Source organism: Drosophila miranda, chromosome 3 (genome assembly GCF_003369915.1).
Source record: "Drosophila miranda strain MSH22 chromosome 3, D.miranda_PacBio2.1, whole genome shotgun sequence".
Lineage (NCBI taxonomy): Eukaryota > Metazoa > Arthropoda > Insecta > Diptera > Drosophilidae > Drosophila > Drosophila miranda.
The window spans coordinates 506181-1082896 of NC_046676.1; the positions used below are offsets into that span (position 1 = coordinate 506181).

Genomic DNA, 576716 nt, shown 5'->3' on the forward strand with positions numbered 1-576716 from the left:
GGGCGCTGCGTAGCCAGTGCAAATTGATTTGTTTCTTTTGGCTATAAAAATGATCTGATCTGATCCAGATTCAGCAATCTGATAGATATGGTCATTATCTATGATTCTGCGTTTTTAGTTTTCTCGAATGTGCAATATTGTGGATGCAACAGATTTTCGTCCTTTGTGGGGGCGGAAAAGGGTGGGGCGAAATTCTGAGATATAAGTTTTATAGTGAGATCTAACAGAAGTGCGGATACCAAATTTGGTTACTGTAGCCTTAATAGTCTCTGAGATTTGTGGATGCCCCAGATTTTCGTCCTTTGCGGGGGCGGAAGGGGGTGTTTCGAAATTTGGACAGGAAACGGTCAAGGTCGGATATCACAGGAGTGTGGATACCAAATTTGGTTGCTCTGGCTCTTATAGGTTCTGAGATCCTTGAACTCATATTTTGCAATTGACAAAACCGACCATGAAACCTGTGTGTTAGAGAGAGACAGAGCGAGAAAGAATGAAATTGTTTTCTTGATTCTGGCTATAATAATTATACGATCTGGTTGAGATCTTACACTCTAGAACATATAGTCATCCTCTACGATTCTGCGTTTTTGGTTTTATCGTATCTTTAAAAATGTGGATGCCACAGATTTTCGTCCTTTGTGGGGGCGGAAGTGGGCGGGGCGAAGTTTTGAAATATTTTTGTAGCAGTGACATATCACAGAAGTCTGGATACAAAACATCGTTGCTCTAGCTCTTATAGTCTTTGAGCACTAGGCGCTGAAGGGGACGGACGGACGGACGGACGGACGGACGGACGGACGGACGGACGGACGGACAGACGGACAGACAGACAGGGCTCAATCGACTCGGCTATTGATGCTGATCAAGAATATATATACTTTATGGGGTCGGAAACGATTCCTTCTGGACGTTACACACATCCACTTTTACCACAAATCTAATATACCCCAATACTCATTTTGAGTATCGGGTATAAAAATATAGAATAGATAACATATATGTATATATAATCTCCCTTTTCTGCCAATGTAAGGCAACCATAATGTTTCCCCTTAGTCGATAATTTAAATTTAAACTTAATTTATAGTCAAGAGTATTATGCTTTAGCTCTACCCACTTCCTCTCCCCCCTCTGGCAAACGGACTGTTGCCAAAGTGGAGAGATTTCCCCATATGGACGATTGCGCCGGCAGCACTGCCGGCAATGGAGATTTCGTGCTGTTTAAAGCATCGTATTTGCTGCCTACGGCTGCTGTTAGCAACCGTAGACAGCTATTTACATACATTTATATTAAGTAACAGCCTCAACAAATTGTACCTAAAATGCTATATTAAGTATTGGTATAAATAAAGTCCCCATAGCGTAACGTAACTCTGGCTCCCCTAACCTGCTGGATCAGGCCAAGGCGCGAGCTGGGTTACGTTACGTTATGCTAGTTACGTATCGCCACCGCTGCATACGACACACAAAAGAGCTCCTGCTCCTCCAGCTCAGATGAGCAGCTATGCCGATGCACTCCGCACAAGGCAGCCAGCGAGTCATTCCCAGCCTCTTCCAGGGAGGCAGGTATGGCAGTCGGTTCCACCCACAGCGACCACAGCTGGATTCCAGCCCACAGCGAGTAATCAGAGCGTCCATCCTAGCGATGAACTCAGCCAGAAGCTGGACTACCTCATCACACTGCTGACACAGGAGCGGATCCAGCATGCGGCCGCCGCTGCTGAGGCCACTCAGAAACTGGAAGAGAAAATGGATCTACTAATCGCACAAATGACCAAGCTGACAGATTGTCTATATGCTGGCATTCAGGCGAATTCTCATGCCAGGAATGTATAGTGCTGGTACTAGGTGCTCTACCCGCCATAGCACTCTCGCGGCAGAGCGAGGTCAGCCAAGCCAACGAAAGCGCACACAGACAGAAACAAACAAGCAAAAGCTCTGGCTGCCCCGGACCAGTGGGCAGAAGAGAATTGAAAACAAGTCAAAAACAAATAGAAACGAGGGGGAACGTTGTGAGTTTCTGCGGAGACCGCAACTCTACAGTTATACCCGATACTAAGTCAGTATGGCTCTCCTCCGGCAGACGCCGCTAATATTAAACGACACGACAAGGAGTGCGTGCGAGAGAGACAGAAAATCAGTCTGAGCGTGACGTCGGGCGCTGCGTAGCCAGTGCAAATTGATTTGTTTCTTTTGGCTATAAAAATGATCTGATCTGATCCAGATTCAGCAATCTGATAGATATGGTCATTATCTATGATTCTGCGTTTTTAGTTTTCTCGAATGTGCAATATTGTGGATGCAACAGATTTTCGTCCTTTGTGGGGGCGGAAAAGGGTGGGGCGAAATTCTGAGATATAAGTTTTATAGTGAGATCTAACAGAAGTGCGGATACCAAATTTGGTTACTGTAGCCTTAATAGTCTCTGAGATTTGTGGATGCCCCAGATTTTCGTCCTTTGCGGGGGCGGAAGGGGGTGTTTCGAAATTTGGACAGGAAACGGTCAAGGTCGGATATCACAGGAGTGTGGATACCAAATTTGGTTGCTCTGGCTCTTATAGGTTCTGAGATCCTTGAACTCATATTTTGCAATTGACAAAACCGACCATGAAACCTGTGTGTTAGAGAGAGACAGAGCGAGAAAGAATGAAATTGTTTTCTTGATTCTGGCTATAATAATTATACGATCTGGTTGAGATCTTACACTCTAGAACATATAGTCATCCTCTACGATTCTGCGTTTTTGGTCTTATCGTATCTTTAAAAATGTGGCTGCCACAGGTTTTCGTCCTTTGTGGGGGCGGAAGTGGGCGGGGCGAAGTTTTGAAATATTTTTGTAGCAGTGACATATCACAGAAGTCTGGATCCAAAACATCGTTGCTCTAGATCTTATAGTCTTTGAGCACTAGGCGCTGAAGGGGACGGACGGACGGACGGACGGACAGACGGACAGACAGACAGGGCTCAATCGACTCGGCTATTGATGCTGATCAAGAATATATAAACCTTATGGGGTCGGAAACGATTCCTTCTGGACGTTACACACATCCACTTTTACCACAAATCTAATATACCCCAATACTCATTTTGAGTATCGGGTATAATTACGATATGTTCTTTAATGCGTGACATCCAAATTGCAAGTGTGGCTTGCCTGCCCTTTACATTGCCGCTCCGATCGCTAAGCGCAGCTTCGCTCGGCCGACGTCGGTAGGCAGACGCAAAGCGGAGATAGCGAAGAGCGAGCTGGCAGAGAGCGTTTAGCAGGGCAAGCAAGCGCAAAGCTTTAACAAACAAATGAGTGACATAGACATAAGTAACAAACAAAATAAGCGGCTGAGGGCCAAGAATTAGGTGATATTTGGCAAACAGCTAATCGGCTGGGTTCTGCTCCGAACATTCACCCCCCGTTGGAAGGCAAAGGCTTTCAACAGATCCATCCTGAAGGGGCAGAACCGCTATATTTCCAACGGCCCTCTTGAAGATGCTTGCTTGGGCGCAGCTGGCGGCTACGCTGGGATGATCGTCGAACGCAGCAATCGGCGCTTCTTTACGAAGGCGGCTTGTCGTGATTACGTCTTGATCATCGGGAACCTCTGTAATTGCATAGAATGGCAGGAAATTTGGCAATGTAGAAACTGTTGAAAGTTGAATTTCATTTGGCGTGGATATGTAAGTTTTTAATATATGGAAAAGTTCGCGCTGCAGTTCCTGATTCTCCGATCGCAGTTTTTCCACTTGCACCTGGCACTCGAGCAGCTGCTTCCTGCATTGCTGCTCTAAGTTTTGGTACTCCAGCGTTGTGGGTCGAAAATCGTCAATAGAGATGCACGAGGAATTTTCAAAAGCGGCTAAAGCTGCACGCTTATTCTCCGAGCTATCAATGCTTCCTGATACTATCCAACCAAGTTTTGTCTCCTGCAATGTTGGCAATTGGGCTGATAGTCGAATCTGTCCGACGCACATTAAATCGAAGAACAAACCAGAACCTATCAACAGATCGATACGTTGGGGCTTGGAGAAATTAGGATCAGCTAGTTTTAGATTATTCGGCATTGGCCAATCCTTTGCGTCTACGCCGAAGTTAGGCTGCATTTCCGTAATTGAGTTGGTGACAATTGCAGCGAAGGAAGCTCGATAGCTTGCGTCCTGGGATTGTACAACTATATGTACAGACTTGCTCGAAGGTAGAATGGAATCTCCGATTCCAGAGATGTGAACATAAGACGAGCGATGATCCAACTGCAACTGATCAGCAAGTCTAGATGTTACAAAGTTTGCCTGTGATGCAGAATCCAAAATGGCACGACATGGGATAAGTGCTCCATAACGATCTGTTACATAGACGACGGCAGTAGGTAGCAACACGTTCTGGCTAGGCTGAGATTTCTGGATCGAGGGGGGAGGGCTAGAACACCCGCTTGCTAGAAGCACAGTCGCGGCCTCTTGCTGGATCGATTCCTCGGCCGGTGGAGAGGAAGATGAAGCACCAGTTCCCGATGGAATGTGAAGTAGCGTGTGATGTTTGGCCTGGCAATGCCTGCAAAGTCCTGACCTGCACCTCTGCAATTCATGGCCTTTGTTGAGGCAGTTCAAACACAAGCGGCTCTTCTTTGCTTCTTTGTATCGTTCAAACGCAGAGAGATTCAGGAATTCCTGACATCTAGATATGTAATGCTCGGAGGAATTGCAATGGTTACACATGGGGTTAGGATGGTCGTTACTGGAGGTGATAAGGGTGACAGGTTTGTCTTCTCCCACCTGCTGGCTAGGAATTGTTACCATAGCCGATCCCAAATTTTCCAGCATCCGACATCTTGCTTCCAAGAATGAGGCCATGCTTGACCACCGAGGCAATCCTGACGTCGGCAAGTTCTCTTCCCATTTCTCCTTGGTCTTGTGGTCCAATTTCGTGCCTATGATGAAGATCAGCAACCCATCGGATATCTCCTGCGGGGTCGCCAAGGTCTGAAGTGCACGCAAGTGCGAATTGATTTTGTCGCTGAGCGCGCGCAAGCCGATAGCCGAGTCCTTCTCCACCCCTTGCAGCCCGAAAATAGCCTTGACGTGTGCCTGAAAATGTAACAGTTTATTATCGAATCGCAACATTAGTAAATTCAACGCCTTGTCGTAATTCTCCTCAGAAAGTTCCAAGGAACGAATCGTATCCAGCGCAGCACCATCTAGACATCCACGAAGATATTGGAATTTTTCGATGATTGGTATACGATGGTCTTTGTGCACCATTGTCGAGAACATCGAGTGGAATTCTGGCCAATCCATGTAGTTCCCACCGAATCGCGGAAGCTGCAACTCGGGCATTCGAGAACGGCCTATACTATTATAGGCGAACAACGACGAATTTCCCTCGAGAGTATGCCGAGCCGTTGAATTGGCAACATTTACCGTGCGAGCAGCCATCAACTCCCGCGACAGCCTGGACCTAACCTTGACATAAACATTCGAAAAGTCCAGCCGGGCATCATGGGCTAACTGCAGGAAATCCAGCCTTTCAAGGCTCGTTTGAGCGGCATCGAAATCCGCATTCATTCGCTCGATTTGCTCTAAGCGAGCTTGAAGTTCTGCCTCATCTAACTCGGCAAGCTCTTCCTTGGTGAGAAAGCGATCCATGGCCTTTAGTTGGCGCGCGATGGACTCGGCCTTGTGCTTGTAGAAATCTACATCACTCGGCATTGCTGCGTTCGCGACATTGGTAGGCTCAGGTGCTGCCATGTTGAGGTTTTAAAAGAGTCACTCAGCACGACCGAAAAATACACCCTGTATACGTATAAACGTGGGAACCGCAAGCAAAGGGATTACAGCTAATGCCTTTAGCTGTGCGGCTGTGCGAGCTGTCCGATTCCGCTTTGTACTCCGCTTGTGTGTATTAGTGAGTTCGCTGCACTGCCTACCGCACTGCACTGACCGAATTGTCGCGACAGAGAAATTAAAAGCCAGCAATGCGTGTATGTAAGTATGTTTTAGCACCGAATTGTGCTTAACCGCCGAAAATTTGCTAAGGCTAACGAATGTCGATTGCGAATGATTATTAATTGACACTGCAACTCAGATATCACGTCGGGGTCACCAAATTGTATGTGGAGATAATGTTTTTTATCCCCAATCGGCCGACTAATTATTTGGAATTAAATAAAACTCGGCGCAGAAATAAAATTACGATATGTTCTTTAATGCGTGACATCCAAATTGCAAGTGTGGCTTGCCTGCCCTTTACATTGCCGCTCCGATCGCTAAGCGCAGCTTCGCTCGGCCGACGTCGGTAGGCAGACGCAAAGCGGAGATAGCGAAGAGCAAGCTGGCAGAGAGCGTTTAGCAGGGCAAGCAAGCGCAAAGCTTTAACAAACAAATGAGTGACATAGACATAAGTAACAAACAAAATAAGCGGCTGAGGGCCAAGAATTAGGTGATATTTGGCAAACAGCTAATCGGCTGGGTTCTGCTCCGAACATTCACCCCCCGTTGGAAGGCAAAGGCTTTCAACAGATCCATCCTGAAGGGGCAGAACCGCTATATTTCCAACGGCCCTCTTGAAGATGCTTGCTTGGGCGCAGCTGGCGGCTACGCTGGGATGATCGTCGAACGCAGCAATCGGCGCTTCTTTACGAAGGCGGCTTGTCGTGATTACGTCTTGATCATCGGGAACCTCTGTAATTGCATAGAATGGCAGGAAATTTGGCAATGTAGAAACTGTTGAAAGTTGAATTTCATTTGGCGTGGATATGTAAGTTTTTAATATATGGAAAAGTTCGCGCTGCAGTTCCTGATTCTCCGATCGCAGTTTTTCCACTTGCACCTGGCACTCGAGCAGCTGCTTCCTGCATTGCTGCTCTAAGTTTTGGTACTCCAGCGTTGTGGGTCGAAAATCGTCAATAGAGATGCACGAGGAATTTTCAAAAGCGGCTAAAGCTGCACGCTTATTCTCCGAGCTATCAATGCTTCCTGATACTATCCAACCAAGTTTTGTCTCCTGCAATGTTGGCAATTGGGCTGATAGTCGAATCTGTCCGACGCACATTAAATCGAAGAACAAACCAGAACCTATCAACAGATCGATACGTTGGGGCTTGGAGAAATTAGGATCAGCTAGTTTTAGATTATTCGGCATTGGCCAATCCTTTGCGTCTACGCCGAAGTTAGGCTGCATTTCCGTAATTGAGTTGGTGACAATTGCAGCGAAGGAAGCTCGATAGCTTGCGTCCTGGGATTGTACAACTATATGTACAGACTTGCTCGAAGGTAGAATGGAATCTCCGATTCCAGAGATGTGAACATAAGACGAGCGATGATCCAACTGCAACTGATCAGCAAGTCTAGATGTTACAAAGTTTGCCTGTGATGCAGAATCCAAAATGGCACGACATGGGATAAGTGCTCCATAACGATCTGTTACATAGACGAGGGCAGTAGGTAGCAACACGTTCTGGCTAGGCTGAGATTTCTGGATCGAGGGGGGAGGGCTAGAACACCCGCTTGCTAGAAGCACAGTCGCGGCCTCTTGCTGGATCGATTCCTCGGCCGGTGGAGAGGAAGATGAAGCACCAGTTTCCGATGGAATGTGGAGTAGCGTGTGATGTTTGGCCTGGCAATGCCTGCAAAGTCCTGACCTGCACCTCTGCAATTCATGGCCTTTGTTGAGGCAGTTCAAACACAATCGGCTCTTCTTTGCTTCTTTGTATCGTTCAAACGCAGAGAGATTCAGGAATTCCTGACATCTAGATATGTAATGCTCGGAGGAATTGCAATGCTTACACATGGGGTTAGGATGGTCGTTACTGGAGGTGATAAGGGTGACAGGTTTGTCTTCTCCCACCTGCTGGCTAGGAATTGTTACCATAGCCGATCCCAAATTTTCCAGCATCCGACATCTTGCTTCCAAGAATGAGGCCATGCTTGACCACCGAGGCAATCCTGACGTCGGCAAGTTCTCTTCCCATTTCTCCTTGGTCTTGTGGTCCAATTTCGTGCCTATGATGAAGATCAGCAACCCATCGGATATCTCCTGCGGGGTCGCCAAGGTCTGAAGTGCACGCAAGTGCGAATTGATTTTGTCGCTGAGCGCGCGCAAGCCGATAGCCGAGCCCTTCTCCACCCCTTGCAGCCCGAAAATAGCCTTGACGTGTGCCTGAAAATGTAACAGTTTATTATCGAATCGCAACATTAGTAAATTCAACGCCTTGTCGTAATTCTCCTCAGAAAGTTCCAAGGAACGAATCGTATCCAGCGCAGCACCATCTAGACATCCACGAAGATATTGGAATTTTTCGATGATTGGTATACGATGGTCTTTGTGCACCATTGTCGAGAACATCGAGTGGAATTCTGGCCAATCCATGTAGTTCCCACCGAATTGCGGAAGCTGCAACTCGGGCATTCGAGAACGGCCTATACTATTATAGGCGAACAACGACGAATTCCCCTCGAGAGTATGCCGAGCCGTTGAATTGGCAACATTTACCGTGCGAGCAGCCATCAACTCCCGCGACAGCCTGGACCTAACCTTGACATAAACATTCGAAAAGTCCAGCCGGGCATCATGGGCTAACTGCAGGAAATCCAGCCTTTCAAGGCTCGTTTGAGCGGCATCGAAATCCGCATTCATTCGCTCGATTTTCTCTAAGCGAGCTTGAAGTTCTGCCTCATCTAACTCGGCAAGCTCTTCCTTGGTGAGAAAGCGATCCATGGCCTTTAGTTGGCGCGCGATGGACTCGGCCTTGTGCTTGTAGAAATCTACATCACTCGGCATTGCTGCGTTCGCGACATTGGTAGGCTCAGGTGCTGCCATGTTGAGGTTTTAAAAGAGTCACTCAGCACGACCGAAAAATACACCCTGTATACGTATAAACGTGGGAACCGAAAGCAAAGGGATTACAGCTAATGCCTTTAGCTGTGCGGCTGTGCGAGCTGTCCGATTCCGCTTTGTACTCCGCTTGTGTGTATTAGTGAGTTCGCTGCACTGCCTACCGCACTGCACTGACCGAATTGTCGCGACAGAGAAATTAAAAGCCAGCAATGCGTGTATGTAAGTATGTTTTAGCACCGAATTGTGCTTAACCGCCGAAAATTTGCTAAGGCTAACGAATGTCGATTGCGAATGATTATTAATTGATTATTAATCCCAACGTTCCCCCTCGTTTTGTATATATCTTGTATGTTGATTATCTCTTTTTTTTATTAATTAAAAATATTTTTTTTTGTTATTATTATCAATAGTTGATCAGACCGTTTCATGAGGTACTTCAAATTTTACCTGTATTTTTAGCCTATCTTTATGAACTGTTTTTCTCTTATTTTTACTATCTTTAATTGTAATGTTATCTTTATCATCTATGCATATGACCTCAAATGGTCCTATATACCTAGGGTCCAACTTGTGTCCTACCTAATTTTTTAATAGTACATTGTTTCCTATTTCTATGCTTACATCTGATGCTTTGTTATCATAATATTTCCTATTTCTGGCTTTATTATTTTCTAGCGATATTCTTGCTCGTTGATATGCTTTTTCTAGTCTAAACTTTAATTCTTTTGCATAGTCATCTATGTTATATAATGGATCTATTCTGGATACTTTATTAAAATCTATGAACTGTCTTGGTAATCTGCCAAAGACTAGTTCATATTGACAATATTCATGCGATGCCGAGGGTGTTGTGTTGAAACAAGAAGTAAAATATTGTATCCAAAAACATCCCAATCGGTTTTGTCCGCAGATATGTATGAACGAACGTATTCATTGAATGTTCTATGACTTCATTCTATTGTCCCTAAGGTCTGGTGGTGGTGTGCAGTGGACGTCTTAAGATCTATTGTCTATCTTAAGATATTTGTACAAATCATTTATGATTGAATTCTTATATTCTGTTCCCATGTCCGTAATGAAAATCTTCATCGGACCGTACTTCAGAAGAAAGTTTTCAAATATTGCTTTGGCAACGGTTGTTGCGCTTTTATTTGGAATTGGAATGGATACTAAATACTTTGTTTAATCGCATATTAGCGTAACTGCATATTCATTGCCATTCTCTGAGCATGGTAGTGGACCTATAGTATCCACTATCACTCTATCAAAAGCCATGGTTGGTTTTTCCGTTAGTGTCATTGGGGTCTTAACATGAGTTGTTATTTTAGATCATTGGCATTTTTGACATTTACGAATGTATTCTTTGACATGACGAGTCATGTTTTTCCAATAGTAATCTTTTTATTTTCGCTAGCATGCCATTATGCCATTATGACCTCCTTGAGTTAGATCGTCGTGAAATTTAGACAGTATCGCCTTCTTGATCTTTTTCATTTTCTATTTTCTATTTCTATTTCTTAAAAGATTCAGTTGAACTTAATTCAAAGATCTCTTCGCTCGGTGCCATTTTAAGCTGGCTGATCGCAAGTATACCGGCTTGCATTTCAAACCTTTGGAAGAACTGACCTAAGTCAAGGGTTCCATTGGTATACAGATCGCTAACATCAATTCAATGCTACAACTTTTCTTCCATGTTTCAAAAAACATATCTGATTTTGTATGTGCAAGGCCACTACTTTCGTACTTCGTCATTGGAAATGACTTTATATACGTTGAGCTCAGAAGCGTTGTAGGCAAATCTTCTTGTACATTTCCTGCGCAGGAATTTTTCTGTCTATTTTGTTGCCTGGTAGTGACTTTCAGGACTTTGTTGTGCATGTCTTTTAGGTCGGATATTGTAGTCCTGGATAGGGCGTCTGCCACGAAATTGTCTTTACGTTTGAGATATTCGACTGTAAAATCATATTCTTCTTGATCTAATCTCATTCTGGTTAGTTTTGAACTGAGATTTGTCATTGAAAACAAATAAGTTAGTAGCCTGGGGTCTGTCTTTACTGTAAAATGTTTTCCATAAATATATGGTCTGTAATGTGTAATTTCCCAGTGAATTTCTGCTAACTCTTGTTCTGTAGTAGTTTTGTTGCTTTCACCTTTGGTGAATGAGCGTGAAGCATATGCAACTGGGAGATGTTTATCTCCATATTTTTGTGTTAGAACAGCTCCATATGCGTGTTTACTTGCATCTGTAATTATGCAAAATTCTTTATTGAAATCTGGATATTTCAATAATGTGGGTTTAATTAAAGCCTTTTTTAAGTAATCGAATGCATTTTGGCATTCATCGGTCCATTGAAAGGTAACATTCTTTTTACATAATCGAGTCATGTGCCGTGAATAGTCGGCGAAATTTTTTATGAAACGTCTATAGTTGATAAGACCTTAAAAGAAAAGTCTAGACATTTGCGTGTTGAGTTGTAAATTCAAACTGTTCAGGCCAGTAGTAAACAATTTCCGCGCACTGTGCCAGCTCCGTGCGCCCCGGTCCCAACTCGCTCTCGCGCGCTCGGAGGGGCGCTCGGATCCACAATCCACGATCCACACGGCGCTCACGGCAGCAAAAGCATCATAAGGCATAGAGTTAGTTAGTTAAGTTTCCACCCCCGATTCAAACGGTCGAACTACCGCGCCCCAGAACCAATAAACCCCCACTTATCACGAAACACAGCTGCTTTTTATTTCTCGCGACGGCTTCTAAGAGGTACACTGGATCAACGATTTTGACGTTTGGAGAATTGATCTTCGATCCGCCCCACTACAAACACAAACTAAATTTTATTCTTAAAATCAGAGCCTTATATGTGATTTGACAATGAGGTAGGAGGTACAATTTGGTAGTCTATAATTATCGTTACACCTACGCAGAGGATACACTTTACTGATGGTGTCTATTTGAGTACATGCTTACATTAGTTTTATTTTAGGACCGCATTTGTTAAGTTTTTTCTCTACTTATGTTTTGTTGTCGTATTAATGGGTTACAGATCTCTGTTTACACCCGTGCAGTCATAACTTGTCTACTTTATGAGATTTCTTTAGAGATCGGTTTTGTTACATGAGTTTATGTGTACAATAATCTATTTATATTTAAACATTCTGCAAGGGGCCGAAAGTGGCAATAATAAAGTGACGATAATATGTTCATGTTTGAACATTCTGCAAAGGTCCGAAAGTGGCATTGTTTTGGTTTTGTATTTCTTAACAATGACTGTTGCTGTATTTGTATACACATCAAAAATGCTTGGCTGCAAAAGAGCAGCATAATGTACATAAGTTTTTACATATGTATATACGTACAAGGCATCGAAAATAGAGTATGTAAAGGTCATTCGAGTATATAAATTGTATATAGTGTTTGTAGGTAGGTATGCTTGTAAAAGCAGAAAGAGATATTCAAATGCTTTGTTCCGTCAAGTTTGTTCATGCAATTGAAAATGCTTTTCAGACTTCAGCCGGACGCTGAGGTATTTCAGCTTTCAGTAAATATAGGTGTAAACATGTAGGTAAATATAAATATGTGCGTATGCGGTATATGTTGGTGTAAGTATGTGTATGGGCCTTCTTCTTGGCAAGCAATGGCGTTTAGGCACAAGCATTTGAGCCACTGAGATTACTTGGTGGTCGCTACTCGTCCCCATATTCGAGTAGATTATTTGAGGTCCATTTAGGATTGCTTCCTGCTGCCTTTCCTAGTACAGCATTATGGCGGCCTGATGCTTGTCCTTGCTTTCCGGCTCTAAGCGAAGACGGCGATCGCGGCTCTCCCGACGTCTGGCATAAAGGAGAATCGTTATGTTGAGCAGCACCACAATGGTGGAAATCACGACCAAGTAGAAGCAATAGCCCAGAGAAGCCAGCCCAGTGCTATACCAGTGTTGCTGCTGGTGCTCGGTGAGAAGCACGTTGTGTATGAGATAGTGGTAGAACTGCACTAGCCATGCAACAAAGGCCACAACCTGCGCTCCTGCGGCTGATATATTGGCAGTTAAAAGCAGAACCATGGTGCCGCCTCTTTTGGCTGCCGAGGCAGACTTTAGGACGGCAGCAATGGCAGCCACGGCACACGCTAAGAGGCCAAATCCAGTGCCCAAAGTCGTAAGAAGCCAAAGCCAAAAGCTTGTGTCGCCGTTCTCAGTTCGAATAAAGGTGTAAACATCAACTGGATATGTCCGTACTCCAAATCCGAGGTTTATGTGCTGGTTTCCATAGAAAAGGCCAAAATTGACATCGCCCTTAGCTTCTGATGAAGTGTGTCTTCGCGGGTTGGCTCGTACCCAGTGTTTTGTGGTCATGCTAACAAGTAGCAGGCCAATGGCCAGGCAACTACCAAAAAATGTAGAAAAGACTAACGCACGTGTGCGCATGCTCATCTTGATAAAACTTGTGATTACCGGGGGCAAGAGCAAGGTTTTCACCATTTAGAAATCTTCAACACGAAAGACTTGAACCTTTCCGGCTTACGGGCCGAACATAAGAGTAGTCAGACTCTTTGTTGAATTTTCCTTGATTTATTTTGAGAAATTGATATCTTCGTTATTTGTCTTCTTACTTGTTAAAATACGGTAACATCTTTTCTGTATTTCTTTGTATTTTGATTCTTGTAAACCTTTTTGTGTACATTTTCTTTATAGCTATAATTACAAGTACAGATAATCATTTACAGTAAATTACAGTGGGTAGGGAAGTGCTATCGTTTGCAGTCTTCGTGCTACTTTAATTCTTGTTATGGCATAGATAATTAATATTATTATTATTATGATTCCGATAATCAAGGCCGCATGTCCAGATACATGATGGAACTTAAGTCCTTTTAACTCATGATGACCTTCTTTTAACAATTTTAATTCGTTTCTTAACTTATCCATTTCTTCTGTGTGGTTAATTAATGTATTCCGAACAATTTTTGGTATTTTACTTATATTACTTGTATAAAAGGATGAAATGGGCTCGTAGCTTTCTGTTTGAATACTGTGATGAGGTACTAGTATTTTATCATCGGTTCGCTCAGTACAACCATGTATTGTTGTTAAAATTCCTTGTTGTGGAAGATCAATTAGTTCTTGATTTGAGTTACTACATTGAATTCTAGCATTAGTGTTTACTGGAACTTTGAAGATCCAACTACCCTGCCTTTCCAATTCGACACAAAATGACCTTGTCTCTGCTATCTTCCTATAAACGCAATTTGAATTACCCTTTGGTTTGAACGGAGCTATCTCAGAAGCATTATCATTGGCACTGCTCCAAGGCCAATTACCTTCGCATACTCTTCTATTCGTTTGCCATTTTTGGCATTTATTCAAGGTAGCTTCAGTCATCGAATGATAGGAATCAATTTCGAAATAATATACTAAATACTTGGAGCTCAAATCTACCTTGACCATTTCTTTTTCATTCTCAACCGGCATCGGAATTATTCTAAACAAATGGGATGCGTGTCTACCAAACAGGGGAATCTTCACGTTCAGAATTAATTTGCTATCAACAAAAATTCCAACAAAAATTAAATCATCTAGGTTATGTTGGTTTTCTAATAAATTTTTCATATTTCCTTCCAACGTTTCCCTATCTTCGACGTCCATTATCCCAAATAATATATGATAAAGTGAGACCATAAACTCAAATGGTGCTCGCTTCTTTCTTTTATTATCCTGAGTCATGAAAAGTTTATTATTTTACTCCAGGTCAGCAATTTGTCTTTCCATATTATCTAAGACATTATTGCATTGATCTTCAAAAGTATAAAGTTTACCACACACAACTCTCATTTTCCCAATCAATTCTCTCCCCTTTTTTATCATTTGGAAATATGTTATAATAAACAATTAAATCGCAGGATGAGGCGACTATTTAAACGTCCCCCATCGGGTCCAAATATATCGAAGTGGAACTATTCATTTTTTCAATTGACCACTTCGCCTTTCCTCTGGCAGCAATGTTTGCACTTGATACTTGGCAACATAACACAAGCACTAACAATGCTGCCATTAGTCCCAGCTTGGACATTTGAGGTCTACTACGAGTACTTCTGGTCTCTTTTGGAGTCATTCCTGAGTCTTGCTCTTCTGACTCAATTCCAATTCTGTCTCAATTCCAGCTAATGGACATATTTTAGTTATAGGTCGTTTTATCAACCCGTCTTGATGTTTTATGGTTACTACTCTGACTCTATCGTCCTTACCTTTATGTATTTCTTTTATTTTTCCCAAGGGCCATCTAGCTGGTTGACAGGTTTCATCTTTTATTAATACAACCTCTCCTTTTTTAATATTCGGCATTCCTATTTTCCATTTATTTCTTAGTTGCAGTGTGTGCAAGTAATCTTCTTTCCATTTAATCCAAAATTCTCTTTAAATTTTCTGAATTAATCTCAACCTATCCAGATTCCCGATTTGTTCCTCTGAAATGTTTTCAATCGGGCCAAATAGTGAATTTAGTGCCGCTTCAATTTGACATACTAGAGTTGCCATTTCCTCATAGGTTAAATTATTGTCCCCAATTACCCTTTTTAAGTGATATTTCACTGATTTTACCCCAGCTTCCCAAATACCTCCGAAGTGAGGTCCTGCCGGGGGAATAAAATGCCACTCCATCTGTTCTCTTTCTAATATTGGAATTACTTTTATGTTGTCTCTGAGGGCTCTGTGGTATTCCTCGTCTAATTTGCGCGAAGCTCCCACAAAGTTGTTTCCATTATCGGAAAAAATTGTTTCACATTTTCCTCTTCTTCAGAAAAATCTTCTAAGTGCAGCTAGAAATGCATCTGAAGTAAGATCGCTGACTACTTCCAAACGAATAGCCTTTGTCGCCATGCTTACGAATACGGCAATATATCCCTTATAGGATTTCTGCCCCCGGTTTTTAGAGCATCGGATTTGGTAAGGCCCGGCGAAGTCTACCCCTGTATTTGTAAACGGGTGTGACATTGTAGCTCTGTGTTTCGGCAGATTTCCCATAATTTGTTCTGCAGTATTCTGTCGATACCTAGCACAGGTGACACACTCTTTAAGTTTTTTCTTTAAGCAATTGCTTAATCGCTACATTGGATAGCTTGTTATACCCGATACTCAAAATGAGTATTGGGGTATATTAAATTTGTGGTAAAAGTGGATGTGTGTAACGTCCAGAAGGAATCGTTTCCGACCCCATAAAGTATATATATTCTTGATCAGCATCAATAGCCGAGTCGATTGAGCCCTGTCTGTCTGTCCGTCTGTCCGTCTGTCCGTCCGTCCGTCCGTCCGTCCGTCTGTCCGTCCCCTTCAGCGCCTAGTGCTCAAAGACTATAAGAGCTAGAGCAATGATGTTTTGGATCCAGACTTCTGTGATATGTCACTGCTACAAAAATATTTCAAAACTTCGCCCCGCCCACTTCCGCCCCCACAAAGAGCGAAAATGTATGGCATCCACAATTTCCACGATACGAGAAAACTAAAAGCGCAGCATCGTAGAAGATGACTATATCTTTTAGAGTGCCAAATCTGAACCAGATCGTATAATTATTATAGCCAGAATCAAGAAAACAATTTCATTCTTTCTCGCTCTGTCTCTCTCTAACACACAGGTTTCATGGTCGGTTTTGCCAATTGCAAAATATGAGTTCAAGGATCTCAGAACCTATAAGAGCCAGAGCAACCAAATTTGGTATCCACACTCCTGTGATATCGGACCTTGACCGTTTCGTGTCAAAATTTCGTCACACCCCCTTCCGCCCCCGCAAAGGACGAAAATCTGGGGCATCCACAAATCTCAGAGACTATTAAGGCTAGAGTAACCAAATTTGGTATCCGCACTTTTGTTAAATCTCAATATAAAACGTATATCTCAGAATTTCGCCCCACCCCCTTCCGCCCCCACAAAGGACGAAAATCTGTTGCATCCACAATATTGCACATTCGAGAAAACTAAAAACGCAGAATCATAGATAATGACCATATCTATCAGGATCAGATCGGATCATTTTTGTAGCCAAAAGCAAGAAACCAATTTGCAGTGGCCACGCAGCGTCCGACGTCACGCTCAGACTGATTTTCTGTCTCTCTCGCACGCACTCTTTTTCGTGTCGTTTAATATTAGCGGCGTCTGCCGGAGGAGAGCCATACTGACTAAGTATCGGGTATAAATGTAGAGTTGCAATCTCCGCAGCAACTCACAACTTTCCTCCTCGTTGTTGTTTTACTATTAATACTTTAGCACTCTTAATCCCCTTCACTGTCAAAAATGGAGGAAATTCTTTCTTTTTGGTTTTTATTTGAATAAACCTCAATACATATGCAATGACTCTTTCTAGTTTATGCATACACGAATATTTTTGTAATAATTCATAAAAAATGTTATTTTTTGCTATTGGCCAATGTTTCTTAGATTTCGCCAACCATTGAGGGCCTTTCCACCAAATCTTAAAATCTTATAGCTTATCTGCACTAATGCCCCTTGATGCTACATCTGCTGGATTGTCTTCAGTTGTAACATGTCCCTATTTAATTTCTTTAATTTTTATTACTTCGTCAGCCGTCAGCCATCGGGTGCTACAGGGGGACAAACGGATGACGGGTCGGCTCGCACAACTGTGAACTCGGAACTGAGGCGCAGCCGCTCCGGTTAGTAATACCCGGTGCGGCCTGCGTCCCACACCCCCTAGGACACAGAGGGTTGCGAGCGAACCGTCACCCGCCGTAACTGTACACACCGGTGGAAGTGCGACTACACTCTCCCCGTGAGGGCGGCTGGAATTAGTCCTGGCACGGTCATGTCTCTGCCATGATGCTGGCGAATGGTAGTCGGGCGGAGAGAAGAAAACTCTCAGTGAAATTACCCCAATCCAAGGTGAGACTGTTATATGCCGAGGGATGCATGGCCGGGGGGGGTGCCCGGTCACTAATATGCGGACTCTGGATACCTGCCGACGTCCAGTTTAAATTAGGCTTCCCGGGGCAAGCGGGCTATGCCTCGGGTGACCAACCCCTTCCCGCCTACTCGTGGGAACAAAAATGCCAAACAAATCAAAAATAACAAATAAAAACACCGCAAAGGAGCTCGGTACTCCTCTTAAAGTACCGGAGGGACAAGCCAATCCCTCTGTACCAGCGCTTGGGAAACCAGGTCCAAAGAAGACGGGGAAGGAGACTGAGTCGGTCCACCGTCTTCAGGCAGCGGCCGCAGCGAGGAGGGGCCCGAAAAGCCAATCGGGTCCTTCCAAGTCGGGTGGCTCCAAGGGCGAATCGGAGACCGGGGTGGCTGCCAAGCAGTGCGTAATCGCGGCTGGTAAGCGCACCAGGACGGAGGAACCCATGGGGGCCCCGGCGAGCAGCGTCTCTGCACCACGGGGAGGAAAGCCGCCGTACCAGGACAGGAGACGAGCGGCTTTCATCCTGTCCAACGAGGACCCGAACTTTAGGGCGTCGGCAGAAGGAAAGGAGCAGAGGCTGTGGGCCTCCTCAATCCTGCCACTCTTCCAGCCAGCCAAAGCCGGAAAGGGCGCAGCCAAGGCCCCCAACAAGCGGCAACGCTCAGCGGAGGACCCCGCTAACCAGCCAGGCCAAGCCCAGCAAGCCAAGCGGGTGAAGACCCACCTCACGAGCCGGTCGTTCGCTGAGGTAGCGAGGGGCAAGACCCTGATCGATGTCCTGGACAGAGACGCCGAGGACGGCCATGTCCCTCGCGATAAGTGGCACCTGGTGGAGAACGAGCTCCAGGACCGGTTCCTACAGGAACTGGAGGAGAACGGTGGACCACCGCCAAAGTGTGAGGACGCAGGGTGGCATCAAGGCAAGGTGAAAGCCATCGCCTGCCAAGACGCTCGCTCTGCGGCCCTCTACATGAAGGCGGTGGCTGCTCTGAAAGAGGTCTACCCAGGGGCGAAACTGGAGGCCGTGAGATGGGAGGATGTTTCTAGCCGCCCGAGAGCCAGAGCATGGGTCTCGGCAAAACCTGCAGAACCTGAGAAAATCCTCAGGCTACTGCAGGTCTGCAACCCCCACCTTCCCACAGCCGATTGGAAGGTGGCGAAGGTAGAGGACATCCAGGGGCAGAGGCGCCAGATTATCCTCGTCCTAAATGAGGAGTCGCTAGAGCCCCTCGCCAAAACGGACGGTGTGGTCGACTATGGGTACAAAAAGGTCACCATAACCACCTATAAGTCGGATCGCAAGGGCAGGCAAGCGGAGGTCGAGCCAGACCCGGAGCTGCCGAAGATCCCGAAAGAGGGGGCCTCGTGCGAGGAAGACAACCCGGCGTCGGATGCGGCGTTCGACGAGAGCGACCTAGCCAGAGGTCTCAGCCATATCGTTGTCGGGGAGGAGCCGGATTCCCCCGATAGCGATCTAGAAGCAACAATGGTGGAGGTGAGACTCAGGAATGTCACTGACGATCCTGCAGATAAACCTCCACCATTGTAATGCAGCATGCGCTGCTCTACTGCTCCACCTGGCCAAGGATGGAGCCGACATAGTCCTCATTTAGGAGCCCTGGATCCTCGGAAACAGGGTCTCCGGTCTGAGGACTTCTGACTACAAGCAATACGTAGCTGAAACCGCAGGTAAAAGTCGTACCTGCATTCTTGCAAAAAGAGAGTTGCACTTATTTTTGCTCCCAAATTTCAGCAATGAAGACCACACCGCAGTGAGCCTCGAAGGCCAGGAGCGCTCACTGAGGATCTGCTTCGCATACATGGGGCATGATCAACCAGACCCCCCTCCACACGCACCTCTCCGGGCTCTAATCGCAGAATGTTCGGCCAAGGACATCGGCCTAATTGTGGGGTGCGACGCCAATGCACATCACTGTCAGTGGGGAAGCACTGACACAAACGAAAGGGGTGAGTACCTTTTCAGTTACTTACTGACCACTCAGATGGTCTTATTAAGCCGGGGTAGTGATCCCACCTTTATTATTAAAAACCGCAAGGAGGTCCTGGACCTCACGCTTGCCTCTCATGAGATACAGAGTAACATTGTATCCTGGAGGGTCCTGGAAGAGCACTCCTTCTCGGACCACAGGTACGTGAAAACTGTTTTCTCCTTCTTAGTACCGAAGCCAGTTCGTTTCCGGAACATCAGGCGGACAAACTGAACTCGGTACTCTGATTACCTCTGTCGTGTTCTCCCCGAGCCCCCATCTGAGGAGGAGTTCTCCACGGAGGCAACGACCCGTCTACTTAAGATCTTTACCGACGCCTGCAATAAGGCGCTCGACAAAGCATGCCCCTCTGGCAAGAACAGAAGCCGGAGGAAGCCTGAATGGTGGAATCCGAAACTGGATGAACTCCGGAAAGCCTCCCGGAGACTCTTCAATAAAGCTAAGGCTGAGAACGTTGAGCAAAACAAGGCCAGTCTGTCAACCTACAACAAAGAACTTAGAAAAGCCAAACGCGTCTCCTGGCGTAAGTTCTGCAGCGAAATCGAGAGCAACTCAGAAGCCTCGCGCTTGCGCAGAGTTCTCTCGAAGACAACACCCACCCTGGGCTACTTGAAGAACACCGACCAGTCGTGGACTACGTCCAGCGATGAATCGCTAAATCTTCTCCTAAATACTCACTTCCCTGGCTGCGATGAAAACAGACCCAACTACTTCGCGCCTCCTTCTGTCGTCTCAAATGCCCTCCTGAGCCTGCTAAGCCAGGAGAACATCTCCTGGGCGATCAGAAGTTTTAAACCTTACAAGTCCGCGGGGCCAGACGGCATTTTCCCTGCCCAACTGATTCACGCGGGACTTTAAGCCATTAACTGGCTCAAAATAATTTACGAGGGAATCTTCTCCCACGGGTGCATTCCTGACACCTGGCTTCAGACCAAAGTCGTATTCATACCCAAGGCAGGCAAGCCCTCGCGCACTGCCCCAAAAGATTTCAGGCCCATTAGTCTATCGTCTTTTCTTCTAAAGGCAATGGAACGGCTTTTCTTCGTTTGCCATTTTTGGCATTTATTCAAGGTAGCTTCAGTCATCGAATGATAGGAATCAATTTCGAAATTATATACTAAATAGTTGGAGCTCAAATCTACCTTGACCAATTCTTTTTCATGCTCAACCGGCATCGGAATTATTCTAAACAAATGGGATGCGTGTCTACCAAACAGGGGAATCTTCACGTTCAGAATTAATTTGCTATCAACAAAAATTCCAACAAAAATTAAATCATCTAGGTTATGTTGGTTTTCTAATAAATTTTTCATATTTCCTTCCAACGTTTCCCTATCTTCGGCGTCCATTATCCCAAATAATATATGATAAAGTGAGACCATAAACTCAAATGGTGCTCGCTTCTTTCTTTTATTATCCTGAGTCATGAAAAGTTTATTATTTTACTCCAGGTCAGCAATTTGTCTTTCCATATTATCTAAGACATTATTGCATTGATCTTCAAAAGTATAAAGTTTACCACACACAACTCTCATTTTCCCAATCAATTCTCTCCCCTTTTTTATCATTTGGAAATATGTTATAATAAACAATTAAATCGAAGGATGAGGCGACTATTTAAACGTCCCCCATCGGGTCCAAATATATCGAAGAGGAACTATTCATTTTTTCAATTGACCACTTCGCCTTTCCTCTGGCAGCAATGTTTGCACTTGATACTTGGCAACATAACACAAGCACTAACAATGCTGCCATTAGTCCCAGCTTGGACATTTGAGTTCTACTACGAGTACTTCTGGTCTCTTTTGGAGTCATTCCTGAGTCTTGCTCTTCTGACTCAATTCCAATTCTGTCTCAATTCCAGCTAATGGACATATTTTAGTTATAGGTCGTTTTATCAACCCGTCTTGATGTTTTATGGTTACTACTCTGACTCTATCGTCCTTACCTTTATGTATTTCTTTTATTTTTCCCAAGGGCCATCTAGCTGGTTGACAGGTTTCATCTTTTATTAATACAACCACTCCTTTTTTAATATTCGGCATTCCTATTTTCCATTTATTTCTTAGTTGCAGTGTGTGCAAGTAATCTTCTTTCCATTTAATCCAAAATTCTCTTTAAATTTTCTGAATTAATCTCAACCTATCCAGATTCCCGATTTGTTCCTCTGAAATGTTTTCAATCGGGCCAAATAGTGAATTTAGTGCCGCTTCAATTTGACATACTAGAGTTGCCATTTCCTCATAGGTTAAATTATTGTCCCCAATTACCCTTTTTAAGTGATTTTCACTGATTTTACCACAGCTTCCCAAATACCTCCGAAGTGAGGTCCTGCCGGGGGAATAAAATGCCACTCCATCTGTTCTCTTTCTAATATTGGAATTACTTTTATGTTGTCTCTGAGGGCTCTGTGGTATTCCTCGTCTAATTTGCGCGAAGCTCCCACAAAGTTGTTTCCATTATCGGAAAAAATTGTTTCACATTTTCCTCTTCTTCAGAAAAATCTTCTAAGTGCAGCTAGAAATGCATCTGAAGTAAGATCGCTGACTACTTCCAAACGAATAGCCTTTGTCGCCATGCTTACGAATACGGCAATATATCCCTTATAGGATTTCTGCCCCCGGTTTTTAGAGCATCGGATTTGGTAAGGCCCGGCGAAGTCTACCCCTGTATTTGTAAACGGGTGTGACATTGTAGCTCTGTGTTTCGGCAGATTTCCCATAATTTGTTATGCAGTATTCTGTCGATACCTAGCACAGGTGACACACTCTTTAAGTTTTTTCTTTAAGCAATTGCTTAATCGCTACATTGGATAGCTGTTATACCCGATACTCAAAATGAGTATTGGGGTATATTAAATTTGTGGTAAAAGTGGATGTGTGTAACGTCCAGAAGGAATCGTTTCCGACCCCATAAAAAAATATATATATTCTTGATCAGCATCAATAGCCGAGTCGATTGAGCCCTGTCTGTCTGTCCGTCAGTCCGTCTGTCCGTCCGTCCGTCCGTCCGTCCGTCTGTCCGTCCCCTTCAGCACCTAGTGCTCAAAGACTATAAGAGCTAGAGCAATGATGTTTTGGATCCAGACTTCTGTGATATGTCACTGCTACAAAAATATTTCAAAACTTCGCCCCGCCCACTTCCGCCCCCACAAAGAGCGAAAATGTATGGCATCCACAATTTCCACGATACGAGAAAACTAAAAACGCAGCATCGTAGAAGATGACTATATCTTCTAGAGTGCCAAATCTGAACCAGATCGTATAATTATTATAGCCAGAATCAAGAAAACAATTTCATTCTTTCTCGCTCTGTCTCTCTCTAACACACAGGTTTCATGGTCGGTTTTGCCAATTGCAAAATATGAGTTCAAGGATCTCAGAACCTATAAGAGCCAGAGCAACCAAATTTGGTATCCATACTCCTGTGATATCGGACCTTGACCGTTTCGTGTCAAAATTTCGTCACACTCCCTTCCGCCCCCGCAAAGGACGAAAATCTGGGGCATCCACAAATCTCAGAGACTATTAAGGCTAGAGTAACCAAATTTGGTATCCGCACTTTTGTTAAATCTCAATATAAAACGTATATCTCAGAATTTCGCCCCACCCCCTTCCGCCCCCACAAAGGACGAAAATCTGTTGCATCCACAATATTGCACATTCGAGAAAACTAAAAACGCAGAATCATAGATAATGACCATATCTATCAGGATCAGATCGGATCATTTTTGTAGCCAAAAGCAAGAAATCAATTTGCAGTGGCCACGCAGCGTCCGACGTCACGCTCAGACTGATTTTCTGTCTCTCTCGCACGCACTCTTTTTCGTGTCGTTTAATATTAGCGGCGTCTGCCGGAGGAGAGCCATACTGACTAAGTATCGGGTATAAATGTAGAGTTGCAATCTCCGCAGCAACTCACAACTTTCCTCCTCGTTGTTGTTTTACTATTAATACTTTGGCACTCTTAATCCCCTTCACTGTCAAAAATGGAGGAAATTCTTTCTTTTTGGTTTTTATTTGAATAAACCTCAATACATATGCAATGACTCTTTCTAGTTTATGCATACACGAATATTTTTGTAATAATTCATAAAAAATGTTATTTTTTGCTATTGGCCAATGTTTCTTAGATTTCGCCAACCATTGAGGGCCTTTCCACCAAATCTTAAAATCTTATAGCTTATCTGCACTAATGCCCCTTGATGCTACATCTGCTGGATTGTCTTCAGTTGTAACATGTTCCCATTTAATTTCTTTAATTTTTATTACTTCGTCAGCCGTCAGCCATCGGGTGCTACAGGGGGACAAACGGATGACGGGTCGGCTCGCACAACTGTGAACTCGGAACTGAGGCGCAGCCGCTCCGGTTAGTAATACCCGGTGCGGCCTGCGTCCCACACCCCCTAGGACACAGAGGGTTGCGAGCGAACCGTCACCCGCCGTAACTGTACACACCGGTGGAAGTGCGACTACACTCTCCCCGTGAGGGCGGCTGGAATTAGTCCTGGCACGGTCATGTCTCTGCCATGATGCTGGCGAATGGTAGTCGGGCGGAGAGAAGAAAACTCTCAGTGAAATTACCCCAATCCAAGGTGAGACTGTTATATGCCGAGGGATGCATGGCCGGGGGGGGTGCCCGGTCACTAATATGCGGACTCTGGATACCTGCCGACGTCCAGTTTAAATTAGGCTTCCCGGGGCAAGCGGGCTATGCCTCGGGTGACCAACCCCTTCCCGCCTACTCGTGGGAACAAAAATGCCAAACAAATCAAAAATAACAAATAAAAACACCGCAAAGGAGCTCGGTACTCCTCTTAAAGTACCGGAGGGACAAGCCAATCCCTCTGTACCAGCGCCTGGGAAACCAGGTCCAAAGAAGACGGGGAAGGAGACTGAGTCGGTCACCGTCTTCAGGCAGCGGCCGCAGCGAGGAGGGGCCCGAAAAGCCAATCGGGTCCTTCCAAGTCGGGTGGCTCCAAGGGCGAATCGGAGACCGGGGTGGCTGCCAAGCAGTGCGTAATCGCGGCTGGTAAGCGCACCAGGACGGAGGAACCCATGGGGGCCCCGGCGAGCAGCGTCTCTGCACCACGGGGAGGAAAGCCGCCGTACCAGGACAGGAGACGAGCGGCTTTCATCCTGTCCAACGAGGACCCGAACTTTAGGGCGTCGGCAGAAGGAAAGGAGCAGAGGCTGTGGGCCTCCTCAATCCTGCCACTCTTCCAGCCAGCCAAAGCCGGAAAGGGCGCAGCCAAGGCCCCCAACAAGCGGCAACGCTCAGCGGAGGACCCCGCTAACCAGCCAGGCCAAGCCCAGCAAGCCAAGCGGGTGAAGACCCACCTCACGAGCCGGTCGTTCGCTGAGGTAGCGAGGGGCAAGACCCTGATCGATGTCCTGGACAGAGACGCCGAGGACGGCCATGTCCCTCGCGATAAGTGGCACCTGGTGGAGAACGAGCTCCAGGACCGGTTCCTACAGGAACTGGAGGAGAACGGTGGACCACCGCCAAAGTGTGAGGACGCAGGGTGGCATCAAGGCAAGGTGAAAGCCATCGCCTGCCAAGACGCTCGCTCTGCGGCCCTCTACATGAAGGCGGTGGCTGCTCTGAAAGAGGTCTACCCAGGGGCGAAACTGGAGGCCGTGAGATGGGAGGATGTTTCTAGCCGCCCGAGAGCCAGAGCATGGGTCTCGGCAAAACCTGCAGAACCTGAGAAAATCCTCAGGCTACTGCAGGTCTGCAACCCCCACCTTCCCATAGCCGATTGGAAGGTGGCGAAGGTAGAGGACATCCAGGGGCAGAGGCGCCAGATTATCCTCGTCCTAAATGAGGAGTCGCTAGAGCCCCTCGCCAAAACGGACGGTGTGGTCGACTATGGGTACAAAAAGGTCACCATAACCACCTATAAGTCGGATCGCAAGGGCAGGCAAGCGGAGGTCGAGCCAGACCCGGAGCTGCCGAAGATCCCGAAAGAGGGGGCCTCGTGCGAGGAAGACAACCCGGCGTCGGATGCGGCGTTCGACGAGAGCGACCTAGCCAGAGGTCTCAGCCATATCGTTGTCGGGGAGGAGCCGGATTCCCCCGATAGCGATCTAGAAGCAACAATGGTGGAGGTGAGACTCAGGAATGTCACTGACGATCCTGCAGATAAACCTCCACCATTGTAATGCAGCATGCGCTGCTCTACTGCTCCACCTGGCCAAGGATGGAGCCGACATAGTCCTCATTTAGGAGCCCTGGATCCTCGGAAACAGGGTCTCCGGTCTAAGGACTTCTGACTACAAGCAATACGTAGCTGAAACCGCAGGTAAAAGTCGTACCTGCATTCTTGCAAAAAGAGAGTTGCACTTATTTTTGCTCCCAAATTTCAGCAATGAAGACCACACCGCAGTGAGCCTCGAAGGCCAGGAGCGCTCACTGAGGATCTGCTCCGCATACATGGGGCATGATCAACCAGACCCCCCTCCACACGCGCCTCTCCGGGCTCTAATCGCAGAATGTTCGGCCAAAGACATCGGCCTAATTGTGGGGTGCGACGCCAATGCACAACACTGTCAGTGGGGAAGCACTGACACAAACGAAAGGGGTGAGTACCTTTTCAGTTACTTACTGACCACTCAGATGGTCTTATTAAGCCGGGGTAGTGATCTCACCTTTATTATTAAAAACCGCAAGGAGGTCCTGGACCTCACGCTTGCCTCTCATGAGATACAGAGTAACATTGTATCCTGGAGGGTCCTGGAAGAGCACTCCTTCTCGGACCACAGGTACGTGAAAACTGTTTTCTCCTTCTTAGTACCGAAGCCAGTTCGTTTCCGGAACATCAGGCGGACAAACTGAACTCGGTACTCTGATTACCTCTGTCGTGTTCTCCCCGAGCCCCCATCTGAGGAGGAGTTCTCCACGGAGGCAACGACCCGTCTACTTAAGATCTTTACCGACGCCTGCAATAAGGCGCTCGACAAAGCATGCCCCTCTGGCAAGAACAGAAGCCGGAGGAAGCCTGAATGGTGGAATCCGAAACTGGATGAACTCCGGAAAGCCTCCCGGAGACTCTTCAATAAAGCTAAGGCTGAGAACGTTGAGCAAATCGAGGCCAGTCTGTCAACCTACAACAAAGAACTTAGAAAAGTCAAACGCGCCTCCTGGCGTAAGTTCTGCAGCGAAATCGAGAGCAACTCAGAAGCCTCGCGCTTGCGCAGAGTTCTCTCGAAGACAACACCCACCCTGGGCTACTTGAAGAACACCGACCAGTCGTGGACTACGTCCAGCGATGAATCGCTAAATCTTCTCCTAAATACTCACTTCCCTGGCTGCGATGAAAACAGACCCAACTACTTCGCGCCTCCTTCTGTCGTCTCAAATGCCCTCCTGAGCCTGCTAAGCCAGGAGAACATCTCCTGGGCGATCAGAAGTTTTAAACCTTACAAGTCCGCGGGGCCAGACGGCATTTTCCCTGCCCAACTGATTCACGCGGGACTTTAAGCCATTAACTGGCTCAAAATAATTTACGAGGGAATCTTCTCCCACGGGTGCATTCCTGACACCTGGCTTCAGACCAAAGTCGTATTCATACCCAAGGCAGGCAAGCCCTCGCGCACTGCCCCAAAAGATTTCAGGCCCATTAGTCTATCGTCTTTTCTTCTAAAGGCGATGGAACGGCTTTTCTTCGTTTTCCATTTTTGGCATTTATTCAAGGTAGCTTCAGTCATCGAATGATAGGAATCAATTTCGAAATAATATACTAAATACTTGGAGCTCAAATCTACCTTGATCAATTCTTTTTCATGCTCAACCGGCATCGGAATTATTCTAAACAAATGGGATGCGTGTCTACCAAACAGGGGAATCTTCACGTTCAGAATTAATTTGCTATCAACAAAAATTCCAACAAAAATTAAATCATCTAGGTTATGTTGGTTTTCTAATAAATTTTTCATATTTCCTTCCAACGTTTCCCTATCTTCGACGTCCATTATCCCAAATAATATATGATAAAGTGAGACCATAAACTCAAATGGTGCTCGCTTCTTTCTTTTATTATCCTGAGTCATGAAAAGTTTATTATTTTACTCCAGGTCAGCAATTTGTCTTTCCATATTATCTAAGACATTATTGCATTGATCTTCAAAAGTATAAAGTTTACCACACACAACTCTCATTTTCCCAATCAATTCTCTCCCCTTTTTTATCATTTGGAAATATGTTATAATAAACAATTAAATCGCAGGATGAGGCGACTATTTAAACGTCCCCCATCGGGTCCAAATATATCGAAGTGGAACTATTCATTTTTTCAATTGACCACTTCGCCTTTCCTCTGGCAGCAATGTTTGCACTTGATACTTGGCAACATAACACAAGCACTAACAATGCTGCCATTAGTCCCAGCTTGGACATTTGAGGTCTACTACGAATACTTCTGGTCTCTTTTGGAGTCATTCCTGAGTCCTGCTCTTCTGACTCAATTCCAATTCTGTCTCAATTCCAGCTAATGGACATATTTTAGTTATAGGTCGTTTTATCAACCCGTCTTGATGTTTTATGGTTACTACTCTGACTCTATCGTCCTTACCTTTATGTATTTCTTTTATTTTTCCCAAGGGCCATCTAGCTGGTTGACAGGTTTCATCTTTTATTAATACAACCTCTCCTTTTTTAATATTCGGCATTCCTATTTTCCATTTATTTCTTAGTTGCAGTGTGTGCAAGTAATCTTCTTTCCATTTAATCCAAAATTCTCTTTAAATTTTCTGAATTAATCTCAACCTATCCAGATTCCCGATTTGTTCCTCTGAAATGTTTTCAATCGGGCCAAATAGTGAATTTAGTGCCGCTTCAATTTGACATACTAGAGCTGCCATTTCCTCATAGGTTAAATTATTGTCCCCAATTACCCTTTTTAAGTGATATTTCACTGATTTTACCCCAGCTTCCTAAATACCTCCGAAGTGAGGTCCTGCCGGGGGAATAAAATGCCACTCCATCTGTTCTCTTTCTAATATTGGAATTACTTTAATGTTGTCTCTGAGGGCTCTGTGGTATTCCTCGTCTAATTTGCGCGAAGCTCCCACAAAGTTGTTTCCATTATCGGAAAAAATTGTTTCACATTTTCCTCTTCTTCAGAAAAATCTTCTAAGTGCAGCTAGAAATGCATCTGAAGTAAGATCGCTGACTACTTCCAAACGAATAGCCTTTGTCGCCATGCTTACGAATACGGCAATATATCCCTTATAGGATTTCTGCCCCCGGTTTTTAGAGCATCGGATTTGGTAAGGCCCGGCGAAGTCTACCCCTGTATTTGTAAACGGGTGTGACATTGTAGCTCTGTGTTTCGGCAGATTTCCCATAATTTGTTATGCAGTATTCTGTCGATACCTAGCACAGGTGACACACTCTTTAAGTTTTTTCTTTAAGCAATTGCTTAATCGCTACATTGGATAGCTGTTATACCCGATACTCAAAATGAGTATTGGGGTATATTAAATTTGTGGTAAAAGTGGATGTGTGTAACGTCCAGAAGGAATCGTTTCCGACCCCATAAAAAAATATATATATTCTTGATCAGCATCAATAGCCGAGTCGATTGAGCCCTGTCTGTCTGTCCGTCAGTCCGTCTGTCCGTCCGTCCGTCCGTCCGTCCGTCCGTCCGTCTGTCCGTCCCCTTCAGCACCTAGTGCTCAAAGACTATAAGAGCTAGAGCAATGATGTTTTGGATCCAGACTTCTGTGATATGTCACTGCTACAAAAATATTTCAAAACTTCGCCCCGCCCACTTCCGCCCCCACAAAGAGCGAAAATGTATGGCATCCACAATTTCCACGATACGAGAAAACTAAAAGCGCAGCATCGTAGAAGATGACTATATCTTCTAGAGTGCCAAATCTGAACCAGATCGTATAATTATTATAGCCAGAATCAAGAAAACAATTTCATTCTTTCTCGCTCTGTCTCTCTCTAACACACAGGTTTCATGGTCGGTTTTGCCAATTGCAAAATATGAGTTCAAGGATCTCAGAACCTATAAGAGCCAGAGCAACCAAATTTGGTATCCATACTCCTGTGATATCGGACCTTGACCGTTTCGTGTCAAAATTTCGTCACACCCCCTTCCGCCCCCGCAAAGGACGAAAATCTGGGGCATCCACAAATCTCAGAGACTATTAAGGCTAGAGTAACCAAATTTGGTATCCGCACTTTTGTTAAATCTCAATATAAAACGTATATCTCAGAATTTCGCCCCACCCCCTTCCGCCCCCACAAAGGACGAAAATCTGTTGCATCCACAATATTGCACATTCGAGAAAACTAAAAACGCAGAATCATAGATAATGACCATATCTATCAGGATCAGATCGGATCATTTTTGTAGCCAAAAGCAAGAAATCAATTTGCAGTGGCCACGCAGCGTCCGACGTCACGCTCAGACTGATTTTCTGTCTCTCTCGCACGCACTCTTTTTCGTGTCGTTTAATATCAGCGGCGTCTGCCGGAGGAGAGCCATACTGACTAAGTATCGGGTATAAATGTAGAGTTGCAATCTCCGCAGCAACTCACAACTTTCCTCCTCGTTGTTGTTTTACTATTAATACTTTAGCACTCTTAATCCCCTTCACTGTCAAAAATGGAGGAAATTCTTTCTTTTTGGTTTTTATTTGAATAAACCTCAATACATATGCAATGACTCTTTCTAGTTTATGCATACACGAAAATTTTTGTAATAATTCATAAAAAATGTTATTTTTTGCTATTGGCCAATGTTTCTTAGATTTCGCCAACCATTGAGGGCCTTTCCACCAAATCTTAAAATCTTATAGCTTATCTGCACTAATGCCCCTTGATGCTACATCTGCTGGATTGTCTTCAGTTGTAACATGTCCCTATTTAATTTCTTTAATTTTTATTACTTCGTCAGCCGTCAGCCATCGGGTGCTACAGGGGGACAAACGGATGACGGGTCGGCTCGCACAACTGTGAACTCGGAACTGAGGCGCAGCCGCTCCGGTTAGTAATACCCGGTGCGGCCTGCGTCCCACACCCCCTAGGACACAGAGGGTTGCGAGCGAACCGTCACCCGCCGTAACTGTACACACCGGTGGAAGTGCGACTACACTCTCCCCGTGAGGGCGGCTGGAATTAGTCCTGGCACGGTCATGTCTCTGCCATGATGCTGGCGAATGGTATTCGGGCGGAGAGAAGAAAACTCTCAGTGAAATTACCCCAATCCAAGGTGAGACTGTTATATGCCGAGGGATGCATGGCCGGGGGGGGTGCCCGGTCACTAATATGCGGACTCTGGATACCTGCCGACGTCCAGTTTAAATGAGGTCTACCCAGGGGCGAAACTGGAGGCCGTGAGATGGGAGGATGTTTCCAGCCGCCCGAGAGCCAGAGCATGGGTCTCGGCAAAACCTGCAGAACCTGAGAAAATCCTCAGGCTACTGCAGGTCTGCAACCCCCACCTTCCCACAGCCGATTGGAAGGTGGCGAAGGTAGAGGACATCCAGGGGCAGAGGCGCCAGATTATCCTCGTCCTAAATGAGGAGTCGCTAGAGCCCCTCGCCAAAACGGACGGTGTGGTCGACTATGGGTACAAAAAGGTCACCATAACCACCTATAAGTCGGATCGCAAGGGCAGGCAAGCGGAGGTCGAGCCAGACCCGGAGCCGCCGAAGATCCCGAAAGAGGGGGCCTCGTGCGAGGAAGACAACCCAGCGTCGGATGCGGCGTTCGACGAGAGCGACCTAGCCAGAGGTCTCAGCCATATCGTTGTCGGGGAGGAGCCGGATTCCCCCGATAGCGATCTAGAAGCAACAATGGTGGAGGTGAGACTCAGGAATGTCACTGACGATCCTGCAGATAAACCTCCACCATTGTAATGCAGCATGCGCTGCTCTACTGCTCCACCTGGCCAAGGATGGAGCCGACATAGTCCTCATTTAGGAGCCCTGGATCCTCGGAAACAGGGTCTCCGGTCTGAGGACTTCTGACTACAAGCAATACGTAGCTGAAACCGCAGGTAAAAGTCGTACCTGCATTCTTGCAAAAAGAGAGTTGCACTTATTTTTGCTCCCAAATTTCAGCAATGAAGACCACACCGCAGTGAGCCTCGAAGGCCAGGAGCGCTCACTGAGGATCTGCTCCGCATACATGGGGCATGATCAACCAGACCCCCCTCCACACGCGCCTCTCCGGGCTCTAATCGCAGAATGTTCGGCCAAGGACATCGGCCTAATTGTGGGGTGCGACGCCAATGCACATCACTGTCAGTGGGGAAGCACTGACACAAACGAAAGGGGTGAGTACCTTTTCAGTTACTTACTGACCACTCAGATGGTCTTATTAAGCCGGGGTAGTGATCCCACCTTTATTATTAAAAACCGCAAGGAGGTCCTGGACCTCACGCTTGCCTCTCATGAGATACAGAGTAACATTGTATCCTGGAGGGTCCTGGAAGAGCACTCCTTCTCGGACCACAGGTACGTGAAAACTGTTTTCTCCTTCTTAGTACCGAAGCCAGTTCGTTTCCGGAACATCAGGCGGACAAACTGAACTCGGTACTCTGATTACCTCTGTCGTGTTCTCCCCGAGCCCCCATCTGAGGAGGAGTTCTCCACGGAGGCAACGACCCGTCTACTTAAGATCTTTACCGACGCCTGCAATAAGGCGCTCGACAAAGCATGCCCCTCTGGCAAGAACAGAAGCCGGAGGAAGCCTGAATGGTGGAATCCGAAACTGGATGAACTCCGGAAAGCCTCCCGGAGACTCTTCAATAAAGCTAAGGCTGAGAACGTTGAGCAAAACAAGGCCAGTCTGTCAACCTACAACAAAGAACTTAGAAAAGCCAAACGCGCCTCCTGGCGTAAGTTCTGCAGCGAAATCGAGAGCAACTCAGAAGCCTCGCGCTTGCGCAGAGTTCTCTCGAAGACAACACCCATCCCGGGCTACTTGAAGAACACCGACCAGTCGTGGACAACGTCCAGCGATGAATCGCTAAATCTTCTCCTAAATACTCACTTCCCTGGCTGCGATGAAAACAGACCCAACTACTTCGCGCCTCCTTCTGTCGTCTCAAATGCCCTCCTGAGCCTGCTAAGCCAGGAGAACATCTCCTGGGCGATCAGAAGTTTTAAACCTTACAAGTCCGCGGGGCCAGACGGCATTTTCCCTGCCCAACTGATTCACGCGGGACTTTAAGCCATTAACTGGCTCAAAATAATTTACGAGGGAATCTTCTCCCACGGGTGCATTCCTGACACCTGGCTTCAGACCAAAGTCGTATTCATACCCAAGGCAGGCAAGCCCTCGCGCACTGCCCCAAAAGATTTCAGTCCCATTAGTCTATCGTCTTTTCTTCTAAAGGCGATGGAACGGCTCCTGGGGCTGCATCTCACAGCGTGTATTCCGTCCAGTCTGATCTCAGACTCCCAGCATGCCTATCGGAAGGGAAGATCCACCGAAACGGCCCTACACTCGATCACATCGATCATCGAAGCGTCCCTTAACTTTAAGGAGAACACCCTTGTAGCCTTCCTCGACATAGAAGCCGCTTTTAACACCATCCTTCCGACCGCCATCACGGGCGCACTGACGGATTTGGGGGTTGACTGATCGATCAGATGCTGCAATGCAGGACGGTTGAGGCATCACTGGGAACATCAACATGCACCAGATTCGTCTGCAGAGGCACACCGCAGGGCGGAGTCCTCTCGCCCCTCCTATGGAACGTGGCAGTGAACACACTGCTGCGGGAGATAGAGGGGGGGGCTGCCGTGTGGTGGGTGTGTGAGTGCATGACAAGTACTCTCACGAAAATGTCGAAATGGGCAGACAAATGCGGGTTAGGCGTCAACCCGTCTAAAACGGAAGTGGTGCTTTTCACTAGGAAGTACAAAGTTCCGGTACTGATTCCCCGTAGACTATGTGGGGAAGCGCTCGTTTTCAGCAGCAACGCCAAGTATCTTGGCCTAATCCTCGACAGAAAGCTCGACTGGAAATTGAGCATAGAGGACAGAGTAAAGAAAGCCACAGTGGCCCTCTATACTTGCAGGAAAGCCATCGGACTAAAATGGGGAATGACCCCCTATATAGTCCGGTGGCTCTACACCGCCATCATACGACCGATCATGCTTTATGGAGTGGTGGTATGGTGGCCAGCCTTAGACAGAAGGACATGCCTCAATAAACTCAGCAGAGTTCAACGCATGGCAGAGCTATGCATCACTGGCGGGCTACGCACTACTCCAGGGGAAGCCCTGGATACTATGCTGGACCTCCTCCCTGTAGATCTCATGGGAAAGAAGGTGGCAACACTTTCTGCCCTCAGAATGAGAGAAGCCAGACTGTGGAAGGCGTCCGCGGTTGGGCACTCGGGACTCCTGATGAGACTCCCGCAATTACCAGAGAGGACAGATTACTGTATTCCTAGTGATCACCTCTCGACGCGCTTCCAGGTATCAATCCCACCTAGGGAGGACTGGGAGATGGGCGAACCAGGACCTGCAAATGCGGTTCACTTCTACACTGATGGCTCAAAGCTAGACGGCAGCATGGGAGGCGGCGCCTACTGCAGCGAGATGAACATCAGTCATTGCTTCAGGCTCCCGGACCACTGTAGTGTGTTCCAAGCGGAGATTGAAGCCATCAAGGAGGCCGTTTCTATCGTCTCCAAACTACGTCTAGACACGCACTTAGTGTGCGTCTTCTCGGACAGCCAAGCGGCGATTAAAGCTCTAGGCTCAATATCGTCGAACTCAGCGACTGTAAATGACTGCCGCAGGTCTCTGCACGAGATCGCAGAGCAGTTAGATCTCCTTATATGGGTCCCCGGCCACAGGGACATCGAGGGGAACGACGCCGCCGACGAGCTAGCCAGGCAGGGTACTACGATCCCTCTCCTATCGGAGAGGGAGCAGGTAGCAATGCCCTTGGTTACGTGCAGGCTCCTAACGCACGAATTGTTCGAGCAAAATGCCAATAGGAGATGGCAGCAAACCGTCTCCTGTAAAGTCTCAAGATTGATATGGCCATATCTATCGAAGAAGCGCTCAGCAGAGCTGTATAGACTCAGCAGAGCACAGTGCTCTGCAGTTACTCGAGCCATTACGGGACACTGGCAGATCGGCACTCAGGCCACCAGACTGTCAGTCCCTCATAACGACTTCTGCAGGAGTTGTCGCGACGAGGAGAAGGAGGAATCGGTCCCCCACTTCTTCTGCCACTGCCCAGCCCTTGGAAATCGTCGTCTTCGTATTCTCGGGGCCGCTTTGCTCACGGACATTTCGGACCTGTCCGAAATCAAACCAGGGACCTTGTCCAAATACATCCAAGCCACCGGATGGGACTGCCGTTAATCCTGCAGTAATCTGCTCTCACGGCTCAGGCAACGAGAAGGGGCACATGCCCATGTCCAAGTGAGCTCGGGGGCGGGAGGCTCACATCCCCCCCTCCCGGCTACCGCCTTAACCTAACCTAACCTATTACTTCGTCAGTTCGACGCCTGATAAACTTGTCTTTATTGTTTCCATTCATTATCCAGGCTAGAGTAATAGTAGAATCACTCCAGGCATAACACTCTACATTACTTCCAGCCACTATTTTCACCCGTTGAATTAATTTTGCCAGAAGATGTGCTGCACAAAGTTCGAATTTTGGAATAGTTTTCCGATTCTTCTTTGGATTAACTTTGGTTTTGCTGGCTATTATAATTGTAGAACTATCTACCTTGGCATACACTACGGCAGCATAAGCCTTTTCGGATGCATCGGCAAACCCATGAATTTGCATCGACTTATTGTGCTGAGAATTTAGCCATCTTGGTATTTGAATGCTCTCAAACTCTGTTAAACTATTTTTAAACGAATTCCATTCCCGAGTATCCTGTTCTGATAATTCTTCATCCCAATTTTTGTCTGCTAGCTAAAGTTTTTGAATAAATAATTTTCCGACAAGTGTCACTGGAGACAACCAGCCTAAGGGGTCATATTATTGGTCTTGTTATTTTTCTAAGTTGGTTCATAGTGGAAATTGATTCTAAACTCGTCTTTAACCGGTTCCCATTGTAGTCCTACGGTTTTGACGGATTCATTCTCCTCAATGGTTAATACTTTATTTTCTTGGTCATCTCTAATGCCTTCTATAATTTCTGGGATATTTGATATCCACTTTCTTAAGTTAAACCCAACCTTATTTAACTCCCGAGTAACTTCCTTTACATGCTTTTTAGCATCCAGTATCGTGTCGGCACCTGTCATCAGGTCGTCCATATAAAAATCATTCTATATGATTTCCCTAATTTCTTGATTTTTGCAATTATCTGCTATTGCAACAAGCACCCTGGTTGCTAAGTAGGGTGCTGAAGCTGTACCGTACGTAACGGTTGTAAGTTTATAATCTTTTAACTTTTCGTTTGGATTATCCCTCCAAATTATATGCAAATATTGTTGATCGTCTTTATCAACATTAATTTGCCGGTACATTTTTTCAATGTCCGCAGATATTACAAATGGCACTTTACGCCATTTCACCATAATATCGAAGATATCTTTTGGGACTCTTGGTCCAACCCACTTCATATCATTTAAACTTTTATTGTTTGTGGTTTTTGCTGAAGCATCGAAAACCACTTTTAGCTTTGTCGTTAGACTGGAATCTATTATGACTCCTTGGGGCAAATAATATTTCCCATTTTCTTTGGACTCTACCATATGTCCAATGTTTTTATATTCATGCATGAACTTTACATAATTTTCTTTTTTACTGAGGAACTCAATTTTTCCTTTTCTCATTCTACACTCTCCCAGTTTAGCCGGATCAAACCTCTGCAAATACGACTTCAGGTTTTCCACTATTCTGTCGATTTCCTCAGATACTTTTTCTATGCTATTGTCAATTTTGGGCTCTATGTTTCCTTCAAAGTTCCAGTCTCCACTGATTGTAACTTTGTTTTTTCAACCTTCTCTTTCGTTAGGGTTTCATTATTTTTTGACTCTACATACTTTTTATGTATGTCCTCTATATTTTTAATAATTTTTTCGTACTGCTGTCTCTTATAGTAGTCATGATAGACTACTCCATATGCTAACAGTGCAGAATTATTGCCTGCAACTTTGTTTTTAAGGTCTCCTAGCCTTTGGATTACATCGCTGGTCAAATGACCAGCTTCAATCTTTTTAATCTCCCTTGCTATCGCGGCTTGAGCCTCTAATAGCTTAATTATTTGATCCGACAACATCTTAGTTTAATTTTTTTTTTTACTTAATCAGACTTAAAAACGAGGGGGAACGTTGTGAGTTGCTGCGGACACCGCAACTCTACGGTTATACCCGATACTAAGTCAGTATGGCTCCCCTCCGGCAGACGCCGCTAATATTAAACGACACGACAAAGAGTGTGTGCGAGAGAGACAGAAAATCAGTCTGAGCGTGACGTCGGGCGCTGCGTAGCCACTGCAAATTGATTTGTTCCTATTGGCTATAAAAATGATCTGATATGATCCAGATTCAGCAATCTGATAGATATGGTCATAATCTATGATTCTGCGTTTTTAGTTTTCTCAAATGTGCAATATTGTGGATGCAACAGATTTTCGTCCTTTGTGTGGGCGGAAGGGGGTGGAGCGAAATTTTGAGATACACGTTTTATAGTAAGGTCTAACAGAAGTGCGGATACCAAATTTGGTTACTCTAGCCTTAATAGTCTCTGAGATTTTTGAATATCCCCAGATTTTCGTCCTTTGCGGGGGCGGAAGGGAGTGTGGCGAAATTTTGAAACAAACTCGTCTCGGTCCGATATATTAGGAGTGTGGATACCAAATTTGGTTGCTCCAGCTTTTATAGTCTCTGAGATATAGGCGCTAATGTTTTACTCTAAGCAAAGCCGCCTATGCTACGTGTGTGTTAGAGAGAGACAGGGCGAGAAAAAATGAAATTGTTTTCTTGATGCTGGCTATAATAATAATACTATCCAATTCAGATTCCGCAGTCTTAAAGATATGGTCATTCTCTACAATTCTACGTTTTTGGTTTTCTCATATCTTTAAAATTGTGGATGCCACAGATTTTCGTCTTTTGTGGGGGCGGAAGTGGGCGGGGCGAAGTTTTGAAATATTTTTGTAGCAGTGACATATCACAGAAGTCTGGATCCAAAACATCGTTGCTCTAGCTCTTATAGTCTTTGAGCACTAGGCGCTGAAGGGGACGGACAGACGGACGGACGGACAGACGGACAGACAGACATGGCTCAATCGACTCGGCTATTGATGCTGATCAAGAATATATATACTTTATGGGGTCGGAAACGATTCCTTTTGGACGTTACACACATCCACTTTTACCACAAATTTAATATACCCCAATACTCATTTTGAGTATCGGGTATAACAATTTGAGATATGAGACTTAGCTGATTAATTCTGCTTCTGTTGTTGTTGTTACTGCTGCCGCTGAAGTCGCTGCTGCTGATATCGTTCTCGCTGCTGCTGGTGTTGCCTCTGCTTATGTCGCTGCTGCTGGTGTTGCCTTTGCTTAAGTCGCTGCAGCTATTGTCACTGCCTCTGATGTCGCTGTCGCTGATCTTCCTGTCGCTGCAGTTATTGTTGCTGGCACAGTGGGCACACACAAGCCAATTTTTTTTTTTTTTTTCACAGTCACAGTTATTTGCCACCTTTTTTTTAAATTGCTAGCCATTAAGCACTTTCGATGTTTCGGATTATTATTTTTTTCTTTCGATGTTCAGGCCTCAAAAACGCCACTGTCGCGAAAAAATTTTTATTTTTCAATTACAATAGATATACATCTTTCGTTATCTATTAAAATACAGCCTGTCCAGCTCGTATTTTTCCAAATTATTAATTGAAACTTCTGTTTCATTAATTTATTTTATACTCTGTTCCTTCCTATAGGAGGGAAATCAGAATTTTGTATTTTGCTACCTTTAACTGTCAGTGAACTAGACACTTGTTCAGTCTCAAAGGAGCTGGTTTAACTCCGTGCTCTTACCACAGGGGGTAAACAACGGAGAGTCTCGAAGGACCAAAATGTTAAGACCTTAAAAGAAAAGTCTAGACATTTGCGAGTTGAGTTGTAAATTCAAACTAAATTTTATTCTTAAAATCAGAGCCTTATATGTGATTTGACAATGAGGTACAATTTGGTAGACTATAATTATCGTTAGACCTACGCAGAGGATACACTTTACTGAGGGTGTCTATTTGAGTACATGCTTACATTAGTTTTATTTTAGGACCGCATTTGTTAAGTGTTTTCTCCACTTGTGTTTTGTTGTCGTATTAATGGGCTACAGATCTCTGTTTACACCCGTGCAGTCATAATTTGTCTACTTTATGTGATTTCTTTAGAGATCGGTTTTGTTACATGAGTGAATGTGTACAATAATATATTTATGTTTAAACATTCTACAAGGGGCCGAAAGTGGCATTGTATTGACGATAATATGTTCATGTTTGAACAATAGTAATTGTAAAATGCAACGAATCTTCTAGCGCTATCTGCGTCTGTAGGGACTGGATATTTTTCGATGACGTCATATTTTTGTCATCGGGCAAAATGCCTTGATCAGTGCACTTGTGGCCTAGAAAAGTCACTTCGTGCATGAAGAAAGCGCATTTTTCTGGATGTAACTTAAGGTTGTTTTTCCTACACAAATCAAAAACGTCTGTTAGGTTTTTGATCATGTGGTTTTCGGAACAACCGATGACTATTAGGTTAGGTTAGGTTGACCCGGCCGGCCCTCAGCGGGGCCCCACATAGGCCATTATGGCCCTTAGTTGTCCGGATAGGGGGGTATGAACCGTCGCGGCAGTGTTTAGGGGATTTTGAAGTCCTCGAGAATCGAGGTATTTTTCGCATAGGCCAGTAGTTGCTGTGGCGTCCTCTTGGAGGCATCTTCCAGTGATGCCAGCACTGGCGCGCCCAGGTACTTCCTCCTTGCCCTTAAGAGAGCAGGACAGTTGCAGATGAGATGTTCCAGGGTTTCGGTTGCCCCAGGTTCGTCACATTTCCTACAACTGTCTCTGTTTGTGATGCCTACCTAGCTTTGTTGCATGCGCCGCAGCCAGACAATGGCCCGTTAATATTCCCACTAATAATCTGCAGTCCTTCCGTGGTAGGTGCAGCAGGTAGTGGCTGAGTTTATTCTTTCGGTTCTTGCACATGATTTTCGAGGTTCTGCAGGCGGTGGTACTCCTCCACCTACTTTCGGTTTGTGATCCGGCCTGCTTTTCTAGATCGCTTTGCAGCGTTCTAAGGGAGACAGGCACGTTCTCGGTTCTCGTATTCGCCAGCCCGACGCCTTCCTTAGCTAGTACGTCCGCCGCCTCGTTTCCTTCGATGCCCTGGTGGCTGGGAACCCAGTAGATCCGCACTGACTTTGTCGTGCTTAGGGTATCTAGTGCCTCCCTGCTCGCCAAGACACTTCTGGAACTGACCGCGGACGACTGCATGGATCTTATCGCCACTTGGCTGTCGACGAATAGGTTGTCCGCATCGTGTGCTCTTTCAGTGAGAAGAGCGACCTCTGCTGCTTTCCTGATGACAAAAACCTCTGCCTGGAATATGCTGCAATGGTCCGGCAGCTTATATGACAGCCTTATCTCAGGGTCTGTACAGTATAGGCCCGCTCCTACTCCTCCGTCCATCTTGGAGCCGTCCGTATATATATTGAGGTGCTCAGTTTGGTCTCTTCCGATTTTCCAGTCTTCAGGTCCCAAAGATGCGGTTGTTTTTAGGTCGAGGCATGTTTGGGGGGTCATGTAATCAGTTGATCTGGTCATTTCCCTTCCAATTGAACTATGCCCGTATCCTTGTGGCGACAGATTTCCTGAAGCGATGAGGCGTTGTGCTGCCTTTCCTGCAGTCAGACGAGCGTGGATGTCTAGGGGTTCGATTCCAAGTAGGGTTTCGAGTGCTTTTGTTGGGGTTGACCTCAGCGCCCCTGTAATACAGAGCAGAGCCTGTCGCTGAGTCTTTTCCATAAGCTTATGATACGTTTTCTTTTCAGTAGCTTGCCAACACACTAAGACTCCATACAGCAGAGTTGGTCGCACCACCGAGATGTAAATCCAATGCATCAGAGCCGGAGACAGGCCCCATGTGCTGCTGAACATCTTCTTGGATGCGTAAAGCGCAATGGTGGCCTTCTTCACCCTTTCCAATACATTGGGTTTCCATGCCAGTTTACTATCCAGTACTGTGCCCAGGTATTTGACTTGTGTTTTTGGGGTTAGCCTAGTTTGATTGATCTTCGGGGGGTCCATATCGGTACCTTGTACCTCTTGGTAAAGAGGATGAGGTCCGGCTTGTCCGCGTTGATACTGAGTCCTACTTCTTCCGCCCACTCGCCCATTAGTGAGCTGAGGGTCGATGGGCAAACACCCGTAATAAGTATGCTTATGTCGTCCGCATAAGCTGTTATTATTGGGGCCTTCCTTTCGTATCTCTTGATGAGGTCGTCGACCACCAGATTCCACAGGAGGGGCGACAGGACTCCACCCTGGGGTGCGCCTCTGTGTGCCTCTTTCACCATGGAAGCGGTGCCCCACTCTGATTGCACCCGTCTGCAACCTAGGAGGTTCCTTATCCACAGGTTGATTGCTGGGTGTGTATTGGTCGCTACCAGGCAATTTGTTATTGCTTTCGTAGCCACGTTGTTAAATGCTCCGGAGATGTCCACGAATAATCCCAGTGCATACTTTTTATTGTGAAGGGCTTTCTCAATGGTAGCTACTACCGAGTGTAGTGCGGTCTCCACCGATTTCCCTTTAGTATAGGCATGCTGGTTGGTTGACATCTGTCCCCCTACCTCATTCCTGATGTGTAAGTCCAGCAGCTTTTCTAGTGTTTTTAATATAAAGGAGGTAAGGCTTATCGGTCTATAGTCCTTGGGACTCGCATGGCTGCACTTTCCTGCCTTTGGGAGGAAGACAACTCTCGAGGTTCTCCATTGGATAGGGATATAGCCAGTACTTATACAAGCTGTGAATATTGCGGAGAGCCATGGGGTAATCGCCTCTTTGGTCACCTGCATCATGGCTGGGAATACCCCGTCAAGTCCTGGTGCTTTTGTCTATTGGCCAGTGGATTCGCTTAGTGGTTAACAGATCTGTTGGGGGGTGTTGTTCCTCGGTTGCTAGGTCCTGGTGCTCTTTGGCATCAGCGACTTCGGTGCAACCAGGGAAATGTTCCTCCATTAGTGCTTTTAGGGCTTCATCACTGCCCTCTGTCCACTGTCCGTCATCTAGCTTTAATTGGCTTTGTATGGTAGGCTGCTTAGAGAGCAGCTTCCGTAGCCGTGCGGTTTCTGGTACTTTCTCGATGTTGGAGCAGAAGGTCCTCCACGAGTTCCGTTGTGCTTTGCGTATTTCCTTCTTGTAGCTCCTGAGTAGGAGTCTGTATTCCTCATAGACGATCCCTTCGTTCGCTTGTTTGGCGATCTTAAAGAATTCCTTGAGGTTGTCCCTTTGAAGAGAGAGATCCCGGCTCCACCAGAGTGGCTTGGACCTCTTCTTCGTCCTCGAGGGTTTGCACGATGTGTGGTAGGCGTACAGTAACGCGTTGGATAGGGTCTCTAGAGACTTCTCTATGTCCTCCGCGGATTCCACTGTGCCCGGACTCGCGAGCTTCGAAGTAACTGTCTTTTTAAACTTTTCCCAGTTTGTATTCCAGGGGTTTCTATAGACTGTAACCTTCGAAGAATGTTTGAAGTCGCACTTAAACTGAATGTACTTGTGATCTGAGAAGGAGGGTCTTTCGAGGATCCTCCAGCTAGATACCGTAGTACTGTTTCCCGTTGCAAGTGTTAGGTCTAGCACGTTGGATGAGGTCGGACCTACGAAGGTGTGCTCCTCCCCAACGTTTGCTATATATAGATTAGTTGCTAGTAGAACGTCTAAGAGTGACTCACCTCCGTCATTGATGTCGGCGTCCGTCCCGATGACGAGTTGATAGTTTTTGGTGCTGGCTTCTCTCACCAGGCTCCTGAGTTCGTCGGGTGGTGCGGGTCTGTCGTGAGCCATGTAGCAGGAAGCCACCAGAAGGCGCTTTTCCTCACTTTCCAGCATCACAACCGTCAGGTCATCCGTGCTGTAATGAGACATAAGGTAAGCATGGATTCCCTTTCGTACGAGTACGACGGTTCTGTTCCTGCTTACCGATGTTGAGTAGAACAGGTTGTGATTTGAGAACTTTAGTCCGGCCACTGAATTGTCTGTCGCAATCCAGGGCTCCTGGACTAGAGCTATGTCGGCGAGCCCTTGCTTCATGGCAATGAGGAGCTCCGCCGACGCTACCTTACTTTTATGCAAGTTGAGCTGCAGCACACTCAGCATGGGTGGCTGGCTCACTTGCACCTGACGGGTTGACTACTAGCGTCAGGTCACCGTCCTCCTCGTCTTCGTCTTCAAGTGCAAGACCCTGGGCGGCCTCCACGATGGACTCGAGACCTAAGTCCTTTTCCAACTCGCCTTCCTGCAGGGTATGCGCGTCCTTGTCCTCAGGGTGGCGCTTTTTGAGGCGCAGGTAGACGCTACCCATGCCCCACGCCATCTTCCCGAACTTGGGATACAGCAGATCCTCTGCCTCCTTGTTTATTTGGAGGATCACACATTGGCCCCCCTCGTTGGGTAGTGGGCTACCAATGTGTAGGATCCTCCAATCGGTCGTTGGCACGTCCGCGTTTTGCCGCTGAAGGAGCTTCAGCTCTCGGTCCCCCTGGATTGTGATGGGGAAGAGTACCTTCGCCTTAGGCTTGGACGGGATAAGCTCCCGGTCCACAGCCTCCAGCTTGGCCCCCTCCCACATCGCCTCCAGTTGGCAGACCGTACGCGTCAGCCACCTTAGGGTTGGATCGTCGTTGCACTTTAGGATCTTAACCCCATTTAGCCACCCAGCACCATCGAACTTGGGCATTGGGGCCGCGGGGTCTTCCTCCATATGTGCAAACAGTGCGTCGACGAGACGCGCGTGCACCAGCTTCCACTGTGCCGCTGACATCTTGCCGTTTTCCTCGCTCCGGTCGATGAGTGCAACGATTAAATGCCGTTTGGTCACATCGCTGACCTTCGCTTTCGGTTTCGCTGGCTTCTTGGCCGCTTTCGGTGGAGGGGCTGCACTCTTGGGCCCGCGTTGCCGCTCGCTCGCTGGAGTGTCTTTAATGGCACTCTCAGTCGAGCGTTGCCTCTTGGTGGCCATCATCTCCTCCACCTTATTGGCATATTCGCCATTCGACGCCCTCATCTGTGGCATCTGAGCGTAATGTAGCCGGCCCTCCTCTACTCGCTGCTCGGCCCAGGCTAGCTTGACCTTCTCCTCCTGGGAGATGTCTGCTTTACCTTGCAGCCGGCTTTTGATGCTGAGGGCCGCTTTGTATTGCGCTTTGGCCTTCATCCCCTCCTTGGAACGCTTCGGCCTTCCCTACGCAGGGAGCTGGTGCCTGGTTCCGGCGAGCGGAGAAGGCTCTATTACTCCGTCCTGCTTAGAGATAGCACGCTCTCCAGACCCGTGTCTGTGTCGACTACGGCATCTGTGCGGCTCAACTTGCAGGCTGCGGAGTGAGTTGTTTTTGTTGTTGTTGTTGTGGCAGTAGCTTTACAACTGACCTGGCCTGCTCCCGCCAAGTCTGAGGTGTGACCGCTGGCGACACGCAGAGAGGATTGCTCCTCCCCGTGCCCGCCGGTGGTAGCAGTCACGCTTCCCACCGACGTTTGGGTTGACATCCCAACCCGTGCTTCATCCATCTTCGCCTCCATATTTGGCCCGAGGGTCCATACTGGTTAATATTTTTCGGGGGGACCACCCCCTAGCGTTTTAGGCGTGACCGCCAGGCACCTCTAGCCATGGCCCTGGTTCGGTTCCCCCGACTTTGAATCGGGAAGACGCTGGACCATAGCCTTAGCTAGACACTGCCTTACCCCGGACAGAGCAAGCGATAGTGCATTACCCTTGTTACCCTTGTTACCATAAGGTAGTCTAGTGAATTGGTACGAGCCATTGCTCGTTGAAAAGGACGTTAAATCTCTAGAGTGTTGCTTCAGCTCTATTTGATGAACTCCAGACATTAAGTCTAGACATGAAAAATATTTGGCTCTACCCAACAGATCAAGAATATCATCTATTCTTGGAAGTGGAAATTTATCGGACAGTAATTTTTTGTTTATTTGACGATAGTCAATGACTAAACGCCATCTTTTATTTTCAGATCCTGGGAGACCTTTTTTGGGTACAAGTAGTATTGGGCTATTGTACTCAGAAACTAATGGTTCTACTATTTTGTCCAGAATGAGTTTTTCGTCTTTGTGTGCGTGTGGAATTCTATAATTTCTTGTGTATACAGAGTTGTTATCCTACAATCTTAGCTCTTGCATATACAAATTATTAGTTGTTATCGATTCGGTTTCAAGTCCGAAGATGTCTGTATACTGTGTGCATAAATATTTTAGTTTTGTTTTAAATAGTGGCGGAAAGTTTTTAGTTACCTTTTTCATGACATCTTCGTGTCTATCGTTGCTAATTTCTTGGACTATATCATAGTCACTTAGCATTTCGGTTTTTACTTTATTTATATTTAGGATTTTGGTTGAATTTGTTGTATTGAAAACTCGGACAAAAATGTTGTTTTTATTGGAAATTGTATTTCCAATGAATATTCCGTCCTCAATTTCTTGATTCGGGATTATAACAGTATGTTCTGTTGACGTAAATTTAATTTGTCGGACAACTTCAGCGCGTGCTGGAAGAATTGTGGCATTATTATCACAAGTATGTGTGATAGGTATGTTTATTGAGAATTTAAGATTGTTTGGCCGTAGTATTAGAGTGTCACTAGTATGTGTACAATCTAATAGGCAATTTAATTTTTTAATGAAGTCTATACATATAATGCCATCGCTAGGGATTGGAAAGTTTTGTTTAACTAAAAGATAATCGTGTGGGATTATATACTTTCCTGTAGATAATTCTACGAATGCCAAACCTTTTGAAAAAACTGAACCTTCGCCGATTCCTGATATTTTGGTTGATATGTTAACATTAACATTATCAAAAATATCGACATTTTCTTTTAGTATTGAAATATCTGCATCAGTATCTATTAATAAGGTAAATGTATTACCTGTTTTAAAATTTTTAAGTTTTATAAATATTCCTAAACTAAGATTGATGTTGTATACTATCGCACAATTTGAATATCTTAAGGGGTCTATTGGTTTTCCGAACTACTTTCAGTAGCTCGTACATTTACATTGTTGGCATTGTTTTGGCCTCTGTTTGAGTTGCCATGGCCTCTGGAGTTTCCTCTATTTTCGCCTCTTAATTACTTCTGTAATTATTTTGATTATTGTTACTATAGTAATTACCTCTTTTCTGGTAGTTACCTCTGTTCGATCTATTATTGCCGCGGTTGTTGTAACTTCTTCGATAACCGCGACCACTGTTGCCTCTGTAATGAAATACTGTGCTGGCATTTCCAGTTATTTCTGTGCTGCAATGGATGTATTTACCCATTGCATCGTTAAAAGTACTGAAGTTGCCTGTCGGCGTTGTCTGGGACTAGCCCTTCATCAATATATGATGCTTCGAGCTGCTTGCGCAGATTGTCAATATCGGTGGTATATTGAGGTGTCGTTTTTCCTTTTTGTTTAATATTCAATATTTTTTCTTTAATAACGTCAGAGTATTCTCCTTTGACATTATCATTGAGCTTTTGGATTATGCCTTTGATTTTTTTTTCACTTTGGACTTTGTAAAGGATAGAGCCCGTTATCTTTGATTTAATAACTTCAATGGCTAGATCTTCTTGATCTCCTTAAGTCCTATCAGTGATTTTTACAGTTTACAGTTTACAGTTTACTGCCGTCAAACTCTGGGCTAGAGGATGAGACTTGGACATGGTCCATTTTATCTGATATTGCTATTTCGGTTTTTATTCATCTATATTGTCTAGTTGACTTTCATCAAAATGAGCTAACGAACCTAGACTTTTTGGGACATCTATATCAATACCTCTTCTTTCTGCAATAGTTATCAACCTTGTATTTAAAGATCGTAATAGCTTTTGAACCTGGTTGAATGCTGAATGCTGGTTTTCACTAGTTAGCCTGTTATCGCGAGAACTTACAAATTGTGTGATTCTATTATATTGTGCTACTTTGTTATTGACATGGTGTATTAGCGTTTCTGTTTTTATACCCGATACTCAAAATGAGTATTGGGGTATAATAGATTTGTGGTAAAAGTGGATGTGTGTAACGTCCAAAAGGAATCGTTTCCGACCCCATAAAGTATATATATTCTTCATCAGCATCAATAGCCGAGTCGATTGTGCCCTGTCTGTCTGTCCGTCCGTCCGTCTGTCCGTCCGTCCGTCCCTATCAGCGCCTAGTGCTCAAAGACTATAAGAGCTAGAGCAACGACATTTTATATCCAGCCACACCCCCTTTCGCCCCCGCAAAGGACGAAAATCTGGGGCATCCACAAATCTCAGAGACTATTAAGGCTAGAGTAACCAAATTTGGTATCAGCTTTATCAAGGTCCATAGCCCTATTAAGGAACCTCTTTTTCAAAGTCTTTTTATATAGGATGTAAAGTTTTAGGAGCAAATTCAATGCTGCTATTATTGTTAGAATGGTCAGAAGTACTATTTGGGACTTTAGATGTGGTGTGTTGTCTACTACATTGACAACATTAATCAGATTTGCTGTGCTATCCTGAACCTTCGAGTCATGGTTACCCATCTTGATATCTAAATTGAAATCTACTTCTGAAATGGATCTATTTGGTTCTTTCTTTATTATTTTTTTTCGCATGTATGTATATATACAAAAATGTTTTTTGTTTGTTTTTGTTTTAAGGATTTGTTACCCTATTCTGAGAAATAAAATGTGAGTAGTTAGTGAACGGCTGTTAGCTTACTTAATTGTTTACAATCTTAAAAAAAAAAATGCTAACAGCACGTTTGTTAGTTAGTTATTATTTCGCAAGCTGCATTTTCATGCATCAGCTTGCTTCGTGGTAGAGCTTATAGTAAGGCAAGTTAAGGCTTGCGCATTTCTGCGGCCCCCTTGCGTTTCTTCGCTCTTTGGCGAAGTGTTGCTTTAATATTAGCAATACGCTCTATGCAGCGTTGTCGGTCCTCTTCTTCTGTTGATGATTTCAGGATGTCCTCTTCTAAATGTTTTTGGGTAAGAAGTTTTCTTACTTCTCCTCCTCGTTGGGTTTTAGGTTTCGGCTTCTTTTGCTGGCGCGCCCTGTACTCAGCTATTGTGAGTGGGCGAGGTCCCGCGGTTGGATCCACCTCCAGGTATTCCTGAAGAGAGGGTGGATCCCTTTGCACAATAGGAGCAGAATCGTTTATCAGTTGGCTGGATCCAGCTTGATGCATTGGCCGTGGCCGGTGCTGGTCCGCTGCCAGGCCTGCTGGTTTTTCCTTGTTGTCGCTGCTCTGCATTCTGCTCGTTCTTAGTTGACGTATATCATTGTGTTTTCTGCTCTGCTGCTCTGCATTCGGCTCGTTCTTAGTTGACGTATATCATTGTGTTTTCTTAGATGTTTTTAAAACTGAGCGGCAACTTTACTTTGTTACTTGCAAAGTTGTTATTTTTCCACATTATATATGACTTTTAATAATTATCTTGTTTTGTACATGCTAGGTGCATGGACAAAGTCACATGTCACGGTCGCCATGTAAAAATAGAATCGAAACAGAGAAACACTTCTGTTCGGTCTTTAGGTTTTGTTCGCAATGAATCCAATTTATTCTTCATAAACTTCTTTAGCCTAAAGTACACAATATTTTAAATTGAGTTCTGTCGCTAAGAGTAGCGGCCATAAATCAACATGGAAAAATCCATTAATTTCAGTGACGCCGACTCGACCAAAGCCTTAGAAATGCGGTGGAGCCCGCAAGCAGACACATTTGGATACAAGTTTTACGGAAGTGACCCCTGCAAAGCGCACAATTCTCTCAGTGAGTGCGCGATTATTCGATCTGTTTGGATTGCTATGCCCCATTGGCATAACGTCAAAAATTCTCCTCCAAGGACTTTGGCAATTCTAGTTGGAATGGGATGAAGCGATTCCGATGGAATTCAGGTTGGAAAGTGACGCAGTGACCATTCCAAGGTAAACTTTTGCCAGTGGATGCTCAGCTGTTCAAGTTCACGGTTTCGCAAACGCTTCTAGTTATATTCGAGCAATCGAAGTGGTCAAGTCTGTTGTCGATTTCTGGCAGCAAAAGCTAGAGTTGCTCCACTAAAGAGGAAAACCATACCAAGGCTTGAACGCCACTCTCTTGGCTCTATTTTGGTCCTACGTCAAACAAGTTCTTGACAACTGCAGAATCGAGAGCGTTTACTTCTGGACGGACTCCTAAATTGTTGTTGTTGGCCAAAGAACTCGCATTTTAACATCCTAGGCGATGTAAGGGACTCTGGGATTAAAAAGTCTGCCCAAGCTTTAATTGGTGTTGAGGACTCATTTCCCAATCAGATATTTGCTCGTTTTTCGTCTTAAACTAAATTAGTTCGAGTATTTGCCTATGTGTACATACAAATTTAGAACAGGTCAAAAGAGCGACTGTAAAGGAGTTGCAGCAATCGTCCCTCAAATTGAGGGAGCTGGATCAACGAACTGTCTTTCCGCAAGAGCTTAAACAGTTGACAGAGGACAGGCTCTGCCGACAAGCTTGCAAATGATGATTGTCCAAAAGATGTCCGAAAAAGGGAGAACGTTTTCGCTTATCAGGGTGGGAGGCAGGCTGTTGCATGCGCCTGTGCCACTTGAGGTCAAGTTTCCAATTCTACTGCCCGCCAAGAGTCAATTAGTCGAACTGTTTTTGAGTAATTTGCACTTAAAAATTGTCATGCCAATGCAAAGACACTGGTTAGTCTGCTGAGACAGGAGATTTGGCTCGTAAATGCACGTCGGGAATGCACTCGGTTAGTGAGGAGATGCATCCCTTGTTTTCGCTACAAACCGAAATTGTGGACGTTCGTAGCGGAGCAAGGGGTGTAGGTGAAATTCATCCCCCCACGAGCACTGCGCTTCGGCGGCTTGTGAGTTTGTGCGGCGGTCAAGTCAGCGAAACAAATCGGCGGTTCTGGCACGCCTGGTCGAAGGACTACGTCCACAGCCTCCAGCGTCGCAGCAAGTGGCAAACGCCAGAGCCCAACATCGAGGTCGGGGCCATGGTAGTGGTCCACAAAGACCGCCGCCGCAGCGGTGGATCACCGGCAGGGTAACCAGAGTCGTCGAAGGAGCGGATGGAAGGGTTAGAGTGGCCGAGGTGCGGACAGGAGAGGGCATTAGTATCAAGGCGAACGGAATGTCGGTACAGCGGTCGATGCAGCCGCAAATTTGAAATAAATTAGTTTAGATTGTAAAGGAAATTAATGAAGTCGCTACCTTTTAAGATCTACCGCCTAACATAGTTACATACGCCCAAATAATGAAGCAACATAACGGTGTTGAGTAACATTTGCTGCAGCATAGTCTATTGTAATAAACTGAGAGGCAGTCGCAATCACACATTGATGGAAAAGGTCGTGCCTATTTGACTTCTCGTCTCCGCCGCAAGTAGTTCTGGTCCACTCCGCTAGTCCCCATGTCCGACGCCTGACTAAAGGCAATTAACAATATTTTATCGCAAAATTCTACAGCATTTTTAACAAATTGAAGTTTGATTGGCCTACAAAATCTAATAGTCTGATGAGTACTATTGTTGTCGTGAAAAGTGATTGGTCAAAACCATTGGATCGCTGATAAAAAAGCTTTTTAGTAAGCTGGAAGAAGATCACACGATTTCCTATTGCTGAGATCGCGAAAGTTGTTATATGGGCTTTTAGTTAATGAATTTTCAAACAGATATGCTAAAGCCTCATCCGCCGTTAGCGATACCCACTCATTCTTTATAGTAAAAAGATTTTTCTTTACCGTATTGGGGTTTCTCTGGGTAAGAAATGTGTATTTGAACAATGGAGCGGTGTCTTTTTCGTTGGATTTTTTGGCCGAAAGAGCAGCAGCATGCACAAAAAGAGATTTGTTGTGACCTTGATCGCCAGATAAATCTGATGCTAATTTTCTCTTCAAACGGGGTCCAGTATTTATATATTCGATTGGAGCGCGTCCAACTGATCTTGATGTTGAAGTCATGGAATTTGATGACGACGTTCTTTCAACTTTGATAACCATCTTGGACAAAAGCCATGAGTTATGCTTTTTCTTAAATTTAGACACCATCTTGGACAAAAGCCATGAGTTATGCTTTTTCTTCAATTTACAAATGATTCTCCTGCATTTTGCCAAATACTTTTGGATGTGTAGATAAAAGCTCTTTACTTTATTATTTCTTTCCTCCCTTTTCACCGTGATTATTTTGTATGCCTTCTGTTCTTTGAAAATCCAACTCGAAAGCGCTGCGGCGCTTCGAATGTTCTCAATGTAAATACTGAGCAGATTTTCGTAAGTGAACTCCACCTCACCTATAAATAAATAGAAGTGCACCGGCTCAAAATGGCGCTGTTTGAGATGCCAAGCTTTTTTGGCACCTATGTGTTTCAAAAATGAAAAGAGAATTTGGTTTAAACTTTATAATTCGTATTGTATTTTGGTGGCTTAGCGGAAACCGATTGCTTGCTATGGCCAGATAAAATTTATGCGAGATCGATATGCAACCAATACGCAGCGGGGTTAGCATAGAACTAAAATAGACGACGGCGTCAGATCAAAGTGATTGCCGAAGTGGCGGCGGCAGATCAAGGTAATTGCCGAAGTGGCGGCGGCAGAGAGCCCATTTAGCGGGAGAGCGCAGCAACTCTGCAGAAAGTCAACGCTTTACAACATAGGCGGCTCTCTCTACTCATACAATAATAATGCTTAAAGTTACGGTTATTCTTCGGCGGCTGGCCCGAAAATACTTTCCCCGTTGGGAGCTAGTCCCTCAACAGATTCCTTAAGGGGCAGTAAACATAGCCGAGTGACGGCCCTCCTGATGTTTCCTGAGGATGTCTTCAGGTCAGCGACGCGACACACTCCGTCCTTGCCCATAACGACATCGACCACTCTAGCCAGTGGCCAACGCATTAGAGGAAGATTTTCGTCCTTCACCAGAACGAGATCGTTCTTGCAGATGTTTTGCGCGGAGGTATGCCACTTAGCGCGCTCTTGCAAAAGAGTGAGATACTCTTCGCGCCAACGGCTCCAAAATATTTGTTGTAGTTGGGTGACCCGCTGCCAGCCATCCAGACGATTGTAGTTCAGCTTCGTTAGGTCAGGCTCGAGGATTTGCTCAGCTGAGCACAGATGGTCCAACTGAGCGGTACAGGTGATATTTTGCGGTCTTCACCGCCGCTTCTCACAACCCGCCAAAATGCGGAGAGCGTGGTGGGATGAAACGCCAGTCGATCAAGTCAGCCAAGCAGGATTCATGGACCTCCTTCATGTGCGGTTCGCTCAGACAAAGCTTCGTTAGCTCCAAAAGCTCGTTCTTGGCCCCAACGAAGTTTGTCGCATTGTCCGACCAAATTTGACTTGGCCTTCCTCGAGTGGAAGTAAAACGCATTAGTGCGCCTAGAAACGATGCGGTGGTCAAATCCTTTACGAGCTCCATGTGTGTAGCCTTAGAAGTGAAGCAGATGAATACGCTTATGAAGCACTTGATCGGAGGCCTCGTGCGGATTTCTGATCGGTAGAAAAAAGGTCCACAGTAATCTACTCCAGTGACTTCAAAAGCTCGAGATCCTTCCAAACGTTCCTTAGGTAGGTCTCCCATGATGTGTTCAACCATGCGCGGTCTAGTCCTGAAGCATCTCACACACTTTCTGACGACACTTGACACTGCTTTAATACCAATATGGGCCAATATTCCAGCCGAATTTTGGATAGCAAGGCGTGATAATATCTTATCAGCGCAAAGGTAATGGAATGTCCCTTTGGCAGAATGAGCGGGTGCTGAGCGTCAGATCATAGCGATGAGTTGCCAAGACGACCTCCAACTCTAAGTAGTCCAGAATGATCGATGAACGGGTTGAGTGAACTAATAGAACTGGATTTCATGACTTGACCATTGCGCCGAATCTCCTTTATGTCCATCCACAAATTTGCCAGCTGAATGTGTCGAATTAGAAGATGCGTTCCTTGCCGAATATCAGAAACGGTGAGTCCTAGATGCCTAAGACGATGTATAAATTTATGCATGTAGGCGAATGTGCGCTGCATGCGAAAGAATGAATTCGCAAATTTGCATCCGGACGTGAGATCGGCATGTGGAGACGTGATTAGCAATACTCTCTTGCGAAGCTCCAAAGTTGCTATGTCGTTAGCAGGAGATACAGGTCACTTATCCTTGGAGCCTAGCAAAAAGGATGGGCCGTGAAACCATAGCTCTGACTGGATAAGATGGCTGGGAAGCGAGCCCCTCGAGAGAATATCAGCAGGATTTAAAGATGTGAGAACATAGCGCCATTCCATGGCTGCCGTCAACTCCTGAATTGATGCCACTCGATTTGCCACGAAAACTTGAAATTTGGCTGGCTCGTCCCTAATCCAAGATAATGCTGTTGACGAATCCGTACAGCAATAGAACCGACCTGTAATGATTCCCATGTCCTTTACATTCTGCATGACTTTCGCAAGCAAATGGGCTCCACTTAATTCCAGCTTAGGAATCGATATAGTCTTTAGTGGCGCCACTCGCGACTTTGAGCACAAAACGTGGCTCGAAGACTGGGCTTCCCTGGACACGACATACACGCAAGCGCCATATGCTTCTAAGCTGGCATCACAGAATCCGTGAACTTCTGTAGCCACACTAGAACGAAGAACCAAGCGAGGAAATGAGATCCGAGAAATGCTTGCCAAACTATTTCTCAAGTCCAACCAAGTTGAATGCAACGCTGAGGGTAGGCTTTCATCCCAATCCAAATTTTCTCTCCAAAGCTGCTGAAGGAAGATTTTGCACTTGACAATGACAGGATTTATCAATCCAAGAGGGTCGTAGAACCGCGCAATCGTAGATAAAACCGACCGCTTTGATGGCTTTGAGTTTGTGTCCAGTGCGGACAAGGCAAAAAGCAGCTGATCCGAAGCAGGGTCCCACGCTAAGCCGAGCGTTTTGGCTATGTCGCTTCCATCATTAAACTTTAGGAACTTCTCTATCTCATCTTCAGGGGTTCCCTCAAGTACTTCCTGGTGACTGGAGCACCATTTCCTAAGTCTAAAATTACCACGGGACAGTAAAGCTGATGTTTGGTGCATCTTGTCCATGACCTGTGCGACCGAATTACCGCCCGAAATAAGGTCATCCACGTAAAACTCCTGCCGCAGAGCAGCTGAGAGGGTAGGACTTACCCTCGTCGATGGCCAGCTGGTGCATTGCGCGGACCGCTAAAAATGTGTATGTGACGGTGTCTAATGTGTAGACTTGAACCTCGGACTCGATGGAATCTCGCCATAGGATGCACTGATACAAATTGTCGGGTGGAGACACTCATACGCAGCGGTACATTTTACAAATGTCCCCAGTGAGAGCGACATGATATGTTCGAAAGCGAATCAATATGTTAAACAATGCAGGCTGAATAACAGGGCCTGTCATCATCACATCATTTAGAGAATATCCAGTTGATGTAGCTGCGGATCCATCGAAAACGCCACGGAGTTTTGTCATCGTACTGTCCTCCTTTAGGACACAGTGATGAGGCAAGAAATATTTGCAGAGGCTACGGGAATCAGGGTTGACTTGGTGCATATGATGTAAATCAATGTACTCCCTCATAAAGGCGGAATACCGCTTCTTGAGTGTAGGATTACGCTCCAGTTTTCGCTCCAGACTGATGAACCGCCGATAAGCCTGAGCATAAGATTCTCCTAAGCGATCAGTATTGTTATTTAGTGGCAGACGAACTGCATACTCCCCGGATGGCAACCGTGAAAGGTGGCTTACGAAATGTGCTCCACAATGGTCTTCTTCTTTGGTATTCAACCCAGCCTCCACACAATTCTTAACTTCCCAAAACATACGAAGAGTTTTATCCAACCTTGCTTCCATCTCAGCTATCGAATCTAGACAATTGTGCGTGGCCAAAAGCGCCGAGCTCGATACCTTCTGTCCACCGCCAGATACGATCCACCTAAGCCGGGTCTTCTGCAGAAGAGGTAGGCCATCGGTGAGTTTGATTTGCCCTACGCAGAGGAGATCATAAAAAACGCTCGCACCAATGAGGAGATCAACCCGTTGAGGATTGAAAAATGCAGGATCAGCGAGCTGAATGTTAGATGGAATACTCCAATCGGGTACATTTACTGTCATACTTGGTTGAGAATCGGTAATCGTGGGGGCGATGAGTGCAGTAAGCGTAGTTGTGTAAGCAGAGGTGCGAGAATGCATACAAATGCTTATGGTGGATCCCTCAGTAGAAACGCTGGTATCGCCCAGCCCAGACACAAGTGCTGACGATTGAGTTCTCCTAAGCTGAAGCTGCTTGGCGAACCTGGATGTGACGAGATGCAGCTGCGATCCTGAATCTAAGATGGCACGACAAGGAACTAAAACGCCAGACCGATTCTTCACGAGAACCACGGCTGTAGCCAGAAGCACGACATCAGACTGAAGACCTTGGGCAGCAAGAGAGGTAGACGAAGGTAGAGGCAAGCTGCTAGCAGAATTTTGAGCAATGGAAAGAGTTTCTGGTTGAACGGCCAGATCGGGAGCAGTAATACCTGGGCAGCTTTGTGTTGTGGGCTGTATACTATCGAAGTGCAACAAACTATGATGCCTACCGCCGCATACTCGGTTTTAGGCAATTGAAGCATAGGGAAAGCTTATTCACTTCTTTGTGGCGCAGCAACGGTGAGAGATTTCCGAATATCTTGCACGAGTATATTCCATGGCCCGCTGAGTGGCAAAAGACGCATACAGACGGGTCGGCGGAAGAGTTAGAAGCTAGAAACGTTTTCTTAACCTGCGTATAGGAATGGTTTTTTCCCACCTGATCGCTACTAGCGTGTGTCGCTGTAGCATATTCCAATCGCTACATTTTCTGGCAGCGTTGCTGCAAGAATTCGAAGAATTCCTCTGCGGTAGGTATAGCATCCGACGATGTGTGCTCCTCCCACTTGGTTTGCGTCCTCGAATCCAACTTCTGCAGCAGAATGTTGATGACCATGAATCCTGAAATCTCCTCAGCAGTTCCCAATGTCTGCAACGCTCGCATGTGTAAATGGACTGCATCCGAAAACTCCCGAAGCCTTTTAGCAGAAGGCGAGTCTACCCTCTTTAGCCCAAGAATCTTCTTGATGTGTGCCTGGAAAACAAGTCTTTTATTATTAAAGCGTTTATTAAGTATATCCAGAGCCGCACGATAATTGGCACTGGAGAGCTCCAACGATCGAACCGAATCCAAAGCCGCATCAGCAAGGCAAGAGCGAAGGTGCTGGAATTCCTCAATGTCACTGAGATCCGCATCCGCTTCAATCACCGATTTAAACATTGCCATAAAATCCGAAAACTCGACGTATCCACCAGAAAAAAAGCTTTGTAGAAAGCTGGAGGAAGATCACACGATATCCTATTGCTGAGATCGCGAAAGTTGTTATATGGGCTTTTAGTTAATGAATTTTCAAACAGATATGCTAAAGCCTCATCCGCCGTTAGCGATACCCACTCATTCTTTATAGTAAAAAGATTTTTCTTTACCGTATTGGGGTTTCTCTGGGTAAGAAATGTGTATTTGAACAATGGAGCGGTGTCTTTTTCGTTGGATTTTTTGGCCGAAAGAGCAGCAGCATGCACAAAAAGAGATTTGTTGTGACCTTGATCGCCAGATAAATCTGATGCTAATTTTCTCTTCAAACGGGGTCCAGTATTTATATATTCGATTGGAGCGCGTCCAACTGATCTTGATGTTGAAGTCATGGAATTTGATGACGACGTTCTTTCAACTTTGATAACCATCTTGGACAAAAGCCATGAGTTATGCTTTTTCTTAAATTTAGACACCATCTTGGACAAAAGCCATGAGTTATGCTTTTTCTTCAATTTACAAATGATTCTCCTGCCTTTTGCCAAATACTTTTGGATGTGTAGATAAAAGCTCCTTACTTTATTATTTCTTTCATCCCTTTTCACCGTGATTATTTTGTATGCCTTCTGTTCTTTGAAAATCCAACTCGAAAGCGCTGCGGCGCTTCGAATGTTCTCAATGTAAATACTGAGCAGATTTTCGTAAGTGAACTCCACCTCACCTATAAATAAATAGAAGTGCACCGGCTCAAAATGGCGCTGTTTGAGATGCCAAGCTTTTTTGGCACCTATGTGTTTCAAAAATGAAAAGAGAATTTGGTTTAAACTTTATAATTCGTATTGTATTTTGGTGGCTTAGCGGAAACCGATTGCTTGCTATGGCCAGATAAAATTTATGCGAGATCGATATGCAACAAATACGCAGCGGGGTTAGCATAGAACTTTTTTTTTTTTTTTTTATTTTATTTTATTAGAAATCAGCTTTACTTAAACTATGATCTAATATTAGTGATATTTACATTGGCTTACTACATATTATAAGAGTTTAATGATTAGGTTTATATATACATTTTAATGATGTGTTATTCAGCAAATTTTTCTATTTTTTATGTTCAATGGGTGGAGACGTTTGAGTCTGCGTGGGATTTGGGGGTGCAGTAATCCTCTAGCTGTTTCATTTGGATGGTTAATGAGCCTATCGTTGTATCGACTGCTATGATGGTTTATTTGATCTCCAATTTTTGGGATGAGGAGATCTCTTTCCAGCATTGTGGTCCGAACAAACCATGGGCACCTGTCATCGCCCTTAGAGCCTTCGCTTGCATGACTCTGATTTTATTCAGATGCGTCTTCGCTGCACATCCCCAGACTTGAATGGCATATGTCCATATAGGGATTATAGTTGCCTTGTACAATATGACTTTATTGCGTAGGGGAAGCTTACTTTTTGAGTTCATGAGCCAGTGCAACTTTTTGAGTTTGTTTTGACATTTGATGACTGTAGCTCTGATATGCGGTCCCCAAGTTAGGCTTTTATCGAAGTGGACACCGAGGTAGCAGTGACTGCTCTTGCGCGGAATTATATTTCCGTTGAAGGTTAGGTCTGGTGGGTGCTTGCTTCTTAGAGTAAAATTTACGTTAACTGACTTTGTTTCGTTAATTGTGATGTTCCATTTTTTTGCCCATTTTTCCACGGATTCGAGGTAGATTTGAAGTTGTTCAGCAACGGCTCTGTAGCAGGTGGATGACGAAAGAATAGCAGTATCGTCAGCGTAAGTGGCGACCAGGAAGTTGCTTGGGTTGACGTGCGGTAGCGGCATGTCGCGTGTAAGCAATGTGTACAGGATTGGCCCAAGGACGCTGCCTTGTGGAACTCCAGCTCTGATAATTTTTATGTCTGAAATAGCGTCCTTGATTGTGACAATAAACGTTCTTTCTCCCAAAAATGACTTTATGACTGAATACTGGGGGGCGGGTAGTAGAATCTTTAATTTATATAAAAGTCCCTTGTGCCAGACTTTGTCGAAAGCTTGTTTCACGTCGAGAAACACCCCTGAGCAGTATTGCTTAGTTTCATAAACGTTGAGGATGTGTTGAGCCACTCTGTGTACTTGTTCCGGAGTCCCGTGCTGTCTTCTGAAACCGAATTGGTGCTGTGGAATAGCTTCCTTGACGCAGCTTTCAGCCACCATTCTGCTCAAGAATATTCTTTCGAATATCTTGGAGAAAACTGGCAGTAGGCTTATTGGTCTGTATGACTCTAGGGCTGACGTTGGTTTACCTGGCTTTAGTATCATCACAATCATTGCACACTTCCATTGGGTGGGGAAGTGGCCGATGCGAAGGATGGCGTTGTAGAGTGCAACTAGAAACATAACTCCCTTGCGTGGAAGCAGTTTTGCGATGCGGGCATCTATTAAATCGTGCCCAGGAGCTTTGTTGTTCACAAGAGCTTTTATTTCCGCTTGGACTTCAGAAGGTGAAACTGGCTTGGTTGGTATCGACATCTGTAGGGGCGCTTCTAAGTACCAGGAGAGTGCTCGCGTGTGATCTTCTGCTCCTGCTTTTTCCAAGTCAGACTTCACCCAGGTACCGTTGTCGTTTCTTAATGGAAAGCTGCACAGTGGCTGCCTCTTGATGCCACGGGTGAGTTTCCAGAGATTGACCTGGCTACTTTCGGTTGTATCGGCTCTTTTTAGCATTTCGTCGAAGTGTTTGCTGCTTTTCTCAGCGAGGGCCTTTTTTAAGTTTCTGCCCGCTCTGTGCATCTGAGCTTTAGTGTCTGGGTCGTGAGTTCTTATGAAAGATTTCCTTAGTCTTCTCTTGATACGCACAAGGTTTTCGATGTGAGGGTCAGGTGATGCAGCAGGTCGGGTCGAGCGCTCCTCGGACGTGGGTGGTTCTGCGGAGAGAGCTGCTTCCTGGATAAGGCTATTAAGCGAGCGTACAGCCGCGTCAATGTCTTCTGGAGACTCGAATCTCTCGTTAAGTCGGATGTGATCTTCCAAATGGGTTTGAAAAATCTCAATGTTTACTCGACTGTGCAGGAGCTTCTGTTTAGTGGGGTAGTTGACAGGGGATAAGTGCATTTCTATGAGAAGCGGTAGGTGATCGGAGGGAAGGTCGAAGTTCGCTTGTATGTGCAGGAATCTATGGGGAACGCCTTTGTAGATAGCGAAATCCAAGGCACTAGGCGATCTGTTGGAGTCGTATGGGTAGTGGGTTGCAGAGCCAGTGGCAAGAATGTTGGCTCCACTTGAGACTATATAGTCGTGGATTTCGCGACCTCTAGGGCAGGAGCGAGGGTTTCCCCACCATTGGTGCTTCGCATTCCAGTCCCCAGCTGCAATGTATTTTGGCCCAAAACTAGATAATAAAGAGCGGAACTGAGAACTTGTCCATAAGGTAGCAGGAGGACAGTAGATAGCCGAGATAGTTGTTTCTCCTAGAGAGGTGCTTAGCACCATGTTAGCGGCTTGAATTTGGCCATCTGTAATGGGGTTGATTGGGAAGTGCTTGAGGCTGCTGCGGATGAGGATAGCAGATCCTCCTCTGAAACTATCGGAGGGATGATTTGCAGTGTAGAGTTCGTATCCTATTAGTTTGAATGTTGTTCTGCTGCAGAAGTGCGTTTCCGAGAGAAGCATTATGTCGATTTGATTCGATGCAATGAAGTTTTTGAGTTCTAGGCTTTTGTTGGCTATGCCCGACGCATTCCAAATACCTATACGGTAAGGCATTTTGAGAGGCTAGTGGCTGAGAGAATGTTGAGGATCTGCTCTTGCATTTTCATAAGCCTGTTTTGCATTAGCATGAATTGGTCTAGCTTATCTGCAAGATTCATTAGCTTGTTCTCAAGAGGCGTGTTGTGAGGTGATTCTGGTTGGGTACGAGTACGGGATGGGTTCCGGTTTCCTGGTTCTCTTGCTATACTCCTTGATCGGTGCTGGGCTCCTCTAGCGACTTCAGCATAGGATATATGTTTTTCCTGACTTTTTGGCTGGGAAATGGACATATCGTTGCGTGGCATGTCCCTCTGTCTGCTGCTTCTCGAGAGCGAGCGAGAGTTTTTCTGGGTGCGCCCGGAAGTATTCTTTCCCCTAGGTTGCGCCTGATGAGTGTTTTCCCAATTTGACTGTGGTGGTTGTGGGTACAATTTCAATAGAAGCTGTTGGTAGACCCTACAACCTCTATAATTGGCAGTGTGGGAGCCAAGACAGTTGGCACACTTGGGCTCGACGTCTTGTGGCTTGGAGCATTCTATGGTGGCATGCGGACCCCCGCATTTAACACAAACTAATTTTTTGTTGCAATATCTTTTGGTGTGTTCGTATTCTTGACAACGGTGACACTGTGATATCTCCTGTTTGCGTTGTGGCTGCTCAACAGTTATCTTTTGTCTGCAAAGGTCTGATACCTTGAAAATCTCTTTATTATTTTCATTTGGCTCTAAGTCCACGAAAAATAAGCTGAGCTGCTTCTTGGTCGCTCTGTTAAGAGGATTGTGGATGAATCGGGCTAGATGCCCCTTGGCCATGAGATCTTGCTTAATATAATCAGTTGGGGTGGAGTGGTGAAGATTTTTGATTACTACTCTATATGACCGTTCTTCTTTCAACTGGTAGCTATGACAGAGAACGCCTTTAGCCATCAACGCGGAGGCGATTTTGCGGTAAGTGGTTGAGTCGTTGCATAGGAGTCTAATTTGTCCTCCAGTGCTTGTTTTTATACGGTAATTTTCGGGGCTTGCCAACGTATCCAGCATTGACCAGAACATTGTGATGTCGTTTACCCCGGGTATGATGATTGGAGGAGGCAGAGGGTTGCGTTTGGTTATAGGGGATTCATTACACTCCTTGTGAGGGCTGAGGTCCATATCTTCGGTACCGTCGGCAGTTGGGTCGTCAGTGTCCGCGAGTGGCGCATAGTAGTTTGCGAAAGAAGGAATTCGACTACTTGGGAGACTGCGTTCACTTGAGTGGGGTTTTCTTTTTGGAGGAGGGAGAGCTCCTCTGTCCTGCCAAGAAACATGAGGGTCGTCAGCTGGCTGTGGGGCATGGTAATGGGGAATGTTATTGGGACCATCCGTAGCACGTTGGTCGTTAACTTGCTTTTGCGTAGAATTAAGTATTGTCAGTTCTGAAGTGAGCTGGGCTTTACGAGCTGAGGCAGTAGCAGAACTCATTGGATCAGCAGTTGACGGTTTGTTAATGCTACGAGAGACTTTAGTAAGGGACTTAGATGAACGTAGTTCCATTTTTAAGTTAGGTAGATTTGGGCGTTTAACCCAGACGAAGTTGAGGTCTAGTCTGTAGGCGCGTGCACTGACCGTAGGTCGCGCCCGCTTTGGGGGCCCGCGAGCGACGGGGCCCACACGAGTACCGCGCGCTAAAGAACCCGAGCGGCGCTTAGTAACACTGGTACCGCGCGCTTAGATTCACAAGCGGCACTTAGTTTCACGAGTACCGCGCGCTTAAACGTTTTCGCACAAGTAAGTTGTTTGTTGTTGCCACTGTAGTGGGCTTGTCCGTTTTTATTGCTTTTGCAAAGTCTTTCACAGCGATGTTGGAACGCGTCCGTATTCAACGAGAGCATGATCGAGACTCTATTAATCTCCTTAATCTTTTTTTATGCTTACTTTTTTTTTGGGTTAGGGTTAGTTTTAGTTTAGAAATTTGTTTCTTTAGATAGGAACGCAGAGGGGTTAATCCATAAAAATTGCGACCTAGGAATGGCCAAGGTAGGGAGGGTCAATCCGCCCTCAACGAGATCTGAGGCGAGGAAAAGCGTTCGGAGACAGGTCGGAGAAAGGGCCAATTATGTGTTCATGCAAATTTTAGGTCCTCCTTAACTATCGTCGTAGCACGAACAAATTATAACTTCGTAATAATGAGGATAGGCATTAAGTGAGAGGAGGGCAAGATCACCACGCCAATCAGCCGACGAGCATCCCAGCCGGGAATAACTGCGTGCCCCCTTCTCCCACTACCCAACACCTGCCTAGTTCGTTACAACCGCCATCGTCTAGCCATCATCTAATCGGAAGCGCCGCCGCTGTGACTTCAATTCGATACGAATCGTTGGGATCATTGGACTGTTGTCTTATCACTATTACACATATTAATTCAACTCAATTCAATTCAATTTCCAAATACCTATCGGAGTCGAGGTCGGAAGGATACGCTACGGGGACCTGACGGAGTTTCTTAATATTTTATATTATTATATTAATATATTAATTTTTAGTTTTCTATACTTTGACGTCAACCTGAAGTCGAGAGTGTGCGACCGAGTGTGCGGAAAGATACCATACCCAAATATCACCTAAAATATCAAAGTGTGGGAAGGGATTGAGGCTGAGTGTTTCCATAAAAGCTAATTTTTATTAATACATGTTCATACTAAACTTATGTTCATAGTATGCATAAGTAAAAAAAAAACCCGCCTGCACGCAAGCTGTCATTATAGTTAGATTCAAGGAAAATTAAATTAATAAGTTAATTGGATTTGCTTGAATATGACGACAATGGTATCCAATCTCATTGATGATCACAACGACTTTCTGTGAGAAGTTTCCTTTGTCTCGATCATGCTCTCGTTGAATACGGACGCGTTCCAACATCGCTGTGAAAGACTTTGCAAAAGCAATAAAAACGGACAAGCCCACTACAGTGGCAACAACAAACAACTTACTTGTGTGAAAACGTTAAGCATAGAACTAAAATAGACGACGGCGTCAGATCAAAGTGATTGCCGAAGTGGCGGCGGCAGATCAAGGTAATTGCCGAAGTGGCGGCGGCAGAGAGCCCATTTAGCGGGAGAGCGCAGCAACTCTGCAGAAAGTCAACGCTTTACAACATAGGCGGCTCTCTCTGCTCATACAATAATAATGCTTAAAGTTACGGTTATTCTTCGGCGGCTGGCCCGAAAATACTTCCCCCGTTGGGAGCTAGTCTCTCAACAGATTCCTTAAGGGGCAGTAAACATAGCCGAGTGACGGCCCTCCTGATGTTTCCTGAGGATGTCTTCAGGTCAGCGACGCGACACACTCCGTCCTTGCCCATAACGACATCGACCACTCTAGCCAGTGGCCAACGCATTAGAGGAAGATTTTCGTCCTTCACCAGAACGAGATCGTTCTTGCAGATGTTTTGCGCGGAGGTATGCCACTTAGCGCGCTCTTGCAAAAGAGTGAGATACTCTTCGCGCCAACGGCTCCAAAATATTTGTTGTAGTTGGGTGACCCGCTGCCAGCCATCCAGACGATTGTAGTTCAGCTTCGTTAGGTCACCTCGAGGATTTGCTCAGCTGAGCACAGATGGTCCAACTGAGCGGTACAGGTGATATTTTGCGGTCTTCACCGCCGCTTCTCACAACCCGCCAAAATGCGGAGAGCGTGGTGGGATGAAACGCCAGTCGATCAAGTCAGCCAAGCAGGATTCATGGACCTCCTTCATGTGCGGTTCGCTCAGATAAAGCTTCGTTAGCTCCAAAAGCTCGTTCTTGGCCCCAACGAAGTTTGTCGCATTGTCCGACCAAATTTGACTTGGCCTTCCTCGAGTGGAAGTAAAACGCATTAGCACTTGATCGGAGGCCTCGTGCGGATTTCTGATCGGTAGAAAAAAGGTCCACAGTAATCTACTCCAGTGACTTCAAAAGCTCGAGATCCTTCCAAACGTTCCTTAGGTAGGTCTCCCATGATGTGTTCAACCATGCGCGGTCTAGTCCTGAAGCATCTCACACACTTTCTGACGACACTTGACACTGCTTTAATACCAATATGGGCCAATATTCCAGCCGAATTTTGGATAGCAAGGCGTGATAATATCTTATCAGCGCAAAGGTAATGGAATGTCCCTTTGGCAGAATGAGCGGGTGCTGAGCGTCAGATCATAGCGATGAGTTGCCAAGACGACCTCCAACTCTAAGTAGTCCAGAATGATCGATGAACGGGTTGAGTGAACTAATAGAACTGGATTTCATGACTTGACCATTGCGCCGTATCTCCTTTATGTCCATCCACAAATTTGCCAGCTGAATGTGTCGAATTAGAAGATGCGTTCCTTGCCAAATATCAGAAACGGTGAGTCCTAGATGCCTAAGATGATGTATAAATTTATGCATGTAGGCGAATGTGCGCTGCATGCGAAAGAATGAATTCGCAAATTTGCATCCGGACGTGAGATCGGCATGTGGAGACGTGATTAGCAATAGTCTCTTGCGAAGCTCCAAAGTTGCTATGTCGTTAGCAGGAGATACAGGTCACTTATCCTTGGAGCCTAGCAAAAAGGATGGGCCGTGAAACCATAGCTCTGACTGGATAAGATGGCTGGGAAGCGAGCCCCTCGAGAGAATATCAGCAGGATTTAAAGATGTGAGAACATAGCGCCATTCCATGGCTGCCGTCAACTCCTGAATTGATGCCACTCGATTTGCCACGAAAACTTGAAATTTGGCTGGCTCGTCCCTAATCCAAGATAATGCTGTTGAAGAATCCGACCAGCAATTGAACCGACCTGTAAAGATTCCCATGTCCTTTACATTTTGCATGACTTTCGCAAGCAAATGGGCTCCACTTAATTCCATCTTAGGAATCGATATAGTCTTTAGTGGCGCCACTCGCGACTTTGAGAACAAAACGTGGCTCGAAGACTGGGCTTCCCTGGACACGACATACACGCAAGCGCCATATGCTTCTAAGCTGTCATCACAGAATCCGTGAACTTCTGTAGCCACACTAGAACGAAGAACCAAGCGAGGAAATGAGATCCGAGAAATGCTTGCCAAACTATTTCTCAAGTCCAACCAAGTTGAATGCAACGCTGAGGGTAGGCTTTCATCCCAATCCAAATTTTCTCTCCAAAGCTGCTGAAGGAAGATTTTGCACTTGACAATGACAGGATTTATCAATCCAAGAGGGTCGTAGAACCGCGCAATCGTAGATAAAACCGACCGCTTTGATGGCTTTGAGTTTGTGTCCAGTGCGGACAAGGCAAAAAGCAGCTGATCCGAAGCAGGGTCCCACGCTAAGCCGAGCGTTTTGGCTATGTCGCTTCCATCATTAAACTTTAGGAACTTCTCTATCTCATCTTCAGGGGTTCCCTCAAGTACTTCCTGGTGACTGGAGCACCATTTCCTAAGTCTAAAATTACCACGGGACAGTAAAGCTGATGTTTGGTGCATCTTGTCCATGACCTGTGCGACCGAATTACCGCCCGAAATAAGGTCATCCACGTAAAACTCCTGCCGCAGAGCAGCTGAGCCAAGAGGGTAGGACTCACCCTCGTCGTTGGCCAGCTGGTGCATTGCGCGGACCGCTAAAAATGTGTATGTGACGGTGTCTAATGTGTAGACTTGAACCTCGGACTCGATGGAATCTCGCCATAGGATGCACTGATACAAATTGTCGGGTGGAGACACTCATACGCAGCGGTACATTTTACAAATGTCCCCAGTGAGAGCGACATGATATGTTCGAAAGCGAATCAATATGTTAAACAATGCAGGCTGAATAACAGGGCCTGTCATCATCACATCATTTAGAGAATATCCAGTTGATGTAGCTGCGGATCCATCGAAAACGCCACGGAGTTTTGTCATCGTACTGTCCTCCTTTAGGACACAGTGATGAGGCAAGAAATATTTGCAGAGGCTACGGGAATCAGGGTTGACTTGGTGCATATAATGTAAATCAATGTACTCCCTCATAAAGGCGGAATACCGCTCCTTGAGTGTAGGATTACGCTCCAGTTTTCGCTCCAGACTGATGAACCGCCGATAAGCCTGAGCATAAGATTCTCCTAAGCGCTCAGTATTGTTATTTAGTCGCAGATGAACTGCATACTCCCCGGATGGCAACCGTGAAAGGTGGCTTACGAAATGTGCTCCACAATGGTCTTCTTCTTTGGTATTCAACCCAGCCTCCACACAATTCTTAACTTCCCAAAACATACGAAGAGTTTTATCCAACCTTGCTTCCATCTCAGCTATCGAATCTGGACAATTGTGCGTGGCCAAAAGCGCCGAGCTCGATACCTTCTGTCCACCGCCAGATACGATCCACCTAAGCCGGGTTTTCTGCAGAAGAGGTAGGCCATCGGTGAGTTTGATTTGCCCTACGCAGAGGAGATCATAAAAAACGCTCGCACCAATGAGGAGATCAACCCGTTGAGGATTGAAAAATGCAGGATCAGCGAGCTGAATGTTAGATGGAATACTCCAATCGGGTACATTTACTGTCATACTTGGTTGAGAATCGGTAATCGTGGGGGCGATGAGTGCAGTAAGCGTAGTTGTGTAAGCAGAGGTGCGAGAATGCATACAAATGCTTATGGTGGATCCCTCAGTAGAAACGCTGGTATCGCCCAGCCCAGACACAAGTGCTGACGATTGAGTTCTCCTAAGCTGAAGCTGCTTGGCGAACCTGGATGTGACGAGATGCAGCTGCGATCCTGAATCTAAGATGGCACGACAAGGAACTAAAACGCCAGACCGATTCTTCACGAGAACCACGGCTGTAGCCAGAAGCACGACATCAGACTGAAGACCTTGGGCAGCAAGAGATGTAGACGAAGGTAGAGGCGAGCTGCTAGCAGAATTTTGAGCAATGGAAAGAGTTTCTGGTTGAACGGCCAGATCGGGAGCAGTAATACCTGGGCAGCTTTGTGTTGTGGGCTGTATACTATCGAAGTGCAACAAACTATGATGCCTACCGCCGAATACTCGATATTTTCCACTATTGCACGCGCGGGTCCGGTGCCCCGGTTTTAGGCAATTGAAGCATAGGGAAAGCTTATTCACTTCTTTGTGGCGCAGCAACGGTGAGAGATTTCCGAATATCTTGCACGAGTATATTCCATGGCCCGCTGAGTGGCAAAAGACGCATACAGACGGGTCGGCGGAAGAGTTGGAAGCTAGAAACGTGCAAAGTTTTCCGCGTGCATTCTTTTAATTTATTTAAAAAATGTACGTAAAACTTAAGTTGGAGACTGAGGGAAACTCAACGCTACCGCTACTTTTGGCAATAGATGACGATGCGACAGTTTATGAGCTGAAGCAGCTACTGGAGCCGTCCATAGGCATCCCAGCAGATCTGCAGCAGATTTACTCGCTTGGAAAAACCATTGGCGACCAATGCAAGTTGTCTGCAGTCCTGGATTGTCAAGTGGCTGAAATCAACGGGACGGCTGTCTCGCTGTACAAAACGAAGGAATTCGTCTGCTTTCTGCAATTCCAGTGCTACAATCAGAAGAAAGGAGAACCGGAGACTAGAAATTTGACCATAGAGAAAGAAAAAAGGGCGCGTCTTTCCAAGGAGAATTTGGACTTGCATCGTATGCGATCCAGTAAATATGACAATTGTACCAGAGACAGAGAAAGCTACATGTTCTTCTGGGTGTATTAGAATCGAGCCTCACGGGTCTCATATAACCCAACCTGGAGTTGCTAAGGACACCGCAGGTGTGAAGGATACAGCCGAAACAGTAGTTGCATGTAGCGCAAAAAAAGCCTAAGCGAAGATGACGAACTTATATATGCCGGTGTAATGCCAGAAAAGCGTAAATTTGTTTTGGTGATCAATGAAACCGACTCAACGTCTGGATTCGACTCTCTTATGGACCATTTTCATGGGCTCTTTGGCAAATTCGAGGACTGCGATATCCTCCAGTTCAGCGAGAGCGACTCTGTAAATGTATTTGGTAATAATTTAATGATTATATCTGAGGATAAGAAAACCTGTGAGTGGATAGCCAATGGTACAAGCACCATTTATCCCCGTTACAAATGCTTCAGCATTTTCGAGTTTTTTGGCTTGATAAAGTGCTCTTTTATACTGCCTGTTAAGCTATTAAGCGTTTTTAACAACTGTTGCAATTTGAAGTTAATGAAAGTCGAGAGGCTGTTTATAATTCACAATTTATTTGTATATGTAAACCAACTTATCGCGTATGTACATATGGGGATGATTGGGGCGAACGATTGATGCGAGGATGTTAGTCTAATAGCTGCGACGATTAGCTCAAGACTGCCCATGCAAGGGCTGACGGGCCAAATTGCCGGGCCCTATGCAGCAAGCTTAGACGCGAGCGAGAGCGTACGAGAGCGTTAGAGCTGCTCGGGGACGCTGTTAAGCCGAGTCCGAGAGATTGCGACATAAGGAGACGAAAGAATTCCGCTGCATGCGCATATGCGGTAGCAAATGATCTTTGCAGTGGGGGCATTGGAAACGACAACACCAAAATGCATTTCCTTTGGGCCGCACCACTGGCAATAATTTAAATATTTAAGCTGCTTGACCCGACATACTCCCCCCGTTGGAAGCCTGACTTTCAACAGCATCTTTAAGGGGCAGCAGGCACAGCTTGTTGACGGCGCGCTTGGTGATTCCAGATGACGTCTTCAGCACAGCAACTCGGGCAACGCCATCTCGTCCAGGCAAAAGCTCGACCACTCTCACCAGTGGCAACTTCATGGGAGGAAGATTCTCATCCTTGACAAGAACCAAATCTGCGACTGCTAAACTAGGCTTCGCAGTGCGCCACTTTGAGCGCTGCTGCAGTGACGTTATGTACTCCTCCTTCCACCGGGACCAAAAGAGCTGCTGCAGGTACGAAACGCGCTGCCAGCCGTCCAGGCGATCGAAGTTTAGCTGCGTGACGTCAGGCTCAGCGAACGAAGCAGGAGGGCCACCATTCAAGAAATGCGCTGGAGTTAGAACATCTAGATCGGCAGGGCTCTCTGAAATTGAAACTAAAGGTCTTGAATTAATCAATGCCGTGATGTGGCACAACAGCGTCCGCAGCTCGTCAAATCCAAGAACCGAGTTGCCTATCGCACGGTAGAAGTGGTACTTGGCCGTCTTCACTGCAGCCTCCCATAGACCACCAAAATGAGGGGAGCGCGGAGGAATGAAATGCCAGTCTATAGCCTCGACCAAGCAAAAATCCAGCAGCGCCTTCTGATGGTCATCGCTGAGGACCAGGCGCTTTAATTCCATCAGCTCATTCTTAGCGCCGACAAAATTGGTTGCGTTGTCTGACCAAATTTGCCGCGGCTTCCGTCTGGTACATATGAAGCGCTTTAGTCCATGTAGAAAAGCAACTGTGGATAAGTCCTTTATAAGCTCCAGATGAACAGCCTTGGTAGCGAAACAAATGAAGACGCAGACGTAGCACTTGATTGGAGCCTTGTTGCGTGCCTCCGGTTTGTAGAAAAACGGCCCACAGAAGTCCACGCCTGTGATCTCAAAGGCATGAGAACCATCGAGCCGCTCCTTTGGAAGATCCGCCATAATATGCTCCAATACCCTGGGCTTCAGTCGAAAGCATCTTACGCACTTGTTTACTGCCTTGTTTACCGTCTTCCTCCCCCCAATAGGCCAATATTGGGATCGAATTAGTCCAAGCAAAGCTCGAGGACCAGGGTGCAGATTCCGCTCATGAAAATGGGAGATTATTGCAAGAGTCAGTGGATGGCTGCTGGGCAAGATGATGGGATGACGGCCATCAAAATCCAACGAAGAGTTTTTCAGTCGACCATCTACCCTGAGAAGTCCAAACTGATCCATGAATGGCGATAACGATGCGATTGAGCTCGATGAGGAGACTGCTCCCCTTGCCCGCAGTGACTTCATGTCCTCCCATAGCTGAGTACGCTGGACTAGTCGTAGCAATACCTGGGTTCCATGTTCAATGTCTGAGACAGTGAGTCCGGGGCGCCGAATTCGGTTGCAAAACTTGTGAATGTATCCGAAAACGCGTTGCAAAGAAGCAAATGAATTCGCATACTTGGAATCAGCAATAATGTCCATGTAGGGCGATTTGACCAGAAGAGCCTTCCGACGAAGTTCAAGGGCTGGCTTATCAGGTAGCACAGTGGTTGGCCAGTCATCTGAGGAGCCGCAAAGAAATGGAGGACCATGAGCCCAAAGAGGTGACTCATTCAGCTCAGTCGGATGAGCCCCTCGAGACAGAATGTCGGCTGGGTTTAAGGCTGTGGGAACATAGCGCCATTCCATTTTTTCGGTCATTTCCTGAATCGTTGACACTCTATTTGCAACAAAAATATTAAATCTTGACGGCTCGTCCCGAATCCAAGAGAGCGCAACGGCAGAATCACACCAACAGTAACACCTTCCCTTGAATACATTCATTCCAGCTATCTCAGATATGAGCCTAGCCAGCAACTCCGCTCCACTTTGGTACTGTAAGTGTCTTCAAAGGAGCCACACGAGATTTGGCACAAAGTAATTGACTGCTGAAATGCTGACCCTTGGACAAGACATAAATGCATGAACCATAAGCCTCGATGCTGGCATCGCAAAATCCGTGAATTTCCAGCGTAGAGTCTGGAAGGAGCACAAGCCGAGGAAATTCAAGTCGACGAATCTGACCAAAACTGGTGCATATTTCCTGCCACTCGGTGTTCAGTGCGACTGGAAGGCTTTCATCCCAGGACAACTTCTCTTGGCACAAGCGCTGGAGAAAGATTTTGGATTTAGTAATTACGGGACCAGCTAGTCCGAGAGGATCGTAGAATCGCGCTATGGATGACAAAACAGAGCGCCTGCAGGGATTCAAAGAAGATTGAAGGGCCGAGAACGAAAATAATAGTAGATCAGAAACCGGATCCCACGCAAGTCCTAAAGTTTTAGTCACATGGCTGCCATCGTCGAACTTCAAAAATGTTTCCTTGTCCTCTTCCGGAACTCCATCCAGCACAGCAGGGACGTTCGAACACCATTTCCTCAATCTGAACTGACCTCTAGACAAAATCTCAGTAGTTTGCTCCCGAATCCGGATAGCCTCCTCCTGCAAGCTGGCTCCAGATATCAAGTCATCCACGTAGAAGTCACGGCGAAGGATTTCAGCTCCAACTGGAAACGCCATCTGCTCGTCTATTGCTAACTGATGCATCGCTCGCACAGATAGATAGGAGGCAGGCTTCGTCCCATAAGTAACGGTGTCCAATTGAAACACACGCAAGTCTTCTTCCCTGGAGTTTCTCCACAGAATACACTGCAAGTTGCTATCCTCGGTCGAGACTCTTACACAACGATACATCTTACAGATATCTCCCGTAATCGCAACGGCGTATGACCGAAATCGAGCAAGAATATGAAACAGTTTGGGTTGGATTACGGGACCAGCCATTAAAACGTCGTTCAGGGAATATCCAGATGAGGTTGAAGCGGATCCATCAAAAACGACGCGAAGCTTGGTCGTAGAACTATCTTCCTTCATGACGCAATGGTGAGGCAAAAAATATCGGCAGTTGCTGATTGACTGGGTAGGAACCTGAGACATATGGCCTAAATCAAGGTACTCCTTTATAAATGCTGCATACTGAGATTTAACATCAGGGCGACGATCTAACTTTCTCTCAAGAGTCAGGAATCTACGAAGCGCTTGATTGTAAGATTCTCCAAGGAGATCCAAATTATATTTTGCTGGCAGCCGAACACAATAATCGCCTTTATGTAGTCGACGGAAATGCTGCACAAAGTGTGCTTCACAATCTAGCTCTTCTTTGGTAGACTTTATTATTGGTTCGATGCAATTTTCTACCTCCCAAAACCTCCGAAGAAGCACCTCAAGCCGATCCTCTGGACTATTATCCTCAGCAGCTACGGCCCGAGCGCGAGAGACCATCAACGAGGAACCTTTTAAACGCGAACAACTTCCAGACACGACCCATCCCAAGCGCGTTTTCTGAATTGAAGGCAATCCTGGCAGTAGCTTGACCTGACCAACACACAGGAGCTCGAAAAACAGACTTGCGCCAATTAGCAGATCGACGCGCTGCGGCTTATAAAACTCCGGATCAGCTAGTGGTATGTTAGATGGAATGTTCCAGTTTTGAGTGTCAATTCCAAAGCTTGGCTGTCGATCGGTTATGCTAGAGGCTACAATGGCAGTGATGAGAGTTGAGTAATCCGATGAGCGAGTGCAGGCTAACGTTGACCGAAAATCCATCCGTGACGAAGCTAGAGTCGCCTATTCCCGAGACTGCAGTCGATGATTTCATTTTTCGAAGCTGAAGCTGATTCGCGAAACGAGAAGTTATTAGATGCAACTGGGAGCCGGAATCCAGCAACGCTCGGCAGGGAACTAAAACTCCGGAACGATTTTTGACTAAGACCGTGGCCGTGGCAAGTAAAACAACACCATTCCTGAGATCTTGGGCAATAAGGGCAGACGAGGTAGCCGCTGAAGTAGAGGGCGCAGTGGTGTGCTCAGACGGCGTAGACTCAGACAGTGCAGACTGAGATGGAGTATACGGCGCTGATTTCCCTTGGACTGCGGTATCTTCAGGGCTACCAAAATGAAGGAGGGTATGGTGTCTACCCCCGCAGGTACGACAGTTGCTCGAGGTGCACTGAAGTAATCGATGCCCTGTTCTGAGACAATTTATACACAACGAAAGCCGCTTGGCTTCTTTATGGCGTTTTGTGGGGACAGCTCTTTAAACTTCTGGCAGTGCTGGACCTCGTGAGCACCATCGTTGCACAGCGCGCAGCGTGCTACGGTTTGGTTCGTTGTAACCAATGTGGACCTAGAATTATTATGCTTTCTACTTCTGCCCACCTGATTGCTCAACGCATAGCTTGCCATAGAAAAGTCCATCGTCTCCAATGATCTGCATCGCTGCTCCAAGAACGAGGCCATAGATTCCCACGACGGAATTAAGTTTGCGAATGCGGGGTCGTTGAATCGTTCCTCCCACTTCTCTTGGCTCGCTGGATCCAGTTTTCGGAGAACTTCCTGCACGACGATGCATCCTGCGATCTGCTCAGTGGTGCCCAAACCCTGGAGCGCGCGCATATGTGAATTGAACTTGTCTGAAAGCTCCCGAAGCATGACCACTGACCCAGGTTCCACAGCCTGGAGCGCCAAGATCTCATTGATGTGTGCCTGAAAGACCAATCGCCGATTATTGAATCTGTTTTCCAACAAATCTAATGCCACAGCATAATTGCCATCTGAGATTTCCAGCGACCGAACAGTCTCCAATGCCGAATCCCGCAGACAGGAACGCAAATGCTGGAGCTTTTCTATGTTTGTTAAGTCCGGATGGCTGTCGATGATGGTGGCAAACATTGAATAAAAGTCCGTCCAGTTCGCATACCCGCCGCTAAACGTCGGCAATTGTATAGGAGGCAGGGATGGTACTTGTCTACGGTGAGGTAGAAATTGCGAGCCGGCAAACTCAACCGTAGTATTTCCTCCAGCCAAGGTAGAATGAAACGGCATGCGGCCGCTACTCTTAGCCATTTCCCTCATAATCGCCGCCTTCAGCGAGCTTGCAAGTGACTCAAAAATGTCACACAAACCACTGTGAATTTCGCTTCGATCCAATTCCTCAAGCTCGCCGTGAAACATCTAAAATTTTCTGATCAACTTCTCGACTTGCTCTTGCTTTACCACGAGCATGTAGTAGTCACAGTCTGACGACTCATTCTGCCAAGCGGTAGCTAACCTTTTCATTTTCTCGCATAATTCCGTTGACTTAAGCTTCAAAAAAGACACCCTGTTTTGCTCACTGGTCATTGGAATTTCGTTAGCAGCATTAATTTTCATGGTAGCGGCAGCGTTAGCAGAAAGACCAACGTCTCTAGCGGGAAGATGATCGCAAAGAGTAACACGAGCAATAGACGACAAGAACCGAGCCCAGCAAGCGAACAGCTATGTACGAACTGTATATACAAAGGCGACCGGTGTAAGAAACGTTTCTTGCGGGAAGATGATCGCAAAGAGTAACACGAGCAATAGACGACAAGAACCGAGCCCAGCAAGCGAACAGCTATGTACGAACTGTATATACAAAGGCGACCGGTGTAAGAAACGTTTCTTGCGGGAAGATGACCGAAAAGAGAAGCGCAAGCCAACAGCTCCGTGCACTACAGAATATGCAGGGGTGGCCGGTGTATATATGTATGGATAACTTATGTGGTCGATGACACTGGTTGAGATGGCAATTAGTTAAGATCTTTGAATGCTATATTAGTTTGTGATTGCACTGATGGATTATTTATTGCACGATCACGTCGGGGTCACCAAATTTTAAGCTATTAAGCGTTTTTAACAACTGTTGCAATTTGAAGTTAATGAAAGTCGAGAGGCTGTTTATAATTCACAATTTATTTGTATATGTAAACCAACTTATCGCGTATGTACATATGGGGATGATTGGGGCGAACGATTGATGCGAGGATGTTAGTCTAATAGCTGCGACGATTAGCTCAAGACTGCCCATGCAAGGGCTGACGGGCCAAATTGCCGGGCCCTATGCAGCAAGCTTAGACGCGAGCGAGAGCGTATGATAGCCCGAGAGCGTTAGAGCTGCTCGGGGACGCTGTTAAGCCGAGTCCGAGAGATTGCGACATAAGGAGACGAAAGAATTCCGCTGCATGCGCATATGCGGTAGCAAATGATCTTTGCAGTGGGGGCATTGGAAACGACAACACCAAAATGCATTTCCTTTGGGCCGCACCACTGGCAATAATTTAAAATATTTAAGCTGCTTGACCCGACACTGCCCATCGTTGGAAAGGACAAGAAATTGGGCACTATTTTCAAACATTTCGAGCAGCAGAACGTTGGAATAGTGACAGATAAGTGGATTGTGACGGATCGGACTATGTTGGATCCCAAGAGCTATGATTTCGACGAAAAAGCTGCTTCAATCATATTGGATAACCAGGAAGTTGTGCTCTACGTTGATCGTGAGAGTAAAACATCTATTTCCGAGCAGGGCTTTAAGCTTAAATACTGCTTTTGGCGCCTACAATTTACATTCTTTTAAATGTATTTGTTTAAAACCTCCACTTCGTGGTTTAAAAAATTAAATCCGAAAAATAATTAAGGAACGAACAAAAAAAAATCTAACAAAAATACAACAATCTAACAATTTATGCAATTTATATTTTTGTAATTAATGCACTGCTTGCTACTTGTTAGTTGGACTACTTGCCTTGAAATGTTTTGACAGATCTTGTTTCTTTAAATCAATAAAACTTTTAAACTAACCTGCGTATAGGAATGGTTTTTTCCCACCTGATCGCTACTAGCGTGTGTCGCTGTAGCATATTCCAATCGCCACATTTTCTGGCAGCGTTGCTGCAAGAATTCGAAGAATTCCTCTGCGGTAGGTATAGCATCCGACGATGTGTGCTCCTCCCACTTGGTTTGCGTCTTCGAATCCAACTCCTGCAGCAGCATGTTGATGACCATGAATCCTGAAGTCTCCTCAGCAGTTCCCAATGTCTGCAACGCTCGCATGTGTAAATGGACTGCATCCGAAAACTCCCGAAGCCTTTTAGCAGAAGGCGAGTCTACCCTCTTTAGCCCAAGAATCTTCTTGATGTGTGCCTGGAAAACAAGTCTTTTGTTATTAAAGCGTTTATTAAGTATATCCAGAGCCGCACGATAATTGGCACTGGAGAGCTCCAACGATCGAACCGAATCCAAAGCCGCATCAGCAAGGCAAGAGCGAAGGTGCTGGAATTTCTCAATGTCACTGAGATCCGCATGTCGCTGCTTGTGAGCCATGATGATGGTACTATGTCCGGAATGGTTTGGCAGAGTCGTAGAACGATATGAAAAGAGTATCGAAGTTTTCGCGCAGCTCACTCCCAATCTCGATTTGATCGAGAGCCTCCAATTCATTATGGGCCTTATTGAATTCCTCTCGAATTTCTGCCAACATATCAAGGCGCACCTCGACTTCCGCGGCGGTCAACTTATCGATTTTATTCCCCGCGAAGGATTCGCCAAGCCTGTGCAATCGATCATATAATGACTGACTTTTACGCTTATACAGACTCAGTCTGGAATCAGCCACCACAATATTTCCGCCCGCGCCTGTAATCGGATCGTTGTCCATGTCAACCGTTGTGCAATTCGACACAACAACGGAAAATGAAATACCGCTTGAGCGACGATGTATAGACGCGAGAGCGAGAATGCAAGACACGAAAAGTCAAGAACCGCGGCTGCAGCTGCGCAGAGAATGAGAGATTCGACGCTTAAAGTACCGGAAATTGTAAATAAATATTCCAGCCGCACACTCACTGAATTTGCACTTTAAATTGTTTTTCAACGTGCACCCAAATGTATTTGTTGGTAGTTAAACTACCCAACAACAAAATATTGTATAAATAATAAGTATTTTTAACGGAACGCGATTAAGCAATGGTTTTATATCACGTCGGGGGGTCACCAATGTTTGAGATGCCAAGCTTTTTTGGCACCTATGTGTTTCAAAACTGAAAAGAGAATTTGGTTTAAACTTTATAATTCGTATTTAATTTTGGTGGCTTAGCGGAAACCGATTGCTTGCTATGGCCAGATAAAATTTATGCGAGATCGATATGCAACCAATGCGCAGAGGTGTTAGCATAGAACTAAAATAGACGACGGCGTCAGATCAAAGTGATTGCCGAAGTGGCGGCGGCAGATCAAGGTAATTGCCGAAGTGGCGGCGGCAGAGAGCCCATTTAGCGGGAGAGCGCAGCAGCTCTGCAGAAAGTCAACGTTTTACAACATAGGCGGCTCTCTCTGCTCATACAATAATAATGCTTAAAGTTACGGTTATTCTTCGGCGGCAAAAACGAGTTTTAGTTTATACACAGTTTGCACTACAATAATACATAGTTACTTTCTCGCAAAATTGCAGGCACATTGATTAAGTATTCTCTAGCTTCGGACGACAAAAATTAATAGACTCAAAAACATATTAACAAACATGAGCACAAATTTGTTTAATATAATCACTCTACATACCCTGGCCTTTCTTTTCCGTTACATTGATTCAACTTTTTGTACTTAGTTTCAATTTGGTAAGATCTCAAAGTAAACAAACAGTTTCCCGCGTATTTTACTATTGCTTGCAGCTTATCAAACAGCCAGGGATGCATTAAAACAAAAAAGATTTTTGATTTTTTTTTTTAAATTAATGTATGTATTAATTAAATTTGATATTAAAATTAAGTTTCAATAACATGTTTTTTCGAATTAACGTCGAAAAATGTTGCCGCTGGCCCAGTGTAAGGAAATATAATTCAGTTGACGAATAAATAAATTAATGAATAAATAATCAAAGCCATACTCGTCGGAAATAACCATACCTTAAAATCGTTCGCGCAGAATTTGGTGCGCCCTCTTTTATGTTGCCGTTAATCCTTATACGAAAATTTCGATTATCATTTCACCTCGATTTCAATAAGTTTTTATCGTTTAAGGCATATATTCAGCCAGGCTCCGTTTTTCACATTCACAAAAGTGTTCCGATTTACTTTTGAATACACATAAATTGGGGCTCCGTTTTCACATTCCCCAAGATTTATTCGTTTTCATAACATTTTCGTTGACGAAATGAAAAGTAAACGGCTTTTTATACAACGAAACGAACCTTAATTGCACAAGGAAAAAAATAGATCACCTATTGATGCATTAACATAAACTTGAAACCTATATCAGGGTAATTTAACTTTAGCTTTCTTTATAAATAATTTAATTTTACCTCAAACTCAAATTTGGTTCGGAAAAAATTGGCCAAAGGAAAACGAAACGTTTTGGCTGAAAACGTAATCCGCAAAAGTAAGTGAAAAACGGAGCCTGCCTGATTATTTTTTTAGCAGTGTAACATAATTATAAATTAAAAGTTTAAAGATGAGGTGGATTTATTAGGAATCTTTTCAAATGTATTTCCATTGTGTATACCTCTACATCGTTTTACATAGCAGTAATTTGGTTGTACATAAGTTATTAGAGAATTAATTAGACCCATTAGACGATTTCGTTGAACAATTACCCCCTAGAATATATATAGATTTGTTGGCATCTCGTTCACTACCATAAATTTTTCCTGCTTGTTTAGCCATTGATCCTAAGAGATCTTGCGACATTTTGTGTGCGGATCTCAAAGATGACGCCCATTCCTTTAATCCGATTTCATCCTGAAATAACATTATTGGTATTTTTACAATAGTATAACATATAATAATTTGGAATTTCTTACAGAGTTCGTTAAAACAATCCTACCATCTCGACTACCATCATTTATGCGTATTTGAATGCAATTTTCGTTTTTGTGCAAAATAAACTCAGATGAAATGTCCTCTACTTGGTCCATAAATATTAGTTCTGGTTTGTTATTTCCGCTCTCCGAATGAAGTTCCAATCTGATATATATATAAAGAAAACATATTAGAATCAGTTAAAATATAGGCTTGTTTCGTTTTCTCAAATTATGAAATAGATAAGCATTCCTTATGATTCTAATTTTTCGGAAATGTGGATAACACAAAATTTAATGAATTGTACGAGGCGTGGACAAAGTTTGAAATATTTTTGACACAGAGTGATATCACAGGACTTCGGACACAGTACGGTCCTGCAGCTTTTATAGTCTCAGAAATCTTGGCACTCATCAAGACGAACGGAGGGAAAGACGGCTCAAGATCGGGTGATCAAAAATATATACCCAAGCCCTCAAATCGCACAATACACCAATCGATTGATATCCGACATCACGGACAACAATCGAAACTACAAGAAAAAAAGGTGGCAATTCAAAATAACTGCTCTACTTGACAAACTAATTTCCGTCTTCTCCAACACAAATGTGGACTGAGGCTGAGGGGACGATGTCCTACCTCTGACGTACCCACCCTGCCTGAGATCCGGATCCAAGCATATGTATGTGATCTCCCTGCCACGTGCAACAGTCTCCTTGCTCACATTTATTCGTACTTATTCCTTACCCCCATTTTAAACACTTAGCCGTTCATTCTATTCTTTATATGTTTCATCTTAAACGTATTCATGGTTTCATGCGAGGAATAATTCGATCTACAAAGTGGAAGGAGCAACTGTTTACAATTTTTAGTGTGTCTAATGGGAATCGAGAAGTTTATGCGGCCCGACAGACCAGGGCTGTCTTTGTCACCCCTGATCAAGTTGTGCATAAAAATCACACCAATCATTTATCTACGGTTAACTAAGGAATTGAGGTTTACTGATAGCAGTCTACTAGAGTAAGATGGAAGTCTCACAACCGAATCCCAGTTAAGGCAGAGCTAAGAGTAAACAGTTTTCTGTACTGATTCTATACGGTCCTGGTGCACTTTGTACTAAGGGCACCATACGCAGGAGCCGTATTCTAAGATCGGACGAACAAGCGAGGTATAGAGAATCTTTGTTATATAGGGGTCGTCAAATTCCTTTGACCACCTCTTTATAATCCCAAGCACGCCCATGGCCTTGTTTACCATGGTAGAAATGTGTTCAGAAAACTTTAACTTGGGGTCTAACATAACACCCAGATCATCCACCAGACACAGAGTTTAACATCATCCGCATACATAAGTACTCGAAAGTATGTTAATACCGAAGGCAAGTCATTAATAAAGAGTGTGAAGAGTAAGGGGCCTAGATGTCTGCCCTGTCGTACTCCCGCAGAAACCTTTACTGGTAAAGAGAGGGAGTTTTTGAAGAGGACTCTTTGAGACCTGGAACAAAGATAGCTAGAAATCCATCTCAGGAGGTTGGGCGGAAACCCTAAAAGGTCAAGTTTATGTGCTAGAAGGGAATGGTTTACAGAGTCACATGCTTTCCAGAGCGATATGCCATAAAAAATATTGGAAAAAGCCTACCAAAATGGCTTCAAGCGCTGCCTGATCTGTTTGCAGATAAAGTTGTTGCCCGTAAAAATACTTGTGGAAGTGCTTTTTCTGGCTTCGCCAAAACTTTGCTTTGATAGGCAATCACTTTCTCTTGTCCCTCAATTATTTGGGACAACACTCCACCAATTCTTGTGTCACTCGCATCTGTATCCAACATGAACTTCTCTCCTGGTACCGGAAAGGTATCGGCGCAGAACAGAGGAGAACTTTTAATTCTTGACAAGATTTTTCTTCTTCTTCTGTCCATTTGTAGCATTGATTTTCATACCAAAAACCAAAAGAATCGTAGAGAATGACAATATAATCTAGACCTCAGAATCTGAACCAGATCGTATTATTATTATAGCCAAAATGAAGAAATCAATTTTATTCTCTCTCTGTTAAGCTATTAAGCGTTTTTTATAACTGTTGCATTTTTGAATTTAATGAAAGTAGAGAGGTTGAATATAATTCACAATTTATTTGCATATGTATGTAAACCAACTTATCGCGTATGTACATATGGGGGTAATTGGGCGAACGATTGATGCGAGGATGGTAATCTAATAGCTGCGACGATTAGCTCAAGACTGAAAATGCAAGGGCTGACGGGTCAAATTGCCGAGCCCTATGCAGCAAGCTTAGACGCGAGCGAGAGAGTAGGAAAGCCCGAGAGCGTTAGAGCTGCTCGGTGCCGCTGCTAAGCCGAGTACGAGAGATTGCGATATAAGGAGACGAAAGAATTCTGCTGCATATGCATATGCGGTAACAAATGATCTTTACAGTGGGCAATGGAAATGACAACAACAACAAAATGCATTTCCTTTGGGCCGTACCACTGTCAGTAATTTATAATATTTAAGCTGCTTGACCCGACACTCTCACTCTGTCTCTCTCTAACACACACGTTTCATGATCGGCGTTGCCTATTGCTAAAAGTGAGTTCATAGATCTCAGACACTATAAAAGCTAGAGCAACCAAATTTGGTATCCACATTTCTGTGATATCGAAACTGCCCAACTGTATTTCCGCCCTCGCAACGACGACACGTTTTGACTGATTTTCGGTCTCTCTCCCACGCATTCTTTGTCGCGTCGTTCAATATTAGCGCTGTCTGGCGGAGGAGACTATACTATACCATATATACATATATACTATACTGATTATGTATCGGGTATAAATATAGTGTTGCGGTCGCAGCAGTTACTCACAAAGTTCCCCCCGTTTCTTGTCAGTTCATGTAGGCTGCCTGCCACATTTGCAAACCTAGGAACAAATTAGCGATAACACTACTCAACATGACATTGACGCTATGAACCAAATCGATTTTTTTAAAATAAATTTTAGGCTTAAAAATTGTTTAATAATTTCATATATTTTTAAAAGTTAAGAATATAAAAAAAAAATATAATTTTTTATAATCGGGAAGGTTTTTTGGCGGTTTTTTTTCAGAGGCAGTGCTTTTTTTCCACATAGATTAAGTATCTTGCGCCTGGTTGTATTGAACTTTAAAATTCTGAAAAGATGATAAATGCAGCTATAAATCCTACCCGAATAATTTGTATCTTAAGCGTATCGTCTGGAAAAATTTAAGCTTTAAAATTAAAATTTAAAATTTTATATCGATATAAATTCTTTTCTTGTGTTGGAAGTTGCCGAGATTTTTTGGTAACTCTGACATGACATTTAAAAGTAAAAATTTCTCCGTTGTTAGGGTTTAAATTTAGCATTTATTATTCGATGTGGTTTGTGTTTTTTGTTTAGAAGCCGTGGCCGTCCACTTCGATGACGAAGAGGACTAACCGAAGAGAAGGTCAAAGCAATGGACAGTAGGAAAGTTCAATATTTTTTTGTGTGCCTGTATGCACTGAGAGCGTACATAGCATGAGCGCGATAACAGCAAACTTAAGAGAGAGGTTATTGAAGTGTATTGACGGCTGGTGCTCCGAACATACTCCCCCCGTTGAAAGACCAGGGCTTTAAACAGAATCCTCAACTGGAAGGACGCACAGCTTGTTGACGTCTCTATGAGTGGTTCCAAATGGAGTCTTCAACGGTGGCAAGTTTTCATCCTTGATGCAAACGACATCGTTGACCTGGATCGAGGGTTGTGGTGTGCGCCATTTGGCACGTTGTTGAAGCAGAGTCACTCCTCACTCCAACGCTTCCAAAAGATCTGCTAGGCACAGGATACTCGCTGCCAGCGATCAAGTCGATTGAAGTTGAGACCCGTAACGTCTGGCTCAGGGAACTCCATCGGCGGACGACCAATTAAAAAATTTCCGGGTGTAAGGACGCCAAGATCTTCAGGGTTTTCTGAACTTCTGAACCAAAAATGCGTATCATGACTCTGCCTATCTTCCTTGGGCACCAGAGAAATATAATCGAGGGACAGGTACTCCTTCATAAATGCCGAATATTTTGCATAAAGTGCTGGATTACTCACGATCTTGCGCTCCAAATTTTCCAAGCGCCGCTGTGCTTGCAAGTAGGAATCGCCCAACGACTGCAAACTTGACTTCATACGCAAGCGAAAAGATATTCGCCTGAGGGTAAGCGAGCGTGATGGCTGACGAAGTGTTCGTCGCAGTGAAGTTCCTCCTTTATTGCCCTAGCGATTGACTGAAAGATGCTCCACTTCCCAAAATCGACGAACCAAGTCATCGAGCAGAGTGCTGTTTTTGGTGTCATCCGAAGATAAGTTGCGATAAACGACGAGAAGTTGGGGGCCGAGTGCCCGCCACCAGATAGAATCCATCCGAGATGCGTCTTTTGAAGCAAAGGCAATCCAGGCCCAGCTGAATTTGTCCCACACACAGCAACTCAAAGAAAAGTCCGGCTTCGATGAGCAGATCAATCCGCTGCGGCTTATGGAACGGAGGGTAAGCACGCTGGATATTCAAAGGTATAGGCCAATTAGCAGTGCTAATTGAGACGCAAGGTTGACTGTCCGTAATCTTCTTGCAACGAGGGCTGAAGCTAGTGGTGAAATCTGAAATCCGCGATTTCAGAACGAGATCCACCGAGATACCTTCAGTTGAGAAGCTAGCAGCTAGTATTGCGCATTCGAAGCTGATTTGCTAGACGAGTAATTACGAAGTACCATTTCGATCCCAAGTCCAATAGTGACGATAACGACGACGGTGGCTAATAGAACAGGCTCAGGCAGACTCTGGGATACAAGAGCTTACGGTAAGGAGGACGACAATGCAACCATGGCGGTATGACTTGGTTGCGGCTCAATTTAAGAAACAGTATGGAAAATCTCTGTTGGACGAAGGAAATGCAGAAGAGTGCACGAAAGCCTCTTTGCTTCCTTGTGACGATCATTTGGCGATAAACTTTTGCACCGTTGACAATTGGCAATCATATGGTTCGTGTCCATACACAACACACAGGAAACGGAAGCGCACGATACTACGACCGATTTTCTATGATGAGTACTCACGGTTTTTCCCGACTTGCCAACCTGACCATAGCACGGAGTGATAAATGCCTTCAAGGGTACGACTCGTTCATCTCCAACGAACTAATGGTGTCCAACTCCACTCAGCTCAAACAGGACCGAAAATTCTGTAACTTCTCGATAGCAGTCAGCTCAGCTTCACTGTCAATAACAGCTGTAAACATAGAATATAAGCTTGTCCACTCTGTAAAGGCTCGGCTGAGCTTGAATAGCTGCAGCTGTGGCAAGCGCGATCCATTGGATATGTACATAATGGATTGGGATTCACTTGGGTTCATTTGAAACGTAGAACAATGCGTGGGCTGCGAACGATTGCCCAACTCACGCTGTAGAATGGTCCTCAATGATAAGATGAACGAGTCGAATTTTCTAGGTATTTCACTGGACATGAACTCAAAATCCGCTTTCTCCAAACTGGTGTGTGCCACAAGAAAATTAGATTTCAGCTCCGTCAGTGATTCCAACAGTCCTAGCAAGTCACATTCATCCATTTGGCGAGCTTTTCATCAGCCTATCGAAAACTCGAACTCTAGCTTTTAGCCACATGAAGGAAATCATCGATGCACGGAATCGGGTGCTGGCTGCGTTCGCACTAACTTTTTGACTAGATGGAGCATCACCAACTATCACAGTATTACTATCATTGCCCAAGCCAATGATCCACTTTTTCTAACAGTTATGCACAAACGAATAATCGAGATGTTTGCTCTGTTTCGAATTCGAATTCCAGAACGAGATATGTGTAGCCGAGAGCTGGCTGAAGCAAACGACGAAAGAGAAAACGAATAGCGGATCACTAGAACTGGCACGGTCGGCCACAACGATAATATACGTTTTATAGTGAGATCTAACAGAAGTACGGATACCAAATTTGGTTACTCTAGCCTTAATAGTCTCTGAGATTTGTGGATGCCCCAGATTTTCGTCCTTTGCGGGGGCGGAAGGGGGTGTGGCGTAATTTGGACACGAAACGGTCAAGGTCCGATATCACAGGAGTGTGGATACCAAATTTGGTTGCTCTGGCTCTTATAGGTTCTGAGATCCTTGAACTCATATTTTGCAATTGGCAAAGCCGACCATGAAACCTGTGTGTTAGAGAGAGACAGAGCGAGAAAGAATGAAATTGTTTTCTTGATTCTGGCTATAATAATTATACGATCTGGTTGAGATTTTACACTCTAGAACATATAGTCATCCTCTACGATTCTGCGTTTTTGGTTTTATCGGATCTTTAAAAATGTGGATGCCACAGATTTTCGTCCTTTGTGGGGGCGGAAGTGGGCGGGGCAAAGTTTTGAAATATTTTTGTAGCAGTGACATTTCACAGATGTCTGGATCCGAAACATCGTTGCTCTAGCTCTTATAGTCTTTGAGCAATAGGCGCTGAAGGGGACGGACGGACGGACGGACGGACGGACGGACGGACGGACGGACGGACGGACGGACAGACGGACAGACAGACAGGGCTCAATCGACTCGGCTATTGATGCTGATCAAGAATATATATACTTTATGGGGTCGGAAACGATTCCTTCTGGACGTTACACACATCCACTTTTACCACAAATCTAATATACCCCAATACTCATTTTGAGTATCGGGTATAATAAGATTGTTTAACGGGTCGCTGTAGCTGGATGGACAGTTACCTAAACAGAATTGGGGCGCTCGATTCAAACGGTCGGACGGCGAATAACGTTTTGGCGATATATCTTTTCTCCATCCACGGCATGGAACTATCACTTTGCACTTGCAGGGATCTTTGACTTTGGTTTGACCTTTGGGAGGGGCACTGGGCCGGCTTTAGGCGAATATATTTTTCACTACCGGACACGCTGGCGGCCATGAGGAGAAAAAGAACGAGGCTTGGACTACTAAGTACAGAAACCGACGTTTTTTCCACTTTTTCTGGTCTGTTTCTGTTATTCAGAATGCAGGCACAGCAATTGTTGGGTTACGCAGCCCAATATTCCCAATAAGTCATATATTGTAGCCAGTGGTGCAGCAGTAAAGTAAATAACCTAAATGTTTTTTTTGCACTGCCCACTGTACCACACTGAAACACATACAGGTAAATGTGCTCCGTCAGGGCAGCAGCTTATACAGCCGTTCTCTTGCGTGTTTCTTCTTTCTTTCTTTTTTTCGGCTTCTCTATCGCTGTCTCAATCAGTCGCGCTCTTGTCGAAGCCTCGCTTGCATTAGGGAACGGGCAATTCGGCCGCCTGCCCTTGAATTCATTCTACACCTAGCAATCACTTGTCTCTTGTCGTAAACATAAATCGCACCATCGCTAACCTATAAACACAGTAGAACCCTCGCTATCCCTCAAACTCCGTATATACTATACCCAACAATAAATATATATTAAACAGAATAACTTTCGCCTTTTAAATTGATAGATCGCAACATACGCTGTTGAAGAAGCTCAGTAGCAACACTTAATAATATATAATGCAAGGCAAAAACATTGAATATCACTTAGTCTCAAAATTTATATTGATAAGCTTTATCAAAGCTCATCATCATTTTTTTTAAGGCCTTTTTTAGGCGGTATTTTGGGAATTAGCCGTTGAAAATTCAAATTAGAAAAGGTACGACAAGCGTCGAATATTACAGGGCAGCCGTTTGACCAAACCTCTGAATGCCACATTTTGCCGTTACATTACGTTCCTTCTAAATGCCGTTTTACCGGTAAAGACTGTTACAAATACAAATTTCTTTAATTTGTGTACATAAGGAAAGGGCTGTATTTTGGTTGTAATAAGTGAACGTCCAATTAATGTACCTATACAACAAAAACACAAGGAATTTCCGTAAAAAATATTACAAACGAGGGGGAACGTTGTGATTTGCTGCTGCGATCGATACATAGTCAGTATGGCTATATTGAGCGACAAAGAGTGCGTGCGGAAGAGACAGAAAACGTGTCTGAAGGTGTCGTCGGGCGCTGCGTAGCCACTGCAAATTGATTTGTTCCTTTTGGCTATAAAAATGATCCGATCTGCTCCATATTCGACAATCTGTTAGATATGGTCATTGTCTATGATTGTGCACTTTTAATTTTCTCGTATCTTATCTTACAGAAGTCTGGATACAAAATTTCGCTCTAGCTCTTATAGTCTCTGAGCACTAGGCGCTCATAGGGACGGACAGACGGACGGACAGACATGGCTCAATCGACTCGGCTATTGATGTTGATCAAGAATATATATACTTTATGGGGTCGGAAACGCTTCCTTCTGGACGTAACACACATCCACTTTCACCACAAATGTATTCTCATTTTGAGTATCGGGTATAAAAACCAAGTATGGTAGATGTAATAATTGGGATAGATCTGTTGTTTAAACATAAAAATATTATTGTACAGTCCTAAAATAACACTAATGTAACCATGCACTCAAATAGACACCCGAAGTAAAATGTATCCTTTGCGTAGGTCTAACGATAATTATAAAATACAAAATTTTACCTCCTACCTCATTGTCAAATCACATTCAAGGCTCTGATTTTAAGAATAAAATTTAGTTTGAATTTACAACTCAACTCGCAAATGTCTAGACTTTTCTTTTAAGATCTTAACATTTTGGTCCTTCGAGACTCTCCGTTGTTTCCCCACTGGGGTAAGAGCACGGAGTTAAGCCAGCTCCTTTGAGAATGAGCAGTGTTTAGTTCACTGACAGCTAAAGGTAGCAAAATAAAAAATTCTGATTTCGTTCCTGTAGGAGAGTATAAAATAAATTAATGAAACGTAAGTTTCAATCAATAATTTGGAAAAATACGAGCTAACGCTGTATTTTTAATAGATAACTTGGTATAACTATTGTGATAGGACAATACAAAAAAATTTATGAAACGGAAGTTTCAATTAATAATTTGGAAAAATACGAGCTGGACAGCCGTATTTTTAATAGATAAAAATCGAAAGAAAAAATATATAATCCGAAACATCCGAAAGTTTTTAATGGCCAGCAATTGAAAAAAATACAAGTGGCAAAATAACTGTGACTGTGAAAAAATAAATAAATAAATTTGTTTAAAACCACAAACAATAAAAGTTTAAATGATGTCATGTGGGTTGGACCAAGATCCAAAAAGATATCTTCGATATTATGGTGAAGTGGCGTAATGTGCCATTTATAATATCTGCGGACATTGAAAAAATGTACCGGCAAATTAATGTTGATAAAGACGATCAACAATATTTGCATATAATTTGGAGGGATAATCCAAACGAAAAGTTAAAAAATTATAAACTTACAACCGTTACGTACGGTACAGCTTCAGCACCCTACTTAGCAACCAGGGTGCTTGTTGCAATAGCAGGTAATTGCTTAATTCAAGCAATTTGGGAAATCATAAAGAATGATTTTTATATGGACGACCTGATGACATGTGCCGACACGATACTGGATGCTAAAAAGCATGTAAAGGTTACCCAGGAGATTAATAAGTTTGGGTTTAACTTAAGAAAGTGTATAAAAAATATCCCAGAAATTATAGAAGTCATTAGAGATGACCAAGAAAATAAAGTATTAACCATTTAGGAGAATGAATCCGTCAAAGACGGTTAAAGACGAGTTTAGGTTCAATTTCCACTATGAACCAATTAAGAAAAATAACAAGAGAATAGTATTATCTACCTTAGCCAAGATGTATGACCCCTTAGGCTGGTTGTCTCCAGTGACACTTGTCGGAAAATTATTTATTCAAAAACTTTAGCTAGCAGACACAAATTGGGATGAAGAATTATCAGAACAGGATACTCGGGAATGGAATTCGTTTAAAAATAGTTTTACTGAGTTAGAGAGCATTCGGATACCAAGATGGCTAAATAAAAAAATAAATGGCACAATAAGTCGATGCAAATTCATGGGTTGCCGATGCATCCGAAAAGGCTTATGCTGCCGTAGTGTATGCCAAGGTAGATAGTTCTACAATTATAATAGCCAGCAAAACCAAAGTTAATCGAAAGAAGAATCTGAAAACTATTCCAAAATTCGAACTTTGTGCAGCACATCTTCTGGCAAAATGAATTGAACGGGTGAAAATAGCGGTTGGAAGTAATGTAAAGTGTTATGCCTGGAGTGATTCTACTATTACTCTAGCTTGGATAAAGAATGGAGACAATAAAGACAAGTTTATCAGGCGTCGAACTGACGAAGTAAGAAAGATTAAAGAAATTAAATGGGGACACGTTAGAACTGAAGACAATCCAGCAGATGTAGCATCAAGGGGCATTAGTGCAGATAAGCTACAATATTTTAAGATTTGGTGGAAAGGGCCTCAATGGTTGGCGAAATCTAAGGAACATTGGCCAAAAGAGGAAATTGAAGAAACATTAGTTGTTGGCACAACAATTGTAATAGCAAAAAATAATATTTTTTATGAATTATTACAAAAATATTCGTGTATGCATAAACTAGAAAGAGTCATTGCATATGTATTGAGGTTTATTCAAGTCAAAACCAAAAAGAAAGAATTTCCTCCATTTTTGACAGAGAAGGAGATTAAGAGTTCCAAAGTATTAATAGTAGAACAACAACAAGCTATCCAATTCAGATCCGAGATAGCTAGCCTAATTAATAAGAAGGAAATATAAACAAAAAATAAACTATTAAGCTTAAATCCGTTCTTAGATAGAGTTGGATTGTTACGAGTTGGGGGTAGATGGCAAAACTCCAACTAGGAATTTGATGTTACAAATTCCTTTGTTTTAGATAAGTGTCACTAGACGTCTGTGTCAAGTTTTTTGCAAACGAATTAAAGTCTATATATGAAAGCGATAAGTCGATCGATCCAGTTGAGCATTAGGCAATAACTATTTATTACAAATCATAGTGCTTGAGCACTGGGCATAAGAGAGAGAATGAATTTAGTACAATAATGGTGAGAGTAAATAAAAAAAAGTGAGCGTAGGCTCTCTATTATACGAGGGTCATTTGAGTACTTTGTTCCTTAAGGGAGTTTCACCGAACATCCCGGCCCCGTTGAAAGGACTGCTTTCAAACCACCGGAAGAATTGCCAACTTGTGCATTTGCCTACAACATGTTCCATTTGCAGTGCGGAGGTGCACCACCCGTACAAGTCCATCCTTCCCAAGCACAGTAGACTGCACTCGGCCTAGTTTCCAGCGTAGCGGTGGCAGGTTGTCCTCATGGATGATGACCAACGTGCCTTTGTTGACGTAGTCAGCAGACCATTGCTTCCAAAACCGTTGCTTGACGGCCGTAATCGCATCGAAGTGGTCCATACTTGACAGCTTGATATTCTCGAGGGACCTCTCAGGTAATGATCGCAATGATTCGCCAACCAAGAGATGACCAGCCGTGAGAGTGCTATAGTCATTTGGGTCTGACGGCGATAGCGGGCGCGAGTTGAGGATCGATTCTATCTCAACAACGACAGTGCTCAACTCTTCAAAGGTGAACCTGGTGTTGGCCAGCGTACGATTCAACAGCCACTTTGCACTCTTGACTGCCGCTTCCCAAAGGCCTCCGAAATGAGGCGCCCTGGGGGGAAAATAGAAATTACTAAAGTCAGATGCGCAAAATTTATAGATTTCATCTAGGTTCTGCTTTAAGAACATACAATTTTTATACCCGATACTCAAAATGAGTATTGGGGTATATTAGATTTGTGGTAAAAGTGGATGTGTGTAACGTCCAGAAGGAATCGTTTCCGACCCCATAAAGTATATATATTCTTGATCAGCATCAATAGCCGAGTCGATTGAGCCCTGTCTGTCTGTCCGTCTGTCCGTCCGTCCGTCCGTCCGTCCGTCCGTCCGTCCGTCCGTCCGTCCCCTTCAGCGCCTATTGCTCAAAGACTATAAGAGCTAGAGCAACGATGTTTTGGATCCAGACTTCTGTGATATGTCACTGCTACAAAAATATTTCAAAACTTCGCCCCGCCCACTTCCGCCCCCACAAAGAACGAAAATCTGTGGCATCCACATTTTTAAAGATACGATAAAACCAAAAACGCAGAATCGGTGAGGATGACCATATCTTCTACAGTGCAAAATCTGAACCAGATCGTATAATGATTATAGCCAGAAGCAAGAAAACAATTTCATTCTTTCTCGCTCTGTCTCTCTCTAACACACAGGTTTCATGGTCGGTTTTGTCAATTGCAAAATATGAGTTCAAGGATCTCAGAACCTATAAGAGCCAGAGCAACCAAATTTGGTATCCACACTCCTGTGATATCGGACCTTGACCGTTTCGTGTCCAAATTTCGCCACACCCCCTTCCGCCCCCGCAAAGGACGAAAATCTGGGCATCCATAAATCTCAGAGACTATTAAAGCTAGAGTAACCAAATTTGATATCCGCACTTCTGTTAGATCTCACTATAAAACGTATATCTCAGAATATCGCCCCACCCCCTTCCGCCCACACAAAAGACGAAAATCTGTTGCATCCACAATATTGCACATTCGAGAAAACTAAAAACGCAGAATCATAGATAATTACCATATCTATCAGATTGCTGAATCTGAATCAGATCGGATCATTTTTGTAGCCAAAAGCAAGAAATCAATTTGCAGTGGCTACGCAGCGCCCGACGTCACGCTCAGACTGATTTTCTGTCTCTCTCGCACGCACTCTTTGTCGTGTGGTTCAATATTAGCGGCGTCTGCCGCAGGAGAGCCATACTGACTTAGTATCGGGTATAACTGTAGAGTTGCGGTGTCCGCAGCAACTCACAACGTTCCACCTCGTTTAGTTCCTGCAGTTGATTCGATGCCCCTACAAAGTTAGTGGCATTATCGAAGAAGATGTCTGCCGGCAACTTGCGACGACCTCCCATCCGTTTCAATGCATTTAAGAACCCCTTTGTTGACAAGTCAGAGACTACTTCGATGTGAACGGCCTTGGTGAGAAGGCAAACGAACACGGCTATGAGTGATTTTGTAGGTCCCTTTCCTCGAATGCGTAGATATGTGTTGATGGGTCCACAAAAGTCAACTCCGTTCACGACTTCTAAAAAGGGAGTAAGAAATTTTAAGCTGCTTTTTAATGGTTTTTGCTTCTGAAGTAAACGGATGTCCTCTAAAAAATGAGTTTGTTGAATGTTCCAAATAAGGCAATGTGAAGCAAAACGAAGTTCATCTGGCGTCGGTGAGGTTGTGGTAAACGTCGATTGCTTCCGACATCTCCTTATGAATCTAATCATCCAAGCAATGAGACGAAGACTGTGAGTGTACGAGCTGATATTATCGACGATGTTGAGGATATTATTTGTCTCCTGTACGGCAGCGAACAAACTTTTCCGTTTCTCCGAGTTAACCACGTCCATGTCAACATCAAGTTTTCCACCAGTGGCGGGATAGAATCCTTGACTAGAAACATAAGACCCGAAAACCATGGAGACTTGATCAACTCGCTCACGTTACAGCCTCGCGACAGAATATCAGCAGGGTTTTGATGTGTTGGCACATAGCGCCATTTTCCATCAGAAGTTAAATCCTGAATATCGGACACTCGATTTTCAACAAAGGTCGATAAGGTGACTGAGTGTTGTTGCAGCCAATGCAATACGAGCTGTGAGTCGCTCCCAAAATAAGATGTGATAGTGTGTTTGCTGAATATGGCCTTGACTTTGTTATACAACTGAAAAAGTACATGTGCACCGCATAGTTCAAGCTTCGGCAGAGACTGTTTCTTCACTGGTGCTACTCTTGACTTAGAAGTAAGCAATTTCACTGTGACCTGTCCAAGCGAATTCTCCGTGCGCACATAAACACAGCAGCCGTATGCCCGAATCGATGCGTCGTAAAATCCATGTATTTGAATGCTCCTTAACTTCTGGGGGACAGCCTCGTCGACTTTCAGTCGAGTTTCAAAAGCCACAACTCCTGAAGAATGATCTTAGAGACAATGACTAAAGGTGATAGCAGACCGATTGGATCGAATAGCGACGACGCAGTAGAACAAATTTTTCGTTTTGTGGTAGTGGGATAGACTTCCTTTGGATTGAATGTGAAACTAAATGCATCACTTCGTTAATGCCAAGTTACGCCGAGTATGCTGCTGACTGAGTATTCTGAAATGTTTATTTCCTTGGTAGATTCATCTTCATCACGCCTGGATGATTTGGATGCCACTTGCATAATGAGCATAATGACCATGAGCGAGAGTTGATGTGATTTCAGTTTTTAGTTTGAAGAGTGTATCTATATCATCAGACCCACACAAAAGGTCATCAACATAAAAGGCAGTTTTAACAGCAGCAGCTCCTAAGGGCCATGCATCCTTACAATCCTCAGCCACGTAATGCAAACTACGAGTTGCGAGAAATGGGGCGGACGCAGTCCCATATGTTACTGTATTGAGTTGGTAGGTTTGAAGATCCGTATTTGGAGATTCTCGCTACAACCGCAGCAATTGCAAGTACAACTCATTATGAACGGTAGGGCCGACTAAAAGTAGATCGTTAAGTGACCTTTGAGATGTTGTACGGTAAGACGCGTCAAAGACAACTCTGAGCTTCGTCGAGGTACTGCTTGCTTTCAGAACGAAATGGTGGGGTATATAATAATGCGGTTCCTCCAAGTTAGGATTCGGTACGAGGGACATATGGCCGAGACTTTCATATTCCTGCATGAACGAGATATACTGCGAGCCAATTTCCTGCGGACGAAAAATGGCAAAAAATCGAGTTCGAGCTGTATCGAAGGAACTTCCAAGACAACTTGGATCTTCTTGGAATGGCAAGCGAACGACAATCCGCCCACTGGCATCCTGATGTGTTGTGTCCCTAAAATGGTCCTCACAGCGAAGATGATTTGGGAGAACTCTAGCGCTTGGATCGACAAATGAGTCCACTTTCCATAATTGCTGCAAATTTTTGTCGATCGACTCTTCTACAGTCGCTAAGCACAACGGTGGCTGTCTGTTATGTTGGCGCTGGTACCTCCCAGCAACAACCCAGCCAAAAAGAGTCTTCTGCAAAGTGGGAAGATTTGGACCATTGCGAATCTGGCCAATAGCTAGAGCTCCATAGAAGGCTTCGGTTCCCAGTAGCAGATCAATACGTTTATTCCTATAGAATGATTCGTCAGCCAATGGAGTGTTGGCAGGTAGGTTCCAATTCGATATGTCGATCTCACTATCTGGCTGGTTGGCAATATGGGATGTAATTCCAAACTGGAGAGTGAGCTGATAGCCAGAAGTACGTGACTTAATAGAGGTAGTCTATTCAAAGCCTTCAAACTAGTAAGGGAGTCGCCTATACTGCGAATTCCAATGGTGTCTTTCACGACGAAGGCCAAGTTTGTTTCGGTTGTAAAATTAACCTGAGAACATGAATCAAGCAACGCTCTACCGAGTTTGTATTCACCTGTGGCATCCTTTACCAAAACCATAGCTGTTGCCAACAAAATTTGTTCATCTGCTGCGATCTCCATATAAGAGTGTGAAGCAGCTTGATGAGACTGAATGGCAGCCGTTTGCCAGGAGGGTTGCGCTGGTTGGAGTATCGGTTCAGTAGTTGAAGATTGTCCTGCTGATGATTGGGGTGGCTGTTGCGGCTGAGAGTGATGCAAAGATGAATGATGATTTGACTTATTGGCTTCAGCCTTTCGTTGTGGCGAAGTACCAGCCGAGTTTCCAGACGAATGTGGCGTTCCAAAAGCTGTGTGCATGCTAGCCTGGTTGGCAGAGTTTTGTAGTCCTGCGATTCCTTCCACTTGTTCCGAGTTTGCTGATCACACTTTTCCATTTTAATATATATAACCATAGCGTGAACAATATTATCAAATTTGCCGATGGACTCCGACGAGCTTAAGATAGCGGATGCCTTATCCACTAGGCTATGAAGCTGCTGACTGTTTGACTTTTCCACAGGTTGTAGTGCAAACAATGCCTCAATACCTTCTAAAAATATAAGAGTAGGATTATCAAAACGGCTTTTGAGTTTTTCTAGGGCCTCGGATAGTTTTCGCTTGTAATCTGGAATGCCTGAATTGTATCTAATGCCTAATGTATCTAATCTAATCTAATTGTATCTATTGGACAATCCAGACTCACGGACAACAATTTGCTCGAACGAGTGAATGAAATTCTTATAGTTTGCATATGTTCCGTCGAAAGTGGGCAGCGACAACCTTGGTAACCATAACTTCACTTTCGGTGGGTGGTAGTCCGGCGCAAGAATGCTACCGTTCAGGTCTCCTCCCATTTGTTCCTTTATGGATAGCTTGATTGCTATGTATGTATCCTCCAAATCTGCCCGTCCTTCGTCATTCGGATTAAGGTCTTCAATATTAGCTTCGACATTTAAAACATTCTTGAAATACGTTTCTAAGATGTTTAACCGATAGCGAAGCTCATCATTGCATATCGGGGTTCCCGATTTAGCATCTACCACAGATTAGACCAAAGCAGGTAGCTGCAAAGCGAACGAACCGAGAATGCAAGCGCCGTTGAATGCGTTGTGGGTGCCAAGCGAAAAATAAAATTAAGCGAAAACGGCGAGAGCAAAGCGAGTACTTTTGTTCCTTAAGGGAGTTTGACCGAACAACGTCTTTAATTATCAAGAATGCACATAAAGAAACATTGCACGGTGGAATTAACTCGATGCGAAACTATATCCAGCGAAAGTTTTTGATATTTGGGCTAAGAAATTGCTAAAAGAAAAATCTTGAAGAGTGTGTCACCTGTGCTAGGTATCGACAGAATACTGCAGAACAAATTATGGGAAATCTGCCGAAACACAGAGCTACAATGTCGCACCCGTTTACAAATATAGAGGTAGACTTCGCCGGGCCTTACCATATCCGATGCTCTAAAAACCGGGGGGCAGAAATCCTATAAGGGATATATTGCCGTATTCGTGTGCATAGCGACAAAGTTATTCATTTTGAAGTTGTTAAGACCTTAAAAGAAAAGTCTAGACATTTGCGAGTTGTAAATCTAACTAAATTTAACTAAATTTTATTCTTAAAATCAAAACCTTTTATGTGATTTGACAATGAGGTAGGAGGTACAATTTTGCATTCGTTTACAGTCTTCGTGCTACTTTAATTCTTCTTATTGCATAGATTATTATTATTATTATTCCAATAATCAAGGCCGCATGATACATGATGGAACTTAAGTCCTTTTAAATCATGATGACCTTCTTTGAACAATTCGAATTCGTTTCTTAACTTATACATTTCTTCAGCATAGTTACTTAATGGTACTGATAATGGATTCAAACAATTTTTGGTATTTTATTTATGTATATTACTAATATAAAAGGATGAGATTGGCTCGCAGGTTTCTGATGGAATACTGTGATGAGGTACTAGTATTTTATCATCGGTACGCACAGTAAAACCATGTATTATTGTTAAAATTCCTTGTTGGGGAAGATCAATTAGTGCTTGATTTGAGTTACTACATTGAATTCTAGCATTAGTGTTTACTGGAACTTCGAAGAACCAACTACCCAGCCTTTCCAATTCGACCCAAAATGACCTTGTCTCTGCTATTGTTCTGTAAACGCAATTTGAATGACCTTTTGGTTTCTTTTGGATTCATTTCTGAGTCTTGCTATTCTGACTTAATTCCAGCTAATGAACAGATTTTAGTTATAGGTCGTTTTATCAACCCGTCTTGATGTTTTATAGTTACTATTTTTTTCATTTTCTGAATTAATCTCATCCTATCAAGATTCCCGATTGGTTCTTCTGAAATTGTCTTAATCGGGCCAAATATTGGCCTTCCAATAATAAAATGACCTTGTATTAATACATCCAGATCGTCAATATCATTAGTAGCTGTACCGCTTCAGTTTGACATAATAGAGTTGCCATTTCCTCATAGGAATTACGCTCCTCCCCAATTACGCTTTTTAAGAGATATTTCACTGATTTTACCCCAGCTTCCCAAATACCTGCGAAGTGAGGTCCTGCCGGGGGAATTAAGTGCCACTCGATCTGTTCTCTTTCTAAAATTGGCATCAGTTTTATGTTTTCCTTGAAGGCTCTTTGGTATTCCTCGTCTAATTTGCGCGAAGCTCCCACAAAGTAGGTTCCATTATCGAAAAAAATTTGTTCCTCTTCTTGAGAAAAATATTTGAAGTGCAATCATCCCAGTGTGTCATGCTCCTCCTCATCTTCCCGCCCTGATTAACCCTTCCAAGAAACTAACTTATTTTTTAATAACATATCTGAATGTTGGGGGCTTAAGTAGTAAGCTCAGCATTCTTTTCCGGAATAGTGTTGCATTTGCTTCCCACGTTATTGTGTTTACTGAAACCTGGTTAAAGCCGGACATTCTTAGTTCCGAGGTTTTGGCAGGTCATTACACAACTTTTAGAAAGGACCGTTCGTCTTGACGTGCAGGAGGGGTTCTGATTGCAGTGGACTCTAACTTCACGTCGGAACACTTCACAGTCCAGGCTCAACCGGAACTGGAATTCCTGTGTGTAAAACTGATTCTTCCCGCTTTTGCTATATTCATTAATTGCTCGTATATTCCACCTTCTTCGGATATCTCTATTTATGAGCAGCACTTGTCCGATTTAACCGCTGTTTCTTCCTAGCTATCAGATAAAGATCATATGATAGTTCTTGGTGACTTAAACTTGCCAGGAACTGCTTGGTATTCGGTAAACGAGTCTAGTAACCTAGTGCCCATGTCACGACATGACTTTGTTGACGGCTTGCTTGACCTGTCCCTGTCTCAAGTCAACCATGTGAAAAATGTGCTTGGGTCGATTGCTTGATCTCTTGATCTGTGCTTTGTATCGGATCCGACCTTAGTGTTGTTAACCCGAGCCCTTCCGCTCACTATACCTGAAGACGCCTACCATCCTACCTTCGAGGTGTCGCTAAATAAAGGACCAACTGTATTGGATCGGTCGAGTAGGCTACCTGAACGTGTCCGCTGCTTTCGTAAAGCCGAGTTTGCGAAGCTTAATAGCCTCATTAGGGATTTTGATTGGTCCGCTTTGTACTTGTGCACTGATGTGATAAAAAGCACAAACATTTTTTACAATGCTCTTGGCACATTTTTTGATTCTTGTGTCCCGCTTTCTTGTCCGACTAGATCTGGAAAACCCCCTTGGTTTACCAAAGAGTTATCCAGGCTAAAAAACTTAAAATCAAGACTTTATAAAAAATTTCAAGAAGTGGGTTCTCCTACTTCTCACTCTCGCTATGTAATAGCTGGGTCAAACTTTTCAGTTCTTAATGCTCAATGCTATAAGAACTACCTATCTCGATGCAGGATACGTTTTTCTCAGGACCCTAAACAGTTTTACTGCTTCGTAAACAGTAAGCGTAGAACGTCCGCACACCCATCCCCGCTATCATTTTGTAATACGTCGGCAAATAATGATCAGGCAATTGCCGATCTTTTTGCCCAATTTTTCCAAACCACCTATTCTGAGGAAAGCTACTCTGGTCATCCGTACCCATACGGTTTACCGAGGTCGAACGGCATTTTCAGTCCCTTGTTAAATGAATGTTCCCTACTTCATGATCTTCGACTAGTTAAGCCGGTGTTTTCACCGGGTCCAGACGGGGTTCCAGGTTGTGTACTCAGGTACTGCGCCGAGGCTCTGTGTGGACCTTTGCTTAAACTATTCACCCTGTCCATTGATTCTTCTTGCTTCCCCCCGATCTGGAAGGATTCGTTTATAATTCCTCTCCATAAAAAAGGTAGCAAGTCTGATGCAAAAAATTATAGAGGTATAGCAAAGTTATCCGCTATTCCTAAAATGTTTGAGAAGGTTTTAACTCCGCACTTGCAACATCTCTGCAAGTCACTTATATCTCCAACTCAGCATGGATTTATAAGGCGGCGATCAACCACCACGAACTTGTTAGAGTTTACCTCTTTCATTATTAAAGGCTTTCAAGGTAACTTACAGACGGATGTTATTTACACCGACTTTAGTAAAGCATTCGACTCTGTTAACCATTCCCTTTTAGCACATAAACTTGACCTTTTAGGTCCAGGTCTCGAAGAGTCCTCTTCAAAAACTCCCTCTCTTCACCAGTAAAGGTTTTTTCGGGAGTACCACAGGGCAGCCATCTAGGGCCCATGCGATTCACACTCTTTATTAATGACTTGCCTTCGGTATTAACATACTCTCGAGTACTTATGTATGCGGATGATGTTAGACTGTGTGTCCAGTATAAGGACATTTAATTTCATTCTCGCTTGCAATCCGATCTCAATACCTTTCAGTCATGGTGTTGTGCAAACTTGTTACACCTTAATGCCTCGAAATGCAAAGTTATGACTGGACGGTTTTCTAAGGGTTAAAGTACAAAGAGAGTGTGAGCGCTCTAACTGCGATTGCCCACTCGGAGAACGGCGTCGTTTCATGCTAGGGCGGCGTAACGTCGTCTCCGATCACCAAGAAGAGTCTTCGTTTGCGTGTCGACGAAATCACAGCGACAATCAAGCAGTTGCAGCCGGCCGCGCTTAAACCCGTATTACCCATAAAATTGTACCCTATACGCGATTACGATTAAAGTTTAAGTTGATTGAAGTCCAAATGAATAAATCTCGAATTGTCTATATCGTGAAGTACATTATTAAACGCAAAGATTCCCTAGAGCATTTCTGCTCAGCATTGAAATCTCGTATCGAGGATTTCACAACATTTTTGGTGGCCCATGGGGGGAACCGCGTTTAATTCGTACTATCCGCATATGATTCTACCTCGTTCCGCGTTCAGTTAAATGTACAGATAAAATCATATTTTACCGGCTGCAACTGTAAACGGCAAACAACGCAAACCAACGGCTTATCCAGCGGCCGCTATCTCTCGCACGAAGCAGGGACAAAGAAGATCGGACGATAGCTCTGCGCCTGGACAGTAGCCTCACTGCAGCACATAAAGGGCAACGCAAGCCGACGGTTAGACAGCAGCTTCTCTCTCGTGCAAAGCAGAGACCAAGAAGACAACGAACGTTCTGTTGCTGCACATCATCGCTAGACACAAGGCCTCAACTCAACGCTCACATCAGCACATTTTCTGCTCTCCGCTCGGACAACACCAACAACGACTCGCAAGTTCTCTTAAGCTACGCTTTAAGCAAAGAGAAGCACTCCCGAGTACCAGAGTAAGTGTTTCGTTGTGTGTATTTTGTACAAGGTCAAAGAGATTGCAACTAAGGGTGAGAAAGGTACATACACATATAACAGCAACATGTCAACAGCCGAGTCCCACGACCTCGAAGCCGATCCTCAGGTGGAGATCGACAGTCGCAGTGTTATTCAGACAAATCTCATTGCGAGGGTTAATCAAACGGTGCGTAATTTCAGAAAGGATGGCGCAGATCGGAAAACAAAAGCTTATTTTCAAACGCGCTTACAAAATTTGCAACGGTTCTTAGGTGAATTTGAGCAAAATCACCACCGTTTACTAATACTTCGATGTCCAAGTACGCATAGTTGTGTCCAGCGAAGTGGCCTTTCGCTTTGATGAAGACTATACAACGGCATTCAGCATCATATCAGAGGCCTACGAAAATGTATGTCCAAGAGCACCACCGGTACAGCAGAATCCAGAGCCAGCAAATCCATCTCTATCATCAGTGCAATTGCCCAAGCTACCTGTACCGACATTTACAGGCAAGTTTGTGGATTGGCCGGCATTTCACGATGCATTTGTTCAACTCATCCATAACAACCAGAAACTGTCCGACGTCCAAAGGTTTCATTTTCTGAAGCAAGCTCTTCCCTCGGATCGCGACGAGGATATTCAGCAGATGGCGCTTGCGGGAAATACCTATGCAACAGCTTGGAGTCTCGTCCTCAAGCGATACGACAACAAACGGCTGCAGTTTATGTACCATATGAACGGTTTGTATGACTTGCCACAGTTGACAAAGGAGCAGTCTGCTGATATAAAACATATGCTTAATGTTGCGACGGTTTGTCTCAATGCTTTCAAGAATCTAAATGCTCAGCATTGGATGGCTCATCATCTCACTTCCAGACTGTCAAGCACGACACTGCAAGCTTGGGAGCTCCATCTCGGTAGCTTTTCCGAACTTGCCACATTTTCTCAGCTGCAATCATTTCTCAACGACCGTCTCGTCAGCATCGATGTGTTCGAAAATCGAGTCCACTCCACGACGCGGACACCTGTGCCGCAGCCTGTCAACCAAAGGCACCCGAAGAAGTCAGTTGGCAACGTAACATACAAGGGCAACAGTTTCCACGCCAAGACTGCGGTTGCCGAACACACCCGCTGCCCGCACTGTAGCGACAGTCACAATCTTCGGCATTGCCCGGACCTTCTGTCCAAGGACTGCTTTGCAAGGAAAGCCATCGTCGATCAGGCAAAGGCATGCCTCAACTGTCTGAGCCGTCCCCATGGACTTTCAAAATGTACCAGTAAAAGGAACTGCACGCAGTGTGGCCAAAGACACCATACACTTCCATAGCGCTCGTTCCGGTAACTCCTGGCAGTATACAACGAGCGACTCGTCTGGCAGGGCTACACCTACGCAACTCTACGATAGGACCCCACTTCCTACTCAGAGCACTGCACAGCCTCTCCCAGTGGTTCCCAACACTAGTTCCGGTGGTCATCCACAGTCTGCAGCGACCGACTCGTCTGTGAGAACACACTCTGCGCAACTAGTCTCCGCTACGGCAACGCATCACGGACCCAGCACTGTCCTTCTGGCCACTGCCCTGGTCACAATCCACAACCCCCACACTGGCCAATCAGCTGTGGTACGTGCGTTAGTGGATTCAGGCTCGGAAGGAACCCTCATTACAGAGCACACAGTGTAGGCTCTTAACCTCAAGCGGCATCCAATTTCGGCAGAAATTGCTGGAGTTGGGACCACCTCCAAGAACAGGTGTACCTACACTACAGAATTGTCATTAAGTTCTTGTACTTCACAGTTTTTTTACTACCATTGATACTGCGTTTATACTTAAAACGCTTACAACGCAATTAGCTTCACAATCCATCAAATTGCAGCAATGTCCTCATTTGAATGGAATAGAACTCGCCGATCCCAGGTTCTACAAATCACAACGGATTGATCTTCTGCTGGAGGCGGACGTAAGCCCACAGATCCTGCTTTCAGATATCCGCAGAGGAAAGGAGAATCAACCAATTGCACAGCACACCCAGCTTGGCTGGATAGTCTTTGGTCGAGCCACTTCCACACGCTCACACGCTGTCACGTCCAGAAATTCTTCGAAATGGAGCATCTCGGTTCTGCAAAATAGCTCACACCAGAAGAGCGATGGTGCATACAGTTCATACAGAACTTGCCATATGTCGAGCAAATTCAAGTACCACGATGGCTGCGCTTCAACATCCACGAGCTTGCTTCATTACAGCTACATGTTTTCTGCGATGGATCATCACTGGCGTATGCAGCATGTGCATATATTCGTGCAGAACTACCAAACGGAAAGATTCAAACTCATTTGCTAGCTGCACGCAGTCGAGTCACACCCACGAAACCGATCACAATTCCACGAGTCGAACTTTCGGGTGCGCTGCTGGCAGTTAAACTGGCAAAATGGATCCGGGACCAACTTCGCACAGCAGGACCACCTATGTCAACCTTCTATTGGTCAGATGCTACTATCGTTTTGTTTTGGATAAATGGAGATCCCCACCGATGGCAAACCTTTGTGTCAAAGCGCGTTGGACAGATTTTGGAGCATAGTACATCAACTCAGTGGAGACATGTACCTACTGCGGTAAACCCAGCGGACTGCGCAACTCGTGGCTTAACACCACAAGAGTTAGCAGTACATCCATTGTGATGGTCTGGACCATCATGGCTACAGCAGCTGGAAAGCCAATGGCCGGCAAACGGAGTTCCCAGTCAGGACATCGACAGGACTATAATCGAGGAGAAACCATCAGTTTTGTTCCAAAATGCTGTGCAAGTCTCGGAGGCTCCAGAAACCTTCATCCAAAACTCTTCCTCATACGACAGGTTAATATCAGTCATGGCATATGTTCTACGGTTTATACATAACATTCAAGCCAAAGGTGACAAACTGTCTGGACCACTGAGTGTGCAGGAGCTCGACAACGCTTTAATTCATCTCGTTCGCAGCATTCAACAGGAGGTCTACGCGACAGAAATATTGAGGTTGAAGGGAAACAAGGCACTATCGGGCACACACAAACTGTGTCAATTATCCCCATTTCTAGATGACCAACAAATTCTACGAGTCAGAGGTCGACTGCGAAATGCAATTCACCTTCCAATAAGCCAGCGACAACCAATGATCATTCCCAATCATCATCATTTTACCGATCTCGTCGTGCGTAATGCCCATCGTCTCGCACTCCACGGCGGCACCAAATTAACGCTGGCCACTATTCGACACAAATTCTGGATAGTCAACGGAAAACAAACTGTCAAACGCATTCTTCGACAATGTGTCCGATGTTTTCGTCACCGACCGAAACCATCAGCACAATTGATGGCCGATCTTCCCCTACATAGAGTCAATCCGTCAACTCGTGCATTCATCGCCACCGGAGTGGACTATACAGGCGCGTTCGAAATTCAAGAATCCAGATTCCGTGGACACACAAACTACAAGGCGTATATCGCAGTTTTCATCTGTTTGGCTACAAAGGCAATTCATCTGGAAGCGGTCACGGGCTTAACCACCGAACACTTTCTCATGGCTCTACAACGTTTCATCGCACGTCGGGGCTACTGTCAACACATGTATAGCGACTGCGGCACGAACTTCATTGGTGCCGACCGGGCTCTTCAAGCCTGGCAAATACATTTGAAACGAGAGCTACCCACAACTGTAATACCTGCTTTAGCGGCCCGAAACGTTCAATGGCATTTTAATCCACCGCATAGTCCTAATTTCGGAGGCCTTTGGGAGGCAAATGTAAAGTCTGTCAAAACACATCTCTATCGAGCCTTTTCAGGATATAAAATGACCTACGAACAACTTGCTACCGTGCTAACACAAATTGAAGCCTGTTTAAATTCCAGGCCATTATGTCCACTAAGCGGAGGACCTAGCTGTCCTCACCCCGGCACATTTTCTTATTGGAGATTCATTATTAGCTCCGCCGGATCTAACGACAAGTGATGTTCCACTCACAGTCCTATTTCTTTAAGGACAGAAAATGATCCGGCAATTTTTGAAGCGTTGGAATTCGGATTGGCTATCACATCTTCAAGCCCGTCCAAAGTGGCGACATGAAACCGACAATCTACAAGTCAGCGATCTAGTAATTGTCTAGGATGACCGACTGCCACCCAACGAGTGGAAACTGGGAATGATAATAGAATTTCACCCTGGAGCTGACAGTTTAGTCAGAGTGGCAACCGTGAAAACAGCATCAGGCGTATACAAACGATCGGTCTCTAAACTATGTCGGCTACCGTTGCCACAGATCTCAGAATAATCCTAACACGGTTGCTAGCTCCTTTCGACCATACATGTACCATAACGAACACTTTATTTATTCACAGAGCATTCACATGTGACATCCTTTGGTTTCTAATACTGGTCCCACTATTGGGGGCGGCATGGACGGTTTTCTAAGGGTTTTCATGCTAGGGCGGCGTAACGTCGTCTCCGATCACCAAGAAAAGTCTTCGTTTGCGTGTCGACGAAATCACAGCGACAATCAAGCAGCTGCAGCCGGCCGCGCTTAAACCCGTATTACCCCTTAAATTGTACCCTATACGCGATTACGATTAAAGTTTAAGTTGATTGAAGTCCAAATGAATAAATCTCGAATTGTCTATATCGTGTAGTACATTATTAAACGCAAAGATTCCCCAGAGCATTTCTGCTCAACATTGAAATCTCGTATTGAGGATTTCACAAGAATTTCACCGTTCTAGCCCCTTGTTGGCTCCCTATACCCTATTTGGTGGTTCTCTTGAGAGAATTACCCTGGTGAATGATCTTGGTATTTTATTAGACGCAAAGTTAAAGTTTTCCGAACACATTTCTACCATGGTTAATAAGGCCATGGGCGTGTTTGGGTTTATAAAGAGGTGGTCAAAGGAATTTGACGACCCCTATACCTCGCTTGTTCGTCCGATCTTAGAATACGGCTCCTGCGTATGGTGCCCTTAGTACAAAGTGCACCAGGACCGTATAGAATCAGTACAGAAAACTTTTTACTCTTAGCTCTGCCTTAACTGGGATTCGGTTGTGAGACTTCCATCTTACTCTAGTAGACTGCTATCAGTAAACCTCAATTCCTCAATTACCACGGGACAGTAAAGCTGATGTTTGGTGCATCTTGTCCATGACCTGTGCGACCGAATTACCGCCCGAAATAAGGTCATCCACGTAAAACTCCTGCCGCAGAGCAGCTGAGCCAAGAGGGTAGGACTCACCCTCGTCGTTGGCCAGCTGGTGCATTGCGCGGACCGCTAAAAATGTGTATGTGACGGTGTCTAATGTGTAGACTTGAACCTCGGACTCGATGGAATCTCGCCATAGGATGCACTGATACAAATTGTCGGGTGGAGACACTCATACGCAGCGGTACATTTTACAAATGTCCCCAGTGAGAGCGACATGATATGTTCGAAAGCGAATCAATATGTTAAACAATGCAGGCTGAATAACAGGGCCTGTCATCATCACATCATTTAGAGAATATCCAGTTGATGTAGCTGCGGATCCATCGAAAACGCCACGGAGTTTTGTCATCGTACTGTCCTCCTTTAGGACACAGTGATGAGGCAAGACATATTTGCAGAGGCTACGGGAATCAGGGTTGACTTGGTGCATATAATGTAAATCAATGTACTCCCTCATAAAGGCGGAATACCGCTCCTTGAGTGTAGGATTACGCTCCAGTTTTCGCTCCAGACTGATGAACCGCCGATAAGCCTGAGCATAAGATTCTCCTAAGCACTCAGTATTGTTATTTAGTGGCAGATGAACTGCATACTCCCCGGATGGCAACCGTGAAAGGCTTACGAAATGTGCTCCACAATCGTCTTCTTCTTTGGTATTCAACCCAGCCTCCACACAATTCTTAACTTCCCAAAACATACGAAGAGTTTTATCCAACCTTGCTTCCATCTCAGCTATCGAATCTGGACAATTGTGCGTGGCCAAAAGCGCCGAGCTCGATACCTTCTGTCCACCGCCAGATACGATCCACCTAAGCCGGGTCTTCTGCAGAAGAGGTAGGCCATCGGTGAGTTTGATTTGCCCTACGCAGAGGAGATCATAAAAAACGCTCGCACCAATGAGGAGATCAACCCGTTGAGGATTGAAAAATGCAGGATCAGCGAGCTGAATGTTAGATGGAATACTCCAATCGGGTACATTTACTGTCATACTTGGTTGAGAATCGGTAATCGTGGGGGCGATGAGTGCAGTAAGCGTAGTTGTGTAAGCAGAGGTGCGAGAATGCATACAAATGCTTATGGTGGATCCCTCAGTAGAAACGCTGGTATCGCCCAGCCCAGACACAAGTGCTGACGATTGAGTTCTCCTAAGCTGAAGCTGCTTGGCGAACCTGGATGTGACGAGATGCAGCTGCGATCCTGAATCTAAGATGGCACGACAAGGAACTAAAACGCCAGACCGATTCTTCACGAGAACCACGGCTGTAGCCAGAAGCACGACATCAGACTGAAGACCTTGGGCAGCAAGAGATGTAGACGAAGGTAGAGGCGAGCTGCTAGCAGAATTTTGAGCAATGGAAAGAGTTTCTGGTTGAACGGCCAGATCGGGAGCAGTAATACCTGGGCAGCTTTGTGTTGTGGGCTGTATACTATCGAAGTGCAACAAACTATGATGCCTACCGCCGCATACTCGATATTTTCCACTATTGCACGCGCGGGTCCGGTGCCCCGGTTTTAGGCAATTGAAGCATAGGGAAAGCTTATTCACTTCTTTGTGGCGCAGCAACGGTGAGAGATTTCCGAATATCTTGCACGAGTATATTCCATGGCCCGCTGAGTGGCAAAAGACGCATACAGACGGGTCGGCGGAAGAGTTGGAAGCTAGAAACGTGCAAAGTTTTCCGCGTGCATTCTTTTAATTTATTTAAAAAATGTACGTAAAACTTAAGTTGGAGACTGAGGGAAACTCAACGCTACCGCTACTTTTGGCAATAGATGACGATGCGACAGTTTATGAGCTGAAGCAGCTACTGGAGCCGTCCATAGGCATCCCAGCAGATCTGCAGCAGATTTACTCGCTTGGAAAAACCATTGGCGACCAATGCAAGTTGTCTGCAGTCCTGGATTGTCAAGTGGCTGAAATCAACGGGACGGCTGTCTCGCTGTACAAAACGAAGGAATTCGTCTGCTTTCTGCAATTCCAGTGCTACAATCAGAAGAAAGGAGAACCGGAGACTAGAAATTTGACCATAGAGAAAGAAAAAAGGGCGCGTCTTTCCAAGGAGAATTTGGACTTGCATCGTATGCGATCCAGTAAATATGACAATTGTACCAGAGACAGAGAAAGCTACATGTTCTTCTGGGTGTATTAGAATCGAGCCTCACGGGTCTCATATAACCCAACCTGGAGTTGCTAAGGACACCGCAGGTGTGAAGGATACAGCCGAAACAGTAGTTGCATGTAGCGCAAAAAAAAGCCTAAGCGAAGATGACGAACTTATATATGCCGGTGTAATGCCAGAAAAGCGTAAATTTGTTTTGGTGATCAATGAAACCGACTCAACGTCTGGATTCGACTCTCTTATGGACCATTTTCATGGGCTCTTTGGCAAATTCGAGGACTGCGATATCCTCCAGTTCAGCGAGAGCGACTCTGTAAATGTATTTGGTAATAATTTAATGATTATATCTGAGGATAAGAAAACCTGTAAGTGGATAGCCAATGGTACAAGCACCATTTATCCCCGTTACAAATGCTTCAGCATTTTCGAGTTTTTTGGCTTGATAAAGTGCTATTTTATACTGCCTGTTAAGCTATTAAGCGTTTTTAACAACTGTTGCAATTTGAAGTTAATGAAAGTCGAGAGGCTGTTTATAATTCACAATTTATTTGTATATGTAAACCAACTTATCGCGTATGTACATATGGGGATGATTGGGGCGAACGATTGATGCGAGGATGTTAGTCTAATAGCTGCGACGATTAGCTCAAGACTGCCCATGCAAGGGCTGACGGGCCAAATTGCCGGGCCCTATGCAGCAAGCTTAGACGCGAGCGAGAGCGTATGATAGCCCGAGAGCGTTAGAGCTGCTCGGGGACGCTGTTAAGCCGAGTCCGAGAGATTGCGACATAAGGAGACGAAAGAATACCGCTGCATGCGCATATGCGGTAGCAAATGATCTTTGCAGTGGGGGCATTGGAAACGACAACACCAAAATGCATTTCCTTTGGGCCGCACCACTGGCAATAATTTAAAATATTTAAGCTGCTTGACCCGACATACTCCCCCCGTTGGAAGCCTGACTTTCAACAGCATCTTTAAGGGGCAGCAGGCACAGCTTGTTGACGGCGCGCTTGGTGATTCCAGATGACGTCTTCAGCACAGCAACTCGGGCAACGCCATCTCGTCCAGGCAAAAGCTCGACCACTCTCACCAGTGGCAACTTCATGGGAGGAAGATTCTCATCCTTGACAAGAACCAAATCTGCGACTGCTAAACTAGGCTTCGCAGTGCGCCACTTTGAGCGCTGCTGCAGTGACGTTATGTACTCCTCCTTCCACCGGGACCAAAAGAGCTGCTGCAGGTACGAAACGCGCTGCCAGCCGTCCAGGCGATCGAAGTTTAGCTGCGTGACGTCAGGCTCAGCGAACGAAGCAGGAGGGCCACCATTCAAGAAATGCGCTGGAGTTAGAACATCTAGATCGGCAGGGCTCTCTAAAATTGAAACTAAAGGTCTTGAATTAATCACTGCCGTGATGTGGCACAACAGCGTCCGCAGCTCGTCAAATCCAAGAACTGAGTTGCCTATCGCACGGTAGAAGTGGTACTTGGCCGTCTTCACTGCAGCCTCCCATAGACCACCAAAATGAGGGGAGCGCGGAGGAATGAAATGCCAGTCTATAGCCTCGACCAAGCAAAAATCCAGCAGCGCCTTCTGATGGTCATCGCTGAGGACCAGGCGCTTTAATTCCATCAGCTCATTCTTAGCGCCGACAAAATTGGTTGCGTTGTCTGACCAAATTTGCCGCGGCTTCCGTCTGGTACATATGAAGCGCTTTAGTCCATGTAGAAAAGCAACTGTGGATAAGTCCTTTATAAGCTCCAGATGAACAGCCTTGGTAGCGAAACAAATGAAGACGCAGACGTAGCACTTGATTGGAGCCTTGTTGCGTGCCTCCGGTTTGTAGAAAAACGGCCCACAGAAGTCCACGCCTGTGATCTCAAAGGCATGAGAACCATCGAGCCGCTCCTTTGGAAGATCCGCCATAATATGCTCCAATACCCTGGGCTTCAGTCGAAAGCATCTTACGCACTTGTTTACTGCCTTGTTTACCGTCTTCCTCCCCCAATAGGCCAATATTGGGATCGAATTAGTCCAAGCAAAGCTCGAGGACCAGGGTGCAGATTCCGCTCATGAAAATGGGAGATTATTGCAAGAGTCAGTGGATGGCTGCTGGGCAAGATGATGGGATGACGGCCATCAAAATCCAACGAAGAGTTTTTCAGTCGACCATCTACCCTGAGAAGTCCAAACTGATCCATGAATGGCGATAACGATGCGATTGAGCTCGATGAGGAGACTGCTCCCCTTGCCCGCAGTGACTTCATGTCCTCCCATAGCTGAGTACGCTGGACTAGTCGTAGCAATACCTGGGTTCCATGTTCAATGTCTGAGACAGTGAGTCCGGGGCGCCGAATTCGGTTGCAAAACTTGTGAATGTATCCGAAAACGCGTTGCAAAGAAGCAAATGAATTCGCATACTTGGAATCAGCAATAATGTCCATGTAGGGCGATTTGAACAGAAGAGCCTTCCGACGAAGTTCAAGGGCTGGCTTATCAGGTAGCACAGTGGGTGGCCAGTCATCTGAGGAGCCGCAAAGAAATGGAGGACCATGAGCCCAAAGAGGTGACTCATTCAGCTCAGTCGGATGAGCCCCTCGAGACAGAATGTCGGCTGGGTTTAAAGCTGTGGGAACATAGCGCCATTCCATTTTTTCGGTCATTTCCTGAATCGTTGACACTCTATTTGCAACAAAAAGATTAAATCTTGACGGCTCGTCCCGAATCCAAGAGAGCGCAACGGCAGAATCACACCAACAGTAACACCTTCCCTTGAATACATTCATTCCAGCTATCTCAGATATGAGCCTAGCCAGCAACTCCGCTCCACTTTGGTACTGTAAGTGTCTTCAAAGGAGCCACACGAGATTTGGCACAAAGTAAGTGACTGCTGAAATGCTGACCCTTGGACACGACATAAATGCATGCACCATAAGCCTCGATGCTGGCATCGCAAAATCCGTGAATTTCCAGCGTAGAGTCTGGAAGGAGCACAAGCCGAGGAAATTCAAGTCGACGAATCTGACCAAAACTGGTGCATATTTCCTGCCACTCGGTGTTCAGTGCGACTGGAAGGCTTTCATCCCAGGACAACTTCTCTTGGCACAAACGCTGGAGAAAGATTTTGGATTTAGTAATTACGGGACCAGCTAGTCCGAGAGGATCGTAGAATCGCGCTATGGATGACAAAACAGAGCGCCTGCAGGGATTCAAAGAAGATTGAAGGGCCGAGAACGAAAATAATAGTAGATCAGAAACCGGATCCCACGCAAGTCCTAAAGTTTTAGTCACATGGCTGCCATCGTCGAACTTCAAAAATGTTTCCTTGTCCTCTTCCGGAACTCCATCCAGCACAGCAGGGACGTTCGAACACCATTTCCTCAATCTGAACTGACCTCTAGACAAAATCTCAGTAGTTTGCTCCCGAATCCGGATAGCCTCCTCCTGCAAGCTGGCTCCAGATATCAAGTCATCCACGTAGAAGTCACGGCGAAGGATTTCAGCTCCAACTGGAAACGCCATCTGCTCGTCTATTGCTAACTGATGCATCGCTCGCACAGATAGATAGGAGGCAGGCTTCGTCCCATAAGTAACGGTGTCCAATTGAAACACACGCAAGTCTTCTTCCCTGGAGTTTCTCCACAGAATACACTGCAAGTTGCTATCCTCGGTCGAGACTCTTACACAACGATACATCTTACAGATATCTCCCGTAATCGCAACGGCGTATGACCGAAATCGAGCAAGAATATGAAACAGTTTGGGTTGGATTACGGGACCAGCCATTAAAACGTCGTTCAGGGAATATCCAGATGAGGTTGAAGCGGATCCATCAAAAACGACGCGAAGCTTGGTCGTAGAACTATCTTCCTTCATGACGCAATGGTGAGGCAAAAAATATCGGCAGTTGCTGATTGACTGGGTAGGAACCTGAGACATATGGCCTAAATCAAGGTACTCCTTTATAAATGCTGCATACTGAGATTTAACATCAGGGCGACGATCTAACTTTCTCTCAAGAGTCAGGAATCTACGAAGCGCTTGATTGTAAGATTCTCCAAGGAGATCCAAATTATATTTTGCTGGCAGCCGAACACAATAATCGCCTTTATGTAGTCGACGGAAATGCTGCACAAAGTGTGCTTCACAATCTAGCTCTTCTTTGGTAGACTTTATTATTGGTTCGATGCAATTTTCTACCTCCCAAAACCTCCGAAGAAGCACCTCAAGCCGATCCTCTGGACTATTATCCTCAGCAGCTACGGCCCGAGCGCGAGAGACCATCAACGAGGAACCTTTTAAACGCGAACAACTTCCAGACACGACCCATCCCAAGCGCGTTTTCTGAATTGAAGGCAATCCTGGCAGTAGCTTGACCTGACCAACACACAGGAGCTCGAAAAACAGACTTGCGCCAATTAGCAGATCGACGCGCTGCGGCTTATAAAACTCCGGATCAGCTAGTGGTATGTTAGATGGAATGTTCCAGTTTTGAGTGTCAATTCCAAAGCTTGGCTGTCGATCGGTTATGCTAGAGGCTACAATGGCAGTGATGAGAGTTGAGTAATCCGATGAGCGAGTGCAGGCTAACGTTGACCGAAAATCCATCCGTGACGAAGCTAGAGTCGCCTATTCCCGAGACTGCAGTCGATGATTTCATTTTTCGAAGCTGAAGCTGATTCGCGAAACGAGAAGTTATTAGATGCAACTGGGAGCCGGAATCCAGCAACGCTCGGCAGGGAACTAAAACTCCGGAACGATTTTTGACTAAGACCGTGGCCGTGGCAAGTAAAACAACACCATTCCTGAGATCTTGGGCAATAAGGGCAGACGAGGTAGCCGCTGAAGTAGAGGGCGCAGTGGTGTGCTCAGACGGCGTAGACTCAGACAGTGCAGACTGAGATGGAGTATACGGCGCTGATTTCCCTTGGACTGCGGTATCTTCAGGGCTACCAAAATGAAGGAGGGTATGGTGTCTACCCCCGCAGGTACGACAGTTGCTCGAGGTGCACTGAAGTAATCGATGCCCTGTTCTGAGACAATTTATACACAACGAAAGCCGCTTGGCTTCTTTATGGCGTTTTGTGGGGGACAGCTCTTTAAACTTCTGGCAGTGCTGGACCTCGTGAGCACCATCGTTGCACAGCGCGCAGCGTGCTACGGTTTGGTTCGTTGTAACCAATGTGGACCTAGAATTATTATGCTTTCTACTTCTGCCCACCTGATTGCTCAACGCATAGCTTGCCATAGAAAAGTCCATCGTCTCCAATGATCTGCATCGCTGCTCCAAGAACGAGGCCATAGATTCCCACGACGGAATTAAGTTTGCGAATGCGGGGTCGTTGAATCGTTCCTCCCACTTCTCTTGGCTCGCTGGATCCAGTTTTCGGAGAATTTCCTGCACGACGATGCATCCTGCGATCTGCTCAGTGGTGCCCAAACCCTGGAGCGCGCGCATATGTGAATTGAACTTGTCTGAAAGCTCCCGAAGCATGACCACTGACCCAGGTTCCACAGCCTGGAGCGCCAAGATCTCATTGATGTGTGCCTGAAAGACCAATCGCCGATTATTGAATCTGTTTTCCAACAAATCTAATGCCACAGCATAATTGCCATCTGAGATTTCCAGCGACCGAACAGTCTCCAATGCCGAATCCCGCAGACAGGAACGCAAATGCTGGAGCTTTTCTATGTTTGTTAAGTCCGGATGGCTGTCGATGATGGTGGCAAACATTGAATAAAAGTCCGTCCAGTTCGCATACTCGCCGCTAAACGTCGGCAATTGTATAGGAGGCAGGGATGGTACTTGTCTACGGTGAGGTAGAAATTGCGAGCCGGCAAACTCAACCGTAGTATTTCCTCCAGCCAAGGTAGAATGAAACGGCATGCGGCCGCTACTCTTAGCCATTTCCCTCATAATCGCCGCCTTCAGCGAGCTTGCAAGTGACTCAAAAATGTCACACAAACCACTGTGAATTTCGCTTCGATCCAATTCCTCAAGCTCGCCGTGAAACATCTCAAATTTGCTGATCAACTTCTCGACTTGCTCTTGCCTTACCACGAGCATGTAGTAGTCACAGTCTGACGACTCATTCTGCCAAGCGGTAGCTAACCTTTTCATTTTCTCGCATAATTCCGTTGACTTAAGCTTCAAAAAAGACACCCTGTTTTGCTCACTGGTCATTGGAATTTCGTTAGCAGCATTAATTTCCATGGTAGCGGCAGCGTTAGCAGAAAGACCAACGTCTCTAGCGGGAAGATGATCGCAAAGAGTAACACGAGCAATAGACGACAAGAACCGAGCCCAGCAAGCGAACAGCTATGTACTAACTGTATATACAAAGGCGACCGGTGTAAGAAACGTTTCTTGCGGGAAGATGATCGCAAAGAGTAACACGAGCAATAGACGACAAGAACCGAGCCCAGCAAGCGAACAGCTATGTACGAACTGTATATACAAAGGCGACCGGTGTAAGAAACGTTTCTTGCGGGAAGATGACCGAAAAGAGAAGCGCAAGCCAACAGCTCCGTGCACTACAGAATATGCAGGGGAGGCCGGTGTATATATGTATGGATAACTTATGTGGTCGATGACACTGGTTGAGATGGCAATTAGTTAAGATCTTTGAATGCTATATTAGTTTGTGATTGCACTGATGGATTATTTATTGCACGATCACGTCGGGGTCACCAAATTTTAAGCTATTAAGCGTTTTTAACAACTGTTGCAATTTGAAGTTAATGAAAGTCGAGAGGCTGTTTATAATTCACAATTTATTTGTATATGTAAACCAACTTATCGCGTATGTACATATGGGGATGATTGGGGCGAACGATTGATGCGAGGATGTTAGTCTAATAGTTGCGACGATTAGCTCAAGACTGCCCATGCAAGGGCTGACGGGCCAAATTGCCGGGCCCTATGCAGCAAGCTTAGACGCGAGCGAGAGCGTATGATAGCCCGAGAGCGTTAGAGCTGCTCGGGGACGCTGTTAAGCCGAGTCCGAGAGATTGCGACATAAGGAGACGAAAGAATACCGCTGCATGCGCATATGCGGTAGCAAATGATCTTTGCAGTGGGGGCATTAGAAACGACAACACCAAAATGCATTTCCTTTGGGCCGCACCACTGGCAATAATTTAAAATATTTAAGCTGCTTGACCCGACACTGCCCATCGTTGGAAAGGAAAAGAAATTGGGCACTATTTTCAAACTTTTCGAGCAGCAGAACGTTGGAATAGTGACAGATAAGTGGATTGTGACGGATCGGACTATGTTGGATCCCAAGAGCTATGATTTCGACGAAAAAGCTGCTTCAATCATATTGGATAACCAGGAAATTGTGCTCTACGTTGATCGTGAGAGTAAAACATCTATTTCCGAGCAGGGCTTTAAGCTTAAATACTGCTTTTGGCGCCTACAATTTACATTCTTTTAAATGTATTTGTTTAAAACCTCCACTTCGTGGTTTAAAAAATTAAATCCGAAAAATAATTAAGGAACGAACAAAAAAAAATCTAATAAAAATACAAACAAGACAAATTTAAGAACAATGTTTTAATTAAATTTGCAATAATTTATGCAATTTATATTTTTGTAATTAATGCACTGCTTGCTACTTGTTAGTTGGACTACTTGCCTTGAAATGTTTTGACAGATCTTGTTTCTTTAAATCAATAAAACTTTTAAACTAACCTGCGTATAGGAATGGTTTTTTCCCACCTGATCGCTACTAGCGTGTGTCGCTGTAGCATATTCCAATCGCCACATTTTCTGGCAGCGTTGCTGCAAGAATTCGAAGAATTCCTCTGCGGTAGGTATAGCATCCGACGATGTGTGCTCCTCCCACTTGGTTTGCGTCTTCGAATCCAACTCCTGCAGCAGCATGTTGATGACCATGAATCCTGAAGTCTCCTCAGCAGTTCCCAATGTCTGCAACGCTCGCATGTGTAAATGGACTGCATCCGAAAACTCCCGAAGCCTTTTAGCAGAAGGCGAGTCTACCCTCTTTAGCCCAAGAATCTTCTTGATGTGTGCCTGGAAAACAAGTCTTTTGTTATTAAAGCGTTTATTAAGTATATCCAGAGCCGCACGATAATTGGCACTGGAGAGCTCCAACGATCGAACCGAATCCAAAGCCGCATCAGCAAGGCAAGAGCGAAGGTGCTGGAATTTCTCAATGTCACTGAGATCCGCATGTCGCTGCTTGTGAGCCATGATGATGGTACTATGTCCGGAATGGTTTGGCAGAGTCGTAGAACGATATGAAAAGAGTATCGAAGTTTTCGCGCAGCTCACTCCCAATCTCGATTTGATCGAGAGCCTCCAATTCATTATGGGCCTTATTGAATTCCTCTCGAATTTCTGCCAACATATCAAGACGCACCTCGACTTCCGCGGCGGTCAACTTATCGATTTTATTCCCCGCGAAGGATTCGCCAAGCCTGTGCAATCGATCATATAATGACTGACTTTTACGCTTATACAGACTCAGTCTGGAATCAGCCACCACAATATTTCCGCCCGCGCCTGTAATCGGATCGTTGTCCATGTCAACCGTTGTGCAATTCGACACAACAACGGAAAATGAAATACCGCTTGAGCGACGATGTATAGACGCGAGAGCGAGAATGCAAGACACGAAAAGTCAAGAACCGCGGCTGCAGCTGCGCAGAGAATGAGAGATTCGACGCTTAAAGTACCGGAAATTGTAAATAAATATTCCAGCCGCACACTCACTGAATTTGCACTTTAAATTGTTTTTCAACGTGCACCCAAATGTATTTGTTGGTAGTTAAACTACCCAACAACAAAATATTGTATAAATAATAAGTATTTTTAACGGAACGCGATTAAGCAATGGTTTTATATCACGTCGGGGGGTCACCAATGTTTGAGATGCCAAGCTTTTTTGGCACCTATGTGTTTCAAAACTGAAAAGAGAATTTGGTTTAAACTTTATAATTCGTATTTAATTTTGGTGGCTTAGCGGAAACCGATTGCTTGCTATGGCCAGATAAAATTTATGCGAGATCGATATGCAACCAATGCGCAGAGGTGTTAGCATAGAACTAAAATAGACGACGGCGTCAGATCAAAGTGATTGCCGAAGTGGCGGCGGCAGATCAAGGTAATTGCCGAAGTGGCGGCGGCAGAGAGCCCATTTAGCGGGAGAGCGCAGCAGCTCTGCAGAAAGTCAACGTTTTACAACATAGGCGGCTCTCTCTGCTCATACAATAATAATGCTTAAAGTTACGGTTATTCTTCGGCGGCAAAAACGAGTTTTAGTTTATACACAGTTTGCACTACAATAATACATAGTTACTTTCTCGCAAAATTGCAGGCACATTGATTAAGTATTCTCTAGCTTTGGACGACAAAAATTAATAGACTCAAAAACATATTAACAAACATGAGCACAAATTTGTTTAATATAATCACTCTACATACCCTGGCCTTTCTTTTCCGTTACATTGATTCAACTTTTTGTACTTAGTTTCAATTTGGTAAGATCTCAAAGTATGGATAACTTATGTGGTCGATGACACTGGTTGAGATGGCAATTAGTTAAGATCTTTGAATGCTATATTAGTTTGTGATTGCACTGATGGATTATTTATTGCACGATCACGTCGGGGTCACCAAATTTTAAGCTATTAAGCGTTTTTAACAACTGTTGCAATTTGAAGTTAATGAAAGTCGAGAGGCTGTTTATAATTCACAATTTATTTGTATATGTAAACCAACTTATCGCGTATGTACATATGGGGATGATTGGGGCGAACGATTGATGCGAGGATGTTAGTCTAATAGCTGCGACGATTAGCTCAAGACTGCCCATGCAAGGGCTGACGGGCCAAATTGCCGGGCCCTATGCAGCAAGCTTAGACGCGAGCGAGAGCGTATGATAGCCCGAGAGCGTTAGAGCTGCTCGGGGACGCTGTTAAGCCGAGTCCGAGAGATTGCGACATAAGGAGACGAAAGAATACCGCTGCATGCGCATATGCGGTAGCAAATGATCTTTGCAGTGGGGGCATTAGAAACGACAACACCAAAATGCATTTCCTTTGGGCCGCACCACTGGCAATAATTTAAAATATTTAAGCTGCTTGACCCGACACTGCCCATCGTTGGAAAGGACAAGAAATTGGGCACTATTTTCAAACTTTTCGAGCAGCAGAACGTTGGAATAGTGACAGATAAGTGGATTGTGACGGATCGGACTATGTTGGATCCCAAGAGCTATGATTTCGACGAAAAAGCTGCTTCAATCATATTGGATAACCAGGAAATTGTGCTCTACGTTGATCGTGAGAGTAAAACATCTATTTCCGAGCAGGGCTTTAAGCTTAAATACTGCTTTTGGCGCCTACAATTTACATTCTTTTAAATGTATTTGTTTAAAACCTCCACTTCGTGGTTTAAAAAATTAAATCCGAAAAATAATTAAGGAACGAACAAAAAAAAATCTAACAAAAATACAAACAAGACAAATTTAAGAACAATGTTTTAATTAAATTTGCAATAATTTATGCAATTTATATTTTTGTAATTAATGCACTGCTTGCTACTTGTTAGTTGGACTACTTGCCTTGAAATGTTTTGACAGATCTTGTTTCTTTAAATCAATAAAACTTTTAAACTAACCTGCGTATAGGAATGGTTTTTTCCCACCTGATCGCTACTAGCGTGTGTCGCTGTAGCATATTCCAATCGCCACATTTTCTGGCAGCGTTGCTGCAAGAATTCGAAGAATTCCTCTGCGGTAGGTATAGCATCCGACGATGTGTGCTCCTCCCACTTGGTTTGCGTCTTCGAATCCAACTCCTGCAGCAGCATGTTGATGACCATGAATCCTGAAGTCTCCTCAGCAGTTCCCAATGTCTGCAACGCTCGCATGTGTAAATGGACTGCATCCGAAAACTCCCGAAGCCTTTTAGCAGAAGGCGAGTCTACCCTCTTTAGCCCAAGAATCTTCTTGATGTGTGCCTGGAAAACAAGTCTTTTGTTATTAAAGCGTTTATTAAGTATATCCAGAGCCGCACGATAATTGGCACTGGAGAGCTCCAACGATCGAACCGAATCCAAAGCCGCATCAGCAAGGCAAGAGCGAAGGTGCTGGAATTTCTCAATGTCACTGAGATCCGCATGTCGCTGCTTGTGAGCCATGATGATGGTACTATGTCCGGAATGGTTTGGCAGAGTCGTAGAACGATATGAAAAGAGTATCGAAGTTTTCGCGCAGCTCACTCCCAATCTCGATTTGATCGAGAGCCTCCAATTCATTATGGGCCTTATTGAATTCCTCTCGAATTTCTGCCAACATATCAAGGCGCACCTCGACTTCCGCGGCGGTCAACTTATCGATTTTATTCCCCGCGAAGGATTCGCCAAGCCTGTGCAATCGATCATATAATGACTGACTTTTACGCTTATACAGACTCAGTCTGGAATCAGCCACCACAATATTTCCGCCCGCGCCTGTAATCGGATCGTTGTCCATGTCAACCGTTGTGCAATTCGACACAACAACGGAAAATGAAATACCGCTTGAGCGACGATGTATAGACGCGAGAGCGAGAATGCAAGACACGAAAAGTCAAGAACCGCGGCTGCAGCTGCGCAGAGAATGAGAGATTCGACGCTTAAAGTACCGGAAATTGTAAATAAATATTCCAGCCGCACACTCACTGAATTTGCACTTTAAATTGTTTTTCAACGTGCACCCAAATGTATTTGTTGGTAGTTAAACTACCCAACAACAAAATATTGTATAAATAATAAGTATTTTTAACGGAACGCGATTAAGCAATGGTTTTATATCACGTCGGGGGGTCACCAATGTTTGAGATGCCAAGCTTTTTTGGCACCTATGTGTTTCAAAACTGAAAAGAGAATTTGGTTTAAACTTTATAATTCGTATTTAATTTTGGTGGCTTAGCGGAAACCGATTGCTTGCTATGGCCAGATAAAATTTATGCGAGATCGATATGCAACCAATGCGCAGAGGTGTTAGCATAGAACTAAAATAGACGACGGCGTCAGATCAAAGTGATTGCCGAAGTGGCGGCGGCAGATCAAGGTAATTGCCGAAGTGGCGGCGGCAGAGAGCCCATTTAGCGGGAGAGCGCAGCAGCTCTGCAGAAAGTCAACGTTTTACAACATAGGCGGCTCTCTCTGCTCATACAATAATAATGCTTAAAGTTACGGTTATTCTTCGGCGGCAAAAACGAGTTTTAGTTTATACACAGTTTGCACTACAATAATACATAGTTACTTTCTCGCAAAATTGCAGGCACATTGATTAAGTATTCTCTAGCTTTGGACGACAAAAATTAATAGACTCAAAAACATATTAACAAACATGAGCACAAATTTGTTTAATATAATCACTCTACATACCCTGGCCTTTCTTTTCCGTTACATTGATTCAACTTTTTGTACTTAGTTTCAATTTGGTAAGATCTCAAAGTAAACAAACAGTTTCCCGCGTATTTTACTATTGCTTGCAGCTTATCAAACAGCCAGGGATGCATTAAAACAAAAAAGATTTTTGATTTTTTTTTTTAAATTAATGTATATATTAATTAAATTTGATATTAAAATTAAGTTTCAATAACATGTTTTTTTCGAATTAACGTCGAAAAATGTTGCCGCTGGCCCAGTGTAAGGAAATATAATTCAGTTGACGAATAAATAAATTAATGAATAAATAATCAAAGCCATATTCGTCGGAAATAACCATACCTTAAAATCGTTCGCGCAGAATTTGGTGCGCCCTCTTTTATGTTGCCGTTAATCCTTATACGAAAATTTCGATTATCATTTCACCTCGATTTCAATAAGTTTTTATCGTTTAAGGCATATATTCAGCCAGGCTCCGTTTTTCACATTCACAAAAGTGTTCCGATTTACTTTTGAATACACATAAATTGGGGCTCCGTTTTCACATTCCCCAAGATTTATTCGTTTTCATAACATTTTCGTTGACGAAATGAAAAGTAAACGGCTTTTTATACAACGAAACGAACCTTAATTGCACAAGGAAAAAAATAGATCACCTATTGATGCATTAACATAAACTTGAAACCTATATCAGGGTAATTTAACTTTAGCTTTCTTTATAAATAATTTAATTTTACCTCAAACTCAAATTTGGTTCGGAAAAAATTGGCCAAAGGAAAACGAAACGTTTTGGCTGAAAACGTAATCCGCAAAAGTAAGTGAAAAACGGAGCCTGCCTGATTATTTTTTTAGCAGTGTAACATAATTATAAATTAAAAGTTTAAAGATGAGGTGGATTTATTAGGAATCTTTTCAAATGTATTTCCATTGTGTATACCTCTACATCGTTTTACATAGCAGTAATTTGGTTGTACATAAGTTATTAGAGAATTAATTAGACCCATTAGACGATTTCGTTGAACAATTACCCCCTAGAATATATATAGATTTGTTGGCATCTCGTTCACTACCATAAATTTTTCCTGCTTTTTTAGCCATTGATCCTAAGAGATCTTGCGACATTTTGTGTGCGGATCTCAAAGATGACGCCCATTCCTTTAATCCGATTTCATCCTGAAATAACATTATTGGTATTTTTACAAAAGTATAACATATAATAATTTGGAATTTCTTACAGAGTTCGTTAAAACAATCCTACCATCTCGACTACCATCATTTATGCGTATTTGAATGCAATTTTCGTTTTTGTGTAAAATAAACTCAGATGAAATGTCCTCTACTTGGTCCATAAATATTAGTTCTGGTTTGTTATTTCCGCTCTCCGAATGAAGTTCCAATCTGATATATATATAAAGAAAACATATTAGAATCAGTTAAAATATAGGCTTGTTTCGTTTTCTCAAATTATGAAATAGATAAGCATTCCTTATGATAACACAAAATTTAATGAATTGTACGAGGCGTGGACAAAGTTTGAAATATTTTTGACACAGAGTGATATCACAGGACTTCGGACACAGTACGGTTCCTGCAGCTTTTATAGTCTCAGAAATCTTGGCACTCATCAAGACGAACGGAGGGAAAGACGGCTCAAGATCGGGTGATCAAAAATATATACCCAAGCCCTCAAATCGCACAATACACCAATCGATTGATATCCGACATCACGGACAACAATCGAAACTACAAGAAAAAAAGGTGGCAATTCAAAATAACTGCTCTACTTGACAAACTAATTTTTGTCTTCTCCAACACAAATGTGGACTGAGGCTGAGGGGACGATGTCCTACCTCTGACGTACCCACCCTGCCTGAGATCCGGATCCGAGCATATGTATGTGATCTCCCTGCCACGTGCAACAGTCTCCTTGCTCACATTTATTCGTACTTATTCCTTACCCCCATTTTAAACACTTAGCCGTTCATTCTATTCTTTATATGTTTCATCTTAAACGTATTCATGGTTTCATGCGAGGAATAATTCGATCTACAAAGTGGAAGGAGCAACTGTTTACAATTTTTAGTGTGTCTAATGGGAATCGAGAAGTTTATGCGACCCGCCAGACCAGGGCTGTCTTTGTCACCCCTGATCAAGTTGTGCATAAAAATCACACCAATCATTTATCTACGGTTAACTAAGGAATTGAGGTTTACTGATAGCAGTCTACTAGAGTAAGATGGAAGTCTCACAACCGAATCCCAGTTAAGGCAGAGCTAAGAGTAAAAAGTTTTCTGTACTGATTCTATACGGTCCTGGTGCACTTTGTACTAAGGGCACCATACGCAGGAGCCGTATTCTAAGATCAGACGAACAAGCGAGGTATAGAGAATCTTTGTTATATAGGCGTCGTCAAATTCCTTTGACCACCTCTTTATAATCCCAAGCACGCCCATGGCCTTGTTTACCATGGTAGAAATGTGTTCGGAAAACTTTAACTTGGGGTCTAACATAACACCCAGATCATCCACCAGACACAGAGTTTAACATCATCCGCATACATAAGTACTCGAAAGTATGTTAATACCGAAGGCAAGTCATTAATAAAGAGTGTGAAGAGTAAGGGGCCTAGATGGCTGCCCTGTCGTACTCCCGCAGAAACCTTTACTGGTAAAGAGAGGGAGTTTTTGAAGAGGACTCTTTGAGACCTGGAACAAAGATAGCTAGAAATCCATCTCAGGAGGTTGGGCGGAAACCCTAAAAGGCCAAGTTTATGTGCTAGAAGGGAATGGTTTACAGAGTCACATGCTTTCCAGAGCGATATGCCATAAAAAATATTGGAAAAAGCCTACCAAAATGGCTTCAAGCGCTGCCTGATCTGTTTGCAGATAAAGTTGTTGCCCGTAAAAATACTTGTGGAAGTGCTTTTTCTGGCTTCGCCAAAACTTTGCTTTGATAGGCAATCACTTTCTCTTGTCCCTCAATTATTTGGGACAACACTCCACCAATTCTTGTGTCACTCGCATCTGTATCCAACATGAACTTCTCTCCTGGTACCGGAAAGGTATCGGCGCAGAACAGAGGAGAACTTTTAATTCTTGACAAGATTTTTCTTCTTCTTCTGTCCATTTGTAGCATTGATTTTCATACCAAAAACCAAAAGAATCGTAGAGAATGACAATATAATCTAGACCTCAGAATCTGAACCAGATCGTATTATTATTATAGCCAAAATGAAGAAATCAATTTTATTCTCTCTCTGTTAAGCTATTAAGCGTTTTTTATAACTGTTGCAATTTTGAATTTAATGAAAGTAGAGAGGTTGAATATAATTCACAATTTATTTGCATATGTATGTAAACCAACTTATCGCGTATGTACATATGGGGGTAATTGGGCGAACGATTGATGCGAGGATGGTAATCTAATAGCTGCGACGATTAGCTCAAGACTGAAAATGCAAGGGCTGACGGGTCAAATTGCCGAGCCCTATGCAGCAAGCTTAGACGCGAGCGAGAGAGTAGGAAAGCCCGAGAGCGTTAGAGCTGCTCGGTGCCGCTGCTAAGCCGAGTACGAGAGATTGCGATATAAGGAGACGAAAGAATTCTGCTGCATATGCATATGCGGTAACAAATGATCTTTACAGTGGGCAATGGAAATGACAACAACAACAAAATGCATTTCCTTTGGGCCGTACCACTGTCAGTAATTTATAATATTTAAGCTGCTTGACCCGACACTCTCACTCTGTCTCTCTCTAACACACACGTTTCATGATCGGCGTTGCCTATTGCTAAAAGTGAGTTCATAGATCTCAGACACTATAAAAGCTAGAGCAACCAAATTTGGTATCCACATTTCTGTGATATCGAAACTGCCCAACTGTATTTCCGCCCTCGCAACGACGACACGTTTTGACTGATTTTCGGTCTCTCTCCCACGCATTCTTTGTCGCGTCGTTCAATATTAGCGCTGTCTGGCGGAGGAGACTATACTATACCATATATACATATATACTATACTGATTATGTATCGGGTATAAATATAGTGTTGCGGTCGCAGCAGTTACTCACAAAGTTCCCCCCGTTTCTTGTCAGTTCATGTAGGCTGCCTGCCACATTTGCAAACCTAGGAACAAATTAGCGATAACACTACTCAACATGACATTGACGCTATGAACCAAATCGATTTTTTTTAAATAAATTCTAGGCTTAAAAATTGTTTAATAATTTCATATATTTTTAAAAGTTAAGAATATAAAAAAAAAATTTTTTTATAATCGGGAAGGTTTTTTGGCGGTTTTTTTTCAGAGGCAGTGCTTTTTTTCCACATAGATTAAGTATCTTGCGCCTGGTTGTATTGAACTTTAAAATTCTGAAAAGATGATAAATGCAGCTATAAATCCTACCCGAATAATTTGTATCTTAAGCGTATCGTCTGGAAAAATTTAAGCTTTAAAATTAAAATTTAAAATTTTATATCGATATAAATTCTTTTCTTGTGTTGGAAGTTGCCGAGATTTTTTGGTAACTCTGACATGACATTTAAAAGTAAAAATTTCTCCGTTGTTAGGGTTTAAATTTAGCATTTATTATTCGATGTGGTTTGTGTTTTTTGTTTAGAAGCCGTGGCCGTCCACTTCGATGACGAAGAGGACTAACCGAAGAGAAGGTCAAAGCAATGGACAGTAGGAAAGTTCAATATTTTTTTGTGTGCCTGTATGCACTGAGAGCGTACATAGCATGAGCGCGATAACAGCAAACTTAAGAGAGAGGTTATTGAAGTGTATTGACGGCTGGTGCTCCGAACATACTCCCCCCGTTGAAAGACCAGGGCTTTAAACAGAATCCTCAACTGGAAGGACGCACAGCTTGTTGACGTCTCTATGAGTGGTTCCAAATGGAGTCTTCAACGGTGGCAAGTTTTCATCCTTGATGCAAACGACATCGTTGACCTGGATCGAGGGTTGTGGTGTGCGCCATTTGGCACGTTGTTGAAGCAGAGTCACTCCTCACTCCAACGCTTCCAAAAGATCTGCTAGGCACAGGATACTCGCTGCCAGCGATCAAGTCGATTGAAGTTGAGACCCGTAACGTCTGGCTAAGGGAACTCCATCGGCGGACGACCAATTAAAAAATTTCCGGGTGTAAGGACGCCAAGATCTTCAGGGTTTTCTGAACTTCTGAACCAAAAATGCGTATCATGACTCTGCCTATCTTCCTTGGGCACCAGAGAAATATAATCGAGGGACAGGTACTCCTTCATAAATGCCGAATATTTTGCATAAAGTGCTGGATTACTCACGATCTTGCGCTCCAAATTTTCCAAGCGCCGCTGTGCTTGCAAGTAGGAATCGCCCAACGACTGCAAACTTGACTTCATACGCAAGCGAAAAGATATTCGCCTGAGGGTAAGCGAGCGTGATGGCTGACGAAGTGTTCGTCGCAGTGAAGTTCCTCCTTTATTGCCCTAGCGATTGACTGAAAGATGCTCCACTTCCCAAAATCGACGAACCAAGTCATCGAGCAGAGTGCTGTTTTTGGTGTCATCCGAAGATAAGTTGCGATAAACGACGAGAAGTTGGGGGCCGAGTGCCCGCCACCAGATAGAATCCATCCGAGATGCGTCTTTTGAAGCAAAGGCAATCCAGGCCCAGCTGAATTTGTCCCACACACAGCAACTCAAAGAAAAGTCCGGCTTCGATGAGCAGATCAATCCGCTGCGGCTTATGGAACGGAGGGTAAGCACGCTGGATATTCAAAGGTATAGGCCAATTAGCAGTGCTAATTGAGACGCAAGGTTGACTGTCCGTAATCTTCTTGCAACGAGGGCTGAAGCTAGTGGTGAAATCTGAAATCCGCGATTTCAGAACGAGATCCACCGAGATACCTTCAGTTGAGAAGCTAGCAGCTAGTATTGCGCATTCGAAGCTGATTTGCTAGACGAGTAATTACGAAGTACCATTTCGATCCCAAGTCCAATAGTGACGATAACGACGACGGTGGCTAATAGAACAGGCTCAGGCAGACTCTGGGATACAAGAGCTTACGGTAAGGAGGACGACAATGCAACCATGGCGGTATGACTTGGTTGCGGCTCAATTTAAGAAACAGTATGGAAAATCTCTGTTGGACGAAGGAAATGCAGAAGAGTGCACGAAAGCCTCTTTGCTTCCTTGTGACGATCATTTGGCGATAAACTTTTGCACCGTTGACAATTGGCAATCATATGGTTCGTGTCCATACACAACACACAGGAAACGGAAGCGCACGATACTACGACCGATTTTCTATGATGAGTACTCACGGTTTTTCCCGACTTGCCAACCTGACCATAGCACGGAGTGATAAATGCCTTCAAGGGTACGACTCGTTCATCTCCAACGAACTAATGGTGTCCAACTCCACTCAGCTCAAACAGGACCGAAAATTCTGTAACTTCTCGATAGCAGTCAGCTCAGCTTCACTGTCAATAACAGCTGTAAACATAGAATATAAGCTTGTCCACTCTGTAAAGGCTCGGCTGAGCTTGAATAGCTGCAGCTGTGGCAAGCGCGATCCATTGGATATGTACATAATGGATTGGGATTCACTTGGGTTCATTTGAAACGTAGAACAATGCGTGGGCTGCGAACGATTGCCCAACTCACGCTGTAGAATGGTCCTCAATGATAAGATGAACGAGTCGAATTTTCTAGGTATTTCACTGGACATGAACTCAAAATCCGCTTTCTCCAAACTGGTGTGTGCCACAAGAAAATTAGATTTCAGCTCCGTCAGTGATTCCAACAGTCCTCGCAAGTCACATTCATCCATTTGGCGAGCTTTTCATCAGCCTATCGAAAACTCGAACTCTAGCTTTTAGCCACATGAAGGAAATCAGCGATGCACGGAATCGGGTGCTGGCTGCGTTCGCACTAACTTTTTGACTAGATGGAGCATCACCAACTATCACAGTATTACTATCATTGCCCAAGCCACTTTTTCTAACAGTTATGCACAAACGAATAATCGAGATGTTTGCTTTGTTTCGAATTCGAATTCCAGAACGAGATATGTGTAGCCGAGAGCTGGCTGAAGCAAACGACGAAAGAGAAAACGAATAGCGGGTCACTAGAACTGGAACGGTCGGCCACAACGATATTTCGAATTTGATTTAACTAACTGCTTGAAGTATCACCAAAATGTTGGAAGCTGCCGAGCTTTTTCGGCAACTCGGACTCCACATTTACTAGTAAAAAATGTCTCCGTTGTTGGAGTTGAAATTTAGCCTTAATTGTTCGATGTTCTTTTAATTTTTTGTTTAAAAGCGGTGGCTGACAGAAACGTGCGTGTATGCTGAGAGCGTACATAGGATTAGCACGATATTAGAAAACTTAAGAGAGAGGTTATTTAAGTTTCTTAACTCTAATGGAACATAGCACTTAAAGTCAAAATGTGAAATAATCTCTTTAGATATTCTTATAATTACTTCACGTTATTCCACGCTCGACGTACGCTGATGAAATCAACGCTTGTTGAAAATCATCGCGACTGTGCCATAATGTTGAAAAAGTACAGCTGACGGTGAACATGCGCGATAAAATGCTTCAGGATCCATCCGCCAAAACTTTCTCTAAAAAACTGTTAGATATTGGCGATGGGAAAGTTGCTGTACATGAAAATACTGGATGCATAAAATTACAGACGGACTTCTGCACAATCATCGATTCGGCCTTGGTGTCATACAAACCTATCGATGCAGTTTGCGATACCAACGAAACTGTGAAATATCCAATTGAGTTTTCAAATTCATTGGATTTGCCAGGCTTGCCATCACACCATTTACAATTGAAGGTTGGATCTCCGATCATTTTGCTACGTAACTAGAACCCACCACGGCTGTGTAATAACACACGATTCGCTATGCCGATCAATAAGTCACAAGAAATTGTCTGTATGTAGCTTAGATTTGTTCTCGCGTGGGAAAACCATCCAGTTTGTTTGTGTTGGCTAAAGACGGACTAGCCAAGAATATTGTTCAGTCTATTGAGCTGAGAGATTAATCTTTATTGTTAAGTAATCTTATAATTGATAAGTAAATCCCTGCATACTTATAGTAGATAGTTATTTTTATTGAGCTGAAAAAATGTTTCCTAGAAATAATATACATGGCAAAACAACGTTTGCCGGGTCACCTAGTATAATATAAGGGGAAAGAGTATAAAATTGGGAGAGGTAGGGTATTTACGTTTATACAAATGTGAAATAATGTATGATTAGAAATATTCAAAAATATTCATAGTGGCGGATATGTGCAAGAACTAGATTAAGTGTTTATAATGAAAAAACGAGGGGGAACGTTGTGAGTGGCTGCGGACACCGCAACTATACAGTTATACCCGATACTAAGTCAGTATGGCTCTCCTCCGGCAGACGCCGCTAATATTAAACGACACGACAAAGAGTGCGTGCGAGAGAGACAGAAAATCAGTCTGAGCGTGACGTCGGGGGCTGCGTAGCCACTGCAAATTGATTTGTTCCTTTTGGCTACAAAAATGATCCGATCTGATCCAGATTCAGCAATCTGATAGATATGGTCATTATCTATGATTCTGCGTTTTTAGTTTTCTCGAATGTGCAATATTGTGGATGCAACAGATTTTCGTCCTTTGTGGGGGCGGAAGGGTGTGTGGCGAAATTCTGAGAGATACGTTTTATAGTGAGATCTAACAGAAGTGCGGATACAAAATTTGGTTACTCTAGCCATAATAGTCTCTGAGATTTGTGGATGCCCCAGATTTTCGTCCTTTGCGGGGGCGGAAGGGGGTGTGGCGAAATTTGGACACGAAACGGTCAAGGTCCGATATCACAGGTGTGTGGATACCAAATTTGGTTGCTCTGGCTCTTATAGGTTCTGAGATCCTTGAACTCATATTTTGCAATTGGCAAAACCGACTATGAAACCTGTGTGTTAGAGAGAGACAGAGCGAGAAAGAATGAAATTGTTTTCTTGATTCTGGCTATAATAATTATACGATCTGGTTGAGATTTTACACTCTAGAACATATAGTCATCCTCTACGATTCTGCGTTTTTGGTTTTATCGTATCTTTAAAAATGTACATGCCACAGATTTTCGTCCTTTGTGGGGGCGGAAGTGGGCGGGGCGAAGTTTTGAAATATTTTTGTAGCAGTGACATATCACAGAAGTCTGGATCCAAAACATCGTTGCTCTAGCTCTTATAGTCTTTGAGCACTAGGCGCTGAAGGGGACGGACGGACGGACGGACGGACGGACAGACGGACAGACAGACAGGGCTCAATCGACTCGGCTATTGATGCTGATCAAGAATATATATACTTTATGAGGTCGGAAACGATTCCTTCTGGACGTTACACACATCCACTTTTACCACAAATCTAATATACCCCAATACTCATTTTGAGTATCGGGTATAAAAAAAAAATGTAAACTTCATTATTTCAACTTGGTCAATGCAAAACCGGACAAACGCTATACGATACGAGCCAAATATAATTTTGGCTCCGACGCAGAAAGATCTTTCGTTGTGTAGATGGCTGGATGATGTGATGATTGGATGATTTGGGTGATTTTTTTCTATGCTTATCTGCATAGATAATAATATGAATGCGTGGCAACCAAAATCAAAACTGTAAAAATTATCGGCTCTAATATAGTATTCATTTGCTTCATGTTCGATTTAGATATTCATTGTATTTGTGTATTTGGATATTCACTCCGATCATCCCCATGGGTCGGACATGTCCAGACGAAGATTACCGAGCACACCGATCTGGTTAACTAGGTGAATAATTCCATGCCGCGGCCACCGCCTCATCTTAATTTCGAACGGTGGGGTTCAAACTGTGGTACATTGCTACGGGCACGCGGCCGCCGCCTCATCCGAATTTCGAACGGTGGGGCTTAAACTGTGGTACAATAGAGGTCTCCGCGAATGCCCAACCAATAACTTTTAGATCAGCGTATCAATACGTAGGTAATAGTGGTGCTAGTCCTAAGCAAAAAATAAGATTGTTTAACGGGTCGGTGTAGCTGGATGGACAGTTACCTAAACAGAATTGGGGCGCTCGATTCAAACGGTCGGACGGCGAATAACGTTTTGGCGATATATCTTTTCTCCATCCACGGCATGGAACTATCACTTTGCACTTGCAGGGATCTTTGACTTTGGTTTGACCTTTGGGAGGGGCACTGGGCCGGCTTTAGGCGTATATATTTTTCACTACCGGACACGCTGGCGGCCATGAGGAGAAAAATAACGAGGCTTGGACTACTAAGTACAGAAACCCACGTTTTTTCCACTTTTTCTGGTCTGTTTCTGTTATTCAGAATGCAGGCACAGCAATTGTTGGGTTACGCAGCCCAATATTCCCAATAAGTCATATATTGTAGCCAGTGGTGCAGCAGTAAAGTAAATAACCTAAATGTTTTTTTTGCACTGCCCACTGTACCACACTGAAACACATACAGGTAAATGTGCTCCGTCAGGGCAGCAGCTTATACAGCCGTTCTCTTGCGTGTTTCTTCTTTCTTTCTTTTTTTCGACTTCTCTATCGCTGTCTCAATCAGTCGCGCTCTTGTCGAAGCCTCGCTTGCATTAGGGAACGGGCAATTCGGCCGCCTGCCCTTGAATTCATTCTACACCTAGCAATCACTTGTCTCTTGTCGTAAACATAAATCGCACCATCGCTAACCTATAAACACAGTAGAACCCTCGCTATCCCTCAAACTCCGTATATACTATACCCAACAATAAATATATATTAAACAGAATAACTTTCGCCTTTTAAATTGATAGATCGCAACATACGCTGTTGAAGAAGCTCAGTAGCAACACTTAATAATATATAATGCAAGGCAAAAACATTGATAATTGATAATTTATATTGATAAGCTTTATCAAAGCTCATCATCATTTTTTTTAAGGCCTTTTTTAGGCGGTATTTTGGGAATTAGCCGTTGAAAATTCAAATTAGAAAAGGTACGACAAGCGTCGAATATTACAGGGCAGCCGTTTGACCAAACCTCTGAATGCCACATTTTGCCGTTACATTACGTTCCTTCTAAATGCCGTTTTACCGGTAAAGACTGCTACAAATACAAATTTCTTGTATTTTTGTGTACATAAGGAAAGGGCTGTATTTTGGTTGTAATAAGTGAACGTCCAATTAATGTACCTATACAACAAAAACACAAGGAATTTCCGTAAAAAATATTACAAACGAGGGGGAACGTTGTGAGTTGCTGCTGCGATCGTAACTCTATATTTATACCCGATACATAGTCAGTATGGCTATATTGAGCGACAAAGAGTGCGTGCGGAAGAGACAGAAAACGTGTCTGAAGGTGTCGTCGGGCGCTGCGTAGCCACTGCAAATTGATTTGTTCCTTTTGGCTATAAAAATGATCCGATCTGCTCCATATTCGACAATCTGTTAGATATGGTCATTGTCTATGATTGTGCACTTTTAATTTTCTCGTATCTTATCTTACAGAAGTCTGGATACAAAATTTCGCTCTAGCTCTTATAGTCTCTGAGCACTAGGCGCTCATAGGGACGGACAGACGGACGGACAGACATGGCTCAATCGACTCGGCTATTGATGTTGATCAAGAATATATATACTTTATGGGGTCGGAAACGCTTCCTTCTGGACGTAACACACATCCACTTTCACCACAAATGTATTCTCATTTTGAGTATCGGGTATAAAAACCAAGTATGGTAGATGTAATAATTGGGATAGATCTGTTGTTTAAACATAAAAATATTATTGTACAGTCCTAAAATAACACTAATGTAACCATGCACTCAAATAGACACCCGAAGTAAAATGTATCCTTTGCGTAGGTCTAACGATAATTATAAAATACAAAATTTTACCTCCTACCTCATTGTCAAATCACATTCAAGGCTCTGATTTTAAGAATAAAATTTAGTTTGAATTTACAACTCAACTCGCAAATGTCTAGACTTTTCTTTTAAGATCTTAACATTTTGGTCCTTCGAGACTCTCCGTTGTTTCCCCACTGGGGTAAGAGCACGGAGTTAAGCCAGCTCCTTTGAGAATGAGCAGTGTTTAGTTCACTGACAGCTAAAGGTAGCAAAATAAAAAATTCTGATTTCGTTCCTGTAGGAGAGTATAAAATAAATTAATGAAACGTAAGTTTCAATCAATAATTTGGAAAAATACGAGCTAACGCTGTATTTTTAATAGATAACTTGGTATAACTATTGTGATAGGACAATACAAAAAAATTTATGAAACGGAAGTTTCAATTAATAATTTGGAAAAATACGAGCTGGACAGCCGTATTTTTAATAGATAAAAATCGAAAGAAAAAATATATAATCCGAAACATCCGAAAGTTTTTAATGGCCAGCAATTTAAAAAAATACAAGTGGCAAAATAACTGTGACTGTGAAAAAATAAATAAATAAATTTGTTTAAAACCACAAACAATAAAAGTTTAAATGATATCATGTGGGTTGGACCAAGATCCAAAAAGATATCTTCGATATTATGGTGAAGTGGCGTAATGTGCCATTTATAATATCTGCGGACATTGAAAAAATGTACCGGCAAATTAATGTTGATAAAGACGATCAACAATATTTGCATATAATTTGGAGGGATAATCCAAACGAAAAGTTAAAAAATTATAAACTTACAACCGTTACGTACGGTACAGCTTCAGCACCCTACTTAGCAACCAGGGTGCTTGTTGCAATAGCAGGTAATTGCTAAATTCAAGCAATTTGGGAAATCATAAAGAATGATTTTTATATGGACGACCTGATGACATGTGCCGACACGATACTGGATGCTAAAAAGCATGTAAAGGTTACCCGGGAGTTTAATAAGGTTGGGTTTAACTTAAGAAAGTGTATAAAAAATATCCCAGAAATTATAGAAGTCATTAGAGATGACCAAGAAAATAAAGTATTAACCATTTAGAAGAATGAATCCGTCAAAGACGGTTAAAGACGAGTTTAGGTTCAATTTACACTATGAACCAATTAAGAAAAATAACAAGAGAATAGTATTATCTACCTTAGCCAAGATGTATGACCCCTTAGGCTGGTTGTCTCCAGTGACACTTGTCGGAAAATTATTTATTCAAAAACTTTAGCTAGCAGACACAAATTGGGATGAAGAATTATCAGAACAGGATACTCGGGAATGGAATTCGTTTAAAAATAGTTTTACTGAGTTAGAGAGCATTCGGATACCAAGATGGCTAAATAAAAAAATAAATGGCACAATAAGTCGATGCAAATTCATGGGTTTGCCGATGCATCCGAAAAGGCTTATGCTGCCGTAGTGTATGCCAAGGTAGATAGTTCTACAATTATAATAGCCAGCAAAACCAAAGTTAATCCAAAGAAGAATCGGAAAACTATTCCAAAATTCGAACTTTGTGCAGCACATCTTCTGGCAAAATGAATTGAACGGGTGAAAATAGCGGTTGGAAGTAATGTAAAGTGTTATGCCTGGAGTGATTCTACTATTACTCTAGCTTGGATAAAGAATGGAGACAATAAAGACAAGTTTATCAGGCGTCGAACTGACGAAGTAAGAAAGATTAAAGAAATTAAATGGGGACACGTTAGAACTGAAGACAATCCAGCAGATGTAGCATCAAGGGGCATTAGTGCAGATAAGCTACAATATTTTAAGATTTGGTGGAAAGGGCCTCAATGGTTGGCGAAATCTAAGGAACATTGGCCAAAAGAGGAAATTGAAGAAAAATTAGTTGTTGGCACAACAATTGTAATAGCAAAAAATAATATTTTTTATGAATTATTACAAAAATATTCGTGTATGCATAAACTAGAAAGAGTCATTGCATATGTATTGAGGTTTATTCAAGTCAAAACCAAAAAGAAAGAATTTCCTCCATTTTTGACAGAGAAGGAGATTAAGAGTGCCAAAGTATTAATAGTAGAACAACAACAAGCTATCCAATTCAGATCCGAGATAGCTAGCCTAATTAATAAGAAGGAAATATAAACAAAAAATAAACTATTAAGCTTAAATCCGTTCTTAGATAGAGTTGGATTGTTACGAGTTGGAGGTAGATGGCAAAACTCCAACTAGGAATTTGATGTTACAAATTCCTTTATTTTAGATAAGTGTCACTAGACGTCTGTGTCAAGTTTTTTGCAAACGAATTAAAGTCTATATATGAAAGCGATAAGTCGATCGATCCAGTTGAGCATTAGGCAATAACTATTTATTACAAATCATAGTGCTTGAGCACTGGGCATAAGAGAGAGAATGAATTTAGTACAATAATGGTGAGAGTAAATAAAAAAAGTGAGCGTAGGCTCTCTATTATACGAGGGTCATTTGAGTACTTTGTTCCTTAAGGGAGTTTGACCGAACATCCCGGCCCCGTTGAAAGGACTGCTTTCAAACCACCGGAAGAATTGCCAACTTGTGCATTTGCCTACAACATGTTCCATTTGCAGTGCGGAGGTGCACCACCCGTACAAGTCCATCCTTCCCAAGCACAGTAGACTGCACTCGGCCTATTTTCCAGCGTAGCGGTGGCAGGTTGTCCTCATGGATGATGACCAACGTGCCTTTGTTGACGTAGTCAGCAGACCATTGCTTCCAAAACCGTTGCTTGACGGCCGTAATCGCATCGAAGTGGTCCATACTTGACAGCTTGATATTCTCGAGGGACCTCTCAGGTAATGATCGCAATGATTCGCCAACCAAGAGATGACCAGCCGTGAGAGTGCTATAGTCATTTGGGTCTGACGGCGATAGCGGGCGCGAGTTGAGGATCGATTCTATCTCAACAACGACAGTGCTCAACTCTTCAAAGGTGAACCTGGTGTTGGCCAGCGTACGATTCAACAGCCACTTTGCACTCTTGACTGCCGCTTCCCAAAGGCCTCCGAAATGAGGCGCCCTGGGGGGAAAATAGAAATTACTAAAGTCAGATGCGCAAAATTTATAGATTTCATCTAGGTTCTGCTTTAAGAACATACAATTTTTTAGTTCTTGCAGTTGATTCGATGCCCCTACAAAGTTAGTGGCATTATCGAAGAAGATGTCTGCCGGCAACTTGCGACGACCTCCCATCCGTTTCAATGCATTTAAGAACCCCTTTGTTGACAAGTCAGAGACTACTTCGATGTGAACGGCCTTGGTGAGAAGGCAAACGAACACGGCTATGAGTGATTTTGTAGGTCCCTTTCCTCGAATGCGTAGATATGTGTTGATGGGTCCACAAAAGTCAACTCCGTTCACGACTTCTAAAAAGGGAGTAAGAAATTTTAAGCTGCTTTTTAATGGTTTTTGCTTCTGAAGTAAACGGATGTCCTCTAAAAAATGAGTTTGTTGAATGTTCCAAATAAGGCAATGTGAAGCAAAACGAAGTTCATCTGGCGTCGGTGAGGTTGTGGTAAACGTCGATTGCTTCCGACATCTCCTTATGCATCTAATCATCCAAGCAATGAGACGAAGACTGTGAGTGTACGAGCTGATATTATCGACGATGTTGAGGATATTATTTGTCTCCTGTACGGCAGCGAACAAACTTTTCCGTTTCTCCGAGTTAACCACGTCCATGTCAACATCAAGTTTTCCACCAGTGGCGGGCTAGAATCCTTGACTAGAAACGTAAGACCCGAAAACCATGGAGACTTGATCAACTCGCTCACGTTACAGCCTCGCGACAGAATATCAGCAGGGTTTTGATGTGTTGGCACATAGCGCCATTTTCCATCAGAAGTTAAATCCTGAATATCGGACACTCGATTTTCAACAAAGGTCGATAAGGTGACTGAGTGTTGTTGCAGCCAATGCAATACGAGCTGTGAGTCGCTCCCAAAATAAGATGTGATAGTGTGTTTGCTGAATATGGCCTTGACTTTGTTATACAACTGAAAAAGTACATGTGCACCGCATAGTTCAAGCTTCGGCAGAGACTGTTTCTTCACTGGTGCTACTCTTGACTTAGAAGTAAGCAATTTCACTGTGACCTGTCCAAGCGAATTCTCCGTGCGCACATAAACACAGCAGCCGTATGCCCGAATCGATGCGTCGTAAAATCCATGTATTTGAATGCTCCTTAACTTCTGGGGGACAGCCTCGTCGACTTTCAGTCGAGTTTCAAAAGCCACAACTCCTGAAGAATGATCTTAGAGACAATGACTAAAGGTGATAGCAGACCGATTGGATCGAATAGCGACGACGCAGTAGAAAAAATTTTTCGTTTTAACAGTTTTAACAGCAGCAGCTCCTAAGGGCCATGCATCCTTACAATCCTCAGCCACGTAATGCAAACTACGAGTTGCGAGAAATGGGGCGGACGCAGTCCCATATGTTACTGTATTGAGTTGGTAGGTTTGAAGATCCGTATTTGGAGATTCTCGCTACAACCGCAGCAATTGCAAGTACAACTCATTATGAACGGTAGGGCCGACTAAAAGTAGATCGTTAAGTGACCTTTGAGATGTTGTACGGTAAGACGCGTCAAAGACAACTCTGAGCTTCGTCGAGGTACTGCTTGCTTTCAGAACGAAATGGTGGGGTATATAATAATGCGGTTCCTCCAAGTTAGGATTCGGTACGAGGGACATATGGCCGAGACTTTCATATTCCTGCATGAACGAGATATACTGCGAGCGAATTTCCTGCGGACGAAAAATGGCAAAAAATCGAGTTCGAGCTGTATCGAAGGAACTTCCAAGACAACTTGGATCTTCTTGGAATGGCAAGCGAACGACAATCCGCCCACTGGCATCCTGATGTGTTGTGTCCCTAAAATGGTCCTCACAGCGAAGATGATTTGGGAGAACTCTAGCGCTTGGATCGACAAATGAGTCCACTTTCCATAATTGCTGCAAATTTTTGTCGATCGACTCTTCTACAGTCGCTAAGCACAACGGTGGCTGTCTGTTATGTTGGCGCTGGTACCTCCCAGCAACAACCCAGCCAAAAAGAGTCTTCTGCAAAGTGGGAAGATTTGGACCATTGCGAATCTGGCCAATAGCTAGAGCTCCATAGAAGGCTTCGGTTCCCAGTAGCAGATCAATACGTTTATTCCTATAGAATGATTCGTCAGCCAATGGAGTGTTGGCAGGTAGGTTCCAATTCGATATGTCGATCTCACTATCTGGCTGGTTGGCAATATGGGATGTAATTCCAAACTGGAGAGTGAGCTGATAGCCAGAAGTACGTGACTTAATAGAGGTAGTCTATTCAAAGCCTTCAAACTAGTAAGGGAGTCGCCTATACTGCGAATTCCAATGGTGTCTTTCACGACGAAGGCCAAGTTTGTTTCGGTTGTAAAATTAACCTGAGAACATGAATCAAGCAACGCTCTACCGAGTTTGTATTCACCTGTGGCATCCTTTACCAAAACCATAGCTGTTGCCAACAAAATTTGTTCATCTGCTGCGATCTCCATATAAGAGTGTGAAGCAGCTTGATGAGACTGAATGGCAGCCGTTTGCCAGGAGGGTTGCGCTGGTTGGAGTATCGTTTCAGTAGTTGAAGATTGTCCTGCTGATGATTGGGTTGGCTGTTGCGGCTGAGAGTGATGCAAAGATGAATGATGATTTGACTTATTGGCTTCAGCCTTTCGTTGTGGCGAAGTACCAGCCGAGTTTCCAGACGAATGTGGCGTTCCAAAAGCTGTGTGCATGCTAGCCTAGTTGGCAGAGTTTTGTAGTCCTGCGATTCCTTCCACTTGTTCCGAGTTTGCTGATCACACTTTTCCCTTTTAATATATATAACCATAGCGTTAACAATATTATCAAATTTGCCGATGGACTCCGACGAGCTTAAGATAGCGGATGCCTTATCCACTAGGCTATGAAGCTGCTGACTGTTTGACTTTTCCACAGGTTGTAGTGCAAACAATGCCTCAATACCTTCTAAAAATATAAGAGTAGGATTATCAAAACGGCTTTTGAGTTTTTCTAGGGCCTTCGGATAGTTTTCGCTTGTAATCTGGAATGCCTGAATTGTATCTCATGCCTAATGTATCTAATCTAATCTAATTGTATCTATTGGACAATCCAGACTCACGGACAACAATTTGCTCGAACGAGTGAATGAAATTCTTATAGTTTGCATATGTTCCGTCGAAAGTGGGCAGCGACAACCTTGGTAACCATAACTTCACTTTCGGTGGGTGGTAGTCCGGCGCAAGAATGCTACCGTTCAGGTCTCCTCCCATTTGTTCCTTTATGGATAGCTTGATTGCTATGTATGTATCCTCCAAATCTGCCCGTCCTTCATCATTCGGATTAAGGTCTTCAATATTCTACATTCGACATTTAAAACATTCTTGAAATACGTTTCTAAGATGTTTAACCGATAGCGAAGCTCATCATTGCATATCGGGGTTCCCGATTTAGCATCTACCACAGATTTGATCCGAGTTATATTTTGTTTTATATTGCTACGTTTGCGATTTAAATTTTCCAGCGTCGTCATTTTGTTGTGTAGTGTAATTATGCTGACACAGAACTAAAGCTTCCAAAAATAACGCAGGAAACAACAACAAAAAACGCAGCAAAGCAGCAGCAGCTAAAGCACAAATCCAACGGTGAGAGCGAGAGCAGCAAAGATGAGCGCAGTTTCAAAGCGGAGAGTCAACGAAAGTTCCAGCATCGGCAACGAAAGCAAAACGAAAGTGAAGCGGTGGAATTCCAATAGAAAGAATGCGTTGATCGATGGACCAAAGCAGGTAGCTGCAAAGCGAACGAACCGAGAATGCAAGCGCCGTTGAATGCGTTGTGGGTGCCAAGCGAAAAATAAAATTAAGCGAAAACGGCGAGAGCAAAGCGAGTACTTTTGTTCCTTAAGGGAGTTTGACCGAACAACGTCTTTAATTATCAAGAATGCACATAAAGAAACATTGCACGGTGGAATTAACTCGATGCGAAACTATATCCAGCGAAAGTTTTTGATATTTGGGCTAAGAAATTGCTAAAAGAAAAATCTTAAAGAGTGTGCTTACCTGTGCTAGGTATCGACAGAATACTGCAGAACAAATTATGGGAAATCTGCCGAAACACAGAGCTACAATGTCGCACCCGTTTACAAATATAGAGGTAGACTTCGCCGGGCCTTACCATATCCGATGCTCTAAAAACCGGGGGGCAGAAATCCTATAAGGGATATATTGCCGTATTCGTGTGCATAGCGACAAAGTTATTCATTTTGAAGTTGTTAAGACCTTAAAAGAAAAGTCTAGACATTTGCGAGTTGTAAATCTAACTAAATTTAACTAAATTTTATTCTTAAAATCAAAACCTTTTATGTGATTTGACAATGAGGTAGGAGGTACAATTTTGCATTCGTTTACAGTCTTCGTGCTACTTTAATTCTTCTTATTGCATAGATTATTAAGATTATTATTATTATTATTCCAATAATCAAGGCCGCATGATACATGATGGAACTTAAGTCCTTTTAAATCATGATGACCTTCTTTGAACAATTCGAATTCGTTTCTTAACTTATACATTTCTTCAGCATAGTTACTTAATGGTACTGATAATGGATTCAAACAATTTTTGGTATTTTATTTATGTATATTACTAATATAAAAGGATGAGATTGGCTCGCAGGTTTCTGATGGAATACTGTGATGAGGTACTAGTATTTTATCATCGGTACGCACAGTAAAACCATGTATTATTGTTAAAATTCCTTGTTGGGGAAGATCAATTAGTGCTTGATTTGAGTTACTATATTGAATTCTAGCATTAGTGTTTACTGGAACTTCGAAGAACCAACAACCCAGCCTTTCCAATTCGACCCAAAATGACCTTGTCTTTGCTATTGTTCTGTAAACGCAATTTGAATGACCTTTTGGTTTCTTTTGGATTCATTTCTGAGTCTTGCTATTCTGACTCAATTCCAGCTAATGAACAGATTTTAGTTATAGGTCGTTTTATCAACCCGTCTTGATGTTTTATAGTTACTATTTTTTTCATTTTCTGAATTAATCTCATCCTATCAAGATTCCCGATTGGTTCTTCTGAAATTGTCTTAATCGGGCCAAATATTGGCCTTCCAATAATAAAATGACCTTGTATTAATACATCCAGATCGTCAATATCATTAGTAGCTGTACCGCTTCAGTTTGACATAATAGAGTTGCCATTTCCTCATAGGAATTACGCTCCTCCCCAATTACGCTTTTTAAGAGATATTTCACTGATTTTACCCCAGCTTCCCAAAACTGTTTACTGAAACCTGGTTAAAGCCGGACATTCTTAGTTCCGAGGTTTTGGCAGGTCATTACACAACTTTTAGAAAGGACCGTTCGTCTTGACGTGCAGGAGGGGTTCTGATTGCAGTGGACTCTAACTTCACGTCGGAACACTTCAAGGTCCAGGCTCAACCGGAACTGGAATTCCTGTGTGTAAAACTGATTCTTCCCGCTTTCGCTATATTCATTAATTGCTCGTATATTCCACCTTCTTCGGATATCTCTATTTATGAGCAGCACTTGTCCGATTTAACCGCTGTTTCTTCCTAGCTATCAGATAAAGATCATATGATAGTTCTTGGTGACTTAAACTTGCCAGGAACTGCTTGGTATTCGGTAAACGAGTCTAGTAACCTAGTGCCCATGTCACGACATGACTTTGTTGACGGCTTGCTTGACCTGTCCCTGTCTCAAGTCAACCATGTGAAAAATGTGCTTGGGTCGATTGCTTGATCTCTTGATCTGTGCTTTGTATCGGATCCGACCTTAGTGTTGTTAACCCGAGCCCTTCCGCTCACTATACCTGAAGACGCCTACCATCCTACCTTCGAGGTGTCGCTAAATAAAGGACCAACTGTATTGGATCGGTCGAGTAGGCTACCTGAACGTGTCCGCTGCTTTCGTAAAGCCGAGTTTGCGAAGCTTAATAGCCTCATTAGGGATTTTGATTGGTCCGCTTTGTACTTGTGCACTGATGTGATAAAAAGCACAAACATTTTTTACAATGCTCTTGGCACATTTTTTGATTCTTGTGTCCCGCTTTCTTGTCCGACTAGATCTGGAAAACCCCCTTGGTTTACCAAAGAGTTATCCAGGCTAAAAAACTTAAAATCAAGACTTTATAAAAAATTTCAAGAAGTGGGTTCTCCTACTTCTCACTCTCGCTATGTAATAGCTGGGTCAAACTTTTCAGTTCTTAATGCTCAATGCTATAAGAACTACCTATCTCGATGCAGGATACGTTTTTCTCAGGACCCTAAACAGTTTTACTGCTTCGTAAACAGTAAGCGTAGAACGTCCGCACACCCATCCCCGCTATCATTTTGTAATACGTCGGCAAATAATGATCAGGCAATTGCCGATCTTTTTGCCCAATTTTTCCAAACCACCTATTCTGAGGAAAGCTACTCTGGTCATCCGTACCCATACGGTTTACCGAGGTCGAACGGTATTTTCAGTCCCTTGTTAAATGAATGTTCTTTACTTCATGATCTTCGACTAGTTAAGCCGGTGTTTTCACCGGGTCCAGACGGGGTTCCAGGTTGTGTACTCAGGTACTGCGCCGAGGCTCTGTGTGGACCTTTGCTTAAACTATTCACCCTGTCCATTGATTCTTCTTGCTTCCCCCCGATCTGGAAGGATTCGTTTATAATTCCTCTCCATAAAAAAGGTAGCAAGTCTGATGCAAAAAATTATAGAGGTATAGCAAAGTTATCCGCTATTCCTAAAATGTTTGAGAAGGTTTTAACTCCGCACTTGCAACATCTCTGCAAGTCACTTATATCTCCAACTCAGCATGGATTTATAAGGCGGCGATCAACCACCACGAACTTGTTAGAGTTTACCTCTTTCATTATTAAAGGCTTTCAAGGTAACTTACAGACGGATGTTATTTACACCGACTTTAGTAAAGCATTCGACTCTGTTAACCATTCCCTTTTAGCACATAAACTTGACCTTTTAGGTCCAGGTCTCAAAGAGTCCTCTTCAAAAACTCCCTCTCTTCACCAGTAAAGGTTTTTTCGGGAGTACCACAGGGCAGCCATCTAGGGCCCATGCTCTTCACACTCTTTATTAATGACTTGCCTTCGGTATTAACATACTCTCGAGTACTTATGTATGCGGATGATGTTAGACTGTGTGTCCAGTATAAGGACATTTAATTTCATTCTCGCTTGCAATCCGATCTCAATACCTTTCAGTCATGGTGTTGTGCAAACTTGTTACACCTTAATGCCTCGAATCCGCATATGATTCTACCTCGTTCCGCGTTCAGTTAAATGTACAGATAAAATCATATTTTACCGGCTGCAACTGTAAACGGCAAACAACGCAAACCAACGGCTTATCCAGCGTCCGCTATCTCTCGCACTAAGCAGGGACAAAGAAGATCGGACGATAGCTCTGCGCCTGGACAGTAGCCTCACTGCAGCACATAAAGGGCAACGCAAGCCGACGGTTAGACAGCAGCTTCTCTCTCGTGCAAAGCAGAGACCAAGAAGACAACGAACGTTCTGTTGCTGCACATCATCGCTAGACACAAGGCCTCAACTCAACGCTCACATCAGCACATTTTCTGCTCTCCGCTCGGACAACACCAACAACGACTCGCAAGTTCTCTTAAGCTACGCTTTAAGCAAAGAGAAGCACTCCCGAGTACCAGAGTAAGTGTTTCGTTGTGTGTATTTTGTACAAGGTCAAAGAGATTGCAACTAAGGGTGAGAAAGGTACATACACATATAACAGCAACATGTCAACAGCCGAGTCCCACGACCTCGAAGCCGATCCTCAGGTGGAGATCGACAGTCGCAGTGTTATTCAGACAAATCTCATTGCGAGGGTTAATCAAACGGTGCGTAATTTCAGAAAGGATGGCGCAGATCGGAAAACAAAAGCTTATTTTCAAACGCGCTTACAAAATTTGCAACGGTTCTTAGGTGAATTTGAGCAAAATCACCACCGTTTACTAATACTTCGATGTCCAAGTACGCATAGTTGTGTCCAGCGAAGTGGCCTTTCGCTTTGATGAAGACTATACAACGGCATTCAGCATCATATCAGAGGCCTACGAAAATGTATGTCCAAGAGCACCACCGGTACAGCAGAATCCAGAGCCAGCAAATCCATCTCTATCATCAGTGCAATTGCCCAAGCTACCTGTACCGACATTTACAGGCAAGTTTGTGGATTGGCCGGCATTTCACGATGCATTTGTTCAACTCATCCATAACAACCAGAAACTGTCCGACGTCCAAAGGTTTCATTTTCTGAAGCAAGCTCTTCCCTCGGATCGCGACGAGGATATTCAGCAGATGGCGCTTGCGGGAAATACCTATGCAACAGCTTGGAGTCTCGTCCTCAAGCGATACGACAACAAACGGCTGCAGTTTATGTACCATATGAACGGTTTGTATGACTTGCCACAGTTGACAAAGGAGCAGTCTGCTGATATAAAACATATGCTTAATGTTGCGACGGTTTGTCTCAATGCTTTCAAGAATCTAAATGCTCAGCATTGGATGGCTCATCATCTCACTTCCAGACTGTCAAGCACGACACTGCAAGCTTGGGAGCTCCATCTCGGTAGCTTTTCCGAACTTGCCACATTTTCTCAGCTGCAATCATTTCTCAACGACCGTCTCGTCAGCATCGATGTGTTCGAAAATCGAGTCCACTCCACGACGCGGACACCTGTGCCGCAGCCTGTCAACCAAAGGCACCCGAAGAAGTCAGTTGGCAACGTAACATACAAGGGCAACAGTTTCCACGCCAAGACTGCGGTTGCCGAACACACCCGCTGCCCGCACTGTAGCGACAGTCACAATCTTCGGCATTGCCCGGACCTTCTGTCCAAGGACTGCTTTGCAAGGAAAGCCATCGTCGATCAGGCAAAGGCATGCCTCAACTGTCTGAGCCGTCCCCATGGACTTTCAAAATGTACCAGTAAAAGGAACTGCACGCAGTGTGGCCAAAGACACCATACACTGCTGCACTTCCCATCTCCTGCTCAGGTGGCTACACACCCTCACGCAGCCTTCCATAGCGCTCGTTCCGGTAACTCCTGGCAGTATACAACGAGCGACTCGTCTGGCAGGGCTACACCTACGCAACTCTACGATAGGACCCCACTTCCTACTCAGAGCACTGCACAGCCTCTCCCAGTGGTTCCCAACACTAGTTCCGGTGGTCATCCACAGTCTGCAGCGACCGACTCGTCTGTGAGAACACACTCTGCGCAACTAGTCTCCGCTACGGCAACGCATCACGGACCCAGCACTGTCCTTCTGGCCACTGCCCTGGTCACAATCCACAACCCCCCCACTGGCCAATCAGCTGTGGTACGTGCGTTAGTGGATTCAGGCTCGGAAGGAACCCTCATTACAGAGCACACAGTGTAGGCTCTTAACCTCAAGCGGCATCCAATTTCGGCAGAAATTGCTGGAGTTGGGACCACCTCCAAGAACAGGTGTACCTACACTACAGAATTGTCATTAAGTTCTTGTACTTCACAGTTTTTTTACTACCATTGATACTGCGTTTATACTTAAAACGCTTACAACGCAATTAGCTTCACAATCCATCAAATTGCAGCAATGTCCTCATTTGAATGGAATAGAACTCGCCGATCCCAGGTTCTACAAATCACAACGGATTGATCTTCTGCTGGAGGCGGACGTAATCCCACAGATCCTGCTTTCAGATATCCGCAGAGGAAAGGAGAATCAACCAATTGCACAGCACACCCAGCTTGGCTGGATAGTCTTTGGTCGAGCCACTTCCACACGCTCACACGCTGTCACGTCCAGAAATTCTTCGAAATGGAGCATCTCGGTTCTGCAAAATAGCTCACACCAGAAGAGCGATGGTGCATACAGTTCATACAGAACTTGCCATATGTCGAGCAAATTCAAGTACCACGATGGCTGCGCTTCAACATCCACGAGCTTGCTTCATTACAGCTACATGTTTTCTGCGATGGATCATCACTGGCGTATGCAGCATGTGCATATATTCGTGCAGAACTACCAAACGGAAAGATTCAAACTCATTTGCTAGCTGCTCGCAGTCGAGGCACACCCACGAAACCGATCACAATTCCACGAGTCGAACTTTCGGGTGCGCTGCTGGCAGTTAAACTGGCAAAATGGATCCGGGACCAACTTCGCACAGCAGGACCACCTATGTCAACCTTCTATTGGTCAGATGCTACTATCGTTTTGTTTTGGATAAATGGAGATCCCCACCGATGGCAAACCTTTGTGTCAAAGCGCGTTGGACAGATTTTGGAGCATAGTACATCAACTCAGTGGAGACATGTACCTACTGCGGTAAACCCAGCGGACTGCGCAACTCGTGGCTTAACACCACAAGAGTTAGCAGTACATCCATTGTGATGGTCTGGACCATCATGGCTACAGCAACTGGAAAGCCAATGGCCGGCAAACGGAGTTCCCAGTCAGGACATCGACAGGACTATAATCGAGGAGAAACCATCAGTTTTGTTCCAAATGCTGTGCAAGTCTCGGAGGCTCCAGAAACCTTCATCCAAAACTCTTCCTCATACGACAGGTTAATATCAGTCATGGCATATGTTCTACGGTTTATACATAACATTCAAGCCAAAGGTGACAAACTGTCTGGACCACTGAGTGTGCAGGAGCTCGACAACGCTTTAATTCATCTCGTTCGCAGCATTCAACAGGAGGTCTACGCGACAGAAATATTGAGGTTGAAGGGAAACAAGGCACTATCGGGCACACACAAACTGTGTCAATTATCCCCATTTCTAGATGACCAACAAATTCTACGAGTCAGAGGTCGACTGCGAAATGCAATTCACCTTCCAATAAGCCAGCGACAACCAATGATCATTCCCAATCATCATCATTTTACCGATCTCGTCGTGCGTAATGCCCATCGTCTCGCACTCCACGGCGGCACCGAATTAACGCTGGCCACTATTCGACACAAATTCTGGATAGTCAACGGAAAACAAACTGTCAAACGCATTCTTCGACAATGTGTCCGATGTTTTCGTCACCGACCGAAACCATCAGCACAATTGATGGCCGATCTTCCCCTACATAGAGTCAATCCGTCAACTCGTGCATTCATCGCCACCGGAGTGGACTATACAGGCGCGTTCGAAATTCAAGAATCCAGATTCCGTGGACACACAAACTACAAGGCGTATATCGCAGTTTTCATCTGTTTGGCTACAAAGGCAATTCATCTGGAAGCGGTCACGGGCTTAACCACCGAACACTTTCTCATGGCTCTACAACGTTTCATCGCACGTCGGGGCTACTGTCAACACATGTATAGCGACTGCGGCACGAACTTCATTGGTGCCGACCGGGCTACCAACAACTGTAATACCTGCTTTAGCGGCCCGAAACGTTCAATGGCATTTTAATCCACCGCATAGTCCTAATTTCGGAGGCCTTTGGGAGGCAAATGTAAAGTCTGTCAAAACACATCTCTATCGAGCCTTTTCAGGATATAAAATGACCTACGAACAACTTGCTACCGTGCTAACACAAATTGAAGCCTGTTTAAATTCCAGGCCATTATGTCCACTAAGCGCTGAGCCGGAGGACCTAGCTGTCCTCACCCCGGCACATTTTCTTATTGGAGATTCATTATTAGCTCCGCCGGATGTAACGACAAGGGATGTTCCACTCACAGTCCAATTTCTGGAAGGACAGAAAATGATCCGGCAATTTTTGAAATCTCGTATCAAGGATTTCACAAGAATTTCACCGTTCTAGCCCCTTGTTGGCTCCCTATACCCTATTTGGTGGTTCTCTTGAGAGAATTACCCTGGTGAATGATCTTGGTATTTTATTAGACGCAAAGTTAAAGTTTTCCGAACACATTTCTACCATGGTTAATAAGGCCATGGGCGTGTTTGGGTTTATAAAGAGGTGGTCAAAAGAATTTGACGACTATACCTCGCTAGTTTGTTCGATCTTAGAATACGGCTCTTGTGTATGATGACCTCAGTACAAAGTACACCAGGACCGTATAGAATCAGTACGGAACAACTTTTTACAACACTTTGTTCAGCGGGGCCTTAACTGGGATACGGGTGTGAGACTCCCAACTTACTCCTTAGTTAACTGTAGAAAAATGCTTGGTGTGATTTTCATGCACATCTTGATCAAAGGTGACATAGAAGGCCTTGATCTGTTGAGCCGCATAAGCTTCACGATACCTATTAGACTCACTAGAAATTGCTTATTATTCCTTGCATGAACCGTTTAGGGTCTTATGGTCTTATAATTTCTCACATACTTTTCTCGTAATTAGTAATTGTAGTGGTATTTGTATTTTGAATGCATGCTTAGTTCTCCTAGTAATATATTTATTTATTTAATTAACAATTATCTGTTAATAATGGTACTTAATTACAAAAGGAGGAAAGAAGAGAAGTTAAAAGTTAGGTAAATTAAGGGGATTATAAATATTGCATGCTCTTAGTTTAAAGGATAGTTCAGGGGATAAGGTATGACAGAAGGAGTTATAATTATGGCATTTAACCCTAAAAGGTTCATGTTCGGCATAATAAGACCCACATATGGGTAAGCGGATTGACCTAAAAGTACGGGTAGGTCTAGATTGGACGGCCAAATCAATCTGACCCAAGAGAGTTTGGGAGTCAACAATCCCGAGAAGGAGCTTGTGCACGAACATTACTATTCAGTTGCAGAAATATGCGTAATTAATAGTTTATAATATCCGTCGGCATAACACAGTGACACCGTGACACAGTTTTCTATTTAACATGTAATATAATACCTCACGACAACACACTAGCCACTGCAGTGAGTTCTGCTGACAATGCACTCTCTCCGAAGAGGGCGAAGACAGCGGTGCAATTGCTGACCATCAAAATGTCGCAATTGCCCACCAGACACTAAAATTATCCATAATACACAAAACATATATTTTACAGACTCAGCATTTTTGTACCTTTTGTTACCTATAAATAAGAATCATTTTTATCAATAAAATCAGTATCAGAAACAGTACCATAACTGCCTTTCACTCATCTTCCATCGCAATCATCAGAGGCTGTCGCCGTGTCTTCAGACCCTCCCTTGCGCACCAACTGGTTCAAGTTCTAGTTGCGACGTCCAAATTGTAGACGGTTTATGTACCGTATGCAACCCAGCTTCCTACACACACACACACATTAAAATTTGGTGACCCCGAACTTGGTCATCCTTTCAAGCTGTCAGACAAGCTACAGTGAAAGGATTCGATCTGGACATCAGATTGAAGCAGTCAACAGGACATCTTCAATAAAAATTTGGCATCAGGCCATACACTAACGGTAGCATCTCCTACCAATAAGTATCACTTTGGCAAATGTGACACATTCAGGTTATCAGCCAACAGAAAAACAGCTATAGAATTCGATTACCACCAAGGCAATCAATTTTTGTTGTTTCGTGCGTTCCATAGATTGGAAACAGCACAAATCCCTCCATCCAACACATCACCTGTACTATTACCTTTCTGACCGACAACGGTTGCGATTCGGAGCGTATCCAGCTGCGAAGCAAATGAAACACTCCCAACGGGTCAAAAGTAATAAGTACAAACAGATAGAATGGATACACATATGGAGGCAGAAGCTGCCGCTACAATGGCAATGGATGTGCAGCAATGCATTGATAAACTATCGCAGACGTCTAGTGCTCGTGGGGAACGTCAAATCGTTCCTAAAGAAAAGCATGAGAAACCTTCAGTAGGTCCCAAAGAAAGCGATCTGATCCAGCAGTCCTCGAAGGATTACAGCAAACTGCTTTCACTATGTCGCCGACAAAAGGCCATAGTAGAGTCCGTTAAACGCAATCTGAAACAACTTTTAGAGGCGGAAGGACGCACATCAAGTGATTTGATAAAATCACTATGGACTCAAGGACAGGAAGTCCACTTCACAATTCATGAGGAACACGAGGACCCAGTGGAAGGAGGATATGACATGGAATCCTACCTAACACTGGAAAGTAAGGTCCAAAGAGCATTGGCAAAATCAGCCACACCAAACACGGATAACGTGCAGCTTCCACGCATCAGCTTCCCAAAGTTTGATGGGGATCTATTAAAATGGACCCAGTTCTTCGATCTGTTCTCATGCATGGTGCATGAAACAAACATGCCTACGGTGAAAAAGATGTGGTATCTTAAAACCACCGTTACCGGCGAGGCAGAAAGATTGATTCGACACATCGATCTAAAGGAAGAAAATTATGAAGCCGCTTGGGAAATTCTGGTTGATGCATACAACAAACCCAGAGATGTTTCAAATACGGTACTGAACCGCTTCCTCAATCATCAAACAATTAATGACGATCCAAAGTCATTAAAAGAGTTGTATATAACAACCATAGAATCCCTTGCATCACTAAAGGGATTGGGCATCAATATATCTACATGGGATCCGATATTGATTGCCATTATCAGAAACAAACTGGATGTTACAAATAAGGCCTTGTATGAGCAATCATTGGGAAGCTCAAAGGACATTCAGGCGCTGGATACGATGCTTCAGTTCTTGGAGCAAAGAATTCGAGTTCTAGGAACCAGTAAGAAGCCACCAGCATCAAGGAGAGAGCCAAAAGGCACATGTGCATCAGCAAACACAGGGAGAGCGCGAGCACCCTTATGCACATTCTGCAAGAAAGCAAGCCATTGGCTCTACGGATGCGAAGAATTTCGCTCCAAATCTCCATCAGAACGACTAAATTGTTTTAGAACAAATCACAAAACAAACGCATGCCCAGGTCGAAACTGCTTCAAGTGTGACAAGAAGCACAACACGATGCTACATTTGGAAACAGCATCAGGCGCAGCTACAGAATCAAGAGGCCCGATGATTGGTGCAGCAAGTAACAATAGTTACAAACTACTAGCCACAGCAAAGGTGGCAGTAGAAGCCAACAACGGGCAGGTTGCTAATTTCAGAACACTGCTAGATTCAGGATCACAGATAAACTTGATCTCTGAACGAATGGCATCAATGTTGTCACTCAAACTAAAAGACACAACATTACGGATCGAAGGAATTGGAGACGAGCAGAGCACGAGTAAATGTGCTCATGAAATCCCTTCACAATGGTTTTACGCAAAGAATTGAAGCTTTCGTATTACCACAGATAATAGCTGATCAACCAGCTCAGGCACTCGATTCAGAGAGCTTAAACGTATCAAGCAAGATCTCACTGGCAGATCCAAACTTCCGTAAGCCAGGCAAAATCGACATGCTAATCGGAGCCGAGCATTACTACTCGCTGCTGCTACCAGATCAACAGCAGCTAAGGACAGGAGGCCCGTTGCTACAAAACACGAAACTAGGATGGATTGTGGCAGGAAAAGTCAAATCTGCCCACAATTCCTCACCCTTTTGTGCAACGGGAGTAAACGAGCTCATGGAAAGATTCTGGACTCTGGACAATCTAGAGACGGAAGACAAACCACGCACTCCAGTGGAAGCACAGTGCGAAGCTCATTTTATAGAAAATCTTCAGACAGCTTCAGACGGCCGTTTTATTGTAAAGCTCCCATTTTCCGAACACCCTTCAGCCCTGGGGGAGTCGTTGGAAACCGCAGCAAAAAGATTTCTAGCGTTGGAGCGGCGAAGCTCAACAGAAACTTAGAAGAGATATGTGGACTTCATGGAAGAGTATGAAGGACTAGGACATATGAAGATTGTGCCAGCATCAAAAGTTCCCAAAAAGCACTACTTCATTCCACATCATTGTGTACTCAAACCTGAGAGCACCACCACAAAGCTTCGGGTAGTATTCGATGCCTCATGCAAATCAACAAGCGGGAAATCTTTGAACGCCATTCTGCAGGCTGGACCCACAGATCAGAGCGAACTTATGTCCATTCTGCTACGATTTGGAATTCATAAGTACGTATTCACAGCGGACATAGAAAAGATGTACCGGCAAGTGTGGATGAATCCGGAGGATCAATTCCATCAGATGATAGTCTGGAGAAACAATCCGTTCGAAGAGATCAGGTACTATCGCCTGAAAACAGTAATATATGGGACAACAGCTGCTCCGTTCCTATCAACGAAATGTCTGGATCATCTGTCAATACAATACAAAGACAGACTACCAGTAGGATCATCAACATTAAAAACCGATTTCTACGTTGACGACTGTCTAACTGGAGCAAACACTATTCCAGAGGCAATTCATGTTCGACAATAACTAAATAAGATATTGCTACCGTCCGGATTCAAATTGCGCAAGTGGTGCTCCAACAATGAGCAACTTCTCCAAGGAATCCCCAAAGAGGATATTGTAAGCGATGTAAAACTAGGAGAGACACTAGAGCACAACAGCGTGAAAACTCTGGGTCTCATCTGGATGCCCAAGAAGGATACATTGTGTGGACGAACACAGAAAAGCCAGGCTACACGCTTCACCAAACGGGTGGTATGTTCCGAACTGGCCCAAATCTTTGACCTACTAGGACTCTTTGCACCGGTGGTAGTAAAGGCAAAAATCTTCATTCAACAACTTTGGGAGCTCAAACTGGATTGGGATGACGAATTACCATTACAACACCAAACCGAATGGAAAGAATACCGGGACGACTTACAAACATTGAACAAAATGCAAATTCCCCGGCATATCTACGATGGTAAAATTCCAGTTACCCAAGAACTCATTACGTTTGTAGATGCATCAGAACGAGCATATGGCGCAGCAGTATATGTACGCGCTACATACAAAAACAACCAAGTGTCAGTAAGACTGCTCTGTTCGAAATCACGTGTGGCGCCGACAGCCAAACAATCGCTACCACGTTTAGAGCTTTGTGCTGCAGTCCTCGGTGCCGAGCTCACAAACCGAGTCCGACAGGATCTGCACATGGACATTAAAACGGTTTCAGGCTGTTTTTGGAGTGATTCCACCGTTGTGTTATCCTGGATAAACGCATCGTCATCAACATACCATACCTTTATGGCAAACCGAATAGCCAAAATCCAGGCATTAACAAACCAGTCACAATGGGTTCGTTCTCTTTCGTAGTGATCAGACGCGTTTTTTTTTGCGCTCCGCATTTTTTCCTTTTGTTTTGAATAAACAGCCGGTGTTTTCCTAAATAAACTTTAATTAACTTCCTAACCAGCCAACAATCAGGAAATCTATCCGCGAGTGCATGCCTTTTGATTTGAGTTAAAACATTATTTAACTTTTTATTTTTCGGCGTCGGGGTGTCGTGTTTGTGTTGTTGCAGTGAGTGAGTACGCATTACATTGCATTGCAGTCCGCTCTCTTCTGGTAGCTTTTGTGTTATCACTTTTTCCCTATCACCCAAACTTAAATAACTGTTCTTTCTCTCTCGCTCTCGTAACTTTCTGTTCAGTAGCTCTCTCTCTCTCATTAGCTGCTGCTGCAACTGTTCTCCTCTCCTCCTATAAGCGTTTGTCTGGCACACTGGTTTGATAGCCATTTGTTTTGAAATATTATTTGATTCTAATTTTGTTCAATTTCTTATTATGGAGTTTTCTGTTGTATGTGCCAAAAAATCATGCAATAAGCAGATCACCCTTGTGAGTGATGTCATTTCAAAGCGTAATGGTTTGCACTACAGTTGCGAGGCATGCCGTGCGGTGGAGAAAGACATGGTGGCTTTCATGAGGCAGACGCGGAAGGGCTTTAAGGAGCTGACCGTTGGCTTTAAAAAGCAATACGATCGGCTCCTAGCCATGGAGTCTCAATTTTTCAGTCTGCAACTGCTGAATGAGTCTCCGAGGCGTAAAAAGGTCACTCCGCGGGATCTGCAAGTGCCAACCGTCACTCAGCCGTGCGCCGCCGAAAAACTGACTCCGACCACTCCAAGTGTGCAGCAGTTGATCTCGTTTGCCACTCCAAGGGCAACGACAGCTGCTGGCGATGCAGATTCGGTAGCCGAATTCATCGCCTCGGAGAATGTGCAGCCAAGTACGTCTGCAGCGTCCGTGTCCGTGGTGTCCGCAAGTTCGCTAGTTGTCCCGTCCATCCCACCAGTAAATAGGCGTTCCGGACCTCCGGATATTGCCACCACGGGTACTAGGCCTGTGGTGACCAAACCACTGGTGGGAGTCCCACCAAAACGACAAGTTTTTTTTTCACGGCTGGCCCCTGACCTCACATCTAATGATGTAATTGCTTTTATTCAAAGCAAAATAAAAGCCGTGGGTTTAAAGGTGGAGAAATTCAACTTCTCTTATGCCAGGGAGATAGCCTCGTTTAAGATAAGCATCTCCCCAACTCAATTTGACACCATTTGCTCCGCCAATTTTTGGCCGGAGCATTTGGTGGTGAAGGAGTTTAAGGCTAAGAAGAAGAATAGGCCCCCCATATCCCTTCCAAATCTTTCCAGTGTGCCACCCTCAACCTCAACTTCCTCTTCCACAACTTCCCGTCTTGCTTCCACCTTTCCAAAAAACTAACTTCTCTTTTAGTAACCTATCAGAATGTAAGAGGCTTGCGTAGTAATTTCAGCATTCTTTTCCGGGATAGTGTTGCATTTGCTTCCCACGTTATTGTGTTTACTGAATCCTGGTTAAAGCCGGACATTCTTAGTTCCGAGGTTTTGGCAGGTCGGTACACAACTTTTAGAAAGGACCGTACGTCTCGACGTGCAGGAGGGGTTCTAATTGCAGTGGACTCTTACTTCACGTCAGAACACTTCACAGTCCAAGTTCAACAGGAACTGGAATTCCTGTGTGTAAAACTGATTCTTCCCGCTTTCGCTATATTCATTACTTGCTCGTATATCCCACCTTCTTCGGATATTTCAATTTATGAGCAGCAATTGTCCGCTTTAACAGCTGTTTCTTCCTCGCTATCTGATAAAGATCGTATGATAGTTCTTGGTGACTTTAACTTGCCAGGAACTGTTTGGTCTTCGGTAAACGAGTCTAGTATCCTAGTGCCCATGTCACGACAGGACTTTATTGACGGCTTGCTTGACCTGTCCCTGTCTCAAGTTCATCATGTGAAAAATTCCTTGGGTCGATTGCTTGATCTGTGCTTTGTATCGGATTAGACCATAGTGTTGTTAACCCGAGCCCTTCCGCTCACTATACCTGAAGACGCCTACCATCCTACCTTCGAGGTGTCGCTAAATAAAGGACCAACTGTATTGGATCGGTCGAGTAGGCTACCTGAACGTGTCCGCTGCTTTCGTAAAGCCGAGTTTGCGAAGCTTAATAGCCTCATTAGGGATTTTGATTGGTCCGCTTTGTACTTGTGCACTGATGTCATGACAGGCACAAACATATTTTACAATGCTCTTGGCACATTTTTTGATTCTTGTGTCCCGCTTTCTTGTCCGACTAGATCTGGAAAACCCCCTTGGTTTACCAAAGAGTTATCCAGGCTAAAAAACTTAAAATCAAGACTTTATAAAAAATTTCAAGAAGTGGGTTCTCCTACTTCTCACTCTCGCTATGTAATAGCTCGGTCAAACTTTTCAGTGCTTAATGCTCAATGCTATAAGAACTACCTATCTCGATGCAGGATACGCTTTTCTCAGGACCCTAAACAGTTTTACTGCTTCGTAAACAGTAAGCGTAGAACGTCCGCACACCCATCCCCGCTATCATTTTGTAATACGTCGGCAAATAATGATCAGGCAATTGCCGATCTTTTTGCCCAATTTTTCCAAACCACCTATTCTGAGGAAAGCTACTCTGGTCATCCGTACCCATACGGTTTACCGAGGTCGAACGGTATTTTCAGTCCCTTGTTAAATGAATGTTCTTTACTTCATGATCTTCGACTAGTTAAGCCGGTGTTTTCACCGGGTCCAGACGGGGTTCCAGGTTGTGTACTCAGGTACTGCGCCGAGGCTCTGTGTGGACCTTTGCTTAAACTATTCACCCTGTCCATTGATTCTTCTTGCTTCCCCCCGATCTGGAAGGATTCGTTTATAATTCCTCTCCATAAAAAAGGTAGCAAGTCTCATGCAAAAAATTATAGAGGTATAGCAAAGTTATCCGCTATTCCTAAAATGTTTGAGAAGGTTTTAACTCCGCACTTGCAACATCTCTGCAAGTCACTTATATCTCCAACTCAGCATGGATTTATAAGGCGGCGATCAACCACCACGAACTTGTTAGAGTTTACCTCTTTCATTATTAAAGGCTTTCAAGGTAACTTACAGACGGATGTTATTTACACCGACTTTAGTAAAGCATTCGACTCTGTTAACCATTCCCTTTTAGCACATAAACTTGACCTTTTAGGGTTTCCGCCCAACCTCCTGAGATGGATTTCTAGCTATCTTTGTTCCAGGTCTCAAAGAGTCCTCTTCAAAAACTCCCTCTCTTTACCAGTAAAGGTTTCTTCGGGAGTACCACAGGGCAGCCATCTAGGCCCCTTACTCTTCACACTCTTTATTAATGACTTGCCTTCAGTATTAACATACTCTCGAGTACTTATGTATGCGGATGATGTTAAACTCTGTGTCCAGTACAAGGACATTTCATTTCATTCTCTCTTGCAATCCGATCTCAATAACTTTCAGTCATGGTGTTGTGCAAACTTGTTACACCTTAATGCCTCGAAATGCAAAGTTATGACAGTTCATCGTTCTAGCCCTTTGTTGGCTCCCTATACCCTATTTGGTGGTTCTCTTGAGAGAATTACCCTGGTGGATGATCTGGGTGTTATGTTAGACCCCAAGTTAAAGTTTTCCGAACACATTTCTACCATGGTAAATAAGGCCATGGGCGTGCTTGCGTTTATAAAGAGGTGGTCAAAGGAACTTGACGACCCCTATATAACAAAGACTCTCTATACCTCTCTTGTTCGTCCGATCTTAGAATACGGCTCCTGTGTATGGTGCCCTCAGTACAAAGTACACCAGGACCGTATAGAATCAGTACAGAAAAACTTTTTACTCTTTGCTCTGCGGGGCCTTAACTGGGATGCGGGTGTAAGACTCCCATCTTACTCTAGTAGACTACTATTAGTAAACCTCCCATCCTTAGTTAACCGTAGAAAAATGCTTGGTGTGATATTTATGCACAACTTGATCAGGGGTGACATAGACAGCCCTGATCTGTTGAGCCGCATAAACTTCACGATTCCTATTAGACTGACTAGAAATTTTATACCGTTGTTCCTTCCACTTTGTAGATCGAATTATTCCTTGCATGAACCGTTTAGGGTCTTATGCTCGGATTATAATTCCCTCTACCATATTATATCCACCACTAATTCTCTTCCTCTTATTAAATTATTAATCCTTACACACCTTTCTATTAATTAGTAACTGTAGTGATATTTGTACTTTGATTGCATGCTTAGTTTCTTAGTAAGTTTAGTACTAATTTTCCTCGAATGTTAGTCTAATAGCTATCTTTCTTGCATGTTCGCGTTTGGTTCGACTACGCACCGTGCGTCATGCGGCAGCGCCCCTCGGTCGGTTGGGCGGGAGGAGGGCTGCGTTTTGCCTTGGATCCGCGCGTAACAGCTATCTGCTGGTTTCACACGGGCCACTTGACGGTGCAGTAACTGCATCGCCTCTTGAAAGATGCAGTCATTGCATGTCAACGTCCAAGATGGCGTCACGTGTCATCGGCCAACAACGCAGCCGATGTCCTGTCGAGAGGAATCGCAGCAAGCAGACTGGCAGATCACAATCTGTGGTTATATGGACCAGTATTCCTGCACGGATCTCGAGACAACTGGACGAAGGCACCCAACATAGAACCCAGCAATCTTGAGAGAAAGGCTAAACATGTAAGCTGCCAATCACACCTAGCGCACTTGTGTACGAATTATATAGTTGCAGACATAGCAACTCGTTTCACAAACTGCAACGCATTGTGGCATATATGTTACGCTTCTGCTACAAAACCAACAGAGCGCACAGCACAACGCTCTGCGCAGAAGAACTGACTCATGCCCGTGCTATAATCCTGCGAACCATACAACTAGTCGAGTTTACAGCAGAGTTAAAACAGTTTCAACGCTATAGGACTGTGGATAGAAAGAGCTCGATCATATCGTTATCTCCCTTCCTAGGAGACGATGAGCTCATCCGAGTTGGTGGTAGACTTGAAGAAGCTCTACTTCCATACAACGCAAAACACCCAGTTTTGCTGCCTCACAATGACCCAATCGTCAAAATGATCTTGCGGGAACTACATGAGAACATGCATTGTGGTGCTCAAGCACTAAGGGCAATCGCAAGACAACAGTATTGGATTATCAATGACAAGACAATGGCTAGAAGCATCATTCACAGCTGTGTTAGATGCACCAAGGCTAGACCAAAGCTGATGCACCAGATCATGGGCAATCTCCCAGCACAACGAGTCACACAAGCACGCCCGTTTCTTAATGCAGGCGTCGACTACTGTGGACCAATCTCGATCCACCATAAGATCCGAGGCAAAAGACCAGATAAGACATACATCGCCGTGTTCTGCTGTTTTTCCACAAAGACAGCGCTCACCCCAGGACACTTCTTGATTGGTGAACCATTGACAACGCCACCTGACGTCAATACTGATCATCAAGGAAGTACATTGGTAAAGCGCTGGGAATTGGTATCGCGCCTAAAGCATTCATTCTGGAAACAATGGTCTACGGAATACCTCCAAGAATTGCAAGCTCGGCATAAATGGAAGACCGCTTCACCAAACGTACCTGAAGGATTATTAGTTTTGGTTAAGGAAGACAACCTTCCAGTAATGAAGTAGCCAATGGGTCGCATCATTAAGACATATCCTGGACAGGACAACCACGTACGAGTGGTTGACGTTAAAACATCATCTGGTGTATACAAGCGCCCGATCATTCGTCTAGCGCCGCTATTTCCAGAAGATGTGGCAATCAAACGTTCCCACAAGGTGATCAGTGACACCACGGAGATTGATGAGCGAACAACAAAATTGTCACCTACATTAACGTCAACATTATTGGCGCTGTTGCTCATGCTTCCATTAGCATTGTCACAGTCAATAAATGTGACACAATTCGCAAACAAGCCTGGAATATTCTATGAGAAGCTTGGAACATCACGAATAGCAACGTCTGAGTGGACCATGATCGTATACTATGACTTGGACCCATATTGGAAGGATATGCAACTAATGTCTGCTGGAATTTCAGAGTTACGATACATGTGCCCTGACTCCATAGTTCAACACTTTCAACATGTGTATAACGAGCTACAAACAGGAAGCGTTTTAATGAAAAACTCTCGAAAACGCAAATCGCCGCTGAATATCATAGGAAATGTAGCAAGCAGTCTTTTTTGTGTTCTCGACGCAAAATACGCAGAGGAGATGACTCAAGTAATTGAGAAAGTGAAAACCAATGAAGACTTTCTACTACATCTGCTCCAAAACCAAACATCAATTGTCGACGCGACAATAAACGTAGTCATAAAAGACAAAGTAACAACTGATAATCGCCTAAAAATTTTGGAACAGCATATGGCTACTATCAACCGAGAAAGAGGGTCATATCACAGCGATCATCTGACTCAAGCGTACTTAGGACTAATAGCAGAATTAACCCTGCTCACAACAACTCTCCAACGAATGCAGTCCGACATATGTGATGTCCTAATCGGTATTCATCATCGGAGAATAAGCCCCACGCTGGTGTCTCCCGAGCAACTAAGAGACCAACTAGACCAGATACGGGATCAGTTGCCACAAGATCAAATGCTGCCGGTCACAACGAAAGAGGTGATTCAACTATACAGAATCATGCGAGCCGAAGGAACCCCGACTGCAAAACACGTCATCTTCAAGTTGACGCTACCGCTGGTCTCAACAGCTTAGCTCGAAGTCTTCAGCATCATCCCAATTCCGTTTTGGGATTCAACAAGCTGGAGCCTATTTGACCTCAGAACCACCATAGTAACTGTGAACATCCACCGAGACCAGTTCATGGGCACTAGCCAAGAGGAATTCCGACGTTGTCTTAAAGTACACAACGAGGAGTTCATCTGCTTTGACCATCAGACGATCTTCAATGTGGACTGTGAGTTTCAACTGTTTAACAATAAAACAGAAACACTGTGTCAGGTAACACACACAAAGGTTGACATGGTGTGGATACGATGGCTCGGCGGGGCCAAAAAATACTGTCTGGTGGCAACAGTGGACGTGAAAAACGCCTTTAACTCGGCATCCTGGAGCAGGACAATGTCCTCCCTGCGCACACTCGAAGTCCCCGGATATCTACAGGCGATGGTCAGTGACTACCTGGACAACAGATGGCTGTTGTACGACACGGAAGATGGCCCTCGGTCATACTCCATCACGGGAGGAGTCCCACAAGGATCTGTACTGGGACCACTACTGTGGAATACCATGTACGATGGAATTCTTCGCCTCAACTTCCAGCAAGGAGTCGAAATCGTGGGATTCGCTGACGATGTCGCGGTGACCGAGAGCTGTATGAACGAGGCAATCGAGATCATAAGCGACTGGCTAGACCTGGCAGGGCTCAAGCTAGCCGAGCACAAGACGGAAGCGGTTCTCTTCAGTAGGAAACAGGTGGAGACGGCGAGGATAACCGTAGGAGGAGCCTAAATTACCTCAAAACGGGCGATAAGGTACCTGGGAGTTATGCTGGACACCCGACTGTCGTTTAGAGAGCACCTGCAGCAGACACACCAGAAGGCACACGGCGTAGTCATGGCGATTTCACGAATGATGCTGAACCACAGAGGCCCAAAATCAACGAGCAGGAGACTGTTATTTAACGTGGCCAAGTCATCCATACTATACGCAGCGCCAATATGGGCCCAGGCTACGAGGACCAAGAGCTACACTAAGGGCATTGAGTCGGACTTCATACTCGGTGCCCTGCGGGTCAGCTCGGCGTTCCGTACTGTCTCCACAGACGCAATAATGGTAATAAGCGGCATACCACCCGTAGAGCTTGCAGCGAAGGAAGCCAGCGAAATCCACAAAGGAAGAAAGGCCGCCAATACACAGGCAGACGCTAGAACGGCTAAGACCAGGGCGAGGGCTGAATGTCTCGAGAGCTGGCAACTCAGATGGGATAATGCTGTAACCGGCCGTTGGACCCACCGACTAATCCCCAACATTGCAGCATGGATGTATCGGCGGCATGGAGAACTTACGTTCGAACTGACACAAGTTCTCAGCGGCCACGGGTGCTTTAAGGAGTACCTTCACCGCTTTAGCCACGAGGAAGATGGGCTGTGCAGCTGCTGCGGAACAATAGAAAACGCTGAGCATGTCCTGACCGCATGCGCCAGATTCTCAGAGGCCCGCAGGCGAGCAGAAGGCACCCTAGGGGTGCCCATTACGGTGGAAGGTTTGGTGCCAAGGATGCTGGAAAACCAAGAAAATTGGACGGCGATATGCAGTCTTGCAACAGAAATCGCTTCGGAATTGAGGCGGCTTGAACGCACACGAAATGAGCGGCCGTAATAGGCTAGCCAGCCTTGTGAAGCAATGCGTCACGGCAGTCCCACAAGTCTGGTCCATATATATGTAAATATATGCTATATATTTTTATTCTTACTTTTATATTCTTATATTTTATATATATATATCCTGTTTCTACTATGAATAAAAAAAAAAAAAAAATGGTGTGGCTAAAAACTCAGAATCCAAATAAATTGATCTTCGCAACGCATTCTACAACTAAACTTCAAGCAGTATGCAACGGAGTTCCGTCAACCATAACACTGGAAGGAACTGGTCTACTCTCCATGTCCCCTGGTTGCACTGCTCGCAATACTGAAGTAAGCATCAGCTCCTTCAGCACCACAATCAGCGAAGTAAAATCGACCTACACTCGGTTTGGTGACGTGAGCCCACCGGAGACATCACCCTCGCCACCAATGTGGCAACTGAAGAACCAGACATCAGACTTTCTTCAAGAACTTGATGATCTACGCCAGCAACAATCAGCCATCAATCATCACGAGCTGGCACACCACCGTGCAGCACCATCAACTCGCTGCCTATGCAGCACTAGCAATATCAATTCTATTGATCATTGCCTACAGTTTCCGGAAGAAGTATCAACTATGGAAACCAAGACCATCAAATCCCGATCCAGACATGTCATCACCCCCTATACCCCTTGCACGCCGATTTGCAGTCGACTTGAACGATTCAGTTGCAGAAATATGCGTAATTAATAGTTTATAATACCCGTCGGCATAACACAGTGACACCGTGACACAGTTTTCTATTTAACATGTAATATAATACCTCACGACAACACACTAGCCACTGCAGTGAGTTCTGCTGACAATGAACTCTCTCCGCAGAGGGCGAAGACAGCGGTGCAATTGCTGACCATCAAAATGTCGCAATTGCCCACCAGACACTAAAATTATCCATAATACACAAAACATATATTTTACAAACTCAGCACTTTTGTACCTTTTGTTACCTATAAATAAGAATCATTTTTATCAATAAAATCAGTACCAGAAACAGTACCATAACTGCCTGTCACTCATCTTCCATCGCAATCATCAGAGGCTGTCGCCGTGTCTTCAGACCCTCCCTTGCGCACCGTAGGATAGCCACTCCGCAGTCCAACTGGTTCAAGTTCTAGTTGTGACGACCAAATTGTAGACGGTTTATGTACCGTATGCAACCCAGCTTCCTACACACACACACACATTAACAATTACACCATTACATATTCTGCGATGGTGCAACGACGGCAGGTCAATTAGATTTAGTCTAAACCGGTGGGGTGGAAAAATTAAGTTTAAGTTACGAAGGGCAAAAATTAAAAATTTCTTTTGCACGGATTCAATAACAACCTGCTGCTCTTTATACTGAGGGCTATACACGAAAAAACAATACTCCAATATCGGACGTACTAATGAGATATAAAGTTGTTTCGTCACGTGCGTCAAACTCCTTGGACCAGCGTTTGATGAATGCTTAAACACTGTTGGAAGCTGTTGAGCTTTTTCGGCAACTCTGACTTCACATTTCTTTACATTTGCTAATGCCAATCACGATCACTTCAAATATCGAGTGCGGAACGCATTTACTTATAAAAACATTCAGCTTACGCATTTTCCCCCCGCTCAGTTTAGGGAAGCCGATCCCAACAGAGAGCAAGCTTCGTTCTTTGTACCCACTGTTTGACGCCAAGGGACTCTTCCGCATCGGTGGGCGACTTCAGAATTCAGACTTGAAATATAAAGGAAATAATCTCTTATTGTTGCCTTAACCCAGGCAGCGCATCAATAATTACACATTATCATCATAAATTTTCTTAATGATGGTCCGTAATATCTTCTAACAACGCTTCGTCAGCGATAGTGGCTATTGGAGGTCTCAAGCCTGTACCGAATGTCATAAAGAAGTGCGTGCGCTGGTTTCGCATGTGACCTAAACTTCTGGAGCAAGTCAAGGCCCCACTACCAACTGAGAGTGTGCAGCCCAGACGGACGTTTCATATAAGAGGCAGCGATTTTTGCAGTCCATTTTATGTTAAATCGGATGTCTGGAATCGCTCTCCAACGCATTGCTATATCGTAATCTTTATATGCTTTGCAACGAAAGCAACTGATATAGAGTTGGTAAAAGACCTGTCTACATCATCGTCTATCGCTAACCCTTTTAGGGTTTCCGCCCAACCTCCTGAGAGGGATTTCTAGCTATCTTTGTTCCAGGTCTCAAAGAGTCCTCTTCAAAAACTCCCTCTCTTCACAAGTAAAGGTTTCTTCGGGAGTACCACAGGGAAGCCATCTAGGCCCCTTACTTTTCACACTCTTTATTAATGACTTGCCTTCGGTATTAACATACTCTCGAGTACTTATGTATACGTATGATGTTAAACCCTGCGTCCAGTATAAGGACATTTCATTTCATTCTCGCTTGCAATCCGATCTCAATAACTTTCAGGCATGGTGTTGTGCAAACTTTTTACACCTTAATGCCTCGAAATGCAAAGTTATGACATTTCATCGTTCTAGCCCCTTGTTGGCTCCTATGGCTATACTCTATGTGGTGGCTGTCCTGGTGGATGATCTTGGTGTTATGTTAGACCCCAAGTTAAAGTTTTCCGACACACATTTCTACCATGCTTAATAAGGCCATGGGCGTGTTTGGGTTTATAAAGAGGTGGTCAAAGGAATTTGACGATCCCTATATAACAAAGACTCTCTATACCTCGCTTGTTCGTCCGATCTTAGAATACGTCTCCTGCGTATCCTCAGTACAAAGTACACCAGGACCGTATAGAATCAGTACAGAAAAACTTTTTACTCTTTGCTCTGCCTGAACTGGGGGGCCTTAACTGGGATGCTCTAGTAGACTGCTATTAGCAAAACCTACCATACTTAGTTAACCGTAGAAAAATGCTTGGTGTGATTTTTATGGACAACTTGATCAGGGGTGACATAGACAACCCTTATCTGTTGAGCTGCATAAACTTCACGATTCCTATTAGACTTACTAGAAATTTTATACCGTTGTTCCTTCCCCTTTTTAAATCGAATTATTCCTTGCATTAACCGTTTAGGGTCTTATGCTCGGATTTTAACTCCCTCTACCACATTATATCCACCACTAATCCACTGCCAACCGTAAATAAAGCTAAGGGTGTTTTAGCGTTCATCAAGCGTTGGTCCAAGGAGTTTGACGACCCGTACGTTACGAAACAACTGTACATCTCGTTAGTACGTCCTATATTGGAGTATTGTTCTTGTGTGTGGAGCCCGCAGTAGAAAGAGCAATTTTTACTTGTTGCCCTTCGTAGCTTTAACTGGGACTCGAGTAGAATCTTGCCACCCTACCGGTCTAGGCTAAATCTTATTGACCTGTCGTCGTTGCACCATCGCAGAATATTCAATGGCATAATGTTCGTGCACAAGCTCCTTCTCGGGATTGTTGACTCCCAAACTCTCTTGGGTCAGATTGACTTGGCCGTCCCATCTAGACCTACCCGTACGTTTAGGCCTATCCGTTTACCCATATGTAGGTCTAATAATGCCGAACATGAACCTTTTCGGTTTTATGCCATAATTATAACTCCCTCTGCCTTACCCTATCCCCTGAACTGTCTCTTAAACTAATTGCATGCAATATTTATAATCACTTAAATTTAGCTAACTTTTAACTTCTCTTTTTGTAATTAAGTACCATTATTATCAGATAATTTGTTAATTTAATAAATAAAATAAAATAAAATAATTCTCTTCCTCCTATTAAATTACTAATACTTACACACTTTTCAAGTAATTGGTAATTGTAGTGGTATTTGTATTATGAATGCATGCTAGTTCTCTTAGTAAGTTTAGTGCTAATTTTCCTCGAATATTAGTCTAACAGCTATCTTTCCTGCATGCTCGCGTAACAGCCTTCTGCTGGTTTCAGACGGGCCACTTGACGGTTCAGTAATTGCATCGCCTCTTGGAAGATGCAGTCATTGCATGTCAACGTGCAAGGGAAAAGAGATTCATCAGCATATGGACATACAGTGCCACGAATTTAATCAGCCTCAGCATACAAACATTGTCGGCAACTATCTAGTGCTATCTACAATGCTTATTTTATTATTATTATTAATATTATAATCTTTTATTTTTATACCCGATACTCAAAATGAGTATTGGGGTATATTAGATTTGTGGCAAGGAAGGAATCGTTTCCGACCCCATAAAGTATATATATTTTTGATCAGCATCAATAGCCGAGTCGATTGAGCCCTGTCTGTCTGTCCGTCCGTCCGTCTGTCCGTCCCTATCAGCGCCTAGTGCTCAAAGACTATAAGAGCTAGAGCAACGATTTTTTGGATCCAGACTTCTGTGATATGTCACTGTTACGAAAATATTTCAAAACTTTGCCCCGTCCACTTCCGCCCCCACGAAGGGCGAAAATCTGTGGCATCCACAAATTCAAAGATACAAGAAAACTGAATCGCACCCCCTTCCGCCCCCGCAAAGGACGAAAATCTGGGGCATCCACAAATCTCAGAGACTATTAAGGCTAGAGTAACCTAATTTGATATTCACACTTCTGTTAGATCTCACATTAAAACGTATATCTCGAAATTTCGCCTCACCCCTTTCTGCCCCCACAAAGGACGAAAATCTGTTGCATCCACAATATTGCAGATTCGAGAAAACTAAAAACACACAATCATAGAAAATGACCATATCTATCCAGTTGCTGAATCTGGATCAGATCGGATCATTTTTATAGCCGAAAGGAACAAATCAATTTGCAGTGGCTACGCAGCTCCCGACGTCACGCTCAGACTGATTTTCTGTCTCTCTCGCACGCACTCTTTGTCGTGTCGTTTAATATTAGTGGCGTCTGCCGGAGGAGAGCCATACTGACCAAGTATCGGGTATAAATGTAGAGTTGCGGTCTCCGCAGCAACTCACAACGTTCCCCCTCGTTTTTATTACAGTTTATAACTTAAGCCAAGTACTTAAAGAGCTCCTCAAAACACTGTGTTTTATTATCACTTTGGAGTTTAACTGAAGGCGTTAAATTGGAGCAAGAAAACGTTCGACGGGTCCGTTAGTATTTTATAGATATTACATATATAATTTCCCTTTCTAATTTACTTTACAATGTTATAATTTTTGTTATATCTTATAATAAACTTGGCAAAACCCCTCTAGCTGAACCCTCCACGAGGGTGCCGGCTGGACAATGGACACTGCATTATCCCGGGCAAGGGTCTGTTCGGGGTAATGCAGTGTCTAAGGAGCTAAGGCAATGGTCCAGCGTCTTCCCGATCTAAAGTCGGTGGAACTGAACCAGGGCCATGGCAAGAGGTGCCTGCCGGTCAGGCATAAAACGCTAGGGGGTGGTCCATCCCAGGTGGTCCACCCGAAAAAAATTAAGCGGTGCGGACCTTCGGGCCAAACATGGAGGCTGGAAAGGAGAAAACAGGAGCAGGCTATATCAGTTGTAATACTACTGCCACAAAAACGGCGCGTTGCAGGGTGAGCCGCGTGGGTGCCGCTGTCGACACAGACTCGGACCCGGAGAGCGTGCTATCCATTAGCAAAACAGAAGAACAAAGCCTTCTCCGCTCGCCGGAACCAGGTACCAGCTCCCTGCGTAGGGAAGGGCCGATGCGTTCCAGGAAGGGGATGCAGGCAAAAGCTTAGAATAATACGGCCATCAAGTTACTGAGCCGCCTCCAAGGCAAGGCGGATATCTCCCAAGAGGAGAAATCCAAGCTAGCCAGGAGGGCCAATCGCAGTTTCTTGGGCTCAAACTCTTGAGCGAATCGCCTAGACGGAAAACTCCGCATAATGATACCAATCTCTTGCAACCTAATCCGATTGGTACGCCTGCCTCCCACCTTCATCCATCGGAAGCATTTGTTACTCCGTGTGGTCATGCCTCGCCGTTATCTGTAAATCCGCCAACGGTGGCTCCGGTGTTCTTTACACCGAGCAATGTGCTTCCTTCGAGCATCCAAGTTCCCAACAGCATCAATCCCATCCCTGCAGTTTCTGCTGCCGTCACTTCTGACGTGGTGAGTGCTCCTAGTGCGGGTGTGTTGGTTGCTGGTGATGTCTTGTCAATTCCTGCTCCAGCCGTTGCTGCCAATTCTTCTGCCCCAGGACCGAGATCTCTTTTAGGAGTGGCTCCACCATCTCGATCTCGCTCGGGACTTCAACTTAGAGCAGTGGTCCCTCGGAAAGCAATATTTGTTTCTCGTGTTATTCCTGAGGCTACAACGGAGGACGTTAAACAGCATCTTTCCTCTAAACTTAACGCTTCGCCTGATGATATAGTTGTGACTAAATTTACATTTAAACATAAGCGCAACATATCATTCTTTAAAATTCTTCTCCCTGATTCTTTACTATCCAATTTTCTAGAACCGTCAATATGGCCTGAGCATACAATTATGCATGAGTTCCTTCTCAAAGATTCGAGCTCGAATCCCAGAATTACCGAACCTGCTCCAAAAAACTGATGTACCATTTTTCCATGCATTATCAGAACGTTCGGAGTTTGCTGGGAAAATTGCGTCAAATTCATACTAATAGCGCGTCCTTTGATTTCGATGCCATCGCGTTTACCGAAACCTGGCTTAATTCCTCTGTCAATGATCATGAAATTTTCATTGATAGTTACACTATTTATAGAATGGACCGCCCATCTTTTGCAGGTGGGGTTCTGATTGCAGTCAAATCTGTTTTCTCATCTGAGTTATTCCCATTCAATAACATTCATGGAATTTAATTTGTTGCAGTCAAAGTTCATGTTGGCTCCGCAATTTTCTATTTAACCTGCTCTTACATTCCTCCCAGGTCTGATGCTGAGCTTTACTTACACCACCTCTCAGCAATTAATACTGTTGTTTCTGCATTAGGGTGCAATGATCGAATTATTGTCATGGGGGACTTTAACCCCCCATTTCATTCTTGGCTGCCTTGTGATGACGCTAACCTGTTGTTTCCCAATTGCCATAATGACTTTATCAATGGGCTAACGGATATTTCCCTTGTCCAAATTAATGCCGTTAAAAACATTAGGGGCAGACTTCTTGACCTCGTTTTTGTTAACGATGGTTCTCTTGCTACGGTATCCAGAGCAAGCCCAATATCACTCCCTGAAGATCCTTACCATCCAACTTTGTCGATATCCCTGGAGTATACACGATGTGGTGGTGCTGACAGTTCCATGGCTCCTTGTCACATAAATTGTTTTCGCAAAACAAACTTTATCGATTTAGATCTACATCTCTCGCGTGTTGATTGGTCGTTTCTTTATTCATTACCTAACATAGATGCAACTGTTAGCTCGTTTTATAGCTCTATTTACTCCGCCCTTAATACATTTGTTCCAGATATCACTGTACCCGTATCGTCCAAGCCTCCCTGGTTCTCAAAGTATTTGTCATACTTAAAAAACAATAAATCCCGGCTCTATAAAAAGTACCAGAAGTCGGGCTCCACGTCGGCCTTAGCTCTATACTCCTCCGCTCGCTCTCTGTTCCTTGCTGTTAATAGTCAGTGTTATAATCATTACCTTTCACAATGTAGTAGTAACTTTCGTAGTGATCCTAAAAAATTCTATTCGTTTGTTAACTCTAAGCGTAAGTCTTTTCCTCCGTCCCTTCATTACCAGAACAAAACAGAAGCTTCTGCTGTTGGTATTCCAAATTAATTCGCTACCTTTTTCCAAACAACGTACTCATCTCATATTTACAATGCATCCACTCCGTATCTATACCAGCTACCCCAAGCTAACAGCATTTTTCTGACCTTTTTCGAGGAAAGCGTTGTTCTGGAAGGTTTGTCATCTATGGACATATCGTTTTCTGCGGGTCCAGATAAGGTACCAAGTTGCATTTTAAAACACTGTGCCCAGTCCCTTTGCAAACCCTTGACCTTTCTCTTCAACCTCTCTTTGGAACAGTATTGTCTCCCTGTAATTTTGAATGAGTCCTACATCATTCCGCTTCACAAAAAAGGTTCAAGATCAAACATTGGAAACTATCGTGGTATCGCAAAGCTTTCCGCCATCCCGAAGCTTCTTGAGTTCCTGGTCACCCGGCAACCCGGCCAAGCTGGAGATGTTTCACAGGGTGCTCTTCCCCATTGTGCTGGACGACTCGGAAGAAGACCTGACCTGACAATTATAGTCAACCCGCCGTGTTAGGTGGAGTTAGCACCCTTGACACTAAGGGTGCAGCTCAACATACATAAGAGCATAGACAGAGCTTCTCATTGCCATGGAGCAAGGGCCCGCTGCCATAGCTTTAGTCCAGGAGCCGTGGATTGCGTCAGGAACTTCTGTGGCCGGACTAAAGTCCTCAAACTACAACCTTCTCTATTCAACATCGGTAAGCAGGAACAGAACCGCCTTACTCGTACGGATGGGAATCCATGCTCATACGGATGTCCTGACGGTAGTGATGCTGGAGAGTGAGGAAAAGCGCCTTATGGCAGCTTTCTGCTACATGGCACACGACAGGCCCGCAGCACCGGTAGAACTTAGGATTCTGGTGACAGAAGCCGGCACCAAAAATCTCCAACTTCTCATTGGCGCAGACGCCAACGCCCATCACAATGTGTGGGGAAGCCCCGTCAGCAATGACAAACGTGAGTCACTCCTAGACTTTATATTATCCACTAACTTAGACGTATCAAACGTGAGTCCGTTCTCTTTCGTAGTGATCAGACGCGTTTTTGTTTTGCGCTCCGCATTTTTCCCTTTTGTTTTGAATAAACAGTCGGTGTTTTCCTAAATAAATTCTAATTAAACTTCCTAACCAGACAACAATCTGGAAACCTATTCTATTACGCGAGTGCATGCCTTTTGATTTGTGTTAAAACATTATTTAACTTTTTATTTTTCGGCGTCGGCTTGTGCTTGTGCTTGTGTTTGTGTTGTTGCAGTGAGTGAGTACGCATTACATTGCATTGCAGTCCGCTCTCGTCTGGTAGCTTGTTGTTTTATCACTCTCTCGCTATCACCTCAACTTCAATAACTGTTCTTTCTCTCTCGCTCTTCAAACTTTCCGAGCAATAGCGCTCTCTGCTTAGTAGCTCTCGCTATAACCGCTCTCCACTCTGCTCTCTTTTTTTTTTACCAATTCCGCTTTGAGCGTTGTCTGGCACATTGGTCTGATACCAATTTGTTTTGCAAATAATAGTATATAAATAAATAATAAAATGGAATACGCTGTGGTCTGTGCCAAAAAAAGCTGTAAGAAGCAGATCACCCACGATCAGCCGAATGTCCCCTGCTGGCTCTGCGACAGCGTAGTGCACGCAAAATGCGCTGGATTTTCTGGCCTCGTGAGTGATGCTATAGCCAAACGTAATGGTCTAGTATCCTAGTGCCTATGTCACGACATGACTTTGTTGACGGCTTGCTTGACCTCATTGGGGATTTTGATTGGTCCGCTTTGTACTTGTGCACTGATGTCACAAAAGGCACAAACATTTTTTACAATGCTTGTTCGGAGCAGAACCCAGCCGATTAGCTGCTTGCCAAATAGCACCTAATTCTTGGCCCTCAGCCGCTTATTTTGTTTGTTACTTATGTCTATGTCACTCATTTGTTTGTTAAAGCTTTGCGCTTGCTTGCCCTGCTAAACGCTCTCTGCCAGCTCGCTCTTCGCTATCTCCGCTTTGCGTCTGCCTACCGACGTCGGCCGAGCGAAGCTGCGCTTAGCGATCGGAGCGGCAATGTAAAGGGCAGGCAAGCCACACTTGCAATTTGGATGTCACGCATTAAAGAACATATCGTAATTTTATTTCTGCGCCGAGTTTTATTTAATTCGAAATAATTAGTCGGCCGATTGGGGATAAAAAACATTATCTCCACAATGCTCTTGGCACATTTTTTGATTCTTGTGTCCCGCTTTCTTGTCCGATTAGATCTGGAAAACCCCCTTGGTTTACCAAAGAGTTATCCAGTCTAAAAAACTTAAAATCAAGACTTTATAAAAAATTTCAAGAAGTGGGCTCTCCTACTTCTTACTCTCGTTATGTAATACCTCGGTCAAACTTTTCAGTTCTTAATGCTCAATGCTATAAGAACTACCTATCTCGTTGCAGGATACGTTTTTCTCAGGACCCTAAACAGTTTTACTGCTTCGTAAACAGTAAGCGTAGAACGTCCGCACACCCATCTTCGCTATCATTTTGTAATACGTCGGCAAATAATGATCAGGCAATTGTCGATCTTTTTGCCCAGTTTTTCCAAACCACCTATTCTGAGGAAAGCTACTCTGGTCAACCGTACCCATACGGATTACCGAGGTCGAACGGCATTTTCAGTCCCTTGTTAAATGAATATTCCCTACTTCATGATCTTCGACTAGTTAAGCCGGTGTTTTCACCGGGTCCAGACGGGGTTCCAGGTTGTGTACTCAGGTACTGCGCCGAGGCTCTGTGTGGACCTTTGCTTAAACTATTCACCCTGTCCATTGATTCCTCTTGCTTCCCCCCAATCTGGAAGGAATCGTTTATAATTCCTCTCCATAAAAAAGGTAGCAAGTCTGAAGCAAAAAATTATAGAGGTATAGCAAAGTTATCCGCTATTCCCAAAATGTTTGAGAAGGTTTTAACTCCGCACTTGCAACATTTCTGCAAGTCACTTATATCTCCAACTCAGCATGGATTTATAAGGCGGCGATCAACCACCACGAGCTTGTTAGAGTTTACCTCTTTCATTATTAAAGGCTTTCAAGGTAACTTACAGACGGATGTTACTTACACCGACATTAGTAAAGCATTCGACTCTGTAAACCATTCCCTTTTAGCGCATAAACTTGACCTTTTAGGGCTTCCGCCCAACCTCCTGAGATGGATTTCTAGCTATCTTTGTTCTAGGTCTCAAAGAGTCCTCTTCAAAAACTCCCTCTCTTTACCAGTAAAGGTTTCTTCGGGAGTACCACAAGGCAGCCATCTAGGCCCCTTACTCTTCACACTCTTTATTAATGACTTGCCTTCAGTATTAACATACTCTCGAGTACTTATGTATGCGGATGATGTTAAACTCTGTGTCCAGTACAAGGACATCTCATTTCATTCTCGCTTGCAATCCGATCTCAATAACTTTCAGTCATGGTGTTGTGTAAACTTGTTACACCTTAATGCCTCGAAATGCAAAGTTATGACATTTCATCGTTCTAGCCCTTTGTTGGCTCCCTATACCCTATTTGGTGGTTCTCTTGAGAGAATTACCCTGGTGGATGATCTGGGTGTTATGTTAGACCCCAAGTTAAAGTTTTCCGAACACATTTCTACCATGGTAAATAAGGCCATGGGCGTGCTTGGGTTTATAAAGAGGTGGTCAAAGGAATTTGACGACCCCTATATAACAAAGACTCTCTATACCTCGCTTGTTCGTCCGATCTTAGAATACGGCTCCTGTGTATGGTGCCCTCAGTACAAAGTACACCAGGACCGTATAGAATCAGTACAGAAAAACTTTTTACTCTTTGCTCTGCGGGGCCTTAACTGGGATGCGGGTGTAAGACTCCCATCTTACTCTAGTAGACTACTATTAGTAAACCTCCCATCCTTAGTTGGTGTGATATTTATGCACAACTTGATCAGGGGTGACATAGACAGCCCTGATCTGTTGAGCCGCATAAACTTCACGATTCCTATTAGACTGACTAGAAATTTTATACCGTTGTTCCTTCCACTTTGTAGATCGAATTATTCCTTGCATGAACCGTTTAGGGTCTTATGCTCAGATTATAATTCCCTCTACCATATTATATCCAACACTTATTCTCTTCCTCTTATTAAATTATTAATCCTTACACACCTTTCTAGTAATTAGTAATTGTAGTGGTATTTGTATTTTGATTGCATGCTTAGTTTCTTAGTAAGTTTAGTGCTAATTTTCCTCGAATGTTAGTCTAATAGCTATCTTTCTTGCATGTTCGCGTTTGGTTTGGCTACGCACCGCGCGTCATGCGGCAGCGCCCCTCGGTCGGTTGGGCGGGAGGAGGGCTGCGTTTAGCCTGGGATCCGCGCGTAACAGCCTTCTGCTGGTGTCACACGGGCCACTTGACGGTGCAGTAACTGCATCGCCTCTTGAAAGATGCAGTCATTGCATGTCAACCTCCAAAGAAAACACACCTTCGTAGGTCCCACCTCGTCAAACGTGCTAGACCTAACTCTGGCTGGAGAGTACACGAAAGACCATCCTTCTCAGACCATAAGTACATTCAGTTCAAGTGCGAATTCAAACACTCTTCGAAGACAACAGTCTATAGAAACCTCCGGAAAACAAACTGGGTAAAGTTTAAAAAATCAGTTACTTCGAAGCTCGCGAGTCCGGTCTCGGTGAAATCTGCGGAGGATATAAAGAAGTCCGTAGAGACCCTATCCAAGGAGTTACTGGATGCCTACCACGTATCGTGCAACCCTTCAAGAACAAAGAAGAGGTCCAAACCACTCTGGGGGAACCGAGATCTTTCTCTCCAAAGGAACAACCTCAAGGAATTTTTTAAGATACAAACAAGCAAACGAAGGGATCGTCAATGAGGAATACAAAATCCTACTTAGGAGCTACAAGAAGGAAATACGTAAGGCACAAAGAAACTCGTGGAGCAACTTCTGCTCCAACATCGAGAAAGTACCTGAAACCGCAACTCCGGAAGCTGTTATCAAACAGCCCAAAGAGGTTATTACCCCATGGCTTTGTGCAATATACTCAGCATGTCTACGTACGGGCTATATCCCTATCCAATGGAGAACCTCGGGAGTTGTCTTCCTACCAAAGGCAGTGCAGCCGTGTTAGTCCCAAGGAGTTTAGAACGATAAGCCCTACATCCTTTCTTAAAAAAAAAATGGAAGAGATGTTGGATTTTCACTCGTTAGTTGTAGTCGAGTACAATCGAACGGGGCTCACTTAGGCACACCTCAGGGTGGTGTCCTGTCTCCCCACAGTGGAATATGGAAGTCGACGACCGCATCATGATGCAGGTGAAATAAGAGAGTGGGCGGAACAAGTAGGACCCAGTATCAACGCGGACAAAAGGACCTCATCCTCTTTACCAAGATGTACAAGGTGCCGATCCATTCTATCCAAAAATTGACCAAACTAGGCTGACCCCAAAAACACAGGTCAAACACATGAGCACAGTACTGGACAGAGAATTTTCGTGGAAAACCAGTGTAGTGGAAAGGGTGAAGAAGACCACCCTTGCAGTTTATGCATCTAAGAAAATGCTCAACCACATGGGGCCTGTCATTTAGATTCTATATATATTCTTGATCAGCATCAATAGCCGAGTCGATTGAGCCCTGTCTGTCTGTCCGTCTGTCCGTCCGTCCGTCTGTCCGTCCCTATCAGCGCCTAGTGCTCAAAGACTATAAAAGCTAGAGCAACGACGTTTTATGTCAGGACTTCTGTGATATGTCACTGCTACAAGTATATTTCAAAACTTTGCCCCGCCCCACTTCCGCCCCTATAAAGGGCGAAAATCTGTGGCATTGATGCTGATCAAGAATATATATACTTCCAATACCAATACTCATTTTGAGTATCGGGTATAATTAACTATAGCATGAGACACATCGTTCATATAAACGCATGGTGTGTCCAAGGCGATTGCATGAAACTGATTTGAGTCTTTCATAGTTATCTCAGAAAATGATTGAAAATCACGAGCTTTTATGGCGTTTTTTTAATTCGCGATCCTTTCCGGAACTAGTTTATCAACTCGATGCTTAATTAACTGCGATGTATTCACAAAACGTTGCATACCTTTAGTGGAGCTTGTTTTTTTTCGTTCATCGTTTACGACCAAAATGTGTACATGCATATCCGGCCAATGCTGGGCTGATGCAACTGGTTCAGCGACGGAGTCGCTGCCATCATCAAGAACTTCACGGTGCCATTGAACAAAACCACCAAATAAACTACGACATGCAGAACCACTACCTTGTCGAGCTAATGTCGTCAATTCTTCAGGAAGGGGAATACCATATAAACGTGCCAGGGAATATACTAGGCAAGCGTAATCAGCTGCGCTTGATGCAAGATCAGCAGCGGTAGGAAAATTGTTACGCGATGCAATATGTACTTTCCAAGAGAGTGAAGCTTCTTGAGAACCATTTACATGTGCTAGACGATGAACTCCTTTTAAACAGCGCATAAGACGAGAGTCGTCCTCGTAAAGCAATTCCTCATCATTAAGCCACATTCGATTGTGTTGAAATTTTTCTGAAGCAGTTGTTGTCTTCGCGCAAAGCTGCGGAAGCGCTATTTTAACTGTTTTTTTTTGTCGAGGTTGTGACACTGATCGCTCTAAGATGAAGTGTTTTGTAGAACTTTGGACACTTCATCCTCATCATATCTTCATCTATGGAAGGCGAACTATTTCTCGTTTGTGCCATACTAATTGAATCCTTAATGGGTAGAATTAATTCTTTATGACGTTTTCCCTAATATTTAATCCTTGCAATATTGACCGGAGCCTTACAAGTTACCGAACGCATTGTGATTATCTGAATATCTCATCTGAATTTGAATATCTCATCTCCAACTGTCCGGCTCTCTCAAGAGTTAGCGGGAAATAGCTGGGCGCCCCGGTGCTGGCATCTGGCTGCTGGCCTATGATAAAAACACCTCGATTCTCGAGGACTTTAAAACCACATAAACACTCCCGCGATGGTTCATACCCCCTATCCGGATAACTAAGGGCCATACTGGCCTATGCGTGGCCCCGTTGTGGGCCGTCCGGGTTAACCTAACCTAACCTAACATAAAAAACAGTTTATTAAACATACATAAAAGACCGTTCTAAAAAAACCGAAAAGAACAAATACATTTTTCATTACATTACAATTACAAAACACGTGTACGTTGCATCGGCGTCAAAAAGGTATTGAAGAAACAAAAAAAAACGAAAAAACGCGCATCCTTGCATATTTCTTGTTGCTTTTTTCGTGTTGCTTACCACTTTTTGTGGGACCGAAAAACTATTAAAACGTTTTTAATACTTACGTACTAACACGTTTCATACTATACCAGTATTAAGATTAATGGATTACACCTATTCGTTATAAATGACACCTGATACATGATGCAACATACATTGTGCTGGTGATTCAGATTTAAGAATATAATTTGGATTAATTTCTGCTTCTATGTGCATTCTTTAAAAGTAGCCACTTATCTGATACAAATTTCCTAATTTCCACGATCTATTGTAGAAAAATATAAAAATAACATACCGGTTTGGATATAATTTTGCATATTTTGTCTGCCATAATGATGCAAAAGATCCTCCTAGTTTTTTTATGTACCCGTGTAGAATGCAATCAGATTCTTTTTCGTCTGCATCAAAGTGCTGTTTTTGTTTAGCTTTCTTTTTTTGTTCGATCTTATCGGTCTCAATATTTACAGTTTCAAATACTGTTTCAGAGATTTCCTGCTGCCACCTAAAAATAAGAAGAAACGGAAACAAATAATCATTCAGATATATTTTGCAAATTTAATTTTAGTCCTCAGACCGACAAAATATTCTGCGAGTTGAAAGTATGTCAGGAGTTGTAAGCCCTTGTCAAAATATTTATTTATTTACTTTTATTTATTTATTAAATTAACAAATTATCTGTTAATAATGGTACTTAATTACAAAAGGCGGAAAAAGAGAAGTTAAAAGTCAGCTAAATTTAAGTGATTATAAATATTGCATGCAATTAGTTTAAGAGACAGTTCAGTGGATAGGGTATGGCAGAGGGAGTTATAATTATGGCATAAAACCCTAAAAGGTTCATGATCGGCATAATTAGACCTACATATGGGTAAACGGATAGGCCTAAAAGTACGGGTAGGTCAAGATGGAACGGCCAAGTCAATCTGACCCAAGAGAGTTTGGGAGTCAACAATCCCGAGAAGGAGCTTGTGCACGAACATTACGCCATTGCATATTCTGCGATGGTGCAACGATGGCTGGTCAATAAGATTTAGCCTAGACCGGTAGAGTGGCAAGATTCTACCCGAGTCCCAGTTAAAGTTACGAAGGGAAAAAATTAAAAATTGCTTTTGCACGGATTCAATAACAACCTGCTGCTCTTTATATTGGCTCCACACACAAGAACAATACTCCAATATATGACGTACTAACGAGATGTACAGCTGTTTCGTAACCTTGGACCAACGCTTGATGAACGCTAAAACACCCTAAGCTTTATTTACTGTTGCAGCTATATGGCTGTTAAAGCACATGCATCACGATGCATCTTATGATCAAAAAAGACTCCGAGGTCATTTGAACTCGAAATTCGCTCGAGGACATGATTTCCTAGAACATATGAGACAAAATGTTGAGCGCGACGGTAAAATGTCATAAGTTTGCATTTGGAAAGGTTCAGAAAAAGAAGATTAGTTGAACACCACAATAGTAGTTCACTTAGATCCAGTTGAAGGCGTGTGTGCAAATACCAATCAGAGTAAGACAGACAGATTTTAACTTCATCAGCATACATTAGTGTAGTTGAGTATGTCATAACTTGAGAAAGGTCATTCACAAATAAAATAAACAGAAGCGGACCCAGATGACTTCCCTGTGGCACACCTGAAGTAACATTAACAGTATTTGACAACACGTTAGAAAACAAAACACGTTGAGTACGGTTAGAGAGAAAGGACAAAATCCAATCTAGAAGGTTCGTTGGGAATCCTAATAAAGAGAGCTTGTGAATAAGCAGAGCATGGTTCACAGAATCGAATGCCTTGCTGAAGTCCGTAAAAACTACATCTGTAAACCAATTTGAAAACAACGGTGGATTAGGTTAGAAAACTCAAGAAGGTTAGTCGTTGAACGATGTCTGAAAAAACAGACAGATGTTTTGCAGCTTGTTGCGACAGATGTCAAGCTGCAACAAAGATGTTGCAGTTGCCGGGTGACCAGGAACTCGAGAAGCTTCGGGATGGCGGAAAGCTTTGCGATACCGCGATAGTTTTCAATGTTTGATCTTGAAGCGCAATGATGTAGGACTCATTCCAAATTACAGGGAGACAAGACTGTTCCAAAGAGAGGTTGAAGAGAAAGGTCAACGGTTTGCAAAGGGACTGGGCACAGTGTTTTAAAATGTAACTTGGTACCTTATCTGGACCCGCAGAAAACGATGTGTCCATAGATGACAAACCTTCCAGAACAACGCTTTCCTCGAAAATATGCAGAAAAATGCTGTTAGCGTGACGTAGCTGGTACGGATACGGAGTGGATGCGTTGTTAATATGAGACGAGTACGTTGTTTGGAAAAAGGTAGCGAATAAATTTGCAATACCAACAGCAGAAGCTTCTGTTTTGTTCTGGTAATAAATGGACGGAGGTAAAGCGTTTGACTTACGCTTAGAGTTAACGAACGAATAGAATTTTTGAGGATCAATACGAAAGTTACTACTACATTGTGAAAGGTAATGATTATAACACTGACTATTAACGGCAAGGAACAGAGAGCGAGCGGAGGAGTATAGAGCTAAGGCCGACGTGGAGCCCGACTTCTGGTACTTTTTATAGAGCCGGGATTTATTGTTTTTTAAGTATGACAAATACTTTGAGAACCAGGGAGGCTTGGACGATACGGGTACAGTGATATCTGGAACAAATGTATTAAGGGCGGAGTAAATAGAGCTATAAAACGAGCTAACAGTTGCATCTATGTTAGGTAATGAATAAAGAAACGACCAATCAACACGCGAGAGATGTAGATCTAAATCGATAAAGTTTGTTTTGCGAAAACAATTTATGTGACAAGGAGCCATGGTACTGTCAGCACCACCACATCGTGTACACTCCAGGGATATCGACAAAGTTGGATGGTAAGGATCTTCAGAGAATGATATTGGGCTTGATCTAGATACCGTAGCAAGAGAAGCATCGTTAACAAACATGAGGTCAAGAGGTCTGTCCCTAATGTTTTTAACGGCATTAATTTGGACAAGGGAAATATCCGTTAGCCCATTGATAAAGTTTTTATGGCACTTGGGAAACAACAGGTTAGCGTCATCGCTATGAATTGCTGAGTGGTGGTGTAAGTAAAGCTCAGCATCAGACCTGGGATGAATGTAAGAGCAAGTTAAATAGAAAAATGCCGAGCCAACACGAACTTTGACTGCAACAAATTCAATTCCATGGATTTTATTGAATGGGAATAACTCAGATGAGAAAACAGATTTGACTGCAATCAGAACCCCACCTGCAAAAGATGGGCGGTCGATTCTATAAATAGTGTAACTATCAATGAAAATTTCATGATCATTGATAGAAGAGTTAAGCCAGGTTTCGGTAAACGCGATGGCATCGAAGTTCGTTAGTTCTATTGTGCAAACCAGTCTTCAGATATCAGTACACATATTTGGAAAGCCCATAAATTGTTCAGATGAACACTGAGTACTTCTTGCATACTTCTTGACTCCAGTCAGAATATTCTTGGCCTTTTGCTTCAAAAAGATCGCCAGGCGCCTTACGGGCGCACTCAAAGGCGAAGATGAAAAAACTAGCAGCAACCACTCACGGAAAGTGAGTATAAAACTTTCCCAAAATCAAATTCAAACGTTTTCGAAATTGAAAAATATATTGTCCTCGAGGAAGTTTTATTAACGTACCCCGACTTAAAAAAACCATTCGACCTAACCACAGATGCTCTGGATATGGTTTAGGAGCCGTGTCCCAGAATGGCCGACCCATTTCTATGATTTCTGGTACATTACACGCTAATGAGCTAAATTGTGCAACAAACGAACGAAAGCTTTTCGCCATGGAATGGTCTTTAAAGAAACTTGATTGGGCTAAGAACTAAAAAATTTAACCGAAAACCAACCATTAAAGTTCTCAGTATGCGCCAAAAATCCTAACGCCAAGATAAAACGCTAGAGTGCAAACGTTGTAAGAGCATCTGGATAAGATAACTGCTGACACGATTTTTCACAACGCAGGTAAAGGAAAATCCCAAGCGGTGCCACAACGTGCCGTATCCGGCCTAAGTGCGACGGGCTCCTAGCGAGCTTGGTAGCCGCCTCTACCTAACCTAACCATTGACCAAACTAAGCTGACCGCAAAACCACCGGTCAAATACCTAGGCACAGTACTGGACAGCAAGCTGGCATGGAAACCCAAAGTAGTGGAAAGGGTGAAGAAGACCTGCTCTAATGCACTGGATTTTCATCTCGGTGGTGCGACAAACTCTGCTGTATGGAGCCTTAGTGTGGCAAGCTACCGAAATACCATACGCTTATGGAAAAGACTCAGCGACAGGCTATGTTCTGTATTACACGGGAGCTGAGGTCAACCCCAACAAAAGCACTCGAAACTGTACTTGGAATAGACTCCCTGGATATTCACACTCGACTGATTGCGGAAGAGGCAGCACAGCGCTTAATTGCATCAGGAAACATGTCGGCACAAGGATACGGGCATAGTTCAATCGGCAGGGATATGACAAGATCTATTAATTATATGACCCCCCCAAACTTTCAGCGACGTCAAAACAATTTCATCTCTGGGACCCGAAGACTAGAAAATGAGAAAGGGACCAAGCTGAGCGCCTCAACATATATACGGAGGGCTCCAAGATTGACGGAGTAGTCCTGAGATAAGGCTGTCGTATAAGCTACCAGACCGATGCAGCATATTCCAGGCAGAAGCTTTTGCCGATAGATAGATAGACAGATAAGCAGCAGAGGTCGCGAAGATTACAGACCGAGCACACGATGCGGTCAATCCGCCGACAGCCAATTAGATATGACCAATTCGCAATTAGATCCATGCAGGCGTCCGCGGTCAGTTCCAGAAGTATCTTGGCGAGCAGGGAGGCACTAGACACCCTAAGCACGACAGAGTCAGTGCGGATCTATTGGGGTCCCAGCCACCAAGGCATCGAAGGAAACGAGGCGGCGGACGTATTATCTAAGGAAGGCGTCGGGCTGGCGAATCGGAGAGCCGAGGATGGAGAAGTAGGCCAGATCACTAACCGAAAGTAGGTGGAGGAGTACCACCACCTGCAGAACCTCGAAAATCATGTGCAAAAAACGCAATGGGAAACTCAGCCACTACCTACTGCACCTACCACGAAAGGACTTCAGATTGTTATTGGGAATACTAACAGGTCACTGTCTGGCTGCGGCACATGCAACCAAGCTAGGCATCACCAAAAGAGGCAGTTGTAGGAAATGTGATGAACCTGGGTTATTCGAAACGAAACCCTGGAACATCTCATCTGCAACTGTTCGGCTCTCAAGGGAAAGGGGGAAATACCTGGGCGCCCAGTGCTGGCATCGCTGGAAGATGCTTCCAAGATGACGCCACAGGAACTGCTGGCCTATGATAAAAACACCTCAACTCTCGAGGCCTTTAAAACCGCATAAACACTCCCGCGATGGGTCAAACCCCCCCTATCCGGACAATTAAGGGCCCCGCTGAGCACCGTCCGGTTTAACCTAACCTAAGCTAATGTAGGTCTATCTTTCGTAGTGATCAGACGTGTTTTTGTTTTGCGCTCCGCATTTTTTCCTTTTGTTTTGAATAAACAGCCGGTGTTTTCCTAACTAAATTCTAAATTTACTTCCTAACCAGACAACAATCTGGAAACCTATTCTATTACGCGAGTGCATGCCTTTTGATTTGTGTTAAAACATTAATTAACTTTTTATTTTTCGGCGTCGGCTTGTGCTTGTGCTTGTGTTTGTGTTGTTGCAGTGAGTGAGTACGCATTACATTGCATTGCAGTCCGCTCTCGTCTGGTAGCTTTTGTTGTTTTATCACTCTCTCGCTATCACCTCAACTTCAATAACTGTTCTTTCTCTCTCGCTCTTTAAACTTTCTGAGCAATAGCGCTCTCTGCTTAGTAGCTCTCGCTATAACCGCTCTCCACTCTGCTCTCTTTTTTTTACCAATTCCGCTTTGAGCGTTGTCTGGCACATTGGTCTGATACCAATTTGTTTTGCAAATAATAGTATATATATAAATAAATAATAAAATAAAATGGAATACGCTGTGGTCTGTGCCAAAAAAAGCTGTAAGAAGCAGATCACCCACGATCAGCCGAATGTCCCCTGCTGGCTCTGCGACAGCGTAGTGCACGCAAAATGCGCTGGATTTTCTGGCCTCGTGAGTGATGCTATAGCCAAACGTAATGGCTTGCATTACAGTTGCGAGGCATGCCGTGCGGTGGAGAAAGACATGGTGGCTTTCATGAGGCAGACGCGGAGTGGCTTTAAGGAGCTGACCGTTGGTTTTAAAAACCAATACGATCGGCTCCTAGCCATGGAGGCTCAGTTTAGCGGTTTAAAACTGCTGAATGAGTCTCCGAGGCGCAAAAAGGTCACTCCGCGGGATCTGCAATTGCCAACCGTCACTCAGCCGTGCGCCGCCGAAAAACTGACTCCGACCACTCCAAGTGTGCAGCAGTTGATCTCGTTTGCCACTCCAAGGGCAACGACAGCTGCTGGCGACGCAGATTCGGTAGCCGAATTCATCGCCTCGGAGAATGTGCAGCCAAGTACGTCTGCAGCGTCCGTGTCCGTGGTGTCCGCAAGTTCGCTAGTTGTCCCGTCTATACCGATCCCACCAGTAAATAGACGTTCCGGACCTCCGGATATTGCCACCACAGGTACTAGGCCTGTGGTGACTAAACCACTGGTGGGAGTCCCACCAAAACGACAAGTTTTTGTTTCACGGCTGGCCCCTGACCTCACATCTAATGATGTAATTGCTTTTATTCAAAGCAAAATAAAAGCCGTGGGTTTAAAGGTGGAGAAATTTAACTTCTCTTATGCCAGGGAGATAGCCTCGTTTAAGATAAGCATCTCCCCAACTCAATTTGACACCATTTGCTCCGCCAAATTTTGGCCGGAGCATTTGGTGGTGAAGGAGTTTAAGGCTAAGAAGAAGAATAGGCCCCCCATATCCCTTCCAAACCTTTCCAGTGTGCCACCCTCAACCTCAACCTCAACTTCCTCTTCCTCAACTTCCCGTCTTGCTTCCACCTTTCCAAAAAACTAACTTCTCTTTTAGTAACCTATCAGAATGTAAGAGGCTTGCGTAGTAAGCTCAGCATTCTTTTCCGGGATAGTGTTGCATTTGCTTCCCACGTTATTGTGTTTACTGAAACCTGGTTAAAGCCGGACATTCTTAGTTCCGAGGTTTTGGCAGGTCGGTACACAACTTTTAGAAAGGACCGTTCGTCTCGACGGGCAGGGGGGGTTCTAATTGCAGTGGACTCTTACTTCACGTCGGAACACTTCACAGTCCAAGTTCAACAGGAACTGGAATTCCTGTGTGTAAAACTGATTCTTCCCGCTTTCGCTATATTCATTACTTGCTCGTATATCCCACCTTCTTCGGATATTTCAATTTATGAGCAGCACTTGTCCGCTTTAACCGCTGTTTCTTCCTCGCTATCTGATAAAGATCGTATGATAGTTCTTGGTGACTTCAACTTGCCAGGAACTGTTTGGTCTTCGGTAAACGAGTCTAGTATCCTAGTGCCCATGTCACGACATGACTTTGTTGACGGCTTGCTTGACCTATCCCTGTCTCAAGTCAACCATGTGAATAATTCCTTGGGTCGATTGCTTGATCTGTGCTTTGTATCGGATCCGACCATAGTGTTGTTAACCCGAGCCCTTCCGCTCACTATACCTGAAGACGCCTACCACCCTACTTTCGAGGTGTCGCTAGATATAGGACCAACTGTATTGGATCGGTCGAGTAGGCTGCCCGAACGTGTCCGCTGCTTTCGTAAAGCCGAGATTGCGAAGCTTAATAACCTCATTAGGGATTTTGATTGGTCCGCTTTGTACTTGTGCACTGATATCATAAAAGGCACAAACATTTTTTACAATGCTCTTGGCACATTTTTCGATTCTTGTGTCCCGCTTTCTTGTCCGACTAGATCTGGAAAACCCCCTTGTTTTACCAAAGAGTTATCCAGTCTAAAAAACTTAAAATCAAGACTTTATAAAAAATTTCAAGAAGTGGGTTCTCCTACTTCTCACTCTCGCTATGTATTAGCTCGGTCAAACTTTTCAGTTCTTAATGCTCAATGCTATAAGAACTACCTATCTCGAGTCAGGATACGTTTTTCTCAGGACCCTAAACAGTTTTACAGCTTCGTAAACAGTAAGCGTAGAACGTCCGCACACCCATCCTCGCTATCATTTTGTAATACGTCGGCAAATAATGATCAGGCAATTGCCGATCTTTTTGCCCAATTCTTCCAAACCACCTATTCTGACGAAAGCTACTCTGGTCATCCGTACCCATACGGTTTACCGAGGTCGAACGGCATTTTCAGTCCCTTGTTAAATGAATGTTCCCTACTTCATGATCTTCGACTAGTTAAGCCGGTGTTTTCACCGGGTCCAGACGGGGTTCCAGGTTGTGTACTCAGGTACTGCGCCGAGGCTCTGTGTGGACCTTTGCTTAAACTATTCACCCTATCCATTGATTCTTCTTGCTTCCCCCCGATCTGGAAGGAATCGTTTATAATTCCTCTCCATAAAAAAGGTAGCAAGTCTGATGCAAAAAATTATAGAGGTATAGCAAAGTTATCCGCTATTCCTAAAATGTTTGAGAGGGTTTTAACTCCGCACTTGCAACATCTCTGCAAGTCACTTATATCTCCAACTCAGCATGGATTTATAAGGCGGCGATCAACCACCACGAACTTGTTAGAGTTTACCTCTTTCATTATTAAAGGCTTTCAAGGTAACTTACAGACGGATGTTATTTACACCGACTTTAGTAAAGCATTCGACTCTGTAAACCATTCCCTTTTAGCGCATAAACTTGACCTTTTAGGGTTTCCGCCCAACCTCCTGAGATGGATTTCTAGCTATCTTTGTTCTAGGTCTCAAAGAGTCCTCTTCAAAAACTCCCTCTCTTTACCAGTAAAGGTTTCTTCGGGAGTACCACAAGGCAGCCATCTAGGCCCCTTACTCTTCACACTCTTTATTAATGACTTGCCTTCAGTATTAACATACTCTCGAGTACTTATGTATGCGGATGATGTTAAACTCTGTGTCCAGTACAAGGACATCTCATTTCATTCTCGCTTGCAATCCGATCTCAATAACTTTCAGTCATGGTGTTGTGCAAACCTGTTACACCTAATGCCTCGAAATGCAAAGTTATGACATTTCATCGTTCTAGCCCTTTGTTGGCTCCTTACACCCTATTTGGTGGTTCTCTTGAGAGAATTACCCTGGTGGATGATCTGGGTGTTATGTTAGACCCCAAGTTAAAGTTTTCCGAACACATTTCTACCATAGTAAATAAGGCCATGAGCGTGCTTGGGTTTATAAAGAGGTGGTCAAAGGAATTTGACGACCCCTATATAAAAAAGACTCTCTATACCTCGCTTGTTCGTCCGATCTTAGAATACGGCTCCTGTGTATGGTGCCCTCAGTACAAAGTACACCAGGACCGTATAGAATCAGTACAGAAAAACTTTTTACTCTTTGCTCTGCGGGGCCTTAACTGGGATGCGGGTGTAAGACTCCCATCTTACTCTAGTAGACTACTATTAGTAAACCTCCCATCCTTAGTTAACCGTAGAAAAATGCTTGGTGTGATATTTATGCACAACTTGATCAGGGGTGACATAGACAGCCCTGATCTGTTGAGCCGCATAAACTTCACGATTCCTATTAGACTGACTAGAAATTTTATACCGTTGTTCCTTCCACTTTGTAGATCGAATTATTCCTTGCATGAACCGTTTAGGGTCTTATGCTCGGATTATAATTCCCTCTACCATATTATATCCACCACTAATTCTCTTCCTCTTATTAAATTATTAATCCTTACACACCTTTCTATTAATCAGTAACTGTAGTGGTAGTTGTACTTTGATTGCATGCTTAGTTTCTTAGTAAGTTTAGTACTAATTTTCCTCGAATGTTAGTCTAATAGCTATCTTTCTTGCATGTTCGCGTTTGGTTCGGCTACGCACCGCGCGTCATGCGGCAGCGCCCCTCGGTCGGTTGGGCGGGAGGAGGGCTGCGTTTTGCCTGGGATCCGCGCGTAACAGCCTTCTGCTGGTGTCACACGGGCCACTTGACGGTGCAGTAACTGCATCGCCTCTTGAAAGATGCAGTCATTGCATGTCAACGTCCACACTATATAGACATCGGTGAAATGTCTGTTAAGAAGGGCGAACCCAAATTTTGTAACCTCCTTCTACTAAGAGCTGGACAGAAGCCGAACAGAATTTCCTTTGTCTTCTTCTCTGCTTCGTCTCTGCAGCTACGGAAAAAGTCAAGCCACCCATCCTGTTTGCTTGTGCATATTAGCCAAAGCCCTGTGAGGGTTGCGCGGCACCTTTTTTTGCCAAGTTTGCAGATCTCAGAGGTGCGCTTCCTGTCTATGGTCGGCCATGTTTGCCTAGATATGCGACATCGTGGCACTAATTGCCACCTATTGTCTATTAGTCGCTTGTCTTGCTCTTTTATGATAAGCTTACAGGTTTCCATTGGCATACGAATATACTTGGAGAAGGGGGATTGTAGTGCCAGATCGGGCCACCTCGAACGTTATACAGTTGCCTGGTTAAAGTACCAGATATGGCCAACTTGTCTGCTATACAGTTGGCCTCAATGTCCTAGTGGCCCGGGACCCATATAAGGCTAATAGCAAATTGCTGAGCCATCTCGTGAAGAGATTTGCTGCAGTCTATCACGTTGGCCAAGTTAAAGGACATGAACTGCTGCTCGGACCTCCTACGACAATTTTGACCAGCTCCGATTTATCAGTGAAGAGGTTTATTCCTCTGAAAGCATAACATGGCGCTTAGCGCATCATTTCATGTGGTGCGAAGAGCTCCACTGATGCAAGGGCGTCAGTTAGCTTAACTTTGCCCAGCTGATTGGTGATTGTCCTTTTCGATAGGGAAGGCCACCACACTGTAACTCCGTAAAGTAGTATAGGTCTGACTATAGCCAGATATATATTGGACTATGCTTGGGTTCGTGCCCCACTCTAAGCCAATAGCTTTTTTGTAAGTCTAGAGAGATGTCATTGCCTTTTTATACCCGATACTCAAAATGAGTATTGGGGTATATTAGATTTGTGGTGAAAATGGATGTGTGTAACGTCCAGAAGGAATCGTTTCCGACCCCATAAAGTATATATATTCTTGATCAGCATCAATAGCCGAGTCGACTGAGCCATGTCTGTCTGTCCGTCCGTCCGTCTGTCCGTCTGTCCGTCCCCTTCAGCGCCTATTGCTCAAAGACTATAAAAGCTAGTGCAACGATGTTTTGGATCCAGATTTCTGTGATATGTCACTGCTACAAGAATATTTCAAAACTTCGCCCTGCCCACTTCCGCCCCCACAAAGGACGAAAATCTGTGGCATCCACAATTTTAAAGATACGAGAAAACCAAAAACGCAGAATCGTAGAGAATGACCATATCTTTTAGAATTGCAGAATCTGAATTGGATCGTATTATTATTATAGCCAGCATCAAGAAAACAATTTCCTTTTTTCTCGCCCTGTGTCTCTCTAACACACACGTAGCATAGCCGGCTTTGCTTAGAGTAACACATTAGCGCCTAGATCTCAGAGACTATAAAAGCTAGAGCAACCAAATTTGGTATCCACACTCCTAATATATCGGACCGAGACGAGTTTGTTTCAAAATTTCACCACACCCCCTTCCGCCCGCGCAAAGGACGAAAATCTGGGGATATTCACAAATCTCAGAGACTATACACGATAGAGTAACCAAATTTGGTATCCGCACTCCTGTTAGCTCTCACCATAAAAAGTATTTCTCAAAATTTCGCCCCACCCCATTCCGCCCCCACAAAGGACGAAAATCTGTTGCATCCACAATATTGAGGATACGAGAAAACTAAAAACGCAGAATCATACATAATAACCATATCTATCAGATTGCTGAATCTGGATCAGATCGGATCATTTTTATAGCCAAAAGGAACAAATCAATTTGCAGTGGCTACGCAGTGCCCGACGTCACGCTCAGACTGATTTTCTGTCTCTCTCGCACACACTCTTTGTCGTGTCGTTTAATATTAGCGGCGTCTGCCGGAGAAGAGCCATACTGACTAAGTATCGGGTATAAATGTAGAGTTGCGGTATCCGCAGCAACTCACAACGTTCCCCCTCGTTCACTCTGTCTTTGACATTCAAGTTCCAATTAATCTTTTTGTCAATTACCAACCCTTAGTAACTGGCACTGTCGCTGAAGGAGAGCCTGCATCCATTTAGTATTGGGGTGTTGAGGGGCGGGACGTTGTATTTATTTGTGAATAACACGAGTTCCGTTTTCAAAGGATTTACTCACAGTCCGCGCGATTCTATGATTGCATCCGGACAATCGAGCAAGTTTTGCGATCATTAAGTCGCAGAGTGTTTTGGGGGCATTTCCCCGAGAAGATAATTGCAACGTCGTCCGCGTATGCCACTGCTTTACAGCCCCCCCCTTCCAGATCGCATAGAATCTTATTGACTACCGTGTTCCACAGAAAAGGAGAGGGAGGGTGCCACCTTGAGGGGTGCCTCTGTTCACATACCTTGTCTAGGCGAACGAGGATCAATAAGGATCATCAAGTGGCAGTCCACCCCCAGCTGAGTCAGGGCTTCCGTAATGGCTCCCTTGACGTTACTAAAGGCTCCCTCGATATCGAGAAAAGTTATTAATGTGTATTCTTTGAGATGCAGAGACTTTCCTACACTTGAGATTATTTTATGAAATGCCGTTTCCGTGGATTTTCCTTTCCGGTAGGCATGTTGTGCACTTGTATGCAGCTGAAGACTTATGGTTGTCCTCAGTTGTAACCCGATAAGTCTCTTAAAAGTTTTGATTAGAAAAGACGATAAACTGATTAGTCTAAAGTCTTTTGGGGTTGAGTGTGAGGCTTTCCCTGCTTTAGCGATGAAGACTATCCTAGCCTTAAGCCAAGCTTGTGGTATTGTACATACTGCCAGTATCTTCATGAAGATACATTGTAAGCGTAGAACGTCCGCACACCCATCCCCGCTATCATTTTGTAATACGTCGGCAAATAATGATCAGGCAATTGCCGATCTTTTTGCCCAATTCTTCCAAACCACCTATTCTGAGGAAAGCTACTCTGGTCATCCGTACCCATACGGTTTACCGAGGTCGAACGGCATTTTCAGTCCCTTGTTAAATGAATGTTCTTTACTTCATGATCTTCGACTAGTTAAGCCGGTGTTTTCACCGGGTCCAGACGGGGTTCCAGGTTGTGTACTCAGGTACTGCGCCGAGGCTCTGTGTGGACCTTTGCTTAAACTATTCACCCTGTCCATTGATTCTTCTTGTTTCCCCCCAATCTGGAAGGAATCGTTTATAATTCCTCTCCATAAAAAAGGTAGCAAGTCTGATGCAAAAAATTATAGAGGTATAGCAAAGTTATCCGCTATTCCCAAAATGTTTGAGAAGGTTTTAACTCCGCACTTGCAACATCTCTGCAAGTCACTTATATCTCCAACTCAGCATGGATTTATAAGGCGGCGATCAACCACCACGAACTTGTTAGAGTTTACCTCTTTCATTATTAAAGGCTTTCAATGTAACTTACAGACGGATGTTACTTACACCGACATTAGTAATTTGTTCCAGGTCTCAAAGAGTCCCCTTCAAAAACTCCCTCTCTTCACCAGTAAAGGTTTCTTCGGGAGTACCACAGGGCAGCCATCTAGGCCCCTTACTCTTCACACTCTTTATTAATGAATTGCCTTCGAAATTAACATACTCTCGAGTACTTATGTATGCGGATGATGTTAGACTGTGTGTCCAGTATAAGGACATTTTATTTCATTCTCGCTTGCAATCCAATCTCAATAACTTTCAGTCATGGTGTTGTGCAAACTTGTTACACCTTAATGCCTCGACTTGCAAAGTTATGACATTTCACCGTTCTAGCCCCTTGTTGGCTCCCTATACCCTATTTGGTGGTTCTCTTGAAAGAATTACCCTGGTGGATGATCTTGGTGTTATGTTAGACCCCAAGTTAAAGTTTTCCGAACACATTTCTACCATGGTAAATAAGGCCATGGGCGTGCTTGGGTTTATAAAGAGGTGGTCAAAAGAATTTGACGACCCCTATATAACAAAGACTCTCTATACCTCGCTTGTTCGTCCGATCTTAGAATACGGCTCCTGTGTATGGTGCCCTCGGTACAAAGTACACCAGGACCGTATAGAATCAGTACAGAAAAACTTTTTACTCTTTGCTCTGCGGGGCCTTAACTGGGATGCGGGTGTAAGACTCCCATCTTACTCTAGTAGACTACTATTAGTAAACCTCCCATCCTTAGTTAACCGTAGAAAAATGCTTGGAGTGATTTTTATGCACAACTTGATCAGGGGTGGCATAGACAGCTGTTGAGCTGCATAATTTTCACGATTCACTATTAGACTTACTAGAAATTTTATACCGTTGTTCCTTGTAGTGGTATTTGTTTTCTGAATGCATGCCTAGTTCTCTTAGTAAGTTTAGTGCTAATTTTCCTCGAATATTAGTCTAACAGCTAGCTTTCCTGCATGCTCGTGTAACAGCCTTCTGCTGGTTTCAGAAGGGCCACTTGACGGTGCAGTAATTGCACCTCCTCTTGCAAGATGCAGTCATTGCATGTCAACGTCCAGAAAGAGGTTAGACGAAACTGACCGACGTTTTACAAATCCGTGCTGTGATTCTGATAACAGGGAACTACAAAACTGTTGGAGCTAAGAAGTAATAGTTTTTTCGAAGAGTTTAGGAATGACAGATTATTTGGAGATACATTTTTTTTATAAACCTTTTAATGGTTGGAAATTATGGGTACCAAATCTGGACCAGTGGAGAAAGAAAATTTAAGCGATTTTAAATTAGTTAAAAGGTCATCATAATCAAGAAAGGAGGGATGGTCCGGCAGGATAGTCGTTCGTTGAAGCGAGAATAGAGAGCAGGTTATTAGAAGGAGTATGCATAAGTACCATTTAAGTGTAAAGAAGAGAGATATTGTGGTGAATTACGATTAGAGTTAACAAACTTAAAGAATTGTTTAGGATCTCGTTTCAAGTTGAGCTTCCATTTAACCAAGTTATTGTTATAGCAAAGTGTATTACAAATGGACAAGCCACAGACTAGCCACAGAGTCCGAAAGTGTCAGCACATTCCAATTCAACGGCAAACGATATCCGATCTAGCGGGTGCACAGAGAAGAGGGTGGCCGTGCAGAGAATCCGATCTCCCAGGCCCGCGCCTTTAGACCGTCGGAGGAATGGTCACTAGACGCTGAGCTCGCTTTCTGGTGGGAACGTTTTCTGTTTTCTCATCTGAGTTATTCCCATTCAATAACATTCAAGGAATTGAATTTGTTGCAGTCAAAGTTCGTGTTGGCTCCGCATTTTTCTATTTAACCTGCTCTTACATTCCTCCCAGGTCTGATGCTGAGCTTTACTTACACCACCTCTCAGCAATTAATACTGTTGTTTCTGCATTAGGGTGCAATGATCGAATTATTGTCATGGGGGACTTTAACCTCCCATTTCTTTCTTGGCTGCCTTGTGATGACGCTAACCTGTTGTTTCCCAATTGCCATAATGACTTTATCAATGGGCTAACGGATATTTCCCTTGTCCAAATTAATGCCGTTAAAAACATTAGGGACAGACTTCTTGACCTCATGTTTGGTAAAGATGCTTCTCTTGCTACGGTATCCATAGCAAGCCCAATATCACTCCCTGAAGATCCTTACCATCCAACTTTGTCGATATCCCTTGAGTGTACCCGATCTGGTGGTGCTGACAGTTCCATGGCTCCATGTCACATAAATTGTTTTCGCAAAACAAACTTTATCGATTTAGATCTACATCTCTCGCGTGTTGATTGGTGTTTCTTTATTCATTACCGAACATATATGCAACTGTTAGCTCGTTTTATAGCTCTATTTACTCCGCCCTTAATACATTTCTTCCAGATATCACTGTACCCGTATCGTCCAATCCTCCCTGGTTCTCAAAGTATTTGTCATACTTAAAAAATAATAAATCCCGGCTCTATAAAAAGTACCAGAAGTCGGGCTCCACGTCGGCCTTAGCTCTATACTCCTCCGCTCGTTCTCTGTTCCTTGCCGTTAATAGTCAGTTTTATAATCATTACCTTTCACAATGTAGTAGTAACTTTCGTATTGATCCTCAAAAATTCTATTCGTTCGTTAACTCTAAGCGTAAGTCAAACGCTTTACCTCCGTCCATTTATTACCAGAACAAAACAGAAGCTTCTGCTGTTGGTATTGCAAATTTATTCGCTACCTTTTTCCAAACAACGTACTCGTCTCATATTAACAACGCATCCACTCCGTATCCGTACCAGCTACGTCACGCTAACAGCATTTTTCTGCATATTTTCGAGGAAAGCGTTGTTCTGGAAGGTTTGTCATCTATGGACACATCGTTTTCTGCGGGTCCAGATAAGGTACCAAGTTACATTTTAAAACACTGTGCCCAGTCCCTTTGCAAACCGTTGACCTTTCTCTTCAACCTCTCTTTGGAACAGTCTTGTCTCCCTGTAATTTGGAATGAGTCCTACATCATTGCGCTTCAAGATCAAACATTGAAAACTATCGCGGTATCGCAAAGCTTTCCGCCATCCCGAAGCTTCTCGAGTTCCTGGTCACCCGGCAACTGCAACATCTTTGTTGCAGCTTGACATCTGTCGCAACAAGCTGCAAAACATCTGTCTGTTTTTTCAGACATCGTTCAACGACTAACCTTCTTGAGTTTTCTAACCTAATCCACCGTTGTTTTCAAATTGGTTTACAGATGTAGTTTTTACGGACTTCAGCAAGGCATTCGATTCTGTGAACCATGCTCTGCTTATTCACAAGCTCTCTTTATTAGGATTCCCAACGAACCTTCTAGATTGGATTTTGTCCTATCTCTCTAACCGTACTCAACGTGTTTTGTTTTCTAACGTGTTGTCAAATACTGTTAATGTTACTTCAGGTGTGCCACAGGGAAGTCATCTGGGTCCGCTTCTGTTTATTTTATTTGTGAATGACCTTTCTCAAGTTATGACATACTCAACTACACTAATGTATGCTGATGAAGTTAAAATCTGTCTGTCTTACTCTGATTGGTATTTGCACACACGCCTTCAACTGGATCTAAGTGAACTACTATTGTGGTGTTCAACTAATCTTCTTTTTCTGAACCTTTCCAAATGCAAACTTATGACATTTTACCGTCGCGCTCAACATTTTGTCTCATATGTTCTAGGAAATCATGTCCTCGAGCGAATTTCGAGTTCAAATGACCTCGGAGTCTTTTTTGATCATAAGATGCATCGTGATGCATGTGCTTTAACAGCCATATAGCTGCAACAGTAAATAAAGCTTAGGGTGTTTTAGCGTTCATCAAGCGTTGGTCCAAGGTTACGAAACAGCTGTACATCTCGTTAGTACGTCATATATTGGAGTATTGTTCTTGTGTGTGGAGCCAATATAAAGAGCAGCAGGTTGTTATTGAATCCGTGCAAAAGCAATTTTTAATTTTTTCCCTTCGTAACTTTAACTGGGACTCGGGTAGAATCTTGCCACCCTACCGGTCTAGGCTAAATCTTATTGACCAGCCATCGTTGCACCATCGCAGAATATGCAATGGCGTAATGTTCGTGCACAAGCTCCTTCTCGGGATTGTTGACTCCCAAACTCTCTTGGGTCAGATTGACTTGGCCGTTCCATCTTGACCTACCCGTACTTTTAGGCCTATCCGTTTACCCATATGTAGGTCTAATTATGCCGATCATGAACCTTTTAGGGTTTTATGCCATAATTATAACTACCTCTGCCATACCCTATCCACTGAACTGTCTCTTAAACTAATTGCATGCAATATTTATAATCACTTAAATTTAGCTAACTTTTAACTTCTCTTTTACCGCCTTTTGTAATTAAGTACCATTATTAACAAATAATTTGATAATTTAATTTAATAAATAATAAATAAATAAAAAACATCTCCTCTTTTAAAATTCTCGTCCCGGATAAGCATGTAAATAGTTTGCTTGACCCCTCTTCTGGCCGGTGCACACGATTTGTCACCTCTTTACAAATCGTCCCACTTGCCCTGAACATCGAGTTGGTATTCTTCCTACACCATCTCCGTCTGCCACATCCTCTGTAGCAAAAAACTATCTTCTCCTAATACGGCAAAGATTGCCTATCAGATCGTTCGTGGCTTGGACAGCAAGCTGAACAAGTTACATACTGATAGTGCAACTTTTGAGGCCGACATTATCATCGCTTTCTCCGAAACCTGGCTTCATTCCTGTTTCAAACTGTTTCGTCCCAACTTAATGAGTCCGATTGGCTTATCGTCCTCGGAGATTTCAATCTTCCAAATATTTCCTGGTCTCCATCCGAAGATGTTCCCATTCATGCAGCACGAAATTGATGATCACCTATATTTTGCTTCAAGAGGGCTGATTTTATCTCTTTGAATAGCGCACTTTCTCTGACAGATTGGTCATTCCTCGACGACTTTAATGAGATCGGAGCCGCCACTAACGCATTCTACAGCACTGTTTTTTCCATCTTTCCCACCTTTGTTCCATTGGTTTCCCCTCTCAGAAATCTTTGTGGCCCCATTTGGTTCACTCCGCGGCAAATAAACCAAAGGAAAAAAAAACGAGGGGGAACGTTGTGAGTTGCTGCGTACACCGAAACTCTACAGTTATACCCGATACTAAGTCAGTATGGCTCTCCTGCGGCAGACGCCGCTAATATTGAACCACACGACAAAGAGTGCGTGCGAGAGAGACAGAAAATCAGTCTGAGCGTGACGTCGGGTGCTGCGTGGCCACTGCAAATTGATTTCTTGCTTTTGGCTACAAAAATGATCCGATCTGATCCAGATTCAGCAATCTGATAGATATAGTCATTATCTATGATTCTGATGCAACAGATTTTCGTCCTTTGTGGGGGCGGAAGGGGGTGGGGCGAAATTCTGAGATATACGTTTTATAGTGAGATCTAACAGAAGTACGGATACCAAATTTGGTTACTCTAGCCTTAATAGTCTCTGAGATTTGTGGATGCCCCAGATTTTCGTCCTTTGCGGGGGCGGAAGGGGGTGTGGCGAAATTTGGACACGAAACGGTCAAGGTCCGATATCACAGGAGTGTGGATACCAAATTTGGTTGCTCTGGCTCTTATAGGTTCTGAGATCCTTGAACTCATATTTTGCAATTGGCAAAGCCGACCATGAAACCTGTGTGTTAGAGAGAGACAGAGCGAGAAAGAATGAAATTGTTTTCTTGATTCTGGCTATAATAATTATACGATCTGGTTGAGATTTTACACTCTAGAACATATAGTCATCTTCTACGATTCTGCATTTTTGGTTTTATCGTATCTTTAAAAATGTGGATGCCACAGATTTTCGTCCTTTGTGGGGGCGAAAGTGGGCGGGGCAAAGTTTTGAAATATTTTTGTAGCAGTGACATTTCACAGATGTCTGGATCCAAAACATCGTTGCTCTAGCTCTTATAGTCTTTGAGCAATAGGCGCTGAAGGGGACGGACGGACGGACGGACGGACGGACGGACGGACGGACGGACGGACGGACAGACGGACAGACAGACAGGGCTCAATCGACTCGGCTATTGATGCTGATCAAGAATATATATACTTTATGGGGTCGGAAACGATTCCTTCTGGACGTTACACACATCCACTTTTACCACAAATCTAATATACCCCAATACTCATTTTGAGTATCGGGTATAAAAATCTCGTTTATATAAGAAGTTTAAACTGTCTGGCTCGCAGTCAGATTTTTCTAAGTATTCAATTGCAAAATCTAATTTTTCCATTTGTAATACCCTATGCTATAACAGTTTATTTGGACGTTGACATGCAATGACTGCATCTTTCAAGAGGCGATGCAGTTACTGCACCGTCAAGTGGCCCGTGTGACACCAGCAGAAGGCTGTTACGCGCGGATCCCAGGCAAAACGCAGCCCTCCTCCCGCCCAACCGACCGAGGGGCGCTGCCGCATGACGCGCGGTGCGTAGCCGAACCAAACGCGAACATGCAAGAAAGATAGCTATTAGACTAACATTCGAGGAAAATTAGCACTAAACTTACTAAGAAACTAAGCATGCAATCAAAATACAAATACCACTATAGTTACTAATTAATAGAAAGGTGTGTAAGGATTAATAATTTAATAAGAGGAAGAGAATTAGTGTTGGATATAATATGGTAGAGGGAATTATAATCCGAGCATAAGACCTTAAACGGTTCATGCAAGGAATAATTCGATCTACAAAGTGGAAGGAACAACGGTATAAAATTTCTAGTCAGTCTAATAGGAATCGTGAAGTTTATGCGGCTCAACAGATCAGGGCTGTCTATGTCACCCCTGATCAAGTTGTGCATAAATATCACACCAAGCATTTTTCTACGGTTAACTAAGGATGGGAGGTTTACTAATAGTAGTCTACTAGAGTAAGATGGGAGTCTTACACCCGCATCCCAGTTAAGGCCCCGCAGAGCAAAGAGTAAAAAGTTTTTCTGTACTGATTCTATACGGTCCTGGTGTACTTTGTACTGAGGGCACCATACACAGGAGCCGTATTCTAAGATCGGACGAACAAGCGAGGTATAGAGAGTCTTTTTTATATAGGGGTCGTCAAATTCCTTTGACCACCTCTTTATAAACCCAAGCACGCTCATGGCCTTATTTACTATGGTAGAAATGTGTTCGGAAAACTTTAACTTGGGGTCTAACATAACACCCAGATCATCCACCAGGGTAATTCTCTCAAGAGAACCACCAAATAGGGTGTAAGGAGCCAACAAAGGGCTAGAACGATGAAATGTCATAACTTTGCATTTCGAGGCATTAAGGTGTAACAAGTTTGCACAACACCATGACTGAAAGTTATTGAGATCGGATTGCAAGCGAGAATGAAATGAAATGTCCTTGTACTGGACACAGAGTTTAACATCATCCGCATACATAAGTACTCGAGAGTATGTTAATACTGAAGGTAAGTCATTAATAAAGAGTGTGAAGAGTAAGGGGCCTAGATGGCTGCCTTGTGGTACTCCCGAAGAAACCTTTACTGGGAAAGAGAGGGAGTTTTTGAAGAGGACTCTTTGAGACCTAGAACAAAGATAGCTAGAAATCCATCTCAGGAGGTTGGGCGGAAACCCTAAAAGGTCAAGTTTATGTGCTAAAAGGGAATGGTTTACAGAGTCGAATGCTTTACTAAAGTCGGTGTAAATAACATCCGTCTGTAAGTTACATTGAAAGCCTTCAATAATGAAAGAGGTAAACTCTAACAAGTTCGTGGTGGTTGATCGCCGCCTTATAAATCCATGCTGAGTTGGAGATATAAGTGACTTGCAGAGATGTTGCAAGTGCGGAGTTAAAACCTTCTCAAACATTTTGGGAATAGCGGATAACTTTGCTATACCTCTATAATTTTTTGCATCAGACTTGCTACCTTTTTTATGGAGAGGAATTATAAACGATTCCTTCCAGATCGGGGGGAAGCAAGAAGAATCAATGGATAGGGTGAATAGTTTAAGCAAAGGTCCACACAGAGCCTCGGCGCAGTACCTGAGTACACAACCTGGAACCCCGTCTGGACCCGGTGAAAACACCGGCTTAACTAGTCGAAGATCATGAAGTAGGGAACATTCATTTAACAAGGGACTGAAAATGCCGTTCGACCTCGGTAAACCGTATGGGTACGGATGACCAGAGTAGCTTTCGTCAGAATAGGTGGTTTGGAAGAATTGGGCAAAAAGATCGGCAATTGCCTGATCATTATTTGCCGACGTATTACAAAATGATAGCGAGGATGGGTGTGCGGACGTTCTACGCTTACTGTTTACGAAGCTGTAAAACTGTTTAGGGTCCTGAGAAAAACGTATCCTGCATCGAGATAGGTAGTTCTTATAGCATTGAGCATTAAGAACTGAAAAGTTTGACCGAGCTAATACATAGCGAGAGTGAGAAGTAGGAGAACCCACTTCTTGAAATTTTTTATAAAGTCTTGATTTTAAGTTTTTTAGACTGGATAACTCTTTGGTAAAACAAGGGGGTTTTCCAGATCTAGTCGGACAAGAAAGCGGGACACAAGAATCGAAAAATGTGCCAAGAGCATTGTAAAAAATGTTTGTGCCTTTTATGATATCAGTGCACAAGTACAAAGCGGACCAATCAAAATCCCTAATGAGGTTATAAAGCTTCGCAAACTCGGCTTTACGAAAGCAGCGGACACGTTCGGGCAGCCTACTCGACCGATCCAATACAGTTGGTCCTATATCTAGCGACACCTCGAAAGTAGGGTGGTAGGCGTCTTCAGGTATAGTGAGCGGAAGGGCTCGGGTTAACAACACTATGGTCGGATCCGATACAAAGCACAGATCAAGCAATCGACCCAAGGAATTTTTCACATGGTTGACTTGAGACAGGGATAGGTCAAGCAAGCCGTCAACAAAGTCATGTCGTGACATGGGCACTAGGATACTAGACTCGTTTACCGAAGACCAAACAGTTCCTGGCAAGTTGAAGTCACCAAGAACTATCATACGATCTTTATCAGATAGCGAGGAAGAAACAGCGGTTAAAGCGGACAAGTGCTGCTCATAAAAGGAAATATCCGAAGAAGGTGGGATATACGAGCAAGTAATGAATATAGCGAAAGCGGGAAGAATCAGTTTTACACACAGGAATTCCAGTTCCTGTTGAACTTGGACTGTGAAGTGTTCCGACGTGAAGTAAGAGTCCACTGCAATTAGAACCCCCCCTGCACGTCGAGACGAACGGTCCTTTCTAAAAGTTGTGTACCGACCTGCCAAAACCTCGGAACTAAGAATGTCCGGCTTTAACCAGGTTTCAGTAAACACAATAACGTGGGAAGCAAATGCAACACTATCCCGGAAAAGAATGCTGAGCTTACTACGCAAGCCTCTTACATTCTGATAGGTTACTAAAAGAGAAGTTAGTTTTTTGGAAAGGTGGAAGCAAGACGGGAAGTTGTGGAAGAGGAAGTTGAGGTTGAGGGTGGCACACTGGAAAGATTTGGAAGGGATATGGGGGGCCTATTCTTCTTCTTAGCCTTAAACTCCTTCACCACCAAATGCTCCGGCCAAAATTTGGCGGAGCAAATGGTGCTATGGTGGTATGTTATTTGTCTAACCTTTGTGCGGATTCTGTTAAACCTCTCTCTCGAGCTTGGTGATTTTCCCACCGTCTGGAAGGAATCATACATAGTTCCTATTCATAAAAATGGGTCTAAATCAGACGTCTCAAACTACCGTTGTATCTCCAATTTATCTGCCATTCCTAAGCTCTTCAAAAAATTATTACTTCTCAGCTCCAACACTTTTGTAGTTCCCTGTTATCAGAATCACAGCACGGATTTGTAAAACGTCGCTTAGTTTCGTCTAACCTCCTTGAATTTTCCTCCTATGTAACTGCCGGATTTGCAAAGCAATGCCAAACTGACGTAGTTTATACTGATTTTAGTAAAGCTTTCGACTCAGTTAATCACAATCTACTCATCCACAAACTATCTTTACTAGGATTTCCGACCAAACTTCTTCTCTGCACTAATGCGTACCTTTGCAATCGTTCTCAGCGTGTCTGCTTCCAATCTTCTCTTTCTAAACCAGTTTTTGTCTCTTCGGGTGTGCCGCAAGGTAGCCATCTCGGGCCCTTATTATTTAACCTCTTTATCAATGATCTTCCCCAAGTTTTAACTAATTCTCGAGTCCTAATTTATGCTGATGATGTCAAGCTATGTTTTTCCTACAGCGACCCGGTGTCCCCGTTATTTCTTCAATCGGATCTCGACGCTCTCAACAATTGGTGTATTATTAACGCTCTTCCTCTAAACATTTCCAAATGTAACGTCATGACCTTCCATCGCAACAAGCCTTCCCTTTTTGACTTCACAATTAATAACATTTCCTTGGAACGCCTGTACAAAGTTAATGACTTAGGCATTATCTTCGTTCCTAACTTATGTTTTAATTCTCATACATCCGCTATTTCGAATAAAGCCGAATAAAGTGCTTGGCTTTATCAAAAGATGGTCGAAGTAATTTTTTGACCCCTATACGACTAAACTACTCTACGTGTCTCTTGTACGGCCCATCTTGGAATATGGTTCCTGTATCTGGTCTCCCCATTACCAAAAATATCAAGATATGCTTGAGTCCGTTCAAAAAAATTCCTTATCTTTGCCCTGCGCGGACTTAATTGGGACCCCTGTCGACATCTTCCTTCTTATGAAAGGTGGCTGCGTCTCATTAACTTGCACTCTCTTAAAAGCCGTAGGACTTGTCATGGAATTCTATTTCTCCACAAACTTATCCTAGGCGACGTTGAATCCTCGGCCCTCATTAGTTTTATCAGCATTGCTGTCCCATCCCGCCCGACTAGGCATTATTATCCTCTCCGTCATCCTCTCTGTCCTTCAAACTACTCTGACCATGAATCTTTCCGTAGCCTTTGCCGCGACCACAATAAATTTTTCCATCTTTTTTCCTTTGATACTTGCGCTCCTAAAGTAAAATCTTCTTTAATGAATAATTTAAGTTAACTTTCTTCTGCCTTGTATTGTGATAATTTTATAATTTGTACACTGTTTAACTGTGCATAGTTGAACTCTAAACATTAAACATAACAATTTTATGAATTTCGGATTCCCCAGATAATTTACGGAGAAGTTTTTTCAGGAGGGCAGAATCAGTATTGGGTAGACATTCTATCGAATCCGGCAGAATAAGTGCATAGCGTTGAGGCAAATTGCGGCCAGATGTAAGAGCGGCCTTGAAAAAAAAGCAAGTGCTTTAACTATGGTGGTACGCATGGTGGTATAGCTGCTCTTCAGAACTGTAATATTTTCAATAAAACCAGGTGTACAAAAGATAACCTCTATAAAAACGTTTTTAAAAATGTTTGGAAAAAATTATTTAACATTTTTAAAGCCCCAAATCTATTAATAAAAGTTGGCTTGGTTTACAGAGGAAAAACAAAATCAATTTTGTGGCCACGTGTAAGAGGAGTTAATAAAAGAAATAGCAGAAGATAAACGCAGCCGTTCCCCAGTTAGAATCACAGGCGACTTCAACGCATGGACGACCGAGTAGGGAAGCGCAGGCTATGAAGTGCTGCATAGATGTAGCCAAACGCCAAAGTGAAGTACGGAAGCATTGGACACACAGGGCTTGCTACTAATGATCGACCTAAACAATTCACAGGATTTCGCGGATTAGCGAAGAGAGCAGAAAGAAGTCGATACTGGATAGCTACGAAGGGGCAATGCAAAGTCAACAAGACTGTCGAATTTGGCAAGAGGCGGTAGAAGCTTTTCTTTTTCATCGATGCGTGCACGCCGGAAAATCATCTGAAATAGCTTTCGGTGATTTAAAGTTACCACAGTGGACCAACTTCCGGACCAACAGCAGCTACATCAGCGGCAACAAATCCACGAGGCCGATTTGTCTGTGTTCGATACAAGGCAGGCTTTAGCTAGAACTCCCACAGTGACTGCTCCGGCCAAGCCAGCTAAAACACGCTGAAAATCATATGCGTTATTGAGAACGAGAAGGTGTATAGCTCTTGTGCAGGAGAAGATTGGGGAGATCGAGGACATTGTGCCGTCCGTCGATATTACTGTCTTCAAGAAGATCTAAGCTGAGATTCTTACTATTTCGAATCGCCATCTACCATCAATAGCTTCTTACAAGCCGGTGATGGTTAAGCTAGCGCGCAAAGCATGCCCACCTGCCCGGATATACTACGCAATCGGTGCTAATCTATAAGCCCCCCACCCAAAACCTTCCCTAGCCACCAATTGACGCAAGATAACTCTTAAAGGCAGTTAAGAACTTGAAGACGGACCAAGCGCCAGGACCAGGAAGTCACTGCATTCCCGGAAACACATTCCACTATTGTATGCAGAAGTAAGTCTTTCCCTCGGGCTCGAAGCTATAAGTGGGAAGACCCCAAAGAATAAAGGGTGCAGTTCATGCTCAACCTCAGGTGGAAACTCTTCGAGCGCCTTATAGCGAGTCGCCTAGAAACAGAGATCGCTAGCCATCCGACCTCCAAGACAAAAGAACGACCCCAGCCTGGTAGCGCACAAAACCGAATCGGTCGTGTTGAGCTCCAGGAAAAAAGGGAGACAGAGCCGGCTATCTGACATAAAGGCTAACATTGGCGGGTTGCTCTCTTGTCAGGGCCATCATCATGTATTACGCATTACGCGTCTGCGCCTAACACACCGTCTGCGAGGATACAGCCCCGGTGCTGGCTGGCATGGACCTTGGTAATCTGCCCGCCGCTGCAACCAGAGCCGAAGACCAGGACAGGTGTGTGGCGGAAACCCACTGCAGGTATCAAGAGTGGTGGGTCAGTAGAACGTTCGGAGAAACTGAGCTTACGGTCACATATCTCTAAACAGAACATGGGTTTTTTAAATTCGAATTGAACAAGTACTTTGTATCTGTCCAATATTTACTGCTGATCGGGAAGAGGCAAGCTTAGGCACTCGTTTAAAACAAAACGATTGGGATGCCGTGATTTCGAATTCTTGCACCGCGCTGAAAGACAGCGCAATCGAATCATTCGTTTAATTAAATGACTGTAATATTGTATCAGTGAATCGATGAATCGATAACATACTTGAATCATGGCACCCTTATTAGAAAAAAAAGCATAAAGCATACAAGGTTCGATAGTTTACCGCGGTGTATTTTATAAATTACAACTTACCTTTCCGATATGGTCAACGAGAAAAGCTTGTAAAGATCTTGGTCGGTGTCATTTAACTTAATGCCTTTTGTGTCTTCCTCATCAAAAGATCCGATATCAAAGGCATCCGCGGCATTTACTTCTCCTCGTGGAGGTACTAATGGGGGAGTATATTTTTGAATATAAACTTGGTGCCAGTCGATTCCACAAAAAAAATTGTGCATTTTTACTTCATCAGCGCTTTTGAAATATATAAATCGATATATTGTAATTAATATTAAATATAATATTTTAACATCTCACCCATTTCCCATGCAACCGAGTCGTTTAGAAACCTCCCTTTGAAGTAACATTTCCAACAAATTCTTTAGCTCGACAGAAAATGATTCAGGAAGTTCAACATTCTGTCAAAGAAAACAATATATATATTATACTTATGCTGAAAACTATATAACATGAACAACAGTGGAAAAATTGTCTTCCAAGTTACTCAATTTATATGTTTTTTACCATTTGAAAATCCTTTTTGGGTTTTAACAATAGTATTTTTCGGGTTGAGAATATGAAAGCAGAGAGTATTTTACTATACAAAGAGACTTTATTTTCTGACGATTTTGCGTGTTGTTCCAAACTACTCCGAGCCAAGACTATACATATATTTCTAGTATAATCCGACATGACAACAATAGTCAGCCTAGTTAATCTGCGTTTTTTACAATATCTAATATATAAAATTCTCGTGTCACCAATTTCGTTGCTGATCTCCTCCGAAATGGGCCGACCGATTTTCGTTAAATTTTGTGTGTTTATCGGTTAAGTCTCCGCATCGGACAACATCTATTTTTCATCCCGATCAGACCCCTCCTTCGGGTACCTCCCAAAGACCTATGTCCTTTTTTTTTGGGAGGTACCTCATCAGTGGTCTGATCGGGCCAAGTTTTGGAATGCATAATTTTTTTAAACGCCCTTATATTTTGACAAAGTTTGATTCAGATTGATTAGTTTTAAGGCATAGTATCGTGGGAAGCGCCAAAGCCATTTGGAGCTGAAGCACCTGTAAAACCCAGAAAATTTGTACTACGATTACCAACGTAATTATCGCCAATCTGAGCCAATAGGAATTAGTGTAAATGTGGCGTCATGAAATTCAAAGAAAATTATATGAAAAATATTAAATTGAATAAAACTTTTTCATACACATATGAAATCTCAGTAGGCCGAAACATTATTCGTTTCATCTCGGAAGCGAAAACATCTAAAAAAAACTTATAATCGAAAGCACATCAAATTTCAAGAAAATCGGTCAAGCCATTTCGAAGAAGTTCAACTACAAACAGCCAGAGAATTTAATATATTTGAGCAATGCCAATAAGACGCAGAGGCTCCAATTTGAGTCGTCAAACGATCAAGTCTAGAACCATGCGAGATATAAGAGTACGAATTTTATGTGAACAAATCCAAGAAAACAATGCAGATCAGCGTGTGAGCATGGCGCAGTTACGTGAATCACAATCGCAAGAGGCCCGAGATGAATGAAATTAACAAAAGCAACTTGAACGGAGAGTAGCCCGAAGATACATAGTCGACTGACGTATCAAATCAATCATCAAGCATTTACATCAAATTTATTTCTTCGACTAGCATTCCAGTATGAGCCTGATGTGGAATATTATGCTCATTCATTATTGGTACTTTGGAAAAGGAATGCCCGCATTGTCATGCAGTCAAATTTAAAATGAGTCAGTGCACTCGCCAATCGCGTGCCCCCATCTCAATTCACATTTTGGCAGGCATATCGTCAGCGAGCTGGACGCTCTGTTAAATGAGCACAATGAATTATTGAAATTATTCAAATCACACATGCACAAACTACAATACCAGACTACAACTAGAACACCAGCTGGAATCATGGTTGGCGACCGTACAGCTACGCGACAAATCGTGATTCGAAGAAGAAATAATTATCTTCAGTTTATTAGTGATACCCATCTTTCATATGACGCTCTCCTATATCCACTAATTTTCTGGAAGGGACAAGACGGATATTGTGTAAACTTTAAACAACGAGATCCCGTAGCAGATAATTTATTCGTTATTAAGAACATAGTTAATTTGTTATTAAAGAATAAATTTTCAATAAATTTTAAATATATTTTTTCTAAACAGGAGCCGAAAAAAATAACGTTAGCTCGAAGGATTTTTATTCGAATAGTTTGATGATTAAACGCGGCCGAGACAACATCATTTTACGATGTCGTGAGCTTTGCCAACAATTTATGGTCGACATGTATGTGCGTGCGGAAGAATATATTTACTTGCGAGATGCTGTTGGTATATAACAATTTACCATGCACAAAAACAAACAACGCAGATGGTTTTCCGACCCGTGAACATACCACATAAAATTGGCCATGGGAAAAACATTGATTTTCAGATTCAGACCACATTTCAAATATTGGCCTTGTGATTAGTTAATAGTCATGGCAAATGCAAGACCTATCGGAAATTGGTAACCAGTGCTGCCAATGTTTTTTCAGAAAAAAAACAGGTCTTAACTTGAAGAAAACGAAGAAACACCTGCAAATTTTCAAAAACAAATCAAAAAAAAAAAGTATTAATAATGTTGTCAACAATTTTTTATTGATGTGATATTTAAATGTATTTTATATTATTTTCATTAACTTATCCAGCTCTGTGGAGCTAGCTTCTGATTCGCATTCGTACGACATGGTATTACCAATCATGCTTATGTAATTGTGTGGCACTTCATGTCTAAAACAGCATTTTCCAAGTCTTCGCAAGCCATACCTGTATATATATGTATGTAAATAACGAGGGAACGTTGTGAGTTGCTGCGGAGACCGCAACTCCACATTTATACCCGATACTTAGTCAGTATGGCTCTCCTCCGGCAGACGCCGCTAATATTGAACGACACGGCAAAGAGTGCGTACGAGAGAGACAGAAAATCAGTCTGAGCGTGACGTCGGGCGCTGCGTAGCCACTGCAAATTGATTTGTTCCTTTTGGCTATAAAAATGATCTGATCTGATCCAGATTCAGCAATCTGATAGATATGGTCATTCTCTATGATTGTGCGTTTTTAGTTTTCTCGAATCTTCAATATTGTGTATGCCACAGATTTTCCTTCTTTGTGGGGGCGGAAAGGGGTGGGGCCAAATTTTGAGATATACGTTTTAAAATGAAATCAAACAGGAGTGTGGATACCGAATTTGGTTACTCTAGCCTAAATAGTCTCTGAGATTTGTGGATGCCCCAAATTTTCGTCCTTTGCGGGGGCGGAAGGGGGTGTGGCGAAATTTTGAGACCAAACGGTCAAGGTCCGATATCACAAGAGTGTGGATCAAAAATTTGGTTGCTCTAGTTCTTATAGTCTCTGAGATCCATGAACTCACATTTTGCAATTGGCAAAATCGACCATGAAACCTGTGTGTTAGAGAGAGACAGAGCGAGAAGGAATGAAATTGTTTTCTTGATTTTGGCTATAATATTTATACGATCTGTTTCAGATTTTGCACTTTAGAAGATATAGTCATCTTCTACGATTCTGATTTCAGTTTTCTCGTATCTTTGAAATTGTGGATGCCACAGATTTTCGCCCTTTGTGGGGGCGGAAGTGGGCGGGGCAAAGTTTTTAAACATTCTTGTAACAGTGACATATCACAGAAGTCCGGATTTGCTCTAGCTCTTATAGTCTATGAGCACTAGGCACTGATAGGGACGGACAGACGGACAGGGCTCAATCGACTCGGCTATTGATATATTATAATGGATGATGAAGGTGTAGCAATTATTTGGGCTGTGGTTCAACAGAAAATTATGCGAACAGCCCGATAGCAGCAATAGTTCTGGTGACTTGAATCAGTCAGCAGAACAGATACGATCTGCAATCGCAAAATATTGTTTAGACCGTAATGCAAATTATAAACTTATTTATTTTTATTTTTCAGCACTTCCAATAAATCATTCTGTTGTCTTTTTTGGTTCGCTTTGGCGAGGGCCCTTGTTGCCAGAAAAGGTGGTGGAGCTACATGATCCGTCCAGATCCAACTCGATAATGTCCGAAAAAAACTCATTATTAAAGAATAAATTATGCATAAAATAAATCATTTACAGAGCATACAAATGTTGTTAGTCGTCTGCCATTTATTCGCCACACACTTGCAACTTCAGCCTGGCAGACTCGCCCATGCCGCATTCAATCTTATCGACAGCCTCGAATGTTTCCGAGCCATTATTTTTTTTTTTTTTTTTTAGGATTTAAGTTACCAAGCTACCCGTGAGTAGCGTGGGATTATTTGGCCGCCCGCCTTTTGAAGGTGGAAATTGCCAAGTCAAAGAATAGAAGATGTTGGAGTACTGTTTATAGCTTTACATCAATTTCGTCGATGAAGTCAATTAGTGTTTGGTACGCGCTGATGTTTTCTTTTTCAAAGAATTTGTAAATATCATTATATTTTCTTAGAGATGGGAAGTTTTGCCTTGTTGTGTTGTACTTTGTACAATTGAAAATTAAATGCGAGGCGTTATCGATACTATCGCATGTATCACATGCATTTTGGCGAGAGTGTGCCTATCGAATGCGTTACCACTAAGCAGTCTGTTGATTCTTTTAGCGTCAATGGCTTTAAGCTTAGTTTTATTTAGGAACCACGGTTTGGATGATGTTGAGGGGAAAAGCGAGCAGTAACCTCGGTGCTTGATACTAGCAAACTCGACGTATTCTCTCTCCCATTCTGCTTTTAAGATTCTGTGTATTTCGCACATAGCGTCTTTAAGGTTCCATTTAACCACTAAGTATTTTCCTCGTCTGTGGGCTTCTTTGGCTGCTGCGTCAACTGAAGTGTTCTGAGGGATGTTAGCGTGTCCGGGAATGTAGTGAACCTCTACAGTTCTTAGATGTGGATTGTTGGATCTTTTCTCTGATTTTGTAGGCGATAGAGTTATCCTGAATGTTCTTCGCCAGAATGAGGGCCCCGTTTCTGCTGTCTGTCAGGAGCGCGACACGAGGAAAATTGTACAAAATAGCATGGTCTAATGCCTTCTCGATAGCAAGGAGCTCGGCGGACAACGAGGAAAGGGTTTTGTGCGTGTAATAGCTATCTAAAAAACCTGTCCTATCGTGCAGGAAAGCGGCGCTGGAATGCCCATCTGCGACTGACCCATCCGTGTAATAGATTTCAAAACCACCCTTTGTCAGCTGATCCTTCTTTTCCCCGTGGAGCAGCATGATACATCCGAGCCATTAGGCATGATTGTTGTTGTTTTTTGTTAATTTTGTCACAATCATTGTTTACGTTTTCGCAGTGAATACCATTTTTTCGTTGTGATTGACAATTATTCAGAGTTGCATTTGAAAACCATCGTCTAACTATCGCGTAGAAACGAGCGGTTTAGGAACATCAAAAATGGATGGGGAACTAGCTGGGAAAATTTCGGAACGACAAAACCATACGGAGCATCCCCGAAATGGATGGTGGATGGAGCTCAGTGTGAATAGCCTTTAAGCGACAAAGAGTGCATGCGGGAGACACGTAGCCACTGCAAATTGATTTGTTCCTTTTGGCTATAAAATGATCCGATCTGATCCATATTCGGCAATCTGGTAGATATGGTCATTCTTTATGATTGTATCTTCATTATTGTGGATGCGACAGATTTTCGTCCTTTGTGGGGCAGAAGGGGGTGGGGAGAAATTTTGAAATATACGTTTTATAGTGAGATCTAACAGGAGTGTGGATACCAAATTTGATTACTCCAGCCTTGATAGTCTCTGAGATTTGTGGATGTCCCAGATTTTCGTCCTTGCGAGGGCGGAAGAGGATGTGGCGAAATTTTGAAACTAACTTGTCAAGGTCCGATATCACAGGAGTGTGGATACCAAATTTGGTTGCTATAGCTTTTATAGTCTCTGAGATCTAGTAACTCACATTTTGCAATAGGCAAAGCCGACCATGAAACCTGTGTGTTGGATCGAGACAGAGCGAGAGAGAATGAAATTGTTTTCTTGATTCTGACTATAATATTTAAACGATCTGGCTCCGATTTTGCACTCTAGAAAATAACGATTCTGCGTTTTCTGTTTTCTCGTATCTTTGAAATTGTGGATGCCATAGATTGATGCTATTGATGCTGATCAAGAATATATATACTTTATGGGGTGGGAAACGATTTCATCTGGACGTTACACACATCCATTTTCACCACAAACCTAATATACCCCTATACTCATTTTGAGTATCGGGTATAAAAAACCATTTTGTCTAGCATGAATGTTTCCAACGATATAGCCTTAGTTCAACTAAGTCCCACCGCCCGGTTGATACTGCTAATAGTTAAAATACATATGAGCCCTTTCAAAAATGGAAAAGATCAATTCAGAAACATTAAGATAGGGGCTCATGTTTCACATCTTGGACGTTGACATGCAATGACTGCATCTTGCAAGAGGCGATGCAATTACTGCACCGTCAAGTGGCCCGTCTGAAACCAGCAGAAGGCTGTTACGCGAGCATGCAGGAAAGATAGCTGTTAGACTAATATTCGAGGAAAATTATCACTAAACTTACTAAGAGAACTAGGTGTTTGAGATGCCAAGCTTTTTTGGCACCTATGTGTTTCAAAAATGAAAAGAGATTTTGGGTTAAACTTTATTTTATCTAGGTGGCTTAGCGGAAGCCGATTGCTTGCTATTGCCAGATAAACTTTATGCGAGATCGATATGCAACCAATGCGCAGAGGTGCTAGCATAGAACACAACTATAGACGACGGCGTTAGATCAAAGTGATTGCCGAAGTGGCGGCAGTAGATCAAAGTAGTTGCCGAAGTGGCGGCGGCAGAGAGCCCCTTTAGCGGGAGAGCGCAGCAGCTCTGCAGAACGTCAACGTTTTACAACATAGGCGGCTCTCTCTGCTCATTCAATAATAATGTTAAAGTTACGGTTATTCTTCAGCGGCTGGCCCGAACACTAGATTATAAATATTGCATGCAATTAGTTTAAGAGACAGTTCAGGGGATAGGGTAAGGCAGAGGGAGTTATAATTATGGCATAAAACCGAAAAGGTTCATGTTCGGCATAATTAGACCTACATATGGGTAAACGGATAGGCCTAAACGTACGGGTAGGTCTAGATGGGACGGCCAAGTCAATCTGACCCAAGAGAGAGAAGGAGCTTGTGCACGAACATTATGCCATTGCATATTCTGCGATGGTGCAACGACGACAGGTCAATAAGATTTAGCCTTGACCGGTAGTGTGGCAAGATTCTACTCGAGTCCCAGTTAAAGCTACGAATGGCAAAAATTAAAAATTGCTCTTTCTACTGCGGGCTCCACACACAAGAACAATACTCCAATATAGGACGTACTAACGAGATGTACAGTTTTTTCGTAACGTACGGGTCGTCAAACTCCTTGGACCAACGCTTGATGAACGCTAAAACACCCTTAGCTTTATTCACGGTTGGCAGTGGATTAGTGGTGGATATAATGTGGTAGAGGGAGTTATAATCCGATCATAAGACCCTAAACGGTTCATGCAAGGAATAATTCGATTTAAAAAGGGGAAGGAACAACGGTATAAAATTTCTAGTAAGTCTAATAGGAATCGTGAAGTTTATGCAGCTCAACAGATAAGGGCTGTCTATGTCACCCCTGATCAAGTTGTGCATAAAAATCACACCAAGCATTTTTCTACGGTTAACTAAGGATAGGAGGTTTACCAGTAGCAGTCTACTAGAGTAATATGGGAGTCTTACTCCCGCATCCCAGTTAAGGACCCGCAGAGCAAAGAGTAAAAAGTTTTTCTGTACTAATTCTATACGGTCCTGGTGTACTTTGTACTGAGGGCACCATACACAGGAGCCGTATTCTAAGATCGGACGAACAAGCGAGGTATAGAGAGTCTTTGTTATATACGGGTCGTCAACTTCCTTTGACCACCTCTTTATAAACACAAGAACGCCCATGGCCTTATTTACCATGGTAGAAATGTGTTCAGAAAACTTTAACTTGGGGTCCAACATAACACCAAGATCATCCACCAGGGTAATTCTCTCAAGAGAACCACCAAATAGGGTATAGGGAGCCAACAAGGGGCTAGAACGATGACATGTCATTAACAAGGTTTAACAAGCTTGCACAACATGGACAGTCCTATCAAGAGTTCGACACAAACAAACGACACTCTCACGTCTGGCTTACAAGGATGAGCCAGCTGATTTACTGGAGAGATTCCAGAATATTGATTTTATCGACGGTATCAGGGATATTGAAACACGGTAAGCAATGGTTTTGATGAAAGAGCTCTATTTTGGAATACCGAAAGCCCATCTTATATGAACTGATGGAATTATGGTTATCGATGGACAAGAAACCAGAGATGGAGTATTTATCGGAAGGGGCTGCATCTGCAACAAAACAAGCAATTTAGCGATTGACAAAAAGATACAAAATTACTACACCTACCAACTTAAAAGTAGCAAAAGATTATATTTTCAGTCAATGAGGTAATAGCTGGACTTAAAGATAAGTACTTTGAAGTTAAAATGGCTATGAAAATAATAAATAGAAATAAAATTCCGAAGCCAATTTTCAAGGTAGATCTGACTCCTGATGTACAGTGGCGAGCACATGTGGATACATGTTTATCACTTTTCACTTTAAGCGCCTGTAAAATCTTTAAAAATGAATCCATCCTTGTGATTTTTTATACCCGATACTCAAAATGAGTATTGGGGTATATTAGATTTGTGGTATAATTGGATGTGTGTAACGTCCAGAAGGAATCGTTTCCGACCCCATAAAGTATATATATTCTTGATCAGCATCAATAGCCGAGTCGATTGAGCCCTGTCTGTCTGTCCGTCTGTCCGTCTGTCCGTCCGTCCGTCCGTCCGTCCGTCCGTCCGTCCGTCCGTCCGTCTGTCCGTCCCCTTCAGCGCCTAGTGCTCAAAGACTATAAGAGCTAGAGCAACGATGTTTTGGATCCAGACGTATGTGATATGCCACTGCTACAAAAATAATTCAAAACTTCGCCCCGCCCACTTTCGCCCCCACAAAGGACGAAAATCTGTGGCATCCACATTTTTAAAGATACGATAAAACCAAAACGCAGAATCGTAGAGGATGAGTATATCTTCTAGAGTGATCTGAACCAGATCGTATAATTATTATAGCCAGAATCAAAAAAACAATTTCATTCTTTCTCGCTCTGTCTCTCTCTAACACACAGGTTTCATGGTCGGTTTTGCCAATTGCAAAATATGAGTTCAAGGATCTCAGAACCTATAAGAGCCAGGGCAACCAAATTTGGTATCCACACTCCTGTGATATCGGACCTTGACCGTTTGTGTCAAAATTTCGCCACACCCCCTTCCGCCCCCGCAAAGGACGAAAATCTGGGGCATCCACAAATCTCAGAGACTATTAACGCTAGAGTAACCAAATTTGGTATTCGCACCTCTGTTAGATCTCAATATAAAACGTATATCTCAAAATTTTGCCCCACCCACTTCCGCCCCCACAAAAGACGAAAAACTGTTGCATCCACAATATTGAGGATACGAGAAAACTAAAAACGCAGAATCATAGATAATGATCATATCTATCAGATTGCTGAATCTGGATCAAATCAATTTGCAGTGGCTACGCAGCGCCCGACGTCACGCTCAGACTGTCGTGTCGTAAAAAAATTTGAAACGTGCAAAAGTGGATAGCATGAATTTTTTTTTAGCAAATTAAAATCTCTTAAGGAAAAGGATCTCTTTGAATTGAAATTATTGTCTTTTTTCATTCTCACTAAATTAAAGAATCTTTAAAAAAAAAATCACAAGGATTGATTAATTTTTAAAGATTTTACAGGAGCTTAAAGTGAAAAGTGATAAACATAAATCCACATGTGCTCGCCACTGTATACCTATGGGTAAAAATGAAGTTCACCCGATCTACAAGCTCCAATATCAACTGCACCGTAGAATCACCGTTGAGGAACCACAAACACGAAATTAACCCGTCCAATGCACAAATTGTCACGAATATGGACAAACGAAAACTTATTGCACCCTACACGCAGTCTGCATTGCCTGCGGGGATATATGTACATCTCACTGAGCCTTGCCCCTTAAATAAGGAGGACCCATCTGCTGAGCAAAGTTATCCCACAAAACTTGCCGTATATACCATCAACTACAACCCCAGAAGTTTATTTTGCTAAGGCGTTAAGTTACACAAACGAGTCGAACACCTCAGTCTCGCTACGGGATTAATGCAGCATCACGCATCGCAACAGTGGCCAGAAATTACTAGCCAACCTACCCCTGCAAATCCATCCCGATTGCCTAGTGGAATTGAATCAATGCTGGTAACTATAACAAATACAATGGTAGCAATACAACAAACGATACAGGAACTTATGCGCAATCAAAATATCCTCTTGGAGCTCCTAATCAAACAGAAATCTACTTAAATGTTTTCTCTAAATATGTCTTTCTGGAATGAGAATGGCATTTCACAGCACAAATGCGAGCTCTGGCAGTTGATTGATCAACATGACATTGACGAGAAATTTTATATTGAGATCTAACAGAAGTGCGAATACCAAATTTGGTTACTCTAGCGTTAATAGTCTCTGAGATTTGTGGATGCCCCAGATTTTCGTCCTTTGCGGGGGCGGAAGGGGGTGTGGCGAAATTTTGACACAAAACGGTCAAGGTCCGATATCACAGGAGTGTGGATACCAAATTTGGTTGCTCTAGCTCTTATGGGTTCTGAGATCCTTGAACTCATATTTTGCAATTAGCAAAACCGACCATAAAACCTGTGTGTTAGAGAAAGACAGAGTGAGAAAGAATGAAATTGTTTTCTTGATTCTGGCTATAATAATTATACGATCTGGTTCAGATCACTCTAGAAGATATACTAATCCTCTACGATTCTGCGTTTTTGGTTTTATCGTATCTTTAAAAATGTGGATGCCACAGATTTTCGTCCTTTGTAGGGGCGGAAGTGGGCGGGGCGAAGTTTTGAAATATTTTTGTAGCAGTGACATATCACAGAAGTCTGGATCCAAAACATCATTGCTCTAGCTCTTATAGTCTTTGAGCACTAGGCGCTGAAGGGGACGGACAGACGGACGGACGGACGGACGGACAGACGGACAGACGGACAGACGGACAGACAGACAGGGCTCAATCGACTCGGCTATTGATGCTGATCAAGAATATATATACTTTATGGGGTCGGAAACGATTCCTTCTGGACGTTACACACATCCACTTTTACCACAAATCTAATATACACCAATACTCATTTTGAGTATCGGGTATAAAAATACAATTTTGTTGTTTGCTGTTACTGTTTAAGAACCTTAAAGAACGGTCAACCAAAAATTTAGTTATTTTTCAAAAAAATCCGGGGAATATGGGCATATGGGTAACAATTATATGTTCCTGTTGGGCAGGTCTGAAAGAATGTTACGAGCAGGTCTACGCCTGATCCTGCATCTTGATAGTCTTCGAGCCAGGAAATTCGGGTGATTTGATAATTTGATTTGGTACCAAGCTTGTGCGCTTATGACATCGCCAACTAGGAGGACATTGAGCTATCTGGCTATAGCCTAATTAGGATTAGCCTTATTTGTATTGCTGCTTCTCCCGCCCGACTTGGCATTACATTCCTCTCCGTATTCCCCTCTGTCCATCAAACTACTCTGACCATGAATCTTTCCGTAACCTTTGCCGCGATTACAATAAATGCTTCCATGTATTTTTCTGTGATACTTGTGATTCCAAAGACAAATCTTCATTAATTAATAATTTAGCGTACTTGCTAGTTGTTCCGGGCAGCAGCTGTAACAGGGCAACCGCGCTGTTAGCACCCCAAGCTAACAGCCTATTATCGCTGCTGGGTACCGCGCTGAGCTAACAGCCAGTGACATCGCCCTCTGCCTCGCTCTCGATCTCCCGGTTCTATGCGCTCTTCCGATCCGCACGTCGATCACCGTAGCAAGATTCAGCAATCTGGTAGATATGGCCATTCTCTATGATTGTGCGTTTTTAATTTTCTCCTATCTTCAAAATTTTGGTTGCCACAGATTTTCGTCTTTTGTGTGGGCGGAAGGATGTGGGGCGAAATTTTGAAACACACTTGTAGCAGTGAGCACCCTTCAGTGAGCAAAAATAAATACACTTGTAACAGTAGGTTCTGCAGTGAAAAGTTACAAATAGTTTTGTAACAGTGTGAGCTCTACAGTCAGGTCTAATAGTCTCTGAGATTTGTGGATGCCACAGATTTTCGTCCTTTGCGGGCGCGGAAGGGGGTGGGGCGAAGTTTTGAAATTTACTTGTGCAGGTTTGATATCATAGGAATGTGGATAAAATTTTGTTGCTCTAGCTCTTATAGTCTCTGAGATCTAGGCGCTAATGTTTTTCGCTAAGCAAAGCCGTCTATGATACGTGTCTGTTAAAGAGAGACAGGGCGAGAAAAATGAAATTGTTTTCTTCATTCTGGCTATAATAATGATACAATTCAATTCAGATTCTGCAGTCTAAAGGATGTGGTCATTCTCTACGATTCTGCGTTTTTGGTTTTCTCGTATCTTTACAATTGTGGATGCCTTTGTGGGGGCGGAAGTGGGCGGTGAAATATACTTGTAATAGTGACATATCACAGAAGTCCGGATATAAAATTTCGTTGCTCTAGCTCTTATAGTCTTTGAGCACTAGGCGCTAATAGGGACGCACAGACGGACAGACAGACAGGGCTCAATCGACTTGGCTATTGATGCTGATCAAGAATATATATACTTTATGGGGAACTTATGCGCAATCAAAATATCCTCTTGGAGCTCCTAATCAAACAGAAATCTACTTAAATGTTTTCTCTAAATATGTCTTTCTGGAATGAGAATGGCATTTCACAGCACAAATGCGAGCTCTTCCAGTTGCTTGATCAACATGACATTGACGCTATGCTCAAATCCGATACTCACCTAATAAAAAAAAATTATTTTTATCTCAATGGTTAAGAATTTGTAAAATTTTTCGACCTATTACATTCGACCATGTACAACGCAAATCCCTAGAAGATAAGGAAAACCGATCTCAAACATAATAAATGGAGCAACTCTCCCCGAACAGCAAACGATTCCCACTGTAGAAAACTAAAACAGGCGTATGTCCACCAATCGAGAGTGAATAACCGTTACGTACACAAACAGGGGAGAGGGCTCGCTGCGACTAACCACCAATAATCTTGAAGCCATATTCCAAGCAGGAGAACTTATAAGAGTCTTGAAGCACCAAGTCTCAAAAATATTTTCTCACCATAATATTCAGTAGGGCAAAAAATATATTCAATACTATCCGCAACAATGAAGGAAATGTATCATTCCAGTGATTATATAGATCTATCAGTCTCCTGCCGTGCCTATTAAAGATATTTGAATCTTTTGAATCATATCCTGAATCAACCCTACACGTCAACAGTAGATTCCCAATGCACCAATTTGGATTTCGCGAAAGACATGGAACCATTAAACAAGTAAACCGGATAACCTCTGAAATTCGAAATGCATTTGAAAGACGAGAGTATTGTACTGACACTATATATCATCCACACAGCAGATAAACCGACAAACAGTCTTACAACAACTTTGACATTTGCTGATGATACTACCATCGGAGCGACTGAGTGTCCTACAAGAGCAACTTAACACTTATGATCAAATTTCATGGCCTTGGAAAAATGGCAAGCAGACTGTCTAGCTAGCTAGCATATACATATGTAAACGAGCAAAGGTGTAAACATGTCCGTTTGGATACCCGGCTCTATTGGCGTAAACACATCGAAGCTAAGAGAAATATACTGAAATTTAATGCTTGTAACCTACATTGTCTTGTAAACGTCCGCTCGCCGACTAGTAATCTACAAATAAACCAGAGGTCTCAAAGTTCTGGCCCATCCCAAAAGACTTGCGTAGGCTTTAACTTACTACACTAGCCATACACGACTCCGGCGAAGAGACTTCTCTACCCAGCAATAATAGTTAGGGCCATACTCTAAATAATTTAATAAAACGAGGGGGAACGTTGTGAGTTGCAGCGGACACCGCAACTTTACAGTTATACCCGATACTAAGTCAGTATGGCTCTCCTCCGGCAGACGCCGCTAATATTAAACGACACGACAAAGAGTGCGTGCGAGAGAGACAGAAAATCAGTCGTAGCGTGACGTCGGGGGCTGTGTAGCCAGTGCAAATTGATTTGTTCCTTTTGGCTATAAAAATGATCTGATCTGATCCAGATTCAGCAATCTGATAGATATGATCATTATCTATGATTCTGCGTTTTTAGTTTTCTCGTATCCTCAATATTGTGGATGCAACAGATTTTCGTCCTTTGTGGGGGCGGAAGGGGGTGGGGCGAAATTTTGAGATATACGTTTTAAAGTGAGATCTAACAGGAGTGCGGATACCAAATTTGGTTACTCTAGCCTTAATAGTCTCTGAGATTTGTGAATATCCCCAGATTTTCATCCTTTGCGGGGGCGGAAGGGGGTGTGGCGAAATTTTGAAACAAACTCGTCTCGGTCCGATATATTAGGAGTGTGGATACCAAATTTGGTTGCTCTAGCTTTTATAGTCTCTGAGATCTAGGCGCTAATGTTTTACTCTAAGCAAAGCCGGCTATGCTACGTGTGTGTTAGAGAGAGACAGGGCGAGAAAAAATGAAATTGTTTTCTTGATGCTGGCTATAATAATAATACGATCTTAATTCAAATTCTGCAGTCTAAAGGATATGGTCATTCTCTACGATTCTGCGTTTTTGGTTTTCTCGTATCTTTAAAATTGTGGATGCCACAGATTTTCGTCCTTTGTGGGAGCGGAAGTGGGCGGGGCGAAGTTTTGAAATATTTTTGTAGCAGTGACATATCACAGAAGTCTGGATCCAAAACATCGTTGCTCTAGCTCTTATAGTCTTTGAGCACTAGGCGCTAATAGGGACGGACAGACGGACGGACGGACAGACGGACAGACGGACAGACTGACAGACAGACAGGGCTCAATCGACTCGGCTATTGAATATATATACTTTATGGGGTCGGAAACGATTCCTTCTGGACGTTACACACATCCACTTTTACCACAAATCTAATATTCCCCAATACTCATTTTGAGTATCGGGTATAAAAATATATTAAAAGTCCGTGGGGGTTAAATCAGACGATAGTCAGTCAATATCGCCTCTTTTTGACAGTAGACGTCCTGGCAATTTTCGTTGTCCAGTTTGGACTGTTTAGCCGCATTCCAAGCGACGTGGATGTTCGTGATGTCGCCAAAATGTTTGTGTTAATTGCACTTTATACGGAAAAAATGTAAGTCATGCTTCAAAATACGCAGCATTATGGTTTTAGTGACGCCAATATGCTGAGCGCGACGACGATACCACACGGTTGGGTCCTGAGCAACACTCTCTGTCACTGCTTCAACAAGTTTATTGGAACGTCTTGGTCGTTGCAGAAGGTCATATTGACGATCTCCTATTGTCTCTTGTTCAAAAAAATTGGACGCCAAACGACGAATAATCTTGTCTGTCGGTGCCTGTTTGCTGCGATATTTTTTTGCGATATGCGCGTTGAGTTAGAGCAATTGAAGGACTCGTTCTTTTGGTTTAAAGCGATGCACGGCTAAAACTGTAATGAATTGAAGTTTCGATAACATCTATGTTGAAATCTATCGATTGTTAAATGACAACTAAAACTGTAATGAATTGAAGTTTCGATAACATCTATGTTGAAATCTATCGATTGTTAAATGACAACTTTGTTCGATTTTTATACACCGTACTAGCAGGACGCTGCCTCGGAGATCGAAGCACCCGACGATCACACAGAGATAGACCCAGAGGGCTACTCCACCGATGGCACGCTGAGATGCGACTTCGAGGCGATGTGTTGCCACGAGGAAGTCGAGGACGATCCGGATGCCGACATTACAGTGGTGGAGAACACTAAGGATGTCCTTGAGGCTCCTTCAGATCAATCTCCACCACTGTAAAGCAGCATCCGCTGCTCTTATACTCCGCCTCGAAGAGAGCGGAGCAGACGTAGCCCTGATCCAGGAACCTTGGATAGTGGGAGACAAGGTTTGTGGACTAGGGTCGAAGGAGTACAAGATAATTGTAGCTCAACATGAAGGTAAAACCCGCACCTGCATTCTCGCCAGAAAGCACCTTAATATCTTTCTGCTCCATAACTATAGCGATAGCGACAACACGGCGGCAAGCCTAGAGCTGAAAGGGACACATCTAAGGCTGATGTCGTCCTACATGGCCCATGAGGGAAACGATCCTCCCAACGACCTGGTTCGCAAACTAGCCAGCGACAGCGAGAGGTCGGACATAGACCTATTAATAGGTTGCGATGCCAACGCTCACCACACTCAATGGGGGAGCTCGAACACAAATGTAAGGGGTGAGTCACTTTTCAGCTTCATCCTCAACTCAAATCTATTTATTTGTAATCGGGGCAACGACCCCACTTTTATAATTAAAAATCGACAGGAGGTTATTGACATCACCCTAGTGTCTTCCAACCTGTTAGACATAGTCAAGAGTTGGCAAGTCCTTGATGACCACTCTTTTTCTGACCACAGATACATCGAGACCACACTATCCCTCGAGTGTCCCACACCCAAGGACTATATTAATCCCAGGAAAGCCAACTGGGAAAAATATAGCTCAGCCCTGGAGGACTTACTCCCCTCCAAAGCACCATCATGCCCTGACACAAAAGACGACCTAGATCGCCTAGTGAACAGGTTCACAGAGGCATGCAACAAAGCCTTCGCGGCAGCGTGCCCCTCTAGCAAACCTAGGGGGAAAAAGAAACCCCCCTGGTGGTCAAAACAAATAGACATCCTACGTAAAAGCTGCAGGACCCTCTTCAACAGGGCCAAAAGCGCGAACGAGGAGAGCCACTGGGCAGACTACAAAATCAGTCTGTCACTATATAAAAAAAAAGGAAACAAGGAAAGCAAAAAGGGCCTCTTGGCAAAAATTTTGCTCGGAAATTGAGGAAACGTCAGAGGCCGCAAGGCTTCGCAAGATTCTCTCAAAAACTAACCCCTCGGTAGGGTATCTTAAAAGGAATGACGGCACGTGGACTAACTCCAGTGAGGAGTCCCTGCAGATTCTACTAGACACACATTTTCCAGGGTGCACAACCATCGAGACGGCACATCTTCCAGGAGAGGGACCGGTAACCTCGATGGATCACATCCTCACAAAACGTAACATAAGCTGGGCAATAAACAGCTTCAACCCGTTCAAATCGCCAGGCCCAGACCAGGTAATCCCGGCCCAACTTCAGAAGGCCGGGGATACGGCCATCAACTGGCTACAAGGTATCTTCAGGAAGATACTGGCTGTGGGTACAATCCCGCGAACATGGCTTAAGGCAAAGATAGTCTTCATTCCCAAAGCTGGGAAAGCCTCGCACTCAGCTGCAAAAGACTTTAGACCAATCAGCCTATCGTCCTTTCTCCTCAAAACCTTTGAGAGACTCGTCGGGCTGCAACTGAGGACAACTATACACCCTCTGTTGCTGTCAGGCGCACAGCATGCCTACCGGAAAGGAAAATCCACGGAAACGGCTCTTCATAAAGTGATCTCAGCGGTAGAGAAATCTCTGCATCACAAAGAGTACTCACTCATAGCCTTTCTCGATATTGAGGGAGCTTTCAACAACGTTGTACCGGGCGCCATTACAGAAGCCCTGACTGACCTGGGGGTGGACCGTCACTTGGTGATGCTCATTGATCAATTGCTCACATGCAGGACGGTGACATCATCGATGGGATCGTCCGCCCAGTCAAGGTATGTCAACAGAGGCACCCCGCAAGGTGGTGTCCTGTCTCCTCTTCTGTGGAACATAGCAGTCAACAAGATTCTATGTGACCTAGAAGGGGGGGGCTGCAATGTCGTGGCCTATGCGGACGACGTTGCGATTATCTTCTCGGGGAAATACCCCCAAACACTGTGCGACTTAATGTCCACAAAGCTAGCGCAACTGTCGGATTGGACAGAATCGCGCGGTCTGGGAGTAAATCCCTCAAAAACGGAACTCGTACTATTCACAAATAAATACAAGGTCCCGCCCCTCAACCCTCCAATACTACAAGGATGCAGGCTCTCCTTTAGCGACAGTGCCAGTTACTTAGGGTTGGTAATTGACAAGAAGCTTAGCTGGAACCTGAATGTCAAAGACAGAGTGAAGAAGGCAATGACTGCACTCTACACATGCAAAAAAGCTATTGGGCTAAGATGGGGTATGATCCCAAGCATAGTCCAATGGATATATCAAGCTATAGTTAGACCAATACTACTCTACGGAGTTACGGTGTGGTGGCCGGCCCTATCAAAAAGGGCGATCACCAAGCAACTGGGCAAAGTCCAGCGGACTGCCGCCCTATGCATCAGCGGAGCTCTTCGCACCACCCCAAATGATGCGCTAAATGCCATCCTATGCCTACAGAGCCTTGACCTCGCAGGAAAGAAACGGGCAGAAGCAGCAGCAATACGTCTAAGAGACTCAGATCAATGGGTGACACAGTGCATAGGTCACTCAGCCATATTAAATAATAGCAGTACCGTCCCCTCAAAAACAGACTACCAAGTTCCAAGAGAGTACACAGACACTCCCTTCGACACAATCATCCCTCACAGAGACGAATGGCTCGAGGGACTCCCAGGCTCAGATGGGGCCATAAACATCTTCACAGATGGATCAAAGCTGGACGACAGAGTCGGAGGGGGAATCTACTCTGAACAGCTAAGCATAAGGCATTCCTTCAGACTCCCAGATCATTGCAGTGTCTTTCAAGCGGAAGTCATAGCAATCAGGGAGGCTCTAGACTGCCTACAAGCGGCTGCCGTCACGGCAACCAAGCTAAACATTTATAGCGACAGCCAGGCTGCGATCAAATCGCTAAGCGCGATTTCCTCGAACTCGGCCACCGTGGCAGACTGCCGCAAATCTCTGCACGAGATGGCTCAGCAATTTGCTATTAGCCTGATTTGGGTCCCGGGCCACCGGGACATCGAGGGCAACTGTATAGCGGACGAGCTGGCCAGATCTGGCACTACAATCCCCCTTCTCCAAGACAAGGAGGATATCTGTATGCCAATGGCCACCTGTAAGCTCATTATAAGGGAGCAATACAAGCGACTAAACAACGATATGTGGCAAACAGTGCCACGATGTCGCACAACTCGGCAAACATGGCCGACCATGGACATGAAGCGCACCTCCGAGCTCCTCAAGTTAAGCAGGAAAAGGTGCAGCGTAGTCACACGTTCCCTCACGGGACACTGGCTAATAGGCACCCACGCTAACAGGCTGGGGGCCCCACATAACGATTTTTGTCGCAGCTGTAGAGACGAGGAAGAGGAGGAGACAGTGGAACATCTGTTCTGCTCCTGCCCAGCTCTCAGCAGAAGAAGGCTACAGCACCTGGGCTCAGCCTTTCTACACGACATCTCAGAGATGTCCAAACTATGTCCCAGGAGGATAGCGAACTTTGTGAGAGCATCTGGATGGGATAATTGCTGACAGGAAGTCTCACAACGCAGGAAGGAAATGATCCTATGCGGTATCACAACGGGCCGAAACCGGCCTAAGTGTGACGGGTTCCGAGCGAGCCCGGCAGCCGCCTCAACCTAACCTAACCTATACACCGTACTAAAAGATGGCGCACCCTGTACATACTATATAAAAATGATCACAGTTAGAACGAGGGGGAACGTTGTGAGTTGCTGCGGACACCGCAACTCTACAGTTATACCCGATACTAAGTCAGTATGGCTCTCCTCCGGCAGACGCCGCTAATATTAAACGACACGACAAAGAGTGCGTGCGAGAGAGACAGAAAATCAGTCTGAGCGTGACGTCGGGCGCTGCGTAGCCACTGCAAATTGATTGATCCAGATTCAGCAATCTGATAGATATGATCATTATCTATGATTCTGCGTTTTTAGTTTTCTCGTATCCTCAATATTGTGGATGCAACAGTTTTTCGTCCTTTGTGGGGGCGGAAGGGGGTGGGGCGAAATTTTGAGATATACGTTTTATATTGAGATCTAACAGAAGTGCGAATACCAAATTTGGTTACTCTAGCGTTAATAGTCTCTGAGATTTGTGGATGCCCCAGATTTTCGTCCTTTGCGGGGGCGGAAGGGGGTGTGGCGAAATTTTGACACAAAACGGTCAAGGTCCGATATCACAGGAGTGTGGATACCAAATTTGGTTGCTCTAGCTCTTATGGGTTCTGAGATCCTTGAACTCATATTTTGCAATTAGCAAAACCGACCATAAAACCTGTGTGTTAGAGAAAGACAGAGTGAGAAAGAATGAAATTGTTTTCTTGATTCTGGCTATAATAATTATACGATCTGGTTCAGATCACTCTAGAAGATATACTAATCCTCTACGATTCTGCGTTTTTGGTTTTATCGTATCTTTAAAAATGTGGATGCCACAGATTTTCGTCCTTTGTAGGGGCGGAAGTGGGCGGGGCGAAGTTTTGAAATATTTTTGTAGCAGTGACATATCACAGAAGTCTGGATCCAAAACATCATTGCTCTAGCTCTTATAGTCTTTGAGCACTAGGCGCTGAAGGGGACGGACGGACGGACGGACGGACAGACGGACAGACGGACAGACGGACAGACAGACAGGGCTCAATCGACTCGGCTATTGATGCTGATCAAGAATATATATACTTTATGGGGTCGGAAACGATTCCTTCTGGACGTTACACACATCCACTTTTACCACAAATCTAATATACACCAATACTCATTTTGAGTATCGGGTATAAAAATAAAATTTTGTTGTTTGCTGTTACTGTTTAAGAACCTTAAAGAACGGTCAACCAAAAATTTAGTTATTTTTCAAAAAAATCCGGGGAAAATGGGCATATGGGTAACAATTATATGTTCCTCTTGGGCAGGTCTGAAAGAATGTTACGAGCAAGTCTACGCCTGATCCTGCATCTTGATAGTCTTCGAGCCAGGAAATTCGGGTGATTTGATAATTTGATTTGGTACCAAGCTTGTGCGCTTATGACATCGCCAACTAGGAGGTCATTGAGGTATCTGAGCTGAGCTAACAGCCAGTGACATCGCCCTCTGCCTCGCTCTCGATCTCCCGGTTCTATGCGCTCTTCCGATCCGCACGTCGATCACCGTAGCAAGATTCAGCAATCTGGTAGATATGGCCATTCTCTATGATTGTGCGTTTTTAATTTTCTCCTATCTTCAAAATTGTGGTTGCCACAGATTTTCGTCTTTTGTGTGGGCGGAAGGAGGTGGGGCGAAATTTTGAAACACACTTGTAGCAGTGAGCACCCTTCAGTGAGCAAAAATAAATACACTTGTAACAGTAGGTTCTGCAGTGAAAAGTTACAAAAAGTTTTGTAACAGTGTGAGCTCTACAGTCAGGTCTAATCGATTCCGATTATCTTTCGTAGTGATCAGACGTGTTTTTGTTTTGCGCTCCGCATTTTTTCCTTTTGTTTTGAATAAACAGCCGGTGTTTTCCTAACTAAATTCTAATTATACTTCCTAACCAGACAACAATCTGGAAACCTATTCTATTACGCGAGTGCATGCCTTTTGATTTGTGTTAAAACATTATTTAACTTTTTATTTTTCGGCGTCGGCTTGTGCTTGTGCTTGTGTTTGTGTTGTTGTAGTGAGTGAGTACGCATTACATTGCATTGCAGTCCGCTCTCGTCTGGTAGCTTTTGTTGTTTTATCACTCTCTCGCTATCACCTCAACTTCAATAACTGTTCTTTCTCTCTCGCTCTTCAAACTTTCCGAGCAATAGCGCTCTCTGCTTAGTAGCTCTCGCTATAACCGCTCTCCACTCTGCTCTCTTTTTTTTACCAATTCCGCTTTGAGCGTTGTCTGGCACATTGGTCTGATACCAATTTGTTTTGCAAATAATAGTATATAAATAAATAATAAAATGGAATACGCTGTGGTCTGTGCCAAAAAAAGCTGTAAGAAGCAGATCACCCACGATCAGCCGAATGTCCCCTGCTGGCTCTGCGACAGCGTAGTGCACGCAAAATGCGCTGGATTTTCCGGCCTCGTGAGTGATGCTATAGCCAAACGTAATGGCTTGCATTACAGTTGCGAGGCATGCCGTGCGGTGGAGAAAGACATGGTGGCTTTCATGAGGCAGACGCGGAGTGGCTTTAAGGAGCTGACCGTTGGTTTTAAAAACCAATACGATCGGCTCCTAGCCATGGAGGCTCAGTTTAGCGGTTTAAAACTGCTGAATGAGTCTCCGAGGCGCAAAAAGGTCACTCCGCGGGATCTGCAATTGCCAACCGTCACTCAGCCGTGCGCCGCCGAAAAACTGACTCCGACCACTCCAAGTGTGCAGCAGTTGATCTCGTTTGCCACTCCAAGGGCAACGACAGCTGCTGGCGATGCAGATTCGGTAGCCGAATTCATCGCCTCGGAGAATGTGCAGCCAAGTACGTCTGCAGCGTCCGTGTCCGTGGTGTCCGCAAGTTCGCTAGTTGTCCCGTCTATCCCGATCCCACCAGTAAATAGACGTTCCGGACCTCCGGATATTGCCACCACAGGTACTAGGCCTGTGGTGACTAAACCACTGGTGGGAGTCCCAACAAAACGACAAGTTTTTGTTTCACGGCTGGCCCCTGACCTCACATCTAATGATGTAATTGCTTTTATTCAAAGCAAAATAAAAGCCGTGGGTTTAAAGGTGGAGAAATTTAACTTCTCTTATGCCAGGGAGATAGCCTCGTTTAAGATAAGCATCTCCCCAACTCAATTTGACACCATTTGCTCCGCCAAATTTTGGCCGGAGCATTTGGTGGTGAAGGAGTTTAAGGCTAAGAAGAAGAATAGGCCCCCCATATCCCTTCCAAACCTTTCCAGTGTGCCACCCTCAACCTCAACCTCAACTTCCTCTTCCTCAACTTCCCGTCTTGCTTCCACCTTTCCAAAAAACTAACTTCTCTTTTAGTAACCTATCAGAATGTAAGAGGCTTGCGTAGTAAGCTCAGCATTCTTTTCCGGGATAGTGTTGCATTTGCTTCCCACGTTATTGTGTTTACTGAAACCTGGTTAAAGCCGGACATTCTTAGTTCCGAGGTTTTGGCAGGTCGGTACACAACTTTTAGAAAGGACCGTTCGTCTCGACGGGCAGGGGGGGTTCTAATTGCAGTGGACTCTTACTTCACGTCGGAACACTTCACAGTCCAAGTTCAACAGGAACTGGAATTCCTGTGTGTAAAACTGATTCTTCCCGCTTTCGCTAAATTCATTACTTGCTCGTATATCCCACCTTCTTCGGATATTTCAATTTATGAGCAGCACTTGTCCGCTTTAACCGCTGTTTCTTCCTCGCTATCTGATAAAGATCGTATGATAGTTCTTGGTGACTTCAACTTGCCAGGAACTGTTTGGTCTTCGGTAAACGAGTCTAGTATCCTAGTGCCCATGTCACGACATGACTTTGTTGACGGCTTGCTTGACCTATCCCTGTCTCAAGTCAACCATGTGAAAAATTCCTTGAGTCGATTGCTTGATCTGTGCTTTGTATCGGATCCGACCATAGTGTTGTTAACCCGAGCCCTTCCGCTCACTATACCTGAAGACGCCTACCACCCTACTTTCGAGGTGTCGCTAGATATAGGACCAACTGTATTGGATCGGTCGAGTAGGCTGCCCGAACGTGTCCGCTGCTTTCGTAAAGCCGAGTTTGCGAAGCTTTATAACCTCATTAGGGATTTTGATTGGTCCGCTTTGTACTTGTGCACTGATATCATAAAAGGCACAAACATTTTTTACAATGCTCTTGGCACATTTTTCGATTCTTGTGTCCCGCTTTCTTGTCCGACTAGATCTGGAAAACCCCCTTGTTTTACCAAAGAGTTATCCAGTCTAAAAAACTTAAAATCAAGACTTTATAAAAAATTTCAAGAAGTGGGTTCTCCTACTTCTCACTCTCGCTATGTATTAGCTCGGTCAAACTTTTCAGTTCTTAATGCTCAATGCTATAAGAACTACCTATCTCGATGCAGGATACGTTTTTCTCAGGACCCTAAACAGTTTTACAGCTTTGTAAACAGTAAGCGTAGAACGTCCGCACACCCATCCTCGCTATCATTTTGTAATACGTCGGCAAATAATGATCAGGCAATTGCCGATCTTTTTGCCCAATTCTTCCAAACCACCTATTCTGAGGAAAGCTACTCTGGTCATCCGTACCCATACGGTTTACCGAGGTCGAACGGCATTTTCAGTCCCTTGTTAAATGAATGTTCCCTACTTCATGATCTTCGACTAGTTAAGCCGGTGTTTTCACCGGGTCCAGACGGGGTTCCAGGTTGTGTACTCAGGTACTGCGCCGAGGCTCTGTGTGGACCTTTGCTTAAACTATTCACCCTATCCATTGATTCTTCTTGCTTCCCCCCGATCTGAAAGGAATCGTTTATAATTCCTCTCCATAAAAAAGGTAGCAAGTCTGATGCAAAAAATTATAGAGGTATAGCAAAGTTATCCGCTATTCCTAAAATGTTTGAGAGGGTTTTAACTCCGCACTTGCAACATCTCTGCAAGTCACTTATATCTCCAATTCAGCATGGATTTATAAGGCGGCGATCAACCACCACGAACTTGTTAGAGTTTACCTCTTTCATTATTAAAGGCTTTCAATGTAACTTACAGACGGATGTTATTTACACCGACTTTAGTAAAGCATTCGACTCTGTAAACCATTCCCTTTTAGCACATAAACTTTACCTTTTAGGGTTTCCGCCCAACCTCCTGAGATGGATTTCTAGCTATCTTTGTTCTAGGTCTCAAAGAGTCCTCTTCAAAAACTCCCTCTCTTTACCAGTAAAGGTTTCTTCGGGAGTACCACAAGGCAGCCATCTAGGCCCCTTACTCTTCACACTCTTTATTAATTACTTGCCTTCAGTATTAACATACTCTCGAGTACTTATGTATGCGGATGATGTTAAACTCTGTGTCCAGTACAAGGACATCTCATTTCATTCTCGCTTGCAATCCGATCTCAATAACTTTCAGTCATGGTGTTGTGCAAACCTGTTACACCTTAATGCCTCGAAATGCAAAGTTATGACATTTCATCGTTCTAGCCCTTTGTTGGCTCCCTATACCCTATTTGGTGGTTCTCTTGAGAGAATTACCCTGGTGGATGATCTGGGTGTTATGTTAGACCCCAAGTTAAAGTTTTCCGAACACATTTCTACCATGGTAAATAAGGCCATGGGCGTGCTTGGGTTTATAAAGAGGTGGTCAAAAGAATTTGACGACCCCTATATAACAAAGACTCTCTATACCTCGCTTGTTCGTCCGATCTTAGAATACGGCTCCTGTGTATGGTGCCCTCGGTACAAAGTACACCAGGACCGTATAGAATCAGTACAGAAAAACTTTTTACTCTTTGCTCTGCGGGGCCTTAACTGGGATGCGGGTGTAAGACTCCCATCTTACTCTAGTAGACTACTATTAGTAAACCTCCCATCCTTAGTTAACCGTAGAAAAATGCTTGGTGTGATATTTATGCACAACTTGATCAGGGGTGACATAGACAGCCCTGATCTGTTGAGCCGCATAAACATCACGATTCCTATTAGACTGACTAGAAATTTTATACCGTTGTTCCTTCCACTTTGTAGATCGAATTATTCCTTGCATGAACCGTTTAGGGTCTTATGCTCGGATTATAATTCCCTCTACCATATTATATCCACCACTAATTCTCTTCCTCTTATTAAATTATTAATCCTTACACACCTTTCTATTAATTAGTAACTGTAGTGGTATTTGTACTTTGATTGCATGCTTAGTTTCTTAGTAAGTTTAGTACTAATTTTCCACGAATGTTAGTCTAATAGCTATCTTTCTTGCATGTTCGCGTTTGGTTCGGCTACGCACCGCGCGTCATGCGGCAGCGCCCCTCGGTCGGTTGGGCGGGAGGAGGGCTGCGTTTTGCCTGGGATCCGCGCGTAACAGCCTTCTGCTGGTGTCACACGGGCCACTTGACGGTGCAGTAACTGCATCGCCTCTTGAAAGATGCAGTCATTGCATGTCAACGTCCACAATATACAAAAATAATAGTCTCTGAGATTTGTGGATGCCACAGATTTTCGTCCTTTGTGGGCGCGGAAGGGGGTGGGGCGAAGTTTTGAAATTTACTTGTGCAGGTTTGATATCATAGGAATGTGGATAAAATTTTGCTGCTCTAGCTCTTATAGTCTCTGAGATCTAGGCGCTAATGTTTTTCGCTAAGCAAAGCCGTCTATGATACGTGTCTGTTAAAGAGAGACAGGGCGAGAAAAATGAAATTGTTTTCTTCATTCTGGCTATAATAATGATACAATTCAATTCAGATTCTGCAGTCTAAAGGATGTGGTCATTCTCTACGATTCTGCGTTTTTGGTTTTCTCGTATCTTTACAATTGTGGATGCCTTTGTGGGGGCGGAAGTGGGCGGTGAAATATACTTGTAATAGTGACATATCACAGAAGTCCGGATATAAAATTTCGTTGCTCTAGCTCTTATAGTCTTTGAGCACTAGGCGCTAATAGGGACGCACAGACGGACAGACAGACAGGGCTCAATCGACTCGGCTATTGATTCTGATCAAGAATATATATACTTTATGGGGAACTTATGCGCAATCAAAATATCCTCTTGGAGCTCCTAATCAAACAGAAATCTACTTAAATGTTTTCTCTAAATATGTCTTTCTGGAATGAGAATGGCATTTCACAGCACAAATGCGAGCTCTTCCAGTTGCTTGATCAACATGACATTGACGCTATGCTCAAATCCGATACTCACCTAATAAAAAAAAATTATTTTTATCTCAATGGTTAAGAATTTGTAAAATTTTTCGACCTATTACATTCGACCATGTACAACGCAAATCCCTAGAAGATAAGGAAAACCGATCTCAAACATAATGTATGGAGCAACTCTCCCCGAACAGCAAACGATTCCCACTGTAGAAAACTAAAACAGGCGTATGTCCACCAATCGAGAGTGAATAACCGTTACGTACACAAACAGGGGAGAGGGCTCGCTGCGACTAACCACCAATAATCTTGAAGCCATATTCCAAGCAGGAGAACTTATAAGAGTCTTGAAGCACCAAGTCTCAAAAATATTTTCTCACCATAATATTCAGCAGGGCAAAAAATATATTCAATACTATCCTCAACAATGAAGGAAATGTATCATTCCAGTGATTATATAGATCTATCAGTCTCCTGCCGTGCCTATTAAAGATATTTGAATCTTTTGAATCATATCCTGAATCAAGACCTACACGTCAACAGTAGATTCCCAATGCACCAATTTGGATTTCGCGAAAGACATGGAACCATTAAACAAGTAAACCGGATAACCTCTGAAATTCGAAATGCATTTGAAAGACGAGAGTATTGTACTGACACTATATATCATCCACACAGCAGATAAACCGACAAACAGTCTTACAACAACTTTGACATTTGCTGATGATACTACCATCGGAGCGACTGAGTGTCCTACAAGAGCAACTTAACACTTATGATCAAATTTCATGGCCTTGGAAAAATGGCAAGCAGACTGTCTAGCTAGCTAGCATATACATATGTAAACGAGCAAAGGTGTAAACATGTCCTTTTGGATACCCGGCTCTATTGGCGTAAACACATCGAAGCTAAGAGAAATATACTGAAATTTAATGCTTGTAACCTACATTGTCTTGTAAACGTCCGCTCGCCGACTAGTAATCTACAAATAAACCAGAGGTCTCAAAGTTCTGGCCCATCCCAAAAGACTTGCTTTAACTTACTACACTAGCCATACACGACTCCGGCGAAGAGACTTCTCTACCCAGCAATAATAGTTAGGGCCATACTCTAAATAATTTATTAAAACGAGGGGGAACGTTGTGAGTTGCAGCGGACACCGCAACTCTACAGTTATACCCGATACTAAGTCAGTATGGCTCTCCTCCGGCAGACGCCGCTAATATTAAACGACACGACAAACAGTGCGTGCGAGAGAGACAGAAAATCAGTCTGAGCGTGACGTCGGGGGCTGTGTAGCCAGTGCAAATTGATTTGTTCCTTTTGGCTATAAAAATGATCTGATCTGATCCAGATTCAGCAATCTGATAGATATGATCATTATCTATGATTCTACGTTTTTTAGTTTTGTCGTATCCTCAATATTGTGGATGCAACAGATTTTCGTCCTTTGTGGGGGCGGAAGGGGGTGGGCGAAATTTTGAGATATACGTTTTAAAGTGAGATCTAACAGGAGTGCGGATACCAAATTTGGTTACTCTAGCCTTAATAGTCTCTGAGATTTGTGAATATCCCCAGATTTTCATCCTTTGCGGGGGCGGAAGGGGGTGTGGCGAAATTTTGAAACAAACTCGTCTCGGTCCGATATATTAGGAGTGTGGATACCAAATTTGGTTGCTCTAGCTTTTATAGTCTCTGAGATCTAGGCGCTAATGTCTTACTCTAAGCAAAGCCGGCTATGCTACGTGTGTGTTAGAGAGAGACAGGGCGAGAAAAAATTAAATTGTTTTCTTGATGCTGGCTATAATAATAATACGATCTTAATTCAAATTCTGCAGTCTAAAAGATATGGTCATTCTCTACGATTCTGCGTTTTTGGTTTTCTCGTATCTTTAAAATTGTGGATGCCACAGATTTTCGTCCTTTGTGGGAGCGGAAGTGGGCGGGGCGAAGTTTTGAAATATTTTTGTAGCAGTGACATATCACAGAAGTCTGGATCCAAAACATCGTTGCTCTAGCTCTTATAGTCTTTGAGCACTAGGCGCTAATAGGGACGGACAGACGGACAGACAGACATGGCTCAATCGACTCGGCTATTGATGCTGATCAAGAATATATATACTTTATGGGGTCGGAAACGATTCCTTCTGGACGTTACACACATCCACTTTTACCACAAATCTAATATACCCCAATACTCATTTTGAGTATCGGGTATAAAAATATATTAAAAGTCCGTGGGGGTTAAATCAGACGATAGTCAGTCAATATCGCCTCTTTTTTATGTGTGGACGTTGACATGCAATGACTGCATCTTTCAAGAGGCGATGCAGTTACTGCACCGTCAAGTGGCCCGTGTGACACCAGCAGAAGGCTGTTGCGCGCGGATCCCAGGCAAAACGCAGCCCTCCTCCCGCCCAACCGACCGAGGGGCGCTGCCGCATGACGCGCGGTGCGTAGCCGAACCAAACGCGAACATGCAAGAAAGATAGCTATTAGACTAACATTCGAGGAAAATTAGTACTAAACTTACTAAGAAACTAAGCATGCAATCAAAGTACAAATACCACTACAGTTACTAATTAATAGAAAGGTGTGTAAGGATTAATAATTTAATAAGAGGAAGAGAATTAGTGGTGGATATAATATGGTAGAGGGAATTATAATCCGAGCATAAGACCCTAAACGGTTCATGCAAGGAATAATTCGATCTACAAAGTGGAAGGAACAACGGTATAAAATTTCTAGTCAGTCTAATAGGAATCGTGAAGTTTATGCGGCTCAACAGATCAGGGCTGTCTATGTCACCCCTGATCAAGTTGTGCATAAATATCACACCAAGCATTTTTCTACGGTTAACTAAGGATGGGAGGTTTACTAATAGTAGTCTACTAGAGTAAGATGGGAGTCTTACACCCGCATCCCAGTTAAGGCCCCGCAGAGCAAAGAGTAAAAAGTTTTTCTGTACTGATTCTATACGGTCCTGGTGTACTTTGTACCGAGGGCACCATACACAGGAGCCGTATTCTAAGATCGGACGAACAAGCGAGGTATAGAGAGTCTTTGTTATATAGGGGTCGTCAAATTCTTTTGACCACCTCTTTATAAACCCAAGCACGCCCATGGCCTTATATACCATGGTAGAAATGTGTTCGGAAAACTTTAACTCGGGGTCTAACATAACACCCAGATCATCCACCAGGGTAATTCTCTCAAGAGAACCACCAAATAGGGTATAGGGAGCCCACAAAGGGCTAGAACGATGAAATGTCATAACTTTGCATTTCGAGGCATTAGGTGTAACAGGTTTGCACAACACCATGACTGAAAGTTATTGAGATCGGATTGCAAGCGAGAATGAAATGAGATGTCCTTGTACTGGACACAGAGTTTAACATCATCCGCATACATAAGTACTCGAGAGTATGTTAATACTGAAGGCAAGTCATTAATAAAGAGTGTGAAGAGTAAGGGGCCTAGATGGCTGCCTTGTGGTACTCCCGAAGAAACCTTTACTGGTAAAGAGAGGGAGTTTTTGAAGAGGACTCTTTGAGACCTAGAACAAAGATAGCTAGAAATCCATCTCAGGAGGTTGGGCGGAAACCCTAAAAGGTCAAGTTTATGTGCTAAAAGGGAATGGTTTACAGAGTCGAATGCTTTACTAAAGTCGGTGTAAATAACATCCGTCTGTAAGTTACATTGAAAGCCTTCAATAATGAAAGAGGTAAACTCTAACAAGTTCGTGGTGGTTGATCGCCGCCTTATAAATCCATGCTGAGTTGGAGATATAAGTGACTTGCAGAGATGTTGCAAGTGCGGAGTTAAAACCTTCTCAAACATTTTGGGAATAGCGGATAACTTTGCTATACCTCTATAATTTTTTGCATCAGACTTGCTACCTTTTTTATGGAGAGGAATTATAAACGATTCCTTTCAGATCGGGGGAAGCAAGAAGAATCAATGGATAGGGTGAATAGTTTAAGCAAAGGTCCACACAGAGCCTCGGCGCAGTACCTGAGTACACAACCTGGAACCCCGTCTGGACCCGGTGAAAACACCGGCTTAACTAGTCGAAGATCATGAAGTAGGGAACATTCATTTAACAAGGGACTGAAAATGCCGTTCGACCTCGGTAAACAGTATGGGTACGGATGACCAGAGTAGCTTTCCTCAGAATAGGTGGTTTGGAAGAATTGGGCAAAAAGATCGGCAATTGCCTGATCATTATTTGCCGACGTATAACAAAATGATAGCAAGGATGGGTGTGCGGACGTTCTACGCTTACTGTTTACGAAGCTGTAAAACTGTTAAGGGTCCTGAGAAAAACGTATCCTGCATCGAGATAGGTAGTTCTTATAGCATTGAGCATTAAGAACTGAAAAGTTTGACCGAGCTAATACATAGCGAGAGTGAGAAGTAGGAGAACCCACTTCTTGAAATTTTTTATAAAGTCTTGATTTTAAGTTTTTTAGACTGGATAACTCTTTGGTAAACCAAGGGGGTTTTCCAGATCTAGTCGGACAAGAAAGCGGGACACAAGAATCGAAAAATGTGCCAAGAGCATTGTAAAAAATGTTTGTGCCTTTTATGATATCAGTGCACAAGTACAAAGCGGACCAATCAAAATCCCTAATGAGGTTATTAAGCTTCGCAAACTCGGCTTTACGAAAGCAGCGGACACGTTCGGGCAGCCTACTCGACCGATCCAATACAGTTGGTCCTATATCTAGCGACACCTCGAAAGTAGGGTGGTAGGCGTCTTCAGGTATAGTGAGCGGAAGGGCTCGGGTTAACAACACTATGGTCGGATCCGATACAAAGCACAGATCAAGCAATCGACCCAAGGAATTATTCACATGGTTGACTTGAGACAGGGATAGGTCAAGCAAGCCGTCAACAAAGTCATGTCGTGACATGGGCACTAGGATACTAGACTCGTTTACCGAAGATCAAACAGTTCCTGGCAAGTTGAAGTCACCAAGAACTATCATACGATCTTTATCAGATAGCGAGGAAGAAACAGCGGTTAAAGCGGACAAGTGCTGCTCATAAATTGAAATATCCGAAGAAGGTGGGATATACGAGCAAGTAATGAATATAGCGAAAGCGGGAAGAATCAGTTTTACACACAGGAATTCCAGTTCCTGTTGAACTTGGACTGTGAAGTGTTCCGACGTGAAGTAAGAGTCCACTGCAATTAGAACCCCCCCTGCCCGTCGAGACGAACGGTCCTTTCTAAAAGTTGTGTACCGACCTGCCAAAACCTCGGAACTAAGAATGTCCGGCTTTAACCAGGTTTCAGTAAACACAATAACGTGGGAAGCAAATGCAACACTATCCCGGAAAAGAATGCTGAGCTTACTACGCAAGCCTCTTACATTCTGATAGGTTACTAAAAGAGAAGTTAGTTTTTTGGAAAGGTGGAAGCAAGACGGGAAGTTGAGGAAGAGGAAGTTGAGGTTGAGGTTGAGGGTGGCACACTGGAAAGGTTTGGAAGGGATATGGGGGGCCTATTCTTCTTCTTAGCCTTAAACTCCTTCACCACCAAATGCTCCGGCCAAAATTTGGCGGAGCAAATGGTGTCAAATTGAGTTGGGGAGATGCTTATCTTAAACGAGGCTATCTCCCTGGCATAAGAGAAGTTAAATTTCTCCACCTTTAAACCCACGGCTTTTATTTTGCTTTGAATAAAAGCAATTACATCATTAGATGTGAGGTCAGGGGCCAGCCGTGAAACAGAAACTTGTCGTTTTGGTGGGACTCCCACCAGTGGTTTAGTCACCACAGGCCTAGTACCTGTGGTGGCAATATCCGGAGGTCCGGAACGTCTATTTACTGGTGGGATCGGTATAGACGGGACAACTAGCGAACTTGCGGACACCACGGACACGGACGCTGCAGACGTACTTGGCTGCACATTCTCCGAGGCGATGAATTCGGCTACCGAATCTGCGTCGCCAGCAGCTGTCGTTGCCCTTGGAGTGGCAAACGAGATCAACTGCTGCACACTTGGAGTGGTCGGAGTCAGTTTTTCGGCGGCGCACGGCTGAGTGACGGTTGGCAATTGCAGATCCCGCGGAGTGACCTTTTTGCGCCTCGGAGACTCATTCAGCAGTTTTAAACCGCTAAACTGAGCCTCCATGGCTAGGAGCCGATCGTATTGGTTTTTAAAACCAACGGTCAGCTCCTTAAAGCCACTCCGCGTCTGCCTCATGAAAGCCACCATGTCTTTCTCCACCGCACGGCATGCCTCGCAACTGTAATGCAAGCCATTACGTTTGGCTATAGCATCACTCACGAGGCCAGAAAATTCAGCGCATTTTGCGTGCACTACGCTGTCGCAGAGCCAGCAGGGGACATTCGGCTGATCGTGGGTGATCTGCTTCTTACAGCTTTTTTTGGCACAGACCACAGCGTATTCCATTTTATTTTATTATTTATTTATATATATACTATTGTTTGCAAAACAAATTGCTATCAGACCAATGTGCCAGACAACGCTCAAAGCGGAATTGGTAAAAAAAAGAGAGCAGAGTGGAGAGCGGTTATAGCGAGAGCTACTAAGCAGAGAGCGCTATTGCTCAGAAAGTTTAAAGAGCGTGAGAGAAAGAACAGTTATTGAAGTTGAGGTGATAGCGAGAGAGTGATAAAACAACAAAAGCTACCAGACGAGAGCGGACTGCAATGCAATGTAATGCGTACTCACTCACTGCAACAACACAAACACAAGCACAAGCACAAGCCGACGCCGAAAAATAAAAAGTTAAATAATGTTTTAACACAAATCAAAAGGCATGCACTCGCGTAATAGAATAGGTTTCCAGATTGTCGTCTGGTTAGGAAGTAAATTTAGAATTTAGTTAGGAAAACACCGGCTGTTTATTCAAAACAAAAGGAAAAAATGCGGAGCGCAAAACAAAAACACGTCTGATCACTACGAAAGATACGGAAAGAGTAGACGTCCTGGCAATTTTCGTTGGCCAGTTTGGACTGTTTAGCCGCATTCCAAGCGACGTGGATGTTCGTGATGTCGCCAAAATGTTTGTGTTAATTGCACTTTATACGGAAAAAATGTAAGTCATGCTTCAAAATACGCAGCATTATGGTTTTAGTGACGCCAATATGCTGAGCGCGACGACGATATCACACGGTTGGGTCCTGAGCAACACTCTCTGTCACTGCTTCAACAAGTTTATTGGAACGTCTTGGTCGTTGCAGAAGGTCATATTGACGATCTCCTATTGTCTTTTGTTCAAAAAAATTGGACGCCAAACGACGAATAATCTTGTCTGTCGGTGCCTGTTTGCTGCGATATTTTTTGCGATATGCGCGTTGAGTTAGAGCAATTAAAGGACTCGTTCTTTTGGTTTAAAGCGATGCACGGCTAAAACTGTAATGAATTGAAGTTTCGATAACATCTATGTTGAAATCTATCGATTGTTAAATTACGGCTAAAACTGTAATGAATTGAAGTTTCGATAACATCTATGTTGAAATCTATCGATTGTTAAATGACAACTTTGTTCGATTTTTATACACCGTACTAAAAGATGGCGCACCCTGTACATACTATATAAAAATGATCACAGTTAGAACGAGGGGGAACGTTGTGAGTTGCTGCGGACACCGCAACTCTACAGTTATACCCGATACTAAGTCAGTATGGCTCTCCTCCGGCAGACGCCGCTAATATTAAACGACACGACAAAGAGTGCGTGCGAGAGAGACAGAAAATCAGTCTGAGCGTGACGTCGGGCGCTGCGTAGCCACTGCAAATTGATTTGATCCAGATTCAGCAATCTGATAGATATGATCATTATCTATGATTCTGCGTTTTTAGTTTTCTCGTATCCTCAATATTGTGGATGCAACAGTTTTTCGTCTTTTGTGGGGGCGGAAGGGGGTGGGGCGAAATTTTGAGATATACGTTTTATATTGAGATCTAACAGAAGTGCGAATACCAAATTTGGTTACTCTAGCGTTAATAGTCTCTGAGATTTGTGGATGCCCCAGATTTTCGTCCTTTGCGGGGGCGGAAGGGGGTGTGGCGAAATTTTGACACAAAACGGTCAAGGTCCGATATCACAGGAGTGTGGATACCAAATTTGGTTGCTCTAGCTCTTATGGGTTCTGAGATCCTTGAACTCATATTTTGCAATTAGCAAAACCGACCATGAAACCTGTGTGTTAGAGAAAGACAGAGCGAGAAAGAATGAAATTGTTTTCTTGATTCTGGCTATAATAATTATACGATCTGGTTCAGATCACTCTAGAAGATATACTAATCCTCTACGATTCTGCGTTTTTGGTTTTATCGTATCTTTAAAAATGTGGATGCCACAGATTTTCGTCCTTTGTAGGGGCGGAAGTGGGCGGGGCGAAGTTTTGAAATATTTTTGTAGCAGTGACATATCACAGCAGTCTGGATCCAAAACATCGTTGCTCTAGCTCTTATAGTCTTTGAGCACTAGGCGCTAATAGGGACGGACAGACGGACAGACGGACGGACGGACGGACGGACGGACGGACAGACGGACAGACAGACAGGGCTCAATCGACTCGGCTATTGATGCTGATCAAGAATATATATACTTTATGGGGTCGGAAACGATTCCTTCTGGACGTTACACACATCCTTTTTTACCACAAATCTAATATACACCAATACTCATTTTGAGTATCGGGTATAAAAATACAATTTTGTTGTTTGCTGTTACTGTTTAAAAACCTTAAAGAACGGTCAACCAAAAATTTAGTTATTTTTCAAAAAAATCCGGGGAATATGGGCATATGGGTAACAATTATATGTTCCTGTTGGGCAGGTCTGAAAGAATGTTACTAGCAAGTCTACGCCTGATCCTGCATCTTGATAGTCTTCGAGCCAGGAAATTCGGGTGATTTGATAATTTGATTTGGTACCAAGCTTGTGCGCTTATGACATCGCCAACTAGGAGGACATTGAGGTATCTGGCTATAGCCTAATTAGGATTAGCCTTATTAGTATTGCTGCTTCTACCGCCCGACTTGGCATTACATTCCTCTCCGTATTCCCCTCTTTCCATCAAACTACTCTGACCATGAATCTTTCCGTAACCTTTGCCGCGATTACAATAAATGCTTCCATGTATTTTTCTGTGATACTTGTGATTCCAAAGACAAATCTTCATTAATTAATAATTTAGCGTACTTGCTAGTTGTTCCGGGCAGCAGCTGTAACAGGGCAACCGCGCTGTTAGCACCCCAAGCTAACAGCCTATTATCGCTGCTGGGTACCGCGCTGAGCTAACAGCCAGTGACATCGCCCTCTGCCTCGCTCTCGATCTCCCGGTTCTATGCGCTCTTCCGATCCGCACGTCGATCACCGTAGCAAGATTCAGCAATCTGGTAGATATGGCCATTCTCTATGATTGTGCGTTTTTAATTTTCTCCTATCTTCAAAATTGTGGTTGCCACAGATTTTCGTCTTTTGTGTGGGCGGAAGGAGGTGGGGCGAAATTTTGAAACACACTTGTAGCAGTGAGCACCCTTCAGTGAGCAAAAATAAATACACTTGTAACAGTAGGTTCTGCAGTGAAAAGTTACAAATAGTTTTGTAACAGTGTGAGCTCTACAGTCAGGTCTAATAGTCTCTGAGATTTGTGGATGCCACAGATTTTCGTCCTTTGCAGGTTTGATATCATAGGAATGTGGATAAAATTTTGTTGCTCTAGCTCTTATAGTCTCTGAGATCTAGGCGCTAATGTTTTTCGCTAAGCAAAGCCGTCTATGATACGTATCTGTTAAAGAGAGACAGGGCGAGAAAAATGAAATTGTTTTCTTCATTCTGGCTATAATAATGATACAATTCAATTCAGGTTCTGCAGTCTAAAGGATGTGGTCATTCTCTACGATTCTGCGTTTTTGGTTTTCTCGTATCTTTACAATTGTGGATGCCTTTGTGGGGGCGGAAGTGGGCGGTAAAATATACTTGTAATAGTGACATATCACAGAAGTCCGGATATAAAATTTCGTTGCTCTAGCTCTTATAGTCTTTGAGCACTAGGCGCTAATAGGGACGCACAGACGGACAGACAGACAGGGCTCAATCGACTCGGCTATTGATGCTGATCAAGAATATATATACTTTATGGGGAACTTATGCGCAATCAAAATATCCTCTTGGAGCTCCTAATCAAACAGAAATCTACTTAAATGTTTTCTCTAAATATGTCTTTCTGGAATGAGAATGTCATTTCACAGCACAAATGCGAGCTCTTCCAGTTGCTTGATCAACATGACATTGACGCTATGCTCAAATCCGATACTCACCTAATAAAAAAAAATTATTTTTATCTCAATGGTTAAGAATTTGTAAAATTTTTCGACCTATTACATTCGACCATGTACAACGCAAATCCCTAGAAGATAAGGAAAACCGATCTCAAACATAATGTATGGAGCAACTCTCCCCGAACAGCAAACGATTCCCACTGTAGAAAACTAAAACAGGCGTATGTCCACCAATCGAGAGTGAATAACCGTTACGTACACAAACAGGGGAGAGGGCTCGCTGCGACTAACCACCAATAATCTTGAAGCCATATTCCAAGCAGGAGAACTTATAAGAGTCTTGAAGCACCAAGTCTCAAAAATATTTTCTCACCATAATATTCAGCAGGGCAAAAAATATATTCAATACTATCCGCAACAATGAAGGAAATGTATCATTCCAGTGATTATATAGATCTATCAGTCTCCTGCCGTGCCTATTAAAGATATTTGAATCTTTTGAATCATATCCTGAATCAAGACCTACACGTCAACAGTAGATTCCCAATGCACCAATTTGGATTTCGCGAAAGACATGGAACCATTAAACAAGTAAACCGGATAACCTCTGAAATTCGAAATGCATTTGAAAGACGAGAGTATTGTACTGACACTATATATCATCCACACAGCAGATAAACCGACAAACAGTCTTACAACAACTTTGACATTTGCTGATGATACTACCATCGGAGCGACTGAGTGTCCTACAAGAGCAACTTAACACTTATGATCTCATTTCATGGCCTTGGAAAAATGGCAAGCAGACTGTCTAGCTAGCTAGCAAATACATAAACGAGCAAAGGTGTAAACATGTCCTTTTGAATACCCGGCTCTATTGGCGTAAACACATCGAAGCTAAGAGAAATATACTGAAATTTAAAGCTTGTAACCTACATTGTCTTGTAAACGTCCGCTCGCCGACTAGTAATCTACAAATAAAGCAGAGGTCTCAAAGTTCTGGCCCATCCTAAAAGACTTGCGTAGGCTTTAACTTACTACACTAGCCATACACGACTCCGGCGAAGAGACTTCTCTACCCAGCAATAATAGTTAGGGCCATACTCTAAATAATTTATTAAAACGAGGGGGAACGTTGTGAGTTGCAGCGGACACCGCAACTCTACAGTTATACCCGATACTAAGTCAGTATGGCTCTCCTCCGGCAGACGCCGCTAATATTAAACGACACGACAAAGAGTGCGTGCGAGAGAGACAGAAAATCAGTCTGAGCGTGACGTCGGGGGCTGTGTAGCCAGTGCAAATTGATTTGTTCCTTTTGGCTATAAAAATGATCTGATCTGATCCAGATTCAGCAATCTGATAGATATGATCATTATCTATGATTCTGCGTTTTTAGTTTTCTCGTATCCTCAATATTGTGGATGCAACAGATTTTCGTCCTTTGTGGGGGCGGAAGAGGGTGGGGCGAACTTTGAGATATACGTTTTAAAGTGAGATCTAACAGGAGTGCGGATACCAAATTTGGTTACTCTAGCCTTAATAGTCTCTGAGATTTGTGAATATCCCCAGATTTTCATCCTTTGCGGGGGCGGAAGGGAGTGTGGCGAAATTTTGAAACAAACTCGTCTCGGTCCGATATATTAGGAGTGTGGATACCAAATTTGGTTGCTCTAGCTTTTATAGTCTCTGAGATCTATGCGCTAATGTTTTACTCTAAGCAAAGCCGGCTATGCTACGTGTGTGTTAGAGAGAGACAGGGCGAGAAAAAATGAAATTGTTTTCTTGATGCTGGCTATAATAATAATACGATCTTAATTCAAATTCTGCAGTCTAAAAGATATGGTCATTCTCTACGATTCTGCGTTTTTGGTTTTCTCGTATCTTTAAAATTGTGGATGCCACAGATTTTCGTCCTTTGTGGGAGCGGAAGTGGGCGGGGCGAAGTTTTGAAATATTTTTGTAGCAGTGACATATCACAGAAGTCTGGATCCAAAACATCGTTGCTCTAGCTCTTATAGTCTTTGAGCACTAGGCGCTAATAGGGACGGACAGACGAATATATATACTTTATGGGGTCGGAAACGATTCCTTCTGGACGTTACACACATCCACTTTTACCACAAATCTAATATACCCCAATACTCATTTTGAGTATCGGGTATAAAAATATATTAAAAGTCCGTGGGGGTTAAATCAGACGATAGTCAGTCAATATCGCCTCTTTTTGACAGTAGACGTCCTGGCAATTTTCGTTGGCCAGTTTGGACTGTTTAGCCGCATTCCAAGCGACGTGGATGTTCGTGATGTCGCCAAAATGTTTGTGTTAATTGCACTTTATACGGAAAAAATGTAAGTCATGCTTCAAAATACACAGCATTATGGTTTTAGTGACGCCAATATGCTGAGCGCGACGACGATACCACACGGTTGGGTCCTGAGCAACACTCTCTGTCACTGCTTCAACAAGTTTATTGGAACGTCTTGGTCGTTGCAGAAGGTCATATTGACGATCTCCTATTGTCTCTTGTTCAAAAAAATTGGACGCCAAACGACGAATAATCTTGTCTGTCGGTGCCTGTTTGCTGCGATATTTTTTGCGATATGCGCGTTGAGTTAGAGCAATTGAAGGACTCGTTCTTTTGGTTTAAAGCGATGCACGGCTAAAACTGTAATGAATTGAAGTTTCGATAACATCTATGTTGAAATCTATCGATTGTTAAATGACGGCTAAAACTGTAATGAATTGAAGTTTCGATAACATCTATGTTGAAATCTATCGATTGTTAAATGACAACTTTGTTCGATTTTTATACACCGTACTAAAAGATGGCGCACCCTGTACATACTATATAAAAATGATCACAGTTAGAACGAGGGGGAACGTTGTGAGTTGCTGCGGACACAGCAACTCTACAGTTATACCCGATACTAAGTCAGTATGGCTCTCCTCCGGCAGACGCCGCTAATATTAAACGACACGACAAAGAGTGCGTGCGAGAGAGACAGAAAATCAGTCTGAGCGTGACGTCGGGCGCTGCGTAGCCACTGCAAATTGATTTGATCCAGATTCAGCAATCTGATAGATATGATCATTATCTATGATTCTGCGTTTTTAGTTTTCTCGTATCCTCAATATTGTGGATGCAACAGTTTTTCGTCTTTTGTGGGGGCGGAAGGGGGTGGGGCCAAATTTTGAGATATACGTTTTATATTGAGATCTAACAGAAGTGCGAATACCAAATTTGGTTACTCTAGCGTTAATAGTCTCTGAGATTTGTGGATGCCCCAGATTTTCGTCCTTTGCGGGGGCGGAAGGGGGTGTGGCGAAATTTTGACACAAACGGTCAAGGTCCGATATCACAGGAGTGTGGATACCAAATTTGGTTGCTCTAGCTCTTATGGGTTCTGAGATCCTTGAACTCATATTTTGCAATTAGCAAAACCGACCATGAAACCTGTGTGTTAGAGAAAGACAGAGCGAGAAAGAATGAAATTGTTTTCTTGATTCTGGCTATAATAATTATACGATCTGGTTCAGATCACTCTAGAAGATATACTAATCCTCTACGATTCTGCGTTTTTGGTTTTATCGTATCTTTAAAAATGTGGATGCTACAGATTTTCGTCCTTTGTAGGGGCGGAAGTGGGCGGGCGAAGTTTTGAAATATTTTTGTAGCAGTGACATATCACAGAAGTCTGGATCCAAAACATCATTGCTCTAGCTCTTATAGTCTTTGAGCACTAGGCGCTGAAGGGGACGGACAGACGGACGGACGGACGGACGGACAGACGGACAGACAGACAGGGCTCAATCGACTCGGCTATTGATGCTGATCAAGAATATATATACTTTATGGGGTCGGAAACGATTCCTTCTGGACGTTACACAAATTTCAAAACTTCGCCCCACCCCCTTCCGCGCCCGCAAAGGACGAAAATCTGTGGCATCCACAAATCTCAGAGACTATTAGACCTGACTGTAGAGCTCACACTGTTACAAAACTATTTGTAACTTTTCACTGCAGAACCTACTGTTACAAGTGTATTTATTTTTGCTCACTGAAGGGTGCTCACTGCTACAAGTGTGTTTCAAAATTTCGCCCCACCTCCTTCCGCCCACACAAAAGACGAAAATCTGTGGCAACCACAATTTTGAAGATAGGAGAAAATTAAAAACGCACAATCATAGAGAATGGCCATATCTACCAGATTGCTGAATCTTGCTACGGTGATCGACGCTCACTTTTACCACAAATCTAATATACACCAATACTCATTTTGAGTATCGGGTATAAAAATACAATTTTGTTGTTTGCTGTTACTGTTTACGAACCTTAAAGAACGGTCAACCAAAAATTTAGTTATTTTTCAAAAAAATCCGGGGAATATGGGCATATGGGTAACAATTATATGTTCCTGTTGGGCAGGTCTGAAAGAATGTTACGAGCAAGTCTACGCCTGATCCTGCATCTTGATAGTCTTCGAGCCAGGAAATTCGGGTGATTTGATAATTTGATTTGGTACCAAGCTTGTGCGCTTATGACATCGCCAACTAGGAGGACATTGAGGTATCTGGCTATAGCCTAATTAGGATTAGCCTTATTAGTATTGCTGCTTCTCCCGCCCGACTTGGCATTACATTCCTCTCCGTATTCCCCTCTGTCCATCAAACTACTCTGACCATGAATCTTTCCGTAACCTTTGCCGCGATTACAATAAATGCTTCCATGTATTTTTCTGTGATACTTGTGATTCCAAAGACAAATCTTCATTAATTAATAATTTAGCGTACTTGCTAGTTGTTCCGGGCAGCAGCTGTAACAGGGCAACCGCGCTGTTAGCACCCCAAGCTAACAGCCTATTATCGCTGCTGAGTACCGCGCTGAGCTAACAGCCAGTGACATCGCCCTCTGCCTCGCTCTCGATCTCCCGGTTCTATGCGCTCTTCCGATCCGCACGTCGATCACCGTAGCAAGATTCAGCAATCTGGTAGATATGGCCATTCTTTATGATTGTGCGTTTTTAATTTTCTCCTATCTTCAAAATTGTGGTTGCCACAGATTTTCGTCTTTTGTGTGGGCGGAAGGAGGTGGGGCGAAATTTTGAAACACACTTGTAGCAGTGAGCACCCTTCAGTGAGCAAAAATAAATACACTTGTAACAGTAGGTTCTGCAGTGAAAAGTTACAAATAGTTTTGTAACAGTGTGAGCTCTACAGTCAGGTCTAATAGTCTCTGAGATTTGTGGATGCCACAGATTTTCGTCCTTTGCGGGCGCGGAAGGGGGTGGGGCGAAGTTTTGAAATTTACTTGTGCAGGTTTGATATCATAGGAATGTGGATAAAATTTTGTTGCTCTAGCTCTTAAAGTCTCTGAGATCTAGGCGCTAATGTTTTTCGCTAAGCAAAGCCGTCTATGATACGTGTCTGTTAAAGAGAGACAGGGCGAGAAAAATGAAATTGTTTTCTTCATTCTGGCTATAATAATGATACAATTCAATTCAGATTCTGCAGTCTAAAGGATGTGGTCATTCTCTACGATTCTGCGTTTTTGGTTTTCTCGTATCTTTACAATTGTGGATGCCTTTGTGGGGGCGGAAGTGGGCGGTGAAATATACTTGTAATAGGGACATATCACAGAAGTCCGGATATAAAATTTCGTTGCTCTAGCTCTTATAGTCTTTGAGCACTAGGCGCTAATAGGGACGCACAGACGGACAGACAGACAGGGCTCAATCGACTCGGCTATTGATGCTGATCAAGAATATATATACTTTATGGGGTCGGAAACGCTTCCTTCTGGACGTTGCACACATCCACTTTTACCACAAATCTAATATACCCCTTTACTCATTTTGAGTATCGGGTATAATTGTAACATTTCCACAACCATTAATTTGTGAAATTATTGAACAATCAAAGTCAGAGAAAAAGCTAGTTGTCTTAACATTTGTTGAACCCGGGTGTGGTCGTTAATAAGAATTTGGATATAAACAATTATAATCTGTGAAAACTATCCACTAAACATTACTGTTATAACGCGAACCGATTAATTCTAATTTCGGAGCTTGCTTGCTCACAAGCACTAACACAACTACGTGCATTAGCGGCTTCGGGTTCGCTGCACTTGCGCTCGCATACCAAACATGTTTGGATGCACCTGCACTGGAGGCTTTTCGTTTTTTGGAAGTAGCGGAGAGCAATTATGATATTGCATTGGACATCGTACACAATCGTTTCAAGGCAAGAGAAGGTTGAAGATGGGTGAACTACAAAGCTACGTACATTATCGGACAAGCTGCATTCTCACGTGAGAGCGCTAAGGTCGATGGGTACTACGGAGGAAATAGCAGTATGCATCATCGTTCACTCCCCATACAAGTATCTCGACTCTGATACAGGACCAAATGCGAGGAGCTGTCGCCCCCAAACGTTATACCAACATGGAACCATTTTTCAGTCAGGTTGGAAAACATAAAACAATCATTCAAAACACAGTCTAGTTGCTACAAATACAATCGTATTGGAATGCGTATTCTGTGATAATAAAGGTCATAACATTTACAGCTGCACTCGCTTTGGAAACCTTTCGCCATCTTTGCGTCTTAGAGAGGCAAGGAAGCTTAAAGTTTGCTTCAACTGTTTAAAGAAGGGACAGTAGTGCTTCTAGCCACGACAGTCATTATGATAAAGAGTCAATTTGGTGATCTTCCTTGCCGGGCTCTTCTGGATTCAGGCTCTCAGATTAATTTAATAATCTCTCGTTTTACTCAGAAGCTTCAGCTGAAACGAGCCAAAGGGTCGGTATCAGTATCCGGTATCGGGGCTGATTCTGCATTTCACACGGAAGGTTTAGTTAATTTGGTCGGTCGATCCAGGACTTCCGATTCCTCCACGAGTCTCACAGCTTTTGTTGCCCCACGAATTACAGGAAACCAGCCTGTTTCTTCATTTGATGTATCCAAATGGAAAAGCCATCCCACACTTCAACAAATCTCAGTGGAGTCTCTTATCTCATATTGGAACCAGTTTTCCCATGGGCCTGTCTTGAAAAGCGGCGAGGTGAGGATCGGCTGTACCATCTGCAGGATTCGAGAAAGAGAAGGACTCCCAAGGTGTTACCGATGCCTGGAACCTGGGCATAGTGGACATGAGTGGCTGCTGCATCAAATGCGGCGAGAAAAGGCACAAAGTTGCTGAATGCAGCAAAGCAACAGCTGGCAAGAAGGTCAGGAACCAGGCAGGCCCCAAAAACTGCCCGCGCACACGCAGCGGGGTCGGCAAATCCAGGACGACATGCAGTTGATTCAACTCAACCTGAATCACTGCAGGGCCGCTCAGGATCTTCTTACGCAGACGGTGCGCGAACTTGGCTCTGAGGTGGCTATCCTCAGCGAGCCGTGCAAGAAGGAGAAGGCCACTGCCGACTGGGCCCGGACGCTGGAGGCACTGAGGTCCTTCAACATCCCAGGCTACCTGCTAAATATTGCGCGCAGCTATTTTATCAACAGGATGCTCACAATGGACACGTGTCAGTGCTCCAGGGCATACGAAGCTTCTGGACTCCTCAGGGCTCCGTTTTGGGGCCCCTGGTCTGGAACGCCGCCAGAGTGCATGTTGGTGGGACCACGATCGTCGCAGTCGCAGAGGTCTGGGAGTCCTCATCAACACGCGCCTCTCTTGCGAGGAGCACTTGGAGTACGTCCACATGAAGGCCGGCGGGACTTCGGGAGCGCTAGCCAGGATAATGCTGAGCACCAGAGGACCAAAGCAGACAACAAGGAAGCTGCTGACGAGCGTCGTCACGTCGCAGATGCTTTAAACCGCACCAGTGTGGGCGGAAGTCGCGAAGAGCTACATGCGAGGAGTGGAGGCAACATATAGACTGTACACCATCAGGCGTGCTCGTTCCGGACCATCTCGGACGAAGCAGCGCTAGTCATTGCCGGGCAAGTTCCTGCTCATAGAGCTGATACGAGAGAGGAAGGAGATCCACGACGCCACGCAGGAAGTGCAGCTGAGGTACGCTCCAAGTAGAAATAAAGGACGCCGCCAGAAGGACCAGCATGGACAGATGGCAGACTCGATGGGACCACTCACCCAAAGGCCGATGGAGCCACACTATCATCCCGAGCATAGCATGCTGGGTTGAAAGGAAGCACGGCACTGAGCGGACATGGCTGCTTCCGCGGCTACCTCAAGCGCTTCGGCCACGAGAAAGAGGACTGGTGCCCCGAGTGTGGCGCAGGCATAGAGGAGGACGCTCGGCACGTCCTCTTCGACTGCCACAGGTTTGAGGACGAGCGTCAGACACTGGAGGAGTAGCAAGGTCTGGGGTCAGCACCGAGGCAGACCCGAAGGTATGGGAAGCGGCTGCGGAGTTTGCCTCTAGCGTCATGCGAAAGCTTATGTCCCTGGAGAGAAGAAGACGGAGTAGGTGTTCACGCCACTGCAAACAATGCTTTGCGGCAGTACCGCTGTCCGCGGGGCCCCTAGCACCAACAGTTCACCTTTCCGTTAATTAATTAAATCTATTTGTATAGAATATCATAAGGAAATCAGTTCATCAGGAAGTAAACAAATAAATGAATACAAGAAAAAAAACCACAAAACTAATATATCCCTTATCTCATAAAGTTTCGATTCTTTTCATAGGTTAGAAATAGTTGTGACCTTTAGATTTAGTAAAAAGCTTTAGATTTGGAATAAAATTTAAAGAATCCAGGGAAAAGATGGAGTGGGTCTCACGTTGATTTAAAAAGTTTACATACCATAGTTAATGTCATTTTATCAATTTCATGTTTATCCTTTGTTTTATGTTGTCGAAATGGTGAATGGCCTTTAAGCAATTTGTATAGCATGCAGCCGAAACTAAACCAGTCCGCACAATAGTCATACGAAGTTCCCTTTGATAACACTTCTGGCGCCATATATCCGTGAGTTCCCACTGATGCATGTGGTTTTTTCCTTGAAAAGTCACAAGCCAAGCCCAAATCGGATATTCGTATATGTCCATTTTCATCTAGCAATATGTTAGCTGGCTTTAAATCACGGTAAACAATACAACGCTTATGCATATGCTCCAAGCCTAAAATCACCTGGTAAAACAATTTCTCATTAATCCAGAACACACTATCCATGTTCACTTATATATAGATTACCTCCGCAGCGTAAAATTTCATTTCGTCTTCGCTAAAAACTCCATGCTGCGATAGATGGTAATGCAGATCTCCACCATTCATTAGATCCAATATAAAACACAGTTTATCGGGCGTATGAAAGGCATATGTCATGCAGACAATAAACGGACAGTCAATCTGAAAAAAAGCATTTTGTAGTACTGTAAATTTTATAATTAAAATATAAAGCTTACTCCAGTGCTCACAGCTTGCAACATGTTCCGTTCATTAAGAGCCAGCATTTCACCTTGCTTCATTTTAATGCGTTTTTTGTCTAAGCATTTCATGGCGTACATTTTTCCAGTGTCAGCTTTTCGGCATCCATATACTTCCCCAAAGCCTCCACGTCCAATTATCCTATGTACGCTAAAATCGTTCATTGTCAGCTAAAATATTCGAGTTTAACGAAAATTAAGTCAGTGGAAAGGACAAGGACAAAAGAAAAAGTTGGATGCGAAGATCTTTAAAACACTTCGCAACAGAATAAGAATCAAGTAATCTGTTTAGGTAGTTAATGTGATCGCCTAATTCCCAATAGAGGGATGGGAATCGATTAATGCTTGATTAATTAATGTTGCAAGTTTTGTGGTTTGAGGTGATTTGTGCAGATTACATAATAAGGTCTCCCCAAATATTTAATTTTAGCGTTCATATGGTCTTATAACTGTTATCTCAAAGACAGAGATAGCGAAAGACAAATTTGTAGACTATTCTAAAACCTATCTCCAGAAACAAAAACTATGCCTTCTAACATTAGATAGATAATTAATTGTAAATTAGGATTTATCTTAGGCTTGAATTTTGTCAATAAAATTTAAATATTTGCAAATACATGTACATATACATACATTTCTGCCTCTGCGCTGACACCAAATCGACTAAAAATCCAAACTAACGCGTAGATTTCGTTTCCAAATCGAAAACTTTTTCCTCGACGAAATGAAAAGTAAACGGCTTTTAATACAACAAAACGAATCATAATTGCAAAACTGATTTTGTCCGATTTGGTTATCGGAACGAAGGAATGAAATAAATGTTTGCGCATAACAGCACAAATGTGCGGGTAACAGAAAATACTGTACTCGTAACATACGCGCAACAGAACAGCGGAGTGGGGACAGCTTTTCCCGCCATATTTAATTCAAAATGTTTATGTAACAAATTTAATCTTTGACCATTAGAAGTTAAATTTTCAATATGCAGCTCGTCAGACATGTCAAATATAAAGGTGTGGCATCTAAGATATCTTGGGCTAGCGACAATCCTCTAGCTGAACCCTTCACGAGGGTGCCGGCTGTGCAATAGGCACTGCATTATCCCGGACAAGAGTAATGCACTGTCGCTTGCTCTATCCAAGGTAATGCACTGTCTAGCTTAGGCAGTGGTCCGGTTTCTTCCCGATCTAAAGCTACTGCCACAACTACAACTCACTCCGCACCACACAAGCTGAGCCGCATAGATGCCGTGGTCGAAACAGACACGGATCTGGAGAGCGTGCTCTCAATAAGCAGGACAGAGGAAGATAGCCTTCTCCGCCAAAGAGGGGATGAATGCTAAATCTCAATACAAAGCGGCCGTCCAAATCAAAAACCGGCTTCAAGGAAACGCGGACATCTCCCAGGTGGAGAAAGTCAAGCTGGCCTGGCCGAGCAGCGAGTAGAGGAGGACCGGCTACACTACGCCCAAATGCCACAAATAGGGGCGTCGAACGGCGAATTCGCCAATAAGGTGAAGGAGATGATGGCCACCAAGGACACTCCGGCGAGCCAGCGGCATCGCGGGCCCAAGAGTGCAGCCACCGAAAGCGGCCAAGAAGCCAATACCAAAACTCAAAGCTAAGGTCAGTGACGTGACCAAACGACATTTGATCGTAGCAGTCGTTGACCGCAGCGATGAGAATGGCAGGATGACAGCGGCACAGTGGAAGCTGGTGCATGCGCATCTTGTTAACGTACTGTTCGTGCAGATGGAGGAATGATGCCATGGAGCAACGGCTCGCCCACATAGCTCTAGTCCAGGAGCCCTGGATAGCGTCAGTCAACTCCGTGGCCGGACTAAAGTTCTCAAGTCACAACTTGTTCTAGTTTGTAGAACTAAAAGCTAATGCAGCTATCAATCGGCATTAACAAATGTGTAGCTTAAGCTTGCTGCTTGGGAAATATTAAGTTTTTAAAATGTATACTTATTTATAGGTAACAAAAGGTACAAAAGTGCTGAGTCTGTAAAAATATATGTTTATTGTATAGTGGGCAATTATTGCGTTATTTTGATGGTCAGCAACTGCACCGATGTGTTCGCCCTCTGCATTGTTAGCAGAACTCGCTGAAGTGGCTTGTGTTTTGTCGTGAGGTATTATATTACATATTCAATTGAAAACTGCCACTGTGTGGTACCAACGGGTATTACAAAATACTACCTTTCGTTTAACCTGTTACATACACATCCTTCAACATCCTCTTCTCCCTCAAACTGGCTATTTGCCTGCACCCAACGACCTTTGCGCAGGCCTACACCAAATGCCTCACAGATGAATGCTTTTCTGGAAGATGGAAAAAGCAAAAGCTGGTGCTGATACCAAAACCTGGGAAAGAAGCGGAGGACCCATCGGCATACAGGCCTATCTGCCTCCTGGACGGTGCAGGCAAGATGAGGCAATTGAGGCCGCTGGATGCGCTAGACAAGGTGTGCGGCACTGCCAGAAAGGCCTTGGAAAGCACACGATGGCCAAAAAATACTGTCCGGTGGCAACACTGGACGTGAAAAATGCCTTTAACTCGGCATCGTTGTTCAGGATAGTGTCCTCCCTGCGCGTACTCGAAATCCCCGGATACCTGCAGATACCGTGCGGATACCGTGTACGACACGGATGATGGGCCTCGGGCATACTCCATCACGGGAGGAGTCCCACAAGGATATGTACTGGTCCCGCTATTGTGGAATACCATGTACGATGGAATTCTTCGCCTCAACTTCCAGCAAGGAGTCGAAATCGTGGGATTCGCTGACGATGTCGCGGTGACGGTCACGAAGAAAACCCTAGCGTAGACGGAGAGCTGCACGAACGAGGCAATCGAAAGCATAAGCGACTGGCTAAACCTGGCAGGGCTCAAACTTGCCGAGCACAAGACGGAAGCGGTCCCCATCAGTAGTAGGAAACAAGTGGAGACGGCGAGGACAACCATAGGAGGAGCCGCAATTACTTCAAAACGAGCGATAAGGTACTTGGGAGTTATGCTTGAAACCCGGCTGTCGTTTAGAGAGCACCTGCAGCAGACACATCAGAAGGCACACGGCGTAGTCATGGCGGTTTCACGAATGATGCTGAACCATAGAGGCCCAAAGACGGCGAGCAGGAGACTGCTGTTTAACGTGGCTAAGTCATCGATACTATACGCAGCGCAATATGGGCTCATGCTACGAGGACCAAGAGTTACTCTAAGGGCATTGAGTCGGACTTCAGACTGCGGGTCAGCTCGGCGTTCCGTAGAGTCTCCACAGAGGCCATAATAGTCATAAGCGGCATACCACCTGTCGAGCTTGCAGCGAAGGAAGCCAGCGAAGTCCACAAGAGAAGAAAGGTCGCCAACACACAGGCAGACGCTAGAACGGCTAAGACCAGGGTGAGGGCTGAATGTCTCGAGAGCTGTCAACTCAGATGGGATAATGCTGTAACTGGCCATTGGACCCACCGACTAATCCCCAACATTGCAGCATGGATGAATCGGCGTCAAGGAGAACTTACGTTCGAGCTGACACAAGTACTCAGCGGTCACGGGTGCTTTAAGGAGTACCTTCACCGCTTTGGCCACGGGGAAGATGGGCTGTGCAGCTGCTGCGGAACAACATGTCTTGACCAAATGCGCCAGATTCTCAGAGGCCCGCAGGCGAGCAGAAGGCATCCTAGGGGTGCCCATAACGGTGGAAGGTTTGGTACCAAGGATGTTGGAAAACCAAACAAAGTGGACGGCAATATGCAATCTTGCAACAGAGATCGCTTCGGAATTAAGGCGGCTGGAACGCACACGAAATGAGCGGCCGTAACAGCCTTATGAAGCAATGCTTCACGGCAGTCCCACAAGTCTGGTCCATATATGTATATGTTATGTATTTTATATATATATAGTGACATATGCATAATTCTCTACTCCACATACACATTATGTTTATGTCCAATTCACACACCCCATCCACAAAAGTAACAGGACACCACTCAAGAATCAATAACTGATTCTTCCCACACTCCAAGCTAGAGTCCACTAATATAAACAATGGACCCCATTGATTCATCAACGCCAGAATCACGCCACTCTCGAGAAATCGATTCTTTAGAATCATGCCACTCTTGAGGACCAATCAGAGCTAGTCATAAAGCCAAGGAGTATCACATTCCTAGCTCCCTCATGTAATGCAACACCGATCGCCACCAGCGGATGCCTTTCATCAAAGCCGACGCATCCCCAAATATTGGTCCATGCACGTACGCCACTGACACGAAGATGCAGCCGGAAAGTAACACCCGAAGCCAGAGTCGAGAGCTCCAAGAGAAGGGTTCATGGATACTAGCCAACAATAGATAAATCAGTTCCGTTTGAGACAAGCAGACAAACAGTCAAGTCGGGGAATTCATTATAATCTAGTGACATAAAGATATTAAGTTTGTAAAATAAAAATCATTTTAAAAAACTTAAAATCGAGTTACGGATATTTAACTGGCGCAGTCGGTAAGATTTCGTTTAAAATTAACTCCTATATTTCGGTAATGGTCAGCTTGCGTAATATTTAATTACTGTGATCACGTTATCCCGGAATCGTTAATATAAATTGTGAAATCCGCCAAAGAACCTATGTGCTACGAGCACATACGATTTGCAAATTTAAAATTAAGTGAACTGAAGTGAGCTGAAATATTGAATCACCAAGAACAGTGAAAAACTAAATACAAAACTCAAAAGCTTACAAGTAAACCAATCATCACAAACAACTACACCATGGCGTTACCACCACTAACATTGATTGAGATCCACTTGAACCAGGCAGTGCTGTCGATACGACAAATACTTGCCTTTGACGGTTCATCTGGACAACTGAGCTAGCTTATCAACCGAATCGAATATGTATGTAAAGGGCAGTGTATCAAGCAGTTAACACTATCCCATCTAAATTAATATTTGAACTTAAGATACCATCGACCTAACCGATATAACCAGACTTAACCGATGTTTAAAAGACCTAACCGATAAGGGGTTATCGATATGGGAGTCGGTTTTTGGAAGCAGAAGCGAAAAGTTGATTAAAAGTCGGGAGAAAACACTCAATAATTGTACCGTTGAAATTATACACTTTGTACTCTTTTTCGATCTCAACATTATTAATAAACGATACTTTAATATAAATCTTACATTTGGGAGCTCTTTCGCGTCGAATACAGAGCTCAGAGTGTGTGAAAAAGAAAAACAGAAGAAAGTAGAAGCTGATGCAAGAAGAGGATTGTTGAAAAGTTGTTAAAGTTGTTGTTTGTAGCTACATAAAGTTGTAAAGTTGTTGTTGGTGGCTATAAAACATTAGGGTGAACAATCAAAATTCTTTGAGCATAACAGTAGACACACAAACAGTAGTTTAATTAAAGAATCTGTCTTTTAATTCGGTTGAAAAGTTGTAAAATTAAAAGTCCCGCCGCAGCGTCGCCTTGTCCGTGCGCGGTACGTACATAAGCACAAAAAACACACACAGACACGTTGTTTCTTATAAACAGAAAAGACACGCACTCGTCGGGCACACAGACACCAGTCGAAAAAAACCGCAAAATGATGCAAACGCTGCCGCCGTTGCACTGGAAAGAGAGAGAGAAGGAAGTAGCTGTACCAGGAACATCGCTGCCGAGTTCAAACGAGATGGAAGATTTAGAAAATGCGGAAAACAATACTGATGACAAGATTGATCAAATGATAAAACTGCTAAGTTTGAAAGTGCTTTGCGATGAGCAACGAGAAATGAAGATCGCTCTAAATAATTTTACAAAAGTTGTGAGCGATTGTGATGGAAAATCGGTGCCCATAGAAAAATGGTTCGAGATTTTCGAAAAAAATGCCGACGCATATGAGCTTACTGAAAAGCATAAGTATGTGCAGGCCAGAGGAAAAATGACCGGTGCAGCTAAGCTTTTCCTTGAAGCTGAATGCGTGTGCACCTATGGGGAACTGAAGAACGTGTTATTGGATGAATTCACATGTAGCTATAACAGTGCGGACATTCATCAGCTGCTGCGTGAAAGAAAGAGGAAGAGTAGTGAGTCGATGCACGAGTACTTGCTGCAGATGAGAAAAATAGCAGCAAAGCCATATTGTGAACGGTCTGGACATAAGAAACGAATATAAGTATGCCATATATCGCTGTAAGACCTTCAGGGCGTTGAAAGAAGAGTTCGATATCTATCTATATATCGTTTGAACATATCGGAGAAGAAGGGCAATAAAGAACAGCATAAAACGAGTTTCAAACAGCAAAGTGGGCAAAGCGGCAAAAAAGAATATTGCTATAACTGTGGATCAGGAGAACATAAACGCAAAGACTGCAAAGCCGAAACGAAGTGTTTTAAGTGCAATCAGAATGGTCACATTTCGACTAACTGTCCTTATGAAGCCGATAAAGTTGATAAAGTACGCGTCATTTCTGGTCGCAGTCGTATGAAACAAATTCAAATAGACGGCATTGTAGTTGACTGTCTTGTAGATACAGGGTCAGATGTAACCATAATCAAAGAGAGTATGTTGAAGACCATGAAAAACGTTAAACTTTTTAAGTGCACAACTATGTTGCGCGGTCTGGGTCAGATATCAAAAAAGCCTGTTGGATACTTTAATGCAGAAGTTACTGTGGATAAGTTGCAGACCAAACATAAGTTTTTAGTCGTCCCTAGTAGCCAGATTGATTTCGACGCATTGTTGGGGCATGATTTCATTAAAAAGATCCGTTTCGTCGCTGATATGCAAGGATACACGTTTTTGAAGCTTGAAGTAGATCCTGTGCCAACAGATGAGTATGCTCTTATATATAATGTAACTGAAGAGTCATCCTTTGTAGCTCCGCCGCAATATCGAAAAGACGTTGAACAGATAATAAGAAACAGTTACAAAATGCCTACAGAAGTTGCAAAGAAGTCTCCAATCTATCTGAAGATAGTTCCCGACGGAGTAATCAAGCCGTTTCATCACTCACCGAGTCGTTTAGCACCAGACGAAGCCAACGCCGTAAAGAAGCAAGTCGAAGAATGGATCGAGAAAGGAATCGTGCGCAAGTCGTATTCAAATATGGCAAGCAGAGTTGTCGTCGTGAAGAAAAAAGATGGCACACTTAGAGTTTGCGTAGACTACAGGAAGTTAAACAGCATGGTATTGCTGGACTGCTTCCCAGTCCCGATCATGGAGGAAGTCTTGGAAAAGCTGCAGTCGGCTAAGTGGTTTACCATAATGGACCTTGAAAACGGATTTTTCCACGTACCTATGGAAAAGCAAAGCAAGTCGTATACGGCCTTCGTCACAAAGGAGGGATTATTCGAGTTTAATAAAGCGCCTTTCGGATTTAAGAACTCGCCAGCTGCATTCATTCGGTTCGTAAGCTATATTTTTCAAGAATTAATCATTTCTGACATTATGCAGCTTTATATGGACGACATAATTGTTTACGCCGCGTCGCCCGAGGTATGCATGAGGAAGACGGAGTTGGTTCTGGAGACAGCTGCACAGCTTGGCTTAAAGATCAAATGGAAGAAATGTAGCTTCATGCAGCAGCGCATTAGCCGGGAGATTTTACGATCCACGACTCACCGCAGCATCAAGCTTAGAGCATAAGACTTAGAGTTAGCTACGCTTCCATCCCCCATTCAAACGGCTGATCTACCGCGCGACCCCCGAACCAAATACTCAGCGACATATATCTACCACGAAACACAACGATCTTTTACATTTCTTGCGACGGCTTCTAGGAGGTTCACGAGGTTCACTGGATCAACGATCTTGATGTTGCAGAATTGATCTTCGATCCGCCCCACTACAAACACTATTAATAAAAGAATATTGAGGTGTATCGCTGATTCGGGATCATCGATCAACATCATGAAAGATAACTACACAGATTCCGAGATAAAATACGATAACCTTACAGTCCATACCATCAATGGACCTGTCCGTTTAACTAAAAGTATAATGAGGAATGTTAACAAAACATGTCCGTCCGAACAAAAGTTCTACATTCACAACTTTTCCGAAAATTATGATATTTTATTAGGAAGATAATACTTAATGGCAAGTAAAGCCGTCATCGATTACAGAAATGAATCTGTAACATTAAGAGCTAGGTCGTACCCAATCATTCAGAGAGGAGAAGCTATTGAAGCCGGCAAGACCTCTGAGAAGTGCACTGATCCATCTACAAAAGAAGAGAAGATCGCACATAAGTGCCTTGACCCATCTCCAGAGGGAGATCAATACTTCGCTTCTGCTCTAAACAGTGAATTAAGGGAATGTAATCAATTAAGATTAGATCATTTAAACGACGAAGAAAGGGAGGCATTGAAAAAGGTCTTATATGAGTTTAAAGATGTGCAGTACAGAGAAGGGGACAATTGGACTTTCACAAGTACAATCAAGCACGAAATCAAAACGCAACATGAAGACCCGGTCTACAGACGACCATACAAGTATTCCCAGATACATGATCAGGAGGTAAACCAGCAAATCAAAGACATGATCAGGCAGGGAATAATTCGAAAGTCGAATTCTCCTTACTGCTCGCCCATATCTATGATTCCGAAAAAGATAGACGCTTCAGGAAAGCAAAAATATCGATTGGTAGACTATAGAAGTCTAAATGAAATAACAGTTAAGGACAAGTTCCCAACTTCAAAAATGGATGAAATCCTAGACAAACTAGGTAAATGTCAGTATTTCACGACAATCGATTTAGCAAAAGGTTTTCATCGAATACCCATGGAACCTAGCTCAATCCCCAAAACTGCGTTCACCACTAAGCATGGATATTACGAGTTCACTCGTATGCCTTTTGGGCTAACCACTGCCCCCGCTACCTACCAAAGATGTATGAACAACCTGCTAGATGAGTTAATCTTCAAGGATTGCTTCGTATATTTAGATGACATCATTATATTTTCCACTTCATTGGAAGAACACTTGTTGTCACTAAGGAGAGTATTTGGAAAGTTGAGAGACGCCAACTTGAAGCTACAAATGGATAAATGAGAATTCATAAAAAAGGAAACTGAATTCCTAGGTCATGTAGTCTTTACTAAAGGAATAGTACCAAATACTGGCAAAATCTCTGCCATAGTCAAATTCCCAATTCCGGAAACGACTAAACAAATAAAGTCATTCTTAGGTCTGTGCGGGTTCTACAGGAAATTCATTCCTAACTTTGCAAACATAGCAAAGTCCATGACACTCAAACTAAAGAAAGCAGCTGTCATAGACACCAAGGAAGAAAAGTACGTCGAGGCATTTGAGAGACTAAAAGTACTCATCACCTCAGACCCTATCCTTGCGTTCCCAGACTTTGAGAAATTGTTCACGGTAACAACCGACGCTAGTAAAATAGCATTGTGAGCGGTTTTGTCACAAGAACACAAACCGATCTGCTACGCTAGCAGAACCCTAAATGATCATGAAATAAACTATTCAGCCATCGAAAAGGAATTATTAGCGATCGTATGGGCAACCAAGTATTTCCGTTCATACCTATTTGGCATAACATTCGAGATACAAAGCGATCATAAACCCTTGATTTGGTTAAAATTACAAAGGTGGAAAAAAAAACTTAATGAGTTTGATTTTAAAATGAAATATCTACCAGGCAAAGAAAATCACGTATCGGATGCCTTATCAAGGGTAAAGATTAATGAAAATCTCCTTGGAGAAGCTTCCGATAGCGTTGGTGCAACTGTACATAGCGCACAGGAAGACAATCTAAATCACATTGCTATCACGGAAAGACCAATTAACTATTACAATCGGCAAATTGAGTTAATAAAAGGCAATGAAGATAAGCTAGAAACAATTCGCTATTTCCACAATCTAATCATCAAGGTCACATATAAAGAAATGACTAACACTTTAGCGAAGGATATAATAAAGGAATATCTGTGCACCAAAAAGAGAGCATTATATTTCCATAACGAAAGAGATTTTTCCTCCATTCCAAAAGGCCTATTTAGAAATCATTAATTCTAACAATATAACTAACAATATAAGCACAAAACTTATAGATATTCAAAATTACTCTGAATTTAAAGAAACCATATTAAAGAATCATAAAGGTTTACTCCATCCAGGGATAGAGAAAACCGTCAATTGGTTTAGGGGAAAATTTATTACCCGAATTATCAGAAATTAATTCAAAATATCATAAACGAATGTCCTACTTGTAATATTGCCAAAACAGAGCATAGAAATACGAAGTTGACATTCGAAACCACACCGGAAATATTGAACATCAGAGAGAAATACGTAATGGATTTCTATATGGTTGGTAACCAACAGTTGCTATCGTGTATTGACGTATACTCTAAGTTTGCCACTCTTGTAGAAGTAAAAAGTCGTGATTGGTAAGAGACAAAAAGAGCCATCATGAAAGTTTTAAACGAGATGGGCAAACCAATTGAAATCAAAGCCGACAAAGATTCAGCTTTTATGTGCGCAGCATTGCAAGCATGGCTGAATACGGAAAACGTCAAAATTGAGATCACTTCCAGCTAGAATGGAATATCTGACGTTGAAAGATTTCATAAAACAAAAAATTAAAAATTAAGAATAATATCTAACGAGGATAATCCGGAAGATAAATTCACAAAGTTTGATTTAATCCTTTATACTTATAATAACAAAACTAAACATAATACAACGAATAGGACACCAGCCGATATATTCATTTATGCAGGCACACCCGACTATGACACACAATTGAACAAAGTGAATAAAATCACTCAATTGAACAAAAATATGGAGATAGATACAGTCACCTCTAGTTAAGTCGATAGTAACGAAAGAAAACTAATAATAGTAAATACAATAATTACAGAGAATCGGAAGATAATAACGGGAATAATAAACCGCAACCTAATTAGATCAATGATCATCCTCATGTTCGCGATTCTATTGACAAGTGGACAAAACGTCGAAATAAACCCAATAAAATCCCTGTATGGATATCTCATATTCAATACTGGAAAACTAAACATACCAATTAATTACGAAACTTATGCAAGACTTATAGAAAGGCTAACAATTTCAAAGAAGTAATTCAAATACAATATTTAGTAGACAAGCTCAGGGAAATAAACGGGCTGAAATAGCCAAACGCAGAAAAAGAGGACTAATAAACATAGTCGATACAGCTTATAAATACTGATTTGGAACATTGGACCAAGAAGATAGGAAAGGACTAGAAAACAAAATAGACAGTCTAGTCAAAAACAGTTTCCAAACCAATGAGTTAAACCTAGTAATAGAAACAATAAACAAAGGACTTGAGGCGATAAAAAATAAAAACCAACAATTAGATATTCTGATATTTAACCTCCAACACTTCACAGAATACATTGAGGTTATAGAGTTGGGTATGCAGCTATCTAGACTTGGTATATTCAACCCAAAATTATTAAAACAAGATAATCTGAAACATATAAATTCGCAGAAAATATTACACATCAAAACTTCAACATGGCTTAAAGTATATTCTAATGAAATATTAATAGTTTCCAATATTCCAAGCGAAAGCATTAACACCCCAATATACAAAATAATTCCCTATCCAGATGAGCACAATAATATTTTAACAGAAATAACATCTGAAGAATATTATGTTGCTAAAAATAATGTACTCAATAAAGACACTAGACAAATAATAAAAGACGATTGCATAAATGGCATCATACAACAAAAACCTGCAAAATTCCCTTATACAAAAACATATAAGAACATTCAAGTAAACTATATAGAACCAAACATTTTAGTAACATGGAACCTTCCAAGTACCAAATTAAACCAAAATACCTAAATAAAGAGATCATTATAGAAGGAAATAATATCTTCAAAATTTACAAATGCTCAATCCAATTAAACGGATTAATAGTAACCAATTCAATGCTTGATTTTACACAGAATGTCTACATTAGTAATAACTAGATTAAAACCATTGCCTTACGTACAGGCAAAAGAAATAATCATAGAACATACAAAATTGTACAATGTATTTACAAACAATAATTATAATTGCATTCATTATAACAATAATAATTATAATTGCACATGTAGCCATTAAATTTAAGAAACATCCTAAGACATTCACTGTTCAATGCATAATGCATAAACCCGACAATAGAAGAGAAAGAAGAACCGACCTCAACTGTCATACTTAACACCCCGTCACTATACCCGAGGGTAATCGCCTAGGGACAGGCTAGTAACAAACGTTGGGGGAGTGACATATCCATAATTCTCCACTTCACATACAAATTATTATGTTCACTAATATAAACAATGGACCCCATTGATTCATCAACGCCAGAATCACGCCACTCTCGAGAAATCGATTCTTTAGAATCATGCCACTCATGAGGACCAATCAGAGCTAGTCATAAAACCAAGGAGTATCACATTCCTAGCTCCCTCATGTAATGCAGCACCGATCGCCAGCAGCGGATGCCTTTCATCAAAGCCGACGCATCCCCAAATATCGGTCCAGGCACGTACGCCACCGACACGAAGATGCAACCGAGGAAAGCATTCGGGTGTTGCAGAGTCGAGAGCTCCAAAAGAAGGGCTCATGGAAACTAGCCAACAATAGATAAATCAGTTCCGTTTGAGACAAGCAGACATACAGTCGGCACATTTATTATAATCTAGTGACATATAGATATTAAGTTTGTAAAATAAAAACCTTTTTTTAAAACTTAAAATCGAGTTGCGGATATTTAACTATATATATATATATACCATGGGTATATATATCATCAACGATGGAAAACGAATCGAACGAATCTGCAGTTAGTATCTGCAGAACACAATCGGGCGCATAGAGCAGCCCAGGAGAATGTGAAGTAGGTGCTGCGCGATTATTACTTTCGCAGCAGAGGTAGTGAGTAAGTAAGCTGCATGTTATGCCAAAAAGCCAAATATGCTGGGCATACCAAACAGCAGGAACTGGGCGTAACACCATTACCAGTAAGGGTAGGCGAATTAATCCACATTGAAATAATTTCCAAATCAGGGAAATATTTCATTACTGCAGTTGAAAAACGAGGGGGAACGTTGTGAGTTGCTGCGGACACCGCAACTCTACGGTTATACCCGATACTAAGTCAGTATGGCTCTCCTCCGGCAGACGCCGCTAATATTAAACGACACGACAAAGAGTGCGTGCGAGAGAGACAGAAAATCAGTCTGAGCGTGACGTCGGGCGCTGCGTAGCCACTGCAAATTGATTTGTTCCTATTGGCTATAAAAATGATCTGATCTGATCCAGATTCAGCAATCTGATAGATATGGTCATTATCTATGATTCTGCGTTTTTAGTTTTCTCGAATGTGCAATATTGTGGATGCAACAGATTTTCGTCCTTTGTGTGGGCGGAAAGGGGTGGGGCGAAATTTTAAGATACACGTTTTATAGTAAGATCTAACAGGAGTGCGGATACCAAATTTGGTTACTCTAGCTTTAATAGTCTCTGAGATTTTTGAATATCCCCAGATTTTCGTCCTTTGCGGGGGCGGAAGGGGGTGTGGCGAAATTTTGAAACAAACTCGTCTCGGTCCGATATATTAGGAGTGTGGATACCAAATTTGGTTGCTCTAGCTTTTGTAGTCTCTGAGATCTAGGCGCTAATGTTTTACTCTAAGCAAAGCCGCCTATGCTACGTGTGTGTTAGAGAGAGACAGGGCGAGAAAGAATGAAATTGTTTTCTTGATGCTGGCTATAATAATAATACGATCCAATTCAGATTCCGCAGTCTTAAAGATATGGTCATTCTCTACAATTCTACGTTTTTGGTTTTCTCATATCTTTAAAATTGTGGATGCCACAGATTTTCGTCCTTTGTGGGGGCGGAAGTGGGCGGGGCGAAGTCCTGAGCAACACTCTCTGTCACTGCTTCAACAAGTTTATTGGAACGTCTTGGTCGTTGCAGAAGGTCATATTGACGATCTCCTATTGTCTCTTGTTCAAAAAAATTGGACGCCAAACGACGAATAATCTTGTCTGTCGGTGCCTGTTTGCTGCGATATTTTTTGCGATATGCGCGTTGAGTTAGAGCAATTGAAGGACTCGTTCTTTTGGTTTAAAGCGATGCACGGCTAAAACTGTAATGAATTGAAGTTTCGATAACATCTATGTTGAAATCTATCGATTGTTAAATGACGGCTAAAACTGTAATGAATTGAAGTTTCGATAACATCTATGTTGAAATCTATCGATTGTTAAATGACAACTTTGTTCGATTTTTATACACCGTACTAAAAGATGGCGCACCCTGTACATACTATATAAAAATGATCACAGTTAGAACGAGGGGGAACGTTGTGAGTTGCTGCGGACACAGCAACTCTACAGTTATACCCGATACTAAGTCAGTATGGCTCTCCTCCGGCAGACGCCGCTAATATTAAACGACACGACAAAGAGTGCGTGCGAGAGAGACAGAAAATCAGTCTGAGCGTGACGTCGGGCGCTGCGTAGCCACTGCAAATTGATTTGATCCAGATTCAGCAATCTGATAGATATGATCATTATCTATGATTCTGCGTTTTTAGTTTTCTCGTATCCTCAATATTGTGGATGCAACAGTTTTTCGTCTTTTGTGGGGGCGGAAGGGGGTGGGGCCAAATTTTGAGATATACGTTTTATATTGAGATCTAACAGAAGTGCGAATACCAAATTTGGTTACTCTAGCGTTAATAGTCTCTGAGATTTGTGGATGCCCCAGATTTTCGTCCTTTGCGGGGGCGGAAGGGGGTGTGGCGAAATTTTGACACAAAACGGTCAAGGTCCGATATCACAGGAGTGTGGATACCAAATTTGGTTGCTCTAGCTCTTATGGGTTCTGAGATCCTTGAACTCATATTTTGCAATTAGCAAAACCGACCATGAAACCTGTGTGTTAGAGAAAGACAGAGCGAGAAAGAATGAAATTGTTTTCTTGATTCTGGCTATAATAATAATACGATCTGGTTCAGATCACTCTAGAAGATATACTAATCCTCTACGATTCTGCGTTTTTGGTTTTATCGTATCTTTAAAAATGTGGATGCCACAGATTTTCGTCCTTTGTAGGGGCGGAAGTGGGCGGGGCGAAGTTTTGAAATATTTTTGTAGCAGTGACATATCACAGAAGTCTGGATCCAAAACATCATTGCTCTAGCTCTTATAGTCTTTGAGCACTAGGCGCTGAAGGGGACGGACAGACGGACAGACGGACGGACGGACAGACAGACAGGGCTCAATCGACTCGGCTATTGATGCTGATCAAGAATATATATACTTTATGGGGTCGGAAACGATTCCTTCTGGACGTTACACACATCCACTTTTACCACAAATCTAATATACCCCAATACTCATTTTGAGTATCGGGTATAATTATCCAAGTTGGCGATTACGCAGCAAGTTGCTTCACGCATAATCACTGACGTGAAGATGCGGATTCTAAAATTGGTAAACATTTTGTAACGAACCGTTTTGTTCCGTCTGATTCAGCTGGGCTGGCTCAGCGGTCAGTGGGCCTGCCGCAACAATTTTGTAACTTGCCCCCGCCGACAAGTAAGAATGCACAGCATGGCTACTGCTATAACAATTATTCATTATTGGTATCTTAAAGCTCTCTTACACTACTTTGCCTCCTGCGCTGGCTCGACTGTTGAACTCCCCAAGGCGTCTCCAAGCGTAGCTCCGCCGGATCTAACGACTGGGGCCAATGATACTTGGCTCGTAGCACAAATCCGTCTCTCAGTCGGCGCCTGACGCGTTCGATCTCACTAGACTCCCTTGGCTTGTCGGCCCGATCGTGGCTCGTAACCTGTGAGATGCTCTCCAAGCTCTTGGCTTTGGGCTCAAGTCCGCCTCTCAATCCTCACACAACGTGTTCGCTTTCTAAAGTATCTCACCGATAGGCGTGACCGCTTCGTTCTTGGTTTCACCGCTCGTTGCTTACTTTTCACTTGACACTTGATATCTCCCTCGGCTGACTGTCCTTCCTCACCGTCGCGACCTTCCTCTTAAAGGCTCGCTTCTGGGCACGCGGTGCCCATCGGCGTTTCCTTCATTCTCCACTTGCTTCGTAACGGGACCTGGCTGGTGGCGTTATCTCATGACCATATTTGGCCATGCGCTGGAGCTCTGCCGACCCGATCCTGTCGTCCCGCTGCACTCTCTCCGGGAGGGCTCCCCTCCGGAATTCGCCACCCCGGTTAACGGCCGCTAGCCCTTAGCCCCTGACAATGGGACAGCCTTTAATTCGGAGACTATTTGGACTTTGTTAAAGAACAAGTTCGACATTCATGTTGTAAATTCCTCACCGTTTCACAGGACAAAGCGGACGGATTTGTTGTGTTATAACTCTCTCCCTATCATCTTAACTTAAATAACTGCTCTTTCTCTCTCGCTCTCGAACTTTCTGTTCAGTAGCTGTCTCTCTCTCATTAGCTGCTTTCTGCAACAGCTCTACTCTCTTCCTATTAGCGTTTTTCTGGCACACTGGTCTGACAGCTATTTGTTCGAAAATGTTATTTAATTTAGTTTTTCTTCAAATTTTTTTAATTTTTCACCATATAAAGGAGTTTACTGTGGTCCGTGCCAAAAAAACATGTCGGAAAGAGATTACCCATGATCAGCCGAGTATCCCCTTCTTGCTCTGTGCGCTGGGTTCACGGGTCTCGTGGGTGATGCCATCTTCAAACGTAATGGCTTGCACTACAGTTGTGAGTCATGCCGTGCGGGTGAAACTGACATGGGAATATTTATGAGGCAGACGCGGAAGGGCTTTAAGGTGCTGGCCGTTGGCGTCTCAGTTCAGAAGTCTGCAACTGCTTGATGCATCTGCTAGGCGAAAAAGGGTCACTCCACGGGATCTGCAAGTGCCAACAGTCACTCAGCCGCTCGTTGCCAAAAAACTGACTGCTACTACTCCAAGTGTACAGCAGATGTCTCGTTTGCCACTCCAAGGGCGACGACAGCTGCTGGCGATGCAGATTCAGTACCTGAATTCATCGCCTCGGAGTACGTGCAGCGTACGTGTCCGTGATGTCCGCAAGCTTACTAGCTGTCCCGTCTATTCCGATCCCACCAGTGCACACTGGGCCAGCGACCCCATTTTTCGACGTTAATTCGAAAAAATGCATGTCAATGAAACTTTATTTTAATATAACATTTAATTAGTATATACATTAATTTTAAAAAAATCAATCTTTTTTGTTTTAATGCATCCCTGGCTTTTTTGCAACGTTTTAATGTCAGCTGTTTGATAAGCTGCAAGCGATAGTAAAAAACGCGGGAAACTGTTTTTTTACTTTGAGAGCTTACCAAATTGAAACTAAGTACAAAAACTGAAATCAAAGTAATGGAAAAGAAAGGCCAGGGTATGTAGAGTGATTATATTAAACAAATTTGTTCTCATGTTTTGGAATATGTTTTTGTGTGTTTTAATTTGTGTCGTCCAAAAGTTGAGAATACTTAACCAATGTGCACGTCTCTTATGTTCAATAACTAATTTTGTGCGCAATTGTGCGAGAAAGTAATTATGTAATATTGTAGTGCAAGCTGTGTATAAAATAATCCTAAAACTCGTTTTTGCGCCATTTTGCGCCGGTGTGCGCATTTTAATTTATTTGTAGGTGAGGTGGAGCTCACTTATGAAAAGCTGCTCAGTATTTACATTGAGAATAATCGAAGCGCCGCAGCACTTTCGAGTTGGATTTTCGAAGAACTGAAAGCATACAAAATAAGCACGGAGAAAAATGATGAAATAAATAATAAAGTAAGGAGCTTTTATCTACACATCCAAAAGTATTTGGCAAAATGCGGGAGAAGCATGTCTAAATTTAAGAAAAAGCATAACTCATGGCTTTTGTCCAAGATGGTTATCAAAGTTGAAAGAACGTCGTCATCGAATTCCATGACTTCAACATCAAGATCAGTTGGACGCCCACCAATTGAATATATAAATGGACCCCGTTTGAAGAGAAAATTAGCATCAGATTTATCTGGCGATCAAGGTCACAAAAAATCTCTTTTTGTGCATGCTGCTGCTCTTTCGGCCAAAAAATCCAACGAAAAAGACACCGCTCCATTGTTCAAATACACATTTCTTACTCCGAGAAACCCCAATACGGTAAAGAAAAATCTTTTTATCGTAAAGAATGAGTCGGTATCACTAACGGCGGATGAGGCTTTAGCATATCTGCTTGAAAATTCATTAACTAAAAGCCAATATAACAACTTTCGCGATCTCAGCAATAGCAAATCGTGTGATCTTCTTCCAGCTGACAACAAATTAAGAGAAGCTTAATCAAAATGTAGGCCTCTGGATTTTACTGTAACCGAAACAGTTGCTCAAGTCCCATTGCAAAGCCTTCTAGATCATACTAGTTGTCGGATAGTTTAAATGCAAGAAGATATATTCGAAAACTTTGGAAATACTTTAAGTGTCACTCTTATTGCAAGCTATGGATTTGACGGAACAACCGGACTAAGCCCTTATAAACAAAACTTTTTTGTCAGCGATCCAATTTTTTTTGACCAATTCCTTTTCGCGACAACAATTATTCCTCTCAAATTAATGGATGATATTGGAAATATATTGTGGCTAAATCGTACTCCTCAGTCTATTCGATTTTGTAGGCCAATCAAACTTGAATTTGTTAAAGAGACTAAAGACCATATTATCGAAGAAAACAAAAATTTTGACGATCAAATTAAAGATTTATCTTCATATGTCTGCACAGTTATAAATGGATGAAACATAATAGTAAAATATGATCTGCATATGACACTTTTAGACGTGGAAAGTGGAAATATGGATTAACGGAAATTTAAGCCTAAGTCCACTTCACGCATGGATTCGATTTTTTGAGTTTGTTCTTAAAATTGCTTATAGAACTGGACTCGAAAAATGGCAAATTAGAGATGAAAATGGAAAATAAGAAATGGCGAAAAAGAAAAAGCTCATACAGGAGAAGATGTGGAGTAATATGGCTCTACATATCGACAAGCCTAAGCAAAATGGAAGTGGAAACACTAACGACGGCAACACAGCAAGAAAAGCCTTTTCAAAACCTAAGCTATTGGCTCAAATCTTAGGTCTTGATGAGTCTCTCATCACATATTTTCAAAATATTTTATTTGCGATTTCCTGCCAGCTGTAAATTGATGCAAAACTATTTAAAAAATATTGTCAAGAAATAGTTACACTATATATGTCCTTGTACTCATGGTTTCCGATGATCAACAGTTCATAAAGTTTTAATTCACGGTTTTCAAATAATAGAAGCATCAGTACTGCCAGTAGGTGTTCTTGGAGAAAACGCTTCGGAAGCACGCAATAAATACTATAAGAGTGACAGATGATTACATGCTCGAAAGGATTCACGACGCAATAATATGACAGATGTTTTCCAAAGAGCAATGGATTTCTCTGATCCTCTTGTATCGAGCATCTATCTGACAAAAAGATTGGGTGGAAATAAAAAAGATCCATTGCCGAAAGCTGTTATTGAACTTTTAGAAACACCATGTTTTGAAAATATTTTGTATAACAATAATGCTTCCCTAGAAACTGATACTTATTCTGGTATTTGTGAAAGTGACGAATCGGATTCCGAAAATGAAAATTCATTTTCAATAGAAGTAGATGTAGAAGAAGATTAATAATAAGTTCGTTGTAATTTGAAAAACTTAAGCATTCATCCCCCTCTAAGTATTAAGTTGTAATAATATAATAATGTAAAAATATTAATTTGTAAGAATTTTAATAACATATTCTATCATAATGGACTACGTGTTAAAAATCAATATTAGCGAATCTTTTCTTTTATGGGCGTTTTGTGTGGGAGTGGTCGGATCGGTCTAAAATTTTGATATATATATACACGTCGATAATATTTTGTGTACAAAATTTGAAGTCTCTAGCTTTATTATTTGAATTTACGTCAAAAAAGTGGGATCGCTGGCCCACTGTGCAGTGATTAGAAGTTTTGGGCCTCCGCATATTGCCACCACAGGTACTAGGCTTGTGGTGCTTAAACCCTTGGTGGGAAACCCACCAAAACGACAAGTTTTTGTCTCACGGGTGGTCCCTGACCACACATCTAATGATGTAACTGCTGTTATACAAAGCAAAATAAAAGCCGTCGGTTTAATGGTGGAGAAGTTTAGTTTCTCTTATGCAAGGGCGATAGCATCATTTAAGATAAGTCTCTCCCCGACTTATTTTGACACCATTTGCTCTGCCAAATTTTGGCCGGAGAATTTGGTGGTGAAGGAGTGGTGAAGGAGTGGTGAAGGAGGCTAAGAAGAAGAATAGGCCCCCCTAACTCTTACAAATCATCCCAATGTGCCATCCTCATCTTCCCGTCCTGCTTCCACCCTTCGAAAAACTAACTTCTCGTTTAGTAACATATCAGAATGTTAGAGGCTTACGTAGTAAGCTCAGCATTCTTTTTCCGGGATAGTGTTGCATTTGCTTCCCACGTAATTGTGTTAACCGAAACCTGGTTAAAGCCGGACATTCTTAGTTCCGAGGTTTTGGGAGGTCGGTACACAACTTTTAGAAAGGACCGTTCGTCTCGACGTGCAGGAGGGGTTCTGATTACAGTGGACTCTAACTTCACGTCGGAACACTTCACAGTCCAAGGAACTGGAACTGGAATTCTAGTGTGTAAAACTGATTCTTCCCACTTTCGCTATATTCATTACTTGCTCGTATATTTAACATTCTTCGAATATCCCAATTTATGAGCAGCACTTGTCCGCTTTAACCGGTGTTTCTTCCTCTCTATCAGATAAAGATCATATGATAGTTCTTTGTGACTTCAACTTGCCAGGAACTGTTTGGTCTTCGGTAAACGAGTCTAGTATCCTAGTGCCCATGTCACGAAATGACCCTGTTGATGGCTTGCTTGACCTGTCCCTGTCTCGGATCCGACCATAGTGTTGTTAACCCAAGCCCTTCCGCTCACTAAACCTGAAGACGCCTAACATCGTACTTTTTTTTACATTTTTTACAATGCTCTTGGCACATTTTGTGATTCTTTTGTGCCGCATTCTTGTCCGATTAGATCTGGAAAGCTCCCTTGGTTTACCAAAGAGTTATCCAGCCTAATCTGGTCTGATGAGCTCGTGAGGTAGCTCAAAGGGGGCCTAGCTGAGGCCACCGGACGGGTCGCGGGTTGCGGATAGCGAACGGCCTACCTCGGTAGGTCAGCTGCGAATAAGCGGGTATCCCTCACGGGAGAGTACCGAAATAAGCAGTCCCGGACAGCCAGCGGGTGTTAGCTAGGTAGCAGCACTGACGATGCGCTTGTGGTGCCGCCTCAATAAGTAGCTCACACACTCCCATCCATACACAATACCTACCCACATCCCAACCCCCACACCCACCTCACACCGGGCCGGACTAAGTGTGTTACTCGACCCGTGCCGAGAGTCAGCCTGGCTGGGGGCCCGGTATGAAAACTAGCCCAGTCGCTAGCGGAGGGCTCAGGGACTTGGCAGCCCCCTGTTCTAATGATGCCTTACCCGGACAACGTGGATCTCTGCCCGGGCTGACCTTTCCCTTTCTCTGCATCTCGTGGGAACAGGATGTATAACAACAAGAACAAAAACCAAAAAACTAACAAAAAAACAAATGAGTGCGGCGCTCCCCAAATGCCAACTGGGAGCAATCCCAAGCTCGGAAAGGCAGCGGCCCAAAGGCCTGGCCCAACCTGCTCTATAGTAGGGAATACCTGCAAGGTGGAAGGTGCCTGTGCGAACCCGAGGGGGTCCCATCCCGAATCCGGTGTGGGTGGCAAGGTAACTCCCGAAGCTGACACCTTGGAAGGAAAGCTAAGCAATTTTGCGGCTGCCCGACCTTCTGGTAAAGCGGAGGGGGTTGACTTGCCGTCGACAAGCGCCCAAGCCAGACGCTACACATATGCCGAAAAGAGGAGTGCAGGGCACATACTCCGTCGGCAACACGCCAGCAGTGAAGCCAGCCCATCAGCCGACTGGCTGAAGAAGGTGGAATGGCCTTCGGTCGTGCTCCCGGAGTTCACCTTAGAACAGAAAAAGGTGGCTCCCCAAGCCAAGAGGCAGCGCTCGCAGGAGACACCGGGACCGGTAGCAAAGCGCTCCAGAGTGCTGCCAAATGTCTCCTTTGCGCAGATTGCCAGGAGAGGACGCTAATTGGTGTCCTCGACAGAGGCAGCGCAGAGGGTAGAATCCCAAGGAGTCAGTGGAAGTGGGTGGAAGCGGCACCCGCTGCTTCGAACTCCTCGACAAAGACCCTGGACCTCCGCCAGTCTGCAAGGACATGGGGTGGTTCCAGGGCAATGTTAAGATAATTGCCTGCGAAGACGAGCGCTCTGTAAAGCTTTATAAAGCGGCGGTAGCGCAGGTCGGCGAGGTCTATGCTGGGGCGAAACTCGTCGCAGTCGACTGGAGCGAGGTGCCCAGCAGACCGAGGGTCAGAATTTGGGTGCCGGCTACCTTTAAGGAGCCAGAACGCATCCTCAAGATGCTGCAAAAATGCAACCCAGGACTACCAACCTCAGATTGGAAGGTAGCCAAGGTTGAGACGACACAAGGGCCGACTAACCAGGCAGTGCTCGTTCTCAATAAAGAGTCGCTGGCCCCGATAGAGGCAGCAAAAGGAGAGCTAAACTTCGGCTTCAGCTCGGTCACCTTCAAGGTGCACAAATCGGACGCGGCGGCCGCGGCGCTTCCTGTCGTCAACCCAGACGTGCAGGATGTCGCTGCGGAGATCGAAGCTGGACGACGAGCTGGAGCCAGACCAGGAAGGCTTCTCCTCAGAGACAGAGCTGATGCTCGACTTTGAGTCAATGAGAGAGAGAGAGTCTCAGATGACTCGGACGCGGACATCACGGTGGTGGAGAATCTTGAAGATGGTCCTAAGGAAACTTCAAATAAATCTCCACCACTGTAAAGCAGCATCGGCTGCTCTCATACTCCGTCTAGACGCAAGCGGAGCCGACGTAGTCCTGATCCAGGAGCCTTGGGTGGTAGGAGGCAAGGTCTGTGGATTGGGGACGAGGGAATACAAGATCATTGTATCCCAAAATGAAGGTAAAATCCGTACCTGCATACTTGCTAGAAAGCACCTAAATATCTTTCTGCTCCATAATTATAGCGATGGCGATAACACGGCGGCAAGCCTAGAACTAAAAGGGAATCATCTCAGGCTGGTGGCGTCCTATATGGCCCACGAGGAGGATGATCCTCCGAACGACCTTGTTCGCAAAATAGCCAGCGACAGCGAAAGGACGGACAAAGACCTACTTATAGGTTGCAATGCCAACGCCCACCACAACCAGTGGGGGAGCACGGACACGAATGTAGGGGGTGAGTCACTGTTCAGCTTCATCCTGAACTCATACTTATTCATATGCAATCGGGGTAACGACCCCACATTTATAATTAAAAATCGGCAGGAGGTCATTGACCTCACGCTAGTGTCAAGCAAACTGCTGGACACAATCAAGAGCTGGAGAGTCCTAGGAGACCACTCCTTCTTGGACCACAGGTATATCGAGACGATATTATCCTTCGATATTCCCAAACCAACCGACTATATCAACCCCAGAAAAGCCAACTGGGAAAAATATAGCACAACCCTGGAGGAGCTACTCCCTCCTAACGCTCCTAATTGCCCGAACACTGAAAACAACCTAAACCGTCTTGTGAACAGGTTTACTGATGCGTGCAACAAAGCCTTCAAGGCAGCATGCCCTTCTACCAGACCAAGGGGGAAAAAGAAACCCCCCTGGTGGTCTAAGCAACTAGACACCCTTCGTAGAACTTGTAGGACTCTATTCAATAGAGCCACAAGAACTAAGGAGGATACTCACTGGGCAGACTATAAAACCAGTCTAGCACTATACAAAAAGGAAACGAGGAAGGCTAAAAGAGCCTCCTGGCAAAAATTTTGCTCCGATATCGAGGAAACTTCGAAGGCCGCAAGACTCCGGAAAGTTCTCTCAAAAACTACCCTCTCGGTTGGTTACCTCAAAAAGAATGATGGCTACATAGTATCTTCAGGAAGATACTGGCGGTATGTACAATATCGCAAACGTGGCTTAAGGCTAGGATAGTTTTCATCCCTAAAGCGGGCAAAGCCTCACACTCAACCCCGAAAGACTTTAGACCAATCAGTTTATCGTCTTTCCTACTCAAAACCTTTGAGAGACTTATCGGGTTACAATTACGGACTACCATAAGTCCCCAGCTGTACTCAAGTGCGCAGCATGCCTACCGGAAAGGAAAATCCACGGAAACGGCACTTCACGAAGTGATCTCGAGTGAAGAAAAATCCCCGCATCTCAAAGAATACTCACTAATAGCTTTTCTCGATATCGAGGGAGCCTTCAACAACGTCACACCGGGCGCCATTACAGAAGCCCTGACTGACCTGGGGGTGGACCGTCACTTGGTGATGCTCATTGATCAATTGCTCATACGCAGGACGGTGACATCATAGATGGGATCGTCCACCCAGTCAAGGTATGTCAACAGAGGAACCCCGCAAGGGGGAGTTCTGTCTCCTCTTCTATGGAACATTGCAGTCAATAAGATTCTATGCGACCTGGAAGAGGGGGGCTGTAAAGTAGTGGCATACGCGGATGACGTTGCAATTATCTTTGCGGGGAAATACCCCCAAACACTATGCGACTTAATGACCGCAAAGCTTGCTCGATTGTCCGAATGGACAGAATCGCGCGGATTGGGACTAAATCCCTCGAAAACGGAACTCGTGTTATTCACAAATATATACAAGGTCCCGCCCCTCAACCCCCCAACACTAAACGGATACAGGCTCTCCTTCAGCGACAGTGCCAGTTACTTTGGGTTGGTAATTGACAAAAAGCTTAGCTGGATCCTGAATGTCAAGGATAGAGTGAGGAAGGCAACGACAGCACTCTATACTTGCAAAAAAGCTATCGGCCTAAAGTGGGGCATGAACCCAAGCATAGTCCGATGGATATATCTGGCAATAGTCAGACCTATAATACTCTACGGAGTTACTGTCTGGTGGCCTGCCCTAACAAAAAGGACAATCACCAATCAGCTGGGCAAGGTTCAGCGAACAGCCGCCCTCTGCATCAGTGGAGCTCTTCGAACTACACCAAATGATGCGCTAAACGCCATGTTATGCCTTCAGAGCCTTGACTTTGCAGGAAAGGAGCGGGCAGAAATGGCAGCAATACGTCTTAGGGACTCTGAACAATGGGTACCTCAACACATAGGTCACTCATCTATACTAAATAAAAACAACATGGTCCCAGCAAGAACGGACTATCAAGTTCCAATGGAGCACACGGAGACTCCATTCAGCATAATCATCCCTCATAGAGACGATTGGCTCGAGGGACTCCCCGGCCCAGACGGGGCCATAAGCATCTTCACGGATGGCTCAAAACGGGACGGCAGGGTTGGAGGAGGAATCTACTCTGAACAACTTAACATAAGGCAATCTTTCAGGCTGCCGGATCACTGTAGCGTCTTCCAAGCGGAAGTTACAGCAATCAGGGAGGCTCTGCACTGCCTTCACACGGTTACCACCACGGCAACCAATCTAAACATCTACAGCGACAGCTGCGATCAGATCACTTAACGCGATCTCCTCGAACTCGGCTACTGTGGCGAAGTGCCGCAGATCTCTTCACGAGATGGCTCAGCAATTTGCTATCAGCCTTATATGGGTCCCGGGCCACCGGGATATCGAGGGCAACTGCATAGCGGACGAGCTGGCCAGATCTGGCACTACAACCCCCCTTCTCCAAGCTAAGGAGGATATTTGTATGCCTATGGCCACCTGCAAGCTCATCAACAAGGAGCAGTACACGCGACTGATAGACAACAAGTGGCAAATAGGGCCACGTTGTCGCACAGCTCGGCAAACATGGCCGACCATAGATAAGAAGCGCACCTCAGAGCTCTGCAAACTAGGCAGGGAAAGGTGCAGCGCAGTCATACGTTCACTCACAGGACACTGGCTAGTAGGCACCCACGCAAACAGGCTGGGTGCCCCATACAATGATTTCTGCCGCAGCTGCAGAGACGAGGACGAGGAGGAAACAGTCGAACACCTGTTCTGTTCCTGTCCAGCTCTCAGCAGAAGGAGGCTGCATCACTTGGGCTCTGCCTTTCTGAACGACATCTCGGAGATGTCCACGCTATGTCCCAGAAAGATCGTCAACTTTATAAGGGCATCTGGATGGGACAACTGTTGACATGAAGTCTCATCTGCAGGGAGGGAATGATCCCAAGCGGTATCACAACGGGCCGAAACCGGCCTAAGTGTGCTGGGCTCCGAGCGAGCTTGGCAGCCGTCTCTACCTAACCTAACCTATCCAGCCTAAAAAACTTTAAATCAATACTATATCAAAATTTCAGGAAGTTGGTTCTCCTAGCTCGGTCAAACTTTTCAGTTCTTAATGCTCAATGCTATTAGATAGATCTCGATGCAGGATATGTTTTACTCAGGACCCTAAACAGTTTTACTGCTTCGTAAACAGTAAGCGTAGAACCTCCGCACACCCATCCTCGCTATCATTTTGTAATACGTCGGAAAATAATGATCAGGCAATTGACGATCTTTTTGCCCAATTTTTCCAAACCACCTATTCTGAGGAAAGCTACTCTGGTCATCCGTACCCATACGGTTTACCGAGGTCGAACGGCATTTTCAGTCCCTTGTTTAATGAATGCTCTTTACATCATAATCTTCGACTAGTAAAGCCGGTGTTTTCACCGGGTCCAGACGGGGTTCCAGGTTGTGTACTCAGGTACTGCGCCGAGACACTGTGTGGACCCGTGCTTAAACTATTCACCCTATCCATTGATTCTTCTTGCTTCCCCCCGATCTGGAAGGAATCGTTTATAATTCCTCTCCATAAAAAAGGTAGCAAGTCTGATGCAAAAAATTATAGAGGTATAGCAAAGTTATCCGCTATTTCTAAAATGTTTGAGAAGGTTTTAACTCCGCACTTGCAACATCTCTGCAAGTCACTTATATCTCCAACTCAGCATGGATTTATAAGGCGGCGATCAACCACCACGAACTTGTTAGAGTTTACCTCTTTCATTATTAAAGGCTTTCAAGGTAACTTACAGACGGATGTTATTTACACCGACTTTAGTAAAGCATTCGACTCTGTAAACCATTCCCTTTTAGCGCATAAACTTGACCTTTTAGGGTTTCCGCCCAACCTCCTGAGATGGATTTCTAGCTATCTTTGTTCTAGGTCTCAAAGAGTCCTCTTCAAAAACTCCCTCTCTTTACCAGTAAAGGTTTCTTCGGGAGTACCACAAGGCAGCCATCTAGGCCCCTTACTCTTCACACTCTTTATTAATGACTTACCTTCAGTATTAACATACTCTCGAGTACTTATGTATGCGGATGATGTTAAACTCTGTGTCCAGTACAAGGACATTTCATTTCATTCTCGCTTGCAATCCGATCTCAATAACTTTCAGTCATGGTGTTGTGCAAACTTGTTACACCTTAATGCCTCGAAATGCAAAGCTATGACATTTCATCGTTCTAGCCCTTTGTTGGCTCCATATACCCTATTTGATGGTTCTCTTAAGAGAATTACCCTGGTAGATGATCTGGGTGTTATATTAGACGCCAAGCTAAAGTTTTCCGAATACATTTCTTCCATGGTAAATAAGGCCATGGGCGTGCTTGGGTTTATAAAGAGGTGGTCAAAAGAATTTGACGAACCCTATATAACAAAGACTCTCTATACCTCGCTAGTTCGTCCGATCTTGAAATACGGCTCCTGCATCTTTATGCCAAATTGAACAGCTGTTTCCAGAACCAACTTCGTCTTCCTCATGCATAACTCGGGCGACGCGTCTCAAACAATTATGTCGTCCATATGAAGCTGCATAACGTCAGAGTTGATTAATTCTTGAAAAATATAGTTTACGAACCGAATGTACGCAGCTGGCGAGTTCTTGAATTGGAAAGGCGCATACTCGAATAATCTCTTCTTTGTGACGAAGGCCGTATACGACTTGCTCTGCTCTTCCATAGGCGCATGGAAAATTCTGTTTTCAAGGACTTTCTCCATGATCAGGACTGGGAAACAGTCCACGAAACCATGCTGTTTAACATTTTATAATCTACACAAACTCTAATTGTACCATTTTTTTTCTTCACGACGACAACATTACTTGCCACATTTATCACATCCATTCCAAGAGTGGCGTCTTTTCGGCGCTGGCTTCGTGTGTTGGTTTGATTAATCCGTCGGGAACTATCTTCAGATGTAATTTTTGTGGGCATCCACTAAAAACTTCTCGTCTTGTTGATCAGATATCAACAGAACGCGCGGCTTTGTTGTTATTTTAGGAAGTTTAACGTTTTTCATGGTCTTAAACAAACTCTCTTTGATGATGGTTACATCTGACCATGTATCCACAAGAAGGTCAACAAAGTTCAAACATGAACAATGTTCATTGAACATATTGTACACTTTCACCCATGTAACCAAAAAACCGATCTCTAACGAAATTATATAAAGTAGACAAGTTATGACTGTTCGGGTGTAAAAAAAGTCCTGACCCCCATTACAAAAATACGACAACAAAACACAAGTGAAGAAAACACTTAACAAATGTTGTCCTAAAATAACACTAATGTAAGCATGCACTCAAACAGACACCCGCAGTAAAATGTATCCTTTGCGTAGGTCTAACGATAATTATACAATACAAAATTGTACTTCCCTCCTCAAATCACATTCAAGGCTCTGATTTTAAGAATAAAATTTAGTTTGCATTTACAACTCAACTCGCAAATGTCTAGACTTTTCTTTTAAGATCTTAACATTTTGGTCCTTCGAGACTCTCCGTTGTTTCCCCCCTGTGGTAAGAGCAAGGAGTCAAACCAGCTCCTTTGAGACTACACAAGTGTCTAGTTCACTGACATCTAAAGGTAGAAAAATAAAAAATTCTGGTTTCCAACTGTAGGAAGGATCAGAGTATAAAATAATTTAAAGAAACGCATGTTTCAATTAAATATAATTTGGAACGAGGGGGAACGTTGTGAGTTGCTGCGGACACCGCAACTCTACGGTTATACCCGATACTAAGTCAGTATGGCTCTCCTCCGGCAGACGCCGCTAATATTAAACGACACGACAAAGAGTGCGTGCGAGAGAGACAGAAAATCAGTCTGAGCGTGACGTCGGGCGCTGCGCGGCCACTGCAAATTGATTTCTTGCTTTTGGCTACAAAAATGATCCGATCTGATCCAGATTCAGCAATCTGATAGATATGGTCGTTATCTATGATTCTGCGTTTTTAGTTTTCTCGAATGTGCAATATTGTGGATGCAACAGATTTTCGTCCTTTGTGGGGGCGGAAGGGGGTGGGGCGAAATTTTGAGATATACGTTTTATAGTGAGATCTAACAGGAGTGCGGATACTAAATTTGGTTACTCTAGCGTTAATAGTCTTTGAGATTTGTGAATATCCCCAGATTTTCGTCCTTTGCGGGGGCGCAAGGCGGTGTGGCGAAATTTTGAAACAAACTCGTCTCGGTCCGATGTATTAGGAGTGTGGATACCAAATTTGGTTGCTCTAGCTTTTGTAGTCTCTGAGATCTAGGCGCTAATGTTTTACTCTAAGCAAAGCCGCCTATGCTACGTGTGTGTTAGAGAGAGACAGGGCGAGAAAAAATGAAATTGTTTTCTTGATGCTGGCTATAATAATAATACGATCCAATTCAGATTCCGCAGTCTTAAAGATATGGTCATTCTCTACAATTCTACGTTTTTGGTTTTCTCATATCTTTAAAATTGTGGATGCCACAGATTTTCGTCCTTTGTGGGGGCGGAAGTGGGCGGGGCGAAGTTTTGAAATATTTTTGTAGCAGTGACATATCACAGAAGTCTGGATCCAAAACATCGTTGCTCTAGCTCTTATAGTCTTTGAGCACTAGGCGCTGAAGGGGACGGACAGACGGACAGACGGACAGACGGACGGACGGACGGACGGACGGACAGACAGACAGGACTCAATCGACTCGGCTATTGATGCTGATCAAGAATATATATACTTTATGGGGTCGGAAACGATTCCTTCTGGACGTTACACACATCCACTTTTACCACAAATCTAATATACCCCAATACTCATTTTGAGCATCGGGTATAAAAATCTGTATCCTATTGTGATCTCATTGTATCCTATTTATTGTATACTCATGTGTAAAAAAAAAGTTAACGAAAACTTCCAATTAATAATTTTGAAAAATACGAGCTGGACAGTCTGTATTTTTAATAGATAACTACAGATGTAGACCTATTGTAATTGAAAAGAAAAATTTGTTCGCGACGGTGGCGTTTTCCAGGCCGAAAAATCGAAAGACAAAAAAATTAATATATATCGAAACATCAAAAGTTCTTAATGACCAGCAATTGAAAAAAATACAATGAATGTAGCTGTAAAAAAATAAATAATTAAATTTGTTTGTGTGTGCCCACTGTGCCAGCGACCCCAGCAGGAGCGACAATAACTGCAGCGACATCTGTAGCATCAACATCAGCTGCAGCGACATCAGCAGCATCGACAATAGCAGCAGCGACTTAAGCAGAGGCAACACCAATAGCAGCGACAGCATCTTCAGCGGCCGCAGTAACGACAACTACAGAAGCTGAATTCATTAGCTAGGTCCGATATTTTAAGTTGTTTTTAAGCCTTATTAAGTAACAAATTAAAGTAAGATGTTATCGAAACATCTATTAGATGCTCAAGCCGCGATAGCAAGGGAGATTAAGAAGATTTAAGCTGGTCATTTGACCAGCGATGTAATCCAAAGGTTGGGAGACCTTAAGAACAAAGCTACAAGCTATAATTCTGCACTGGTAGCATATGGAGTAGTCGATCATGAGTACTATAAGAGACAGCAGTATGAAAAAATGATTAAAAATATAGAGGACATACATAAAAAGTATGTAGAGTCCAAAAATAATGAAACCTTAACGAAAGGGCTGGTAGAAATAGAAAAGTTACAATCGGTGAAGACTGAAACTTTAAAGGAAGACATAGAGCCCAAAATTGACAATAGCATAGAAAAAGTATCTGAGGGAATCGACAGAATAGTGGAAAATCTGAAGGCGTATATAGAGCAAACCATGCAGAGGTTTGATCAGGCTAGACTGGGAGAGTGTAGAAAGGACAAAATTAAGTTCCTCAGCAATAAAAACTGAGCTCAAAAATTAAGGAGTTTCAAAGCATGTTAAGCACTCTAGAAGTTAGGATGCAAACTGTAGCTGAGGAAAACAGCGAGAATAGTAAAGGGGCAACGATAAAAAATAAGATATCGATTTGTCTGATCTTCCAAAAGTAGAATTACCCACATTCTCGGGCGAAGAAAAAGAGTGGGACGGCTTTTCACAAATATTCTGTGAATTAGTTCATAACAGAGACAGTCTGAGTACATCTCTAAAATTCAATTATTTCAATCGCGATAAAAGGTGAGACACGGAGTATGGTAACTAGCCTTTTAACTGGGCCGCTGGAGGATTATGATAAACGAAAAATTTTTTTTGGATCAGTTGAATCGTTTACAAGACTTAACAATGCTAGATCACGAATCAGCGAAACATATTAAATGGTTTTCTGATTCTATAAATGAGTCAATACATTTAATCAAATTAAAGTCACAATTAACCGAAGAAGTTGATGTGATTTTTGCGCACATAGTGTTGAAAAAATTAAACAAATCTTTGTTTAAGGCATCTGCCTTACAATTATATGAAAGTCATATAAAAAGTACAAAAGACATCCATGCATTGCCAGATGTAATGGAATTTTTAGAACAACGGTACACGTATCTTTACACGTCGCAGGATAAAGAATGGAAACCGTTGAAAAATGTAATGCTATAAGATTAAGGGAGTGAGTCCGATAGATAGAGGCCAGTTTATTAAAAAACAGCGCCTTTGCACAAAATGCTGTAGGCATGATATGTCTAAGAAATGCTTATCTGAAATTTTATGTAGGATTTGTAAAAAAAAATCTCATGATGCAAAGCTCCACCGAGGTAAATGGAGTGTCATCTACAGACTCTTGCACTTCCAAGTACAAAGTTACTTTATCGTTAAAAACTCGTGATTAAAATAAAGGTCCTCTAAATATTGAAGCAAAAATTTTTCCGAAATAGATGAAGGCTTTACCAAGATTGGCAAGATTATGTGTTGGCAGACCCTAACTTTAACAAACCAAGTATGGTAAATGTAAGAATTGGGATAGATTTGTATACCTATATTTTAAAAGACGGAGTCGTAAAAATAGACGGATAACTTGGTCAAAATACAGAATTGGGATAGATTATATCCGGTTGCACCACATCAAAAGGTGACAAATTTATTGTGGGGACAACAATTAAAGTTGGGGACTTAGAGCGGTTCTTCGAATTGGAAAGTGACATTACGGACATTGAAAAAATGTACTGGCAATTAATGTTGATAATAACGATCCCATATGCATGGGATAATCCAAACGAAAAGTTAAAAGATTATAAACTCACAACAGTTACGTACGGTACAGTTTCAGCAACCTACTTAGCAACCAAGGTGCTTGTTGCAATAGCATATAATTGCAAAAATCAAGCAATTAGGGAAATAAACGCAACTCTACATTTATACCCGATACTAAGTCTGTATGGCTCTCCTTCGGCAGACGCCGCTAATATTAAACGACACGACAAAGAGTGCGTGCGAGAGAGACAGAAAATCAGTCTGAGCGTGACGTCGGGCGCTGCGCGGCCACTGCAAATTGATTTCTTGCTTTTGGCTATACAAATTATCCGGTCTGATCCAGATTCAGCAATCTGATAGATATGGTCGTTATCTATGATTCTGCGTTTTCAGTTTTCTCGAATGTGCAATATTGTGGATGCAACAGATTTTCGTCCTTTGTGGGGGCGGAAGGGGGTGGGGCGAAATTTTGAGATATACGTTTTATAGTGAGATCTAACAGGAGTGCGGATACTAAATTTGGTTACTCTAGCGTTAATAGTCTTTGAGATTTGTGAATATCCCCAGATTTTCGTCCTTTGCGGGGGCGGAAGGCGGTGTGGCGAAATTTTGAAACAAACTCGTCTCGGTCCGATGTATTAGGAGTGTGGATACCAAATTTGGTTGCTCTAGCTTTTGTAGTCTCTGAGATCTAGGCGCTAATGTTTTACTCTAAGCAAAGCCGCCTATGCTACGTGTGTGTTAGAGAGAGACAGGGCGAGAAAAAATGAAATTGTTTTCTTGATGCTGGCTATAATAATAATACGATCCAATTCAGATTCCGCAGTCTTAAAGATATGGTCATTCTCTACAATTCTACGTTTTTGGTTTTCTCATATCTTTAAAATTGTGGATGCCACAGATTTTCGTCCTTTGTGGGGGCGGAAGTGGGCGGGGCGAAGTTTTGAAATATTTTTGTAGCAGTGACATATCACAGAAGTCTGGATCCAAAACATCGTTGCTCTAGCTCTTATAGTCTTTGAGCACTAGGCGCTGAAGGGGACGGACAGACGGACAGACAGACAGGACTCAATCGACTCGGCTATTGATGCTGATCAAGAATATATATACTTTATGGGGTCGGAAACGATTCCTTCTGGACGTTACACACATCCACTTTTACCACAAATCTAATATACCCCAATACTCATTTTGAGCATCGGGTATAAAAATCTGTATCCTATTGTGATCTCATTGTATCCTATTTATTGTATACTCATGTGTAAAAAAAAAGTTAACGAAAACTTCCAATTAATAATTTTGAAAAATACGAGCTGGACAGTCTGTATTTTTAATAGATAACTACAGATGTAGACCTATTGTAATTGAAAAGAAAAATTTGTTCGCGACGGTGGCGTTTTCCAGGCCGAAAAATCGAAAGACAAAAAAATTAATATATATCGAAACATCAAAAGTTCTTAATGACCAGCAATTGAAAAAAATACAATGAATGTAGCTGTAAAAAAATAAATAATTAAATTTGTTTGTGTGTGCCCACTGTGCCAGCGACCCCAGCAGGAGCGACAATAACTGCAGCGACATCTGTAGCATCAACATCAGCTGCAGCGACATCAGCAGCATCGACAATAGCAGCAGCGACTTAAGCAGAGGCAACACCAATAGCAGCGACAGCATCTTCAGCGGCCGCAGTAACGACAACTACAGAAGCTGAATTCATTAGCTAGGTCCGATATTTTAAGTTGTTTTTAAGCCTTATTAAGTAACAAATTAAAGTAAGATGTTATCGAAACATCTATTAGATGCTCAAGCCGCGATAGCAAGGGAGATTAAGAAGATTTAAGCTGGTCATTTGACCAGCGATGTAATCCAAAGGTTGGGAGACCTTAAGAACAAAGCTACAAGCTATAATTCTGCACTGGTAGCATATGGAGTAGTCGATCATGAGTACTATAAGAGACAGCAGTATGAAAAAATGATTAAAAATATAGAGGACATACATAAAAAGTATGTAGAGTCCAAAAATAATGAAACCTTAACGAAAGGGCTGGTAGAAATAGAAAAGTTACAATCGGTGAAGACTGAAACTTTAAAGGAAGACATAGAGCCCAAAATTGACAATAGCATAGAAAAAGTATCTGAGGGAATCGACAGAATAGTGGAAAATCTGAAGGCGTATATAGAGCAAACCATGCAGAGGTTTGATCAGGCTAGACTGGGAGAGTGTAGAAAGGACAAAATTAAGTTCCTCAGCAATAAAAACTGAGCTCAAAAATTAAGGAGTTTCAAAGCATGTTAAGCACTCTAGAAGTTAGGATGCAAACTGTAGCTGAGGAAAACAGCGAGAATAGTAAAGGGGCAACGATAAAAAATAAGATATCGATTTGCCTGATCTTCCAAAAGTAGAATTACCCACATTCTCGGGCGAAGAAAAAGAGTGGGACGGCTTTTCACAAATATTCTGTGAATTAGTTCATAACAGAGACAGTCTGAGTACATCTCTAAAATTCAATTATTTCAATCGCGATAAAAGGTGAGACACGGAGTATGGTAACTAGCCTTTTAACTGGGCCGCTGGAGGATTATGATAAACGAAAAATTTTTTCGGATCAGTTGAATCGTTTACAAGACTTAACAATGCTAGATCACGAATCAGCGAAACATATTAAATGGTTTTCTGATTCTATAAATGAGTCAATACATTTAATCAAATTAAAGTCACAATTAACCGAAGAAGTTGATGTGATTTTTGCGCACATAGTGTTGAAAAAATTAAACAAATCTTTGTTTAAGGCATCTGCCTTACAATTATATGAAAGTCATATAAAAAGTACAAAAGACATCCATGCATTGCCAGATGTAATGGAATTTTTAGAACAACGGTACACGTATCTTTACACGTCGCAGGATAAAGAATGGAAACCGTTGAAAAATGTAATGCTATAAGATTAAGGGAGTGAGTCCGATAGATAGAGGCCAGTTTATTAAAAAACAGCGCCTTTGCACAAAATGCTGTAGGCATGATATGTCTAAGAAATGCTTATCTGAAATTTTATGTAGGATTTGTAAAAAAAAATCTCATGATGCAAAGCTCCACCGAGGTAAATGGAGTGTCATCTACAGACTCTTGCACTTCCAAGTACAAAGTTACTTTATCGTTAAAAACTCGTGATTAAAATAAAGGTCCTCTAAATATTGAAGCAAATATTCTTCCGAAATAGATGAAGGCTTTACCAAGATTGGCAAGATTATGTGTTGGCAGACCCTAACTTTAACAAACCAAGTATGGTAAATGTAAGAATTGGGATAGATTTGTATACCTATATTTTAAAAGACGGAGTCGTAAAAATAGACGGATAACTTGGTCAAAATACAGAATTGGGATGGATTATATCCGGTTGCACCACATCAAAAGGTGACAAATTTATTGTGGCGACAACAATTAAAGTTGGGGACTTAGAGCGGTTCTTCGAATTGGAAAGTGACATTACGGACATTGAAAAAATGTACTGGCAATTAATGTTGATAATAACGATCCCATATGCATGGGATAATCCAAACGAAAAGTTAAAAGATTATAAACTCACAACAGTTACGTACGGTACAGTTTCAGCAACCTACTTAGCAACCAAGGTGCTTGTTGCAATAGCATATAATTGCAAAAATCAAGCAATTAGGGAAATAAACGAGGGGGAACGTTGTGAGTTGCTGCGGAAACCGCAACTCTACATTTATACCCGATACTAAGTCTGTATGGCTCTCCTTCGGCAGACGCCGCTAATATTAAACGACACGACAAAGAGTGCGTGCGAGAGAGACAGAAAATCAGTCTGAGCGTGACGTCGGGCGCTGCGCGGCCACTGCAAATTGATATCTTGCTTTTGGCTATACAAATTATCCGGTCTGATCCAGATTCAGCAATCTGATAGATATGGTCGTTATCTATGATTCTGCGTTTTCAGTTTTCTCGAATGTGCAATATTGTGGATGCAACAGATTTTCGTCCTTTGTGGGGGCGGAAGGGGGTGGGGCGAAATTTTGAGATATACGTTTTATAGTGAGATCTAACAGGAGTGCGGATACTAAATTTGGTTACTCTAGCGTTAATAGTCTTTGAGATTTGTGAATATCCCCAGATTTTCGTCCTTTGCGGGGGCGGAAGGCGGTGTGGCGAAATTTTGAAACAAACTCGTCTCGGTCCGATGTATTAGGAGTGTGGATACCAAATTTGGTTGCTCTAGCTTTTGTAGTCTCTGAGATCTAGGCGCTAATGTTTTACTCTAAGCAAAGCCGCCTATGCTACGTGTGTGTTAGAGAGAGACAGGGCGAGAAAAAATGAAATTGTTTTCTTGATGCTGGCTATAATAATAATACGATCCAATTCAGATTCCGCAGTCTTAAAGATATGGTCATTCTCTACAATTCTACGTTTTTGGTTTTCTCATATCTTTAAAATTGTGGATGCCACAGATTTTCGTCCTTTGTGGGGGCGGAAGTGGGCGGGGCGAAGTTTTGAAATATTTTTGTAGCAGTGACATATCACAGAAGTCTGGATCCAAAACGGACAGACGGACAGACGGACAGACGGACGGACGGACGGACGGACGGACAGACAGACAGGACTCAATCGACTCGGCTATTGATGCTGATCAAGAATATATATACTTTATGGGGTCGGAAACGATTCCTTCTGGACGTTACACACATCCACTTTTACCACAAATCTAATATACCCCAATACTCATTTTGAGCATCGGGTATAAAAATCTGTATCCTATTGTGATCTCATTGTATCCTATTTATTGTATACTCATGTGTAAAAAAAAAGTTAACGAAAACTTCCAATTAATAATTTTGAAAAATACGAGCTGGACAGTCTGTATTTTTAATAGATAACTACAGATGTAGACCTATTGTAATTGAAAAGAAAAATTTGTTCGCGACGGTGGCGTTTTCCAGGCCGAAAAATCGAAAGACAAAAAAATTAATATATATCGAAACATCAAAATTTCTTAATGACCAGCAATTGAAAAAAATACAATGAATGTAGCTGTAAAAAAATAAATAATTAAATTTGTTTGTGTGTGCCCACTGTGCCAGCGACCCCAGCAGGAGCGACAATAACTGCAGCGACATCTGTAGCATCAACATCAGCTGTAGCGACATCAGCAGCATCGACAATAGCAGCAGCGACTTAAGCAGAGGCAACACCAATAGCAGCGACAGCATCTTCAGCGGCCGCAGTAACGACAACTACAGAAGCTGAATTCATTAGCTAGGTCCGATATTTTAAGTTGTTTTTAAGCCTTATTAAGTAACAAATTAAAGTAAGATGTTATCGAAACATCTATTAGATGCTCAAGCCGCGATAGCAAGGGAGATTAAGAAGATTTAAGCTGGTCATTTGACCAGCGATGTAATCCAAAGGTTGGGAGACCTTAAGAACAAAGCTACAAGCTATAATTCTGCACTGGTAGCATATGGAGTAGTCGATCATGAGTACTATAAGAGACAGCAGTATGAAAAAATGATTAAAAATATAGAGGACATACATAAAAAGTATGTAGAGTCCAAAAATAATGAAACCTTAACGAAAGGGCTGGTAGAAATAGAAAAGTTACAATCGGTGAAGACTGAAACTTTAAAGGAAGACATAGAGCCCAAAATTGACAATAGCATAGAAAAAGTATCTGAGGGAATCGACAGAATAGTGGAAAATCTGAAGGCGTATATAGAGCAAACCATGCAGAGGTTTGATCAGGCTAGACTGGGAGAGTGTAGAAAGGACAAAATTAAGTTCCTCAGCAATAAAAACTGAGCTCAAAAATTAAGGAGTTTCAAAGCATGTTAAGCACTCTAGAAGTTAGGATGCAAACTGTAGCTGAGGAAAACAGCGAGAATAGTAAAGGGGCAACGATAAAAAATAAGATATCGATTTGCCTGATCTTCCAAAAGTAGAATTACCCACATTCTCGGGCGAAGAAAAAGAGTGGGACGGCTTTTCACAAATATTCTGTGAATTAGTTCATAACAGAGACAGTCTGAGTACATCTCTAAAATTCAATTATTTCAATCGCGATAAAAGGTGAGACACGGAGTATGGTAACTAGCCTTTTAACTGGGCCGCTGGAGGATTATGATAAACGAAAAATTTTTTCGGATCAGTTGAATCGTTTACAAGACTTAACAATGCTAGATCACGAATCAGCGAAACATATTAAATGGTTTTCTGATTCTATAAATGAGTCAATACATTTAATCAAATTAAAGTCACAATTAACCGAAGAAGTTGATGTGATTTTTGCGCACATAGTGTTGAAAAAATTAAACAAATCTTTGTTTAAGGCATCTGCCTTACAATTATATGAAAGTCATATAAAAAGTACAAAAGACATCCATGCATTGCCAGATGTAATGGAATTTTTAGAACAACGGTACACGTATCTTTACACGTCGCAGGATAAAGAATGGAAACCGTTGAAAAATGTAATGCTATAAGATTAAGGGAGTGAGTCCGATAGATAGAGGCCAGTTTATTAAAAAACAGCGCCTTTGCACAAAATGCTGTAGGCATGATATGTCTAAGAAATGCTTATCTGAAATTTTATGTAGGATTTGTAAAAAAAAATCTCATGATGCAAAGCTCCACCGAGGTAAATGGAGTGTCATCTACAGACTCTTGCACTTCCAAGTACAAAGTTACTTTATCGTTAAAAACTCGTGATTAAAATAAAGGTCCTCTAAATATTGAAGCAAATATTCTTCCGAAATAGATGAAGGCTTTACCAAGATTGGCAAGATTATGTGTTGGCAGACCCTAACTTTAACAAACCAAGTATGGTAAATGTAAGAATTGGGATAGATTTGTATACCTATATTTTAAAAGACGGAGTCGTAAAAATAGACGGATAACTTGGTCAAAATACAGAATTGGGATGGATTATATCCGGTTGCACCACATCAAAAGGTGACAAATTTATTGTGGCGACAACAATTAAAGTTGGGGACTTAGAGCGGTTCTTCGAATTGGAAAGTGACATTACGGACATTGAAAAAATGTACTGGCAATTAATGTTGATAATAACGATCCCATATGCATGGGATAATCCAAACGAAAAGTTAAAAGATTATAAACTCACAACAGTTACGTACGGTACAGTTTCAGCAACCTACTTAGCAACCAAGGTGCTTGTTGCAATAGCATATAATTGCAAAAATCAAGCAATTAGGGAAATAAACGAGGGGGAACGTTGTGAGTTGCTGCGGAAACCGCAACTCTACATTTATACCCGATACTAAGTCTGTATGGCTCTCCTTCGGCAGACGCCGCTAATATTAAACGACACGACAAAGAGTGCGTGCGAGAGAGACAGAAAATCAGTCTGAGCGTGACGTCGGGCGCTGCGCGGCCACTGCAAATTGATTTCTTGCTTTTGGCTATACAAATTATCCGGTCTGATCCAGATTCAGCAATCTGATAGATATGGTCATTCTCTATGATTCTGCGTTTTTAGTTTTCTCGAATGTGCAATATTGTGGATGCAACAGATTTTCGTCCTTTGTGGGGGCGGAAGGGGGTGGGGCGAAATTTTGAGATATACGTTTTAAAGTGAGATCTAACAGAAGTGCGGATACCAAATTTGGTTACTCCAGCCTTAATAGTCTCTGAGATTTGTGGATGCCCCAGATTTTCGTTCTTTGCGGGGGCGGAAGAGGGTGTGGCGAAAATGTGACACAAAACGGTCAAGGTCCGATATCACAGGAGTGTGGATACAAAATTTGGTTGCTCTGGCTCCTATAGGTTCTGAGATCCTTGAACTCATATTTTGCAATTGACAAAACCGACCATGAAACCTGTGTGTTAGAGAGAGACAGAGCGAGAAAGAATGAAATTGTTTTATTGATTCTGGCTATGATAATTATACGATCTGGTTCAGATTTTACACTCTAGAACATATAGGCATCCTCTACGATTCTGCGTTTTCAGTTTTCTCGTATCTTCGAATTTGTGGATGCCACAGATTTTCGTCCTTTGTGGGGGCGGAAGTGGGCGGGGCGAAGTTTTGAAATATTTTTGTAACAGTGACATATCACAGAAGTCTGGATCCAAAACATCGTTGCTCTAGCTCTTATAGTCTTTGAGCACTAGGCTTTGAAGGGGACGGACAGACGGACGGACGGACAGACGGACGGACGGACAGACGGACAGACGGACAGACAGACAGGGCTCAATTGACTCGGCTATTGATGCTGATCAAGAATATATATACTTTATGGGGTCGGAAACGATTCCTTGTGGACGTTACACACATCCACTTTTACCACAAATCTAATATACCCCAATACTCATTTTGAGTATCGGGTATAAAAAGAATGATTTTTACATGGACGACCTGATGACAGGTGCCGACACTACAGAACATGAACTTCCTGTCCCGGGAGTTTAATGAGGTTGGGTTTAACTTAAGAAAGTGGAGATGGGGTTCTGATTGCAGTCAAATCTGATTTCTCATCTGAGTTATTCCCATTCAATAACATCCATGGAATTCAATTTATTGCAGTCAAAGTTCGTGTTGGTTCGGAATTTTTCTATTTAACCTGCTCCTACATTCCTCCCAGGTCTTATGCTGAGATTTACTTAAACCACCTCTGCATTAGGTTGCAATGATCGAATTATTGTCATGGGGGACTTTAACCTCCCATTTCTTTCTTGGCTGCCTTGTGATGACGCTAACCTGTTGTTTCCCAATTGCCACAATGACTTTTTCAATGGGCTAACGGATATTTACATTTGTAACGAACCGTTCTGTTCCGTCTGATGCAGCTGGGCTGGCTCAGCGGTCGGCAGGCTCGCTGCAACAATATTTATATGTTGCCCCGACGACAAGTAAGAAGGCACGTGTTGGGTTTTTGTACTGATAGGACAATTGCGCTTTATTGGTATCTTAGATCTATCTTACGCTATTCTGACTCCGGTGCTGCTCTACTGTTGCTTCTCCTCTGCGTTGCTGGTGAGCGTGACCCACTTTGGACCCCCCAAGGCGTCTCCAAGCGTGGCACCGCCGGCTCTAACGACTGGGGCCAGCGATTCTTGGCACGACGCCCAAATCCGCCTCTCAGTCGGCGCCTGACGCGTTCGCTCTCACTCGACTCACTTGGCTTTCGGTCCGAGGGTGTCTCGCTCCCTGTGGGATGCACTCCAAGCGTGACACCGTTGGTTCAAGGGATCGGGGCCTTTGGCTCTTGGCTGTACGCTCGAGTCCGCCTCTCGATCCTCACACAACGTGTTCGCTTTCCAAAGTTCTTCGCCTCCTGTTGGGTCTTACTCTTGTTGTTCACTATTCACTTCACACACGATAGCTCCGCTCGCAGACTGTCCCTTTTCCTGGCCGCGGCCCCCCCCCTTATAGGCTCGCTTCGGGCCCGCCGACGCCGCCTGGCGTTAACGGCACTTTCCGCCATGCGGCGGCTGTACTTTTCCATCGGTGTTTCCTTCATTCTCCGTTCGCTTTCCAAAGGGACCTGGCTGATGGCGTGATCTCATGACCATATTTGGTCATGCGCTGGGCCACTGCCGGCCCGATCCCGTCATCCCGCTGCTCTCTCTCCGGGGTCCTCTCCTCTCATCGTGGATCTCCGGGAGAGCTCCCTTCGGGAATTCGCCGCATCCGGATATCCCCGGATAACGGCCGTTAGCCCTTAACCCTGTACCGCCCCCCTGCGTGTGAGAATACCTTTCCTCACACATTACCAAATGAATGCCGTTAAAAACATTAGGGACAGACTTCTGACCTCATGTTTGTTAACGACGATTCTCTTGCTACGGTATCCATAGCAAGCCCAATATCATTTCCTGAAGATCCTTACCATCCAACTTTGTCGATATCCCTTGAGTGTACCCGATCTGGTGGTGCTGACAGTTCCACGGCTCCTTGCCGCATAAAGTGTTTTCGCAAAACAAACTTAATCGATTTAGATCTACATCTCTCGCTTGTTGATTAGTCGTTTCTTTATTCATTACCGAACATAGACGCAACTGTTAACTCGTTTTATAGCTCTATTTACTCCGCCCTTAATACATTTGTTCCAGAAATCACTGTACCTGTATTGTCCAAGCCTCCCTGGTTCTCCAAGTATTTGTCATATTTAACAAACAATAAATCCCAGCTCTATAAAAAGTACCAGAAGTCGGGCTCCACGTCGGCCTTAGCTCTATACTCCTCCGCTCGCTCTCTGTTCCTTGCCGTTAATAGTCAGTGTTATAATCAATACCTTTCACAATGTAGTAGAAACTTTCGTAGTGATCCTAAAAAATGATTTTCGTTCGTTAACTCGTTAACCTCCGTCCCTTCATTACCAGAACAAAACAGAAGCTTCTGCTTTTGCTACTTATTGTAAATTTATTCGCTACTTTTTTCCAAATAACGTGCTCGTCTCACAACTTTACAACGCATCCACTCCGTATCCGTACCAGCTACCTCACGCTAACAGCATTTTTCTGCATATTTTCGAGGAAAGCGCTATTCTGGAAGGTTTGTCATCTATGGACACATAGTTTTCTGCGGGTCCAGATAAGGTACCAAGTTGCATTTTAAAACACTGTGCCCAGTCCCTTTGCAAACCCTTGACCTTTCTCTTCAAGCTCTCTTTGGAACAGTCTTGTCTCCTAGTAATTTTGAATGAGTCCTATATCATTCCGCTTCACAAAAAAGGTTCAAGATCAAACATTGAAAACTATCGTGGTATCGCAAAGCTTTCCGCCATCCCGAAGCTTCTTGAGTTCCTGGTCACCCGGCAACTGCAACATCTTTGTTGAAGCTTGATATCTCCGTCGCTTTCCGTCGTTTTTTCAAACATCGTTCAACATCGACTAACCTTCTTGAGTTTTCTAACCTAATCCACCGTGGTTTTCAAATTGGTTTACAGACGGATGTAGTTTTTACGGACTTCAGCAAGGCATTCGATTCTGTGAACCATGCTCTGCTTATTCACAAGCTCTCTTTATTAGGATTCCCAACGAACCTTCTAGATTGGATTTTGTCCTATCTCTCTAACCGTACTCAACGTGTTTTGTTTTCTAACGTGTTGTCAAATACTGTTAATGTTACTTCAGGTGTGCCACAGGGAAGTCATCTGGGTCCGCTTCTGTTTATTTTATTTGTGAATGACCTTCCTCATGTTATGACATACTCAACTACACTAATGTATGCTGATGATGTTAAAATCTGTCTGTCTTACTCTGATTGGTATTTGCACACACGCCTTCAACTGGATCTAAGTGAACTACTATTGTGGTGTTCAACTAATCTTCTTTTTCTGAACCTTTCCAAATGCAAACTTATGACATTTTACCGTCGCGCTCCTCATTTTGTCTCATATGTTCTAGGAAATCATGTCCTTGAGCGAATTTCGAGTTCAAATGACCTCGGAGACCTTTTTGATCATAAGATGTGTTTTAACAGCTATATAGCTGAAACTGTAAATAAAGCTAAGGGTGTTTTAGCGTTCATCAAGCGTTGGTCCAAGGAGTTTGACGACCCGTACGTTACGAAACAACTGTACATATCGTTTGTACGTCCTATATTGGAGTATTGTTCTTGTGTGTGGAGCCAATATAAAGAGCAGCAGGTTGTTATTGAATCCGTGCAAAAGCAAGTTTTAATTTTTGCCCTTCGTAACTTTAACTGGGACTCGGGTAGAGAATCTTGCCACCCTACCGGTCTAGGCTAAATCTTATTGACCAGCCATCGTTGCACCATCGCAGAATATGCAATGGCGTAATGTTCGTGCACAAGCTCCTTCTCGGGATTGTTGACTCCCAAACTCTCTTAGGTCAGATTGACTTGGCCGTTCCATCTAGACCTACCCGTACTTTTAGACCTATCCGTTTACCCATATGTAGGTCTAATTATGCCGATCATGAACTTTTTAGCGGTCAGATACATTTCTAGCTGCACTTAGAAGATTTTTCTCAAGAAGAGGAAAATGTGCAAACATTTTGTCCGATAATGGAACAAACATTGTGGGAGCTTCGCGCAAATTAGACGAGGAATACCAAAGAGCCCTCAAAGACAACATTAAAGTGGTTCCAATATTAGAAAGAGAACAGATCGAGTGGTATTTTATTCCCCCGGCAGGACCTCACTTCGGAGGTATTTGGGAAGCTGGGGTAAAATCAGTGAAATATCACTTAAAAAGGGTAATTGCGGACAATAATTTAACCTATGAGAAAATGGCAACTCTATTATGTCAAATTGAAGCAGTACTAAATTCACGCCCTTTGATTACAGCTACAAATGATATTGACGATCTGGATATATTAACACCAGGACATCACATTATTGGAAGGCCAATATTTGGCCGATTGAGACAATTTCAGAGGAACAAATTGGGAACCTGGATAAGTGGAGATTAATTCAGAAAATGAAAAGAGAGTTTTGGGTTAAATGGAAAGATTATTTGCACACACTGCAACAAAGAAATAAATGGAAAATAGGAATGCCGAACATTAAAAAAGGAGAGGATGTATTAATCAAGGATGAAACCTGTAACCAAGCTAGATGGCTCTTGGGAAAAATGTAAGCAATACATAAAGGTAAGTACGATAGAGTCAGAGTAGTAGCTATAAAACATCAATACGGGTTGATAAAACAACTCATAGCTAAAACTTTTCCATTAGCTGGCATTGAGTCAGAATAGCAAGACTCAGAAATGACTTCAAAATATACCATAAAGTCATTGCGTTAATCAAAAGATAGCACAGATAAGGTCATTTTGGTTCGAATTAGAAAAGAAGGGTAGCTGGCTCTACAAAGTTCCAGTAAACACCAATGCCATTATCAGTACCATTAAGTAACTATACTGAAGAAATGTATAAGTTAAGAGACATGAGGCCTTGATTATCGGAATCATTATAATAATATTAATAATCTATGCCATAAGAATAATTAAGGTAACACGAAGACTGCAAACGATAGCACCTTCCTACCCACTGTAATTGACTGTAAATAATTTTACAAACTTGTAATTATAGCTGTAAAGAAAACTCAACAAGGTTCACAAGAATCAAAATACAAAACCATGCCACTTTCGGTCTCTTGCAGAATGTTCAAACATAAACATATTTTCGCCAATGTCATGACACTTTCGGCCCCCTTGCAGAATGTTCACAAATGAACATATTATTGTACACATTCACTCATATAACCAAAAACCGATCTCTAAAGAAATCACATAAAGAAGACTCTGACTGTTAGGGTGCAAACAGAGATCTGCAGCCCATTAAAAGATACTACAACAAAACACAAGTGAAGAAAATACATAACCAATGTAGTCCTAAAATAACACTAATGTAAGCATGCACTCAAATAGATACCAGCAGTAAAATGTATCCTATGCGTAGGTCTAACGATAATAATAGAATGCAAAATTTTACCTAAATAAATAATACATAAATAAAATTTAGTTTGAATTTATAACTCAACTCGCAAATGTCTAGACTTTTTTTTAAAGTCTTAACATCTGTATACCCATATTTTAAAAGACGGAGTAGTGAAAAGAGACGGAATACTTGGTCGAAATACAGAATCCGGATGGATTATATCCGGTTGCACCAAATTAAAAGGTAATAAATTGATGGTGGCGACAACAATTGAAGTTGGGGACTTAGAGCGGTTCTACGAATTGGAAAGTGAAAAGAATGACATAGAAGATGTCTGCGAGAAACTTTCTTGAAAACAACAAGAAGAGAAGACAATGGCAGGAATGTGGTTAAAATACCATTTAAAAAGGAAAGGGATCTAGGATATTGAAAACCACAAGCTATGGCGCCATTTTACAGTTTAGAAAAAAAAGTTCGGCAATAATAAAAAATTAAAAGAAAATTACATAAAGTTTATGCATGAATATAAAAACTTAGGACATATGGTAGAGTCCAAAGAAGATGGGAAATATTATTTTCACCATCAAGGAGTCATACATTCTTTTCTGGGATATTGTTGCATTTGCTTCCCACGTTATTGTGTTTACCGAACCCAGTTTTGGCAGGTCTTGGTGACTTCAACTTGCCAGGAACTGTTTGGTCTTGGGTAAACGAGTCTAGTAACCCTCGTGCCCTTGTCACGACATGACCCTGTTGACGGCTTGCTTGACCTGTCCCTGTCTCAAGTCAACCATGCGAAAAATTCCTTGGGTCGATTACTTGATCTGTGCTTTGTATCGGATCCGACCGTAGTGCTGTTAACCCGAGCACTTCCGCACACTATACCTGAAGACACCTACCATCCTACTTTCGGAGAGTCGCTAGATATAGGACCAACGGAATTGGTTCGGTCGAGTAGGCTATCTGAACGTGTCCGCTGCTTTCGTAAAGCCGAGTTTGAGAAGCTTAATGGCCTCATTAGGGATTTTGATTGGTCCGCTTAGTAGTTGTGCACTGATGTCATACAAGGCATTGTGCCCCGCTTTCTTGTCCGATTAGATCTGAAAAACCCCCTTGGTTTACCAAAGCGTTATCCAATCTAAAAAACTTAAAATCAAGACTTAATACAAAATTTAAAGAAGTTTATTCTTTACTGATACTTCTCTCTCTCGCTTTGTAATAGCTCGGTTAATCTTTTTAGTTCTTAATGCTCTATGCTATAAGAACTACCTATCTCGATGCAGGATACGTTTTTCTCAGGACCCTAAATAGTTGTACTGCTTCGTAAACAGGTAGCGTAAATCTTCCGCACACCTCCGCATCATCGCTTTCATTTCTTAATACGTCGGCAAATAATGATCATATAATCGCCGATCATTTTTCCCAATTTTTCCTAACCACCTATTCTTATGAAAGCTATTCCGGTCAGCCGTACCCAAACGGTTTACCGTGGTCAGACGTCATTTTCAGTTCCTTGCTAAATGATAGCTATCTGCTTCATGAGCTGCGACTAGTTAAGCCAGTGTTTTCAACTTGTCCTGACGGAGTTCCCGGCTGTGTATTCAAGTACTGGACCCAGATTCGGTGTGGACTCTTGCTTAAACTATTCAACTTGTCCATTGATTCCTCATGCTTCCCCGCGATCTGGAAGAAGTCGTTATTGTTCCTTTGCGTGCGAAAGGTATGAAATCTGATGCAAAGAACTATAGAGGTATATCTAGGTTATTCGCTATTACAAAAATGTTTGAGAAGATTTTAGCTCCGCACCTGCGACACCTCTGCAAATCGTTTATTTCTCCAGCTCAGCCATGATTTATAAGGCGGGGATCAACCATCACGAATTTGGTAGAGTTTACATCATTCATCATTAAAGGCTTTTAAGCATAGCTCGCAAACGACGGTCAACACTTTTTCCCTTTGCTGTCTCGTCACTGACAAAACCGAAAAAGACCACGAAGACACGGTCTCTCACTGAGCAGAACACTTTTTGTCTCTTCGCTTGTGTTATGTGTTTCGGGTTTTCGGGTGAGCCCGACACACGATCGTGTCTCACAATAACAACTTAGAAAGACACTTTGGTCAAGCGCTCACAGCAAAAGTGTCTTTAGATGAGCAGAACCAAAAAAGTGTCTGAGTAAAGTGTTTTTAGTTTTTTTTTCGTGTATATGTTTATTTATTCATGTTTTCCGCATATTTTGGGCTATTGTATTGTAATATGTATATTTATTTGCAAAATTGGCAAACGAACATTTTCGTTTTGCTTTTCACGATTCATTTTAAGCTCCAAAAGTCAAACCGTATAGAATTCACAAAAATTGATAGTTGCCATAAGCATCACACGTACAAGCACGCATACATACGCAAAAGACACTTTGTTCGTTCACTCGCGGCAAGATGCTCAGTGAAAAACAGGAACAAAAGAGAAGTGAAAAAATCTGTCTTTGCTTGAGCGAAGAGCGAGTTGAGCAAAAACAGATTTGATCGGGTCTTTTCAGTCCATTTTCTCAATGTGTCCGTCAATGAGAGGTTTTTATCAGACACGCCGAAAGTGTCAACAGTTATTTGCGAGCTATGCTTTTTAGGTAACTTACAGATGGATGTTACTTACTTTCTAGGGCCCTTACTTTTCACACTTTCAGTTCGGTATTAACATACTCTGGAGAACTCATGTATGCGGATAATGTTAAACTCCGTGTCCAGTATAAGAACATTTCATTTCATTCTCGCTTGCAATCCGATCTCAATAACTTTCAGTCATGCTGTTGTGCAAACTTGTTACACCTTAATGCCTCGAAATGCACAGTAATGACATTTCGTCGTTCTAGCCCCTTGTTGGCACCCTACACCCTATGTGGTGGTTCTCTTGAGAGAATTACCCTGGTGAATGATCTTGGTATTTTATTAGACGTAAAGTTAAAGTTTTCCGAACACATTTCTACTATGGTTAATAAGGCCATGGGCGTGCTTCGGTTTATAAAGAAGTGGTCAAAAGAATTTGACGACTATAGCTCGCTAGTTCGTCCGATCTTAAAATACGGCTCCCGTGTATGATGCCCTCAGTACACAGTACAGAAAAACTTTTTACTCTTTGCTCAGCGGGGCCTTAACTGGGATGCGGATGTGAGAACCCCAACTTACTCTAGTAGACTGCTGTTAGTAAACTTCCATCCTTAGTTAACTTAGCACAACTTGATCAGGGGTGACATAGACAGCCCTGATCTGTTAGGCCGCATAAGCTTCACGATTCCTATTAGACTCACTAGAAATTTTATACCGTTGCTCCTTCCGCTTTGTAGATCGAATTATTCCTTGCATGAACCGTTTAGAGTCTTATACTGGGATTATAATTCCCTCTACCATATTATATCCACCACTAATTCTCTTCCTCTTATTGAAAAACTAATACTCAAATACCTTGCTCATAATTAGTAATTGTAGTGGTATTTGTATTTTAAAGGCATGCTTAGTAATGTAATGTTTTAGTAATTAGTAGTTAGTAATGTTTACTTCCAATTTTCCTCGCATATTAGTCTAACAGCTATCTTTCCTGCATGCTCGCGTTCGGTTCGGTTACCACGTCGCGCATCATGCGGCAGCGACAATCGGTCGGTTGGGCGGGAGGAGGCCTGCGTTTTGACTGGGATCCGCGCGTAACAGTCTTTTGCTGGTGTCGCACGGGCCACTTGATGATGTAGTAATTGCTTCTCCTTTTGAAAGATGCAGTCATTGCATGTCAACGTCCAAAATAAAAAAGTATCGTTTGTAAATTATGTTTAGATCGAATAACAGGTCAAAGTTAATTAGACAGGATAGTATTAGCTACTTGATACCTTGTCCTTTACATCTATATTGTAACACATATTTTTTAGACGAAAGCGATAAGTAGTCTGATAAGTACTTAGCCTGAAAAAGAAAAACGAAAATTTTGGAAAAGTGACGATTTATTTCTTAACATAGCCTCCTTTAGCCCATCTGAAAAATACGTTTTCTCGACTCGTTTTCTGCAACTCGGCGTCGAATCGGCGCCATAAATCCTTCTTGTAGAGCCGTGTGATCTTTTCACTTCTCTAGGTAATCGATGTAGATCTCACCTTGTGGTCCCAGAAAACGGTTGCCATCACCTTTCAGGCCGATAAGACAGTCTTCGCCTTCTTCGAGCCTGTTCGCCAGGTAAAGTCCACTGTGTGTACCAGTGGATCCATGTTTCGTCGACGGTCAAGAAACGACGCAGAAAGCCCTTCGGATTGCGTTCAAACAGCGTCAAGCACTGCTCTGAAGTGGTCTCACAGTTGCGCTTGTTCTTCGGCGCAGCATCCCAGCGCTCTTTGCTTTCGTTGCGCAATTTCCCTTTCAAAAATAAGAATCGAATCACCGACCGATATTGCTCTTTTTACATTTTTATAAAATCAGGGAACAAGCCAACTTCCACACGTGGTAAAAAAAAAAAATACGAGTCCGATTCGTCTGAAGTTTTAACAACAGTCGTCTAAAAGAATAAACTACACGATAGTAAATCTCTTTCCCCATCAGATAAGATAACGGCAATACACTTGTAAGAATGCGATATCCAAAGAATCTGGATACACAATAAGTACTTATAAGGCCACCCTCGTATGTACGTGTGTTGGTTGCAAGAACGTCGTCATGTAGATTTAGTTATGACGATCTGCTCAAGACTAAATGCATAAAATAAATAAAAATAAATTTAGATAACGAGAGAAAGCGATAGAAGAATCTCGGGGATGTAGCTAAGCCGAGGACGAATGATAGATAGAGCTCGAGAGAACTGAAGGAACGAAGATGGCGCTATAGAGAGACGAAAGAACGACTGTGGGCAGTGCTGCCTTAGGCTGCACCACTATCTATAATTTAATGTAATTAATATATACTTTATGGGGTCGGTAACGCTTCCTTCTGGGTGTTACACACATCCACTTTTACCACAATTCTAATATCCCCCTATACTCTCCGAGTACCAGGTACAATAATAGTAGTTCATTAGACAATTTTTGAATCCCGACGTCCCGACAACGAATAGTGTGTGCGAGAGAGAGACAATTTGCGTAGTCACTGCAAATTGATTTGTTCATTTTGGCGATAATAATCAGATCTGATCCGGATTAGGCAAACTGGCAATGACTATCTTTATGTCTCGGTGTTTTTGATTTTCTTAATACATATATATTATTGTCAAATTAGAGTTCAAATTGTATTTTTTGTTAAAAATATTATTCAATTGTCTAAATTTAGAATATTGTACTTACTTGAATATTTAGTTCCAAATTTTTCCACTGGCAGAATCTTGTAAATTTTTCGCTAAAAACAAAGAATTATATAAGTTTATTCTTCTATGTTCATATATGTTTTTATCATATGCCCAATGCGGGTAATTTACCCGGGTAATTATACCCGATACTACAAATGAGAATAGGGGATATTAGATTTGTGGACCCCGTAAACTATGTAAGTCTTGATCAGCATCAATAGCCGAGGAGATTGAGCCATGTCTGTCTGTCCGTCCCTATGAGCGCCTGGTGCTCAGAGACTATAAGAGCTAGTGCAACGACATTTTGTATCTAGACTAATGTAATGTGTCACTGTTACACGTGTATTTCAAAATTTCGCGCCACCCCTTTCCGCTCCCACAAATGATGAAAATCTGTCTCATCCACAATTCTAAAGATACGAGAAAAATTAAAAACGCTCAATCATGGAGAATGACCATATCTACCGGATTATCGAATCTGGATCAGATTGTATCATTATTTTAACCAAAAGGAACAAATCAATTTTGAGGATTTGTATTTGTATTTGTAGAGTTGCGGTAGCAGCAGCCACTCACATCGTTCACCCTCGTTTTTTTCTTCTGTCTTCGCAGTAATAGCCGTGCCTGCCATTAACATTTTGTTGAAAGTATTGTAAAGAATGGAGATTAAGAAGGCTGTCTATAGTTGTCATGCCGGATTATATTAAAAATAGTCAGTCTTGGCTCGGAGTGGGGGTCGCTCGGAGTCTCTCTGTATAATACAAATATTCTCTGTTGGTTTTAGTTGAGCAGCTAATGAAGGAATAGGGTAAGCGGGGCTTACTGACGAGCGGCTTGAAAGCTGAACTGCAGATGCAATTGAAAGCTGCACTGGAGAGAGCAGGTCTCAATGTCGAAGATTCTAAGTTTTAGATGAGCAATGCTCCAGGTCGACAGTGGAGGAGAATCAGCCAGCGGCGGACAATGACCAATTGATGGCGATGTTGCACCAGATGATGCTGCACGGGTCTAGGTAACCAACCGCAACAGATGATGCTGCAGATTAAGGATTAAGGCGAGGCGATGAAGCTTCAAGGTCACCAAAAGCAATAGCAACAGATGATAATGCAAGTGAAAGATCAAGTAAAGGATCAAAGTGAAGCTTAATCACAGAAATTAGAAGCTATGACCAGGAAAACTTACAAGCAGTTCAGTGCCTGGATGCAGAGATCACACGCCTTAACGAGGGGATTCGGCAAGTGGAAAATCGTCTCGAAGATCGGCTTGCTGACCGCTGCCGTTAATTAATACATAAACCACTACAATTACTAATTACGAGAAAGGTGTGTAAGGATTAGTAATTTATTAAGAGGAAAAGAATCAGTGGTGGATATAACATGGTAGAGGGAATAATAATCCGAGCATAATCCGAGACCTTAGTGTTGGTAACCCGAACCCTTCCGCTCACTATACCTGAAGACGCCTACCATCCTACTTTCGAAGTTTCGCTAGATATAGGACCAACTGTATTGGATCGGTCGAATACGCTACCTGAACGTGTCCGTCGCTTTGGTAAAGCCGAGTTTGCGAAGCTTACTCATTAGGGATTTTGATTGGTCCGCTTTGTACTTGTGCACTGATGTCATAAAAGGCACAAACACTTTTTACCATACTCTTGGCACATTTTTTGATTCTTGTGTCCCGCTTTCTTATCCGATTAGATCTGGAAAACCCCCTTGGTTTACCAAAGAGTTATCCAGTCTAAAAAACTTACAATCAAGACTTTATACAAAATTTCAAGAAATTGGTTCTCCTACTTCTCACTCTCGCTATGTAATAGCTCGGTCAAACTATAAGAACTACCTATCTCGATGCAGGATACGTTTTTCTCAGGACCCTAAACAGTTTTACTGCTTCGTAAACAGTAAGCGTAGAACGTCCGCACACCCATCCTCGCTATCATTTTGAAATACCTTGGCAAATAATGATCAGGCAATTGCCGATCTTTTTGCCCAATTTTTCCAAACCACCCATTCTGAGGAAAGCTACTATGTTCATCCGTACCCATACGGTTTACCGAGGTCGAACAAGTTTTTAGTCCCTTGTTAAATGAATGTTCTTTACTTCATGATCTTCGACTAGTTAAGCCGGTGTTTTCACCGGGTCCAGACGGGGTTCCAGGTTGTGTACTCAGGTACTGCGCCGTGGCTCTGTGTGGACCCTTGCTTAAACTATTCACCCTGTCCATCGATTCTTCTTGCTTCCGCCCGATCTGGAAGGAATCGTTTTAATTTCCTCTCCATAAAAAAGGGAGCAAGTCTGACGCAAACAATTATAGAGGTATAGCAAAGTTATCCGCTATTCCCAAAATGTTTGAGAAGGTTTTAACTCCGCACTTGCAACATCTCTGCAAGTCACTTATATCTCCAACTCAGCATGGATTTATAAGGCGGCGATCAATCACCACGAACTTGTTAGAGTTTACCTCTTTCATTATTGAAGGCTTTCAAGGTAACTTACAGACGGATGTTATTTACACCGACTTTAGTAAAGCATTCGACTCTGTAAACCATTCCCTTTTAGCTCATAAACTTGACCTTTTAGGGTTTCCGCCCAACCTCCTGAGATGGATTTCTAGCTATCTTTGTTTCAGGTCTCAAAGAGTCCTCTTCAAAAACTCCCTCTCTTCACCAGTCAAGGTTTCTTCGGGAGTAACACAGGGCAGCCATCTAGGCCCCTTACTCTTCACACTCTTTATTAATGACCTGCCTTCGGTATTAACATACTTTCGAGTACTTATGTATGCGGATGATGTTAATCTGTGTGTCCAGTATAAGGACATTTCATTTCATTCTCGCTTGCAATCCGATCTCAATAACTTTCAGTCATGGTGTTGTGCTAACTTGTTACACCGTAATGCCTCGAAATGCAAAGTTATGACATTTCATCGTTCTAGCCCCTTGCTGGCTCCCTATACCCTATTTGGTGGTTCTCTTGAGAGAATCACCCTGTGGATGATCTTGGGGTTATGTTAGTCCCCAAGTTTAAGTTTTCTGAACACATTTCTACCATGGTAAAGCCATGGGCGTGCTTGGGTTTATAAAGAGGTGGTCAAAGGAATTTGACGAGCCCCATATAACAAAGACTCTCCATACCTCGCTTGTTCGTCCGATCTTAGAATACAACTCCTGTGTATGGTGTATGTAAACTAAACGGTTTATGCAAGAAAAAATTCGATTTACAAAGTGGAAGGAAGAATGGTATAAAATTTCTAGTAAGTCTAATAGGAATCCTGAAGTTTATGCGGCTCACCAGATCAGGGCTGTCTATGTCACCCCTGAATAAGTTGTGCATTGAAATCACACCAAGCATTTTTCCACGGTTAACTAAGGATGGGAGGTTTACTAATAGCAGTCTACTAGGTAGTTCTTATAGCATTGAGCATTAAGAACTAAAAAGTTTGAACGAGCTATTACATAGCGAGAGTGAGAAGTAGGAGAACCAACTTCTTGAAATTTGTTATAAAGTCTTGATTTTAAGTTTTTTGACTGGATAATTCTTTGGTAAACCAAGGGAGCTTTCCAGATCTAATCGGACAAGAAAGCGGGACAAAATAATCAAAAAATGTGCCAAGAGCATTGTAAAAAATGTAAAAAAAGTACGATGGTAGGCGTCTTCAGGTATAGTGAGCGGAAGGGCTCGGGTAAACAACACTATGGTCGGATCCGAGACAGGGACAGGTCAAGCAAGCCGTCAACAGGGTCATTTCGTGACATGAGCACTAGGATACTAGACTCGTTTACCGAACACCAAACAGTTCCTGGCAAGTTGAAGTCACAAAGAACTATCATATGATCTTTATCTGATAGAGAGGAAGAAACAGCAGTTAAAGCGGACAAATGCTGCTCATAAATAGAGATATCCGAAGAAGGTGGAATATACGAGCAATTAATGAATATAGCGAAAGCGGGAAGAATCAGTTTTACACACAGGAATTCCAGTTCCGGTTGAGCCTGGACTGTGAAGTGTTCCGACGTGAAGTAAGAGTCCACTGCAATCAGAACCCTTCCTGCACGTCGAGACGAACGGTCCTTTCTAAAAGTTGTGTACCGACCTGCCAAAACCTCGGAACTAAGAGTGTCCGGCAATAACCAGGTTTCAGTAAACACAATAACACAGCAACAATATCCCGGAAAAGAATGCTGAGTTTACTAAGTAAGCCTCTAACATATCTGATAAGTTACTAAAAGAAAAGTTAGTTTTTTGGAGAGGTGGAAGCAGGACGAGAAGATGAGGAAGAGGAAGTTGAGGTTGAGGGTGGCACAATGGATTGATTTGTTAGAGTTATGGGGGGCCTATTCTTCTTCTTAGCCTTAAACTCCTTCAACACCAAATGCTCCTGCCAAAATTTGGCGGAGCAAATGGTGTCAAATTGAGTTGGGGAGATTCTTTTCTTAAACGAGGCTATCTCCCTGGCTTAAGAGAAGTTAAATTTCTTCACCTTTAAACCCACGGCTTTTATTTTGCTTTGAATAAAAGCAATTACATCATTAGATGTGAGGTCAAAAACTTGTCGTTTTGGTGGGACTCCCACCAGTGGTTTAGGCACCACAGGCCTATTAGCTGTGGTGGCTGCTGCTGTTGGCACTTGCAGATCCCGCGGAGTTACCTTTTTACGCCTCGGAGATTAATTCAGCAGATGCAGACTGCCAAATTGAGACTCCATGGCTAGGAGCCGATCGTACTGCTTTTTAAAACCAACGGTCAGCTCCTTAAAGCCCTTCCGCGTCTGCCTCATAAAAGCCACTATATTATTCTCCACCGCACGGCATGCCTCGCAACTGTAATACAACCCATTACGTTTAACTATAACATCACTCACGAGGCCAGAAAATCCAGCGCATTTTGCGTGCATTACGCTGCCGGGGGACAGAACAAACAGGGGATATTCGGCTGATCGTGGGTGATCTGTTTCTTACAAGTTTTTTTGGCGCACATTACAGCGTATTCCATTTGTATGGAGCAGGGAGGAGAGCGGTTATAGCGAGAGCTACTAAACAGAGAGCGCTATTGCTCAGAAAGTTTAAAGACCGAGAGAGAAAGAAGAGTTATTTGAGATTGGATAATAGGGAGCATGATGCAATTATACAAGGTGGTCTCGTCGGCAAAATTCAGTCCTTTAACGTATGCTAGCAATAAGTGCGAGTGAAAGGCACATAGTATAGTAAGTGTGAGTGAGACGGCATATGTTGATGTTGATTAACCCTTAACAGGCTTAAAATGTTAAAATAAAATGATTTTACTGATATATTAATATTTAAATTTTATGCAGCCATTAATAATTTTTCTTCAACATTTTTAGTTATATTAAAATGTTCTTTTACATAATATATGAATATTATTTCTAATTCTGTGGTATTTTTTTTACATGCTTTTTATATATTATGCAATATGTAATTTTGTTGTTGTCGGGACATAAGGGTTAAGAATATATTAAAAAATTCGTCCGTGAACAACCTTCATCATCAACAAGAAGGCATGCACTGACCATAAGGGACAACACGAACGAATTTCGGCTCCCGACGAGACCACCTTGTATAATTGCATCATGATAGGGAGAGAGTGATAGCTACAGCAAAGGCTACGGGATAAGAGCGGGCAGTACACCTAGTTTTAATGCCAAAAACACAATTGGCGTTTTCATGACACAATTCGAAATTTCAGCGTTCGACGCAGATTCCCCACGCAGATAAATTATGGTGGTATGGTGGAGACCACATGCGGGAAGTTCATCGCTTTGAGCTGAAGGGCAGAGTACAACGTTATGGAGGAGTCGCTTCTAGAGTTCGTGACAGACATATAGCGACCATGATGCACCAGCCGACTTTCTGGAAAGATGCAAGACGGTATCAGGAACATAGAAACAGGCCGCGGTTGGTTCTGATGCAGAGAAAAACGTACGTGGAAGTGGTCAGTCAAGCATTGACCTATGAAACATCGCTATTGATATGCCGTTCATCACCAAAAGTGCATACTGTACAAGCTGAGGTGAATAATAGTCATCGACCGACAAGAACCCAAGGAGAAGGAATATCCAACGGAAGATGCTTCATTTGAAACCAAACGGGTCATATGGCGAGACAATGTCGCGATAGACCAATAAGACAAAAAAAAAAAAAAGATATCAAAAAGATGGGACTAGAGACCCCCGAGACAGATTTGTTAAACTATAATGAGTCTGCGCAGAGGGGTAAGCGCTGACTCATACTAAGAACTGTCCCAAAATTCTCGTTTCCCAGTTGGAGCGAAACTCGAAAAACCTTTTTTTTAGAGGCGTCATGGATGGAAGTGAGCTGTTACTAATTTTGAACACAGGTGCATCTCATTCATAATCAATAGAAGAACATATAGTTAAAGGAAACGTGGAGCCTCTGAATGGGTCTACGTCAGCGAACGGATACAGGTGTAGAGGCACATGTAATGACATGATTAAAAAAGATCTTAGAATTGCACTTATAAATTTTGAAGACGATTTTATCGTTGCTGATATTGTAGACGACATCATGATCGAAGTGGATTTCATGATCCGTTATGGCTGTACACTGGATTTTCAAAAAAAATTCTGAATCATGAAAAGAGATTACGATGGCTGTAGACTGCGAAACAAGTGAATCTAAAACGAGGTTTTAGAACGTTGTGAGTTGCTGCGGACACCGCAACTCTACAGTTATACCCGATACTAAGTCAGTATGGCTCTCCTACGGCAGACGCCGCTAATCTCAGACAGTCTCAGAGACTATTAAGGCTGGAGTAACCAAATTTGAGATTAAACGACACGACAAAGAGTGCGTGCGAGAGAGACAGAAAATTTTCGAAATTCTGAGATATACGTTTTATAGTGAGATCTAACAGAAGTGCGGATACCAAATTTGGTTACTCCAGCCTTAATAGTCTCTGAGATTTGTGGATGCCCCAGATTTTCGTCCTTTGGGGGGGCGGAAGGGAGTGTGGCGAAATTTGGACACGAAACGGTCAAGGTCCGATATCACAGGAGTGTGGATACCAAATTTGGTTGCTCTGGCTCTTATAGGTTCTGAGATCCTTGAACTCATATTTTGCAATTGGGAAAACCGACCATGAAACCTGTGTGTTAGAGAGAGACAGAGCGAGAAAGAATGAAATTGTTTTCTTGATTCTGGCTATAATAATTATACGATCTGATTGAGATTTTACGATCTAGAACATATAGTCATCCTCTACGATTCTGCGTTTTTGGTTTTATCGTATCTTTAAAAATGTAGATGCCACAGATTTTCGTCCTTTGTGGGGGCGGAAGTGGGCGGGGCGAAGTTTTGAAATATTTTTGTAACAGTGACATATCACAGAAGTCTGGATCCAAAACATCATTGCTCTAGCTCTTATAGTCTTTGAGCACTAGGCGCTGAAGGGGACGGACAGACGGACGGACGGACGGACGGACAGACGGACAGACAGACAGGGCTCAATCGACTCGGCTATTGATGCTGATCCAGAATATATATACTTTATGGGGTCGGAAACATCCACTTTTACCACAAATCTAATATACCCCAATACTCATTTTGAGTATCGGGTATAATAAAATGAATAGTTATCGTGTGAAACCGGAGCCTTTAGGAAGATTACGGATCAAAAGCCTACAACTAAATCCAGAGAAATTCAAATTTTTCCAAACGATAGTTAAATATTGGCCTCATCAAGTAAATAGAGAAGTCCACACTGATAAAGATAAAGTAGCGGCAGTTCAAAACTGGCCTTGTCCACAAAACTTGCAAGAGCTTAGAAGTTTTTTGGGACTGAACACCTATTATCGCAGATTTTTTCCTGGGTTTGCAAATGTGACAAGAAACGAGGGGGAACGTTGGGAGTCGGCTGCGACTCTACATTTATGCTCGATACTCGGTCAGTAGGCGCGAAGAGTATGTGTGTGTGAGAGAGAGAGAGAATGAGTAAGCGCGTGGTTTGCGTAGAAACTGCAAATTGATCCAGACTCAGCAGTCTAAAAGATACGATTTTGCGTTTTTGGTTTTCTCGTATCTTTCATGTTTCATGTATCAGATTTTCGGGGCTGGGCCGAAATTTTGAAATACACTTGTGTAGGTGCGATTTTACAGGAGTGTCGATACCGATTTTTGGTTACTCCAGCTTTCATAGTCTCTGAGATATAAGCGCTCATCCTAAGCGACAGGCAAAGTCGGCCATGAAATGTGTGTGTTAGAGAGACAGAGCGGTTATTATAGTTCTGATTATTATAATGATACAATCTGGTTTAGATTCTGAAAGCTATAAGATATTGAGATTTTGTTGGCACGGACGAGGGCGGGGTGAAGTTTTGAAATACACTTGTAACAGTGAGATATCACAGGAGTGTGGATACAAAATGTCTTTGCTCTAGCTCTTATAATCTCAGAGAACTAGGCGCTCATAGGGACGGACAGACGGACGGACGGAAAGACAGACATGGCACAATCGACTCGGCTATTGATGCTGATCAAGAATAAAGAATATATTTACTTCCTGTGGTCAGAAACGATTCTTTCTGGTCGTTACACACATCTATTTTCCCACAAATCTAATATACCACTATACTCTTTGTAAGTATCGGGCTTAAAAATCAATGCTACAAATGCACAGAAGAAGAAGAAAAAGCTTTTCAACAATTAAAACTTATCCTGTGTTCAGCGACGATCCTGGCTTATCCGGCACTGGGAGCGCCAAAATTAAGTTTTTGGCCAACTCGGAAAGTCTTTACACCTCAAAAACGGATGCCTATACCAAGCATGGGAGAAAAAGGATTGGAAAACCATAAACGATTTATTGGTATTACCAAAGAAACGAATCAGAGAAGTCATTAAAGATTACCATAATGGATGTAGTGTCGAGCACTTGTGCATCAACAGAAAAATCGAGATAATTAAAAAACGATTCTATTGGACTGGTTGCAAGGAGTCAGTAACTTATTGGATCCGTCGATGAGATCGTTGTGCGTTGGCAAAAAGACCATCTGATAGAAGTCACAGAAAATGCGGCAGTACAATTCAGGAGCACCGTTTGAGAGGATTGCAGTGGATGTAGCAGGCCCATTCTTAAGCAGTAACAGTTGAAATAAATATGTGCTCGTGGGAATTGATTATTTAAGCAAGTGGTCCAAAAAAGTATATCCAAAACTTAAAAATTAAAAAAAATCGTTAAAAATTTTTTAAGCCCCAAATCTATTAGAAAAAGTCAGTTTGGTTTGCAGCGGAAATCTGGTGTTACATGGTCGTCGAGGAAAAAAGGTAATTTCAGAAATATCAAATCACAGTGAATTGCCACTAAAAAGATAAGTGGATTTATTCGATAACCAAGCAACAATGCTCTGAATAATATCCTGAAATACTATCTAGATACCAATTTGCTTGCCATTGAGAAGAAATATAAGTACTTATTTTGGAAACGGGTGATTTATTTCGATATCCTCCTATAAACAATTATGTACTTAAATTTGCACCTAAAAAATAATGACCATGAAATTAAAATACCTATAAATTATTAATGTAAATGATGAGAGATTACAGTATAAATGAAGCGCAGTTAAAATCATTCTCGCTCTCTCTCCCTTTCTTTTGCTGTACTCGCTACCGCTTGCATGGGAAAAAGCTCGTATGCTTAGAGCTCCATGAAGCGCATAAAATGTGAATTAAGTCGAATAATAAAACCAATCCACACCTTACCTTCCAATTTTGTTGCAATTTTCGAAAGAAGGAAATTAATAATGTAATAGTTAGGATTTTGGCTAATATTTTGGCGCCCCCCGTTGTACTTCCCGGCTCGATTGGATTGGATTAATGCTCTAGTGGTATAAACTTTACTTATACTCTAGTACCATACAAATTAATTTCTGGCATCACTCAACAGAGCCCGTTACAAGGTAATAAATTAAAGTAATAATTACTGAAAGTAAGTAGATTAGATTTATCTTTTTTCGTGTAAGTAAAAACATAAACTGTGTTACATAAAAGTGCACAATTGGTTCCCAGAGCTTTACCAGCATATTGCGGTACATAAAGGCCATTTCACTTGCGCATAGTGCAGTTGTTGTTGTCGCTGCATATCGCTGTGTCGGTAATCGTTGATTTCTCTTTGAAGTGGATCAAGTGGATTTGAAAATCAACGCAATTACTTTGTCTTTGGTACACAGATGCAAATGTAGGGTGCGAGGGTTATTCAAAAACTTCGAACCGTATAAAAATAAAATTCAAATAAACCTGTCGTAATAAAGTATATTACGGCTCTCAAGAAACCCAGTGGCAGTTCTTTTTCAGCTCATGATGAAGACGAATTGGAACTTCTTTAACAGCGGGAAATTCTTGTCAATAATATAACTCGAATAAAGAATTTCATGAACCGGGGGGAAATAAAATTTCGAATAGATGTTCTTAATGCGTATATGGAAAAGCAATTTAATATCCAGTGGTCATTAGATAAAATGTATTCCGATTTTTATCAAGGAAAGAACATGAAAATGTGTGTACTAGGCTCTTCTGACAACTATAAGAACTAAAAGTCAACAGCGAGATATGGAAAACTTCACACTAAGTACACTGTGCATCATAGGCAGCTGCCAAAAATTAAGTTGCCAAAGATTAATGGAGTATAAAAATATTATAGTCTTTTCGAAACGCTGGTGTACGATGATGACCAATTGTCAAATAAAGAGAAGTTTAACCATCAATCATGAGGCATTAGGTACAGTAAATGCTTTCTAAGTGACGGATAGTAATTATAGGAAAGCCTTAGTTGCATTATAGTGACTGCCTAATGCTTCTCGAAGGTGTTTCAAAATTATTTTGATTGATGAAAGTACGATTGTAAATCTGGCAAACAAAAACAGCCGACCTGGGCAAGCTTATACAGCTTGATATAAATGCCTTTGTTTTTTCAATTGCTTGAGATTCTGAGATATACGTTTTATAGTGAGATCTAACAGAAGTGCGGATACCAAATTTGGTTACTCCAGCCTTAATAGTCTCTGAGATTTGTGGATGCCCCAGATTTTCGTCCTTTGGGGGGGCGGAAGGGAGTGTGGCGAAATTTTGACACAAAACGGTCAAGGTCCGATCACAGGAGTGTGGATACCAAATTTGGTTGCTCTAGCTCTTATGGGTTCTGAGATCCTTGAACTCATATTTTGCAATTGGCAAAACCGACCATGAAACCTGTGTGTTAGAGAGAGACAGAGCGAGAAAGAATGAAATTGTTTTCTTGATTCTGGCTGTAATAATTATACGATCTGGTTCTGATTTTGCACTCTAGAAGATATAGTCATCTTCTCGTATCGTCAAAATTGTGGATGCCACAGATTTTCGCTCTTTGTGGGGGCGGAAGTGGGCGGGGCAAAGTTTTGAAATATACTTGTAGCAGTGACATATCACAGAAGTCCGGATATAAAATGTCGTTGCTCTAGCTCTTATAATCTTTGAGCACTAGGCGCTAATAGGGACGGACAGACGGACGGACGGACAGACAGACAGGGCTCAATCGACTCAGCTATTGATGCTGATCAAGAATATATATACTTTATGGGGTCGGAAGGCTGGCGAAAATCCTCTAGCTGAACCCTTCACGAGGGTGCCGGCTGGGCAATGGACACTGCATTACCCGGGACAAGGGTAATGCACTGTCGCTTGCTCTGTCCGGGGTAATGCAGTGTCTAGCTAAGGCTATGGTCCGGCGTCTTCCCGATTCAAATTCGGGGGAACCGAACCAGGGCCATGGCTAGAGGTGCCTGGCGGTCAGGCCTAAAACGCTAGGGGGTGGTCCCCCCGAAAAATATTAACCAGTATGGACCCTCGGGCCAAATATGGAGGCGAAGAAGGATAAAGCACGGGTTGGGATGTCAACCCAAACGTCGGTGGGAAGCGTGACTGCTACCACCGGCGGGCACGGGGAGGAGCAATCCTCTCTGCGTGTCGCCAGCGGTCACACCTCAGACTTGGCGGGAGCAGGCCAAGTCAGTTGTAAAGCTACAGCCACAACAACAACAACAAAAACAACTCACTCCGCAGCCTGCAAGTTGAGCCGCACAGATGCCGTAGTCGACACAGACACGGATCTGGAGAGCGTGCTCTCTATGAGCAGGACGGAGGAAGAGAGCCTTCTCCGCTCACCGGAACCAGGCACCAGCTCCCTGCGTAGGGAAGGGCCGAAGCGTTCCAAGGAGGGGATGAAGGCCAAAGCACAATACAAAGCGGCCCTCAATATCAAAAGCCGGCTGCAAGGTAAAGTAGACATCTCCCAGGAGGAGAAGTTCAAGCTAGCCTGGGCCGAGCAGCGAGTAGAGGAGGGCCGACTACATTACGCCCAGATGCCACAGATGAGGGCGTCGAATGGCGAATATGCCAATAAGGTGGAGGAGATGATGGCCACCAAGAGGCAACGCTCGACTGAGAGTGCCATTAAAGACACTCCGGCGAGCAAGCGGCAACGCGGGCCCAAGAGTGCAGCCCCTCCACCGAAAGTGGCCAAGAAGCCATCGAAATCGAACGCGAAGGTCAGCGATGTGACCAAACGACATTTGATCGTGGCACTCATCGACCGGAGCGAGGAAAACGGCAAGATGTCAGCGGCACAGTGGAAGCTTGTGCACGCGCGTCTCGTCGACGCACTGTTTGCACACATTGAAGAAGACCCCGAGGCCCCTATGCCCACGTTCGATGGTGCTGGGTGGCTAAATGGGGTTAAGATCCTAAAGTGCAACGACGATCCAACCCTAAGGTGGCTGACGCGTACGGTCTGCCAACTGGAGGCGATGTGGGAGGGGGCCAAGCTGGAGGTTGTGGACCGGGAGCTTATCCCGTCCAAGCCTAAGGCGAAGGTACTCTTCCCCATCACAATCCAGGGAGACCGAGCGCTGAAGCTCCTTCAGCGGCAAAACGCGGACGTGCCAACGACCGATTGGAGGATCCTACACATTGGTAGCCCACTACCCAACGAGGGGGGCCAATGTGTGATCCTCCAAATAAACAAGGAGGCAGAGGATCTGCTGTATCCCAAGTTCGGGAAGATGGCGTGGGGCATGGGTAGCGTCTACCTGCGCCTCAAAAAGCGCCACCCTGAGGACAAGGACGCGCATACCCTGCAGGTAGGCGAGGTGGAAAAGGACTTAGGTCTCGAGTCCATCGTGGAGGCCGCCCAGGGTCTTGCGCTTGAGGACGAAGACGAGGAAGACGGTGAACTGACGTTAGTAGTCAACCCGTCGGATGCAAGTGAGCCAGCCAACCATGCTGAGTGTGCTGCAGCTAAACTTGCATAAAAGCAAGGTAGCGTCGGCGGAGCTCCTCATCGCCATGGAGCAAGGGCTCGCCGACATAGCTCTAGTCCAGGAGCCCTGGATTGCGACAGGCAATTCAGTGGCCGGACTAAAGTCCTCAAATCACAACCTGTCCTACGCAACATCGGTAAGCAGGAACAGAACCGTCGTACTCGTACGAAAGGGAATCCATGCTTACCTTATGTCTCATTACAGCACGGATGACCTGACGGTTGTGATGCTGGAAAGCGAGGAAAAGCGCCTTCTGGTGGCTTCCTGCTACATGGCTCACGACAGACCCGCACCACCCGACGAACTCAGGAGCCTGGTGACAGAAGCCGGCACCAAAAACTATCAACTCGTCATCGGGACGGATGCCAATGCCCACCACAATGTGTGGGGAAGCACCGACATCAATGATAGAGGTGAGTCACTCTTAGACTTTATACTTTATACTAATCTATATATAGCAAACTTCGGGGAGGAGCACACCTTCGTGGGTCCGACTTCATCCAACGGGCTAGACCTAACACTAGCAACGGGAAACAGTACTACGGTATCTAGCTGGAGGGTCCTTGAAAGACCCTCCTTCTCAGATCACAAGTACATTCAGTTTAAGTGCGACTTCAAACATTCTTCGAAGGTAATAGTCTATAGAAACCCCCGGAATACAAACTGGGAAAAGTTTAAAAAGACAGTTACTTCGAAGCTCGCGAGTCCGGGCACAGTGAAATCCGCGGAGGACATAGAGAAGTCTCTAGAGACCCTATCCAACGCGTTGCTGGACGCCTACCACACATCGTGCAAACCCTCGAGGACGAAGAAGAGGTCCAAGCCACTCTGGTGGAGCCGGGATCTCTCTCTTCAAAGGGACAACCTCAAGGAATTCTTTAAGATCGCCAAACAAGCGAACGAAGGGATCGTCTATGAGGAATACAGACTCCTACTCAGGAGCTACAAGAAGGAAATACGTAAAGCACAACGGAACTCGTGGAGGACCTTCTGCTCCAACATCGAGAAAGTACCAGAAACCGCACGGCTACGGAAGCTGCTCTCTAAGCAGCCTACCATACAAAGCCAATTAAAGCTAGATGACGGACAGTGGACAGAGGGCAGTGACGAAGCCCTAACAGCACTAATGGAGGAACATTTCCCTGGTTGCACCGAGGTCGCTGATGCCAAAGAGCACCAGGACCTAGCAACCGAGGAACAACACCCCCCAACAGATTTGTTAACCACCAAGCGAATCCACTGGGCAATAGACTCCTTTGCGGGCACAAAAGCACCAGGACTTGACGGGATATTCCCAGCCATGATGCAGGTGACCAAAGAGGCGATTACCCCATGGCTCTCCGCAATATTCACAGCTTGTATAAGTACTGGCTATATCCCTATCCAATGGAGAACCTCGAGAGTTGTCTTCCTCCCAAAGGCAGGAAAGTGCAGCCATGCGAGTCCCAAGGACTATAGACCGATAAGCCTTACCTCCTTTATATTAAAAACGCTAGAAAAGCTGCTGGACTTACACATCAGGAATGAGGTAGGGGGACTGATGTCAACCAACCAGCATGCCTATACTAAAGGGAAATCGGTGGAGACCGCACTACATTCGGTAGTAGCTACCATTGAGAAAGCCCTTCACAATAAAAAGTATGCACTGGGAGTATTCGTGGACATCTCCGGAGCATTCAACAACGTGGCTACGGAAGCAATAAAAAATTGCCTGGTAGCAACTAATACACACCCAGCAATCAACCTGTGGATAAGGAACCTCCTAGGTTGCAGACGGGTGCAATCAGAGTGGGGCACCGCTTCCATGGTGAAAGAGGCACACAGAGGCACACCCCAGGGTGGAGTCCTGTCGCCCCTCCTGTGGAATCTGGTGGTCGACGACCTCATCAAGAGATACGAAAGGAAGGCCCCAATAATAACAGCTTATGCGGACGACATAAGCATACTTATTACGGGTGTTTGCCCATCGACCCTCAGCTCACTAATGCAACGAACACTCAGGGAGATACGCGAGTGGGCGGAAGAAGTAGGACTCAGTATCAACGCGGACAAGACGGACCTCATCCTCTTTACCAAGAGGTACAAGGTACCGATATGGACCCCCCCGAAGATCAATCAAACTAGGCTAACCCCAAAAACAAAAGTCAAATACCTGGGCACAGTACTGGATAGTAAACTGGCATGGAAACCCAATGTATTGGAAAGGGTGAAGAAGGCCACCATTGCGCTTTATGCATCCAAGAAGATGCTCAGCAGCACATGGGGCCTATCTCCGGCTCTGATGCATTGGATTTACATCTCGGTGGTGCGACCAACTCTGCTGTATGGAGTCTTAGTGTGGTGGCAAGCTACTGGAAAGAAAACGTATCATAAGCTTATGGAAAGGACTCAGCGACAGGCTTTGCTCTGTATTACAGGGGCGCTGAGGTCAACCCCAACAAAAGCACTCGAAACCCTACTTGGAATCGAACCCCTAGACATCCACGCCCGTCTGACTGCAGGAAAGGCAGCACAACGCCTCATCGCTTCAGGAAATATGTCGCCACAAGAATACGGGCATACTTCAATTGGAAGGGAAATTAACAGATCAACTGATTACATGACCCCCCAAACATGCCTCGACGTAAAAACAACTGCATCCTTGGGACCTGAAGACTGGAAAATCGGAAGAGACCAAACGGAGCACCTCAATATATATACGGACGGCTCCAAGATGGACGGAGGAGTAGGAGCGGGCCTATACTGTACAGACCCTGAGATAAGGCTGTCATATAAGCTACCGGACCATTGTAGCATATTCCAGGCAGAGGTTTTTGCCATCAGGAAAGCAGCAGAAGTCGCTCTTCTCACTGAAAGAGCACACGATGCGGTCAACCTATTCGTCGACAGCCAAGCGGCGATAAGATCCATGCAGTCGTCCGCAGTCAGTTCCAGAAATGTCTTGGCGAGCAGGGAGGCACTAGATACCCTAAGCACGACAAAGTCAGTGCGGATCTACTGGATTCCCAGCCACCAGGGCATCGAAGGGAACGAGACGGCGGACGTACTAGCTAAGGAAGGCGTCGGGCTGGCGAATACGAGAACCGAGAACGTGCCTGTCTCCCTCAGAACGCTGCAAAGCGATCTAGAAAAGCAGGCCGGATCACAAACCGAATGTAGGTGGAGGAGTACCACCGCCTGCAGAACCTCGAAAATCATGTGCAAGGAACGCAATGACAAACTCAGCCACTACCTGCTGCACCTACCACGGAAGGACTGCAGATTATTAGTGGGAATATTAAAGGGACACTGCCTGGCTGCGGCGCATGCGACAAAGCTAGGAATCACAAACAGAGACAGTTTTAGGAAATGTGACGAACCTGGGGCAACCGAAACCCTAGAACATCTCATCTGCAACTGTCCTGCTCTCTTAAGGGCAAGGAGGAGATACCTGGGCGCCCCAGTGCTGGCATCACTGGAAGATGCCTCCAAGAGGACGCCACAGCAACTACTGGCCTATGCGAAAAATACCTCGATCCTCGAGGACTTCAAAACCCACTAAACACTGCCGCGACGGTTCATACCCCCCCTGCTCGTGGGCGGATCCCCACCCAGCCTTTTATTAGTCGACTTCCTACTCCGGCACGAAATGCCGATGAACCTAAGCGCGCTACTGCTTAATTTTTCAATGGGGACGGTGCCATTACACTTTACCAGTTTCATCCAAGGGAATATACTCTACCTAATGGAGACGGCGTGCATACCACCAAGGAGCGACACGCAAATTAAGGTGAATTCACAGTTTGTCCTGGAACGTGGCGAAACGTCGGATCTACCGTCGGGAATGGCCCTGGGTAGCGCTATCGTTGACCCTATTAGTGATACCCTAGTGGTCCGGATCCTCAATTTCAACGACCGAATATGCCTCTACTCACCGTGTTGGGTGAGCTGAAAGAGAGCAGGCGGACTCAAGGGAGGACCCCTTTGATTGGAATTCCCTACTAAGTTACGTAGAGCCTGAAGCGCGAGCACTGTTTGAGGAGCTGCTCTAACGTTATCGGACGACCTTTGCCAAAAACGACGACGAGACGGGCAAGACCAACAAAGACACGGGCCGATCACGGCCACGATCACGATCGCAGCCACCACGGCGGTTGGCTCTAGCGAAGATAGAAGAAGTGGAGCGACTGATGTGGGCCAACGGAGTAATACGCCCCTCCAACTGTCCCTGGGCCTCATCGGCCGTACTAGACCAAAAAAAGAACGGACCGACCAGCTTCTGAGTGGACTATCGGCGGCTCAATGACGTCACGATTAACGACTCTGCCGAAAACAGAGGACATTCTTACGATCCTGCACGGTTCCAATTAGTTCTCTACAATGGATCTGCAGAGCGGAGATGACCAGGCCCAAAACTACTTCGCCTGTGACGCTGAATTGTTCGAATTTGACGTAATGCCGTTTGGATTAACTAACGCGGCGACCGCTTTCTAGAATTCCCTGAGCCAAAGACACTTTTCGTATGGGACACGGTTCTAAGCCTGATGCAGAACGGTCAAGAGCTGTTCATCGAATACTACAGTAAGACTTTAATTTTATTGATTTTCTAAGTGTTTTATAACTTTAAAGTTAAATTGAGTTGCGCTCTTAATGGTTTTGATGCTATGGGAAAGCTAAATCGGTTCTTGGGTGGTCACAATTTTATGAAAGTATTGTAACGGACCTGCTTCTTGGTTCGCTTGAGTTTGCTGGGCTCGCTCAGCGGTCGGCCGATTCGTCGCAACGTATTTTTATTGTTGCCCCCAACGACAAATGATTAGACCTTCCTTTTCTTTAATCGAATCTCTCTTTATTCGTACTTATATTAGGACTTAGGGCTAGATGCTACAATTCAGCTTATCTATGGATCTCCACCACGCGTGGGCTCTCGTCGGGTGTGGCAGCGTTGAGGCTGTTGATTGGGGCAGTTTGACCTCCGCTATTGCTTTGGCCCGCCACGCAAATCCGCACTCTACGTCTCGCACTCCCCTCTTAGCTTCCGCCGGCAACTGTGGATCACCTCTTAACTTAGACTCACTCTGGGGGCAGGCGGGGCCTGTCTTCCTGTTGTTATTCACTTCACTGCACTTCTTCGAACCGTACCGGGTATTACTCTCACGTTTCGACGGGGTTTCAACGTGCGCGCGCGATCACTTCTCCACGGAAAAAGAGAGCCGCTTCGTTGCCGCAGCCTCCTTTTATAGCCCCTTGACGGGCCCCGGCTCGGCGTTGGTAGTTTTCCATCGCCGTCTCCTGGTTTCCACGGCCTTCGTAACGGGGCCTGGCCGGTGGCGTGATCCCATGCCCCTATTTGGTCATGCGTCGGATCGCTGCCGGCCCGATCCCGCCGTCTCCTCTGCCTCTCGCGTTTCTCTTGCTCCGAGAGCGGGACACTTCTCCTCTCGGGGCCCTTGGCCTCTTCGCCGCATCCGGCTATCCGTGGGTATCTGGGCTGACCTTCGCCTTATCCAGCCAGCCATCAGCCTTTATCCGACCGTCCCACCGCCTTTATCCGGCTATGCTTTGGTCGAATTCAGCCTGTGGGAACCACGGTTCCTCACACCCCCCTCTTTCTTCCCGCAGCGGAATACTCCCGTTTTCCGCGACCTTGCGACGGAGTGTGCTTTCCTCATTCAAACGGCCCCATTTTACGCGCGCTCCTTACGGCATCTGGGATCACGGGCGCCCTGGCGCCCTCTGGCGCCTTTTCTCGGGCGGCGCTGCCAGCCCTTGCAATTTTCTGGCTGGGGCCGAATCCCCACCTATCAATAAGGTGTAGGGGCGTTTAGGCGATCCACTCGATATCTCTCCCCCGTACGTATTCCACTTTTCTCTTTTTCTTCTCTCTTTATTCATTTTCTCCTTTTTTTTTCTTTCCCCCTTTTTTTTCTTACTTGTGCTCGCGGAACACCTCCGTGCGCGTGGCCGACATCGCAATGCGGTACCGGGTACCCCGCTCGCTCACCAGCTTCTTCACCCTCCTACCCACGAGGCGAATCTGGGTCTGCGCGCGGACCACCGCCGCCGGCCACTCCTCCCGCGGGATCGCCCTCCAGTGGACCGTGGCTGCTGGTGCCGAGCTCTGCCGTTGCAGGGCCGGTCGCTTCGGTCCGGGCAGGAGGCCTGCCGCTTCAGAGCTTCTAGGAAATCATGTCCTGGAGCGAATTTCGAGTTTGATCCTATTTGATCATAAGATGTATTTTAAGAGCCATAAAGCCGCAACAATAAATAAAGCTAAGGGTGCTTGTTCAGAGCAGCAGCAGCACCAACAGTGTTTTAGCGTTCATCAAGCGTTGGTCCAAGGAGTTTGACGACCCGTACGTGACGAAACAACTGTATATCTCGTTAGTAGGTCCGATATTGGATTATTGTTCTTGTGTGTGGAGCCCGCAGTATAAAGAGCAACAGGTTGTTATTGAATCCGTGCAAAAGCAATTTTTAATTTTTGCCCTTCGTAACTTAAACTTAATCTTGCCACCCTACTGGTTTAGACTAAATCTAATTGACCTGCCGTCGTTGCACTATCGCAGAAGATGTAATGGGGCAATGTTCGTGCACAAGCTCCTTCTCGGGATTGTTGACTCCCAAACTCTCTTGGGTCAGATTGACTTTGCCGTTCCATCTAGACCTACCCGTACTTTTAGGCCAATCCGCTTACCCATATGTAGGTCTAAATATGCCGAACATGAACCGTTTAAGGTTATATGCCACAACTATAACTCCCTCTGTCATACCTTATCCCCTGAACTATCCATTAAGCTAATAGCATGTAATATTTAAAATCACCTAAATTTAACATACTTTTAACTTCTCTTCTTTCCTCCTTTTGTAATTAAGTACCATTATTAGCAGATAATTGTTAATTAAATAAATAGTCTCTGAGAACCAGGCGTTAAACAAGACGGACGGACGGAAAGACGGACAAACAGTCATGGCTCAATCGACTTGGCTATTGCTGCTGATAGTACGAAAAGTTTTAAATAACGTCGTGCTAGGTTTTCACACACTATTAGAAATTCCGTTTTCCCGTTTCCCGTTTTCTAAACACCTTTGAAAAAAGAAGTCAGTATCAACGACTTCCGCCCCTCGAAAGATAAATAAGATTTCACGATTTCATTATGAAATAGATATATCCTATGACGATGATAATATGCTATCTCTAAGCAGTATGAACCATGAATGTGGAACCATTGTGCAGCATTGAAATTTAAAGGAGAAGAACTGCTCTCTTTGTGATGTTGTGATGTAAAAGTCGAGCTTCCGTCATTTCAACCACATTCAGAACCACTAAACAGCTTGTTATTAAAATTTATTCGTAAATAAAGCGGCTGTTGGATACATTACTACTCTGCATTTAGGCATCTCCTAATTTAAGGGCCATAGAGACACCTGTTTGAAATATTTTGGTATTGCCAATTTATTATTGGGGTGAATATCCCATATATGTGCACTCGAAGGCGTTTTATTCATTGGAGACTTTCGGCAAACTTTACCAGTTATACCAGTACACGTGCAGATGAGGTTCAAGCATGTCTTAAGACCAAACGAGGGGGAACGTTGTGAGCTGCTGCGGCGACCGCAACTCTACATTTATACCCAATACATAGTCAGTATAGCTACATTGAGCGACAATGTGCCCGTGCGGGAGAGACAGAAAACGTGTGTGGCTTTTCGTTCGTTCTCATTCGTAGTGACCAGACGAGTTTTTGTTTTTCGATCCGTTTCTTTTCCTTTTATTTTGCAATTACAGCCGGTCTGTTTAAAAATAAACCTTTAGTAAAATCTCTATTTAACATACAATAAAAAAATCTATTCTTTAACACGGGTGCATGCCTATTGATTCCATAAAAACATAATTTTTATATTAATTCTGTGCGTTGGTTAATTGTTTTTTTGTGTGTTGCATTCTGTAAGTAAGCTCACGCTGACTTTAGCTCGCTCTTAGGGCTCGCGCACACTATAGCTGAAAGCGGAGCTGAAATCGGCGCTGAAATCGGAGCTGAAAGCTCAGCTGATCTGAGAGCTTTTTTCAGGCAGAATCAGCTTGCAGGTGCGTACATTGTCGGCTGATCTGATTGCTGAAAGCTGAAAGCCACTGCCTCCCTTTGTCTATCTCCTTAAGGGCTCGCGCACACTATAGCTGAAAGCGGAGCTGAAATCGGCGCTGAAATCGGAGCCGAAAGCTCAGCTGATCTGAGAGCTTTTTTCAGGCAGAATCAGCTTGCAGGTGCGTACATTGTCGGCTGATCTGATTGCTGAAAGCCACTGCCTCCCTTTGTCTATCTCCGGACGGACGGACAGACGGAAGTTTTCTTCGTTTTTTTTTTATTTCGTGTATTTCAACCACATTTCCGTTATGTATTGTATTCGTATTACTTTTATTTTACGAATTATTATTAAATTTCTCAATTATTCATTATATTGTATAAAAATAAACATTGTGATGTCTTTCGAGCGTTTACTGTACTTGGGGACATAGTATATTATATTGATTATTGACATATGAAAATGGTAAATAATAAAACTTTTTTGCCCAATTTATCGCCTGCCAGAAATAAAACTATGATTCAAATATTTTTAATAATCCCGCTTATTCCCCAGCGCTGGGTTAACTGTAATTTCGCTTAACAATGTTTTGCAGCCCATTTTCGATCACTTATGAACCAATACACTTGAACAAAATCAGCAATCAGCTTGCTGAAAAAACAAACATGCTTGATCGATCAAACTAAGCTGAGCTAATTTTAGAAAGCTTTTTCAGCTTTCAGCTCAGCTCAGTCTGCAATGTGCGCACTTGCACCGGTGCAGTGTGTTTGTTTTTTCAGAGCTTATAAATCAGCTATCAGCTCCGCTTTCAGCTCCGATTTCAGCTACAGTGTGCGCGAGCCCTTATCCCGTAGCATTTGCTTTAGATATCACTCTGTCCTTATTATCCAAGCCCAAATAACTGTTCCTTCTCTCGCGCTATTTAAGCTTTCTGCGCTCTGTGCTTGGTAGCTCTCGCTATAACCGCTCTCCTCCCTGCTCTCTTTTTTTTACTAATTCCGGTTTGAGCGTTTGTCTGGCACATTGGCCTGATACTAGTGTTGGGTAAACATTGGTCATTTTGGGGAACATGTTCACTTGTTCTTTTTTAGTAAGTGAGTCAACTCACTCATATTGCTCACTTGTTCACATAGATTGCTCAGTTGCTCATTGCTCACTTAGATTGCTCAGTCGCTCACTAGCTCACTTAGATTGCTTAGTTGCTCACTTGCTCACTGTTCACGCACAGATCACTAAGCACCACAGATTTTGACACAAATAAAATACGTTACATTTCAATTTTAATCAAACATTTAAAACTAACAAAAAAAATTGCAATGATTCCAAATTTCACTATACTTTCGAAGTATCGAATATACTTCGAATTAGAGACATACTGAATTTTCAAAAGATTAAACAGTTTTGCCGGTAATACAAAAAGTGTGAAGTAAAAGCAAATATGAGCAACAACTGCCAGAACGCAAAATGCCCTTTGAGGAGCAAAATTGCGCAAAAAGTGAGTAGAGACCAAGTGAGCAAAAATTAACAAGTGAACAACACAGAACAAATGAGCAAAAAAGAACAAGTGAACAAAAAGGAACAGCTTGGAAGGAACATGTTCAGTTGCTCACTTAAGTGAACAACTCTTTTTTGTTCACTCACTCATGAGCAACACAACGCTACCTGATACCAATTTGTTTTGAAATTTTTATTGAAAATTGAGAACATGCAGCCTGTTATTGGCGGCTTTAATGGTGGATTAGTTTAGTTTCTCTTATGCCAAGGCGATAGCATCATTTAAGATAGGTGTCTCCCCGACTCATTTTGACACCATTTGCTCTGCCAAATTTTGGCCAGAGCATTTGGTGGTGAAGGAGTTGAAAGCTAAGAAGAAGAATAGGCCCCCCATAACTCTTACAAATCATGACAATGTGCCATCCTCATCTTCCCGTCCTGCTTCCACACTTCCAAAACACAAACTTCTCTTAGTAACCTATCAGAATGTTAGAGGCTTACGTAGTAAGCGCAGCATTCTTTTCCGGGATAGTGTTGCATTTGCTTCCCACGTAATTGTGTTTACTGAAACCTGGTTAAAGCCGGACATTCTTAGTTCCCAGGTTTTGGCAGGTCGGTACACAACCTTTAGAAAGGACCGTTCGTCTCGACGTGCAGGAGGGGTTCTGATTGCAGTGGACTCTAACTTCACGTCGGAACACTTCACAGTCCAGGCTCAACCGGAACTGGAATTCCTGTGTGTAAAACTGATTCTTCCCGCTTTCGCTATATTCATTAATTGCTCGAATATTCCACCTTCTTCGGATATCTCTATTTATGAACAGCATTTGTCCGCTTTAACTGCTGTTTCTTCCTCTCTATCAGATAAAGATCATATGATAGTTCTTGGTGACTTAAACTTGCCAGGAACTGCTTGGTATTCGGTAAACGAGTCTAGTAACCTAGCCCATGTCACGACATGACTTTGTTGACGGCTTGCTTGACCTGGAGACTTCCCTTTAGCACTAAAGGCAGCCCATATCATAAGCGATCCATCACCATGGTTTGGCTTGTAGCAAGTTGCCCGTGGATGACGCGGGTCTCTCCAATATTTATGATGGACATCTGAACCGCCTAAATTCAATTTTTTTCATCACTAAAAATTAAATTTTCTAATTCGTGGTCCCAGAACTTGTGTTTTTCAAAAAGGACGTGCGCGTATTATGACGTTTAGTTTAGAGGAGTTAGCCCACTTGCTTTTGATATGTGAGGTTAAAATATTCGTTCAAAATTTTTTTCACACGTTGCCTGGGGATTGTTAACCCGAGTTCTGCCTTGATTTTGTTGCAGCTCATTAAGTCTTCAGTTGCAAACTGCCGCAAGTACCGTTTTGTCAATTTTATTATGGTTGTTACTGGGCCAAGTTGACGATTTTTGCGGTAACCGTCTGGATCTATGAAAAGTTTTGAAATAGTATTTCGATGGTGATACATTAGCGAAGCTATTCGACCAGTTGTTATGCCGGCTAATTTTATTCTCTTGATCCTTCCATGTTCCCCCTCAGAAAATTCTTTACCATGTGGCATTTTTAGCTAAAATGCATTTTTTAAATTTTTATTGGTTTGAAGCAATAATGAGTGCTTACGAGTGCTTATCAGTTTTACTGAAACAATGCTTCTCAAAACATGAAAAAACATGATTGCACATACATATATGTATCTGTTTTCTACGTAGAGCGCGACTTTGATCTCTTATCTAAGCTAATGGTACCACAAATGTGGTTCAAAGAATACGAAAATTTGTAGTAACTGAGCACAACAATAAGAGATGAGAACTGCATAGTCAAACCAAACAAGCATCTATTACTTTTTAAGAAAAATTTAAAATAATTTTTGCACATATAGCCATTTTACTAAGGAAACTTCTGTATTCAGTTCTTACAAATTACTTAATTCAATTATAATACTATTGCTATAACGTTTTTGGGAATGTTTGCATGAATGTATAAATGTAAATAATAAATTTGAAAATCCAATTTTTGCGTGCCTTATCTTTGCATGTATGCATGGGAGGTGCAAAAAATATGACATATACAGGCAGGCTCCGTTTTTAATTTACTTTTTGCGGATTACGTTTTCAGCCAAAACGTTTCGTTTTAAGGTTCTCCAGTTTTCACATATTTGTTTGCTATTTGCACCAAAACGAAAATTGTTGTTGCTCTGGCCCATTTTTTCGAAGCCAAATTTGAGGCTGGGGTAAAATAAAATTATTTATAAAGATAGCAAGAGCTAAATTACCCTGATATAGGTGTCAAGTTTATGTTAATGCATCAATAAGTCATTTATTTTTTTCCGTTTGCAATTAAGGTTCGTTTGGTTGTATAAAATGCCGTTTACTTTTTACTTCGTCATCGAAAATGTTTTCGTTTTGAAAACGAATAAATCTTGCGGAATATGAAAACGGGAGCCCCAATTAATGTGTATTCAAAAGAAAATCGGAAAACTTTTGTGAACGTGAAAAACGGAGCCTGGCTGATAATTTCGCAATGTTTTTTAATTGGGTAAAAAAACGTGTTTACATTTTTGTTGGTATAGTTGTGTCAGCTCCACGCTGAATACTCTATACGATTTAGGTATATAACCAAATTTGTGATCAATTGCATATCGTATAGTTTGATTAAGATTTGAGTACGTGCATTAGTCCATTTTTCCCCACTCTCCCTATTCGGATGGAGTTTGATCGCGTTCCAGATCGTTTTCGTTGAGGATTTGCGACAGCAATTCGTAAAGCAGCTCGAATTGGCACTTTATTCGCGAGACTTTATTATTTGCGAGAATACCTTCCGCTACTTCGGCGGCACTGTTGTTAACATTGTTGGTGCCAACATGCAACTATTTTCGGATTAACATTGTCCAATTCTGTCCATTCTGTCCCGTATGCTGAAAATTAGGCAGTGCAATGGTGCAAAATACTGATTCCACGTCTCGCTATCTTGTAGCGTCTCAAATATGCAATCTCCGATGAAAATCACATCCGGATCTTTTTCACGGTCAATAACAATGTTAATAATATAGCACTGCAGCCAGCGCTATACCATCTAGGTTTGTTAAGTTTTGTAAACTTCTCTATTCCTTAAAATAATAATAATGAATTACAATTAATTATTTGGAGTACAGCCCTATGTATTATTGCTGGGTGGTGAGGTCTCTTCGCCGGAGTCGCGTATGGCTAGTGTGACAAGTTAAGTCTATTAGGATGGGCCAGATTTTTGACCTAATACTTTTCTTTCACTTAGGCGATTTCATCTTTAACAGATTCTACATTTCAGTTTTTATGAATATTTTCATTCCGAATGTAGCATGGTGCCCCAGTGATAGTTATCAGTATCTTTGATTGGGCCCTCTGGATTATTTCTAAGTTACTGATGCAAGCGTTTCCCCATAGTTCGGAGCCATATTCCCAAATTGGTTTGAGAACTGTATTCTATAAAAATACTTTGTATTCCAGTTTTAGTGGCGAACGGATGTTTATGAGCCAATGTATGTAGGTTACAAATTTTAATTTTAGTAGAATTCTCTTAGCTTCGATGTGTTAACGCCGAGTGAGCCGTGTATCCAAACGGACACCAAGGTATGTTACTTCAGTGGTTTGTGGAAAGTTGATGTTTTTCGGAGACACTGGTGGGCAAGTTTGTCTGTTTAGGGAAGAAGTGACATGTTTACACTTTTGCTCGTTTACATATATTTATATATTCTAGCTAACATAGTTAGATCTATATGTAAGCCTACCCAGACGAGGTCCCAGAAGGAGTTCCAAGCTATATACTCAGTTACTTCACCTAGGCTCCGTGTGGACCTTGCTTAAACTATTCATCCTGTCTATTGATTCTTCTTGCTTCCCCCGATTTGGAAGAGTCGTTTATAATTCCTTTCCATGAAAAAGGCATAAATTCTGATGCAAAATTATAGAGATATATCTAAGTTATCCGCTATTACTAAAATGTGTGAGAACATTTTAACTCTGCACTTGCAACATCTCTGCAAATCGCTTATTACTCCAGCTCAGCATGGATTTATAAGGCGGAGATCAACAACCACAAATTTATTAGTTATTTATTTATTTACCTCCTTCATTATCAAAGGCTTTCAAGGTAATCTACAGACAGCTGTTTTTTGGCCGATAAAGAGTTCGACTCTGTAAATCACTCCCTTCTAGCATTAAAACTTGACCTTTTAGGGTTCCCGCCCAATCTACTGCGATGGATTTCTAGCTACCTTTGTTCCAGGTCTCAAAGAGTCCCTTTTAACAAGTTTGGTTCTTATTTTCCTTGAATATTAGTCTAACAGCTATCTTTCCTGCATGTTCGCTTTCGGCATGTGCCCCGCGGTCGATTGGGCGAGAGTTTGGCTACGGTTTTCCTGGGATCCGCGAATAACAGCCTTCTGCTGGTTCCACACGTGCCAATTGATGGTGCATCGCCACTTGAAAGTCATTGCATATCAACGTCAAAGACAAAAGTTCTTACTTAAAAACGACGATGGAAGAAGAAAAAAACAACAGACAACCGCATCATCAGTCTTGCCCAAAAGGATCATTTTCATGTCTTCCAAGTCCATATCCGCTAAAATTCGCTAAGAAATATCGGATGGTTTATCGGAAACTTCAATATACAGACTTACCAGCACGTATAGCGCGAAGAATTCCTTTACTCTGGCCTCCTGACTTAAACCCAATTAAAAACAATTACAAATACGTTTCGAAAAGCCAAAGAATTGGGGTAATTTGTACAAAAAAAAAATATTTGAACAGAAAAATTTATTTGTTACATATTTGTAAAATCTACTCTTATGCCGTTTAAAAAAAAACATAGACTTGCTTATGTTTTTGATATTTAATCGATCACAAACTATATATTTGAACAGAAAAATTTATTTGTTACATATTTGTAAAATCTACTGTAGGTTAGAAAACTAAAAGTGAATTGAATTAGTTCTGTACATTTATTAAAAAAGTTTTTCGAGACGTGACCATATCAGTAGTGTGTGTATATTAAAAATTTCGATGAGATAGCTATTCTATTAAGGGAGTAGTTTAATATAAACATACGGACCGACATATATCTATCAAATATCTATTCTGCCAGAACAAACAAATTTAATATCTAATTTTTCCAATATCTAAAATCATATTTCAGTTATGATTAACAAGACGGACAGACGGTGTTCACATATGGACATGGTCACATGGGTAAATAGTATAGTGGGCCACAAGGCGCTGTGATTTTAATATCTCAAATATATATGCAGGAATGTTAATTAGGATAACGTTTATTGATATTTAATGTAAGTTTTAGGGTAGGTTTTTAATGATAATTAAGTTGGCGACTTTGGCGACGGACAACTGATGAGACGAGTTATTAAAACGACGGCTGAGAACTGAGTACTGAGAGTCCTCTCTCGGGCGCTTGCCGCGCTTTCGTGATTCGCTCTCTGCTCTCTCGCGATCGGGACAGGGGACGCGAGCGTACAGTCAGCACAGCCTTCTTACATTCGGCCATCAGGACTGTCGTCATCCATCCTGGATGGCAACATAGATTCGGCTTGCGTCGTCTTTTTGCTCCAGAAATAAACCGGGTGAAGCTTTGCCTCGAACATCTGCAACAGAACTGCTCCGTAGCCATCTTTGGAGTGTCAGTGTGTAGCATCCAATTCATGTAGATTCGCAAAGCAGGCTAAAGGATTTCAACTGCTGGATCGTCCGTTCTTCCTCTGGTCAAATCTTAAAATCGACGTCTTTTTTTAAGAGAATTGTAAGTGGACCTGTGCATATTGTGCCATAAATTGGCGAACAAATGCTTTTAGACCCAGAAACGCTTGGACGGCCTTGATTGAGCACTTTTCTTCTCCTGGCCAGATTTGTACATTTTCGATAATAAGACCCAAAAACTTTGCTCCATTTAATCTTCATTTCATACGAAGCTGCTATCATTATAACTTTCTTTGTTTTGGTAATGCATTCCTCGCCGTCGTTGGTATATATAATGATGTGATCTATATACAGCTGCATAAACGGCTTATACGGCACATACGGCTAGAAAATATGATTTACAAACCGTATTAAAGCTGCTGGAGAGTTTGTAAATCCGAACGGCACCTTGTTGAATTCAAAAAGTCAACACAGACTCTCAACGTTTGATCTTTCTTTCTGAAAATTACAATTCTGCTCGCTATGTGAGAAGTTGATTTGCGTACAATACCCTAATCGAGCCACTCAATTAATATGCTTTTTTACAGCTGCAGCTTCATCTCCAGACTCACGGCTTGGCGACTTCAAAAAAAGGTTTTAACAATCCATCTTGAATGATCTTAAGCTCAATTGGACATATTCTAGGCATTTCTTTTCACTCTCGTTGCAACTAAAGCATTTTGTATCAGCTGTACACGACATTCTTTTATGATCCGGCGAACCGCAATTAAAACAATATAATTTTTTCCTTCAGTTACCGACGTTTTATTCTTAAATGCAACTGTGTTTTTGTCACTGCTGAGTTTTCATTGAACCAGTTCGTAAATAGCATGCTCTTCCTTCAACGCCTTATACGACTGGCACCGATACATCGGCCTTTTAAACTGGCTTTTTTATTTGCATCCTGTTTACGATATACCGCAATTTTGCTGCTTCTTCAATATTTCCGACGTTTGCTATCTTCTCCATGTTTAACAAATATTCGTGGAAAGTTTCCGATCTCTCCATTTTACGATTTCGCAGCGATTGGTGGATATCCGCACTATTGGTATTACTTTCGAATTCGCATATAAATTATACCCGATACTCAAAATGAGTATAGGGGTATATTAGATTTGTGCTGAAAATGGATGTGTGTAAGGTCCAGAAGGAATCGTTTCCGACCCCATAAAATATATATATTCTTGATCAGCATCAATAGCCGAGTCGATTGTCTGCCATGTCTGTCTGTCCGTCCCTATGAGAGCATAGTGCTCAAAGACTATAAGAGCTAAAGCAACGACATTTTATATCAGGACTTCTATGATATGTCACTCTTACAAGTTTATTTCAAAACATCGCCCCGCCCACTTCCGCCCCCACAAAGGGCGAAAATCTGTGGCTCCACAATTTCAAAGAATTGTAGAGGATGACTATATATTTTCTAGAGTGCAAAATCTGAACCAGATCGTATAAGTATTTCAATTTCTCTCGCTCTGTCTCTCTCTAACACACAGGTTTCATGGTCGTCTTTGGATATTGAAAAATGTGAGCGCCTAGATCTCAGAGACTAAAAGAGCTAGAGCAACCAAATTGGTCATCCACACTCCTGTGATATCGAACCTGCACAAGTATATTTCAAAATTTCGCCCCACCCCTTTCCGCCCCCGCAAAGGACAAAAATATGTGGCATCCGCAGATCTCAGAGCCTATTAAGGCTAGAGCAAAAAAATTTGGTATTCACACTCCTGTTAAATATCACTGTTACATGTGTATTTCGAAATTTCGCCCCACCCCCTTCCGCCCCCACAAAGAACGAAAATCTGTGGCATCCACAATATTGAAGATACGAGAAAACTAAAAACGCACAATCATAAAGAATGACCATATCTATCAGATTTCTTAATCAGGATCAGATCGGATTATTTTTATAGCCAAAAGGAACAAATCAATTCGCAGCGCCCGACGACATGCTCAAACTGATTTTCTGTCTCTCTCGAACGCACTCTTTGTCATGTCGTTTAATATAAGCGGCGTCTGCCGGAGGTGAGTCATACTGACTAAGTATCGAGTATAAATGTAGAGTTCCCCCTCGTTTTTTCTTACATCGTAAAAATTAGACAAGCACTCGGATTCCAAGAATAGCTTAGCTGCGCCACACATCTTGCCTCTGGCCTAAACATATATTTGTTTGTCAGATAGCTTCAGCATTATGTTCGAAAATGTCGAACCACTTTTGCACGTGGATTCCGCGCGAACTCCACAACAAATACCAAACAGCAATGTCGACCGAAATTTTCTCTATCGCTATTCTTTTCTGTGCGTCTATGATCGTTGTATTGCGCGTCGACACAGAAAAAAACCCAACAACAACAGCAACATCGACAGAAAAATTCTCTTTCGCTCTTCTTTTCGTTTGTCCTCTGTATATGCACGCAGCAGCAAAACCAACAACAATACAACCGAATTTCGCTTTTTGGGCAAATTTGAGCCCAATTTCATGACTGTCCGACTTCATAAATTCAGTTTTATTACATATAATACATATATACATATAATATAATACAATACATATATACAATAATATGACTTAAGTAAATATGCAATCTATAAAAACACATGATGAGACCCGTTATGGTGATAATGACCCATAAAATATCTGTAGACCTAAGTAAACAATAGTAACTATCAAAACAGTATATAAACCACACATTTATCCAAGCAAACCTAGTACTTATCCAAACCTCAGTAACTGAAGACTTATTTGGTGGTAATCATGTCACTAGTAAAAAAGCTCGAGTTGACAGCTTGTGACCTTACAGCCTGTCCAAGGCGTAAGAATCTCGTGTAGGCCGCGAGGGTCGCGGGGGTTCGGAAAAAGTTGCGACATGACCAATTGTTGTTGACCAAAAATCGGGGGGGATACCCGATACTCAATCAGTATGGCTACCCTCCGCCAGATGGCGCACATAATGCACGAAAAAGCGTCTGTGAGAGAGCGACAGCAAATGAGTACGCCATTTTTTCTGTCTGGCTATAATAATGATCCGATCTGATTCGCATTCTGCAGTCTGGAAGATATGGTCATTGCCACAGTTTTTCGTCCTTTGTGTGGGCGGAAGAGGGCGTGGCAAAAATTTGAAACAAACTCGATTCAGTGTGATATAACAGGGTCTGAATAAAAAATGTTGATGCTGTAGCTCTTATAGTCGCTGAGAACTAAGCGTCAAACAAGACGAACGGACGGACAGACAGAGATGGTTTCCACTTCCACCACAAATCATGTAGCCCCATACTCTTCGAGTAACGGGTATACAAATTCACAGCGGCAACAAGTCTAAGAATTTTTGATTTTTATATACATATATAGATACTAAATAGAATAGATATATAAATATAATAAATCTAAATATTAGATATTTGATGGTTGAAAAATGCAATTTACCTTTCCAAAAACTTTTTGAATGGTTTTCCTTTGAGCTGCGTGAATATCTCTTCCATATAAGGCTGTAAAATATTTAATAAATATGAATATTGGGCTGAAGGGTCAGTGAAAAATGTAAATATTTAAATATTGTAAAACTATCTATAAAACACTAAGCTAAAATCTGACAGAAGAGATATCTTTATTTCGTAAATGTGGAGTCAGTGCTGAAAAAAGGGCCCCCGCAGCTTCCAACATTTGGACCTACTGTGTGTTAAAAATATATATATAAATCAATTTCGAAGGTTTAACTTGACATTTCTGCAAAAATGAGCGAGCCAAAAGCAGTTGTGGCAGACTGTGGCCGTTCTAGCTTCCAGTTAAGGACAAACGAGGGGGAACGTTGTGAGTTGCTGCGGACACAGCAACTCTACATTTATACCCGATACTTAGTCAGTATGGCTCTCCTCCGGCAGACGCCGCTAATATTAAACGACACGACAAAGAGTGCGTGCGAGAGAGACAGAAAATCAGTCTGAGCGTGACGTCGGGCGCTGCCTAGCCACTGAAAATTGATTTGTTCCTTTTGGCTATAAAAATTATCCGATCTGATCCAGATTCAGCAACCGGATAGATATGGTCATTCTCTATGATTCTGCGTTTTTATACCCGATACTCAAAATGAGTATTGGGGTATATTAGATTTGTGGTAAAAGTGGATGTGTGTAACGTCCAGAAGGAATCGTTTCCGACCCCATAAAGTATATATATTCTTGATCAGCATCAATAGCCGAGTCGATTGATCTAACAGAAGTGCGGATACCAAATTTGGTTACTCTAGCCTTAATAGTCTCTGAGATTTGTGGATGCCCCAGATTTTCGTCCTTTGCGGGGGCGGAAGGGGGTGTGGCGAAATTTTGACACAAAACGGTCAAGGTCCGATATCACAGGAGTGTGGATACCAAATTTGGTTGCTCTGGCTCTTATAGGTTCTGATATCCTTGAACTCATATTTTGCAATTGGCAAAACCGCCCATGAAACCTGTGTGTTAGAGAGAGACAGAGCGAGAAAGAGTGAAATTGTTTTCTTGATTCTGGCTATAATAATTATACGATCTGGTTCAGATCACTCTAGAAGATATACTCATCCTCTACGATTCTGCGTTTTTGGTTTTATCGTATCTTTAAAAATGTGGATGCCACAGATTTTCGTCCTTTGTGGGGGCGGAAGTGGGCGGGGCGAAGTTTTGAATTATTTTTGTAGCAGTGGCATATCACATACGTCTGGATCCAAAACATCGTTGCTCTAGCTCTTATAGTCTTTGAGCACTAGGCGCTGAAGGGGACGGACAGACGGACGGACGGACAGACAGACAGGGCTCAATCGACTCGGCTATTGATGCTGATCAAGAATATATATACTTTATAGGGTCGGAAACGATTCCTTCTGGACGTTACACACATCCACTTTTACCACAAATCTAATATACCCCAATACTCATTTTGAGTATCGGGTATAAAAAGGAAGAACTCCATTACGAGGAACATTTCATCAACTATTACATTCGTTTACCCTCAGTGAAATATTCTGTTATCTTGCCTATAAATCGATGTTAATGTTAATGTTAATCGATGTTTCCATCAATTGGAAAATTTTATCCATCACACATTATGGTGAATATTATTATTATATTGATATTATTATATCACTGAAATTGACGTGAAGGAAATAACAAATGCTGCTTTTTTGAGTGCTCTCAAGCGTTTGGTTGATACGGTTGGTTGGTATTCCGGGATGCATTTGGTCGGACAATGCTACCAACTTTTTGGTCGTAAGGAACGAGTTGGAGGACCTTCGGCAGCTGTGTGCTATACAGCATCGTTTAGGAAAGATGAAATTATCTTCTCCGGGAAATACCCGCCAACACTCTACGCCTTAATGACCGCAAAGCTTGCGCGACTGTCAGAATGGGAGTAAATCCCTCACAAATAAATACATGGTCCGCCTATCAACTCCCCAATATTAAATGGATACAGGTTTTCCTTCTGCTTCAGTGTGAGTTACTAAGGTTTGGTAATTGACGAAAAGAGCAATTGGCACCTGAACGTCAAGGATAGAGTGAAGAAGACAAAGACTGCGCTATATACATGTAAAAAAGCAATTGGCTTAAAATGGTGCATGAACTAGTTAAGCCGGTGCTTTCACCAGGTCCAGACGGTCTTCCAGGTTGTGTACTCAGGTACTGCGCTTAGGCTATGTGTGGATCCTTGCTTAAACTATTCACCCTGCCCATCGATTCTTCTTGCTTCCCCCCGATCTGGAAGGAATCGTTTATTATTCCTCTCCATAAAAGGGTAGCAAGTCTGACGAAAAAAACTATTAAGGTATAGCAAAGTTATCCGCTATTCCTAAAATGTTTGAGAAAGTCTTAACTTCGCACTTGCAACACCTCTGCAAGTCACTTATATCTCCAACTCATCATGGATTTATAAGTTGGCGATCAACCACCACGAATTTGTTATAGTTTACCTTTTTCATTATTAAAGGCTTTCAAGGTAACTTACAGACTTACAGGATGTCATTTACACCGACTTTAGTAAAGCATTTGACTCTGTAACCCATTCCCTTTAGCACGTAAACTTGACCTTTTAGGGTTACCGCCCAACATCTTGAGATGGATTTCTAGCTATCTTTTGTTCCAGGTCTCAAAGAGTCCTCTTCAAAACTCCCTCTCTTTACCAGTATATGTTTCTTCGGGAGTACCACAGGGCAGCCATCTAAGCCCTTACTTTTCACACTCTTTATTAATGACTTGCCTTCGGTATTAACATACTCTCGAGTACTTATGTATGCGGATGATTTTAAACTCTGTGTCCAGTATTAGGATATTTCATTTCATTCTCGCTTGCAATCCGATCTCAATAACTTTTAGTCATGGTGTTGTGCAAACTTGTTACACCTTAATGCCTCGAAATGCAAAGTTATGACATTTCATCGTTCTAGCCCCTTATTGGCTCCCTATACCCTATTTGGTGGTTCTCTTGAGAGAATCACCCTGGTGGATGATCTTGGGGTTATGTTAGTCCCCAAGTTTAAGTTTTCTGAACACATTTCTACCATGGTAAATAAGTCCATGGGCGTGCTTGGGTTTATAAAGAGGTGGTCAAAGGAATTTGACGACCCGTATATAACAAAGACTCTCTATACCTCGCTTGTTCGTCCGATCTTAGAATACGGCTTCTGTGTATGGTGCCCTCAGTAAAAAGTACTTTAGGACCGTATAGAATCAGTACAGAACAACTTTTTGCTCTTTGCTCTGCGGGGCTCTTACTCTAGTAGACTGCTATTAGTAAACCTCCCATCCATAGTTAACCGTAGAAAAATGCTTGGTGTGATTTTTATGCACAACTTGATCAAGGGTGGCGTAGATAGCCCTGATCTGTTAAGCCGCATAAACTTCACGATTCCTATTAGACTGACTAGAAATTTTATACCGTTGTTCCTTCCACTTTGTAGATCGAATTATTCCTTGCATGAACCGTTTAGGGTCTTATGCTCGGATTATAATTCCCTCTACCATATTATATCCACCACTAATTCTCTTCCTCTTATTAAATTATTAATCCTTACACACCTTTCTATTAATTAGTAACTGTAGTGGTATTTGTACTTTGATTGCATGCTTAGTTTCTTAGTAAGTTTAGTACTAATTTTCCTCGAATGTTAGTCTAATAGCTATCTTTCTTGCATGTTCGCGTTTGGTTCGGCTAAGCACCGCGCGTCATGCGGCAGCGCCCCTCGGTCGGTTGGGCGGGAGGAGGGCTGCGTTTTGCCTGGGATCCGCGCGTAACAGCCTTCTGCTGGTGTCACACGGGCCACTTGACGGTGCAGTAACTCGCCTCTTGAAAGATGCAGTCATTGCATGTCAACGTCCACAACATGCCTTTCTCGTAATTAGTAATTGTAGTGGTATTTATATTTTGAATGCATGCTTAGTTCTCTTAGTAAGTTTAGTACTAATTTTCCTCGCATATTAGTCTAACAGCTATCTTTCCTGAATGTTTGCGTTCGGTTCGGCTACGCGCCGCGCGTCATGCGGCAGCGCCCGTCGGTCGGTTGGGCGGGCGGAGGGCTGCGTTTTGCCTCTTGCAAGATGCAGTTATTGCATGTCAACGTCCAATATATTATGGCAAAGTGAAAGCGCCTGCCAAGACGCTCGGTCTACGGCCCTCTACATGAGGTCGGTGGAGATCTATCTAGGAGATGAACTGGAGGCCGTAAACTGGGAGGACGTCCTCAGCAGACCGAGGGCCAGAGCGTGGGTCTCGGCGAAGCCTGCAGAGCTGGAGAAGATCCTAAGGCTACTACAGGTATGCCATCCCCACCTTCCTACAGCCGATTTGAAGGTGGCCAAGGTGGAGCTTTGACAGGGCAGTGGTATCCCCACATCATAATATTTCCACGGCTATGCTTAACCGTTTGAATAGAGTATCTTGGGTCGTGGGCAGTGCTCTTATGGTGCCTAATATATGTGATTTGATATCAAATCCAAAAAAATTTGATCTGTGTATGGTCTTTAAAATCAACACTGTTCGGGCCAGCTGCCAAATAATAACCGTAACTTTAAGCCTTATTTTTGGATGAGCAGAGAGAGCCGCCTATGTTGTAAAACGTTGACTTTCTGCAGAGCTGCTGCGTCCTCCTGCTAAAGGGGCTCTCTGCCGCCGCCACTTCGGCAATTACCTTGATCTGCCGCCGCCACTTCGGCAATCACTTTGATCTGGCGCCGTCGTCTATTTTAGTTCTATGCTAACCCCTCTGCGCATTGGTTGCATATCGATCTTGCCTAAATTCTATCTGGCCATAGCAAACAATCGGTTTCCACTAAGCCACCAAAATTAAATACGAATTAAAAAGATTAAACCAAATTCTCTTTTCATTTTTAAAAGACATAGGTGCCAAAAAAGCTTGGCATCTCAAACATTGGTGACCCCGACATGATATAAAACCATTGCTTAATCGCGTTCCGTTAAAACACTTATTAATTATACAATATTTTGTTGTTGGGTAGTTTAACTACCAACAAATACATTTGGGTGCACGTTGAAAAACAGTTTATAGTGCAAATTCAGTGAGAGTGCGGCTGGAATATTTATATACAAGTTCCGGTACTTTAAGCGTCGAATCTCTCATTCTCTGCGCAGCTGCAGCCGCGGTTCTTGACTTTTCGTGTCTTGCATTCTCGCTCTCGCGTCTATACATCGTCGCTCAAGCGGTATTTCATTTTCCGTTGTTGTGTCGAATTGCACAACGGTTGACATGGACAACGATCCGAATACAGGCGCGGGCGGAAATATTGTGGTGGCTGATTCCAGACTGAGTCTGTATAAGCGTAAAAGTCAGTCATTAATGATCGATTGCACAGGCTTGGCGAATCCTTCGCGGGGAATAAAATCGATAAGCTGACCGCCGCGGAAGTCGAGGTGCGCCTTGATATGTTGGCAGAAATTCGAGAGGAATTTAATAAGGCCCATAATGAGTTGGAGGCTCTCGATCAAAACGAGATTGGGAGTACCTCCGCGAAAACTTCGATACTCTTTTCATATCGTTGAAAGCTGAGTTGCTGGCTGCTGTCTGCCAAACCATTCCGGACATAGTACCATCATCATGGCTCACAAGCAGCGACTTCCTGAGCTGAAGGTGCCTAAGTTTTCTGGTGGATACGTCGAGTTTTCGGATTTTATGGTTTAAATCGGTGATTGAAGCGGATGCGGATCTCAGTGACATCGAGAAATTCCAGCACCTTCGCTCTTGCCTCGCTGATGCGGCTTTGGATTCGGTTCGATCGTTTGTAGTGTCCAACTATTCGAAAATCAAAAGAAAAAGGAAAAGGTCGAACAAGTTAGGTACACTTTCTAGAAAAATACTTTTCATACCGCCCTCGCTAGCATAGCTCGAAGAAATTGGTGGAATGCAGGAGATCAAGAAGATCATCCGATCGCCCAGTTATGTTAAAGCTTAAAGCTCAGCTTAGGAATGCAATAGGTACAGGCGAATAGACTTTCTTCATGTGAAATCATTCCCCTGCATAGTTTCACTTACGGCACACGTATATATAGATTTTCGTGATAGCAATCGCAGAGTGAATGGTGAAGACACGTGGAGTTACATAACTTCCAATTTTTCGCTATTATCCAATCATCCACTAGTTATTTGGATTAATAAATCCGAAGAGTGGGTTAGCTGAACTACCCGAGGGAAAAGTAAAAATAAAGTGAAATTCTTGAAAGAAGCAAAGGTACGTTAGTCCACTGTGGAAAGATAAGGTTCTGACACAGTTTTATTTAGGGATAGGAGTACTGGAAAATCTTAATACAGCCAAGCCGGCCAACCAATCTACGGTATCAACTACAAAAAGAACAAAGCTGACCGTTTGGGAGTTAGTGCAGTGCACATCCACGGCGGCAAAGTGAAGGCTGAACCGTTGACGTTGGGCTAGCTCAATATCGGAAATCATTTACAGCTCGTGAAAGACCAACCACCATACAGTAACTGAAGATTTTGAAAACTGAGCAATATGAGTTTGGGATAATGTGTTTCTCTTTATATATATATATACATTTAAACTGACCAACCTCTAAATTACACAGCGTATACAAATGAATCCGTCAAAGTCATCTTGGGCCCAACGATACACCCATGAGTTTAACCAATTACTGTGAGTACCACTAGTGGCTGAAACCACAATGCCTATACACCAATGCAGGCGTAAGTTTGTTAAAGTAGATATATATATACTGATTTGAAAGAATATTTCCCCCTCAAATGCTCAAATAATTAAGTTTTTTTTGCTGATCTAAGAAGAAGGAAGTCTGTATATTGTTGTTTATTTGTAAATGTAAGGAATCGGATTATATCTGTAATTTATGTAAAAAATATATATATCAATACAATCTCTTATGGTTAGGGACATTTAACATAAAAATAAAAATGATTTTGGTAATCATTAATATGTCTGCCTAAACTTCTAAAGTACTTATGCTTATCTTCCTTAAAATGCACTAGAAGATGTTGGCTCTTTGAATTGGGACAACGCCCGAATGTAAACGCGTTTGTCATGGTTGGTTGGGTAAAGACTAGGGACATATATCACCGCTGTTCCCTCCATCAGACAGAAGACGAACTACACTTTTTCTAAGCGTTTTCTAAATGCGTATCGGCGCAGAGTGGAAATAAGTTTTTATTGGTTATTGATATTAACATCGAGATCCTGATTATTTTTTTTTTTAAGCGCATTATATTGATTTGTGTCAGGAAAACTGTGTAGCTAGGGGAGAAAGAACCCCGACCAATCCGACGAGCTGGACCCGAGCACAGCAAGAATGCACGCCTTCGAACCTAGCTTCCTATTAACATGAGGTCAGGAAAATCCATCTATTGGCCAATGTCGGAGTTAGAGCCTAAATAGGCTCTGGCCCTAACTCACTGGCGAAGACTGAACACTACACAAACATGGCGCCCAACGTGGGGCCCGAAAGTTTTCTTTAAGTCCAATTTAAGCTCTACAAATCCATCCATTTACTGTATTTCACATTTGCTGCACAACAAGTTGTTTTGTATTCGGCTGGAATCGATCAGTGGACTTAGCGATTGCAATTCGGATCCCGGATTGATCGACCCTGATAGATCTATGCTGAGCAAAATAAACAATCTTGACAGGAAACAATCTCAAAGTGTTTTGGATTTACAATGCTCTGGAGAATTTCGGACATTGTCCAGCAATTTAAGATGGTTGTAAATGAATAACAAAAATAGTTACTTAGTTAAAATAGAGGGATGCGCTGGATGAGAGTTTTCGTTTTTTTTTTTGTCTGTTTTCTTGTATTTTGAGATATTGATGAGCTAAGGAAAGACGGACATTAGGAGATAAGCAATTTGTTTCGAGAAAGTTTTTTTGTGTTAGTGAATTAAAAATATATGGCTAAAATGCCTGTTACTCATAGTAATGAAAATCTCGATGGCATTCGCGAACAAAGCGATCCGTTTTGCTTTCTTTGTAATGAAGTAATCTTGGTCTCTGAGTTAGTTGCAAGTACTCCGTGTAATCATAGATTTCATAAATGTTGTATAATAGAAGCAATCACGACCACACCGGCTTGTCCGATATGTGCGGCATGCTGCCTTATTTCGCAACTACGTTATGGTAACAATACTCATGCAGCGGAACTTGGTGACGCAGCCGAAGAGGCAGAGACAGGAATCAAAGATATTTCAGCTACAAGCCCGGGTGCCCATACTCTGAGAAGAATGGGAGGCCATTATAAGAACCGAGGCAGAGGTAGACCCATCAGTTCGAAAGGAGGCGTGACCACTAGATCAAAATCGCGACATACAGATCCTAGTCGGTCAGAGCAGGAAGAAAATTTATCGGAAAAATCGCAAGGCGACATAGTAAGGTACATACAGAACGCCTTAAGCGTTCAACAAGAAAATATGATAGATGATATGGTTGATATTTTGAATAAAAACATCGAAGAGACAATTCAGAGACAACTGGCTACACTCAATCTAAACAACGCCACACAAGCAGTGGGAAATGTAGAGACTGGGAATAGGCAGTCTGGCGTACGTGCTTCGTTAGCAGGAAACATCTCAAGTCACAGTAGTAGTAGAAGTAGGTGAAATGCACAGTTAGCACCTGCAAAGGCAGCTAACATAATTCAAAATTGGCGGATAAAGTTTGACAGATCAAAGAATGGTATGAGGATGGAAGATTTTATATATCGAATACGCTCTTTAACTGAACAGAACTTAAGTAATGATTATCAGGTACTTTGTGATCACCTGTAAGTCTTGTTCGCTAATAAGGCCAGTGATTGGTTTTGGAAATTCCACCGTAATCATACCAATTTTTCTTGGGAAACCTTTTGTTTTGAATTTCGCAAACGATTTGAGGACGCTGAAACTGACCTTGACATATGGGAAAAGATAAGGAAACGCAGACAAGGCGAAAATGAAGTTTTTGATGATTATCAGTGCGCAATAGAGGATTTAGCAGATAGACTTCAACAAGGCATGTCCGAAAGTCAATTAGTCGAGTTGCTGATTAGGAATGGTAAACCAAGTTTGCACCATGAGCTACTTCATTTAAGAATATCAAATAGGTCACAATTACGTGTCGAAGTGCGAAAATGATGAAACAAAGGCAAAAACTAGTTTAGAAATTAAGTTAGAAGAAGCAAAACCCCATTTCTCTACTATTCCATTACATGTAAGGATAGCTAATTACAATAAGCTTCGCGATAATTTGTTTGGCGAGACTATAATTTCCAAAATCCATCAGATCCAAAGAAGGTCGACGAAACGATTAAGACAGTATTGGAAATCGATTCGCTCTGACAGAAAAAAACTGGTAGCCGCGATTTTTAGTAAAACTGATAACAGACTGTACATAGAAGTATGCATTGAAGGGAATAAGTACACTGCGCTCCTAGACTCTGGGGCAACCTTGAGTTGTGTCGGAGGCAAGGCAGCACTGGAGTTACTAGCGTTAGGAAAAACCAAGAAGTGCTCCGGCAACATATGGAACGCCAAGTAAGGTTGTTGGGAAATTACAAACTCAAATTACTTATCAAAAGAAAACAGCATGGTTAGATCTTTTTATTATCCCAGGTCTCAAACAAGATATTTATCTCGGGATAGACTTTTGGCATCAGTTTGGATTAACAGATAGCATCAGCAACGCGCAGGTTTCCGAGTTAGATGTGGGTGGAGAGACTCATGACCAAGAACTCCCCAAGTGGCATCTTTTGTCAAATGAACAACAAAGTCGCCTAAAGGCCGTTGTAGAAGTTTTTCCATCATTTGCCAGAACAAATTTGATAACGCATAAAATAGAAGTCGGATCCGCAACACCCATCAAGCAAAGACATTGGCCAGTGTCACCAGCAATAGAGAAACTGATGTTTGCCGAAGTCGATCATATGTTAGCCCTAGACGTAATTGAAGAGTCTTCAAGTCCATGGAGCAGTAATTGCGTGTTGGTGCGGAAAGGGGAAAAGAATAGGCTCTGTTTAGATTCGCGTGAGGTAAATAAGGTCACTATAAAGGATGCTTATCCGTTACCTCATATAGACGGTATTTTGAGTCGATTGCCGCCAGCTAGGTTCATAACAGGCCTAGATATGAAGCACGCCTTTTGGCAGATACCACTCGACGAACAATCACGGCATGGTACGGCCTTCACAGTGCCAAACAGGCCACTATATCAATATAAAACAATGCCGTTCGGGCTCTGCAATGCTGCGCAAACTCTCTGTCGACTAATGGACCAGGTTATACCGGCCCATCTAAGAAAATGCGTCTTTGTATATTTAGATGACTTACTTGTGCTGTCAGAGGATTTCGAGTCGCATTTGGTCACGCTTCAGGAAATTTCGGTTTGCCTGAAAAAGGCTAATCTGACTATTAATATTGAGAAGTCCAAGTTTTGTATGCGCGAAATAAAGTATTTGGGGTTCAACATTCGAGAAGGACAAATTCTGACTGATCCAGGGAAAATAAAGGCCGTCAATGAGTTTCCTGTTCCTACATCTATAAAACAGTTGCGCCGGTTTCTAGGATTGTCTGGTTGGTATCGGCGATTTGTCGAAAATTATGCCACCATAAGCTTTCCACTGACGGAATTGTTAAAGAACAAAAAGTCTATAATTTGGAATGATGATGCCGAAAAAGATTTCAATCTTCTAAGATCGCCTTTAACATGAGCTCCGATTTTGATTACCCCAGACTTCACAAGCCAATTTATCTTACTGTGAGATGCAAGTACCTATGGGATAGGTTGTGTCCTGGCGCAATAGCGTGAGGGTGTGGAACTCCCAATCGCGTATATGTCGGAAAAATTATCGAAAGCCCAACGGAACTACACCGTTTTGGTGGAATTGGAATGCTTAGCCGTTATCAAGGGTATATAAAAATATCGTGCATATATAGAAGGTCAAGATTTTGTGGTAGTAACGGATCATGCGTCTTTAAAATGGTTGATGAAGCAGAAAGATCTTTCTGGAAGACTAGCGAGGTGGTCGATGAAATTACAATCATTCAACTTTTCTATTACACATACGCGAGGGTCAGAAAACGTTGTTGCTGACGCCCTGTCTCGACGTAACCAACCTGCTATAGAAGAATTCGTTGCCAGTAGTCCCATGATTGATTTACAGTCAATTCATTTTAAGTCGCCGGAATATCTTAGAGTGATTCAACGAATACAAGAGAATCAGTCAAAACTGCTTGACTTAAAAGGTATTGATGGATATGTTTATAAAGGAACCGAGTTCAATAGAGATAATGACGGACAAGAGGAATCCTGGAAACTTTGTGTACCCTCCATGCCTTCAAGCCATGCCATATTTGTCGATCTACTAAGAGTCCGAACCAAATGTTAAAACCTCCGATGGGCCGACCATTAACATCAGACCGCCCCTTTCAATGCTTGTATATGGATCTACTAGGTCCGTACCCCCGTACTAAAAATGGAAACATTTTGTTGTTTTTAGTAGTAGACCATAACACGAAATTCCATTTTCTTAGCCCTCTAAAGAAGTTCACGGCACCAAAAATGTGTGAATACCTGGAAAGCTCCATATTCTACACCTTTGGAGTGCCGGAAGTTGTTCTAACCGATAATGGTTCGCAGTTCAAATCTAGTTTTTTCGAAGCTTTTCTTACAAGTTTTGGCATTACCCATCGGTGTACGGCTATACATTCTCCTCAGGCCAATGCTAGTGAACGATTAAACAGATCGGTTCTGGCAGCCATCCGCGCTTATATTGGAAGTGACCATTCCAATTGGGACGCTAATTTGAACGATATCAATGGTGCACTTAGAGCAGCGGTGCATCGAAGTACTGGTTATTCACCTTATTTCCTTGTTTTTGGTCAGAACATGATTCTGAACGAAGAAGATTATACCCTATTGCGAAACATGGATCTGCTAAGCAACGAAGTCCGATTAGAACACTCCGATCTGTTACAACTGGCAAGACAAGACGCTAAGAAAAACATAAAGAAATCACATGAGCTTAACGCGAAGAAATATAATCTACGGAGTAGGAACGTACAACTTAAAATGGGTGATGAGGTTTTTGCTCGTAACTTTACCCAGAGCAACGCGAGTAAGAAGTTTAGTTCGAAGTTAGCTCCGGTTTTCATTTCTGCAAAGGTTCTCAAAAAAAGAAGCCCCTATTATTATGAGTTGGTGAACCCAGCAGGGAAAACGATTGAAGTTTTCCATCTCAAAGATATTCAGGTGAAGAATAAATAACAGCATTTTTTCAGATAATGTACCTTAGAGCAGGTCTTGTTTCATTATCTGTGGTTGTAGTGTCCAACTATTCGAAAATCAAAAGAAAAAGGAAAAGGTCGAACAAGTTAGGTACACTTTCTAGAAAAATACTTTTCATACCGCCCTCGCTAGCATAGCTCGAAGAAATTGGTGGAATGCAGGAGATCAAGAAGATCATCCGATCGCCCAGTTATGTTAAAGCTTAAAGCTCAGCTTAGGAATGCAATAGGTACAGGCGAATAGACTTTCTTCATGTGAAATCATTCCCCTGCATAGTTTCACTTACGGCACACGTATATATAGATTTTCGTGATAGCAATCGCAGAGTGAATGGTGAAGACACGTGGAGTTACATAACTTCCAATTTTTCGCTATTATCCAATCATCCACTAGTTATTTGGATTAATAAATCCGAAGAGTTGGTTAGCTGAACTACCCGAGGGAAAAGTGAAAATAAAGTGAAATTCTTGAAAGAAGCAAAGGTACGTTAGTCCACTGTGGAAAGATAAGGTTCTGACACAGTTTTATTTAGGGATAGGAGTACTGGAAAATCTTAATACAGCCAAGCCGGCCAACCAATCTACGGTATCAACTACAAAAAGAACAAAGCTGACCGTTTGGGAGTTAGTGCAGTGCACATCCACGGCGGCAAAGTGAAGGCTGAACCGTTGACGTTGGGCTAGCTCAATATCGGAAATCATTTACAGCTCGTGAAAGACCAACCACCATACAGTAACTGAAGATTTTGAAAACTGAGCAATATGAGTTTGGGATAATGTGTTTCTCTTTATATATATATATACATTTAAACTGACCAACCTCTAAATTACACAGCGTATACAAATGAATCCGTCAAAGTCATCTTGGGCCCAACGATACACCCATGAGTTTAACCAATTACTGTGAGTACCACTAGTGGCTGAAACCACAATGCCTATACACCAATGCAGGCGTAAGTTTGTTAAAGTAGATATATATATACTGATTTGAAAGAATATTTCCCCCTCAAATGCTCAAATAATTAATTTTTTTTTGCTGATCTAAGAAGAAGGAAGTCTGTATATTGTTGTTTATTTGTAAATGTAAGGAATCGGATTATATCTGTAATTTATGTAAAAAATATATATATCAATACAATCTCTTATGGTTAGGGACATTTAACATAAAAATAAAAATGATTTTGGTAATCATGAATATGTCTGCCTAAACTAAATATTATCTCCGTCCGTCAAGTACTTATGCTTATCTCCCTCAAAATGCACTAGAAGATGTTGGATCTTTGAATTGGGAAAACGCCCGAGTGTAAACGCGTTTGTCATGGTTGGGTGGGTAAAGACTAGGGACATATATCACCGCTGTTCCCTCCATCAGACAGAAGACGAACTACACTTTTTCTAAGCGTTTTCTAAATGCGTATCGGCGCAGAGTGGAAATAAGTTTTTATTGGTTATTGATATTAACATCGAGATCCTGATTATTTTTTTTTTTAAGCGCATTATATTGATTTGTGTCAGGAAAACTGTGTAGCTAGGGGAGAAAGAACCCCGACCAATCCGACGAGCTGGACCCGAGCACAGCAAGAATGCGCGCCTTCGAACCTAGCTTCCTATTAACATGAGGTCAGGAAAATCCATCTATTGGCCAATGTCGAAGTTACAGCCTAAATAGGCTCTGGCCCTAACTCACTGGCGAAGACTGAACACTACACGTTGGAGCTCTCCAGTGCCAATTATCGTGCGGCTCTGGATATACTTAATAAACGCTTTAATAACAAAAAACTTGTTTTCCAGGCACACATCAAGAAGATTCTTGGGCTAGAGAGGGTAGACTCGCCTTCTGCTAAAAGGCTTCGGGAGTTTTCGGATGCAGTCAATTTACACATGCGAGCGTTGCAGACATTGCGAACTGCTGAGGAGATCTCAGGATTCATGGTTATCAACATGCTGCTGCAGAAGTTGGATTCGAAGACGCAAACAAAGTGGGAGGAGCACACATCGTCGGATGCTATACCTACCACAGAGGAATTCTTCGAATTCTTGCAGCATCACTGCCAGAAAATGGAGCGATTGGAATATGCTACAGCGACACACGCTAGTAGCGATCAGGTGGGAAAAAACCATTCCTATACGCAGGTTAAGAAAACGTTTGTAGTTTCCAACTATTCCGCCGACCCGTCTGTATGCGTCTTTTGCCACTCAGCGGGCCATGGAATGTACTCGTGCAAGATATTCGGAAATCTCTCACCGTTGCTGCGCCACAAAAAAGTGAAGAAGCTTTCCTTATGCTTCAATTGCCTAAAACCGGGGCACCGGACCCGCGCATGCAATAGTGGAAAATGTCGAGTATGCGGCGGTAGGCATCATAGTTTGTTGCACTTCGATAGTATACAGCCCACAACACAAAGCTGCCCAGGTATTAATCCTCCCAATCTGGCCGTTCAACTAGAAAATCTTTCCGTTGCTCAAAATTCTGCTAGCAGCTCGCCTCTACCTTCGTCTACCTCTTGCTGCCCAAGGTCTTCACTCTGATGTCGTGCTTCTGGCTACAGCCGTGGTTCTCGTGAAGAATCGGTCTGGCGATTTAGTTCCTTGTCGTGCCATCTTAGATTCAGGATAGCAGCTGCATCTCGTCACATCCAGGTTCGCCCAGCAGCTAAAGCTTAGGAGAACTCAATCGTCTGCACTTGTGTCTGGGCTGGGCGATACCAGCGTTTCTACTGAGGGATCCACCATAGGCATTCGTATGCATTCTCGCACCTCTGCTTACACAACTACGCTTACTGCTCTCATCGCCCCCACGATTACCGATTCTCAACCAAGTATGACAGTAAATGTATCCGATTGGAGTATTCCATCTAACATTCAGCTCGCTGATCCTGCATTTTTCAATCCTCAACGGGTTGATCTCCTCATTGGTGCGTGCGTTTTTTATGATCTCCTCTGCGTAGGGCAAATCAAACTCACCGATGGCCTGCCTCTTCTGCAGAAGACCCGGCTTGGGTGGATCGTATCTGGCGGCGGACAGAAGGTATCAAGCTCGGCGCTTTTGGCCACGCACAATTGTCCAGATTCGATAGCTGGAAGCAAGGTTGGTCAAGTAAAACTCTTCGTATGTTTTGGGAAGTCGAGAATTGTGTGGAAGCTGGGAAGAAGAAGAAGACGATTGTGAAGCACATTTCTTAAGCCACCTTTCACGGTTGCCATCCGGGGAGAATGCAGTTCGTCTGCCGCTAAATAACAATACTGATCGTTTAGGAGAATCTTATGCTCAGGCTTATCGACGGTTCATCAGTCTGGAGCGAAAACTGGAGCGTAATCCTACACTCAAGGAGCGGTATTCCGCCTTTATGAGGGAGTACATTGATTTGCATCATATGCACCAAGTCAACCCTGATTCCCGTAGTCTCTGCAAATATTTCTTGCCTCATCACTGTGTCCTAAAGGAGGACAATACGACGACCAAACTCCGTGTCGTTTTCGATGGATCCTCAGCTACATCAACTGGATATTCTCTAAATGATGTGATGATGACGGGCCCTGTTATTCAGCCTGCATTGTTTAACATATTGATTCGCTTTCGAACATATCCAGTCGCTCTCACTGGGGACATTTGTAAAATGTACCGCTGCGTACGAGTGTCTCCACCCGACAATTTGTATCAGTGCATCATATGGCGAGATTCCATCGAGTCCGATGTTCAAGTCTACACATTAGACACCGTCACATACGGGACGAGGGCTGCATCATTTTTAGCGGTCCGCGCAATGCACCAGATGGCCATCGAGGAGGGTGAGTCCTACCCTCTTGGCTCAGCTGCTCTGCGGCAGGAGTTTTACGTGGATGACCTAATTTCGGGCGGTAATTCGGTCACACAGGTCATGGACAAGATGGACCAAACATCAGCTTTACGGTCCCGTGGTAATTTAAGACTTAGGAAATGGTGCTCCAGTCACCAGGAAGTACTTGAGGGAACCCCTGAAGATGACATAGAGAAGTTCCTAAAGTTTAATGATGGAAGCGACATTGCCAAAACTCTCGGCTTAGCGTGGGACCCTGCTTCGGATCAGCTGCTTTTTGCCTTGTCCGCACTGGACACAAACTCAAAGCCATCAAAGCGGTCGGTTTTATCTACGATTGCTCGGTTGTACGACCCTCTTGGATTGATAAATCCTGTCATTGTCAAGTGTAAAATCTTCCTTCAGCAGCTTTGGAGAGAAAATTTGGATTGGGATGAAAGCCTGCCCTCAGCGTTGCATTCAACTTGGATGGACTTGAGAAATAGTTTGGCAAGCATTTCTCGGATCTCATTTCCTCGCTTGGTTCTTCGTTCTAGTGTGGCTACAGAAGTTCACGGATTCTGTGATGCCAGCTTAGAAGCATATGGCGCTTGCGTGTATGTCGTGTCCAGGGAAGCCCAGTCTTCGAGCCACGTTTTGTGCTCCAAGTCGCGAGTGGCGCCACTAAAGACTATATCGATTCCGAAGCTGGAATTAAGTGGAGCCCATTTACTTGCGAAAATCATGCAGAATGTTAAGGACATGGGAATCTTTACAGGTCGGTTCTATTGCTGTACGGATTCGTCAACAGCATTATCTTGGATTAGGGACGAGCCAGCCAAATTTCAAGTTTTCGTGGCAAATCGAGTGGCATCAATTCAGGAGTTGACGGCAGCCATGGAATGGCGCTATGTTCCCACATCTTTAAATCATGCTGATATTCTCTCGAGAGGCTCGCTTCCCAGCCATCTAATCCAGTCACAGCTATGGTTTCACGGCCCATCCTTTTTCCTAGGCTCCAAGGATAAGTGGCCTGTATCTCCTGCTAACGACATAGCAACTTTGGAGCTTCGCAAGAGAGGATTGCTAATCACGTCACCACATGCCGATCTCACGTCCGGATGCAAATTTGCGAATTCATTCTTTCGCATGCAGCGCACATTCGCCTACATGCATAAATTTATACATCGTCTTAGGCATCCAGGACTCACCGTTTCTGATAGTCGGCAAGGAACGCATCTTCTAATTCGACACATTCAGCTGGCAAATTTGTGGATGGACTTAAAGGAGATTCGGCGCAATGGTCAAGTCATGAAATCCAGTTCTATTAGTTCGCTCAACCCGTTCATCGATCATTCTGGACTACTTAGAGTTGGAGGTCGTCTTGGCAACTCATCGCTAGGATTTGACGCTCTGCACCCGCTCATTCTGCCAAAGGGACATTCCATTACCTTTGCGCTGATAAGATATTATCACGGAAGAAACCTCCATGCCGGACCTCGCGCCTTGCTATCCAAAATTCGGCTGGAATATTGGCCCATTGGAGGTATTAAAGCAGTGTCAAGGGTCGTCAGCAAGTGTGTGAGATGCTTCAGGACTAGGCCGCGCATGGTTGAACACATCATGGGAGACCTACCTAAGGAACGTTTGGAAGGATCTCGAGCTTTTGAAGTCAATGGAGTAGATTACTGTGGACCTTTTTTCTACCGATCAGAAATCCGCACGAGGCCTCCGATCAAGTGCTTCATAAGCGTATTCATCTGCTTCACTTCTAAGGCTACACACATGGAGCTCGTAAAGGATTTGACCACCGCATCGTTTCTAGGCGCACTAATGCGTTTTACTTCCACTCGAGGAAGGCCAAGTCAAATTTGGTCGGACAATGCGACAAACTTCGTTGGGGCCAAGAACGAGCTTTTGGAGCTAACGAAGCTTTGTCTGAGCGAACCGCACATGAAGGAGGTCCATGAATCCTGCTTGGCTGACTTGATCGACTGGCGTTTCATCCCACCACGCTCTCCGCATTTTGGCGGGTTGTGAGAAGCGGCGGTGAAGACCGCAAAATATCACCTGTACCGCTCAGTTGGACCATCTGTGCTCAGCTGAGCAAATCCTCGAGCCTGACCTAACGAAGCTGAACTACAATCGTCTGGATGGCTGGCAGCGGGTCACCCAACTACAACAAATATTTTGGAGCCGTTGGCGCGAAGAGTATCTCACTCTTTTGCAAGAGCGCGCTAAGTGGCATACCTCCGCGCAAAACATCTGCAAGAACGATCTCGTTCTGGTGAAGGACGAAAATCTTCCTCTAATGCGTTGGCCACTGGCTAGAGTGGTCGATGTCGTTATGGGCAAGGACGGAGTGTGTCGCGTCGCTGACCTGAAGACATCCTCAGGAAACATCAGGAGGGCCGTCACTCGGCTATGTTTACTGCCCCTTAAGGAATCTGTTGAGGGACGGAAGAAACCTCCATGCCGGACCTCGCGCCTTGCTATCCAAAATTCGGCTGGAATATTGGCCAATTGGAGGTATTAAAGCAGTGTCGAGGGTCGTCAGCACGGTCAGTCAGTCGGTCAGTACTCTTCAAGGCAGTCGGTCTTCATCGTCGCAGCGCCTTCCTCTTCATCGTCAAAGCGCCTAACACCTAAATCTAAGTTCATGGCCACGGCTTCTAACAAAAAAAAAACACAAACAATATCGAACAATAAACGCGAAATTGTAACTTTAACAACGAAGCAATTTTTAAGTTTCAGAGTTGCCGAAAAAGCTCGACAGCTTCCAACAATTGTATTGCCTTCATTTTTAAGATTTGAGATAAGTTTTCTTTCAATATCCGTACAATTTTCTTCACGACCCATTTTGAAACGAAGAATAGTTAATTTAACAGGCAGGCTTCGGTTTTCACTTGCGTTTTCCGGTTTCGTTTTAAGCCAAAACGTTTCGTTTTTAGGTGCTCCCGTTTTCACAACTTTTTGGTAATGATATTTTTAAATTTCTCATCGATTCTGGCAAACAAAAACAACTGACCTGGTTTCTTCGAAAATATACAGCGTGATAAAAATACCTTTATTTTTTCATTTGCTTTTTTTAAATAAAAACGACGCGTCGCGACCTTAGAAAGTGAGCGATTTAAGAAGATCAAGACATCTGAGCTGCAACACCTTTATATTTAATATGTGAGTAACATTTTGAATTAATGTGGCGGGAAACAGCTTTCGTTACACAGTCTGTGCTCTTACGCTTACATTTGTACGCTATTTTTGTTCTTTTGCATTTAAGACTCGTTTTGTTGTATACCGTTTTTTCATTTCATTTCATTTTTTTATTTCGTCGAGGAAAATGTTTTCGTTTTGCAGCAAAGATGGCTGTTAGACTAATATTCGAAGAAAATTAGCATTAAAGTTACTGAAAGAACGGCTGGCAAAAACCCTCTAGCTGAACCCTCCACGAGGGTGCCGGCTGGGCAATGGACACTGCATTATCCCGGGCGAGGATAATGCACTGTCGCTTGCCTTGCCCGGGGTAATGCAGTGTCTAGCTAAGGCTATGGTCCATCGTCTTCCCGATCTAAAGTCGGGGGAATTGAACCAAGGCCATGGCTAGAGGTGCCTGGCGGCCAGGCATAAAACGCTAGGGGGTGGTCCCCCCGAAAAACATTAACCGGTATGGACCTTCGGGCCAAATATGGAGGTAGATAAGGAGCAAACACGGGTTGGGATGTCAACCCAAACGTCGGTGGAAAGCGTGACTGCTACCACCGGCGGGCACGGGGAGGAGCAATCCTCTCTGCGTGTCGCCAGCGGTCACACCTCGGGCATGGCGGGAGCAGGTCATGTCAGTTGTAATACTACTGCCACAAAAACGACGCGTTGCAGGGTGAGCCGCGCGGGTGCCGTTGTCGATGCAGACTCGGACCTGGAGAGCGTGCTATCCCTTAGCAAGACCGAAGAGGAAAGCCTTCTCCGCTCGCCGGAACCAGGTACCAGCTCCCTGCGTAGGGAAGGGCCGAAGCGTTCCAGGGAGGGGATGAAGGCAAAAGCTCAGTATAAGGCGGCCCTCAAGTTACTGAGCCGGCTCCAGGGCAAGGCGGATATCTCCCAAGAGGAGAAGTCTAAGCTAGCCTTGGCTGAGCAACGGGTACAGGAGGGTCGCGAACACTACGCGCAGCTGCCCCAGATGAAGGCAACAAACGGTGGATTCGCCAACAAGGTGAAGGAGATGTTGGCCACACAGAGGCAACGCTCGATCGAGAGTTCTGCCAAAGACACTTCGGCGAGCAAGCGGCAACGCGGGCCCAAGGAGGAATGTAGGAGGACCCCAGCGCCCACGTTCGATGGAGCAGGATGGCTGAACGGGGTCAAGATCCTCAAATGGTGCCCCTACTGGAAGCTCTGTGGGAGGGGGCCAAGCTGGAGGTGGTAGACAGGGAGCTGATCCCGTCCATACCAAAGGCGAAGGTGCTCATCCCCATTGCTGTCCAGGGGGAGCGAGCACTGAAGCTGCTGCAGAGGCAAAATCCGGACGTGCCAACGGCTGATTGGAAGGTTCTGCATGCCGGTAGCCCACTACCCAATTAGGGGGGCCAGCACGTGATCCTCCAGATCAGCAAGGTGGCGGAGGACATCCTGTATCCCAAGTTCGGGAAGATGGCGTGGGGCGTAGGTAGCGTATACCTACGGCTGAAAAAGCGCCACCCCGAGGATAAAGATGCGCACACCCTCCAGGCAGGCGAGGTCGAGAAGGACCTAGGTCTGGAGACCATAGTGGAGGCCGCCCAGGGTCTTGCGCTGGACGACTCGGAGGAGGAGGAAGACGGTGACGGTGACCTGACAATCATAGTCAACCCGTCGTGCGAGGTTGAGTTAGCCACCCATGACACTAAGGGTGCTGCAACTCAATCTCCATAAAAGCAAGGTAGCGTCGGCGGAGCTCCTCATTGCCATGGAGCAAGGGCCCGCCGACATAGCTTTAGTCCAGGAGCCGTGGATTGCGTCAGGCAACTCTGTGGCCGGACTAAAGTCCTCAAATTACAGCCTTCTCTACTCAACATCGGTAAGCAGGAACAGAACCGCCGTACTCGTACGGAAGGGAATCCATGCTCATCTTATGTCTCATTACAGCACGGATGTCCTGACGGTGGTGATGCTGGAGAGCGAGGAAAAGCGCCTAATGGCAGCTTCCTGCTACATGGCACACGACAGGCCCGCCCCGCCGGAAGAACTTAGGAGTCTGGTGACAGAAGCCGGCTCCAAAAATCTCCAACTCCTCATCGGTGCAGACGCCAACGCCCATCACAATGTGTGGGGAAGCCCTGACACCAACGATAGAGGTGAGTCACTCCTAGACTTTATCTTATCCACTAACTTAGATGTAGCAAACGTGGGGGAGGAACACACCTTCGTGGGTCCCACCTCGTCAAACGTGCTAGACCTAACTCTTGTCACGGGAAAGAGTACCTTGGTATCTGACTGGAGAGTCCTCGAAAGACCATCCTTCTCAGACCATAAGTACATTCAGTTCAAGTGCGAATTCAAACACTCTTCGAAGATAACAGTCTATAGAAACCCCCGAAACACAAACTGGGTAAAGTTTAAAAAGACTGTTACTTCGAACTCGCGAATCCGGGCTCAGTGAAATCCGCGGAGGATATAGAGAAGTCCCTAAAGACCCTATCCAACGAGTTACTGAACGCCTACCATGCATCGTGCAAACCCTCGAGAACGAAGAGGAGGTCCAAGCCACTCTGGTGGAACCGAGATCTCTCTCTCTCCAAAGGAACAACCTCAAGGAATTCTTCAAGATCGCCAAACAAGCGAACGAAAAGATTGTCAATGAGGAATATAAAATCCTACTAGGAGCTACAAGAAGGAAATACGTAAGGCACAAAGGAACTCGTGGAGAAACTTCTGCTCCAACATTGAGAAAGTGCCCGAAACCGCTAGGCTCCGGAAGCTGCTCTCAAAGCAGCCCACAGTACAGAGCCAACTAAAACTAGACAACGGACAGTGGACAGAGGGCAGTAAAGAAGCCCTAACAGCACTAATGGAGGCGCACTTCCCTGGATGCACCGAGGTCACTGACGCCAAGGAGCATCAGGACCTAGCAACTGAGGAACAGCACCCCCCAATAGGTCTGTTAACCACTAAGAGAATCCACTGGACCAAAACTCCTTCGCGGCCATAAAAGCACCAGGACTGGACGGGATATTCCCAGCCATGATGCAGTTGACCAAAGAGGTTATTACCCATGGCTCTTCGCAATATACTCAGCATGCCTAAGTACAGGCTATATCCCCATCCAATGGAGAACCTCGAGGGTTGTCTTCCTCCCTAAGGCAGGAAAGTGCAGCCACGTGAGTACCAAGGAAAACACTACTAAAAACACTAGAAAAGCTGTTGGATTTACACATCAGGAATGAGGTAGGGGGACTGATGTCAATAAACCAACACGCCTACACCAAGGGGAAATCAGTGGAGACGGCACTACACTCGCTAGTAGCCACCATCGAGAGCGCCCTTCACAACAAAAAGTATGCTTTGGGAGCATTTGTGGACATCTCAGGAGCATTCAACAACGTGGCAACAACCGCAATAACAAGTCGCCTAGAAGCGAATAACATACACCCTGCAATCAACGTCTGGATCAAAAACCTCATAAGTTGTAGACGGGTGCAATCGGAGTGGGGCACCGCTTCCATGGTAAAGGGGGCACACAGAGGCACACCTCAAGGTGGAGTCCTATCGCCACTACTGTGGAATTTGGTGGTCGACGACCTCATTAAGAGATTTGAAAGGAAGGCCCCAAAAATAACAGCCTATGCAGATGACATAAGCATACTTATTACGGGTGTATGTCCATCGACCCTCAGCTCCATAATGGAACGTACACTCAGGGAGATACGTGAGTGGGCGGAAGAGGTAGGACTCAGTATCAACGCGGACAAGACGGACCTCATCCTCTTTACCAAGAGGTACAAGGTACCGATATGGAACCCCCGAAAATTGACCAAACTAGGCTGACTCCAAAATCACAGGTGAAATACCTAGGCACAGTACTGGACAGCAAGCTGGCATGGAGGCCCAATGTAGTGGAAAGGGTGAAGAAGGCTACCATTGCGCTTTATGCATCCAAGAAGATGCTCAGCAGCACATGGGGCCTGTCACCTGCTCTAATGCACTGGATCTACATCTCGGTGGTGCGACCAACTCTGCTGTATGGAGCCTTAGTGTGGTGGCAGGCTATTGAAAAGAAGACATACCATAAGCTTATGGAAAAGACTCAGCGACAGGCTCTGCTCTGTATTACAGGGGCGCTGAGGTCAACCCCAACAAAAGCACTCGAAACTATACTCGGAATCGACCCCCTGGACATTCACGCTCGCCTGATTGCGGGAAAGGCAGCACAACGCCTTATAGCATCAGGAAACCTATCCATACAAGGATACGGGCACAGTTCAATTGGCAGGGACATGACCAGATCAACTGATTACATGACCCCCCAAACTTGCCTTGACGTCAAAACAACCACATCTTTGGGACCTGAAGACTGGAAAATTGGAAGGGACCAAACTGAGCACCTCAATATATACACAGACGGCTCCAAGATGGAAGGAGGAGTAGGAGCGGGCCTATACTGTACAGACCCTGAGATAAGGCTGTCGTATAAGCTACCGAACCAATGCAGCATATTCCAGGCAGTAATGTTAGTGCGGGTAATGTTAGTGTTTTAGCCAGTAAGTGAATAAACTTTATAATGTATTAATCTACCGCTTTGCTTTCGCTGGCAAATTCCCCATGTAGGACGCCCCGGACAAAGGGGCCATTCCGTCATTAAATCGAACGGTTTGGAATGGCCATGGTAGGGTGGGCGACACGACCTCGACAACACCGGAGGCGGAGTTGAGATACCTTTCCAGCACACATCCACAATTCTATTCAGGGATAAACAGTGTCTCCCGGTTAAGCATTTTCGTCGTGCCACGCTACTTCATTCGCGGTATAATGCGTATAGGCCACCAGCAGGAGGGGGGCAAGAACATCACTCCAATAGCCGACGAGCAGAGGCCGGAAACCCAAAGCGTGTGCTTCCCTTCGCTGAATGACAGCTAGCCTGGCAGGATTTATATACACAGACGTGCGTAGATGACACGTTACATTTATGAATCATAGATATAGTATTATAACTTTTTTTAAATCAAAACGACGCGTCGCGACCTTAGAAAGTGAGCGATTTAAGAAGATCAAGACATCTGAGCTGCAACACCTTTATATTTAATATGTCTGACGAGCTGTGAGTAACATTTTGAATTAATGTGGCGGGAAACAGCTTTCGTTACACAGTCTGTGCTCTTACGCTTACATTTGTACGCTATTTTTGTTCTTTTGCATTTAAGACTCGTTTTGTTGTATACCGTTTTTTCATTTCATTTCATTTTTTTCATTTCGTCGAGGAAAATGTTTTCGTTTTGCAGCAAAGATGGCTGTTAGACTAATATTCGAAGAAAATTAGCATTAAAATTACTGAAAGAACGGCTGGCAAAAACCCTCTAGCTGAACCCTCCACGAGGGTGCCGGCTGGGCAATGGACACTGCATTATCCCGGGCGAGGATAATGCACTGTCGCTTGCCTTGCCCGGGGTAATGCAGTGTCTAGCTAAGGCTATGGTCCATCGTCTTCCCGATCTAAAGTCGGGGGAATTGAACCAAGGCCATGGCTAGAGGTGCCTGGCGGCCAGGCATAAAACGCTAGGGGGTGGTCCCCCCGAAAAACATTAACCGGTATGGACCTTCGGGCCAAATATGGAGGTAGATAAGGAGCAAACACGGGTTGGGATGTCAACCCAAACGTCGGTGGAAAGCGTGACTGCTACCACCGGCGGGCACGGGGAGGAGCAATCCTCTCTGCGTGTCGCCAGCGGTCACACCTCGGGCATGGCGGGAGCAGGTCATGTCAGTTGTAATACTACTGCCACAAAAACGACGCGTTGCAGGGTGAGCCGCGCGGGTGCCGTTGTCGATGCAGACTCGGACCTGGAGAGCGTGCTATCCCTTAGCAAGACCGAAGAGGAATGCCTTCTCCGCTCGCCGGAACCAGGTACCAGCTCCCTGCGTAGGGAAGGGCCGAAGCGTTCCAGGGAGGGGATGAAGGCAAAAGCTCAGTATAAGGCGGCCCTCAAGTTACTGAGCCGGCTCCAGGGCAAGGCGGATATCTCCCAAGAGGAGAAGTCTAAGCTAGCCTTGGCTGAGCAACGGGTACAGGAGGGTCGCGAACACTACGCGCAGCTGCCCCAGATGAAGGCAACAAACGGTGGATTCGCCAACAAGGTGAAGGAGATGTTGGCCACACAGAGGCAACGCTCGATCGAGAGTTCTGCCAAAGACACTTCGGCGAGCAAGCGGCAACGCGGGCCCAAGGAGGAATGTAGGAGGACCCCAGCGCCCACGTTCGATGGAGCAGGATGGCTGAACGGGGTCAAGATCCTCAAATGGTGCCCCTACTGGAAGCTCTGTGGGAGGGGGCCAAGCTGGAGGTGGTAGACAGGGAGCTGATCCCGTCCATACCAAAGGCGAAGGTGCTCATCCCCATTGCTGTCCAGGGGGAGCGAGCACTGAAGCTGCTGCAGAGGCAAAATCCGGACGTGCCAACGGCTGATTGGAAGGTTCTGCATGCCGGTAGCCCACTACCCAATTAGGGGGGCCAGCACGTGATCCTCCAGATCAGCAAGGTGGCGGAGGACATCCTGTATCCCAAGTTCGGGAAGATGGCGTGGGGCGTAGGTAGCGTATACCTACGGCTGAAAAAGCGCCACCCCGAGGATAAAGATGCGCACACCCTCCAGGCAGGCGAGGTCGAGAAGGACCTAGGTCTGGAGACCATAGTGGAGGCCGCCCAGGGTCTTGCGCTGGACGACTCGGAGGAGGAGGAAGACGGTGACGGTGACCTGACAATCATAGTCAACCCGTCGTGCGAGGTTGAGTTAGCCACCCATGACACTAAGGGTGCTGCAACTCAATCTCCATAAAAGCAAGGTAGCGTCGGCGGAGCTCCTCATTGCCATGGAGCAAGGGCCCGCCGACATAGCTTTAGTCCAGGAGCCGTGGATTGCGTCAGGCAACTCTGTGGCCGGACTAAAGTCCTCAAATTACAGCCTTCTCTACTCAACATCGGTAAGCAGGAACAGAACCGCCGTACTCGTACGGAAGGGAATCCATGCTCATCTTATGTGTCATTACAGCACGGATGTCCTGACGGTGGTGATGCTGGAGAGCGAGGAAAAGCGCCTAATGGCAGCTTCCTGCTACATGGCACACGACAGGCCCGCCCCGCCGGAAGAACTTAGGAGTCTGGTGACAGAAGCCGGCTCCAAAAATCTCCAACTCCTCATCGGTGCAGACGCCAACGCCCATCACAATGTGTGGGGAAGCCCTGACACCAACGATAGAGGTGAGTCACTCCTAGACTTTATCTTATCCACTAACTTAGATATAGCAAACGTGGGGGAGGAACACACCTTCGTGGGTCCCACCTCGTCAAACGTGCTAGACCTAACTCTTGTCACGGGAAAGAGTACCTTGGTATCTGACTGGAGAGTCCTCGAAAGACCATCCTTCTCAGACCATAAGTACATTCAGTTCAAGTGCGAATTCAAACACTCTTCGAAGATAACAGTCTATAGAAACCCCCGAAACACAAACTGGGTAAAGTTTAAAAAGACTGTTACTTCGAAGCTCGCGAATCCGGGCTCAGTGAAATCCGCGGAGGATATAGAGAAGTCCCTAAAGACCCTATCCAACGAGTTACTGAACGCCTACCATGCATCGTGCAAACCCTCGAGAACGAAGAGGAGGTCCAAGCCACTCTGGTGGAACCGAGATCTCTCTCTCTCCAAAGGAACAACCTCAAGGAATTCTTCAAGATCGCCAAACAAGCGAACGAAAAGATTGTCAATGAGGAATATAAAATCCTACTAGGAGCTACAAGAAGGAAATACGTAAGGCACAAAGGAACTCGTGGAGAAACTTCTGCTCCAACATTGAGAAAGTGCCCGAAACCGCTAGGCTCCGGAAGCTGCTCTCAAAGCAGCCCACAGTACAGAGCCAACTAAAACTAGACAACGGACAGTGGACAGAGGGCAGTAAAGAAGCCCTAACAGCACTAATGGAGGCGCACTTCCCTGGATGCACCGAGGTCACTGACGCCAAGGAGCATCAGGACCTAGCAACTGAGGAACAGCACCCCCCAATAGGTCTGTTAACCACTAAGAGAATCCACTGGACCAAAACTCCTTCGCGGCCATAAAAGCACCAGGACTGGACGGGATATTCCCAGCCATGATGCAGTTGACCAAAGAGGTTATTACCCCATGGCTCTTCGCAATATACTCAGCATGCCTAAGTACAGGCTATATCCCCATCCAATGGAGAACCTCGAGGGTTGTCTTCCTCCCTAAGGCAGGAAAGTGCAGCCACGTGAGTACCAAGGATTACAGACCGATAAGCCTTACCTCCTTTCTACTAAAAACACTAGAAAAGCTGTTGGATTTACACATCAGGAATGAGGTAGGGGGACTGATGTCAATAAACCAACACGCCTACACCAAGGGGAAATCAGTGGAGACGGCACTACACTCGCTAGTAGCCACCATCGAGAGCGCCCTTCACAACAAAAAGTATGCTTTGGGAGCATTTGTGGACATCTCAGGAGCATTCAACAACGTGGCAACAACCGCAATAACAAGTCGCCTAGAAGCGAATAACATACACCCTGCAATCAACGTCTGGATCAAAAACCTCATAAGTTGTAGACGGGTGCAATCGGAGTGGGGCACCGCTTCCATGGTAAAGGGGGCACACAGAGGCACACCTCAAGGTGGAGTCCTATCGCCACTACTGTGGAATTTGGTGGTCGACGACCTCATTAAGAGATTTGAAAGGAAGGCCCCAAAAATAACAGCCTATGCAGATGACATAAGCATACTTATTACGGGTGTATGTCCATCGACCCTCAGCTCCATAATGGAACGTACACTCAGGGAGATACGTGAGTGGGCGGAAGAGGTAGGACTCAGTATCAACGCGGACAAGACGGACCTCATCCTCTTTACCAAGAGGTACAAGGTACCGATATGGAACCCCCCGAAAATTGACCAAACTAGGCTGACTCCAAAATCACAGGTGAAATACCTAGGCACAGTACTGGACAGCAAGCTGGCATGGAGGCCCAATGTAGTGGAAAGGGTGAAGAAGGCTACCATTGCGCTTTATGCATCCAAGAAGATGCTCAGCAGCACATGGGGCCTGTCACCTGCTCTAATGCACTGGATCTACATCTCGGTGGTGCGACCAACTCTGCTGTATGGAGCCTTAGTGTGGTGGCAGGCTATTGAAAAGAAGACATACCATAAGCTTATGGTAAAGACTCAGCGACAGGCTCTGCTCTGTATTACAGGGGCGCTGAGGTCAACCCCAACAAAAGCACTCGAAACTATACTCGGAATCGACCCCCTGGACATTCACGCTCGCCTGATTGCGGGAAAGGCAGCACAACGCCTTATAGCATCAGGAAACCTATCCATACAAGGATACGGGCACAGTTAAATTGGCAGGGACATGACCAGATCAACTGATTACATGACCCCCCAAACTTGCCTTGACGTCAAAACAACCACATCTTTGGGACCTGAAGACTGGAAAATTGGAAGGGACCAAACTGAGCACCTCAATATATACACAGACGGCTCCAAGATGGAAGGAGGAGTAGGAGCGGGCCTATACTGTACAGACCCTGAGATAAGGCTGTCGTATAAGCTACCGAACCAATGCAGCATATTCCAGGCAGTAATGTTAGTGCGGGTAATGTTAGTGTTTTAGCCAGTAAGTGAATAAACTTTATAATGTATTAATCTACCGCTTTGCTTTCGCTGGCAAATTCCCCATGTAGGACGCCCCGGACAAAGGGGCCATTCCGTCATTAAATCGAACGGTTTGGAATGGCCATGGTAGGGTGGGCGACACGACCTCGACAACACCGGAGGCGGAGTTGAGATACCTTTCCAGCACACATCCACAATTCTATTCAGGGATAAACAGTGTCTCCCGGTTAAGCATTTTCGTCGTGCCACGCTACTTCATTCGCGGTATAATGCGTATAGGCCACCAGCAGGAGGGGGGCAAGAACATCACTCCAATAGCCGACGAGCAGAGGCCGGAAACCCAAAGCGTGTGCTTCCCTTCGCTGAATGACAGCTAGCCTGGCAGGATTTATATACACAGACGTGCGTAGATGACACGTTACATTTATGAATCATAGATATAGTATTATAACTTTTTTTAAATCAAAACGACGCGTCGCGACCTTAGAAAGTGAGCGATTTAAGAAGATCAAGACATCTGAGCTGCAACACCTTTATATTTAATATGTCTGACGAGCTGTGAGTAACATTTTGAATTAATGTGGCGGGAAACAGCTTTCGTTACACAGTCTGTGCTCTTACGCTTACATTTGTACGCTATTTTTGTTCTTTTGCATTTAAGACTCGTTTTGTTGTATACCGTTTTTTCATTTCATTTCATTTTTTTCATTTCGTCGAGGAAAATGTTTTCGTTTTGCAGCAAAGATGGCTGTTAGACTAATATTCGAAGAAAATTAGCATTAAAATTACTGAAAGAACGGCTGGCAAAAACCCTCTAGCTGAACCCTCCACGAGGGTGCCGGCTGGGCAATGGACACTGCATTATCCCGGGCGAGGATAATGCACTGTCGCTTGCCTTGCCCGGGGTAATGCAGTGTCTAGCTAAGGCTATGGTCCATCGTCTTCCCGATCTAAAGTCGGGGGAATTGAACCAAGGCCATGGCTAGAGGTGCCTGGCGGCCAGGCATAAAACGCTAGGGGGTGGTCCCCCCGAAAAACATTAACCGGTATGGACCTTCGGGCCAAATATGGAGGTAGATAAGGAGCAAACACGGGTTGGGATGTCAACCCAAACGTCGGTGGAAAGCGTGACTGCTACCACCGGCGGGCACGGGGAGGAGCAATCCTCTCTGCGTGTCGCCAGCGGTCACACCTCGGGCATGGCGGGAGCAGGTCATGTCAGTTGTAATACTACTGCCACAAAAACGACGCGTTGCAGGGTGAGCCGCGCGGGTGCCGTTGTCGATGCAGACTCGGACCTGGAGAGCGTGCTATCCCTTAGCAAGACCGAAGAGGAAAGCCTTCTCCGCTCGCCGGAACCAGGTACCAGCTCCCTGCGTAGGGAAGGGCCGAAGCGTTCCAGGGAGGGGATGAAGGCAAAAGCTCAGTATAAGGCGGCCCTCAAGTTACTGAGCCGGCTCCAGGGCAAGGCGGATATCTCCCAAGAGGAGAAGTCTAAGCTAGCCTTGGCTGAGCAACGGGTACAGGAGGGTCGCGAACACTACGCGCAGCTGCCCCAGATGAAGGCAACAAACGGTGGATTCGCCAACAAGGTGAAGGAGATGTTGGCCACACAGAGGCAACGCTCGATCGAGAGTTCTGCCAAAGACACTTCGGCGAGCAAGCGGCAACGCGGGCCCAAGGAGGAATGTAGGAGGACCCCAGCGCCCACGTTCGATGGAGCAGGATGGCTGAACGGGGTCAAGATCCTCAAATGGTGCCCCTACTGGAAGCTCTGTGGGAGGGGGCCAAGCTGGAGGTGGTAGACAGGGAGCTGATCCCGTCCATACCAAAGGCGAAGGTGCTCATCCCCATTGCTGTCCAGGGGGAGCGAGCACTGAAGCTGCTGCAGAGGCAAAATCCGGACGTGCCAACGGCTGATTGGAAGGTTCTGCATGCCGGTAGCCCACTACCCAATTAGGGGGGCCAGCACGTGATCCTCCAGATCAGCAAGGTGGCGGAGGACATCCTGTATCCCAAGTTCGGGAAGATGGCGTGGGGCGTAGGTAGCGTATACCTACGGCTGAAAAAGCGCCACCCCGAGGATAAAGATGCGCACACCCCCCAGGCAGGCGAGGTCGAGAAGGACCTAGGTCTGGAGACCATAGTGGAGGCCGCCCAGGGTCTTGCGCTGGACGACTCGGAGGAGGAGGAAGACGGTGACGGTGACCTGACAATCATAGTCAACCCGTCGTGCGAGGTTGAGTTAGCCACCCATGACACTAAGGGTGCTGCAACTCAATCTCCATAAAAGCAAGGTAGCGTCGGCGGAGCTCCTCATTGCCATGGAGCAAGGGCCCGCCGACATAGCTTTAGTCCAGGAGCCGTGGATTGCGTCAGGCAACTCTGTGGCCGGACTAAAGTCCTCAAATTACAGCCTTCTCTACTCAACATCGGTAAGCAGGAACAGAACCGCCGTACTCGTACGGAAGGGAATCCATGCTCATCTTATGTCTCATTACAGCACGGATGTCCTGACGGTGGTGATGCTGGAGAGCGAGGAAAAGCGCCTAATGGCAGCTTCCTGCTACATGGCACACGACAGGCCCGCCCCGCCGGAAGAACTTAGGAGTCTGGTGACAGAAGCCGGCTCCAAAAATCTCCAACTCCTCATCGGTGCAGACGCCAACGCCCATCACAATGTGTGGGGAAGCCCTGACACCAACGATAGAGGTGAGTCACTCCTAGACTTTATCTTATCCACTAACTTAGATGTAGCAAACGTGGGGGAGGAACACACCTTCGTGGGTCCCACCTCGTCAAACGTGCTAGACCTAACTCTTGTCACGGGAAAGAGTACCTTGGTATCTGACTGGAGAGTCCTCGAAAGACCATCCTTCTCAGACCATAAGTACATTCAGTTCAAGTGCGAATTCAAACACTCTTCGAAGATAACAGTCTATAGAAACCCCCGAAACACAAACTGGGTAAAGTTTAAAAAGACTGTTACTTCGAACTCGCGAATCCGGGCTCAGTGAAATCCGCGGAGGATATAGAGAAGTCCCTAAAGACCCTATCCAACGAGTTACTGAACGCCTACCATGCATCGTGCAAACCCTCGAGAACGAAGAGGAGGTCCAAGCCACTCTGGTGGAACCGAGATCTCTCTCTCTCCAAAGGAACAACCTCAAGGAATTCTTCAAGATCGCCAAACAAGCGAACGAAAAGATTGTCAATGAGGAATATAAAATCCTACTAGGAGCTACAAGAAGGAAATACGTAAGGCACAAAGGAACTCGTGGAGAAACTTCTGCTCCAACATTGAGAAAGTGCCCGAAACCGCTAGGCTCCGGAAGCTGCTCTCAAAGCAGCCCACAGTACAGAGCCAACTAAAACTAGACAACGGACAGTGGACAGAGGGCAGTAAAGAAGCCCTAACAGCACTAATGGAGGCGCACTTCCCTGGATGCACCGAGGTCACTGACGCCAAGGAGCATCAGGACCTAGCAACTGAGGAACAGCACCCCCCAATAGGTCTGTTAACCACTAAGAGAATCCACTGGACCAAAACTCCTTCGCGGCCATAAAAGCACCAGGACTGGACGGGATATTCCCAGCCATGATGCAGTTGACCAAAGAGGTTATTACCCCATGGCTCTTCGCAATATACTCAGCATGCCTAAGTACAGGCTATATCCCCATCCAATGGAGAACCTCGAGGGTTGTCTTCCTCCCTAAGGCAGGAAAGTGCAGCCACGTGAGTACCAAGGATTACAGACCGATAAGCCTTACCTCCTTTCTACTAAAAACACTAGAAAAGCTGTTGGATTTACACATCAGGAATGAGGTAGGGGGACTGATGTCAATAAACCAACACGCCTACACCAAGGGGAAATCAGTGGAGACGGCACTACACTCGCTAGTAGCCACCATCGAGAGCGCCCTTCACAACAAAAAGTATGCTTTGGGAGCATTTGTGGACATCTCAGGAGCATTCAACAACGTGGCAACAACCGCAATAACAAGTCGCCTAGAAGCGAATAACATACACCCTGCAATCAACGTCTGGATCAAAAACCTCATAAGTTGTAGACGGGTGCAATCGGAGTGGGGCACCGCTTCCATGGTAAAGGGGGCACACAGAGGCACACCTCAAGGTGGAGTCCTATCGCCACTACTGTGGAATTTGGTGGTCGACGACCTCATTAAGAGATTTGAAAGGAAGGCCCCAAAAATAACAGCCTATGCAGATGACATAAGCATACTTATTACGGGTGTATGTCCATCGACCCTCAGCTCCATAATGGAACGTACACTCAGGGAGATACGTGAGTGGGCGGAAGAGGTAGGACTCAGTATCAACGCGGACAAGACGGACCTCATCCTCTTTACCAAGAGGTACAAGGTACCGATATGGAACCCCCCGAAAATTGACCAAACTAGGCTGACTCCAAAATCACAGGTGAAATACCTAGGCACAGTACTGGACAGCAAGCTGGCATGGAGGCCCAATGTAGTGGAAAGGGTGAAGAAGGCTACCATTGCGCTTTATGCATCCAAGAAGATGCTCAGCAGCACATGGGGCCTGTCACCTGCTCTAATGCACTGGATCTACATCTCGGTGGTGCGACCAACTCTGCTGTATGGAGCCTTAGTGTGGTGGCAGGCTATTGAAAAGAAGACATACCATAAGCTTATGGAAAAGACTCAGCGACAGGCTCTGCTCTGTATTACAGGGGCGCTGAGGTCAACCCCAACAAAAGCACTCGAAACTATACTCGGAATCGACCCCCTGGACATTCACGCTCGCCTGATTGCGGGAAAGGCAGCACAACGCCTTATAGCATCAGGAAACCTATCCATACAAGGATACGGGCACAGTTCAATTGGCAGGGACATGACCAGATCAACTGATTACATGACCCCCCAAACTTGCCTTGACGTCAAAACAACCACATCTTTGGGACCTGAAGACTGGAAAATTGGAAGGGACCAAACTGAGCACCTCAATATATACACAGACGGCTCCAAGATGGAAGGAGGAGTAGGAGCGGGCCTATACTGTACAGACCCTGAGATAAGGCTGTCGTATAAGCTACCGAACCAATGCAGCATATTCCAGGCAGTAATGTTAGTGCGGGTAATGTTAGTGTTTTAGCCAGTAAGTGAATAAACTTTATAATGTATTAATCTACCGCTTTGCTTTCGCTGGCAAATTCCCCATGTAGGACGCCCCGGACAAAGGGGCCATTCCGTCATTAAATCGAACGGTTTGGAATGGCCATGGTAGGGTGGGCGACACGACCTCGACAACACCGGAGGCGGAGTTGAGATACCTTTCCAGCACACATCCACAATTCTATTCAGGGATAAACAGTGTCTCCCGGTTAAGCATTTTCGTCGTGCCACGCTACTTCATTCGCGGTATAATGCGTATAGGCCACCAGCAGGAGGGGGGCAAGAACATCACTCCAATAGCCGACGAGCAGAGGCCGGAAACCCAAAGCGTGTGCTTCCCTTCGCTGAATGACAGCTAGCCTGGCAGGATTTATATACACAGACGTGCGTAGATGACACGTTACATTTATGAATCATAGATATAGTATTATAACTTTTTTTAAATCAAAACGACGCGTCGCGACCTTAGAAAGTGAGCGATTTAAGAAGATCAAGACATCTGAGCTGCAACACCTTTATATTTAACATTTTGAATTAATGTGGCGGGAAACAGCTTTCGTTACACAGTCTGTGCTCTTACGCTTACATTTGTACGCTATTTTTGTTCTTTTGCATTTAAGACTCGTTTTGTTGTATACCGTTTTTTCATTTCATTTCATTTTTTTCATTTCGTCGAGGAAAATGTTTTCGTTTTGCAGCAAAGATGGCTGTTAGACTAATATTCGAAGAAAATTGGCATTAAAATTACTGAAAGAACGGCTGGCAAAAACCCTCTAGCTGAACCCTCCACGAGGGTGCCGGCTGGGCAATGGACACTGCATTATCCCGGGCGAGGATAATGCACTGTCGCTTGCCTTGCCCGGGGTAATGCAGTGTCTAGCTAAGGCTATGGTCCATCGTCTTCCCGATCTAAAGTCGGGGGAATTGAACCAAGGCCATGGCTAGAGGTGCCTGGCGGCCAGGCATAAAACGCTAGGGGTGGTCCCCCCGAAAAACATTAACCGGTATGGACCTTCGGGCCAAATATGGAGGTAGATAAGGAGCAAACACGGGTTGGGATGTCAACCCAAACGTCGGTGGAAAGCGTGACTGCTACCACCGGCGGGCACGGGGAGGAGCAATCCTCTCTGCGTGTCGCCAGCGGTCACACCTCGGGCATGGCGGGAGCAGGTCATGTCAGTTGTAATACTACTGCCACAAAAACGACGCGTTGCAGGGTGAGCCGCGCGGGTGCCGTTGTCGATGCAGACTCGGACCTGGAGAGCGTGCTATCCCTTAGCAAGACCGAAGAGGAAAGCCTTCTCCGCTCGCCGGAACCAGGTACCAGCTCCCTGCGTAGGGAAGGGCCGAAGCGTTCCAGGGAGGGGATGAAGGCAAAAGCTCAGTATAAGGCGGCCCTCAAGTTACTGAGCCGGCTCCAGGGCAAGGCGGATATCTCCCAAGAGGAGAAGTCTAAGCTAGCCTTGGCTGAGCAACGGGTACAGGAGGGTCGCGAACACTACGCGCAGCTGCCCCAGATGAAGGCAACAAACGGTGGATTCGCCAACAAGGTGAAGGAGCTCGATCGAGAGTTCTGCCAAAGACACTTCGGCGAGCAAGCGGCAACGCGGGCCCAAGGAGGAATGTAGGAGGACCCCAGCGCCCACGTTCGATGGAGCAGGATGGCTGAACGGGGTCAAGATCCTCAAATGGTGCCCCTACTGGAAGCTCTGTGGGAGGGGGCCAAGCTGGAGGTGGTAGACAGGGAGCTGATCCCGTCCATACCAAAGGCGAAGGTGCTCATCCCCATTGCTGTCCAGGGGGAGCGAGCACTGAAGCTGCTGCAGAGGCAAAATCCGGACGTGCCAACGGCTGATTGGAAGGTTCTGCATGCCGGTAGCCCACTACCCAATTAGGGGGGCCAGCACGTGATCCTCCAGATCAGCAAGGTGGCGGAGGACATCCTGTATCCCAAGTTCGGGAAGATGGCGTAGGTAGCGTATACCTACGGCTGAAAAAGCGCCACCCCGAGGATAAAGATGCGCACACCCTCCAGGCAGGCGAGGTCGAGAAGGACCTAGGTCTGGAGACCATAGTGGAGGCCGCCCAGGGTCTTGCGCTGGACGACTCGGAGGAGGAGGAAGACGGTGACGGTGACCTGACAATCATAGTCAACCCGTCGTGCGAGGTTGAGTTAGCCACCCATGACACTAAGGGTGCTGCAACTCAATCTCCATAAAAGCAAGGTAGCGTCGGCGGAGCTCCTCATTGCCATGGAGCAAGGGCCCGCCGACATAGCTTTAGTCCAGGAGCCGTGGATTGCGTCAGGCAACTCTGTGGCCGGACTAAAGTCCTCAAATTACAGCCTTCTCTACTCAACATCGGTAAGCAGGAACAGAACCGCCGTACTCGTACGGAAGGGAATCCATGCTCATCTTATGTCTCATTACAGCACGGATGTCCTGACGGTGGTGATGCTGGAGAGCGAGGAAAAGCGCCTAATGGCAGCTTCCTGCTACATGGCACACGACAGGCCCGCCCCACCGGAAGAACTTAGGAGTCTGGTGACAGAAGCCGGCTCCAAAAATCTCCAACTCCTCATCGGTGCAGACGCCAACGCCCATCACAATGTGTGGGGAAGCCCTGACACCAACGATAGAGGTGAGTCACTCCTAGACTTTATCTTATCCACTAACTTAGATGTAGCAAACGTGGGGGAGGAACACACCTTCGTGGGTCCCACCTCGTCAAACGTGCTAGACCTAACTCTTGTCACGGGAAAGAGTACCTTGGTATCTGACTGGAGAGTCCTCGAAAGACCATCCTTCTCAGACCATAAGTACATTCAGTTCAAGTGCGAATTCAAACACTCTTCGAAGATAACAGTCTATAGAAACCCCCGAAACACAAACTGGGTAAAGTTTAAAAAGACTGTTACTTCGAAGCTCGCGAATCCGGGCTCAGTGAAATCCGCGGAGGATATAGAGAAGTCCCTAAAGACCCTATCCAACGAGTTACTGAACGCCTACCATGCATCGTGCAAACCCTCGAGAACGAAGAGGAGGTCCAAGCCACTCTGGTGGAACCGAGATCTCTCTCTCTCCAAAGGAACAACCTCAAGGAATTCTTCAAGATCGCCAAACAAGCGAACGAAAAGATTGTCAATGAGGAATATAAAATCCTACTAGGAGCTACAAGAAGGAAATACGTAAGGCACAAAGGAACTCGTGGAGAAACTTCTGCTCCAACATTGAGAAAGTGCCCGAAACCGCTAGGCTCCGGAAGCTGCTCTCAAAGCAGCCCACAGTACAGAGCCAACTAAAACTAGACAACGGACAGTGGACAGAGGGCAGTAAAGAAGCCCTAACAGCACTAATGGAGGCGCACTTCCCTGGATGCACCGAGGTCACTGACGCCAAGGAGCATCAGGACCTAGCAACTGAGGAACAGCACCCCCCAATAGGTCTGTTAACCACTAAGAGAATCCACTGGGCCATAGACTCCTTCGCGGCCATAAAAGCACCAGGACTGGACGGGATATTCCCAGCCATGATGCAGTTGACCAAAGAGGTTATTACCCCATGGCTCTTCGCAATATACTCAGCATGCCTAAGTACAGGCTATATCCCCATCCAATGGAGAACCTCGAGGGTTGTCTTCCTCCCTAAGGCAGGAAAGTGCAGCCACGTGAGTCCCAAGGATTACAGACCGATAAGCCTTACCTCCTTTCTACTAAAAACACTAGAAAAGCTGTTGGATTTACACATCAGGAATGAGGTAGGGGGACTGATGTCAATAAACCAACACGCCTACACCAAGGGGAAATCAGTGGAGACGGCACTACACTCGCTAGTAGCCACCATCGAGAGCGCCCTTCACAACAAAAAGTATGCTTTGGGAGCATTTGTGGACATCTCAGGAGCATTCAACAACGTGGCAACAACCGCAATAACAAGTCGCCTAGAAGCGAATAACATACACCCTGCAATCAACGTCTGGATCAAAAACCTCATAAGTTGTAGACGGGTGCAATCGGAGTGGGGCACCGCTTCCATGGTAAAGGGGGCACACAGAGGCACACCTCAAGGTGGAGTCCTATCGCCACTACTGTGGAATTTGGTGGTCGACGACCTCATTAAGAGATTTGAAAGGAAGGCCCCAAAAATAACAGCCTATGCAGATGACATAAGCATACTTATTACGGGTGTATGTTCATCGACCCTCAGCTCCATAATGGAACGTACACTCAGGGAGATACGTGAGTGGGCGGAAGAGGTAGGACTCAGTATCAACGCGGACAAGACGGACCTCATCCTCTTTACCAAGAGGTACAAGGTACCGATATGGAACCCCCCGAAAATTGACCAAACTAGGCTGACTCCAAAATCACAGGTGAAATACCTAGGCACAGTACTGGACAGCAAGCTGGCATGGAGGCCCAATGTAGTGGAAAGGGTGAAGAAGGCTACCATTGCGCTTTATGCATCCAAGAAGATGCTCAGCAGCACATGGGGCCTGTCACCTGCTCTAATGCACTGGATCTACATCTCGGTGGTGCGACCAACTCTGCTGTATGGAGCCTTAGTGTGGTGGCAGGCTATTGAAAAGAAGACATACCATAAGCTTATGGAAAAGACTCAGCGACAGGCTCTGCTCTGTATTACAGGGGCGCTGAGGTCAACCCCAACAAAAGCACTCGAAACTATACTCGGAATCGACCCCCTGGACATTCACGCTCGCCTGATTGCGGGAAAGGCAGCACAACGCCTTATAGCATCAGGAAACCTATCCATACAAGGATACGGGCACAGTTCAATTGGCAGGGACATGACCAGATCAACTGATTACATGACCCCCCAAACTTGCCTTGACGTCAAAACAACCACATCTTTGGGACCTGAAGACTGGAAAATTGGAAGGGACCAAACTGAGCACCTCAATATATACACAGACGGCTCCAAGATGGAAGGAGGAGTAGGAGCGGGCCTATACTGTACAGACCCTGAGATAAGGCTGTCGTATAAGCTACCGAACCAATGCAGCATATTCCAGGCAGTAATGTTAGTGCGGGTAATGTTAGTGTTTTAGCCAGTAAGTGAATAAACTTTATAATGTATTAATCTACCGCTTTGCTTTCGCTGGCAAATTCCCCATGTAGGACGCCCCGGACAAAGGGGCCATTCCGTCATTAAATCGAACGGTTTGGAATGGCCATGGTAGGGTGGGCGACACGACCTCGACAACACCGGAGGCGGAGTTGAGATACCTTTCCAGCACACATCCACAATTCTATTCAGGGATAAACAGTGTCTCCCGGTTAAGCATTTTCGTCGTGACACGCTACTTCATTCGCGGTATAATGCGTATAGGCCACCAGCAGGAGGGGGGCAAGAACATCACTCCAATAGCCGACGAGCAGAGGCCGGAAACCCAAAGCGTGTGCTTCCCTTCGCTGAATGACAGCTAGCCTGGCAGGATTTATATACACAGACGTGCGTAGATGACACGTTACATTTATGAATCATAGATATAGTATTATAACTTTTTTTAAATCAAAACGACGCGTCGCGACGTTAGAAAGTGAGCGATTTAAGAAGATCAAGACATCTGAGCTGCAACACCTTTATATTTAATATGTCTGACGAGCTGTGAGTAACATTTTGAATTAATGTGGCGGGAAACAGCTTTCGTTACACAGTCTGTGCTCTTACGCTTACATTTGTACGCTATTTTTGTTCTTTTGCATTTAAGACTCGTTTTGTTGTATACCGTTTTTTCATTTCATTTCATTTTTTCATTTCGTCGAGGAAAATGTTTTCGTTTTGCAGCAAAGATGGCTGTTAGACTAATATTCGAAGAAAATTAGCATTAAAGTTACTGAAAGAACGGCTGGCAAAAACCCTCTAGCTGAACCCTCCACGAGGGTGCCGGCTGGGCAATGGACACTGCATTATCCCGGGCGAGGATAATGCACTGTCGCTTGCCTTGCCCGGGGTAATGCAGTATCTAGCAAAGGCTATGGTCCATCGTCTTCCCGATCTAAAGTCGGGGGAATTGAACCAAGGCCATGGCTAGAGGTGCCTGGCGGCCAGGCATAAAACGCTAGGGGGTGGTCCCCCCGAAAAACATTAACCGGTATGGACCTTCGGGCCAAATATGGAGGTAGATAAGGAGCAAACACGGGTTGGGATGTCAACCCAAACGTCGGTGGAAAGCGTGACTGCTACCACCGGCGGGCACGGGGAGGAGCAATCCTCTCTGCGTGTCGCCAGCGGTCACACCTCGGGCATGGCGGGAGCAGGTCATGTCAGTTGTAATACTACTGCCACAAAAACGATGCGTTGCAGGGTGAGCCGCGCGGGTGCCGTTGTCGATGCAGACTCGGACCTGGAGAGCGTGCTATTCCTTAGCAAGACCGAAGAGGAAAGCCTTCTCTGCTCGCCGGAACCAGGTACCAGCTCCCTGCGTAGGGAAGGGCCGAAGCGTTCCAGGGAGGGGATGAAGGCAAAAGCTCAGTATAAGGCGGCCCTCAAGTTACTGAGCCGGCTCCAGGGCAAGGCGGATATCTCCCAAGAGGAGAAGTCTAAGCTAGCCTTGGCTGAGCAACGGGTACAGGAGGGTCGCGAACACTACGCGCAGCTGCCCCAGATGAAGGCAACAAACGGTGGATTCGCCAACAAGGTGAAGGAGATGTTGGCCACACAGAGGCAACGCTCGATCGAGAGTTCTGCCAAAGACACTTCGGCGAGCAAGCGGCAACGCGGGCCCAAGGAGGAATGTAGGAGGACCCCAGCGCCCACGTTCGAAGGAGCAGGATGGCTGAACGGGGTCAAGATCCTCAAATGGTGCCCCTACTGGAAGCTCTGTGGGAGGGGGCCAAGCTGGAGGTGGTAGACAGGGAGCTGATCCCGTCCATACCAAAGGCGAAGGTGCTCATCCCCATTGCTGTCCAGGGGGAGCGAGCACTGAAGCTGCTGCAGAGGCAAAATCCGGACGTGCCAACGGCTGATTGGAAGGTTCTGCATGCCGGTAGCCCACTACCCAATTAGGGGGCCAGCACGTGATCCTCCAGATCAGCAAGGTGGCGGAGGACATCCTGTATCCCAAGTTCGGGAAGATGGCGTGGGGCGTAGGTAGCGTATACCTACGGCTGAAAAAGCGCCACCCCGAGGATAAAGATGCGCACACCCTCCAGACAGGCGAGGTCGAGAAGGACCTAGGTCTGGAGACCATAGTGGAGGCCGCACAGGGTCTTGCGCTGGACGACTCGGAGGAGGAGGAAGACGGTGACGGTGACCTGACAATCATAGTCAACCCGTCGTGCGAGGTTGAGTTAGCCACCCATGACACTAAGGGTGCTGCAACTCAATCTCCATAAAAGCAAGGTAGCGTCGGCGGAGCTCCTCATTGCCATGGAGCAAGGGCCCGCCGACATAGCTTTAGTCCAGGAGCCGTGGATTGCGTCAGGCAACTCTGTGGCCGGACTAAAGTCCTCAAATTACAGCCTTCTCTACTCAACATCGGTAAGCAGGAACAGAACCGCCGTACTCGTACGGAAGGGAATCCATGCTCATCTTATGTCTCATTACAGCACGGATGTCCTGACGGTGGTGATGCTGGAGAGCGAGGAAAAGCGCCTAATGGCAGCTTCCTGCTACATGGCACACGACAGGCCCGCCCCGCCGGAAGAACTTAGGAGTCTGGTGACAGAAGCCGGCTCCAAAAATCTCCAACTCCTCATCGGTGCAGACGCCAACGCCCATCACAATGTGTGGGGAAGCCCTGACACCAACGATAGAGGTGAGTCACTCCTAGACTTTATCTTATCCACTAACTTAGATGTAGCAAACGTGGGGGAGGAACACACCTTCGTGGGTCCCACCTCGTCAAACGTGCTAGACCTAACTCTTGTCACGGGAAAGAGTACCTTGGTATCTGACTGGAGAGTCCTCGAAAGACCATCCTTCTCAGACCATAAGTACATTCAGTTCAATTGCGAATTCAAACACTCTTCGAAGATAACAGTCTATAGAAACCCCCGAAACACAAACTGGGTAAAGTTTAAAAAGACTGTTACTTCGAAGCTCGCGAATCCGGGCTCAGTGAAATCCGCGGAGGATATAGAGAAGTCCCTAAAGACCCTATCCAACGAGTTACTGAACGCCTACCATGCATCGTGCAAACCCTCGAGAACGAAGAGGAGGTCCAAGCCACTCTGGTGGAACCGAGATCTCTCTCTCCAAAGGAACAACCTCAAGGAATTCTTCAAGATCGCCAAACAAGCGAACGAAAAGATTGTCAAAGAGGAATATAAAATCCTACTAGGAGCTACAAGAAGGAAATACGTAAGGCACAAAGGAACTCGTGGAGAAACTTCTGCTCCAACATTGAGAAAGTGCCCGAAACCGCTAGGCTCCGGAAGCTGCTCTCAAAGCAGCCCACAGTACAGAGCCAACTAAAACTAGACAACGGACAGTGGACAGAGGGCAGTAAAGAAGCCCTAACAGCACTAATGGAGGCGCACTTCCCTGGATGCACCGAGGTCACTGACGCCAAGGAGCATCAGGACCTAGCAACTGAGGAACAGCACCCCCCAATAGGTCTGTTAACCACTAAGAGAATCCACTGGGCCATAGACTCCTTCGCGGCCATAAAAGCACCAGGACTGGACGGGATATTCCCAGCCATGATGCAGTTGACCAAGGAGGTTATTACCCCATGGCTCTTCGCAATATACTCAGCATGCCTAAGTACAGGCTATATCCCCATCCAATGGAGAACCTCGAGGGTTGTCTTCCTCCCTAAGGCAGGAAAGTGCAGCCACGTGAGTCCCAAGGATTACAGACCGATAAGCCTTACCTTCTTTCTACTAAAAACACTAGAAAAGCTGTTGGATTTACACATCAGGAATGAGGTAGGGGGACTGATGTCAATAAACCAACACGCCTACACCAAGGGGAAATCAGTGGAGACGGCACTACACTCGCTAGTAGCCACCATCGAGAGCGCCCTTCACAACAAAAAGTATGCTTTGGGAGCATTTGTGGACATCTCAGGAGCATTCAACAACGTGGCAACAACCGCAATAACAAGTCGCCTAGAAGCGAATAACATACACCCTGCAATCAACGTCTGGATCAAAAACCTCATAAGTTGTAGACGGGTGCAATCGGAGTGGGGCACCGCTTCCATGGTAAAGGGGGCACACAGAGGCACACCTCAAGGTGGAGTCCTATCGCCACTACTGTGGAATTTGGTGGTCGACGACCTCATTAAGAGATTTGAAAGGAAGGCCCCAAAAATAACAGCCTATGCAGATGACATAAGCATACTTATTACGGGTGTATGTCCATCGACCCTCAGCTCCATAATGGAACGTACACTCAGGGAGATACGTGAGTGGGCGGAAGAGGTAGGACTCAGTATCAACGCGGACAAGACGGACCTCATCCTCTTTACCAAGAGGTACAAGGTACCGATATGGAACCCCCCGAAAATTGACCAAACTAGGCTGACTCCAAAATCACAGGTGAAATACCTAGGCACAGTACTGGACAGCAAGCTGGCATGCTAGGCCCAATGTAGTGGAAAGGGTGAAGAAGGCTACCATTGCGCTTTATGCATCCAAGAAGATGCTCAGCAGCACATGGGGCCTGTCACCTGCTCTAATGCACTGGATCTACATCTCGGTGGTGCGACCAACTCTGCTGTATGGAGCCTTAGTGTGGTGGCAGGCTATTGAAAAGAAGACATACCATAAGCTTATGGAAAAGACTCAGCGACAGGCTCTGCTCTGTATTACAGGGGCGCTGAGGTCAACCCCAACAAAAGCACTCGAAACTATACTCGGAATCGACCCCCTGGACATTCACGCTCGCCTGATTGCGGGAAAGGCAGCAAAACGCCTTATAGCATCAGGAAACCTATCCATACAAGGATACGGGCACAGTTCAATTGGCAGGGACATGACCAGATCAACTGATTACATGACCCCCCAAACTTGCCTTGACGTCAAAACAACCACATCTTTGGGACCTGAAGACTGGAAAATTGGAAGGGACCAAACTGAGCACCTCAATATATACACAGACGGCTCCAAGATGGAAGGAGGAGTAGGAGCGGGCCTATACTGTACAGACCCTGAGATAAGGCTGTCGTATAAGCTACCGAACCAATGCAGCATATTCCAGGCAGTAATGTTAGTGCGGGTAATGTTAGTGTTTTAGCCAGTAAGTGAATAAACTTTATAATGTATTAATCTACCGCTTTGCTTTCGCTGGCAAATTCCCCATGTAGGACGCCCCGGACAAAGGGGCCATTCCGTCATTAAATCGAACGGTTTGGAATGGCAATGGTAGGGTGGGCGACACGACCTCGACAACACCGGAGGCGGAGTTGAGATACCTTTCCAGCACACATCCACAATTCTATTCAGGGATAAACAGTGTCTCCCGGTTAAGCATTTTCGTCGTGACACGCTACTTCATTGGCGGTATAATGCGTATAGGCCACCAGCAGGAGGGGGGCAAGAACATCACTCCAATAGCCGACGAGCAGAGGCCGGAAACCCAAAGCGTGTGCTTCCCTTCGCTGAATGACAGCTAGCCTGGCAGGATTTATATACACAGACGTGCGTAGATGACACGTTACATTTATGAATCATAGATATAGTATTATAACTTTTTTTAAATCAAAACGACGCGTCGCGACCTTAGAAAGTGAGCGATTTAAGAAGATCAAGACATCTGAGCTGCAACACCTTTATATTTAATATGTCTGACGAGCTGTGAGTAACATTTTGAATTAATGTGGCGGGAAACAGCTTTCGTTACACAGTCTGTGCTCTTACGCTTACATTTGTACGCTATTTTTGTTCTTTTGCATTTAAGACTCGTTTTGTTGTATACCGTTTTTTCATTTCATTTCATTTTTTCATTTCGTCGAGGAAAATGTTTTCGTTTTGCAGCAAAGATGGCTGTTAGACTAATATTCGAAGAAAATTAGCATTAAAGTTACTGAAAGAACGGCTGGCAAAAACCCTCTAGCTGAACCCTCCACGAGGGTGCCGGCTGGGCAATGGACACTGCATTATCCCGGGCGAGGATAATGCACTGTCGCTTGCCTTGCCCGGGGTAATGCAGTGTCTAGCTAAGGCTATGGTCCATCGTCTTCCCGATCTAAAGTCGGGGGAATTAAACCAAGGCCATGGCTAGAGGTGCCTGGCGGCCAGGCATAAAACGCTAGGGGGTGGTCCCCCCGAAAAACATTAACCGGTATGGACCTTCGGGCCAAATATGGAGGTAGATAAGGAGCAAACACGGGTTGGGATGTCAACCCAAACGTCGGTGGAAAGCGTGACTGCTACCACCGGCGGGCACGGGGAGGAGCAATCCTCTCTGCGTGTCGCCAGCGGTCACACCTCGGGCATGGCGGGAGCAGGTCATGTCAGTTGTAATACTACTGCCACAAAAACGACGCGTTGCAGGGTGAGCCGCGCGGGTGCCGTTGTCGATGCAGACTCGGACCTGGAGAGCGTGCTATTCCTTAGCAAGACCGAAGAGGAAAGCCTTCTCCGCTCGCCGGAACCAGGTACCAGCTCCCTGCGTAGGGAAGGGCCGAAGCGTTCCAGGGAGGGGATGAAGGCAAAAGCTCAGTATAAGGCGGCCCTCAAGTTACTGAGCCGGCTCCAGGGCAAGGCGGATATCTCCCAAGAGGAGAAGTCTAAGCTAGCCTTGGCTGAGCAACGGGTACAGGAGGGTCGCGAACACTACGCGCAGCTGCCCCAGATGAAGGCAACAAACGGTGGATTCGCCAACAAGGTGAAGGAGATGTTGGCCACACAGAGGCAACGCTCGATCGAGAGTTCTGCCAAAGACACTTCGGCGAGCAAGCGGCAACGCGGGCCCAAGGAGGAATGTAGGAGGACCCCAGCGCCCACGTTCGATGGAGCAGGATGGCTGAACGGGGTCAAGATCCTCAAATGGTGCCCCTACTGGAAGCTCTGTGGGAGGGGCCAAGCTGGAGGTGGTAGACAGGGAGCTGATCCCGTCCATACCAAAGGCGAAGGTGCTCATCCCCATTGCTGTCCAGGGGGAGCGAGCACTGAAGCTGCTGCAGAGGCAAAATCCGGACGTGCCAACGGCTGATTGGAAGGTTCTGCATGCCGGTAGCCCACTACCCAATTAGGGGGGCCAGCACGTGATCCTCCAGATCAGCAAGGTGGCGGAGGACATCCTGTATCCCAAGTTCGGGAAGATGGCGTGGGGCGTAGGTAGCGTATACCTACGGCTGAAAAAGCGCCACCCCGAGGATAAAGATGCGCACACCCTCCAGGCAGGCGAGGTCGAGAAGGACCTAGGTCTGGAGACCATAGTGTAGGCCGCCCAGGGTCTTGCGCTGGACGACTCGGAGGAGGAGGAAGACGGTGACGGTGACCTGACAATCATAGTCAACCCGTCGTGCGAGGTTGAGTTAGCCACCCATGACACTAAGGGTGCTGCAACTCAATCTCCATAAAAGCAAGGTAGCGTCGGCGGAGCTCCTCATTGCCATGGAGCAAGGGCCCGCCGACATAGCTTTAGTCCAGGAGCCGTGGATTGCGTCAGGCAACTCTGTGGCCGGACTAAAGTCCTCAAATTACAGCCTTCTCTACTCAACATCGGTAAGCAGGAACAGAACCGCCGTACTCGTACGGAAGGGAATCCATGCTCATCTTATGTCTCATTACAGCACGGATGTCCTGACGGTGGTGATGCTGGAGAGCGAGGAAAAGCGCCTAATGGCAGCTTCCTGCTACATGGCACACGACAGGCCCGCCCCACCGGAAGAACTTAGGAGTCTGGTGACAGAAGCCGGCTCCAAAAATCTCCAACTCCTCATCGGTGCAGACGCCAACGCCCATCACAATGTGTGGGGAAGCCCTGACACCAACGATAGAGGTGACTTTATCTTATCCACTAACTTAGATGTAGCAAACGTGGGGGAGGAACACACCTTCGTGGGTCCCACCTCGTCAAACGTGCTAGACCTAACTCTTGTCACGGGAAAGAGTACCTTGGTATCTGACTGGAGAGTCCTCGAAAGACCATCCTTCTCAGACCATAAGTACATTCAGTTCAAGTGCGAATTCAAACACTCTTCGAAGATAACAGTCTATAGAAACCCCCGAAACACAAACTGGGTAAAGTTTAAAAAGACTGTTACTTCGAAGCTCGCGAATCCGGGCTCAGTGAAATCCGCGGAGGATATAGAGAAGTCCCTAAAGACCCTATCCAACGAGTTACTGAACGCCTACCATGCATCGTGCAAACCCTCGAGAACGAAGAGGAGGTCCAAGCCACTCTGGTGGAACCGAGATCTCTCTCTCTCCAAAGGAACAACCTCAAGGAATTCTTCAAGATCGCCAAACAAGCGAACGAAAAGATTGTCAATGAGGAATATAAAATCCTACTAGGAGCTACAAGAAGGAAATACGTAAGGCACAAAGGAACTCGTGGAGAAACTTCTGCTCCAACATTGAGAAAGTGCCCGAAACCGCTAGGCTCCGGAAGCTGCTCTCAAAGCAGCCCACAGTACAGAGCCAACTAAAACTAGACAACGGACAGTGGACAGAGGGCAGTAAAGAAGCCCTAACAGCACTAATGGAGGCGCACTTCCCTGGATGCACCGAGGTCACTGACGCCAAGGAGCATCAGGACCTAGCAACTGAGGAACAGCACCCCCCAATAGGTCTGTTAACCACTAAGAGAATCCACTGGGCCATAGACTCCTTCGCGGCCATAAAAGCACCAGGACTGGACGGGATATTCCCAGCCATGATGCAGTTGACCAAAGAGGTTATTACCCCATGGCTCTTCGCAATATACTCAGCATGCCTAAGTACAGGCTATATCCCCATCCAATGGAGAACCTCGAGGGTTGTCTTCCTCCCTAAGGCAGGAAAGTGCAGCCACGTGAGTCCCAAGGATTACAGACCGATAAGCCTTACCTCCTTTCTACTAAAAACACTAGAAAAGCTGTTGGATTTACACATCAGGAATGAGGTAGGGGGACTGATGTCAATAAACCAACACGCCTACACCAAGGGGAAATCAGTGGAGACGGCACTACACTCGCTAGTAGCCACCATCGAGAGCGCCCTTCACAACAAAAAGTATGCTTTGGGAGCATTTGTGGACATCTCAGGAGCATTCAACAACGTGGCAACAACCGCAATAACAAGTCGCCTAGAAGCGAATAACATACACCCTGCAATCAACGTCTGGATCAAAAACCTCATAAGTTGTAGACGGGTGCAATCGGAGTGGGGCACCGCTTCCATGGTAAAGGGGGCACACAGAGGCACACCTCAAGGTGGAGTCCTATCGCCACTACTGTGGAATTTGGTGGTCGACGACCTCATTAAGAGATTTGAAAGGAAGGCCCCAAAAATAACAGCCTATGCAGATGACATAAGCATACTTATTACGGGTGTATGTCCATCGACCCTCAGCTCCATAATGGAACGTACACTCAGGGAGATACGTGAGTGGGCGGAAGAGGTAGGACTCAGTATCAACGCGGACAAGACGGACCTCATCCTCTTTACCAAGAGGTACAAGGTACCGATATGGAACCCCCGAAAATTGACCAAACTAGGCTGACTCCAAAATCACAGGTGAAATACCTAGGCACAGTACTGGACAGCAAGCTGGCATGCTAGGCCCAATGTAGTGGAAAGGGTGAAGAAGGCTACCATTGCGCTTTATGCATCCAAGAAGATGCTCAGCAGCACATGGGGCCTGTCACCTGCTCTAATGCACTGGATCTACATCTCGGTGGTGCGACCAACTCTGCTGTATGGAGCCTTAGTGTGGTGGCAGGCTATTGAAAAGAAGACATACCATAAGCTTATGGAAAAGACTCAGCGACAGGCTCTGCTCTGTATTACAGGGGCGCTGAGGTCAACCCCAACAAAAGCACTCGAAACTATACTCGGAATCGACCCCCTGGACATTCACGCTCGCCTGATTGCGGGAAAGGCAGCAAAACGCCTTATAGCATCAGGAAACCTATCCATACAAGGATACGGGCACAGTTCAATTGGCAGGGACATGACCAGATCAACTGATTACATGACCCCCCAAACTTGCCTTGACGTCAAAACAACCACATCTTTGGGACCTGAAGACTGGAAAATTGGAAGGGACCAAACTGAGCACCTCAATATATACACAGACGGCTCCAAGATGGAAGGAGGAGTAGGAGCGGGCCTATACTGTACAGACCCTGAGATAAGGCTGTCGTATAAGCTACCGAACCAATGCAGCATATTCCAGGCAGTAATGTTAGTGCGGGTAATGTTAGTGTTTTAGCCAGTAAGTGAATAAACTTTATAATGTATTAATCTACCGCTTTGCTTTCGCTGGCAAATTCCCCATGTAGGACGCCCCGGACAAAGGGGCCATTCCGTCATTAAATCGAACGGTTTGGAATGGCAATGGTAGGGTGGGCGACACGACCTCGACAACACCGGAGGCGGAGTTGAGATACCTTTCCAGCACACATCCACAATTCTATTCAGGGATAAACAGTGTCTCCCGGTTAAGCATTTTCGTCGTGACACGCTACTTCATTGGCGGTATAATGCGTATAGGCCACCAGCAGGAGGGGGGCAAGAACATCACTCCAATAGCCGACGAGCAGAGGCCGGAAACCCAAAGCGTGTGCTTCCCTTCGCTGAATGACAGCTAGCCTGGCAGGATTTATATACACAGACGTGCGTAGATGACACGTTACATTTATGAATCATAGATATAGTATTATAACTTTTTTTAAATCAAAACGACGCGTCGCGACCTTAGAAAGTGAGCGATTTAAGAAGATCAAGACATCTGAGCTGCAACACCTTTATATTTAATATGTCTGACGAGCTGTGAGTAACATTTTGAATTAATGTGGCGGGAAACAGCTTTCGTTACACAGTCTGTGCTCTTACGCTTACATTTGTACGCTATTTTTGTTCTTTTGCATTTAAGACTCGTTTTGTTGTATACCGTTTTTTCATTTCATTTCATTTTTTCATTTCGTCGAGGAAAATGTTTTCGTTTTGCAGCAAAGATGGCTGTTAGACTAATATTCGAAGAAAATTAGCATTAAAGTTACTGAAAGAACGGCTGGCAAAAACCCTCTAGCTGAACCCTCCACGAGGGTGCCGGCTGGGCAATGGACACTGCATTATCCCGGGCGAGGATAATGCACTGTCGCTTGCCTTGCCCGGGGTAATGCAGTGTCTAGCTAAGGCTATGGTCCATCGTCTTCCCGATCTAAAGTCGGGGAATTGAACCAAGGCCATGGCTAGAGGTGCCTGGCGGCCAGGCATAAAACGCTAGGGGTGGTCCCCCCGAAAAACATTAACCGGTATGGACCTTCGGGCCAAATATGGAGGTAGATAAGGAGCAAACACGGGTTGGGATGTCAACCCAAACGTCGGTGGAAAGCGTGACTGCTACCACCGGCGGGCACGGGGAGGAGCAATCCTCTCTGCGTGTCGCCAGCGGTCACACCTCGGGCATGGCGGGAGCAGGTCATGTCAGTTGTAATACTACTGCCACAAAAACGACGCGTTGCAGGGTGAGCCGCGCGGGTGCCGTTGTCGATGCAGACTCGGACCTGGAGAGCGTGCTATTCCTTAGCAAGACCGAAGAGGAAAGCCTTCTCCGCTCGCCGGAACCAGGTACCAGCTCCCTGCGTAGGGAAGGGCCGAAGCGTTCCAGGGAGGGGATGAAGGCAAAAGCTCAGTATAAGGCGGCCCTCAAGTTACTGAGCCGGCTCCAGGGCAAGGCGGATATCTCCCAAGAGGAGAAGTCTAAGCTAGCCTTGGCTGAGCAACGGGTACAGGAGGGTCGCGAACACTACGCGCAGCTGCCCCAGATGAAGGCAACAAACGGTGGATTCGCCAACAAGGTGAAGGAGATGTTGGCCACACAGAGGCAACGCTCGATCGAGAGTTCTGCCAAAGACACTTCGGCGAGCAAGCGGCAACGCGGGCCCAAGGAGGAATGTAGGAGGACCCCAGCGCCCACGTTCGATGGAGCAGGATGGCTGAACGGGGTCAAGATCCTCAAATGGTGCCCCTACTGGAAGCTCTGTGGGAGGGGCCAAGCTGGAGGTGGTAGACAGGGAGCTGATCCCGTCCATACCAAAGGCGAAGGTGCTCATCCCCATTGCTGTCCAGGGGGAGCGAGCACTGAAGCTGCTGCAGAGGCAAAATCCGGACGTGCCAACGGCTGATTGGAAGGTTCTGCATGCCGGTAGCCCACTACCCAATTAGGGGGGCCAGCACGTGATCCTCCAGATCAGCAAGGTGGCGGAGGACATCCTGTATCCCAAGTTCGGGAAGATGGCGTGGGGCGTAGGTAGCGTATACCTACGGCTGAAAAAGCGCCACCCCGAGGATAAAGATGCGCACACCCTCCAGGCAGGCGAGGTCGAGAAGGACCTAGGTCTGGAGACCATAGTGTAGGCCGCCCAGGGTCTTGCGCTGGACGACTCGGAGGAGGAGGAAGACGGTGACGGTGACCTGACAATCATAGTCAACCCGTCGTGCGAGGTTGAGTTAGCCACCCATGACACTAAGGGTGCTGCAACTCAATCTCCATAAAAGCAAGGTAGCGTCGGCGGAGCTCCTCATTGCCATGGAGCAAGGGCCCGCCGACATAGCTTTAGTCCAGGAGCCGTGGATTGCGTCAGGCAACTCTGTGGCCGGACTAAAGTCCTCAAATTACAGCCTTCTCTACTCAACATCGGTAAGCAGGAACAGAACCGCCGTACTCGTACGGAAGGGAATCCATGCTCATCTTATGTCTCATTACAGCACGGATGTCCTGACGGTGGTGATGCTGGAGAGCGAGGAAAAGCGCCTAATGGCAGCTTCCTGCTACATGGCACACGACAGGCCCGCCCCACCGGAAGAACTTAGGAGTCTGGTGACAGAAGCCGGCTCCAAAAATCTCCAACTCCTCATCGGTGCAGACGCCAACGCCCATCACAATGTGTGGGGAAGCCCTGACACCAACGATAGAGGTGACTTTATCTTATCCACTAACTTAGATGTAGCAAACGTGGGGGAGGAACACACCTTCGTGGGTCCCACCTCGTCAAACGTGCTAGACCTAACTCTTGTCACGGGAAAGAGTACCTTGGTATCTGACTGGAGAGTCCTCGAAAGACCATCCTTCTCAGACCATAAGTACATTCAGTTCAAGTGCGAATTCAAACACTCTTCGAAGATAACAGTCTATAGAAACCCCCGAAACACAAACTGGGTAAAGTTTAAAAAGACTGTTACTTCGAAGCTCGCGAATCCGGGCTCAGTGAAATCCGCGGAGGATATAGAGAAGTCCCTAAAGACCCTATCCAACGAGTTACTGAACGCCTACCATGCATCGTGCAAACCCTCGAGAACGAAGAGGAGGTCCAAGCCACTCTGGTGGAACCGAGATCTCTCTCTCCAAAGGAACAACCTCAAGGAATTCTTCAAGATCGCCAAACAAGCGAACGAAAAGATTGTCAATGAGGAATATAAAATCCTACTAGGAGCTACAAGAAGGAAATACGTAAGGCACAAAGGAACTCGTGGAGAAACTTCTGCTCCAACATTGAGAAAGTGCCCGAAACCGCTAGGCTCCGGAAGCTGCTCTCAAAGCAGCCCACAGTACAGAGCCAACTAAAACTAGACAACGGACAGTGGACAGAGGGCAGTAAAGAAGCCCTAACAGCACTAATGGAGGCGCACTTCCCTGGATGCACCGAGGTCACTGACGCCAAGGAGCATCAGGACCTAGCAACTGAGGAACAGCACCCCCCAATAGGTCTGTTAACCACTAAGAGAATCCACTGGGCCATAGACTCCTTCGCGGCCATAAAAGCACCAGGACTGGACGGGATATTCCCAGCCATGATGCAGTTGACCAAGGAGGTTATTACCCCATGGCTCTTTGCAATATACTCAGCATGCCTAAGTACAGGCTATATCCCCATCCAATGGAGAACCTCGAGGGTTGTCTTCCTCCCTAAGGCAGGAAAGTGCAGCCACGTGAGTCCCAAGGATTACAGACCGATAAGCCTTACCTTCTTTCTACTAAAAACACTAGAAAAGCTGTTGGATTTACACATCAGGAATGAGGTAGGGGGACTGATGTCAATAAACCAACACGCCTACACCAAGGGGAAATCAGTGGAGACGGCACTACACTCGCTAGTAGCCACCATCGAGAGCGCCCTTCACAACAAAAAGTATGCTTTGGGAGCATTTGTGGACATCTCAGGAGCATTCAACAACGTGGCAACAACCGCAATAACAAGTCGCCTAGAAGCGAATAACATACACCCTGCAATCAACGTCTGGATCAAAAACCTCATAAGTTGTAGACGGGTGCAATCGGAGTGGGGCACCGCTTCCATGGTAAAGGGGGCACACAGAGGCACACCTCAAGGTGGAGTCCTATCGCCACTACTGTGGAATTTGGTGGTCGACGACCTCATTAAGAGATTTGAAAGGAAGGCCCCAAAAATAACAGCCTATGCAGATGACATAAGCATACTTATTACGGGTGTATGTCCATCGACCCTCAGCTCCATAATGGAACGTACACTCAGGGAGATACGTGAGTGGGCGGAAGAGGTAGGACTCAGTATCAACGCGGACAAGACGGACCTCATCCTCTTTACCAAGAGGTACAAGGTACCGATATGGAACCCCCCGAAAATTGACCAAACTAGGCTGACTCCAAAATCACAGGTGAAATACCTAGGCACAGTACTGGACAGCAAGCTGGCATGCTAGGCCCAATGTAGTGGAAAGGGTGAAGAAGGCTACCATTGCGCTTTATGCATCCAAGAAGATGCTCAGCAGCACATGGGGCCTGTCACCTGCTCTAATGCACTGGATCTACATCTCGGTGGTGCGACCAACTCTGCTGTATGGAGCCTTAGTGTGGTGGCAGGCTATTGAAAAGAAGACATACCATAAGCTTATGGAAAAGACTCAGCGACAGGCTCTGCTCTGTATTACAGGGGCGCTGAGGTCAACCCCAACAAAAGCACTCGAAACTATACTCGGAATCGACCCCCTGGACATTCACGCTCGCCTGATTGCGGGAAAGGCAGCAAAACGCCTTATAGCATCAGGAAACCTATCCATATAAGGATACGGGCACAGTTCAATTGGCAGGGACATGACCAGATCAACTGATTACATGACCCCCCAAACTTGCCTTGACGTCAAAACAACCACATCTTTGGGACCTGAAGACTGGAAAATTGGAAGGGACCAAACTGAGCACCTCAATATATACACAGACGGCTCCAAGATGGAAGGAGGAGTAGGAGCGGGCCTATACTGTACAGACCCTGAGATAAGGCTGTCGTATAAGCTACCGAACCAATGCAGCATATTCCAGGCAGTAATGTTAGTGCGGGTAATGTTAGTGTTTTAGCCAGTAAGTGAATAAACTTTATAATGTATTAATCTACCGCTTTGCTTTCGCTGGCAAATTCCCCATGTAGGACGCCCCGGACAAAGGGGCCATTCCGTCATTAAATCGAACGGTTTGGAATGGCCATGGTAGGGTGGGCGACACGACCTCGACAACACCGGAGGCGGAGTTGAGATACCTTTCCAGCACACATCCACAATTCTATTCAGGGATAAACAGTGTCTCCCGGTTAAGCATTTTCGTCGTGACACGCTACTTCATTGGCGGTATAATGCGTATAGGCCACCAGCAGGAGGGGGGCAAGAACATCACTCCAATAGCCGACGAGCAGAGGCCGGAAACCCAAAGCGTGTGCTTCCCTTCGCTGAATGACAGCTAGCCTGGCAGGATTTATATACACAGACGTGCGTAGATGACACGTTACATTTATGAATCATAGATATAGTATTATAACTTTTTTTAAATCAAAACGACGCGTCGCGACCTTAGAAAGTGAGCGATTTAAGAAGATCAAGACATCTGAGCTGCAACACCTTTATATTTAATATGTCTGACGAGCTGTGAGTAACATTTTGAATTAATGTGGCGGGAAACAGCTTTCGTTACACAGTCTGTGCTCTTACGCTTACATTTGTACGCTATTTTTGTTCTTTTGCATTTAAGACTCGTTTTGTTGTATACCGTTTTTTCATTTCATTTCATTTTTTCATTTCGTCGAGGAAAATGTTTTCGTTTTGCAGCAAAGATGGCTGTTAGACTAATATTCGAAGAAAATTAGCATTAAAGTTACTGAAAGAACGGCTGGCAAAAACCCTCTAGCTGAACCCTCCACGAGGGTGCCGGCTGGGCAATGGACACTGCATTATCCCGGGCGAGGATAATGCACTGTCGCTTGCCTTGCCCGGGGTAATGCAGTGTCTAGCTAAGGCTATGGTCCATCGTCTTCCCGATCTAAAGTCGGGGGAATTGAACCAAGGCCATGGCTAGAGGTGCCTGGCGGCCAGGCATAAAACGCTAGGGGGTGGTCCCCCCGAAAAACATTAACCGGTATGGACCTTCGGGCCAAATATGGAGGTAGATAAGGAGCAAACACGGGTTGGGATGTCAACCCAAACGTCGGTGGAAAGCGTGACTGCTACCACCGGCGGGCACGGGGAGGAGCAATCCTCTCTGCGTGTCGCCAGCGGTCACACCTCGGGCATGGCGGGAGCAGGTCATGTCAGTTGTAATACTACTGCCACAAAAACGACGCGTTGCAGGGTGAGCCGCGCGGGTGCCGTTGTCGATGCAGACTCGGACCTGGAGAGCGTGCTATTCCTTAGCAAGACCGAAGAGGAAAGCCTTCTCCGCTCGCCGGAACCAGGTACCAGCTCCCTGCGTAGGGAAGGGCCGAAGCGTTCCAGGGAGGGGATGAAGGCAAAAGCTCAGTATAAGGCGGCCCTCAAGTTACTGAGCCGGCTCCAGGGCAAGGCGGATATCTCCCAAGAGGAGAAGTCTAAGCTAGCCTTGGCTGAGCAACGGGTACAGGAGGGTCGCGAACACTACGCGCAGCTGCCCCAGATGAAGGCAACAAACGGTGGATTCGCCAACAAGGTGAAGGAGATGTTGGCCACACAGAGGCAACGCTCGATCGAGAGTTCTGCCAAAGACACTTCGGCGAGCAAGCGGCAACGCGGGCCCAAGGAGGAATGTAGGAGGACCCCAGCGCCCACGTTCGATGGAGCAGGATGGCTGAACGGGGTCAAGATCCTCAAATGGTGCCCCTACTGGAAGCTCTGTGGGAGGGGCCAAGCTGGAGGTGGTAGACAGGGAGCTGATCCCGTCCATACCAAAGGCGAAGGTGCTCATCCCCATTGCTGTCCAGGGGGAGCGAGCACTGAAGCTGCTGCAGAGGCAAAATCCGGACGTGCCAACGGCTGATTGGAAGGTTCTGCATGCCGGTAGCCCACTACCCAATTAGGGGGGCCAGCACGTGATCCTCCAGATCAGCAAGGTGGCGGAGGACATCCTGTATCCCAAGTTCGGGAAGATGGCGTGGGGCGTAGGTAGCGTATACCTACGGCTGAAAAAGCGCCACCCCGAGGATAAAGATGCGCACACCCTCCAGGCAGGCGAGGTCGAGAAGGACCTAGGTCTGGAGACCATAGTGGAGGCCGCCCAGGGTCTTGCGCTGGACGACTCGGAGGAGGAGGAAGACGGTGACGGTGACCTGACAATCATAGTCAACCCGTCGTGCGAGGTTGAGTTAGCCACCCATGACACTAAGGGTGCTGCAACTCAATCTCCATAAAAGCAAGGTAGCGTCGGCGGAGCTCCTCATTGCCATGGAGCAAGGGCCCGCCGACATAGCTTTAGTCCAGGAGCCGTGGATTGCGTCAGGCAACTCTGTGGCCGGACTAAAGTCCTCAAATTACAGCCTTCTCTACTCAACATCGGTAAGCAGGAACAGAACCGCCGTACTCGTACGGAAGGGAATCCATGCTCATCTTATGTCTCATTACAGCACGGATGTCCTGACGGTGGTGATGCTGGAGAGCGAGGAAAAGCATGTGGACATCTCAGGAGCATTCAACAACGTGGCAACAACCGCAATAACAAGTCGCCTAGAAGCGAATAACATACACCCTGCAATCAACGTCTGGATCAAAAACCTCATAAGTTGTAGACGGGTGCAATCGGAGTGGGGCACCGCCTCCATGGTAAAGGGGGCACACAGAGGCACACCTCAAGGTGGAGTCCTATCGCCACTACTGTGGAATTTGGTGGTCGACGACCTCATTAAGAGATTTGAAAGGAAGGCCCCAAAAATAACAGCCTATGCAGATGACATAAGCATACTTATTACGGGTGTATGTCCATCGACCCTCAGCTCCATAATGGAACGTACACTCAGGGAGATACGTGAGTGGGCGGAAGAGGTAGGACTCAGTATCAACGCGGACAAGACGGACCTCATCCTCTTTACCAAGAGGTACAAGGTACCGATATGGAACCCCCCGAAAATTGACCAAACTAGGCTGACTCCAAAATCACAGGTGAAATACCTAGGCACAGTACTGGACAGCAAGCTGGCATGGAGGCCCAATGTAGTGGAAAGGGTGAAGAAGGCTACCATTGCGCTTTATGCATCCAAGAAGATGCTCAGCAGCACATGGGGCCTGTCACCTGCTCTAATGCACTGGATCTACATCTCGGTGGTGCGACTAACTCTGCTGTATGGAGCCTTAGTGTGGTGGCAGGCTATTGAAAAGAAGACATACCATAAGCTTATGGAAAAGACTCAGCGACAGGCTCTGCTCTGTATTACAGGGGCGCTGAGGTCAACCCCAACAAAAGCACTCGAAACTATACTCGGAATCGACCCCCTGGACATTCACGCTCGCCTGATTGCGGGAAAGGCAGCACAACGCCTTATAGCATCAGGAAACCTATCCATACAAGGATACGGGCACAGTTCAATTGGCAGGGACATGACCAGATCAACTGATTACATGACCCCCCAAACTTGCCTTGACGTCAAAACAACCACATCTTTGGGACCTGAAGACTGGAAAATTGGAAGGGACCAAACTGAGCACCTCAATATATACACAGACGGCTCCAAGATGGAAGGAGGAGTAGGAGCGGGCCTATACTGTACAGACCCTGAGATAAGGCTGTCGTATAAGCTACCGAACCAATGCAGCATATTCCAGGCAGTAATGTTAGTGCGGGTAATGTTAGTGTTTTAGCCAGTAAGTGAATAAACTTTATAATGTATTAATCTACCGCTTTGCTTTCGCTGGCAAATTCCCCATGTAGGACGCCCCGGACAAAGGGGCCATTCCGTCATTAAATCGAACGGTTTGGAATGGCAATGGTAGGGTGGGCGACACGACCTCGACAACACCGGAGGCGGAGTTGAGATACCTTTCCAGCACACATCCACAATACTATTCAGGGATAAACAGTGTCTCCCGGTTAAGCATTTTCGTCGTGACACGCTACTTCATTCGCGGTATAATGCGTATAGGCCACCAGCAGGAGGGGGGCAAGAACATCACTCCAATAGCCGACGAGCAGAGGCCGGAAACCCAAAGCGTGTGCTTCCCTTCGCTGAATGACAGCTAGCCTGGCAGGATTTATATACACAGACGTGCGTAGATGACACGTTACATTTATGAATCATAGATATAGTATTATAACTTTTTTTAAATCAAAACGACGCGTCGCGACCTTAGAAAGTGAGCGATTTAAGAAGATCAAGACATCTGAGCTGCAACACCTTTATATTTAATATGTCTGACGAGCTGTGAGTAACATTTTGAATTAATGTGGCGGGAAACAGCTTTCGTTACACAGTCTGTGCTCTTACGCTTACATTTGTACGCTATTTTTGTTCTTTTGCATTTAAGACTCGTTTTGTTGTATACCGTTTTTTCATTTCATTTCATTTTTTTCATTTCGTCGAGGAAAATGTTTTCGTTTTGCAGCAAAGATGGCTGTTAGACTAATATTCGAAGAAAATTAGCATTAAAATTACTGAAAGAACGGCTGGCAAAAACCCTCTAGCTGAACCCTCCACGAGGGTGCCGGCTGGGCAATGGACACTGCATTATCCCGGGCGAGGATAATGCACTGTCGCTTGCCTTGCCCGGGGTAATGCAGTGTCTAGCTAAGGCTATGGTCCATCGTCTTCCCGATCTAAAGTCGGGGGAATTGAACCAAGGCCATGGCTAGAGGTGCCTGGCGGCCAGGCATAAAACGCTAGGGGGTGGTCCCCCCGAAAAACATTAACCGGTATGGACCTTCGGGCCAAATATGGAGGTAGATAAGGAGCAAACACGGGTTGTGATGTCAACCCAAACGTCGGTGGAAAGCGTGACTGCTACCACCGGCGGGCACGGGGAGGAGCAATCCTCTCTGCGTGTCGCCAGCGGTCACACCTCGGGCATGGCGGGAGCAGGTCATGTCAGTTGTAATACTACTGCCACAAAAACGACGCGTTGCAGGGTGAGCCGCGCGGGTGCCGTTGTCGATGCAGACTCGGACCTGGAGAGCGTGCTATCCCTTAGCAAGACCGAAGAGGAAAGCCTTCTCCGCTCGCCGGAACCAGGTACCAGCTCCCTGCGTAGGGAAGGGCCGAAGCGTTCCAGGGAGGGGATGAAGGCAAAAGCTCAGTATAAGGCGGCCCTCAAGTTACTGAGCCGGCTCCAGGGCAAGGCGGATATCTCCCAAGAGGAGAAGTCTAAGCTAGCCTTGGCTGAGCAACGGGTACAGGAGGGTCGCGAACACTACGCGCAGCTGCCCCAGATGAAGGCAACAAACGGTGGATTCGCCAACAAGGTGAAGGAGATGTTGGCCACACAGAGGCAACGCTCGATCGAGAGTTCTGCCAAAGACACTTCGGCGAGCAAGCGGCAACGCGGGCCCAAGGAGGAATGTAGGAGGACCCCAGCGCCCACGCTCGATGGAGCAGGATGGCTGAACGGGGTCAAGATCCTCAAATGGTGCCCCTACTGGAAGCTCTGTGGGAGGGGGCCAAGCTGGAGGTGGTAGACAGGGAGCTGATCCCGTCCATACCAAAGGCGAAGGTGCTCATCCCCATTGCTGTCCAGGGGGAGCGAGCACTGAAGCTGCTGCAGAGGCAAAATCCGGACGTGCCAACGGCTGATTGGAAGGTTCTTCATGCCGGTAGCCCACTACCCAATTAGGGGGGCCAGCACGTGATCCTCCAGATCAGCAAGGTGGCGGAGGACATCCTGTATCCCAAGTTCGGGAAGATGGCGTGGGGCGTAGGTAGCGTATACCTACGGCTGAAAAAGCGCCACCCCGAGGATAAAGATGCGCACACCCTCCAGGCAGGCGAGGTCGAGAAGGACCTAGGTCTGGAGACCATAGTGGAGGCCGCCCAGGGTCTTGCGCTGGACGACTCGGAGGAGGAGGAAGACGGTGACGGTGACCTGACAATCATAGTCAACCCGTCGTGCGAGGTTGAGTTAGCCACCCATGACACTAAGGGTGCTGCAACTCAATCTCCATAAAAGCAAGGTAGCGTCGGCGGAGCTCCTCATTGCCATGGAGCAAGGGCCCGCCGACATAGCTTTAGTCCAGGAGCCGTGGATTGCGTCAGGCAACTCTGTGGCCGGACTAAAGTCCTCAAATTACAGCCTTCTCTACTCAACATCGGTAAGCAGGAACAGAACCGCCGTACTCGTACGGAAGGGAATCCATGCTCATCTTATGTCTCATTACAGCACGGATGTCCTGACGGTGGTGATGCTGGAGAGCGAGGAAAAGCGCCTAATGGCAGCTTCCTGCTACATGGCACACGACAGGCCCGCCCCGCCGGATGAACTTAGGAGTCTGGTGACAGAAGCCGGCTCCAAAAATCTCCAACTCCTCATCGGTGCAGACGCCAACGCCCATCACAATGTGTGGGGAAGCCCTGACACCAACGATAGAGGTGAGTCACTCCTAGACTTTATCTTATCCACTAACTTAGATGTAGCAAACGTGGGGGAGGAACACACCTTCGTGGGTCCCACCTCGTCAAACGTGCTAGACCTAACTCTTGTCACGGGAAAGAGTACCTTGGTATCTGACTGGAGAGTCCTCGAAAGACCATCCTTCTCAGACCATAAGTACATTCAGTTCAAGTGCGAATTCAAACACTCTTCGAAGATAACAGTCTATAGAAACCCCCGAAACACAAACTGGGTAAAGTTTAAAAAGACTGTTACTTCGAAGCTCGCGAATCCGGGCTCAGTGAAATCCGCGGAGGATATAGAGAAGTCCCTAAAGACCCTATCCAACGAGTTACTGAACGCCTACCATGCATCGTGCAAACCCTCGAGAACGAAGAGGAGGTCCAAGCCACTCTGGTGGAACCGAGATCTCTCTCTCTCCAAAGGAACAACCTCAAGGAATTCTTCAAGATCGCCAAACAAGCGAACGAAAAGATTGTCAATGAGGAATATAAAATCCTACTAGGAGCTACAAGAAGGAAATACGTAAGGCACAAAGGAACTCGTGGAGAAACTTCTGCTCCAACATTGAGAAAGTGCCCGAAACCGCTAGGCTCCGGAAGCTGCTCTCAAAGCAGCCCACAGTACAGAGCCAACTAAAACTAGACAACGGACAGTGGACAGAGGGCAGTAAAGAAGCCCTAACAGCACTAATGGAGGCGCACTTCCCTGGATGCACCGAGGTCACTGACGCCAAGGAGCATCAGGACCTAGCAACTGAGGAACAGCACCCCCCAATAGGTCTGTTAACCACTAAGAGAATCCACTGGGCCATAGACTCCTTCGCGGCCATAAAAGCACCAGGACTGGACGGGATATTCCCAGCCATGATGCAGTTGACCAAGGAGGTTATTACCCCATGGCTCTTCGCAATATACTCAGCATGCCTAAGTACAGGCTATATCCCCATCCAATGGAGAACCTCGAGGGTTGTCTTCCTCCCTAAGGCAGGAAAGTGCAGCCACGTGAGTCCCAAGGATTACAGACCGATAAGCCTTACCTTCTTTCTACTAAAAACACTAGAAAAGCTGTTGGATTTACACATCAGGAATGAGGTAGGGGGACTGATGTCAATAAACCAACACGCCTACACCAAGGGGAAATCAGTGGAGACGGCACTACACTCGCTAGTAGCCACCATCGAGAGCGCCCTTCACAACAAAAAGTATGCTTTGGGAGCATTTGTGGACATCTCAGGAGCATTCAACAACGTGGCAACAACCGCAATAACAAGTCGCCTAGAAGCGAATAACATACACCCTGCAATCAACGTCTGGATCAAAAACCTCATAAGTTGTAGACGGGTGCAATCGGAGTGGGGCACCGCTTCCATGGTAAAGGGGGCACACAGAGGCACACCTCAAGGTGGAGTCCTATCGCCACTACTGTGGAATTTGGTGGTCGACGACCTCATTAAGAGATTTGAAAGGAAGGCCCCAAAAATAACAGCCTATGCAGATGACATAAGCATACTTATTACGGGTGTATGTCCATCGACCCTCAGCTCCATAATGGAACGTACACTCAGGGAGATACGTGAGTGGGCGGAAGAGGTAGGACTCAGTATCAACGCGGACAAGACGGACCTCATCCTCTTTACCAAGAGGTACAAGGTACCGATATGGAACCCCCCGAAAATTGACCAAACTAGGCTGACTCCAAAATCACAGGTGAAATACCTAGGCACAGTACTGGACAGCAAGCTGGCATGGAGGCCCAATGTAGTGGAAAGGGTGAAGAAGGCTACCATTGCGCTTTATGCATCCAAGAAGATGCTCAGCAGCACATGGGGCCTGTCACCTGCTCTAATGCACTGGATCTACATCTCGGTGGTGCGACTAACTCTGCTGTATGGAGCCTTAGTGTGGTGGCAGGCTATTGAAAAGAAGACATACCATAAGCTTATGGAAAAGACTCAGCGACAGGCTCTGCTCTGTATTACAGGGGCGCTGAGGTCAACCCCAACAAAAGCACTCGAAACTATACTCGGAATCGACCCCCTGGACATTCACGCTCGCCTGATTGCGGGAAAGGCAGCACAACGCCTTATAGCATCAGGAAACCTATCCATACAAGGATACGGGCACAGTTCAATTGGCAGGGACATGACCAGATCAACTGATTACATGACCCCCCAAACTTGCCTTGACGTCAAAACAACCACATCTTTGGGACCTGAAGACTGGAAAATTGGAAGGGACCAAACTGAGCACCTCAATATATACACAGACGGCTCCAAGATGGAAGGAGGAGTAGGAGCGGGCCTATACTGTACAGACCCTGAGATAAGGCTGTCGTATAAGCTACCGAACCAATGCAGCATATTCCAGGCAGTAATGTTAGTGCGGGTAATGTTAGTGTTTTAGCCAGTAAGTGAATAAACTTTATAATGTATTAATCTACCGCTTTGCTTTCGCTGGCAAATTCCCCATGTAGGACGCCCCGGACAAAGGGGCCATTCCGTCATTAAATCGAACGGTTTGGAATGGCCATGGGCGACACGACCTCGACAACACCGGAGGCGGAGTTGAGATACCTTTCCAGCACACATCCACAATTCTATTCAGGGATAAACAGTGTCTCCCGGTTAAGCATTTTCGTCGTGACACGCTACTTCATTCGCGGTATAATGCGTATAGGCCACCAGCAGGAGGGGGGCAAGAACATCACTCCAATAGCCGACGAGCAGAGGCCGGAAACCCAAAGCGTGTGCTTCCCTTCGCTGAATGACAGCTAGCCTGGCAGGATTTATATACACAGACGTGCGTAGATGACACGTTACATTTATGAATCATAGATATAGTGTTATAACTTTTTTTAAATCAAAACGACGCGTCGCGACCTTAGAAAGTGAGCGATTTAAGAAGATCAAGACATCTGAGCTGCAACACCTTTATATTTAATATGTCTGACGAGCTGTGAGTAACATTTTGAATTAATGTGGCGGGAAACAGCTTTCGTTACACAGTCTGTGCTCTTACGCTTACATTTGTACGCTATTTTTGTTCTTTTGCATTTAAGACTCGTTTTGTTGTATACCGTTTTTTCATTTCATTTCATTTTTTTCATTTCGTCGAGGAAAATGTTTTCGTTTTGCAGCAAAGATGGCTGTTAGACTAATATTCGAAGAAAATTAGCATTAAAATTACTGAAAGAACGGCTGGCAAAAACCCTCTAGCTGAACCCTCCACGAGGGTGCCGGCTGGGCAATGGACACTGCATTATCCCGGGCGAGGATAATGCACTGTCGCTTGCCTTGCCCGGGGTAATGCAGTGTCTAGCTAAGGCTATGGTCCATCGTCTTCCCGATCTAAAGTCGGGGGAATTGAACCAAGGCCATGGCTAGAGGTGCCTGGCGGCCAGGCATAAAACGCTAGGGGGTGGTCCCCCGAAAAACATTAACCGGTATGGACCTTCGGGCCAAATATGGAGGTAGATAAGGAGCAAACACGGGTTGTGATGTCAACCCAAACGTCGGTGGAAAGCGTGACTGCTACCACCGGCGGGCACGGGGAGGAGCAATCCTCTCTGCGTGTCGCCAGCGGTCACACCTCGGGCATGGCGGGAGCAGGTCATGTCAGTTGTAATACTACTGCCACAAAAACGATGCGTTGCAGGGTGAGCCGCGCGGGTGCCGTTGTCGACGCAGACTCGGACCTGGAGAGCGTGCTATCCCTTAGCAAGACCGAAGAGGAAAGCCTTCTCCGCTCGCCGGAAACAGGTACCAGCTCCCTGCGTAGGGAAGGGCCGAAGCGTTCCAGGGAGGGGATGAAGGCAAAAGCTCAGTATAAGGCGGCCCTCAAGTTACTGAGCCGGCTCCAGGGCAAGGCGGATATCTCCCAAGAGGAGAAGTCTAAGCTAGCCTTGGCTGAGCAACGGGTACAGGAGGGTCGCGAACACTACGCGCAGCTGCCCCAGATGAAGGCAACAAACGGTGGATTCGCCAACAAGGTGAAGGAGATGTTGGCCACACAGAGGCAACGCTCGATCGAGAGTTCTGCCAAAGACACTTCGGCGAGCAAGCGGCAACGCGGGCCCAAGGAGGAATGTAGGAGGACCCCAGCGCCCACGCTCGATGGAGCAGGATGGCTGAACGGGGTCAAGATCCTCAAATGGTGCCCCTACTGGAAGCTCTGTGGGAGGGGGCCAAGCTGGAGGTGGTAGACAGGGAGCTGATCCCGTCCATACCAAAGGCGAAGGTGCTCATCCCCATTGCTGTCCAGGGGGAGCGAGCACTGAAGCTGCTGCAGAGGCAAAATCCGGACGTGCCAACGGCTGATTGGAAGGTTCTTCATGCCGGTAGCCCACTACCCAATTAGGGGGGCCAGCACGTGATCCTCCAGATCAGCAAGGTGGCGGAGGACATCCTGTATCCCAAGTTCGGGAAGATGGCGTGGGGCGTAGGTAGCGTATACCTACGGCTGAAAAAGCGCCACCCCGAGGATAAAGATGCGCACACCCTCCAGGCAGGCGAGGTCGAGAAGGACCTAGGTCTGGAGACCATAGTGGAGGCCGCCCAGGGTCTTGCGCTGGACGACTCGGAGGAGGAGGAAGACGGTGACGGTGACCTGACAATCATAGTCAACACGTCGTGCGAGGTTGAGTTAGCCACCCATGACACTAAGGGTGCTGCAACTCAATCTCCATAAAAGCAAGGTAGCGTCGGCGGAGCTCCTCATTGCCATGGAGCAAGGGCCCGCCGACATAGCTTTAGTCCAGGAGCCGTGGATTGCGTCAGGCAACTCTGTGGCCGGACTAAAGTCCTCAAATTACAGCCTTCTCTACTCAACATCGGTAAGCAGGAACAGAACCGCCGTACTCGTACGGAAGGGAATCCATGCTCATCTTATGTCTCATTACAGCACGGATGTCCTGACGGTGGTGATGCTGGAGAGCGAGGAAAAGCGCCTAATGGCAGCTTCCTGCTACATGGCACACGACAGGCCCGCCCCGCCGGAAGAACTTAGGAGTCTGGTGACAGAAGCCGGCTCCAAAAATCTCCAACTCCTCATCGGTGCAGACGCCAACGCCCATCACAATGTGTGGGGAAGCCCTGACACCAACGATAGAGGTGAGTCACTCCTAGACTTTATCTTATCCACTAACTTAGATGTAGCAAACGTGGGGGAGGAACACACCTTCGTGGGTCCCACCTCGTCAAACGTGCTAGACCTAACTCTTGTCACGGGAAAGAGTACCTTGGTATCTGACTGGAGAGTCCTCGAAAGACCATCCTTCTCAGACCATAAATACATTCAGTTCAAGTGCGAATTCAAACACTCTTCGAAGATAACAGTCTATAGAAACCCCCGAAACACAAACTGGGTAAAGTTTAAAAAGACTGTTACTTCGAAGCTCGCGAATCCGGGCTCAGTGAAATCCGCGGAGGATATAGAGAAGTCCCTAAAGACCCTATCCAACGAGTTACTGAACGCCTATCATGCATCGTGCAAACCCTCGAGAACGAAGAGGAGGTCCAAGCCACTCTGGTGGAACCGAGATCTCTCTCTCTCCAAAGCAACAACCTCAAGGAATTCTTCAAGATCGCCAAACAAGCGAACGAAAAGATTGTCAATGAGGAATATAAAATCCTACTAGGAGCTACAAGAAGGAAATACGTAAGGCACAAAGGAACTCGGGGAGAAACTTCTGCTCCAACATTGAGAAAGTGCCCGAAACCGCTAGGCTCCGGAAGCTGCTCTCAAAGCAGCCCACAGTACAGAGCCAACTAAAACTAGACAACGGACAGTGGACAGAGGGCAGTAAAGAAGCCCTAACAGCACTAATGGAGGCGCACTTCCCTGGATGCACCGAGGTCACTGACGCCAAGGAGCATCAGGACCTAGCAACTGAGGAACAGCACCCCCCAATAGGTCTGATAACCACTAAGAGAATCCACTGGGCCATAGACTCCTTCGCGGCCATAAAAGCACCAGGACTGGACGGGATATTCCCAGCCATGATGCAGTTGACCAAAGAGGTTATTACCCCATGGCTTTTCGCAATATACTCAGCATGCCTAAGTACAGGCTATATCCCCATCCAATGGAGAACCTCGAGGGTTGTCTTCCTCCCCAAGGCAGGAAAGTGCAGCCACGTGAGTCCCAAGGATTACAGACCGATAAGCCTTACCTTCTTTCTACTAAAAACACTAGAAAAGCTGTTGGATTTACACATCAGGAATGAGGTAGGGGGACTGATGTCAATAAACCAACACGCCTACACCAAGGGGAAATCAGTGGAGACGGCACTACACTCGCTAGTAGCCACCATCGAGAGCGCCCTTCACAACAAAAAGTATGCTTTGGGAGCATTTGTGGACATCTCAGGAGCATTCAACAACGTGGCAACAACCGCAATAACAAGTCGCCTAGAAGCGAATAACATACACCCTGCAATCAACGTCTGGATCAAAAACCTCATAAGTTGTAGACGGGTGCAATCGGAGTGGGGCACCGCTTCCATGGTAAAGGGCGCACACAGAGGCACACCTCAAGGTGGAGTCCTATCGCCACTACTGTGGAATTTGGTGGTCGACGACCTCATTAAGAGATTTGAAAGGAAGGCCCCAAAAATAACAGCCTATGCAGATGACATAAGCATACTTATTACGGGTGTATGTCCATCGACCCTCAGCTCCATAATGGAACGTACACTCAGGGAGATACGTGAGTGGGCGGAAGAGGTAGGACTCAGTATCAACGCGGACAAGACGGACCTCATCCTCTTTACCAAGAGGTACAAGGTACCGATATGGAACCCCCCGAAAATTGACCAAACTAGGCTGACTCCAAAATCACAGGTGAAATACCTAGGCACAGTACTGGACAGCAAGCTGGCATGGAGGCCCAATGTAGTGGAAAGGGTGAAGAAGGCTACCATTGCGCTTTATGCATCCAAGAAGATGCTCAGCAGCACATGGGGCCTGTCACCTGCTCTAATGCACTGGATCTACATCTCGGTGGTGCGACTAACTCTGCTGTATGGAGCCTTAGTGTGGTGGCAGGCTATTGAAAAGAAGACATACCATAAGCTTATGGAAAAGACTCAGCGACAGGCTCTGCTCTGTATTACAGGGGCGCTGAGGTCAACCCCAACAAAAGCACTCGAAACTATACTCGGAATCGACCCCCTGGACATTCACGCTCGCCTGATTGCGGGAAAGGCAGCACAACGCCTTATAGCATCAGGAAACCTATCCATACAAGGATACGGGCACAGTTCAATTGGCAGGGACATGACCAGATCAACTGATTACATGACCCCCCAAACTTGCCTTGACGTCAAAACAACCACATCTTTGGGACCTGAAGACTGGAAAATTGGAAGGGACCAAACTGAGCACCTCAATATATACACAGACGGCTCCAAGATGGAAGGAGGAGTAGGAGCGGGCCTATACTGTACAGACCCTGAGATAAGGCTGTCGTATAAGCTACCGAACCAATGCAGCATATTCCAGGCAGTAATGTTAGTGCGGGTAATGTTAGTGTTTTAGCCAGTAAGTGAATAAACTTTATAATGTATTAATCTACCGCTTTGCTTTCGCTGGCAAATTCCCCATGTAGGACGCCCCGGACAAAGGGGCCATTCCGTCATTAAATCGAACGGTTTGGAATGGCCATGGGCGACACGACCTCGACAACACCGGAGGCGGAGTTGAGATACCTTTCCAGCACACATCCACAATTCTATTCAGGGATAAACAGTGTCTCCCGGTTAAGCATTTTCGTCGTGACACGCTACTTCATTCGCGGTATAATGCGTATAGGCCACCAGCAGGAGGGGGCAAGAACATCACTCCAATAGCCGACGAGCAGAGGCCGGAAACCCAAAGCGTGTGCTTCCCTTCGCTGAATGACAGCTAGCCTGGCAGAATTTATATACACAGACGTGCGTAGATGACACGTTACATTTATGAATCATAGATATAGTATTATAACTTTTTTTAAATCAAAACGACGCGTCGCGACCTTAGAAAGTGAGCGATTTAAGAAGATCAAGACATCTGAGCTGCAACACCTTTATATTTAATATGTCTGACGAGCTGTGAGTAACATTTTGAATTAATGTGGCGGGAAACAGCTTTCGTTACACAGTCTGTGTTCTTACGCTTACATTTGTACGCTATTTTTGTTCTTTTGCATTTAAGACTCGTTTTGTTGTATACCGTTTTTTCATTTCATTTCATTTTTTCATTTCGTCGAGGAAAATGTTTTCGTTTTGCAGCAAAGATGTGCTGTTAGACTAATATTCGAAGAAAATTAGCATTAAAGTTACTGAAAGAACGGCTGGCAAAAACCCTCTAGCTGAACCCTCCACGAGGGTGCCGGCTGGGCAATGGACACTGCATTATCCCGGGCGAGGATAATGCACTGTCGCTTGCCTTGCCCGGGGTAATGCAGTGTCTAGCTAAGGCTATGGTCCATCGTCTTCCCGATCTAAAGTCGGGGGAATTGAACCAAGGCCATGGCTAGAGGTGCCTGGCGGCCAGGCATAAAACGCTAGGGGGTGGTCCCCCCGAAAAACATTAACCGGTATGGACCTTCGGGCCAAATATGGAGGTAGATAAGGAGCAAACACGGGTTGGGATGTCAACCCAAACGTCGGTGGAAAGCGTGACTGCTACCACCGGCGGGCACGGGGAGGAGCAATCCTCTCTGCGTGTCGCCAGCGGTCACACCTCGGGCATGGCGGGAGCAGGTCATGTCAGTTGTAATACTACTGCCACAAAAACGACGCGTTGCAGGGTGAGCCGCGCGGGTGCCGTTGTCGATGCAGACTCGGACCTGGAGAGCGTGCTATCCCTTAGCAAGACCGAAGAGGAAAGCCTTCTCCGCTCGCCGGAACCAGGTACCAGCTCCCTGCGTAGGGAAGGGCCGAAGCGTTCCAGGGAGGGGATGAAAGCAAAAGCTCAGTATAAGGCGGCCCTCAAGTTACTGAGCCGGCTCCAGGGCAAGGCGGATATCTCCCAAGAGGAGAAGTCTAAGCTAGCCTTGGCTGAGCAACGGGTACAGGAGGGTCGCGAACACTACGCGCAGCTGCCCCAGATGAAGGCAACAAACGGTGGATTCGCCAACAAGGTGAAGGAGATGTTGGCCACACAGAGGCAACGCTCGATCGAGAGTTCTGCCAAAGACACTTCGGCAAGCAAGCGGCAACGCGGGCCCAAGGAGGAATGTAGGAGGACCCCAGCGCCCACGTTCGATGGAGCAGGATGGCTGAACGGGGTCAAGATCCTCAAATGGTGCCCCTACTGGAAGCTCTGTGGGAGGGGGCCAAGCTGGAGGTGGTAGACAGGGAGCTGATCCCGTCCATACCAAAGGCGAAGGTGCTCATCCCCATTGCTGTCCAGGGGGAGCGAGCACTGAAGCTGCTGCAGAGGCAAAATCCGGACGTGCCAACGGCTGATTGGAAGGTTCTGCATGCCGGTAGCCCACTACCCAATTAGGGGGGCCAGCACGTGATCCTCCAGATCAGCAAGGTGGCGGAGGACATCCTGTATCCCAAGTTCGGGAAGATGGCGTGGGGCGTAGGTAGCGTATACCTACGGCTGAAAAAGCGCCACCCCGAGGATAAAGATGCGCACACCCTCCAGGCAGGCGAGGTCGAGAAGGACCTAGGTCTGGAGACCATAGTGGAGGCCGCCCAGGGTCTTGCGCTGGACGACTCGGAGGAGGAGGAAGACGGTGACGGTGACCTGACAATCATAGTCAACCCGTCGTGCGAGGTTGAGTTAGCCACCCATGACACTAAGGGTGCTGCAACTCAATCTCCATAAAAGCAAGGTAGCGTCGGCGGAGCTCCATGGCTCCTTGCCATGGAGCAAGGGCCCGCCGACATAGCTTTAGTCCAGGAGCCGTGGATTGCGTCAGGCAACTCTGTGGCCGGACTAAAGTCCTCAAATTACAGCCTTCTCTACTCAACATCGGTAAGCAGGAACAGAACCGCCGTACTCGTACGGAAGGGAATCCATGCTCATCTTATGTCTCATTACAGCACGGATGACCTGACGGTGGTGATGCTGGAGAGCGAGGAAAAGCGCCTAATGGCAGCTTCCTGCTACATGGCACAAGACAGGCCCGCCCCGCCGGAAGAACTTAGGAGTCTGGTGACAGAAGCCGGCTCCAAAAATCTCCAACTCCTCATCGGTGCAGACGCCAACGCCCATCACAATGTGTGGGGAAGCCCTGACACCAACGATAGAGGTGAGTCACTCCTAGACTTTATCTTATCCACTAACTTAGATGTAGCAAACGTGGGGGAGGAACACACCTTCGTGGGTCCCACCTCGTCAAATGTGCTAGACCTAACTCTTGTCACGGGAAAGAGTACCTTGGTATCTGACTGGAGAGTCCTCGAAAGACCATCCTTCTCAGACCATAAGTACATTCAGTTCAAGTGCGAATTCAAACACTCTTCGAAGATAACAGTCTATAGAAACCCCCGAAACACAAACTGGGTAAAGTTTAAAAAGACTGTTACTTCGAAGCTCGCGAATCCGGGCTCAGTGAAATCCGCGGAGGATATAGAGAAGTCCCTAAAGACCCTATCCAACGAGTTACTGAACGCCTACCATGCATCGTGCAAACCCTCGAGAACGAAGAGGAGGTCCAAGCCACTCTGGTGGAAACGAGATCTCTCTCTCTCCAAAGGAACAACCTCAAGGAATTCTTCAAGATCGCCAAACAAGCGAACGAAAAGATTGTCAATGAGGAATATAAAATCCTACTAGGAGCTACAAGAAGGAAATACGTAAGGCACAAAGGAACTCGTGGAGAAACTTCTGCTCCAACATTGAGAAAGTGCCCGAAACCGCTAGGCTCCGGAAGCTGCTCTCAAAGCAGCCCACAGTACAGAGCCAACTAAAACTAGACAACGGACAGTGGACAGAGGGCAGTAAAGAAGCCCTAACAGCACTAATGGAGGCGCACTTCCCTGGATGCACCGAGGTCACTGACGCCAAGGAGCATCAGGACCTAGCAACTGAGGAACAGCACCCCCCAATAGGTCTGTTAACCACTAAAAGAATCCACTGGGCCATAGACTCCTTCGCGGCCATAAAAGCACCAGGACTGGACGGGATATTCCCAGCCATGATGCAGTTGACCAAGGAGGTTATTACCCCATGGCTCTTCGCAATATACTCAGCATGCCTAAGTACAGGCTATATCCCCATCCAATGGAGAACCTCGAGGGTTGTCTTCCTCCCTAAGGCAGGAAAGTGCAGCCACGTGAGTCCCAAGGATTACAGACCGATAAGCCTTACCTTCTTTCTACTAAAAACACTAGAAAAGCTGTTGGATTTACACATCAGGAATGAGGTAGGGGGACTGATGTCAATAAACCAACACGCCTACACCAAGGGGAAATCAGTGGAGACGGCACTACACTCGCTAGTAGCCACCATCGAGAGCGCCCTTCACAACAAAAAGTATGCTTTGGGAGCATTTGTGGACATCTCAGGAGCATTCAACAACGTGGCAACAACCGCAATAACAAGTCGCCTAGAAGCGAATAACATACACCCTGCAATCAACGTCTGGATCAAAAACCTCATAAGTTGTAGACGGGTGCAATCGGAGTGGGGCACCGCTTCCATGGTAAAGGGGGCACACAGAGGCACACCTCAAGGTGGAGTCCTATCGCCACTACTGTGGAATTTGGTGGTCGACGACATCATTAAGAGATTTGAAAGGAAGGCCCCAAAAATAACAGCCTATGCAGATGACATAAGCATACTTATTACGGGTGTATGTCCATCGACCCTCAGCTCCATAATGGAACGTACACTCAGGGAGATACGTGAGTGGGCGGAAGAGGTAGGACTCAGTATCAACGCGGACAAGACGGACCTCATCCTCTTTACCAAGAGGTACAAGGTACCGATATGGAACCCCCGAAAATTGACCAAACTAGGCTGACTCCAAAATCACAGGTGAAATACCTAGGCACAGTACTGGACAGCAAGCTGGCATGGAGGCCCAATGTAGTGGAAAGGGTGAAGAAGGCTACCATTGCGCTTTATGCATCCAAGAAGATGCTCAGCAGCACATGGGGCCTGTCACCTGCTCTAATGCACTGGATCTACATCTCGGTGGTGCGACTAACTCTGCTGTATGGAGCCTTAGTGTGGTGGCAGGCTATTGAAAAGAAGACATACCATAAGCTTATGGAAAAGACTCAGCGACAGGCTCTGCTCTGTATTACAGGGGCGCTGAGGTCAACCCCAACAAAAGCACTCGAAACTATACTCGGAATCGACCCCCTGGACATTCACGCTCGCCTGATTGCGGGAAAGGCAGCACAACGCCTTATAGCATCAGGAAACCTATCCATACAAGGATACGGGCACAGTTCAATTGGCAGGGACATGACCAGATCAACTGATTACATGACCCCCCAAACATGCCTCGACGTAAAAACAACTGCATCCTTGGGACCTGAAGACTGGAAAATCGGAAGAGACCAAACGGAGCACCTCAATATATATACGGACGGCTCCAAGATGGACGGAGGAGTAGGAGCGGGCCTATACTGTACAGACCCTGAGATAAGGCTGTCGTATAAGCTACCGAACCAATGCAGCATATTCCAGGCAGAAGTTTTTGCCATCGGGAAGGCAGCGGAGGTCGCTCTCCTAACAGAACGAGCACACGATGCGGTCAACCTATTCGTCGACAGCCAAGCGGCCAAGCGGCCATGCAGTCGTCCGCGGTCAGTTCCAGAAGTGTCTTGGCGAGCAGGGAGGCATTAGACATCCTAAGCACGACAAAGACAGTGCGGATCTATTGGGTTCCCAGCCACCAGGGCATCGAAGGAAACGAAGCGGCGGACGTACTAGCTAAGGAAGGCGTCGGGCTGGAGAATAGGAGAACCGAGAACGTGCCTGTCTCCCTTAGAACGCTGCAATGCGATCTAGAGAAGCATGCTAGAACACAGACTGATAACAGGTGGAACAGTACCACCACCTGCAAAACCTCGAAGATAATGTGCAAGGAACGCAACGAGAAACTTAGCCACTACCTACTGCACCTACCACGAAAAGACTGTAGATTGCTAGTGGGAATACTTACAGGTCACTGTCTGGCTGCTGCACATGCAGCTAAGCTAGGCATCACCAACAGAGACAGTTGTAGGAAATGTGATGAACCTGGGGCTATCGAAACCCTGGAACATCTCATCTGCTACTGTCCGGCTCTCTCAAGGGTTCGACGGTTCAAGATCATGAAGTAAAGAACATTCATTTAACAAGGGACTGAAAATGCCGTTCGACCTCGGTAAACCGTATGGGTACGGATGACCAGAGTAGCTTTCCTCAGAATAGGTGGTTTGGAAAAATTGGGCAAAAAGATCGGCAATTGCCTGATCATTATTTGCCAACGTATTACAAAATGATAGCGAGGATGGGTGTGTGGACGTTCTACGCTTACTGTTTACGAAGCAGTAAAACTGTTTAGAGTCCTAAGAAAAACGTATCATGCATCGAGATAGGTAGTTCTTATAGCATTGTGCATTTAGAACTGAAAAGTTTGAACGAGCTATTACATAGCGAGAGTGAGAAGTAGGAGAACCAACTTCTTGAAATTTGTCATAAAGTCTTGATTTTAAGTTTTTTAGACTGGATAATTCTTTGGTAAACCAAGAAAGCTTTCCAGATCTAATCGGACAAGAAAGCGGTACACAAGAATCCAAAAATGTGCCAAGAGCATTGTAAAAAATATTTGTGCCTTTTATCACATCAGTGCACAAGTACAAAGCGGACCAATCAAAATCCCTAATGAGGTTATTAAGCTTCGCAAGCTCGGCTTTACGAAATCAGCGGACACTTTCAGATAGCCTACTCGACCGATCCAATACAGTTCGTCCTATATCTAGCGACACTTCGGAAGTAGGATGGTAGTCGCCTTCAGGTATAGTGAGCGGAAGGGCTCGGGGTAACAACACTAAGGTCGGATCCGAAACATAGCACAGATCAAGAGATCAAGCAATCGACCCAAGCAATTTTTCACATGGTTGACTTGAGACAGGGACAGGTCAAGCAAGCCGTCAACAAAGTCATGTCGTGACATGGGCACTAGGTTACTAGACTCGTTTACCGAAGACCAAGCAGTTCCTGGCAAGTTTAAGTCACCAAGAACTATCATATGATCCTTATCTGATAGAGAGGAAAAAACAGCAGTTAAAGCGGACAAATGCTGCTCATAAATAGAGATATCCGAAGAAGGTGGATATACGAGCAATTAATGAATATAGCGAAAGCGGGAAGTATCAGTTTTACACACAGGAATTCCAGTTCCGGCTGAGCCTGGACTGTGAAGTGTTCCGACGTGAAGTTAGAGTCCACTGCAATCAGAACCTCTCCTGCACGTCGAGACGAACGGTCCTTTCTAAAGGTTGTGTACCGACCTGCCAAAACCTCGGAACTAAGAGTGTCCGGCAATAACCAGGTTTCAGTAAACACAATAACACAGCAACACTATCCCGGAAAAGAATGCTGAGTTTACTACGTAAGCCTCTAACATATCTGATAAGTTACTAAAAGAAAAGTTAGTTTTTTGGAGAGGTGGAAGCAGGACGAGAAGATGAGGAAGAGGAAGTTGGGGTTGAGGGTGGCACAATGGATTGATTTGTTAGAGTTATGGGGGGCCTATTCTTCTTCTTAGCCTCAAACTCCTTCACCACCAAATGTTCCTGCCAAAATTTGGCGGAGCAAATGGTGTCAAATTGAGTTGGGGAGATTTTTATCTTAAACGATCTCCCTGGCTTAAGAGAAGTTAAATTTCTTCACCTTTAAACCCACGGCTTTTATTTTGCTTTGAATAAAAGCAATTACATCATTAGATGTGAGGTCAAAAACTTGTCGTTTTGGTGGGACTCCCACCAGTGGCTTAGGCACCACAGGCCTAGTACCTGTGGTGGCAATATCCGGAGGCCTGGACCTTCTGATCACTGGTGGGATCGGAATAGATGGGACAGCTAGCGAGCTTGCGGACACCACGGACACGGACGCTGCAGACGGATCTGCATCGTCAGCAGCTGTCGTTGCCCTTGGAGTGGCAAACGAGACCAACTGCTGCGCACCGGGAGTGGTCGTTGTCAGTTTTTCGGCGGCGAACGGGGAGTGACGGTTGGCACTTGCAGACTTGGAGACTCATTCAGCAGTTGCAGACTGCCAAATTGAGACTCCATGGCTAGGAGCCGATCGTACTGCTTTTTAAAACCAACGGTCAGCTCCTTAAAGCCCTTCCGCGTCTGCCTCATAAAAGCCACCATATCATTCTGCACAGCACGGCATGCCTCGCAACTGCAATGCAACCCAATACGTTTGGCTATAGCATCACCCACGAGGCCAGAAAATCCAGCGCATTTCGCTTGCACTACGCTGTCGCAGAGCAAGCAGGGGACATTCGGCTGATCGTGGGTGATGTGCTTCTTTCAATTTTTTTTGGCGCAGATCACAGCGTATTACATTTTTATTATTTTTTTATTTAAAAATTTGCAACAAAAAATTTCAAACTAATGGACCAATGTGCCAGACAACGCTCAAAGCGGAATTAGTAAAACAAAAAAAAAAAGATCAGGTTGGAAAGCGGTTACAGCGTGAGCTACTAAAAAGAGAGCGCTATTGCTCAGAAAGTTTAAAGAGCGATAGTGAAAGAACAGTGGTTTAAGTTAGGGAGAGATAATGGGGAGAGAGTGATAGCTACAGCAAAGGCTACGGGATAAGAGCGGGTTAAACTCAGCTTGAGCGTACTTACAGAAAGCAACACACAAACAAACGAATAACAAACGCACAGAATATATCAAAAATTAGATTTTTATGCAAAACAATAGGCATGCACTCGCGTTAAAGAACAGATTTTTTACTGTAGGTTAAGTGGGGATTTTATCAAGGTTTGATTTGAAAAACACCTTCTGTATTTGCAAAATAAATGGAAAATAAGCGGAGTGCAAAACAAAAACACGTCTGGTCACTACGAAAGAGAACGAACGATTTTTTATTCATGGTTCATGGTCGGCTTTGTCCATTGCAAAGAGTGAGCGCCTAGATCTCAGAGACTATAAGAGCTAGAGCAACCAAATTTGGCATCCACACTTATGTGATATCGAACCTGCACAAGTATATTTCAAAATTTCGCACCACCCCTTTCCGCCTCCGCATAGGACGAATATGTGTGGCATCCACAGATCTCAGAGCCTATTCAGGCTAAAGCAACAAAACTTGGTATTCACACTCCTGTTAGATCTCACTGTTACATGTGTATTTCGAAATTTCGCCCCACACCCTTCCGCCCCCACGAAGAACTAAAATCTGTGGCATCCACAATATTGAAGATACGAGAAAACTAAAAAGTCAAAGTCAAATCTACAAAGCAAAAATAACGCAAAAAATTATCCATTTTGAATTACCTGAAGCTAAAAAATGTTTGGGTCAGCGTTTCAGAATTGCAAAGTTCAATTCAACCAGATGCAAGATACTAAGGGTATGTGAAAAAAAAGCACAACCTCTGAGAAAACATGTTGAAAGCCCCAAAACTATCAGAAAAAGTCGGATGCGAATTTAATTTTCTACTGGACACTCATTTATATCCAGCTTTAAGTCAACAGCTGGCCGATATCAATTTTCTCCCATCCCCAGAAACGTCGGCAAATAATGATCAGGCAATTGCCGATCTTTTTGCCCAATTTTTCCAAACCACCTGTTCGGAGCAGCAGCCGTTAATAGCTCTTAAGTCACGTCTCTCTTAAGTTTTCTGTTATCGCGCTCAGCCTATGTACGCTCTCAGTGCATACACGCACACACCTATGTAAAGTTATTACTTGTTATAAGCCACTGCTTCGACCCTTCCTTCTGTCTAGTAGGTCGTTCCTATTCAAGGCAGTCGGTCCTGCAGTACTGTTTGTCGCCCAAAGCGCCTAACACCTAAATTTAAGTCCACTGCCACGGCCTCGAACAAAAAACACACAAACAATATCAAACAATAAACGTCGAATTGAATCCTTAAAAATGGTTGTTAAAAAGCCATTATTTTCTTGTAAATTTTGGAGTTGGAGTTGCCGAAAAAGGTCGGCAGCTTCCAAAATTTTGGTGACCCCGAAGTGACCGCCGAGGACTTGTCGTGTGTTAGTAGTGTTTCAAGTAGTTCGTTAAATCAATTTCGAAGGTTTAACGTAACATTTGTCGAAAAGTAGCGAACCAAAGATCGTTGTGGCCAACCGTGGCAGTTCTAGCGACCCGCTATTCGTTTTCGCTTCTCTTTCGCCGTCTGTTTCGTTGCTGCGCAGCGCACTGTCAAGACCGGCTGAATGGAGTTCCAAGCGTGGTCCGTTAGTTTTCTTCGCCTCCTCTTTCGTCGTTTTGCTTCAGCCAGCTTCCGAGACCAGCTGCACATACATATCTCTCTCTCGAATTCGAACTTGAAACAGTGCAAAAAATCTCGGTGGTTCTTTTTCGGTCGTCGTTTCGTTGCTTTGCTGGCGCATACATTTTGGACATACACAAATAAAAAGTGCCGCAAAAGTGATCGCAAAAACATTTTGAGCTCGTCTGAACTCTCTTGTTGCATCATTTTTATTCAACTTTGTTTTAACTTTATTTGACTCATACAAGTTAATAATATGTTTTCGAGTTATTTGGAAACCTATCGATGATGAACACTTCGTAATTATGAGTTGTTATAAGCCACAAGGCTAACACCGAAATGTGTAATTGCCACTCGGCGGATCAATATAAAACTCAACTTAATGTACCCAAACTCCCGGTCTCGAGCCCTCGCTCATCGTCCGCCGGGCCCGTCGTGTCTGGTGTCCGATGCAGGCTGGCATCCGGCGGTCTCGGCGGCCGCGCTCCCAGGGTCAGCAAATCTGCCTACTCAGCGATCTTGCAGAAATCGCTCCGCCCAGTGGCCAATTTGGTTAAAATTTGTTAACTTACAATCCGCTTCAACAATATATAGCCAAAACCATGGGAAAAAGGAAAAATAACCCTGTGTGGATCGGTGGCTATGGGCAATGACAGCGATACAGTGACAGTTGGCGATGCTCCACCTAGTGAAAGGGTTAGTACGAACGCAGCCATCTCCCTCGGATTTCCTTCATGTGGCTGAAGGCTAGAGCCATTTTCGACAGGTTAGAGTCCATACGCACACAGATGGATCGTGAAAAGCTGCGCCAAATGGATGAGTATGATTTGCGAGGATTGTTGGAATCATTGACAGAGCTGAAATCCAATTTAATTGTGGCACACACCAGTTTGAAGGAAGTGGATTTTGAATCTATGTCCAGTGAAATACCAGGAAAATTTGACTTGTCCATCCTATCATTGAGGACAATTCTACAGCGTGAGTTGGGCAATCGTTTGCAGCCCACGCATTGTTCCACGTTTTAAATGAACCCAAGTGATACCCAATCCATTATGTACATGGCCAATCGATCGCGCTTGCCACAGCTGCAGTTGCCCAAATTCAGCGGAGCCTATACAGAGTGGACAAGCTTCTAGTCCATGTTCACATCATCCGTTCGTTGGAGATGAGCAAGGCTAACTACAATACCGCATTAGATATTCTCAAAAATCGATTTGCTAATAAACGTCTCATTCTACAGGCACACACTAGAGAAATATTTGGGCTGGCGGGTGGGGACTCATCTGTTGTTTCGCTGCGGGCGTTTACGGACGCCGCCACCTCACATCTTCGCGAGTTGGCAACTAAGGAGGAAATAGCTGATTGCATCATCGTCCACGCACTCTGGAAGAATTTGGACAGGAAGACTCAAGTTAAATGGGAAACAGCGTCGTCGAATCACGATCTTCCATCCTGGGAGAAATTATCTGCATTCCTGGAACAAAGATGTCGTACCCTTGAAGGCATTCACCACTCCATGCAAGGGCAAGATGGTCAGGTTGGCAAGTCAAGGAAAACCGTGAATACGCATCATCGAAAATCGTTGGTAGCATCGTGCGCTCCTGTTTCCTGTGTGTTTTGTGAGGGCACGAACCATTTGATTGCCAATTGTCAACGGTTCAAAACTCTAACGCCGAATGATCGTGACAAGGAAGCAAATAGGCTCTTGTTATGCGTCAATTGCCTATGAAAGGGTCATTAATCGAAGCACCACACTCTGCTGCATTTTCTTGGTCCAACAGAGCCCTTCCATACTGTTTCTTCATTTGAGCCGCAGCCAAATCATATCGCCATGCATTGCATTGTCGCCGTCCTCTCCGCAAGCTCATATATCCCAGCGTCCGTCTGAGCCTGTTCTATTAGCCACCGTCGTCGTTCTCGTCAAAAATAGCGCTGGAACTTTCATGCCATGTCGCACATTGTTGGACTCAGGCTCGCAATTGCATTTCGTAACTACTCGTCTAGCTAATCAGCTTCAACTGCGAAAAACCAAGGTGCTTACTGCAGTCTCTGGCATAGGAGATGCTATCTTCTCAACCGAAGGTATCTCGGTGGATCTCGTTCTGAAATCGCGGTTTTTAGATTTCACCACTAGCATCACTGCCGTCGTTGCCCAGAAGATTACGGACAGTCAACATCGCGTCTCAATTAGCACTGCTAATTGGCCTATACCTTTGAATATCCAGCTTGCTGACCCTTCGTTCCATAAGCCGCAGCGGATTGATCTGCTCATCGGAGCCGGACTTTTCTTTGAGTTGCTGTGTGTGGAACAAATTCAGCTGGCGCCTGGATTACCTTTGCTGCAGAAGACACATCTCGGATGGATTCTATCTGGTGGCGGGCACTCGGCCCCCAACTCCTCGTCGTTTATCGCAACCCAATCTTCGGATGACACCAATCACAGCACTCGGCTCGATGACTTGGTTCGTCAATTTTGGGAAGTGGAGCACATCTTTGAGCCAATCGCTAGGGCAACAAAGGAGGAACTTCACTGCGAGGAACACTTCGTCAACCATCACACTCGCTTACCCTCAGGGGAATACTCTGTTCGCTTGCCTATGAAGCGAAGTTTAGAGTCCTTGGGAGATTCCTATTTGCAAGCAAAGCGGCGCTTGGAAAACTCAGAGCGCAAGTTCGTGCGTAATCCAGCTCTTCATGAAAAATATTCGGCATTCATGAAGGAGTACCTGTCCCTCGATCATATGTCTCTGGTGCCCAAGGAAGATAGGCACAAGTGCAAATATTTCTTGCCACATCATTGCGTCATCAAAGAGGACAGCTCCACAACAAAGCTGAGGGTTGTATTCAACGGCTCTGCAGCTACCACATCTGGTCTTTCGTTAAATGATCTGCTTATGTTTGGTCCCACCATTTAAGCTAAGCTATTTCACACACTCATCTGTTTTCGTACGTTTTCCATTGCTCCTACAGGTGCATATTGTCGAGGGACTCTCTTGACGACGACATACAGACCTTCAAATTAAACACAGTTACCTATCGAACTAAGCCTGCATCATTTTTAGCTATTCGAGCTATGCATCAGCTAGCCATGGATTAGTCGTCTTCGTACCGTTTGGGGTCGGAAACCATTCTACAGGACTTCTACGTAGACGACATGATATCTGGAGGCAATTCGGTCGAGGAAGTGCTAGATATTATGCGTCCAACCACGGATCTTCTTGCTCGAGGGAACTTTCAATCGAGGAAATGGTGTTCCAATTCCCCTGATGTGCTTCGTAAAGTCCCAGAGGCCGAAAGGGAAAGTTTTCTGAAGCTGTATGATGACAGTGATGTAACCAAAGCGCTTGGGCTCATTTGGGAGCCCCATAAGGACAACTTTTTGTTTACATTTGCTCCTCAAATCGGTGTTGGCAAGCACACTAAGCGTTCGGTGTTGTCAACCATTGCACGGTGCTATGATCCCATGGGTTTGATCGGACCTACATTGACAAGAGCAAAAATAATCATGCAGCGCATGTGGAGGGACAAGCTGCATTGGGATGAAAGTCTTCCTCAGCCTTTGGAATCGGCAGCCTTTTGAATTGCAATGCTCCTGTGATGCCAGCCTCCAGGCCTATGGGGCTTGTATCTATGCTCGTTCGTTTACCGATACTGCCGCTGAGGTTAATTTGCTTCGACTGCCCAATCATTTTTTGGTCGGATTCAACTGTGGTCCTGTCTTGGCTACGTGAGGAACCATCCAAATTAAACGTTTTTGTCTCTAACAATATTTCGGTCATAAAACAACCTACCAGGGGCATGGATTGGCGCTATGTGCCAACTGAAATGAACCCAGCTGACATTCTGTCAAAGGGAGCCGCGCCTCAAGAGCTCTTGCATTCTAATCTGTGGATAAATGGACCTGCCTTCTTGCAAGGAAAAAAAGGTTGCTGGCCTGAACGGTGCTCGCCAGAAGTCAATCTTCCAGAAACTCGACATAGGGTATTGCTTTCGTCTGAGCGTGTCGACATCTCGCTTTCGTTTAAGCACATAGACTCATTTGAAGTCAAGATGCGCATTTTTGGTTACGTTCAGAAGTTCATCAGTATGACGAAGTCACCGGATCTCTCATCTGAGGACCTTCGCAAAGGATCGCACTTGCTATGTCGCATCGTTCAACAGGCCCACCTGTATCCTGAGTACCTTGCTCTGCGGAAAGGGAACTGCGAAGAGGCTTCCAGCAGAATAATTTTGCCCAAGAATCATCCATTGACGTTCGCCATCATTACGCACTTTCATCGAAATTATCACCATGCTGGTCCGCAGTCGCTACTTGGAGCGATTCGCTTACACTTTTGGCCCATTGGCGGCATGAAAACTGTGGCTTGCGCCTTGCGAAAATGCGTCATCTGCTGCCGGTCCAGACCTCGTCTTGTGGAACACATCATGGCTGACCTACCGAAGGATCGAGTACAGGATTCGAATGCATTCAGTGTCACTGGAATTGACTACTGCGGTCCCTTCTACTATAAGCCAGATGGGCGCAGTCGAGCACCGATGAAATCTTACATCTGCGTGTTCATCTGTTTTGCAACAAAGGCAGTCTGGTTGGAATTGGTTACGGCCCTAACCACTGCCGCTTTTTTGAGCGCCCTCAAGCGCTTCGTTGCCACGCGCGGTATTCCCCCAATGCCACCAATTTTGTGGGCGCAAGGAACGAGCTGGAGGACCTTCGGCGGCTATTTATGAGCGAGAAGCATCGTGCTGAAGTTCATAATCATTGCATCAACAACGGCTTCGACTGGAGATTCATACCGCCTCGCTCGCCGCATTTCGGCGGCTTGTGGGAGGCAGCGGTTAAAAAATGCCAAGCAGCATTTCTATCGCGCCTTGGGATCGTCTCTTTTTGAATTCGACGAGCTGCGGACATTTGTCTGCCAAATCCAGGCTGTTATGAATTCTCGTCCTCTTATCTCGATTTCAGAAAACCCTGAAGATCTTGGCGTCCTTACACCCGGACATTTTTTAATTGGTCGTCCGCTGATGGAGTTCCCTGAGCCAGACGTTACGGGTCTCAACTTCAATCGACTTGATCGCTGGCAGCGAGTCTCCTGTGCCCAGCAGATCTTTTGGTAGCGTTGGAGTGAGGAGTACCTGACTCTGCTTCAACAACGTGCCAAATGGCGCGCACCACAGGTCGATCCAGGTCAACGATGTCGTTGTTCGGAGCAGCAGCCGTTAATAGCTCTTAAGTCACGTCTCTCTTAAGTTTTCTGTTATCGCGCTCAGCCTATGTACGCTCTCAGTGCATACACGCACACACCTATGTAAAGTTATTACTTGTCATAAGCCACTGCTTCGACCCTTCCTTCTCTCTAGTCGGTCGTTCCCATTCGAGGCAGTCGGTCTGGAGTACTCATTGTCGCCCAAAAAGCCTAACACCACGGCTACAGCCTCGAACAAAAAACACACAAACAATATCAAACAATAAACGTCGAATTGTAAACTTAAAAATGGTTGTTAAAAAGAATTGCTTTTTCTTGTACATTTTGGAGTCAGATTTTCCGAAAAAGCTCGGCAGCTTCCAACACCACCTATTCTGAGGAAAGCTACTCTGGTCATCCGTATCTCGGTGGATCTCGTTCTGAAATCGCGGTTTTTAGATTTCACCACTAGCATCACTGCCGTCGTTGCCCAGAAGATTACGGACAGTCAACATCGCGTCTCAATTAGCACTGCTAATTGGCCTATACCTTTGAATATCCAGCTTGCTGACCCTTCGTTCCATAAGCCGCAGCGGATTGATCTGCTCATCGGAGCCGGACTTTTCTTTGAGTTGCTGTGTGTGGAACAAATTCAGCTGGCGCCTGGATTACCTTTGCTGCAGAAGACACATCTCGGATGGATTCTATCTGGTGGCGGGCACTCGGCCCCCAACTCCTCGTCGTTTATCGCAACCCAATCTTCGGATGACACCAATCACAGCACTCGGCTCGATGACTTGGTTCGTCAATTTTGGGAGGTGGAGCACATCTTTGAGCCAATCGCTAGGGCAACAAAGGAGGAACTTCACTGCGAGGAACACTTCGTCAACCATCACACTCGCTTACCCTCAGGGGAATACTCTGTTCGCTTGCCTATGAAGCGAAGTTTAGAGTCCTTGGGAGATTCCTATTTGCAAGCAAAGCGGCGCTTGGAAAACTCAGAGCGCAAGTTCGTGCGTAATCCAGCTCTTCATGAAAAATATTCGGCATTCATGAAGGAGTACCTGTCCCTCGATCATATGTCTCTGGTGCCCAAGGAAGATAGGCACAAGTGCAAATATTTCTTGCCACATCATTGCGTCATCAAAGAGGACAGCTCCACAACAAAGCTGAGGGTTGTATTCAACGGCTCTGCAGCTACCACATCTGGTCTTTCGTTAAATGATCTGCTTATGTTTGGTCCCACCATTTAAGCTAAGCTATTTCACACACTCATCTGTTTTCGTACGTTTTCCATTGCTCCTACAGGTGCATATTGTCGAGGGACTCTCTTGACGACGACATACAGACCTTCAAATTAAACACAGTTACCTATCGAACTAAGCCTGCATCATTTTTAGCTATTCGAGCTATGCATCAGCTAGCCATGGATTAGTCGTCTTCGTACCGTTTGGGGTCGGAAACCATTCTACAGGACTTCTACGTAGACGACATGATATCTGGAGGCAATTCGGTCGAGGAAGTGCTAGATATTATGCGTCCAACCACGGATCTTCTTGCTCGAGGGAACTTTCAATCGAGGAAATGGTGTTCCAATTCCCCTGATGTGCTTCGTAAAGTCCCAGAGGCCGAAAGGGAAAGTTTTCTGAAGCTGTATGATGACAGTGATGTAACCAAAGCGCTTGGGCTCATTTGGGAGCCCCATAAGGACAACTTTTTGTTTACATTTGCTCCTCAAATCGGTGTTGGCAAGCACACTAAGCGTTCGGTGTTGTCAACCATTGCACGGTGCTATGATCCCATGGGTTTGATCGGACCTACATTGACAAGAGCAAAAATAATCATGCAGCGCATGTGGAGGGACAAGCTGCATTGGGATGAAAGTCTTCCTCAGCCTTTGGAATCGGCAGCCTTTTGAATTGCAATGCTCCTGTGATGCCAGCCTCCAGGCCTATGGGGCTTGTATCTATGCTCGTTCGTTTACCGATACTGCCGCTGAGGTTAATTTGCTTCGACTGCCCAATCATTTTTTGGTCGGATTCAACTGTGGTCCTGTCTTGGCTACGTGAGGAACCATCCAAATTAAACGTTTTTGTCTCTAACAATATTTCGGTCATAAAACAACCTACCAGGGGCATGGATTGGCGCTATGTGCCAACTGAAATGAACCCAGCTGACATTCTGTCAAAGGGAGCCGCGCCTCAAGAGCTCTTGCATTCTAATCTGTGGATAAATGGACCTGCCTTCTTGCAAGGAAAAAAAGGTTGCTGGCCTGAACGGTGCTCGCCAGAAGTCAATCTTCCAGAAACTCGACATAGGGTATTGCTTTCGTCTGAGCGTGTCGACATCTCGCTTTCGTTTAAGCACATAGACTCATTTGAAGTCAAGATGCGCATTTTTGGTTACGTTCAGAAGTTCATCAGTATGACGAAGTCACCGGATCTCTCATCTGAGGACCTTCGCAAAGGATCGCACTTGCTATGTCGCATCGTTCAACAGGCCCACCTGTATCCTGAGTACCTTGCTCTGCGGAAAGGGAACTGCGAAGAGGCTTCCAGCAGAATAATTTTGCCCAAGAATCATCCATTGACGTTCGCCATCATTACGCACTTTCATCGAAATTATCACCATGCTGGTCCGCAGTCGCTACTTGGAGCGATTCGCTTACACTTTTGGCCCATTGGCGGCATGAAAACTGTGGCTTGCGCCTTGCGAAAATGCGTCATCTGCTGCCGGTCCAGACCTCGTCTTGTGGAACACATCATGGCTGACCTACCGAAGGATCGAGTACAGGATTCGAATGCATTCAGTGTCACTGGAATTGACTACTGCGGTCCCTTCTACTATAAGCCAGATGGGCGCAGTCGAGCACCGATGAAATCTTACATCTGCGTGTTCATCTGTTTTGCAACAAAGGCAGTCTGGTTGGAATTGGTTACGGCCCTAACCACTGCCGCTTTTTTGAGCGCCCTCAAGCGCTTCGTTGCCACGCGCGGTATTCCCCCAATGCCACCAATTTTGTGGGCGCAAGGAACGAGCTGGAGGACCTTCGGCGGCTATTTATGAGCGAGAAGCATCGTGCTGAAGTTCATAATCATTGCATCAACAACGGCTTCGACTGGAGATTCATACCGCCTCGCTCGCCGCATTTCGGCGGCTTGTGGGAGGCAGCGGTGAAAACGGCCAAGCAGCATTTCTATCGCGCCTTGGGATCGTCTCTTTTTGAATTCGACGAGCTGCGGACATTTGTCTGCCAAATCCAGGCTGTTATGAATTCTCGTCCTCTTATCTCGATTTCAGAAAACCCTGAAGATCTTGGCGTCCTTACACCCGGACATTTTTTAATTGGTCGTCCGCTGATGGAGTTCCCTGAGCCAGACGTTACGGGTCTCAACTTCAATCGACTTGATCGCTGGCAGCGAGTCTCCTGTGCCCAGCAGATCTTTTGGTAGCGTTGGAGTGAGGAGTACCTGACTCTGCTTCAACAACGTGCCAAATGGCGCGCACCACAGGTCGATCCAGGTCAACGATGTCGTTGTTCGGAGCAGCAGCCGTTAATAGCTCTTAAGTCACGTCTCTCTTAAGTTTTCTGTTATCGCGCTCAGCCTATGTACGCTCTCAGTGCATACACGCACACACCTATGTAAAGTTATTACTTGTCATAAGCCACTGCTTCGACCCTTCCTTCTCTCTAGTCGGTCGTTCCCATTCGAGGCAGTCGGTCTGGAGTACTCATTGTCGCCCAAAAAGCCTAACACCTACATCGAAGTCCACGGCTACAGCCTCGAACAAAAAACACACAAACAATATCAAACAATAAACGTCGAATTGTAAACTTAAAAATGGTTGTTAAAAAGAATTGCTTTTTCTTGTACATTTTGGAGTCAGATTTGCCGAAAAAGCTCGGCAGCTTCCAACACCACCTATTCTGAGGAACTGGTCAGCTACTCTGGTCATCCGTATCTCGGTGGATCTCGTTCTGAAATCGCGGTTTTTAGATTTCACCACTAGCATCACTGCCGTCGTTGCCCAGAAGATTACGGACAGTCAACATCGCGTCTCAATTAGCACTGCTAATTGGCCTATACCTTTGAATATCCAGCTTGCTGACCCTTCGTTCCATAAGCCGCAGCGGATTGATCTGCTCATCGGAGCCGGACTTTTCTTTGAGTTGCTGTGTGTGGAACAAATTCAGCTGGCGCCTGGATTACCTTTGCTGCAGAAGACACATCTCGGATGGATTCTATCTGGTGGCGGGCACTCGGCCCCCAACTCCTCGTCGTTTATCGCAACCCAATCTTCGGATGACACCAATCACAGCACTCGGCTCGATGACTTGGTTCGTCAATTTTGGGAGGTGGAGCACATCTTTGAGCCAATCGCTAGGGCAACAAAGGAGGAACTTCACTGCGAGGAACACTTCGTCAACCATCACACTCGCTTACCCTCAGGGGAATACTCTGTTCGCTTGCCTATGAAGCGAAGTTTAGAGTCCTTGGGAGATTCCTATTTGCAAGCAAAGCGGCGCTTGGAAAACTCAGAGCGCAAGTTCGTGCGTAATCCAGCTCTTCATGAAAAATATTCGGCATTCATGAAGGAGTACCTGTCCCTCGATCATATGTCTCTGGTGCCCAAGGAAGATAGGCACAAGTGCAAATATTTCTTGCCACATCATTGCGTCATCAAAGAGGACAGATTCACAACAAAGCTGAGGGTTGTATTCAACGGCTCTGCAGCTACCACATCTGGTCTTTCGTTAAATGATCTGCTTATGCTCTTGCTCTTACAGGTGCATATTGTCGAGGGACTCTCTTGACGACGACATACAGACCTTCAAATTAAACACAGTTACCTATGGAACTAAGCCTGCATCATTTTTAGCTATTCGAGCTATGCATCAGCTAGCCATGGATTAGTCGTCTTCGTACCGTTTGGGGTCGGAAACCATTCTACAGGACTTCTACGTAGACGACATGATATCTGGAGGCAATTCGGTCGAGGAAGTGCTAGATATTATGCGTCCAACCACGGATCTTCTTGCTCGAGGGAACTTTCAATCGAGGAAATGGTGTTCCAATTCCCCTGATGTGCTTCGTAAAGTCCCAGAGGCCGAAAGGGAAAGTTTTCTGAAGCTGTATGATGACAGTGATGTAACCAAAGCGCTTGGGCTCATTTGGGAGCCCCATAAGGACAACTTTTTGTTTACATTTGCTCCTCAAATCGGTGTTGGCAAGCACACTAAGCGTTCGGTGTTGTCAACCATTGCACGGTGCTATGATCCCATGGGTTTGATCGGACCTACATTGACAAGAGCAAAAATAATCATGCAGCGCATGTGGAGGGACAAGCTGCATTGGGATGAAAGTCTTCCTCAGCCTTTGGAATCGGCAGCCTTTTGAATTGCAATGCTCCTGTGATGCCAGCCTCCAGGCCTATGGGGCTTGTATCTATGCTCGTTCGTTTACCGATACTGCCGCTGAGGTTAATTTGCTTCGACTGCCCAATCATTTTTTGGTCGGATTCAACTGTGGTCCTGTCTTGGCTACGTGAGGAACCATCCAAATTAAACGTTTTTGTCTCTAACAATATTTCGGTCATAAAACAACCTACCAGGGGCATGGATTGGCGCTATGTGCCAACTGAAATGAACCCAGCTGACATTCTGTCAAAGGGAGCCGCGCCTCAAGAGCTCTTGCATTCTAATCTGTAGATAAATGGACCTGCCTTCTTGCAAGGAAAAAAAGGTTGCTGGCCTGAACGGTGCTCGCCAGAAGTCAATCTTCCAGAAACTCGACATAGGGTATTGCTTTCGTCTGAGCGTGTCGACATCTCGCTTTCGTTTAAGCACTCATTTGAAGTCAAGATGCGCATTTTTGGTTATGTTCAGAAGTTCATCAGTAGGACGAAGTCACCGGATCTCTCATCTGAGGACCTTCGCAAAGGATCGCACTTGCTATGTCGCATCGTTCAACGGGCCCACCTGTATCCTGAGTACCTTGCTCTGCGGAAAGGGAACTGCGAAGAGGCTTCCAGCAGAATCATTTTGCCCAAGGATCATCCATTGACGTTCGCCATCATTACGCACTTTCATCGAAATTATCACCATGCTGGTCCGCAGTCGCTACTTGGAGCGATTCGCTTACACTTTTGGCCCATTGGCGGCATGAAAACTGTGGCTTGCGCCTTGCGAAAATGCGTCATCTGCTGCCGGTCCAGACCTCGTCTTGTGGAACACATCATGGCTGACCTACCGAAGGATCGAGTACAGGATTCGAATGCATTCAGTGTCACTGGAATTGACTACTGCGGTCCCTTCTACTATAAGCCAGATGGGCGCAGTCGAGCACCGATGAAATCTTACATCTGCGTGTTCATCTGTTTTGCAACAAAGGCAGTCTGGTTGGAATTGGTTACGGCCCTAACCACTGCCGCTTTTTTGAGCGCCCTCAAGCGCTTCGTTGCCACGCGCGGTATTCCCCCAATGCCACCAATTTTGTGGGCGCAAGGAACGAGCTGAAGGACCTTCGGCGGCTATTTATGAGCGAGAAGCATCGTGCTGAAGTTCATAATCATTGCATCAACAACGGCTTCGACTGGAGATTCATACCGCCTCGCTCGCCGCATTTCGGCGGCTTGTGGGAGGCAGCGGTGAAAACGGCCAAGCAGCATTTCTATCGCGCCTTGGGATCGTCTCTTTTTGAATTCGACGAGCTGCGGACATTTGTCTGCCAAATCCAGGCTGTTATGAATTCTCGTCCTCTTATCTCGATTTCAGAAAACCCTGAAGATCTTGGCGTCCTTACACCCGGACATTTTTTAATTGGTCGTCCGCTGATGGAGTTCCCTGAGCCAGACGTTACGGGTCTCAACTTCAATCGACTTGATCGCTGGCAGCGAGTCTCCTGTGCCCAGCAGATCTTTTGGTAGCGTTGGAGTGAGGAGTACCTGACTCTGCTTCAACAACGTGCCAAATGGCGCGCACCACAGGTCGATCCAGGTCAACGATGTCGTTGTTCGGAGCAGCAGCCGTTAATAGCTCTTAAGTCACGTCTCTCTTAAGTTTTCTGTTATCGCGCTCAGCCTATGTACGCTCTCAGTGCATACACGCACACACCTATGTAAAGTTATTACTTGTCATAAGCCACTGCTTCGACCCTTCCTTCTCTCTAGTCGGTCGTTCCCATTCGAGGCAGTCGGTCTGCAGTACTCATTGTCGCCCAAAAAGCCTAACACCTACATCGAAGTCCACGGCTACAGCCTCGAACAAAAAACACACAAACAATATCAAACAATAAACGTCGAATTGTAAACGTAAAAATGGTTGTTAAAAAGAATTGCTTTTTCTTGTACATTTTGGAGTCAGATTTGCGAAAAAAGCTCGGCAGCTTCCAACACCACCTATTCTGAGGAAAGCTACTCTGGTCATCCGTACCCATACGGTTTACCGAGGTCGAACGGCATTTTCAGTCCCTTGTTAAATGAATGTTCTTTACTTCATGATCTTCGACTAGTAAAGCCGGTGTTTTTTTACCGGGTCCAGACGGGGTTCCAGGTTGTGTACTCAGGTACTGAGCCGAGACACTGTGTGGACCCTTGCTTAAACTATTCACCCTGTCCATTGATTCTTCCTGCTTTCCCTCGATCTGGAAGGAATCGTATAGAATTCCTCTCCATAAAAAGGTAGCAAGTCTGATGCAAAAAACTATAGAGGTATAGCAGAGTTATATCTCCAGCTCATCATGGATTTATAAGGCGGCGATCAACCACCACGAATTTGTAAGAGTTTACCTCTTTCATTATTAAAGACTTTCAAGGTAACTTACAGACTTACAGGATGTCATTTACACCGACTTTAGTAAAGCATTCGACTGTGTAAACCATTCCCATTTAGCACATAAACTTGACCTTTTAGGGTTTCCGCCCAACAGCTTGAAATGGATTTCTAGCTACCTTTGTTCCAGGTCTCAAAGAGTCCCTTCAAAAACTCCCTCTCTTTACCAGTAAAGGTTTCTTCGGGAGTACCACAGGGCAGCCATCTAGGCCCCTTACTCTTCACACTCTTTATTAATGACTTGCCTTCGGTATTAACATACTCTCGAATACTTATGTAAGCGGATGATGTTAAACTCTGTGTCCAGTATAAGGACATTTCATTTCATTCTCGCTTGCAATCCGATCTCAATAACTTACAGTCATAGTGTTGTGCAAACTTGTTACACCTTAATGCCTCGAAATGCAAAGTTATGACATTTCATCGTTCTAGCCCCTTGTTGGCTCCATATACCCTATGTGGTGGTTCTCTTGAGAGAATTACCCTGGTGGATGATCTTGGTGTTATATTAGACGTCAAGTTAAAGTTTTCCGAACACATTTCTACTATGGTAAATAAGGCCATGGGCGTGCTTGGGTTTATAAAGAGGTGGTCAAAAGAATTTGACGACTGTACCTCGCTAGTTCATCCGATCTTAAAATACGGCTCCTGTGTATGGTGCCCTTAGCACAAAGTACACCAGGACCGTGTAGAATCAGTACAGAACATCGTTTTAGTCTTTGCTCTGCGGGGCCTTAACTGGGTTGCGGGTGTGAGACTCGCATTTTACTTAAGTGGACTACTAATAGTAAACCTGCCATCCTTCGTTAACCGTAGAAAAATTGGTGTGATTTTTATGCACAACTTGATCAAGGGTGACGTAGAAAGCTCTGATCTGTTGAGCCGCATAAACTTCACGATTCCTATCAGATTCACTACCGTTGTCTATTCCACTTTGTAGATCGAATTATACCTAGCATGAACCGTTTAGGGACTTGTGCTCGGATTATAATTCCCTCTACCATATTATTTCCACTATAATTCCCTTCCTCTTATTAAATTACTAATACTCAAATACCTTGCTCGTAATTAGCAATTGTAGTGGTATTTGTATTTTGAATGCATGCTTAGTTGTAGTAATGTTTTAGTACTTAGTAGTTAGTAATGTTTAGTTCTAATTTTCCTCGCATATTATTCTAACAGCTATCAGTTCGGTTAACGCGTCGCGCGTCATGCGGCAGTGCCATTCGGTCGGTTGGGCTGGAGGCGGTCAAAGCGTTGTGCATAACTAGTTGGGACAGCAGAGTGGACACGGTAAAGGCGAATATCAGCCGAAAGAAGTTTATAAAGCTGTAATGGAGATTATCGACTCCGATCTTAAAGATACCTATGTACAACATGAAACTAGATTCATCGCTGATGAAATGATGCGATTCGGATTTCTGAATTCACTGGTTGTTTGCTAATTTAACCTAGCCTTGGTATGACATATATTTCAAGCAAGACAATTCCAAGTCAAACCATTGATATCGCTGCCGCCTCTTTATCAGTAGGAAATTGTGCTGTATTTATATCCACTTAAAGGGATAATGGCTTTGAATCTGCTCTCAAAAATGTCAAAAAGCTTGCTGAAGACTTGGAATTGGCTCATCATTTGACTGTCACAATTAAACAGAATTTTAAAAATCTACAATTTAGGCTGCGATTGCTTTATTTTGTAAGTCCCAAAAGAAAAATAAACTAAATGATTCAAATTAATATCGCCCCGTCTCATGTACGTACATATATGCATTAGGGTGTCCCTTATTTTTATACCACCAAAATTTCTGCATGCATACTATTAATCGCCAGCAAATTATTTTTAACATACTTACAACTTATCTGATTCAGCGTAGCTTAGAGTAATTTTAGTAACCAATTTTTATGTACATATATGTATAACTAACAAAAAACACGAGAAATTAACAAAAATCTTTCATTTTGCTTGCGAAAAATAAGAGCACCGTATTAGATATGTTTTTAAATCTTACTTCAAACAAATCCACCGGAACTTCATTTTTTAATAAATATTTTTGAACACTTGCTACAGCATCTTTGGAGTATTCCTAAAATAGAAAATGCATTAATTGCATTCATAAACCGTTTTTTACCAATATTACTTACATAAGTGTGTGAGAGCATTTCCTCCATTATAAAATTATCATAGATTTCCCTTGCCAGCTTTTTACGTTCTTCATAACATTCTGTTTTTTCAAAACTCTTTATCTGAAAAATAGAAATATAGAAAATGTACAGACAATTATATGTATATTGGGCGTGCAAAAAGTTTGAAACGAACTTGAGTCAGTGTGATATCATAGAAGTATGGACAAAAAAAAATAATTAACCAACTTTTTCTACATTACAGTTGCGGGGAATGCCGCGCTGTTGAGGACGACATACTATCGTTCAGAAGCCAGACGCGGAGTAGTTTCAATAAGTTGATCGTGGGCTTTAAGCAGCAATATGATAGGGTCTTGGCCATGGACACTCAGTTCAGCTGTCTACAGCTGCTGGCTAGGTCTCCGAGGCGCAAGCTGGCGACTCCGCGGCACTGTTGTAAGTGCCTCCCAGCTGCCGGCAGTTCCGACCAATCCGTTAGTGCAGCAGCTAATATCATTTGCAACTCCATGACCAGAACAGCTGCTCATTCTTCTCTCTCTTTCGCTTAATAAAGTTATGTCAAATTTCACTGTTCTTATCGCTCAATGCTCAAATTAGCAAGTCTAATGCAAAAAATTATAGAGATATATCAAGTTATCCGCTATTCCCAAAATTTTTGATACAATTTTAACTCCGCACATGCGCTATCTTAATTGGAGTTCACCTGCTAAGCTAAGGAGCTTTTTCCCTAGATGTTGAAAATTAATTAAATGAAAAGTCGAGCAGTTTTAAGCCGATGGCTACGAAGATCAGTTTAAGACTGATTAAGCGCGGTCGGGCCGAATTGCAAGCGGGTGAACTAGCAAAAGATAGTGCTATAGCAGCTCGGGGCTGGAGTTACGCCGAGCACTAGTGATAGAGAGCAAAGAACAGCTTAGATGCTGCAGCTTCAGTAACGAAACGAACATGGATAGCGAGACGAATGAACGGCCGCCTTCATTGCGGTAACAATGATTTTTTTCTTTTTTTTACGCCATAAACGAATTTATTAAGCAAGCTAAACTGTATAAATATAAACAAAATTAAGTACCCATAGGCAAAATATAATAAATAAACATCGTTCGAGTCGAAGGCCAAAGCAGACAGTGCCCGGTAAAATAGATATTAGGTTTAACATTGAATGTTAAGCGTAATCTGTTAAAATACAACATAAAATAAATAAAACTAAAAACAAAAAAATTTTTAATTAATTGGAGGACATGGTAGCGCATTCAAACGCCTTTAATTCTTTGATGAGCTGAACTAGAGACTGGGAGTGCACTCCACATTCAAGAAGGCTCACACATTCGGTCATAGTGTCTGGACATATCCCAACATTTAACAATGTAGACAATCCATCAACAATTGTTTAAAATTGTTGTTTGATCGCTGCGAATTTTGCGTGTCTAAATCCGGTTGGAATTTTAATTGTATTTAATTTTTGTGTTTGTAGGGAAAAATTCAAAATTCAAAAAGCAAACTATAAAATAGTATCGATTTACTTAAGGCATCACTGGATATAATTTATGATATTTTGCTGCTCCCCCCGTTGGAAGCCTGACTTTCAACAGCATCTTTAATGGGTAGCAGACACATCTTGTTGATGGCTCGCTTGGTGATTCTATATGCGGTCTTCAGCACAGCGACTCTGGCAACGCCCTCTCTCCCAGGTAGTAGCTCGACCACCCTCGCTAGTGGCCACTTCATGGGAGGCAGATTGTCATCCCTGGCAAGAACAAAAATCTGCGACTGCCGAAATAGGTCTCAAAGTGCGCCACTTTGAGCGCTGCTGCAATGATGTGATGTACTCATCAGAACAGTTGCTGCTTCGTGACGTCATGCTTAGCGAACAAAGCAGGACGGCCACCATTCAAGTAATGCGCTGGAAACTAGAGCTCTTGAACAATTAACTGCCGTGAATGAAATGCCAGTCTGTAGTCTCAGCCAAGTACAAATCTAGCAGCGCCTTCGTCGTCGCTAAGGAAAAAACATTTTAACCCAACCAGCTCAATCCTAGAGCCGACAAAATTTGTTGCGTTGTCTGACCAAATATATAGCGGATCTCGTATGGTGCATATGAAGCGCTTTCGACCAATAAGGAAAGCAACTGTAGATAAATCATTGATCAGCTCCAGATGAACAGCCTTGGTTGCGAAACAAATGAAGACGCAGACATACCAGTTGATTAGTAGCAAGTGAGCTAGATGAGGAGACTACTCCCCTGGCTCGCAGTGACTTCATGTCCTCCCATAGCTGAGTACGCTGCAGACTGAAATTTCAGAAACAGGAAACCACGAAGCTCTTGATGGAAATATTCTCCCAAGAGATTTAGCTGGCAGCCGAACAAAATAAACGTAATCGACGGAAATGTTCAACAAAGTGCGCTACACAATCTACATCTTCTTTAGCAGAGTTTAAAATGGGTTCCCTGCAATTTTTACCACCAAAAACCGTCAAAAACCGCCCAAAAAGTACCTCAAGTCGCTTCTCTATACCCAGCAGCTACGACCGGAGCACGAGAAACCATCAAAGAAGAATCGTTTAAACGGAAACAGCCTCCAGAAACGACCCATCCCAAGCGATTTTTATACCCGATACTCAAAATGAGTATTGGGGTATATTAGATTTGTGGTGAAAATGGTTGTGTGTAACGTCCAGAAGGAATCGTTTCCGACCCCATAAAGTATATATATTCTTGATCAGAATTAATAGCCGAGTCGATTGAGCCCTGTCTGTCTGTCCGTCTGTCCGTCCTTCCGTCCGTCCGTCTGTCTGTCCCCTTCAGCGCCTAGTGCTCAAAGACTATAAGAGCTAGAGCAACGACGTTTTATATCCGGACTTCTGTGATATGTCACTGCTAAAAGTATATTTCAAAACTTTGCCCCGCCTACTTCCGCCTCCACAAAGGGCGAAAATCTGTGGCATCCACAAATTCAAAGATACGAGAAAACTAAAGACGCAGAATCGTAGAGGATGACTATATCTTCTAGAGTGCAAAATCTGCACCAGATCGTATAATTATTATAGCCAGAATCAAGAAAGCAATTTTATTCTTTCTCGCTCTGTCTCTCTCTAACACACAGGTTTCATGGTCGGTTTTGCCAATTGCAAAATATGAGTTCAAGAACCTATATCTGATCTCAGAACCTATAAGAGCCAGAGCAACCAAATTTGTTATCCACACTCCTGTGATATCGGACCTTGACCGTTTTGTGTCAAAATTTCGCCACACCGCCTTCCGCCCCCGCAAAGGACGAAAATCTGGGGCATCAAAAAATCTCAGAGACTATTAAGGCTAGAGTAACCAAATTTGGTACCCGCACTTCTGTTAGATCTCACTATAAAACGTATATCTCAAAATTTCGCCCCACCCCCTTCCGCCCACACAAAGGACGAAAATCTGTTGCATCCACAATATTGCACATTCGAGAAAACTAAAAACGCAGAATCATAGATAATGACAATATCTATCAGATTGCTGAATCTGGATCAGATCAGATCATTTTTATAGCCAAAAGGAACAAATCAATTTGCAGTGGCTACGCAGCGCCCGACGTCACGCTCAGACTGATTTTCTGTCTCTCTCGCACGCACTCTTTGTCGTGTCGTTTAATATTAGCGGCGTCTGCCGGAGGAGAGCCATACTGACTAAGTATCGGGTATAAATGTAGAGTTGCGGTGTCCGCAGTAACTCACAACGTTCCCCCTCGTTCTGGATTAAAGACAATCAATTAAATCAAATCATCGATTGCTTAAATTCATCACAGTCGCGATATTGGCGTAATGTTGAAAAAGTACAGCAGACAGTGAGCATGCGCGTTAAAATGCTTCAGGATCAATCCGCCGAAACTTTCTCTAAACAATTGATAGATATTACCGATGGGAAAGTTACTACGCACTGGATACTGGATGCATAAAATACAGACGGACTTCTGCACAATCATCGACTCGCAAAAAACTCTCATAGATAACATATTTCCAGATGTACACACACAATATGAAAATCATAATTGGCAGGCAGAAAGACCGATTTTGGCAGCAAAAAATGTGGACGTCAATTAGTTAAATTTAAAAATACAACAGTTGTTGCCTGGGGACTCAATCTGTTTCACAAATCTATCGATTAAGTTTGCGATAGCAACAAAACTGCGAATTATGCAATTGAGTTTTCAAATGAATTGGATTTGACAGGCTGAAGGTTGGATCTCCGATCATTCTGTTTCGTAACTTGAACCCACTACAGCTGTGTAATGACACACGATTAGTCATTAAAAAACTAATGAGAAACGTTATTGAAGCCATCATTTTGAATAGAAAGTTTCAAGGCGAAAATGTGTTGCTGCCACGAATCCCTATGATTAATACAGATGTGTCAATTGAAATCAAACGCAATCAATTCCCAATTCGATTGACATTCGCTATGACGATCAATAAGTCACATGGCCATACATTGTCTGTATGTGGCTTAGATTTGGAAACACCATGCTTTTCTATATGTGACGCCATTCATCCAGTTTGTTTGTGTTGGCTAAAGGCAACTCTATTGCGCTGAGAGATTAATCTTCATTTTTAAGTAGTCTTATAATTGATAAGTAAGTCCCCGTATACTTATAGTAGATAGTTATTTTTATTGAACTGAAAAATGGTTTCCTAGAAATAATCTACATGGCAAAACAACGTTTGACGGGTCACCTAGTTATTTTATAATATTCTATAGCATGGTTCTATCTTCATGGCTATAATTATATGTACAAATTGTGATACCTGTTCATAGAACTTCAGTTGTTGTATTGGTTCATCCGAGTCGTTTTCACAAAAGTCTTTAAAGAGCAGGTAACCTACAACACAAATATTAATATCGGGCATTAAAATTATAAGAACTACTTACCTAAAACTTCATTAAAAATTTTATGAAAGTTCAGTTGGTTTTCTTTTTCCAAATATTTGTACATAACGCTTCTGACACTGAAACGAAAAAAATGTGCACATGTATTAATTTTTATAATTTGAGATCACCATTATCTTAAGTTTTAAATCTTATTTCCGTTTCTAACTATACATATGTATTTGATAGTGGACTTGATTTTGACAATATATGATTAAAATTAAAAGCATAATTTGCAAGCGGCTCACAGGGCCTTAAGCGAAATTATGAGTCGAAAGCCCTTTGACTAAATTATACGCATCTAATAGAGAATTTGCCAGAGCATTGGGAAATGCAGACTTTCGACAATATGAGAATGTAGTAAAAATGTAGTTCATTTTTATACACATACTCCATCTTTCAGGTGGAATTCTGTGAATCTAATGAAACACATTTAGTCTCTTTTATTTTTTTTTTTAATAATTTTTTTAGTAATTTTTAATATTATTCAATAAAAACAGTTATAGTGCATCGACAGTAAGAGATAAAACTCTATTTTTCAAACTATATAAATTTTGGCAAATTTTAAACTTTGACTTTGGCTTAAAAAAGCTGCAATATCTTGATATATCATCAATATAACCGACACTCCAAGAGTATAGGGTATATTCGATTTTTGGGGAAAGTGGATGTTTGTAACGCCCAGAATGAAGCGTTTCCGATCTAATAAAGTATATTTATTTTCTTATATTTATTATGATATTTCAGTTATCGAATCTTCTTTAAATTTTAGTTGATTTCTCTTAACTTCGATGTTTTTACGCCAAGTGAGACGTCTATCCAAATAGACACCAAGGTATGTTACTTCGGTGGTTTGTAGAATGTTGATATTTTTCAGAGACACTGGTGGGCAAGTTTGTCTGTTTAGGGTAAAGGTGACATGTTTACACCTTTGCTCGTAGCTAGTATCTTGGTATCTTTGCTGTTGGTATGACTCCAATATTTTATGGGTGTTCGTTGGAAGAAATATTCTGATTTTGTGAATTAAGCCATCCGGCCAAACGCGGTCGAAAGCCTGGGCGACATCTAGGAAGACAGCGAAGCTATACTCGCGTCTTTCAAATGCATTTTGTATCTCAGAGGTTATCCGGTTTACTTATTCAATGGTTCCATGTCTTACGCGATATCCAAATTGGTGCATTGAGATTGCACTGTTGATTTCTAGGTGTTGCTGGATATGATTCAGGAGAAGCTTTTGAAATATCTTTAATAGGCACGACAGGAGTCTTATAGGTCTATATGATGACTGAGACATGTTCTTTCCGGCTTTATGGATCATTGTGATGCCAAATATCCTTCATTGTAGAGGATAGTAACCAAATTTCATTAAATATTATGGTGAGTAAATATTGTAACAAATGGATATTAAGTAGGCTGGCTTTTGTTGGTATGCAGGATATATTGGAAATAGTCAGTCTTGGCTCGGACATGACGGAATTATACAAGGTGGTCTCGTCGGAAAAAGCTGTCTCTTAACGTATGATAGCAATAAGTGCGAGTGAAAGCCACATAGTATAGTGAGTGTGAGTGAGACTGTTGATGTTGATTAACCCTTAACAGTGGGGCTTAAAATTTTAACTTTTTGCCCAATTCTTCCAAACCACCTATTCTGAAGAAAGCTACTCTGGTCATCCGTACCCATACGGTTTACCGAGGTCGAACGGCATTTTCAGTCCCTTGTTAAATGGATGTTCTTTACTTCATGATCTTCGACTAGTTAAGCCGGTGTTTTCACCGGGTCCAGACGGGGTTCCAGGTTGTGTACTCAGGTGCTGCGCCGAGACACTGTGATGACCCTTGCTTGTCCATTGATTCTTCCTGCTTTCCCCCGATCTGGAAGGAATCGTATATAATTCCTCTCCATAAAAAGGTAGCAAGTCTGATGCAAAAAATTATAGAGGTATAGCAAAGTTATATCTCCAACTCATCATGGATTTATAAGGCGGCGACCAACCACCACGAATTTGTTAGAGTTTACCTCTTTCATTATTTAAGGCTTTCAAGGTAACTTACAGGTGGATGTTATTTACACCGACATTAGTAAAGCATTCTCAAAGAGTCCTCTTCAAAAACTCCCTCTCTTTCCCAGTAAAGGTTTCTTCGGGAGTACCACAAGGCAGCCATCTAGGCCCCTTACTCTTCACACTCTTTATTAATGACTTACCTTCAGTATTAACATACTCTCGAGTACTTATGTATGCGGATGATGTTAAACTCTGTGTCCAGTACAAGGACATTTCATTTCATTCTCGCTTGCAATCCGATCTCAATAACTTTCAGTCATGGTGTTGTGCAAACTTGTTACACCTTAATGCCTCGAAATGCAAAGTTATGACATTTCATCGTTCTAGCCCTTTGTTGGCTCCTTACACCCTATTTGGTGGTTCTCTTGAGAGAATTACCCTGGTGGATGATCTGGGTGTTATGTTAGACCCCAAGTTAAAGTTTTCCGAACACATTTCTACCATGGTAAATAAGGCCATGAGCGTGCTTGGGTTTATAAAGAGGTGGTCAAAGGAATTTGACGACCCCTATATAACAAAGACTCTCTATACCTCGCTTGTTCGTCCGATCTTAGAATACGGCTCCTGTGTATGGTGCCCTCAGTACAAAGTACACCAGGACCGTATAGAATCAGTACAGAAAAACTTTTTACTCTTTGCTCTGCGGGGCCTTAACTGGGATGCGGGTGTAAGACTCCCATCTTACTCTAGTAGACTACTATTAGTAAACCTCCCATCCTTAGTTAACCGTAGAAAAATGCTTGGTGTGATATTTATGCACAAATTGATCAGGGGTGACATAGACAGCCCTGATCTGTTGAGCCGCATAAACTTCACGATTCCTATTAGACTGACTAGAAATTTTATACCGTTGTTCCTTCCACTTTGTAGATCGAATTATTCCTTGCATGAACCGTTTAGGGTCTTATGCTCGGATTATAATTCCCTCTACCATATTATATCCACCACTAATTCTCTTCCTCTTATTAAATTATTAATCCTTACACACCTTTCTATTAATTAGTAACTGTAGTGGTATTTGTACTTTGATTGCATGCTTAGTTTCTTAGTAAGTTTAGTACTAATTTTCCTCGAATGTTAGTCTAATAGCTATCTTTCTTGCATGTTCGCGTTTGGTTCGGCTACGCACCGCGCGTCATGCGGCAGCGCCCCTCGGTCGGTTGGGCGGGAGGAGGGCTGCGTTTTGCCTGGGATCCGCGCGTAACAGCCTTCTGCTGGTGTCACACGGGCCACTTGACGGTGCAGTAGCTGCATCGCCTCTTGAAAGATGCAGTCATTGCATGTCAACGTCCACAAATTTAAAAATTCGACTCTGTAAGCCATTCCCTTTTAGCACATAAACTTGACCTTTTAGGGTTTCCGCCCAACCTCCTGAGATGGATTTCTAGCTATCTTTGTTCCAGGTCTCAAAAAGTCCACTTCAAAAACTCACTCTCTTTACCAGTAAAGGTTTTTTTTGGGAGTACCACAGGGCAGCCTTACTCTTCACACTCTTTATTAATGACTTGCCTTAGGTATTAATATACTCACGAGTACTTAAGTATGCGGATGATTTTAAACTCTGTGTCCAGTATAAGGACATTTAATTTCATTCTTGCTTGCAATCCGGTCTTAATAACTTTCAGTCATAGTGTTGTGCAAACTTGTTACACCTTAATGCCTCGAAATGCAAGGTTTGACATTTCATCGTTCTAGCCCCTTGTTGGCTCCATATACCCTATGTGGTGGTTCTCTTGACAGAATTACCCTGGTGGATGATCTTGGTGTTATGTTAGACCCCAGGTTAAAGTTTTCTGAACACATTTCTACCATGGTAAATAAGGCCATGGGCGTTCTTGTGTTTATAAAGAGGTGGTCAAAGGAATTTGACGACCCCCATATAACAAAGACTCTCTATACCTCGCTTGTTCGTCCGATGTTAGAATACGGCTCCTGTGTATGGTGCCCTCAGTACAAAGTCCTGGTGTACTGTATAGAATCAGTACAGAAAAACTTTTTACTCTTAGCTCTGCGGGGCCTTATCTGGGATGCAGGTGGGAGCCTCCCATCTTATTCTAGTAGTCTGCTATTAGTAAACCTCCCATCCTTAGTTAGCCGTAGAAAAATGCTTGTTGTGATTTTTATGCACAACTTGATCGGGGGTAACATAGACAGCCCTGATCTGTTGAGCCGCATAAACTTCCTATTAGACTTACTAGAAACTTTATACCGTTCTTTAGGGTCTTATGCTCGGATTATAATTCCCTCTACCATATTATATCCACCACTAATTCTCTTCCTCTTATTAAATCACTAATCCTTACACACCTTTCTAGTAATTAGTAATTGTAATGGTATTTGTATTTTCAATGCATGCTTAGTTCTCCTAGCAATGTTTAGTTCTAATTTTCATGCCTGGGATCCACGCGTAGCAGCCTTCTGCTGGTGTCACACGGGTCTAATGCACGTTTTTGCACCATTGTGCATTCGTTCCAGATGATGGTCTTCGATGCTGTCAAAACGTTGGCCATTGCGGAGTTATTTGCAATATTAAATATTGGTTCTTCAATATTTGAAGAGGGAACGCGGTCGAAGGGGATAAAAAGTATCTTATAGCATATAGTCTCCTGAATCTGATCTACCATCCCACCAATTTTCAGCCTAATCGGTTCAGCCGTTCTTGAGTTATAAATGGTGCAACTAATACGAATTTCTTTTATATATATAGAAGAGAAGTTGTAATTTTATAACCTTCGCCAACATGAAATAAAATACATTTTCATGTTCACAGCTGTCATTGATAGTGCAGATGAGCTGACTTCTATCGAGAAGTTACCGCATTTTCGGTCATGTTTGAGCGGAGTGGCGTTAGACACCATCCGTTCGTTGGAGATGAGCAAGGCTAACTACAATACAGCATTAGATACTCTCAGAAAACTGATTTGATAATAAACGTCTCATTCTAAAAGAAAATTTTAGCAGTAGCGTGCGGATTCATCGGTTGGCAAGCTGCGTGCGTTTACGGACACCGTCACTGCACATCTTCGCGCGCTGGTAGTGTTGAAAGATTGAGCAGATTGCGTAATACTCCACACAATCTAGCAGAATTTGGACTGTGCGAATAATTCTAAATGAGTGGAAGGCTCGTCGAGTCAGGATCTTGCATCCAGGGAGAAATGGTCTGCCTTACTGAAAAAAAGATGTCGTACTCCTGAAGCCATTTTGGTTGGTACCATTTCAGGTTGGTAAGCTAGAAAGGACCGTGAATACATACCCCACGAATTCTTTTTCATCGGCTTTTCATCGATCAGGTCCCTATCGCACTTTCCAATCAAAGCACCATACGCTGCTTAATTATAGGCCAGTAGCATCTTCTCCCCCCGGATCAATCTGCCGGGATCACAGCATTGCCCAACCTAGCTAGATGGTCGCAGGTTCACTTCTCTTTTTGTAGAGAACCTTAAATTTCGAGCAATAAAGTCGTTGGCTGAAGTTTCAGTCATTGGAGACGTCCGCTTTTCAACATATTAAGTCGATCTCGTTTTAAATCTCGTATTTCAGAGTACGCAACAATGATAACAGACGAGCAACATAGCTATTCGAATATTTAGTTGACTGATCCATCGTCGTGTGCATCGAAGACAAAGGGCTTCCACGTTAGCAAAAAGGTACTACCCGGCCCTAGAGTGGGTCGCGTGTCTGGTGGAGATTCTCGGCTTGTGTCGGATTTTAGAAGTGTGCTTCGTGTTGGAAGATTAAAAGGTTTGTCCAGGAGCTACGAGAACAAGAACTATGACGACTTTTGCCACTTGTTTTTCGTGGCTGTGCAACAAAAAATAATATAATAAACAATAATCAAATAAAGAACTTAACATCGTCACAAGCTTTGAAGCTTTTTGAAAATTTGCGTAGCGTTTACGACCGTACATATGTACATATGTCGTTTAGTCGACTACCCCCTACAGGCCAAAACGGAGAAAATAAACAAATTTTGTTGATTTGTTGATTTTCAATCAGCGTTGTAGGAGCGGGTTAAAATGAGCGTTACAAATTGTACACTAATCTTTTAATGGATGTATTCCACTAGGAAAAAACAACAATAAATTTGTGTTGATGTTGTTTGTTCACCAGAGTGAATTTATCATTTCTTGGCTGCCGCGCTGCGAACTACAAACTATTCCACGCAACGAAATTATTTAAAGCCCGAAAATAATAATTAAGAACCTTTAGAAATTACATGCAGCTATGTATAAACAATATATATACATTTTTACATAGCCTTTCGTTAAATTATAGTACACGCACACAAATAGTACATAGGTAAGTTATTAAAATTGTTTATTAAATTTACATAAATTGGTTTTATACACGTAAAGTTTATTACTTTAAATTTAAATTAGACTATCAACACATCTATGTACAATACATTTTTAAGTTGTCCTGCTTTCCGTTTAGTGAATCATTATTGAAGAACATAATTACTCATTTACAAATGTAAACATGCATGCAATAAAACGTCCCCATATACATACATATGTATATTCAAACAAGACCGTAATATTGAAAAGATGAGTGGATAGAATAATTTGGGTATACGTCTGTACATACATGCACGCATATTTAAAATGTGTACCTGGGGTCTGGTAAAGTTAATTTCTTGCTGGCCCTTGCAGCTGGAGTGCATTTTGACTTCTCCATTGCCATCAGATAGCTGACATCAGCTAACACAGCTTCCAAGTCCGCCATAGCCTTAATATATTTTTGTTTACGTTGACTTCTCTTTCATTCACGTAAATTATCAAATATTGTGTTAAGTTTAATTTGGTTGATTGAACCAATACTAAAGAATAGTTATTTTTAATTAAAAAAAGTTGATGTATTAATTTATTTCTGACAACAAAAATAAATAGTATGTATATATTTTTCGTTAAACACTTCTTCCTCTTAACAAAAATAGTCTACTAGCAATCGATATATTTTAGCATATCGATATCCACAGTGGAAAATATAGATATATGGCATTCCTAGCAGCGATTTAGATTTGGGGACTAACCAGATGTGCCAGTTCATACTACGAAACGTCACACGCTGGGTTACCAGTCTGAGAACCCCAGAGACTTGGGCTCTGGCGTTCAGGTACTGACGCGTCATCATGAGAGAGCGCAGAGAGAACATCTTTGCATTCCTTAGTACACACGCAATATGTTTCGACAAATATATATGTGTTGGTATGCTTTTTTCGTTTTCCGAGATCTGCTGTTGAACCACGGCTGAAATAATTGCTACCTCTTCATCATCCATTATAAAAAAATAAAAAATTATAAAATATATCTTCCGCGCAAATTTAATGTACTTGTTATTGGCATCAGCTGTTTTTGACGGATGGTGGATGGTGGATGGCGGATGGTGCCAGTGTGAATCGGAGCTTCACATCTGTCAAAAAATCCCAACATTCCTCCGGGATTGGCACAGTGTGCAGAGCCTATAAGTTTTGCAGTTCCGAAACTTTCCCAGTTATTCCACCATCCATTTTCGATGTTCCTAACCCGCACGTTGCTACGCGATAGTTAGACGATGGTTTTAAAATGCAACTCTGAATAATTGTCACTCACAACGAAAAATGATATTCACTGCGAAAACGTAAACCATGATAGTAACAATATGCCAAAAATACAACAGCAATAAGAGCAGCAGAAATAGAACAAAAGAGCGTAAAGTTTATAAATATATATGAAATGGAAGAAGCATCAGAAAATTCCTCCAGGAGAGGTACGTTAATTAGATATATTTGTTATTTATTACTTTGACTATAATATATAAAATTAATACACAATGCAGCACATACGAGAACAGCTGGCGGCAGGTTGAAATGGACTGCTGCACTAGAGAACCTGCTAATCGACAACTGGCAGGAAAACATTGAAGATCTGCGTGGCGTACGTAAAAATTGCAGATGTTGCTGAGTTCTTTTCGGACATCATCGAGTTTTACCTGGATGGTTCATGTAGCTCCAGCTCCTTTTCTGGCAACAAGGGGCCCCCGCCAAAGACAACCAAAAAGGACGACATATCTTGGCTGGCAGAGATCGTCAAAGAGCGACTCGAAGAGCAGGAGGACCATCACAGGAGGTCGGAAAAGATGGTCCAGGACCTAATCAGCATGCAAACACAATTTCAGAATAATTTGTTGGAAGCTATTAAAATAAAAATAGATAAGTGTCTAATTTTCGTTTCTCGTAAACGAAGCCATTCAAAGATGTTAGGCAATTGGGCGACATGTACTCCTCCGAAAACTCGTCGATATGTGCTCTGCGAACTCGTGCAGGATATTGCACACACTGTTTGGAGGCACACTGAAAAGCCTGCCAACTGTTTGGTACTCAGAGGACGAGCCCAACGTGTATAGCGCAATGGCGATGCGCTTTTCCGAAGCAATTGCAGCACGGCAGTTTGTATCCTTTTTCCGCAGCACTTGCAGCCGATTCACTAAAGTCTCAGCACGGCCTCTCCATTCGAAAACTTTCTTTAAAAAACTCCTTTGTTTTCAGGTACATCTTTTATATATAAATTAACAAATTATCTGTTAATAATGGTGCTTAGTTACTAAAGGCGGAAAAAGATAAGTTAAAAGTTAGATAAATTTAAATGATTATAAATGTTGCATGCAATTAGTTTAAAAGACAGTTCAGGGGATAGGGTTTGACAGAGGGAGTTATAATTATGGCATAAAACCCTAAAAGGTTCATGATCAGCATAATTAGACCTACATATGAGTAGACGGATGGACCTAAAAGTACGGGTAGATCAAGATGGAACGGCCAAGTCAATCTGACCCAAGAGAGTTTGGGAGTCAACAGTCCCAAGAAGGAGCTTGTGCACGAACATAACGCCATTGCATATTCTGCGATGGTGCAACGACGGCAGGTCAATAAGATATAGCCTAGACCGGTATGGTGGCACCCTACCTGGATTCTACCCGAGTCCCAGTTAAAGTTCCGAAGGGCAAAAATTAAAAATTGCTTTTGCACGGATTCAATAACAGCCTGCTGCTCTTTATACTGCGGGCTCCACACACAAGAACAATACTCCAATATAGGACGTACTAACGAGATGTTCAGTTGTTTCGTAACGTACGGGTCGTCAAACTCCTTGGACCAACGCTTGATGAACGCTAAAACACCCTTAGCTTTATTTACAGTTGCAGCTATATGGGTGTTGAAACACATCTTATGATCAAAAAGGACTCCGAGGTCATTTGAACTCGAAATTCGCTCAAGGACATGATTTCCTAGAACATATGGGACAAAATGAGGAGCGCGACGGTAAAATGTCATAAGTTTGCATTTGGAAAGGTTCAGAAAAAGAAGATTAGTTGAACACCACAATAGTAGTTCACTTAGATCAAGTTGAAGGCGTGTGTGCAAATACCAATCAGAGTAAGAAAGACAAATTTTGACATCATCAGCATACATTAGTGTAGTAGAGTATGTTATAACTTGAGGAAGGTCGTTCACAAATAAAATAAGCAGGAGCGGGCCCAGATGACTTCCCTGTGGCACACCTGAAGTAACATTAACAGTATTTGACAACACGTTAGAAAACAAAACACGTTGAGTACGGTTAGAGAGATAGGACAAAATCCAATCTAGAAGATTCGTTGGGAACCCTAATAAAGAGAGCTTTTGAATAAGCACAGCATGGTTCACAGAATCGAATGCCTTGCTGAAGTCCGTAAAAACTACATCCGTCTGCAAACCAATTTGAAAACCACGGTGGATTAGGTTAGAAAACTCAAGAAGGTTAGTCGATGTCGAACGATGTCTGAAAAAACCGTGTTGCGACGGAGATATCAAGCTGCAACAAAGATGTTGCAGTTGCCGGGTGACCAGGAACTCAAGAAGCTTCGGGATGGCGGAAAGCTTTGCGATAGCACGATAGTTTTCAATGTTTGATCTTGAACCTTTTTTGTGAAGCGGAATGATGTAGGACTCATTCCAAATTACTGGGAGACAAGACTGTTCCAAGGAGAGGTTGAAGAGAAAGGTCAAGGGTTTGCAAAGGGACTGGGCACAGTGTTTTGAGATGCAACTTGGTACCTTATCTGGACCCGCAGAAAACGATATGTCCATAGATGACAAACCTTCCAGAACAACGCTTTCCTCGAAAAAGGGCAGAAAAATGCTGTTAGCTTGAGGTAGCTGGTACGGATACGGAGTGGATGCGTTGTAAATATGAGACGAGTACGTTGTTTGGAAAAAGGTAGCGAATAAATTTGCAATACCAACAGCAGAAGCTTCTGGTTTGTTCTGGTAATGAAGGGACGGAGGAAAAACGTTTGACTTGCGCTTAGAGTTAACGAACGAATAGAATATTTTAGGATCACTACGAAAGTTACTACTACATTGTGAAAGGTAATGATTATAACACTGACTATTGACGGCAAGGAACAGAGAGCGAGCGGAGGAGTATAGAGCTAAGGCCAACGTGGAGCCCGACTTCTGGTACTTTTTATAGAGCCGGGATTTATTATTTTTTAAGTATGACAAATACTTGGAGAACCAGGGAGACTTGGACGATACAGGTACAGTGATATCTGGAACAAACGTATTAAGGGCGGAGTAAATAGAACTATAAAACGAGTTAACAGTTGCATCTATGTTAGGTAATGAATAAAGAAACGACCAATCAACACGCGAGAGATGTAGATCTAAATCGATAAAGTTTGTTTTGCGAAAACACTTTATGTGACAAGGAGCCATGGAACTGTCAGCACCTCCAGATTGTGTACACTCCAGTGATATCAACAAAGTTGGATGGTAAGCATCTTCAGGGAGAGATATTGGGCTTGCTCTAGATACCGTAGCAAGAGAACCATCGTTAACAAAAACGAGGTCAAGAAGTCTGTCCCTAATGTTTTTAACGGCATTAATTTGGACAAGGGAAATATCCGTTAGCCCATTGATAAAGTCATTATGGCAATTGGGAAACAACAGGTTAGCGTCATTACAAGGCAGCCAAGAAAGAAATGGGAGGTTAAAGTCCCCAATGACAATAATTCGATCATTGCACCCTAATGCAGAAACAACAGTATTAATTGCTGAGAGGTGGTGTAAGTAAAGCTCAGCATCAGACCTGGGAGGAATGTAAGAGCAGGTTAAATAGAAAAATGCGGAGCCAACACGAACGTTGACCGCAACAAATTCAATTCCCTGAATGTTATTGAATGGGAATAACTCCGATGAGAAAACAGATTTAACTGCAATCAGAACCCAACCTGCAAAAGATGGGCGGTCCATTCTATAAATAGTGTAACTACCAATGAAAATTTCATGATCATTGACAGAGGAGTTAAGCCAGGTTTCGGTAAACGCGATGGCATCGAAATCAAAGGACGCGCTATTAGTATGAATTTGACGCAATTTTCCCAGCAAACTGCGGACGTTCTGATAGTGCATGGAAAAATAGTACATCAGTTTTTTGGAGCATGTTCGGTAATTCTTGGACTCGAGTTCGAATCTTTGAGAAGGAACTCATGCACAATTGTATGCTCAGGCCATATTGACGGTTCTAGAGAACAGGATAGTAAAGAATCAGGGAGAAGAATTTTAAAGGATGATATGTTGCGCTTATGTTTAAATGTAAATTTAGTCACAACTATATCAACAGGCGAAGTGTTAAGTTGAGCGGCAAGATGTTGTTTAACATCCTCCGTTGTAGCCTCAGGAATAAGACGAGAAACAAATATTGCTTTCCGAGGGACCACTGCTCTAAGTTGAAGTCCCGAGCGAGAACGAGATGGTGGAGCCACTCCTAAAAGAGATCTCGGTACAAGGGCAGAGGAATTGGCAGCAATGGCTGTAGCAGGAATTGGAGTAGGAATTGGAGCAGGAATTGGAGCAGGAATTGGAGCAGGAATTGGCAAGACGTCGTCAGCAACCAGCACACCCGCACTAGGAGCACTCACCGCGTCAGAAGTGACGGCCACAGAAACTGCAGGGATGGGATTGATGCTGTTGGGAAGTTGGGTGCTCGAAGGAAGCACATTGCTCGGTGTAAAGAACTCCGGAGCCACCGTTGGCGGATTTACAGACAACGGCGTGGCATGACTACACGGAAATGCTTCCGATGGATGAAGGTGGGAGGCAGGCGTACCAATCGGATTAGGTTGCAAGAGATTGGTATCATTATGCGGAATTTTCCGTCTAGGCGATTCGCTCAAGAGTTTGAGCCCAAGAAACTGTTATTCAAGGGCAAGAAATTTCTCGTTGAGAGCCACAAATTGTTTCCGGACATCCAGAAACCCAGTTCGAGTCTGTCTCATAAATGTGCGCATTTCGGCCTCAATCTCCCGACAAGCCAGACATGACCAAGACAGGCCCATGCGTTTCGAGATCAGATCATTCAGCCGGCCAAAATTTCCACCACCAGCACATTTTATGTGGGCAAAATTGTCGCACAGCCAGCAGCTAAGAAATGAATCACCAATGATAACACCACCGAATTCACATTTCTTTGCACTGCAAACAATTGCCATTATGGACAGTAGTAGAATCACTGTGCACGAATAAAAGAAGAACGGAGTGAGATAGCAGGTAAAGTAGGAGAGCATACAGCAGAGCGAGCCAGACAATCAGCTGCAGCGGCAATAATTCAAAGCAGATGATCCAACGAAGTGCAGAAAACGAGCAGTAAACTCACCAAAGCAGAGACACAAAAGAAAAGTCCACAGAGAGGGAGAGTATAGGCAATCCAGAGAGAGTGAGAGCAACAATGCGAGCAGCCCGCTTATGCTCACGAGTGAGTGTGGGCGATGCAAACGCTGATGCGCGAGAACAGTGCACACCGAAGAAGCGATAACGAAAAGCAGACTGGGCAAAAAACAATTACAAATTGCCTGCACGAGTCCGATGTGTTACGTTGCAATATTGAATCTATATTAAACACTTGTTCACAAACAAAACACTGGTGGTTAACACAAAGTAGATTCAAATTAAAGAGATGCGATAATATATCAAAACAAAGTCACAACAATGTTGTATGATATTTAGGCAAAGGGCGGAGAATGCGGGAGCAAGAAAAAAACACAACCGGCTTAAGCAAGAGCTAGAAGCGAACTTTCTCCCAAAAAGTCCCGAACCGCTTTTAAAAACATACAATATGTCCTTGCACTTTAAATATTGGTTGAAGTTAGCAGAAGAAGTACTCACAAACGACCACAACCATTCTGGCTTCAGTTTTTTTGGGGCAGATACCCAGTAAATCATCTCATCCTCGTCCAAGTTAAATTCATGCAAGAAAATATTTTTCTGTTGAACCACAGCCAAAATATTTGCCAAGTCTTCATTATCCATTTTAGGAAAAAAAAAATTTATAAATCTTCCGCGCAAAAATATTGTGTACTTGTCGGCATCAGCTATTTTTGACGAATGGTGAATGGTGCCAGTGTGAATCGGAGTTTCACATCCAACAAAAAATCCCACCGTTCCCCCGGGATGGGCTAAGGGTGCAGAGCCTATTACGGTTATCCCTGAGCTAATATGCACGATAATGGTGTCAAATTTATCTGATTGCATCATCTTTTGCAAGTGCAAGTGTCAAAGGAACACTGATAAAAAAATGTATTGTAATTACGGCAAAAGGGCCATTAGCCATCGGGTGCTACAGGGGGATAAACGGATGGCGGGTCGGCTCGCACAACTGTACACTCGGAATTGAGGCGCAGCCACTCCGGTTAGGCCTCCGGCCTGCGTCCCACACTCCTAGGACACAGAGGGTTGCGAGCGAACCGTCACCCGCCGTATCTGTACACACTGGTGGAAGTGCGACTATACTCTCCGCGTGAGGGCGGCTGGAAACAGGTCCTGGCACGGTCATGTCTCTGCCAGGATGCTGGCGAATGGTAGTCGGGCAGAGAGAAGAAAACTCTCAGTGAAATTACCCCAATCCAAGGTGACACTGTCATATGCCGAGGGATGCATGGCCGATGGGATGCCCGGTCGCTAATATGCAGACTCTGGATACCTGCCGACCTCCAGTTTAAATCAGGCTTCCCGGGGCAAGCGGGCTATGCCTCGGGTGACCAACCCCTTCCCGCCTACTCGTAGGAATAACTATGAAAAACTACAAAAATATAAAAAACAACAACACCGCAAAGGAGCTCGGTACTCCTTTTAAAGAACCGGAGGGACAAGACCATCCCTCTCAATCAACACCTGGGAAACCAGGTCCAACGAAGACTGGGAAAGAGACTCAGTCGGTCCACCGTCTTCAAGCAGCAGCCGCAGCGAGGGGGGCCCGAAAAGCCAATCGGGTCCTTCCAAGTCAGGTGGATCCAAGGGCGAATCGGGTACCGGGGTGGCTGCTAAGCAGAGCGAAATCGTGGCTGAAAAGTGCTCCGGGACCGAAGAACCCAAGGAAGCCCCGACAGGTTGCGTCCCTGCACAACGGGGAGGAAAGCCGTCGTACCAGGACAGGAGACGAGCGGCTTTCATCCTGTCCAACGAGGACCCCAACTACAGGTCGTCAGCCAAAGGAAAGGAGCAGAGGCTGTGGGCCTCCTCAATCCTGCCACTGTTCCAGCCAGCCAAAGCCGGAAAGGGCGCAGCCAAGGCCCCCAACAAGCGGCAGCGCTCAGCGGAGGACCCCGCTAATCAGCCAGGCCAAGCCCAGCAAGCCAAGCGGGTTCGCTGAGGTGTCGAGGGGCAAGACCCTGATCGGTGTCCTGGACAGGGGCGCCGGGGAAAGCCGTGTCCCTCGCGACAAGTGGCACCTGGTGGCGAACGAGCTCCAAGACCGGTTCCTATAGGAACTGGAGGAGAACGGCGGACCACCGCCAAAGTGTGAGGACGCAGGGTGGCATCAAGGCAAGGTGAAAGCCATCGCCTGCCAAGACGCTCGCTCTGCGGCCCTCTACATGAAGGTGGTGGCCGCGCTCAAAGAGGTCTATCCAGGGGCGAAACTGGAGGCTGTGAGATGGGAGGATGTTCCCAGCCGTCCTAGAGCCAGAGCGTGGGTCTCGGCTAAACCTGCAGAACCTGAGAAAAACCTCAGGCTACTGCAGGTCTGCAACCCCCACCTTCCCACAGCCGATTGGAAGGTGGCCAAGGCGGAGGATACCCTAGGACAGAGGCGCCAGATAATCCTCGTCCTTAATGAGGAGTCGCTAGAACCCCTCGGGAACAAAAAAGTCAACATCGTTGTTGGGGAGGTGCCGGAGTCCCCCGACACCGATCTAGAAACAACAATGGTGGAGGCGAGCCTCAGGAATGTCATTGACGCTCCTGCAGATAAACATCCACCATTGTAAGGCAGCATGCGATGCTCTACTGCTCCACCTGGCCACCTACAAGTCCGATCGCAAGGGCAGGCAAGCGGAGGTCGAGCCAGACCCGGTGCTGCCGGAGATCCCGAAAGAGGGGGCCTCGTGTGAGGAGGACAACCCGGCGTCGGATGCGGCGTCCATGATGTCGGACGACATCCAGAGGTCTCAGCCACATCGTTGTTGGGGAGGAGCCGGAGTCCCCCGACACCGATCTAGAAACAACAATGGTGAAGGCGAGCCTCAGGAATGTCATTGACGCTCCTGCAGATAAACCTCTACCATTGTAAGGCAGCATGCGATGCTCTACTGCTCCACCTGGCCAAGGGTGGAGCCGACATAGTCCTAATTCAGGAGCCCTGGATCCTCGGAAACAGGGTCTCCGGTCTGAGGACTTCAGACTACAAGCTATAAGCTGAAACCGTAGGAAAAATTCGTACCTGCATTCTTGCAAAAAGAGAGTTGCACTTATTTTTGCTCCCAAATTTCAGCAACGAGGACTACACTGCAGTGAGCTTCGAAGGCCAGGAGCGCTCACTGAGGATCTGATCCGCATACATGGGGCATGATCAACCAGACCCCCTCCACACGCGCCTCTCCGGGCTCTAATCGCAGACTGTTCGGCCAAGGACATCGGCCTAATTGTGGGGTGTGACGCCAATGCACATCACTGTCAGTGGGGAAGCACTGACACAAACGAAAGGGGTGAGTACCTTTTCAGTTACTTACTGACCACTCAGATGGTCTTATTAAACCGGGGTAGTGATCCCACCTTTATTATTAAAAACCGCAAGGAGGTCCTGGACCTCACGCTTGCCTCTCATGAGATACAGAGTAACATTGTATCCTGGAGGGTCCTGGAAGAGCACTCCTTCTCGGACCACAGGTACGTGGAAACTGTTTTCTCCTTCTCAGTACCGAAGCCAGTTCGTTTCCGGAACATCATGCGGACAAACTGGACTCGGTACTCTGATTACCTCTGTCGTGTTCTCCCTGAGCCCCCATCTGAGGAGGAGTTCTCCACGGAGGCCACGACCCGTCTACTTAAGATCTTTACTAACGCCTGCAATAAGGCGCTCGACAAAGCATGCCCCTCTAGCAAGAACAGAAGCCGGAGGAAACCTGAATGGTGGAATCCGAAACTGGATGAACTCCGGAAAGCCGAATACAAGGCCAGTCTGTCAACCTACAACAAAGAACTTAGAAAAGACAAACGCGCTTCCTGGCGTAAGTTCGAGAGTAACTCAGAAGCCTCGCGCTTGCGCAGAGTTCTCTCGAAGACAACACCCACCCTGGGCTACTTGAAGAACACCGACCAGTCGTGGACTATGTCCAGCGATGAGTCGCTAAATTTTCTCCTAAATACTCACTTCCCTGGCTGCGATGAAAACAGACCCAACTACTACGCGCCTCCTTCTGTCTCTTCTCAAATGCCATCCTGAGCCTGCTAAGCCAGGAGAAATGTTCTCCTGGGCGATCAGAAGCTTTAAACCTTACAAGTCCGCGGGGCCAGACGGCATTTTCCCTGCCCAACTGATTCACGCGGGACATAAAGCCTTTAACTGGCTCAAAATAATTTACGAGGGAATTTTCCACGGGTGCATTCCTGACACCTGGCTTCAGACCAAAGTCTTATTCATACCCAAGGCAGGCAAGCCCTCGCACACTGCCCCAAAAGATTTCAGACCCATTAGTCTATCGTCTTTTCTTCTAAAGGTGATGGAACGGCTCCTGGGGCTGCATCTCACGGCGTGTATTCCGTCCAGTCTGATCTCAGACTCCCAGCATGCCTCTCCGAAGGGAAGATCCACCGAAACGGCCCTACACTCGATTACATCGATCATCGAAGCGTCCCTTAACTTTAAGGAGTACACCCTAGTAGCCTTCCTCGTCATAGAAAGCGCCTTTAACAACATCCTTCCGACCACCATCACGGGCGCACTGACGGATCTGGGGGTTGACTCCAGGACGGTGAGCCTGATCGATCAGATGCTACAATGCAGGACGGTTGAGGCATCACTGGGGACGTCAACGTGCACCAGATTTGTCAGCAGAGGCACACCGCAGGGCGGAGTCCTCTCGCCCCTCCTATGGAACGTGGCAGTGAACACACTGCTGCGTGAGATCGAGGGGGGTGGCTGCCGTGTGGTGGCGTATGCGGACGATGTTGCTATAGCCCTCTCCGGAAAATTTCCGCAGACGTTGTGTGAGTGCATGACAAGTACTCTCGCGAAAATGTCAAGATGGGCAGACAAAAGCGGGTTAGGAGTTAATCCGTCTAAAACGAAACTTGTCCTTTTCACTAGGAAGTACAAAGTTCCGGTACTGACACCCCCAAAACTCTGTGGGGAGGCGCCAGTTTTTAGCAATAATGCCAAGTATCTTGGCCCAATCCTCGACAGAAAGCTCGATTGGAAACTGAGCATAGAGGATAGAGTAAAGAAGGCCACAGTGGCCCTTTACACATGCACGAAAGCAATTGGACTAAGATAGGGAATGACCCCGTATATAGTTCGGTGGCTATGGAGTGCTCTATGCTCTATGGAGTGGTAGTATGGTGGCCAGCCCTAGACAAAAGTAATTGTCTTAACAGACTCAGTAGAGTTCAACGCATGGCAGAGCTATGCATAACTGGCGGGTTACGCACTACTCCTGGGGAAGCCCTGGATACCGTGCTGAACCACCTCCCTGTAGATCTCATGAGTAAGAAGGTGGAAAGCGTCCGTGGTTGGGCACTCGGGAGTCCTGATAAGACTCCCGCAATTACCAGAGAGGACAGATTACTGTATCCCTAGTGATCACCTCTCGACTCCCTTCCAGGTATCAATCCCACCTAGGGAGGACTGGGAGATGGGCGAACCAGGACCTGCAAATGCGGTTCACTTCTACACTGATGGCTCAGAGGACGAGCCCAACGTGTATAGCGCAATGGCGATGCGCTTTTCCGAAGCAATTGCAGTACGGCAGTATGTATCTTTTTCCGCAGCACTTGCAGCCGATTCACTAAAATCTCAAAGCACGGCCTCTCCATTCGAAAACTTTCTTTGAAAAACTCCTCTTTGTTTTCAGGTACATCTTTCTCCCAAAAAGTCCCGAGCCGCTTTTAAAAACATACAACTTTGGTTGAAGTTAGCAGAAAAAGTACTCACAAACGACCATAGCCATTCTGGCTTCAGTTTTTTTGGGGCAGATACCCAGTAAATCATCTCATCCTCGTCCAAGTTAAATTCATGCAAGAAAATATTTTTCTGTTGAACCGCAGCCAAAATATTTGAAAAGGGCAAAAGGGCCATTAGCCATCGGGTGCTACAGGGGGATAAACGGATGGCGGGTCGGCTCGCACAACTGTACACTCGGAATTGAGGCGCAGCCACTCCGGTTAGGCCTCCGGCCTGCGTCCCACACTCCTAGGACACAGAGGGTTGCGAGCGAACCGTCACCCGCCGTATCTGTACACACTGGTGGAAGTGCGACTATACTCTCCGCGTGAGGGCGGCTGGAAACAGGTCCTGGCACGGTCATGTCTCTGCCAGGATGCTGGCGAATGGTAGTCGGGCAGAGAGAAGAAAACTCTCAGTGAAATTACCCCAATCCAAGGTTACACTGTCATATGCCGAGGGATGCATGGCCGATGGGATGCCCGGTCGCTAATATGCAGACTCTGGATACCTGCCGACCTCCAGTTTAAATCAGGCTTCCCGGGGCAAGCGGGCTATGCCTCGGGTGACCAACCCCTTCCCGCCTACTCGTAGGAATAACTATGAAAAACTACAAAAATATAAAAAACAACAACACCGCAAAGGAGCTCGGTACTCCTTTTAAAGAACCGGAGGGACAAGACCATCCCTCTCAATCAACACCTGGGAAACCAGGTCCAACGAAGACTGGGAAAGAGACTCAGTCGGTCCACCGTCTTCAAGCAGCAGCCGCAGCGAGGGGGGGCCGAAAAGCCAATCGGGTCCTTCCAAGTCAGGTGGATCCAAGGGCGAATCGGGTACCGGGGTGGCTGCTAAGCAGAGCGAAATCGTGGCTGAAAAGCGCTCCGGGACCGAAGAACCCAAGGAAGCCCCGACAGGTTGCGTCCCTGCACAACGGGGAGGAAAGCCGTCGTACCAGGACAGGAGACGAGCGGCTTTCATCCTGTCCAACGAGGACCCCAACTACAGGTCGTCAGCCAAAGGAAAGGAGCAGAGGCTGTGGGCCTCCTCAATCCTGCCACTGTTCCAGCCAGCCAAAGCCGGAAAGGGCGCAGCCAAGGCCCCCAACAAGCGGCAGCGCTCAGCGGAGGACCCCGCTAATCAGCCAGGCCAAGCCCAGCAAGCCAAGCGGGTTCGCTGAGGTGTCGAGGGGCAAGACCCTGATCGGTGTCCTGGACAGGGGCGCCGGGGAAAGCCGTGTCCCTCGCGACAAGTGGCACCTGGTGGAGAACGAGCTCCAAGACCGGTTCCTACAGGAACTGGAGGAGAACGGCGGACCACCGCCAAAGTGTGAGGACGCAGGGTGGCATCAAGGCAAGGTGAAAGCCATCGCCTGCCAAGACGCTCGCTCTGCGGCCCTCTACATGAAGGTGGTGGACGCGCTCAAAGAGGTCTATCCAGGGGCGAAACTGGAGGCTGTGAGATGGGAGGATGTTCCCAGCCGTCCTAGAGCCAGAGCGTGGGTCTCGGCTAAACCTGCAGAACCTAAGAAAATCCTCAGGCTACTGCAGTTCTGCAACTCCCACCTTCCCACAGCCGATTGGAAGGTGGCCAAGGCGGAGGATACCCTAGGACAGAGGCGCCAGATAATCCTCGTCCTTAATGAGGAGTCGCTAGAACCCCTCGGGAACAAAAAAGTCAACATATCCACCTACAAGTCCGATCGCAAGGGCAGGCAAGCGGAGGTCGAGCCAGACCCGGTGCTGCCGGAGATCCCGAAAGAGGGGGCCTCGTGTGAGGAGGACAACCCGGCGTCGGATGCGGCGTCCATGATGTCGGACGACATCCAGAGGTCTCAGCCACATCGTTGTTGGGGAGGAGCCGGAGTCCCCCGACACCGATCTAGAAACAACAATGGTGGAGGCGAGCCTCAGGAATGTCATTGACGCTCCTGCAGATAAACCTCCACCATTGTAAGGCAGCATGCGATGCTCTACTGCTCCACCTGGCCAAAGGTGGAGCCGACATAGTCCTAATTCAGGAGCCCTGGATCCTCGGAAACAGGGTCTCCGGTCTGAGGACTTCAGACTACAAGCTAAAAGCTGAAACCGTAGGAAAAATTCGTACCTGCATTCTTGCAAAAAGAGAGTTGCACTTATTTTTGCTCCCAAATTTCAGCAACGAGGACCACACTGCAGTGAGCCTCGAAGGCCAGGAGCGCTCACTGAGGATCTGCTCCGCATACATGGGGCATGATCAACCAGACCCCCCTCCACACGCGCCTCTCCGGGCTCTAATCGCAGACTGTTCGGCCAAGGACATCGGCCTAATTGTGGGGTGTGACGCCAATGCACATCACTGTCAGTGGGGAAGCACTGACACAAACGAAAGGGGTGAGTACCTTTTCAGTTACTTTCTGACCACTCAGATGGTCTTATTAAACCGGGGTAGTGATCCCACCTTTATTATTAAAAACCGCAAGGAGGTCCTGGACCTCACGCTTGCCTCTCATGAGATACAGAGTATCATTGTATCCTGGAGGGTCCTGGAAGAGCACTCCTTCTCGGACCACAGGTACGTGGAAACTGTTTTCTCCTTCTCAGTACCGAAGCCAGTTCGTTTCCGGAACATCATGCGGACAAACTGGACTCGGTACTCTGACTACCTCTGTCGTGTTCTCCCTGAGCCCCCATCTGAGGAGGAGTTCTCCACGGACGCCACCACCCGTCTACTTAAGATCTTTACTAACGCCTGCAATAAGGCGCTCGACAAAGCATGCCCCTCTAGCAAGAACAGAAGCCGGAGGAAACCTGAATGGTGGAATCCGAAACTGGATGAACTCCGGAAAGCCTCCCGGAGACTCTTCAATAAAGCTAAGGCTGAGAAAGTTGAGCAAAACTGGGCCGAATACAAGGCCAGTCTGTCAACCTACAACAAAGAGCTTAGAAAAGCCAAACGGGCCTCCTGGCGTAAGTTCTGCAGCGAAATCGAGAGTAGCTCAGAAGCCTCGCGCTTGCGCAGAGTTCTCTCGAAGACAACACCCACCCTGGGCTACTTGAAGAACACCGACCAGTCGTGGACTACGTCCAGCGATGAGTCGCTAAATTTTCTCCTAAATACTCACTTCCCTGGCTGCGATGAAAACAGACCCAACTACTACGCGCCTCCTTCTGTCTCTTCTCAAATGCCATCCTGAGCCTGCTAAGCCAGGAGAAATGTTCTCCTGGGCGATCAGAAGCTTTAAACCTTACAAGTCCGCGGGGCCAGACGGCATTTTCCCTGCCCAACTGATTCACGCGGGCTTTATCCATTAACTGGCTCAAAATAATTTACGAGGGAATTTTCTCCCACGGGTGCATTCCTGACACCTGGCTTCAGACCAAAGTCGTATTCATACCCAAGGCAGGCAAGCCCTCGCACACTGCCCCAAAAGATTTCAGACCCATTAGTCTATCGTCTTTTCTTCTAAAGGCGATGGAACGGCTCCTGGGGCTGCATCTCACGGCGTGTATTCCGTCCAGTCTGATCTCAGACTCCCAGCATGCCTCTCCGAAGGGAAGATCCACCGAAACGGCCCTACTCCTATGGAACGTGGCAGTGAACACACTGCTGCGTGAGATCGAGGGGGGTGGCTGCCGTGTGGTGGCGTATGCGGACGATGTTGCTATAGCCCTCTCCGGAAAATTTCCGCAGACTTTGTGTGAGTGCATGACAAGTACTCTCGCGAAAATGTCAAGATGGGCAGACAAAAGCGGGTTAGGAGTTAATCCGTCTAAAACGAAACTTGTCCTTTTCACTAGGAAGTACAAAGTTCCGGTACTGACACCCCCAAAACTCTGTGGGGAGGCGCCAGTTTTTAGCAATAATGCCAAGTATCTTGGCCCAATCCTCGACAGAAAGCTCGATTGGAAACTGAGCATAGAGGATAGAGTAAAGAAGGCCACAGTGGCCCTTTACACATGCACGAAAGCAATTGGACTAAGATAGGGAATGACCCCGTATATAGTTCGGTGGCTATGGAGTGCTCTATGCTCTATGGAGTGGTAGTATGGTGGCCAGCCCTAGACAAAAGTAATTGTCTTAACAGACTCAGTAGAGTTCAACGCATGGCAGAGCTATGCATAACTGGCGGGTTACGCACTACTCCTGGGGAAGCCCTGGATACCGTGCTGAACCACCTCCCTGTAGATCTCATGAGTAAGAAGGTGGAAAGCGTCCGTGGTTGGGCACTCGGGAGTCCTGATAAGACTCCCGCAATTACCAGAGAGGACAGATTACTGTATCCCTAGTGATCACCTCTCGACTCCCTTCCAGGTATCAATCCCACCTAGGGAGGACTGGGAGATGGGCGAACCAGGACCTGCAAATGCGGTTCACTTCTACACTGATGGCTCAGAGGACGAGCCCAACGTGTATAGCGCAATGGCGATGCGCTTTTCCGAAGCAATTGCAGTACGGCAGTATGTATCTTTTTCCGCAGCACTTGCAGCCGATTCACTAAAATCTCAAAGCACGGCCTCTCCATTCGAAAACTTTCTTTGAAAAACTCCTCTTTGTTTTCAGGTACATCTTTCTCCCAAAAAGTCCCGAGCCGCTTTTAAAAACATACAACTTTGGTTGAAGTTAGCAGAAAAAGTACTCACAAACGACCATAACCATTCTGGCTTCAGTTTTTTTGGGGCAGATACCCAGTAAATCATCTCATCCTCGTCCAAGTTAAATTCATGCAAGAAAATATTTTTCTGTTGAACCGCAGCCAAAATATTTGCCAAGTCTTTATTATCCATTTTAGGAAAAAAAAAATGTATAAATCTTCCGCCCAAAAATATTGTGTACTTATCGGCATCAGCTATTTTTGACGGATGGTGAATGGTGCCAGTGTGAATCGGAGTTTCACATCCAACAAAAAATCCCACCGTTCCCCCGGGATGGGCTAAGGGTGCAGAGCCTATTACGGTTATCCCTGAGCTAATATGCACGATAATGGTGTCAAATTTATCTGATTGCATCATCTTTTGCAAGTGCAAGTGTCAAAGGAACACTGATAAAAAAATGTATTGTAATTACGGCAAAAGGGCCATTAGCCATCGGGTGCTACAGGGGGATAAACGGATGGCGGGTCGGCTCGCACAACTGTACACTCGGAATTGAGGCGCAGCCACTCCGGTTAGGCCTCCGGCCTGCGTCCCACACTCCTAGGACACAGAGGGTTGCGAGCGAACCGTCACCCGCCGTATCTGTACACACTGGTGGAAGTGCGACTATACTCTCCGCGTGAGGGCGGCTGGAAACAGTTCCTGGCACGGTCATGTCTCTGCCAAGATGCTGGCGAATGGTAGTTGGGCAGAGAGAAGAAAACTCTCAGTGAAATTACCCCAATCCAAGGTGACACTGTCATATGCCGAGGGATGCATGGCCGATGGGATTCCCGGTCGCTAATATGCGGACTCTGGATACCTGCCGACCTCCAGTTTAAATCAGGCTTCCCGGGGCAAGCGGGCTATGCCTCGGGTGACCAACCCCTTCCCGCCTACTCGTAGGAATAACTATGAAAAACTACAAAAATATAAAAAAACAACAACACCGCAAAGGAGCTCGGTACTCCGGAGGACATGACCATCCCTCTCAATCAACACCTGGGAAACCAGGTCCAACGAAGACTGGGAAAGAGACTCAGTCGGTCCACCGTCGTCAAGCAGCAGCCGCAGCGAGGGGGGCCCGAAAAGCCAATCGGGTCCTTCCAAGTCAGGTGGATCCAAGGGCGAATCGGGTACCGGGGTGGCTGCTAAGCAGAGCGAAATCGTGGCTGAAAAGCGCTCCGGGACCGAAGAACCCAAGGAAGCCCCGACAGGTTGCGTCCCTGCACAACGGGGAGGAAAGCCGTCGTACCAGGACAGGAGACGAGCGGCTTTCATCCTGTCCAACGAGGACCCCAACTACAGGTCGTCAGCCAAAGGAAAGGAGCAGAGGCTGTGGGCCTCCTCAATCCTGCCACTGTTCCAGCCAGCCAAAGCCGGAAAGGGCGCAGCCAAGGCCCCCAACAAGCGGCAGCGCTCAGCGGAGGACCCCGCTAATCAGCCAGGCCAAGCCCAGCAAGCCAAGCGGGTTCGCTGAGGTGTCGAGGGGCAAGACCCTGATCGGTGTCCTGGACAGGGGCGCCGGGGAAAGCCGTGTCCCTCGCGACAAGTGGCACCTGGTGGAGAACGAGCTCCAAGACCGGTTCCTACAGGAACTGGAGGAGAACGGCGGACCACCGCCAAAGTGTGAGGACGCAGGGTGGCATCAAGGCAAGGTGAAAGCCATCGCCTGCCAAGACGCTCGCTCTGCGGCCCTCTACATGAAGGTGGTGGCCGCGCTCAAAGAGGTCTATCCAGGGGCGAAACTGGAGGCTGTGAGATGGGAGGATGTTCCCAGCCGTCCTAGAGCCAGAGCGTGGGTCTCGGCTAAACCTGCAGAACCTAAGAAAATCCTCAGGCTACTGCAGGTCTGCAACCCCCACCTTCCCACAGCCGATTGGAAGGTGGCCAAGGCGGAGGATACCCTAGGACAGAGGCGCCAGATAATCCTCGTCCTTAATGAGGAGTCGCTAGAACCCCTCGGGAACAAAAAAGTCAACATCGTTGTTGGGGAGGTGCCGGAGTCCCCCGACACCGATCTAGAAACAACAATGGTGGAGGCGAGCCTCAGGAATGTCATTGACGCTCCTGCAGATAAACATCCACCATTGTAAGGCAGCATGCGATGCTCTACTGCTCCACCTGGCCACCTACAAGTCCGATCGCAAGGGCAGGCAAGCGGAGATCGAGCCAGACCCGGTGCTGCCGGAGATCCCGAAAGAGGGGGCCTCGTGTGAGGAGGACAACCCGGCGTCGGATGCGGCGTCCATGATGTCGGACGACATCCAGAGGTCTCAGCCACATCGTTGTTGGGGAGGAGCCGGAGTCCCCCGACACCGATCTAGAAACAACAATGGTGGAGGCGAGCCTCAGGAATGTCATTGACGCTCCTGCAGATAAACATCCACCATTGTAAGGCAGCATGCGATGCTCTACTGCTCCACCTGGCCAAGGGTGGAGCCGACATAGTCCTAATTCAGGAGCCCTGGATCCTCGGAAACAGACGGGCCAGACGGCATTTTCCCTGCCCAACTGATTCACGCGGGCTTTATCCTTTAACTGGCTCAAAATAATTTACGAGGGAATTTTCTACGGGTGCATTCCTCACACCTGGCTTCAGACCAAAGTCTTATTCATACCCAAGGCAGGCAAGCCCTCGCACACTGCCCCAAAAGATTTCAGACCCATTAGTCTATCGTCTTTTCTTCTAAAGGTGATGGAACGGCTCCTGGGGCTGCATCTCACGGCGTGTATTCCGTCCAGTCTGATCTCAGACTCCCAGCATGCCTCTCCGAAGGGAAGATCCACCGAAACGGCCCTACACTCGATTACATCGATCATCGAAGCGTCCCTTAACTTTAAGGAGTACACCCTAGTAGCCTTCCTCGTCATAGAAAGCGCCTTTAACAACATCCTTCCGACCACCATCACGGGCGCACTGACGGATCTGGGGGTTGACTCCAGGACGGTGAGCCTGATCGATCAGATGCTACAATGCAGGACGGTTGAGGCATCACTGGGGACGTCAACGTGCACCAGATTTGTCAGCAGAGGCACACCGCAGGGCGGAGTCCTCTCGCCCCTCCTATGGAACGTGGCAGTGAACACACTGCTGCGTGAGATCGAGGGGGGTGGCTGCCGTGTGGTGGCGTATGCGGACGATGTTGCTATAGCCCTCTCCGGAAAATTTCCGCAGACGTTGTGTGAGTGCATGACAAGTACTCTCGCGAAAATGTCAAGATGGGCAGACAAAAGCGGGTTAGGAGTTAATCCGTCTAAAACGGAACTTGTCCTTTTCACTAGGAAGTACAAAGTTCCGGTACTGACACCCCCAAAACTCTGTGGGGAGGCGCCAGTTTTTAGCAATAAAGCCAAGTATCTTGGCCCAATCCTCGACAGAAAGCTCGATTGGAAACTGGGCATAGAGGATAGAGTAAAGAAGGCCACAGTGGCCCTTTACACATGCACGAAAGCAATTGGACTAAGATCTCTATGCTCTATGGAGTGGTAGTATGGTGGCCAGCCCTAGACAAAAGTAATTGTCTTAACAGACTCAGTAGAGTTCAACGCATGGCAGAGCTATGCACAACTGGCGGGTTACGCACTACTCCTTGGGAAGCCCTGGATACCGTGCTGAACCTCCTCCCTGTAGATCTCATGAGTAAGAAGGTGGAAAGCGTCCGTGGTTGGGCACTCGGGAGTCCTGATAAGACTCCCGCAATTACCGGAGAGGACAGATTACTGTATCCCTAGTGATCACCTCTCGACTCCCTTCCAGGTATCAATCCCACCTAGGGAGGACTGGGAGATGGTCGAACCAGGACCTGCAAATGCGGTTCACTTCTACACTGATGGCTCAAAGTTAGACGGCCGCGTGGGAGGCGCAGTCTACTGCTGCGAGCTGAACATCAGTCATTGCTTCAGGCTCCCGGATCACTGTAGTGTGTTCCAAGCGGAGGTTGAAGCCATCAAGGAGGCCATTTCTATCGTCCCCAACCTACTTCTAGACACGCACTCAGTGTGCGTCTTCTCGGACTGTCAAGCAGCTATTAAAGCTCTAGGCTCAATATCGTCGAACTCAGCGACTGTAAATGACTCCCGCAGGTCTCTGCGCAGACCAGTTAGATCTCATCCTCATATGGGTCCCCGGCCACAGGGACATCGAGGGGAACGACGCCGCCGACGAGCTAGCCAGGCAGGTTACTACGACTCCTCTCCTATCGGAGAGGGAGCAAGTAGCATGCCCTTAGCTACGTGCAGGCTCCAAAATGCCAATAGGAGATGGCAGCAAACCGTTTCCTGCAAAGTCTCAAGATTGATATGGCCATATCGATCGAAGAAGCGCTCAGCAGAGCTGTATAGACTCTACAGAGCACAGTGCTCCGCAGTTACTCGAGCCATTACGGGATACTGGCAGATCGGCATTCATGCCTCTAGACTGTCAATCCCTCATAACGACTTCTGCAGGAGTTGTCTCGAAGAGGAAGAGGAGGAATCGGTCCCCCACTTTTTCTGCCACTGCCCAGCCCTTGGAAATCGTCGTCTTCGTATTCTCGGGGCCAGTTTCCTCACGGACATCTCGGACCTGTCCGAAATCAAACCAGGGACCTTGTCCCTATTCATCCAAGCCTCCGGAAAGGACTGCCCTTAACTTGCAATAGTATGCTCTCACGGTTTCAGGCAACGAGAAGGGGCACATGCCCATGCGGCAACACAATGGACCTCCTATAGGTCCAAGTGAGCTTGGGGGGGCGGGAGGCTTTTACCCAAAGAAAAAAAGAAGCAGAGGATCTCCTGTACCCCAAATTCGGGAAGATGGCGTGGGCATGGGTAGCGTCTACCTGCGCCTCAAAAAGCGCCACCCCAAAGACAAGGACGCACACAACCTAAAGGCAGGCGAGGTGGAAAGGGACTTAGGTCTCGAGTCCATCGTGGAGGCCGCCCAGGGTCTTGCGCTCGAAAACGCATAGGAAGAAGAGGAGGACGGTGACCTGACGCTGGTAGTCAACCCGTCAGGTGCAATACTATGGTATCTGGCTGGAGAGTCCTTGAAATACCCTCTTTCTCAGATCATAAGTACATTCAGTTTAAGTGCGATTTCAAACACTCTTCGAAGGTTACAGTCTATAGAAACCCCCGGAATACAAACTGGGAAAAGTTTAAAAAGACAGTTACTTCGAAGCTCGCGAGTCCGGGCACAGTGAAATCTGCGGAGGACATAGAGAAGTCTCCAGAGACCCTATCCAACGCGTTACTGTACGCCTACCACACATCGTGCAAACCCTCGAGGACGAAGAAGAGGTCCAAGCCACTCTGGTGGAGCCGGGATCTCTCTCTTCAAAGGGACAACCTCAAGGAATTCTTTAAGATCGCCAAACAAGCGAACGAAGGGATCGTCTATGAGGAATACAGACTCCTACTCAGGAGCTACAAGAAGGAAATACGCAAAGCACAACGGAACTCGTGGAGGACCTTCTGCTCCAACATCGAGAAAGTACCAGAAACCGCACGGCTACGGAAGCTGCTCTCTAAGCAGCCTACCATACAAAGCCAATTAAAGCTAGATGACGGACAGTGGACAGAGGGCAGTGATGAAGCCCTAACAGCACTAATGGAGGAACATTTCCCTGGTTGCACCGAGGTCACTAATGCCAAAGAGCACCAGGGCCTAGCAACCGAGGAACAACACCCCCCAACAGATCTGTTAACCACTAAGCGAATCCACTGGGCAATAGACTCCTTTGCGGGCATAAAAGCACCAGGACTTGAAGGGGTATTCCCAGCCATGATGCAGGTGACCAAAGAGGCGATTACTCCATGGCTCTCCGCAATATTCACAGCTCACTAAGTACTGGCTATATCCCTATCCAATGGAGAACCTCGAGAGTTGTCTTCCTCCCAAAGGCAGGAAAGTGCAGCCATGCGAGTCCCAAGGACTATAGACCGATAAGCCTTACCTCCTTTATATTAAAAACGCTAGAAAAGCTGCTGGACTAACACATCAGGAATGAGGTAGGGGGACTGATGTCAACCAACCAGCATGCCTATACTAAAGGGAAATCGGTGGAGACCGCACTACACTCGGTAGTAGCTACCATTGAGAAAGCCCTTCACAATAAAAAGTATGCACTGGGAGTATTCGTGGACATCTCCGGAGCATTTAACAACGTGGCTACGAAAGCAATAACAAATTGCCTGGTAGCGACTAATACACACCCAGCAATCAACCTGTGGATAGGGAACCTCCTGGGTTGCAGACGGGTGCAATCAGAGTGGAGCACCGCTTCCATGGTAAAAGAGGCACACAGAGGCACACCTCAAGGTGGAGTCCTGTCGCCCCTCCTGTGGAATCGGGTGGTCGACGACCTCATCAAGAGATACGAAAGGAAGGCCCCAATAATAACAGCTTATGCAGACGACATAAGCATACTTATTACGGGTGTCTGTCCATCGTCCCTCAGCTCCTAAATGGAACGCACACTCAGGGAGATACGTGAGGGGGTGGAAGAAGTAGGACTCAGTATCAACGCGGACAAGACGGACCTTATCCTCTTTACCAAGAGGTACAAGGTACCGATATGGATACCCCCGAAGATCAATCAAACTAGGCTAACCCCAAAAACACAAGTCAAAAACCTGAGCACAGTACTGGATAGTAAACTGGCATGGAAACCCAATGTACTGGAAAGGGTGAAGAAGGCCACCATCCAAGAAGATGCTCAGCAGCACATGGGGCCTGTCTCCTGCTCTGATGCACTGGATTTACATCTCGGTGGTACGACTAACTCTGCTGTATGGAGTCTTAGTGTGGTGGCAAGCTACCGGAAAGAAAACGTATCATAAGCTTATGGAAAAGACTCAGCGACAGGCTTTGCTCTGTATCACAGGGGCGCTGAGGTCAACCCCAACAAAAGCACTCGAAACCTTACTTGAAATCGAACCCCTAGACATCCACGCTCGTCTGACTGCAGGAAAGGCAGCACAACGCCTCATCGCTTCAGGAAATCTGTCGCCACAAGGATACGGGCATAGTTCAATTGGCAGGGAAGTGGCTTGCCTCGACGTCAAAACAACTGCATCTTTGGGACCTGAAGACTGGAAAATCGGAAGAGACCAAACTGAGCACCTCAATATATATACGGACGGCTCCAAGTTGAACGGAGGAGTAGGAGCGGGCCTATACTGTACAGACCCTGAGATAAGGCTGTCATATAAGCTGCCGGATCATTGCAGCATAATCCAGGCAGAGGTTTCTGCCATCAGGAAAGCAGCAGAGGTCGCTCTTCTCGCTGAAAGAGCACACGATGCGGTCAACCTATTCGCCGACAGCCAAGCGGCGATAAGATCCATGCAGTCGTCCGCGGTCAGTTCCAGAAGTGTCTTGGCGAGCAGGGAGGCACTAGATACCCTAAGCACGACAAAGTCAGTGCGGATCTACTGGGTTCCCAGCCACCAGGGCATCGAAGGAAACGAGACAGTGGACGAACTAGCTAAGGAAGGCGTCGGGCTGGCGAATACGAGAACCGAGAACGTGCCTGTCTCCCTTAGAACGCTGCAAAGCGATCTAGAGAAGCAGGCCAGATCACAAACCGAAAGCAGGTGAAGAAGTACCACCTGCAGAACCTCAACGAGAAACTTAGCCACTACCTCCTGCACCTACAACGAAAAGACTGTAGATTGTTAGTGGGAATACTAACAGGGTATTGCCTGGCTGCCGCACATGCAACAAAGCTAGGCATCACCAACACAGACAGTTGAAGGAAATACGATGAATCTGGGGCTATCAAAGCCCGGGAACATCTCATCTGCAACTGTCCGGCTCTCGCAAGGGCAAGGAGGAGATACCTGGGCGTCCCAGTGCTGGCCACTGGAAGATGCCTCCAAGATGACGCCACAGGAGCTGCTGGCCCATGCTAAAAACACCTCGATTCTCGGGGACTTTAAAACCACCTGAACACTCCCGCGATGGTTCATACCCCCCCTATCCGGATAACTAAGGGCCATATTGGCCTATGCGTGGCCCCGCTGAGAGCCGTCCGGGTTAACCTAACCTAATGGTACTGATAATAGATTCCAAACAATTTTTGGCATTTTACTTATATTACTAATATAAAAGGAAACGGGGCAGGATAGATACAGGACCAACTGAATTGGATCGGTCGAGTAGGCTATCTGAACGTGTCCGCTGCTTTCGTAATACCGAGTTTGCGAAGCTAATAACCTCATTAGGGATTTTGATTGGTCCGCTTTGTACTTGTGCACTGATGTCATAAAAGGCACAAGCATTTTTTACCATACTCTTGGCACATTTTTTCATTCTTGTGTCCCGCTTTCTTTTCCGATTAGATCTGGAAAACCCCCTTGGTTTACCAAAGAGTTATCCATTCTAAAAAACTCAAAATCAAGACTTTATAAAAAATTTCAAGAAGTTGGTTCTCCTACTTCTCACTCTCGCTATGTAAAAGCTCGGTCAAACTTTTCAGTTCTTAATGCTCAATGCTATAAGAGCTACCTACCTCGATGCAGGATACGTTTTTCTCAGGACCCTAAACAGTTTTACTGCTTCGTAAACAGTAAGCGTAGAACGTCCACACACCCATCCTCGCTATCATTTTGCAATACGTCGGCAAATAATGATCAGGCAATTGGCGATCTTTTTACCCAATTCTTCCAAACCACCTATTCTGAGGAAAGCTACTCTGGTCATCCGTACCCATACGGTTTACCGAGGCCGAACGGCATTTTCAGTCCCTTGTTAAATGAATGTTCTTTACTTCATGATCTTCGACTAGTTAAGCCGGTGTTTTTACCGGGTCCAGACGGGGTTCCAGGTTGGGTACTCAGGTACTGCGCCGAGGCTCTCTGTGGACCCTTGCTTAAACTATTCACCCTGTCCATTGATTCTTCTTGCTTCCCCCCGATCTGGAAGGAATCGTTTATAATTCCTCTCCATAAAAAAGGTATCAAGTCTGACGCAAAAAATTACAGAGGTATAGCAAAGTTATCCGCTATTCCCAAAATGTTTGAGAAGGTTTTAACTCCGCACTTGCAACATCTCTGCAAGTCACTTATATCTCCAACTCATCATGGACTTATAAGGCGGCGATCAACCACCACGAACTTTTTAGAGTTTACCTCTTTCATTATTAAGGGCTTTCAAGGTAACTTACAGACGGATGTTATTTACACCGACTTTAGTAAAGCATTCGACTCTGTAAACCATTCCCTTTTAGCGTATAAACTTGACCTTTTAGGGTTTCCACCCAACCTCCTGAGATGGATTTCTAGCTATCTTTGTTCCAGGTCTCAAAGAGTCCTCTTCAAAAACTCCCTCTCTTCCCCAGTAAGGGTTTCTTCAGGAGCAGCCATCTAGGCCCCTTACTCTTCACACTCTTTATTAATGACTTGCCTTCGGTATGAACAAACTCTCGAGTACTTATGTATGCGGATGATGTTAGACTGTGTGTCCAGTATAAGGAAATTTCATTTCATTCTCGCTTGCAATCCGATCTCAACAACTTTCAGTCATAGTGTTGTGCAAACTTGTTACACCTTGATGCAAAGTTATGACATTTCATCGTTCTAGCTCCTTGTTGGCTCCATATATAACCTATGTGGTGGTTCTCTTGAGAGAATTACCCTGGTGGATGATCATGGTGTTATATTAGACGCCAAGCTAAAGTTTTCTGAACACATTTCTACCATTGTTAATAAGGCCATGGGCGTGGTTGGTTTTATAAAGAGGTGCTCAAAAGAACTTGACGAACCCTATATAACAAAGACTCTCTATATCTCGCTAGTTCGTCCAATCTTAGACTACGGCTCCTGTGTATGGTGCCCTCAGTGCAAAGCACACCAGGACTGTATAGAATTAGTACAGATAAACTTGTTACTCTTTGCTCTGCGGGGCCTTAACTAGGTGTGAGACTCCCATCTTACTCTAGTGGACTGCTATTAGTAATCCTCCCATCCTTAGTTAACCGTAGAAAAATGCTTGGTGTGATTTTTGTGCAAAACTTGATCAGGGGTGACATAGACAGCCCTGATCTGTTGGACCGCATAAGCTTCACAATTCCCATTAGACTCACTAGAAATTTTATACCGTTGCTCCTTTAACTTTGTAGATCGAATTATTCCTTGCATGAACCGCTTAGGGTCTTATGCTCGGATTATAATTGCCTCTACCATATTATATCCACCACTAATTGTATTCCTCTTATTAAGTTACTTATCCTCACACACCTTTCTAATAATTAGTAATTGTAATGGTATTTGTATTTTTATTTTAAATGCATGCTTAGTTTCTTAGTAAGTTTAGTGCTAATTTTCCTCGAATATTAGTCTAACAACTATCATCTTTCCTGCATGATCGCGTTCGGTTCGGCTACGCGCCGCGCGCGACCTCCCTCGGTCGGTTGGGCGGGAGGAGGCTGCGTTTTGCCTGGTATCCACGCGTAACAGCATTCTGCTGGTGTCACACGTGGCACTTGACGGTGCAGCAATTGCATCGTTCCTTGCAAGATGCAGACATTGGAAGTCAACGTTCAAGAGAAAATATATATATACCTTATTATTTCCTTTGACTTAAGCATGGCCCTAACAGAATATTTTAACATTCTTTGTTTTAAACTTAATATTTTAGTCTCATTGATTAACTAAATTTTAATTATCTATTTTTTGATATTGATATTTTTGTTTGGTTTTCAAAAATTTTTCTTTTTATAATTATATTTGTTAGGGCCAGCCGCCGAAGAATAAATTAGGAAGTAAATTTAAGCATTGTAATTGTTATTGTATAAGCAGAGTGCGCCGCCTATGTTTTTGAAACGTTGACTTTCTGCAGAGCTGCTGCGCTCTCCCGCTAAAAGGGCTCTCTGCTGCCGCCACTTCGGCAATTATCTTGAGCTGCCGCCGCCTCTTCGGCAATCACTTTGATCTGCCGCCGTCGTTTATTTAGTTCTATGCCAACCCCTCTTCACATTGGTTGCATATTGACCTCTCATTAAATTATCTGGCCATAGCAAGCAATCGGCTTCCGCTAAGCCACCAACATTAAATACCTATTATAAAGTTAAACCAAGTTCTCTTTTTATTTTGAAACAAATAAGTGCCAAAATAGCTTGGCGTCTCAAACATTGGTGACCCCCAACGTGATATAAAAAAATTGCTTAATCGCGTTCCGTTTAAAACACTTAGTAATTGTACAATATTTTGTTGTTGGGTAGTTTAACTACTAAAAAATACATTTGGTGCACGTTAAAAAGCAATTTAACGTGCAAATTTCAGTGAGAGTGCGGCTGGAATATTTATATACATACTCCGGTACTTTAAGCGTCGAATCTCTCATTCTCTGTGCAGCTGCAGCCGCGGTTCTTGACTTTTCGTGTCTTCCATTCTCGCTCTCGCGTCTTTGCATCGTCGCTTAAGCGGTATTTCATTTTCCGTTGCTGTGTCGAATTGCACAACGGTTAACATGGACAACGATCCGAATACAGGCGCGGGCGGAAATATTGTGATGGCTGATTCCAGACTGAGTCCTTATAAGCGTAAAAGTCAGTCATTATATGATCGATTGCACAGGCTTGGCGAATCCTTCGCGGGGAATAAAATCGATAAGTTGACCGCCGCGGAAGTCGAGGTGCGCCTTGATATGTTGGCAGAAATTCGAGAGGAATTCAATAAGGCCCATAATGAATTGGAGGCTCTCGATCAAAACGAGATTGGGAGTACCTCCGCGAAAACTTCGATACTCTTTTCATATCGTTGAAAGCTGAGTTGCTGGCTGCTGTCTGCCAAACCATTCCGGACATAGTACAATCATCATGGCTCACAGGCAGCGACTTCCTGAGCTGAAGGTGCCTAAGTTTTCTGGTGGATACGTCGAGTTTTCGGATTTTATGGCAATGTTTAAATCGGTGATTGAAGCGGATGCGGATCTCAGTGACATCGAGAAATTCCAGCACCTTCGCTCTTGCCTTGCTGATGCGGCTTTGGATTCGGTTCGATCATTGGAGCTCTCCAGTGCCAAATATCGTGCGGCTCTGGATATACTTAATAAACGCTTTAATAACAAAAGACTTGTTTTCCTGGCACACATAAAGAAGATTCTTGGGCTAGAGAGGGTAGACTCGCCTTCTGCTAAAAGGCTTCGGGAGTTTTCGGATGCAGTCAATTTACACAGACATTGCGAACTGCTGAGGAGATCTCAGGAATCATGGTTATCAACATGCTGCTGCAGAAGTTGGATTCGAAGACGCAAACCAAGTGGGAGGAGCACACATCGTCAGATGCTATACCTACAGCTGAAGAATTCTACGAATTCTTGCAGCAACGCTGCCAGAAAATGGAGCGGCTGGAATACGCTACAGCGACACACGCTAGTAGCGATCAAGTGGGAAAAAACGAATTCTATACGCATGTTAAAAAAAAATTTGTAGCTTCCAACTCTTCCGCCGACCCGTCTGTATGCGTCTTTTGCCACTCAGCGGGCCATGGAATATACTCGTGCAAGATATTCGGAAATCTTTCACCGTTGCTGCGCCACAAAGAAGTGAAGCTTTCCCTATGCTTCAATTGCATAAAAACGGGGCACCGGACCCGCGCATGCAATAGTGGAAAATGTCGAGGATGCGGCGGTAGGCATCATAGTTTGCTGCACTTCGATACTATGCTGCCCAAAACACAAAGCTGCACAGGTATTACTCCTCCCAATCTGGCTATTCAACCAGAAGCTCTTTCCGTTGCTCAAAATTCTGTTGGCAGCTCGCCTCTAAATTCGTCTACCTCTCTTGCTGCCCAAGGTCTTCACTCTGATGTTGTTCTTCTGGCTACAGCCGTGGTTCTCGTTAAGAACCGGTCTGGCGTTTAAGTTCCTTGTCGTGCCATCACCACTGGCATCACTGGAAGATGCCTCCAAGATGCCTCCAAGATGACGCCACAGGAGCTGCTGGCCCATGCTAAAAACACCTCGATTCTCGGGGACTTTAAAACCACCTGAACACTCCCGCGATGGTTCATACCCCCCCTATCCGGATAACTAAGAGCCATATTGGCCTATGCGTGGCCCCGCTGAGATCCGTCCGGGTTAACCTAACCTAATGGTACTGATAATAGATTCCAAACAATTTTTGGCATTTTACTTATATTACTAATATAAAAGGAAACGGGGCTGGATAGATACAGGACCAACTGAATTGGATCGGTCGAGTAGGCTATCTGAACGTGTCCGCTGCTTTCGTAATACCGAGTTTGCGAAGCTAATAACCTCATTAGGGATTTTGATTGGTCCGCTTTGTACTTGTGCACTGATGTCATAAAAGGCACAAGCATTTTTTGCCATACTCTTGGCACATTTTTTGATTCTTGTGTCCCGCTTTCTTTTCCGATTAGATCTGGAAAACCCCCTTGGTTTACCAAAGAGTTATCCATTCTAAAAAACTCAAAATCAAGACTTTATAAAAAATTTCAAGAAGTTGGTTCTCCTACTTCTCACTCTCGCTATGTAAAAGCTCGGTCAAACTTTTCAGTTCTTAATGCTCAATGCTATAAGAACTACCTACCTCGATGCAGGATACGTTTTTCTCAGGACCCTAAACAGTTTTACTGCTTCGTAAACAGTAAGCGTAGAACGTCCACACACCCATCCTCGCTATCATTTTGCAATACGTCGGCCAATAATGATCAGGCAATTGGCGATCTTTTTACCCAATTCTTCCAAACCACCTATTCTGAGGAAAGCTACTCTGGACATCCGTACCCATACGGTTTACCGAGGCCGAACGGCATTTTCAGTCCCTTGTTAAATGAATGTTCTTTACTTCATGATCTTCGACTAGTTAAGCCGGTGTTTTTACCGGGTCCAGACGGGGTTCCAGGTTGGGTACTCAGGTACTGCGCCGAGGCTCTCTGTGGACCCTTGCTTAAACTATTCACCCTGTCCATTGATTCTTCTTGCTTCCCCCCGATCTGGAAGGAATCGTTTATAATTCCTCTCCATAAAAAAGGTAGCAAGTCTGACGCAAAAAATTACAGAGGTATAGCAAAGTTATCCGCTATTCCCAAAATGTTTGAGAAGGTTTTAACTCCGCACTTGCAACATCTCTGCAAGTCACTTATATCTCCAACTCATCATGGATTTATAAGGCGGCGATCAACCACCACGAACTTGTTAGAGTTTACCTCTTTCATTATTAAGGGCTTTCAAGGTAACTTACAGACGGATGTTATTTACCCCGACTTTAGTAAAGCATTCGACTCTGCAAACCATTCCCTTTTAGCGCATAAACTTGACCTTTTAGGGTTTCCACCCAACCTCCTGAGATGGATTTCTAGCTATCTTTGTTCCAGGTCTCAAAGAGTCCTCTTCAAAAACTCCCTCTCTTCCCCAGTAAAGGTTTCTTCGGGAGCAGCCATCTAGGCCCCTTACTCTTCACACTCTTTATTAATGACTTGCCTTCGGTATTAACAAACTCTCGAGTACTTATGTATGCGGATGATGTTAGACTGTGTGTCCAGTATAAGGAAATTTCATTTCATTCTCGCTTGCAATCCGATCTCAATAACTTTCAGTCATAGTGTTGTGCAAACTTGTTACACCATGATGCAAAGTTATGACATTTCATCGTTCTAGCTCCTTGTTGGCTCCATATATAACCTATGTGGTGGTTCTCTTGAGAGAATTACCCTGGTGGATGATCATGGTGTTATATTAGACGCCAAGCTAAAGTTTTCTGAACACATTTCTACCATTGTTAATAAGGCCATGGGCGTGGTTGGTTTTATAAAGAGGTGCTCAAAAGAACTTGACGAACCCTATATAACAAAGACTCTCTATATCTCGCTAGTTCGTCCAATCTTAGACTACGGCTCCTGTGTATGGTGCCCTCAGTGCAAAGCACACCAGGACTGTATAGAATTAGTACAGATAAACTTGTTACTCTTTGCTCTGCGGGGCCTTAACTAGGTGTGAGACTCCCATCTTACTCTAGTGGACTGCTATTAGTAAACCTCCCATCCTTAGTTAACCGTAGAAAAATGCTTGGTGTGATTTTTGTGCAAAACTTGATCAGGGGTGACATAGATAGCCCTGATCTGTTGGACCGCATAAACTTCACAATTCCCATTAGACTCACTAGAAATTTTATACCGTTGCTCCTTTCACTTTGTAGATCGAATTATTCCTTGCATGAACCGCTTAGGGTCTTATGCTCGGATTATAATTGCCTCTACCATATTATATCCACCACTAATTGTATTCCTCTTATTAAGTTACTTATCCTCACACACCTTTCTAATAATTAGTAATTGTAATGGTATTTGTATTTTTATTTTAAATGCATGCTTAGTTTCTTAGTAAGTTTAGTGCTAATTTTCCTCGAATATTAGTCTAACAACTATCTTCTTTCCTGCATGATCGCGTTCGGTTCGGCTACGCGCCGCGCGCGACCTCCCTCGGTCGGTTGGGCGGGAGGAGGCTGCGTTTTGCCTGGTATCCACGCGTAACAGCATTCTGCTGGTGTCACACGTGGCACTTGACGGTGCAGCAATTGCATCGTTCCTTGCCAGATGCAGACATTGGAAGTCAACGTTCAAGAGAAAATATATATATACCTTATTATTTCCTTTGACTTAAGCATGGCCCTAACAGAATATTTTAACATTCTTTGTTTTAAACTTAATATTTTAGTCTCATTGATTAACTAAATTTTAATTATCTATTTTTTGATATTGATTTTTTGTTTGGTTTTCAAAAATTTTTCTTTTTATAATTATATTTGTTCGGGCCAGCCGCCGAAGAATGAATTAGGAAGTAAATTTAAGCATTGTAATTGGTGAGAAATGAGCCTCGTAGTTTTTACATGTATATTGCGATTGACCTGTTTACACGCTCATGATTGTAGTACACCGCCTAAGTAACTATTTTTACGCGCATAGCTGTGTTGTTGTTTACTCGGGTCCAGAACATAGCTGTAATGTTCTCACACGCATGGCCAGACCCGCAGCTGCACACGCACACAGCGATGCGTTCCGTTGTTTTGCATTGAAACCGTCGCGTCGAGTCTTATCGCGTGATCTTTCAATTCCCTTTTGCTCGACTTCTTTTCGCGGAGTTGATGCAGTAGAAACTTCGAGACGAAGCCGCCCGCACGCATAGTTTGTACCGCCGCAGAATCGAACCCCCCGCTATTCTTGTAATATAACTGTACTATAACCATCAATATTAAATAATCAATAAATAATAAATAAGCTCAAGATATAAACGATTATACAGTCCACTAATTCATAACCATAGCAAATTTTGGTCCTTCGAGCCGGATATCCGCGTTTGAGTTTATTTATACATATACATATTGAGTGATACCGTTACCCGCTGTTTGCCATGAAGGCCCTAGTGCATCGTCTAATTCAGCAACGTGGGGCCTGCAAATCCCAATTAACTCGCGTGGCTGCGGAGGCTCAAGAGTTTGTACAGTCATGTACTTCTGTGCAAACATTAGAGCACAAGTTGGACCGACTTGTTGCAACTTTCAACCGCTTTATGGAGCTGTCTGAAGAGCTGGTCCAATATAATGATGAAGAGGAATACGTGGATCCGGATTTGGACATCCCCGAATATGAGAAAAGGTTCTTTAGTGCGCATAGTATCTTCACTGAAGCCATACGTGACCGGAGCAGTCACGAGACTGAGCACGACAACTCAAATCTACTGCTATCGACCACTGTGGAACGCTTATTTGAGGGACAAACTCAACTTCTGGAGAGGATTCGGGACTCATCGGGAACCACAGAGCTGCAGTTCGAGAAAATACGCATTCCGACGTTTTCGGGCAGATACGAGGATTGGTGTCAGTTTAGTGACTTGTTCTTAGGCTCAGTCGACAAGAAGAGTAGTCTGTCCAAGTGCCAAAAGTTTCATTATTTGAAATCCTATCTGGATGGTGAAGCGTTGTCTCTGATAAAACATATTCCCGTATCGGATGCCAATTACCAGGACGCATGGGAGAGGCTCGAAAATCGCTACAACAAGAAGTCACTGATTGCTCGTTCGTTCATTCAAAACTTTCTTTCGTTGCCAACCGCAAAGGGTTCAAACATCGCCGAGTTGCGTAAGATAGTCGACACCGCTGACGAAAGTATACGTGGTCTACATGCGCTGAGCTGCGACAGCCGCGATGTGTGGCTAATCCATATCTTGCTCTCAAAGTTAGACCCGGAATGCAAGGAAGCGTGGGCCACCTCCAGTGAATCGTGCAAGGAAAATGTGACCATAAATGACCTGTTCGGCTTTGTCTTCGCCCGTTGCGATGCACTTGAGTCTTGTCAAGATCCAAAGCTAATCCAGGATACACACACGGTGCTGAATAAACGTCGTGCAATTTCTCATCATGTGGACGTGCCAAATACGTCTGCTCGTGATTGTGTATATTGTCACGAGCAACACAGCCTTTATGCGTGCACTCAATTCAAGGCTCTGGATGTTGTGGACCGCCGCAAGTTCGCAAGGGATGGTCATTTGTGCTTCAATTGTCTAAGCCGATCTCATCAAGTCAAGGAGTGTAATTCCACAAACACGTGCCGTCTGTGTAAGCTGAGGCACCACACTCTTGTTCATCCAGAGGACATACGCTCTGTCACGGCTTCCGCTGATGTCAATAACTCCGCTGACTCACCCGTCCGCTCGTCCAGTTTCCCTGATGACGCTGATCCTGCCGTGGTCAGCCATCATACATTGGAGAGGAAATTCGTGGCCAAGAGTCAGGCCATATTGCCAACGATTTTGGCCACTATAGTCGACTCCTGGGGCAACGAGACCACCTGCAGGATACTGTTGGATACTGGTTCGACTATAACGATGGTCGCCGAATCATTTATTCAACGAATTGGTTTGCCGCGCACCCACGCTCGTATACCAGTGGTTGGTCTAGGCGCAAATCCTGCTGGGGTTACTAGAGGTCGCGCCACATTCACGCTGCTCTCCCGCACAAGCTCGGCCTCAGTGGTGGTAACAGGTCTGATTATGAACACTTTAACATCCTCGATTCCAGCCCAGAGGATCGAGTCTAACACACCGATGTGGAAAAGGATTCGTGATCTACCCTTAGCGGACCCTACATTTGGTAAACCAGGCGAAATCGACGTGATCTTAGGAGCTGATCAGCTTTGGAACCTGTACACTGGACAACGCAAAGAGTTTGGTTCTGAATATCCTATTGCACTTCATACTAATTTTGGTTGGGTCATTACAGGCAGCTACCATCTCAGTAGTGATGCTCACAACCACGCACTAGCACATCACGCGCACGAGGATCTGGACACTTTGGTTCGATCGTTCATGGACATGGAACGAGTTCAACCAAGTGACGCTACCATTGATGCTAGTGATCCCGCTGAGCAACACTTCGTTCATACGCACGCCCGCAGAAACGATGGCGTGTACATCGTCCAATACCCGTTCAAGGAATCTGCCCCTCCGATGGGGTCCACACTGCCACAAGCACTACGACGCTTTTCTTCTCTCGAGCGGAAATTTCGAAAATTTCCTGCGCTCAAACAACAGTATGTCGAGTTTATGGAGGATTATATACAACGAGGACACATGGAGGTGATTCCTTCTAGTACCGTAGAAAACGGTCCCGCCAATCACAATTACTTAGCACACCACGCAGTATTTAAACCAGATAGCACCACCACGAAATGCCGAGTTGTATTCGATGGCTCTGGGGAGGACTGCAATGGATCTTCACTTAATTCACGACTACACATCGGACCACCTATTCAAAGGGATTTACTTGGAGTATGTCTACGTTTCCGTCAGCATCGCTATGTGTTTTGTACGGACATTGAGAAAATGTTTAGAGGCATCCTGGTTTCAGAAGATCACACGCATTACCAACGGATTGTCTGGCGAAAGGAGGAGACTGCTACACTCGATCATTATCGATTGCTGACCGTGACGTATGGTTTAGCGTCTTCGCCGTTCTTGGCTGTTCGAGTCCTCAAGCAGATCGCGCAAGATCATGCCGATTTGTATCCGAAGGCTGCTGCTGTGCTTGTACGAGACGCGTACGTGGATGATATCCCTACTGGTTGCGATAGTATCGACGATCTCATTGCACTCAAAGATGAATTAATTTTGCTATTGAGCCAAGCTCAATTTAAACTTCGAAAATGGAGTTCAAACTGTTGGTCACTACTCAAATCGCTGCCACAGGACATTTGTGAGTATCCACTTGAAGCCCTAGAGGGAAAGAGCCCAACTCAATATGTCAAGGTTCTTGGAATACGCTGGGACCCGGCTGTGGACGAGCTTTCCTTCAAGTTGACCATTCCCGACGCCACAGGGGTTCTGACAAAACGGATTTTGCTGTCCGAGCTTGCCAAGATCTACGATCCACTGGGGTTGCTTGCCCCCACAACTGTATTTCTAAAGGTTCTCTTTCAAGATAGTTGGCTGAGCTCGGTCGACTGGAACGAACCACTACCCGCGCAGCTATGCGCACGGTGGCAACAGTTTGTAGCTGAAGTTCATTTACTGGAAAGCTGTCGCATACCCCGCTATCTATCCTCGCCACTTCAAGCAACGGAGCTGCATGGATTCGCCGATGCGTCATCTCATGCATACGCCGCTGTCATCTACAGTCGCGTGAGAGTCAATAATGACTACGCTGTAACACTGATCGCCGCAAAAACCCGGGTGGCACCCATCAAACCTATCTCCATCCCACGGCTCGAGTTGAATGCCGCCCATCTTCTGTCGAAATTGATGTCTCTGGTTAAGCAAACTCTAACTATTCCTATTTCAAGTACTTCGTGTTGGTCAGACTCCGAAATTGTACTACATTGGCTCTCATCACCCCCACGGACTTGGAACACTTATGTTTGTAATCGCACGGCTGAGATTCTAGAAGCTTGCCCACGTAGCTGCTGGCAACACATTCGCACTGAGGACAATCCCGCGGACTGTGCATCACGCGGACTTTTACCAAAGGATCTGGTAGAACATCAACTGTGGTGGAATGGACCACCGTGGCTTTCCCAATCACATCGCACTTGGCCACCTGTTAAGGCCAAGTTCGCACTGTCGACTGAGGACGCTGAGCGGATGGAAGTAAAGGTCAAGCCCCAAGTTAGTCTACACATTTCCAATGAAGGAAATGATCTTAACTGTATGATCAACAAAGCTTCCTCCTGGTCACATCTCTTGCGGACACTTAGCTATTGCTTTCGGTTCGTACATCGTCTTCGTTGCAAGGACCGCCTGTCATCATTTTTATCGTCATGGGAGCTTCAATATGCCCGCTCTAGGGTAATCAAACATGTCCAGATGGAGTTCTTCCAAGTGGAGTACAGACAGCTGAGCACTGGACAAGCCCTTTCTCAAAAGTCCAAGTTGATTCACTACACTCCATTTGTTGACGACCAAGGAATTCTGCGCGTAGGAGGACGCATTGGAAACTCGATGACAACCTATGACGCAAAACATCCCATACTTCTTCCAAAGGAATCACCAGTCGCTGTTTTAATAGCTAGACACCAGCACGTCACATCGTTACACGCTGGAGTCGAATTTATGTTTCACACGTTGAGACAGAAGTATTGGATCCTGGGAGCCCGTAACATAGTCCGCAAAATTGTATTCAACTGCAAGATATGCTTCCTCCAGCGCAAAGGAACGAGTACACAACTCATGGCTGATCTTCCCGCCTTTCGCGTTCAGCCCACCCGCTGCTTTCTACATTCTGGATTGGATTACGCTGGACCAGTTACCATCAAGACATCAGCAGGTCGGACACCGAAGTTTGGCAAAGCTTGGTTTGCCATCTTTGTTTTTCTGTCCACCAAAGCAATTCATATCGAGCTCGTCAGTGATTTGACGACTCCTGCATTTATCGCCGCTTTCAAACGTTTTTGGTCTCGACGTGGCCCTATATCCGACTTGTACTCGGACAATGGCACAACATTCCATGGAGCCAGAAAGGAACTAACGGAGATGCAACGGATAGCTGTATCTCAAAGTCAAGACGAGGAAATTGCTAATTTTCTGACGAGTCAGGACATCAACTGGCACTTCATTCCGCCATCTGCCCCGCACTTTGGAGGTCTTTGGGAAACAGGCGTACGATCTATCAAACTCCACCTTCGCCGAGTAATTGGTAGCAGTGCGTTAACCTTCGAGGAATATTCAACAATTTTAACTCAGATTGAAGGGTTACTCAACTCTCGCCCACTGTGCGCGCCCAGCGATCACAGCTTGGATCCCCTTACCCCCGCTCATTTTCTTACAGGTCAACCTCACATGTCGGTGCCGGAGCCGTCCTTGTTAGACGTCAACATTAACAGACTGCAGCGTTGGAGACAACTGCAAGCCAAGGTTCAAGGATTCTGGAAACGTTGGAATCTGGAATACCTTACTTCCTTGCAACCTCGCACGAAATGGCAGCAGGAGTCCAACGACATAACCGTGGACACTCTTGTGGTACTGAAGGAGCCAAATCAACCGCCTAGCAAGTGGCTGCTTGGGCGAATCACCGAAGTTCATCCTGGCCAAGACGAGAGGGTTCGAGTGGTCACCGTCAAAACCGCCCGAGGAGTGTACAAGAGGCCTATTACCAAACTTGCTGTGCTTCCCTTGTTCTGAACAGTCGTTCAGGGGGGCCGGTATGGTGAGAAATGAGCCTCGTAGTTTTTACATGTATATTGCGATTGACCTATTTACACGCTCATGATTGTAGTACACCGCCTAAGTAACTATTTTTACGCGCATAGCTGTGTTGTTGTTTACTCGGGTCCAGAACATAGCTGTAATGTTCTCACACGCATGGCCAGACCCGCAGCTGCACACGCACACAGCGATGCGTTCCGTTGTTTTGCATTGAAACCGTCGCGTCGAGTCTTATCGCGTGATCTTTCAATTCCCTTTTGCTCGACTTCTTTTCGCGGAGTTGATGCAGTAGAAACTTCGAGACGAAGCCGCCCGCACGCATAGTTTGTACCGCCGCAGAATCGAACCCCCCGCTATTCTTGTAATATAACTGTACTATAACCATCAATATTAAATAATCAATAAATAATAAATAAGCTCAAGATATAAACGATTATACAGTCCACTAATTCATAACCAGTAATTGTTATTGTATAAGCAGAGTGCGCCGCCTATGTTTTTGAAACGTTGACTTTCTGCAGAGCTGCTGCGCTCTCCCGCTAAAAGGGCTCTCTGCTGCCGCCACTTCGGCAATTATCTTGAGCTGCCGCCGCCTCTTCGGCAATCACTTTGATCTGCCGCCGTCGTTTATTTAGTTCTATGCCAACCCCTCTTCGCATTGGTTGCATATTGACCTCTCATTAAATTATCTGGCCATAGCAAGCAATCGGCTTCCGCTAAGCCACCAACATTAAATACCTATTATAAAGTTAAACCAAGTTCTCTTTTTATTTTGAAACAAATAAGTGCCACAATAGCTTGGCGTCTCAACATTGGTGACCCCCAACGTGATATAAAAAAACGCTTAATCGCGTTCCGTTTAAAACACTTAGTAATTGTACAATATTTTGTTGTTGGGTAGTTTAACTACTAAAAAATACATTTGGTGCACGTTAAAAAGCAATTTAACGTGCAAATTTCAGTGAGAGTGCGGCTGGAATATTTATATACATACTCCGGTACTTTAAGCGTCGAATCTCTCATTCTCTGTGCAGCTGCAGCCGCGGTTCTTGACTTTTCGTGTCTTCCATTCTCGCTCTCGCGTCTTTGCATCGTCGCTTAAGCGGTATTTCATTTTCCGTTGCTGTGTCGAATTGCACAACGGCTAACATGGACAACGATCCGAATACAGGCGCGGGCGGAAATATTGTGATGGCTGATTCCAGACTGAGTCCTTATAAGCGTAAAAGTCAGTCATTATATGATCGATTGCACAGGCTTGGCGAATCCTTCGCGGGGAATAAAATCGATAAGTTGACCGCCGCGGAAGTCGAGGTGCGCCTTGATATGTTGGCAGAAATTCGAGAGGAATTCAATAAGGCCCATAATGAATTGGAGGCTCTCGATCAAAACGAGATTGGGAGTACCTCCGCGAAAACTTCGATACTCTTTTCATATCGTTGAAAGCTGAGTTGCTGGCTGCTGTCTGCCAAACCATTCCGGACATAGTACAATCATCATGGCTCACAGGCAGCGACTTCCTGAGCTGAAGGTGCCTAAGTTTTCTGGTGGATACGTCGAGTTTTCGGATTTTATGGCAATGTTTAAATCGGTGATTGAAGCGGATGCGGATCTCAGTGACATCGAGAAATTCCAGCACCTTCGCTCTTGCCTTGCTGATGCGGCTTTGGATTCGGTTCGATCATTGGAGCTCTCCAGTGCCAAATATCGTGCGGCTCTGGATATACTTAATAAACGCTTTAATAACAAAAGACTTGTTTTCCTGGCACACATAAAGAAGATTCTTGGGCTAGAGAGGGTAGACTCGCCTTCTGCTAAAAGGCTTCGGGAGTTTTCGGATGCAGTCAATTTACACAGACATTGCGAACTGCTGAGGAGATCTCAGGAATCATGGTTATCAACATGCTGCTGCAGAAGTTGGATTCGAAGACGCAAACCAAGTGGGAGGAGCACACATCGTCAGATGCTATACCTACAGCTGAAGAATTCTACGAATTCTTGCAGCAACGCTGCCAGAAAATGGAGCGGCTGGAATACGCTACAGCGACACACGATAGTAGCGATCAAGTGGGAAAAAACGAATTCTATACGCATGTTAAAAAAAAATTTGTAGCTTCCAACTCTTCCGCCGACCCGTCTGTATGCGTCTTTTGCCACTCAGCGGGCCATGGAATATACTCGTGCAAGATATTCGGAAATCTTTCACCGTTGCTGCGCCACAAAGAAGTGAAGCTTTCCCTATGCTTCAATTGCATAAAAACGGGGCACCGGACCCGCGCATGCAATAGTGGAAAATGTCGAGGATGCGGCGGTAGGCATCATAGTTTGCTGCACTTCGATACTATGCTGCCCAAAACACAAAGCTGCACAGGTATTACTCCTCCCAATCTGGCTATTCAACCAGAAGCTCTTTCCGTTGCTCAAAATTCTGTTGGCAGCTCGCCTCTAAATTCGTCTACCTCTCTTGCTGCCCAAGGTCTTCACTCTGATGTTGTTCTTCTGGCTACAGCCGTGGTTCTCGTTAAGAACCGGTCTGGCGTTTAAGTTCCTTGTCGTGCCATCACCACTGGCATCACTGGAAGATGCCTCCAAGATGCCTCCAAGATGACGCCACAGGAGCTGCTGGCCCATGCTAAAAACACCTCGATTCTCGGGGACTTTAAAACCACCTGAACACTCCCGCGATGGTTCATACCCCCCCTATCCGGATAACTAAGAGCCATATTGGCCTATGCGTGGCCCCGCTGAGATCCGTCCGGGTTAACCTAACCTAATGGTACTGATAATAGATTCCAAACAATTTTTGGCATTTTACTTATATTACTAATATAAAAGGAAACGGGGCAGGATAGATACAGGACCAACTGAATTGGATCGGTCGAGTAGGCTATCTGAACGTGTCCGCTGCTTTCGTAATACCGAGTTTGCGAAGCTAATAACCTCATTAGGGATTTTGATTGGTCCGCTTTGTACTTGTGCACTGATGTCATAAAAGGCACAAGCATTTTTTACCATACTCTTGGCACATTTTTTGATTCTTGTGTCCCGCTTTCTTTTCCGATTAGATCTGGAAAACCCCCTTGGTTTACCAAAGAGTTATCCATTCTAAAAAACTCAAAATCAAGACTTTATAAAAAATTTCAAGAAGTTGGTTCTCCTACTTCTCACTCTCGCTATGTAAAAGCTCGGTCAAACTTTTCAGTTCTTAATGCTCAATGCTATAAGAACTACCTACCTCGATGCAGGATACGTTTTTCTCAGGACCCTAAACAGTTTTACTGCTTCGTAAACAGTAAGCGTAGAACGTCCACACACCCATCCTCGCTATCATTTTGCAATACGTCGGCCAATAATGATCAGGCAATTGGCGATCTTTTTACCCAATTCTTCCAAACCACCTATTCTGAGGAAAGCTACTCTGGACATCCGTACCCATACGGTTTACCGAGGCCGAACGGCATTTTCAGTCCCTTGTTAAATGAATGTTCTTTACTTCATGATCTTCGACTAGTTAAGCCGGTGTTTTTACCGGGTCCAGACGGAGTTCCAGGTTGGGTACTCAGGTACTGCGCCGAGGCTCTCTGTGGACCCTTGCTTAAACGATTCACCCTGTCCATTGATTCTTCTTGCTTCCCCCCGATCTGGAAGGAATCGTTTATAATTCCTCTCCATAAAAAAGGTAGCAAGTCTGACGCAAAAAATTACAGAGGTATAGCAAAGTTATCCGCTATTCCCAAAATGTTTGAGAAGGTTTTAACTCCGCACTTGCAACATCTCTGCAAGTCACTTATATCTCCAACTCATCATGGATTTATAAGGCGGCGATCAACCACCACGAACTTGTTAGAGTTTACCTCTTTCATTATTAAGGGCTTTCAAGGTAACTTACAGACGGATGTTATTTACCCCGACTTTAGTAAAGCATTCGACTCTGCAAACCATTCCCTTTTAGCGCATAAACTTGACCTTTTAGGGTTTCCACCCAACCTCCTGAGATGGATTTCTAGCTATCTTTGTTCCAGGTCTCAAAGAGTCCTCTTCAAAAACTCCCTCTCTTCCCCAGTAAAGGTTTCTTCGGGAGCAGCCATCTAGGCCCCTTACTCTTCACACTCTTTATTAATGACTTGCCTTCGGTATTAACAAACTCTCGAGTACTTATGTATGCGGATGATGTTAGACTGTGTGTCCAGTATAAGGAAATTTCTTTTCATTCTCGCTTGCAATCCGATCTCAATAACTTTCAGTCATAGTGTTGTGCAAACTTGTTACACCTTGATGCAAAGTTATGACATTTCATCGTTCTAGCTCCTTGTTGGCTCCATATATAACCTATGTGGTGGTTCTCTTGAGAGAATTACCCTGGTGGATGATCATGGTGTTATATTAGACGCCAAGCTAAAGTTTTCTGAACACATTTCTACCATTGTTAATAAGGCCATGGGCGTGGTTGGTTTTATAAAGAGGTGCTCAAAAGAACTTGACGAACCCTATATAACAAAGACTCTCTATATCTCGCTAGTTCGTCCAATCTTAGACTACGGCTCCTGTGTATGGTGCCCTCAGTGCAAAGCACACCAGGACTGTATAGAATTAGTACAGATAAACTTGTTACTCTTTGCTCTGCGGGGCCTTAACTAGGTGTGAGACTCCCATCTTACTCTAGTGGACTGCTATTAGTAAACCTCCCATCCTTAGTTAACCGTAGAAAAATGCTTGGTGTGATTTTTGTGCAAAACTTGATCAGGGGTGAGACAGCCCTGATCTGTTGGACCGCATAAACTTCACAATTCCCATTAGACTCACTAGAAATTTTATACCGTTGCTCCTTTCACTTTGTAGATCAAATTATTCCTTGCATGAACCGCTTAGGGTCTTATGCTCGGATTATAATTGCCTCTACCATATTATATCCACCACTAATTGTATTCCTCTTATTAAGTTACTTATCCTCACACACCTTTCTAATAATTAGTAATTGTAATGGTATTTGTATTTTTATTTTAAATGCATGCTTAGTTTCTTAGTAAGTTTAGTGCTAATTTTCCTCGAATATTAGTCTAACAACTATCTTCTTTCCTGCATGATCGCGTTCGGTTCGGCTACGCGCCGCGCGCGACCTCCCTCGGTCGGTTGGGCAGGAGGAGGCTGCGTTTTGCCTGGTATCCACGCGTAACAGCATTCTGCTGGTGTCACACGTGGCACTTGACGGTGCAGCAATTGCATCGTTCCTTGCAAGATGCAGACATTGGAAGTCAACGTTCAAGAGAAAATATATATATACCTTATTATTTCCTTTGACTTAAGCATGGCCCTAACAGAATATTTTAACATTCTTTGTTTTAAACTTAATATTTTAGTCTCATTGATTAACTAAATTTTAATTATCTATTTTTTGATATTGATATTTTTGTTTGGTTTTCAAAAATTTGTCTTTTTATAATTATATTTGTTAGGGCCAGCCGCCGAAGAATGAATAAGGAAGTAAATTTAAGCATTGTAATTGTTATTGTATAAGCAGAGTGTGCCGCCTATTTTTTGGAAACGTTGACTTTCTGCAGAGCTGCTGCGCTCTCCCGCTAAAAGGGCTCTCTGCTGCCGCCACTTCGGCAATTATCTTGAGCTGCCGCCGCCTCTTCGGCAATCACTTTGATCTGCCGCCGTCGTTTATTTAGTTCTATGCCAACCCCTCTTCGCATTGGTTGCATATTGACCTCTCATTAAATTATCTGGCCATAGCAAGCAATCACTTCCGCTAAGCCACCAACATTAAATACCTATTATAAAGTTAAACCAAGTTCTCTTTCTATTTTGAAACAAATAAGTGCCAAAATAGCTTGGCGTCTCAAACATTGGTGACCCCCAACTGTAGCGTGCAGGTGTGGGATAGCTGTCGTTTACCCATACTAGTATGAAGAGATTTCGTGTTCACCTCTAGCTATGCTCTGACTAAGCTCGCCGGATTGTCGGGGTTCGTTCTACTCTCTCCTATCACATACTGACACACACTCGCATAATGTTTTAGGTGCACATTTAAAAGTAAAAAAAAAAAAGAAGAACCAAACATAAAACTAACAACAGAATCCAGGTTTAACCGGAGCAAGGAATTGGTTATGGGACTAACAAGTTGGTTGTGGAAAGTGTGGACATACTTATCAATTACTCTACTCAAATGATGAGAAACTCCGGTGTTAGTGAGAATCTCTATCTTCTCTACCCTCCCAACCTATACTATACAGGTAACCTGACCGTATAGACCCTTGAATAACGTTAAACAGTTATCATCCCACCACCTTGATCATGCCTTTCTGAGGACGGACTCCTGAATTTAGAACATATTATGGTTGTACTTCAAAATCAATATCATTATATATATATTTCAATAAATCCCTAATCATCTAATTAAATTCTTGGAGGGGGGTTTTCTTAACTTATAATTAAATTCATTTTTTTGCTGTGTCTCGATAGCTTAATATATATGTAAAGAATTGAGAAGAAATATTAGGAAAAAATAAAGATTTAACGAGGGGGAACGTTGTGAGTTGCTGCGGACACCGCAACTCTACGGTTATACCCGATACTAGGTCAGTATGGCTCTCCTCCGGCAGACGCCGCTAATATTAAACGACACGACAAAGAGTGCGTGCGAGAGAGACAGAAAATCAGTCTGAGCGTGACGTCGGGCGCTGCGTAGCCAGTGCAAATTGATTTGTTCCTTTTGGCTATAAAAATGATCTGATCTGATCCAGATTCATATTCAAAGATATGGTCATTATCTATGATTCTGCGTTTTTAGTTTTCTCGAATCTGCAATATTGTGGATGCAACAGATTTTCGTTCTTTGTGTGGGCGGAAGGGGGTGTGGCGAAATTTTGAGATACACGTTTTATAGTAAGATTTAACTGGAGTGCGGATACCAAATTTAGTTACTCTAGCCTTAATAGTCTCTGAGATTTTTGAATATCCCCAGATTTTCGTCCTTTGCGGGGGCGGAAGGGGGTGTGGCGAAATTTTGAAACAAACTCGTCTCGGTCCGATATATTAGGAGTGTGGATACCAAATTTGGTTGCTCTAGCTTTTGTAGTCTCTGAGATCTAGGCGCTAATGTTTTACTCTAAGCAAAGCCGCCTATGCTACGTGTGTGTTAGAGAGAGACAGGGCGAGAAAAAATGAAATTGTTTTCTTGATGCTGGCTATAATAATAATACGATCCAATTCAGATTCCGCAGTCTTAAAGATATGGTCATTCTCTACAACTCTACGTTTTTGGTTTTCTCATATCTTTAAAATTGTGGATGCCACAGATTTTCGTCCTTTGTGGGGGCGGAAGTGGGCGGGGCGAAGTTTTGAAATATTTTTGTAGCAGTGACATATCACAGAAGTCTGGATCCAAAACATCGTTGCTCTAGCTCTTATAGTCGTTGAGCACTAGGCGCTGAAGGGGACGGACAGACGGACAGACGGACGGACGGACAGACAGACAGGGCTCAATCGACTCGGCTATTGATGCTGATCAAGAATATATACACTTTATGGGGTCGGAAACGATTCCTTCTGGACGTTACACACATCCACTTTTACCACAAATCTAATATACCCCAATACTCATTTTGAGTATCGGGCATAAAAATGACCATCATATATGGGTAACAGATTCTAAAGGGGTGAGAGGTACCAATACATTATGGTTACGGACATATAAAGGTGATATCAATAGAAAAATATATGTAACACGCAGGTTACTTCCCAGCTCAGTGCATATATGTACTTGTTCTTATTTACAAACTCACAGCGCTTTTGGTAGGCTAGTACCGTTTATTCCATCCGTGATCGTTGAGCTCAATGATGACGTTGGTGTATACTTCTAAGGAAAAGAAAAGATATTTAATACGAGTATATATGCACGTGAGCGTACTAGAGTGTACTGCTTTGTAATCTCAAGAAAAATTAATGTTGCTCTCATACCCATTAGTTTCCAAAAACCATTATGTTGGCTGGGTTACATAACTAACTATAAAACTGTATACATCGTGTGACGAAAGAGAATGGTTTTAGCCTGGCACATGAAATCTATAGGAAAAAGAGGCGTGTGTTACATCAACGAGTAACTACGATCCTCTATTGACGTGGTCGAGAGACATGTCAGCCAGGCTGAGTAGGACTGCGCCTCCGGAAGAATCGTCAGTTGACGATGGCGTACATTAGCTCCTTAGCTTGACTTCAGGTTGCCGATCCGATTCGACGTCGGTCTGCGGACTACACTTTCATTGGAGGCTCGATAACGGGTGGCATCAATGACGCCAAAAATAAAGTTCCGGAGGCGCCTCTTGGTTTTCGCCGTGCATCCACACGGTTGTTGAGGCTTTCGACAGACAACGCCAAGCTGCAGGTCTCGCTGTTCGGTGTTTTCCCGCGGGTTCACTACTTGTCTTTTCGATCCGCCCCACAACTCTCGTAGACCACACCGTATATGCACTCCTATGCAACGGATGATCGCACGAGCAGTACCGTGGCTACGGGCCGCCGTCCTATAACACAAATTCTTATATATATATATTACCACGAACACTTTCCAAACTAATCACGGACATACCAGCTAGGTTTTTCTTTACACTGCTTTCCTGGGTAAATCTCCTGATTCTCGGTCTTAATTGAAACTCAACTCAAGAGGTATGGCGTAGATGCCAGAACTGTTCGTTGGCTAAATATATATATATAATTAAATATGCGACACGTCAGTTTACGTTTTAAAAAAGGTTTTATTCTTTCACTTAAACTTAGCGTACATTGGTTAGTTATTTCCCCGACGACGTTTGTCTTGAACAGAACTGACTTGGCTTCTTAGATGCAGACTATTTATATTATGATGCTCGGCTTGGGATTCGGATTTGGATTCGGAGGCGTTGGCTTCGACTTCGGCTTCGGAGATGGAGTACGTGACTCGATCGATATGTGGGAAAGGCGGCTTTTGATGAAAGGCTTCCGCTGCGTATGATCGGTGTTGCATTACTTGGGGGTGGCTGAGAATAGGGCCTCTGATTGGTCAGCTAGGATGGTGTGATTCTTGAGAATCGATTCGTAATTGATCTCTGAAGAGTGGCGTGATTCTGGTGCGGCTGGATTCTAGTGCGGCTGGATTCTAGGGCGGCATCTATTGTTTTATGTTCAACTTCCAGTTTAGGGTGTTTGTTTACATTGCCTGCAATCGGCTACGCGTGGTCCATTTCGAGCGTGAGATTGTTTATGAGGGTTCGAAGCTGAGGGTGTCGTATTGTTTATAGTATTGTGGGTGCAGGGTAATAGACATAGACAAGGGTATGCGGAGCATGGACTATAGATATGTCACTCCCCCATTGTTAGATTTAAGCCTGTCCTCAGGCGATTATCCTTGGATATAGTTCAGGTGCGCCTAAAACTGTGCCTGCTGGGGATTCCTCGTCTTCGTCTAAGGGTGTTTCTATGTGCGGGTCGGTTTTAGGCTTATTGCTTTTACTTAGATTAAACAATTTGTAGCTTAATCCTATTATGATTATGACAAATAGTAGTATTAAGCTTACATGTAATACATTATTTAATCGCGTATTTTCTATTACGATTTCTTTGGTTTGCAAATAAGACAATGGTTTAATTTTTGTTACGTTATTGTTGATGTAGATGCTTTGTGCAAATTCTGGTATGGAGTTGGATATTAAGAATTCGTTTAACTGTACACTGCAATTATGTATTTTTATTAATGCGTTACCTTCTACTTTTATTTCTTGGTTTAGGCAATCTTGGTTTAATATGGTTTTTGGTAATTTTCAAGTTAACAATATATTGGGTTCTATGAAACTTATTTGAAAGTTTTGGTGTGCTTTGGTGTATGGACATTTTGTTTCTACTTGTTTGACTATTCCTGAAATACATTCGTCATTTATTTTTCGTTTTGATTCTTTTTCATATACCTCGTTTTCTAGAACGTAATAATTGTTTTGCGTTAGGTCAGTGAGGATGTTATTATCTTCATCTGGATATGGGACAATTTTAAGTATAGGAATATTTCTGATCTCTCGTGGGATGTTGGAAATTATTAGTATTTCGTTAGTGTCTGTTTTCAACCAGGTAGATGTTTTGATATTTAATAATTTCTCTGAATCGATGTGTTTCAGGTAATCCTGCCTCAATAATTTTGGATTAAAGATCCCTAATCTTGTTAGCTGCATGCCTAATTCAATATCCTCTATGTACTCTGTAAAATGTTGAAGGTTAAATATTAATATCTCTAGTTGCTTATTTCTATCATTATCCTTGTTTAATTTATTGACAACTTCTATGCCAGAATTTACTGCTTGAATTACTAAGTTTAATTCGTTAGCTTGAACACTGTGGCTAGCCAGATTGTTTATTTTCCCTTCTAATTCGACTTTATCATCTTGATCTAATGTTCCAAATAGATATTTATATACTGTGCCTACTGCATTTATAAGGCCTCTTTTGTTTCTTTTGGCTATTTTGATGCCGTTAAATTCACGTTGCAATTTCTCGACTAAATATTGAACTTGGATTTCGTTATTAAATTGGGTTGCCTGTTCTAGTAAACTCTGATATGTTTCATCTGTTCTTGTTATATTAATTGTTAGATAATGGTATTCATAATTAATGGGTATGTTAATGGTATTTGTTTTGAATATGAGATATCCATTCCTTGAGTTGATGGGATCTATCTCTATATTCTGTCCGGAAGACTGTAGGACGGTGAACATTAGTAAGATTATAATCTTAATCATGTTGTAGCTCCGGATTCCCAGTACTCTCTTCGGGTACTCTGCAATTATCGTATTTACTTTTATTAGATTTTTTCTTTCTTTTGAATTTTGTTTTATAGTGGGTGATTTTCCTCCCTCTATTTTTCTCTTCAAAGTGCTTTTCGTCTACCTGCCTAATTTCCCCTGTTCTTTTGAACGGGTTGGTTGTTTTTGTTTTAACTAGGGGTGCATTCTTGTAGCGTGTGTCTACTTCAAAGTCGATTCTATCGTTATTCAAATGATTGATCTTCCTAACTTTATTCAGTTGAGTGTTATAATCTGGTAGTCCGGCGTACAGGAAGATATCAGCTGGGGATCTTTTTGTAGTATTATGAACCGTTTTATGGTTATAAGTGTATAGAATTAACTCGAATTTTGTGAGCTTGTTTTCTATGTTATCCTCACTTGAAATGATTCTTAATTTTTCATTGATCGTTTTATGTAGTCGTTCTACATCAGAAACTCCGTTTTTACTGGTGGTGATTTCGATTTTCACATTTTCCGCATTCAACCATGCTTGCTTTTTGTCGGCTTTAATTCCCTGTGGCTTGCCCATTTCGTTAAAGACTTTTATGATGGCTCTCTTGGTTTCTAACCAGTCACGACTCTTAACTTCTACAAGGGTAGCGAATTTAGAATATACATCAATGCATGATAGGAATTGTTGATTGCCTACCAAATAGAAATCCATGACATACTTTTCTCTGATATTTTGTATTTCAGGGGTGATTTCGAAGGTTAGATTGGTGTTACGATGTTCAGTTTTAGCAACGTTGCACGTAGGACATTCATTGATAATATTTTGGATTAACTTTTGATAATCGGGGTAGTAGAATTTTCCTTTAAACCAATTAGTGGTCTTTTCGATACCTGGGTGAAGTAGCTCTTTATGATTCTTCAATATTTGTTCTTTGAATTCGGAGTAGTTCGGAATATTTATGAGTTTGGTACTGGATTTAATCAGTTTAGTGAAGTGATTTGGACTGATTATCTCCAGGAATGCCCTTTGGAACAGTGGGAAGTCTACTTCGTTATGGAAATATAGTGCACTCTTTTTGGTACACACATATTCCTTTATTATATCTTTTGCTAATGATTCTGTCATTTCGGTATATGTGATTTTTATCAGTATCTTGTGGAAATAGTGGGATGTTTCTACCTTATCCTCATTACCTTTAATCAGTTCTATTTGCCTATTGCCTCCTTTCCGGGTAAATATTTTATTTTGAAGTCAAATTCATTTAATTTGATCTTCCATCGTTGTAGCTTCATATTTGGTTCCTTGAGGTTATTCAACCAAATCAAGGGTTTGTGATCACTTAATATCTCAAACGTTCTACCAAACAGGTATGATCTGAAATACTTAGTTGCCCAAACTATAGCTAATTCGTCATTTAAATGTTCCTAAAGAATATATACACTTTATGGGGTCGGAAACGATTCCTTCTGGACGTTACACACATCCACTTTTACCACAAATCTAATATACCCCAATACTCATTTTGAGTATCGGGCATAAAAATGACCATCATATATGGGTAACAGATTCTAAAGGGGTGAGAGGTACCAATATATTATGGTTACGGACATATAAAGGTGATATCAATAGAAAAATATATGTAACACGCAGGTTACTTCCCAGCTCAGTGCATATATGTACTTGTTCTTATTTACAAACTCACAGCGCTTTTGGTAGGCTAGTACCGTTTATTCCATCCGTGATCGTTGAGCTCAATGATGACGTTGGTGTATACTTCTAAGGAAAAGAAAAGATATTTAATACGAGTATATATGCACGTGAGCGTACTAGAGTGTACTGCTTTGTAATCTCAAGAAAAATTAATGTTGCTCTCATACCCATTAGTTTCCAAAAACCATTATGTTGGCTGGGTTACATAACTAACTATAAAACTGTATACATCGTGTGACGAAAGAGAATGGTTTTAGCCTGGCACATGAAATCTATAGGAAAAAGAGGCGTGTGTTACATCAACGAGTAACTACGATCCTCTATTGACGTGGTCGAGAGACATGTCAGCCAGGCTGAGTAGGACTGCGCCTCCGGAAGAATCGTCAGTTGACGATGGCGTACATTAGCTCCTTAGCTTGACTTCAGGTTGCCGATCCGATTCGACGTCGGTCTGCGGGCTACACTTTCATTGGAGGCTCGATAACGGGTGGCATCAATGACGCCAAAAATAAAGTTCCGGAGGCGCCTCTTGGTTTTCGCCGTGCATCCACACGGTTGTTGAGGCTTTCGACAGACAACGCCAAGCTGCAGGTCTCGCTGTTCGGTGTTTTCCCGCGGGTTCACTACTTGTCTTTTCGATCCGCCCCACAACTCTCGTAGACCACACCGTATATGCACTCCTATGCAACGGATGATCGCACGAGCAGTACCGTGGCTACGGGCCGCCGTCCTATAACACAAATTCTTATATATATGTAGTAGTTTAAGTTGCTTGATGGCAACGAGTAACATTTATTTAATAAGTATGTTGGACTTAAAATTATAACAGCTCCAAGTTTTACAAGTATGTTTGTGACTAATTATATGCGTGTACGTCTGATGCGTGGCTGAACTGACAACTGACTATCTCTCTCTCTTGCTATCGGCTCTCTCAGAGCCGATTACTGCTCTATCCCGACGACACGACGAAAACACGACCGCTTCGTGTCTCTCTCTTTCCTTCGTTTCCTACATTCGGCTGTCCTGACGGACCATTCGCCTCGGATGGGTCTAGCCAAGGTTTCATATATTCTGAAACTGTAGAGGTCTTATAGGGACCCTCAGTATCCCCAATCTTCTCGACTTCGTACCTTCCATGATTCTTTACCCTAACCACCTTATACGGCCCTAGATACTTTCCTTTTAGCTTTAATCCAGTACCATACTGAGTACGCTTGATAGCTACTAGCTCATTAACCTCATACTGTCTATCTAGTTTCCTTTTTAAGTCAAAACTCTTCTTGTTTTCCTGCTGTAACCGTGCAATGTTTTCAACTACTTCCTTTCTAATTTTTTCGCGGTCCTTGTTCAACTCTTCGATAAGTGATTCTTCCAATATTTCTTTTATTTTTGGATCCATTCCTATACGCATGTCTAGCCCAGTCAATATCTTGAAAGGTGTTACCTTGGTACTTCGCGGCTCAACACTGTTGATCATTTGCTGTACTTTTCCTAGATGCTTATACCAACTACCGGAATTACCCTGACACAATTTCGACAACATAGGCACCACTATCTTGTGCATCCTTTCGACTTGACCATTCCCACGTGGAACGCCTGTGGCAATCATTAAATGCTGTATTTTCTCTCTCTCACAATATTCACGAAACAAATTGGACATAAACGCTGCACCCCTATCCGTCACTATTCTGTTCGGATTACCAAAACTAGTCCCCTGAATTTCCAAACACTTAACGACCTCTTCAACACCTGTACTACGTGTAGAATATAACCAAACAAACTTAGAAAATCCATCAACGACAACCAGTATATAATTGTACTGTTTTTTAGTCATTTCCATTGGTCCAACGTGATCAATGTGATACGTTTGTAACGGCCTATCACCCTTGTCTATTGGTGGCAAATAACCCTCACGTTTTCCTGTCTTTTCATTGACAATGATACACTCGACACAACTATTTATTACGCGCCATACTTTGTCTTTTAACTTCGGAATATAATACGACTTTTCAATGATATCTTGTGTCTTTTTAACTGAAAAATGTCCTTGCTTATGTGCTATTGATATAATCTCATTTTCCAACTGAGCTGGTACTACGATGAGCTCCTTATCCGGATCCTTAAACAAAATCTGATTCTGAATATAATAATCCTCATATTCCTTGTCCTCCACAATACTTTTAACAGCCTTAACCCAATCGTCGGTTAGCTGAGCTTCTTTCAAACGATGAGCTATACTTTCGGTCACCATAAAACAAGATACACGACTCAACGCGTCAACGTGCCTCATCTTCGTTCCTGAGCGATGTTCTATAACATAATTAAAATCTTGTAGGTACATGGCCCAACGTGCTACTCTCAAAGGAACGTCTTTCTTTTTGATCGTCATTGTAAATGCATTACAATCTGTGACAATTTTGAACTTTATACCCAAAACGTATACACGCCATTTCGCTAAAGCTTCGATAATTGCCAGAACCTCAAGGTCATAAGCAGGATATTTCTCTTCACATGGCTTAGTCCTACGGCTCATATATTGAACTGGATGGAATTGGCTGTCTTCCAAACTCTTTTGCAGTAACACGGCTCCATACCCCCATTTTGATGCATCAGTATGGATTTCTGTCTCCAACTTCGGGTTGTACATTTCTAAAACAGGTCTACTAATCAATGCTACCTTTAGTTGTTCAAACGCAACCTGATGTATCTCCTTAAATTCAAATTTAACATCCTTCCGCAGCAGATCTGTCAATGGTTTTGCAATAACAGCATAACCCTCAATAAACTTTCGGAAATAAGAAGTCAATCCTATGAAACGCTGCACTGTTTTTTTATCAACTGGCACTGGGAACTTTTCGACTGCCCTCGTCTTCTCATCACTTGGTCTTATCGTGTTCTTTTCTATTATATACCCCAGAAAATTAACCTTTTGTCGTAACAGCTGACACTTTCTCCAATTTATACGTAGCCCATTCATTTCCGCTATCTTCAGTACTTTTCTCAACTTTAACAAACCCTCTTCTATATCTTGACTACAAATAATAACGTCATCCATATAGACTGCTGCTTCATTATTCTTTACCAAATCTCTCAACACAGCCATTATAAATCTGGTAAATAATAACGTCATCCATATAGACTGCTGCTTCATTATTCTTTACCAAATCTCTCAACACAGCCATTATAAATCTGGTAAACACCGCTGGAGAATTTGAAATTCCAAATGGTACATATAAAAATTCGAACTGACCATTCTGAGTCACAAAAGACGTATATTTTTGAGACTCGACCTCTACAGGCACATGGAAAAAACCATTCGTTAAATCCAACGTGGTGAAATACTTTGCACCCTGCAGTTTCTCCAACACTGTATCCATATGTGACATTGGAAAGTTATCGCGAACTATTTTCTCATTCAGCTTTCGGTAATCACAGCATAGTCTCTTGCTACCGTTCTTTTTCGGTACCAACACTACTGGTGATGCATACTCCGATGTACTTGGCTTTATAATCTTCTGAGCCAGCCACTCTTCCACTTGCTTGTCCACGATTTCCTGTTCACACAACGGTAATCGTCTCGGATGCTGGAAAACTGGTATCTCATCCACTAACACAATTTTCATTTTTATCGGCGCATCTACATTTCTCTGAGGTTGGTACTTTCCTACCATACCCCTAACCTCTCTAGCATGTACTTCACTGAGATGACCAACATCAATTGAAAACTCCTTCTCAACTTCGTCAATACTTGACATGCAAATGCCTTTATATTCATTAAACAATTCCACGCATGAGGACGATGCTACCTGATCAAGTTTCTTATCTTTATCCTCGCCACAAACTCTACGAACAAATCTTGTTCCTGTCTTAGAAACTTGCATGTCCACATGATCCAGAATAGTCCTTCCTAAAATGGCTTCAAAACCAATATCCTCGTCTGGAATGACATGAAATTCTACTTCCATTTCAATCTCATCGATTTTCACTGGTATCGAAAAGCTACCAAAAGTTACAACTTGACTATCTCCAATACCTGTTAAACATTTCTCCTGGCCGATCAGTTCAAGATTTCCAAATTTCAAAAATACCCTCCTGCGAATTAAACACAAATCTGCTCCAGTATCAATCAAACCTTGGAATACCAAATTCGCGTACTTAATATCCTTTAATTCCAAACCTGATGGAGTGAAAATACCTGACGGCTTATTGACGACTTCCTTATCTCGAATAATGTTCGTATTCGATCTCTTTTCTTGTCTGGTTTCGACCTTGACATTACAGCTTGCAGCACGGTGTCCTGGTTGGCCACATTTGAAACAACAAAAATCATTTTTGGGACAATCTTTCCTCAAATGCGATTTGTCTCCACACTTAAAACATTTCCTAAAATTCTCTGCCATCGACCCTTTCACCGAACTCTCACTTTTATTACTCAGCGGCCAATTCTTACTCATCGGCTTGGATCCGCCTCTAGCTTTCTGGTAAACATCGATCTGAAATTTAAGCTCCTTTAAGTTTCTAGCTTGGTACAGCATTGCCTTACTTGCCCTAGCGTCTGGTATACCATCCACAAAATATTCGATTAAACTCTCATCATCTAGTTTAATTGGCTTGGCTATCTCCATTAACGCATACAAAAACTCATGCAACGACTCTCCTTTTTTCTGCTGGCGCTTTTGCAACATTCTATGTACTTCTACGGACGACAGTTTAACACTAAACTCATCCAACAGAGCTGCCTTCAACGAATTCCAGTTACGAATATCACGCAAACTACGAACGAAAGATTTTGCTGCACCAACTAACAACTGCTTGGCATAAATGAATAATTGTAATTGACTCCATTGAACAGTAGCTGCGCATTCTTCTAATTCCTCTATCCATTGATTGATGTCGGGGTTATTAGAACCAGAAAATTGTGACACACTACCTTCCACGTCTTTTAGCGTAAACCAAGATTTATACTCTGCCTGTCGCGTACCTGGTTGAACTGCTACGGTATCATCCTCTGCTGTTACTACGGACTCATCCTCTGACTCTTCTTCATCCTCAACTGGAAAGCCGTGATGTATTAATAGTCTATCTTGCAAATCGTCCCGTCGTCTGCAACGCAAGCTCTCTTAACTTCTCTCGCAAATGTGCGACTCTCAGTGTCATTATCTCTTCAACTTGCATCGTGACGATTTAAATACAAAATAATTGATATTAGCTTATATCTAAGAAAATGTAATTAAATCAACTTAAACAACCTTATTACTGCTGGCCTGTTAACAATTTTCCAGTTAACATCGACTCCGAAAACGCCTTTAAAGTCGTCACTGTTAACGATCGCTTCTCTGTTAACGCTCACCTTACTATGGGTTTACCCTTGTTAACTCTCGCTTCTGCGCAGAAATTTCCAGACTCCAAATTTGACGCACACACACCACCACATCCAGATCTCGCTTGCCTGTCGATGTCGCTGTTGCCGTCCTCTCTTTGTTGCCTTGCCTTGCTCTCGCCGTTCGCCGATAACTTGTTGTCGCTTCCCGAATCGTCGCTGCTTCTGCTGTTACAAAATGAACTGCTGCTTGTCTTTTCTTGTAGTTGTAGTCTCCGTCCGACGCAGTGCAACACAACAACAATCAATGTTCTTTGATTCTTGCTGTTTGCTGCCGTCGTTTTGTCGCTTCTGCTTCCTTTGGAACGAACGCACTCAGATTGTCGTCTCTGTGCCGCTTGTCTCCTTGTAGCTCTAGCCTCTCAGACGCAATGCACAACAACAACAACGAAGGTTTTGATTCTTGCTGTGTTTGCTGCCGTCTGCCGTCGTTTTGTCGCTTCTGCTCTCTTTGGAACGAACGCGCTCAGATTGTCGTCTCTGTGCCGCTTGTCTCCTTGTAGCTCTAGCCTCTCAGACGCAATGCACAACAACAACAACGAAGGTTTTGATTCTTGCTGTGTTTGCTGCCGTCTGCCGTCGTTTTGTCGCTTCTGCTCTCTTTGGAACGAACGCGCTCAGATTGTCGTCTCTGTGCCGCTTGTCTCCTTGTAGCTCTAGCCTCTCAGACGCAATGCACAACAACAACAACGAAGGTTTTGATTCTTGCTGTGTTTGCTGCCGTCTGCCGTCGTTTTGTCGCTTCTGCTCTCTTTGGAACGAACGCGCTCAGATTGTCGTCTCTGTGCCGCTTGTCTCCTTGTAGCTCTAGCCTCTCAGACGCAATGCACAACAACAACAACGAAGGTTTTGATTCTTGCTGTGTTTGCTGCCGTCTGCCGTCGTTTTGTCGCTTCTGCTCTCTTTGGAACGAACGCGCTCAGATTGTCGTCTCTGTGCCGCTTGTCTCCTTGTAGCTCTAGCCTCGTGTTCGCCAAAATTTCCAAATACACGCACAAATCTCACTTGCAAATGTTGTTGTCTTGGGCTTATTTTCGGACGAGCCCCCAATTTGTAGTAGTTTAAGTTGCTTGATGGCAACGAGTAACATTTATTTAATAAGTATGTTGGACTTAAAATTATAACAGCTCCAAGTTTTACAAGTATGTTTGTGACTAATTATATGCGTGTACGTCTGATGCGTGGCTGAACTGACAACTGACTATCTCTCTCTCTTGCTATCGGCTCTCTCAGAGCCGATTACTGCTCTATCCCGACGACACGACGAAAACACGACCGCTTCGTGTCTCTCTCTTTCCTTCGTTTCCTACATAAATATATAACCACGAACACTTTCCAAACTAATCACGGACATACCAGCTAGGTTTTTCTTTACACTGCTTTCCTGGGTAAATCTCCTGATTCTCGGTCTTAATTGAAACTCAACTCAAGAGGTATGGCGTAGATGCCAGAACTGTTCGTTGGCTAAATATATATATATAATTAAATATGCGACACGTCAGTTTACGTTTTAAAAAAGGTTTTATTCTTTCACTTAAACTTAGCGTACATTGGTTAGTTATTTCCCCGACGATGACTGAGGTCTGTAGTCTTGAACGGAATTAACTTTGGTTGAATTCTCCGACGGTGTCGCGATTGACGTTTGTCTTGAACAGAACTGACTTGGCTTCTTAGATGCAGACTATTTATATTATGATGCTCGGTTTGGGATTCGGATTTGGATTCGGAGGCGTTGGCTTCGACTTCGGCTTCGGAGATGGAGTACGTGACTCGATCGATATGTGGGAAAGGCGGCTTTTGATGAAAGGCTTCCGCTGCGTATGATCGGTGTTGCATTACTTGGGGGTGGCTGAGAATAGGGCCTCTGATTGGTCAGCTAGGATGGTGTGATTCTTGAGAATCGATTCGTAATTGATCTCTGAAGAGTGGCGTGATTCTGGTGCGGCTGGATTCTAGTGCGGCTGGATTCTAGGGCGGCATCTATTGTTTTATGTTCAACTTCCAGTTTAGGGTGTTTGTTTACATTGCCTGCAATCGGCTACGCGTGGTCCATTTCGAGCGTGAGATTGTTTATGAGGGTTCGAAGCTGAGGGTGTCGTATTGTTTATAGTATTGTGGGTGCAGGGTAATAGACATAGACAAGGGTATGCGGAGCATGGACTATAGATATGTCACTCCCCCATTGTTAGATTTAAGCCTGTCCTCAGGCGATTATCCTTGGATATAGTTCAGGTGCGTCTAAAACTGGGCCTGCTGGGGATTCCTCGTCTTCGTCTAAGGGTGTTTCTATGTGCGGGTCGGTTTTAGGCTTATTGCTTTTACTTAGATTAAACAATTTGTAGCTTAATCCTATTATGATTATGACAAATAGTAGTATTAAGCTTACATGTAATACATTATTTAATCGCGTATTTTCTATTACGATTTCTTTGGTTTGCAAATAAGACAATGGTTTAATTTTTGTTACGTTATTGTTGATGTAGATGCTTTGTGCAAATTCTGGTATGGAGTTGGATATTAAGAATTCGTTTAACTGTACACTGCAATTATGTATTTTTATTAATGCGTTACCTTCTACTTTTATTTCTTGGTTTAGGCAATCTTGGTTTAATATGGTTTTTGGTAATTTCCAAGTTAACAATATATTGGGTTCTATGAAACTTATTTGAAAGTTTTGGTGTGCTTTGGTGTATGGACATTTTGTTTCTACTTGTTTGACTATTCCTGAAATACATTCGTCATTTATTTTTCGTTTTGATTCTTTTTCATATACCTCGTTTTCTAGAACGTAATAATTGTTTTGCGTTAGGTCAGTGAGGATGTTATTATCTTCATCTGGATATGGGACAATTTTAAGTATAGGAATATTTCTGATCTCTCGTGGGATGTTGGAAATTATTAGTATTTCGTTAGTGTCTGTTTTCAACCAGGTAGATGTTTTGATATTTAATAATTTCTCTGAATCGATGTGTTTCAGGTAATCCTGCCTCAATAATTTTGGATTAAAGATCCCTAATCTTGTTAGCTGCATGCCTAATTCAATATCCTCTATGTACTCTGTAAAATGTTGAAGGTTAAATATTAATATCTCTAGTTGCTTATTTCTATCATTATCCTTGTTTAATTTATTGACAACTTCTATGCCAGAATTTACTGCTTGAATTACTAAGTTTAATTCGTTAGCTTGAACACTGTGGCTAGCCAGATTGTTTATTTTCCCTTCTAATTCGATTTTATCATCTTGATCTAATGTTCCAAATAGATATTTATATACTGTGCCTACTGCATTTATAAGGCCTCTTTTGTTTCTTTTGGCTATTTTGATGCCGTTAAATTCACGTTGCAATTTCTCGACTAAATATTGAACTTGGATTTCGTTATTAAATTTGGTTGCCTGTTCTAGTAAACTCTGATATGTTTCATCTGTTCTTGTTATATTAATTGTTAGATAATGGTATTCATAATTAATGGGTATGTTAATGGTATTTGTTTTGAATATGAGATATCCATTCCTTGAGTTGATGGGATCTATCTCTATATTCTGTCCGGAAGACTGTAGGACGGTGAACATTAGTAAGATTATAATCTTAATCATGTTGTAGCTCCGGATTCCCAGTACTCTCTTCGGGTACTCTGCAATTATCGTATTTACTTTTATTAGATTTTTTCTTTCTTTTGAATTTTGTGGGTGATTTTCCTCCCTCTATTTTTCTCTTCAAAGTGCTTTTCGTCTACCTGCCTAATTTCCCCTGTTCTTTTGAACGGGTTGGTTGTTTTTGTTTTAACTAGGGGTGCATTCTTGTAGCGTGTGTCTACTTCAAAGTCGATTCTATCGTTATTCAAATGATTGATCTTCCTAACTTTATTCAGTTGAGTGTTATAATCTGGTAGTCCGGCGTACAGGAAGATATCAGCTGGGGATCTTTTTGTAGTATTATGAACCGTTTTATGGTTATAAGTGTATAGAATTAACTCGAATTTTGTGAGCTTGTTTTCTATGTTATCCTCACTTGAAATGATTCTTAATTTTTCATTGGTCGTTTTATGTAGTCGTTCTACATCAGAAACTCCGTTTTTACTGGTGGTGATTTCGATTTTCACATTTTCCGCATTCAACCATGCTTGCAATGCTGCGCACATAAAGGCTGAATCTTTGTCGGCTTTAATTCCCTGTGGCTTGCCCATTTCGTTAAAGACTTTTATGATGGCTCTCTTGGTTTCTAACCAGTCACGACTCTTAACTTCTACAAGGGTAGCGAATTTAGAATATACATCAATGCATGATAGGAATTGTTGATTGCCTACCAAATAGAAATCCATGACATACTTTTCTCTGATATTTTGTATTTCAGGGGTGATTTCGAAGGTTAGATTGGTGTTACGATGTTCAGTTTTAGCAACGTTGCACGTAGGACATTCATTGATAATATTTTGGATTAACTTTTGATAATCGGGGTAGTAGAATTTTCCTTTAAACCAATTAGTGGTCTTTTCGATACCTGGGTGAAGTAGCTCTTTATGATTCTTCAATATTTGTTCTTTGAATTCGGAGTAGTTCGGAATATTTATGAGTTTGGTACTGGATTTAATCAGTTTAGTGAAGTGATTTGGACTGATTATCTCCAGGAATGCCCTTTGGAACAGTGGGAAGTCTACTTCGTTATGGAAATATAGTGCACTCTTTTTGGTACACACATATTCCTTTATTATATCTTTTGCTAATGATTCTGTCATTTCGGTATATGTGATTTTTATCAGTATCTTGTGGAAATAGTGGGATGTTTCTACCTTATCCTCATTACCTTTAATCAGTTCTATTTGCCTATTATAGTAATTGATTGGTCTCTCTGTAAGTGGAATATAATTTGTATTATCTTCTTGCGCGCTATGGACCGTTGCACAATCACTATTAATGGTTTCCCCGAGTAGGTTTTCGTTAATCTTTACTCTGGATAGCGCATCGGCTACATGGTTCTCCTTTCCGGGTAAATATTTTATTTTGAAGTCAAATTCATTTAATTTGATCTTCCATCGTTGTAGCTTCATATTTGGTTCCTTGAGGTTATTCAACCAAATCAAGGGTTTGTGATCACTTAATATCTCAAACGTTCTACCAAACAGGTATGATCTGAAATACTTAGTTGCCCAAACTATAGCTAGTAATTCCTTTTCTATTGCTGAATAATTGATTTCGTGTTCGTTTAAGGTTCTACTTGCATAGCAGATTGGTTTGTGGTCTTGCGACAACACTGCTCCTAATGCAATGTTACTTGCATCGGTTGTTACCGTGAACATTTTGTTGAAATCTGGGAATGCGAGGATGGGGTCTGAGGTGATAAGTACTTTCAATTTTTCGAGGGCCTCGACGTATTTTTCCTCTGTTGGGTCTATGACTGCTCGTTTCTTTAATTTGAGTGTCATAGGTTTTGCTATATTAGCGAAGTTGGGAATGAATTTCCTATAGAATCCACATAAACCTATGAATGATTTTATTTTTGTGGTTGTATTGGGTATTGGGAAGTTTATTATGGCAGATATTTTCTTTGGATTAGGAACTATGCCGTTAGTTGTTACTACATGGCCTAGGAATTCCGTTTCTTTCTTCAGGAATTCACACTTATCCATTTGTAGCTTTAAGTTGGCGTCTCTCAACTTTCCAAATACTCTCCTTAGTGACAACAGGTGTTCTTCCAATGAAGTGGAAAATATAATGATGTCATCTAAGTATACGAGGCAATCTTTGAAGATTAACTCTTCTAGAAGATTGTTCATACATCTTTGGAAGGTAGCGGGGGCAGTGGTTAGCCCAAAGGGCATACGAGTGAACTCGTAATGACCATGCTTCGTGGAGAAAGCTGTTTTTGGGATTGAGCTAGGTTCCATAGGAATTTGATTCTGGGTCCATTCTGGGTGTAGGAAATTTATCCTTTATTGTCACCTCGTTTAGACTTCTATAATCTACTACCATACGATATTTCTGCTTTCCTGAAGCGTCTATTTTCTTTGGTATCATAGCGATGGGTGCACAATAGGAAGAGTTCGATTTACGAATGATTCCCTGTCTAATCATATCTTTGATTTGTTGAGTCACTTCTTGATCGTGTATTTGAGCATATTTATATGGTCGACGATATACAGGATCTTCGTGATGGGTTTTAATTTCGTGCTTTATAGTACTAGTGAAGGTCAAAATGTCACCTTCTTTATACTGCACGTCCTTAAATTCATAGAGAACTTTCTTTAGTTTCTCCTTTTCTTCGTCATTTAAATGTTCCAACCTTAGCTGGTTGCATTCCCTTAATTCATTCTCTAATGCGGAAGCGAAGTATTGCTCTCCTTCAGGAGATGGGTCAAGGCACTTAGGTGTAGTTATATCTTCCTTTGAAGATGGCTTAACACCTTTGTGTGCGGTCTTGCCGACGGCAATTGCTTCTCCACTTTGGATGATTGGGTATGACCTTTCTCCTAACGTTACCGTTTCATTTCGGTAATCGATGACGGCTTTGCTGGCCATCAAATATTCTCTGCCTAAGAGTATGTCATAATTTTCAGAAAAATTATGAATATAAAATTTTTGTTTTGTCGGACAGTTTTTGGTTGCATTACGTGTAATGCTCTGAGTCAGACGGACGGGTCCATTGATGGTATGGACGGTGAGGTTGTCGCTATCGACTTTGGAATCTGTATAGTTTTCTTTTATTATATTTATTGACGATCCCGAGTCCGCGATACCTCTTAATTTTTTATTATTTACGATTATTTCTATATATGGTCTTCCTCGATTTCTTCCGAGGCACTCTGCTGAAAATTTACATCCATTTTCATTTGTCCGCTTTGGCTTTCCCTAGATCGTTTGACTGGCTGATTTGGTGCACTGCTACCTGCCTGTGTCTGATTGATTTGATAGTTTGTGGGATTCTGTACTCTGCCCTGGTTTAAGGAATTTCTAAATTCGTTAAATAATCCTTTATTATTTACGGCATTATTTCCTGAATTATTTCGATTCGATCCATGATTATTTCTGGAAGTACTTGGGTTTTGATTGTTATAATCGTTACTACTATAGCGAGGGTAATAAGTTCCAACATTCCTACGATTGTTATTTCCGTTTCTTGAGTGTTCGTGATTCTTGTTATCAGTTACGAAATTTTCGTAGATTCCTAACTCTTGAGCAGATTTTTCTAGATTAGCCATAGTAGAAATGTCTTTCTTTGCTAAAATGATGAACAGTTTATTGGGTAGAGCATCTTCTATGGTATGTCTGGTGGCATTTGCCAGAGCGTTTTTAAAGATTATCTTATTTTCTGGGCTAGTCTCCAGATTTAGTTTACTTACTATAACATTTGACTTAATTTCTAGTTCCTCTACGAACTTACGAATATTCCCATTGAATTTGGTGTCGTGTAATTGTTGTAGCAGCGTTTCGTATGGAGTGTGGTTGTTGAATTTGCTGATTAGGGCTGCTTTTAGATCGGTCCAGGTGTTGGGTTGAAGGCTTTGTGATAAAAGTTGTGCTCGTCCGCACAGTTGACCCTCAGTGGCTCCGTACATGATGCTTTGTTGCCGGATGTCTTCTGTTGAGTACAATTCGGAGATGTACTCGATCCTACTTATGAACGAGCTTAGGCGTTCTTGGCATCCGTCGTATGGTGGAATTTGCCTGATTGACTTCAAGGCTTGGTTCAGGTGTATTTCTGTTAGCGGCATGTTGATTTCTTTTTATTTATTTATTTTTTTCCTAATATTAATTGAGTTCAATCGTGTGTAGATTCTTTGGCGGATCTCTTTAGTATTAGCGTTACTTTTTTCTCTGATCACTGTAGGTTATAACGCACTGTAACTGTCACTACGCCAATTGATCGTCTTAAAAAAAAGATTCACTTTTAACTGAGATCCTACCGGCTGCGCCAATTAAATATGCGACACTTCAGTTTACGTTTTAAAAAAGGTTTTATTCTTTCACTTAAACTTAGCGTACATTGGTTAGTTATTTCCCCGACGATGACTGAGGTCTGTAGTCTTGAACGGAATTAACTTTGGTTGAATTCTCCGACGGTGTCGCGATTGACGTTTGTCTTGAACAGAACTGACTTGGCTTCTTAGATGCAGACTATTTATATTATGATGCTCGGTTTGGGATTCGGATTTGGATTCGGAGGCGTTGGCTTCGACTTCGGCTTCGGAGATGGAGTACGTGACTCGATCGATATGTGGGAAAGGCGGCTTTTGATGAAAGGCTTCCGCTGCGTATGATCGGTGTTGCATTACTTGGGGGTGGCTGAGAATAGGGCCTCTGATTGGTCAGCTAGGATGGTGTGATTCTTGAGAATCGATTCGTAATTGATCTCTGAAGAGTGGCGTGATTCTGGTGCGGCTGGATTCTAGTGCGGCTGGATTCTAGGGCGGCATCTATTGTTTTATGTTCAACTTCCAGTTTAGGGTGTTTGTTTACATTGCCTGCAATCGGCTACGCGTGGTCCATTTCGAGCGTGAGATTGTTTATGAGGGTTCGAAGCTGAGGGTGTCGTATTGTTTATAGTATTGTGGGTGCAGGGTAATAGACATAGACAAGGGTATGCGGAGCATGGACTATAGATATGTCACTCCCCCATTGTTAGATTTAAGCCTGTCCTCAGGCGATTATCCTTGGATATAGTTCAGGTGCGCCTAAAACTGTGCCTGCTGGGGATTCCTCGTCTTCGTCTAAGGGTGTTTCTATGTGCGGGTCGGTTTTAGGCTTATTGCTTTTACTTAGATTAAACAATTTGTAGCTTAATCCTATTATGATTATGACAAATAGTAGTATTAAGCTTACATGTAATACATTATTTAATCGCGTATTTTCTATTACGATTTCTTTGGTTTGCAAATAAGACAATGGTTTAATTTTTGTTACGTTATTGTTGATGTAGATGCTTTGTGCAAATTCTGGTATGGAGTTGGATATTAAGAATTCGTTTAACTGTACACTGCAATTATGTATTTTTATTAATGCGTTACCTTCTACTTTTATTTCTTGGTTTAGGCAATCTTGGTTTAATATGGTTTTTGGTAATTTCCAAGTTAACAATATATTGGGTTCTATGAAACTTATTTGAAAGTTTTGGTGTGCTTTGGTGTATGGACATTTTGTTTCTACTTGTTTGACTATTCCTGAAATACATTCGTCATTTATTTTTCGTTTTGATTCTTTTTCATATACCTCGTTTTCTAGAACGTAATAATTGTTTTGCGTTAGGTCAGTGAGGATGTTATTATCTTCATCTGGATATGGGACAATTTTAAGTATAGGAATATTTCTGATCTCTCGTGGGATGTTGGAAATTATTAGTATTTCGTTAGTGTCTGTTTTCAACCAGGTAGATGTTTTGATATTTAATAATTTCTCTGAATCGATGTGTTTCAGGTAATCCTGCCTCAATAATTTTGGATTAAAGATCCCTAATCTTGTTAGCTGCATGCCTAATTCAATATCCTCTATGTACTCTGTAAAATGTTGAAGGTTAAATATTAATATCTCTATCCTTGTTTAATTTATTGACAACTTCTATGCCAGAATTTACTGCTTGAATTACTAAGTTTAATTCGTTAGCTTGAACACTGTGGCTAGCCAGATTGTTTATTTTCCCTTCTAATTCGACTTTATCATCTTGATCTAATGTTCCAAATAGATATTTATATACTGTGCCTACTGCATTTATAAGGCCTCTTTTGTTTCTTTTGGCTATTTTGATGCCGTTAAATTCACGTTGCAATTTCTCGACTAAATATTGAACTTGGATTTCGTTATTAAATTGGGTTGCCTGTTCTAGTAAACTCTGATATGTTTCATCTGTTCTTGTTATATTAATTGTTAGATAATGGTATTCATAATTAATGGGTATGTTAATGGTATTTGTTTTGAATATGAGATATCCATTCCTTGAGTTGATGGGATCTATCTCTATATTCTGTCCGGAAGACTGTAGGACGGTGAACATTAGTAAGATTATAATCTTAATCATGTTGTAGCTCCGGATTCCCAGTACTCTCTTCGGGTACTCTGCAATTATCATATTTACTTTTATTAGATTTTTTCTTTCTTTTGAATTTTGTTTTATAGTGGGTGATTTTCCTCCCTCTATTTTTCTCTTCAAAGTGCTTTTCGTCTACCTGCCTAATTTCCCCTGTTCTTTTGAACGGGTTGGTTGTTTTTGTTTTAACTAGGGGTGCATTCTTGTAGCGTGTGTCTACTTCAAAGTCGATTCTATCGTTATTCAAATGATTGATCTTCCTAACTTTATTCAGTTGAGTGTTATAATCTGGTAGTCCGGCGTACAGGAAGATATCAGCTGGGGATCTTTTTGTAGTATTATGAACCGTTTTATGGTTATAAGTGTATAGAATTAACTCGAATTTTGTGAGCTTGTTTTCTATGTTATCCTCACTTGAAATGATTCTTAATTTTTCATTGATCGTTTTATGTAGTCGTTCTACATCAGAAACTCCGTTTTTACTGGTGGTGATTTCGATTTTCACATTTTCCGCATTCAACCATGCTTGCAATGCTGCGCACATAAAGGCTGAATCTTTGTCGGCTTTAATTCCCTGTGGCTTGCCCATTTCGTTAAAGACTTTTATGATGGCTCTCTTGGTTTCTAACCAGTCACGACTCTTAACTTCTACAAGGGTAGCGAATTTAGAATATACATCAATGCATGATAGGAATTGTTGATTGCCTACCAAATAGAAATCCATGACATACTTTTCTCTGATATTTTGTATTTCAGGGGTGATTTCGAAGGTTAGATTGGTGTTACGATGTTCAGTTTTAGCAACGTTGCACGTAGGACATTCATTGATAATATTTTGGATTAACTTTTGATAATCGGGGTAGTAGAATTTTCCTTTAAACCAATTAGTGGTCTTTTCGATACCTGGGTGAAGTAGCTCTTTATGATTCTTCAATATTTGTTCTTTGAATTCGGAGTAGTTCGGAATATTTATGAGTTTGGTACTGGATTTAATCAGTTTAGTGAAGTGATTTGGACTGATTATCTCCAGGAATGCCCTTTGGAACAGTGGGAAGTCTACTTCGTTATGGAAATATAGTGCACTCTTTTTGGTACACACATATTCCTTTATTATATCTTTTGCTAATGATTCTGTCATTTCGGTATATGTGATTTTTATCAGTATCTTGTGGAAATAGTGGGATGTTTCTACCTTATCCTCATTACCTTTAATCAGTTCTATTTGCCTATTATAGTAATTGATTGGTCTCTCTGTAAGTGGAATATAATTTGTATTATCTTCTTGCGCGCTATGGACCGTTGCACAATCACTATTAATGGTTTCCCCGAGTAGGTTTTCGTTAATCTTTACTCTGGATAGCGCATCGGCTACATGGTTCTCCTTTCCGGGTAAATATTTTATTTTGAAGTCAAATTCATTTAATTTGATCTTCCATCGTTGTAGCTTCATATTTGGTTCCTTGAGGTTATTCAACCAAATCAAGGGTTTGTGATCACTTAATATCTCAAACGTTCTACCAAACAGGTATGATCTGAAATACTTAGTTGCCCAAACTATAGCTAGTAATTCCTTTTCTATTGCTGAATAATTGATTTCGTGTTCGTTTAAGGTTCTACTTGCATAGCAGATTGGTTTGTGGTCTTGCGACAACACTGCTCCTAATGCAATGTTACTTGCATCGGTTGTTACCGTGAACATTTTGTTGAAATCTGGGAATGCGAGGATGGGGTCTGAGGTGATAAGTACTTTCAATTTTTCGAAGGCCTCGACGTATTTTTCCTCTGTTGGGTCTATGACTGCTCGTTTCTTTAATTTGAGTGTCATAGGTTTTGCTATATTAGCGAAGTTGGGAATGAATTTCCTATAGAATCCACATAAACCTATGAATGATTTTATTTTTGTGGTTGTATTGGGTATTGGGAAGTTTATTATGGCAGATATTTTCTTTGGATTAGGAACTATGCCGTTAGTTGTTACTACATGGCCTAGGAATTCCGTTTCTTTCTTCAGGAATTCACACTTATCCATTTGTAGCTTTAAGTTGGCGTCTCTCAACTTTCCAAATACTCTCCTTAGTGACAACAGGTGTTCTTCCAATGAAGTGGAAAATATAATGATGTCATCTAAGTATACGAGGCAATCTTTGAAGATTAACTCTTCTAGCAGATTGTTCATACATCTTTGGAAGGTAGCGGGGGCAGTGGTTAGCCCAAAGGGCATACGAGTGAACTCGTAATGACCATGCTTCGTGGAGAAAGCTGTTTTTGGGATTGAGCTAGGTTCCATAGGAATTTGATGGAATCCCTTAGCTAAATCGATTGTTGTGAAATATTGGCACCTACCTAGTTTATCTAGTATTTCGTCCATTCTGGGTGTAGGAAATTTATCCTTTATTGTCACCTCGTTTAGACTTCTATAATCTACTACCATACGATATTTCTGCTTTCCTGAAGCGTCTATTTTCTTTGGTATCATAGCGATGGGTGCACAATAGGAAGAGTTCGATTTACGAATGATTCCCTGTCTAATCATATCTTTGATTTGTTGAGTCACTTCTTGATCGTGTATTTGAGCATATTTATATGGTCGACGATATACAGGATCTTCGTGATGGGTTTTAATTTCGTGCTTTATAGTACTAGTGAAGGTCAAAATGTCACCTTCTTTATACTGCACGTCCTTAAATTCATAGAGTTTCTCCTTTTCTTCGTCATTTAAATGTTCCAACCTTAGCTGGTTGCATTCCCTTAATTCATTCTCTAATGCGGAAGCGAAGTATTGCTCTCCTTCAGGAGATGGGTCAAGGCACTTAGGTGTAGTTATATCTTCCTTTGAAGATGGCTTAACACCTTTGTGTGCGGTCTTGCCGACGGCAATTGCTTCTCCACTTTGGATGATTGGGTATGACCTTTCTCCTAACGTTACCGTTTCATTTCGGTAATCGATGACGGCTTTGCTGGCCATCAAATATTCTCTGCCTAAGAGTATGTCATAATTTTCAGAAAAATTATGAATATAAAATTTTTGTTTTGTCGGACAGTTTTTGGTTGCATTACGTGTAATGCTCTGAGTCAGACGGACGGGTCCATTGATGGTATGGACGGTGAGGTTGTCGCTATCGACTTTGGAATCTGTATAGTTTTCTTTTATTATATTTATTGACGATCCCGAGTCCGCGATACCTCTTAATTTTTTATTATTTACGATTATTTCTATATATGGTCTTCCTCGATTTCTTCCGAGGCACTCTGCTGAAAATTTACATCCATTTTCATTTGTCCGCTTTGGCTTTCCCTAGATCGTTTGACTGGCTGATTTGGTGCACTGCTACCTGCCTGTGTCTGATTGATTTGATAGTTTGTGGGATTCTGTACTCTGCCCTGGTTTAAGGAATTTCTAAATTCGTTAAATAATCCTTTATTATTTACGGCATTATTTCCTGAATTATTTCGATTCGATCCATGATTATTTCTGGAAGTACTTGGGTTTTGATTGTTATAATCGTTACTACTATAGCGAGGGTAATAAGTTCCAACATTCCTACGATTGTTATTTCCGTTTCTTGAGTGTTCGTGATTCTTGTTATCAGTTACGAAATTTTCGTAGATTCCTAACTCTTGAGCAGATTTTTCTAGATTAGCCATAGTAGAAATGTCTTTCTTTGCTAAAATGATGAACAGTTTATTGGGTAGAGCATCTTCTATGGTATGTCTGGTGGCATTTGCCAGAGCGTTTTTAAAGATTATCTTATTTTCTGGGCTAGTCTCCAGATTTAGTTTACTTACTATAACATTTGACTTAATTTCTAGTTCCTCTACGAACTTACGAATATTCCCATTGAATTTGGTGTCGTGTAATTGTTGTAGCAGCGTTTCGTATGGAGTGTGGTTGTTGAATTTGCTGATTAGGGCTGCTTTTAGATCGGTCCAGGTGTTGGGTTGAAGGCTTTGTGATAAAAGTTGTGCTCGTCCGCACAGTTGACCCTCAGTGGCTCCGTACATGATGCTTTGTTGCCGGATGTCTTCTGTTGAGTACAATTCGGAGATGTACTCGATCCTACTTATGAACGAGCTTAGGCGTTCTTGGCATCCGTCGTATGGTGGAATTTGCCTGATTGACTTCAAGGCTTGGTTCAGGTGTATTTCTGTTAGCGGCATGTTGATTTCTTTTTATTTATTTATTTTTTTCCTAATATTAATTGAGTTCAATCGTGTGTAGATTCTTTGGCGGATCTCTTTAGTATTAGCGTTACTTTTTTCTCTGATCACTGTAGGTTATAACGCACTGTACTGTTCTCCGACGGTGTCGCGATTGACGTTTGTCTTGAACAGAACTGACTTGGCTTCTTAGATGCAGACTATTTATATTATGATGCTCGGTTTGGGATTCGGATTTGGATTCGGAGGCGTTGGCTTCGACTTCGGCTTCGGAGATGGAGTACGTGACTCGATCGATATGTGGGAAAGGCGGCTTTTGATGAAAGGCTTCCGCTGCGTATGATCGGTGTTGCATTACTTGGGGGTGGCTGAGAATAGGGCCTCTGATTGGTCAGCTAGGATGGTGTGATTCTTGAGAATCGATTCGTAATTGATCTCTGAAGAGTGGCGTGATTCTGGTGCGGCTGGATTCTAGTGCGGCTGGATTCTAGGGCGGCATCTATTGTTTTATGTTCAACTTCCAGTTTACGGTGTTTGTTTACATTGCCTGCAATCGGCTACGCGTGGTCCATTTCGAGCGTGAGATTGTTTATGAGGGTTCGAAGCTGAGGGTGTCGTATTGTTTATAGTATTGTGGGTGCAGGGTAATAGACATAGACAAGGGTATGCGGAGCATGGACTATAGATATGTCACTCCCCCATTGTTAGATTTAAGCCTGTCCTCAGGCGATTATCCTTGGATATAGTTCAGGTGCGTCTAAAACTGTGCCTGCTGGGGATTCCTCGTCTTCGTCTAAGGGTGTTTCTATGTGCGGGTCGGTTTTAGGCTTATTGCTTTTACTTAGATTAAACAATTTGTAGCTTAATCCTATTATGATTATGACAAATAGTAGTATTAAGCTTACATGTAATACATTATTTCATCGCGTATTTTCTATTACGATTTCTTTGGTTTGCAAATAAGACAATGGTTTAATTTTTGTTACGTTATTGTTGATGTAGATGCTTTGTGCAAATTCTGGTATGGAGTTGGATATTAAGAATTCGTTTAACTGTACACTGCAATTATGTATTTTTATTAATGCGTTACCTTCTACTTTTATTTCTTGGTTTAGGCAATCTTGGTTTAATATGGTTTTTGGTAATTTCCAAGTTAACAATATATTGGGTTCTATGAAACTTATTTGAAAGTTTTGGTGTGCTTTGGTGTATGGACATTTTGTTTCTACTTGTTTGACTATTCCTGAAATACATTCGTCATTTATTTTTCGTTTTGATTCTTTTTCATATACCTCGTTTTCTAGAACGTAATAATTGTTTTGCGTTAGGTCAGTGAGGATGTTATTATCTTCATCTGGATATGGGACAATTTTAAGTATAGGAATATTTCTGATCTCTCGTGGGATGTTGGAAATTATAAGTATTTCGTTAGTGTCTGTTTTCAACCAGGTAGATGTTTTGATATTTAATAATTTCTCTGAATCGATGTGTTTCAGGTAATCCTGCCTCAATAATTTTGGATTAAAGATCCCTAATCTTGTTAGCTGCATGCCTAATTCAATATCCTCTATGTACTCTGTAAAATGTTGAAGGTTAAATATTAATATCTCTAGTTGCTTATTTCTATCATTATCCTTGTTTAATTTATTGACAACTTCTATGCCAGAATTTACTGCTTGAATTACTAAGTTTAATTCGTTAGCTTGAACACTGTGGCTAGCCAGATTGTTTATTTTCCCTTCTAATTCGACTTTATCATCTTGATCTAATGTTCCAAATAGATATTTATATACTGTGCCTACTGCATTTATAAGGCCTCTTTTGTTTCTTTTGGCTATTTTGATGCCGTTAAATTCACGTTGCAATTTCTCGACTAAATATTGAACTTGGATTTCGTTATTAAATTGGGTTGCCTGTTCTAGTAAACTCTGATATGTTTCATCTGTTCTTGTTATATTAATTGTTAGATAATGGTATTCATAATTAATGGGTATGTTAATGGTATTTGTTTTGAATATGAGATATCCATTCCTTGAGTTGATGGGATCTATCTCTATATTCTGTCCGGAAGACTGTAGGACGGTGAACATTAGTAAGATTATAATCTTAATCATGTTGTAGCTCCGGATTCCCAGTACTCTCTTCGGGTACTCTGCAATTATCGTATTTACTTTTATTAGATTTTTTCTTTCTTTTGAATTTCGTTTTATAGTGGGTGATTTTCCTCCCTCTATTTTTCTCTTCAAAGTGCTTTTCGTCTACCTGCCTAATTTCCCCTGTTCTTTTGAACGGGTTGGTTGTTTTTGTTTTAACTAGGGGTGCATTCTTGTAGCGTGTGTCTACTTCAAAGTCGATTCTATCGTTATTCAAATGATTGATCTTCCTAACTTTATTCAGTTGAGTGTTATAATCTGGTAGTCCGGCGTACAGGAAGATATCAGCTGGGGATCTTTTTGTAGTATTATGAACCGTTTTATGGTTATAAGTGTATAGAATTAACTCGAATTTTGTGAGCTTGTTTTCTATGTTATCCTCACTTGAAATGATTCTTAATTTTTCATTGATCGTTTTATGTAGTCGTTCTACATCAGAAACTCCGTTTTTACTGGTGGTGATTTCGATTTTCACATTTTCCGCATTCAACCATGCTTGCAATGCTGCGCACATAAAGGCTGAATCTTTGTCGGCTTTAATTCCCTGTGGCTTGCCCATTTCGTTAAAGACTTTTATGATGGCTCTCTTGGTTTCTAACCAGTCACGACTCTTAACTTCTACAAGGGTAGCGAATTTAGAATATACATCAATGCATGATAGGAATTGTTGATTGCCTACCAAATAGAAATCCATGACATACTTTTCTCTGATATTTTGTATTTCAGGGGTGATTTCGAAGGTTAGATTGGTGTTACGATGTTCAGTTTTAGCAACGTTGCACGTAGGACATTCATTGATAATATTTTGGATTAACTTTTGATAATCGGGGTAGTAGAATTTTCCTTTAAACCAATTAGTGGTCTTTTCGATACCTGGGTGAAGTAGCTCTTTATGATTCTTCAATATTTGTTCTTTGAATTTGGAGTAGTTCGGAATATTTATGAGTTTGGTACTGGATTTAATCAGTTTAGTGAAGTGATTTGGACTGATTATCTCCAGGAATGCCCTTTGGAACAGTGGGAAGTCTACTTCGTTATGGAAATATAGTGCACTCTTTTTGGTACACACATATTACTTTATTATATCTTTTGCTAATGATTCTGTCATTTCGGTATATGTGATTTTTATCAGTATCTTGTGGAAATAGTGGGATGTTTCTACCTTATCCTCATTACCTTTAATCAGTTCTATTTGCCTATTATAGTAATTGATTGGTCTCTCTGTAAGTGGAATATAATTTGTATTATCTTCTTGCGCGCTATGGACCGTTGCACAATCACTATTAATGGTTTCCCCGAGTAGGTTTTCGTTAATCTTTACTCTGGATAGCGCATCGGCTACATGGTTCTCCTTTCCGGGTAAATATTTTATTTTGAAGTCAAATTCATTTAATTTGATCTTCCATCGTTGTAGCTTCATATTTGGTTCCTTGAGGTTATTCAACCAAATCAAGGGTTTGTGATCACTTAATATCTCAAACGTTCTACCAAACAGGTATGATCTGAAATACTTAGTTGCCCAAACTATAGCTAGTAATTCCTTTTCTATTGCTGAATAATTGATTTCGTGTTCGTTTAAGGTTCTACTTGCATAGCAGATTGGTTTGTGGTCTTGCGACAACACTGCTCCTAATGCAATGTTACTTGCATCGGTTGTTACCGTGAACATTTTGTTGAAATCTGGGAATGCGAGGATGGGGTCTGAGGTGATAAGTACTTTCAATTTTTCGAAGGCCTCGACGTATTTTTCCTCTGTTGGGTCTATGACTGCTCGTTTCTTTAATTTGAGTGTCATAGGTTTTGCTATATTAGCGAAGTTGGGAATGAATTTCCTATAGAATCCACATAAACCTATGAATGATTTTATTTTTGTGGTTGTATTGGGTATTGGGAAGTTTATTATGGCAGATATTTTCTTTGGATTAGGAACTATGCCGTTAGTTGTTACTACATGGCCTAGGAATTCCGTTTCTTTCTTCAGGAATTCACACTTATCCATTTGAAGCTTTAAGTTGGCGTCTCTCAACTTTCCAAATACTCTCCTTAGTGACAACAGGTGTTCTTCCAATGAAGTGGAAAATATAATGATGTCATCTAAGTATACGAGGCAAACTTTGAAGATTAACTCTTCTAGCAGATTGTTCATACATCTTTGGAAGGTAGCGGGGGCAGTGGTTAGCCCAAAGGGCATACGAGTGAACTCGTAATGACCATGCTTCGTGGAGAAAGCTGTTTTTGGGATTGAGCTAGGTTCCATAGGAATTTGATGGAATCCCTTAGCTAAATCGATTGTTGTGAAATATTGGCACCTACCTAGTTTATCTAGTATTTCGTCCATTCTGGGTGTAGGAAATTTATCCTTTATTGTCACCTCGTTTAGACTTCTATAATCTACTACCATACGATATTTCTGCTTTCCTGAAGCGTCTATTTTCTTTGGTATCATAGCGATGGGTGCACAATAGGAAGAGTTCGATTTACGAATGATTCCCTGTCTAATCATATCTTTGATTTGTTGAGTCACTTCTTGATCGTGTATTTGAGCATATTTATATGGTCGACGATATACAGGATCTTCGTGATGGGTTTTAATTTCGTGCTTTATAGTACTAGTGAAGGTCAAAATGTCACCTTCTTTATACTGCACGTCCTTAAATTCATAGAGAACTTTCTTTAGTTTCTCCTTTTCTTCGTCATTTAAATGTTCCAACCTTAGCTGGTTGCATTCCCTTAATTCATTCTCTAATGCGGAAGCGAAGTATTGCTCTCCTTCAGGAGATGGGTCAAGGCACTTAGGTGTAGTTATATCTTCCTTTGAAGATGGCTTAACACCTTTGTGTGCGGTCTTGCCGACGGCAATTGCTTCTCCACTTTGGATGATTGGGTATGACCTTTCTCCTAACGTTACCGTTTCATTTCGGTAATCGATGACGGCTTTGCTGGCCATCAAATATTCTCTGCCTAAGAGTATGTCATAATTTTCAGAAAATTTATGAATATAAAATTTTTGTTTTGTCGGACAGTTTTTGGTTGCATTACGTGTAATGCTCTGAGTCAGACGGACGGGTCCATTGATGGTATGGACGGTGAGGTTGTCGCTATCGACTTTGGAATCTGTATAGTTTTCTTTTATTATATTTATTGACGATCCCGAGTCCGCGATACCTCTTAATTTTTTATTATTTACGATTATTTCTATATATGGTCTTCCTCGATTTCTTCCGAGGCACTCTGCTGAAAATTTACATCCATTTTCATTTGTCCGCTTTGGCTTTCCCTAGATCGTTTGACTGGCTGATTTGGTGCACTGCTACCTGCCTGTGTCTGATTGATTTGATAGTTTGTGGGATTCTGTACTCTGCCCTGGTTTAAGGAATTTCTAAATTCGTTAAATAATCCTTTATTATTTACGGCATTATTTCCTGAATTATTTCGATTCGATCCATGATTATTTCTGGAAGTACTTGGGTTTTGATTGTTATAATCGTTACTACTATAGCGAGGGTAATAAGTTCCAACATTCCTACGATTGTTATTTCCGTTTCTTGAGTGCTCGTGATTCTTGTTATCAGTTACGAAATTTTCGTAGATTCCTAACTCTTGAGCAGATTTTTCTAGATTAGCCATAGTAGAAATGTCTTTCTTTGCTAAAATGATGAACAGTTTATTGGGTAGAGCATCTTCTATGGTATGTCTGGTGGCATTTGCCAGAGCGTTTTTAAAGATTATCTTATTTTCTGGGCTAGTCTCCAGATTTAGTTTACTTACTATAACATTTGACTTAATTTCTAGTTCCTCTACGAACTTACGAATATTCCCATTGAATTTGGTGTCGTGTAATTGTTGTAGCAGCGTTTCGTATGGAGGGTGGTTGTTGAATTTGCTGATTAGGGCTGCTTTTAGATCGGTCCAGGTGTTGGGTTGAAGGCTTTGTGATAAAAGTTGTGCTCGTCCGCACAGTTGACCCTCAGTGGCTCCGTACATGATGCTTTGTTGCCGGATGTCTTCTGTTGAGTACAATTCGGAGATGTACTCGATCCTACTTATGAACGAGCTTAGGCGTTCTTGGCATCCGTCGTATGGTGGAATTTGCCTGATTGACTTCAAGGCTTGGTTCAGGTGTATTTCTGTTAGCGGCATGTTGATTTCTTTTTATTTATTTATTTTTTTCCTAATATTAATTGAGTTCAATCGTGTGTAGATTCTTTGGCGGATCTCTTTAGTATTAGCGTTACTTTTTTCTCTGATCACTGTAGGTTATAACGCACTGTAACTGTCACTACGCCAATTGATCGTCTTAAAAAAAAGATTCACTTTTAACTGAGATCCTACCGGCTGCGCCAATTAAATATGCGACACTTCAGTTTACGTTTTAAAAAAGGTTTTATTCTTTCACTTAAACTTAGCGTACATTGGTTAGTTATTTCCCCGACGATGACTGAGGTCTGTAGTCTTGAACGGAATTAACTTTGGTTGAATTCTCCGACGGTGTCGCGATTGACGTTTGTCTTGAACAGAACTGACTTGGCTTCTTAGATGCAGACTATTTATATTATGATGCTCGGTTTGGGATTCGGATTTGGATTCGGAGGCGTTGGCTTCGACTTCGGCTTCGGAGATGGAGTACGTGACTCGATCGATATGTGGGAAAGGCGGCTTTTGATGAAAGGCTTCCGCTGCGTATGATCGGTGTAGCATTACTTGGGGGTGGCTGAGAATAGGGCCTCTGATTGGTCAGCTAGGATGGTGTGATTCTTGAGAATCGATTCGTAATTGATCTCTGAAGAGTGGCGTGATTCTGGTGCGGCTGGATTCTAGTGCGGCTGGATTCTAGGGCGGCATCTATTGTTTTATGTTCAACTTCCAGTTTAGGGTGTTTGTTTACATTGCCTGCAATCGGCTACGCGTGGTCCATTTCGAGCGTGAGATTGTTTATGAGGGTTCGAAGCTGAGGGTGTCGTATTGTTTATAGTATTGTGGGTGCAGGGTAATAGACATAGACAAGGGTATGCGGAGCATGGACTATAGATATGTCACTCCCCCATTGTTAGATTTAAGCCTGTCCTCAGGCGATTATCCTTGGATATAGTTCAGGTGCGCCTAAAACTGTGCCTGCTGGGGATTCCTCGTCTTCGTCTAAGGGTGTTTCTATGTGCGGGTCGGTTTTAGGCTTATTGCTTTTACTTAGATTAAACAATTTGTAGCTTAATCCTATTATGATTATGACAAATAGTAGTATTAAGCTTACATGTAATACATTATTTAATCGCGTATTTTCTATTACGATTTCTTTGGTTTGCAAATAAGACAATGGTTTAATTTTTGTTACGTTATTGTTGATGTAGATGCTTTGTGCAAATTCTGGTATGGAGTTGGATATTAAGAATTCGTTTAACTGTACACTGCAAATATGTATTTTTATTAATGCGTTACCTTCTACTTTTATTTCTTGGTTTAGGCAATCTTGGTTTAATATGGTTTTTGGTAATTTCCAAGTTAACAATATATTGGGTTCTATGAAACTTATTTGAAAGTTTTGGTGTGCTTTGGTGTATGGACATTTTGTTTCTACTTGTTTGACTATTCCTGAAATACATTCGTCATTTATTTTTCGTTTTGATTCTTTTTCATATACCTCGTTTTCTAGAACGTAATAATTGTTTTGCGTTAGGTCAGTGAGGATGTTATTATCTTCATCTGGATATGGGACAATTTTAAGTATAGGAATATTTCTGATCTCTCGTGGGATGTTGGAAATTATTAGTATTTCGTTAGTGTCTGTTTTCAACCAGGTAGATGTTTTGATATTTAATAATTTCTCTGAATCGATGTGTTTCAGGTAATCCTGCCTCAATAATTTTGGATTAAAGATCCCTAATCTTGTTAGCTGCATGCCTAATTCAATATCCTCTATGTACTCTGTAAAATGTTGAAGGTTAAATATTAATATCTCTAGTTGCTTATTTCTATCATTATCCTTGTTTAATTTATTGACAACTTCTATGCCAGAATTTACTGCTTGAATTACTAAGTTTAATTCGTTAGCTTGAACACTGTGGCTAGCCAGATTGTTTATTTTCCCTTCTAATTCGACTTTATCATCTTGATCTAATGTTCCAAATAGATATTTATATACTGTGCCTACTGCATTTATAAGGCCTCTTTTGTTTCTTTTGGCTATTTTGATGCCGTTAAATTCACGTTGCAATTTCTCGACTAAATATTGAACTTGGATTTCGTTATTAAATTGGGTTGCCTGTTCTAGTAAACTCTGATATGTTTCATCTGTTCTTGTTATATTAATTGTTAGATAATGGTATTCATAATTAATGGGTATGTTAATGGTATTTGTTTTGAATATGAGATATCCATTCCTTGAGTTGATGGGATCTATCTCTATATTCTGTCCGGAAGACTGTAGGACGGTGAACATTAGTAAGATTATAATCTTAATCATGTTGTAGCTCCGGATTCCCAGTACTCTCTTCGGGTACTCTGCAATTATCGTATTTACTTTTATTAGATTTTTTCTTTCTTTTGAATTTCGTTTTATAGTGGGTGATTTTCCTCCCTCTATTTTTCTCTTCAAAGTGCTTTTCGTCTACCTGCCTAATTTCCCCTGTTCTTTTGAACGGGTTGGTTGTTTTTGTTTTAAATAGGGGTGCATTCTTGTAGCGTGTGTCTACTTCAAAGTCGATTCTATCGTTATTCAAATGATTGATCTTCCTAACTTTATTCAGTTGAGTGTTATAATCTGGTAGTCCGGCGTACAGGAAGATATCAGCTGGGGATCTTTTTGTAGTATTATGAACCGTTTTATGGTTATAAGTGTATAGAATTAACTCGAATTTTGTGAGCTTGTTTTCTATGTTATCCTCACTTGAAATGATTCTTAATTTTTCATTGATCGTTTTATGTAGTCGTTCTACATCAGAAACTCCGTTTTTACTGGTGGTGATTTCGATTTTCACATTTTCCGCATTCAACCATGCTTGCAATGCTGCGCACATAAAGGCTGAATCTTTGTCGGCTTTAATTCCCTGTGGCTTGCCCATTTCGTTAAAGACTTTTATGATGGCTCTCTTGGTTTCTAACCAGTCACGACTCTTAACTTCTACAAGGGTAGCGAATTTAGAATATACATCAATGCATGATAGGAATTGTTGATTGCCTACCAAATAGAAATCCATGACATACTTTTCTCTGATATTTTGTATTTCAGGGGTGATTTCGAAGGTTAGATTGGTGTTACGATGTTCAGTTTTAGCAACGTTGCACGTAGGACATTCATTGATAATATTTTGGATTAACTTTTGATAATCGGGGTAGTAGAATTTTCCTTTAAACCAATTAGTGGTCTTTTCGATACCTGGGTGAAGTAGCTCTTTATGATTCTTCAATATTTGTTCTTTGAATTCGGAGTAGTTCGGAATATTTATGAGTTTGGTACTGGATTTAATCAGTTTAGTGAAGTGATTTGGACTGATTATCTCCAGGAATGCCCTTTGGAACAGTGGGAAGTCTACTTCGTTATGGAAATATAGTGCACTCTTTTTGGTACACACATATTCCTTTATTATATCTTTTGCTAATGATTCTGTCATTTCGGTATATGTGATTTTTATCAGTATCTTGTGGAAATAGTGGGATGTTTCTACCTTATCCTCATTACCTTTAATCAGTTCTATTTGCCTATTATAGTAATTGATTGGTCTCTCTGTAAGTGGAATATAATTTGTATTATCTTCTTGCGCGCTATGGACCGTTGCACAATCACTATTAATGGTTTCCCCGAGTAGGTTTTCGTTAATCTTTACTCTGGATAGCGCATCGGCTACATCGTTCTCCTTTCCGGGTAAATATTTTATTTTGAAGTCAAATTCATTTAATTTGATCTTCCATCGTTGTAGCTTCATATTTGGTTCCTTGAGGTTATTCAACCAAATCAAGGGTTTGTGATCACTTAATATCTCAAACGTTCTACCAAACAGGTATGATCTGAAATACTTAGTTGCCCAAACTATAGCTAGTAATTCCTTTTCTATTGCTGAATAATTGATTTCGTGTTCGTTTAAGGTTCTACTTGCATAGCAGATTGGTTTGTGGTCTTGCGACAACACTGCTCCTAATGCAATGTTACTTGCATCGGTTGTTACCGTGAACATTTTGTTGAAATCTGGGAATGCGAGGATGGGGTCTGAGGTGATAAGTACTTTCAATTTTTCGAGGGCCTCGAAGTATTTTTCCTCTGTTGGGTCTATGACTGCTCGTTTCTTTAATTTGAGTGTCATAGGTTTTGCTATATTAGCGAAGTTGGGAATGAATTTCCTATAGAATCCACATAAACCTATGAATGATTTTATTTTTGTGGTTGTATTGGTTATTGGGAAGTTTATTATGGCAGATATTTTCTTTGGATTAGGAACTATGCCGTTAGTTGTTACTACATGGCCTAGGAATTCCGTTTCTTTCTTCAGGAATTCACACTTATCCATTTGTAGCTTTAAGTTGGCGTCTCTCAACTTTCCAAATACTCTCCTTAGTGACAACAGGTGTTCTTCCAATGAAGTGGAAAATATAATGATGTCATCTAAGTATACGAGGCAATCTTTGAAGATTAACTCTTCTAGCAGATTGTTCATACATCTTTGGAAGGTAGCGGGGGCAGTGGTTAGCCCAAAGGGCATACGAGTGAACTCGTAATGACCATGCTTCGTGGAGAAAGCTGTTTTTGGGATTGAGCTAGGTTCCATAGGAATTTGATGGAATCCCTTAGCTAAATCGATTGTTGTGAAATATTGGCACCTACCTAGTTTATCTAGTATTTCGTCCATTCTGGGTGTAGGAAATTTATCCTTTATTGTCACCTCGTTTAGACTTCTATAATCTACTACCATACGATATTTCTGCTTTCCTGAAGCGTCTATTTTCTTTGGTATCATAGCGATGGGTGCACAATAGGAAGAGTTCGATTTACGAATGATTCCCTGTCTAATCATATCTTTGATTTGTTGAGTCACTTCTTGATCGTGTATTTGAGCATATTTATATGGTCGACGATATACAGGATCTTCGTGATGGGTTTTAATTTCGTGCTTTATAGTACTAGTGAAGGTCAAAATGTCACCTTCTTTATACTGCACGTCCTTAAATTCATAGAGAACTTTCTTTAGTTTCTCCTTTTCTTCGTCATTTAAATGTTCCAACCTTAGCTGGTTGCATTCCCTTAATTCATTCTCTAATGCGGAAGCGAAGTATTGCTCTCCTTCAGGAGATGGGTCAAGGCACTTAGGTGTAGTTATATCTTCCTTTGAAGATGGCTTAACACCTTTGTGTGCGGTCTTGCCGACGGCAATTGCTTCTCCACTTTGGATGATTGGGTATGACCTTTCTCCTAACGTTACCGTTTCATTTCGGTAATCGATGACGGCTTTGCTGGCCATCAAATATTCTCTGCCTAAGAGTATGTCATAATTTTCAGAAAAATTATGAATATAAAATTTTTGTTTTGTAGGACAGTTTTTGGTTGCATTACGTGTAATGCTCTGAGTCAGACGGACGGGTCCATTGATGGTATGGACGGTGAGGTTGTCGCTATCGACTTTGGAATCTGTATAGTTTTCTTTTATTATATTTATTGACGATCCCGAGTCCGCGATACCTCTTAATTTTTTATTATTTACGATTATTTCTATATATGGTCTTCCTCGATTTCTTCCGAGGCACTCTGCTGAAAATTTACATCCATTTTCATTTGTCCGCTTTGGCTTTCCCTAGATCGTTTGACTGGCTGATTTGGTGCACTGCTACCTGCCTGTGTCTGATTGATTTGATAGTTTGTGGGATTCTGTACTCTGCCCTGGTTTAAGGAATTTCTAAATTCGTTAAATAATCCTTTATTATTTACGGCATTATTTCCTGAATTATTTCGATTCGATCCATGATTATTTCTGGAAGTACTTGGGTTTTGATTGTTATAATCGTTACTACTATAGCGAGGGTAATAAGTTCCAACATTCCTACGATTGTTATTTCCGTTTCTTGAGTGCTCGTGATTCTTGTTATCAGTTACGAAATTTTCGTAGATTCCTAACTCTTGAGCAGATTTTTCTAGATTAGCCATAGTAGAAATGTCTTTCTTTGCTAAAATGATGAACAGTTTATTGGGTAGAGCATCTTCTATGGTATGTCTGGTGGCATTTGCCAGAGCGTTTTTAAAGATTATCTTATTTTCTGGGCTAGTCTCCAGATTTAGTTTACTTACTATAACATTTGACTTAATTTCTAGTTCCTCTACGAACTTACGAATATTCCCATTGAATTTGGTGTCGTGTAATTGTTGTAGCAGCGTTTCGTATGGAGGGTGGTTGTTGAATTTGCTGATTAGGGCTGCTTTTAGATCGGTCCAGGTGTTGGGTTGAAGGCTTTGTGATAAAAGTTGTGCTCGTCCGCACAGTTGACCCTCAGTGGCTCCGTACATGATGCTTTGTTGCCGGATGTCTTCTGTTGAGTACAATTCGGAGATGTACTCGATCCTACTTATGAACGAGCTTAGGCGTTCTTGGCATCCGTCGTATGGTGGAATTTGCCTGATTGACTTCAAGGCTTGGTTCAGGTGTATTTCTGTTAGCGGCATGTTGATTTCTTTTTATTTATTTATTTTTTTCCTAATATTAATTGAGTTCAATCGTGTGTAGATTCTTTGGCGGATCTCTTTAGTATTAGCGTTACTTTTTTCTCTGATCACTGTAGGTTATAACGCACTGTAACTGTCACTACGCCAATTGATCGTCTTAAAAAAAAGATTCACTTTTAACTGAGATCCTACCGGCTGCGCCAATTAAATATGCGACACTTCAGTTTACGTTTTAAAAAAGGTTTTATTCTTTCACTTAAACTTAGCGTACATTGGTTAGTTATTTCCCCGACGATGACTGAGGTCTGTAGTCTTGAACGGAATTAACTTTGGTTGAATTCTCCGACGGTGTCGCGATTGACGTTTGTCTTGAACAGAACTGACTTGGCTTCTTAGATGCAGACTATTTATATTATGATGCTCGGTTTGGGATTCGGATTTGGATTCGGAGGCGTTGGCTTCGACTTCGGCTTCGGAGATGGAGTACGTGACTCGATCGATATGTGGGAAAGGCGGCTTTTGATGAAAGGCTTCCGCTGCGTATGATCGGTGTAGCATTACTTGGGGGTGGCTGAGAATAGGGCCTCTGATTGGTCAGCTAGGATGGTGTGATTCTTGAGAATCGATTCGTAATTGATCTCTGAAGAGTGGCGTGATTCTGGTGCGGCTGGATTCTAGTGCGGCTGGATTCTAGGGCGGCATCTATTGTTTTATGTTCAACTTCCAGTTTAGGGTGTTTGTTTACATTGCCTGCAATCGGCTACGCGTGGTCCATTTCGAGCGTGAGATTGTTTATGAGGGTTCGAAGCTGAGGGTGTCGTATTGTTTATAGTATTGTGGGTGCAGGGTAATAGACATAGACAAGGGTATGCGGAGCATGGACTATAGATATGTCCTTATATATATATATATATATATTTATTTATTCCCGAGTAAACACGTCCGCTTTAATCAATCGATTCTCAGTCAATAACTCCAGCCCAACTTCTGCAAGTTCAGTTAAGCGGTACCGAACCAAAAGCTCGAAGATCGGATGATATTTGGAAACTTTAACTGCATAATCGGATGATCTTAGGAACTTTAACTGCATAATCGGATGATCTTTCGCCCAATTGAGCGAAATTTTGGTCAAGCTTTTAATCTATGCTCTCCCTACGCTACGCTACTCTCTTGGGTCAAGGTAAACGTCTTTCGCCTAAATGCGTGCGCTGCGCGCCGACTCTCTTTAGAAAGCTTTTCGGAAAGCTTGCAGCTTACGATCCAGTTTCGAAGTTGCTTATCCGTGATGTTCCCTACTCTTTCCCTAAATTCGGCCCCTACACCACAGTTGAAGACGTAATTGTTCTTACAATGAGACTTAAACTGAAGAAGGCCATTTACTAAGGCTTAAGTTGAATATCTTTTAAGTGATAGACTCCTAAGTTTTTCTTATCTTCGCTAGCTAATTGGTAATACATTGTCCCCACTCGGCGAATAACCTTGGCTGATATAAACACAGGCGCCAGCTTAGCGCTGAACTTTTTTAAAGCGTTGCTCTGACAAAAATTCCGGGCATACACGACGTCTCCAACTCTAAGTTGACGGACCCGGCTATGTCCTCGCATTCTGCTCGTGTGATTCAGCTACCTTTTGCTGAGCGGCTTGACGACATACTTGTACTACATCTGGATATTCGACTCTGGTGTCATCCGATAGGAGATTTAGTCGTCTGAGTAGTTCATAATCCTTTCCGTTAAGAATCATATTCTGCCCAAATGCAAGAAAATACGGCGAATATCCTGTGCTTCTATGGATATTGGCTCGTAACGCCGCACTTATTTCAGGTAACTTGTTGTCCCAATCAGTATGATCTTTGCCGACGTACGCTCTTATAGCCGCTAACACGGATCGGTTTAACCGTTCACTGGCGTTGGCTTGCGGTAAGTATATTGCAGTGCAACGGTGAGTTACCCCGAATCTGGTAAGAAATGACTTGAAATTCCCAGAGACAAACTGCGAACCATTATCGGTGAGTATAGTCTCAGGGACCCCGAAAGTACTAAATAACATATTTTCTAGGAAGTCACACACCTTACTTGAGGTAAACTTCTTGAGCAGACATAAGAAATGAAATTTGGTGTTGTGATCTACGATTATTAAGATACCAATATTCCCTTGCTTGGAACGCGGATACGGGCCCAACAAATCCAGATAAAGCTTTTGAAAAGGTCTTTCTGAATTCATTGGCTTATCATTGGTGGTCTTAAGACGACATTAGCACTTTTGGTCTGGCGACAAGCGTCGCATTGTGATACATAGGCTCGTATTTGTGTAACCATTTTTGGCCAAAACAAGTACCTTTTCACTTTTTCAACGGTTTTCCCAATACCACTGTGGGAAGCGTCTGGGGGGTCATGAGCCCTGGAAATTATATCGCTGGTAAGACCTGATGGAATCCAAAGCTTCCAAGTTTGTTTATCTGCTATCGCGTCCCCTGAGTCGGTTCTTTTATACACCAAATTATCGTCAACCTTCAAATCGGGTAACTTAAGTTGATTGAGCCTTATGTGTTCTATTAGATCCATGTATTCTTTCGATTTAAACTCTGTAGAAGTAAGGTCGACTATGGGTCCGTTGCCGTTCAACTCTCGTACCTCGGGCTCATCTTGGCGTGACAACGCGTCGGCCACTACGTTTTCGGACCCTTTACGATGTGATATTTGAAAATTAAATCCCTGTAATTTTATAGCCCAGCGGGCCAAGCGACCTGACAAATCTTTTTGCCTCATAAGCCATTGTAGGGACGCATGGTCCGTTATAGCTTGGAAATCCTGTCCTTCTACGTAAGCTCTAAACTTCTTTATTCCTTTAATCACTGCCAAGCACTCGAGTTCGGTGACCGAATAGTTTCGTTGCGCCTTAGAAAGTTTCTCGGACATAAAAGCTATAGGTAACTCTATCCCTTCCTCGTTTAATTGAGCTAGTACGCAGCCCAAGCCAAAAGTGCTTGCGTCACATATTAACAAAAAGGGTTTCTTAAAATCGGGGGTGGCTAGGATTGGAGCAGATGTTAAGCAGGATTTGAGTATATTGAAAGCTTCTTCGGCTGATGCGTTCCACTTAAGTGGTTGATGCATTTTTAGTAGTTCCGTTAAGGGGTAGCTGACGGTGGCATAGTTATCGACAAAGTGTCTGTACCATCCAGAAAGTCCTAGAAATCTCCTTATCTGTTTCACGGTTTTTGGGATCGGGAACTCCATTATGGATTTTATTTTCCCCGGATCTGTCTTTAACTGACCGTAACCTATTATGAACCCCAGATATTTAGTCTCCCGTATACAAAAGTTTGACTTGGCTATATTAATCGTGAGATTTGCCTTACGCAAATGCATCGCTACCTCTTGTAACAGCACCAAGTGTGAATCGAAGTCATCTGAGAGCACCAGTAAATCGTCCAAATAGACAAAAACTCGATTCCTGAGGTGTGCAGGTATCACCTGATCCATAAGTCGGCACAACGTCTGAGCGGCATTAGTTAGGCCAAACGGCATTACCTTATACTGGTAAAGCGGCCTGTTCGGGCCAGCCGCTGAAGAATAACCGTAACTTTAGCATTATTATTGTATGAGCAGAGAGAGCCGCCTATGTTGTAAAACGTTGACGTTCTGCAGAGCTGCTGCGCTCTCCCGCTAAAGAGGCTCTCTGCCGCCGCCACTTCGGCAACTACTTTGATCTGCTGCCGCCACTTCGGCAATCACTTTGATCTAACGCCGTCGTCTATAGTTTAGTTCTATGCTAACCCCTCTGCGCATTGGTTGCATATCGATCTCGCATAAAATTTATCTGGCAATAGCAAGCAATCGGCTTCCGCTAAGCCACCAAGATTAAATACGAATTATAAGGTTTAACCCGAAATCTCTTTTCATTTTTGAAACACATAGGTGGCAAAAAAGCTTGGCATCTCAAACATTGGTGACCCCGACGTGATGGTATCTTCGTGATGGGTTTTAATTTCGTGCTTTATAGTACTAGTGAAGGTCAAAATGTCACCTTCTTTATACTGCACGTCCTTAAATTCATAGAGAACTTTCTTTAGTTTCTCCTTTTCTTCGTCATTTAAATGTTCCAACCTTAGCTGGTTGCATTCCCTTAATTCATTCTCTAGTGCGGAAGCGAAGTATTGCTCTCCTTCAGGAGATGGGTCAAGGCACTTAGGTGTAGTTATATCTTCCTTTGAAGATGGCTTAACACCTTTGTGTGCGGTCTTGCCGACGGCAATTGCTTCTCCACTTTGGATGATTGGGTATGACCTTTCTCCTAACGTTACCGTTTCATTTCGGTAATCGATGACGGCTTTGCTGGCCATCAAATATTCTCTGCCTAAGAGTATGTCATAATTTTCAGAAAAATTATGAATATAAAATTTTTGTTTTGTCGGACAGTTTTTGGTTGCATTACGTGTAATGCTCTGAGTCAGACGGACGGGTCCATTGATGGTATGGACGGTGAGGTTGTCGCTATCGACTTTGGAATCTGTATAGTTTTCTTTTATTATATTTATTGACGATCCCGAGTCCGCGATACCTCTTAATTTTTTATTATTTACGATTATTTCTATATATGGTCTTCCTCGATTTCTTCCGAGGCACTCTGCTGAAAATTTACATCCATTTTCATTTGTCCGCTTTGGCTTTCCCTAGATCGTTTGACTGGCTGATTTGGTGCACTGCTACCTGCCTGTGTCTGATTGATTTGATAGTTTGTGTGATTCTGTACTCTGCCCTGGTTTAAGGAATTTCTAAATTCGTTAAATAATCCTTTATTATTTACGGCATTATTTCCTGAATTATTTCGATTCGATCCATGATTATTTCTGGAAGTACTTGGGTTTTGATTGTTATAATCGTTACTACTATAGCGAGGGTAATAAGTTCCAACATTCCTACGATTGTTATTTCCGTTTCTTGAGTGTTCGTGATTCTTGTTATCAGTTACGAAATTTTCGTAGATTCCTAACTCTTGAGCTAATTTTTCTAGATTAGCCATAGTAGAAATGTCTTTCTTTGCTAAAATGATGAACAGTTTATTGGGTAGAGCATCTTCTATGGTATGTCTGGTGGCATTTGCCGGAGCGTTTTTAAAGATTATCTTATTTTCTGGGCTAGTCTCCAGATTTAGTTTACTTACTATAACATTTGACTTAATTTCTAGTTCCTCTGGTGTCGTGTAATTGTTGTAGCAGCGTTTCGTATGGAGTGTGGTTGTTGAATTTGCTGATTAGGGCTGCTTTTAGATCGGTCCAGGTGTTGGGTTGAAGGCTTTGTGATAAAAGTTGTGCTCGTCCGCACAGTTGACCCTCAGTGGCTCCGTACATGATGCTTTGTTGCCGGATGTCTTCTGTTGAGTACAATTCGGAGATGTACTCGATCCTACTTATGAACGAGCTTAGGCGTTCTTGGCATCCGTCGTATGGTGGAATTTGCCTGATTGACTTCAAGGCTTGGTTAAGGTGTATTTCTGTTAGCGGCATGTTGATTTCTTTTTATTTATTTATTTTTTTCCTAATATTAATTGAGTTCAATCGTGTGTAGATTCTTTGGCGGATCTCTTTAGTATTAGCGTTACTTTTTTCTCTGATCACTGTAGGTTATAACGCACTGTAACTTTCACTACGCCAATTGATCGTCTTAAAAAAAAGATTCACTTTTAACTGAGATCCTACCGGCTGCGCCAATTAAATATGCGACACTTCAGTTTACGTTTTAAAAAAGGTTTTATTCTTTCACTTAAACTTAGCGTACATTGGTTAGTTATTTCCCCGACGATGACTGAGGTCTGTAGTCTTGAACGGAATTAACTTTGGTTGAATTCTCCGACGGTGTCGCGATTGACGTTTGTCTTGAACAGAACTGACTTGGCTTCTTAGATGCAGACTATTTATATTATGATGCTCGGTTTGGGATTCGGATTTGGATTCGGAGGCGTTGGCTTCGACTTCGGCTTCGGAGATGGAGTACGTGACTCGATCGATATGTGGGAAAGGCGGCTTTTGATGAAAGGCTTCCGCTGCGTATGATCGGTGTAGCATTACTTGGGGGTGGCTGAGAATAGGGCCTCTGATTGGTCAGCTAGGATGGTGTGATTCTTGAGAATCGATTCGTAATTGATCTCTGAAGAGTGGCGTGATTCTGGTGCGGCTGGATTCTAGTGCGGCTGGATTCTAGGGCGGCATCTATTGTTTTATGTTCAACTTCCAGTTTAGGGTGTTTGTTTACATTGCCTGCAATCGGCTACGCGTGGTCCATTTCGAGCGTGAGATTGTTTATGAGGGTTCGAAGCTGAGGGTGTCGTATTGTTTATAGTATTGTGGGTGCAGGGTAATAGACATAGACAAGGGTATGCGGAGCATGGACTATAGATATGTCCTTATATATATATATATATATATTTATTTATTCCCGAGTAAACACGTCCGCTTTAATCAATCGATTCTCAGTCAATAACTCCAGCCCAACTTCTGCAAGTTCAGTTAAGCGGTACCGAACCAAAAGCTCGAAGATCGGATGATATTTGGAAACTTTAACTGCATAATCGGATGATCTTAGGAACTTTAACTGCATAATCGGATGATCTTTCGCCCAATTGAGCGAAATTTTGGTCAAGCTTTTAATCTATGCTCTCCCTACGCTACGCTACTCTCTTGGGTCAAGGTAAACGTCTTTCGCCTAAATGCGTGCGCTGCGCGCCGACTCTCTTTAGAAAGCTTTTCGGAAAGCTTGCAGCTTACGATCCAGTTTCGAAGTTGCTTATCCGTGATGTTCCCTACTCTTTCCCTAAATTCGGCCCCTACACCACAGTTGAAGACGTAATTGTTCTTACAATGAGACTTAAACTGAAGAAGGCCATTTACTAAGGTTTAAGTTGAATATCTTTTAAGTGATAGACTCCTAAGTTTTTGTTATCTTCGCTAGCTAATTGGTAATACATTGTCCCCACTCGGCGAATAACCTTGGCTGATATAAACACAGGCGCCAGCTTAGCGCTGAACTTTTTTAAAGCGTTGCTCTGACAAAAATTCCGGGCATACACGACGTCTCCAACTCTAAGTTGACGGACCCGGCTATGTCCTCGCATTCTGCTCGTGTGATTCAGCTACCTTTTGCTGAGCGGCTTGTCGACATACTTGTACTACATCTGGATATTCGACTCTGGTGTCATCCGATAGGAGATTTAGTCGTCTGAGTAGTTCATAATCCTTTCCGTTAAGAATCATATTCTGCCCAAATGCAAGAAAATACGGCGAATACCCTGTGCTTCTATGGATATTGGCTCGTAACGCCGCACTAATTTCAGGTAACTTGTTGTCCCAATTAGTATGATCTTTGCCGACGTACGCTCTTATAGCCGCTAACACGGATCGGTTTAACCGTTCACTGGCGTTGGCTTGCGGTAAGTATATTGCAGTGCAACGGTGAGTTACCCCGAATCTGGTAAGAAATGACTTGAAATTCCCAGAGACAAACTGCGAACCATTATCGGTGAGTATAGTCTCAGGGACCCCGAAAGTACTAAATAACATATTTTCTAGGAAGTCACACACCTTACTTGAGGTAAACTTCTTGAGCGGACATAAGAAATGAAATTTGGTGTTGTGATCTACGATTATTAAGATACCAATATTCCCTTGCTTGGAACGCGGATACGGGCCCAACAAATCCAGATAAAGCTTTTGAAAAGGTCTTTCTGAATTCATTGGCTTATCATTGGTGGTCTTAAGACGACATTAGCACTTTTGGTCTGGCGACAAGCGTCGCATTGTGATACATAGGCTCGTATTTGTGTAACCATTTTTGGCCAAAACAAGTACCTTTTCACTTTTTCAACGGTTTTCCCAATACCACTGTGGGAAGCGTCTGGGGGTCATGAGCCCTGGAAATTATATCGCTGGTAAGACCTGATGGAATCCAAAGCTTCCAAGTTTGTTTATCTGCTATCGCGTCCCCTGAGTCGGTTCTTTTATACACCAAATTATCGTCAACCTTCAAATCGGGTAACTTAAGTTGATTGAGCCTTATGTGTTCTATTAGATCCATGTATTCTTTCGATTTAAACTCTGTAGAAGTAAGGTCGACTATGGGTCCGTTGCCGTTCAACTCTCGTACCTCGGGCTCATCTTGGCGTGACAACGCGTCGGCCACTACGTTTTCGGACCCTTTACGATGTGATATTTGAAAATTAAATCCCTGTAATTTTATAGCCCAGCGGGCCAAGCGACCTGACAAATCTTTTTACCTCATAAGCCATTGTAGGGACGCATGGTCCGTTATAGCTTGGAAATCCTGTCCTTCTACGTAAGCTCTAAACTTCTTTATTCCTTTAATCACTGCCAAGCACTCGAGTTCGGTGACCGAATAGTTTCGTTGCGCCTTAGAAAGTTTCTCGGACATAAAAGCTATAGGTAACTCTATCCCTTCCTCGTTTAATTGAGCTAGTACGCAGCCCAAGCCAAAAGTGCTTGCGTCACATATTAACAAAAAGGGTTTCTTAAAATCGGGGGTGGCTAGGATTGGAGCAGATGTTAAGCAGGATTTGAGTATATTGAAAGCTTCTTCGGCTGATGCGTTCCACTTAAGTGGTTGATGCTTTTTTAGTAGTTCCGTTAAGGGGTAGCTGACGGTGGCATAGTTATCGACAAAGTGTCTGTACCATCCAGAAAGTCCTAGAAATCTCCTTATCTGTTTCACGGTTTTTGGGATCGGGAACTCCATTATGGATTTTATTTTCCCCGGATCTGTCTTTAACTGACCGTAACCTATTATGAACCCCAGATATTTAGTCTCCCGTATACAAAAGTTTGACTTGGCTATATTAATCGTGAGATTTGCCTTACGCAAATGCATCGCTACCTCTTGTAACAGCACCAAGTGTGAATCGAAGTCATCTGAGAGCACCAGTAAATCGTCCAAATAGACAAAAACTCGATTCCTGAGGTGTGCAGGTATCACCTGATCCATAAGTCGGCACAACGTCTGAGCGGCATTAGTTAGGCCAAACGGCATTACCTTATACTGGTAAAGCGGCCTGTTCGGGCCAGCCGCTGAAGAATAACCGTAACTTTAGCATTATTATTGTATGAGCAGAGAGAGCCGCCTATGTTGTAAAACGTTGACGTTCTGCAGAGCTGCTGCGCTCTCCCGCTAAAGAGGCTCTCTGCCGCCGCCACTTCGGCAACTACTTTGATCTGCTGCCGCCACTTCGGCAATCACTTTGATCTAACGCCGTCGTCTATAGTTTAGTTCTATGCTAACCCCTCTGCGCATTGGTTGCATATCGATCTCGCATAAAATTTATCTGGCAATAGCAAGCAATCGGCTTCCGCTAAGCCACCAAGATTAAATACGAATTATAAGGTTTAACCCGAAATCTCTTTTCATTTTTGAAACACATAGGTGGCAAAAAAGCTTGGCATCTCAAACATTGGTGACCCCGACGTGATATAAAACCATTGCTTAATCGCGTTCCGTTAAAACACTTATTATTTATACAATATTTTGTTGTTGGGTAGTTTAACTACCAACAAATACATTTGGGTGCACGTTGAAAAACAGTTTATAGTGCAAATTCAGTGAGAGTGCGGCTGGAATATTTATATACAAATTCCGGTACTTTAAGCGTCGAATCTCTCATTCTCTGCGCAGCTGCAGCCGCGGTTCTTGACTTTTCGTGTCTTGCATTCTCGCTCTCGCGCCTATACATCGTCTCTTAAGCGGTATTTCATTTTCCGTTGTTGTGTCGAATTGCACAACGGTTAACATGGACAACGATCCGAATACAGGCGCGGGCGGAAATATTGTGGTGGCTGATTCCAGACTGAGTCTGTATAAGCGTAAAAGTCAGTCATTATATGATCGATTGCACAGGCTTGGCGAATCCTTCGCGGAGAATAAAATCGATAAGCTGACCGCCGCGGAAGTCGAGGTGCGCCTTGATATGTTGGCAGAAATTCGAGAGGAATTTAATAAGGCCCATAATGAGTTGGAGGCTCTCGATCAAAACGAGATTGGGAGTGAGCTGCGCGAAATCTTCGATACTCTTTTCATATCGTTGAAAGCTGAGTTGCTGGCTGCTGTTGAAGTAAGCCAGTCACACGCCGCTGCCCATTCTACGACTCTGCCAAGCCATTCCGGACATAGTACCATCATCATGGCTCACAAGCAGCGAATTCCTGAGCTGAAGGTGCCTAAGTTTTCTGGTGGATACGTCGAGTTCTCGGATTTTATGGCAATGTTCAAATCGGTGATTGAAGCGGATGCGGATCTCAGTGACATCGAGAAATTCCAGCACCTTCGCTCTTGCCTCGCTGATGCGGCTTTGGATTCGGTTCGATCGTTAGAGCTCTCCAGTGCCAATTATCGTGCGGCTCTGGATATACTTAATAAACGCTTTAATAACAAAAGACTTGTTTTCCAGGCACACATCAAGAAGATTCTTGGGCTAAAGAGGGTAGACTCGCCTTCTGCTAAAAGGCTTCGGGAGTTTTCGGATGCAGTCAATTTACACATGCGAGCGTTGCAGACATTGGGAACTGCTGAGGAGATTTCAGGATTCATGGTCATCAATATGCTGCTGCAGAATTTGGATTCGAAGACGCAAACCAAATGGGAGGAGCACACATCGTCGGATGCTATACCTACAGCAGAGGAATTCTTCGAATTCTTGCAGCAACGCTGCCAGAAAATGGAGCGGTTGGAATATGCTACAGCGACACACGCTAGTAGCGATCAGGTGGGATAAAACCATTCCTATACGCAGGTTAAGAAAACGTTTGTTGCTTCCAACTCTTCCGCCGACCCGTCTGTATGCGTCTTTTGCCACTCAGCGGGCCATGGAATATACTCGTGCAAGATATTCGGAAATCTCTCACCGTTGCTGCGCCACAAAGAAGTGAAGAAGCTTTCCCTATGCTTCAATTGCTTAAAGCCGGGGCACCGGACCCGCGCATGCAATAGTGGAAAATGTCGAGTATGCGGCGGTAGGCATCATAGTTTGTTGCACTTCGACAGTATACAGCCCACAACACAAAGCTGCCCAGGTATTACTCCTCCCGATCTGGCCGTTCAACCGGACACTCTTTCCGTTGCTCAAAATTCTGCTAGCAGCTTGTCTCTACCTTCGTCTACCTCTCTTGCTGCCCAAGGTCTTCACTCTGATGTCGTGCTTCTGGCTACAGCCGTGGTTCTCGTAAAAAATCGGTCTGGCGTTTTAGTTCCTTGTCGTGCCATCTTAGATTCAGGATCGCAGCTGCATCTCGTCACATCCAGGTTCGCCCAGCAGCTTCAGCTTAGGAGAACTCAATCGTCTGCACTTGTGTCTGGGCTGGGCGATACCAGCGTTTCTACTGAGGGATCCACCATAAGCATTTGTATGCATTCTCGCACCTCTGCTTACACAACTACACTTACTGCTCTCATCGCCCCCACGATTACCGATTCTCAACCAAGTATGACAGTAAATGTATCCGATTGGCGTATTCCATCTAACATTCAGCTCGCTGATTCTGCATTTTTCAATCCTCAACGGGTTGATCTCCTCATTGGTGCGTGCGTTTTTTATGATCTCCTCTGCGTAGGGCAAATCAAACTCACCGATGGCCTGCCTCTTCTGCAGAAGACCCGGCTTGGGTGGATCGTATCTGGCGGCGGACAGAAGGTATCAAGCTCGGCGCTTTTGGCCACGCACAATTGTCCAGATTCGATAGCTGGAAGCAAGGTTGGTCAAGTAAAACTCTTCGTATGTTTTGGGAAGTCGAGAATTGTGTGGAAGCTGGGAAGAAGAAGAAGACGATTGTGAAGCACATTTCTTAAGCCACCTTTCACGGTTGCCATCCGGGGAGAATGCAGTTCGTCTGCCGCTAAATAACAATACTGATCGTTTAGGAGAATCTTATGCTCAGGCTTATCGACGGTTCATCAGTCTGGAGCGAAAACTGGAGCGTAATCCTACACTCAAGGAGCGGTATTCCGCCTTTATGAGGGAGTACATTGATTTGCATCATATGCACCAAGTCAACCCTGATTCCCGTAGTCTCTGCAAATATTTCTTGCCTCATCACTGTGTCCTAAAGGAGGACAATACGACGACCAAACTCCGTGTCGTTTTCGATGGATCCTCAGCTACATCAACTGGATATTCTCTAAATGATGTGATGATGACGGGCCCTGTTATTCAGCCTGCATTGTTTAACATATTGATTCGCTTTCGAACATATCCAGTCGCTCTCACTGGGGACATTTGTAAAATGTACCGCTGCGTACGAGTGTCTCCACCCGACAATTTGTATCAGTGCATCCTATGGCGAGATTCCATCGAGTCCGATGTTCAAGTCTACACATTAGACACCGTCACATACGGGACGAGGGCTGCATCATTTTTAGCGGTCCGCGCAATGCACCAGATGGCCATCGAGGAGGGTGAGTCCTACCCTCTTGGCTCAGCTGCTCTGCGGCAGGAGTTTTACGTGGATGACCTAATTTCGGGCGGTAATTCGGTCACACAGGTCATGGACAAGATGGACCAAACATCAGCTTTACGGTCCCGTGGTAATTTTAGACTTAGGTAATGGTGCTCCAGTCACCAGGAAGTACTTGAGGGAACCCCTGAAGATGACATAGAGAAGTTCCTAAAGTTTAATGATGGAAGCGACATTGCCAAAACTCTCGGCTTAGCGTGGGACCCTGCTTCGGATCAGCTGCTTTTTGCCTTGTCCGCACTGGACACAAACTCAAAGCCATCAAAGCGGTCGGTTTTATCTACGATTGCGCGGTTCTACGACCCTCTTGGATTGATAAATCCAGTCATCGTCAGGTGCAAAATCTTCCTTCAGCAGCTTTGGAGAGAAAATTTGGATTGGGATGAAAGCCTACCCTCAGCGTTGCATTCAACTTGGATGGACTTGAGAAATAGTTTGGCAAGCATTTCTCGGATCTCATTTCCTCGCTTGGTTCTTCGTTCTAGTGTGGCTACAGAAGTTCACGGATTCTGTGATGCCAGCTTAGAAGCATATGGCGCTTGCGTGTATGTCGTGTCCAGGGAAGCCCAGTCTTTGAGCCACGTTTTGTGCTCAAAGTCGCGAGTGGCGCCGCTAAAGACTATATCGATTCCTAAGCTGGAATTAAGTGGAGCCCATTTGCTTGCGAAAATCATGCAGAATGTAAAGGACATGGGAATCTTTACAGGTCGGTTCTATTGCTGGTCGGATTCGTCAACAGCATTATCTTGGTTTAGGGACGAGCCAGCTAAATTTCAAGTTTTCGTGGCAAATCGAGTGGCATCAATTCAGGAGTTGACGGCAGCCATGGAATGGCGCTATGTTCCCACATCGTTAAATCCTGCTGATATTCTCTCGAGAGGCTCGCTTCCCAACCATCTTATCCAGTCAGAGCTATGGTTTCACGGCCCATCCTTTTTGCTAGGCTCCAAGGATAAGTGGCCTGTATCTCCATCTAACAACATAGCAACTTTGGAGCTTCGCAAGAGAGGATTGCTAATCACGTCTCCACATGCCGATCTCACGTCCGGATGCAAATTTGCGAATTCATTCTTTCGCATGCAGCGCACATTCGCCCACATGCATAAATTTATACATCGTCTTAGGCATCCAGGACTCACCGTTTCTGATATTCGGCAAGGAACGCATCTTCTAATTCGACACATTCAGCTGGCAAATTTGTGGATGGACATAAAGGAGATTCGGCGCAATGGTCAAGTCATGAAATCCAGTTCTATTAGTTCGCTCAACCCGTTCATCGATCATTCTGGACTACTTAGAGTTGGAGGTCGTCTTGGCAACTCATCGCTAGGATTTGACGCTCAGCACCCGCTCATTCTGCCAAAGGGACATTCCATTACCTTTGCGCTGATAAGATATTATCATGAAAGAAACCTCCATGACGGACCTCGCGCCTTGCTATCCAAAATTCGGCTGGAATATTGGCCCATTGGAGGTGTTAGGGCAGTGTCAAGGATCGTCAGCAGATGTGTCAGATGCTTCAGGACTAGGCCGCGCATGGTCGAACACATCATGGGAGACCTACCTAAGGAACGTTTGGAAGGATCTCGAGCTTTTGAAGTCACTGGAGTAGATTACTGTGGACCTTATTTCTACCGATCAGAAATCCGCACGAGGCCTCCGATCAAGTGCTACATTAGCGTATTCATCTGTTTCACTTCTAAGGCTATACACATGGAGCTCGTAAAGGATTTGACCACCGCATCGTTTCTAGGCGCACTAAAGCGTTTTACTTCCACTCGAGGAAGGCCAAGTCAAATTTGGTCGGACAATGCGACAAACTTCGTTGGGGCCAAGAACGAGCTTCTGGAGCTAAAGAAGCTTTGTCTGAGCGAACCGCATATGAAGGAGGTCCACGAATCCTGCTTGGCTGACTCGATCGACTGGCGTTTCATCCCACCTCGCTCTCCGCATTTTGGCGGGTTGTGGGAAGTGGCCGTGAAGACCTCAAAATATCACCTGTTCCGCTCAGTTGGACCATCTGTGCTTAGCTTCGACGAGCTGCGCACTCTGATCTGTCAGATCACTGCAATTGTTAACTCTCGCCCTTTGCTCTCGGTTTCAGAAAATCCTGATGATTTAGACGTTTTGACTCCTGCTCATCTGCTTTTAGGCGGCCCCCATGAGCAAATCCTCGAGCCTGACCTAACGAAGCTGAACTACAATCGTCTGGATGGCTGGCAGCGGGTCACCCAACTACAGCAAATATTTTCGAGCCGTTGGCGCGAAGAGTATCTCACTCTTTTGCAAGAGCGCGCGAAGTGGCGTACCCCGCGCAAAACATCTGCAAGAACGACCTCGTTCTGGTGAAGGACGAAAATCTTCCTCCAATGCGTTGGCCACTGGCTAGAGTGGTCGATGTCGTTTTGGGCAAGGACGGAGTGTGTCGCTGACCTGAAGACATCCTCAGGAAACATCAGGAGGGCCGTCACTCGGCTATGTTTGCTGCCCCTTAAGGAATCTGTTGAGAGACTAGCTCCCAACGGGGGGAGTATGTTCGGGCCAGCCGCTGAAGAATAACCGTATTTTTAGCATTATTATTGTATGAGCAGAGAAAGCCGCCTATGTTGTAAAACGTTGACGTTCTGCAGAGCTGCTGCGCTCTCCCGCTAAAGGGGCTCTCTGCCGCCGCCACTTCGGCAACTACTTTGATCTGCTGCCGCCACTTCGGCAATCACTTTGATCTAACGCCGTCGTCTATAGTTTAGTTCTATGCTAACCCCTCTGCGCATTGGTTGCATATCGATCTCGCATAAAATTTATCTGGCAATAGCAAGCAATCGGCTTCCGCTAAGCCACCAAGATTAAATACGAATTATAAGGTTTAACCCGAAAACACGGCCTATTGGGAATGGTAAAAGCTGTATAGTGCCGAGATTTTTCTTCCAAAGGAATCTGCCAGTATGCGTGTTTCATGTCAAGTCCCGTTATGTATTTGGCTGGTGGTAATCTACTAAGAATGCCATCAATGTGTGGTAAAGGGTAGGCATCTTTGCGAGTGTTCTTATTAATTTCTCGGGAATCTAAACATACTCGGTTTTTCGTACCTTTCTTAACTAAAACGCAATTGCTACTCCAGGAACTATTCGATTCCTCGATCACGTCTAAGGCCAGCATTTTCTCCACTTCGTCAAACATTAACTTTTCCTTCGCGGGTGAAATCGGCCAATGGCGTTGTTTAACTGGTCTATCGGGTACCATTTCGATCGTGTGTTGGATAGCTTTCGTACGTCCTAATCCTTCCCTTTCAAACGAAGGAAACGAATGAATCACGGATTCTAGTCTAACCTTTTGGTCTTTGCTTAGATCATGTACTGGCGGTGATTCCGAAGCCTTGGTTTCATTTCCTACGTCTAATTCTTGTACCACAGATCTATCCGTTAAAAGCCTTGCTACCAGACCGAATTCTGTCCAGAAATCAATTCCTAAATACACATTTTGTTTCAAGGCTGGTATTATGAAGAATTCTATCTCCTTAGTATGATCGCGAAAAGTTATGGGAACTGTAATTTTCGCTACGACTTTACAAGATTCATTATTGGCCGTTCGAATATTTCCGGAGCATTTCTTTGCCTTGGCGTGTTGCGCGAACGATTTAGCGGCTTCACTTCCAAGACAGCTTATCGTCGCCCCCGAATCTAGCAAGGCCATGAAGTTTTGTTCTATTGTTATCGGAGCTCAAAAGGACCGACGAGACAAGTCTCTTTCGCACCTTCTTTACCTTGGTCCAGAATTGCCTTAATCGTATGGTCGAACGTTTTGGTTGATACTTTAATCCTAGCTTATCTGATTGGGAACTTTCACCATCTATATCTATCCCCTCCGTCTGGGTTTGTGCCTCTACCAGAGACCTATTAGATCGGATTTTTGGACAATCCGGGTTGGAGGTGTTTTCTTGGAAAGTTTGCTCTTTCATTCTGTCATCATTGTCGGATGCGCCAGAATGGTGTTGGTTTGTGCATCCCGCTTTTGGTTTTCCGATGTGTTACATTTTTCGCACTTTGGCTTAAAAGTATTTTTCGCCCCGCAGCCATAACAGAAGACTCGGCGTTCTGCTACGCAATCTTCAAGCCGATGGCCTGTTTTGTCGCAATTCCAGCAAACAAACCGCTTGCGGCGTAGTTCGGAGATACTCTCTTCTTAGAGTTCTTCTTCCCCACTCTGAATTTCTGATACGTGGGGTCTAGTTACCCGGTTTCTCTGTAGAAAGTTGCCAGCATCTTTACAGAAGTGTTCATGCTTTTTAACTTCCTCCCTCAACTCACTTCTATTCTGTATTTTTAAATGCAACAGCTCATATCGCAGAGCACTTTTCGCATTCCGCTTAAGAATATCGATCAGCTTGAGTTCGCTTATCTCATGTGAAAGTCGTGCCACTAACTTTTCAATGGCTGACTGAAAATCTTCGAAGGATTCGTTGTCCTTCTGTTGACGTTTCCGTATCATTTCCCAAAGGTCAAAATCATATTTCTGATCGTCGAATCTTTGTCTAAACGCTGTACAGAACGATGGCCAGGAGTATTGGTGGTTTCTTCGATGAAAATCCCAGAACCAATCGCTGGCCTTGCCTGTGAAAAGCAGATGCAGATTGTCGCAAAGTAACTGATCGTCATTCCCCAGAGTCTGTCCCGTAAGGGCACGAACGCGATATAGAAATTCTTCTACGTGCATTGCGTCTCGAGAACCATCAAATTTAAGACGCCAGCTTAGTAGGATATTTGCCGCCTTTGCCGGTGCTACATTTCCGGCTGTTTGACCACTCCTAGGAGTTCTTCCTTGGGAATCGCCTCTAACCATGTAACTATCATTGTCTACCTCTCGTCTAACATTACTGTGTGACTCTGAGGGACCTCCGTTACCCGTAGTAGCGGCTGTGGCTAAATTCATATTGGAAAACTGGGCCTGTATAGTTTGTTCGATGGAAGCTTTTATGAACGAACTAAGGTTTTCCATCATAGATTTCTCCTGGTTTTGCATAACCGAATGGATGTAATTCGTAAGGTTTTCAGGTTGGGCGTTACTAGGTGACCTATTTCCGTTGCTACTAACCGACTGTCGACTCTCGGATAAATATTGATCTAAACTAGCTTGATACCTTGTTTGCATTCCTCTTTTAGGGGTTGCTCCTCGGCCTCGACCTCTGCTGTTTGTTCTCTCTTTTTTACGTAATAAGGTTGGATCTAGTTGTACCGTCCCATTGGCTTCGTTTCCCTGAACATTAGGTGGTATGGAGCCTGAACTTAGGTGTAATTCTGCTGCTAGAGTATTATTTTCGTAACGCAGCCTACCAGGTTCGCATTCCGCCTTGCACACTGGACAAGACTTTTCGCTTTTCAAATGCTCGCATACGCACGTATTATGAAATCGGTGGTGACAAGGCGTGGTAGCTATCAACTGGTCTTGCCGCAAATTTCCCTGGCAAATAATGCAAAACGAGTCTTGGTTGATCAATGCCGAAGCTAAATTTTCATTACTACGGTGGACCGCCATGATTTGTATGAATTTCTTAATAATAATAAATAAAAATAAAATAATAATAATGAAAATAAAATTATGAAACTAATATGCAAATATGAGTTAATGAATATGAAATTTTTCTTATTTCCGTCGGTAAATAATTAATATGTTCGCCCTCTCCAGGCATGCTCTAGGTGGTCTACTACTAACTGTACGTTTCCATTTGAATAGTTGAGCAATTAAGTTGGGTATGTTGGCCAGTTCTATTACCAGTTTCGAAAGTATAAGTCCGGATAATGGACAGTCCCTACTTATCATAAATAGACGATCGTGATTCCTAAAATCTGTGACCTTTTCGTAACACAAACTAGAATTTGTTAAGGGAATCTCTACAGCCAAGCTCGAGATAATTTAATGAATATAACTTTGAGTCGGGGTATCCGTCTTTTGAATAACTCCCGCAGTTCCCTAAGTCAACATCTTTAGTTATCTCGTTGGTGGAGTCCTATATCGTGATATTAGCATATTGTAACTACCTATATAAGCTAGTCCATCCAGCGTAAGAGACAACAGATTATACATAGGTCGACTTTTCCAACCATAAAAAATAGTCGTAGATTCCGTAGGCAACAGCTGTCGTACTCCCACCCGGAGAGATCTATCAGTATGGCATTACCAGAGAATTATTGTTTTGGATGGAATATAGAGCTATGGTGGAGCCTAGCCCCAGAATGACATGCCTGTGGTACTAAAGTTAAGTACCAACTTTACGAGAGATCATGTCCCTTCGGGCCCCACGTTGGGCGCCAATTATGTAGCGTGCAGGTGTGGGATAGCTGTCGTTTACCCATACTAGTATGAAGAGATTTCGTGTGCACCTCTAGCTATGCTCTGACTAAGCTCGCCGGATTGTCGGGGTTCGTTCTACTCTCTCCTATCAGATACTGACACACACTCGCATAATGTTTTAGGTGCACATTTAAAAGTAAAAAAAAAAAAGAAGAACCAAACATAAAACTAACAACAGAATCCAGGTTTAACCGGAGCAAGGAATTGGTTATGGGACTAACAAGTTGGTTGTGGAAAGTGTGGACATACTTATCAATTACTCTACTCAAATGATGAGAAACTCCGGTGTTAGTGAGAATCTCTATCTTCTCTACCCTCCCAACCTATGCTATACAGGTAACCTGACCGTATAGACCCTTGAATAACGTTAAACAGTTATCATCCCACCACCTTGATCATGCCTTTCTGAGGACGGACTCCTGAATTTAGAACATATTATGGTTGTACTTCAAAATCAATATCATTATATATATATTTCAATAAATCCCTAATCATCTAATTAAATTCTTGGAGGGGGGTTTTCTTAACTTATAATTAAATTCATTTTTTTGCTGTGTCTCGATAGCTTAATATATATGTAAAGAATTGAGAAGAAATATTAGGAAAAAATAAAGATTTAACGAGGGGGAACGTTGTGAGTTGCTGCGGACACCGCAACTCTACGGTTATACCCGATACTAGGTCAGTATGGCTCTCCTCCGGCAGACGCCGCTAATATTAAACGACACGACAAAGAGTGCGTGCGAGAGAGACAGAAAATCAGTCTGAGGATGACGTCGGGCGCTGCGTAGCCAGTGCAAATTGATTTGTTCCTTTTGGCTATAAAAATGATCTGATCTGATCCAGATTCATATTCAAAGATATGGTCATTATCTATGATTCTGCGTTTTTAGTTTTCTCGAATCTGCAATATTGTGGATGCAACAGATTTTCGTTCTTTGTGTGGGCGGAAGGGGGTGTGGCGAAATTTTGAGATACACGTTTTATAGTAAGATTTAACAGGAGTGCGGATACCAAATTTGGTTACTCTAGCCTTAATAGTCTCTGAGATTTTTGAATATCTCCAGATTTTCGTCCTTTGCGGGGGCGGAAGGGGGTGTGGCGAAATTTTGAAACAAACTCGTCTCGGTCCGATATATTAGGAGTGTGGATACCAAATTTGGTTGCTCTAGCTTTTGTAGTCTCTGAGATCTAGGCGCTAATGTTTTACTCTAAGCAAAGCCGCCTATGCTACGTGTGTGTTAGAGAGAGACAGGGCGAGAAAAAATGAAATTGTTTTCTTGATGCTGGCTATAATAATAATACGATCCAATTCAGATTCCGCAGTCTTAAAGATATGGTCATTCTCTACAACTCTACGTTTTTGGTTTTCTCATATCTTTAAAATTGTGGATGCCACAGAATTTCGTCCTTTGTGGGGGCGGAAGTGGGCGGGGCGAAGTTTTGAAATATTTTTGTAGCAGTGACATATCACAGAAGTCTGGATCCAAAACATCGTTGCTCTAGCTCTTATAGTCTTTGAGCACTAGGCGCTGAAGGGGACGGACAGACGGACAGACGGACGGACGGACAGACAGACAGGGCTCAATCGACTCGGCTATTGATGCTGATCAAGAATATATACACTTTATGGGGTCGGAAACGATTCCTTCTGGACGTTACACACATCCACTTTTACCACAAATCTAATATACCCCAATACTCATTTTGAGTATCGGGCATAAAAATGACCATCATATATGGGTAACAGATTCTAAAGGGGTGAGAGGTACCAATACATTATGGTTACGGACATATAAAGGTGATATCAATAGAAAAATATATGTAACACGCAGGTTACTTCCCAGCTCAGTGCATATATGTACTTGTTCTTATTTACAAACTCACAGCGCTTTTGGTAGGCTAGTACCGTTTATTCCATCCGTGATCGTTGAGCTCAATGATGACGTTGGTGTATACTTCTAAGGAAAAGAAAAGATATTTAATACGAGTATATATGCACGTGAGCGTACTAGAGTGTACTGCTTTGTAATCTCAAGAAAAATTAATGTTGCTCTCATACCCATTAGTTTCCAAAAACCATTATGTTGGCTGGGTTACATAACTAACTATAAAACTGTATACATCGTGTGACGAAAGAGAATGGTTTTAGCCTGGCACATGAAATCTATAGGAAAAAGAGGCGTGTGTTACATCAACGAGTAACTACGATCCTCTATTGACGTGGTCGAGAGACATGTCAGCCAGGCTGAGTAGGACTGCGCCTCCGGAAGAATCCAACAATAATGCAATCAATTCGAGTTCATTATTGGGTGTCGCTGGCGCAGCTAAATCAGTTGACGATGGGGTACATTAGCTCCTTAGCTTGAATTCAGGTTGCCGGTCCGATTCGACGTCGGTCTGCGGACTACACTTTCATTGGAGGCTCGATAACGGGTGGCATCAATGACGCCAAAAATAAAGTTCCGGAGGCGCCTCTTGGTTTTCGCCGTGCATCCCCACGGTTGTTGAGGCTTTCGACAGACAACGCCAAGCTGCAGGTCTCGCTGTTCGGTGTTTTCCCGCGGGTTCACTACTTGTCTTTTCGATCCGCCCCACAACTCTCGTAGACCACACCGTATATGCACTCCTATGCAACGGATGATCGCACGAGCAGTACCGTGGCTACGGGCCGCCGTCCTATAACACAAATTCTTATATATATATATTACCACGAACACTTTCCAAACTAATCACGGACATACCAGCTAGGTTTTTCTTTACACTGCTTTCCTGGGTAAATCTCCTGATTCTCGGTCTTAATTGAAACTCAACTCAAGAGGTATGGCGTAGATGCCAGAACTGTTCGTTGGCTAAATATATATATATATATATATATTTATTTATTCCCGAGTAAACACGTCCGCTTTAATCAATCGATTCTCAGTCAATAACTCCAGCCCAACTTCTGCAAGTTCAGCTAAGCGGTACCGAACCAAAAGCTCGAAGATCGGATGATATTTGGAAACTTTAACTGCATAATCGGATGATCTTAGGAACTTTAACTGCATAATCGGATGATCTTTCGCCCAATTGAGCGAAATTTTGGTCAAGCTTTTAATCTATGCTCTCCCTACGCTACGCTACTCTCTTGGGTCAAGGTAAACGTGACGTCTTTCGCTTAAATGCGTGCGCTGCGCGCCGACTCTCTTTAGATAGCTTTTCGGAAAGCTTGCAGCTTACGATCCACTTTCGAAGTTACTATGTATCTGCACTTTTAAGCATTACCAAAAGAAAACTGTGCTTATCCGTGATGTTCCCTACTCTTTCCCTAAATTCGGCCCCTACACAACGTGATATAAAAACATTGCTTAATCGCGTTCCGTTTAAAACACTTATTAATTGTACAATATTTTGTTGTTGGGTAGTTTAACTACTAAAAAATACATTTGGTTCACGTTAAAAAGCAATTTAACGTGCAAATTTCAGTGAGAGTGCGGCTGGAATATTTATATACATACTCCGGTACTTTAAGCGTCGAATCTCTCATTCGCTGTGCAGCTGCAGCCGCGGTTCTTGACTTTTCGTGTCTTCCATTCTCGCTCTCGCGTCTTTGCATCGTCGCTTAAGCGGTATTTCATTTTCCGTTGCTGTGTCGAATTGCACAACGGTTAACATGGACAACGATCCGAATACAGGCGCGGGCGGAAATATTGTGATGGCTGATCATTATATGATCGATTGCACAGGCTTGGCGAATCCTTCGCGGGGAATAAAATCGATAAGTTGACCGCCGCGGAAGTCGAGGTGCGCCTTGATATGTTGGCAGAAATTCGAGAGGAATTCAATAAGGCCCATAATGAATTGGAGGCTCTCGATCAAAACGAGATTGGGAGTACCTCCGCGAAAACTTCGATACTCTTTTTATATCGTTGAAAGCTGAGTTGCTGGCTGCTGTCTGCCAAATCATTCCGGACATAGTACCATCATCATGGCTCACAGGCAGCGACTTCCTGAGCTGAAGGTGCCTAAGTTTTCTGGTGGATACGTCAAGTTTTCGGATTTTATGGCAATGCTTAAATCGGTGATTGAAGCGGATGCGGATCTCAGTGACATCGAGAAATTCCAGCACCTTCGCTCTTGCCTTGCTGATGCGGCTTTGGATTCGGTTCGATCGTTGGAGCTCTCCAGTGCCAAATATCGTGCGGCTCTGGATATACTTAATAAACGCTTTAATAACAAAAGACTTGTTTTCCTGGCACACATAAAGAAGATTCTTGGGCTAGAGAGGGTAGACTCGCCTTCTGCTAAAAGGCTTCGGGAGTTTTCGGATGCAGTCAATTTACACATGCGAGCGTTGCAGACATTGCGAACTGCTGAGGAGATCTCAGGATTGATGGTTATCAACATGCTGCTGCAGAAGTTGGATTCGAGGAGTGGGAGGAGCACACATCGTCAGATGCTATACCTACAGCTGAGGAATTCTACGAATTCTTGCAGCAACGCTGCCAGAAAATGGAGCGGCTGGAATACGCTACAGCGACACACGCTAGTAGCGATCAAGTGGGAAAAAACGAATTCTATACGCATGTTAAAAAAAAATTTGTAGCTTCCAACTCTTCCGCCGACCCGTCTGTATGCGTCTTTTGCCACTCAGCGGGCCATGGAATATACTCGTGCAAGATATTCGGAAATCTTTCACCGTTGCTGCGCCACAAAGAAGTGAAGCTTTCCCTATGCTTCAATTGCCTAAGGCCGGGGCACCGGACCCGCGCATGCAATAGTGGAAAATGTCGAGGATGCGGCGGTAGGCATCATAGTTTGCTGCACTTCGATACTATGCTGCCCAAAACACAAAGCTGCACAGGTATTACTCCTCCCAATCTGGCTATTCAACCAGAAGCTCTTTCCGTTGCTCAAAATTCTGTTGGCAGCTCGCCTCTAAATTCGTCTACCTCTCTTGCTGCCCAAGGTCTTCACTCTGATGTTGTTCTTCTGGCTACAGCCGTGGTTCTCGTTAAGAACCGGTCTGGCGTTTAAGTTCCTTGTCGTGCCATCACCACTGGCATCACTGGAAGATGCCTCCAAGATGCCTCCAAGATGACGCCACAGGAGCTGCTGGCCCATGCTAAAAACACCTCGATTCTCGGGGACTTTAAAACCACCTGAACAATCCCGCGATGGTTCATACCCCCCCTATCCGGATAACTAAGAGCCATATTGGCCTATGCGTGGCCCCGCTGAGATCCGTCCGGGTTAACCTAACCTAATGGTACTGATAATAGATTCCAAACAATTTTTGGCATTTTACTTATATTACTAATATAAAAGGAAACGGGGCAGGATAGATACAGGACCAACTGAATTGGATCGGTCGAGTAGGCTATCTGAACGTGTCCGCTGCTTTCGTAATACCGAGTTTGCGAAGCTAATAACCTCATTAGGGATTTTGATTGGTCCGCTTTGTACTTGTGCACTGATATCATAAAAGGCACAAACATTTTTTACAATGCTCTTGGCACATTTTTCGATTCTTGTGTCCCGCTTTCTTGTCCGACTAGATCTGGAAAACCCCCTTGGCTTACCAAAGAGTTATCCAGTCTAAAAAACTTAAAATCAAGACTTTATAAAAAATTTCAAGAAGTGGGTTCTCCTACTTCTCACTCTCGCTATGTATTAGCTCGGTCAAACTTTTCAGTTCTTAATACTCAATGCTATAAGAACTACCTATCTCGATGCAGGATACGTTTTTCTCAGGACCCTAAACAGTTTTACTGCTTCGTAAACAGTAAGCGTAGAACGTCCACACACCCATCCTCGCTATCATTTTGCAATACGTCGGCAAATAATGATCAGGCAATTGGCGATCTTTTTACCCAATTCTTCCAAACCACCTATTCTGAGGAAAGCTACTCTTGACATCCGTACCCATACGGTTTACCGAGGCCGAACGGCATTTTCAGTCCCTTGTTAAATGAATGTTCTTTACTTCATGATCTTCGACTAGTTAAGCCGGTGTTTTTACCGGGTCCAGACGGGGTTCCAGGTTGGGTACTCAGGTACTGCGCCGAGGCTCTCTGTGGACCCTTGCTTAAACTATTCACCCTGTCCATTGATTCTTCTTGCTTCCCCCCGATCTGGAAGGAATCGTTTATAATTCCTCTCCATAAAAAAGGTAGCAAGTCTGACGCAAAAAATTACAGAGGTATAGCAAAGTTATCCGCTATTCCCAAAATGTTTGAGAAGGTTTTAACTCTGCACTTGCAACATCTCTGCAAGTCACTTATATCTCCAACTCATCATGGATTTATAAGGCGGCGATCAACCACCACGAACTTGTTAGAGTTTACCTCTTTCATTATTAAGGGCTTTCAAGGTAACTTACAGACGGATGTTATTTACCCCGACTTTAGTAAAGCATTCGACTCTGCAAACCATTCCCTTTTAGCGCATAAACTTGACCTTTTAGGGTTTCCACCCAACCTCCTGAGATGGATTTCTAGCTATCTTTGTTCCAGGTCTCAAAGAGTCCTCTTCAAAAACTCCCTCTCTTCCCCAGTAAAGGTTTCTTCGGGAGCAGCCATCTAGGCCCCTTACTCTTCACACTCTTTATTAATGACTTGCCTTCGGTATTAACAAACTCTCGAGTACTTATGTATGCGGATGATGTTAGACTGTGTGTCCAGTATAAGGAAATTTCATTTCATTCTCGCTTGCAATCCGATCTCAATAACTTTCAGTCATAGTGTTGTGCAAACTTGTTACACCTTGATGCAAAGTTATGACATTTCATCGTTCTAGCTCCTTGTTGGCTCCATATATAACCTATGTGGTGGTTCTCTTGAGAGAATTACCCTGGTGGATGATCTTGGTGTTATGTTAGAATCCAAGTTAAAGTTTTCTGAGCACATTTCTACCATGGTAAAAAAGGCCATGGGCGTGCTTGGTTTAAAGGAATTTGACGAACCCTATATAAAAAAGACTCTCTATACCTCGCTTGTTTGTCCGATCTCAGAATACGGCTCCTGTGTATGGTGCCCTCAGTACAAAGTACACCAGGACCGTATAGAATCAGTACAGAAAAACTTTTTACTCTTTGCTCTGCGGGGCCTTAACTGGGATGCGGGTGTAAGACTCCCATCTTACTCTAGTAGACTACTATTAGTAAACCTCCCATCCTTAGTTAACCGTAGAAAAATGCTTGGTGTGATTTTTGTGCAAAACTTGATCAGGGGTGACATAGACAGCCCTGATCTGTTGGACCGCATAAACTTCACAATTCCCATTAGACTCACTAGAAATTTTATACCGTTGCTCCTTTCACTTTGTAGATCGAATTATTCCTTGCATGAACCGCTTAGGGTCTTATGCTCGGACTATAATTGCCTCTACCATATTATATCCACCACTAATTGTATTCCTCTTATTAAGTTACTTATCCTCACACACCTTTCTAATAATTAGTAATTGTAATGGTATTTGTATTTTTATTTTAAATGCATGCTTAGTTTCTTAGTAAGTTTAGTGCTAATTTTCCTCGAATATTAGTCTAACAACTATCTTCTTTCCTGCATGATCGCGTTCGGTTCGGCTACGCGCCGCGCGCGATCTCCCTCGGTCGGTTGGGCGGGAGGAGGCTGCGTTTTGCCTGGTATCCACGCGTAACAGCATTCTGCTGGTGTCACACGTGGCACTTGACGGTGCAGCAATTGCATCGTTCCTTGCAAGATGCAGACATTGCAAGTCAACGTTCAAGAGAAAATATATATATACCTTATTATTTCCTTTGACTTAAGCATGGCCCTAACAGAATATTTTAACATTCTTTGTTTTAAACTTAATATTTTAGTCTCATTGATTAACTAAATTTTAATTATCTATTTTTTGATATTGATTTTTTGTTTGGTTTTCAAAAATTTTTCTTTTTATAATTATATTTGTTCGGGCCAGCCGCCGAAGAATGAATTAGGAAGTAAATTTAAGCATTGTAATTGTTATTGTATAAGCAGAGTGCGCCGCCTATGTTTTGGAAACGTTGACTTTCTGCAGAGCTGCTGCGCTCTCCCGCTAAAAGGGCTCACTGCTGCCGCCACTTCGGCAATTATCTTGAGCTGCCGCCGCCTCTTCGGCAATCACTTCGATCTGCCGCCGTCGTTTATTTAGTTCTATGCCAACCCCTCTTCGCATTGGTTGCATATTGACCTCTCATTAAATTATCTGGCCATAGCAAGCAATCGGCTTCCGCTAAGCCACCAACATTAAATACCTATTATAAAGTTAAACCAAGTTCTCTTTTTATTTTGAAACAAATAAGTGACAAAATAGCTTGGCGTCTCAAACATTGGTGACCCCCAACGTGATATAAAAACATTGCTTAATCGTACTTTCGGATACTTAATCCGGTACTTTAAGCGTCGAATCTCTCATTCTCTGTGCAGCTGCAGCCGCGGCTCTTGACTTTTCGTGTCTTCCATTCTCGCTCTCGCGTCTTTGCATCGTCGCTTAAGCGGTATTTCATTTTCCGTTGCTGTGTCGAATTGCACAACGGCTAACATGGACAACGATCCGAATACAGGCGCGGGCGGAAATATTGTGATGGCTGATTCCAGACTGAGTCCTTATAAGCGTAAAAGTCAGTCATTATATGATAGATTGCACAGGCTTGGCGAATCCTTCGCGGGGAATAAAATCGATAAGTTGACCGCCGCGGAAGTCGAGGTGCGCCTTGATATGTTGGCAGAAATTCGAGAGGAATTCAATAAGGCCCATAATGAATTGGAGGCTGAAGTGGTTTGAAAGAGTAACGTATAAAAAAAAAAAAGTATAAATACTGGGATCCACAAAAGGGAACATTTAGAAAAGTACCAAGAAGGGATATTGGTCTCCCTATGTTACTCAACTTTGCCGCCTCAATTCAAGTCAAAAGGTAAACGAAGGAGAGGGGGTTTTTTTTGTCTGTTTTTTTTTGAGTTGAAACTTGTAAAATAATTACGGCGTCAATTCGAAAATGGAGGATTCTCAATTTTAACGCTGTACTGGGGGTCTCAGACTGTGCAGATCTAGCCTCGGTCTCTTGGAAGGAAAACTGTTGGCGAAGATAGACGTGCTATTTTTGTCCAGTCCAAGTATAAAGAAAAAAAGAGGAATAAAAACCGGGAAAAGATCTTAACAGCTGAATACAGCAAAAAGAAAAAATATTGTGCGTTTATAAAGTAAAAGTGTGTTAAGTGCCAATTTTAGTTGGTATGTATGTCAGCGTCGCTAATATACACCACATACACTCGTGGCGTAGGGTAGTGCCGTTTTTTTTATTGTAGGAAATTAAACTAAATTAAACAGCTTAAACTTCGGGCATTCTTTTGGGTACCTGTCTGAACCCCAATACGAAAGCTCGCAACAACAATTTCCCCGATATTAGGGCCTCCGCCCGCGACAAGGGACTTATGCTCCTCGCCCAACTACAGCTCCGTACCAAAAATTCCCACCGCTAGGCCGAACAGCACAAAGCGGGAGGCGTAAAAGATCTGCTCATCAGTCGCTTTGCGGGCGCGAGCCACTTATGTGTCACGGACCCGAGATATATTGGAGGCCGTCCAATTCTGCGGAAATTATTAAAACGATGTAAACGGTCAACCAATTTCTACCCGAAATATAGATCTGGGCCTAGACCTATCTTCTTTTCCCCATACGAAGTGCCGAGGAGTGCCCAGATGTGAAGCCGGCGGCAACGACTGTCGTTTTTTTTTTATCCATCAGTGTAACCGCTGATTCCTATTTTATTTTATAGTGTCATTAGTGTAATTAGCTTAGTAAATTTCTTTTGGTTTTGTTTAAATTCTGCTCGGAAGAAATAGCAAGTGGAATGTGTGACAGGGCGAAAGTGAACAACTGTTAAACGGCAGTGGAGAGCGTGAGTTTTTTTTTGTAAAACTATTTCTCCAGCTTTCGTTTTAGGAACGTTGCCGCATTCCATGGAAGCGCTGCGTGCATCGCTGTTTCAACGCGTTTATTAAAACAAATGAAAGGAAGGCCGTAAGTGATCCAAAACATAAAGATAAAATATTGGAGTTTGTTTGTTATGAGCAACTATTTATTGCATGACCGAAAAAAAAAAAAACCTCACGTAGTCAGGGGCTTCGTCGCTTAAGAGAGGCTGTGCGCTCTCCATTATGCCCTGCTGGCAACCATAAGCGCTTACGCCGCGCATAAGAACCAGCCCTCTTAAGAACAAGGCACAAAAGGGAAGATGCGAGGCTGGTCGCTCTGACGTTCTTTTATGCTTTCTACTTGCGGTTGCTTTCGCTAATGCACTTGAATAACTGACCTGCCATAACGATCGCGGCGCACAGTTTTTACATTCCCTTTTGCATATTTATTTATTATTATTATCTATTTGCCTAACATAAAAGTTAGAGATATGTACCCTTCCCTTCTTTCAATTTGTAAGTTAAATTTCAATCTAAATTGTATTATTAAGAGTTAATCATTTATTAGTTTACTAGTTGCGATGCATGTTCTATTGCTCAATATGAAATATAGTATTTAACATGAATCGGTGCTAGAGTTCTATATGCGGGGACCATGCTGGGCAAATGAGGGTAATGGGGTTGGATAGGAGGCTGTAAGAGCCATCTTTATGGGATCACCGGATGAACCGGGAGCGGTGATCATGGTAGGGTGGGCATAAGTGGTCACAACAACACCGTGGCACGACTTGTATGTGTGTAAGTGTCCGTGTGCGTGATTAGGTGTATTTGCTCTTGTACATATTTGTGTCCGATACTTCGCTTGCACGTGAAATGTTAATGAACGTTACTGTATCAGTATTATGATTGTTGGAGTAGAGCTGTGTCCCGTCCGTTCTGGGAAATAAAAACCCCCCCATTTCTTGCCGATGAGACGGAAGCCGGAACAAGCACGTGCCCGGACGGGAGACGAACCATCACCTGCTCAGCCTTCCGTGCAGGGTTGGTAATATCCAATATGCCACAAGGCTCTCGATCAAAACGAGATTGGGAGTACCTCCGCGAAAACTTCGATACTCTTTTCATATCGTTGAAAGCTGAGTTGCTGGCTGCTGTCTGCCAAACCATTCCGGACATAGTACCATCACCATGGCTTACAGGCAGCGACTTCCTGAGCTGAAGGTGCCTAAGTTTTCTGGTGGATACGTCGAGTTTTCGGATTTTATGGCAATGTTTAAGTCGGTGATTAAAGCGGATGCGGATCTCAGTGACAACGAGAAATTCCAGCACCTTCGCTCTTGCCTTGCTGATGCGGCTTTGGATTCGGTTCGATCGTTGGAGCTCTCCAGTGCCAAATATCGTGCGGCTCTGGATATACTTAATAAACGCTTTAATAACAAAAGACTTGTTTTCCTGGCACACATAAAGAAGATTCTTGGGCTAGAGAGGGTAGACTCGCCTTCTGCTAAAAGGCTTCGGGAGTTTTCGGATGCAGTCAATTTACACATGCGAGCGTTGCAGACATTGCGAACTGCTGAGGAGATCTCAGGATTCATGGTCATCAACATGCTGCTGCAGAAGTTGGATTCGAAGACGCAAACCAAGTGGGAGGAGCACACATCGTCAGATGCTATACCTACAGCTGAGGAATTCTACGAATTCTTGCAGCAACGCTGCCAGAAAATGGAGCGGCTGGAATACGCTACAGCGACACACGATAGTAGCGATCAAGTGGGAAAAAACGAATTCTATACGCATGTTAAAAAAAAATTTGTAGCTTCCAACTCTTCCGCCGACCCGTCTGTATGCGTCTTTTGCCACTCAGCGGGCCATGGAATATACTCGTGCAAGATATTCGGAAATCTTTCACCGTTGCTGCGCCACAAAGAAGTGAAGCTTTCCCTATGCTTCAATTGCCTAAGGCCGGGGCACCGGACCCGCGCATGCAATAGTGGAAAATGTCGAGGATGCGGCGGTAGGCATCATAGTTTGTTGCACTTCGACACTATACAGCCCACAACACAAAGCTGCCCAGGTATTACTCCTCCCGATCTGGCCGTTCAACCGGACACTCTTTCCGTTGCTCAAAATTCTGCTAGCAGCTCGTCTCTACCTTCGTCTACCTCTCTTGCTGCCCAAGGTCTTCACTCTGATGTCGTGCTTCTGGCTACAGCCGTGGCTCTCGTAAATAATCGGTCTGGCGTTTTAGTTCCTTGTCGTGCCATCTTAGATTCAGGATCGCAGCTGCATCTCGTCACATCCAGGTTCGCCCAGCAGCTTCAGCTTAGGAGAACTCAATCGTCTGCACTTGTGTCTGGGCTGGGCGATACCAGCGTTTCTACTGAGGGATCCACCATAAGCATTTGTATGCATTCTCGCACCTCTGCTTACACAACTACGCTTACCGCCCCCACGATTACCGACTGTCAACCAAGTATGACAGTAACATTTAGCTTGCCGATCCTGCATTTTTTAATCCTCAACGGGTTGATCTTGTCATTGTTGCGAGCGCTTTTTATGATCTCCTCTGCGTAGGGCAAATCAAACCCACCGATGGCCTGCCTCTTTTGCAGAAGAGGGTGGATCGTATCTGGCGGTAGACAGAAGGTAACGCTTTTGGCAACGTACAATTGTCCAGATTCGGAAGCTAAGATGGAAGCTGCTAGGTTGGATAAAACTCTTCGTATGTTTTGGCAAGTCGAGAATTGTGTGGAGGCTGGGTAGAATACCAAAGAAGAAGACGATTGTGAAGCACATTTCGTAAACCACCTTTCACGGTTGCCATCCGGGGAGAATGCAGTTCGTCTGCCGCTAAGGAACAATACTGATCGTTTAGGAGAATCTTATGCTCAGGCTTATCGACGGTTCATCAGTCTGGAGCGAAAACTGGAGCGTAATCCTACACTCAAGGAGCGGTATTCCGCCTTTATGAAGGAGTGCATTGATTTGCACCATATGCACCAAGTCAACCCTGATTCCCGTAGCCTCTGCAAATATTTCTTGCCTCATCCCTGTGTCGTAAAGGAGGACAATACGACGACCAAACTCCGTGTCGTTTTCGATGGATCCTCAGCTACATCAACTGGATATTCTCTAAATGATGTGATGATGACAGGCCCTGTTATTCAGCCTGCATTATTTAACATATTGATTCGCTTTCGAACATATCCAGTCGCTCTCACTGGGGACATTTGTAAAATGTACCGCTGTGTACGAGTGTCTCCACCCGACAATTTGTATCAGTGCATCCTATGGCGAGATTCCATCGAGTCCGATGTTCAAGTCTACACATTAGACACCGTCACATACGGGACGAGGGCTGCATCATTTTTAGCGGTCCGCGCAATGCACCAGCTGGCCATCGACGAGGGTGAGTCCTACCCTCTTGGCTCAGTTGCTCTGCGGCAGGAGTTTTGCGTAGATGATCTTATTTCGGGCGGTAATTTGGTCGCACAGGTACATGGACAAGATGCACCAAACATCAGCTTTACTGTCCCGTGGTAATTTTAGACTTAGGAAATGGTGCTCCAGTCACCAGGAAGTACTTGAGGGAACCCCTGAAGATGACATAGAGAAGTTCCTAAAGTTTAATGATGGAAGCGACATAGCCAAAACTTTCGACTTAGCGTGGGACCCTGCTTCGGATCAGCTGCTTTTTGCCTTGTCCGCATTGATTGACGTTAGTCATGGAATGGCGCTATGTTCCCACATCTATAAATCCTGCTGATATTCTCTCGAGCGGCTCGCATCCCAGCCATCTTATCCAGTCAGAGCTATGGTTTCACGGCCCATCTTTTTTGCTAGTATTGCAGATCACGTCTCCACAGACCGATCTCACGTCCGGATGCAAATTTGCAAATTCGTTCTTTCGCATGCAGCGCACATTCGCCTACATGGCATCCAGGACTCACCGTTTATGATATTCGGCAAGGAAAGCATCTTCTGATTCGACACATTCAAATGGCAAATTTGTGGATGGACATAGAGGAGATTCGACGCAAAGGTCAAGTCATGAAATTCAGTTCTATTAGTTCGCTCAACCCGTTCATCGATCATTCTGGACTACTTAGAGTTGGAGGTCGTCTTGGCAACTCATCGCTAGGATTTGTCGCTCAGCACCCACCCATTATGCCAAAACGACATTCCATTACTTTTGCGCTGATAAGATATTTTCACGAAAGGAACCTCCATGCCGGACCTCGCGCCTTGCTATCCAAAATTCGTCTGGAATATTGGCCCATGGGAGGTATTAAAGAAGTGCCAAGGGTCGTCAGCAAGTGTGTGAGATGCTTCAGAACTAGGCCGCGCATGGTTGAACACATCATGGGAGACCTACCTAAGGAACGTTTGGAAGGATCTCGAGCTGTTGAAGTCACCGGAGTAGATTACAGTGGACCTTATTTCTACCGATCAGAAATCCGAACGAGGCCTCCGATCAAGTGCTACACTAGCGTATTCATCTGCTTCACTTTTAAGGCTATACACATGGAGCTCGTAAAGAATTTGACCACCGCATCGTTTCTAGGCGCACTAAAGCGTTTTACTTCCACTCGAGGAAGGCCAAGTCAAATTTGGTCGGACAATGCGACAAACTTTGTTGGGGCCAAGAACGAGCTTCTGGAGCTAAAAAAGCTTTGTCTGAGCGTACCGCGAACCGAGGTCCATGAATCCTGCTTGGCTGACTCGATCGACTGGCGTTTCATCCCACCACGCTCTCCGCATTTTGGCGGGCTGTGGGAAGCGGCCGTGAAGACCGCAAAATATCACCTGTACCGCTCCGTTGGATCATCTGTGCTTCGCTTCGACGAGCTGCGCACCCGGATTGTCAGATCACGGCAATTGTTTAATCTCGCCCTTTACTCTCGCTTTCAGAAAATCCTGATAATTGAGATGTTTTGACTCCTGCTCATCTGCTTCTAGGCGGCCCCCATGAGCAAATCCTAGAGCGCGACCTGACGAAGTTGAACTGCAATCGTCTGGATGGCTGGCAGCGGCTCATCCAACAACAACAAAATCTTTTGGAGGCGTTGGCGCGACGAGTATCTCACATCTGCAAAAACGATCTCGTCCAAGGACGGAGTGTGTCGCGTCGCTGACTTGAAAACATCCTCAGGAAACATCAGGAGGGCCGTCGCTCGGCTATATTTGCTGCCCCTTAAGGAATCTGTGGAGAGACTAGCTTCCAAGGAGGGAGTTTGTTCGGGCCAGTCGCCGAAGAATGAATTAGGAAGTAAACTTAAGCATTGTAATTGTTATTGTATGAGCCGCTTATGTTTTGGAAACGTTGACTTTCTGCAGAGCTGCTGCTGCCGCCACTTCGGCAATTATCTTGATCTGGCGCCGCCTCTTCGGCAATCACTTTGATCTGCCGCCGTTATTTAGTTCTATGCTAACCCCTCTGAGCAATCGGCTTCCGCTAAGCCACCAACATTAAATACCTATTATAAAGTTAAACCAAGTTCTCTTTTTATTTTGGAACAAATAGGTGCCAAACGGGCTTGGCATCTCAAAAAAAAATTATTTTTAAGTCCTTGTAAATTCCTTGTTGTGAATTCGAACTAAATTTTATTCCTAAAATCAGAGCCTTATATGTGATTTGACAACGAGCATGAGGTACAATTTCGTATTCTATAATTATCGTTAGACCTACACAAAGCATACATTTTACTGCGGGTGTCTATTTGAGTGCATGCTTACTGTTGCGAAATTAGCCGCGTAGTGTTAGTTCAATGTTCATGTATATTACAACTGCCTTATTCATATGCACATGATTGTATTGCACCGCTTAAGTAACTATTTTTACGCGCATATCTGTGTTGTTATTGCTTGTGTCCAAAACATAGCAGTAATGTTATCGAAGGTATACCTGAAGCCCGCAACTGCACACGCATACATCGATGTGTACCGTTTTGCATTGGACCGTCGAATCGCATGATCTTCCAATTCCCTTTTGTCTCGACTTCTTTTGTGGAATGGAAGTTAGTAGAAATTCCCAGATGAAACCAACCGCACGCATAGTTTGTACCGCCGCATCATCGACTCCCCCGCTATTCATATACATACATGTAAAATACCTTGTAATATAAGCACCAATATTAAATAACCAATATAAATAAATAAGCTCAATATTCAAAAGATTATACAGTCCACTAAGTCATAACCATAGCAAAATTTTGGTCCTTCGAGACGGATTTCGTCGTTTGAGTTTATTTTATACACCGCTGTTCGCCATGAAGGCCCTAGTGCATCATCTAATTCAGCAACGTGGTGCCTGCAAATTCCAACTAACTCGCGTGGCTACGGAGGCTCAAGAATTTGTACAGTCATGTACTTCTGTGCAAACATTAGAGCACAAGTTGGACCGACTGGTTGCAACTTTCAACCGCTTTATGGAGCTCTCTGAAGAGCTGGTCCAATATAATGATGAAGATGAATACGTGGATCCGGATTTGGATATCCCCGAATATGAGAAACGGTTCTTTAGTGCGCATAGTATTTCCACTGAAGCCATACGTGACCAGAGCAGTCACGTAATGAGCACGACAACTCAAATCTACTGCTATCGAAAACTGTGGAACGCTTATTTGAGGGACAAACTCAACTTCTGGAGAGGATTCGGGACTCGTCGGGAACCACAGAGCTGCAGTTCGAGAAAATACGCATTCCGACGTTTTCGGGCAGATACGAGGATTGGTGTCAGTTTAGTGACTTGTTCTTAGGCTCAGTCGACAAGAAGAGTAGTCTGTCCAAGTGCCAAAAAATTCATTATTTGAAATCCTATCTGGATGGTGAAGCGTTGTCTCTGATAAAAAATATTCCCGTATCGGATGCCAATTACCAGGACGCATGGGAGAGGCTCGAAAATCGCTATAACAAAAAGTCACTGATTGCTCGTTCGTTCATTCAAAACTTTCTTTCGTTGCCAACCGCAAAGGGTTCAAACATCGCCGAGTTGCGTAAATAGTCGACACCGCCGACGAAAGTATATGTGGTCTACATGCGCTGAACTGCGACAGCTGCGATTGTACTCAATTCAAGGCTCTGGATGTTGTGGACCGCCGCAAGTTCGCAAGGGATGGGAATTTGTGCTTCAATTGTCTCAGCCGATCTCATCAAGTCCAGGAGTGTAATTCCACAAACACGTGCCGTCTGTGTAAGTTGAGGCACCACACTCTTGTTCATCCATAGGATATACGCTCTGTCACGGCTTCCGCTGATGTCAATACATCCACTGACTCAACCGCCCGCTCGTCCAGTTTCCCTGCTGATGCTGATCCTGCCGTGGTCAGCCATCATACATTGAAGAGGAAATTCGTAGCCAAGAGTCAGGCCATATTGCTAACGATTTTGGCCACTATAGTTGACTCCTGGGGCAACGAGACAACCTGCAGGATACTGCTGGATACTGGTTCAACTATAACGATGGTCCCCGAATCATTTATTCAACGAATTGGATTGCCGCGCACGCATGCTCGTATACCAATGGTTGGTCTAGGCGCAAATCCTGCTGGGGTTACTAGAGGTCGCGCCACATTCACGCTGCTATCCCGCACAAGCAGTGCCTCAGTGGTGGTAACAGGTCTGATTATGAACACTTTAACCTCCTCGATTCCAGCCCAAAGGATCGAGTCTAACACACCGATGTGGAGAAAGATTCGTGATCTACCCTTAGCGGACCCTACATTCGGTAAACCAGGCGAAATCGACGTGATTTTAGGAGCTGATCAGCTTTGGAACATTTACACTGGACAACGCAAAGAGTTTGGTTCTGATCTTCCCGCCTTTCGCGTTCAGCCCACCCGCTGCTTTCTACATTCTGGATTGGATTACGCTGGACCAGTTTCCATTAAGACATCAGCAGGTCGGACACCGAAGTTTGGCAAAGCTTGGCTTGCCATCTTTGTTTGTCTGTCCACCAAAGCAATTCATATCGAGCTTGTCAGTGATTTGACGACTCCTGCATTTATCGCCGCTTTCAAACGGTTTTGGTCTCGACGTGGCCCTATATCCGATTTCTACTCAGACAATGGCACAACATTCCATGGAGCCAGAAAGGAACTAACGGAGATGCAACGGATAGCTGTATCTCAAAGTCAGGACGAGGAAATAGCTAATTTTCTGACGAGTCAGAAAATCAACTGGCATTTCATTCCACCGTCTGCCCCGCATTTTCGAGGAATATTCAACAATTTTAACTCCGATTGAAAGTTTACTCAACTCTTGCCCACTGTCAACCTCACATGTCGGTGCCGGAGCCGTCCTTGTTAGACGTCAACATTAACAGACTGCAGCGTTGGAGACAACTGCAAGCCAAGGTTCTAGGATTTTGGAAACGTTGGAGTCTGGAATACCTTGCTTCCTTGCAACCTCGCACGAAATGGCAGCAGGAGTCCAACAACATAACCGTGGACACTCTTGTGGTACTGAAGGAGCCGAATCAACCGCCTAGCAAGTGGCTGCTTGGGCGAATCACCGAAGTTCATCCTGGCCAAGACGAGAGGGTTCGAGTGGTCACCGTAAAAACAGCCCGAGGAGTTTACAAGAGACCTATTACCAAACTTGCTGTGCTTCCCTTGTTCTGAACAGTCGTTCAGGGGGCCGGTATGTTGAGAAATGAGCCTCGTAGTTTTAGTTCAATGTTCATGTATATTACAACTGCCCTATTCATATGCACATGATTGTATTGCACCGCTTAAGTAACTATTTTTACGCGCACAGCTGTGTTGTTATTGCTTGTGTCCAAAACCTAGCAGTAATGTTCTCACACGTATAGCTAAAGCCCGCAACTACACACGTATACATCGATGTGTACCGTTTTGCATTGGACTGTTTTTTTCCTTTTTGCCTCGACTTCTTTTATGGAGTGGAAGTTAGTAGAAATTTCTAGATGAAACCAACCGCACGCATAGTTTGTACATACATGTAAAATACCTTGTAATATAAGCTCCAATATTAAATAACCAATATAAATAAATAAGCTCAATATTCAAAGGATTATACAGTCCACTAAGTCATAACCACTTACATTAGTATTATTTTAGGACTGCATTGGTTAAGTGTGTTCTCCACTTGTGTTTTATTGTAGTAACTTTTAATGGGTTACAGATCTTTGTTTAAACAGTCAGTTTCTACTTTATGTGATAATTATATGATGATTTTTAGGGATCGGTTTTTTGGCTGCATGAGTGAATTTGTATAATAATATGTTCATGTTGAAACATTGTGCAAGGGGGTCGAAAGTGGCATGACTTTGGCGATAATATGTTCATGTTTGAACATTCTGCAAGGAGCCGAAAGTGGCTCCTACACTGGGTAGGGAAGTGCTATTGTTTGAAGTCTTCGTGCTACCTTAATTCTTCTTATGGCATAGATTATTAATAATATCATTATTATATCATTCCGATAATCATGGCCGCATGTTCAGATGCGTAATGGAATTTAAGTTCTTTTAAATCATGATAACTGTTTGAGATGCCAAGCTTTTTTGGCACCTATGTGTTTCAAAAATGAAAAGAGAATTTGGTTTAATCTTTATAATTCGTATTTAATTTTGGTGGCTTAGGTTAGGTTAGGTTAGGTTGAGGCGGCTGCCGGGCTCGCTCGGAACCCGTCACACTTAGGCCGGTTTCGGCCCGTTGTGATACCGCATAGGATCATTTCCTTCCTGCGTTGTGAGACTTCCTGTCAGCAATTATCCCATCCAGATGCTCTCACAAAGTTCGCTATCCTCCTGTGACATAGTTTGGACATCTCTGAGATGTCGTGTAGAAAGGCTGAGCCCAGGTGCTGTAGCCTTCTTCTGCTGAGAGCTGGGCAGGAGCAGAACAGATGTTCCACTGTCTCCTCCTCTTCCTCGTCTCTACAGCTGCGACAAAAATCGTTATGTGGGGCCCCCAGCCTGTTAGCGTGGGTGCCTATTAGCCAGTGTCCCGTGAGGGAACGTGTGACTACGCTGCACCTTTTCCTGCTTAACTTGAGGAGCTCGTAGGTGCGCTTCATGTCCATGGTCGGCCATGTTTGCCGAGTTGTGCGACATCGTGGCACTGTTTTCCACATATCGTTTTTTAGTCGCTTGTATTGCTCCCTTATAATGAGCTTACAGGTGGCCATTGGCATACAGATATCCTCCTTGTCTTGGAGAAGGGGGATTGTAGTGCCAGATCTGGCCAGCTCGTCCGCTATACAGTTGCCCTCGATGTCCCGGTGGTCCGGGACCCAAATCAGGCTAATAGCGAATTGCTGAGCCATCTCGTGCAGAGATTTGCGGCAGTCTGCCACGGTGGCCGAGTTCGAGGAAATCGCGCTTAGCGATTTGATCGCAGCCTGGCTGTCGCTATAAATGTTTAGCTTGGTTGCCGTGACGGCAGCCGCTTGTAGGCAGTCTAGAGCCTCCCTGATTGCTATGACTTCCGCTTGAAAGACACCGCAATGATCTGGGAGTCTGAAGGAATGCCTTATGCTTAGCTGTTCAGAGTAGATTCCCCCTCCGACTCTGTCGTCCAGCTTTGATCCATCTGTGAAGATGTTTATGGCCCCATCTGGGTCTGGGAGTCCCTCGAGCCATTCGTCTCTGTGAGGGATGATTGTGTCGAAGGGAGTGTCTGTGTACTCTCTTGGAACTTGGTAGTCTGTTTTTGAGGGGACGGTACTGCTATTATTTAATATGGCTGAGTGACCTATGCACTGTGTCACCCATTGATCTGAGTCTCTTAGACGTATTGCTGCTGCTTCTGCCCGTTCCTTTCCTGCGAGGTCAAGGCTCTGTAGGCATAGGATGGCATTTAGCGCATCATTTGGGGGTTGGTGCGAAGAGCTCCGCTGATGCATAGGGCGGCAGTCCGCTGGACTTTGCCCAGATGCTTGGTGATCGCCCTTTTTGATAGGGCCGGCCACCACACCGTAACTCCGTAGAGTAGTATTGGTCTAACTATAGCTTGATATATCCATTGGACTATGCTTGGGATCATACCCCATCTTAGCCCAATAGCTTTTTTGCATGTGTAGAGTGCAGTCATTGCCTTCTTCACTCTGTCTTTGACATTCAGGTTCCAGCTAAGCTTCTTGTCAATTACCAACCCTAAGTAACTGGCACTGTCGCTAAAGGAGAGCCTGCATCCTTGTAGTATTGGAGGGTTGAGGGGCGGGACCTTGTATTTATTTGTGAATAGTACGAGTTCCGTTTTTGAGGGATTTACTCCCAGACCGCGCGATTCTGTCCAATCCGACAGTTGCGCTAGCTTTGTGGACATTAAGTCGCACAGTGTTTGGGGGTATTTCCCCGAGAAGATAATCGCACCGTCGTCCGCATAGGCCACGACTTTGCAGCCCCCCCCTTCTAGGTCACATAGAATCTTGTTGACTGCTATGTTCCACAGAAGAGGAGACAGGACACCACCTTGCGGGGTGCCTCTGTTGACATACCTTGACTGGGCGGACGATCCCATCGATGATGTCACCGTCCTGCATGTGAGCAATTGATCAATGAGCATCACCAAGTGACGGTCCACCCCCAGGTCAGTCAGGGCTTCTGTAATGGCGCCCGGTACAACGTTGTTGAAAGCTCCCTCAATATCGAGAAAGGCTACTCTTTGTGATGCAGAGATTTCTCTACCGCTGAGATCACTTTATGAAGAGCCGTTTCCGTGGATTTTCCTTTCCGGTAGGCATGCTGTGCGCCTGACAGCAACTGAGGGTGTATAGTTGTCCTCAGTTGCAGCCCGACGAGTCTCTCAAAGGTTTTGAGGAGGAAGGACGATAGGCTGATTGGTCTAAAGTCTTTTGCAGCTGAGTGCGAGGCTTTCCCAGCTTTGGGAATGAAGACTATCTTTGCCTTAAGCCATGTTCGCGGGATTGTACCCACAGCCAGTATCTTCCTGAAGATACCTTGTAGCCAGTTTATGGCCGTATCCCCGGCCTTCTGAAGTTGGGCCGGGATTACCTGGTCTGGGCCTGGCGATTTGAACGGGTTGAAGCTGTTTATTGCCCAGCTTATGTTACGTTTTGTGAGGATGTGATCCATCGAGGTTACCGGTCCCTCTCCTGGAAGATGTGCCGTCTCGATGGTTGTGCACCCTGGAAAATGTTTGTCTAGTAGAATGTGCAGGGACTCCTCACTGGAGTTAGTCCACGTGCCGTCATTCCTTTTAAGATACCCTACCGAGGGGTTAGTTTTTGAGAGAATCTTGCGAAGCCTTGCGGCCTCTGACGTTTCCTCAATTTCCGAGCAAAATTTTTGCCAAGAGGCTCTTTTTGCTTTCCTTGTTTCCTTTTTATATAGTGACAGACTGATTTTGTAGTCTGCCCAGTGGCTCTCCTCGTTCGCGCTTTTGGCCCTGTTGAAGAGGGTCCTGCAGCTTTTACGTAGGATGTCTATTTGTTTTGACCACCAGGGGGGTTTCTTTTTCCCCCTAGGTTTGCTAGAGGGGCACGCTGCCGCGAAGGCTTTGTTGCATGCCTCTGTGAACCTGTTCACTAGGCGATCTAGGTCGTCTTTTGTGTCAGGGCATGATGGTGCTTTGGAGGGGAGTAAGTCCTCCAGGGCTGAGCTATATTTTTCCCAGTTGGCTTTCATGGGATTAATATAGTCCTTAGGTTTCGGACACTCGAGGGATAGTGTGGTCTCGATGTATCTGTGGTCAGAGAAAGAGTGGTCATCAAGGACTTGCCAACTCTTGACTATGTCTAACAGGTTGGAAGACACTAGGGTGATGTCAATAACCTCCTGTCGATTTTTATACCCGATACTCAAAATGAGTATTGGGGTATATTAGATTTGTGGTAAAAGTGGATGTGTGTAACGTCCAGAAGGAATCGTTTTCGACCCCATAAAGTATATATATTCTTGATCAGCATCAATAGCCGAGTCGATTGAGCCCTGTCTGTCTGTCCGTCTGTCTGTCCGTCCGTCCGTCTGTCCGTCTGTCCGTCCCCTTCAGCGCCTAGTGCTCAAAGACTATAAGAGCTAGAGCAACGATGTTTTGGATCCAGACTTCTGTGATATGTCACTGCTACAAAAATATTTCAAAACTTCGCCCCGCCCACTTCCGCCCCCACAAAGAACGAAAGTCTGTGGCATCCACAATATTAAAGATATGAGAAAACCAAAAACGTAGAGTTGTAGAGAATGACCATATCTTTAAGACTGCGGAATCTGAATTGGATCGTATTATTATTATACCCAGCATCAAGAAAACAATTTCATTTTTTCTCGCCCTGTCTCTCTCTAACACACATAGCCGGCTTTGCTTAGAGTAAAACATTAGCGCCTAGATCTCAGAGACTACAAAAGCTAGAGCAACCAAATTTGGTATCCACACTCCTAATATATCGGACCGAGACGAGTTTGTTTCAAAATTTCGCCACACCCTCTTCCGCCCCCGCAAAGGACGAAAATCTGGGGATATTCAAAAATCTCAGAGACTATTAAGGCTAGAGTAACCAAATTTGGTATCCGCACTCCTGTTAGATCTTACTATAAAACGTGTATCTCAAAATTTCACCCCACCCCCTTCCGCCCACACAAAGGACGAAAATCTGTTGCATCCACAATATTGCACATTCGAGAAAACTAAAAATGCAGAATCATAGATAATGACCATATCTATCAGATTGCTGAATCTGGATCAGATCAGATCATTTTTATAGCCAATAGGAACAAATCAATTTGCAGTGGCTACGCAGCGCCCGACGTCACGCTCAGACTGATTTTCTGTCTCTCTCGCACGCACTCTTTGTCGTGTCGTTTAATATGAGCGGCGTCTGCCGGAGGAGAGCCATACTGACTTAGTATCGGGTATAACCGTAGAGTTGCGGTGTCCGCAGCAACTCACAACGTTCCCCCTCGTTAATTATAAAAGTGGGGTCGTTGCCCCGATTACAAATAAATAGATTTGAGTTAAGGATGAAGCTGAAAAGTGACTTACCCCTTACATTTGTGTTCGAGCTCCCCCATTGAGTGTGGTGAGCGTTGGCATCGCAACCTATTAATAGGTCTATGTCCGACCTCTCGCTGTCGCTGGCTAGTTTGCGAGCCAGGTCGTTGGGAGGATCGTTTCCCTCATGGGCCATGTAGGACGACATCAGCCTTAGATGTGTCCCTTTCAGCTTGCCGCCGTGTTGTCGCTATTGCTATAATTATGGAGCAGAAAGATATTAAGGTGCTTTCTGGCGAGAATGCAGGTGCGGGTTTTACCTTGATGTTGAGCTACAATTATCTTGTACTCCTTCGACCCTAGTCCACAAACCTTGTCTCCCACTATCCAAGGTTCCTGGATCAGGGCTACGTCTGCTCCGCTCTCTTCGAGGCGGAGTATAAGAGCAGCGGATACTGCTTTACAGTGGTGGAGATTGATCTGAAGGAGCCTCAAGGACATCCTTAGTGTTCTCCACCACTGTAATGTCGGCGTCCGAATCGTCCTCGACTTCCTCGTGGCAACACATCGCCTCGAAGTCGCATCTCAGCGTGCCATCGGTGGAGTAGCCCTCTGGGTCTATCTCTGTGTGATCGTCGGGTGCTTCGATCTCCGAGGCAGCGTCCTGCTCGACTGGCTTGTCGACAGGACGTGCCTCGGCCGCCGCATCCGACTTGTAGACCTTTACGGTCACAGAGCTGAACCCAAAATTGAGCTCGCCTTTGGCAGCCTCAATCGGGGCCAGCGACTCTTTGTTGAGGACGACCACCGCCTGGTTTGTGGGGCCCTGTGTTGGGAGGTGGGGGTTGCATCTTTGCAACATTTTTAGGATGCGCTCCGGCTCCTTCATGGAGGCGGGCACCCAGACTCTCGCCCTTGGTCTACTGGGCACTTCGCTCCAGTCTACAGCGACGAGCTTCGCCCCTGGGTAGACTTCCCCGACTTGCGCTACCGCTGCTTTGTACAGCTGTACGGAGCGCTCGTCTTCACAGGCTACGATTTTTATGCAGCCCTGGTACCAGCCCATGTCTTTGCAGACGGGGGGGGGGTCCAGGCTGCTTTTCCAGCAGCTCGAAGCAGCGGTCGGCCATCGCCGCTTCCACCCACTTCCACTGGTTTCTAGGTATCCGGGAGTCCGCGCTGCCTTTGTCCAGGACGCCAATCAGCGTCCTTTCTCTGGCAATCTGCGCGAATGATGTGTTAGGCAGCACTCTGGAGCGCTTCGGTGTCGGCCGCCGAGTCTCTTGTGAGCGCTGCCTTTTTGCCTGAGGGGCTTCCTTCTTCGGTGCTTCCTTGCCAAAGTTCGGCAGCACCTTCGAGGCCCACTCAACCTTCTTTATCCATTTGTCCGTCGGGCTGGACGTCTGGCTTGCGTTCTGCCGACGGAGTATATTGCCAGCACTCCTTCTATCGGCATATGTAAAAGATTTGGCTTGGACACTAGTAGATGGTGACTCATCACCCGCCACTTTACCAGCAGGCAGAGCAGCCGCAGGATTGCATAGCCACTCTGCCAAGGTATCGGTTTTGGGAGCCAATTCACCACCCACCCCGACACCGGGATGGGACCCCTTTGGGCTCTCCCTAGCATCTTCCGCCGCGCAGGTTTTCCCTGCTGATTTGCGGGTCGGGCCAGGCCTTTGGGCCGCTGCCTTCCCCTGTTTGGGATTGCTCCCTGTTGGCATTTGGGGAGTGCCAGACTCATTTTGTTTGTTTTTAAATTCTTCCATTCTTTTCCCACGAGCTGCAGAGAAGAGGTACGGTCCGTCCGGGCAGAGATCCACGTTGCCCGGATAAGGCATACTTAGAACAGGGGGCTGGCTTAGCGGAAACCGATTGTTTGCTATGGCCAGATAGAATTTAGGCGAGATCGATATGCAACCAATGCGCAGAGGAGTTAGCATAAAACTAAAATAGACGACGGCGTCAGATCAAAGTGATTGCCGAAGTCGCGGCGGCAGATCAAGGTACCGGAGGAAGCAGCAGCTCTGCAGAAAGTCAACGTTTTACAACATAGGCGGCTCTCTCTCTGCTCATACAATAATAATGCTTAAAGTTACGGTTATTCTTCGGCGGCTGGCCCGAACATACTCCCCCCGTTGGGAGCTAGTCTATCAACAGATTCCTTAAGGGGCAGCAAACATAGCCGAGTGACGGCCCTCCTGATGCTTCCTGAGGATGTCTTCAGGTCAGCGACGCGACACACTCCGTCCTTGCCCATAACGACATCGACCACTCTAGCCAGTGGCCAACGCATTGGAGGAAGATTTTCGTCCTTCACAAGAACGAGATCGGTCTTGCAAATGTTTTGCGCGGAGGTATGCCACTTCGCGCGCTCTTGCAAAAGAGTGAGATACTCTTCGCGCCAACGGCTCCAAAATATTTGTTGTAGTTGGGTGACCCGCTGCCAGCCATCCAGACGATTGTAGTTCAGCTTCGTTAGGTCAGGCTCGAGGATTTGCTCATGGGGGCCGCCTAGAAGCAGATGAGCAAGAGTCAAAACGTCTAAATAATCAAGATTTTCTGAAAGCCAGCGCAAAGGGCGAGAGTTAACAATTGCAGTGATCTGACAGATCAGAGTGCGCAGCTCGTCGAAGCTAAGCACAGATGGTCCAACTGAGCGGTACAGGTGATATTTTGAGGTCTTCACCGCCGCTTCCCACAACCCTCCAAAATGCGGAGAGCGTGGTGGGATGAAACGCCAGTCGATCGAGTCAGCCAAGCAGGATTCATGGACCTCGGTTCGCGGTTCGCTCAGACAAAGCTTTTTTAGCTCCAGAAGCTCGTTCTTGGCCCCAACAAAGTTTGTCGCATTGTCCGACCAAATTTGACTTGGCCTTCCTCGAGTGGAAGTAAAACGCTTTAGTGCGCCTAGAAACGATGCGGTGGTCAAATCCTTTACGAGCTCCATGTGTATAGCCTTAAAAGTGAAGCAGATGAATACGCTAGTGTAGCACTTGATCGGAGGCCTCGTTCGGATTTCTGATCGGTAGAAATAAGGTCCACTGTAATCTACTCCAGTGACTTCAAAAGCTCGAGATCTTTTCAAACGTTCCTTAGGTAGGTCTCCCATGATGTGTTCAACCATGCGCGGCCAAGTCCTGAAGCATCTCACACACTTGCTGACTAGCCAAGAGTCAGGCCATATTGCTAACGATTTTGGCCACTATAGTTGACTCCTGGGGCAACGAGACAACCTGCAGGATACTGCTGGATACTGGTTCAACTATAACGATGGTCCCCGAATCATTTATTCAACGAATTGGATTGCCGCGCACGCATGCTCGTATACCAATGGTTGGTCTAGGCGCAAATCCTGCTGGGGTTACTAGAGGTCGCGCCACATTCACGCTGCTATCCCGCACAAGCAGTGCCTCAGTGGTGGTAACAGGTCTGATTATGAACACTTTAACCTCCTCGATTCCAGCCCAAAGGATCGAGTCTAACACACCGATGTGGAGAAAGATTCGTGATCTACCCTTAGCGGACCCTACATTCGGTAAACCAGGCGAAATCGACGTGATTTTAGGAGCTGATCAGCTTTGGAACATTTACACTGGACAACGCAAAGAGTTTGGTTCTGATCTTCCCGCCTTTCGCGTTCAGCCCACCCGCTGCTTTCTACATTCTGGATTGGATTACGCTGGACCAGTTTCCATTAAGACATCAGCAGGTCGGACACCGAAGTTTGGCAAAGCTTGGCTTGCCATCTTTGTTTGTCTGTCCACCAAAGCAATTCATATCGAGCTCGTCAGTGATTTGACGACTCCTGCATTTATCGCCGCTTTCAAACGGTTTTGGTCTCGACGTGGCCCTATATCCGATTTCTACTCAGACAATGGCACAACATTCCATGGAGCCAGAAAGGAACTAACGGAGATGCAACGGATAGCTGTATCTCAAAGTCAGGACGAGGAAATAGCTAATTTTCTGACGAGTCAGAAAATCAACTGGCATTTCATTCCACCGTCTGCCCCGCATTTTCGAGGAATATTCAACAATTTTAACTCCGATTGAAAGTTTACTCAACTCTTGCCCACTGTCAACCTCACATGTCGGTGCCGGAGCCGTCCTTGTTAGACGTCAACATTAACAGACTGCAGCGTTGGAGACAACTGCAAGCCAAGGTTCTAGGATTTTGGAAACGTTGGAGTCTGGAATACCTTGCTTCCTTGCAACCTCGCACGAAATGGCAGCAGGAGTCCAACAACATAACCGTGGACACTCTTGTGGTACTGAAGGAGCCGAATCAACCGCCTAGCAAGTGGCTGCTTGGGCGAATCACCGAAGTTCATCCTGGCCAAGACGAGAGGGTTCGAGTGGTCACCGTAAAAACAGCCCGAGGAGTTTACAAGAGACCTATTACCAAACTTGCTGTGCTTCCCTTGTTCTGAACAGTCGTTCAGGGGGGCCGGTATGTTGAGAAATGAGCCTCGTAGTTTTAGTTCAATGTTCATGTATATTACAACTGCCCTATTCATATGCACATGATTGTATTGCACCGCTTAAGTAACTATTTTTACGCGCACAGCTGTGTTGTTATTGCTTGTGTCCAAAACCTAGCAGTAATGTTCTCACACGTATAGCTAAAGCCCGCAACTACACACGCATACATCGATGTGTACCGTTTTGCATTGGACTGTTTTTTTCCTTTTTGCCTCGACTTCTTTTATGGAGTGGAAGTTAGTAGAAATTTCTAGATGAAACCAACCGCACGCATAGTTTGTACCGCCGCATCATCGACTCCCCCGCTATTCATATACATACATGTAAAATACCTTGTAATATAAGCACCAATATTAAATAACCAATATAAATAAATAAGCTCAATATTCAAAGGATTATACAGTCCACTAAGTCATAACCACTTACATTAGTATTATTTTAGGACTGCATTGGTTAAGTGTGTTCTCCACTTGTGTTTTATTGTAGTAACTTTTAATGGGTTACAGATCTTTGTTTAAACAGTCAGTTTCTACTTTATGTGATAATTATATGATGATTTTTAGGGATCGGTTTTTTGGCTGCATGAGGGAATGTGTATAATAATGTGTTCATGTTGAAACATTGTGCAAGGGGGTCGAAAGTGGCATGACTTTGGCGATAATATGTTCATGTTTGAACATTCTGCAAGGAGCCGAAAGTGGCTCCTACACTGGGTAGGGAAGTGCTATCGTTTGAAGTCTTCGTGCTACCTTAATTCTTCTTATGGCATAGATTATTAATAATATCATTATTATAATTCCGATAATCATGGTCGCATGTTCAGATGCGTAATGGAATTTAAGTTCTTTTAAATCATGATAACTGTTTGAGATGCCAAGCTTTTTTGGCACCTATGTGTTTCAAAAATGAAAAGAGAATTTGGTTTAATCTTTATAATTCGTATTTAATTTTGGTGGCTTAGCGGAAACCGATTGTTTGCTATGGCCAGATAGAATTTAGGCGAGATCGATATGCAACCAATGCGCAGAGGAGTTAGCATAAAACTAAAATAGACGACGGCGTCAGATCAAAGTGATTGCCGAAGTAGCGGCGGCAGATCAAGGTACCGGAGGAAGCAGCAGCTCTGCAGAAAGTCAACGTTTTACAACATAGGCGGCTCTCTCTCTGCTCATACAATAATAATGCTTAAAGTTACGGTTATTCTTCGGCGGCTGGCCCGAACATACTCCCCCGTTGGGAGCTAGTCTCTCAACAGATTCCTTAAGGGGCAGCAAACATAGCCGAGTGACGGCCCTCCTGATGCTTCCTGAGGATGTCTTCAGGTCAGCGACGCGACACACTCCGTCCTTGCCCATAACGACATCGACCACTCTAGCCAGTGGCCAACGCATTGGAGGAAGATTTTCGTCCTTCACAAGAACGAGATCGGTCTTGCAAATGTTTTGCGCGGAGGTATGCCACTTCGCGCGCTCTTGCAAAAGAGTGAGATACTCTTCGCGCCAACGGCTCCAAAATATTTGTTGTAGTTGGGTGACCCGCTGCCAGCCATCCAGACGATTGTAGTTCAGCTTCGTTAGGTCAGGCTCGAGGATTTGCTCATGGGGGCCGCCTAGAAGCAGATGAGCAAGAGTCAAAACGTCTAAATAATCAAGATTTTCTGAAAGCCAGCGCAAAGGGCGAGAGTTAACAATTGCAGTGATCTGACAGATCAGAGTGCGCAGCTCGTCGAAGCTAAGCACAGATGGTCCAACTGAGCGGTACAGGTGATATTTTGAGGTCTTCACCGCCGCTTCCCACAACCCTCCAAAATGCGGAGAGCGTGGTGGGATGAAACGCCAGTCGATCGAGTCAGCCAAGCAGGATTCATGGACCTCGGTTCGCGGTTCGCTCAGACAAAGCTTTTTTAGCTCCAGAAGCTCGTTCTTGGCCCCAACAAAGTTTGTCGCATTGTCCGACCAAATTTGACTTGGCCTTCCTCGAGTGGAAGTAAAACGCTTTAGTGCGCCTAGAAACGATGCGGTGGTCAAATCCTTTACGAGCTCCATGTGTATAGCCTTAAAAGTGAAGCAGATGAATACGCTAGTGTAGCACTTGATCGGAGGCCTCGTTCGGATTTCTGATCGGTAGAAATAAGGTCCACTGTAATCTACTCCAGTGACTTCAAAAGCTCGAGATCTTTTCAAACGTTCCTTAGGTAGGTCTCCCATGATGTGTTCAACCATGCGCGGCCAAGTCCTGAAGCATCTCACACACTTGCTGACTAGCCAAGAGTCAGGCCATATTGCTTACGATTTTGGCCACTATAGTTGACTCCTGGGGCAACGAGACAACCTGCAGGATACTGCTGGATACTGGTTCAACTATAACGATGGTCCCCGAATCATTTATTCAACGAATTGGATTGCCGCGCACGCATGCTCGTATACCAATGGTTGGTCTAGGCGCAAATCCTGCTGGGGTTACTAGAGGTCGCGCCACATTCACGCTGCTATCCCGCACAAGCAGTGCCTCAGTGGTGGTAACAGGTCTGATTATGAACACTTTAACCTCCTCGATTCCAGCCCAAAGGATCGAGTCTAACACACCGATGTGGAGAAAGATTCGTGATCTACCCTTAGCGGACCCTACATTCGGTAAACCAGGCGAAATCGACGTGATTTTAGGAGCTGATCAGCTTTGGAACATTTACACTGGACAACGCAAAAAGTTTGGTTCTGATCTTCCCGCCTTTCGCGTTCAGCCCACCCGCTGCTTTCTACATTCTGGATTGGATTACGCTGGACCAGTTTCCATTAAGACATCAGCAGGTCGGACACCGAAGTTTGGCAAAGCTTGGCTTGCCATCTTTGTTTGTCTGTCCACCAAAGCAATTCATATCGAGCTCGTCAGTGATTTGACGACTCCTGCATTTATCGCCGCTTTCAAACGGTTTTGGTCTCGACGTGGCCCTATATCCGATTTCTACTCAGACAATGGCACAACATTCCATGGAGCCAGAAAGGAACTAACGGAGATGCAACGGATAGCTGTATCTCATAGTCAGGACGAGGAAATAGCTAATTTTCTGACGAGTCAGAAAATCAACTGGTATTTCATTCCACCGTCTGCCCCGCATTTTCGAGGAATATTCAACAATTTTAACTCCGATTGAAAGTTTACTCAACTCTTGCCCACTGTCAACCTCACATGTCGGTGCCGGAGCCGTCCTTGTTAGACGTCAACATTAACAGACTGCAGCGTTGGAGACAACTGCAAGCCAAGGTTCTAGGATTTTGGAAACGTTGGAGTCTGGAATACCTTGCTTCCTTGCAACCTCGCACGAAATGGCAGCAGGAGTCCAACAAAATAACCGTGGACACTCTTGTGGTACTGAAGGAGCCGAATCAACCGCCTAGCAAGTGGCTGCTTGGGCGAATCACCGAAGTTCATCCTGGCCAAGACGAGAGGGTTCGAGTGGTCACCGTAAAAACAGCCCGAGGAGTTTACAAGAGACCTATTACCAAACTTGCTGTGCTTCCCTTGTTCTGAACAGTCGTTCAGGGGGGCCGGTATGTTGAGAAATGAGCCTCGTAGTTTTAGTTCAATGTTCATGTATATTACAACTGCCCTATTCATATGCACATGATTGTATTGCACCGCTTAAGTAACTATTTTTACGCGCACAGCTGTGTTGTTATTGCTTGTGTCCAAAACCTAGCAGTAATGTTCTCACACGTATAGCTAAAGCCCGCAACTACACACGCATACATCGATGTGTACCGTTTTGCATTGGACTGTTTTTTTCCTTTTTGCCTCGACTTCTTTTATGGAGTGGAAGTTAGTAGAAATTTCTAGATGAAACCAACCGCACGCATAGTTTGTACCGCCGCATCATCGACTCCCCCGCTATTCATATACATACATGTAAAATACCTTGTAATATAAGCACCAATATTAAATAACCAATATAAATAAATAAGCTCAATATTCAAAGGATTATACAGTCCACTAAGTCATAACCACTTACATTAGTATTATTTTAGGACTGCATTGGTTAAGTGTGTTCTCCACTTGTGTTTTATTGTAGTAACTTTTAATGGGTTACAGATCTTTGTTTAAACAGTCAGTTTCTACTTTATGTGATAATTATATGATGATTTTTAGGGATCGGTTTTTTGGCTGCATGAGGGAATGTGTATAATAATGTGTTCATGTTGAAACATTGTGCAAGGGGGTCGAAAGTGGCATGACTTTGGCGATAATATGTTCATGTTTGAACATTCTGCAAGGAGCCGAAAGTGGCTCCTACACTGGGTAGGGAAGTGCTATCGTTTGAAGTCTTCGTGCTACCTTAATTCTTCTTATGGCATAGATTATTAATAATATCATTATTATAATTCCGATAATCATGGTCGCATGTTCAGATGCGTAATGGAATTTAAGTTCTTTTAAATCATGATAACTGTTTGAGATGCCAAGCTTTTTTGGCACCTATGTGTTTCAAAAATGAAAAGAGAATTTGGTTTAATCTTTATAATTCGTATTTAATTTTGGTGGCTTAGCGGAAACCGATTGTTTGCTATGGCCAGATAGAATTTAGGCGAGATCGATATGCAACCAATGCGCAGAGGAGTTAGCATAAAACTAAAATAGACGACGGCGTCAGATCAAAGTGATTGCCGAAGTAGCGGCGGCAGATCAAGGTACCGGAGGAAGCAGCAGCTCTGCAGAAAGTCAACGTTTTACAACATAGGCGGCTCTCTCTCTGCTCATACAATAATAATGCTTAAAGTTACGGTTATTCTTCGGCGGCTGGCCCGAACATACTCCCCCCGTTGGGAGCTAGTCTCTCAACAGATTCCTTAAGGGGCAGCAAACATAGCCGAGTGACGGCCCTCCTGATGCTTCCTGAGGATGTCTTCAGGTCAGCGACGCGACACACTCCGTCCTTGCCCATAACGACATCGACCACTCTAGCCAGTGGCCAACGCATTGGAGGAAGATTTTCGTCCTTCACAAGAACGAGATCGGTCTTGCAAATGTTTTGCGCGGAGGTATGCCACTTCGCGCGCTCTTGCAAAAGAGTGAGATACTCTTCGCGCCAACGGCTCCAAAATATTTGTTGTAGTTGGGTGACCCGCTGCCAGCCATCCAGACGATTGTAGTTCAGCTTCGTTAGGTCAGGCTCGAGGATTTGCTCATGGGGGCCGCCTAGAAGCAGATGAGCAGGAGTCAAAACGTCTAAATAATCAAGATTTTCTGAAAGCCAGCGCAAAGGGCGAGAGTTAACAATTGCAGTGATCTGACAGATCAGAGTGCGCAGCTCGTCGAAGCTAAGCACAGATGGTCCAACTGAGCGGTACAGGTGATATTTTGAGGTCTTCACCGCCGCTTCCCACAACACTCCAAAATGCGGAGAGCGTGGTGGGATGAAACGCCAGTCGATCGAGTCAGCCAAGCAGGATTCATGGACCTCGGTTCGCGGTTCGCTCAGACAAAGCTTTTTTAGCTCCAGAAGCTCGTTCTTGGCCCCAACAAAGTTTGTCGCATTGTCCGACCAAATTTGACTTGGCCTTCCTCGAGTGGAAGTAAAACGCTTTAGTGCGCCTAGAAACGATGCGGTGGTCAAATCCTTTACGAGCTCCATGTGTATAGCCTTAAAAGTGAAGCAGATGAATACGCTAGTGTAGCACTTGATCGGAGGCCTCGTTCGGATTTCTGATCGGTAGAAATAAGGTCCACTGTAATCTACTCCAGTGACTTCAAAAGCTCGAGATCTTTCCAAACGTTCCTTAGGTAGGTCTCCCATGATGTGTTCAACCATGCGCGGCCAAGTCCTGAAGCATCTCACACACTTGCTGACGACCCTTGACACTGCTTTAATACCTCCAATGGGCCAATATTCCAGCCGAATTTTGGATAGCAAGGCGCGAGGTCCGGCAGGGAGGTTTCTTTCTTATCAGCGCAAAGGTAATGGAATGTCCCTTTGGCAGAATGAGCGGGTGCTGAGCGACAAATCCTAGCGATGAGTTGCCAAGACAACCTCCAACTCTAAGTAGTCCAGAATGATCGATGAACGGGTTGAGCGAACTAATAGAACTGGATTTCATGACTTGACCATTGCGTCGAATCTGCTTTATGTTCATCCACAATTTGCCATTTTAATGTGTCGAATCAGAAGATGCTTTCCTTGCCGAATATCATACACGGTGAGTCCTGGACGCCATGTAGGCGAATGTGCGCTGCATGCGAAAGAACGAATTTTGCAAAATTTGCATCCGGACGTGATATCGGCATGTGGAGACGTGATCAGCAATACTCGCTTGAAAAGCTCCAAAATTGCTATATCGGTAGCTGGAGCTACAGGCCACTTATCCTTGGAGACTAGCAAAAAAGATGGGCCGTGAAACCATAGCTCTGACTGGATAAGATGGCTGGGAAGCAAGCCTCTCGAGAGAATATCAGAAGGCTTTAAAGATGTGGGAACATAGCGCCATTCCATGGCTGCCGTCAACTCCTGAATTGATGCCACTCGATTTGCCACGAAAACTTGAAATTTGGCTGGCTTGTCCCTAATCCAAGATAATGCTGTTGACGAGTCCAACCAGCAATAAAACCGACCTGTAAAGATTCCCATGTCCTTTAAATTCTGCATGATTTTCGCAAGCAATTGGGCTCCACTTAATTAAAGCTCAGGAATCGATAAAGTCTTTAGTGGCGGCACTCGTACTTTGAGCACAAAACGTGGTTCGAAGACTGGGCTTCCCTAGACACGACATATACGCAAGCGCCATATGCTTCTAAGCTGGCATCACAGAATCCGGGAACTTCTGTAGCTACACTACAACGAAGAATGATCGAGGAAATGAGAAATGCTTGCCAAAGTGTTTCTCAAGTGCATCCAAGTTTAATGCATCGCTGAGGGTAGGCTTTCATCCCAATCCAAATTTTCTCTCCAAAGCTGCTGAAGGAAGATTTGACAATGACTGGATTTATCAATCCAAGAGGGTCGTAGAACCGCGCAATCGTAGATAAAACCGACCGCTTTGATGGCTTTGAGTTTGTGTCCAGTGCGGACAAGGCTAAAAGCAGCTGATCCGAAGCAGGGTCCCACGCTAAGCCGAGAGTTTTGGCTATGTCGCTTCCATCATTAAACTTTAGGAACTTCTCTATGTCATCTTCAGGGGTTCCCTCAAGTACTTCATGGTGACTGGAGCACCATTTCCTAAGTCTAAAATTACCACGGGACAGTAAAGCTGATGTTTGGTGCATCTTGTCCATGACCTGTGCGACCAAATTACCGCCCGAAATAAGATCATCTACGCAAAACTCCTGCCGCAGAGCAGCTGAGCCAAGAGGGTAGGACTGACCCTCGTCGATGGCCAGCTGGTGCATTGCGCGGACCGCTAAAAATATTGCAGCCCTCGTCCCGTATGTGACGGTGTCTAATGTGTAGACTTGAACCTCGGAATCGATGGAATCTCGCCATAGGATGCACTGATACAAATTGTCGGGTGGAGACACTCGTACGCAGCGGTACATTTTACAAATGTCCCCAGTGAGAGCGACTGGATATGTTCGAAAGCGAATCAATATGTTAAACAATGCAGGCTGAATAACAGGGCCCGTCATCATCACATCATTTAGAGAATATCCAGTTGATGTAGCTGCGTATCCATCGAAAACGACACGGAGTTTCGTCGTCGTACTGTCCTCCTTTAGAACACAGTGATGAGGCAAGAAATATTTGCAGAGGCTACGGGAATCAGGGTTGACTTGGTGCATATGATGTAAATCAATGTACTCCTGTAAAGGCAGAATACCGCTTCTTGAGTGTGGGATTACGCTCCAGTTTTCGCTCCAGACTGATGAACCGTCGATAAGCCTGAGCATAAGATTCTCCTAAACGCTCAGTATTGTTATGTAATGGCAGACGAACTGTATACTCCCTGGATGGCAACCGTGAAAGGTGGCTTGCGAAATGTGCTTCACAATCGTCTTCTTCTTTGGTATTCAACCCAGGCTCCACACAATTCTCGACTTCCCAAAACATACGAAGAGTTTTATCCAACCTTGCTTCCATCTCAGCTATCGAATCTGGACAATTGCGCGTGGCCAAAAGCGCCGAGCTTGATACCTTCTGTCCGCCGCCAGATACGATCCACCCAAGCCGGATCTTCTGCAGAAGAGGCAGGCCATCGGTGAGTTTGATTTGCCCTACGCAGAGGAGATCATAAAAAACGCACGCACCAATGAGGAGATCAACCCGTGGAGGATTGAAAAATGCAGGATCAGCGAGCTGAATGTTAGATGGAATACTCCAATCGGTTACATTTACTGTCATACTTGGTTGAGAATCGGTAATCGTGGGAGCGATGAGAGCAGTAAGCGTAGTTGTGTAAGCAGAGAATGCATACAAATGCTTATGGTGGATCCCTCAGTAGAAACGCTGGTATTGCCCAGCCCAGACACAAGTGCAGACGATTGAGTTTGCTCCGAGGCCAATTACCTTCGCATACCCTTCTATTCGTTTGCCATTTTTGGCATTTGTTCTAGTAGCTTCAGTCATCGAATGATAGGAATCAATTTCGAAGTTATATACTAAATACCTGGAGCTCAAATCTACCTTGACCAATTCTTGTTCATGCTCAACCGGCATTATCCTAAATTATCCTAAATCCTAAATTAAAATATTTGGATTTAGTCTAACATGATTAATATCTATCAGTAGATTAATAACTGCTGCTTCAATTTTATCGCACTCTTCAATCAAGGAGCTTAGTTGCTTTGTTACCATAAAGAAATGTATAGATTCTTGGTACACATTGAAACTTTCCTTAAATGCTTCCGTTATGTTTTCTACACTAGCGCTCATACTTCTAAAGTTCAACTTTATTTCCTCGGTAGCTCTTTTGAGAATATTTACCGTTGACTCTACCACCGATGTTTGTTTTTTAATTAAATCATCTAGGTTATGCTGGGTTTCTAATAAATTTTTCATATTTCCTTCAAACGTTTTCCTATCTTCGGCGTCCATTATCCCAAACAATATATGATAAAGTGAGCCCATAAACTCAAATGGTGCTCGTTTCTTTCTTTTATTATCCTGAGTCATGAAAAGTTTATTATTTTCCTCCAGGTCTGCAATTTGTCTTTCCGTATTATCTAATACATTATTGCATTGATCTTTAAAAGTATAAAGCTTACCACACACAACTCTCATTTTCCCAATCAATTCTTTCCCCTTTTTTATCATTTGAAAATACGTCCATGTTATAATAAACAATTAAATCCCAGAATGAGGCGACTATTTCAACGTCCCCCATTGGATCCAAATATATTGAAGTGGAACTGTCAATTGGGCTAAATATTGGCCTTCCAATAATAAATTGACCTGGTGTTAATACGTCCAGATCGTCAATATTATTTGTAGCTGTATTCAAAGGGCGTGAATTTAGTACCGCTTCAATTTGACATAATAGAGTTGCCATTTCCTTATAGGTTAAATTATTGTCCCCAATTACCCATTTAAAGTGATATATCACAGATTTTACCCCAGCTTCCCAAATACCTCCGAAGTGAGGTCCTGAATTTTAATTCGTTTCTTAACTTATCCATTTCTTCTTTATGGTTACCGTTCGCGAATAATATGCTCGACGGATTTGATTTTAGTGGACTGTATTTATTTTGTTCTTGTCCAGTTCGATGTCTATTTGGTACTGAAAAATGCCGTCGCAGCGGCGGTAAGAATATGTGTGTATACAAATTTTCGTCTCTTCCATTCTCTTCTTGTTCTCTTTTGGCGATGGTTCTTCGCTTAGCGATGGACTTGTTATGCGTTCCTCAACATCCCGGCCCCCCCTGAAACAAAGTTTCGGAACGGGGCAATACCGCGATTTTAGTAATTGGTCGGGTTAATTCTCCAGATGACAGCTCGAACCAGTTCGTCCTTTCCTGGATATGCTTCTATAACTCGTGCAATGTGCCATGAAGCCGGTGGGCTGTTGGACTCCTTAACAAGCACAACGTCCCGATCGAGATATTAGGGATTGACGTGGTCCACTTTGGACGCTGTTGCAGAGTGGTCAGGTACTCCTGATGCCATTGTTTCCAGAAGCCTTGGTACATGGACTGGATACTCTGCCAGTACCCCAATCGACCCACAGTAGTGTGACCCAAGTCAGCCTCTGGTATGGTGGTGAATGGTCGTCCAATTAAGAAGTGAGCCGGCGATAAA

At 44.3% G+C, this 576716-nt stretch overlaps 5 protein-coding genes, 1 long non-coding RNA gene and 1 pseudogene across 9 annotated transcripts; 3 read left to right on the forward strand and 4 right to left on the reverse strand.

Moving 5' to 3' along the window:
• Positions 1-12059: 12059 nt before the first annotated feature.
• On the reverse strand, positions 12060-13410 carry LOC117188292. Its single transcript, XM_033391874.1, has one exon. The coding sequence runs from the start codon at positions 13294-13296 to the stop codon at positions 12568-12570; it is 729 nt and encodes a 242-aa protein (XP_033247765.1). The 5' UTR covers positions 13297-13410; the 3' UTR covers positions 12060-12567.
• A 64515-nt stretch (positions 13411-77925) lies between these two features.
• LOC117188398 lies at positions 77926-78459 on the reverse strand. Its single transcript, XR_004472569.1, has 2 exons — positions 78282-78459; positions 77926-78219 (listed from the first exon to the last, which is right to left on the reverse strand). It is a non-coding gene; the product is annotated as an uncharacterized LOC117188398 (long non-coding RNA).
• Positions 78460-113963: 35504 nt separating this feature from the next.
• Positions 113964-114332, forward strand: LOC117188387 (the record flags this gene model as incomplete). Its single annotated transcript, XM_033392181.1, has 1 exon — positions 113964-114332. A coding segment is annotated over one exon (291 nt), but the record flags the coding sequence as incomplete, so codon positions are not given.
• A 5768-nt stretch (positions 114333-120100) lies between these two features.
• Positions 120101-436757, reverse strand: LOC117188156 (G protein-coupled receptor kinase 1). 4 transcript variants are annotated; one of them, XM_033391572.1, is made up of 16 exons: positions 436439-436752; positions 429767-429843; positions 429643-429716; positions 424861-424962; positions 424728-424802; positions 331250-331311; positions 299221-299272; positions 265704-265754; positions 247970-248161; positions 247758-247913; positions 247368-247694; positions 201745-201845; positions 201463-201681; positions 174907-175113; positions 120457-120619; positions 120101-120394 (listed from the first exon to the last, which is right to left on the reverse strand). In XM_033391572.1, the coding sequence occupies exons 1-16, from the start codon at positions 436549-436551 to the stop codon at positions 120212-120214; spliced, it is 2154 nt and encodes a 717-aa protein (XP_033247463.1). In that variant the 5' UTR covers positions 436552-436752; the 3' UTR covers positions 120101-120211. The 4 variants fall into 4 exon arrangements, with proteins under 4 accessions (XP_033247463.1, XP_033247464.1, XP_033247465.1 ...); XM_033391573.1 differs by lacking the exon at positions 265704-265754; XM_033391574.1 differs by lacking the exons at positions 120101-120394; positions 120457-120619; positions 174907-175113; ... (4 more) ...; positions 247970-248161; positions 265704-265754 and adding an exon at positions 297833-298303 and having other exon boundaries at positions 436439-436757.
• Positions 173164-174190, reverse strand: LOC117188228 (annotated as a pseudogene).
• LOC117188157 lies at positions 366675-372393 on the forward strand. The gene is made up of 2 exons (XM_033391577.1): positions 366675-366926; positions 372037-372393. Exons 1-2 carry the CDS (start codon positions 366744-366746, stop codon positions 372247-372249), a joined length of 396 nt encoding a protein of 131 aa, XP_033247468.1. The 5' UTR covers positions 366675-366743; the 3' UTR covers positions 372250-372393.
• Positions 436758-469199: 32442 nt separating the features above from the next.
• LOC117188268 lies at positions 469200-474987 on the forward strand. The gene is made up of 2 exons (XM_033391822.1): positions 469200-472606; positions 472679-474987. Exons 1-2 carry the CDS (start codon positions 469254-469256, stop codon positions 474510-474512), a joined length of 5187 nt encoding a protein of 1728 aa, XP_033247713.1. The 5' UTR covers positions 469200-469253; the 3' UTR covers positions 474513-474987.
• Positions 474988-576716: the final 101729 nt, after the last annotated feature.

Coding starts and splice junctions, on each gene's coding strand:
- LOC117188156 (XM_033391572.1), bottom strand. CDS start 436,551: ATGGCGGACTTGGAAGCTGTGTTAGCTGATGTCAGCTATCTGATGGCA. Junction 429,717..429,766: donor AATTTTTAATGAAGTTTTAG/GTAAGTAGTTCT, acceptor TTTGTGTTGTAG/GTTACCTGCTCTTTAAAGAC. Junction 120,395..120,456: donor GGATTGTTTTAACGAACTCT/GTAAGAAATTCC, acceptor ATGTTATTTCAG/GATGAAATCGGATTAAAGGA.
- LOC117188157 (XM_033391577.1), top strand. CDS start 366,744: ATGAAGGCAAAAGCTCAGTATAAGGCGGCCCTCAAGTTACTGAGCCGG. Junction 366,927..372,036: donor ACGGTGGATTCGCCAACAAG/GTGAAGGAGCTC, acceptor TTCGCCAACAAG/GTGAAGGAGATGTTGGCCAC.
- LOC117188268 (XM_033391822.1), top strand. CDS start 469,254: ATGAAGGCCCTAGTGCATCGTCTAATTCAGCAACGTGGGGCCTGCAAA. Junction 472,607..472,678: donor ATCTCCATCCCACGGCTCGA/GTTGAATGCCGC, acceptor TCCTATTTCAAG/TACTTCGTGTTGGTCAGACT.
- LOC117188292 (XM_033391874.1), bottom strand. CDS start 13,296: ATGGTGAAAACCTTGCTCTTGCCCCCGGTAATCACAAGTTTTATCAAG.